Below are 425,635 nucleotides of genomic sequence, written 5' to 3' on the forward strand. Positions count from 1 at the left end.
TAAAGAAAGTGTTTTCGTAGCTGGAAGGCAGAGTTTGCACTGTACAACCATGTTGTTTGCATTTTCTTCTTTGAAAACAAAATAGCAGCGAAATTTCCATGAATTGAAAGCGTTTATCCCAGCGGGAAGCATCGTTTACACTAGCAGCAGCAATTATCTGCGTCTGAGGAGATTGTAGACGGGTGTTATTTGCGCATGCACCAGCGGGTGGCTCACGTGAGTCATCACTGGCAACAGAACCTGGAACTGTATAATCAAGCAGCGCTTAATATAGTGTTATTATGGCAAAATAATGATTTATTTAGTTTTAAATGAAAACATTGTAATCCTGATAGTATTCCCCTTTTTTTCAAAATGTAACTGTAGTCTGATTACTACGTTTTTTTGACGTAACTGTAACGAATTACAGTTACTGGATTTTTGTATCCTGATTACGTGTATTCCGTTACTCCCCAACCCTGCTAATATAATATAAGCTAAACTAGGAGGCTAATCGGGTAGATGTATGCTATGCTTATAGCCCATAAGCTAACTAAAAAACAGTAAGAATGAGAGATGCTTGATTTCACAACCTATAGCTTCAGTTATATACTATATGAACCATGTAATTTAAAAGACATTAATGGTCATTATAACATAGTATATTATAAAGCCTATAAGTGATATTAAAAGATCAAATTGTGCACACACCAATTTTTCTGTATAGTATGCTTTATTAGTGTTTACTAAGTTTTGTCTAAGTACATTAAGCGTTTTCTTTATGTGAGGAAAATGTTTAACGTGTAATTAAACATATTGCGTTCATTTATATGGGCTCATCTGATTTTCTGTACATAGTATGCTTTATTAGTATGGTGTTTAATGAGTTTGGTCTGTTAATAACACGGTCTTAGTAAATTAAGCCACGTTAAGCGTTTTAGAATGTCCTCAATTTTGTGCTTTCCAGCTTAGAAACAACACAATGGTGAAAGTGAAACTCAATGAAAATAAACTTTACCAAAATGTGGCTTTGTCATTTGTATTTATTTATTACAGATTCATAATTTCTGATCCGCTTGAATATGTAAGTGCTCACGCCATGAATAATGTACGAAAACACGTTTAGAAACGTTATTTGCGATAAAGCTCGTTGCGATCACTCTCCGTGTTCATAAAGCAGCACACATTTGATTCATTTTTCAGCTTCTCTCAGTAAGAAATCATGTATTTGTTCCATTTAAGTCCAGTAAAACTTTGGTGTAACGACTCCACAATATAATTCATTTCAGAGGGTCATGCTGTTACGTTATCCCTTAATGCTAACATTAAGACATTAGGGCGATATGATGATATGCTAGCTGAGATCAATCTATATTGTGTTTATTATTTTATCTGGCAGATATATCGGTGCCACTTGGTTATTAAAAACTGCAATAGGGAAATCACTCGTGTGTGTGGTACGATAGTAGGTGGCAGTATAATTTCTATGCGTGTGTATGTGTCGTGTCCTGGCCACGACTGAGCGATCGAATGAACACAAGAAGAGATTCAAATATTAGTCCATTTATTCTAAGCAAGTGCAAGCAGCTCTTTAAAAAAATTAACCCAAATACAGTCGTTTTTTCATCTGGTGATTTGTGATTTCATTGCAAACTCCTTGGGGTGTCCTAAAACATGGCGGCGACTACCCAGAATGCAATGCGCAGTGACGTACTTTCCCGAGCAGCGCTGCGCTCGTTGTCCTTTGACTTTCGGTTGTATTTCCACAGCGATCTTACGTATTTATGAATGAACTGCTCGTTTTAAAATCTTTCCGGTCTACTGACATTTGTTAAGACATCTGCTTTAAACATACAATGCCCATGATAACTTGTTAACTCTACAACAAGTAAATCCACTTCACAAGCTAGTAATTCTTTGACAGAAACGCCATAGAAATATACAGAGATACCGCAAAAACGGAAGTTCAAAGACAATATTATAAAGATGGCGGCGCACTTGTTTCTCTGGCGAATAAGGTCTATAATAATAGCCTATTAAGTGAATAAATGAACATCAATACATTCTTTTTTATAACTGAATTATTTTGACATTTAAAACAATTGCATTAAAGATGATTGTGAATACATGTATGGCAAATGCGTGTATAAACTATCAGGCTAATCGGGTATCTGTATGCTATGCTAGTACTTATGGTAACTAATACAGACATTAATGGTCATTACAACGTAGTTCAGCATTTATCATAACATGATTTTGTAGGAATGGTAATCAGGCACTAATGAGAGTACCTATTAAAAGTTATTTGAGCCAATGTCCCGCTCTTCTTGCTATATTTTGAATGAACCTGGCGGATTCTATTGGCCCCTAGTGGTGAGGTGGTGTCGGCAGGGCTGGAGGTCATAAAAGCTCCCGAACGACCGTGAAATAAAGTGATAAATGAATAGCCTAGGTAAAACAACATCAATAAACAACAACAAAATGAGGTTATGATATATTTTTTAATAAGATAATGTCTCAAATTATAATGTAAGAGCCACTCTGTATTCCATGCACTAATGAGAGAATACAATGACACCGTAAGCAGGGCTATGAGTTACTAGAACACCTCTTACTGCACTTCAGGAACACTCAACCCTAATCTAACCTCCTGACACCAACAGCAGCGCTTCTCATTACACAGCACTACCAATGAATGAATGTCCTGCATTAATGAAATGGAATTAATCAGAACGAACCGTTGGCATTTGTATTTCCAAGAGCTGACCCTGTATTAAGGAATGTTGCTTATGTCTTTCCCTCAATGCATTTGTGCTTATGTTCCATATACTTAAAAACTGCAAAAATGGTTAAATGTGACTTACATTGTCTAGATAAGATAAAGAAATATATTGTCAATATCAAAATAATTGAAATTATATTATTTACACTGATTACAAAACAAGGTCCCCATCTCACGTATGAACAAGTGCTGTGCGTCCAGTACTGTGACCACAAAGGGAAGGAAATCCAGATACAAGTTTATCTCTTAAGAGGTATCGGCAATGCAAACCATTTTCAGTCTGCTTAGAGAGGTTTTTGGGAACACGGAATACTAATTACCAAGAATGACATTAGCTAATCAGTTATAGTGTCCTTACAGATTCCTTCTGGAGCATATGAACAATACCGGACCAATAAAAACATCAAATTTCTAAGGTGCTTCAACAGAAAAAGAGGATATTTTTGAAGTTGAATAAAAAAAGAAAATGTATTCTTTATGTATAAATAGATGAAAAAGTTATTATAATGACCATAAATAAACAAGAAACCCCCTTCTTGACGGTCATCGTTTACCCTGCACCTTTATGTGATCAGATTACAAAATGGTTCGGTTCAGTTCATCAGTCCACTCGGCCGCGTTCCGAATCCTCATAAACCCTTCTCCTCTTTTAGTGCCCTTTCCACTCGCTCTCTTTCCTTTCAATGCTAGAAAGGGGAGAAGAGGGAGCGAACAGTCTCCGTGGAGCAGGCGGAAAAGTCTTCAGACTCGGGCGTGGTGGTGGTGGTGGCGGTGGTGGTAGAGGGACATGGACTGGATAATAGGGCTGGAGCAGGAAGTCCAGTGGGCGGCTGGGACGTGGGGTCGAGGTGCAGACCGGGGCACAGACGGGGCGTAAAGGCTGGAATGTGGAGGCTACAGGTCGGCTGGGTGGTCCAGGGAGCTGCGCTCACATTCTGGTGGCGTCCTCGTCGGAAAATCTGCCTCTCCTTATCAAGAGCGGTGGTCTGATGGAGGAAATAAGGAATTTTAGTCTAAGTTACAATAGATTTTGCCATGTCATTCCAATTCTGTATTATGTCTGAGACAGAATGTCCAAACTCAAAGAAAGTGGATAGTTGTCAAAGCTTGGACATTCTGCTTGGACGTTGGACATTGTCTTTAGAAGACATATATACACTGGAATAATATGAGGGTGAAAACAATAATAATAATAATAATAAAAAAACATTTTTGGGTGATCCCTTTAATTAAAATAATTTTAAAAAATGACATTTGAAAAATCACAATAATAATAATAATAATAATAATAACAAATTAAAAGTAAATACACTATCGTTCAAAAGTCTGGTGTCAGTAAGATTTTTTTTGCTCTTTTATGCTCACCAAGGCTGCATTTATTTAATTAAAAATACAGTAAAAATGGTAATATTGTGAAATATTTTTACAATTTAAAAGAACCGTTTTAATATATATTATAAAATGTAATTTATTCTGAAAAAAAAGCTGAATTTTCAGCATCATTACTCCAGTCTTCAGTGTCACATGATCCTTCAGAAATCATTCTAATATGCTGATTTACTGCTCAATTTTTTTATTATTATTATCAATGAGCTGGTTAATATTTTTGTGGAAACAGTGATACATTTGTTCAGGATTCTTTAAAGAATAGAAAGTTCAGCATTTATTTGAAATAAAGATCTTTTGTAACATTATAATTGTCTTTACTGTCACTTTTGATTCATTTAATGCATCCTTGCTGAATAAAAGTACTCATTTAAAATAAAAATCTTATTATTTACCCCAAACTAATGAACAGTAGAGTACATTTAATACTAATAAATACATGTAATAAATATATTTATTAAAAGTGAATTTCTACTAAAAAAATAAACATGGGTCAACAGTGGGACTGGGTTGCTGAGCATATTTTTTTATGCACAAGGTTGAAGGTCATGAGAAGCTGGTTAGAAGCAGGACAGTGACACAAGCAGCATGTTCAGGTGAAGAGCACATAAAAACATTGCCATTATGTTGAAGCAGATCATGCACATTCTCTCCACCTGGACTGAGAACGTTCACACACATGGGCTGAATGACTGTAGATGGCTAGAGCGCAGCAGCCATCTTTGATCATGACATGAGCAGGATTCAGTGCTCACACTGGGGTTCAACAAGACAGGGGCTGGCGTGCTACAGTGGACACATGTCGTTACCTTATCCAAAACATGCCCGGGTTCTGATAGAAATCCAACGACCCTGATCTCTGGATGGAAAAGTCATGGTCGAGCTAAGCGAAGAAAAATCAGTGGAGCTCAATGAACAATGTTCAGATAACATTATAGAAACACTCAAATCATCAGAGGTAGTACTCGCAGTCTATTTTAACTGTTTCAAAGTGAAGTATATCATTTCAAAGTATTTGTAAGCTAATAGTGTTTCAACTCTTTTGCCTGTCCATCACACATGGTGTCTGGTCTTTAATGTTTATTCTTAACTTCAGGAATGAGAACAGAAGCTGTGTCTGGTTTCAATGTGGGCTTACCGTCATGACAGACACTCCTGGGGTGTTGTTGCTGGGTTTGGGCCCGGTGTTAAAGTGCTTCTTGATCTTTCCTGCCACTGACAGCTGGTGCTCGTTTTCTGACAGACCGTCATTCTGAAACAGCCATTGATCTGATCAGTTACTGTAGTTATTAAACAAGAGGACTAAAATGTGTTAAGACTGTGTCATTGTTATAATTTATCAATAAAGATTCATATACAGCTGAGTTTAATCTGAATTACTCACAGTGACCCAGGGATGTTCCAGCACCTGCAGCGCTGTGTATCTCTGATCCACTTCCACCTGCAGCATAGACACGATCAGCTCCTGAGGAGACGGACGGGACACAGAGTTAGCGCCAAACACAAATGCCAATAAATACATATTAATGTGAACACAATGACCACATTAAACATTATTATTATTATTATAAATAATTATAATTAATTATAAATAATAAATAATTAATAAAATAATTAATTACTAATTAAATTATTCATTAAAATAAATAATTATTATAAATAATAATGATAATAATAATATGTGGGCTTTTAAAAAGCAAATATGATAATAAAGTAGGATTTTAAAGCAAAATAATATAATAATAAATAATATATAAGCTTTTTAAAGGAATTCCATTTGATTTTGAACATTCTAAATTTCTAAATTAATTCGTCTATAGTGATAAACTATTTCCTAGTCAAGAAAATAATATATCACTATAGAGAAATCAAAAAATGATCACATTATTAAAATAATCATTTTATTTTGCTTTAAAAAAAGCCCATACATTATTTATCATATTATTTTGTTGTTGTTCTTTTCAAAAATACCCACATATTATTTATCATATTATTTTGCTTTTCAAAAAACCCAAATAATATTTATTATCATATTATTTTCCTTTTTAAAAATCCACTATTACATATTCCACTTACTTTGGCTGAGTCGGATACATTGTCCCAGTACGGGGGAGGGAATTCTAACTGTCCCAGCAGTATCTGGTCAAACAGAGCTTCTTGATCATCAGTGCTCCTGAAATACAGAGTGCAACTTCAAATATACATCAACAGGGGGAGCTCGTTGCATTGCGTTTACGGATAGTACCATAGATAGCCACAGGGAGGCGCAATAACATCTTACATAACCTTACAGCTTTGATTACATTACTCGAAGTGCACTACATACCAGCAAGAATGTATTTAAGAATGAATCTTTGACATGCGACCCACTTTTTTTTTTACTGATAAATTCATTGTTTTGATGGTAATTACAGGATTTTTTTTTAAACAACTTCGAAAAGCATATAAACGTTAAAAAATAAAAAAATATATAATCTTTAGCCACATTTTCTCATACACACTGAACTTACCCACGAAATGGAGGAAAGCCACAGAGGAGAATATATGTGATGACTCCAGCGGCCCAGATATCTACCTTAAGGCCATACCTACAATACAGCAAGCGAAAGGGTGTTGTTTTAGTTTTATTGCTCTAAATAAAAGAATCATAACAATCACTACTCTATGCTTAACAACAACATCACATGAGTCCATGAAAATATCACACATTCAATGATCCAGATTTGTGCAAACATGATAAAATATTCACCCGGTCTCTGCGATAATCTCTGGTGCTACATATGTGGGTGTTCCACAGACAGTGTACAGGGGTCCGTCTACCACGGTGGCCAAGCCAAAGTCGCCCAGCTTCAGCGATTTGCTTCCGTCTTGGTGCTCGTAGACCTGTGAATAAAAGCAAAGAGCGATATTAGATCTGGGAGCAAAATCAACCTAGATCCTTCAAAGCAATCTTTGAAAATGACATATCCGGCTCTCAAAAATCCCAAGGTGAGCATATGTGCAGATCAGTGTCAAAAATATGCACTCGCTTCAAATAAACAGATATTTGTGCATTTAATGTCTTTAACCTAAATCCCACTGATGCTAAAAAGGAACCGAATCCATTGAGCATCCTAAGCTTGGCTGGCTTTGTGTTTGCTGTTATATAATATGTAAAGTGGTGCATTATGAAAAAACCTCATTCTGCATTTGACATGCATGCTTCCAGCCACAAGCGATTATCTTCGACACACCGAGAGTGAGCGAGTGCATATGTGAGCCAGTGCACGGCTCTTTCTAGCTCACTGGAGTGCAGTTGAGAAACAGAGTCTTACTTACTGCTACCAGAACACATTTTCAATTGTAAGTTCCACAGCTTTAACAGACAAATTCCCCAGCTCATAAACAGGGCTTAAAGGGATAGTTCACCAAAAAATGAAACTGTCTGACCAACATTCTTTAAAACATTTCCTTTTGTATTCAACAGAAGAATTAAACTCATACAGGTTTGGAACATCATGAGGGTGAGTAAATGACAGAATTTTCATTTTTGGGTGAACTATCCCTTTAAAGTTTAAATGCACTGGTCCATTTTGAGATTTTGGCCTATTTTGCCTCCATAACTTGCCTTCTTTCAGACTAGTGGGAAAAAACATCCAAAATACACATTTAAGGTTTTAATTTTATTACACTATCTATTTGTCCACTTCAAAAGCACTTATCATTTTCCAATCTATATTCTGAAGTTTTTACAAAGGGCTTTGTTTATACAGTATAGCCTACACCATCTTTGTGTAGAGCAACAATTCTTTTTTTCAGATCCTCAGAGAGTTCTTTGCCATGAGGTGCCATGTTGAACTTCCAGTGACCAGTATGAGAGAGTGAGAGCGATAACACCAAATTTAACACACCTGCTCCCCATTCACACCTGAGACCTTGTAACACTAACGAGTCACATGACACCGGGGAGAAAAAAATGGCTAATTGGGCCCAATTTGGACATTTTCACTTAGGGGTGTACTCACTTTTGTGGCCAACGGATTAGACATTAATGGCTGTGTGATGAGTTATTTTGAGGGGACAGCAAATTTACACTGTTATACAAGCTGTACACTCACTACTTTACATTGTAGTCATTTCTTCAGTGTTGTTACATGAAAAGATATAATAAAATATTTACAAAAATGTGAGGGGTGTACACACTTCTGTTAGATACTGTATATAATTTGCCTGATTTATATAATATAGATTATAGATTTTTTCTGGCTGTTGACAGTATTTTCTGATTTATGGAGTGATAAAAAGTAATTTACACTGTAAAGCTACCTTTAACTCTAATATGCCGACAAAAAGAAAGAGGAATTTTGAACCTGGCTTTATCCAAAGTTCAGATTTATGTTCTGGACATTTATGCAAATGAGTGCATATTTATTTAGATAATGCCACATTTGAATATTTATTCATAACATTTCAGAAAACTTGTAATACAAAACAATTGTCTTAAATGTACTGATTAATCAACTGGGGAACTTGAAGTATGGTGATATCTAATTGTTAACAGTTTTACCCTATTCACCTGTGGTGTCTTGCCATAATAAACAACACTTCCATCTTGAATCAGTAGAGGAAGTGGCTGCGTATCAGCCATTGATTCATGAATGATGTCTGGTAAAAGGTTCATACGCGAACAGCCTTGGAGAACAGTACAGTCTGTGAACTGTCAATGTGTGAGTCACATCTCAGTTCTTCCGCTGCAGAAGTGATATCACACGTATACAGTCAGTCAGTAGGTGGCTGGTCTAGACTCAGTCAAAGAGCTCGCAGCAATCATCTCTCTTTCTCCAAACACACTTATATAGTTCCAGCCCACAAGACCTATGAGTTTCATCCGTTCCTTTCCTCTACACAACACGTACACACAGGAACGCACGTTTGTGGAGGCTGGTGATCTTTACGATGTGATAACAACAGCGCTTGAGTGTTAGACATGAGATATTTGCTCAGGATGTCATTCTCAGAAGTATGTTTTGGAAAAGAAGGAAAGAAGGAACGATAGCGTGTTGATATCTTACCAAAAGGTTCTCTGGCTTGATGTCTCGGTGAACGATGTTAAGGCTGTGTAAGTACTTAATAGCATTGGCCAAGTTGTACAGCATGCCACTGGCGTCCCGCTCAGTGTATCTGTTGGCGGAGGTGATGGCATCAAAAAGATCTCCTCCCTAAAAATAAGAACAAAGTAAGAAATTGAGTAGTCATCTTCACTGTATTAAATACTGTATGCATTGATTCTTATTAATGCTACTAAAGCTATTCAGCCAAGAGAAGTGAGTATTTTATTTTATTTTTGTAATTTGATTAACATTTACAGCTTAGACGGCAGCGGGTATAGTAGGCTGCTGTCACTTTAAGACCTAATGCACAGATACAACGCACACCAGATTTCTTTCCAAACTGTTTAGGTTAACCGACTGTGTCTACATGAATAATCGGCAAGACTGCCGTTTTGACATATTTTTGTGTGAATTTGATTTGAGCGCGCTTGTGTCAGTCATCGCGAGTACAGCACTGAGTTCTTATTGCGTTTAATAAGAGCTGGTTCGCGTTTTTTGCCTTAAAAAACACAAGACGCAGGGCAGTGGAATGGGGGAAAAAGCATGGTCTCTGACTTTTTAGCTTGTCAGAATGTACGAGAATGCATGTGCGAGACGCAAAGGGTCAAAGAAGTCTGTCTTGCGCGTTTTAAATAGAAAAACAATGGAAAAACAGCGCAAAAATGCGTTCTGTGTGAACGGCCCATAAATCATTTTAACATCAAGCACTTCTTGTGCTTTATTTTCTCATTCAAGCATTTTCAAGCACATTTGCTTATCTACGGTATTTGAAGAAAAAAAATCAGACGGAGAATCTCACCTGCGCATAAGCAACTTCTTTCCACACGACTGGTTAGACTCTCAACTTACTCCACCCACACACGTACAGTGGAGAAAATGTCAGAGACAGAGACTGTTATCTCTAATATCTATCTTTAAAGAAGTTAAAATTTGCAGTATGGGAATGAAAATGGAATTACAGTATAACGCAGATGTCACGTAAAACGCGCAAATTGATGGATGGATGAATAAATCAAAAGTAGAGCTGTACAATAAGTCAAATCGCGACAAGGTCTGTGAATATTAAAGCGCAAAATGACTGCTATATAAATCTGCTTGTTCTGCGTGTCTTTGTGTGAATAAGCTGCGCCATTTCGTCTACTACATACTCAAGTTCGCGTGACGCTCGTGGTGTTTTCAGTGTCTGCCATCTCACAATATGAGGACGTGAACACATGAACATCTCCAGAACTTCTCTGAGAGAAGGCTTAATAAACATTTTGATCATTTTACTAGAGAAAAACTATTGACAAATACACTCCGAAACCGAAAGGTCTTCACTACAACCCATCAAAATAAAAGTTTGGTTTAACTTGAAGAAATTATGACAGAAATATATTACTATTGTACAATAGTATGCACTTCTCTAAATAATAAAAATAATAATACAATTTATTTAAGGAATATAATTTTTGTCCATGTTTTAACTTAAATCTCTAAAAAATAATAATAATAAAAGGAAAAAAGTTGTTACATTTTTATTTGATTACATTTCAAAACATTAATTAAATTGTTAGTTTTCTGCATTAATTTGATTACCACACTTTTTAATAATATATTTATATTAAATCAAAAAAAAAAAAAATTCTGAATAAAATACATTTCATGGGAGTCTATTATTCTTTTAAAAAAATTTAATTATTAATGATAAAAATAAGTTGTTAATCTAACCCACAATCAATTATTACATTTAAATGATTAGACATGTTTTTGATGATTGAAATTTGAAAAAACAAAACAAATGGCTTCAAGTTTGTTATAATAAAGCATTTGCTCAACCAAAAAACAAAGCAATGTGGTATTTCCACATTCACAAAATGATCTACATCACAAGAGTTTTCTTGAGGTCGAGCAGTTTATACACAGCAGGCAGAAAGTTCATGGTGGCCTGGTTTGCCGTTTGCATGACAGAAATCCCCTCAAAGAGTCGAGTAAGTAGAACAGCAGCTTAAAATAACGCTCGGTTCAACACAGCCAGCACAACTGCACAAGGCGGCCATTACATGGACCCACCAAGAGCTAAAATTCATCTGGAACTCCTCAAGATGTTTAAAACTCTGTAACTGGAGTTTTGATTTACATTTGTTTTCACCTCAGGTTTGTACAGGTGCATTAAAATGCTATAGTACACACCTTTACAAGCTCCATGACCAGGTAGAGTTCACTGTAAGTGTCCATTTCCTCAATCAGCAGCACAATGTTTGGATGTTTCACTCTTCTTAGGATAGCCACCTCATTCTGGATCATATGCTCCTGTGCAGAAGAAAAAAATCAGAATAAAAAAAAGGTATTGTATAAATCTTCATAAAAATAGTAATATAAGCATTTTATTGACAATATCATAATGCTTCCATATCTCACCTTCCCTCTGCATTTGCCTTTGTTGATGATCTTCAGAGCGTACGCCCTGCCAGTTGAGTGCTCCACACATTCATGGACCACTGCAAAATTCCCGTCTCCGATCATTCGGCCGACTTTGTACCGATCTGAAATGGAGCTAGGGACTGTGGGTATCGGCGTCTCCTCCAAGGGCTCGGCTGCAGACGATAAGGAAGAAAATTAGAGCAAGACTGAGTGGGCCTCATTCAGAATCATTTTTATGACTAAAATCTCTGTAGGCAGTTGAGGAATTTGATTCCAGACCAACATTCCTAGTCTGAGAATCTCTTTGAATGCAGCTCAAAGAACAAGACGATAAACATGCATTCGGTTCACACCTCATGCGTCTTTCATTAGTGCGTTACAGTCAGCTACACCATGTACACTGAAGCGGAAATGATTGTATAATGAACACCTATGTAAAGCCTTCAAATGTTGACCTTCACTGCAGACATATTCTTGAGATACTCTATAAAGCTTTCATTAGTAAAGGGCCTTCTCATTAATAAATTCATCAACCTGCCAAATCTGCATAAGATCACAGTTCTTGAACAGCACAAATGTAGGCCTTGATCTCTTTGTAAGGAAGTCTGAATACATTTATATTGCATGGTCATGCATAATGGTCGATTGACTGCCATGTTTAAAGGGATAGTTCACACAAAATTGAAAATTATCCCATCTTCTTTCTGACGAACACAATCAGAGTTACATTAAAAAGTTTCCTGGCTCTTCCTAGCCTTATAATGGTAGTGAATGGGGCTCGACATTTTGAAGCCCAAAAAAGTGCATCCATCCATTATAAAAGTAATCCACATGGCTCCATGGGGTTAATAAATGCCTTCTGAAGCGAAGTGATGGGTTTTTGTAAGAAAAATATCCATATCATATTTATAAGGAAAATACTGTACTTAAAAATATAAACTGTAATAACTGGCTTCCAGCAACAGCCATATGCAAGTCGAGTTCCGGCGGAAGAGTGACCTCTGACCCGATGTATGACGTAGGAGTTGTGTAAGCTTGGACGCCTCGTGGTTCAAACAAATAGGGCTGGGCAACAAACTCAAGCTCTTCATCTTTTTTATCAAAATCCTCCGACATTTCTCTTTAAAAATTCTCGTTTTAGACTTCTAATTCGTGATCTGTGTTTTGTTTTGCTCTATCCTCTGCGCTTCCGCGTTCGCCAATACATCATTTGTTTGGTCAGAGGTCACTCTTCCAGAACTAGACTCGCGTACGAAAACTAACGGAAGCCAGTTATTATAGTTTATAAAGTTTTAAATATGGATATTTTTCTTACAAAAATGCATCGCTTCGCTTCATAAGGCATTTATTAACCCCCTGGATCCATATGGATTACTTTTATGATGGATGGATGCACTTTTTTTGGGCTTCAAAATCTCAAGCTCCATTCACTACCATTATAAAGCTAGAAAGAGCCAAGATATTTTATAATATAACTTCGACTGTGTTCGTCTGAAAGAAGATGAGGGTGAGTAAATCATGAGATAATTGTCATTTTTGGGTGAACTAACCCTTTAACAGTCTAAACCTAGTGATGCTATTGTTAACTAAAACTGTAACTATAAAAAATCGTTTTTGTGCTAAAGCTTAAGTAAAATTAAAAAAAAAATGCAAACATTAGAACAAACATTAAAAAAAACCCTTAAACCTAAAAATGTTTTGATTCCATTTAGTAGCCAAGGCAAAATTTCAATTTTTGTTTACGTTTTTTAAGTTTAAGTACTAACATTACTAAAACTGAAATAAAAATAATTTTAAGCTAAATAGAAACATAAAAAAAAATGTTTCTATTATAAAAAAATAACTAAATAATAAAATGACAAACGCACGTGTCAAAATTACTCAAATTTAAACGACAAAATATAAAAATATCAAAAATAAATAAATAAATAAATAAAAATACTATAATAGTATATAAATAATACTAAAATAATACTGTCTGAACCAGCTCGATCTCTTACCATCGCTCACAGACCCTTCCTCCTCATCCATACTGCAGACTTTGGTAGAGGCCAGAGACACAGAGGAACCGCTGTGCTGGGATCCCTGTGAGGAAGAGAAGATGCCATTAAACCAGAAACCAACTACATTGCAGTACATGTTCAGTGTGTGTGAGAAATAAGTCTAAAAACCACCGACAACCACCTAACTTCAAATATACTGAAACTGAGAAACCGCTCCCTGGGTATTTCGCTCACTTTCTACCTGTGCTGGATATCCCCAAACTGCCGCGTGTGCTATTCCCGTCAAGAGACGGTCGGCACCCTTGGGACACAATCCTCATTCTCACTTTTAAACACAGCAGCACCGTGTTAGGACAAAGCCAGTTAGCGCATCAGTGTTTCTTTGCTGGTTTCCATGGCAGCACCAAGTGTGAGCGGAGTTACTGGCTGTGTTGTAAATTGGTTTTCGCTCCCGGTTGCCGCCAGTCAGGGTGCAGGGACCCTTTCAAGTCCGCGCGGAGTGTAATTGGAATGATGTCTCCGGGAGCACCGCGCTTTCCTGACTGCTGGGAGAACTCAAATGGATTTGATTGGACGGTAGCGGAGTGCGAGTGCTGCCCCGGTCGCACCTCAGAGGGACGGCGGCGGTGTAAGGAGCTGCTAATGGCGAGAACGAAGCGCAAATATGCCGAGACGAAACAGTGGATGGGTCAGGGAGGGTCAGCACTCCTACACGCACTGTTTGATAATGTCAGTTTGAGTGGCTGCATATGAGACGGGCAAGGCAGGGCTGTTGTTTAAGTGTCATCAGAAACAGTTTTGACTCGAGAGAGTGTGAGTGCGCGCGCGTTTCCGCATCCTTTTTCTATTTCATTCAGATCACAGTTTGTCCTGGCGCTATCAAAACTCTTGTTACCATGGAAACTGTTGGAGTGTACTAATAATATTTTCCCTCTGCGAGACAGGAAGCAGCCAGAGACGAGCCCATATAAGGCATCTTCCTGTTTCCTGGCTGAATGCTAGGTCAGATCACTCCAAACAGACTTTCACAGATTTTCTGTGCTCTTTCTCAGGAGCGAAAACAAACAAAATGTATTCAGTCCTTTTGATTTGCCTCTCATTTAATTTTAGAATCCACTTATCAATATTACGTTATGTTATATCCATGTGCACATGCAAATGTAAGTAGGCCTACTCAGTTGCATAATAGTCTGTTATTCAGCATCTGCGCAATTATGATGCTCATAACACAAATTTACCTCAATGATCCCCAATTTAGAGTCGCAGTAACACTATCAAACCATTCTTTATAAGTGAAACAATTAGCAGGCTCAGTATCAATAACAATGACGCATTATTACATTTTAAGGTCACTCTTGTCATTTTTGTTGCAGACTAATTACATAATGGCTTGAATGACTGATTTAATGCCTGAGATGATTTTGTTTTGTGGAGATTGTGATGCAATGGGGAAATTTAATGCAATGGCCGGGCAGGATCCTGCTGTTTTCATCAGAATCGCTGCTACTCGTTCCCTCGCTCTGGAATCTCGGAGGTTTTGGGGAAGAGATGTAGACATGCTTCTTAGCTGCAACTCCATTAAGACTCCATAAGAGTCACTTCAGGACATTTGGTAATTACACCTGTAATCTAACTAACTCTACGACCGAACACATTCATTTGTTTTTGAAATGCAGGACCATCATTAACACTAATGATTGTGCAGTGCAAAATACAAAATTTGGGATAAATAAAATGTGATTAAAGCAACTCCAAGCCAAACAGTCCCAAATAAATCGAAGAGGACTGAAAAGATTTTGTAAAAAACACCCAGTGGAACTCATATTAGATAAAGAGACTTACTGTTTAATGTATTTAGCATCTTCAATCATACGTGCGTGATGGAATGGTTTCATGACATGCTTTATGGAAAATAAACATAATTCTAGACAACACATTAAAAACAATGACCAGAAAATGACATGATCTTCTCTTCCTACACATGAAAACCTCTAAGAATTATGATACAAAACTAATAGAAAAACAGAGATAACTGCATGATTGACAATAAAGCAAAGATATACAGGACAATATAACTGAGCAGAAACAATAAGGTACAACAAACAGCAAAACAATGAGAACCAATAGAACACAAGAGGACTGAAAACTACTGCACAGACAGAGAAAAAGAAGTGGTAATATTTACATGGTATCTGACAGAATGCAAGGAGTCTATATTCTGAAATGAATATGAAGTGACCAGTTAAAGGAATAGCTCACTCAAAAATGAAAACACTTGACTTGAGACTATTAATTTTTAAATCAATGTTTATGGAATGAATGAAAACACATGCACACATACACACAATGTCATTTAAACATCCAAAATGAAAAAATACAGGTGAAAAAACACCAAAGGAAAATGTGAGGAGCATGCAACCCAACAGACAGTCTGAGGAACATCATTACATAGAGAATGTGTTTTTATGAAAATCTGAATTTGAATTGGCCATGCCCACAGGATGTGGAATTAAGAACAGGAATCTTTGTCCATCACAACAACAAAATAAGAAAAAGAAGGAATTCTGCATCCTGTTTGCTACCTAAAATCTGAAAACAGGTGCATTCTCAATTCAACCCTGAACAGCACTCAACTTTGATAGAGAGAGACAGGTGTGATTTTGAGAATGATGCTGAGCTTAATGGCCTCACTTTTCATGTTACGCAACACACAAAACAGCCTCCCTAGTTAACCAACCATACAAAACTGACAAACAAAATCTCCATTTAATCTCACAGCTTTGATACAAATGAAATTGTAACCTCATTTATCTCGATCCCACCTTGTTTACCCTGACTGAGATGGATTAGCACACTATGAATCAAGTTTCATTCCTGTTTTAGATGTGTTTTGACATGGATTAAAAATGTATTTGTCGCCATAGCATCAATTATTCCAAATTCTTCTCCAGAGAAATGGAGGGTTCGTGGAAAAAAGAGAGATGAAGAAGGAGATATGCCTAAGGATACAGAGGCCACACACACACACACACACACGCATATATATTCCCAGTATAGAGCCTCCACTCTTGTGTGCCTCATTTCTGAAAGTGGGTCATGCGTTGAATCCAATTCACAGCCCAGGCTTGAGCGGTAAAGCTAATTAATAATAAATCAGTAGTAATGATCAGTGTTTAAATCATTCAAGTGGAAGCAGTAAGGTCATTTAAAACTGTAGCATAAGCAATCAGAGATGGATTATAATGGGTAATCTTTGGATTTTCAGGAGAATGTAATGCTAGCGGAGAACTGCTGTAATCACACACATTAGCAATGTATTTGCGTACACTGCAAGCTAATTGACTAACCAAACCACAAAGCAGCAATAACAACATTCGGAGACTCATATAAATTCATAAGCCAGATAAAGAAATGCCTGCTTCTTCCGAGCCATTTGGAGAGAACATTCAGTTCTTTTGCATTTGTATCATATTTATGTAAATGTTTTTTCTCCCTCCTTCATTCACAGAACTCTACTGGAGGGAGGAGGGGTGGGGTTCAAAGCCTGACCCACTTATGCAGGAGATGGTTGTAAAGACGCTGAGATGCGTCTCTGCTTTGGGCAGATCCGACTGTCCCAAATTCTCATTCTGCAACAGCAATGAGCTGAGAGCAAAGCCATCTGACAGAATCAAACCGCAGAGAGATCATCCAACTTCAAGAGCTCAGACTGCGGTGCGAGATAAGTGAAAAGTATGAAGAGAATCTGAGAGTCTTTCCTAGTGGGTGGAGGGCGAACACAAAGTGCCGAGCATGTCTCTGTCTCTCTGCCGGCACGTCGACTCAGTCACTTTTAGAGTCATTAAAAGTCAAGACTCTTCCACAAGAGGAAGTTTAGCCAATTCTATTCCAATCTGGAACAATTTCTAATATAAAAAGTTGAACATATCTGTACTTTCTCTTAAAGATGCAGTCAACATTTTTTTGTTTATTTATATTGGTGAGAATTCAATGTCATTTTCAGTTTTCAGCTGTAGTGCTACTGTAGACATACCCTATTTGTAGTAAACAATTAATTAATTCTCTGAGCGAAATGATTCGATAATAGTAGGGTCACCAAGAAAAAATGAGTAGCATTCTGCTGGTCATGTGATCTCAACATGGTGGCACTAATATGGCAAACCATGTAAAATAAGGTTTATTATACTACTAGCTTTTATTATGGTACTGAATATGACTGGAATCTTCCTGTATGAGTGTATATGATTTAAAAAAATATATATAATAATGTTGTTTCTTTATGGGTTAACCTTAAAGGGATAGTTTGTAAGCAAGCAGATCACACCCCTGATTGACTACCATAGTATTTTTTTTTTCCTACTATGGTAGTCAATGGGGGGCTAGATTTGCTTGGTTACAAACATTATTCCAAATATCTTTCTTTGTGTACAGCAGAACAAATAAAAATGTATACAGGTTTGGAACAACTTGAGGGGGAGTAAATGATGACAAAAGTTTCAAATTTGGGTGAATTATCCTTTTAACAAAAGTGCACTTTTAAGAGAAAGGCACTATCTAAAGGAAAGAAATGAGAACATGTTGCACATTTAATTTAAACCAGTCGCTTCTCTATGAGCCTACACCATCTGAACCTATTTAAGGTCAGAGGAAAGCTCCAGTTTGATAGTGGCTAAGAGTTTCTGATTAATCTATACTGGTTCAATATCAGCACGTGATTTCACTGGCTGTAAAACAGAACTTTAACTGCCTGCAGCTGGATCTGAAGAGTCTCAAAAGCTCAACAGTTTGAACATTTGGATGCTGTAGTGCATTTTAGTCATGGAGAGCTAAGAAGAAAATGGAAGACTCTAGACAGCGAGACAGTCAAAGTAATCACTAGGATTTGAGGCTCATATTATAACCTAAGAGAGAAACTCTGGACTGGGTAGGAGAAGTTTCTACTGCATTAAACCTCTTTGCATTAGTCTATCAATTGCAGGATTAGAGACACTTTGATCTGGTCACGTGCACAAACTCCTCCCACTCACACACAAACTGGCCTCTGAAACCAAATGGTAATGCGTTTCTTGGTGGGAAAAAAAATTAATAAATAAACACTTACTGGTGAGTTGCATGTTCCTTTAACAGCATGTATCATGCAATTTCTCTTTCTCAATCAGTCTCAATCAGGATCCAAAATTAGCACTCGCCAAGCACCAAATGTGAGTAAAAAGTGGTTTTGGTGAGTAAATAAAACATTATTCGCCAGTGGGCAGGTAATATTATTAGAAACCGTAGTATATTACATGATTTGAAACAAATTGTAAGAACTATAGTCATATTCTCAATGATGCGAGCGATTCAATCAATTAAAAATGTGCATGTCTTTAACTGACTTGTACTTCAGTGAAAAAATTTAGGAAAAATCTAATGCACGAGTCTTTTTTCTTCAGAACTCCATGTGGTGACACTTATCAGGATATTTCTCACATTAGGTAAAAAAAAAAAAAAGAAATTATTACAAATAAAATCACGAATATGAAGCTGCAAGTGACACAACTTGTCTACCTGTAAATCTGTGAGGGGAAAAAATGCTAAAAACCAAAATAAAATATATTTTTTAAATACAAATCATGAAAAATACAGCCTCATGGGTAAGAAATATTTATGATACATATGGTCAGTTTTCTCAAATACTCGCCATTGGCAGATAATGGCAAAAGTTAATTTTGGATCCTGGTCTCAATGTTACTTGATGATTGCTGCTCTACTACAAGCAGAAGTCAAGCTCAAAGTCCACTAGAGACAGAAAGAGCACATAAAATCTCCAAAAGTGTTGGCCCAGACTAAGGATTGACTGTGGATCATAGCGCCACTTTGAAGAAGTGGGGAAGTTAAGCTGTGCTGTCAATGATGGCCTTGTCCATTTCCTGAGAACATAGAAGGAGCGCGTTATATAGAGCCCGAGATGGTGGCGGAGGGCAATAGGATGTTCTATCTAAGTGGAGATGGGTCTGAACACTCAAATCACACCATATTCTGGATAAACACTGTACAAAGGACACAATTTAACACAATAGAATTGAGTTTAGATGATAGATGATATCAAATGCACCAGATGGACAGCAGAGGTTTATGTTTATATGAGCTAATGTAACAACTTGGCCTGTGAGTGTGTATTAGGGTGATTGAAGAGAGAATGTTGTCTTACCCTGCGTTTCTTCAAGCTCCCCGGGCTGGTGGGGGACGGACTGGGCGACTTTGCAGAATGGGGTGTGGACAGCTGACTAGCTGGGGTCCCATTCACTACAAAGGGGAAAGAGGAAAAATCCTTGAGTTCATTAAAAAAAAAAGTGCACAAAGTTTGTGAATGAAGCTCAGCAAATATTCCAAGAGCCCCCAGGAGGCTGCCAGTGCTCTTATATTCAAAGAGTGAGATTTTCAAAAGCCTGTCTGTGAGTAAGAAGAGAAGAAATCGCCCACACAGCTGCTCCTGCTTCCCACATTCGCATCCCTAAACAAATCCTCTTTGGATAGAGTGCCACACACCCAGTGGCACAAATCCCTCCGTTTCTACACACTCACATCTTCCAAGGCCCATCAGTCATGGTATGACTGAGAAGATCCGAACTCTCAGTCAACACCAAGCTGATTCATATTCACAGGCTACTGCCTGTATTTGCTGATACAGATTAGGAAGCATCTCTTGCCAGTTAAACACTCTCTCTTATGTTACAATGTCACCAGGACATAAAAAACAGCAATTTGTCAAAACAGCAATTTATACAGACCATCAGAATTTAAATAGTACAGCAAAAATAAATATTAGATTTGTAACAGCACCATATTCTTTCTTATTCACTAAAAGCAGCAGCTATGAAGCTTGTAGTGAAGTTATAAAAAAAAAAAAATAAACCAATGAGTTTTAAAAATACATAAAAAATTATAAAATATATATTAATTATGAACTAGGCCAAACTAATTATGTCAGATGCTACTGTCAAAAATTATTCATTTAATATTAATAAACACCATTTATATAAAACATTGGAAACATATAGCCTATATATGGTTCCAATTACTTGCTGTTAAAATGCTTAAAATGACATGAGGGATGACATAAACATTTTACATTCTCATTAATTTACAGAGTAGTGATAAATTGTACATTTCTAAACTAATTTATTTTGTAGCAGACAAATATGAGAATATCATATCAAGTCTGAGAGACATAGCGCAAAAAAAAAAAAACTCAGTTAAAGACATTTAAACAAAATGTTTCAACACTACTTAGTCTCCCCTATAAAGACTAACTACATTAGAAATCAATCCCATACTGATTCACATATAAATGAATACACATCAAATAAAAATCCTTCTGGCATCAAACCCAGTTTGAATAAACATCACTATCAAACTCTGTCATTAAAAGCCAGCTTCCGATGTATCCGCAAAGGAGCACTGAATCCGCCTCTCCTACCTTCGTATTGCAGCATCTTGAGACACAGTGCTATTCCAGGTGGCAGAAAGCAGCAGCACTCGCCGAGCGCGGATTCCAATGAATGGAGCGGCGGAGAGCAGAGCGGAGTACAGAGCGTGAGCCGCTGCTCGCTCATTGGCTCGCAGTCTGCTTGCGTAGCTGTGACGCGCGCCTGAGCCAGTGCAGTACGGTAAGTGGGAGGCGCGCGGGCTGAGGTAATGGTGGAAACGCGCCGAATATTCTCACCGACAGACCTTTAATGGCACTCGAACCACGGCCAGATACAAACATAAACAGTACCGTATTTTAACATGAAATAGTGATTTCTAAGGTCTCGCACCTTATGTGTATTAAAACATAATGTCAAATGACCAATTCTCTTCAATTAACCTACTTGAAATGAGGCGTTATTTAGTTGGTTATTATTTGATCTCAGGTATTATTTGTTTTCAGGCATTTATATAATTATTTAGTTACTGATTCATTTATTCAGTTTCTGAATAACACCTAGTAGCTAGCAAGTGAATAAGATGTTTTAAAAAGCCTTTAAAAAGTGCTTCTTTATGAAAGCAATTTGTCAACATGACCCTGTGTGATCTATGTGGTGTTTACAGGAAACAGATCAAGATCAATTATAGCTTGTTAGATATCAATACTTTCAGCGTTCAGTCTACTATTATTAAAAGTGATTAATTCTAAATGGCTTCCTGCCAAAAACAAACACATTGAACTGAAGAGTTTCTGAGTTCACCAAATTCTCTTTGAAATGCATGCAGTGAGTGTGTTTACAGATTTTGCTATACTTGTGAGGTTAAAATCTTGGAATTTTTCCTCATAAATATAATGAAATATGTCCCTATTTAAAAGGCTCAAAATCATCCAAATCATATTTTGCTTTGAATATCAAGAGGTTTGTATAAAGGCAAAATTTTCATCTCAATATAAAAACCACTTCATTTATGTCTTCACTAATATGTAAAATTTGTGTGTGTGTGTGTGTGTGTGTGTCAGACTGGGGGAAAGAAGTACAGTCATTAGCACAATCTGTGGTGCTTCATTAATTTGATGCAAGTGATGCTTCACAGACAGACTCATCACTGTTTTATTTTGGGGTTAGTTCTCCAACACGTTCTCAAAGTTCCCAGTCAGAAATGGCAACAAGCTGTCCTACCCCTTGAGACAAGGGTATCCAAATATCCTTAAACCCTTTTTTGGGAGATCAAAGTACGTCTAAAGCAAGTTCTATTCAAAACTGGATTGGGTTGGGCACCAAGTATCAGTTTAAGAATAACTAATTTCTGAAAAATATTCCTCATATTTTCACAACCTGAATAATCATGTTTTCGTTATGAGCGTAAAGTTTGACAGCTCAAATTTACACCAATTTTCATGACTGAAAGTAATCAAATATCCCGTTCATAACCCAACCTGCTGAGGTCGAATCTATTCCCCCCTTCCAGCACTCCCCCATAAATACACAAACATAAATGACTGCATCTATAGAGGATGTTACAGCATTGCAGGAGACTGCTGTGAGAATGGCCATATATTTTATGTACTGTATGGAATATGAGTTCAGCATGGTTTATAATACAAATATAAATTTAGATAGTGAAAAGAGAAAAATGACTCTGAGTTTGCTCTTGTGTAACATGCTCAGCTGTGGGAGGATGGATCCAGTGATGTGACCTCTCTCATCTCTCCTCCTTTCTCTCTCTCTCTCTCTCTCTCTGCTGTTTACTTCTCTCTTTTTCACACCAGGTGCAGTTTGGTCCGCTGTTTGCATCTGACCCTTTGTCCATAATTCAAAATGAGGATATGAATCAAAAGGGACTGTAAAAGAGGCACAGCGTCCTCCCCTGACATACCCCTGTCCTGATCTAACACTCCCACTACAGCTGAACAGAAATAACCTCTGAATATGAATGACTTATGATCAGTCACAGAACAGATGATTATGTTTGCAGGGATTTTAATTGATTACATTTTTTATTAAATTCATCACACAAATATGAGCATAGAAAAGCCTGAAGGACAGTTCAAAAGACATTACAGTACTGGCACAAAAAAGTGGCTTTATAAATCAATAGCAAATATGAGATGTTCAAAAAAAAAAAAGAGAGAAATGATAGTGGAAATATAAAAAATAAAGTACATGGCATAAGAGTGAACATATTATATGTTTATACACAAATTATGTAATACACTATATATAAACACAGTACTGCATTATTAAAGTATATGAAGCATCCAGATAGTGGTTCTGTCTGTCTTCTGGGGCGCTCTGCTCTGAGTACATTCACGAAAGCGCATCTGTCTCACAGTGGATATCATTTTTAATGAAATTTCTATTTATGGTGCATCTATGTGATATGCACAACAGGCTTTCAGAGAGGAGATAGACAGAGTTGACCAGGATACAGTAATATCAGTCCCTGTGCAATAAGGGCTACGAAAAAAAATAATTCCACTAACATGCAAACAAACATGCCTTTTCATATGTTTTTATTGCAGAATAAGAGTGATGCAGTTAGAGAGCTGATAATTCTTTTTTATGTTACAGTCAATATTATGCATCTGTTTAGACTTTTTCCTATTAAATAGCATTCCCATTGTAGACTCCAGTAATTGACATGATTAGTGAAATAACAACATTAGAATGCACAAAAAGATAACTACCTAACCTAACAGTACTTTTGAAATTTGTTGGAATTGGGCTTCTTATCAGGTTTCTTATGGATAATTTAAAAACAATAATGCTAATATTTGCCAATCCCTTATATATTGTGCATCTCTACAGACAATTAATTCTGACCTTGCATATAAAGTCAAAACATTCACAACTCATTTTACTTTCGTAAGGAAATTCTGAGTAAAACGGGGGGGGGACTTTTATTCATTGGGAACTGAGTCGATTGGAAAAGTGGGTGTTATCCCATAAACTGTATGACATTGATATTAACCAGCATTAGATTAGATTGCTAACTACTGAAATTAGAAACTCTGTCTCATTACTTACAACAGCAGTCTGAAAAATGTTCCTGTAGGTGGGAACTCAAGTCTGTGGTTTGGACTTGAGTCACACTTCAGTCACAGAAAAATGACTTGCGACTTGACTCGTGAACAGTTGACTCGAGACTTGACTTGAAGACAGAGACTTGTGAAAAACAAGTCATTTTGGTACGGCATTCCCGATCACGTTGTCTCTTTACTACCTCACGTGTCAGCATGAAACACAACATTTTACTCTTCATTCTTCATTCATTCCCAATCAATATGTGCTGCAGCAAACACACCAAGCTAGCGTTATTATATGCGCGTGATGGATCTGAAGGCAGATCCATCACGCCATTTTGTCCGACAAAGCAAAACTAGTAGGAAGAGATGATCGGTTCACGAGCCACTTGAACTGAGGTGCTACAGCGATCTGTCACGACACACTAAAGAGCCACAAATTGGTATTTATTTTTAAAATTACAAAATTTGAGACTTTGTTTCATATCAAAAGTAACCTGCCTTGTATTGTCTGTCGACGTGTTGTCAGTGTCCTCTTTGCTCTGCAATGTATTTTTCACTGCGTGAGAACGAGAGAGCAGCATGGCTTGTCGGACGTAGCAACAGTAACTAAAGGGGGCGGGTCTTTGCGAACGCTCAATTCATCGACTGGCCGCTAGAGACAGGCTCCAAAAGGGAGTCAATCCCATAGACCCCCTATGTTAAAATGCCCAACTTTACAGCAGAAAAAAAAAGTTTACAGCCTGGTACAAGTGGTTTTGGTCTATATAGCTAATTTTGCCCTTCATAACAACTGCGAGGGGGGTGAATTTTTTTATAACTTATCCGTTTAAATTATATTAAGCCTTAAATTTCTGCATAATTAATTAAGGCCGTGGCCACTTGAGTGACAGGTGTATTGCCGCTGCTGTCACTACTAGCCGTTTGTCTGCTGTCTCAGCTCCACCCACGTCCCGCCTCTTTGCCCATTTTCGGTTATCCGGGAGTGACACGTCAAAATGGCGACGGCTGGCTCCGCCCACTTTGGGCTTCAAAAATGCTCTTCATAAACCTACGGGTGACGTCACAGACACTACATCCATGGTTTTATACAGTCTATAGTTTATACACGCGTTTTGTTACTGGAAGACTACATTACCCATCATTGCTTGGGAAGTACAGCAAACTATGGCAACTCAAATAGCTCAAAATGCACAGCACATTTTAATTGTATAGTTTGAAACTGAACTAGCAGTTTTTGACAGTGAATAAAAATAAATTAATGATTTAAGTCAGTGTTTCCCAACCCTGTTCCTGGAGGCACATTAACACTACACATTTTTTAACTCTTCCTAATCAAACACACCTGATTCAACTTATCAAGCTCATTAGAAGAGACTCCAAGACCTGAAATGAATGGGTCAGATAAGGGAGACGTCCAAAATGTTTACTGTTGGTGTGCCTCCAGGAACAGGGTTGGGAAACACTGATTTAAGTAATACTTTGTGTGCTTTATTATACATTTTTGAAGAAGAAATCAGTTTTTTAACACTGTTAATAACAATAACTAGCTGAAATAACTACAGCTAAAATAGAACAAAGACTTGAGACTTGACTTGGGCTTGGCCTTTAGGGACTTGTGAACGTATCTGGCTCAAACAGTAGAACATGGCGTTGGCAACACCAACGTCATGGGTTTGATTCCCAGAGAATGCATGAACTGATAAAATGTATGCACTTTGGATTAAAAAAAATGCCAGATGCATAAATGTAAATGTTAACCAGTAGCTTTTGCAGCCTACACTATAAGAAAAAAATCTATAGGAAAAGATACTAGTAATTTTCTGCCAGGACATTATCTGTTAAGATTATGTATATTTCCTTCAAGCATAAAACACCTGAGAAAAATCAATACAGAAAGTATTGTCTTCATATTAACTTAGAGTAAACATTGGGTCCTATTTTTACAGACTTTTAAGAGAGTGTAGCTAACATCTGCTGAAATAAAGTCATTTCCAATGTGGAACATCATACACAATAAGGAATGTGCGTTAACAAAAGTTTCAGTTTTCCTGCAGTAGGGCACATGATAATGGATTAATGAGCTGTTTGTGGGTTTGCCAGTAACAAGCTGAGCGACTGGCCAGAATTACACAGTAAGAATAATAACAAGGTCTCTGAAATGGAGTGACAGGAGCAGCTCTGCATTTCCTGAGGACAGTCAGCCAGCGGTGTTTCGAGCTGATTAAAGATTACCCTCTGGTGCTCTAATTAAAGTTTACTCTCTGGATAAACTGCTCAGATAAAAATTCAGTCGACTACGAGGCCAAGCTCCTCCGTGCAAGTTCAAAGGAAAGCTTAACAGAAATTCGTGAGGAGAACGACCAAAGATTATAGATCAGAAATCCATTGGAATGATGCCTTTAGTAAATAGGACAGGCACAGAAAGAGATGCAGTCAGTAATGAACCATCTTCGCCATCCCACACAGCTGTTGATAAATATGACAGAGAGAGGCTGTTTATGTCTGTCTTGCTGTGTCTCCTTTGTTAAAGCACCTCTAAATGTGTTGTCATGCTCAACACTTGATCGTGCCGCTCAAACTGTGAATAATCCGTAGGATGACATGGGCTTCGGTTTTTAGTTGTGTTAAAAAACAAAAGGCTTCTCATAACTGTACACAAACAGTACATCAGGGCCATTTGTATAGAAATTCATCAGGTAAAGTGTGTTCATGTGTGTTTAAAGGTGTGCAGGCCACTCTCAAACAGAAATCAATGTGCTATACTTAGCTTGACAGGATGTATTATATAAACAGCACTCATACAGTGAGCAGCTACTCTCAGAGACAGCACTTAAAGTAAGCACAGCTAACCCTTTCTTGAAATCGCTAATCTGATTCATCCCAAGAAATATCTCACATTTGACCTACGCTGTCTGACAGATTGAAAGGCAGATGTCTGTCTATCAGCCAGTCTGTTTGATCCTTTCAGTGAAGGGAATTTTTGGTCTATAAATTGACCATCAGTTTTTTCCGGCAGCTGTGAATGCAATGACATTGACTACAACCTAGAAGTAGCAATAAACAACAAGCAACACAACAGCTACAAAATTGCAATTGCAATTGCAATCATGTCTGTCCACAGTTTTGTCTTGCTGAGAAAGTACAGGACGCCTCCACTAAGTATACACCTGCCCACACCAGTGTGGGACTCCTAGTAGGTGAGCTAGAAATAAAGACGATGTAAAGCATGTGTTTGTATGCTTTAGCTGAGGGTGGACACTAAATTAAATAACTAAAAAATAACTTTAAACTTAACAGACCTAGAGACCACCAACACAGAGTTAATAATAATAACACTTAATAATAATTTTCATTGAGAACATTAACATTACATGAAAATATATAATGAATAATTATTAAAATAAATAAATAATTACATAAAAATAAACCTGTGTGACTTTTTTCTTCTGTGGAACATAAAAGATGATATTCTGAATAGTTTCAACTGTTTTTGTTCATTCAATAACTTCCATTACAAAAAAAAAAAAAAAAAAAACATTCTTCAAAATATCTTTCAGTGTCCCACAGAAAATAAAAAGAAATTTATACAGGTTTGGAATGACAACAAGGTGAGTAAATGGTGACAGAATTTTAATTTTGGAGTAATATACCCCTTTAACCCTGTAGAGCCTGACATACGAAATAATAGTCAGAAAAAAATCTTCTTTTTTTAAATGAAACAGTTTATTGGACCTTTAGACAAATCTTTAAAAAAAAGTCTAAAAAACATTTGCCCCCGGTTTCACAGACAAGGCTTAAGCTAGTCTTAGACTAAAATGCATGTTTGAGCTGTTTTAACTGAAAGCAATTTGTACTGACAGATCTTAAAATATGTCAGTGTCATTGTTTTGTCTCATACGGAGCCCTGCACATGACATGCAAGAAAAAAAAAATTTGTGCGCACAATTTATTAATTCGTTCCCTCGATTTACTAAATCATGCACACGACTTACTAATTCGTTCCCTCCCTATAAATCATGCGCATGATTTATAAATCGAGGGAACGAAATAGTAAATCATGCGCACGTTTTAGTAAATCGAGGGAACGAATTAATAAATCGTGCGCACGTTTTAGTAAATCGAGGGAACGAATTAATAAATCGTGCGCACGATTTAGCCTACTATTTCCTGCATGTCCGGGGCTCCGTAGTCTCAAGATGCTCACCAGTAATGTTTTTTTTTCTAGTGTATGTTTATTGAAGTTACTTAAATATCCTAATTGAACTAAGGCCCAATCCTGGCTTAGGCTAAGCCCTGTCTGTGAAACCGGGCCTTGGAGTATTTGTAATATGGAGTTCATACTGAGACAATGAGCACAAAATGAGCACAAATACATGTACAAAAGCCTATGGATAATCAAGTAAACCTGGTAAGTTGCTTTTGTCCAGTAAATGTCCATCTTGAAATGATTACTAACAGTATAAAAGTTATTCTTGCGTTTACATTATAAAAAATTCACAGCAAACAGACACGTGTACCATGACCTGCCACTTATAGAATTATACTAAAAGGCCTTTTTTTTGCTAAAAAGTTTAAACTATCAATCAGATGACAGAAGGTGTGTAGAAGCTTGTGTACAACAGGTTTTACAGCAAAGTTTTGATCATGGTGATCATTTAAAGTCTTTAGAAATTTGAAATCAAATATGATATACAGGGGTAAGAACATTAAATTGTTAGTTCACCCAAAAATGAAAGTTCTGTCATTAATTACTCACCCTCATGTCGTTCCAAACCCGTAAGAGACTTTCGTTCATCTTCGGAAAAATTAAAATATTTTTAATAAAAACATTTCTGTCCCTCCATAGGCAGCTGCACGACTATCACTTTGATGCTTCAAAATGTTCATAAAAAGAACATAAAACTAATCCAAATGAAATGATCAGTTTAGTCCAAATTTTCTGAAGAGACTCGATCACTTTATATGCTGAACGAATTTAATTTAGGCTTTTTTTTTTTACATATAAACATTCATCAACACATGCTTGCTTGATGTGCGAGAACCAATGAGGTTCATTCTTTTGTGTTACGCAGCACGTTTGAGCTTCTGCAAAAACAAATGAGGTTTGTTCTCGCAGGTTCGGTTTCAGGGACGTGCACGGGGGGTGGCTACGGGACCCGAGCCACTGCCCCTTTACCCTCTTGGGCAGAGGTGCCCCTCAGTATATGAGCGGACTCGGAGTGGATTTCAAACCATGCTAAATGCATTCTATAATGACTCTGCTGCTCCTGATCCACTCCGGAGTTTCCATTTTTCGCTCGCAGTTTTCTGCCTTCCACGGTTATGCAAGAAAGCAAAAATATTGATAAATATATTGGCGTTTATTCTCATTATAGGTTGCTAATGATAGATCGACAAAAAGTTTCGTTAATACTTGACTTGTCCTCACTCTGGCGAGAGTGATTTTTGCTGCGCGGCTCACAAGGAACTCCGCAGACAAAACGTTGCGACACAAAAAATGCACTATAAACCTATTTATCAACATGATCTTTTGCAATACATTTAAAGCAGCACAAAATACTGAAGTGAACTAATCACAGTGCTTGAAAAAGGTCTGTTGGGATTGATGTAGAATGAACGGGGCTTAAACACGCAGTAAACAGTAGGCTACAGTAAAGCTGACACAGTCTGGAAATTTAAGCAGTTTATTCTGCAATTTGAGGTTTTTTTACACTCAAAAATATTTGTTTTTAAGATTTACACATTTCAATTATATGACAAATTTTCATCAAAATGAATGGAGTAATCTGATATAGGCTATGCAAGGTTTCAAGATATGGGAGCAAAAAAAATCCCCTCTAAACAAGATATCACACGAGCAAGAGAGCTGTGATTACCAGCATGGTTGCAAATGTGATATTGATTTTATACAACAACAGTTCAATAGAAAAGGTTTTTTTTTAGATTTTAGACATAATATTGTCAACACAGTATATTTTCATTTTCGTCAACAAAAATAGTTCCAAACAAACACAGCAGAACAGATGTGCGTCCCACAGTGGGGTTGTTTTAAAACAAATCAATTCAAATGATTCAATGGCTCACTAATTTAAGCAGTGTCTTGCTGCCACCTACTGGCAAATATTTCCCCTTAATGGAAAAGCTAATTTCTGACACCGTTTAGGACTTAAAATAATATTGATGTCAATACATCAAAATAGCCCATGTAATTGTGATTAATCATTTTGCAATATGAATTTTTTTTTTTCACACGCAACCTTTATTTTGAGGGTATTATTGCAGTAATGTCCGTTTTACTTAATTTTAAAGTTATAATTAATTATTTGAATTTGGTACACAAAAAAAAGTTTTTTTGTTGTTGTTTTTGCCCTTTTTCTTGGTTTGGGCCATTGCCCCTCAAAAAGCTTTCATAAAATTTGGACTAAGCAGCACAATTCATTTGGATTTGTTTTTATGATCTCTTTTCGTCAAAGTGGTAGTTGTGTAGCTGTCTATGGAGAGAAAGAAATCTCTCAAATTTCATCAAATATATCTTAATTTGTGTTCCGAAGATGAACGAAAGTCTTACAGGTTTGGAACGACATGAGGGTGATAATTAATGACATAATTTTCATTTTTGGGTGAACTAACCCTCAGTTAGACCATAGTTAGAAATTACATCACAATTAAAGAAAATTCTATGTTTTATACAGCCTATGCTCTCAACAGACCTTCTGATTGAAAATCCTGGCAGCTAAAGAATCAACATAACCAGCATAATGTCTATAACTTTTTAATTTTTTAGAACTTTATTTCAAAACTATCGTCAAACTTTGCATACTGCAGTAAATTTATCCTTAAACCAGACCGGTAATGAAACCTTTGCAAACATGTGTCAACCTGGCATATTTTCCCCCACCCCAGGGTTTCTTAAAGGATTAACGGGCTGAATGGTGAAAATTGACGACTGGCACACCAAGCACTCGAAGCGAAACCGATTCCATGCTTTTATGGATCACGTCTGCGAGTGTCTGCTGAGAAACAGCCGCCTGACTAGAAGTGATGAGCCGCACTCTCTGAGCCTGCTTCCGCTAAGCCTGCCAAACAGGAAGGGACGCCCATATATGGGCACCTCTATTGTCTCCAAGGCACAGCTCCCTTAGCCGGCATCTCCATGACGACCGGATAGAACTCTGAGCCAAACCTCTACTCATAGAGATTCAACTCGTACGATTTAAACCAATCATATAACAGACGACTTGGCTACAGGAAAAAAATATCAACCAGCAGCTTCTAGAAGTCTCTGCCTCTATCTTATAGAGGTGAAGATGCAAAGGCGGTGTTTGTTGGAAAACTAGGGCACAGATACACAGAAAAGCATCAATAGGCAGTGCATGTGTTTTTTGTTTTATCCATAAACAGCTGACAAAAATGTTCTAGAAACACTCGTTCATACCTGCATACCTAATATCAAATAAATAAGCAAGTTGATGCACAGTCTGGTTTGCAGTACAATTTGGACTCTGCATTCAATCCAAAGTACCATGTTTTTTTCAACACTAACATGATGCTAAATCTATTAGCTTTTTGGAATATGGAGTAGCATGTATTGTAACATGGCATTTAAATATGGTAATCACCAGTGCAAACTGAAGCAAAAGCAAACCGCATAGTGCCTATAATTCAGATCACACACAACGGTATTCATTGCACAACAGTTGATGTGGATCTGCAAAACTGAGTCACACTACCCCCCTCCATCTCTCTCTCTTTCTCTTTCTCTCTCTCTCTCTCATCACCCCATCTACCTCCCTCCCCCATGCCTCAATATCTCATATCTCTCGTCTTTGACTCCTCTCCATCGGGATGTGCCCTTCTGAATCAGACAACTATATCTGAACGCAATTGCACCTCGAAGCCAGCAAACACACTCCACTCCAGGGGTGCACACACAGAGGGGTGCTTTATTGCACACGAATGCTGTCACACACGCACGACTTCCTATTAGTTTGTTTATTATCTGATGTGAGAAGTTAATTATCTTCTTTTACCAAATGTTCAATCAACAGAGAGAGGATGTTTGAGAAGAGAGTTCACATATACATGGGAAACTATTCAGAGAAGCATTTGCTGTTGCATAAACATGCATATACACGCACATATGATCATTACCTGATCCAGAAGGAGACTTGCTGCGTCTGGAGAGGGCAACACTCCTGGGAGAGCTTCTGTTTAAAGACCCCATCTTCCCATAGGACGATGATTTCACCACTCGGCACTCTGTCACAGAACAATATCATATTAGATAGCGAAGTCCAAAAGTCTGAGAAACTAATGAAAATACTTCTACTTTGCTGATACTTTGGCAGCTAAAGAGTTAACATGCAAGAAAGAAAGGTCTGGAATAACATGAGGTTTAAGTAAATGGTGCTGTCAACTTTTAGGGTGATTAAAGGCGCAGTATGTAAGTTTCGCCTCTAGAGGTCACATATTCCTTGACGCTGTAAAGGAGCGTGGAGTGATGGAGTGACATTTTCACCTCCACTGCCGATGGAAATCAATCTGACAGGACTAACAAATCATGTTCATGGTGGATGAGGTAATGAAATAAAGTTTTATAATTTATGTTTGATCACATTATTTTGTTTCATTCTAATGAATTAGCCGCAAGTAATGTAATGTTTAATGATAAATTACTACTCATACACGTCACTTTATTTGTCTAATTAAATGGTGGGGTAATGCAGCGCAGTTTTACGTGTTCAAAACAACCATACTAAAAAAGGCTGACTTAGTAACTTAGTATAACACATACTGTATTTAATTGACCGTTCGCAAAGACCCGCCCCCCTTAGTTACTGTTAAGGACAAAGAGGACACTGACAACACGTCGACAGACAAGACAGGTCACTTATAGTCCCAGCTTTCAAATTGTTTAATTTTTTAAGAAATTCGAACAATAAAAACCGTTTTGTGGCTCTTTAATGTGTCGTGACAGATCGCTGTAGCGCCTCAGCTCAAGCGGCTCGTGAACCGATCATCTCTTCCTACTAGTTAATTTATGGCATCAAATAAACATGAATGAACATGAGAAGAAATGTTGTTTCTAAAGCGTAAAGACGTCAGTGCACACCATTTTTCAAGTTCAAGTCCACCGAGGTTAATCTTCTAACTCCTGACTGCTTTGTCAGGCAAAATGGCGGATTCGTTGTTATGACTGGTTAGATCGCTTGTCGTTCAAACTCCCGGCGAAGGGTCAATTACACTGCCGCACCCAATGAATTCCTGCGTCTCGTCAGAAGATGGCGCCCGCAGCTAAATCATCAATCCTTTTTCCAAACCACTGGTCCAATGTGGGTACAACGTAATATCATACAGGTATAAATTCCCTTTTAATTGATTAGTAAATTATTTAATTCGGGTTTATACATGCTAGTTTCCATGACAGAGTTCAAGATAAATCTTTTAATTTCTACTGGAGCTGCCAGTTTGCTAAGTTTCAAATGATTATTAAACAGCAAGCACAAAATATGCAAAAGCGACAGCCCTACCAGCACTCCGAATCAGTGTCCGAATTATATCACTCATTTTCATTCTCTCCTTCAAGTGGACTATATTAGTGGAGTAAAGTAGGGATGGGGGGGAGGGGAGGCGATTTCGAACACAGCCTCGCTGTGTTGCCATGGGCTGCATCCGAAAACTTAGGCAGCGGACTTGTTGCCTGAGGGAATGACTTTGCAGGCAGCGTTTGCGCACAAAGGCACCTCACGAAACTGATTTCGGACAGACTTCTGAGGCAGCATTGCGGTTTAATGAACTACAGCAAAATAGTGCAAGCTTTGGTGATAATGAAGCGATATTTCATTACTACAATAGTAATTTATCGCTAGAAATGACATCAAAAGTGGAAAACAATGGTCAAATATGTACATTTAAACACAAACAGACCACCAACCGCAACTTTCAGATGCCAGCTTTATTTTTTAGCTCAACTGTCAAAGACTGGAAAGCACAGGATTGTGGGATATCAAAGGCAGCGAAGGATACATCTCATCTATGCTGCCTTCAAAAATCGATCTCATGAGACAGGAAGTGAAGCTAACTTTGGATTTGGACATGCCTTGATGCTTTCCTACCTTGAAATGCATCCTCAGAAGGCAGCATTTTTCTGATTTCGGATGCAGCCCTGGTTTCCTCAGCAGTAAAAGCGGAAACCGAGAAACGCAATGAGGACGTAACACGGTTTTTAATTGTGAATTTCTTTGAATTTAAATTCTGGAAACATTTGGGATAGTGTACACAAGTTAACAAAATATATAACACCATACTAGTGGTTTTTGGATATTTTAATGCAAAAATCTTACATATTGTGCCTTTAAACTAATAGCTGATTCATTATTTCAATAGTTTTTACTGTCACACCAACAAATGACTGTCTAGTCTGATTGCAATCTCAAATCCTCTTTAAAAGTTCTCTAAAACTCAAACTCTACCCGAAGATAATCCTTAAACTGAAGCACTAAATTAATCCTCCTTCAAAAACAGTCTGCTTGTTGAAGCACATTTATGCAAGTGTGATCAAAAAGATGGCAGTGCTACAAGAGAAGAAAAGGCCTTAACCCTAAATACAGATCAGAGGCTGGGGATTAAATTAGATTCTCTGCAGATGAAGTGTTGCCTATAGGCCCTCGCATGCTCCATGTTTATCTATCCCACTTTTGCTTTTTCTGCAATAACCCTGTGTACATAATACATTCAGAGAGCAATAAAACTGTGACACCAGGTGTGACAGTAAATGCCACAGTCTATTAAGGCAGGATTTCTTGAAGGGCAGGATGCCACTTCACTCTTTGTCTCCATGGAGTTACATATAGAGAGCAGGTTTCACCCCCTGACTCTCCAGTACTAACAAATCACCTCCTTATATAATACACAGTTTTAAAAATATGCTTTCTCATAATTGTTAATCACAGCCTTACATAATCGTCTTCATCAACAATAATGATTTCATAACTTTGAGTATTATGAATCAAATAAAAATGAACATGGGATATCACTGACATAGTGCTGTTATGGGCTACCATTCTGCTCATATTGTATTAAATATGCATTCTTCAGGGAAATCATTGTCATCAAAGGCTGCCATTTTGGCTCCATCCATCTCGCCATCGGCATGCTTCATATGTTCCTCTCGGCCCTGATCAAAACTCATTAGAATGGCACGTGTCCCTCTACTAGTGCCTTCATAATTAAATCTCTACGAATTATGAATCAATCGGTCAAACAGATATAGACAGATGGATTGACGGACAGACGGAAAGAGGACAGACAGAGACAGAAAGATAGATTGACAGATAGACAGACAGATAGATAGATAGATAGTTGGATGGAGAGACAAACAGACAGAAGGATAGATAGATAGACAGATAGACAGATAGATAGATAGATAGATAGACTGGAGATGGACGGAGAGATAGATGGCGAGACAGACAGTCAGATAGATAGACAGAAGAATAGATAGATAGATAGATAGATAGACTGGAGATGGACGGAGAGATAGATGGCGAGACAGTCGGATAGATAGATAGATAGATAGATAGATAGATAGATAGATAGATAGATAGATGGACGGAGAGATAGATGGATGGAAAGATAGATGGCGAGACAGACAGTTGGATGGATGGATGGATGGAGAGAAAGATGGAGAGACAGACAGACAGACAGATAGATAGATAGATAGATAGACAGATAGATAGATAGATGGAGAGAAAGATGGAGAGACAGACAGACGGACAGATAGATAGATAGATAGATAGATAGACTGGAGATAGATGGATGGAGAGATAGATGGCGAGACAGTCAGATAGATAGATAGATAGATAGATAGATGGAGAGACAGATGGCGAGACAGACAGTCAGATAGATAGATAGATAGATAGATAGATAGATAGATGGAGAGAAAGATGGAGAGACAGACAGATAGATAGATAGATAGATAGATAGATAGATAGATAGATGGAGAGAAAGATGGAGAGACAGACAGACGGACAGATAGATAGATAGATAGATAGATAGATAGACTGGAGATAGATGGATGGAGAGATAGATGGCGAGACAGACAGTCAGATAGATAGATAGATAGATAGATGGAGAGATAGATGGAGAGACAGACAGACGGACAGATAGATAGATAGATAGATAGATAGAGAGACTGGATACATAGATTGTTTTTTGCAGCCAATGAGGAAATTATGGGGCGAAACATCCAACAATAATAGAGAGAGCTCTTCCGAATACACTTCAGAAAACTGGGGCGCCTGTTCTTTACTGAGCTCACATCAGCACAGAGGAGTCAAACCGGCAACAGCCTTTGTCTCTCCACACCATTAACGAAAGGAAACCAGACAGAGCCACATATAGATTCTCATTTCCTGACAACAACAACACAACAGGAAAACATGGAGAGGAGAGGAGAGGAGAGGAGAGGAGAGGAGAGGAGAGGAGGTCTATCCATCTAGGACAAGTGGAGACAGCACAAACCCAGAAGTGGTTGGTGTAGGCGTTAAGGGGGAATATGCCTTTCTTTTATATTCCACATTTGTGGGACGAATTTTTAATGGACTCATTCATAAGTTGCTTATGAACTCATTGTTAACAGGATGTTCTTCATTCAAGATGGGACAAAGAGAAAGTTTCTGTGTAGGCGGAAGACACCATCCACACAGACCTTATGCTGATGAGATCATGATAAGTAGTGTTCTTTCGCTGAAATGAACACAAAGGCAACAACTGAAGAGCTCTTTACCGCTCTCGTCCAACAGGAAGTCATCCTGGTAACGGAACTTCTCCGGGCCGCATGCGATGAAGATGTCCTCCTCCCCGAAAAAATCTTGAAGGCACATGACCTGCGATTGGAAAGAGAGAAAGTCATTAGATCCATTACAGCATCTGAATGTCTATTAAATAATGGCTTTAGGATAGAAAACCTAATGATCAAAGAGCCCAAATAACAGATGCAGCCTTCCTCCATCAAAAACGAATGAGGTGGTTTGATCGTGATCACCACCCAGAAGGCTTTGAAGGCTTTGCTGAGCACATCTCTAATGTCTTTTTAAGATGAGTAACCACCAGCCCTGTTACTGTTGATTGCCCCTAATCAAGAAGAAGTTAGATTTACCAGCCAAGCCTCATTTCCCATCAGCCCTTTAGCTGTCTATGGGGACGGCTGCAATGAGAACCTTTTTAAAGATTGTTCATTTCAGACAATGAATCAAGGGAACAACAAGTAAACAAATGCATATATAATCAGTCTCGAGCACAGCACAAAACACACATGGGGAATACAAAGCCCCTTTTCAGGGAAGAACCATGAAATTACTCCTGTTTTGTGACAAAGTATGATTTTTAGCCCCCTACAGCATGAATAGAGAGAACAGATGATTTTTCATTAGCCAGATGGACATTGTTTATATAAACACTTAGAGAAACTTGATTTTAGTTTATTGATTTGATTCTGAGGGGACTGGAAACTGATATTGAGATTGCACTTTTTTTGCTATGTCATTCCAGTTATTATAAAATTATTTAAATGGAAATAAATGATAACTTGTGAAATGTGAATATGAGAAAACAATTTTTGCATTTTTTGATGTGGGTAGTTGCCACTTGTGTTCTCAATGATTTAAGCATGTTTCTATGCAGTTGCCAAGTATACTCTAAAAATGCTGGATCGTTTAAACCCACATTTGGGTCAAATATGGACAAACCCAATTAATTTCAAAATTTAACCCAATGGCTGGGTTTGTCCATATTTGACCCAAATTTGGGTTGAAACAACCCACGCATTTTTATATTGTTTTGTTGCTAGGCAGTTCTAAGGTGTTCTGTGTGTTTTAACACATCACTAGACAATTGTTAAAGCGTTATGAGCATTTAACACATAACTAGGCAGTTGCTAAGGTGTTCTGAATGGTATAAACTTATTTCTAGGCAGTTGCTAAGGTGTTCTGAATGGTTTAAGCACATCACTAGGCAGTTGCTAAGGTGTTCTGAATGGTTTAAGCACATCACTAGGCAGTTGCTAAGGTGTTCTAAATGGTTTAAGCACATCACTAGGCAGTTGCTAAGATGTTCTGAATGGTTTAAGCACATCACTAGGCAGTTGCTAAGGTGTTCTGAATGGTATAAACTTGTTTCTAGGCAGTTTTTTTTTTCCCCATTTCCCATTCATTCCCATGGGGGCCAAATTGACCCATGACGGAGTGCAACAAAATTCCTAAAGTCTTGGACCACTCCAATGAACACTCAATTTAAAAAAAAAAAAAAAAAAAAAAAGAATTTCGGGTCAAAATGACCTGAGGAGGAACTGCTGGCTGACAATAAATCACACTTAACTAATCTTAATCGTCTTAACTTTAAAATGCTGTAATTTACTAGGCCTATATCACGAAGGTCCACTTACTTTAAAATGTCTGGCCTCGCCACTGGTTTAAATACATTGCTGGGCAGTTGCAAAGGTGTTCTAAGTGCTTTAGCTCAGGCAGTTCCTAAAGTGTTGTAGCACAATTCTCCTCAAGCGTTTTTAGTGATTCGCTTAATCCATTCAGAACACCTTAGCAATTACCTAGCAGCATGCTAAAGCACTCAGACAACAAATTGTAAGTCTGATTGCTTCCAGATGTAATAGCACACTTCTCCTCAACAAGATGCACAATTTGAGGTATCATTCAGCACAAGCAGATGAATTATGCAGCGAAGTTCAATAGCTAGAGTTAAATGTCACAGAAGTCAAAGATTTATGCAGATCAATTTATGGCATTTTCAGGCACATTAGTTAAATGGCATGGCACAGTTTACAATATGTGATGTACTAAGATGTGAGAAAGAGAAGAAGAGGAGGATAAAAGGGACTGTTCTGAGAACTAGTTATGTCCAAAACAGCAGGAGCTCCGGCCTTAAGGATGAGAATTTTTTCTGATGTTTCTCACCAAGCGGTGTTTTAAAAACATCATAAAAACAGTTCTACACCAGGGCACGGCTCGGAAAGACCAATGGGATGAAGGTGATGCGCGAAAAGAGGTGAGAGAGAGTGAGAAAGTAAAGAGAGATGGAAGCAGCAAAGTGTCAAACCAAGACTGACGGAGATAGCTGTCTCCCAGAGCGAAAAAGTAGCTTTGATGTCGCAAAGAAATGTAAAAACAAGTTTGGTTACGCAACGACTGTGATCAGAAGTTCTCTGTCTCTCTAAGTGGAACAGACAAAGTGATAAAGCTGGCACAATAAACGGCAGAGCTATCCAAAGATTAAATGCTTACAACATGGATTCTTTCTGAACAGCAGCTTTGATGGAGTTCAGACTAATAGCTTACGCGGCGAAGTTCTGATTGTGCCACTTATACCGAAGTTAAAATTTTGGCAATGACAAAAATTTCATTTAGTGTGCTCATTCAGAGATTTAAAGTTCAAAATGTTAAATTCTTCATTGTTTTCCCTGAAAGAAAGTGTATATTTTACAGGTTAGATGGGCACAGTCTCCCCCCAAAGGTGAGTGTTTAGTCCGTTCCCGATTTACAATGCTTCAATTGCGCCATCTAGAGGAAAATGTGGGGCAGCGCATGATGGATTTGTCTCCTCTGTTGTGCTGATACTGTTCATTTGTAGAGCAATTAAAAAAACATTAAATGTTCTTCATTATTCACTGTGACCATGTGCGGGTTAGATTCATATCCATATCAATTTCCTTCCACTGAGAGGACCATATTTCCCTATTACTATAACTGAGTATTTACTTAAATGATACAGTGCAATGATTTATGAGACTACTAGGTGTCGCTGTTTACATACACTAAAAAAAGAACAGCAATGAAACTGGCCATATTTTTGCATGCAAATCTAATCGAAATGCTCTGGATTATCTTTTTTATTGACTTTTATTTTCCATCACTCTTTCACAAACAAAACCAGGTCGAAAAATTTAAAATATGTCTTATACAGCAGCCTTATCATAAGCTGTACATTTGTTTCATATTCAGTGGGGTCCAAAAGCCTGACACCACACTGAAAATCTTGGATTCAAATGATTAATCATACAAATTATATTTTAAATTCAATTATAATATTAATTACATTATAATTTAACATAGAAATTTAACACAAAGTTTAAAACAAAGATACTCTATACCCTAAAAATGTGAAAAAAAAAAATGAAGTTAAGGTGTTTTTGGAAAAAAAAAAAATGCTGATCTAATATAATTTGAAACAACAACAACAACAAAATTAAATGAGAAAAATGCAATCTTTGACTTTTAGACCCCACTGAATAAACGAAACTAAATTTTGTGTTTTGCAATATTTCTTTTCAAATATGAGAACACAGATGAATGTATTTTTTACAGAGAAATAATTTGAAGCCTGCAGGACTAGGTCTCTTGATACAAATGAAATGTCTCTTTGTATTATGTTAAAACAAATGAAATCTCTCTTTAAGGCAGTGTTTTGCTGCAGTACAGATGCTCCATCTTGTTCTCACCCACGGCTCTGCTAATTCAGCAAGAAAAGAAAAAAAAACTGTGATATGCTATTTTTATCACTCTCATGGAAGTTTCACAGAGGAGCAGAACTCTGTACAAAATGTTTGAAACTACTTGAGGAACTGAACAGAAAGTGGGGCCAGCATGGGTTATATATAGCTGCACAGGTACACTATGCCGTCATCAAAAAGGAGGACAATACGAAGGACACAAAAAGATCTTCTTTAATCCAAAATGAAGGTGATGTAAAAACCAGCATTTATATTTTATATTACATTATGCGAAATTGGGAATTGGGAAAATTGATCCCAGACCAGACATTTTTTCTTTAACATGCATTATATATGGCAGAACCATATTTCACCAAATGCACCATGTTCCTGGATCAACATCTTTGTTGATGCTGGAACAACATTCCAATCAACCAATCAGATTTGAGGGACAAGTTTACAGTTTATTTCAAGTTTAGACTTACAACCAGGGTTAGGTGCTTCTACATCAGTGTTATTCACATATCATTTCCCTCTGGTTTTAGGTTAGGTGCAGAGGTAGGGATATGGTTAGGTTTAAATTTTCGGACAGGAATGTTATTCCAGGATCAACAAAATATGTTGACCCAGGAACGCATCAAACTGGGCAAAATCAGGACGTGCCATGATATGAGCCCAGGGCGGTGTGCTACATAGAGGCTGTGTTAACATCTCTGTGACAAAAACACACTCTTACATGTATAATGACCCAGAACAAATGCAAACAACCTCTTAACAGGGTTAAATAAATTGTGCCCCTCTGTTCTCAGGGAGAATGAGAGCAGTGTTTGTTCAGGAGGAGAGTGTTGTGTAAACAACAAGCTGGGATTCTGACAGCTGGCGTGAACCAGAGGAACTGATACCTGACAACTCTCTCTCTCTTTCTCTTTAATCTCACCCAACTGAAAGGTGACTAAAATACAGACATTTTGCACTACTACTACCAAAAAAAAAAGTCATGACAGTTTAACTTTTTGTATCTATTGATTTTATTTAAATAATCAAAATGCATTTATTCAAATTGTTCATAATCACCATGAGTCTGGTTATTGTGTATTTAAAACAAATTCAGTTTACTACTACTATTACAGAAATCTTTTGTTTCTTACCATTTCATTTATGTATCATGACTGACAAATATACATCACATGAAGTTTATTAGTTTGTTTGTTAAATAAACAATGTGTAATCCAAATGGATGGAAATTTTATATACAATTCAAATACATAAATCTTAAAATTAAGCCTATATATGTCAGATTCATGTTCCATTCTATGTCCTCGTTTGTTTCTATAGTTACGTATTAGTTTCACCTGCATCTAGTTTGGTTTCCTCTGTTCTAACCCTGTGTTTTAGTTGTTCTTAGTCAGTTTTCATTTAAATTTAGTGTGGTTTGGGTTATTCTCTGAGTGATCTCCTGCGTGTTCTTTATGAGTGCCTTTGGATTATTAATAAAGACTGTTTGTTTTGTTACTCCGACATCTCATTTGTGCATGCTGCAAACCACTCATGACAATATATAATATATATTATTTATATAATTTTGAGTGTACTGTCACCCAGCAATACGTGTACTTATGACTCTTACTTACAATACCTCTCACAAAACTTGATCTCTACATTTGAAGCTAACTTTAACATGAAATTACTCAATTAACTACTGCTAAAAAATTTTAAAGGCTCTATTACTTAAAACAATGCCTAAATGGGCATTTCCAAGTTTTTCTTTACAATAACTTTGCACCAATTAGTAAACAACAGTGCTGTTATTGTTAACTAAAACTAAAGCTATTTAAAAAAATTGAATTAAAATTGTAATAGCAAAATATAAATAATAGACGAAAACTTATAAACTTAAAAAAAGAAAAATAACAACAACAAATTAGATATGTTGCCTTGGCAGATAACTGAAATAAAATAAGTTGAAGCACTAAAAATACCAAAAACTAAACAAACTTAAGTGCTGTATAACGATTAATCGCATCCAAAATAAAAGTTTGTGTTTACATAATATACGTGTGTGTACTGTGTATATTTATTATGTATATATAAATACACACTTATACATGTACAGTATATATTTAAGAAATATTTACATTAATTTATATTATATATAAATATAATATATTTTTGTTAAATATATACATGCATGTGTGTGTATTTATGTATACATAATAAATATACACAGTACACACACATATATTACGTAAACGCAAACTTTTATTTTGGATGCGATTAATCACGATTAATCGTTTGATAGCACAAAAAAACTAAAATTAAAATGAAAACTGAAAATATTAAAAGCTAATTCAAAATATTAATAAATACTATAACAGTATATAAATAATACTAAAATATCACTGGTCCACAATAAGAACAATAATGTGTTTTAAGAAAATAATATTGACCTTTAAAACTATTTATTTAAACTGTCTTCCCATACATAAATGTTGGTGGTTAGACAAACGGAAAGCCCCGCCCCAAACTCATGCCATTGGTTGAGCCAGGGTTGCTATGTCAGGCTGATCAGAGCCAGTGTTTTTACTTTTCACTGAACCAACAAACAGATTACTGATAGTAGTATCTGCATATTAAACCGAGAAAGTAGAAAGTATTCAACATAAAAAAAGCCCCACTTCAACTTTAAACACTGCAGCATTTCACAGACAGTCCTCTGGTAACCTCATTATCCTGAGCGGCGCTGTCCTTGGTGCTGAGCGTCTAGCACTGCAACAGAGACCTTCTTTCCATCACCAAACGAACAGACCCACAAGATGTTTATACCATGTGTTTGCTGGCAAGAGACAGAAACAAGCTATGTCTAATGTGGAGAAAAATAACAAGTGCCTCAAAAGTACAGCCATAGACACAACAAACAAAAACAAAGGCAAAAGTGCCTCCTCCCTTTCTCAAAGAACTCATTCAGGGTTAAAGTGCAAGTCTTGAGTAACCAGACTGGTGGTTAATCCCGTTAGTATCAGGTGATGGGACCCAGATTAGTTGTCCCGGTCAAGAGGGCAGAGAGGAATCTTTTGCCATGGGTGAAGACAAAGGTGAAGTAATGTGAAGGATCAAACAAGATGCCAGCTCATGCTTTCACACTCATCCTCAGCCCATGTGGACGCCCACCGACCTGCACATGCGTGCGTGTGTAAAGCAGCAGGGAGTCTGTAGGGGCAGAAATGTAGAACATCACGCCGCAAGCTCATATACAGCCATCCTACACACATATGTGCGTGTTTGTGTGGGTGTTTGTGTGTGTAAATGTGCGTAGAGGGAGTGAGGGCCTAACAAAATGAGGCGGTATGACAGCATTATGATCGTGGGAGGCCCATGTCTCATCAAAACAGGCTGGTCCTTAAGCAGAAGAAGCCCATCAGACAACAGATTGAATTATTGCCCACCTCCATCTGAGTGTTCCTCAAGCCCCCGCACAGTGTTCAAAATAACTGCTGTCTTTTAGCTTGTTTTGCTTTCGGATGAGATGAAACGCAAGATGAATTTGACGCCCTGACATTTGATAATGTCAAATCTGAACCTGCTGACATCTTTTAGGTCCAGGAATTTCTTTCTTCTGTGGAACACAAAAGGAGATGTTAGGCAGGATGTTCGCACATTCTTGTTTTTCCATATAATGAAACAATTTAGGTGATCTCTCATGCTCCAAAAAGAGCACAATATCATCATAAAAGCACCATTACACTTTTCCATGTGCCTTGTGAAGACTTCTGAAATCACACGACAGCTTTCTCAACACTGAAAATATGGCACTTTAAGATGCATGTCACTATGTTTGATGCAAAATAAGTGTCAGAAGGTTTTTCACAACAAAAAAAATGGGGGTCAGTAAGATATTTTAAAAAAAAAGTATGCTTTTATTCAGCAAGATGCATTAAATTGATCAAAAGTGACAGTAAAGACATTTATAAATGTTAGCAAAAGTTTCTATTTTTTTTTTTTTTTAATGCTGTTCTTTTGAACTGAAAAATGAAAAAAAAATAAAATAAATAAATAAATACATCCACAAAAATATTAAGATGCACAAATCAGCATATTAGAATGATTTGTGAAGGATCATGTGACACCGAAGACTGGAGTAGTGAAGCTGATCAAATAAATGAAGACTTGGTGAGCATAAGAGACTTCTTTAAAAAACATTAAAAAAATCACCAAAGTTTTGAAAAGTAGTGTAAATTTTAGTCTGTTCATCACACAAAACTATTGTATGACTTTGGAAGTTGTATGGACATCTTTTAAGGTGCTTTTTTGGTCATTTTTAAAGCATAAGCAGCCTAAAAGATTTACCTAATATATCTATTATGTTTCATGGAAGAAAGAATATCACGCATGTTTGACACAGTTCTCATATTGGTGCGCACTGTTCCTTTAAGAGCACCAGGAGTCAAGGGAACAGAGCCCTAATAATGTCACTGTCTGCTATAATCTGGAGCTTCTTCAGATGAATTAGCTGCCATCTTGATCTCCTAAATCAGGCCTGCTAAATGCCGACCAGACTACAAGAGCAGTTACATAAGATCTCAATTACATAAGACAGATTCTATGTCAGAAGTGGGAGGAGATTATTATTACAGAACTGCGGCGAACGATAAAAATCTTGTCCCTCGAGAAAAGGCTGCAGGAAAAGATGTAGCTTCAGATGATCAGACTGTTCTTTCTGTTGCGCTCGCTCTCTTTTTGATGATAGTCTCACCAGACAGTCTCTCATTAGAAAGTTCAGTGTGGACGTTATTATTACAGAACACATTAAAAGATAAGGGTATGATAATGATGATTATGATGAATTAATTATGAGCGTTTCTCAAAGAGATCATTTTCAAAAGTCATCTAAGAACTTTTAAAGCAGCAACACTTACAAATACACAACACTTAAAGAAAAACAAAATAGAAAACAAAATGAAAAACAGAACAAAACAAAAATATTGAAACGAAACAAAACAAACAAAACAAAACAGACATTTAGAGCCAGTAGGGGTGCTTGAGTTAACAAGACAGATATAAATGTCCCTAATTCTTTTTTCGGCTTTCCTTGTGTGCGGTTTTGGCAGCCGACATGCATTAAAATGATTTGCATCAAGAGCTCATTTGCTGAGCAGACACACACACAGAGCTTTCATGCCCAAACACAAGCTGTCGACACAAAAGTTCTCATACTTGTATCCACACACTCACACCTGGTTGGAGTGACTCAGCAAAAGCAGCAGACTGACTAGAATCAGATCTCCAGATACCTGCTGTCTGACACACTACAGCATACTCAGAATAAATGAGGATGGACGAGCTAAACCAGCAACTGCAATTTATTTTGTGCGGGGCTGTTTATTTTCAAATGCTGTCTGTGTTGTTGTAGCACCAAGTTTTTGAAATGAATTATGCAAATCAGATAACAACGCAAACATGCTCACAAAATCTGTGTCGAAAGCAATCTGCATGGCAAAATTCTCCATCTTAAAGGGTTAGTTCACCCAAAAATGAAATTTCTGTCATTAACTACTCACCATCATGTCGTTCCACACCCGTAAGACCTTCGTTCATCTTCGGAACACAAATTAAGATATTTTTGATGAAATCCGAGAGTTTTTTTATCCCCCATAGAAAGCAACATAATTACCACATTCAAGGTCCGGAAAAGTACCTTTACTACCTTTCTGGGCCTTGAATTACGGTAATTATGTTGCTTTCTATGGAGGATTAAAAAAAAAAAAAAACTCTCGGATTTCATCAAAAATATCTTAATTTGTGTTCCGAAGATGAACAAAGGTATTACGGATGTGGAACAACATGAGGGTGAGTACTTAATGACAGAAATTTCATTTTTGCGTGAACTAACCCTATAAGAGTCAATTGTGAGTTCAAAGTTACCAGAGAATGCAACAGACTGGCGTACTTGGCGGTCGTTCACACAGAACACGATTTTGCAATTTCTTTCTATGTAAACGTTCTAGACGGATGTGTTTGACCATTGCGCTCATGTCTTTTACAGCACTCTGTGCGCGACACAGAACGTGTTTAAGAACGTGTGATGCAGGGCAGTGGAATGCCCTGCATCTCACGTTGTGTGTTTCTTAAAAGTTAAACTTTTAAACTTTAACGTGAGTGCCGCATTTTTAGAACGCTATGTCATGGGCGAGACGCTGCAAAAAGAAACGAGCGCAGCAGTCAAACATGTCCGCCTAGAGCAGTTTTACATAGAAAACCAATGGAAAAACAGTGCATTGGAACGCGAAAACACATTCTGTAAGAACGGCCCCTCAGAACACTGTCAAGGCACCTGAATCGGCTCATGGCAGACCAACAGCGTTGAGTGTTGTGAATAAGCCTCTATCTATAATAAGTCTAATTTACATAGAAAGGAAGGAGGCTGTTTGCTGAAAAGAATGACAATGACTTTATACAATTTGTTTAATACAGCACAGCGCTATTGCAGCACATTTAGCACCACGTACAAAAGTGGCACAATTTGCCTCTTTATTTTTTACTAAATACAGTACATGAGAACATTACTGAAACCCAGATTAATCTTCAGTCTTAGATTGGGTTGTTAATCCAGATTTGGATTTTAATATGGATTTAACTCACCAGGAAACAAAGAAATTCTGCTGACTACAATAACTGGGGACAGCGAGACCATATGCCAAAGGCAGAATATCTGGCCATTTCATTGGACAGGAGGGGAACGAGAGGTGAGGATAGCTTGAGAGGGGGTAAATGGCCCTCCAGACAATGGAGACTGAAAGACATGGCTAATTAAGCAGGGTGTGTGTATGCAATGGTGCGGAAAATCAGTTATGTCCATACGACAAACTCCAGGAAGAGTGAACACATGAGTGATTGCCGATTACACGCCTGCTATGTCTCTGTCTCGGCCTGAAGCATATGCCAGAGGTCATTAAGAATTGGTTGCAGTATGCAGGACACGTCTGCCTGGTTATTTATGTGTGTGTGTGTGTGTGTTTGTGTGTGTGTGTGTATATGTGTGTGTCTGTGTTAGAAGTCTGTGTGTTTGTGTAGCTTTATATCTTGTGTGTAAGTGTGTGTGTGTGTGTAAATATAGGCTTAACGAATAAGAAGAAGAGAGCAATGTCCGCGGCCTTAAACCACTTATCGTACATCTACCTCTCCCTCAGACTGAACTCCCCACACACTCCGACACACACTACTGCCCACAGTGACGTCACAAAGGCTCAGGCCGTTACTAAGCAACTGGATCACATCGTCATAGAAACTGTTGAAAGGGGGGGTTGATCAGTTTCTTTAGAAGGAGAGATCATAAGGGAGCAAAAAGCATGGATAAAATTAGCTCATGTCCAAAGTCCTGTCCTTTGTGAGGAAAGACAAACCACAACTGCGATAGTTTCTAGTACACTGCATAGTGAAGATGTGTGAGAAAGTCAGAGACGGACCAAGCCAGGGACATTTGGAGAGGCATGGTTGCAGACAATGTTAAACGGGTTAGTTCTGACACATGTTAATTATGAATTTCAGCTGCATGCCCTCTTTGCTCCCATCTGTCAGCAGTGTCCTCCAGCAGCATTGCACCACAAGCTAAAATCTGAGCCTGCACTCAGCAGAACCAGAAATGGATCCAGGTCCAGGATCCAGGTCAGTGGCCATCTGAGGGGACAAATCAGATGTGGCACAGAAATCTTATGTATTTTGGAACTATCTATATATGCGAAGCACCTGAATCAATCAATAAACTAGTGACGCTTGTCAATGCAAAACTTCCTACCAAGATACTAAGATGTTCTGGAGATTTGGCAAGATGTTTCTTTGGTTGCTAGGGTGTTCTGGGTGCTCACTAAGTGGTTGGTTACTAGCTCAAGTCAAAAGAGCTGAAACCCAAGTCTCTATGGCCCTGTTTCCACCTGGTATTAAGATGCGTTTTGGTCGATCGGATCACAAGTAGACAAGAGACACATACCCGTTTACACCTGGTATTTTAATCCGTCTCTTTTGTCCACTTTCAACCACTTCTGTCCTGATTTCTTGGAGGGGAGGGTCTATGGGTGGGTAAACGTATGTATTTTTTTTGGATCTTTTGATCAAATGGACAAAATAAGCTCACGCAATTTACATATGATGTGCACGCAGATGATGGAAAAACAGAGCATCAGCTTTTGTTTCTGCTCTGACAGCCATGAGACCGGCCGAACGCAGTGAGTGCATGTTAGAAATCAGGAATGGTGAGATAACATTGTGCTTGGTACATTTTTCGTCTTCAAACTTGGGTCTTCAGCTGACAAAGTTTAAATCCCATCTGGCTAGTGCGCTTCTCATAATGTTTTCGCATTAGGTCAGTAGGCGAAGAGTAGGTGGTCTTTTGTGGCTGTTCGAACACATTCAACCACATGAGCGTTTCCACTACGAAAGCAATCCGGTCGAATGTGTTTTCGACCACCTCTGGAAGTGGTCAAAAGTGGACAAGATCAAAACATTGCAGTGCTGCAAATGCAAATCTGGCTAAAAATAGCCATTTAAAAGCCAAACTATCCCAAAAAGTTTTAAATAGTTACAATAGTAAGGTGGTTTAACTGTAACACAATGTTTTTTTTATATATTTCAGGAGTGATTATAACATGGACATCACTAATAAACTGTCCTAAAAACGTAAACGTTTTTCCTTTGCGTTTTTCGCGTAAAGATCCAACGTCGCTGTATTATGCATGCCAGGCCAGTAGATGGCGATGTCACTTTGTAAAGAAAAACTACGCTCCTATAGACTAAACATGTAATATGCATACGCGTGACGTCACCATTTTCACAAATTGGCATTTTTTTAGTTTACATGGAGATGATAACAGTATCGTTTTCAAAAATGTACACTTTGAATCCCATTTTCAGACCCTCAAAATGTTGTTGTTGTAAATGAACGGTCAAAACTCATAAAAAGTTTTCTGTTTTTAGTTGAAAACGGTGCCATGTAAACGGCCCCTAAGACTGCACATAATCTGTGCCCAAAAATATTAATTTAATTTCTGCAGAAACTAAATTGATACTTTTAGCAGCCAAGAAGAATGTACACTTCCATTCAAAAGTTTGGGGTTGGTAAGATAATTTTAATGTTTTTGAAGTTTTTGTATATTTTTACTCACCAAGGCACAATAAAAAATAGTAACATTGTGAAATATTACAATTTAAAATAACTGTTTTCTGTTTTAAAATACTTTAAAATGCAATTTATTCCTGAGATTGCAAAACTGAATTTTCAGCAACATCAGTGTCACATGACCCTTCAGAAATCATTCTAATATGCTGATTTGGTGCTCAAGACACCAATTTTTATCAGTGTTAAAAACAGCTTTGCCGATTAATATTTTTGTGGAAAACATGATGCATTTTTTCAGGATTGTTAGATGAACAATTTAAGGCATCCTTGCTGAATAAAAGCATTGATTTCTCTCAAAAAAAAACTGTACAAACCCCATTCTTTTTTTTAGTGGTAGTGTATTACCAGGTCTACTTTACACATTTTATCATCTTTAAATCAACATAACCCACAGAACTCCACAGATTTTTTTCACGAAATCTTTTCAGAAATAGTTCATAAATGACCTGCCAGCCTGCCACTGATAATTTATTCTAAAAATTCCACTTGCAGTGCTTTTAGTGAGGTCTCCCTTAGATGATAACTCACACAGCATTTAAGCACACACATCTATAAGCACACATCTATACAGAACCGTAGTATTCCCTATTCTAGCACAGCAGTGTTTTTCACCATAAAACCTGACACAATCCATACTTCACTTCCTATAGTAAAACTCCAGAGAAAAGTCTCACAATATGTAGGAAGATGGAATAAGACCTTGATCTACTGTCTCTGGCCTCATTATACAGGTTATCAGAAAGGTGCCATGAGACTCACGCAAAGACCCAAAAACCCAGATCTCTCGTGATCATGAGCTTTTTCGATTCATTCACATTTCATTTCCACATTGAGACATATAGGCTACATGCATCTCACATGCATTCAAGCATCTGATGTCTATTTTTACAATCACGACAGGTGCTACTGACATCAGAGCTAGAGGCAGATGTTGATTCTGTTACAATGAATAAATTACTGAAGACATCAAGGTCTGTTGTCGGCTATATGAATTCAGACTTGAATTTGCCAAACGACACCAAGTATCCAACAGGATCTGTAGCTTGAAGAAACACATTTACACTTTGGAAAATCATGTTCATCTCTAACCTTCCTCCCATGTGAGTAATCACTGCAATCTCCAATGCTTTGCATTTATAATTAGCTTTCCAATCAACTCAAGGCAGGTTGAATTTCTCTCCGCTTTTCCTGAAATATGCCGAATAATGTGCAATGCACCATAAACAGTCTCTGTTTGGAGTACATTTCAAATTATACTGAATCACGGCAGGAGATAAACATAATTTAATTCACAAACTGAAAGCAGAAATCCATATTTTTCTTTCATAGGGCACAGGCAGGTTCATACATATATTAACACAGCAGAAAAATACTAAAACTTACGGTTTATTGAATAATATCTTGGCTCAGCGCTCTTACCAAACTCTCACTCAGCACATAAAATTGAATTAAATAGATTTTCTGAAGTTTTTAAAAACAACATGAGCCTAGTGCAAAAAGGCTGCAATCATATAATACCAAAAAATCCAGCACAGTCCTGTTACGTAGAAGATAATGAATAACTTCATGACTCAACGACACTGAACTTATCTAACAATTGCTTTAGAAATCCCATTAATCACTTACACACTCAGATTTACTTTTGTAATTCATCAAACAAGCACAGCAACAATAATATTGACATAACCTGCTTCCACACCTGGATCCTCCATTCAAACTGAACAAAAAACAGGAAATTGTACTTTTATTGCAGTTAATTGTACACCTGAACTTCTCCACCTCCCGTTTCACTTCAGTTTTGTGTTCATATTTTTTTTTCTCTAACCCACATAGATCCCTCTATTATCTCTTTTTACTTTCTCTCTTTGTGTCTCCTTCCTGGTTTCTGTTGCTTTTGTTCATAACTGTATCAGGACAAATCGTGTGCTGTAACTGTGTCTGGCCAGGCTTGCTCATTAGACGGCTCCCTCAGGCCCAATCGATCCTTGTTCTAAAAATAGTGCTACCCATAATGCTACTTTAACTGGATGGTGACCAGAGCTTTGATGCCTTACTGTGTAACCCTGATATCAGATTATACCGGAGGGAGAGAGTCTTATGAATCATGTTTAAAACAACTGAAAGGGATTTCATTTCATTTAAAATACATATTTGTTACTCAATACAGCTACTCTAAAAAGCCAATAAAATATCTTATGCATGACTGAACATTTAATGAAGTATCTGCAATTCCAATCTGTCTATGCTCCAGTTTTCCCAAATTCAAGGTGATTTAAAGGGTTTTCAAATAGAAAAGATTAAGTCTGAAGATCTGAGACAGTGGCAGAGCCGCCAGCACAGAGATCAGTGGAGAGAGGTAACAGATCCGTGTGCAGATTAATTAGTGTTTAATGAATTTCAGCCAAATGGCATCTCCTTATTTGCCCATTTTACCTGGCTGAGCAAAGACATGCTAAGAGATGTTCATGTACAGTAGAGTACACACTGAAAAATCTGTGATTTAAAATTCAATTTAAACCTGGAACTTTTCAGGATTTAGATTTTGAACAAAAAACATTACGATGTAAAATGTATAAGGAACATTTAGGATTCTAGGCTACTAATCAAATAAGCAAATTTCCGACATTAGTCATGTGACTCCTTTGAAACAAAAGGTCAGATTTCCTTCCAATGAAGCACATGATGCTTTTTGGATCATTGTCAAATCATGCAACAAACTTGTGAAGCTCATGCAGCTTGACTGATAAAGGGAACAAACCAAATAAAAATATAAAATACATTTAAATAGATATAAACACATTTTTTAAATTCTACTTTTCACTCAAAATGTTATCCTGATAATATAATTTGCTATAAAATCAGTGAATTAAAGGGTTAGTTCACCCAAAAATGAAATTTCTGTCATTAATTACTCACCCTCATGTCGTTCCACATCCATAAGACACAAATTAAGATATTTTTGATTAAATCTAAGAGGGTTTTTTTTATCCCCCATAGAAAGCAACATAATTACCACATTCAAGGTCCAAAAAAGTAGTGAAGACATCATTAAAATAGTCAACGTGACTACAGTGGTTCAAACTTAATGTTATGAAGAGACGAGAATACTTTTTGTGCGCGAAAACAAAACGAAAATAACGACTTCATTCAACAATTTTGTCTCTCCCCTGTCATTCTCTTATGTTTATCACATTGTATAGACAGTGCAGGCTTCCGTGTTCTACATCAGAATACCGACTCAGTATTGGCCGACTCCTGTGTTAGCATCACACACATGCGTCGTTCTGCTCACGTGAACAGCGTTTGATTTGTTTTTGCGTACAAAAAGTATTCTCGTCACTTCATAACATTAAGGTTAAACCACTGTAGTCATGTTGAAATTTTAACGATGTCTTTACTACTTTTCTGGACCTTGAATGTGGTAATTATGTTGCTTTCTATGGGGGATAAAAAAAACCTCTGGGATTTCATCAAAAATATCTTAATTTGTGTTACGAAGATGAACGAAGGTCTTACGGGTTTGGAACAACATAAGGGGGAGTAATTAATGACAGATGTTTCATTTTTGGGTGAACTAACCCTTTAAATTAGAAAAAATGTAGCACTTTCACAAGTGAACATTTGAACTGCACTGTATGTCTGTGGAGGTTATTTACAATGTGTATATGATCAAATACTCTTTTATGACAGAAATTTGTGTTTATATATTTATGTATTTATCAGAGTATGTCATGCACACATGTATGTGCCCTTCTGTCATTCTCCATGCGTGGGGAGGGCACAGCTGTTTCAGAGCGGCACGAAAAGGTGGGAGGAATTTAAACGAGAGCATGAGTTATTTCTGTATGCTCTGAGACACCGGTTCTCTCCTTTTGAGTGTGCGTGGGCAAAGACACAGATTCCCATTCATAAACTAGACTCGATCTGCCATAAATCTTGCTGCAGGTTAGGAGGAGATTTCTGCTGTAGCATTTGAAATAATGAGACTTCATTATTCATAATTCAAGGCTTATGAGATGAATTCATTTCAGAGATGAAATAACAAGAGACAAGAGTGTGTTTGGATGTTGAGCCCCCAAATTTATAGGATATTTCTTGAGGTTTTACCAGAGAAGAACGATTCATAACACTTTTATGTTTATATATATTTCAGTCAACTGATTACAATCACATAGAAAGAGTAACTCAGCTGTTGATAAATGAATCATTTCTAACATTTCTATTTCACTAGCATGTCAATTATTTGGGATTCCCAATGTGAAATCCCAGTATGCTTTCAAGTTTTCCGTGCCAGTTCAAGAGGTCAGCTTACATAACAATAACTATTAGTTGTTTGAGGTAAAATCACATGAATGAATCAACTCAAACCAGATTCTCCTTTCAGACTCTGAAATGGCACCAGAAAATTAACCATAAATAATTGTAGCAGTATCAAGATTTCCATTAATAAATGAGCAATCCTACCTGTTTTCCCTCAAGGGTGTAGATCCTCTTGACAACACCAGAATCGAGCTTTATAGCATCTGTAATGTCAGTGAGAACTTGCTCAAAGGAGTGGGCCGTCTTCTTGTTGAGCAGGATGCGAACTGCCTTCCGAGGCTTCACCCCACTGCGGATGACAGTGACCAGTTTAGGTCTGATGAAGTCTTTGCCCTCTTTGGACTGCGGTCCTGATTTCGAGCTTGCTAGAGATGTTGGGCACTTGCTGGAACCCAAGGCCCTCACGTTCACAGACCAGTTAGGGTTGACGTTGTTGGAGTAGTCAAGTTTTTTAAAGGCTTCGGTGGAGCCACACACATAACTCTCACCTATAATCATCAAAAGAACACGGTGGTACAATCATGTGTTATATTTTACAAATCTTCAATAAAATGATGTGTGCGTGACATTAATTTTTAGGGTAAAGACCTGAGGCACTGCCTGGCATTTTGCACTGTTGAACTGTCATCCCTGTTAAAATGCATTGATTTAAGCTAAAGTCATGCAGACTTAAATGCTCATCATTGAGTGGCCTGATTTTTCATCCTTGTCATCACATCTACTGCTCTAATTTTGAAAAGAGAATCCAAATGCATCCAATGCATCCAAGGCATCAAGACTCTCATAAAGCAATATGCAATAACAGACTATTAAAATGAAATCGCCATTCATGCAGAACGCGTTCTTACATTAAAAACTGGGTAGCGAAATAGAAAAACAATCTCAAGTGGTGTCAACTCACTCTCATGGCACTTCGTAACTATTTTACATTTTCCCAAGCAATCGGGTTGAGACACGTTTTTAAAGCAGGCATGAAACGTTGCGATCGTCATTTCTTCTCTATTGTGAATGAAACGGCTTTGTAGGGCAGGTCCTGATTGGTTCATTGTGGTTTGCTAGTGCTGTGATCTCATGTGAGTGACAGGTTGTCCCTCCCTCGTGCCAGTACACGCGTCATCAGAGAAGAGAAGAGATGTCTGCAAGTGGGAGGGGAAGTTGTTTTGATTAAAGGTTTTGAGAGCACATTAGCTAGAGATCACCTACAAAAGCCCAACATCTGAGGCAAATCGGTGCTTGTTCACGTGAGTGACGACGACAAACTATTTGAATTATCAGTAACTCAATCTAAATCTGAGAAAAGCGACAATGCGTCGCTGACAGTGTTGCCAAGTCCGCAGTTTTCCCCCGGAATTGGGCTACATTGAAGGGTTAGTTGACCCAAAAATAAAAATTTTGTCATTAATTACTCACCCTCATGTCGTTCCATACCCGTAAGACCTTTGTTCATCTGATGAAATCCGAGAGGTATATGTCTCGTTCATAGACAGCAATATAATCAACACTTTCAAGGTCCAGAAAGGTACTAAAGACATCTTTAAAACTGTTGACATGACTGCAGTGGTTCAACCTTAATGTTATGAAGTGACAAAAATACTTCTTGTGCGCAAAAACAAAACAAAACTAATGACTTTATTCAACAATATCTTCTCTTCTGTCATATTCTCATACGTTGTTTACATCCAGCGTCTCCAGGTTCTACGTCAGAACGCCGATTCATTATTGGCCGGCTCCTGCGTCAGCATCACACGCATGCGCCGTGCTGTTCGTGTGTGCAGCTTTGGCCAATACTGAGCCGGCATTCGGACGTAAACACGGAAGCCTTCACTGTGCTTACTGCGGCAACTACATAAGGATAATGACAGGGAAGAGAAGAGATTTTCGAATAAAGTTGTTATTTTTGGTTTTGTTTTTGCGCACAAAAAGTTTTCTCGTTGCTTCATAACATTAAGGTTGAACCACTGCAGTCACTGTTTTAACAATGTCTACCTTTCCAGACCTTGAAATTGTTGATTATATTGCTGTCTATGAACGAGTCACATACCTCTCGGATTTCATCAAAAATATCTTAATTTGTGTTCCGAAGATGAACGAAGGTCTTACGGGTGTGGAACAACATGAGGGTGAGTAATTAATGACAGAATTTTCATTTTTGGGTCAACTAACCCTTTAACACTGTTGCTGCGGGTTGTTTTTCATGTATGCGACCCAAATAACATGATATTTAGCCCCTGGAATGCTAATTTTACCTGTGGAACCCCGCCAAAAACGCGGATTTTACCCCCAGAGCGCGAATTTTACCGGGGGACCCGGTAGAGATAAGAGATAAGCTAGTTAGTTAATATCAACATCTGCCTGCGATCCAAGTCCTGTAGCGTGAAATGTTTGACCAAATGACATCCTCGACGAGAATTACAGCAGTCCGACTATTTTGAAAGTCGTGTATGTATGAACTGCATTAAACAACTTCTTACCTTCCACCAGCTGATCTATACTGGTGATTTTTTTGGAACCATCGATTGCGTAGATGATTCGGACCCCTTGGGGCAGGTTGACGTTGTCAGAGAGGGTTCGGGTCAGGTCGGCCAGCAAAGCGTCAAAGGTTCTAATTCGGTCCGACGAGATGGCATACACTATGCCGTTGAAGTACCTGTCACCATTGCGGTAAAAGCGCACTTTCTTCGCCTTCTTCTCCGAGCTCAGAGTTTTGAGGGTGCGCGTCCGGTACAGGCTGCAGTGGGCGCTGTGAGTGGGGCTGAGCAGCCCGTTCGCCCGTCCTGCGCTTCGGCTATGGCGTTGCACTTTGTCCCTCTCGTCAAAATGTTCCTCCATGTCGTCCAGTCAAATTAGGGCTAAATTGTGAAAATTAAATGTGGAAAAAGGAAGTTATCAAACTAACCCTATGACATGGATGTCAGTTGATGTCTCGTCTGAAAATAGACAGCTTCTTAGAGTTCATTAAATCCTGCGCCTGTCATCCTGTTGTTGTTGACAGTCTTACTTTGACATGGCAAATAGGCCTACTAACGTGTGATATTTGAAAACCTGTACCAAAAGTCTATTATTGCGTAGGCTATACATTGACTATAACTGTTTCTTGATTTCAGGATCAATGACCAATAAGGATGTTAAAAACCCTTGACCCTTGATCGAGTTCAAAACACGCCAAGTTCTTAGAATGAGATCTTTGTATTTATATTGCTTTCATACTTTTTTTATTTTTTATTATTATATCTTTTTTTTTTTTTTACTATTTTGGATTAATGACTCTTAAAGAGCTACTGTCAAGTGAAAAACATGTAGGCTAAATGTACACACACACAAAATAAAACGTGAATAAAAATGTTAAAAACATACAGGCATAAAAAACTTTTTGACATTGACACAACTATTAATAATATTTTTAAAGAAGTATAAAAAAGAGAAAAGATTATGCTATACTACATTTTTTTTTCAAGAGACATCACAGAGACGCTTTGACTACGGCGCACAAACATATGAAAATTACTTAAGTTCTGAAATCGAAAACGTTCAAGTCATTTTTGTTTGAGTTGAATTTCTTAATAGGCTATAGCCTATTTTCGAATAACTTGGATCCAGACAAAAATGAACATCACGTCACTGACCATTTAACAATGACATAACTGATAATCCGAACTATTAAAATGAATTAGAATGACCAAAACAACATTCTAACAGGCAGGTCAACATATTTGCGAGCTTTCGGTCTGTTTTATTTTTACTTACAAACAATAAATAAACCTTTCTACTTGCCTAAAGGTGAATATGTAGGTAATATTCAAGATTTCTTCTCAGTGGTCACGATTCAGATGCTGAGTTGTGCTGACAGGAGTCGTGATGTGAGCCCGGCACCTCCTTTGTTGTCCCGCAGAGGAGGCTGGCTGGTCGGTCGGCAGCTGCTGCTCTTCTCTCTCTCTCTCTCTCTCTCTCTCTCTCTTTCTCTCTCTCCTCCGTGTCTTGCTGTGATTTACATTGGCCGCTTTCTCATTGAGATTCAGCCCCGCACCGCAGACCTGCCACAGCCATCCCTCCCCACACAGGCGCGCGCGCACACACACCCCGCCCCGTTCCTCTCCGGTGAGGCTGCTTTATAAAGTCTCTTTCTCGAAGCTCCGTCACGATTCAGAGTGAACATGTGCTTGTGAACATCTCCTTGATCATTCAAATAATATTAACGACAGCAATTAGTGTCTTAAATGTAATTATGTAGGTGTATACTGAAATGGCCAAATTATATAAGATAGCTACACTGTCTTAACCTTGACTCTTCAGAATGCAATGAAAAGTATTTCATAACAGAATTAACATCCGATATGACAATACATTTAATTAAAGAAACTACCTTGAAATGAAATTAGCTCACAAAACCCATAGAAAAATAGGTCAAGAAACTATTCAAAAATGTATTTAAAAGTGTTTATAGTGAGCATAAATTCAGAGTGGCCCAATCAAAATAATGCTTAATTGTACTGTTCTTAAAGAATAAAAAGTGAAAAAAAGGACACTTTTGCAAAAATAATCAAACAATAATTGATGTACTCATGCACTGCATTAATGTTTTAATCGAGGGAGTCTGCTTCTTGAAGATGTTTTTTTGACAGAACCCTTCATCATATTTGATTGTTGCTTCATACCCTCCTGGCCTCTGTTGGAAACAGAAATAAAAAAACAAGGTATAACATCCAACATTTTAACAATGTATCCAAAAGTACCCACTGCATCCGTCAGACATCCATCTGTTTCACTTTATATGCAAATTTATTTTTAAATGGGCAGTGCTGGGCGGTAACTGATTACATGTAATCTGGATTACGTAATCAGATCCAAAAATTACTTGTAATTAGATTATATTACATTTTACATACTAGTAATTAGACTTTTTTATTGATTACATGATTACATGTTATTCCTACAATGGCAGTAAATTATTCATAATTCATTGATTCTCTCCACTATTTCTTTTTTTATCTTTTACATTTTTCTTTCTAAAAATGTCTACTGCTTATATTTGTTCAGAAGGTCTTACAGGTTTGTGGAATTGCACACACAGACCAGCCACTGAAAACTGAGACCCACACAGCAGTTGATCACTGGATTTACAGAAATCATTTCACTTTTAAAAAGTGTTTTCTCAACGTTGCAACACTGCATATCTAATCAATTCCTGACAAACACATTAATTATTATTTGAATTATCTCTATCATGAGTCATTTAACCATGTATTAGTGTCCTTGGAAGGCTTTTGTCTTTTAAACACATTAAAATGTACAAATTCACGTAATTTTATATTTACATGCAATGCAGGGATTCCCTAACTTTTTTGCCAGCTGAAACTCCTGAGATTTTAATAAGTTAGGCCAATAATAAAATAAAAAAATAAATAATAATCATAATAATAATAAAATTAAGTTCATGGTTCTCTGATGTCAGTTAATGACATGTTTTGTTTTTATTGCTTTTTATTTTAAAATTATTTAATTTAAATGTTAAATTTTTATGATTTAATTACATAATTAAACTCACAAACCCTTTGCAGTTCCTTCACAAACCCCAGTCTAGGAAACCCTGACTTAATGTAAAATTTTACACACTTCATGTTGTTGATAAAGAATGGAATATATTTTCTTTTTCTTTGTATTTTTAAATCAATATGGCACAAGATTATCCTATTCAAATCAATGTGATAAATGAGTTTAGTCAAAAGTAATCTAAAAGTAATCAAAAAGTAGTCAGATTACATTACCTTAAATATGTAATTAGTTACTAACTACGATTTTTGTCATGTAATTTGGTATCAGTAACTGATTACAATTTGTAAGTAATCTACCCAGCTCTGTAAATGGGACAGTTAAACCAGGCTCTGAATGTTTAAGGATTGTTTCACCAAGAAATGAAAAGTTTAATCATTTTCTCGCCCTTATATATTCAAACCTGTATGATTTTCTTTCTTCTGTAGAACAGAAAAGAAAATATTTTGGAAGAAATCCAGTATTGGTAAGAAGAAAGAAAAAAGAAATCCATACAGGTGAGGGTGAGTAAATGATCACAATTTTTGTGTGTCTCTTTAAGTTATTGCTCAAGTCCAACTCAGGATTTTAAGTACCAGTGAAATGAGTAAGTATACATGATGAGATAATCACATTCTGGTTCACTTATAATAACTGAATGGCTCAACCCTGCATGTTTTTCCATGTTACTTAAAAATATAAGATAATTTAAGAACTGCCATTGTTTTCTTTGAACCAAAGTGGTGCCATTTGATGATGTGCAGTGCATTTTAACAGTTACGTTTTGTCTGGACCCAGTGCTGTCCTCCGGGCTAGAACCATCTGCTGCTTTCTGCTCATATCCACTGTTGAGGACAGCTAAGGACACATTATCATAGTTCATATCTTAGGAAAAGTAGCTCAACTGGTAGAGCATCCAGGCGCTATCGACATCAACACCAACATGGCACTATACATAAAATGTATATCTACACTGTAAAGCGCTTTGGATAAAAACATCTGAATAATTGAAAGAACAGAAATTTATTTCAAATATCTTGTTCACCTTTGCAATCTCTGTAAGATATGCCCGCCTCTCTTCGTAGACTTTCTGGTAAGCCTATTAGAAACAAAATGTATAATAAAGGCACTTGTGTGAATAAATAATAATATGTTTTCACATATGAAGAAATAATTAGGACTCTCATGTCAGCATAATCATTAGATAATTCAGCAGCCCAAACCTAAACTCATTCATTCCCTCATGATAATGTCAATTACATTACAGTTAATAGGTGGAGTTTGTGTACAACAATGTGATATGATATCTTGACTAGAGGGCATTTTTCTGAACGTGAGAAAGAGAAGATGGGGTAGTGCTTCACCTTTCCTTCCTGCACAATTCTCATTTGAAAATCCATCAGCTGGGATTGAAGGCCGCGCTTCTCAGCAGAAAGCAATTTCAGTCTCTGTCTGAGAGCATCCTGAACAAAAATAAATATCTCAACAAATGGACTTAAGACAAGACATAAATAATATGTTCTTATGATTATATAATTAGGACAAAATTAAAGGTTCTTTGCTAGGGGTCATGAGTAACCCCAAACATTTTCATTCTTTATATATTCTATAATTATCATCCTATCCCTGTGGCATGGCTCAAATCTTTCTCGCTTCTCTTCCCTCATTTACAGATTACTTCTCACTGATTAAATATTTTTTTCGCAGGCGGTCTCAGAAGATTTTTTTAATCTCGTCTTTGGCAGAGGACCATGTTAATTTTGCCAGGCTGTAATGAGAAACAATTGCACCACGCAACAGTAGCCACTGAAAATTAAACGTGTATGAACTGGCACATAAACTGAAGCGTCTCTTCCATGTTGCACAGACAGGGGGCGTGAGGGAGCGATATGTGTATTTTTGGGCTCTTTTGAGATTAGACTGCTACATGCTGTGCAGTGTGCAGACTTCTTTGACATTTATCATTTTATAATTAATAAAATAATAATGTTATTTTAATTATATTTTATATAATTCATGTTAATGGGTTAGTTCACCCAAAAATAAAAATTCTGTCATTAGTCCATGCAACTTCAAAAGCTTCAAAAAGTTTATAAAGAGATCATAAAACTAATCCATATGAATTGAGCGGTTTAGTCCAAATTTTATGAGCAGATTGAATTTAGGCTTTTATTCACATATAAACATTCATCAGCACACACATCACTTGTGGTAAAAACACTGTAAAATGTTGGTTTAAATTAAAAAAAAGTAAGTTACCTGGTTGCCTTAAAATTTTGTTACAATGAAGGCAATTGGTTTAATCAACAGAAACTCAAAATGTTATGTTATCTGAGCCACATTAATTATTTAAGTTGATCTGACAAAAGAAAAAAAATGTTGTGGTAACAAATCATGAAAATAATTTTTCACAGTGAGAAGCTCAAGCATGTTTGCTTGACGCGTGTGCGAGAACCAATGAGGTTCATTCTTGTGTTACGCAGCACGTTTGAGCTTCTGAAAGAACCAATGAGGTTTGTTCTCGCACGTCAAGAAGGTTCGGTTGAGCTTCTGTTTATGTTCGCTGATCAATGTTTATATCTGAATAAAAGCCTAAATTTAATTTGTTTATCATACAAAGCGATCGAGTCTCTTCAGAAAATTTGGACTAAACCGCTGAATTCATATGGATTAGTTTTACGATCTCTTTATGAACTTTTTGAAGTGTCAAAGTGGTGGTTATGTCTATGGAGGGACAGAAATCTCCCAGATTTCATCAAAAAATCTTCATTTGTGTTCTGAAGATGAACAAAAGTCTTATGGTTTTGGAACGACATGAGGGTGAGTAATTAATGACATAATTTTCATTTTTTTCAAAGATTTTGTAATTAGTAATTTCAATTTTATTTATAATTTTCAGAAATTAGTAGCACTTTTTGTAGCTGGAATGTACATTGGACGTTTAATCAAATTAGCGAATAGAAGTCATTTGAAATCTATTTTAATTCATTTAAAATACATGTAAAATAATTTAATTATATAATTAATATAATTTTTGAATAAAATGTTTTATAATAATCATTACAAGTTTATTTATGATTTTTTGGAGGTATAGCAAAAAAAAAGTTGCTGCTGGAATACTTACCTCGGACATTTCGTCATAAGAGCGAATAGAAGCCAGTCGATCTGAAGAGTATAAGACAAAAGTTAGGCCTACAACATGCAGTGTGTATGCAGTACATCAATACAACAGCATGCCTAATTATTTCACAGCTCTAAGTTATGAATATGGCTTGTCTGGGCCTGCCTCATATTTCATTATGTATCAGCACAATAATAAGACCCTTGATCAATTATTTAGACTGATGTGATGAAGAAGATAAAGAGAACTTAGAGCCAGCAGAGGAAACCATGAATGAAATATGGGAAAATGCGGACATGGACTGTCTATGACACAGCCCATAATGTTGGGTGGATGATACTTTTTCCAGACCACAAACAGCTTATAAATTGCACTGTCTTGTGTTATTTTTTTCAGCAGTTGCCCCCAAGTGTTTCTTTGTATTATTGCAGATTGATTGCGACACACTATGAGGTCTGAAAACACCATCAATTATATGGGCTATATTATACTATGAGATATGATGCTATAACCTACTATAGCAACAAAAAAAAAAGTAAGATAAAAGGGAAAAGGAAAGAAAAAGAAAGCGTGTATCAGCTACCTGCGGGATCACCGCGGAGGGTCTCGAGTCTCTCTCGAACGACACTGATTTGTTTCTCCAGCTGCTCGTTCAACTCCAGCTGTGTCTCATATCTGGTCCTCCACTCGTTCTCTGAGCAGAATGCAAAATCAGAGATTGAGATACGGTTCAACTTTAATTAATTAACCAATTTGTTCTTTGTTGCTCATTAGATTACTCATCAAATGTATTTTTGTACGCTTCTTGTATCACGTTCAGACCTTCTCCATCTACACTGTGGAGCCTCTTCTCCAAATCAACCAGTGTGCTCCTCAGGTCAGACACCGAATCCTGTAACATGTCCCTTTAAACGATTTACAAAGTTACTAAATTAAAAATAAAATAAGGATGTCTTATCAATGTGCAACTGAGATGTCTGTTATTTGTGTTATTTGGACTTACTTGACCTCTCTCTCTTGCTCGACTTCTGCTTGCAGTTGGGATAACTCATAATTTCTGATATCAGTTTCTCCCATCTTCCGAGTAATGGACGGGTTTCACTTTCATCGGTGTCCTGTGATGCTCGCCGATTGTTGCGCTGTATCCATGGCAACGAACAGCCACAACACTGATCACGCGATCACGCCGACTCCTAGCACCTAGCCTACAGTAGGCTAGTGGACAAAAGTGATATCTGACCAAGGAAAATGAACTTCTTCCCACTTAATTCAAACTTTTTATTAACTATTTATTTAATATTGTGTATACATGTTGTGAAGTTGTGCCTGAGGTGTAAAACTAATGTACAGGTTCCACGTTGTGCGGTCGTTATTTTTGGCCAAAGGGTCATAGCCTACAAAGCTTTCAATTCATTATTCCCAGCATATAATTAAAAAAAAAACACTGTGGGTCAGGTATTAGCTATATTATTAGATGTTGTTTTGTGTGCTTTTAGTAAAATGGCCAGATGGAAGGAGCTTTGCAACCAAGGAGGATATTGGGCATTTTAACCGAAGGATGAAAATCACCTGTCCTGAATGTGGGACCACCTCAAAACAGCTTCTAAAGACCTGGATGAGACCTCCAACCTCCGATTTCATCTTGAACTGTATGCCAATGGCTAGATGAGGCTGGATTGAGAACTTGAGAAGCACCAGTAAAGCCATTTATTACACTGTATTATTTTCCTGATTTGTTATCTCCTTCATTGTATTAACTCAAATTTTTAATTTCACTGAACTCAAATTTTTAAGGCAACCAGATTACTTACTTTTTTAAGTTAATCCAACAATATTTTTTTACAGTGTAGTTTTATCTGCTGCAAAAAAAAAAAAAAAACAAAAAAAAAAAACACTTGCATTTGCCAAAGAAAATAAGGACTGAAGTGTGAAAGATTGGAGCTGTGTTTTGCAGTGCAACAAGTCAAAATTTAACATTGGATGATGTCAGTTATGATCATAGGAGATGGCTGGAGTGTTTTACTACCAAATGCATGCATGGCGCCATTAAATATGGTAGGGGAAACATAATAATAGTATTGGGGACACATGTCTGCAGCAGGTGTTGGAAGAGTAGCTGGCACTTAAAAAATGGACCAATACTTGGGAATCCTGCTGAACACAATGTAGCCAAGTATGGAGGATCTGTTTGGAGAGAAAATGTGTATTTTCCAACATGATAATAATGATCCCACACATACCACGCATGCAACAAAGTTGTACACAATGAAAGTGATCATGCTCAGCATTTTGAAGTCTTCAAATGGCCTTCTCAGTCCCCTGACCTTAAAGCCATTGAAACCTTAGGGGAAATTCTAAACCTGGATTGTGATAAGTCATGCAGGTCTTCAAATGAAGCTCAACTTTGGGAAGAACTAGGAGGATTGGAAAGAAGCACGACACATGTGCAAAGTTGCCCAGTCAGTGCCCAGGAGAATTGCTGCTGTGATCGAAAACAGAGAACCATATATAAATATACAACTTATATTTAATTATATGCTGAAATTTGCCTTTCTTGCCAAATCATTTTTTTGTTCAGTGTATTCTTCTCAATATAACAAACTCCTCATATTTTTATTGTTTAATTGAACCTGAAGAGTCATTAAAAGCAAGTATTGTGCAAATATCCACTCCGGACATCATTACTTTTGGCCATTACTGTAAATGCTGTTACCTTTAAATATCCCTTACCTTGTTTTTACTATTACAACAACACTAACTGTAATGTTGCTGTTTAACAAATGTACATTCATATCAAATAGGAGAAAGTATGCATGAAGAACTTACTCAATTTTATTACAACTATGGCAGTTGTACACAAAGGTTACAAGTACCATGGATGGTGTTACTATGGTTTTTCAGTTACAGATACGGCTACAGTTAAAATATGGTTACGATTAATTTTTTGTAGTAATCTTTAATGAGGTACTTGCTTGAAGATTAACATGAGCCACAAGAATGGCCAAAAACAGTAATAGAGCACAGTGATATGAAGGGTACAGAATGCTAAATGTACTTGCTAAATTACCTGCAATCGTTTTCTTCTATAAATATAACCCTCTGAATATTTTAAGAAAATAAAAAATATTATCTTTAAGTATAAGGGTAGAACATTTCACTAATACAGTGTCTACGTGCATCTTTCTGTAAACATTGCACAGTATAATATCAATCTCATTATCAATACAAAATTATAATTTTTGTGCTACAAGAACATTCATGATAAAGAGTAATTCGTGACAACACGTTTCATTATTTTTTCTCATCCTGCCCTTTCCTTGGTGGCTTTTCTTTCTCCTCAGTTCCTTCGCTTCCTGACCCATCCTTCACCATTGCTTTTGCAGTTTGCTTGCCTGTGGCCTTCAGTACACCCTTGATGCCCAGATTGTCCACATTAAATGCTGTGACACCTACATTGACAGCAGACTGGACTGCAGTGTCTGCAGCTTGTCCTGCCTCATCTCCATACCTGATCAAAACATGGACGTATTCTGAGCTATAAGACCTGACAGGAGTTTTTCTATGAGGTTTAAACATTGTCTGACTATTGATTCTAAAGAAAATTCAAAAAAAAATGTAAGCAGACAAAATGTTGCATTCACCTCAGTTTTAATTCACAAAGCACACTGACAGACGGTTAATAAGATCAAGCACCTTCTCAGCAACCTCTGAATGGTCAATAACTCAAGAAAATAAGGCACTCTGGGTAGGTTAGAACTTGGCAGAGACAGTCAAAGAAAATTCAGTGTGTTTTTACCCGCCACCATTTATATTCAGCTAGGGGGGTCCAAGAGGTTTCCTAGACCCCTAAATCTGAAAAAGCAACATGAAATAGTAAATTAAACCATTTCCCAAAGCAGTGAAGTTTAAATAGGTATATAGCAAAAAAAAAAAAAAAAAACCCAGCAGTATCAGGCTATTGATTGGGGAAAAGAATAATAGGAAAGCAGAAGAGAAACCGTGAATCCTGAAGAACAATAAATCAAAAACACCTACTTGTGCCTCACAGTAGTCACCGTCTCTGAAGTTACACTTTTGCCAATAGTTTTTGCTGCTGTCTCCAGACTTGACCAGAGAGTTGATAAACCTGCAGTTTACAACACAATTCAAATGAAAATCTACAAATTTGATATACTAAATCAAACTACTATTCAGCAGGACGAAAGTAAAATGGCAAAAACCCTTTCAGGAGGACATTTAAATGTTTTATTCGGTTACCTTGTATGCTGCTTCCTGCCACTAGCTTGGCTCCATCCATTTTGGAGCAGCCATCTTTGCTATTCTTGAGGGATTCTGGGATGAGTTTAGTACCGTGTTTTTTCACGTGTGGAGCAAGTTCTTTCCCAACTCGACCTGCTACAGCAGCAACACCATCCACTAGTGAATAAAATAAAACGTGTTATACATCTTACCGAACAGAATACATAAATATTTCAGCATATGATAAATCTAATTACACCATTGTTTTACCTAGAAACTGGCTGACTTTTACAGCACCCCCAGTGGCCTGCTTGGCTGCATTTAGGCCCTTGGTGACCTTGGGGCTGACCTCTGCTGGCGTCTCCTCTGGAGTGATGTTTTCTCGTAATTTAGTTGCTCCTCTCTGGATGGCTTTACCGGTAGCTTCAGCTCCTCGCACAAGTCCCCGACCCAGCCAGGAGGACCCTGTGGAGAAAAAAAAATCACAATACCTTCATTACTTGTTTTCTTTTCAGAGTGTATTAGAGTGGCCTCTAGTGGCTCGTTTTGAAATGCACCAATAAGGTGTTCAATGTGTGCATACTATCCCATCTTGGTAAAAGTGTGAAAATATCATATGATAAACAACTTTCAATCAAAACAATTTCTACTTCAATAAAAGAAAAACACACTAGCTATCCAATGAGATATCTATCAACATTTCAAGTTTTGGTTACTTTACTCTGATTTTAAAGTTCAGACCTGCTAGAATGCTCTGTGACATTTTTTCACTCCACACAGGAACAGTTTTCTCCTCCCCTCCTGGTGTTTCTGAAGGAGGAAACTTCTCACTCAGGTTTGAGTCTGTTCCTGTAGCACCACATTGTTCTTCATCTACCTTAAATAAAAAAGGCTTCAATTATAACCAGTATGAAGTAGCAAACTTAAAGGATCACTTTTTCAACCAGCTTTGTATTGTTACAAATTTCACATAAACTGTGAAATTTGGAGGACAAAAAAGGTCCATTGTCCATTATCAATAGTGTAGCAATGCATGAAGCCTGGCTCACAGACAAGTCACTTTCAAACCAAATGCTTGTTTTTCATCAACGCAGCAAATTTGTGTGACCGGCTCAAACCCAATGAGAAAACTCTGTGGGGAAATTTTTCACCATCACGCAATACTCCAGATCACATGGATTCCTATTCAAATGACTAGATTTTGAATTTGAAATTTTGCCAAACAATGTTAAAGGTAGGGTAGGCAATTTCGGAGAAGCTAGCAATAGCAAGCTAGCTTTGAAAGCATGAGATCCCACCCTCCCTTTAGAGCGTCTCCAATGCCACGCCTCCTTCAAAACACATGAACTCAACACATTCAGCAGAGTCTTCAAAGCGCAAGTTGTTCAGTGACAACGTTGTTCAGTATGAGGAGATCTATCAAATGATATGAATATTGTGTGGATGTGTGAAACATCACGTGATTACAGAAGTGTACAACACGTTAGCGCCACCTAGTGGCCGAGTCGAACACGGCCACCGAGTTTCATTCCGATCAGCCTCCGTTAACCGAACATTTTGGCGCCCCCTAGCAACCGTGAATAGAAATATTTTTTGATAATTATTGATATTCAGACTCAACAGAATCTTTCTGCACTGGTTTGGTTCCGATCGGGCAAAAAACCTAGTACCAGTTTGCAAAAGTAGGTTTCCAAGAAAATCCAAGATGGTGGAAAAAATTTCATGGTGGATATGAAATCGGAGATATACATTTTGTTCATCTTGAACTCCTAAATATAGCTGTAAGCAGCAATTAGTTGTACATAAATAGTTGACAGGCAGGTAGGACATCATATCATTGCATTTGGACCGAATGCAATGATTGCACAAACACTTCCAAAAACTATATATGTACATGTTTTAATATTTAGACCACTTCTATTATTGATTGCTATCAGGATGTGAAGAGAGTTTCAACCAGAATAACAAAAAGTGTTTTTGAAAAAATTGCCTACCCTACCTTTAAATGTGACTGCACCATTATAATTTATACAAAACTAAATGCATTTAGAAATAGAGTTCAATAAAACAATTAATTTCAGGTTTTTTTCATCATAACTTTTCTTCTTAAAATCAAAAGTGAGATTGATTACCTGGACCCTGAGCTGAGCCAACACTGACAGCTGTTCCTGGAACAGATCCCTGTCTGCTGCAGGCAGCTCTGAGGACAGCACAACCCCAACGTAGGACCCTGGCACTGCTGCTGTGGTGTCAGGAAATGTGAACACACCTTTGTTGCTAAGAAAGACTGGTGAGTCTGGGTACAGTGGGTAGATCCAATCACAAACCTGCAAGCACAAAATTTAGAAACTCTTTTACTGAACATGATCTTTACTTATCTTTTAAACCAGACCATTTGAAACTGGGGTTCAGGGACCCCCAGGAGCCTACAAGAGCAAAAAAATATATATAAAAAAATCATTTAAAACATGGTATTACTCATTGTCGATGTGATAATCATTCTGCCTTCTGAAATCATGGGATTTATCATGGTTTTATTGTATTGAGAGCCATAGTTAAGCAGTAAGAACTAAATACAAGCCCTGGGCGACAAAATGTTTGAAAACCCTGCTTTAAACTACAATAAAGATTAATTTTGTGCATTTGGATGTCACTGCATTTGAGGGACAAGTGGGGTCAAATGAGCCTGGAATTTTATTGCATATTTTTGGGCGCTGTGTGACCGTTCAGAAGGCAACCCATTGTTCTGGACGCCTAAAGTGGGACAAAAGACCACTGTGGGACACATGCAGCAGTTATGTTAGAGCGTGGACTGCACGTGTCCTACATCAAGCCCCAGAGCAATGGGAGCACTGGACAGCTATCAGCCCTCAAACTGGAAATCTGCCAATCCTGCACAGAGCCGACAGTCAGCTATTCAATGAGATTTCTATTTGCTGAAACAGCGTGCAGACCGACCCTGTACAAAGAGTCCTGGCGTCATCTGTAACAAGACTGTTTCTAGCACTGCATAACCTAAACAGACATAAAGCCTTTGACATAACCACCACAGAGTCTGGTTGGACTGGCTTTGTGAATTTGAAAGAGGTGGAGCGGTAAAACCTACCTTTTGACATCTGAAAGTGACACATTTCTAAACTGTGTCAGATTTGAGTGACTATAAATAACCAACTGAAAGTAAAACTACCCTGAGTTTAAAAGTTGTCACAAATACTGCATATCAAATGAGCCATACCAAATGAATCTCAGTCCTTCTCTTAATAAAAACAGAAGGTTTCTACTTCTCTCTCTGCTTTCCCACACAAGAATGTGCTGTGCCTGTAATAATATGATGAGCATGACAGTAATCTCAGTTATTTTGCTGTCAGCCATGAACTGATGTTCAACAATAACCAAACTCACATAGATGTAATTTAAAAAACAAAAACAAAAAAACAAACAAAAAAACAAACAAACAAAAAACACCCAGTTTCATGTGATCATCACAAGACCTCTCTTCTGTGCAGGGTAAACCTATCTTGTCAAGGTGGTGAATAGTTTGTTAACAGCACAAATACAGGGTGTATAATGTGATGCTATTTGACCAGTTTCAAAAGATGAGACAATCATAAAGACTTAAATATATGAATGAAAATAATTCATACATACAAAAGATTCTTAATCAATATTTTTGTCTTGTTTGGCAGTAAAATATCTAAACATCCTTAAAAAAGTTAAATATTTTTTGCATAAGATTACTTAAGACTTAAGTTTATAAATGCATACGTTTTTCATACTGCATTTTTCTTATTTTAAGAATAAATCAAACAGAATTCAAAGCATTTTTTTGCTTAAAACAAGAAAAATACACAAGTCACAATTTAGTATTATTTATATAATATTACAGTATTTAGTAATATTTTGAGTATTTTTTATTTTTATATTTTCAGTTTTCATTTAAATTTTAGATGTATTAATCTTGTTATGTGATTTTTTATTTTATTTTTAATATTCCCATATTTATTTTTATTTCAGTTTTATTCATTTAATTCTTCAACATTTATTTAATTTTATCAGTTTCGTTTAAGTTAGGTTTTTCATTTAATATTTAAATATTTTTTTAAATTTATTTCAACTATTTTTACTAATAGTTTTAGTTAACAATAACAACACAGCTGGAGAATAAGACAAAAAAGAATAATAATTATACACACAAATATATATATAGAAATATTATCCAAACACAATATTTACCTGCAGGTATGCTGGGGCATAGCCAGTACTGCTGTCAGAGCTGTATATGATTATTCGCAGATACCCTGGATAAGAAGGGGCGCTGACATGACCCTCAGCAGACACAAAGAACATCTGCACCCCACTGGGCAAGAACATAATCTCCATGCCAACCTCTCTGAGATTGACTGGGGCAAATGCCTGACGCTGGTTTGGAGCAGCTTGAAATGGCCTGTTGCCTCCATGAGAGAGTGACAGATGCCCATCTGTTGGTTGTGGAGTATAGGCTGGTGGACGCTCACTGGGTACAGTGAAGCCCACCATAGGGGAGGTAGGACGAGCAGGGGCCCCTCCTGAAGCTGAGAGATGTGTTCTGGTGGTGTTAGATGCTGGCTGAGGGTCCAGGAGGACTGGAAGGGTCGGATAAAGGCGCTGACCCGGGGTCGCTGTGGACTCTAGCACCCCTAGACGAGATGTGATAGTTCTCAGAGTCTCGTTCATCCTCAGCTGCGTCTGTCGCGCGAAGTCCCAGCAGCGTCCAACGCAGCGCTCTCCCTGTGTGTTCACCTCCAGCCCTCTGAGAAGATGCCGCCTGCCCAGTCTATACAGAAGAAGAGCTTGGTCCTTATTCCCCGCCTCATCATACTGAAGCCCTGTGTTCAGACACTCCAGAGCTTTCTGATAGTTCTCACGAATGGTACGAATTTCAGGCGGATCTGATGACTCCATTCCAATGCCAGGACACTTTGGAATGACTGTGCTATGACTTTGCAGTTGAAAACTAAAAAGAGTAACTATTAAAGTTACTACGAGAGACTTAGGAAAAGCGTGACAGCTGGACTGCTCGACCGTACGCTTATTACTAACCAGTTTATTATTTTTCCCAATGACTACATCTTGTACTTTGTCACCAAGCAGGTTCGACCAGATTACAGAAAAACCATAAAACAAAGTTCATAGCACTTCTGGTCACTAGCGCTCCGAGTCGCGTAAAAACTAATGTTTTTGTGTAATACGTAAAAAACACCTGAAAAGAGCGCGAAATACAGTGACCTTCAGAGGGTGGACTTAAGAACCCCAGGACGCAACATGTTCGTCTCGAGCCATACACAGAGATATTTTATTTAAGCACGCCATAAGATAAATGTGACATTTAAATCTACGAAAGTGATAGACAGTGGTGGTTGTGAAGCTGAAATGCAATGAGCCTAAAATGTGCTCGACCGTTGTTATTGTGGCCACCTGTAAATACGATATCGCGCGCGTAAAAAAAAAAAAACCCCTGACCAACACGGATAAAACTGAGTTACCTGCTTTCGCCAAATGAGACGTGATTCATACAGTAAGCGCTAGGGGTCGTCGTTCACCACAAAACCAAATTTGTTTCTGCATGGAAATAAAATCACAGCTAATGACTTTGTATTTAATTTTATATATCATTTTCCAAAATTAGGTTTCTACATCTGACCTTTGACCTTCTTTTTTTTTTCTTTTTAGGGTGCCGTCATTTATAACTGACTTTCCTATTAGGGTAAATTATTTTTGGCAAATTGTCTGAAACTTCACACACATTCAAATGCATTTTCCCTATCTGAAAAGTAGTGAAAATGTCTTAAGGTGATTATACACAAAGCAACTTTTTGAGCAATGTTGCTTGGGCACTTTCCTATTTAGAATGGGAAGCAAATTTCTATCTGGATACTTTAGATCGAAATTTGTTGGCCATTCTCAATGGGAAAGCATCCTAAGCAGCATCGCTCAGCAAAGCAACATTGCTCAAAAAGTTGCCCTGTGTACCTTCACCTTTAGTGTTTCAAAAAACATCAAAAAGCTTTATTAACATTTCATCTTGTGCAAGTTGGTGAAAATGTCAATAACTTGACACAAATTCAGATGCAGCATCACTGCCTAGAAAGTAGTGAAACCATGCCTTAATGTTTCAAAAAGCAAAAATGGATTTCCAAATCAATGATTGGAACACAAGTGTAAATTAACAAGACTCTTCTTTTTCAGTGTAGCCTACACTTTCCACATGTAACTCGATTTTGACCTGTTCAGTCATGTTTGGAGCATCCCTGCTTGTCAGTGAAGTGAGGCCAATAGGCAGTGGCATCTTTCCTGACCTTTGGTTGTAGTGTGGATCACATCTTCCAAACTGGCATAGGATAATGTACCAAAATGCCTGACTTCCACAACAATCTATGATGACATATTTCATCTCTGCAATAACCCTCACTGCTTCAATCCTTCTTGATCCTTAATTCCTTTCTGACTGTGGCCTGATTTTCTGATGCACTGCAGTCACTATCAATACTTTCTGGAAAAGGTACAGCTTTTCCTTTCAGTCTCCCATAAAACTTACATCAGCCTAAAACATGCAAAAAGACTATTATAATGCCTACCAGTACTGAATAATAGTGACAGCTACACAGAAAATGTATCCCCTATACACTGTAAACCCTAATGCTCAAAATAATGATCTGGTAAGACAAACTTAAATTAGTTCTGTCAAATCAAGTATTTAGTGCTTTCTTTTTCAAGTTCACAGAACTGATATATTTTAAGTAAACTCATTGTTTTGAGTTTTATGAGTTTCTTTTAATTTAGACAAACTTAAGTCTAACTGAAACTGGGCTGGGATTACTATTTCCCAGCATGCTTTGCCCATGGCACTCAAAAGGGAGAGTAAGTGTTAATATTTTGTGCAAGAAATATTAAGTGGAAAATTTAGTGATTGTTAATTTAGAAGAGTCTGTTAATGTGGGTTTTTGGAGAGTTATGTTGACAAGTGAGGTATGTGGCTTGGTTTGAGAGCAAGTATGTAAAATGCTTTACATTGCTGTACTCATTCAGCAAGTGCTATACCATGTGTTATACCTAGTGTTAGCAAATTAGCTTGCTATAACTAGCCAAGTTCACACTAATGAGTCTCTACATTGGTTACATAATTTTAAGTTAAATGAATGAGTACAAACATTTCAGGTTAAGAGCAATTAAAACATACAAGTACGAAATTAAAGGGCATTTAAGTGAAGCCTTAACATGTGACCCAACAGGCCATCTTCACCTCCTTGTTACCAAAAAAAAAAAAAAAAAAAAAAAAAAAGCAGAGTGGTCTTCTTGGCTGAAGAGGATGTCATTTTACTAAAATTAAATTTGGGTTGAACACTTTAAATGCAACTTCTTTGTGTCAATTATAAAATGGCCCATAGAGGGTTAAGCGTACACTGAACAGACTCTACATGGAAGCAGCACTGCAACTTGTTTCATTTATTGAAATTCAGTATTGGAGTACATGATATTGAACAGTATACAAGTAAACATGGTATACCAGTAAAGCGACCCTAAGGGAGGAAAACTAGACAAAGTGGTACAAAACCATTTGTTCATCTCAAATCTTTACAGAGATAGGAGCGTACGGTCTTCAGACCAACATCACGTTGGATTTACAGAGAAACAAGTCACACAATTTTATTGATTACATTATAGTATAAAGCAACCTATGATAAAAATCACATTTTAAAAAGTTTAAAAGCCACATTTAAAAAGCAAATTTCATTCAATATTTACAAGAGACTTAAGCGCTGCAGTTCATTTGTTGGCCAAGGAATTCATGCGGTCACCAAATCATCAAGGGAGAGGCAGAGACTCCACAGGTTCAATCAAGGACACGCCACAATATCTGAAAGACAGGATTCATCATTAGGATGAGGACAAAAACCAAGACAACCTTGTTACAAGTGCCCACTCACTTTGAGCTCTTGTACTTCTCTTGGATAGCCTGTTGGGGGCGACTTTCTGCCCCTAGATGGAGCTTATGAAGCTCTTTCAGACATGGGCTGATCACTGCCAGTGAGTAACCAGTGAAGGCATACAGGTTCTCAGGCTGTCAGAAACAAGACACCCATTTTATTTGATTGCACACTGAGTCAAAGTATTTGGGTATTTACACAATTACAAACCCTGTCTATAGTGGTTTAAGCATGAAGAATCCTAATTAGCTTGTCAGAACAAAAGGCAAGTTAAAAAGACTCACCCACAGAGCCCCATTTAGAGTGTAGTTGGCCAGACAATATGCAGCTGCGGCAGTCTTGGAAGGTAGATACTGCACAAAGGGATCCACTTCAAGCAGGCTCAACTCTGAAAGATACTATGGAGCAGGGAGAAAAGAAATCAATACCCAATTTAACAAGAAAGAGTTACAAAAACACCCCTCCTTACCAAAGCAAGGTTCACGGTCCTGGCACAGATATGCTCCTCCAAAGTGTACTGCATCAAAAACTGGTGAACTGTGGGTGCGGTCATGTCAAAAGCAAGCACTCGGAGCAGGTGCTGCTCCATCCGAAGCAGCTGTTTCTTCGTGTAGGTGTCATCCGTAATGTACACAAACTCGTCCACTTCCGGAGGATACACCTCCTCGTATTTCCTAATCAAAAACAGGCCATGCGGTTACGTCACTAGGTAATACGCAAAGATAATAGCTCATCATCACTTACGCAGCCAGGAGTACAGCAGCTGTTCCTACAAGCTGCAATTTCCCTCTCAGGACAGACATGCACGAAAGGAAGCGGTCCAGGTAATTAACAGCCAGATAGAGAGTCTCCGAGCACAGCTTGTATTCCTCGCCAACTTCAACCAGCCAGTCGACAAGGATGATTCTCATACAGTTGGTTATATCAGGCTGCTTTCTCATATAGCCAGGCTTCGGCCTGTATTTAACCTGAGAAACGTAGTGCATTACAGACAGATACAGGGCTACGCAGACAACTGGATAAGAGTAAACTATACCAACTTCACATTCACGCAGGTATCTGTGGATGTCCTCAGCATATTCTGGAACACACAAGACATCCTCAGAGGAAGCAGCCTCCTCCTCTGACAGTGAACACATAGAAGCATCCATGCAAGACCCTAAATATTTGGGAAATATAGTTTGAGGCCATATAGCCATAAGGACATACATTGGAAGTGACAATAAGAAATGCCTCCTCGGTTCTGTGACCTTATAAATATTACACAACATACAAAAAGGTAATAGTTGTGACTGCAACGCTTAATACACACTTTAAGTAACAAGTCAGCTTTAAAGTTTGATTCTATGTTAAGACTAAAATAAGCAAGTGTTACATTAATATACCGTTTCATAATCATAACTTTATTTACGCACTCTTTCAATCATCTTGCAGCATACCTGAGCCAAGATCTTGGACAGCATCATCTACAAGGAGAAGCTCTGAAGGCAGCAAGAATGAGGTTGATTGTTTAACTGACTGCACCACGACTGACTCAGTCACATGATCACCAAGTGTAGCACTGTTTGTGCTAACGTCACGGATAGATGCATCATGAAAAGCTGGCTCATATTTGGATGAAACCTTAAAATACATAAACAACGTCACTTTCTGCGCTTTCGCAGCAAGAATACAAACCCTTGACACTAACCTGGCCAAATACTCGATTATGCTGATCATTCTCGGTCAAAACACCGAGCACAACCCTTTGGCCGGGTTTATGAGCGCGCAGGCCATCCGCTCTTCCCAGGCCCATGATGTTTTCCCGACGACTGGAAAGAGGAGCGAAGCTACGGGAAGCCATCTTTATCTCTTCTGAAAAGAAGAGTCACTTCAAATTATAAGCAACTATTTGAATCAAAGACATTAAAAACTAAATCGTTCAAAACAAACCTTTTGCCGCGTCAAACTCTTAAAGAAACAATAAACTCTCAGTGAGTGGCTCAAAGTGCTTTGACAGCGACTGTCTCTCTAACCCCTTTATATGTGCATGTCGATATTCATGACCAATCGACATGTGGCTAGTTAAATCATTTGGTTTAATTGCTGCTTTCCCCAGGTGTTGCAAATAAAAGATAATTAAACTCGCATCTTTTTAAGGATTCGTCACATGACAGCGTAACCATGGAGACTGAGTACGTGTTTCTTGGCCTTTCAGCGACAGTATTGATAATGAGTAGCTGACAAATAACATGTAATCAAAAAGGACATAAACATAGACCTGCACCGTCCGAGGTGCAGGTCAAGAGAGATAAATCTAAATATATATGAGAGATTTGACTGCACACTCACTTGCACTCAACTTTCTGCAAGTGAGTGTGCAGTCAAATCTCTCATATATTTTGACAAATAACATGAACATTTTCGACGTAAAGAATTAATATACAGGTGTTTTTGAACTATTGGATATTAATGAACTCTCTTAAATCACATTTCCATAAAGAAAAATAATGTTTGATAACTTTATGTTGTGGTCATTTTGTCTTGCTAAGGCTCTAGTATTTTATGCTATCTAAAGGGGGCATACACACAATAAAAAATGTCACACACTTTTGCATAATTTGATGAAATTATGCAATGTAAAATATCGTATTAAATTCTGATATTTAGGGTCTAACTTGATTTGTTTTTCTTCACACATCATATTTCATCTAAATGGTTTTTATCCCAATTATTATTGAAATGGTTAGTGTTTATTTTATTCTTTGTTTAGTTTGAGTTTTCAGTTTAAAGGCACAATATGTAAGATTTTTGGATTCAAATTCCCAAAAACCACTACAACAATGTTGTATATTTTGTTGACTTGTGTACATTATCCCAAATGTTTCCAAGAATGTTTAAATCCAGAGTAATAAGCAATTTTAATCAATATCAATGACATCATACCACGGGTTACCCTCGATTTCCGATTTTATTTTGTAGAAACTATGGAAACACCAAAGACGCTTTAATATATTATGTGTTTTATTAGACAGGTGAGCAACTGTTTGGATACATTCATCAACAGAAAACTAATCATGTTATATAGCGCAATACAAGTCTTACTGTTTAAATCTCATTCTCAAGCCCCGTGACTCCCGTCGGATTCTTTTCCACCAGCTGTAGACGTGAACACAACACCTCCCATGATTCCGTGAAATCAAGGTATCATCAAGCTATGCCTTTGTTTTAAATAAGCGACCTCTAGTGGCGAAAAATTACATATTGTGCCTTTAAGAATGAAAGTTTGGCTCTAAGGTAACAATTAAACAAAATCTATATGGTCTACATAAAGTAGCAAAAAAGAGGATGAAATTTACCAGGAAAGTAGAAACCTAATTTTTAATACAAATTAACACCTGTGACATAAAAGTGGCAAAACTTGAAGAAACATTCATTTATATATAACATTAGGTGTATATTGTAGGTGCTGTAGCTTTTTCACTATATTTAATATCCCTTTAGCTTTTTTTGCAGTCCCCTTAATGGTTGCAACAAATGGGTTTTTATTAGTGCTGTCAAATCGATTAATTGTGACTAATCGCATCTAACATAAAAGTTTGCAAATGTATAATATATATGTGTTTGGTTTTTGTGTTTGTTTGCGCGCACACACACACACACACACACATATATATATATATATATATATACATACAAATTATTTTGTTAGATGCAGTTAATCATGATTAATCAGTTTGACAGCACTAGTTTTCATAAGTACTAATATTGCATGTAGTCTCTAGAATCATATTATCACACGAACCACCTGTATAACTATTATAAAAATTATAATAGTTGTCACTGCATGACAAATGCTGAAATGCTGTAGATGTGCTTTACATTTCTAGATATTGGTGATGTTGTGATGTTTATACCAGCGTGGGCTCTCATTTAAGTCTGACTCCTGCGAAGATCACTCTGAATATGTGATGTAGGACTGAACAATTCACTGCATGTGCCTTGACCAGGGACTTTTTGAGAAATGAGAGTCTCTGCAAGTGTCACACTACAAAGCCTCTAGAAATCCAATTAAAGATCTCATTACAATAAAATACAGCAGGGTTGAATTCAATATCTCAAGCACAAACATCTCGCTACAAGATCACATGGAAAGAAGCACCGGACATGTTTTGAGAACAAATACAAGCAGGGAATTTATTGCAAATGTAAACCTTTACCTCTCAGGAAAACTGCTTACTCTGCATTTCAAGTGACAATATACAAAGAGGTTACAGGCTGATAGACAGTCATTTGTAACCTACAGAGAATAAGAAGAACTATTCCTGTCTCGACATGGCCGTCAATTGTTGAGTTTATTCTTGGAAACAGGCTCTGTCTGGAACTGATGAATTCTTCTTTACCATCCCTGGCGCTGTTGTTTTCTCTTTGTCTGGCAGAGAGAGAGAGAAATTTCAACAATAAAGTGCTGACAGCCAGGGTAAACTGTGCCACAGAACAAGAGATGCAGAGATTTAAATCAGGTGATGTGCGTATAAACAAACAGCAGGACAAGTTACAGCAAACCCAGAGCTGGAAATTACGTTTGTGCTTGCTGCAGTTCAGGAGGATATAAACTTCAGAAGGATTCTTTTCCCACTCAAGTAAACACATGAAATCAACACAAAAATATTCAGAGAATGCAGTAGCCCATGAACACTCACGGACGGTACTGACGTATGTTACTTGGGGTTCTGACGTGTGTCAAAGACTTTGCGTGTGTTGGCCAAAAATCAGCGTTTGTGAAAGGAATCACCCTGAAGCATAGTTAAGAAGTGAGTCATATGATAACTTCTACATGGACGTTTTCTGAAGTTTGTGGTGACTGTACATTTCAGAAGTGTTCTGTATGCTGTGTAAGGCAGATTGAATTGGGTCCCTGCCATTCTATTATCTTGATGTATTGCATCTGACAGTCCACCGGCAGCTGAGTTATAGCGATAAATTTCCAGTTCTTGTATAATGCTGTGAAATGTTGATGCCAGTTCACAGCTAAGGCCAAATTGTCCTGTATGGAGCCAAAAGTCTGCAGGCAGATATTATGGAGTTTAACATATTCCTACAGCTCAACTGGCACGGTGCTAGTTGCTTTCGTTAAAGTTGTCTGCATAAATGTAGTGAAAAGAAACAAAAGAAACAAATGAGTGATTAAATAAGCATTTTTTTTTTTTAAAGATCTACAACCTCTAGGAGAAATCTGTTTCCAGGTCTTTTAGTGTTGTGGCTCCCAGGTTGTGGAATGCTTTTCCTCAAGACATCCATCAAGCATCCTCCCTTCTTTCTTTCAAAAACCTCATAAAAACACATTTTTTTTCTCTGAATATTACTCTTCAGCTCTTGGTAAACTGTACTTTGTTATTTGTCTTGTTTTCCTCTAACCTAACTTTGTAAAGTGACCTCTGTATATTTCTTTTCAGCTCTTGGTATGTATATTATACTTTGTTATGGATGTTTATTAGTCTGTATTCCTCTAACCTAACTTTGTAAAATGACCCTGGGTTTTGACCCCTGGGTAAAATTTTATTATTATTATTATTAAAAGAAGACCTTTCAATTTCGGATTAAATTAAATTAAAACATATAAATATTGCTATTTTTAGTTGTTTTTATCTATATATTTGTCCATAAATGTAAATTTCCTGAGTCTGTATATGACACTTAAATTAAGTTAAATTAAAATACATAAAATTAAATATGATTATATTATAGCCATTTTTAATTTTTTTTTGTATCCATATCTTTGTCCATAAATGTTGAAAATTTGAGAAAAAATATGAAATATATATTTATCTATTGAATGTTTTGTAACTACAAATTTTCAAAGAAAAATGCCCTTTTAATTAATGTAAATTAAGTTTTTTAATTAAATTAAATCTTATAATTATTGCTATTTTTATTTATTTTATTTTTTTTTAATCCACAGTAATAGCCAAAAGTAATGTCCAGCCTAGGAAAACTGACATCTTCATCCTTTATTCAAATTATTAAAAATGTGTTAAAGATTTTGTAATATTTAACACAGTTGGAGTCAATTTTATTTGTGATAAGGCAATGAAACATGCCATTTATGTTGTAGTGATTATGTTGTAACCAATGTAAGCTTTTTCATGTGAGCTTTTTGTTTTTCTATGCATTTTTTGCCTAGTTAAATAAAACCTGTAGCTGTAGTTTGCCCTTTTTTAAAAAATAATTTTGTCAGATAAATACTTTAAACAAGTTTAGTGTTTTGTTTTTACCTCATATTTAAAATATTTAAAAATATAAAATATTTTCCTCATATTTTGATGTTTAAATCAATTAGGGTCATTAAAAACAAATTTCAGACATGACTCTTTGGCCACTACTATATATATTTATTATCCATAAATGTATATTGCTGAACATATATGTGACTGTATGAGACTTAAATTCACTTAAATTAGTTGAATTAAAATAAATAAAATTAAACAGGAACATATAATTACTGCTATTTTTAGTCTTTTGTATCCAAATATTATAAATGATAAAAAATGATTAAATATACATTTATCTATTGTATATTTGTTTAATGTATATAAAATAACTCTACAACTTCTCTGAGAAAAAAGCCACTTTTAAGTCACTTAAATTAAGTTTTTAATTAAATTCAGTTAAACTGGAACTTATAATTATAATTATCTTCTTTTGTTGGTTTTCATCCATATCTTTGTTCATGAATGTTAATTTCCTGAGCACGTATGTGCCTGTGTGACAGGGTGGGAGTTGCTGGTCCACTCGATTCTGTCTGAGCTGTCAGAGCAGTACAGAGACCTCTGAGACTTGGATTACTATGCAAAGAGCATCATCTCAGCTGGGAGAAAACGGGAAATGGAAAGAGAGAGCGCCATCTCCACAGAGTGTTCCTCTGACATGCTCCACTGTGTAAAACTTCCCATAGTGCCTAGAGTATTCCACAGGATAATCCTGACTGACACATTGCCGTTGTCTGCCACAAAGGTTCTTCAAACATGTCATTCTTGTCAAAACCAGTAGAGCAGACTCAGGGTGATTCAATATCAAAGCGACCATTTCCTCCTGAAGTTAGCACACAGTCTATAATCAAAAAAAGCTTCAGGCGGCCTTGCCGTCGAATGCCGTGCGTTAACATTCAACCTATACTTGCGTGCAATGGGAACAGATGCACCAAAGCTGGGCTGAATCACTTGCATCAGGGGAATAACAAACCTTCTCCGATTTTTACAGTTTTATGGATTAGAGGAAAAATCAGCCAAGGCACTGTTCTTATCAAAATCCAACAGCATTCACTCATGTGCCTCAGTGCCGGCATTAGCTGGAGCAATTATAAAGACCCAAAGGACAGGATAGACACAGCAGGACTCAGGAAGGGTACCCATGATCCCCAGTGGGCATCTGAGCTGTAGTGGAACGCCGCCAATATATGTCTAGAGGAAGATATTGCCCTCTAACTCCCGTCCTTGCACATTTTATGAGGCAAGCGAATACTCAGATGAATGTTAAAAAGCCAAAAATTAACATTCTGTCATCATTTACTCACCCTCATGTCGTTCAAAACCTTCTTTCTTCTGTTGAATGTAAAAGATGTTTTTAAAAAATGGAAAAGACTGTAAAAATGCTACAGTAAAAACTTGTAAATTCCCTTACTATATACTATATGAAAAACTTTAACATAAATCAAATGGGACATTTAAAACAGGTCTTCTTATACATATATATATTATTCTTAAACATTATATATTCTTAAATATCTACAGTGAAAAATTGTAAACTGACATTCCCAGAATTCTCTGTGATGCTTGATTTTTCATTGAAATAACTGTTTTTCTTAGTTTTTTTCTTGTCAGTTGTGTACATTAGGGTTTTATGTTAAGCTACTTGTGATGAGCTTTGATTACATGTGGCTTTCTCATTACCACCTGTGTTTATGGTGGTTGTCAGTGTATTATAAAGGTACAAAAGAGATTGTTAACATTATATCAGTTAATTTAAATTCAAATCCATGTAAATTTAAGTTCAATCCGTTAAACTTAAAATGCAGCCATTTTTTTAAAATAAATTTCATTTCAATTTTTTTTTTTTTTTTTTTTTTTTAGAGTACACTGTGAAAGTCAAAGAGGTTCAAAGGATTCAACCCCACTGACCTTTTTTGCATGGACAAAAATGATTGGATGAGAAAAAACTTGAACTGAAGTGAGCTGGATGATGACACCACTGTTTTCTGCAGAGCTGCTTTATAGCCGATTCGACTTTGTTTCTTAATTGATGAATTTCGCAACATCAACACTGTTATTGAATTAAACTGAGTCAACATTGACTCAAAACGAATAACTATTGTCACTGTTGTCTTCTGTAAAGCTGCTAATAGCTGAATTGAACTCATTTCTAATTGATTAATTTTACAGTTATTGAACTGAACTGAATCAACACTGAACTGACTTGAGCTGAATAATGACACTATTGTCTATTTTGAGCTTCTTTAAAGGTCCAGTGTGAAATATTTAGGAGGATCTATTGACAGAAATGCAATATCATATACATAACTATGTTTTCAGTGATGTATAAAGACCTTACATAATTAACCGTTATGTTTTTATTACCTTAGAATGAGCCATTTCTATCTACATACACCACGGGTTCCCTTACATGGAAGTCGCCATTTTGTCCCGCCATGTTTCTACAGTAGCCCTAAACGGACAAACTGCTCTACATAGTGTGCTTGCTTGACTGACTACTCTCTGCTGTCTCAGATGACAACATCTTTGTCCTGTGTCGGCCACCGTAGCTTCTCTTCGAAAGAAAGGGGTGAGCGGTGGACTGAGCTGTTGCTTGCAATTCGCAACCTCACCACTAGATGCTGCTAAAATTTACACACTAAACCTTTAAAGCAGAATTGAAATAGTCTTATATTTGGTGAACAATCACTGATCGTTATTTTCCTGTTTACCGGCTTTGAAACAATCTGTTTTGTATATAGCGCTATACAAATAAATATTGACTTGACAAAAACAGTTGAACGACAGGTTTGGAATAACATGAGGGTGAGTAAATGATGACAGAATTTTAATTTTTTTTTTGGGTGAACTGTCCCTTTAAGAGCAATAGAGCGTTTTCTACTGGTTCAAGATGAATCAGTGATGATCACTGAGTATTGAGAAGACAAGCATTCGTCACTACCGAAACAGAATTCCCATTCATGCTTCACAAAACAATAGCAAAAGCGAGCTGCGCCAGACAGTCATGCTTTGCTTTGCGCCGATCCATAATCTGTGTTCCGTGTCTTTAGTGCACAGAGCAGAAGAGATAAGACCTTCCCAGGAGGCATGACGCCTCTGTCCTATTGACATGCATAGCTTTGCCCCACTGCTTGCATCCAAAGCTCCATCCATATGCCAGCCTGCGCCAGACTCTCTGTAGACAGACAGACGTGTCACAAATTCAGTTACTGAGATTACAAAGAGATTACAGATATCATTGTGCAATTTTTTAATCTTTTGTTGATAAAATCAGAAGCAGCCAGTACTTCTTTTCATTTTTGCCGCTTATTTTTCATATCAAAGAAAAAACAGACTCTACCACCTGTATGTTAAAATTGTGAAATCTGACAGACATACACTCTTAAAAAGAAAGGTTCTCTAGGTTTATATAAAGAATTTTTAATATCCATAAAACATTTAAACTCCACAAAAGATTCTTTATAGTAGAAACAAGTTCTTTAGATTTTAAAATGTGTAACACTTCACAATAAGGTGTAACACTTTATTTTGCTGTGTCCTTGTTACATGTAGTTACTATAATATCTTACCCTGTACTATAGTTATATGCTACCAACCCTAAACAACATCCTAATTCTAACCCTATAGTATGTGCATGTAATTCATTATTACTTACACTGTATACTTACACTGTAACACGGCTACCTTACAATAAACACTTTATTTTAAGGTGTCTTTGTTACACTATAATTATACATTTAAGTACCGAGTAATATTAAGTAACTACATGTACTTACTATAGGGTTAAAGGGTTAGTTCACCCAAAAATGAAAATTCTGTCATTAATTACTCACCCTCATGTCGTTCCACACCCGTAAGACCTTCGTTCATCTTCAGAACACAAATTAAAATATTTTTGATAAAATCCGATGGCTCAGTGAGACTGCATTGAAAGCAAGTTAATTTACACTTTCAAATGCCCAGAAAGCTACTAAAGTTATATTTAAAACAGTTCATGTGACTACAGTGGTTCAACCTTAATGTTATGAAGCGACGAGAATACTTTTTGTGCACCAAAAAAACTAAATAAAGACTTTATTCAACAATATCTAGTGATGGGCGATTTCAAAATACTGCTTCATGAAGCTTCGAAGCTTCACAAATCTTTTGTTTCGAATCATTGGTTCGGAGCGCGAATCAAACTGCCAAAGTCACATGAACCATTGAAATTTCGAAACACTTATGACGTAACGAAGCCTCGTTTACTGAAATCGCGTGACTTTGGCACTCCGAACCACTGATTCGAAACAAAAGATTCGTAAAGCTTCGAAGCTTCATGAAGCAGTGTTTTGAAATCGCCCATCACTAGATATTGTTGAAAAGTCGTTATTTAGTTTTTTTGGCGGACAAAAAGTATTCTCGTCGCTTCATAATATTAAGGTTGAACCACTGTAGTCACATGAACTGTTTTAAATATAACTTTAGTACCTTTCTGGGCATTTGAAAGTGTAAATTAACTTGCTCTCAATAGAGGCCTCACTGAGCCATCGGATTTTATAAAAAAAATCTTAATTTGTGTTCTGAAGATGAACGAAGGTCTTACGGGTTTGGGACGACATGAAGGTGAGTAATTAATAACAGAATTTTTATTTTTGGGTGAACTAACCCTTTAAGATTAGGGTTTGGTTTAGGGTTAGCTGCATGTAATTATGCATAATTTATAGTTATTACTATAGTAACTGCATGTAACATGTAACAATAAAGTGTTACCCAATACATTTGTTAAAGTATTTATTAATCTTTGCTAAAGTTGGTCAATAAAAATACAACTATTCAATATTAGTTCATGGTAGCTCAGATCCTTTAAACAATGTTAAGAAATATAGCATTTGATTTTAATAATGTATTAGTAAATGTAGAAACTAAATGAAGATGATTAGATGCTTTAGAATTATTTTTCATTGTTAACTACTGTAGTTAGTTAAAGTTGAGACCTTATTGTAAAGTGTTACCTTAAAGTGTTCTTCGCACTAAGAAAAAATGGTTCTTTTAAGAATTGTTTAATGAAACATTCTTTTTAGAAAGCTAAATATGGTTCATCTATGGCCCCTTTTTAGAACCTTTAATTTTAAGACTAGGCTTGAATAAATCATTTATAAATTCAACAAAACCCCTCATGCTTAATTCACAAAGCAGAACAGCCCTTTTATACAATATATGAGCCGTGATGTCTCCTGGCAAAAGGTCTCATTGAGTGTTCATTACATCTGAGAGTAACGCCACAAAGACGGCTACAAGAGGCCTCTCAGCTCATGATGCTGATGAGAGCGGTGATTAGCTCTGTCAGATATGAATGACTGAGCACGGCACCATGGGACAAGACAAGACAGAAGCCTGTCATCTAGTCTAAGCTGCTGAGCTGAGTAACATCTCTGAGATAATCAAATCCCAATTACAACAATTAAGGCGAGAACGATCGTACCATCTTTTATGAGTTAAGCGAGACATCTTTTTCGTCTTTAATTGAAACATAAATCAGCTGCTAAAGAAACCGAGAAGACGTCAATGAGAACAAGAAAGGGAGAGAGATGATAGGAATGAAACAGAGAGGGAGGGGGATTCAGAGTACAACAGCTGGACAGACGATATCCAGCCCACTTTTGAGAATCAGTCCGCCAGACCAAGCGCATTCAGATACGCTGCTTCCTTTTTCACTCAGTACAAACACAAGTGGCATCTATTTCAGCGTGTGCTATAGCTTAAGGGATCCCATAAGGAATTCACTCCAGGACCATGAGATGAGCGTGACGGATAGCGGTGTGATTTAGTGCCGACGACTCTTTTTTGCATCAGAAAGGTCAGAATTTCTCCTTGTCAATGCAGTTCATTACTTAGAAAGTTGATTGTTGTTAGTTTGAATGTTAAAAACCTCAATATTAAATATTCAAACTGACTTAAATGTGTCATTAAAATGTGCTTAATTGAACTGATATTATGTAATCATATAGTAAGTGATTTAAAAAGATAAATCTGCCTGTAGTAAGACACAATGGACAGTCATCAGTCATTCCAGTCAGTGCAAATGTCTTTTTCTCCATCCCTCTGTATTTCGCCATCCCCCGTTCCCCTCGTTCATTGACATCCTTTATGTTTGAGTCATTTTCTTAATGGCCACATTCTCCTTCCACAAGCTTCCCTAAATGAAATCCATAAACAGAGATTAGAGCCGCACACCGTAATGACCCGCTGAACTTCTCCTGGAATTGCAGGCAAACCACAAGAGGGATTGAATGATTTATATTGCCGCAGGGATTCGCTTCTCACTCATAAATTGAAAAGCTGGTGGGGGGAATGGTAAAGTTGACAGGAAACGTCCAGGAAAATAAGTGTGATTCCCCTTTGTTGCTGTCTTCTAGCGTTTGTACTGCAGACGAATTCATCTTACAAATCAGAAAAAAGGAAGTGGTCATAAATCATGACTCTTTATGAGACTCTAACCACAGGCTCTCAGGGCTTGCTGTGGCTCAGACTATTGTCGTCCAACACAATAAAGCTTCAGGGACTAAAATATGCCAGCGAACAAACAAAGAGCAAATTTTGTGTAGTGAGGTGAACCGCAGCCTAAAAATACTTAACTTGTTTTGTCCAGCATATGTGTACAATTTTTAGGGTTCTCAAAAACAAATTCTGAACACCGTGAGAATGTTAGACTGATTTACAAAACTGCAGCTCTTAAAATTAACATGGTAACACTTTACAATATGGTCTCATTTGGTAAAATTCATTAAAGTGCCCTTGTTATGCTATTTTAAAGGTTCCTAATTTTGTTTTGGAGGTCTCTTACAATAGGTTTACCTGCATCCAAGGTCAAAAACACTTTAATTTTCTCATAATATACATTGCACATCACCTAAGTTCTCGAAAAGTCTGAAAAGGGCCCATTCGAATGTTCTGTCTCTCTAAAAGCCTCCTTGGTCAGATGGCCCAGTCTGTTGTGATTGGTCTACCGCTTACAGTGCGTGTCGGAAACAAAAAAACGGAATTTCAGCTCGGGAGGCTTCTTCAGCGCTCGATACACTGTGATACAAACAATGGCGTCTGTATTTCTATATCAATTCCAGAGCAAGAAGTGCATTGCAGTGCAGAAAACAGCATCTTCTCAACATGTCGACAACACGAACCCAAATCTTCCAGTCTCAGCTACAACTACAGTGTTTGAGGGTACAAATAAGCATTGTTCGATGGCAGCCAATGAAGACCACAGGCGGGCATTATGCAAATGTATTACATTGTTACATAGGTATATAACAGGAACTGACACTGGAATAGAGTGGTGGAACTACAACGCATTTTTGTTGGCCAAAACCCGGAAGCGAGTTAGCATTTTAGCACTTCCGGTTCCATCGTCCCAAAGTCAATGTGTTTTTTGAATGGGTTTTTGGTTAAATGGCTGAAATAAGGTCAGTGGTTAACACAAGCTCAAGATGCTTTCACGTTTTATTCTACGACATAAAATATTGGCCTACCAAGTGATGTCATAATTCCACCACTCTACTGCCGACGTCTCATTTCAGCAGCTCAGAATCGATTCTTTCGTTTAAGAGACAATAACTTTATTTGTTGAGCACTTCGATCTTTAAAACTTTGCAGAAATTTTACATTCACAAACAGCTATATTGCACACTGCATAAAAGGTAATATTTGAAAAAGCATAATAGGGGCACTTTAACTTCGTTAGTTAACTTGAGCAAACTGACCAATATGTCTATAGCATTTATGTTAATTTCAGCATTATTAATACATTTTTTAAAATCAAAAGTTGTATCTGTTGTGAATTAACATGAACAAACAATGAACATTTGTATTGCTCATTGTCCACTGTATGTTAGCTAATGCATTAAATTGTTAAAATCACCACAAAATGAAAGTTATCGCTATTGTGATGCATAATCAAATAAAACGACTTGAACTCGAACAAGAAAAAATGTAGGGCGGGACTTGATTATGTCCTTGAGGAATTGATTGGATCATTGTGGTTGGTTATTGCTGTGATGTAATTTGAGTGACAGGTTGTCCGACCCTCGCACTGGTAAACACGTCATCAGAGAAGAGAAGAGAAGGGAAGAGATGTCGCTGCAAGTGGAAGAATTATTTTGATTAAAGATTACGAGAGCACATGAATTTAAAAAATAAAAGATGAGCACTGATAAATCATTTATTTAAAAATACTGCAATACTCCATAAAAATAAGAATTGTCAATTTGGATGTTATGGCAGCTTTAACAAATAAGACTTAGGGCCAGATTTACTAACAGCTTGTGCCAGCGCAAACCCTCTTTTAGTGTTGAAAACTACTGTCAGGAATTACTAAAGACACGCAGTGAAAAATTAGCACTAAAAAGGCGTGGATAGGGTTATTTTTGCGGCAGACCTTAATGCATATGCATTTGCAGGAGTTTCCCTTTCAGACGCAAAATTTATGGGAGGAGAGTATTTAAATGAATCATGCAAGGTGATTTACTAAGGTTTGCGCTAGTCCATTTACTTTGCGTCATTATTTAACGCTCAAAAAAGCACAGCTTAAACCAGACGCTAATTTGCGCTGCTCTTGATAGATTGCATTGGTCATTATGGAAATGATTTGGCTGCGTCTGTGTTCCTTAATTCAGTAGATTCCACTCCCATCGCTGCTTTTTTGGAATTGTGCTCTCACGCTATTTTGCCCCTAAAGTTTTACCATTAATTTTAACTCTTTCCCTGCCATTGACAGAATTTTCCGTTATTTATGAGACAATGCTTCCCCGCCCTTAATGGAATTTTCCGGCTTTCCGTGTTTTCACTGTTATACAGTAGGGGGCACTATTACGCAACTTCTGAAAGAGTACAGAATCTCTGAATCAAAACACAGACACATTAAAAAACATGAGCGGAAACAAGCGATAAAAGCATTGCTTATGCTATTACACTTTGTAGTCTTTAACAAAAACTTGATTTTCTCAGATTTTTGTTGAAAATATTTCTTTTTTATATATTTATACATAATATTTCGATGCAGCTCATTTACACACTAATGCACACATGCTCTCTTATGAATTGAAATGAAAAGGATTTTCACATAGCTGAGGTGACCTCTACTAAACTGTGCTCGTCTCAGGGGAAGAACTAAATGTGAATCATGTAACGCTGTCTGTCATATGAGCTTATAAATATAAAAGTCTTTTCTGCTCAGTGCTGAATGCTTGTTGGTCTTGTATAAGCTTTCAATTATAGATCAGATTTAGAATGTACTGTAGACCACAAATAAACCAGCATTGTTGATACCGACAGCCTGTCAAACAAATTATTTGGCATGTTGTTCTCTTTAAATTCGGAAACTCTGTGACATTTTCCTGCCCAGGCACCTCTCAATCTATTATTCATGAGGTGTGAGTATGAAGGCTGTGTAAACAACTGACTGACCTTCTGTGTGCACCACTGAGCCGGTGTGACCACCCCAAAGTCCTAATGGACCGGCGGTGGCCTAACAACAAGCTGCACCAGCTTATGAGCCCACTGATATGCAGGTTGCCTGGATACAAAAAGCATAATTAAATGTGATTATCATCCTCTTCACATTCAATCTGAAGTATTTAAGTGTTCTGGTTGTTGTTGTTTTTTCTGAACAGTAAAAATTTAACATTCATCAAACACAGAGGTCAGAAAAGGAAATAGTCAGCCGTTTGTCCGTGAACTCTGGTGGCTCAACATAAAATATGATTGGTCTGTTAGACGAATAAAAGGAAGTGTAAGGCAACAGATTGTGCACTGTTTCACTTTGGAAAATGTCTTTAAAAAATTGTTTAGCGGCTGTAAGATATTCTTGAAAACAATATTATAATATATGTTCAGAACTTGTTAAAATTATATTATTATTTAGTGCTGTCAAATTAATTGTGATTAATCGCATCTAAAAAAAGTTTGTAAACATATATATATATATATATTTATACACACACATATTACAAACGTTTATGTTAGATGAGATTAATCGCGAATAATCGATTTGTGAGAAGTAATTATTATATTATAATAATTTAGATATTATATATATATATATATATATATATACATATACATTCATATATACATAAATACATATACAAACACGAATACTATATATAGTGCTGTCGAAACGATTAATCGCGATTAATTGATTTGACAGAACTAATTATTATATTATATATTATAATAATTTAGATATATATATATATATATACATATATACATAAATATATATACAAACATGAATACTATATATAGTGCTGTCGAAACGATTAATCACGATTAATCGATTTGATAGAACTAATTATTATATTATAATAATTTATATATATATATATATATATATATATATATATATACACAAAAATACATATACAAACACAAATACTATATATAAAGTGCTGTCGAAACAATTAATCGCGATTAATCGATTTGACAGAACTAATTATTATATTATTTATTATAATGATTTAGATATTAGATTAATATATTGTTTAATTATAATATAATGTAATCACAATAAATATAAATAAACATTAATATTTAATAAATTGTTATTTGCTGCCATTTATAATTTATGCAGTATTTCATAAATTAAATAAACATATTAAAGTTTGACCTATCAATACCGCAGTATGCTATTAGTGGGAATGGAACAACATTAATATGTCCAATAATACTTTCAAATATCTTCTGTATGAGCGCAATCATATGTTTGAACAAGAATGCTATTTGTAATATATTAAAGTCATTTTTATATAAAATATTATATTTTAATATTGTAAAACGATATAATATAATATAATAATTAAGATTTAATAAATTACACTTTGTTGTTAAATTACACTTTGTTGAACTATTATGATTATAATTAGTGGGAATGGAACAACATTAATGTGTCCAGTAATACTTTCAAATATCTTCTGTATGAACATATGTTCACACAATCCTAATCTCTGAGGCTCAAGTGAACAGAAATAATAAAAGTTATAATTTCAATTACAAAATGGCAAATTAAGACAGCAATATAATGAAACTAATAATAATTTATCTATCCTATCTTCCCAACAGATTCCCAAATCCATCAGATATGTCTGGAATGGATGGGTCGGTGGAGGAGATAAATGGTACGGAAGTGAACAGCGAGAGTTTCCTGAGGTTCAGCCCTACATCTGTTTCTACCGGGGCGGCCGCTGCCTCATATGGACAAACTGCCAATGTTTACATCTATGTCTCCATCTTCCTCAGCTTGCTGCTTTTCCTGCTTACCCTGTTGATCATTGCTCTCCACAGGCTGAAGAACATCATATCCTCTAGTTCTTCATACCCAGAATGCAGCAGTGAGGCCGGAAGCTCATTCACTAACATGGAGATCTGCAGCGTTTCCTCACAGAGATCAACGGTGTCATCCCTGTCCTGACAGCAGAGAGAGACTGAATGATCACACACATCTCTCAATGTACTGATATTCTAGAAATACAGAGATATTTTAGAGGTAATTATGTTGTATAATTAAATATTTATCATTATTATCAGTGTCATTATCAATATCATTATTAAGTTTCGGGTTTTACATTAAATAATTCTGTCAACAGTGTAAAACAACTGTGTAAAATAACTCCATTTGAGACCCACAGAAGATCCTCCAGATGGACTGTATTGAAGCATTATCATAAAGGCCTTGTATTTCGATTTTGGAAAAATGTTACTGACTTGTATATGTTAATTACATTATGTACATAATGAACTGTAAATAGAAAAGCTGTCATACTGTCTCTCATATTTAAAAATTATATTTGACAATATGATTACACTTACATACATAAATATTATATCCTTTAATACATAGATAAGACATAGAATGCAACATGTCATCTCTTGAAAGCCTTGAATAAAATCTGATTTGCTCATAAAATATGCTTAAGAAACATGTCTTTAATTCACCATGCATCAGTAAAAAAAATGCATAGCACTATAATAAATATGGCCCCCAAAACTAGTGGGATAAATCTCAGGTGAAAATTGTCATTTTTAACCCCCTTCAACAAAATAGTGGATTACTTAGTAAATATTAATCTGTGAAACTTATTATTTGGCTTTCATCCTATTTATGTTTGTCTTTCTACAGAAAAAATATTAATAAAAGCAAAAATTTGAGCCGGGGACCTCTGGTTGAGTTGACACGGAATTACCCCTGTGAAATGCAGACATTACGGATCTGTGGCGATCTTGTCAGAAAACGTATTTTCCACTTTTTATGAAGTGCAAATGAGCCAAAAGCGAAGCAGGGTTTATTTGAAAACTACTACTACTTCATATCACTCAGTTTTCTCACATTTCTGAGTTTGTGACTTTGAGCTCCAGGCATGTATTGCGGTGCCGTTTCGTATCAGTATTTGTGCTATTGTATATCTTGTCGTCAAGACTTTCTCTTAATGAATCAGCCCGCCACCCATCTTCACAAAGCGCAGTAAAAGTGAAAGAAAATCCCCCACCTCAAGGCAACCAAGTTTCTGGCAGTGGAGACACAGTCAGTGACGCAGGTGTGATGATGTGTGATGATACGAGCTGGTGTTTCATTGGATTAGAAATAAAATTATTCTCAGAACTAACTTCACTTTTGCATGTACTTTTAACCAACTTAAGGTCTTATAGTGATTTTTGTGAAGCCAGTTTCACTCAAGTTCACTCAGGTCACATTTTAACTATGGACAGGATCCACTGATGTTTGATAACCAGGAAATGTCCAAATACTTTTTGTCCTAATTTTTTAAAAGCAAAATATTTTTTATACAATTTAACCTATACTTACTATATATTTATTTTTTTGCTTTTAAGAACAAAACAGAACAGAATAAAACTATGGAAGCCCATGTCTGTGACATAAGTAAACAAATAATGCTTTGGTAAATTCATAATTATGACATAAAAAGTAAAAATTATGATATAGGGTCATAATTATGAGATAAAAAAATGAAATTATGACATACTGTCATAATTCTGAAATAAAAAGATGAAAATGTTACAGGAAGTCAAAAAAGTCAAAATTATGACATACTAAGTCATATTTATGAGATAAAAAAAGTGGAATTAATGACAAACTAAGTCATAATTATGAGATAATGTCGAAATTGACCATCAAAATTATGAGACAAAGTCATAATTAATACATAAAAAGCCAGTTATGACAAAAAAATCATGTCATGACTTTTAATCTCACAATTTTTATTTTTTACCAAAGCATTACGTTTTTCTTGTGTGGCAGAAATGGGCTTCCATGTAAAACACAATTTGATATATTTGATAGAACTAACAGATACTATTTGCAATGGTCGATGCACGCAATAAACAATACAATCTGCAATACAATACAGCAGCCAAACTGAGATACAACACAGATATATAAGGAGCAATCAGGGGGCCATAAAGTGACCCTGAGGAGTGATATGGTTACTCTAGGAATGTTTACTGAGCTGTCTGACAGCTGTTCGAAAGAAACTAGAGCTCAGATCCCATTAGTGATCTCAGCTGTTATGTGCTGGGTTAGATGGATCCTTGGTGGTTTCTTTAACATGGATGTTGGATGAACAGTAACTTACTTGAACTTGAGATCTTCGAGGCTTTAGCGACGACGCATTCTGGTCTTTGTTAGGGGCAGCAAAGTTTGCCACAATGTCAGAATGCTTTTCATAATTGCGGCAAAAGCGGAGTAGAACGTGTTGGCTTTTTTGCGCTATTATCTGCCATTTAGTTTGATTTTTTTGTTATCTAATGCAATGACATACATTTAAGTGTCGTATTAAAATGTAAGCTAGTTTAGGGCCAGTGCATTGTGTTTCTGGGAATCTGCATCGCGGTTTGGTGCCGGTAGAGGGCGAAACGTCCATTTGATCACACACAGGCGAGTCTCTTTCTGCAGCGGCCATCGCTGTTTTGTTTTTGTTGCGACCTCCTCCAGAGCTCATATTCCTCCGTTTTTATACAAGTAGGTTATATTTATTGGGTTTCTGCCATTTAAAATGTGGTATTTTAATGACTGACAGATAAAATCTGTTTTAAACTAAAGTATTCTGCACCAGGTCTGGCCTGTACGTACATATGGTTGAATGACAGGTGAGACTCTGAAAAGTAAAAATGAGCGACAGCGTTCATCTTAGTTTAGTAAACACGGGTAAAGACGGCCAAACCCCCGCGCCCGGGGAGAGCAGCACCACCCCGTCCGACCAGGAGAACTTCCCGTACGACGCGGAAGACCCGGGCGAGGAGAGCGACGTGCCGGAGGCGAGAGACGGTGCGGCCAGCCCGGAGGAGCTCAACGACGACGACACGTCCGGAGAGAGCGAGAACGTGCCCAAGACCTGCATCTATGACGGCTGCACGGAGACCACGACTCAGGTGGCCAAAGCCAGGAAACCCTGGATGTGCAAGAAACACCGGAATAAAATGTACAAGGACAAGTATAAGAAGAAGAAAAGCGACCAGGCCATGTCATCGGGAAAACTAGACGTAAGAAACGTTTGGACAAACAACAATCTCAGTTTAAACTTTAACTTTATAGGCTTAATTTCATACGATTTTGTCTTTCGTGATGTGTAGGAGGGTTCGGAGGAGAGGCCTGTATCTGTTACTAAGCAACGGCTGGGTAACATGGGAGACAGACCAGCCAGACCCTCCCTCATTGAGCAGGTGCTGAACCAGAAGAGACTGGTAAGTGCATTAAAACACTTTTTTTGGGCTAGAGTGTTTTTACTCGTACACCCCCTGGTAACCTAATGCAGTTGGTGCAGAGGTGTGTGGGTATTAGTGTAGATAATGCATAATTCATGTAGTCATGTAAAAAAAGAAAAATGAAATGAATTAAGTTTCTTTTTCTTATTATTAATACACATTATCTATAGCACAATGATCTATATTATTATCTGCATAATACACACTATCTATATCAAATCAAACACATTATACAGGACAGGGGGTGAAAAAAAAACTATATAAATAAATAATTATATGTGTGTATGTGTGTGTGTATACACACATACATACATATTAGGGGTGTAACGATACCCTCATGTCACGAATCGAGACATATCACGATACAAAACGATTCGATACATATCACGATACTGATCACGATATTATTGTGATACTCCAAGACATGGTAAAATGATAACAAAAAATATACTGTTGAATAAAATGCTAAATTTGGTATTACATTGGGGTTGGAAATGCATAGGCTTGGACTTGGTGCTGGTAACCTAATGCACAGGACAATAGTGACACCAGAATAAAAATATTCATGATTCTAATGCTGAAACACAGATTTATTTTAGATGAACATGTTTGCACTCTGTCACTGACTAGATATATTTCAATAACGTAGGCCACTTTTTACTGGTAACACAAGGCATTTAGCATTATCAGGACCCACTAATATTCCCCCATTGCATTATTATACATTATACTCAATATATATAGTAGTTTAATATGGTAATGACACTAAAACTCTGTAAACTTGAATTTTTTTCTCAAACAGTAATTTTAATTTATGCACAGCACGTATTGTCACTATCCACAATACGATATTGTTGCATTTTGTATTGCAAAATATTGTGACACGATACATTGTTACACCCCCATATATATATATATGTATTTCATTAGATGTTTTCCTCCTAGCTGCCATATTTTTTTTCTAGTTTTGATTGACAGATTATCAATTTTTTTTATATGTGACATAAATGTCATTAATATTTATATTAACTGAATATCCTTTCTTAGCAATGTGACTTATCATTAGCTGATGTTCTGTTGTTTTTGTGTTTCAGTCTCTGCTGAGGAGTCCAGAAGTCATCAGCTTCCTTCAGCAGCAGCAGCGTTTACTGACCACACAGAATCGGTCTCAAACACAGCACAACTACTGAAGGCTGAAGATGCTTTACTCATCCTGTTGAGGATTTAATGCAGTCACAACTTCACAGAAATTTTAAATGCGGAATATTCTATATTCATGTGGGAACTGTGAGCATCTGTGACCTGCAGCTGTCCTTGATGCTGTGGAGACTATCAACACTGCATTCTGAAAACTGGCATACTTTAAGTACTGCTGTCATCATGAAGCTCGTTGATATCATGAAATGAATTGGCAGCTAAATCTACTGTATATCAGTAATGCATTTGACTAGCCATCCTGTTCGGCCTCATGTAGTATCATTTAGTGTTTTTAAATTAATGATAGAAAATATGAAACGGCAGCTGTAGAAATTAATTTTTTTTAGTGATCTCAATCTAATCTGTAATGTTTATTAATGTCACCAATGAAAGCTATGATTTAGTTTTACCTTTTTAGCCATCATGACAGTGTAGCTGAAAGACACAGCATACACCCACAATTCTTCAATCATCTTTATTATTATTTTAAAGATGGGGTAAGCTCAATAAGCAAATGAAGTTTTTATTGATCTTGTGAAAATTGATAACCTGCAGTTTTAAAAGCATAAATACCAAGAAGGCTGTGGATTTTTCAACTTTTTTTGTTTTGTTTTTAAATTTCATATTTGTGTTTGGGCCAAAAAATAAACAGGCACAAATAGAACAGATAGAGTTTTTTGTATTACAAAAACAAGAAAGCTAATGCAGGTGAAAACAACAACAACAGCAACATGAAATGTTATAGAAGGCACAATGTTATATGACACAAATAAAACATTGCCAGAACAAGTACCTGCCTACTAACATATTTCTTTGGCTTCCTATTAGAGAGATTCTATCTGAATTGATCTCAGCTAGTACATGCTGTGAAATAGCAGAGTTTTTTTAATTTTTTCATTAAAAACAATGCAACACTTATCTAACCACACAGCTGCTTATTTAACCGCATGATACTTCCTTGCTGATCCTATACCGGTACCATAAACATCCACTGAAAAGACAGAGATAGAGTGTTATGTGTCTTGGGTTGCTATAAAAGTCTATTGGGAAACTATATTCCCCTTGTTCTGCAATGCATTAGGATACAGAGGAAATGGGATTGTGTGGGGAGCCCATTTGGGTCAGAACTTTGTCCAGCCACTGCAGAGGCCCATGCAGGTGGATTTCTATCCAGCAGGGGGTGCTGGTGACATCCTGACGGTGGTACTCGGCTCCCCAGCCCTGAGAAGAGGAGACATTTGATCCTCAATACTTGGGCATCTTTATACAACACCTAAAGCGCTAAACAGGTTTTTAAAAACTATAATAATACAAGTATTTGACGATCCAAAAAGAAACTGCAAACTAGTTTTCCAAAAACTAATTTGCAATTCCATGTCATTCATAAAGTACTTTAACATAGAAATAATCACAAACAATTTGTTGTTATGTGTCTGCATACATACAAATCAAGTAGGGAATATTGTGCATGTCATATCAGTCAGTAACAGGAGAACTACAGAGCTATGGGATCTGCGGTGTGTTTTGGCAGATCAACATCCATAAAACAGCAAGCCAAAGATTAGAATAACTACATATTAAGTTTGCATAGCAACACTTAGAAGATTTTCTATTTGAAACTGCTAACTACCTAGAGAGCTGTTAGCTTGTGAATGACGTTGATGACCTTTCTGTATTTGCGATAGTGCTAAACAGCAACTTTCAACCATATTGTTGGAGGTAATAAACTTGACAACAGTCGTATATAAAATACTGTATATTGTTATATTTATATTTATAATAAACTAAAAAAATCAAGTAGATTTTTGCATTTTCTGAAGAAAAAGAGAGTTTAGGGTTGTACTGAGAACCAGTTCCTAATCGGTTCTATTTAAAATTCTCGCACGTACAGCCATTTGGTACTAAAATTCTTACTAAAAACAATATTAAAAAAACCTTACTAAAATTCTCTGACAGAGTTTCATAGTTATACACTAGCCTACTTAATCAACACGGCACCACTACTGAATCTACGACATGAAACAAAAAGCGCAACCAGTGTAGTCTTCAGAATGAATGAATCTAATAAGACTATTCTTGTTCTTGTTGTCCGATTCCTGAAGGAAAGACTCTAATGACCCGAACGAATGACTCTTATGAGCAAGTTGTGTTAAGCGAATCAGATTCATACAGTGCACCCAGAGTAGTCTGATTCCTAAACGAATGACTCTTATGAACCAGTTCTTTTAACTGAATCAAAAGCATACAATACAGCTCAACCAGTGTAGACTGATTCCCAATCGAAGGACATTTATGAGCCAGTTCTTTAAAGTGAATCAAATGCATTCAGCACAATCAGTGTAGACTGATTCCCAGTCGAAGGACTTTTATGAACCGGTTCTTTAAAGTGAAGTGAATCAAATGCATCCAGCACAACCAATGTAGACTGGTTCGCAAAGGAAAGACTCTAATGATTCGGTTCTTTTTAGTGAATCAATAGCATTCAGCGATTCAGCGAAACTAGTGTTTACATAACATTTATTAGCCACCCAACAGGGTTTAGATTACTTTATAGGCTACTCTATATGCCATTATGCACCACATATTCTAAACCTCTTTACCTTGACAAAACTCATCCTGATGGTGCACATCTTGGTGAGTTCATAGACCACCTCGAAGCCGTGATTTACCGACTGTGACAGCAGCTGGGCAAACAGCTGGTTGTTGAAGATCTTGAGGCTGCATCCACTCGGGATCTTGCAGACGGTGGTGGGGTGGAAACCGTGCTGGTAGTTACAGTTACGACTCTGTACGAAAATACTGCTGTCACTCAGACACTCTGCGTATACCTCCCCTCCGACATAATACAAGTGCACACCTACAACAAAAGAGAGAAGAGGTTTAAAAGTGAGTTACTAGTTGCACATTTATCTATCTGAGGCTAAATACACTTTTAAAATCATGAACATGAAATCAGAATGTAGTTTTAACTCACTTATTGCATGTCCCTGGTCTTATTGTAAACAATATTGCAAAAAAGTCAATTTTTTGATAGACAAAATCAAGTCCCGTCCTACATTTTTTCTTGTTTGAGAAGCAATAGGGAAGAAAGGGCTATTGCAACTTCCTTTCATTCTGACTTCAAGACACGTTTAGATTTTATAGGTCAACAAAAAGAACAAAAAATAACTTATAACAACAGTTCTAAAGTGGCTTTTATGCACGTGTGTTTTCCCACCACTGTGAACTACTGCAAAGTCCACACATAAAACAGTACATCACCACCTTTGAACTTGGTAAATCCCAGAAATCATTATCCACAAACCATGCATTCATCACGTTTTATCACATGCCAAGCGGAAACCTTAATAATCTCCTGAAGCATCCTGATCTGGATTATGTCGTTGTCCTTGGCACTTTTCCCACCAGGATCTCTCACACAAGTAGATAGAACTCAAACTTGGCCTCCGTCCATCTATGCCCGGTGTGTGTGTGTGTGTGTATGCATACTTCTCCCTGTCACTGCTGTAACCTATGGCAACACTTAATGTCTTTCCAACACTGGCACAGTGACGCTCATCCAGCACCCTGAGAAAAGCCAACATTTGGATAGTGTGGACTCTATCTGTCTCGCTGAGTTTCTGAAGTGCAATGTTGACTGGCCAGCACTATCTGGCGCCATAAAAACAGTGATTTTTATTTTTTATTACTTTCTCTTGGAATTGCATTAACTGATGAAAGACCATAATCAGTTTGATCTTCTCAAAGCAACTGTTTCCTGACCATTTCTGATCCAAAAACCCTCAACAAAGACAAAAATGCAAAAAAGAAATGTAAAACTGTAAACAAACCTTTGCCTATGTGTCTGCGAGTGTGTTCAATGGTAGAGTTTCGGTTGACGTTGGATAGTAATCCGAGACAGAACCGGTTCTTGTTGTTGGAGGGATCTGTGAAGCCGTCCACGAGGATGCTTCGGGAAGAGGCGTGGAATGTCTCACCCACCCTGTTGTTCAGTTCGTAATACGCCACTGAACACCAGTATTCTGGTTCCTCATAACACACTGGCCTCAAGTCTGGAGAAAAAAAAAAAGCATTCATAAAATATCATGTATCATAACTCTCATTCCATATTCATGATGAATTTAAATAAAAAAAAATAATAATTCCATTATGATTAAACACTTTCATTGTTTGGAAACACCCGGCTAGATTTATGTTTCTCCTGATTTTAAAAACATTATCAAATGGATTATGCCTAAAAGATCGAAATTAAAATCAAACAATCAATCAATCAAGTTCTGAAAATAATTCCAATGATATTGTTCCTCTGTTTCGGTGTCATTATCGCTGTGATGTGGACTTCCCTATTCTCATTGAATTAGAACGATTATTCAAACTTTACAGAGTTAGAGTTATCGTTCTTGTCGAGAATGGGCATTTAGACCAGTTATTGAAGGAAAAGCAGCTCAAAAATGTTCAGAATAAAAGGGCAGCTGCTTTAAAGGGTTAGTTCACCCAAAAATGAAAATTCTGTCATTAATTACTCACCCTCATGTCTTTCCACACCCGTAAGACCTTCGTTCATCTTCAGAACACAAATTAAGATATTTTTCATAAAATTCGATGTCTCAGTGAGGCCTGCATTGCCAGCAAGATAATTAACAATTTCAATGCCCAGAAAGATACTATAGACGTATTTAAAACAGTTCATGTGACTACAGTGGTTCAACCTTAATGTTATAAAGCGACAAGAATACTTTTAGTGCACCAAAAAAAAAACAAAAAAAAAAACGACTTTATTCAACAATATCTAGTGATGGGTGATTTCAAAACACTGCTTCATGAAGCTTTGAAGCTTTACAAATCTTTTGTTTCAAATCAGTGGTTCGGAGCGCGTATCAAAGTGCAAAAGTCACATGATTTCAGTAAACGAGGCTTCGTTATGTCATAAGTGTTTCGAAATTTCAGTGGTTCACCACTGGGGGTTGTGACTTTGGCAGTTTGATACACGCTCCGAACCACGGATTCGAAACAAAATATTATTAATAGACAAAATATAATATTACAGTATTTGTTATTTTGAATTAGTTTTTATTTCTATATTTTCAAATTTCATTTTAATTTTACTTTAAGTTTTAGTAATTTTGTTATTTTTTCATTTTTTTATATTCTGTTATTTCTATTTAGCTTTATTTTATTTATTTTTTCAATTTTAGCAATGTATAATTTATAATAACTTATTTAATTTCAGTTATTAGCCCAATCAATATTTCTTATTTTTGTTTACATTTTTAAAGTTTACAAGTTTTCAACTATTATTTATATTACATTTTATTTCAGCATTATTTCAGTTAACAAAAAACTCCTTTTAATAGTTTAAGTTAACAACAACAAATGAGTAGGTGTGTTCACAACTTTTGACTGGTACTGCATTTCAAAGTACATACATAACACACAGTAAGTCTAGAGTCTCACCTCTGTGGGGGGCTGACAGAATGAGTTTATTGGGGTTGGAGGACTCTCCTGGTTTCACATCCTCAGACGGAGTGGTCTCCATCACACTGTAGGGTGGAGGAGGCGTCTCTGCTGTGCAACGAGAACAACAGTTTTGAATGACCAAAAAGATTGTATGAATGTATGCAATTCAGTGGCACTACATTTCATGCAAGAAGGTCATAAGAGAGCTAATATACATAATCATCAATGCTTGAGAAATCATTGCTAATAATGAGTGTCAATTAGTTGTACCTGTGATTTGGTAGGGGCTCCCAGGGTCAGTTCCACTGCTGGGGGAGTTTGGGTAGCTGTGTGCAGCGGGGGACTGGTTTAAAGAGCTGGAGGGAGATGAAGAAAACGAGCTACAGGGCATAGCAGGGAAGGAGTCTGGGTAAGTGGCATTTTGGGGCATGAGAGGCTCGTTGTGTAGGGAAGCATTCCGGAATTTTGCCAACAAACTGTGCTGGGGGTTGAACTCACTGTGACGAGGCACAAGGACTGGGGGTAGAACTGTTTGGAAAAAAAGAGAAAGAAGATTACTAACAGATTTATACTAATGCATATAATCAGTATGGAAGAAAACAAGAAAAAGTGGTTTGTGTATTGATTTCCACCTGGCGTCTCCACACGGCGGTAATGATATGGATTGATGCAGATCTCCTTCTGCTTGGAGCCGAAAGGAAACTCGCAGCAATCCAGCGCTTTGAGCTCATGGTGGGACTGAAGATCCGGCCAGCGCCACACTCTGCAGTAGATAACGTGTGGCAGACCTTTACGATGGGACACCTGGAGCCTTCCGTCCAGGGATCGAGGGATGGTCACACATTTACTGGGCTGGCCAGGACAGCTCAGAGCCTTTTCCAGCTCTTCCATGGCCCCTTTTTTCTTCTTGAGCTTCTTTACAAGGGAATCAACAGCCTTTTCCGCCCACTTTTCCTCCTCATCTCCTTGTTTCCAGCCCAGCAGCCTTTTCACAGCTGGACTGGTGAAGGAAAAGAGGGAAGTGATGGATGTTGTGGAGTGCATCGTGGGATGGGGCGACACTGGGGACTGGATTTTTTCTCAAAGTTTGGGGCACGCAAGGCAGATCTGTCTTAAATCACTTCAACCCAGGAGCCTCAGTTTATTTCTTTACAGCCAGGATACAGACGGGTGTAAAATAAACCCCCTGACAGGGATGTTTTCGTCAGGCTGTCAACAGTTTGGATCTGTGAAAGAAACAAAGAAGCATATCATTTAATAATAATAAAGATAATAAGTACATTTTTAATTGTTTGTGTCAGTATTTTTAACTGCCTTTAATTTGTACTTTAAATTAAAATAGTATTAAAAATTATTTATTTAATTATTTTTTTTAAATAATATATATATTATTTTAATAATACAAATAAATAAATATTTAATAATAAAGATAATAAGTAAATTGTAAATTGTTGGTGGCAGTATTATTATTTATTTAATTATTGTTTTAAATTATATATATATATTATATATAAAAAAATTTAATAATACAATTAAATACATATTTAATATTAATAAAGTAAATTGTAAATTGTCAGTGTTTTTAACTGCCTTTAATTAAAAATATTTATTAAAAATGTATTTATTTATTTAATTGTTATTTTTAATATATATATATATATATTTTTATAATACAATTTTATGTGTGTGTGTGTGATTAAATTATTAAATTAAATTATAAAATTAATAAAATATATTTAATACAATTATTTGAAAAATACTGAAAATACTTACATAAATCAATTACAATTTACTTATTATATTTATTATTACTATTATTAATTATTATTATTATGTATTTAGTGAAACATACTTTAGTGAAACATACTTTTTGCATTACAGTAATAACAATTGGGGGGAAAAAACATGCTTAATTGTCATGAAAAATAATGTCAAACAATACAAACATATATTAAGAAAAATGGCACCACTTTCTTTAAGCAAAATATAATTTCCTATACTTCTTTCTTATGATTTTTGGGGTGAAATATGATATGGACATATTCTTGGCACATTTTGTGAGATTCTACCTATTAGGGCATAATCACAACACATTAATCTGGAGATCTCAAGATCTTTTACATCATGCTTCTGTGCATGCTGAGATTTCTGAGGTATTGCTGAGTTATTGTTGATGTCAACAGGTCCTACTGTTTCTCGCTGGACCTCACCTATTCGTCCTCTCCCTTTCCTGTCCGAGACTTTCTGATGCAGAAAATGATCTGCCAAAAATCAATGCAGTTTCAGCATTTGAAACCAGAGAGGTTTGCTTCCATATTTGGCCAGTCTAGTCAAATAATAGCTTCTGAAAATATTATTGCATGTGATACCAGAGGTGTTAACACGCCCCTAACTAAATCAAATAATCGTATGAGATGAATGAGATCATATAGGACTAATAGCAGCGTATGAAATCATGCCTCAGTTTCAAATAGGCACAGGCAGGCAGATCAATTGAGGGTGAATACATCTGCTCTGTTCTCAAAGGCAGTGTGTCCTTATGAAACTGGCGTCTGGCAGTCTGAGTGCTGAGATAGGCTTAATCACCTAACTCCCCCGCAAACGCGCATACACATCCTTTCCATCAACTTCACTTTGTTTGTTTGCTTTAAGGAATGTTAAAATGTTACATTTGGCACTTATTTTAAAAAAGTATTTCAGGTATACACAACTGTCACGAACGTATCACTCTCTATGGAGCAGCATCAATAAGCAGCAAGTGGCATAATGTCTATGTTTACGCAGCCTCCCGTGATATGGACTTACAAGAAGCAACAAGTTAACGTGAAGAAGACAAAATACAGCGTCAAGACAAAGTAAAGTTTAAAAAAGACACTTGTCATACCTTATTTTTTATCATTTATAAAACTTTTACTTTATAAGTCCTGAAATAAATTCTAAATATATCAGAAGTGGTGTATATATAACACGTTTTATTGCTTACCTTATTCTTGTGACAATAACAATCCGCGTAGTCGGGAAATTCCGCAAAATAGCCGAATGCTGAATCTCGCGCCGACTGGAGGTGTACAGCGCGTGTGTTTGGATGGAGCGAGAGCCGCGGCGTCAGTCTGACTGGAGCCTCAGCGCCTTCGTGCGGAATTCATCCGCAGCTCCTGGAACTCTCCCAGGACGTCAGACACACAGAGGGATCATCCCATTCAAAAGAGCAGCCAGAGACTCACTCTCAGGCCTATTATTGAGGGAAAGCAGGTCATTGTGGGCAGCAGTGTTTCACTTTTAATTTGTTTTCAGGGACAGATGACAAGCGCGGACAGCTGTTTTTTCCTTTCACAGGAAGTGATGCACCTTTTTGGCCAAAGTTGTAAAGTGAAAGTGATTATCTCAAAGTAGTTTTCATGACTTTCATTTCAGTTATTCTTCGTGTGCGATTATTTTGTGACTTTCAAGCGGTCGACGTTTCAAAGGAATTTGGGAGGAAGGAATTCGAGCGGTTTATCTTCAAAAAAAGCTTCAAACAAATATTACTATAATGTTTTTATATCAACATTGGTGATAAATAGTGACAGTAGTACGTTTTGTCGATGCACCGTCGGATATCGATCCCAATGGAAACGCTCGAGAAGCTAATGTTGCTATGGTTACAGGCAACGCAACTTCTGATCACGAGCGCCTTCTCAATAACTTCTAGCACGACCGTTTAATGGCGACTGAAACGTTGTTTGTGTACGTTAAAAATACGTAAATTTAATTGTTTTGGGTTAACCCCCCATAACTCGAAACCTGTTCTTTTCAACGCTAACATGGGACATTGTGATTAAAACGAGACATTTTCTATTTATTTAATAATTTAATGTGGGGAAAAAAACAGGTGTTCATTTAAAAATGCCCTATTCTCTCTAAACATTTACCTGCTATATGTTTAGAACTTGGAAGCAGATGATTAATAAAGTTAAAGTAGAAAGTAGCAGAAGCTCGCATAGTGAAAATCAAAACAAATTTAGTGGCAGATTGGCGGAGCGCCAGCACGTTATCGATAGCCCTACTTCTCCTGCGCTCCTCGGCGCGGATGGATACACTTCGATTGTGTGCGTAGAGTGACTTGTCCAGTTAATGACGCAAGCCAGGATGGCGACAGAGAGTCTAGAAGTTTGACATTTTCACAGTTTACAACAACTGCAGGGGAACGTAACAATACTCCCAATAATGACAGCTCGCATATTTAGTGCTCTCTTTGATCAAATGAGTTTGGCAGGGGGAATTCGCTTCCAATAAAGGGACACCGCAAAATGATCCTCTTCAATCAAGGTGCACAGGATCATATAAATTACTGACGAGGCTCTATATTTAGGGCTTAGCAGACAGGAGAAATACAATACATCTATAGCTGCTTAAATAACGGATCTTAAAAATAATTTGTCAATGTAAAATATTGAAATACCCCATCTTTTAGAGTGGTTGACAAGATAAAGGGTCTGACTACAAACAGATGCCTTCCTGGTGGAGGGAAAGGGAGGACAAACAGGATATTCTCTCCAGGGTGCAGAGCAACCCATTGTGTAAACCACATTAAAAAGGCCAGAGTACACACCAGACCAGGTCTGTCCCTAGAGGGTCGAAGGGTGGTGATGATTCTAGATTCTAGGCCCCCAGCTTTCAAGAGGGGGGAGGGGGAGGGGCGATTTCAACCAAGGGGGACCCCACAGCAACAACCTGCACCGGGACCCGGATACCCTATCTACTGCCCTGCCATGGACCATTTCTGTTAGTCAACTGTATTATTAAACCATATATGCACAGATAAGTGTGTTAAAAATGACACTGATTTTAAACATCACCTTTTAAGTACACACACCATATAATTTCTTTTAAAACTACAAATCAGGCCCAGAAATTATTCTTAAATGCTCTGCATAAAACAATGTTTTTCAAATAAGCTTGTTTAATTAAAAAAGAAAGAGTGCCATAAAAACTCGGCATCATTTGTCTTTATCTGGTTCTGTGCAACATTTTAAATTAGTTGTAAATGCAGAAACGCTAACTGATTATAATTTTTCTTTATTTGCCCAAGAACCATCTGCCACTTTTCAAAACCAAAACCTAATATAGTATGTAAAAGAAAACCATGAAAAACAGAGATATTACATTAAAAAATAAAAAGACAAGGACAATCCCCTTGTGTGGACACGGCACGGTCAGTGATAATGAAATGCTAGTGCTGCTCATGATTGCGTACAGAGTGCGCTCATTTGTGGCAAAGGGCTGTACGTTTAACCGTTGGCCCATGTTAGCTCATGAACAGCGCACTAGCAGTAACAGCAGCTACTGAGTTTTTCTCTCCGACTCCAGCCTCCAGGCACCAGTGAGGTAACGCAGTCTGATAAAGACTAGATCCCGGCCCATCTGCAGCCAACTCCAGAATGGCACCAACTTTGACCCTAAATGTGCAATAAAACAAGTCTTCATTACCTCATAGTGGAAATAACCTTCATTTTTGTGACATATACTGCTAGAAATAAGATATAAAGTATGAAGTATTTTAATTGCCTATGCTTTAAGTGCATTATATTTCAAAACTGACATCACAAACCTTCAATCTCTGTCCAGTTAACAGCCACTTCTGCTACAGGGATTTCAAAACACTGAGCAATGTAGAGAAGTTCCACATCAAATGCCCTGCATGGACAAAAAATGTATTAAGAAGTTAAAATAAAAAATTAAAAAAAACCAAAGATTCTTATATATATATATATATATATAAAGGTTCTTATAAAAGTAACCAAAGTGCTTTTTGTAATTTGATGCTATATGTAAAGTTAGAGCCCCTTTAAGCTATTTTAGAGGTTCCTAATTTTGCTTTTGTAATTTTGCTTTTTTTGGTAAAAAACAAAAAAACAAACACTTTATTGTTCTCATAATAAACACTGCAGGATCACCCCTTTTATCACAGTGTCTGAAACAGTTTGATAATAGATTCTGTCTCTCTAAACCCCTCCTTTACCAAAGCCTGCTCTGCTCTGACTGGTCAGATGACCCAGTCTGTTGCGATTGGTCTACCGCTTACAGCAACGAAACGAAACGCCCGTTACCATATCTGAATTTCAGCTCCGGAGGCTTCCTCAGGGCTTCATACACAGTGATATGAACAGTAATGATGGCGTCGGTTTTACCGTATCAATTCCAGCCCTAGGCCTTTTGAAGTGCATGCAAATTAGATTTGCAGTGCAGAAAACAGCGTCTTCTTGACATGTTGACAACACAAAACAATCTCTTCCAGGCCTCAGCTACAACTACAGTGATTGAGGGTGGGTCAAAGTAGACATTGTTCACAGACAGCCAATGAAAACAATAGGCTGGCATTAAGCAAATTTGTTACAAACCTAAATAGATTTGACCAGGAAGTAAAATTGGAATTACTGATGACTCCTTTCGGCAGTTCAGAATCTATTCTTTCTTTTGAGAGACAATAACTAAATAATAACAATACATTTTCGTACACTTTGATCTTTGAAACTTTGCAGACCTTTTACATTCACAAATAGCTAAAATTATACATTATAAAACAGTTAGTTCCAGTCCTTGATTGTGGTTGGTCAATAGCTGTGTTTTATTCACAATAAACGACGGCTATGACTGCTTCACCCAACGATTCTGTGTATCACTACATTGTTGATATTTGAAATCAACCCAAACAAACCCACCCCTCTCTTCATTGCTCCACCTCTAAAACTCACACTCCAATCCTAACCACCCTGCTCCAAATCGGTCTCGAACCCCAGCCCGTCCGCTGCTGGCATGCTGAGGCGAATGCACTAACAATGACGCTAGACACCGCATTCTCTAGCGATCGTCAGTGCGCAGTGGTTTAACTGCAAAACTTTCCCTATCCAGCCACCGTTACACACACAATGGGAGAGTGGATGCCTGTTTATCACAGCTGATGCGCAACAAAATGCTTCACGAAAAATAAAGCGCAGTTGATGAACGAACAACAAGGAAGCACAAAAAATGAACATGCAGTACACACGAGTAAATACAAAGTGTTCATTGTTAGTCGCAAACAGCACAGCAGCTCCAGACAATCAAAACCCAGTGTTACTCACATGAGAAGCGGGATCAAAGCAGTCTCTGCATCTGTTTTTAGGCTTTCCTGCTTAGCTCTCTCCAGCGCTGGAAAGCTTTTCTAATATAAACGTGGGTCCTACAGCGCTTGCCCAGTCATAAACCTTCATTCCAGTGATATTCTTCTGAGCTGTTTTGTATTATGTCCCATTTCTCGTTCTGCAGTTTTTTTTTTCTCTTATTTTCAAATCTCCCTCTTGCTCGTTCTCTCTCCTCGACCATCATACGCCCCCTAATGCTGATTGGTTGGACATTTGTTGTTGGTACCGGGCCGACTAACTTCCAAACAGTGTATTTGAAATATTACTGAGTCCCCCTTTAATGAAAGTTGCAATGATACATATTTTTTGGCTTTAATATTTGTATTGTGTGGTAACTTTTATAAAAGCAATAAGGTACTTTGAGGCTAGTACTGTATCGTGAATAAGTCACGGCTGAAGGGGTTGCAGGCACTCCGCTTTGCATCGGTAATAGAAGGTAATATTCAAAAAATCCTAATTGGGGCATTTTAATATAAAGCTCTTCAACTTTTAAGCCTCCTTACCAGCGTTCCACATGCAGGCTGGAGAAGGTTTTCAAGGCAGCCTCACGAGTGAAGAGCTTAAATCCACATTGTGTGTCTTTAATCCCCCTCACGCAAAAGAACCACACCAAGAAGTGGAATCCATACATCAGAAACGTTCGGAACACAGACCGCTGTCACAAGAAGAAACAGAAAATGCAAAAGTATTGGCAATTTTCTCACGAACATGAACTATTATGCTTCAATATTTTGAGAAACACTGTTTACCTGAGCCACTGATTCTTCTTCCAGGTGCGCTCTGGATCCACAGGAGATCGCCATGTTATCCTGCATGGACATAAGAGGAAAACATTTTCAGATGCTCTGAGATCTTTTGACAAGGAAAGGTCTAAGTAATTTGACAACTCCATCTCCTGGTTAAGCTTCAAACAGATATGTAATCCACACATACCAACTACTCTGAGATTTGCGACATGTTGTGTGTCTATTTTTATTTACAAAAAGTGGTGTCTCACAGGCTTCTCACTGATGCTCTGAAGACCATCTTCCACCTTTTCAATGTCAGCAAATTTAGTGGCTCCATCTGCATCAGCCATAAGAACAAGCCGTCCACGACAGCTTAGTGCTCCCTGAGCAGAGACAAACACAATAACAAACAACATTATAACAACTATGTTGATGTGGATGCTATGTGGATAACTCTATGACAATGCACAAGGAGAACTGGGTGTTTTTTGTATTGTTACCATTCTAACTGCACCACCTTTTCCACGGTTCTTCACCAATGTCAGAACTCTCACTTTTTTTGCTCCATACTTCTTTGTGTATTTCATGGCAACCTGAAGATACATATAATCAAGCATTCAGTTTGACCACAAGCACAGTAATTATTTTATTCATGATTAAACAATACATATTATAAGGAATAACAACAATAAGAGATAAAACTACCTCTGTAGTTTTGTCTTTGCTGCCATCATCTACTACAATAACTTCATATGTGAATGATGGATTCTCCTTCTGTAAAATCAATAAGAGGACAAATTAGGTTAAACAGCCACTTTAGATACAGCAATGCCATCTAGTGGTGAAAAATTCACACATACTGTTAAAACAACCATTCTGCAGAAAGACCCAAAGGGATTTAAAGAACACATGTGGCATCATTCCTGGATTCACAGGTGAACTCACATACGTTTACACTTTTATTTATAAAAGAATATATTTTATTAAAAGAATATGAGGATGAACAGAGGTAACTGTGAGTGTGGGTTATAATACTGATTGCATTGAGATGTGTGATTTATAGGGTGATGTGTTGTTTGGTGTAAAATGTAAAAATTTGGTTGGTGTTTAAAATGAATGTATATTTGTTATCTTACTATGACTATAAAATATGTATAAAAAATATACAATATATACTGGAACTATTTAGAGTGATATAAGGGATGGGAAAAATAACAAGCTTTTGCTTCATCCCGCTCCTTTTCTGACATATGCAATTATTGATTATTACACTAAGATATTGTTTTCTCATTCTGTATGTTGTAACACACTTATTGTATTTTTTATTGTAAGAAAGAAAGAAATGTATAATTTTTAAAATGTATATTAAGCTTTACATTTTTAAGTACATATGTAATAATAAAATTTTTATCACAAACATTTTAGTCAGAAAAACAGAACTTAACCATTAATAAGACATTTATGACACTAGCTAGCCTGCTGTTTCATAATAGAAATGTAAGAAAATCATATTTGAATAATGCACCTGTCTTTTCTCCAGGTATTCCATGGCTTCATCCATCATAACAGGCACTGTGATAGGACAGAGATATACATTACAATATAAATCTTCTTACTGCCAAGAGGAGATTAATGCTTTTGAGCCATAAGGAATCCAATGGGGGTTGTAACCCAAAATGTATATATATATATACTGATTGCATTGATTGCATATACTGATTGACATATATATATATATATATATATATATATATACAGTCAAACTAAAAATCATTCAGACATTTTTGATATTTTGATATATTTTTACTAGTGGGTGCAGGACACTATAGTTCATTTATGTAAGTGAGGATAGCAAAATAAAGTAAACTGTGACATATTTTAACCAAAAATTCTTCATACAGTGGACTATCAGTAAAATTGATAAAAATTTGGAACCAAAAATTATTCAGACACTTTGACCTGACCATGTTTTGCTTAAATGTTATCTGACATAATTACGATTAATTTTTTTTTCTGACACAGTTTAACTCTGAGATCTTGTCATATTTTATTACCATTTTTTAAACTTTAGTGAATAAACTGTATTAATGAACGAAATGTTCAAGGTGTCTGAATAAATTTTGGTTTGACTGTATATATACCATCAAAATAACTCACATCTGAGTTCTTCATTGTATGAAGGGACAATCACAGACAGATCCAATGAGGGAGGGTCCATCAGACTGGGAAAAGACTCTTTCTTGCCATCTGCAGTCAAAAAGTGTTTCTCCTTCTCATGGCGAGTCTGATCTACCATCTTAGCACTGACATGAGCAATCACAACAACCTAAAGAAAAGAACAAACAGGTGTGACACTTAGGAGTAACTAACTTGTTCAACTGGATTAATCAGTGAAGCTCAACAGAAGTGTTACTATATATTCACAAGTATTTCAAAAGAACAATTTCATTACAAATTCATATTTCATTAACAAATAATAATAGTAACAGGTCACTAAGAGCAAGCATAAATCAGAAACATAAAAATTCCACAATAATATAAAAATTATAAAAACTTCCACAATAATATATAAATTATAAGATGTACCAAAAGTAAGACGATCAGCGCCAGGATCATCGAACACTGCAATAATTCACATAAACAGAAATCCATCATCCATTTGTCAGTCAACATAGCACTGCAGAGAAGTTGTCACCAGTTTACAGCTAAACTACCCTACTATATCATACAGAGCAGTTTTAAAATGAGCCTCCGTGAGGCGGGACATATATGAATGGGTGTCGTACTTATTTACGGAATAAATAGTTAAATCTCCATTGTCGAATTTACTTCCAGTCACACAGAAACACCTACGCGGAAGTCGTCCTCACTAACCACATCATCATCAGCGGGCGAAGAAAGCGCAGCGCTGCAGAGCGGCCGATGAGAAACCGCACTAGCGCCCCACACTGGAGCGGAGGACGGAAAATTCACCTCTTTACGTCACTGCAGTTTTCACGTGGTGCTTCTAAACATCATGGCGGCTGGTTTCAAGTAAGTGAATTACAATACAGCATGAATTACATATTCAGATTGTATCTGAATAACTAATAATTTAATATACTAGAGGTTTTCAGGATAGTGAGATGGTGATTTCGCGGTATTATTTAACGTAAATAATGTGGTGGTGTTGTTTTGTTTTTTTGTTTTTAGAACTGCAGAGCCTTTAGAATATCACAGGAGCTTTTTGGTGAGTTGGTCAGTTTTAATTTCTGACAGCTATGAAGTTGAATCAGTGTTATAACACAGGTAATTTGTTTACCTATATTCAGTTATTCATTATCTTAATCTAATATTCAACAGAAAGAAAACTGTCGTCCAGATGGAAGGGAATTGGGAGAGTTTAGACCCACAACCTTAAATATTAGTAAGTATTACATGCATATTATAAAATAACACATTAAAATGATCAGAATAATTTTCAATACTTTAGAAATACAGAGGAGTCATTAGATATAATTGGATAAATGTGTCCTTCTAGGCTCCATATCTACAGCCGATGGATCAGCAATGGTGAAAATTGGAAACACCACAGTGATTTGTGGGATAAAAGCTGTAAGAATGATTTTTATTTTCCTAAAAACTATGATATGGTGATGGATTATGAAATTAAAGCATTTCTTTCTTGCAGGAATTAACTACACCACCCTCTGATGCTCCAAATAAAGGATATATAGGTAATGTAAATTATAATTGGGTAATTGACAAATGTTATACATTGGGGTGTTGAATGAAATTTCACTAAATTTCCTGTTTGGTCTCCAAGTTCCAAATGTAGATCTGCCTCCACTGTGCTCATCTAAATTCAGACCCGGACCACCAGGAGAACAGGCTCAGGCGGCCAGCCAATTTATCGCAGATGTCATTGAGAGGTACAGCTCAAGAAAAAAAAAACATTTCTTTGTGGGTTAAAACAATGTGATTGGTTGTCAAAAAAAAAGGAGGTAAAATTTATTCCTCAAATTTTAGCAAACCAGCAAATAATGTTGGTCAAGCCAAAACATTATCAGGGTGATTATTGCTTAATTAATTCTTTATTTTTTTCTGCTGTGCAGTTCAGATTTAATAAATATGGAGGAATTGTGCATTGAAAAAGCTAAGGTAAGATATACATATAATGTTGTATAATTAATAGACTCTTTAATACATATACTCTAAAAATGCCATCATATTGCTCATTTCAAATCCTTTACATTTCATTTATCACTTATTTTCTAGCTTTGTTGGGTGCTGTACTGTGATATTATGTGTTTGGATTACGATGGGAACTTACTTGATGCTTGCATCATAGTTTTGCTGGCAGCTTTAAAGAACGGTGAGCACTTCATCTGAATATAACATTTCCTCTTGCTGTTATGATGACTACTAAAAATGTTTCCAATTTCGCAGCCCAACTTCCTGAAGTCACTATAAACAAAGAGACAGATTTAGCAGAAGTTGACATCCAGAAGAAGAGACACTTGAAGATCAACCGGCACCCAGTCGGCTCATCGTTTGCAGTATTTGATGAGTAATTAACTTATTTCTCTATTACACAACTGCAATGTTGGTTGATGTTAAAAACACACTATTTAGTCTAGCCAGATGAACTTAATAATCATTAAGAACAAGAACACTGGTCTTATCAATATAAAATTTTTTTAGAAATGACACAAGAATGAGTTCAGACACTTTTTCCATTTCCTCTTTTCACAGTTCTATCATCATCGTCGACCCCACGGCGGAAGAGGAAAGCTTGTCCACAGCATTAATGACTGTGGTAACAGATGAGAAGGATCGACTCTGTGCTGTCCACAAACCAGGTAAACAAAGACATCTGACACAAAACTGCAGGTTATTTACAGCATCAGGGATACAAACTCATCAGGGTGAAAAAGGCGACAGTATGGAAGCTTGTTTCCACCACGGAATAAAAAAGTTATAAAAGGTAATTGACTTTTCATTTCAGACTATTTTTCCTGCAATTGCGAGTTCATCTCTCACAATTTGGACTTTATAACTTGCAATTTTAGTTTACATCTCACAATTCTGACTTTATTTCTCGGAATTCCGAGTTTATATCTCACAATTTATATTTATATCTAAACTCAAAATTGCGAATTGCAAAAAAAAAAGTTAGAATTTTGAGAAAAAAGTTAGAATTTTGAGATAATCATGGGCTGCTAGAAATAAAGTCAGAATTGTGGGATATAAACTCGGAATTGCGGGAAAAAAAGTTAGAATTGTGAGAATCTTGGGTTGTTAGAAATAAAATCAGTAATGTGAGAAAAGTCGGAATTGTGAGAATCTCAGAATTGCTAGAAATTAAAGCAAAACTGCAAGATACAAACTCGGAATTTCGAGAAAAAATTTAAAATTGATTCTATCAATTCTGAGTCCGAGATTCGAACAAAGTCAGAATTGCGAGAAAAAAAAAGTTGGAATTGTGAGAAATAAAGTCAGAAATGCAAGATACAAACTCAGAATTTTGACTAAAAAAAGTCAGAATGATGAGAAAAAGTCAATTTTTTATTCCATTGTGGAAACAAGCTTCCATATGACAAAAAGAGCAGAGCAGCAATTTTAACATGAGGATATGAGGAAAAATTCATCCTTGACTACATATAGTTGAATTATAAAAAGTCACTTTGGATAAAAGTGTCTGCCAAATGCATTAATATAAATGTAATACTATTGTACTGTAAAATAAAATGAGTATTTAATTTTACATAATTTTTTTATTCTCGTCTTAATTTCTTTGCTTTCAAATGCTAGCTTTACCATAGAACTTTTATTTTGGCGGAAAAGTTACAGGGAGACCTCAAAGCTTCTCTTTTGTTTTAACAGATTTATAAATGATTCTCATTAAAAAAAAAAAAAAAAAAAAATTTTTTTAAAAAATCAAATCTACATAAATTAACCTATTTTGGATCCAAAGTGTCAGCTTGTCAAAGGTGACAAGACTGTAGATGAGCATCTTCAGATTGAATTTTTTTGGGTCTAGATTTGATTGAATATTTTTTGTAGATTTAAAAACAAATATTAATTTTTTTGCTTTAGGTGGGACGTCGTTATCCGGTGAGAAACTACAACACTGCATCAATAGAGCCATAACGAGAAACAAAGAGATCAGCAAACTAGTGGACAAAGTCATTGGGAGCATGAAGACGACAAAATAAACACACACAGTCGTGACGTTTTTATCTAAAAGTTGTATTTTTCACTGTCAATATATACTTTCTTTTTTATCACAATAAAACTGCCGACAAAGATCATTTACAAAAATTCTGCCTCAGTGTTCAGAAATGTCATCCACTCGCATGGTTTAGATTTTTTTTTTCTCCATAAGAATATACATCAACTCCCCTCTCAGTATAACAAAATGCCATTTTAAAATGTGCTGTATAAAAACCGCACATGTAATTGCATGCTGGGACAAGGCGGCCCATCACTCTGACATCCAGCAGTAGAGAGAATGTTTTCTCGTAACGGTAAAGGTGAGCAACAGGTGATTTAGGCACATCTGTACGGCCCTTATTAGTGTGCGTAGGGTCCACCCTTTCGAGCCAAACAGGATCTCATTGAAAGGGCCATTTGGAAGGAAAATAAAGACAGCATGCCATAGAGAACCCTACAAGAAGAATTGTCTGATTTCAGATCTTGTATTTCTTTAAAAAATACGGTAATACTCTAAGGTCCTCTGCTCTAAATGTCCTCGCTGTAATACATCTATTCGTCTGGCCTGAGGTCAGGTGGGCAATTCCTGCACCCCTATGAACATTAAAAAAGAAAATCAACTTTAGTCCGGTTGAGCCACAGTCTGTCCGTAAAATGCTGCTGATCAAGCACAGTGCCGTTTGTTGACATCCTCATGATGGGTTAGTGGGCGGGGCCGGAGGTCATGATTTGGGGAGGGGCTGTGGTGTGCTGCGTTTCCTCTTACTTCTTTGCTGGTTGGCGGAATGTTGCCGTGGCAGTGCCGCCTGTGCCGCCGCCCCCACTGCCATACCCATTTGCTGCTGTTGCATTTGGTGCTGCAAGAATTGCAACTGTGTGAAAGGGAAAGTAACGGATAATGAATTTGTGCAGTTAAAAATGTACCCAGAGTCCCCTCTCACAGCAGCTGTGCCTCAGAAGCATTTCTTACATGTAGCCAGGGAGTTAAATGTTATGACGATCGTTGAACTGACATCTGCTAAATAGTAACATTTTAAATTATAACTTAATGTGGCAAAAATTTAATATTTACATGATACTTAAAATAATTGTTTTAAAGAGACATGCAATACTGTTCGAAGTTTGTTTTTTGTTTTTTTAAAGAAATTAATACTTGTATTCAGCAAGGACACATTAAATTGATCAAAAGTGACAGTAAAGATTTTTTTAAATGTTACAAAAGATTTCTACTTTCTTTTTTCAAAAAATGCTTCAGTTTCCACAAATATATTAAAGCAATACAACTGTTTTTAACATTGAAAACAATAAGAAATGCTTCTTGAGCACCAAATCTGGATCATGTGACACTGAAGACTGGAGTAGCGAAAATTCAGCTTTGCCATCTCAGGAATAAATTACATTTTTAAATATATTAAAATAGAACAGTTATTTTAAATTTCACATAATATTACTGTTTTTACTCTATTTTTTGATAAAATAAATGCAGCCTTGGTGAACATAAGACTTTTTTTAAAAAAAATCTCACTAGCTTTTGAACAGTAGTTTAAAATGTGACTGCATATGAATATTCTTTAAAAAAAGATGAGTTGATGACTTGCGTAGATAAATATTTTCATGTTCTGGCATGATAACAGATAAATGGCAAGTGACAGATAAATTCTATACTATTTTGTCTGAAATTAAAAATAAAACACCATAAACTTAAATCGTATTAAATGCTAAGTGAATTTAGGGATCACAGCATTATAATGTACAATATGAAAAATGGATATTCAGTTTGAGATTTGCTAAAGATTACATTTAAAGGGTTAGTTCACCCAAAATTTAAATTTCTGTCATTAATTACTCACCCTCACCTGTAAGACCTTTGTTTATCTTCAGAACACAAATTAAGATCGTTAATATAGTCCATGTGACTACTCAGTATTGGCCAGCTCCTTCATCAGCATCGTTTTTGCGCTCAAAAAGTATTCTCATCGCTTAATAAAATTAAGGTTGAACCACCGTAGTCACATGGACTATTTTAACAATGTCTTTACTTCCTTTCTGGGCCTAATTAAATTGCTGTCTATGGGGGGGTCAGAGAGCTATCTAATTTCATCAAAAATATCTTACTTTGTGTTCTGAAGATGAACGAAGCTCTTACGGGTGTGGAACAACATGAGGGTGAGTAATTAATGACAGAAATTTCATTATGGGTGAACTAACCCTTACTAAATTATTGATTTAAAGATAAACTTTAAATGAGTGTTAGATGACGGCAAAGGCTTGGAAAATACCTCTAACTGGTCATGTACATTAGATACAACAATTTAACATGCAGTACATGTTTGTGTCGCCCCTCCCGTTGGCTCAAATGGAAGAGGTTCAACTAAAGCAGAGCTGCTGAAGGGAAATCACCATTCATTAACACTGCAGTGAAAATAAAAATGCAACACGCTGGACAGACATCAAAGGTTTTTGCAGAAGCTGGGTGAGGCTGAAAGAGGGAGGGATGGTATATTCTGGGATAATGAATGGGGAAAAAAATAGGAATGACAAATTGTGAGGAACAGGAAAGGATTGAGCAGTAGCAATGGAAAAGGAAGGCGGTAAAAATGCAATGCAGCTGTTTTGTCAGTTATCCTGTATTACACACACACACACACACACAGCCATGCTCTCGTTTGGTGTCAGTAAGACAGCAACTTCAACTCGCATCTCAGCGAGGGTTCGGCTGTTACTGGGCTCAAATGTGCGTGATGGATAAAACAACACAAATGTGTCATGCTTATCAATGAAACAAATGAAATCTGATGAATCCTTCTAAATAAGACATTTCTGAAGTTATATATAAATATTATATATATATATATATTGCTATAAAAACATGCTTCTCAAGCAGCTGTTAAGAGATACGCCACAAGCTCGACATTATATGCAAAGATGTTGGTAAGGGCTTAGACAGAAGAATGGTCACTCAAACACAGCAAGCTTTATACATGGGTCAGAAGTAGCCAGGAAACAAACTACTGATGTGATTCTAATGAACAACAGTGTTTAGCTATGTTGTCTGGAACATTTAATCTGAAGAGTGAATGCATAGACATCATATAACAGACTGATCCACAGTCTTGCACCAGACCTTTGAACTCAAAATGTGTAGTAAAAAAAGAAAAGGGAAAAATTTTTTGGGGATAAATTATGAATCTGTCCTTAGATGTCACAATATTCTACTGTTCAAAAGTTTGGGGTCAGTAAGAATTTTTTTTTTTTTGAAAGAAATTAATACTTTTGTTCAGCAAGGACAAATTTAATTGATCAAAAGTGACCGTAAAGACGCAATGTTAGATGTTATAATGTAAAAATTTCTATTTCAAATAAAAGCTGATTTTACGGTTTAAACTTTCTATTCATCAAAGAATCCTGAAAAAAAATCATCATGGTTTCCACAAAAATATTAAGCATCACAACTGTTTTCAACATTGACAATAATAAATGTTTCTTGAGCACTAAATTCTTCAGTGTCACATGATCTGTCAGAAATCATTCTAATATGCTATATTAGAATGATTTCTGACAGATCATGTGACACTGAAGACTTTTCAGCTTTGCCATCACAGGAATAAATTACATTTGAAAATATATTAGAATAGAAAACAGTTAAATTAAACTGTAAAAATATATTTTACAATATTACTGTTTTTACTGTATTTCTGATCAGATACATGCAGCCTTGGTGAGAATAAGAGACTTAAATATTACCGACCCAAACTTTTCTAAAAAGAATTTTTTTTTTTTTTTTTTTTAATAATTTTACTTTACTACTAGATATTTGAGGTGATAATTATACATTTTTAATTTTGTAATGTTTGTAACAATATTCAACGAGGGGAAAAAAGTACAGCGACAATTAATTTAATCCATTGAGAACTGATTGGTTTATAAAAAGTAGGCACTTCTATGTGCGTAAGTGATGTCAGCCAAAAAGAGATGATGTTTCAGAGCTGGAACAAGTTATTATAATTTGATGCTGATTACAAATCACGTTGGAATAATTTGAACTGATGAATCATGCACAATAAGACCAGAAAGGTGTTTTAAGGAAGTAAATAGGGTCAGTTTTGAATTCATGTGGTCTTCAAAGGTCAGGTAAGGGGAATCAGTGTCTGAGAGGTCAAAGGTCAGTCTGATATACACATGTCTATGGGTGGATGAGGTCAAAGTTGCTGCATTACTTGGATCTGTGGCTGGTGCTGTTGCTGGAGCCTCGGGGACGGTAGGCTGGGCCCGGACCCCTCCAGACCACAACCCAGCTGGGACAGCACTACCACGGACAGAGGGGGTGGGGTGGAGGAGGAGGGGAGGGGAGAGAGAAAGAACAGGGTGGGGAGGGAGGTAACAGGAAATAAAAGTAGAATGTAGCAGAAAGAGGAAAAGTGGCATCCACCATCATGTTAATTAAATGACAAACCCAAATAGTCAAAAAACAGGTCTAATTAACTTCGATTGATCTATGTTGAGATTAGTATGACACACTACAAAATCTAAATCCATTAGTATGTCTACTCGTTGTGTTAGTGTCTGTTAGAGATATCTGGACTAGAGATGTACTTGAATAACAGTGAGAGGAGTAGCAGAGAAATGAAATGCATGTATCCGGTGAATGAGTCTATACCTGCTGCCTGAGGGGACATGAATCCCCCCACTCCGGTGAGATTGATGACTGCCGTCTGTTGTGCGGTCAGACCCTGTTCTGCCGTCAGACCCGAGTCAGCCTGATTCAAAGAGGACAAGTAAATTACTATTCAGATTTTCACACATTAACACTATTGGAGGTGATCCTCAGCATTACAAGATTACTAGAATAATAGGGCTGCTCCCTAATAGTCGACTAGAAGAGGCTTATTTGACCAAAATTTTATTAATCAGTTAGTCGCAGGGAAAAAAACTCATGGTGAAGTCACACAGTCCGTGAGGGACAGATCGTTAACAGCAGGTCCTTGTGGTAATCACAGTATGTTGGGCAGGAAATCCAAACATTCGCCTATCATCCATCGACCTCAAATATGGCTTATCATTTGAAAGACGTAAGTAGTAGCAACTTTACTTGGCCGCTCGCTCTAAGTTTAACCTAGATAAATGTGCGCTATTATTAGGCGCATATCCAAGTGTTTATGTGGAGTGTGGAAGCTAAAGTATTAGCGCGCTTACCGCATGACATGGAGAAGTGATCACTTGCATTTTTTCCTGACAACAGCGGAAACGACTTAAAATACGACATGTAGATAAGAGTAATACATCATTCAAAACTGTAAACCACTTTTATTTGTGTAAACTCACAACAAAACGTTGTGCCTTTGTAAAATAAAGAAAACAAACAGGATGTGCTTTTTGCTGTGTCACAAAAATGAACCAAAACTCAGCATATAGGCTACTTGCCTCACAGACATGAGAAATACTGTATCTATAGAAAGCTTGAAATGTGTACTTTTAAACAAACCAATTCGAAAAACAAATACTTTCTACTTATATAATCCGTCATGCATTTCTCTCTATAGGCATGTTTACTACTGCTGAGATGGCGAGGCAGCATCGTCAACTTCATCTTTGCAGCCGACACTGACTCAGAAAACACTAGTTAATTAATCAATAATTAAAATGTGTCCTTGCTATTTTTTCCCCGACACATTTATAATCCTTACATTTGCTGGTGCTTTGCGGCAAGCTTTATGTGTGTGCTTGAGCGTGGAATTGGCTACATTACGCGGATATGTATTAAATGCTCCTTATGGTTTAGTATTCTCCTCAGTATATACTTATTATAAACTATAAACTAATTAAATAAAACTAATTAAATTAATATAAACGTGCGATCAGTCGACTAATCGTCAACTAGAAAAATCTTTAGTCAGGGGCAGCCTGCCAACTCACCGACTCCCCCTGCTGCTGGGGGCTGGATGTGGCGGACTGGCTGCTTTGCTGTTGAGGGGAGAACTGAGACAACTGCTGCTGCTGTAGAGAGTTAAAAATCAGTGGTCCTGTAGGGAGCTGAAAGAAAAGGAAATACAAAAATAAATGGGAGGAAAATGAGAGAATCATATCCACAAAATCCATTACTGTAACCAGTGCTGGTCCTCCCTATACGCAAAGCACGCAAGTTGCGTAAGGCCCCCGAACCACTAGGGGGCCCCCTTGCTCTCAAAGATGATTTAAAGGGCTGTGAATTTAATGGAATTTTAGTTTCGTTTTTGATTTAGGTTTCCAACAATTATGAAAAAACAATACCGCATTCAAAAGGGTGCGCTGTCGCCTTTCCTACGTAACATCCAAATCAGTCAAATGCTCGATACTAAAAAGGAGTTAAAAGCGCATTGCACTGCGAAAGCAGCTTTCTATGCGTGCGATCTGAGACAGAGTGAAACATGGACAAGTATAGGCTACTTTGGGCTTCGGATGTACGCTTAAAGAACAAATACACACAAAAATATGTCCGTCTTGGGGAGTTTTTACTTGAAAGCATTGAGTTATGTCTTAAGTGAACATAAACAGTTAGGAAAGTAATCGAATGCTTGCCAGTGTATTAGATATGTGCATTCGTTCTTAAAGTGACAGCAGCCTAATAAACCTGCTGCTGTCTTTCATTTAATGTTAATCAAACAACAAAAGAAAACTAGAGAATCATTCGCTGCTCTTCACTGAATAACTTTAGTAATTTTAATAAGAATCAATATATATTTAATTCATACGTTGAAGACTATGCAGTGTTTTATTTTTACATTTCATTACTTTATTCAGTTTTTGTATAGTAGGCTATTTTTTTTAGTAGGCTAAATTGTTTATTTCACTGGTATCTTTTTTCTATTGTATTTGTCCTATTGTTTGTGATTCTTTTTTATTGTATTACTGTTTCAACTCGCTGTTGTTTGTTGACAGTGAAATGTTTCTGAAAGAATAGATTAAGGGGTTGGGGGTCATTTTGGGGTTTTTATGAATGCATTGACAGGGCCCCCTTAAAAGTTTTGCTTAGGCCCCCAGAAGTCTAGGACCAGCACTGACTGTAACCAACTGGAAAAGCTCCCTCACCTGAAGAAGGTTAAGCGGTCGCAGTCCCGGGCTGTTGTTCAGGCCAAACGGCCCACCTGCTGGAACAACATTAACATTTTACTCTTCACAACTGACAACTTGTAAAAGTCACTGATGAACATCTGACCACGCAGGGAGCAACTGACAGAGTAGTTTACCTGCTGGAGCTGCAGGCTGCATGGCAGGCAGAGCTCCAGACATAAGACCACCAGAGGGCAGAAGTCCACTCAGGGGTATACCAGGACTACAACCCAGCATCGGGTTAGAACCGCTCATCAGGGTCTGTGGACTGCTGTGTGTAAGAAACCAAAGGTCAAACAGAGCACAAAACCATTTTTTCCCTTTCGTATCCTTAAAAAAAAAAAGTCACTTACCAAACTTGGCCCATCACATTGATGAAGTTCAGCCCTGCAGGGTTGGTCATGACCTGTGAAGATGTGGTACTGGACGTGGGCAGGGGAATAGTCATGACGGGCAGGGCCATCTGTTGCTGGGCGAAGGGAGTCATTAGGGTAGGTTGCTGTGGAAGGGTGGGGTCCTGAGGGGTGGGCGTTACTGAGGGCGTGGCACTCTGAACATCGGCAGGGTGTGGCGTAGAACACGGCGTATTGGTGGGTGTGGGCGTAGAGGGCTTGGGAGTACCTGATCCTATGGATGACAATCAGGAAAAAGAGGGAAACATTAATAAACAAATATCTGACTAGCAAACAATGCATCAGCAAGATATTGGAAAAAACTGACATTGCGATATTTAGTTTTTCTGCTTTATATATTGCGATATAAAAAAATATAGAATACAAATTTTCGCCAGAGACAGCTCTGTATTTGGAAAGAATGAATCATTATAGAGTTGAATGGGGTCATCTTCATAGAAAAAAAAAATTAAAAAATAAGATGAAAAATTAATTTTAAATTAAGACTTTTTAATGGCAGAATGATTTAGGAAAAGCTTTACTGTAATAAAAATGTTTTTGGAAGTAAATAAAACAGATTATTGGAGCAAATTTGACAAGAAAATACTATTTCAGTCTTTTTCACGTTTAATTCGAAGTGCTACTTGCCATTTCTTTGTAATTATTTGTGAAATTTACTAGCAGTTTCTGAGTGAAAATTGTAAGTAAATCCTACACCAATTTTTATTATAGAGTTGATTTTTTGTTCTTCTTTTAATTATCTTTCCACTTGAGTTTTTAAATGGGCCACATTCCCATTGTTTCTGACCAAGCGACTATAAAAATAATATTAATTATTATGGTTTTATTGTGATTATTATTAAAAAGAAATTATAATTTTTATTATGAAATATAATAAAAATATTATAAAATATATTATAAAAGAACATATATTTTTTATTATAAATTTTTTAAACAAACTAAGAAATATATTGTAATAACACTATTATACTATAAAAATGTAAAAAATAAAAATTATTTTATTTTACTTCAAAATTACAATACCAATATTTACATCTTAGAATCTTCTTTTTAAAACAATAAACCATTGAGGTTTTATTTTGATGAGTTGACGGGGCATATATTTGACAATCGCACTACATCATACTGCCATATTGATTTTATTTCAATATATCATGCAGCCCTAGTCAGTGACAGCTTTGTGGTTGTGGATGGAGAGATACTCACTCTGCATGGGCGAGAGAGCAGCAGGGGACAGCAGGCCAAGCTCCATGGAGTGTTTCCGGGAGAGCGACTGATTCTTCGTGGGCGGAGGAGTCGGGCACTTGAGATGGCCGCTGGAGGCCTGTGTACTGTACAGGTTTCCTAGACAACAGAACGGAGTGTTTGTACATTTTTAAAGTGGAGAGACAAAAACATATTGTGACAGAAGCAAGGGAATGAGATCGAGACCTGACTTGACCTTCATCAATCTATAGATCTCAGTCAGGGTAACGCCATATTTAATTTTTGACAGGAATGAAAACGAGGCACTGAGGGACAGAATAAATTGCGTTCAATGGATTGTAATGTTATTTAAAGGGTTGGTTCACCCAAAAATGAAAATTATGTTATTAATTACTCACCCTCATGTTGTTCCACACCCGTAAGACCTTAAGGTTGAACCACTGTAGTCACATGGACTATTTTAACCATGTTTTCAACTACCTTTCTGGACGTCAAAAGGTGCAATGATGTTGCTGCCTATGTGTGGATCAGATACCCTCGGATTTTATCAAAAATATCTTAATTTGTGTTCCGAAGATGAAGAAAGGTCTTATGGATGTGGAACGACATGAGGGTGAGTACTTAATGACAGAAATTTAATTTTTGGGTGAACTAATCCTTTAAAAATCATCAGCTAGACGAGTTTACCTGTTTACACACTAATCCGCTTTCATAGCCTTGTTGTGTTTATAATCACGCTCTTGCAAACTATTTGAACTTCCAGGGAAAATGTTTTTAAACAAAGACTGAAAGAGTTGTCGGAAGCTTAGTGATGGTGAGACAATATTGTCTCTAATAGTGAGACAATATATTGGCCAGGCCATGTCATTGGGCGCTATTTGGTCATTTTGAGATCAACTAATCATTTCTCTCTCTCTCTTCTCTCTCTCTGTATGATATATATATATAGTGTGTGTGTGTGTGTGTTATAATATATATTTATTATATGCTCATGTATGTATACATACATACATACATACATGCATGAACATACAGTATAATATAATGCACGTACATTACATACACTACAACATACATTAAGTTTGTCTCACCTGAGGAGGCGCAGGCTGAGCCGGCTGGCAGTTTAATAGGAGGAGGTCTGTGTTTGACACCCTTTCCTAAAACCGAAGACTGGACCAGCGCTGAGAAACCATCAGCCTGCATCAACAACAAACAGCCATCAAAATGGACTGATCTTGGATCATGCATGGATGTCATAAAATTCACATGGCAATTGTTTTGGTACCCATTTTCTATATCTGGCACATAAATGTACAATCAATCACTTTTGGGATTTGTTTAGACAAGCAGAAAAAGAGAATATCTGCCTCATATCTATTTTACTGTAGCATGAACTGCAAAATAAATACATCAGACCTGATCCAAATCAAATAATAGTCGGAAAGGTTAGATATAACATACTTCAAAGTGCCTCACCTCGTTCTCCCTGGAGGGGGAGAGCTGTGACCCTGCGCTGCCTGAGTTGTGCAACATCTTCACCTGACACTTCACGTCCCGTTCATACACCTCTTTATACTGCGTTACAAACCTGCAGCACAGAAATTTTCACATGGTGACTAAAAACAACCAAGACCAGAAACCCGACAACACCAAACGACAAAAAGCGGCTCCCATACTTACCGATCAGCGTCTGTCTTTGAACCTATGAGGAATCTACAAACCACAGAAAAAATAGAAGATCAGGTAAGTGAGTAACAAATAAGCAAGCAAAACTACTCTCATTACATACAAAAAAAAATTAACATAATTTTCCTGGACATTTCCCCATCTCCCTTTGGTAGCATATAAATGTATAATAATGTAATACAAATGTGAAATAAGTACTTGTAAGTGAAATACTAATATGTCATGATTTGTTTCTTACGGTGGGTGAATGAGGTGCAGGTCTGTGACGTCCTCCTCTGATTTGGAGTCTTTGGCGCTGTAGATTTTCCCGTACACCAGCGGGTCGCCCATAGTCTGGAAGATAGTGACTTTTGTTCTTTGAGGCTGGCCTCCCATCTCACACTCGAAAATGTAGTCGTCCCTCACGTCCTATTCGGAGACAAAGACAACACGTCACACAGATAAAACAACAAAAACCTGTTTTGTTTTTTTTACAGGGTATTACAGGGTTATTACTGTATAATATTCACACAATATGTAACATTCACACATCTGTGTTACCTGTGAAGGCCAAACAGTGGGCTGAGTGTCATCTATTTTGACTGAGTTTTCTGCCACTGCATATTTCTCCACCTGGAAGCAGAGAGAAAAACTCATTTTCACAGACTTGGCTGCAGGAAAAAAAATCTCCAAACATCTCACAACAGAACAAAGAAGGCCACAAGACTGTGAAAATCATCTTATTGATACATTTCAAGTCATTTTTCTGAAGTTATTTCTGTTATGAAATATTGTTGCACCTACAGAAAAGAGAATAATGATACTGTATGTTCATATAACTGCATTACAGCAACTCACATCAATTTCTGCTGGGACGGTCAGCTGACAACTGTTCTGTTTCCACATGTCCACACACTACAAGACAAACAAGAGTGATTTAAACACATAAAAGACCCACAATACGATCTAACCAAAACTTGGGATGAATATTTAGCATTAGTTTCAACAGAACATTTAACCGTTATATTTACCGTTCAAAAGTTTGAGGTCAGGAAGATTTTAAACACTTTCGAAACAATTCTAAACAAGGCTGCATTTATTTGATCAAAAATACAGTAAAAACAGTAATATTGTGAAATATTATTACAATATAAAATAGCTGTTTTCAATTTAAAAGTATTTTAAAATGTTATTTATTCCTGTGATGGCAAAGCCATTTTCAGCATCATTACTCCAGTCTTCAGTGTCACATGATCCTCCAGAAATCATTCTAATATGCTGATTTGGTGCTCGAGAAACATTTCTCATTATTAAGCTCAATATTTTTGTGGGAAAAAAAAAAAAAATCAGGATTTTTTGATGAACAAGTAGTTCAAAATAACAGCAATAACAGCATTTATTTGAATTAAATAACATTATAAATGTGTTTACTGTCACTTTTGATCAATTTAATGCATCCTTGCTGAATAAAAGTAATTTCTTTAAAAAAAAAAAAAGTAACCGACCCCAAACTTTTGAACAGTAGTGTACATATTTTACCAGGTTTAAATGAACTTTCCCAAAATCAGCACAGAAATTTAAATAGGTCTTTGACTCACATTCCCAGCTTTGGAGATCTTAAGGTCTATGGAGGGAGCAGGTTTCCTCTCTTTCCTCCTCTGCAGGTAGTCCAGGAGTCGGAGCTGTGGCAGTGCGGGGCAGTGGCTCATCATCTCCTGCTGTCTGTTCAGAGCTGCTCGTGAATGCCTCCTAAAACACCTGCAGAGGGAATAAACGTGAAAACCATTAGCATGGAATGGTGCATAACTGACATGATGAATCTGATATTTTGCTTTTGGATTTCAGGATCTCTTTGTATCAAATATAACATTCTGAAGCCTTTAACTTTGGTAAACTACAGGAAATGACCCTCTTATTCAGCTCTTGTCAGTACAGAGGACAGATTCTTTTCAGGTTCTTGCACTCAACTGAAGCAGCCAAAAGAGCTTCAACTTTACAGTTTTTGCTAGCTTCACAGAGCGAGGATAAAAGCACATGTTGGTGAAAACCACTCACATTCCTTTAAGTCTCAACAATACAATGAGATTAGAACAACAGCGGCTTTTCAGTTCACAGATGGTGACAAACCACAAACACACAATAAAAGATCTATGCTGTGCATGTCTACATAAGCTCTGTGGGTATGTGCAGTTCCTTGAATAAAAAAAATAAAAAAAGTTTTGCAAAGAAACTGACACATTTATTCAGCAAGGATGCATTAAATTAAACCAAAATGACAGTAAAATCATTTATAATGTTACAAAAGATTTCTATTTTAAATAAACGCTGTTCTTGTGAACTTTACATTCAAATAATTCAAAAAAAAAAAAAAAAAAAAAAAAAAGTTTATTGTGTGTTTAAAGTTTAAATATTGTGGTTTCTACTAGGGCTGTTTAACGATTAATCGTGATTAATCGCATCCAGAATAAAAGTTTTTGTTTACATAATATATGTGTGTGTACTGTGTATATTTATTTTGTATTTATAAACACACACACACACATATATATATATATATATATATATATATATATATATATACATAATTTCAGAAAAAAATATAAAAATCAATAAATATTTATAATTTAAATTATATATAAATATATACATGTATATATTTCTTAAATATATACGTGTATGTGTTTATAAATACAAAATAAATATGCATAGTACACACACATATATTATGTAAACACAAACTCTTATTTTGGATGCGATTAATTGTGATTAATCGTTAAACAACCCTAGTTTCTACAAAAATTGTAAGCAGTTTTCAACATTGATAATAATAAGAAATATTTCTTGAGCAGCAAATCAGCATAATAGAATGATTTCTGAAGGATCATGTGACTGAAGACTGGAGTAAAAATCATTATCCTCAAACTTTTTTGAACGGTACTGTATACAAAAAGCAGAACACATTTGAATGAACAGCTGAAGAGCTAAGTGCATTACCGTTTCATGGATCGGGTGTTCATCTTCTGTTTGTTGTAGAGCAGACGGTTGGTGGTGCAGCTGACAGAGATAGAAGGGTCCAGACACAGAGGCTCTGCTGTAGCCAGAATCAACTGACTCTCCAGCTGAAGTTTATCATCCTATAAACACATTCAAACCACATGAGAAACGATGCCTCCTCCATACCGAGCTGTGAATCTGTCACTTTTAATGCTCTATGCAGTCGCTTCACCTGCGTCCACTTGTGGTGATCACTTGTCATAGCATGAACGTCACAGATCAGGGTCTTGTATGGAGAAGAGACACAACTTAATAACAATACTAACCTCAAGTTTCTCAGAGACTGCTGGTGATGGATCAAGACTCTTACTGACCTGCATAGTGGGTCTCAGCAGGATGTGCCGGCTCTGGTAGGTGGGCATCTTTGTGTTTCCAGACTGTCTGTAGTCCCTGACCTCGGCTATGACACAGCCACAGTGGAATATGTTTACCTGACAGAACAGAAGCAGAAAAATTAAACTAAGCCATTGGTTTATGCATCAGTTTACGGACCGTCATAGTGCTATAAAACAATACTGGATGTAATAAAAAAAAAACTTATGTAGGTTAATTAAGTTAAAATTACATATTGAATCAATTCTGCACTAGTGTTATTTTAGTATTATTTATATACTATAAGAGTATTTATTAATGTTTTGAATTAGCTTTCATTTTTATATTTACAGATTTCTTTTTAGTTTTAGTTTAAGATTTGTTATAGTTTTGGGTATTAATAATATTTCTATATAGCTTCAACTTTTTTATTTTTATGTAATTTTAGTTCTTCAACTAAACATTTTAATTTAGTTTTTTAAGTTTCATATAATATTTACATATTATTTTATTTCAGCTTTATTCTAATTAACAAAAACTATTTAATAATAGTTTTAGTTAATAATAACCACACTGTTCTGAACTTGTTACAGGGCAGGTAATGTTAATGGAAAATAAAATAAAAAATAAATATTTAAAAAAAAAAAAAAAAAAGTGAAAATGTCAAGGCAAGTTTTAAGTGCATAAAAATTAAATGGAAAAATACATACATTAAGAAATTACACATTTTAAAAAAATGTTCAGTGATGCCACTAACTTGCGATTTTTCTAGAAGGTCTACAAGGATGGGCGGCAGCTCCTCAGCATCCAGGTACTCCAGTAACTCTCCTTCTTCATAGCGAAGTCGGATTGTTTCTGAATCTTATAGATCGGGATAAAAACATCAGCTCAAGCAAGAGTTTATTAACAAGCAACATGATAAGCTAAGCATAATACACACACACAAAAAGCAGACAGTACCAGATCCATTTTTTCCTCTAAGCATAAGCGAATATCCTTCATTGCCAGGGTACAGGTTGACCACCAGACATGAAACTGACTCCTGTGAGACCAGCTTCTCTAGTAGATTCACATTTCTCCTCAGTTTCTACAGAAAGAGAGCAGTAGGGAGTTTGTATATATCTTGTTTCACTAAGAAACATGTCAGATTATGGAAGCAAAAAAAGGGCTGTGAATGCCACTTCATTAAAATGCTAGTCTTGTAGTAACTGTAAAACATATAAATGTGTTTGTGTGTTATAGCGGGTGAAGATTACCTTCAACTCTGGTTCTTTTTCACACTCTTCAATGTACAATTCATAAAGTTTCTGATATAAGGATTTCCTTCCACTCGAGGACACTCGTCTCTTTCCTGGTCGCTGACGAGCACTTTCAACAATGTACTAAACAAGACATAACAATGTCATAGCACAGTAGTAGAATACATTATTGCCATTTGAAAAGGTATTATGGATACAAAATAAACACCAAATTGTACAGTGAAAAACAGTTTTAAAAAATACCTCAGCCCGATCCAATGCATATTCTAGGGCTTGTTGCTGTGGAAGAAAGATAAATGAAAATGCATAACACAATAAATAAGCAGGGCAAATCTCTCATATTGTCCAAACAAGTCAGTGAAAATGTAGAATATTATCAAATCAATCCCATAATGTTAAATAAAATACAATCCTGTTAAAAAATACATTATTAAACCAAATCTGAAGTTCTTACCATCGTGGTTGCTGTGTGACAGGAGGCGATGTTGTGTTACACCAGCACTGTCACCTCCACAAACACACCATTCAAGCCCTGAGATCAGAGAGAGACAGTTCAGAAACACACTCCCCGCGCGCATTTATCTGTCAGCTGACAGTTTCCATTAAGAACTCAACCCCAGACATCCAGTGACAAGTGTATGAATGCGAATAAACAAAGTATGAGACATGAACTCAGCTCATGAAGACAGTTATGCATCTGTGTATATATGCAATCCCAACATCTGGTAAACAAATGAGGTGAACTTCAACAGAATGATGACAGAGTATGTGTTTAAGGATGCAATAGCAATAAATAGCATGCATTCATGAAATGCAGAGGAATATGATCCCAGCAGAAGAAGGCAAACTTCAGCACTGGAGCACCAGCAAACGACAGGCTGGCTAACCACAGCTAACAGCTCACTTAAAATGCACAAAACCACACAACACGACCACCTGATAGAGCGGGGCATAAAGTGACAATGGCGACAAACATTGAAACCGACTTGCCAATCGAGTTGCATCACCACAGGTAGAAAATCCGAAGCAAGAAGCGGAATAAATGTTCCAGTGCCTTCAATGAAAAAAACTCACAGCAGCCATTTTGTTCCAGTGTAACAACAAAATCCAAACTTCCGGTGTGTGCGCGTGCTGGAGGCGGAACCAAAGATCTGCAGCGCGGAACCGCTCAAAAACGGCATTTCTCAAAAATTCACCATGGTAAACAAAGTTACCACCAAAGTACAAAAGTTACAGATTTTCTTACTACATTAAAACGTCGGTAACTTAATTTAGCCACCTATGTCTTTAGAAAATAGAGAAATGCCAAACAAAACGACACAAACCTTCTGAGGGGATCAGTAATAAATGATTGTTTAAAATAAATCAAACATTTGTATGATTTAAAGAATAAATAATACATTATTATAAATAACAATACTTTATTTCTTATTATTATTGATATAGTTATTATTAATAGTGGCGGAATATGCACATCACAAAGTCTTGGGTGAAAAAAGGGTGCATTTTTTTTTTTTTTTTCCTGGAAGTTACCAAATAGGAAGCATAAACTCCCACAAAAAAAAAAAAAAAAAAAAAAAAAAATTCATGATCATCATTAGAGACTGAAAAGCAACATATTTTAGTAGAGAATGAATGAAACTGGGCCAGAAAGTGCATTAAAACACAATGGAAGCAGTGTCTGATGTTCAAACTATGTAAATATGTTAGTTTAAACTGAATAATGTTTTGTAATGTATTCATGTATATATTTTGTAATTCATGTAATGACCATCTGGTTGCATTCAGCACAATATTTCTAATTAGGAAGACATATCTTTCCAGTGTTTTAACACCCTTTTAAAATCCAAGAATAATGAATTTACTTTATTATTCACTTTACTGATCAGGTATCAGATGAATGGCTATTACACATTTTAGAAACAATCCTATCAGCTGCTGCTGAGCCCAGTGAATGAAATGAAAAGAATCACACAGAGGTTTAGGAAAAATATTTTTATTAATTCATTCCCTTAAAGAAAATGTACACATCACTCCAAACAAAAGCATCCAGAAATCTTCCACACTGATGGGAAGATCCACTAACACAACAGTATTGCATAAACCACTTAAAATGTCACACGACACAGACAGACCACTGGAAAAACAACAAAACAAAAAGCAAAATAATAGTACAATAATGAATAAACATAAGAGAAAATGAGTAAGACATCATGAACACCAACATAAGTTAACATATGGTCTACATATGCACACTCGAGACAAAAATGAATCTCATCCAGCTCATGTAGTTCATTCAGTATCTCCACAGCACACAGACATTTGGGCAGTGTGCTTCATTTCATTAACTCCTTTATGTCAAATCACAGAGTGAACCATAAAAGAAAGATTTTAAACTGCACAAAGAAAGCAAACCACACTTTAGACACGTATTGCTTCTTGTCCACAACTCATCCATAATTACAGCTATAGTTTGCTGACTTTACCTTTCAGAGCATAACCAGAATTACACAGATAACTCGCGCATAGAAAATAAAATATTCTTAGAAACCCCAGAGGGGTCAGTCGAATGTGTATCTCTTATAAAGAGAACCGATAATTCAAAATACCTAGCTGATTCCTTGAAACAATGTTGATATTTGCATTTTTTAAAAAAAGATTCTAGAGATAATAGGCTTAATACAACAATAATAATAGACACGGAGCCATGCACACACATCAGGGCAGCAAGTGAACAGGATTCTCTGAACGGCCACCAGATGGCGACACAGTCTGTTCTGAAATCAAGGCAGCTGGATAAACGTTGCTTTTGCCCTGACGATACTTTCACTTTATGCACGGACTCTAAATATAAGAAACTATACAATAATACCACAAGAAAACAACACGACAAAAAATGAAAACCACACATTAAAAAAAAAAAAAAGTAATAGAGAACCAATGAGCAAATTTGGTTTTAAATATTTGTAGCAAGCAAATAATTGTCCTAACAAAATAAATACTGAAATAGTTACCTTGAGGTAACAAAGGCTTTGGTTAAGCATTCCTATCGTTCCATTATTAATCCCAGCACCAAGTTAAGCCTAAATCAAAGTTAGGCTTGTGCTTAACATGTGTGAACTAACCATACCAGCTGAAACATTCATGTCCAGACTGCTATTTTCTTAATCATAACTTGTGAAATGTTGTGACGCACCTATGAAATGTCAATTTGAAGAACGCTTCTTTAAGAGTGCAATAAAAGAAATGTAAACTTCCACTAAAGAGTTCGTGCTGTATCTCAGCACAACAGGAGAAATATGCCTTAGAGTAACGGAACAACCATAGTCATTAACAAGTTCCACTGCAATGAGCAGAGGGAGGGGAAAAACTGTTAACTAAGGAACAGTTACCACAGCAACACCACAACCAATCAGCAAGCCCGAATGTGCAGGAGGAACACTGTCAGACTGATCCAAGTCTATTAACCACCCATGATCAAGTGTAGAGAGTAAACAGTGATATGAGGAGTAAAAAGCAACATATGAATGGAATAATGAAAAAAAAAAAAAAAAAAAAAAAAAAAAAAAAAAGAGTCTTTGTAAGGTTTTAAAACACCTCATTCTGCATAGAAACACTTTGGACAGGCCTGCAAAACACTTTTGCTTTTAAAAGTCCAGCTGAAAATTCAGATGCCACCTTGAAGAACGAGGTGACATTAAATTTATTAGCACAGTGTGTGCGTTTCTGGTCCGTTTGAGCTTTGAGCTTCCGCAAGAGTCTGCTTGGAGCTGCGGTTTCTTTTCGGTCATTGAGGGGACACAGTTGTCCCTAAAAAAGGTCTCATTCCACTGGGTTGTTGCCAGCTTTGACCCCGGCTCGCCCGATCTGGAGCCACGGCAGCTTGGCACAGTTTTTGAAGAGCTGCTCGATGGCTATGTGCCGTACATGAAGCTCTGATGAAAGAGAGTCCTTCTCCTGCACGGCTACAGAGAGCTCCTCAAACACACCTGAGGGACAAACACAGAGTTTGTGTATTAGTTCAAGAGGCTCAAACACAAGAATAATGGTAACCTACATAATAAACTTGAAATATGCATTATAAGAAGGGCTCAATAATAAGAATAGCCAGCTGGCCAGAGTGCAGAACTCTCGCTTACAATTTTTTTATAGCTTGCATGCATTTTCATTAAGACCCCCTGTGGTGAAAATCAGGTTTTTTATGTTGTTTATGTGTCTATGTGGTGTTTTTAATATGCTTTAAGACAAACCATGTGCAAATTCATCAGTCATCATCGCTGAGTATTTTCTCCTTAAAACTGCAGTGTACCAAAGACAGTCTCCAAAACGTGGTTTGAAACCACCTGTTTCCTGCCGTCACAAACGTAACCAATCCCGTCAACATGTGGAGTGGGGCTTTTCTCCACTGACTTTCTATGATGCTTAAAGCATTTCTAAGATATGCTGATTTTGGATGGCATCTGTCTGACTCTGAGATGGTGAATGGGAACATGGTTTGTGTAACATTAGCAACACATTATTAGCTGTTTGATAACGTAGTCAAACCGAAGGCTAATCATATCAATTACCATTATGTGTCCAATGTTGTAGAGAGTGATACACAAAATGCATTACCATTCTGATACATCGACTTTGTAGACAACCCTATATAAGTTGCTCTTCTACTTCTGAATCAGTTTCTGATACATGGCTGATTCAACCAATATTTCCACTTGCCATTGTGTAGCATTTACTACAGTTGACCAAGTGGATCTGGTATTCTGAGCTTGTGTGAGTGGAGGCGGGGACTAATTTGCATATTCATGGTTCCGCGTATACTAAATGAAGCAAGGGTGTAGTTAAATTCAAACTATTTTAAAGGATTAGTTCACTTCTGAATGAAAATTTCTTCATAATTTACTCACCCCCATGTCATCTAAGATGTTTATGTCTTTTTCTTCAGTTGAAAAGAAATTAAGGTTTTTGAGGAAAACATTCCAGGATTTTTTTCTAGATAGTGGACTTCAGTGGGGTTCACTGGGTTGAAGGTCCAAATTGCAGTTTCAGTGCAGCTTCAAAGGGCTCTACATGATCCCAGACAAGGAATAAAGGTCTTATCTAGTGAAACGATCGGTCATTTTCTAAAGAAAAATAAAAATTGATATACTTTTTAACTGCACTTGCACTGCTCCGCGATGTGCCACGCATTACGTAATCACGTTACAAAGGTCACGTGTGACTTAGGTGAAAGTACAGATCCAGTGTCTACAAAGCGAACATGCAAAGATTAAGCCAAATGCCCTTTACAAAAAAAAGGTAAAACAACAATATCGGATGATTTTAAAGTTGGAGGAGAAAATTAGATGAAGTTTTTTGCCCTACCGCAGTACTTCTGCCTACGTTACACAGGACCTTTCTAACGTTTTGCGTGGCCAAAAAGTATACTTTTTTTTAAATGACCAATTGTTTCACTAGATAAGACCCTTATTCCTCGGCTGGGATCATGTAGAGCCCTTTGAAGCTGCACTAAAACTGCAATTTGGACCTTCAACCCATTGAACCCCAGTGAAGTCCACTATGTGGAGAAAAATCCTGGAATGTTTTCCTCAAAAACCTTAATTTCTTTTCAACTGAAAAGAAAGACAAACATTTTGAATGCCATGGGGGTGAGTAAATTATCAGGAAATTTTAATTCTGAAGTGAACTAATTCTTTAAGGCATGAAGAAATTATTTTCACAGGAGAAAAATGCTTAAATATGTCATTTTGATAATCAAAGATGAGTTTTAAGGGAAAGGGATACAATTATTGACTGCAGGGGACTTTAAACATTTGGCTTTCTGTGAAATTTGGTTGTGAAATGTTTGTTTAGCAAAGCTAGGTTTAGCAAGCTAGGTTTGTTTGTTTGTTTTTAATGCCATGCCAGCTTCTGTGGCTATTTTCATGGCAAGGAAAAATTATGGTAAAACTATATCAGGTGTAACTGATTAAACTATATCTAGTTTAACTTTGCTAAAAACTTCTTCAAAAGAGTTAACTGAATAAAAAGGGGTTAAAACCAGCACAATCTAATAAAACATGCTTCAATGATAAAGAGTTTTGACAGAAAGAACATTTTGGTGGATCTTCTCCTGCTATTAAAAACTTGTGTGTCATTCTGGAATGGCCTATTCTGCAACTGGTATAAACAATCTGGTCCCATCGGTTTGAGATTTGATAGAAACTTCTTCCAACATTGGGGCTGATTTCATGAAGTTTGTTTATAGCATATAAATCCCATTCTGTTTGCCATTTGTTATTAATATAAAAATGAATTATTGGTTTTTTAAAAGCTAGGTAAAATTATCTTACTGGCTGATACAGAGGGAGCTTTTATCAAAGTTACAAGACTTTTAGTTTAATAGTCTTGTTGGCATCAGTAAGACTGGGTTGAAAATTACACACCAATCAATAATGTCTGCCATCATTTTCCAGAAAAAGTGTTTATGAATTTATGGAGCATCTTGTATAACTATAAAAATAACATGATTTACAGCTATTATTGCAAAATCTCTGTAAAGAAAAAAAAAAAAAAAAAAAAAAAAAAAAAACCCTAAATGTAACATTTAATCTTTTCAATAATTTATATTAAATAAAAATAAATGCAAATAAAATAAATAATGAAAAGTAAAAATAATAAAATAATGAAAATGTAAAATTAAATAAAAAAACAATTAATGTAAAAGAAATTTAAAGGGATAGTTCACCCAAAAATGAAAATAACCCCATGATTTACTCACCCTCAAGCCATCCTAGGTGTATATGACATTCTTCTTTCAGACAAACACAATCAGAGTTATATTAAATAATGTCCAGGCTAATCCATGCTTTATAATAGGAGTGGATGGTGCCCCAAATTCTAAAGACAGAAAAAATGCACTCATCCATTATAAAAGAAGTCCACACGGCTCCGGGGGTTAATAAAGGCCTTCTGAAGCGAAGCGATGCGTTTGTGTAAGAAAAATATCCATATTTCAAACTTTATAAACTTTTATCTCTAGCTTCCGCTAACTGTCGTACGCGTGTTCACGAGAGAGTGGCGTCCCAGCTTATGACGCAGGACGCATGCGCAGTGTGAGCTCCGGTGATGAACAGAGGAGAGAGCAAAACAAAATACCAGTCACAAATTAAAAGTACAAAACTAGGATTTCTTAAGAAAAATGTTGGAGGATTTCGATATAAGCCAAGAGAAGACTTTTTTTTTTGCCCAGCCATATTTTTTTGAACCAGAATATACCGACCAGGAACTCCGGGAGATGGAGGAGACTGCAGCAGCAAAACAAACTGAAAAACAGTTGGCCGAGGCATGTTTATATTGTCGGAGTAAATGCCAATCACTAGTGAAAACCACGTTAGCCAAACCCCGTAAGTCACATCACCAAAAACAGCAGGCTAAGAGGGAGACAACACACCCAGATAGCAAGCAGTAAACAAACTGCGCAACTGACAGAGAAAGCGGTAACTCACCCATCTGATGAGCCCAAAGTGGTGGAAGACACAACAGTGTAGAGAGCTCGCAGCAGCCCGATGGGAAAACTTGCAGGCAGTAAAAATTGCAGTCAACAATCAAGTCCAAAGCACCAACAGTTAGAATTGGAGTAATCCGAAAAGCACAGTAATCCGATGGTGGTGTAGAAATACAAATAAAGCAGTAATCCGATCAGTGCAGCAAAACATACAAACAAACAATCCAGGTTTGAAGCGGCAGCCAGTCACGCACAGCGCTCTGCATCTCCCTTTGATGTCGGTGCACGTATTCTCAAGACTTTAGCTTTGTTGAAGCAACCCAGACATTCACAAGAAATCAGCATTTTAACACTAATAAAATGTAGAGTATAGCTCAAATAATTCGCTTCTTCACGTGGACATCCTTTGCTGTACACAACTTGGTTCTCGCGAGACTAGCATATTCTCACCGGAGCTCACACTGCGCGTGCGTCTTACATCACAAACTGGAACGCCACTCTCTCGTGAACACGCGTACGACAGCTAGCAGAAGTTAGAGATTACAGTTTATAAAGTTTTACATATGGATATTTTTCTTACACAAACGCATCGCTTCAGAAGGCCTTTATTAACCCCCCGGAGCCGTGTGGACTTCTTTTATAATGGGTGAGTGCATTTTTTTCCTGTCTTTAGAATTTGGGGCACCATCCACTCCCAGTATAAAGCATGGATTAGCCTGGACATTATTTAATATAACTCTGATTGTGTTTGTCTGAAAGAAGAATGTCATATACACCTAGGATGGCTTGAGGGTGAGTAAATCATGGGGTAATTTTCATTTTTGGGTGAACTAACCCTTTAATAATGAAATGTAAAAGTAAATAAATAATGACATGTAAAAACAAACACACAAAGAAATAACTAAATAAATATGTAAGCAAGTGGCGGGGCCAGATAAAATGTTGGCAGGGCAAGTACAAACTGGGCCAGAGGGAAACTATACTGTTGAGCCTTGAAATAATGAATAAATTATCTACCACATAATTATTTAATAATGATTATTTAATCATAATTTAATAATTTGCAGGAAATATGGTATATCACATCAAAAAACAATTTATTACCAATATCAAGTCACTCTTCCTCAAAGCATGTGTTTAGGTTAAATGGAGTAGTTCACCCAAAAATGAAAACTGTCATATATTTCTTATTTTGGCTGAACTATCCCTTTAAATTTTGAAGATCAAACTCACTTTGTATCTGTAGCAGCAGCTGCTCGTTCAGCTGGCGAAGATCCTCCACACTCATCGTCACCACTGAAAGGGAAAGATAAACAATAAAGTGGCTATAAAAATCATTCCCTCGCTATCCTTTTCAATAAAATGAAAACTGACAAACATCTCCTTTCACAGCTGAAGGCAGATGACTTCATAACAGTCCTTGAGACGCATTCTAATCAAATGTGCGGCTCTGAAAAGCATGTGGTGTGACCCTGATGACATATCTGTTTTTAACAGAAGCCTTTTCTTTGGGTGAGATAAAAAGGAGACAGACATTGAAGAACAGAGAGAGAAATCAAGGTCTAGTTTGTGACCTCAGCCCTTTATTGGTGTTTTGTGGACTGTATTGATGGGAAAGATGCAGAGATACAAGGCGTCAGATAAAAACCTAATGGTGAGGATATCGATTTCTTTCCTACACTTTGTCAAAGATGTTACCGTAAGAATTAAACTGAAGCCAAAACCATTCACTGTTGCTTGATTTTATAATAGCAACAAAACCATAGCAAATTAACTACTATTTAAGGTTTGAGGAAAACATTCCAGGATTTTTCTCCATATAGTGGACTTCAGTGGGGTACAACGGGTTGAAGGTCCAAATTGCAGTTTAAATGCAGCTTCAAAGGGCTCTACATGATTCCAGCCAAGGAATAAGGGTCTTATCTAGCGAAACGATCAGTCATTTTCTAAAAAAAAGAAAATGATATAGTTTTTAACTACAAATGCTCATCTTGCACTGCTCTGCGATGTGCCACACATTATGTAATCACGTTGGAAAGGTCAAGCGTGACGTAGGCAGAAGTACCGATCCAGTGTTTACAAAGCGAATGTACAAAGACTAAGTCAAACGGCCTTTACAAAAAAAAAGGTAAAACAATGATGTTGGATGATTTTGAAGTTGGAGGAGAAAATGAGGTGGAGTTTTTCGCCCTACTGCGGTACTTCACCTTTCCAATGTGCTTACGTAATGTGTGGCGGATCGCAGAGCTAGTGCAAGACGAGCATTTGTGGTTAAAAAGTATACGTATTTTTATTTTTTCAGAAAATGACCGATCATTTCGCTAGATAAGACCCTTATTCCTAGGCTGGGATTGTGTAGATCCCTTTGAAACTGCAATTTGGACCTTCACCCCATTGGTCCCTATTGAAGTCCACTATATGGAGAAAAATCCTGGCATGTTTTTCTCAAAAACCTTAATTTCTTTTCGACTGAAGAAAGAAAGTCATAAATTGAGTGAGTAAATTATCAGGAAATTTTGATTCTGAAATGAACTAATCCTTTAAAGCAGGGGTGCCCAATAGGTCGATCGCAAAGACAATGCTGATAGATCGCACACAAATTTAATGAATGCTTTTGTTAAATTTTAATAAACAGAAATATAACAATGCCCTTCCTTATCCTTTTAGAATCTGTCTGACTTGCATTTGACTAATACATTTTTACCAGGCAAGAGTTTTGTTTATTCAGTTGCCATGACAACTAGCCAGAGAACAGAGCGCGAAGACGGCTTCCTCCAAATACGCACGAAACAGCCGTCTCTGAAGTGAGCGTGCACGTATTGAGCAGACGGTTTTCATGGACACATCCACATTCATGTTCAGCATTTTCGCACATAGAGCTTGTTGGTGTATAATACAATGATAATTAAGGAAAAGCATCCTCCTCCTTGTACTTAGCAATGAATCCGTTCGAACTGCCGACCATCGCATGTACTCCGTCAGTTGTGATTGACACCAGTTTAGACTTTGGCAGCTGTGTTTTGTCGACAAAGATTATGTAAAGCTGTCTGATTCTATTCAGTGCAAGTCATCAGAATAAGGTAAATGCCCTGGCTATTGTAATCTGTTTTGAGTTTAGTGTTAAAATTGAAAATTGTTCAAATTGAATATCAACATGAACATGTATTATTATTTTCCTTAATTCCATGTAGAGATACATGCAGTAGTAGCAACAAGCATTTGAAATGTATTTTTTGAAATTAAGCTGTTTTTTATTTTTTTTTGGTTGGTAAATCTCATTTAGTTGATCATTTTAAAAGTAGATCATCAGGCAAAAAAGTGTGGGCACCCCTGCTTTAAAGTAACTGCTTTGTAATTGAATATATTTAAAAAGTAATTTATTGATGGGAAGCTTAATTTTCAGCATCATTACTCCAGTCTTCAGTGTCACATGATCCTTCAGAAATCATTCTAATATGCTGATTTGGTGAATAAGACATTTCTCATCATCAATGTTGAAAACAGTTGTGCTACTTAACATTTTTATGGAAACCGTGATACATTTTTTCAGAATTATTTGAATATGAAGTTTAAATGAACAGCATTTATTTGCAATAGAAATCTTTTGCAACAATTTCTTTACCCTTTTTTTGAAGAGACATTTTTAAAAACAATGTTTGTCACAACCGTGATACTTTTTGGTCAGGATTCTTTGATGAATAGAAAGTTCAAATGAACAGCATTTATTTGAAATAGAAATGTTCTGTAACATCTTTACTATTACTTTTCATCAATTTAACATGTCCTTGCTAAATAAAAGCATTACTTTCTTTCAAAAAAAAAAAAAAAAAATGCCAGATCCCAAATGTTTGAAGAATAAGTACTCACGTTCTTCTCGACTGTGTCCTGTTTGTCTCCTCTGTCTAGCTGTGTCTCTCTGCTCTCGGTTCTGCGGTTCTCGTGGGTGGTGTCTCTCTCCAGCCCATAATCCCTGGCATGAACCCTGCAGGAGGTCGAGACCAAGCTCCTCAGAGGAGTGGCAGTCCAGCATGGATTTCCCGTACTCCGACACTGCCATTGATGCCTCGTCCGCCCATCGCGGTGCGTAGCGGGGAACTTGGGCATCCGACTGGGGTACGAGCTTCCTACCGCCCTGCTGGGAGTGACACAGAATCTGTTTGGCCCCCCAGCGCCCAGGTGTTTCTGCGGTTACAGAGTCTCTGTTCTGGGTGTACTGTATAATGCGGCTGATTCGCTGGCTCAGAGCCCGTTTCACGCCCTCGTATGCGCTGTGAGAGGCCTTGGCGCGGGAGAGCTTCTGGTTGGCGATGAGATGGTACTTTTCGAAGCAGTCCCTATGCCCACGTAGAGATTTGGAGTGCAGCAGGGTGGTGCTGGATACACCTAGTATAAAAAATAAATAAATAAATAAATAAAAAAAAAAAAAAAAAAAAAAAAAAAGGACACACTTAGATATTTGCAATTCACCGCTTGTCATGGGCTAAAAATAGCACAAATGCTACTTTAGCATATAAAAATGCTTATCACGTGTTTATGATGGGCCTTTCTAAATATAAAGTCACATGACAACAACTGTGCCATTTTGCTAGATTAAAGGAAGTACACATCTTAATCCCCTTCAACCTTTAAACACTGTATAACTGACAAGCTTTAAACAGATGTATCTATAAATCGGTCTATCTCTCAGCACCTGAAAACATTACTTCCTGTTTTGGGTCTTTGAAGAGCAGAGTAAAAACACATCTCTGCCTGAAATGTAAAGCAGGCCAAGAACAAATAAAACACAGAGGCACAGAACGAGTGCTTTGTGTGTTGGTTTTGTGTTAGTATGTGACATTTTTGTGTCAGAGCTTAGTTTTGTTCAAACATGTTTTGCCACACAGCAGTCAGCATCAGAGACGGTTGTGGGATGAGACAGAGACAGACACACACTCATTTGCTTTTAAAAGGAAAAGCTGAAAATTCTGCCATTATTTACTCTCTCTTATGTTTTTCCATATGTGGGACACAAAACAGGGCTCGATGTAAAGAACTGATTAATGGCCAGGGCCCAAAAACAAAGCACTATCATTTAATTTGTATATTTGTTCTGGTAGTGTGTGTGTGTGTGTGTGTGTGTGTACTTCATGAGAGCAGCAGTGACGTCTTATTCATGAACAAATTATTCTGATGAGTCAGATCTTTTTAGTGAATCATTTGATCCAGTTTACATGGATCTGGTTCTATAATTCACCTCACTGACTTGATTCAGCCAAGTGCAATTTTGAACAATCCCTTTGAAATTTACTCACCCTCATGTTGTTCCAAACCTGCATGAGTTTCTTTTTTCCTGTTTCTTCTATTTTGAGGAATGTTGGTAACCAGACAGTTGATGGTCCCCATTGACTTCCATAGTAATTTTTATCTTACTATGGAAGTCAGTGGGGTCCATCAACTGTTTGATTACCTACATTCTTCAAATGTCTTCTTTTGTGTTCAGCAGAAGAAAGAAACTCCAGGAAACTTCCAGGTTTGGAACAACTTGAGGCTGTGTAAGTGATGACAAAATTTTAATTTTCGGGCAAACTATTCTTTTAAGAACAAACCGATAGGAAGCAGCACTAAACAGTGGATTAGTCATAACCGGTGGTTTCATTTGTTTCAAGGTAACTGTGAGCTGAAGAGCCCTCACCACATACACGGTTTATTTCCAGTAATGTCTGCGCACAATGTACCACTAAACTCAAGACTTAAGGTATCTGGTTTAGCTTGACTCACTGTGCTTTTCTTAAGCAGAGCAGCTCACAGCTGAGAGAAGGCAAAAGCCAAATTCATTCGCTGTCTTACGATAAACCAATTTCCTGCACTTCACAGTGAAGTCTGAATAACAGGAAAGAACACTGTAGAGTGCGATTATAAATAGAGGTACTGAAGGTTAGAACAGCACACACACACACACACACACACACACACACACACACACACACACACACACACACACACACACACACACGCAAGACTGGCTCTGACAGAGAACATGAGCACAGGGAGTTTGGAGCATTTTAACCACACTTTTTTTGAACGCAGTGTCTCCCAGGATCACCGTAAGCCAGTACAACCCAAAAAAAAATCAAATCATTACTGCAGGATTCATGAGCCAAGCAAACAAGACCCTGAAGAAGTGTGTGACTTTCATATAAAGAGATTTTAAATGCAACTTTCTTGCATTTAACTTTCTCTATGGTCATCACTGACTGATCTCTTATGCTCACAAAGGCTGCATTTATTTGATCAAAAATACTGAGAAAAAACAAACAAAAAAAACAAAAAAAACAGTAATATTGTGAAATATTATTACAATTTAAATAATGGTTTTCTATTTTAATATACTTTAAAATATAATTTATTTTTCTATGATGCAAAGATGAATTTTCATCAGCCATAACAGTCTTCAGTGTCACATGATCATTCAGAAATCATATATTTTAAAGTATATTAAAATAGAAAACCATTATTTTAAATTGTAATAATATTCAACAATTTTACTGTTTTTATATACACACATATACAAATAATATAAATAATAAAATAATAAAAAATAATAAAATTCTAATATATTATATATTTGTATATACATTATTATACATTTGATTATTACTATTATTTACTAAACAACAATAACAACAACATGCATATTTGAATATAAAAAATAACTTAAAATGTAACTCCATGACTGCTATAAATTCTTAAACACACTTGCTGGGAAAAAAAAGTGACGCTCGTCTCAGCAAGCACCTCTAAAAAAAGGCATGTAGTCAAAACACGAAATTTGTGTCAACTTGCAAATAACTGATTTCAATATCTAGCTGATGTCTGAAAGCAGACAGAAGAAGAAGTGTTCTGAATCAAAACCTTTAGTGATGAAATACTCAATGGTGCTTGTGTAACACTCTGGCCTCAACAACAACGACAACAAGCAAGTGGTAAGAATGACAAGAATGGAGATTGAGACAAGAGAAAAGAAAGGAGGCCTTGTAATCCGTGTTACTAGTTAGAAAACAGCACCAAAGAGATTAGCCGATTAGCCAAGGGTGTAGGTGGGGGGGGAGGGGGAGGGGGTCGCTGTCATGGAAACTGTAATCTTATCAAGTGCAATCTATGTCATTGCCTTTTCATCGTTCCATTAAATCACCATTCCACTCGCAGTTATTGCTCACTTTAGATAAACAGAGCATTCAATTACATCATAAACAACCTTCAAACAAATTGCAAACATCTCAGTGTGATGTACACCATGTACACCGCAAAATAACCGTTCTTGTTCAGTGTTTCCAAGGATAATGATTGTGCACTGCAAAAAAATGATAAATGTGTTCTCAATCTGAGATTCATATATTGAGAAACGTTTCAATTCTTCATATGAAATGGTTTAGCCACTGAATCAGCCTGTTCTTCCTGTCTCATGCGGGTTAATTCACAACCACGTGGGCTGCTTCTGCTTTATGAAGAAAGGACACTGGATCCTTGACACACTTCAGTGTGTGTGTTTGTGTATGCAGAGGGAATGGGGACGTGGGGTAATAGTGGAACCGCCATGCCCAAAACAGCACCTCATGATTAAAACTGGAGCGCAGTCAACAGCTGCAGTGATTGACATGGAGGCGTCACATCACCCACAGCAAAATAAATATAGCTGGTCATATATCATATATACTGCTCCTACAGAAGCAATCAACCACTACAGACCAGAGTAAAATCAATCCTTTGGATTAGGATTAAAATGCTCTTCAAGGCTCAAATAGAACCATAAAGGTAGGGATGCTAAAAATGCAGAAATAAATTGAAGAGATGCGGTAATTTTTTTTTTTTTATCAAAAGGAATTAAATAATTAAAAGGGATTAAAGGGAATAACGAAAAAGAAACCAAAATGGTGAAAGTTCCAGGTCTATTGTAGTTAAGTAATCAATTTAAACTTTATTAAAATAAATTTAAAATAAAATTCACTCTTATTTTCATGTCTAATATGTAAAAAATGCAAAACGCTTCTTGTCTTGTCACATTCATTTATGAATTACATTAATCATATCATCATTAATCAAATAATAGCATGTTTTCAATTCAAAATGCTGAAATTTCATAAAAATGTTGAGTAGTTTGCATCATATTACTGTCGGTCGCTGAATATTTCAATAATAAAACAGTCAAATATTAAATGTTTAACTACTTACTCGCCACGTACTCTTTCACTGCTAAAACGAAAGCATCGCACTGGAGTTCGCACTCATCTTCTGTGACCAGTGATTAAGCCCTGCCTTCTTTGATTTGATTGGTCAGCTCACTCATTCTGACAGTGATGAGCGCTGTTAGACCTCTGAGGCAGACCAGTCTAAAAATGTAACTTTTAAAACTTTTTTTTGTCATCCTAGCAACAAACAGAGCTGTGAATAATGGAGTACAGCAGAGCAGCATCAATAATATCAAATATTGAGGGGGCAATTTGGTCATTTCTAATTATTGGAGGGACTCGTCCCCCTCAATGTCTATGGTGGTTACGGTCCTGCTTCACCAGCATTTCACCATTACATTTGGTAAAACTATTGTCATATCATATAGACAGAAACTCCAAGGTCTTTATGACATCTCATCAAAATAAAGGTTTGGTTTAACTTGAAGAAATCGTGACAGAAATATATTACTATTGTGCAGTAGAATGATGTCATAACAACAATAATAAAACTATATTAAGGAATTGTTCTTCCATGTTTTAATAAACAGTAAACCTTTTTTGTGCAACACATTGATAAGTGTGTATAAAATGTGTATGTTTTAAGAATTCAATTAATTAGACATGCTTTTTGATCATTAAAATTTAGTTAAGCCATTAAAACAGATTTAATAGGGCCCTAAAAAATATTTTGTTAAACTTTTAATAAACTGTTGTTAATTGTATAAGACATGCTTTTTGATTACAAAAATTTAATTTAACCATTAACTGAATCCATAAAAATTAAAACTGAAAAAGGAACACAGTAGCACCATCTTTGATTTTTAACGGGAATGAATGCGAGGCTGTGAGAGATAGACATACATCTCTTCAATGGGTTGTTCTATTATTTCATGCTTTTTTGGATTGTTCTGCTGACGAAACACTGCAAAAATATCTTTCCAAGAAATTTTAGTAGGCAAAAAAAAAAAAAAAAAACTCCAGACAACATGAGTTGTGGAAAATTATAAGTGATCTAGGAGATTTACAGCAAATGCCATTGAAAACACGGTAAATCTAACCCTTACAGCCTCGCTTTCATACCCGTCATGGCGCTGCTCTGAATAAGGTCTAAAGAGCCCTTCATAAAGGCCTGTTCATGCACCTACACATGAGATAACTAAAGGCATTACAATGTACAGCGTTTGCTTACATAAAAGAGAAAGAACACAAAGGTTGAGTTTAATAGTGAACTGTACATTGATAAATTATTTTAGGAAAGTAGACCAACCAGCATACAAACACTGAAAACAAGAACAGAGTAACATTTCCCATGTGCATATCCTGGAATAAACCTGCTGTGAGGCAATTTATGAAGGTAATACTGCATAATACTGCCATCCTACATTACCTATGGGGATGTGTTTTCCCTAATGCCTCCATTTCAAAGGGCAAAAATATTGCTGAAAGCCTCCGATTACACTGGAGCATGGAGAAGCATTACTGAAATGGAAAGCTCGCTGAGCAAAAAAAGCGCAGTCAGCAAATCTGCTCTCATTCGCCATGCAGACTGTATTCACCGATTATCAGAGAGCTTTGGACCTTCGGTGTCAAGAGGTCACGCTAGTGTACTCTTACATCCATCAGTTAGGATAGTCAATATACAAATGTGAGAACAGGAAAAGGTAGAAACATCTCAAGCACACAAGTAGATGCAAACAAACGACACACATTGAGGTTCAGCATTGTATTCGTGCTGTGCTCCAAGTGTCTGGAATATTCGGTTATCCAGCCATTCACTCGGCTGATGTACGCAAGCTCACATTCCACTGCTCTTACGTAAGAGGATAAGAGACGGCCTGTGTCTGCTGCGGGGAAACTGTTAGTGCTGAGTGAGTCTGCTTGGCGGAGCAAGAAACCAGCCAGCCATCAAGGTCTTTCAGGGCCAGTGGAAAAGAAGAGTGGGCAGAGTCTAACACATCAGTGTGATGAGAATAATACCATTAAATAGAATGGCCTTGAAAAAACAAACACGAACATGATACCTTAAATCTTGCAGTTTGATGAGGAGAGGTGTGTTACTACTTGTCTACACAATCCGCAACAGACTTGGTGAGGGAAAAAAAAATCCCATAGACTCTAATTAACGGTGGGACCTGATCTACGGACAAGAATATCAGAGAGTTGGGACTAGAGTTGTCAAAAGTACCGACTTCAGTAGATTTTAAAAATGTGACAAAATGTGACAATACCAGCATTTCCCCCTAGCATTTTGAGCGCTGTTGAGCGGATTCTTAAATACCTCTGATTGGCTATTGTGTTCACGTGCTCAACAGATGTGTCTGTGATTGGCTACAATGATCAACGCTTCAAAAACATGTTGTAAATAGACATTTTTGATGCTCTTCACTGAGCGCTTATACAGATACACACGGGAGCATTTGAAAGCAGGCATCTATAAGCAGATATATTAGGGATCCGCTGATAGACACCTGCTTTTAAACACTCCTGTGCCAATCACATACATATCTGTTGAGCACGTGAACACAATGACCAATCAGAGGTGTTTAAGAATCCGCTCAACAGTGCTCAAAACACTGGTATCGTCACATTTTTAAAATTTCAGTACCAATTTGGTACCTAAGTCTGTACTTTTGACAGCCCTAGTTGGGACAAAGACGGTGCACTCATAATACTATGAATGGGAAAAAATATGTCCTGCCTTCTAAATAAAAAGAGCCAATCACCAATTGGTAAAGTCCTTGCGTCACTGCAGCTGCTGTTAGAAGCTCCGGTTGCTTTAGAAACAGTCAGTGTTCTGAGACGTGCACTTAGGACTGCGCATGCGCATTGGCGGCTTCAGCCTGAAAAATGCCATTTTTTGTCATGATTTGAGCGTTTAGAAACAAAATATAATACAAATTTAAAAAGATAGTTGTTGTCAGTTTTCATTGGTGATTTCAAATATGGAATTCATTTGTAAGTTTGATGAACAGCTTTGGAGAATTTGATGTTTCCCCATTCAAAGACATAGGAGCTGCACTTGCATGACTGAAATAGCTGCCCGAGAGGCGTTTCAAGGATGGCCGCTGAGTGAAATGACTTGCCTGAAAGGGACTTTGGTTGGGATCTTGGGCTCCTTTGACCCTAGCAACCACCCAGAACACACTAGCATCATGGCAACGAGTTTTGCATAAGGAAGCAGCATTAGAAATTGTATTCTATAATATTTCTATTGCCAGGCTTGCATCTGTCAGAGCCAATTCTCCGTCTCTGAAACATACAAGCTAAAATTACAGAATACAGAAATTAATACTTTAATTCAGCAAGAAAGCATTATATTTATCAAAAATGACAATCATACAATTTATATTATATATATATATATATATATATATTATATATATATATACATACAGCAAAATACACAAGGAACACTTCATATCATGCAAAAAAATCTACATAAACTGTCACTGTAATTCAAGGCAAGTAACTGATCTTAAGAAGTCAATCCCCCATGAAACATTTCCCAAGCTATTCCATCAGCTCTAGACAGCATGAATTAAAGTGCTGTTAAAATAAGTAATCTGGCTGCTGCAGTTATTTCTTACATAAGGAAAAAATGCAGCACTACAGGCATCCATTTTCGAACAACACAAGACCCTCGTACATCCATCCAAGAAGTAAAACCAAAATGTACATCGTTTTCTGCAGTCTCCACCATTCTTTCCTTATGTGGTGTGCATTTCTTTCAACAAGCATTTCAGCCAAAAACTAACCATTTTCATATTTCTCAGCTTCTTTGAGTGCTGGAGGGCGTTTAACAGCAAAGGACTTTCATGTGTGTCCAACCATATCGGTATTGGCCACACCAGGAGTTACACATTCTGACTAGCATGTAACTTAGTTCAAATTCACTTGTGCATTTGCATCATTTTGTGCAGATATAAGTTGTAATATTATGTTTATGTTGTATAAATAGCTGAATAATCTCATATAGGATGAGTTTTGTTTAAGTTAATTAACCCGCTAACAAAGTGCTTCAGTTTACAGGTGTTCATTCAACTCTTTAGCTTTAGCGCAGCTCAGACAGTGATGCTGTTATTTGAAACAGTAATATTAAATGTAATGCTATATTATATTGTAATCAGGCTCTCAAAAATCTAAATGTAAATTTTCACAATTTATCAGCCAATATATCAGTTATCGGCTTTCAAATATAAAGAATTAATCGGTTATTGGTCAAAATTTCAATATTGTTGAATCCCTAGCACAGATACAGCAGTTTTTTGTCATCTCTTCTTTTTCTCTGTGCTTGGAGAACCTGCTCTGAGGAAACAGAAAAGCAGAACAGCATGTGCGACTTATGTTAAAAATAGCCACTGAAAGTACCTGCTACAAACAAAATATTTGAACCAAAAAATTACCTCAAATTTATAGTTAGGCTCTGTCCAAAGAAAAATAGAGGTGGACAAATAAATACAGAGAAAAAAAAAATGCAGGGGTTAAGAACGAACATGTTTGGTTACTTCAGAAGCCAGAATGTTTGAGGGTACGCAGGTGTGCGAGCAGGTGTGGGCAAATGAGCTTTCAGGTCTGAACATGCACAGTCAGCTTGTGCTTGTTTACCCACGCCGAGAATGTTGGAGTGTATTGTTAGTGGGAAGAGACTGTAACTCAGTGGCAAACAGCCAATCAGAAGAGGAAGAACCTGTGAGAGAGTACTGAAAGATCACGGGCCTGTCAGAGCCCTCTCATGGGACCACGAGTGCTGTTGTGCAACACTCTGCCATTCTGTGGTGAATCACTCATGACATACAGCTGCCTGCAGCTCACCATCATGGCTGGGTGATTGTGGGCTGCCTGGCCAGATCTCTCTTCTGTTAAATATTCAAGAGCGGTAACCTTCTATCACAGACATGAATATTCAGTGCGTCTAATTCGTGAGCTTGGTGCCGTGTGAGTGGACCCAGCACTTCGACGGAGACACGGATGCTTTCCTCAAATCCAGACGCTTCATAAACTGGGATTATGCGTGTCACAGATAAGCAGATAAAATTTCAGAAAAGCATTTGCAAAAATGACAGCCTGTCTGAATGATCCCTAATTTTTGAGACCGTCTGGACTGAAAATGCATTGCAGTTGAAATCTCAGCTTTGTTTAAATTTCAAGGTAGAAGAATGCAAAAATAAACAGAGTCAACAACAGAGGAAGGGAGGTACAAAAAGACTGATGGAGATTGTTTAATTTTCAAGTGGCATGTGACATTCTCAGGAGACATTGCTAGTACACCACACTGTGTTACACAATACAACAAGGCTTCCAGCAGACAAACACCTGACATTACAAAAGCAGAGGTCATTATGCATAGTTTCCCAGTATGTAACAGAATCCACTAGTCATGCTTTGACAACCTGACCTAGATTGGCCATTGATCCAGCATGACCACAGAATGAAAGTACAGGCCTTTACCAGCAGGACGTGACACAATCAATGTTAGAAAATAAAGCCATGATACTGTAAAAGCAAAACTAGAGATACACTAGAGATGCAATATTAAAATTCTGGCCGATACCTATGAAATGATCATTATTTTCATGTAATGTTGATAACCAAAAAATCTCATATTTCCTAAATAAAAAAAATAAAAAAAACTGGGACAAAAATCATTTACGAATCATAACATTGTAATGTACAGTATGAAAAATTAATATAAATTTTGATATGCTAATAATTATATTTAAACAGTGTAACTATTATTATTGTTTTTAAAGATGAACTTTGAAGTGTGTGTGTTAGATTAAAGTAATCTAAATGTAAAACAATTAAAACGCACAACTAGGGTTATCACTGTACCAACATTTCAGTAGTGGGTACAAATACCAGCAAAATCTTGCAGTTCTTAGTACAAGAGCAAAAACTGTTGATTTTTTTTTGTCTCGTCCTTTGGTCATCACTGTCAATCATTGCAGTTTCCCATTCAATCGCACATTTAAATACAGTTGTAAATATACTTAGCAGCATGAAAAACGAAATTTGTATTCAGATTGTGAATGTGTACAGAAAGCAAGAGAAGATCCTTTATAATCATTAATGGCGCTTTTCCACTGCATGGTACGGTTCGGTACGAGTCACTTTTTGACGCTTTTCCACTGCATGGGACGGCTCAGTATGGAACGGTACGATTCGCTTGAATAGTACCACCTCGGTTGAGGTTCCAAGCATGCCGTACCAATACTAAATGTGACGTGTAAACACTGCAGATCACTGATTGGTCAGAGAGAATCGTCACTACCAGCGTCATTGGATTTGAAACACGAGACACCAAACCCGTAAAATTTAAATAGACAGTAACAGCCACTGCAGTATCATTTGTTCGCGCAACTTTTTTTTTTAAACAACTTGCTTTAAATGACCGCCGCACGCAACTTGAAAAAAGAAATGGCTGTATTGTGGTCAGTAGACGAGGTGCAGACTCATTAATACCCAAGGAGCAGATCCACAGCAGTAGAGGCGGCGCAACTATATCAGTCTATAATCCCTTCCACTTTGAAGCGGTACTAAACCGCAGTGGAAAAGCAAACCGAAAGTAAAGCGAGCCGAGCCGTTCCACGCAGTGGAAAAGTGCCATAAGGCAGTCAATCTCTAAAGTACAAGCTCACTGAATTCTACACTCTTGCAAAAAACTCACTATAATAAAAAAGCAGTCCTAATTTTACAATGCATCTCTTATTTACATCATGTTTACACTGTTAGTTATAATGATAGGACTCGTGAGTGTGTGGCTCGTGCTGAACAAAACAAAAGCTTGTGCATTTTAGTAGATTCTGACTAACTTACTGACTAGCAAATCTGATAGGTCACTGCGTTCACGCGCTCAACAGATTGTGATGGGCTACAAAAGCTTGTAAAAAACATGCTTTAAATAGAAACCTTTGACGATCAGAGAGCACTCAAACAAACACGAACGAGAGTGTTTGAAAGCGTTTCGCCTATACAAACGAAAAATTTCCTGTTTAGAGATTCATTACCAACTAAGAAACCTGAAACAGAAAGTTTCTTTATTTCTGTGTTACAAATATTCATATTATCACAGAAGTATTGGGATAAAAGCTTACAGTTCGGATATAAACACTAGGGTAGCGATCAAAATCATCTTTTGAATCATCTTTATGCCACCAGGTGGCCACAAGTGACTGTTAAAAATGTATTTGTCAATGAATCATTCATTTAAGAGATTTGTTCAAAATTCGCTCGCTGATATATCCAGTAATAAACACGTGAAAAATTTATATGAACTGTTAAGAATAAATATGAGCGAGTCATTGAATAATTCATTAAAACCATTTATTAAAATAATTCATTTAGATTAATTAAACATTTTAAACAGACTGCAGCAATTAACATTTTGCCAGAACCTCTAGTAAATTACATGTTACTTTGTCTAGTTGTCTGTTCAGAATCGTGGGAGAATCATGTCTTTTTTTTTTTTTTTTTTTTTTTTTAAACGTGATTCTCAATTAATCGAAAAATTGTGCAGAAATGTTTGCTAAAGATTACATTTAACATTTTTTTTCCCTAATTTTTAAAAATTTACTTCAAGTGAGTTTTATATGCCGGTAAGTGTAACATAAACGTAAAAAAAATTAAATTGCACAATTAAACATCCAATACTGACCTTTATGAAAAAAAAAAAACAGACAACACCCAATACAGTATCGATATATTGTGCATCTCTAAACAAAATGACACTTTATCTTCTAGTTAATGTCTAATCAGGTTCCCAAACCTCAGAATAATTAAACTTCCTGTTTAGCAATTCCTTCATAACTTCATAACTGAAACCTGAGAATCACATTACAGAAACTAACGGCAGAAAATTCCAGACAAAGGCATGCAATTCCAGAGAAAATTCTTTATGCCCAAGATACCTACTTCCTGCCATGACGATGTAAATCTGTTTGAAACACTAAGTGCTCTTTTGGGGAAGGTTCAGAGCAAAAAAATTGACAGCTGCAGAGAACAAAAGTGCTGCTCCAATGAGGCCCCTCAGGAAACACTAGTCTACCCTTAATAAGCTGAACGTTAATTAGATGCCAAAGTGGCACTTCAAACGCTCCAGTTCACTTTTTTGTGCTGCACATGAATCGGCGGAACAGAAGGCTCACTAATACATGAATGAGGGGGATATGCATGGGCGCATAGAGAAAGAAGTTTTACTCATTTATTAGTATAATCTGACCCAGAACTGGCAAGTTGACATTAAAATGCTTTTACCTGATTTAAAAAAAAAAAAAAAAAAAAGTATTCTTACCTTCTATGCTCAATTCAAAGCACACATGGCAGAAGGAAAGCGTTCCTGTGTCCGTTTCTAGTTTACAGATGCTGCAGATGTTGTCATCGTTCAGGTCTATGTTCACAAAGTGCTCTTCTTCCTCCATGGTGCCTCTGTAAAGCAAACAGAACAAAAAGAGTTATTCAGTTTAATCTCACTTTAGTGCCTTTTGAGATGGAAGCATTTGCTATTGACAATTGCTACTACCCAGGTCCCTTAAGCCCAAAGTATACTTCAATTCTTACGCGTACGCGATGGTCAGTGTGCAGTGACATGAATTTCGTCATCAGAAGAGTATGCGCGTACTGTACGCGCACCACCAATATCATGAGAAATCAAGTCCCCCCCAGGAATCGGGTCTCAGGACCCAGGCAGTAATGCCTGATCAAAAGTTGTTATCGCGATGTCTTGACCAATTATAACCTATTATAAACTATTATATAATGTTTATTAGATTAAGTGCACAAACAACATGCTTGAAATACAAAATGAATGCCTATGTATTGCATAAAACAAACGGGAAACACAACCATGCCTAACAATGTTTTTTTTTTTTTATAAGGATAAGGATTGTTGCAACATACTAATGTTCTGTAAAAGTAATTTAATATTAATTTTACACAATAATAATATGGTATAGTATATAATAATACTATAATACATTTTTAATCAATTAATTGTCATGCTAAGTACACACAAACATCATTAATTTGAAACGTAATCGGGAACTACATTGAAAGCAAAAAACATACCTAATATAATATAAGCTAAGCTAGCAGGCTAATCGGGTAGATGTATGCTATGCTAGTACATAAGATAACTAATAAATAGTAAGAACAAGAAATGCTTGATTTTACAACCTACAGCTTCGGTTACATACTAGTATATGAACCATGCAATTTAAAAAACATTTATGTTGGTCATTATAATGCATTTTAAACTATATAAATTATAACATGATTTTGCAGTAATTGTAATCAGGCACAAAAAAATTCTACCCATTAAAAGCCCATTGAACCAATGGGATCATTCAGGGTACTAAAGGAGACCGGATTCCTGGGGGGACTCAATTTATCACCACAACCGGATATTTGTAAACGCGTGTACTTTGGTTGCACATGCACATTTTTTTTTTTTTTGTAGTAATTAGTTTATCCAGAAGGTGGCAACTGTGCCCTAGGGGCGTCGATTCACAAGTCAGTCGTAGAAAAACTGCATAAACAGAACGGAACGCATGCAAGCTACAGCGACAACAGAGGCCTACACAGACAAGAGGTTGTGCGAAGAGGTTAAAAAGTACACTCATTTGTACAACTCTTCCATGAAAAAATACGAAGATATTTACATGGGTTGTAACTCGTGACGAGAGATTGCTCAAAACTGCGCATGTGTCGAACGCCTGTGTACGCTATACGCATACAAGTCAAATGAAGTATACTTTGCAATGCTGTGCATTCGACTGTGCGTGTTCGCGTAAAAAAAAAAAATTAAGTATACTTTGGGCTTTAATCATAAAATTTTCTCCTCGCATTTAAGTCTCAGGAACAGACCAACAGATTGTAGAGAATATTTTTGTCCCATAAACATAAACGCAATATCAAGATAAGGTAAAAGAAACACATACAGAGACACAATCATATTAACAAGACAGATAAGCAAACATTCAGAACACAACAGGCGTTGGAAGCTGCTGTGCTTCTGTAATTTATTATGGACAGTTTTACAACAGTCTCTTTCATGGGAGCCACTTGGATTCCTGTGAAGCCAAAGGACTCTAGTGTTCAGTGTTTACACACAACTAAATTACCTTTGCTCAAGCCTTACATAAAGCCCCCCTACAGAATGTCACAGCCTGTTGAGTGGACAAATTTGGTTACAATCTGGAGATTATCATGACTCTGTCCATCACAGCCAAACCACTGTCTGCTATTGCAAAACCTATTTCATATTTCATAATCATACTGTAAACAATTCATACTTTCCCTATGACCTTTCCAGTCCTTTGCGATTATTGGATAAAGATTATTAAAAATCATTTTTGATTCAGATCAACTCACCAATGAATCAATCAGACCATTTGTGAACCATTTGAGCGATTAGTTGAAAATTCAGACTCAAAAGAATAATTGGCTCACAATGACTTCCAAGCAAGTTTTACTCTTCATTACAGTAATATTTTTCCAATTGAATATTTTAAAGAATGACATAACTAGAAACTGTTCAATGATTATAGACATTTATATGACGTTTATGATTTAATTACTTCCCATGGCTTTTCCCAAGCTTTTATAGTTCTCTGGTATTTTTTACTTTACTTTAGGAAGCCTGTATAAACAAATTTATCATTTTTTCAACAGGTCCAAACAAGCTTGAAGATCCCTTTTTAAACATTGTTTCCTTTAGATCAAATATTTCTTTCTAGTTCTTTGTTTATACCACAGAGAGATGAAACACAGAACAGTTCAAAGCTGTGTCAAGCGTGGGATCATGTTGAACTTCATCTGATTATGAAAGTCTTTAAACAGCATAACCTAAGGACAAGACACTGTGGTTGTGTATCAAAACCTAGTGTGCTGCCTAGTCAGCTCAAAAGTGCTGCACGTGTCAATGATGGCCACAAATGTTGTCTAGGTAGGTAGCATACTAGGTTATATGACACAGCCTGTGTTATTATTTACTTTAAGTAATTTGTTCAAGTTACTCTAAATTGTCTAAAACATTTTGTGAATATTTTATTTTATTATCTGTTGATAGCTGCACGTGAACGTTATAGATTTAGCTAAAAACCAGAAGATATTGCCCAAATCAAACCAAAACTTGATGTAGATTTGACATTTAGATAATCAACAAAAAGCTATCAACCTATTTCAGGTGGATTTAATACCAGTTTAATGTATAAAAGTTAACTTTATTTGGTGAGAAAGAGTATCATTAGCATTTTAGTTTAAAGTGGGCAGAAGTTAACCCAACACTAACAAAGCTTGAGGATTTTCACTACTTAAACACACACATTTTGATATACCTATAAACAAAAAGCCTAATTAACACAACATTACATGACAAAAGACTTTAAATACAGTTTTAAAGACATTCTGTTTTGGAATATACCGACACCGATACCTCAAGCGAAACACCAGTATAGACCCGTTATCTAGCGGCGTAACGTATATATTTCTCATTAAAAAATCCCCTGAAAACGTCACCTTCTAGAAAAACAGACGATACCTACAGACCTTATCGACGTTAATTACCTTAATAGTTACGTTGTCAGAAGAAATTTCAAGACAATCCAGATGGAAACAGAGGGAAATTGGCTGACCTTAGAGGTAAACCACGCTGCTAGAGCGGCGGGTGTTGTTATTGAAGCGAACTGCAAGCAGCTACAAGTACAGCAACGACAAAGAAAGAATCCTCTAACAGACGCGACTCAAGCCACTCTAGTATACCTCCATGTTCGATCACGTGCTGTGAATTCGCGCCTCTGATTGGTTCTGTGATTTTGTTGCTCTTGGCACGCTGTACCTGTTCTGGTACTATTTGTATTACGTCCACCAAAGCAGAGTGGAAAGGCTAGACTAGTCATTACGTTCACCCGTGTAGAGGGTGGGTGAGGGTAACATTTCAGCATGATTCATTACTTTCATGAGGGGTTTCAATATTTTTACTGTACATATATCGACTTTTGCTATTTGTTAATTACTTACAATACAGACGCAGGTGAATTATGTAGTTGAGAGTGAGCTGCTGCCCAATTAAAAAGAAAAAATGCATATAATTGAAATTATATAGGCTTAAATATTATACACATAGTGCAGCTATTTATTATATACATAAAAAAAAAATATTAGACTTGAGTATGCGAGCAAATTGTGTTTTTTGCCATGTTTGCTGTTCTAGCTACTTTTGAAACTATTTTCCGTCGGACAAAAATATACAAACCGGCCACTTTTTGTCTGAAACATAAATTTCTCAGTGTTAATTAATTGTTTTAGAACTTTTGTATAAAGCGATATAACATTATGATATTATATTTATTTTATATTTTAAATAAAATATAAAATAAATATAAAATGCCCTCTGTAGCCCGCTTGTCTTATGGGGTCGAGGCACCGGGTTTTATTTTATTTTATTTTATTTTATTTTATTTTATCACATTGTGTACCCATTAATTTAGCCTACCACAGAAAAACAATCGTATCGCCTCGAGTATTTGCGCACTCGGGGAATTCCAGAAGGGAATTTCTCTCTCCTTTCACATCACGTCAAAGCAAGGCATCTTTTGCATTTATTGCTTTCGATTCTGCGTTCACCATCCTTCCACTGTAGTCTGTGAAGTTAAATCCTTATATAACTGAAATGGCACTAGAAACCAGTGCTACACGTGCCTTTATGAATGCCTAATCAAGACAGTTATTCTGCTGAGGATCCCATTATCGTCACTCTATTCTGCATTGATATAAAAAGAAATGGCTTCTGCTTTCATCATGTGCCAGTTTCCATGGGCCCTCATTTGGCACTCAGTATCTCTGTCATCTTCATAGACAGACTGTCTGTGAGTGCTCATGCCAAAATCCCCTCTTGTGTTCAGATTCTCTGTCTATGTGCATAACTGTCTTTAATAGAGTCATTCTGGCAAATAATCGGAATAATACAGCAATTAGGAGCACATTTAAAAGACAGAGACTCTTTTCATTGATAAACATGCAGGGAAATGCTACACAACCATGTAGCCTCCTCCTAATCTCTCACATTTTTGATTGAATTACTTGCTTCTTAAAGGGATAGTTCACCCAAAAATGAAAATTCTGTCATCATTTACTCACTCTTAGATTGTTCCAAACCTGTATGCATTTCTTTTTTCTGCTGAACACAAAAGAAGATATTTTGAAGAATGGTAACCAAACATGGACCCCACTGACTTCCATGTATGAAAAAAATTAAATAAACACTATGGAAGTCAATGGGGCCCATCGACTGTTTGGTTACCCATATTCTTCAAAATTTCTTCTTTTGTGTTCAGCAAGAAATTCATACAGGTTTGGAATAACTTGAGGGCGAGTAAATGATGACAGAATTTTCATTTTTGGGTGAACTATCCCTTTAAATCTCCTTGTTTAACTAGTAAGAAAACATTTATGAAGCAATATGAGATTTTTTTTTTTTCTGTTGATAAGGTTTAGTCTGCTTTCCTCTGCTTGTCAATGCTGTCAATTTTTTAAATGTATTTATTTATTAAGTCTACTTTTATTTAATAATTTTTTATTCATTAATTTATTTTGCTTATGTGTGTGTGTGTTGTTTTCTTTTCTTGTGTGTTCTTTTGTAGATGCACTTTAATGTTCTTTTGAAGGTGTTTGTACAGCATCCTTAATAAAAATATATATACAGTTTCCTTAATAAAATATATATATACTTGTATAGTCACTTCCTGCAGCCATAAACGAACCATAAGCACCACCATCTGGACACATCAGATACTGCAACACTTACTTATAAACATGATTCACACATACTGTAATCTGGCAGCCAGATCTATAACCATTATAGACATGTATTCATATTAAGTGGTCAAATATTGTGCTTTATCAGTTCCTTTTATTTGTTTACACAGTACTGCATATTTGGTAACATCCCTGCATGCAACAGTATGTCCAGAATTACTTGCTGTATACCTCATTTTAACATTTGTTAAGAGCATTTTCTTCTCCTCTTATCTTTATGGAATATATTTATTTTATTTTATTTATTTTACACACAACAGCACCATTTAAGTGAATTGCAATAAAGCAAAAAGGGGATTAATGGTGAAAAGCTTCTGACCAGTTCTAGCACCTCAAAAATACACTTTCCATATATATTAATATACATTTTAAGCTAATGTACATTTAAGCCTTTTCAGACTTTATAGGCTGTTCTCTTTTAAAGAAACTCAGACAGCAGATTATTACATGTGAAAACAGCTTCAAAAAATGAAATTTATAGATGTTTAAGTTTACAGTAAAGCAAAGCCTATACTGAACATTTTATATATTTAAAAAGATCATTTGGACTCTTAAAAAAAGCCATATGTCTAACCAAGTTGTGCTCCAAATTTAACGTTGAGCACAAAAATTGAGCTTGCTAAAAGGTTTAAAGTACCATTTCCATTAAAAAAAAGCAATGTCTAATTTTTGAAACAGTTTTCACAGGATGAGTGTTTAAGCTTTTGAAAACCTTATGATGATTACTAAAATATGTGATGGGAGGCGATAAAAAGCATGCCAAGTGTCCCGGGGCACTGACAGTTAATTAATATATTATGTGTTTTATTAGACAGTTGAGCAACTGTTTGGATACATTCATCAACAGAAAACGAATCATTGTTATATAGCTCGAGTACCATGTTTTACCCTGCCTAATATCGATCTAGCTTACTGCAGTGTGTAACAGTAGCCACCGAACGAACGCACAGAGTAGCACTATAACAACTTTCAACACACAAATGTATCTAATATGATAAAACAGTGCTGCGTTACCCCACATACGCATGACCGGAAGAAGTGGAAGTGGTCATCTGCGGCATAATAAAAGCTCCACTGCTCTCGAGCCGTGTGTCGCGCTTCTCTCATTAGAAATCACTCCAGCGGCCTCATTTCGCTTCAGCAGCTTTTGGCCACACCCTGCTTCATACTACAGTAATGTTAATAAATATTTAATACATTAGCTTATCCATGAATACGATTTCTGTCCCATTGGATTCTTTTCCACCGGCTGTAGACGTGAAGACAACACCTCCCATGATTCCGCCTAATCAAGGCGCCATCAAGCTACTCCTTTGTTTTGAATAAGTGACCTCTAGTGGTGAAAATTGCATATTGTGCCTTTAACAAAGGCACATAAAAAAGCTTTTGGAGGAGAAACGCCTTGCAATCAAATTAGCTTGTTTTGACGAACAGAAATGTAATGTTCAAAATGCATAAACTGCAAAACCTAAAGGAAGACAGCATGCATTTATGGAGTTGCATATTTACTTCTATTTTTCCACAAGGTGGGGCATTGGAGTGGAAGAGCATCTGGCTGATTCATTTGTGTATTCAAGGAAGAAAAATGCAATTCATGTCAGATCTTGCTCATCTCACAGCAAAATGTCCTGAAGGAAACACCTGTATGTTCAAGGCGTCACAGTGCATTACTCACCCTGACATCACCCATTTCAGAAGCTTGTTTTAACGATTTGCTTTTTAGTTCTGTTGTATATTTGATGGACAACCAAACTCCTGCATTGCTATTGTATTAAATTGATTCTCATAACCCTCTGATGAATGTCAAAGAGCAATGAAGTCTTGTTTTATACCATTGTAAACTTTTCCAATGCTTAATATGACACCTTACGCTAAATCTGGTGAAATTTGTTGACCTTGAACTGAAAAGGCACATTTTATGCAACAAGTGAGAACTGGGCCATAGACAGTAGCAGATATAGATTAGAGGAACAATAACTGTATTCAGCTCTTTCCTGTTTGCAGATCTAGTCAATGAGTAACTTTCCATTAGATCAACTGAGTACAACTGTGAGTGTGTGCTGCACATGTCTGACACCAGCTAATAAATCAGTGAATTCATCCGCTTTCCGCAAGCACTTGTTCTCCTATCGACTGAATGATGTTTGTACGTGTCCACGTGTGTGTTCGTGCACGTTCGAGCCTGTCGCGGACTCGCTGGCTTTAAAACACCATCATCCCGCAACCTGCCAGACGAGTCCCACCAGTTTTGTTGAAAAAGTGGAAGAGGCTCCATATCGTGGCACGCCGTTGTCTTTTTAAGATAATGAGGGGATGGAGGTGTGTGTCACACACTTATCAACAAGGTAAGGTATTGTTTTAAGTTTGGAAAACATTTTCCATTCCCCTCGCTATAAAATCACTCCCCACACTATGCTTTTTGTCAATAAAATGTCTAAGAATTTGTTACAATAAAACATAAAAACATTTAGCCTATGGTTTGATTTAAAAACAAAACGATGCTACTCGTAAATCTCAATTGCTATGCAGTTGCAATTTTTTCATTAATTTTTCCCATAGGGATTTTAAATTAGTCTTCGTTAAAGAGTTAAGCCATGAGCCAAGCCAATCAGCTACAAGGTGAATCACAACACTACAAACTTTGATTTTAAGCAAGAAAGTTTTTGAAAAGCGGAAAAAAAGACAAAGGTACACTCACAAGAATGTGTACTGAGCGGTTTTAGTGAGGGAAAGAACTACAATCCCATAAAGCACTGCGAACAGCATAATCAAATTAAAAACGATGAAACGAGAAATATAAAATTACTCATTTACAAATGTTGATTATATGTATAAAAACAACATATTTTAAGTTTATTGCAAAATACGCATATATACAAACATTTCAGCATTTTGAGAGCATCGGGAGATTGACTTCGTTCGCACTTCGCAGTGCTTAATGAGAGTGGGCGGAGCTAAAGAGATATTTTGGAGTAAGTTTTGACTCTCTAGCTGCGTCCCAATTCAGAGGTTGCATCCTTCGAAGGACTTGAACTTAAAAGGACACTCTTTTCTAAGGCCTTGAAGGCCGGAACGAGTGTTGTTAAATGGGATGGTCTAGCTAGCCTATGGAGGAGTGTTCTTGTCACCTAGCAACTGTGACAGCTGCCGTTGATGAGTGACAGTAATCTTTGTACTAGACTTTTTTGAAAGTTATATTCAACCAAAGTCCCTTTAAGACAAGTCATTTCACTCGGCGGCCATCTTTGAAACACCTCTTGGGCATGCAAGTGCAGCTCCTATCTCTTTGAATGGGGAAACATCAAATTCTCCAAAGCTTTTTGCCAAGCTTTCGATTAAATTTCATATTTGAAATCACCAATGAAATCTGACAATAACTGTCTCATACATTTGGTTTATAAACGCTCGAATCATGACAAAAAAAGGTATTTTCCAGGCTGGATCAAGTCAATGCGCATGCGCAGTCCTAAATGCGCGTCTCTTGTGTCTCATTTCGGAGGCACGTGTCTGATTGTTTCTATAGGAACCGGAGCTTCTAACAGCCGCTGCAGTGACGCGATGACTTTACCAATCGGCGATTGCCTCTTATTTAGAAGACGGGACTTATTCCGCCATATTGCTCATTGCACATTCTCCCATTCAAAACAATACAAGTGACACGTCTTGTGTTATTCTATAGTCTTTGATTCAACTGAAAACAAAACAAAGTTCACAAACTGTTGAAAAATGTTTACCATGGTCCATTTTGATATATAATAAAGAGTATAAACTATATATAATCGCATCTTAGTAAGATATAGGTCAACATTTGCATCACTTTTTTTTTTTTTTTTTTTACATTTGTATCATTAACTGTTAGAGTAAGCTGAAACCCAATATTTACATTTTAAAGTGTAATTCGGCAATTTCTCTCAAAAAAATCCTGCCGTCACCGGCGCGCAATTAATTTTGGGGTAGGCAAGGCCGCAAAGTATCCATCTGTGGTATCCTGCATTTCACGGGAAATGAAGGACACATTTGGAGGCCGTATCTGAGTCTTCAAATTGGGATAACCTTCGTTGCCTTCACGTAACCTTCATAGGCCACTATGAATAGGCCTTCGATGGATGCAGCCTCTGAATTGGGAAGCAGCATCTGATTGGTGTAATTTTCTGTACAGCATCATGGGTAATGTAGTTTTTCCATGAAGAATTCCACTGTTAATACAATTATTTTAAAAAATAAGGTGAAATATTCTTATCTTCAGCAGAAGCAAATACCATGTATTAACAACCTCGTAGCTTAGGTCTTTCTTTAAAAGTTTATAAGTTATCATTCAAAATAAATTTACTTAGGGAGAAAATGAATGGAGTGGTTACCAGGGTGTTGCTATGTTGTAGCTAAGGTGTTCTTGGTGGTTTTCTGGGCATTGCTTTGCAGCTGCTATGGGTTGTTGCCAAAGTATTGCTATGCAGATGCTAGGATGTTTTGTGTCGTTGCCAGGGTTGCTGGGGTGTTGCTATGCTGTTGCTAACTTGCTAGGATGTTCTGGGTAATTGCTAAGATTTTTTGTTATTTTTTACCCAATGTTTGTCCTAGAGATGAAAATCTTAAATGTTTTTAAAATAATAGCTCAATAAGCCACAATATATAAAGAGTAATTCATGTCCGCAGGATGAGATATGCATCAAAATGATTTACTTTTGGGAAAAAGAGACAATAGTAATGGTTAAGTCTGACTAAGGTTGAAATATGCAACAACAGACAACAGATACTTTACATACATGTGATGCACTTTAATTTTTCATCAAATATAAAAGTGTGCAAATATAAAACTGTGCAAACACTATGAATAACTGAGAAATACCTTTCTTGTGTACAAAGGGGAAACGACAAGGCAGCTTTATCAACTAATTACAGAAGTCAAGGTGAAACCTGCAGGAGGTGTTGACAGTGAAATACAGAGTTTGCTACGGAAGATTTAGTTTATACAGATGCAAATGCAGATGCATGGATACTAACAACATCAACACAGAAGCACAGAGTTCAACAGCAGTTTAAAGACCTAGCAATTAACAGGCTGTCTGTTCCAGACAGTGAAAGATAATGATGGCTGCGCCCCCCTTCGCATAATGCAGGGCTCGGCGCAGTGGTTTTACAGAATGATGAAAAGATAAAGTGGTCTCAGGAATGAGCCAATAGTCTGAGCATGAGGGTACATGGGATAGAGTCCTCCCCCATACGGTCTACCCACACCTGTGATCCCCCTGAGGGCCCGTTCCCATGATACAAGCGAAATGGCTCTATAAATGCACAGCTCTATTTGAGTGAACCATTTTAATGACATAATTGGTCTCACAACATTGCCATTCCTCTTTAAATTATAGCCAAGATTTGAAGTGCAATATTAAGTTGATATCTGGTGAGCTTATTCTAATATGCTACAAAAGAAATTTCTATAATATTTCAAAACAATTTTGGGGTTGGAGAATGCATTGCATCAACCACCACAGTCCACTGGTAACAACAAGAAGAAGAAAAACGGTGAAATCAAAGACATACAACAAAAACAGGAATGGGTAAACAATGGCATGGAAATGACAGTAAGTCGACTCCGTGGAAATCCAGGCTCTATCTACAGTACTGATATATACATATATAAATGCATTTCCAATCACAAAATAACTCTATTATTAAGGAGGAAAGCCAACAAGAGACCAAACCCTGGAGAAAATACCTGTCAATATTCCAATAACTGAGTAATTACAATATGTACATTAAATCCCAATGGATAACAAGAGTCCCTATTTTAAAGCATCTGTCAGTCTTTATAAAGTAGGAGGGATAAACAAGAGGGAGAAAGTGTCTGTGAGCATATTGGCAAAAGTTCCTGGAGTCCATGAGGCCAAAGCCCCAGTAGGACCCTCAACAAGGTGCTGATTCACACAGCGAGTCTACAGGGATCAGTGTGCCGTCACTATTTTTGTGGCTGGTGAGTTTCAGAATGACCACTTTCCTCTCGAGTTTTGTCGGGGTGAGAGGATTTGGACTCTCTGGCTCCGATTCCGAAGTGTAGTCAAACGAGTGCTCTCTAGCAGGCTGCGGGGACAGTGGTGCTGCGTCGGCACCACGTTCGAGCAGGACACAGATGGCATCTTTGTAGCCACCACGTACAGCCAGGTGAAGTGGAGTGAGTCCATTTCTGTCTTGAGTATTAGCGATGTCGGGGAAGCTCTGCAGAAGCTCTTTGAGGACCTCGCAGTGGCCGTTCTCGGCAGCCAGGTGACATGCCGTGCGAAGGCCATGGTTGGAGCTCTCAGGGTCAGCACCCTCCACCAGAAGCATTTTAACTGTTGGCAGGTGGCCTTTCTGGGCGGCTAGGTGCAAAGCGGTGCAGCCGTTGGCCGTCCGGGCGTGAATATCAGCACCGTGTTTTACGAGCAGCCTTGAAGTGCTGGTGTGGCCCGTTTCCGCAGCCACGTGAAGTGGACTGTGGAGGCCGTCGGAGGTCAGATGCACATTAGCACCGAGCTCCACCAAGATCCGTGCCACCCGGTACTGGCCTCTTTGAGACGCCAGATGGAGCGGAGTGCGCCCATCCGATGTCTGACCATCAACATCGGCACCTGCCTGCTTCACCAGGAGCTTCACAATTCCCAAATGGCCTTGCCAGGCAGCCAGGTGTAGTGCCGTCCAGTCATCTTTACCTTTGACATGGACATCAGCTCCTCGACTTAGCAAGACCCTCACCACGTTCTCCTGTCCGTGGTGGCAGGCGATATGCGTCGGTGTGCGTCCCTGAGCGTCTGTTTCGTTAATGGAAGCAGAACGGTCTAGGAGTAAACGGGTCAGGGCCTCATCACCGTTCTGGGATGCGAAGTGCAGAGGTGTGTACTGGTCCTCGTCCTTGGCGTTGACATTTGTCGTCTTGCGGCTCAGGAGAATCTCGGACACTCCCTTCAGCCGCTTTTCGGCAGCCAGGTGGAGGGGCGTGGCTCCATGAGTATTGGGCAAATTAGGGTTGCAGTTGCTAAGCAGCAGAAACTTAACTGCTTCCTCATTGGCCAGACTCACGGCAAAGTGAAGCAGGTTGCTGCCACCGTCCAAGAGCAAGTCAACATCTTGCGGCTGGAGGATCTTCATCAGCTTGGCGATGTCCTCAGTGCGAATGGCTTCACAAAGCTTCTTCTTTTGAAACTCACTGGATTCTAAAGTAGTATATAAAACATAGTGAACAATAATGAGTGACAAAGAGTTTTATGGCACATGGATTAGACATTTAAGATTGTCAAATTCATCAATTTTTGTATAAATTTCTTCACAAAGTTTCTGCTCAACATCAGATGATCAATAATCTTTGCAAAGCCAACCCCCCCCCCCAAAAAATAACAAAAATGAAACAAACAAACAAAAAAACTAAAACAACTCATAACAAAACACAAACAAAATAAAAAACAAATCAAAAGCAAAACAAAACACAAACAAAATAAAAAACAGATCAAAGCAAAACAAAAACCAAAACAAAACACAAACAAAATAAAAAGCAAATCAAAGCAAAACAAAAGCAAAACAATACGATTAACAAAATAAAACAAAGCAAAAAATAAATAAAAATAATAATAAAATAAAATACCCTTATACTGTACAAAAACATGAGTTGTAAGATGCTTTTCTCTTACCATTCACAGCATTTTCCTTCTCAAAGGACAATGTAATAGAGCCTTGGGACGAGAAAGCTGAGTCCACAGAGGAGATGCCTGACAGTCTCTTGCTGGTGTTGTCTTTGCTCTCAAGGGACTCCTCTTTGACATTGCTAAAACTGCGTGAGAAGCCGGGGTCGATCTGACACAGCAACTCAGAGAGGCTGCAGTCTTTCTCAGGTAACATGGCTGACTTTGGCCTCACTGGTTTTTGGTTGTTAGTCTGTATGTGAAGAAAAGTTGCATAGATTGTTTGTAAGAGAAAATTAAATTTCATCAACAATGAAGATTAGCAGCAATGTTTTCAGATTTTAGAAATAATGGAGGGAGCCACTTGGATTATACATGAATAAATCACTGACTGCAGATGTAAACATTCATTCAAAGACATAGCATTTTGACAAACGAAGGACAGCATGTTGTTCCTAAAATAAACAGTTTTAAATGCCCATCCAGAAAATGACAAAAGGGTTCTGTTGAAGCAATGCAGTTTGGTAGCATTCTCTGTCATTGATAAAAGACTGTCATCTTGGTGAAACATTTGCACAATGTACTTAGACTAAAACACACAAATACCAAAGAGTTGCCTAATAACTGAGGGACAGGAAGTCTAAACTACATTGCAGAGGTCAGTCTTAATGACTCATATGAACATAACACTGCTTTTGCGTCACACAAGGTATGCCAGCGGAAGAAGATTTGTGAACATTCATGCATAGAGATCCATCTGATATTACCTGTTCACTGGAGGCTGGAGCAGGGCAGGGGGAACATTCTGGTTCTGAAGAAATGGAAGCTCTGGATTCATCATGAGGTTTGGTGCACAGCTCCTCAGCTTCTGAAGTGATCTCTGGAGGAGAAAGTGAACCATGTTAGACACATGTATATGCATATTTATATAACTGTTTCTTCATTTTTCCCTGAAATGTTTTAAACAAATCATGTTTTCTTGACAATATTGTTGCTGCATTCTCAATATCGTTTCTGAAATCCCTTTAATTAACAAAAGCCAGGATCTCAATGACATCCTCATCCAGGAAGTGACATCATATGTGATGAGAGAACAACAGCACAAAAATCAGAAAGCATTAGCGATGGATTTCATGAGTTCTGTGATGAGTTTGTGTAAAACAGAAATCGTACAGAAAAGTGTATGAGCTTGAACAAAGCCTATTTAAGAAAATCTGGTATACCCCTTTATAGAAATGCTTCCTGATATTACAAAACATATTCATGTTTTAAAAGTTATAAATGTACTGAAGAACAGGAATGAGACATTGTGTCATTGTTCTGATTGCCTGGCATATTCTGTCATGTCACGGTTGCAATGCAACTCTGGTTCCTGTGACTCAGCAGGTTTACTATTGGTATGATTGAAGCAAGAGACAGACACTCACCTTGAAAACTGGGTCTGGCTTCAGGGGAATGTGCCCAGCACTTCTGCATAAGGGACAGGAACCCTGAGCAGGCCTGGGGACGACTGCGGGGAATGACGCTGAGGTCTGGACGAACACCCTTCACCACCTTTACCATTATGTGCAGGATGTTATTCTCTCCTATGAAACAGACAGAGGAAATAAATAACATCAGTATATTTGCCACACAACAGAATGCAGTGATAGTTAATGTAGTTTAATTAATGAGTTTGATGAACTTAATTTAATCGAGTAAATCACACAAAGTCATATTTCACCACAAAAATCAACAAGAAATGAAAATTGATTTTGCATTACTAAAAAATAAAACACATTTCCCTTCAATACTCATTTTTGTAATGAGATCTGAAATGGTTTACTTTTGTTTTACTCACAATCCTCAATGATGATCCCCTTCCATTAATATTGTATATTATTTTATTGATTGGACAAATGATCATAAATTAAAAGGCAAAACAAAAAATTCTACAGTGATGTTTAAGTACTACAATTTAAATACTTTTTAAATATAATTTTAAATAATATACGTGACCCTGGACCACAAAACCAGTCTTAAGTCACACAGGTATATTTATAGCAATAGCCAACAATGCATTGTATGGGTCAAAATTATCGATTTTTCTTTTATGCCAAAAATCATTAGGATATTAAGTAAAGATCATGTTCCATGAAGATATTTTGTAAATTTCCTACCATAAATATATCAAAAATGTATTTTTGTGAGTGTATATGCATTGCTAAGGACTTCATTTGGACAACTTTAAAAGAGATTTTCTCAGTATCTAGATTTTTTTGCACCCTCAGATTCCAGATTTTCAAATAGTTGTATCTCTGCCAAATATTGTCCTATCCTAACAAACCATACATCAATGGATGGAAAGCTTATTTATTCAGCTTTCAGATGATGTATAAATCTCAATTTAAAAAAAAATTACCCATATGACTGGTTTTGTGGTCCAGGGTCACATCTTATAGTTATTTTTTAGTTATTTCACATAGTTATTTTTATGCACTATTCTAATGAATACTGGGGGCATAATTGTGATGGAAATAATATTTTAATTTCAAAATAGGCTTAATTTTCTGTATATATATATATATATATATATATATATATATATATATACACATATATATATATATATATAGTCAAACCAAAATTTATTCAGACACCTTGAACATTTCATTTCATTTTTCAAGGGCAGTCAAATGATTAATCGCATACAAAATAAAAGTTTGAGTTTGCCTAATATATGTGGGTGTACTGTGTGTAATTATTATGTATATATAAATACAAACACATTCATGTATATATTTGAGAAATATTTACAAGTATATGTATTTATTTATATTTTTATATAATTTATAATATATATAAATAAAAATATTTTGTACATAAATAAAATATTTCTCTTAAATATATATATTAATTTGTGTGTATTTATATATACATATTAATTACACACAGTACTACAGTATGCAAACTCAAATTTCTTTTTAATTGTTTGACAGCCCTAATATATATATATTATATATATAATATATATATATATATATATATATATATATATATATATATATATTATATATATATATATATATATATTGTTTTTTAATAGATATTTTATTTTTTGGCTTTTTGGTTTTGGGGTGTAATACAACTTGGGGGAGGGGGGGAAATCAATAACATCCTGCAGATTATATTCATTAGACCAGAAAAAAATCAACACTTCTCAAAAAGCAAACAGAGGCCGCTAATTTCATATCCTGTTATTTCAACCTTCATTGTACAGTACATCAGGATATTGTATAGCTTCCTTTTGGAAGGACTGTTTGGCAGCCAACTAATTCCATTTACTGGTGCCAAACACAACTGTTTTGTCTCTTATGACAAAACTCTTTTTGTTTCATTCTTTCACACTAAATTCTTATAACTGCTAGCTACTAAAAAACAGCAGTCACATTTTTTTTCTTCCCCTGTACCTGGAAATCACAACCAGATAAACACACAGACACTCCCTCATTGAGTGCCAGTTTGATTGAAATGAATGCCAAAAATTCATGTTTACGGGATCTGATGGCATACATAATAAAGAAGAGTAATAATACTGGTTTCCAAACACTCTCAAATCAAGAGAATTCAAATCAAGGGAAACTTTGAGAGACAGATTTGACTTCTCGTCTTACCTTGATATGGCTTCTTCTGTGTGAGAATTCCCCAGATAACAATCGAAAAACTGTAAAAACAACATATATGTGTTAGACAACATTGACTTAAGCATGGAAAGGTGGTTTTGACAAACAGAAGCTGATCTCGTATTGAATTTGATCTAAGTTACAGTTTACAGTGACAACAATCCAAAATGGCTGACCTGTACACATCGTGTTTAATGTCAGAGATTCGGTCTTTTTCTATGATCCTCTCTGGAGGGAGGTAGGCGATGGTGCCACAAAACCCATCACGGCTAATATCGTCATTCCTGACAAAGCCGTTCCATCTTGCTAGGCCGAAGTCAGAAATCTAAAATGAAGACCACAAAGAAAAGGGCAATGGTTAAGTCTTTAGACTTGTTATCGCTTTTTAATTAGATTAGGTTTTATTGAAGTGTTATTTACTGTGCTTTTTTCCAAAAAAACATGTTCAGAGTCGCCTACAGGTGCCTTATTAGGTGGGGAAGCCCTGATTTTTCTGTAAATGTGTGCACGCATATGTAGGCGTGTGTGTGCCAACCCTTCATTAACACTGCCTAGCTTTAGCTTGTTCAGACTGGTCCAGGATACGTGTTTACATCCAGCCTTTTCAATCCGACACGACGATTCCCACCCATCCCTCGTGACACCTGCTTACTCATCCATGGGAAGGTTGGATATAAATGGGATAAAGCATGGGAAAGCTTTTCAACCCTCAGGGAATTTTCTGGAAAGGTATGTAGGGACTGTGAAAAGAAAATGATAGATGTACCCTTCCCTCCCCCCACCGGTTTGAAATCCTTCCGAATTTTCCCGCATAGATGATCTGACACGACTGAGATTAAAACTGTTGTTCGGTCGTCAACGCTGGATTAGGATTACAATTCATCACGTTGACAGGGTGTTTTCACGAACATGAAGCACATAATCTAGATATATAAATCACAATGTAGCTGTTTATTTTTTTAACAAGTGAAATTTCACTTTAAATTTGATCTGAACATCATGATTTTTCCTTTAAAATAACTTATAAAGCCCTTAAACAGGGTTTTCCAAAATGGGAAAATTGATGAAAAGTTCATCGTTAATTAAATAAATTTAAAATAAATTATTTTGAAATAAAAACAAACAATTGAAAAAATAAAACACTAAAAAAAGAGAGAGATTTTATTTAGTGCTGTCAAATGATTAATCGCGATTAATCGCATCCAAAATAAAAGTTTGAGTTTACATAATATACGTGTTTGTACTGTGTATATTTATTATGTATATATAAATACACACACATACACGTATATATTTAAGAAATATTTGCATGTATATGTATATATAATTTATATTATATAAAAATAAATATTTTATATATAAATAAACTATATTTTTGTTAAATATATACATGCATGTGTGTGTATTTATACATAACAAAAATACACAGTACACACACGTATACTACACAAACGTTTATTTTGGATGCGATTAATCGCGATTAATCATTTGACAGCACTAATTTTATTTGATTACCTGCATGTCATGTGACTATTAATCAACACCAGAGAACCGTGAACAATGGGTTGTTAAATTATTGAAATATGAACTTAAAATATCTGGGGGTACTTCAAGTAGCCTAACTATTTTAGGTCAATGTGGTTCAGCTGACAAAAATGTTTAGGAATCCCTGACTTAAAGGACACAAAAAGAACTGTTTTTGTCCATTTAATAGAAGTCAATGGGATCCAAAATAACATTGGAGATTAGACCTAAATTACTTTCAACATATTACTTTCAAAAGAAAGATACATTTTTCAAAATATCTTCTTTTGCGTTTCACAGAAGATTGTGTTTGTTTGTTTATTAAGGTTTTACGCCATGTTAGCATCACGGCTCGTTCCACAGAAGAAAGTCGTACAGGTTTTGAACAACATGAGGGTGAGTCAATTTTGCATGAACTATCCCTTGTGAGTGATAGGCAGGTAAAGCTCCAAATAACTTGTGTTTTTTGTAATCGCCTCATCAAAGCAGTTTACTCAGGTAATGATGAATCACTGAAGATCTGATGCAATGAATCAGCTGTGATTGATTCCTTGGAAAGTCTACACCATGAGCAGTTAAAATCTCCACTTCATTAGCAAAGGAGTCAAGACCTCGTCATGAGTCGTGGCTCACCTTGATGTGGTAGTGCGCGTCCAGCAGGATGTTAGCAGGTTTAAGGTCAAGATGAAGTAGGGGTGGGTTCATGCAATGCAGGAAGTTCATCCCAACCGCTGTCTCATGTATGATACGGAAACGTAGCTCCCAGGGCAGTGGCTCTGAGGCCAGTAGAGTTTCCAGAGAGCCTGTCTCCATGTATTCCATCACCAATCCCTGCGGGTCACTGCAAATGCCATATACAGGGAGGATGTAGCGGAACTTAGCCGCCTCCATCTTCTTGGCCTCCTCCAAGAGTTCAGCACGCTCCCTAAACAACAAAAAACGAATGCGTTAAAAAAGTCGTGGAATGTAAATGGCATTTTTTTTAGTAAGGAATGTCTTCACATGGGAGGGATCCAGCTGGATATTAACTGGAAAACTGGCAACACACCCAATTAATTAAAAAGATGATAAAGAAATCACAGCAAGGCACTTTTATAAAAACAACAAGGGAAGGTACTAAAACCCGTTGGACCTGAGCACACTGACAAACCTGACTCACTCATATTGTCTGGAAGCGTATTATGAACAATGACACAATGTTTTTTAGCTATTGGCTAAATTTCCATTATGAAATTAAGCCAGCATATCTGAAACCGCTTTCATGCGTACACAAATAGCTTTACCAGTTTCCCACAATGCTGTTTACAGTATATTTATCGGACATAATCTTTTTAATTACATTCCGGTCTTTAACATTGATGGATATAGGGTTGTTTGAATGGCTCTCTTGTACTTTGTTCTTACACAACTTTTTTTATTAGTAACAAGTCAGACAGAAGTCAGACATGTAGGTCATATATTTTATAACTGGACTCACGAAGGACATCTCAAAGTTTACAATCTGTTTGCTTAGTAAACAGCACCAAAACATCTCTGTACCGTGTAACTCAAGAAATCAAGCACAGATTTTAAACAAAAAGCTTGCAATGTGTGTAAGTCATCATTTTGCTTAATCGCTTTATTAGTATAGTGAGTCTTTTATTACTCATATGACACCAATGATTAAGCCAAAGTGGTCACGTAGTTCTCTCTGACAATTTTAGCATGAAATAAATAAACAAATAAATAATAAAATTCAATAAAAGAGTAATTGATTTCATTTTAATACACTTAGTGTTAATGTTTAAGAAGTTTAAGAAGGGGAAGGAAAGCATAACTCCTAAGGAATAAATAAATAAATTCAAACGTGTTAAAAAAAAAAAAAAAAAATCAACAAATTTATTTTTAATACACTTGGTGTTGACATTTTCTAGTGAAAAAAAAACTAGCTTTAAGAAGGCTGAGGAAAAGTAATAACAAATAAATACAAATTATTAAAAAAAAAAAAAAAAAAAAAAAAAAAAAAAAATCAATAAATTAGTAAATAATTTCTTTAATACACTTATTGTTGATATTTTCTACTGAAAGTAAACTTTAAAGGGTTAGTTCACCCAAAAATGAAAATTCTGACATTAATTACTCACCTTCATGTTGTTCCACACCCATAAGACCTTCATTCATCTTCAGAACACAAATTAAGATATTTTTGATAAAATCCGATGGCAGTAAATGAGGCTTCATTACGTCATAAGTGTTTCGAAATTTCAATAGTTCACATGATTTTGGCAGTTTGATACGCACTCCGAATCACTGATTCGAAACAAATGATTCGTAAAGCTTCGAAGCTTCATGAAGCAGTGTTTTGAAATCGCCCATCACTAGATATTGTTGAATAAAGTCGCTATTTTTTTTTTTTTCTCGTCGCTTTATAATATTAAGGTTTGAACCACTGTAGTCACGTGAACTGTTTTAAATATGTCTTTAGTACCTTACTGGGTATTGAAAAAAGAAATGATCTTGCTGGCAATAGAGGCCTCACTGAGCCATCAGATTTTATCAAAAATATCTTGATTGATGAAATGAAATTGAAATTTGTGTTCTGAAGATGAATGAAGGTCTTACAGGTGTGGAACGACATGAGGGTGAGTAATTAATTACATAATTTTTGGGTGAACTAACCCTTTAAGAAGGCTGAGGGAAAGCATAACACCAAATAAATAAATTTTTTATACACTTAGTGTTGATATAAAACTAGCTTTAAGAATGCTGAGGGAAAGCATAACTCTTAATAAAGTCTGGTATTAAACAGTGGTGCAATTCCCACTGGGATGGACAAATGGGAGGTAAGGAGTGAGAAGATTACTGGGAGTGTGGAGGTAAACGTTTAAAACTACCCATTCTACTGCCCCACACTGTTCTGCCACCCTTTTGAGCTCAACAAAAGCTGTTCTTTTCTTAAAAAAAAATAAAAAAAGATCCAGTTCGACCAGTTCTGCAAGTCTGCAGAGGCCTGATGGAGCACAGGAGGACAAAGCCTGCTTTTAACTCTGTGCAATGTTTAGATGGGGGAGGCAAATTAGAATTCTTGTACCTTCAGATCTCAGCTACTGATAACCTGAGGGTCACATGGAGCTGCATTCGTTGGATTTCAATCAGATTTTTTTGTTTTTTTCCTCCTCAAGCTTGGTGACGCAAAGTGACATCCGCATGAAGAGTTCCAAAGCAAGTTTTGCAAGAAGATGTGCAAGATTACATCTGTATGGTGCACTTGAGGCGACCCTCGTAACCAGACCTGAACAAACCTTTTAACATTAAGGACCTGTTGGTGTTTCCTGTTGTCTCAATAATTTCCATAGTGATACATATTAATAGTGCCCCTGATCTGATACACAAAGTACAATCAGGGCCTATTCTACATGGAGTTATAGGGCCAGAGGAGTTGCATAACAATACAAATAGCCTGAACCCTGGGGGAAAAGACTTTATACATGCTCCTGTATTCATGCTCATCCAAGGCTATTGAAACATTTATGCCCAAAGAAAATCACACCATATCATCACCTGAGATTGTGTATCAAAGGTCACGCTGACTTACAATCAAAAAGTCTAAACAAGAATAATTATAACATTTTTTAATGTAAACATTGGTGATTTCATGCAGACGGTTTCAAAAAGCCAGTTTAATCTTAATATCACATATGTGCCTGCTTGTTTAATGGGTTGACTAGCGACTCAAGATCTCAGCATTCCCAGGAGACTTACATAAACAGTATATGTCATTTAAAATTAATTTAACAAAATTTAAATATGAAGTGCAACGAAGAAGAATGGAAAGGGGAATACAGGGTTATGATGATGTTAGGGCGAATATTAGGGCAAACTCATGTGATTTTTTTCACAATGTCAATAAGTGCAGTCCCAAAGTTCGTGAATATTTAAATGTTTTTAAATACACACACATGTATACACACATATACTAAGAATCCTAAAAAAATATATCACAGTTTACACAAAAATATTAAGCATAAGAAATGTGTTTCAAGCAGCAAATCATATTAGCATGATTTCTGAAAGATCATGTGACACTGAAGACTGGAGTAATAATGAGGCTGAAAATTCAGCTTTTCCATCACAGGAATAAATTACATTTTAAAATATATTCAAATAGAAAACAGTTATTTTAAATTGCAATAATATTTCACACTGTTACTGTTTTTACTGTATTTTTTTATCAAATAAATGCAGCCTTGGTGAGCATAAGAGATTTTCAAAACCATTAAAAAAATCTTACCAACCCCAAACTTTTTAACGGTAGTATAAATAAATAAATAACTCACAATAACAAAAATGTATGGGATATTGTATACCATAATTTACTGTATAACCTAGGGATGCACCGATATGAAAATTTTGGCCGATAACCGATAATTCTTTATATTTGAAAGCCGATAACAGATATATTGGCCGATAACTTTATGTAGCCTATATGACAGACTTGCACTGTATATGTTGCACTTAACTGTATTTTCCTTTTTGAAGTGACTCCAATCATATTTCAAGCTATTCAAAACCATAATGGTGAACAGTGTGCATCTGAAGTGTCACAGCTGAAGGAAATAATCCATTATTTATTGGCTTTAAAGGGATAGTTCACCCAAAAATGAAAATTCTGTCATCATTTCCTCACCCTCAGGTTGCTCCAAAACCTGTATAAATTTCTTTGTTCTGTTGAACACAAAGGAAGATATTTTGAAGAATGTGGGAAACTGAACAGTTCTGGGGCACCATTGACTTTCATAGTATTTTTTTTTTTCTTATATGGAAGTCAATTGTGCCCCAAAGCAGCCTGGTTACAAATTTCTTCAAAATATCTTCCTTTGTGTTCAAAAGAACGAAGAAATTTATACAGGTTTGGAACAACTTGAGGGGAGTAAATGATGACAGAATTTTCATTTTTGGGTGAACTATCTCTTTAAATTTTTTATTGGACTGATAATGATAACCTATATCGGCTGATACCGATATGGTGGCCAATATATCGTGCATCTCTAGTATAACCATAAGTAAAATGTTCTGCGTGTGACTGCAACATCTGTGTGCATTCCAAAGCTCTGGCTAAGGTCTATGTATGGAAGGTTACCGGGAAACAACGCTCACATACAGCCACTCCTTGTCATGTCAGGACAGAGTTAAAGTGGAAAGTGGATGTAATGTAAATGTAAGTCTTTAGACAGAGTCTGAGAGATATCCATGGTGTCTTAATATGTCTGTGTGCACATTTAGGGAGACTGGGGGCATAATCATAGCTCAAGGCAGTATATTATAAGCAGTTTCCTGACACAACATGTTGAGGGGCAGCGTCTTTTTGCATGCAAGCATGACAAACGTTAATGTGAACAGAATGAAGACTTACTAATAGCCTAGAAGTAATGAATATTAATGCTCACTAAGACACACTGGAGAAAAAAAAAGTTTCAGTAATTCTGTATTACAGTTGTGAGTCAAAATAAATAATAAACATACCAGCAAATAGCAATTAATATCAATACTGACATGAAAGCATATCTCCAGTACAGCATTTATAAATTATGGATTTCTCATACAAAAAACAAACTTCACTTGCCTTTCAGATGACTGTGGTTAACCAATGCACACACGCACACACACACACACACACACACACACACACACACACACCCACACACTTTAAACACACTTCTAGAGAAGTCTCTTTGAGCTGAAATTGACACTCAAAAAATGAACTCACTTGTCATCTGAATGAAGACTAGGAGGGCACTTGATCGCCAGCCATGTTTTCCACTGCATATGTCGTACTTTGTACACCTGTCCGAAGCCGCCGGAGCCAATCTTTTCCCAACTCCCAAACTCTGAAGCGTCAAAAGTTTTCAGAAGCCCCATAATCCCTGGGGAATTCTCTGGGACGTCCATTTTTCAAGCTGTTTAATAAGATCCTGTGCAATATGGATCCTCTTTTTCACATAAAAAAAGTTTTCTCTCAAAGACAAACAGGTTGTGAACTGTTCCTTGTTTTTTTCCTGTCTGTACAGACGGCTTCTGTCTGGCCCTACCCCTCTGTTCAGGTAAGAGGAGGGAGGAGCCTAATGACATCATTTCCTAAGACAGGAATACACAGAGTGGCAAAGAGTCAATTGCTCAATCTAGTCCTATGACACATATGCCCATTTATAAGCTAAAGGCCATTGGTGACGCCCATAAAGCACTGTTTATCCACTATTTTAACTTCACAACATCTAATACGGCGCCAGAAGTTACAAACATCTCAACTTTCTGCTCAGAAAGGCTGGGAATTGTATTCGACACGGTTATCCAAGCTTAAGGAATGCTGGTTGTCACCCAACACCTTTTTAACCTGAGATCACAAGAATGTAAAGATTGTCTCTTAACCCCCTAAAGAAGTATACAAGTTTTCTAGGATTACTCAACAATGTCCTGGTTATGAGATACGGCTAAAATAAGTTGTGTGGAATGTTAAAAATTACTGAACCTATTCATAGACGAGTTTATGTTAGCCAGAGGTTCAAGTATGCGTGAACTCAATTTACGTTAATCTACATATAACAGTTTAGCTGTAGCCGCAAGGTAACATAAAGTCATTTTACATTGACCTGATTAAGTTTACATCCAACAGACCTCAATGTCCACATAACAGTAAGTCATGTTGCATATTTTTAAGATCCATTATGACTCAATGGATTATAAATAAGGTCATTTTTCTTAAAGAAATTACCAATCTTTTCCTTTAGGTTTTTAAAAAGCCAAGTAGGTGGTATTTTGTTGATTTTTAACCCATGGGAAAGTTTGACTATTAACCATATAAAGCCTACTGTGTCATATTTGATACAAGAATTTCTAAATTATCAACATGAACTTTGGAGTACAAGTTCCATATTCTTACTAAATGGGCCATAAAGGCCTGATGTATCAAATATGATACTACTATTTTATAAGGCAGGCTTTACAATGTTAAATCACATATGCATTCAAGTGAAACTCACTGTAGATGTCCATTGTCGTTTTATTGTCTCCAAGAGGAATTAAAGTGGATCCAAAGACAGGATTATTCACACGTGAGGACAACAAGATGCTCAATGGGTTTCATGCATAAGTGTTGAGATTGTCAGTAGGCTAGTCAGTTTAGTAATTAGCAATTCAGATGTGTGAGAGAGAACACTTGAGTGATGTTATCTAAATAGTTTAATTAGGAAAAGATTCACATTTAAGACCGTTTCTAGAATATCGTGTCTACTTCTAAGCGCATTTATTAATCACATAAACACATTACATCAATTTTTGAAATTTGGCAATCACTACGATTAGTTGTACAATTGTCTTTGGCGCACCCTAGTGGGCACTCATCAGCACTACAATTATCGTAAGACGTTCCGTACTGTCGAAAAACGTTGCGAAAACTAACCAGGCAAATATGAAAACGTGGGTACTGGGTAGTGCATTTACTCCATTATAGTAAGCGAAATTGATTTGATAAGTACACTAGATTTAGTTCTATGTTTATGTATTAAGTTACGTGTGTTCAGGTTACTGTATAAAACGCCAGTGTTATTTTAATCATGGCACTTTATATGAAAGCGGCAGAGATTCTTGAGAAAGTGGAGCAGAAAAAGGGTGCTGTGAAAACTCTGGTTTATGACAGTAAATTTCAAGTAAGTGCTGATATATTTACCTCTAAGGCATCTATAATAAAGTCACTATAAGGCATAATTGGGTGTTTTAACTATGGGCACGTGACAAATATGACTTAATTTAACCATATTTCAGCTTGGGAATGGCGTACAGTAAAATAATCTGTTTTTACAAGTGATATTTACCTTGTTTTCAGCACATTTATCTCGTATTTCATCTCAAGCGTGCTTTTTCAGACACTGTTGTTTTCTTGGTAATCAAGTAACTTTAATGAGACAAAATAGTCGGGTAGAAATGACGTCACGACGGATGGACAGTCGTGTTTTTTGGAAAAAAAATAAATAAAAAATTCACACAATAAATATGACATGGTTATGATTGTTTCTGTGTGTAGACTATGGTTTACAACAACAACAAAAAATTATTATGATGAATTCCGTTTGGGAAAAAAAAACCTTTTTTTTGTCTTTTCATCAGAATATCAAGCAACTCTTTGCACTTGTGTGTGAAACACAGAAATACTCATCAGTTCTGCAGGAGATCATCGACAGCACCAAGCTTCTGAAAGAAACAAAACTCCGGATCCATTTAGCCAAAGTGAGCAACTCTGCTTTAATCCTCACTTTTACCCACATGTCTGTGTTGATCAGTGCACCACAGGTGTGTCATTGTCTGTACAACAGGTTCTGGTGTATGACCTGCTCATTGGTCATGGGGTGAAATGTGGAGGTGCCTGGAAGACGATAATGTTGAAGCATCGCTCCAGATTACAATCTGCCCTGGCAAGAATCAAAGTCAAGAGGAAAGTGAGTCGAAATCAGGATCTGCTGCCCTCCAGTTTTAAGCAGACTCAGGGTAATGTAGGCATCAATTATTATGAATGGCATAATTTGGTTGAATTAGCAAAATAATGTAGTGGTCTAGATATCAGTTTTCTGTGTTAATATAATATATGTGATGAATATATATATACTGGATGGTTTGTTAGGATTGGACAATATTTGGCAACTATTTGAAAATCTGGAATCTGAGGGTGCAAAAAAAAAAAAAATAATTTTTTGTCGAGAAAATAGCCTTTAAAGTTGTCCAAATGAAGTCCTTAGCAACGCATTTTACTTACAAAAATAAAATAAAAGCTGCAGTATTTAGGAATGGTAACATGTTTTGTTTTGACAGATTTGAACAATTGTAAATTAAATACAGTTTAGGATTATTTGTAATTGATTACTGTTATAAAAATGAGGAGAATTTAAATGATTTAAAGATGTATTCTGGATGTATATACAATCTACATTGATCTATATTTCATGCACATTTGTTCTCAACAACAGCTGGTCACTTATCTGTTCCTTTCATCAGTTTAAATTACGTATTCTCTCCGTGATGAAGTCTGCAGCCAGTCATAACATGCATTTGATATATTTATAATAGGAAACTTTCAAAATATCTTCATGGAACATGATCTTTATGACTGGTTTTGTGGTCCAAGATCACATATTATATTATTTTTAATTGTATTTTTGTGTATATAATAATTGGCCACAGAAAAATGTTACAGATTTTGGAGATCCCATTAAGGTTCACTTGCATGTTCTGTCTCTTTAGATAATGTAATTCCACGCTATGTGCGAGTGAACACGCTGAAAACAACTCTTGATGATGTCATTGACTATTTAAAAAGAGAGGGATTTTCATATCAAGGAACAGCAATGCGGTAAGTTGTCCTCTACACGTCACAAAACAGTAAATTCTCCACCGTATGGCTTTAGAATGACATGAAGCCTGAACTATTCCTTTAAAGGGATAGTTCACCCAAAAATTAAAGTTCTGTCGTTAATTACTCACCCTCATGTTGCTCCAAACCTCTAAGACGTTCATGTTCGGAACACAAATGAAGATCCTTTTGATCTTTAGATCTTTTTTGATCAGAAGAAATCTGAGAGCTTTCTGTTCCTCCATTGACAGCCTACGCAATTACTGCTTTCAAGGCTCACAAATGTAGTAAAGACATCATAAAAGTAATCCATGTGACTCCAGTGGTTTAACCTCAGTTTTATGAAGCAACGCGAGCGCTTTGTTTGTGAGCTTTATTTACAAAATATTAATCTCCAACGCGCATTCAAGATAGCATCACGATGCATGCGTATTGTGTTGACGTGAGAGCAGACGTTGTGTGAACGCGCGTTGGAGAATAATGTTTCGTAAATAAATGGTGAATTGTTTTTTTGCTCAAGCAAAGCACTCGTGTCACTTCATAAAATTGAGGTTAAACCACTGGAGTCACATGGATAACTTTTATGATGTCTTTACTACCTTTCTGGGGCTTGAAAGTGGCAGTTGCGTAGGCTGTTAACGGAGGGGCAGAAAGCTCAAATTTCATCAAAAAAATCTTCATTTGTGTTCTGAAGATGAACGAAAGACTTACGGGTGTGGAACGACATGAGGGTGAGTAATTAATGACAGAATTTTCATTTTTGGGTGAACTATCACCTTAATGCCGCATTTCAAACGACAGATTTTTTGATCCGTTTTTTTCATGTTTTATCATCTCAGCCTCGAGGATCTCAATCATCTGACTGGGAAGACATTTCTGTGTGATCTTCATCTCAAAGATCTTCTGGTTTTCAGTGCAAAGACAGACTTCCACAATCACTACCTTTATAAAGCAGGACACGTTATATTGCAGGACAAGGTAGAACGTTATACTACACTTACATTTGTTTGCAAGACATGAAACGAATTTAACCTCATGCTATTTTGCTCTCTGTTCATGTTAAACATTTTGCAGGCCAGCTGTCTTCCTGCTTTCCTCCTAAACCCTCCAGTTGGCAGTCACGTCATCGATGCCTGTGCAGCTCCAGGGAACAAAACCAGCCATCTAGCTGCCATAATGAAAAATAAAGGGTACAGTATCTGATCTAATACTGATGAATAGGGGTCTGGACGTAATTCATAATCTTAATCTCTCTCTTTCTCTCTCTCTATGTGTGTGTATATATATATATATATATAATATTGTAAATTCTAAAGGAACACATGGAAGATTTTATATATGCATATACAGTCATGGTTAGAATTATTTGCAGCCATGGTAAATATGAAGAAAGAAGCCTGTGAAAATGAAAAACCTTTCTACCTTTCTATTTCTATAAACCTTTTTGTGAACCTTTCATTAAAGTAAAAGAATTGAAAATGGGGGAAAAATCTCTGAAATAAATATGTGTAGTAATTTTAACGAATTTTATTTATAAATGAATAAAAAATTTGTATATATAGTAAAATAAAATTAAATATTTACTTTTTATTAATTTATATTTTAATTGATTATTTTATTTATTTTACTATATGGACAACAGGAAGTTGTTTGCCTTTGATCTTGATGCAAAACGCCTGTCCACCATGAGCACTCTTCTCCTTCGTGCTGGGGTCACATGTCATCAGCTGGCCAATCAGGATTTTCTAAAAGTAGATCCACAGAGCTCAGAGTACAAGGAAGTCGAGTACATCCTTCTGGACCCTTCCTGCAGTGGATCAGGTAATTATTATGTAAAAATGAATCATTGCATTAGCAATATATCTTATCTTGACGCCTATGTGCTTTATGTGCGTGAATGCTTTTAGATGTTGTTTAGACTTGTGCTTGTCTGTCTCAGGGATGGTTTGTCTACGAGATGAGGTCTCAGAGCCGCAGGAGGACGGGCGTCTGCAGGCGCTGGCTGCGTTTCAGCTGCACTGTCTCAACCATGCGCTGCAGTTCCCTCAGGTACAGCGCGTCGTCTATTCCACCTGCTCCATTCACCCACAGGAGAACGAGGAGGTTGTGTCAGCCTGCTTACAGCAGAACCCTGGATTCAGGTCAGAAACTCAGACTGGGATAGAAAATCATTTAATATTTGTTTTACAGTATGAGGAGAGTTTTTTTTGTTTGTCTTTGCTTGTAGACTAGTACATCTTCTTCCAAACTGGCATGAGAGGGGTCACGACCCTTTCACCCAGTGCCTTCGTGCAAGCACAGCAAAAACACGGACTCATGGGTTCTTTGTGGCCATGCTGGAGAGATGTCCCCCACAGACAGATGAAGAGAACCTCTCAATGATGTAAGTTTAATGATGACTACACTATGTGTGAGGTGATTGGATATATATCTGGAAGATTAAACCTTTGATATGCTGTTAAAATTTTAAATAGTATAAATGTGCATTTATGAGCAAATGAAACAGGTCTTTCTCATATTTCACCCCATAATAATAATTTGAAAAAAGTTTTCATGAAGAAAAAGCATATTTTTGGACCATTAAAATCTTATTAATTGTGATTCTAACTGATTACTAATTACTGTAATACAGGGATGAGAATCATGATATTCAGCAAATTGTTTTTAATCATATCAGCCTAAATGAAAGGCATTACAGCAAATACTGTCATGACATATAATGAATAAATATACAGTACTGTTAATAAGTTTAAGGTCAGTTAGATTTTTAAATGTTTTTAAAAGTCTCTTATGCTTCATAAGGCTGCATTTATTTGATCAAAAAAATAGTCAAAACAGTAATATTATTACAATTTTAATGTTTTCTATTTTAATATATTTTAAAATGTAATTTATTCCTGTGATGGCAAAGCTGAATTTTCAGCATCATTACTCCAGTCTTCAGTGTCACATGATCCTTCAGAAATTATTCTAATGTGCTGATTTGCTGCTCAAGAAACACTTGTTTTTTTGCATTTTTTTCAGTATTCTTTGAATATTTGTGAAAGCTGTGATAATTTTTTTTGATAAATAGAAAGTTCAAAAAGAGTAAATGTCTTTACTGTCACTTTTGGTCAATTTAATGTAACTTTGCTGAATAAAAGTATGGATTTCTTTCAAAAAACAAAAACGTACTGACTTCCAAACTTTTGAATAGAATGTTTGTATGTATATTACAATTTAAATAATGTTATTTTTCACATTACAGGTTACAAATTCTTAATTTTCATGAAAATGTCAATTAAGAAAGGTCCTAAATACTAAGTTATTTCATATCAGAATCTTTTTTGTGTGTGGGTTTTGATTATATGGTAAAATAACACCTGGATATGTTCTTGTCAGCCTTGTTTTAGTTATATTAATGTAATTTTATTATTGTCACAGCACAACAATCCCATCTAGTGGTGAGGAAAAGCAGGACACACCACAATCCAGTCCATCTGACAAGGAACAAGAAAACACACAGACTGCAAACGAACAACCTGCAAATCCAAGCTCAAAGAAGAAGAGGAGAAACCGAAAGAAACACAGAAAGCAAGAACCCTAAAGTTATAGAGGACTTTTAGTATGGTGACAACGAAAGCATTCTCTGCTCAGCTAAACTACCACTGGACACTGACCTCTGCTTTTATTAAAATGTGATAAACAATATAAAGATTGTTTCAAGTCTGATCTCATTTTTAGATTAAATGCAAATACACTCATTTATACAGCCATTTAGAAATGTGGGAATTATGTCATGCATTGAACACAACTGAAATCCACAGCAAATCAACTTTCCATTTTTATTCAAAACCAGCATGTCATTATCAGAGCATTTAAGCAGACACAACACAATCCGTGTGCCGCTTCATTCAGAACTCCACTCACGCTTTGAGGGTTAGTGGGAATGGTCATTTACACAAACTGAGCATTCGCTTATAGCAACGTCTCAAAAACATACAACTACGTACAGCTGCCCTCAAACATTCACAGCTTGAGATATCCAGCTCTCATCTCAACGCACATCTCATTTTCTCAACAGTCTATACATCTTGCTTGTATTTGGTTCGACTTTCTAATAAACAAAGCCTGGTCCCATGCCTCCTTGCATCAGTCTGGACATGAGAATACTTCAAAAATGTGATTTATTACAAATTATGTTAAGACCTATATGAGGAATGGCATGCTAGGGGGACTGGGATGGCTACATCATTGTAAAAACATTTGCCATCCCTAATTAAGTGGATTTTTCAGGTCAAAAAAATATATGGGGTGAACAAAAATACAATAAACCTCTAGAAATCAATGGCGTTTTTGTGCTTCCGTATTTGTGCATTGAAATACTAATTAAATCCAGTGTTTTGTGAATATACAACATTGTATATTGACTGAAAACATAAAATCATACTACACAGCTCTTTCACTTAACAGACCTGAGAATATGTTAAGACTTAAACTCTAAGGGTATCGACGGTCTACGTAATGTCTTGACTGCATTTCCCAACGGATGCTGATTCGGGAACATTCTTAAGACATGCCGTTCAAACGCAGGTTGAATATTTGCTGTATCTTGGTATTTTAAAACATCACAAGCATGCACAAACCATAGGATTCATACAAAGCCAGGAATGATTCATACAAAATTCAGTAATGGTATACATGCACATTTATATATAAAAAAAAAAAAAAAAAAAAAAGACGAGAAAAAGTTAAATATAAATAGCATTTAAGCCTCTCTAGGTTAAATCTGAATGTGAATGAGCAAAATTGTTTTTAAACCAACATTCAGCAATGCAAACGTCACATTCTCTACATTCCTGAAATTCACACGTTTTTAGGGGCACTTTCAATTTTATTTTTTGCACTTATTTGAATCGATCACCCAGTCACATGTTTATTTCCAAAGCATATGTGAACGCAAATATGTTTAACACTTTCACTCAAAGCTGCGCTTCTACAGAGTTTGAAGTTGGACCAAATCTCTTTAGTCAGTAATCAAAAATAATTGAAATTGAGATCATATTCTTTGAAATAATCTAAAACACTCTTACACATCATTACGAAAACAGGCACCCGTGTCTCAGAGTACAAATCCAACATCATCCATAATATGTAACCAGAAGCAAAACACACTAAGGCACACGAGCAATGAAAGGGTTAAAAAAAAAAAATATATATAACGGAAATAAAATGAGACCAACATCCAGTGCCTGGCAGCCAAACACACTTATGGCAGATGCAACAAATATCATGTGGTTTTGCCTATACGTTTGTGGTAAGTGCCAACTTTAAGAGTATAATTAACAGTAATTCGAATGAGGCAGTAACCAATTCAACTGGGACACAGATGCACGTTTAAAATGGAGAGGTAGTAAAACGGCCAATGGTGTGACAGCGAGAGGAGCATGTCACACTGAAAAACACTAGCTTTGGTTTTAAATGGACAGAAGTTCAACATATGCAGGAAAACAGACTAGACCTTTGTGAAAATGGTGCTTTTCTTAGAAGGAACGTGCAGAAAAATCTGTAAAATTAAATTGTTTATTATGCAGCTCACTCAGGCAAAACAAAAGCATTTTTTTAAATGGAACAGGTAAAATATTCACGTTTTGAAGGCTTAACAAAAAATTGTGACAATTCTGCTAAGCATGATGGAAAAACTTGACAAATGTCTGCTAATTGCAAAAAAAAAAAAAAAAAGTATATTCACTGGATCTAAAATAAAGAGCATCTGATCACTCTACCAAAAACAAAAGTCAAAAATAAGATTCTGTTTCTTTCAACAGGCCTGGACTGAAATTCATGTGAGTCCAGTTTTGAAAGTCTCTTTTTCTTTCAAGTATAATTCGCTCCCGTTCACCATCCTTCCCCAACACCAGACGTCCTCATCAGACATTTACAGACTCCATTAGCGAGGTTGTGATGAGTCTCGGTGGGCGCACCCAACAGCAGAGATGGGGCCGCCCGGTACTCTAAAATCTACGCCCCCTGAGCCTTGATCCTACACGCCTGACCAGCCCTGGCAGTCTGGAGGGTTGTAGAGATGAGGTCTGACTGACAGCCTTGTTGTGTTTGGACCAGCAGCAGTAGCAGCAGCAGTGTCTGGGGCAGGTGGGACAGCCAGAGAGGAGTAGTAACAGAGTCCAGATGACAGTAATGAAAGGGACAGGACTCACATCAGCCACATTACTTCTTCCTCGGGTGCTGCCTACGGGCTTGTAATCCCCGACGAGCCCCAGTGGTCTTGGATCCCGTTCCGATAGAAAAGGTAGCTGGTGAAGCACCTAAAAGATTAAAAAAAATAATAATAATAATGATAATAATAATAATAATAATAATAATAATTAAAAGAGAAAAGATGGGATAGACAGGTTATTATATAATATTTTTGTTTTTAAAAGTGTGAATGTCATTTGTTGCTTACCAAACGGGGAGCCGCCCATTGCTCCAAATCCTGGGGTTCCAGGACTGCCGAAAGGCATCTGCATTCCTGCAGGTGCCTGACCAAAAGCAGGAGTTGATGTTCCTATGATAACACAAGACAAACAAGGAGAATGTAAGATGACCGTTTTCCTGCGATTTAGCCAAATTATATACCTCAAACTTTTACCAATTCTAAATCAACACCAACAATTACATTTTTAATTTTTGCAATTTTACACATACACACTTTATTTACAGCAATTTGATGTAAATAAAACTATGTATGTGTATAGGCAATTTCTCTTCTACAAATTTTGGAATTCAGTTTTAATAAATTTAGGTAGCAATGTTCTAAAACTATACCAATGTCTATGGTAACATCACAACCTGTAATGTATGTATTTTATGTATTTATAGAGCAGAGACGAGTGTTTTAGTCCAGCTTTTGTCTGAGTCATAGCCAAATATCTAGTTTCAAGCACTTCATCTTTTATAACATGAGATTTTGGCCAAAATATTTAAACATTTATTTAAATATATTTAAACAGGTCTGGTTGGGTGGCGCAAAGCAGGAACACTATTGGACACACGAAGATACTCCATTTTAGAAATTTACTACATACAAGTTTTTGCATGCTCAACAGAATCTGTTTATACAGGTAACTGCTGGGTGGAGCATCTGTGGGAGGAAAAAAAGGTGTAAACGCCACCCAACATTCAGGATCAAAGAGAAATGGCACAGGAAGTGCAGGCGTTTCACACTGAATACGTCAAGACCAAACACCGCTAAATTACCAAAATATGTGGTTCCATCTCAGTTTTCACTTGTTGTGTGTGCTTGTTGCTGCACAAAATTGTAAAGCATGAATACTTGATTCTGATTGGTCAATCACATTCTGTCTAAATAAATGTGCATAATGACCACTAAACTATGTAATGGTGAACAAAATAATTACCTAGATCTATAAAACAATACACTAGTGGTCAACTGATATAGGTTTTTGATGGCCAGTGCTGACACTTTAGAGAGCAGGGTGCCCAATATGCCTGATAGCCCCTCCCCCTCCTCTACATAATTAAAGCTGTAACAGTTGAGTGCACGAAGTGTCCAACTAGGGCTGGAGGATATGACCTAAAATCAAAATCTCGATTAACTGGACATTTTACCTCAATTATGATTAATGAACTTTTTTTTTTGCCCTGATAGTTCACTGACAAGGTTTGTACTGTAAATATGCTTGACTATTAAAAGGTGGGATATTTTTTCCTAATGAAAGAGTGCTCCGACATGACATAGCTCACTTTCAGCAGTTATTTTATCTATGGTTTGTAACATGTCTCACAGATTTCTGCTCATTGTAAATCAGATACAGATAAATTAGCACAGTATCAGTACATTTATTTGAAAGTGTTAATGAGAGCGACTGCGTGTGTGAATACTTTTGGGTTTCTAAGCTACTTTAGTTATAAATCACAGGACAGCATTGACAAGTTTCTGCACTCCTCTCTCTGCGCACAATCTTCAATTGATGTGCAAGCTACTGTCTTTATGAGTGTCTTTATGAGTGTCCGTGCCACAACGCAATATAACACGCATATAGCTCAATATAATACACATCCGATGGTCTAAAAATCACTTGAATCACAATAATTGACTAAATTTAGTGAAGATGCAAGTGAAAGTGATCTGGCTTCAGGGCTTGTGTATGGTCAGAGACACGATGGGGCTCAGCTTCTCTGTGTCACAGAAAACAGCTTGCAAGCACTTAAGTGAGGTGTTTTCCATATTGTTGTTCTTGAATGGTGTAAAATCACTTGAATGTTCAAACTAACAAGCATTTAAACACATACAAATGACAAACTTTCATGAAGACACAACCAAAAGTAATTGTGCGCTGTCTGTGTGTGTTGACTCGGCATTTGAGTTCGCCTATGTGCTGCTTCCATGCCACTGACTAGATGGGATGGAGTCATGTGACTACACATGCGGTAGATGGTTTTTAAGGGGAAAGTATTAAAAAGTTTAAAAAAACAAAACCAACATGGGAAAATTACGTCGGTTAGCGGTTCTGAATTTCGGTTTCGATTAATTGTCCAGCCCTATGTCCAACATTCCAAACTTCTTTTTTTCGGTTAATTAAGTGCATAATCCCAGTATTTAAAGTGCACTTTTACTTTTTGGAATTGTCAGTGTGAATGCTCCTTGCACTATTTACACTACAAAATGGCATAGAATAGTGCATAAGTGCACAAATTGGGACACACCTAATATCTTAGGCTAATAGAAATGCCAATAAATATCAGCTGATGAATTGGTCAACCACTACAAATCTACAAATGTCAAATACAATGACAAAGGTTATGAGGTCGTATTTGACAATTTATCAAAAAAAAAAAAAAAAACACTTACCAAAAGCAGGCTTGTTATCAGTGTTGTTGGCTCCAAAGGAAAACCCTGGTGTCTGAGCTGCAGGCGCAGGGGTTCCAAATGGTGTTGCTGAGATTGAGGCCCCAAAGTTAAATCCTCCAGAGGCAGGAGGCGCCGGAGTACTCGGTGCAGTGCTCTGAGTGGCTGTTGATGCGCCTCCAAAGCTGAACGTAGGAGCTGGGGCAGGAAGAGAGGCCACAGTCTGTGTGGAGGCCCCAAAGACGGGAGCCGCAGAAGGGGTGGTGGTGTTTCCAAAAGAGAAGCCAGATGATGCTGCTCCGAATGTAGGCTGACTGTTAGTCCCAAATGCAGGCGCTGCTGTGCTGGCAGCGGCTCCAAACGCAAATGGTGCTGCGCCGCTACTTCCACCACTGGACCCAAACGTGAAAGGCTTTGGAACAGCAGAGGCCTGCTGTGTGGATCCTGGGAAGGTTGATGATGCGGTGAAGGTTGAGCTCCCAAAAGTGGATTGCGTTGTGGACGCCACAGAGGACGTGGTGGCATTGCTGGTCATGCCGAACCCACCAAACGGAGCGGATGTGGAGTTCTGGTTCGCGGACAGCTGGCCAAATGTGAACGTGCTTTGAGCCTGCTGGGCGGGCGCAGGTTTTGGCCCGCCAAACTGAAAAGCAGAGGTCGTGCCACCGGCAGTAGCTGTGTTGGTGTTTAACACAGGGGCAGCTGTTGTGGTCGATGCAGCTCCAAACTGGAACGTGGAGTTTGTGGCAGGAGCGGATGTGGTTGTTGCGGTCCAGCTTCCAAACAGAGACTGGGATGGAGTCTGTGTGGCCGGGGCTGCAGAAGCAGCAGACACCATTGTTGGTTGGGTACTGGTTAGTCCACCAAATATCATCCCACTGTTCTGTGAAGCCGGTGCAGCAGGGGTTGATGTCGTCGGCGTGGCTGTCTGCCCAAAGGCACTAATGCCACTTCCTGTGGTACTGCCAAATATAGGCTTGAAGGTGTGCTGGGTGGGTTTGATCTCTGCTGTGGAAGCAGGGGTGGTGCTTGCTGCACCGAAAATGGGCTTAAAGCAAGATGACAGGGGGTTGCTAATGCTGTTGACTGATGTGACCATGGCTGTAGGTGCAGCAGCTGTAGATTTAGGAGGCTCAGATGCAGATGTGGCCACAGGTTTGATCAAACTGAACAGGCTGCCTCCTCCGCCCAGGGATGGCGTGCTTGATGGGAGTTGAAGAGGTTGGGCCAAGATCTGAGCGAAGGCAGAGGACATGGAGGTGGCTGGCTTGGAAGCAGAATTTGATGTGGTGGATGGGGCAGAGAATGAGGTCTGCAGAGTGGCAAAGCCTGACTCAGATTTGACAACTCCACTGCTTGGGTTTGTGGATACAGCAGGTGTAGAAAAACTAGACACAGACACTGCTGGAGCTGCATATGGAGTGAAAGACATATCAGGTCATGTTAAAGTACATGCATCAGTACATTAAACAGAAGTGACAGATATAATGTTACAAAATATTTTAAGGAAATGCTGTTCTTTAATCATCATGGTTACAACAAAAATATTAAGCAGCACAACTGTTTAACATGGATAATAAGAATTGTTTACTTAGCAGCAAATCAGCATATTAGAATGATTTCTGAAGAATGACACTAGAATAGACTAAAAAAGACTAGAATAATGGCTGCTGAAAAATCTGTAAAAAACAAAGTGTAAAGTCATTTATACAAACCTGCAGTGGTAGTGCCCATCATAGTGGGAGCGCCCATCATAGTGGGAGCATTGAGAAGAGGATTTTTCTTCATGTTTTTCAGGGACTCCAGCAGAGGGTTTGAAATGCTTGAAGCTGGGGCAGCTGAGGTGGTGGTAGTGATGGAGGGGGCTAAGGTGAGAGTCAGGGGTGCCGTACTGGCTGTGCTGGGAGCATTGATGGTGAGGTCAATTGTTGGAGCAGGAGTTGTAGTAGTGGCTGGTGTGGTCTCAGGCACAGATGTGGAGAGAGAAACCAGAGCGGGCGCAGCACTCACAGCAGGTGCAGTCCCAAATGAGGAGGTTGGAACAGGCTGGGAAAACAGGGTTAAAGAGGGAGCTGGAGCTGGGGTGGGTTCAGATGCTGGAGGAGTGATCTCTGGCTCTGGAAAAAATAAAGATGTAGTTTCAAGTATCTCATTTTGTTGCATCTATTATAGCCACTTCAAACAAGAATGAAAAGAACTTACCAGGTTCCTCCAGGACTTTCTGTATCTGGCTGAGTGCTGCTTTCTTTTCCATATCTAGATCTTTCACTGTGATTGTATATCCAAGTTCAGGAGGTGGTGGCTGCAGACACAATGTTACAGTGATGAATATACATTATGCATATATGTGGTGGAAATGTGTACCTATAGCAGCTTTGCTACTTACCAAAGAAATCTGATCTCCTCTGTTTGAGGTGACTAGTTGGATTTTGCGTTTACGTTTCCCACTGCTGCCTCCAGAGTCTGATGTTGATGTTGCAACAGGTGCCTCAGATTTTGGAGTAAGTTTGGCTGGTACAAACACAAATTAAAAATTTTGAAGTGTTCTTGATACAAAATGTTAAATCTTTAAATTTTACTTATTTTAAATTAAACCACTAAACAATGATGTACTATATTCTGTTATAATTAGTTAATATACAAAAAGCAACATTTATTTTACACAAAAAGCAACATTCAGCTAACACGTTTCCTTACTTATCGCAGGTGCAGGGTCAGTTGTCACCTTATCCATTTTCACAAAGGATGTGGAACTTGGTGAAGTAGCATCTTCCTCCCTACAGCACACAAAATAGTTTATAACAGAGTAAAAATGCTTTAAGCCCTGTATAATCAGACTAGTTGTGTGTTTATCTGACATTGCTTAGGCACATTTGTCAGGGGTGTTTACACAACAGAATGGAAGTTTTTAAAAGTTTAAATGTTGGGGTCTAGAAGTTTTTTTTTTTAATTCAGCAAGAATGAATTAAATCAATCAAATGATAGCAAAGACAATTAAGTTAATAAACATTTCTATTTCAAATAAATGCTGTTCTTTCAAACTTTGTATTAATCAAAGAATCCTAAAAAAAATTTTTGAATTTTTTTTTTTTAATTTAAAAGTTTTCACAAAAATATTAAGCAGCACAGCTGTTTCCAACATTGATAAGCATATTAGACTGATTTCTAGAGGATCATGTGAGACTGAAAACTGAAGTAATAGCTGCTGAAAATTCAGCTTTGCAAACATAAAATCCATTTTTTTAATATTTATATATATATATATATATATATATATATATATATATATATATATATATATATATATACACACACACACACATATACATATATAAATAAAAAAAAAAACCATTAATTTGCTTTTGCCTTTTTTTAACCAAATAAATGCAGCCTTTGAGCATAAGGGATTTTTTTTTTTATTATTATTATTTTTATTTATTTATTTTATTTTTTTTAAGTACCTTGCTTTCTTGGCAGCTCTCTCTGGAGTCTGACAACGAGATCCTCCTGGGCTTGTAAAAGGAGAAAGACTGAGACTGGATGCCGCTCTTCTCTGGAAATAGAAAATTGAAGAAATTGAGTCAATAAATACGAAAAAGGAAAGCAATAGCCATCGATATGCTCACTCAATATGATGATTATGATAATTTCTCATTACATTTCCTCAATTTACAACACTATAAATCTTCACAGCCTTCCTATGAGAAATAGTCAAATGAGATACCTGTGGATAACCCTGTGAGGAGCTGTAGGAACTGCGAATGGGATTTCGGACAGATCCAGGCACCCCGCTGGGAACAGGAGCACCACTTACGGAGCTGATGGAGGAGGTGCGAGAGCGCTTCATAATGGACTCTTCATTGAGAGAGGAGTTTATCCCTCTCTTCAGACTGCCAGGTCTGAGAAGACACAATCAGAAAATGTAATGATGATCCTCAAAGTTTATCGGATGTAGAGGTAGACTATTACAGAGGAAAGTGAACATTCACTTACTTTGGCACAAGCTGAGACAGAGCTCCATTTGCAAGAAGCGGCTCAAACGCTGACTGAGAACTTCCACTGCTGTCATGTCGCCTGATAAGAGTAAGCAATTATTCAGTGAGATTGCAAAAAACCAACAGTAAACCCCCTGTTCTAAATAGCATGGAAAGCTATAAACCAACTCAAGAAGGATAAGATCATGTGATGGAGAAAGTAAGGTGACTCTCGTTTGGTTGCTTTCTTTCCATCACATACCTCCTTTTGCTCTTCTGCCCAGAGGAAGCACTCTTCTCCTCCTCATCAACCTCTCTCTTTCTGCTCTCTCTGAGCACACTCAGAACAGCTTCTCTGGAGCAGGGGTCTGTCTGGGCTCCAATCCCTGGGGATGTGGCAGCTCCAGGGGAGTTCAGGTGATTGAAGCTAGAAACAGAACGTAGCGTTCACATATTAGCAAAGCAAATTTCTCTTGATAATCTTTCCGTAATCCCAAATATGATTTCTTAATTACGACTACAAGCAGAAACAAAATCATTACTAATGCTAGTGCATTTAATCCACTCAACATAATTTGAAGTGACTCACAACGATGATCGTGTGGGGTCTGGTCTGGCGATCTTCACTGTGACTGGACTGTGAACAGTAGGTGAATTGCGTTGGGTGAGGATATTCTTCTTATGGAATCCATCCCATTTTGCAGGTGGCATCACTCCAATGGGAGACGTCCCCGTCTGCTGAAGGGGGTAATGTCTTTGGGGGGTGATGGTGAATCGACTCGCAGCGCCCACAGGATCCCTGATGGCAGTGAAACATCAACAATCAGTTTTTAGTAAAAAGATCTTAAACAAAAGCATAAATTTCTATGTATATTAGGGCTGGCTGGTATATCAAGTTGCACAATACATTTTTATAAACGATAGAGAATGAGGCATTTATATCGATATACAGTAGTTTGATACGAGCGCATCTGAAAAATAGTGGAGGACATCATGAGACATGCTTTATATTAAGGGCTTTAAAATAACTCTAGGATACAGTTAACACACAGATTTAAGTGGCCTGCCCTGTCAGATAGCTGATCTGTTTTAATGTGTTTGAGACGTGGTGTGGATAACTTACATTTCACAGATATATTCTCCATCTGTAAAATGTAAGAAAGTCAGGCAAATATTTCCATTTTGCTGTAACTAATGTTAGGAAAAATGTTATGGACTGACAGCCTCAGTAATTATTTCTTCTATATACGCACATAAATATTCCCATACACATATTTGTGTGGATATACACACACACAACCGGTCAAAAGTTTTTGAACGGTACTTTAAGGTTTTAAGTCTCTTCTGCTCACCAAGGCTTCATTTATTTGATCCAAAATGCAGCAAAAACAGTAATACTGTGAAATACTTTTACAATTTAAAATAACTGTTTTCTATTTGAAAATATTTTAAAATGCAATTTATTTCTGTGATGGCAAAGCTGAATTTTCAGCATCATTACTCCAGTCTTCAGTGTCACATGATCCTTCAGAAATACATATATACAGTAGTCAACATTTGAAGTGGATCAAAAAAAGTTCAAAGTTGTCATAAGAACTAAGTTGTCCTAAGAAGGTTTTAGGACAACTTTGATGAAAGGTTGATCCACTTCAAATGTTGAGTACTGTATATATACACAGTATACACATAAGTTTACACACACATATACATATTGTGTGTTTATACAATACATAGGCATACTTCAGAGGATCACAAAATTTGATGTTTACGAAATTGTAATTCTAATATATTCAAATTCAAAACATATTACATTTACAAACTATGAAAACGCCGATGGCTTGACTAAAAAACGAATCCATTATGTTTCTAATTCATAGCATTAGCAGTCATAAGGAATTTCGCGATGCAAGTGCTTTTACAAATCTGTCAAAAAGCAATTTTACGTTATGTTGGAAGCTTTATGCAACCCTACACGTGTAGTGTCAGGCGTCCAAACTGGTGTAGGAGGAGCAGTGCGCCTGACCAGCTCCAGGAACTCCCACCATTTCAAATCATGGAGGGAAAACTGGTACAACGTACATGTTGGAACAACTGAGACAGCTAAACGTGTACAAACACGAGGCTGATAGACGCTATATGTGTACTATTATAGTGTAAACAGTAGAGTCTATGATCAATCATGTGAGCTTAGACTGAAAAAGCAGGTATAAACTAAAGTGACTTCTGGTTGACAAAACAAAGCATTTACCCGAATGACAGTCTTCTGTTAGGGGTGTGCACAGCATGATTAGGTCGGGCGAGTCTCTCCCGGAGCTGATCTCTGGGGTGGATGAAAGCCCCTGAGCCTCCAGCAGGCCTCAAGGCTGCGGAGGGGCTTTCTTCAGTTTTGGCGAGGTAACTTCCCATGAGTATATCCCGGGGGCTGAACACCGTGTCACTAAGCGTGTGGTCTCTTCTATAATACGAGCCTGCAAAATGTCTATCGCTGGGTGACGCAAAGGAATTTCTAGCATCACTTTTACGTATCTTGTTTCTGCTGGCGGCCGGGACTCCGCTCAAAGTCCTACCCGGTAACCAGCGCAACAGAGCCGGCGGGACGCTCAGTCCACGGCGAGGATTGAGGCCTAGTCTCTCGAAGAGCTGCAACTCCTCCGCTTTGTGAAAATAAACGACACAAGACACGACACAGATAAAAAGTATATACAAATAAGCTGGTATGTAGCTCAAAACGAGTAAAAGAAGGAACAAAGAAAACACCACAGCGGAGAAAACGACTAGCCGCCGTTTATCTTCAGGAGACATGGCGGCACCGCGCCGCCGAGGGAAGATATCCCATAATTCCCCGCGACCGCGCGCGTTGTTTACGTCTCGTGGATGTTCGTGACTGCACGCGTGCACATTAGATTGATTACAGTGTTTTGCCGCCCACTAGTGTTGTATTGTAAAGCAACACCAGTCTTTCTGTTTATATTACATTTTGCACAAATACTACACAGTAGCCACAGTTGTATTTACTCACTATTATAGCTTGTTTTACCAACCATTTTACCATTGAGAATAATGAGCATTACAAAGGAGCTTAAAAGGAAAAGATACAGTATAAAGTAGGCTATGCTCTAACAAATTTATATTAACTTAATTCTAATACATTTAACAAGATTTGTCATGTTAGCAAATTATGCTCATGCTGCATAACATAAGCCCTGTTGCTTTATTTTGAGTCATTATATAATTCTATGGTTTTAATACAATTTTCACTAAGTTATACATTTTGTTATAGGCCTATTCATTTTGAACTTTATTGGCGTCACTGTTACTTACAATGTTATCAAATTATTAATATACACAATACAATCAGGGAGAAGATAAGATGCCATTGATGTTGATGTTGGAAAACAATTGTAGCCTATATTAATATAAAATACGATAAACAATCAACAAGACAATGAATATTGCGAATACTTTTACAGATATACACGGACAACTTTTGAATACGGTAATCAAAGTAGTAATTGTTTCCTGAAGGTGTTTATCTTAAATTATGACATGTGAATTGAAATTTTAGGCTACTGTTTTATTATTCCGAATGACATTAAAAGAGAAAGTGTGCCTGACAACTAGATGGCGCAAACCGATCAAAATATGTTTAGGCCTACAACCTCACTGATACACACGTTGTTCTTGGAAGTGTACACACACACACACACACACACACACACACACACACACACACACACACACACACACACACACACACACAGTTTTCATATTTTATGAAGACTTTTTATTGACACAATGATTTTTATACTGTAGAAACTGTGTATTTTATTCCTAAACCTCTAAACACAACCCTCACAGAAAACATTTAGCAATACATTATAGTGAGTAGATATATAATAATGTAACTTAATAGAAACTAATTGATTTATAATATATATTTTTCAGTGTATAATAAAACACACGAGGATGATCATATTTGGGGGTCCGTGGCATCTAAAAGATTGAAAACCCCTGCTTTAAACAGCAATGTCAATGTCTAAATAATGTTTATCTTTAACAAGAACACTATATGAGATTCCTAAACAACTTAAATATGTGTACATAGTAATTATCCCAATATGCTTTACAATCTATAAGCTGCAAATGTGTTCAAAAATCCTGATCAGGCAGCTTGGAAAGGTGATGCACCTGGCAATGCCTTTCTCAATGCATGGGTAACGTCTGCACCGCAGGTGGCCTGTAGTTGATATCAGCTTAGCATTTGGTTAAGCAGCACAGCGGTAACCCAGCTGCTCCATCATTTTAAAAGGGCAGGTGTGTTACCAAAAGCCTAAAATGCTCATTTCCATTCAGCATGCTTCAGCCGTTTCTTTCGGACAGTGCATGTGTGTGGCTGTTTGCCAGGGGGAGGGTCTGAATCTATTGCTTTGAGTGCTTTCATCATGAATGTATACACACGCAGATTGGCCAGGCTACATTCAGGCACCCCCTCAGTTCTCTTCATTGGCCTTATTCTCTTATGAGCTCAGTGCAGATGGCGCAGACCTTCTGCTGGTCTAATGGTTTTAACCTGGCCAGGCTCAGATTAATGGCCCAGCTTGAACCAGGAAGTGCAGAGGCCAATGACATCCTGTAAACATTCCTCTTCTGCAAATCTGCATCAGACATGTGAGGCGCCCCACTTTAATCTCATTGCGAGGTGCTATTTAATCAAATACGCTCATCCTCTTACTCCTCCATTGTTCTTACCTGAATCAGTTTGATGGTCAAAGAGCTTTTCACTATTTTGGGGGAATCTAGTCAGTGATAAGGAGCAAAGGAAACGGTCTTTTGGTTTTTTTTGTGGCCAATTTCCTGCATCAGTCCAGTTTTGGCTTTGTTACTAACATCAACCTTCCTCCCGGTCCCCCTCCCAAACCATCTGCCGCTGTGAGGGCAGCGTAATTACCTCAAATAAGCCCCTTCCCCCAGACCACAGCCTCTGGGTTTCCTGATTAGACGTACCCCACCTCATTTGACTCCCCAATGTTACCCTCTTTGCCTCATACAAGGAAATACAAATACTGTATTTGAGTTAAACAGCACATTTAGTGCTAAATTACAGTTTTAAGGGGCCAGGAACACAAATATGTTGCCTGACTTTCTTAGACTTCCTCAAAACTAGTTTCCCCTCAAGTTCACGCAAGTGTCTTAGTAGTGTAGTGCAAGTGTATTTCATCACATTGAACATGTTACCTTAACAGTTAAAGGGTTAGTTCACCAAAAAATGAAATTTCTGTCATTAAGTACTTACCCTCATGTCATTCCAAACCTGTAAGACCTTTGTTCATCTTCAGAACACAAATGAAGATATTTTTGATAAAATCCGAGAGGTTTTTTATCCCCCATATAGAAAGCAATGTAATTACCGTCATTCAAGGTCCAGAAAGGTATTAAAGACATAGTTAAAATAGTCCATGTGACTATAGTGGTTCAACCTTAATGTTATAAAGCAACAAGAATACTTTTTGGTACCCTAATGGTATCCTAATCCTAAACAAAACAAAAATAACGACTTTATTCAACAATTTCTTCTCTTCCCTGTCAGTCTCCTACGTGAATATAGTTCAGCACTTCCATGTTTACATCCGAACGCCAGCTCTGAACTGCATTCACTGCGTCAACTGCGTACAAGACTGACAGGGAAGAGAAGAAATTGTTGAATAAAGTCGTTATTTTTTTGTTTTGTTTTTGCGCACAAAAAGTATTCTTGGTGCTTCATAACATTAAGGTTGAACCACTGTAGTCATGTTGACTATTTTAACAATGTCTTTACTACTTTTCTGGACTCTGAATGATGGTAATTACATTGCTTTCTATGGGGGATAAAAAAAAAACATTGGATTTGATCAAAAATATCTTAATTTGTGTTCTGAAGATGAACGAAGGTCTTACGGGTTTGGAACGACATGAGGGTGAGTAATTAATGACAGAATTTACATTTTTGGGTGAACTAACCTTTTAATGACCCTTTTTGTTTGATATAACGTCGATATAATGTTTGACATTGTCCTCTTTTTATATGTATTGCTTGAAAAATGCTATATTTCATTAAAATAAATGACCAAACAAGTGCCCAAAAATTGTATTTGGGGCCACTGTATGTATCCAGACTAATAAAACACAGACAAGTTTGGATCCTATATGGTGACAAACAAATGATAAACTTGTCAAATTAGTAGTAAGAAATGGTTTAAACTGTTTAAAAGAGAGTGTCATGCTAATCATTGTTTTGATCATTGTGTTGAGATAAATGGAACTATAAAGCTTTTTATTTATTGTCTAACAGTTCTTTTTGTTAGCTTCCACAGATAGTCAAGCAAATTCACTCGTGATCTCTTCATCTAGGCTTAAAGGGCTTGATAATATTGCAGCAGGCAGCACTGAGCTGTGTTTGTACACAGGTCAGAAACAATCAAGTCCATGAAATCACACACATGCACACATGTTGGTTGTGCAGAGGCACTCTGCCACAGACCGAGATGAGGGCAGTGGGTAAATAAACCTGTATAATCTGAAACCAGTGCAGAGATTACAGCATCTCTAATCCAAAGACTCTTATTGAGAACATTTTCTCATATGTATCAGAGTTAGAAGAGTGTTGAAGATATGTTTTGGCTTTTAAAATGCATGACTGTATGATTTGGATGTATACAATTTTTTAGTAGTGCGACTTCATGTGACATAATGTCATTTAATGTCAGGGCATTGCTCTATATTGGCTTTGGTGCATCTGTTAATGTGGTTTGCTTTGGGTTATATGTATATTTGCTCTACAGAAGAGCTGTATCTCTCCCCATCTCTATCTCTCTCCCTCTTTCACACAGACACTCATTTACTCTATCCGCGATGGATATCAGATTTATTTTTAGACACAGTGGGTTTGGCCAGCAAGAAGCTTAGTATACATCATGTGGCTGAGGCAGGCAGCTTTGGGGGAGAGAGAGAGAGAGACAGAAAGAGAGACCTCCACCCTATCCCAAAATTAGCTACTTTAAATGTACCACACACATCATTTTACCATAATGTAAAAATTCCATATTCTCATTAATTTAATGCAAAAAAAAAAAAAAAAAGTATTTATTCTTCATGGCTGTATTTGTTTTACTGCCTTTAACTACTCACTGCATTACAGTTTGTTCTTAAATAAACAAAAATATATAAAAATACAAAAAAACAACTGTAAAATGTCTGAATGCAATACAGTATTTAGAATCAGTATATACAGTAAATGCAACATAAATTATGTATTATAATTTATATAAATTATATATTACAATTCAGATCTTTTATGTTATATGTGGTTAATCATGATTAATTTATATATATATATATATATTTGTGCTGTCAAATCAATTAATCACATCTAACATAAAAGTTTGTAAATATATGCATGTGTGTGTGTGTGTGTGTGTATATATATATATATATATATATATATAGATTTAATTGATTTTGGTGCAAAATGTGACCTGGATATATTCTTAACAGATTTATTGAGATTCAAAATGTAATGAATGGACTGTTTAATGAATTATCTAACTAACATTGTCATGTAATGTTTGAGAAAATTACTTAAAGTCTGAATAAAAACCTTTGTATGAACATGCTTTTTAGATATGTGTCTTCTTTAATAGAAAGCAGTCTCTATCAGTAATGCGAATCTGTTAAGTGCTATAATAGATGTTACAGGAGCCTGAATAAAACAATGGATTCATGGTTTTAGTGTTGCCTGGAGGGAAAACACAATATTTGTCACTCACATGGCTGCTCTTAGTATCATGGTTATGAGAGCCTGCCCACCATCTGCTGCTGTAAACAATGTTTCCTGGCTCTGCCACCCCCAACAGTCCCTGCTCTCTCTCTCACACACTCACTGCATGCAGAGAAAGTGTACAAGGTTCAGCATATACAGGCCTTAGGGAACACTTGAACTCTGCTCTCAAAATTCATATCCTAAATGTTTGCAGAAACCCATGATTTACCTAAGGCAGAAGTTTAAAAATAAGAATGAAAGATACGTAGCAGTGTTCCTTATTTGATTGCACACCACCATTCAAAAGTTTGGGGTCAGAGATTTATTAGTTCTTTTATTCAGCAAGGATGCATTAAATTGATCAAAAGTGACAGTAAAGACTTGTATCTTGATACAAAAGATTTCTATTTCAAATAAATCCTGTTCTTTTGTATCTTCTGTTCATTGAAGATCCTTGAAACAAAATGTATCATGGTTTTCACAAAAATATTAAGCAGCACAATGATAATAATAAGAAATGAATCAACATATTAGAATGATTTCTGAAGGATCATGTGACTGAAGACTGAATTAATGATGCTGAAAATTCAGCTTTGTCATCACAGGATTTAATTACATATTAAAATATAAAGTTTATTTTAAATTGTAATAATATTTCCCAATATTACTGTATTTTTGATCAAATAAATGCAGCCTTTGTGGACTTCTTTCTAACTTCTGAATGCAATCTTTAATGAAGACCAATGGCAAAAGAACATTCATAAAATGAGAGCTTTATTGATATCAGATTAAAATATACTGAATCCAAATTTATCTCACACATACTTTTTTTTTCCTTAAAAAAAGAATCTGATATTATATATATATATATATATATATATATATATAAAAAGTTGGAATAGGTGGAGCGGTCCCACAGAACGATAAATACACAGATGTAAGATTGAGTGCTAAAACAATACATGATGACTGATCATAAATACACACTCAATAAAATAAGACATTATACGTTAACTTCCACAACACCTAAATCATTGAAAATCGGCTTGTTCTGCACAAGACAATACAACTGAACCAAATGACACACAACGATGCGACTAAAACAAGGAAATCAAACTCAGTTTGGTCAGCGTATAGTTGATGAAAGAGTCTTTGGTTGCGCCAAGGCATTTTATTGACGAGCCCCTGCTGGATTACCTCATACAATTGCCACATTTACTAGCCATCAGTCACTTTCTTCCCCATAACACGTGGTGAGAAAGTCTGGTTTACCACCTGATTTGTGGTTGGCTGGGGGGAACTAATGAGCCTGAATGGGACATCATGCCTCAGATCCCTTTCAGAGCTGCTTTTCTCAGCTGCGACTGGGGCTAAAGACTTGGCTCTAGCTAATGTACGCGACCTGTGCCCTATAAATGGCATACGAATGCCTCATTTACTCCATAATCACATTCGAAAGGAGACACAATCTGGAGAGGAAGTGTACGTACAAACCTCTATCAAACATTGCTACTTCTGCTATACGAAGTCAAAGACCACTGTGGTTGCTACGGTTTACCATACGCGTAACGTCCCTAAAAACCACGTCAAAATCAATAAATATACGTATAAATAAACAACATGCAAATGATAAAGACAAAACTGGAAGAAATAAAGACACAAAATGGATGACGCTTCCGTTTTAGTATGTTTTTGCCTCGTTTAAAACACAAAAGGTGCTAAATGGGTTCGTCTTTCACCCTTCTTTACCATGGATCCAGCCATTAGTTAAACCTGAGCGTGGGACAAAACTGTGACCTTGGCCAACCCAGAGGAGAGCAAACATCGATTTGTGCCTCACTTTGCACTCCCTTGAATCGAATAGGAAAATACTCACATAATATAAACACTTGGTGTCTAGCTGGCACACATTCGTTCAGTCAAACTCGTATATATTCACACGGGAAGGGGTTAGCGCTGCTGCTATGAACCTTGCACCCTCAAGGTTTAGAGGTGCGTGTCAGGTAGACAGATTTCCAGGGAGGAAGTTACAGCCAGATAATGAAACTAATTATTCATATACTGCATGTCTCTTTCCAGCATTATGGCCCGTGGGGAGGGGGAGCTCAGGGTCTTCAGTCCCACCCGTTGTCCTTGATCATGTGGGCCAACTCGATGATGAATTTGCCCTCCTTGTACTTCTGACTGCTTTCGAAGGCATGCTCCTAATGGAAAGAAGAAGAGGGAGGGAGAGAGGAAAAACAGAAACGGTCAAAAGAACGAGCGCGTGGTCACCTCAAAGTCAAGATCCGGTGATCCAAAAATAATGGACAGCTGTTGGGGAGATTTTTTGGATATGTCAATCAAACTTAACACCTTTAAATAGCAGTATTAGAAGAGATCTTTCACTATATATGTGCTGTAAAACAAGTGCCAACTTCTAAATCTATTCTGATACGCTTACTCTTTAAATATAAGGGTCAATCGTGGTAATGAATTCATTTAAAAATAACAATCTCTTGAACACCTCTTTTATAATGAATTCATTTCAATATATGTGAATTCATATATGTGAATTTAATATATGTAAATTCATTTTAATGTGTTCAAATACTCATTAAAAGCCTAAAAAGCCAGAATCTGCATTATTATCATCATTATAAAAAAAAGCTATGCAGTTTTGTTTTAAAGTATTATTAATATCTGAAAAAACAAAACAAAACAAAAAATTACAGATCAAATGTCAGGGTGGTTTAACCAATATCAAGGTCAGTAAATTTCTTAAAAATATTTTTTATGACATGCCAAGGTTAATTAAAGTTGTCATATAAACTTAATGATCCATTTATGATTCATGAAACATTTATGAAACATTTTTTAAAAATAAATAATATGTACTGTATACATTAAAGTATACTTAAAAGTGTAAGGAAAATATTATATAAATATTATATAATACACACTACCGTTCAGAAGTTTGGAGTCGGTAAGATTTTTTAATGTTTTAGAAAGAAGTCTCTTATGCTCACCGAGGCTGCATTTATTTGATCAAAAATATAGTAAAAACGGTACAATTGAGAAATTTATTACAATCTAAAATAACTATTTTATATTTTAATATATATTAATAAAATTAAAATGTAATTTATTCCTGGAATGGCAAAGCTGAATTTTCAGCAGCCATTACTCCAGTCTTCCGGTCTACATTTCTTCTTATTATAAAAGTTGAAAACAGTTGTGCTGCTAATATTTTTGTGGAAAATGTAATACACTTTTTCCCAAGAATGAATGAATAGAATCTTCAAAATGCATTTATTTGAAATAGACATCTTTATTTACTTCTTTACTGTAACTTTTGATCAATTTAATGTGTCCTTGCTAAATAAAAGTATTAATTTCTATATTATTTAATTTCTTACTGACCTCAAACTTAAAGTTACACCACCTGACATTAAATAGAGAAATTTTGTGAAAACGTTTTGGTTGCACTTTTTTTTTTACAGTACGTACGCTTACGTGTACTTACAGTGTACTTACCTAAGTATATCCTGGGTAATATAAGGTAACTACATGGGTTAGGGTTAGGTTTAGAGGTAGGTTCAGGGTTAGTACCTAGTTATTACCCAGTTATTGCAATTACTATAATAAGTACATGGGAAACAGGACTGTAAAATAAAGTGCTACCAACGTTTTTTTTTAAATTAATTTAAAATAATTAAAAACAAGATATTACTGTTACAAGATAATACTGACTTGCCTTGGAAAGCACAAGGGACTCAAAGTTTGTCAGGAGTAGATTAGTGACGTGGGAAGCAGGTCATGAGGGTGTGTAAAAGCCACTTAAAGTATCTCTCTCTTGATGAGTTGTGTCTGAGCCTCTAGCATGAGTCCTCACGTGAGACAAGATGAGTTATCTCAATATGTAAGTGTGCATGTCCGGTGTGAACGATCGTGAGTGTTTGTCTGAGGTAAGTGGTCTCATAGCGAGTGTGTGATCCAGAACTCACGTATTTCCAGCCCAGAGTGGTTTTACAGTTCTCACAGTAGATGTCGGCCACCGCGTGGAGACCGGTCAGCAGTACCCTCTCCTCTGCTGGGCCACAGCCCACATTCACCCTGATTGATGAAAAGAGAATGTCAAGATTACATAAAAAATCATGAATCATTCTGAAATGATTTTTTGCTTCTTGCTTTACCACTTTATGTTGCATGATTAGGACAAACTCGAGACTTACACTGAGTTGAAGAGGTAGGCCCTGCCTTGACTCCCTTGAAAAGACTGCAAAGGAAATAAAACAGACAGAAAGATTACAATTCAACACTCCATATAATCACGGCATTGGCTGACATGTGTTTTACAAATTTACATCAGAGTAATTCAACATCTTTTACTTGTACTGTGACTGCACAATCAGGTAATCTTTTGGAAAAATCTAATTCCCTTCGCTGCTCCATTCATGTCCTCAGCGGATAGGATTTCCCAGACATGATGTAAAGCAGGGGCAGGGTCATAATTACGGGTGTTTGAAAGCGGTTTGGCCATACGGGCATGGATCAAAAGATCATTAGGGTGGTTTCATTTTGGCTGTGCTATACTGAACAGAATAGCAGTGAAGGCTTTCTTTATCTATCTTAAGCCTATAACCTACAAGACCTGATTGAAACCATGGCAACAATGAAAACAATATATTAAACACATGAACATAATCATAAACTCTTGTTTATGTCTGATTTATTTTCTGTGAATCAGTTTAAACTGTCTGATGCAATACATCAAAATGAATTAAATGATTCATTCAGATTCAACAATTCAGATTCAATGATTCATTTCATTTACATGATGGTTCCTTGTTAAAAAACATTTTCAGTGTTTTCAGTTTTAGAGTAAATTATTTAAAAACCTAAAGTACATTTTAAAAATAAATGAAATGTATACATGAAAACACTCAAGTATATTTAAAGTGTAAGGAAAATATTATATAAATATTATATATATAATACAAACTAACATTCAAAAGTCTGTAAGTCTTTTATTGCTCACCAAGAGTGCATTTATTTTTATTAAAAATACAGTAAAACAGTAATATTGTGAGATATTATTACAATCTAAAATGGTATATATTTTAGAATGTAATTTATTCCTATGATTATGGGATAAATTAAAATATGATTTTAGCTCCAGTCTTCGGTGTCACATGATCCTTCAGAAATCATTCTAATATGCTGATTTGGTGCTCAAGAAACATTTCTTCTTATTATTTTTATGTTTAAAACAGTTGTGCTGCTTAATATTTTTGTGGAAACTGTCTGTTTTAATGAATCAATTTAAAATGATTAATTTAGATTGACTTCTTGCATGAAACATTGAATGTATTTGGCTATGACTGTTGGATTGAAATGATGGTTTCTTAAAAATATTTTCAGTGTTAGTTTTTAGTAAAGTATTTAAGAGCTGTCAAATTAAAACATTAATTAATAAAAAAAAATTAAAGCTATCCAAACACTGGATCATGTTTTCTTTAACACTACCTTATGGTTAAAGAAAAAACATTAGCCTCCTAATGTACAAAACTCTATTAACCTACTTTAAGCTACTACAATTATTATATGGTTCCATTCTAACCTTTATTTAGTTCAGAGGGATTCGAACTAATTGAAATCTAATTATCATTTCACCCTCAGAACCGCCTGCAGCGCTCTCGCTCCCCTTGAAACACAAGTAAGCCTTGTCAGGCCGGATACCACTGGGTTTATTTTGCAAACACAGTATGTGAACAACTAATGAATGAAGCAAAAACAATCTTTTCTAATCTGTACAATCTCTAAACACACACACGGTCCATCAAAAACCCTGTCTGAGACAATCAGGATATCAGACAGCCAAAACCCTGGGCACAGACTGTGGTGCTGCATTATGGATATATGTGGGTATTCATCTGCGTATAGAGACATGATTACACTTACTCTCATAACACACAAAAGCCCAAACGATGACCTGCTTCTCTTTATCCTTGATCGTGTGACATGTACGTCAGGCAGCCGAGTGCCTTATTGACCCACATTCTGCCTGCACACACACTCCATGCGCAGACAACAGACAAATTCATATGCACAATGTTCACATTATGAATTACAGGTGCTATTAATAATCCTTGACACATATTTCTCCACCCACACACACCTCACAAATAGGCCCCATATGGTGTTTTAAAAGTGTGCCATCAGTATCTGTGCACATGTGGTACAATGAAAGTGGGATTATAGGTTACACTAATAAAAACGGACAAACAGTATTTCACAATTGCTAATGAAAAAATAAGGTAACACTTTACAATAAGGTCTCATTTGTTAACATTAGTTAACTAATATGAACTAACAATGAGCAATATGTTCTTACATCATTTATTAACCTTAGTTCATGTTAGTTAATACAAATGTTCATGTTCATGTTAGTTCAAAGTGCATTAACTAACGTTAACAGATGTCCTACGCCTTCCTTATTCAACTTACGGAACGAACGCGGCGCCAGTTCCGTTTTTTCCGTAAGTTGAATAGGGAAGGCGTAGGACATTTAGCGTAAGCTTTTTGAAGAATACGGAATCGCGTTCTGGTGGAAGCCCTTGTGATTCGATCATTTGTGCCTATAAAGCATATACATTTTGATTTTTTTTAGAAAATGACCGATCGTTTCGCTAGATAAGACCCCTATTTCTCGTCTGGTATGGTTTAAAGCCCTTTGAAGCTGCACTAAAACTGTAATTTTGACCTTCAACCGTTTGGAGTCCATTGAAGTCCACTATAAGGAGAATAATCCTGGAATGTTTTCATTAAAAACCTTCATTTCTTTTTGACTGAAGAAAGAAGGACATGGACATTGTGGATGACATGGGGGTGAGTAAATTATCAGGAAATTTTTATTTGAAAGTGAACTATTCCTTTAAGCACTGAATTAATTGTAACTGGTGTCCTGATCTGAGTGTATGTACAGGTATAAATATAGATACAGACTAAAAGAGACATTGCTGATTACCTTTGAGATGAGCTCATCGTGGTTGGCCAGGTGCGCTCGGCAGTGAATGCAGCTGTAGGTGCGATGGCAGTTGGGCAGGTAGGCCTGAAAGGTTTTGGAGCGCGTCATGGCGACCGTGGTGGGGGAGACGGCGCGGGGGCGAAGCAGAAAGGGCCGGTCAGCCCAGGACGACTCACAGGAGAAACAGTGGAGCACGCAGGTGAGGGCCGTGGTGAAGCTTCAGGAGAGAGGAGAGTACACCTGTGAGGAACACACACACTTGTGAATATTATCACAATCTTAACTTTTATATATTTTTATTTAAAATGTAATTTATTCCTGTGATGGCAAAGCTGAATTTTCAGTGTCACATGATCCCTCAGAAATCATTCTAATATGCTGATTTGGTGCTCAAGAATCTTTTTTTTTAATCAATTTTGAAAACAGTTGTGCTGCTTAATATTTTAATTAAGATTTAAATAATAATAAAGAAACTAATATTTTTATTCAGCAAAGATGCATTAAATGGATCAAATATGACAGTGAAAAAATTCATAATGTTGCAAAAGATATCTATTTCATATAAATGCTCTTCTTTTAAATTTTCTATTCATCAAAAAATCCTGAAAAACGTATCATGATTTCCACAAAAAAATTAAGCAGCAAAAATTTTCAACATTGTTAATAATAAGAACCATGATTAATAATTAATGATAATAATTGAGCACTAAATTATTATATTAGAATGATTTCTGAAGGATCATGTGACACTGAAGACTGGAGTAATGATGCTGAAAATTCATCTTAGCATCACAGGAATAATTTACATTTTAAAATATATTAAAACAGAAAATAATTCCTTTGAATTGTAATAATATTTCACAAAAACATTTATGTTTTTACTGTATTTTTCAATTATATTATTTTTTAAATAAATTCTGCCTTGGTAAGCATAAGAGAACTCTTTTAAAAATGTTAAAAAAAAAAAAAAATCTTACTTATTCCAAACTTTTGACCAGTAGTGTAGGTATTCAGAAATCACCATATTTATGACATAAGCATATTAACATGAGCATGCACATTTACATATCAAAGCACAACATATAACATACATATTACAAACACAAGCACATACATATTAACATATTTAAGATGCAATCGCAAAAACAGCTATTTGTAAGTATCAAATAGAGGGAGGAAAATAGTTATGAAAAAACATTAGGACTGATTTTGTGCAAGAAGCCTTGACTAAGTTTAACTTCAAGGCATGAAAAAAAATGTTACAAAACTATAGTGGCCCCTTTAAGAAAATGCTCTAACTATGTAAATAAATGTATGAAGATGAAAATAATTAATAAATATTAAATATTAAAGAACATTCTACAGTGTATTCATACATTTAAGGTGTCATAAATGACGCAGATTGATGCGAATTGATGTCCAAAATGAGCGTACGTCAGCAAGACACACAGACAGTGAACACAGCAGACGTCATTCACAGGAACACAGGTCAAATATGCATGAATCAGAGTGTCTGTGAGCTGCTGTCTGACAGCTAACTGTGAATGTGTGGTCCCACATTCATCCTGCCCTCGGGTTAGAAGAGGCTGAGCTGAATCAGAGGCGGCTTTTTAATGCAGAGAGCTGGAGACCTGCCAATGACGTGAACTCAAACACAGAGACAGCCAGACACTCCAATGCTCATCTCTGTTCAACCGATTCATACCTAATAAAATGTGGTTAACTTAAATAAAACATATAGTTATAGTTTACAAGTCATATGAACAGCTTTTATGGTGCTTTGTTGTTCTTTTTGGAGCTTGACACTCTCTGATCAATATTTGCCTTCACTGTATGGAAAAGAGCAGCGTGAACCAAGGCTGTAACCCTGTCTTGAACATTAGGGGGGACCTTTTTTTTGGGGTAATTTTTAAAAATATATATTCACTTTTATGTCTAATATGTCAAAAACGTAAAATGTTTCTTGTCTCATCACATTCTGTTATGAATTACATTAATCATATCATATTAATCAAATAATAGCATGTCAAAACGTCAATATTTCATAAAAATGATGAGTAGTTTGCATCACTGGATATTATACTGTCGGTCCCTGAATATTTTAATCGTAAAACAGTTGTCAAAATATTAAATGTTTAGCTAATTACTCTTTCACTGCTAAAACAAAAGTATTGCATTGGATTTCGCACTTGTCTTCTGTGACCAGTAAGCCCCGCCTTCTCTGATTTGATTGGCCAGCTCACTCGTTCTGACAGTGACGAGTGCTGTTAGACCGCTGAGGCAGACCAGCCTAAAAATGTAACATTTAAAACTTTTTTTGCCTTCCTAAAAACAAACAAATCTGTGCATAATGGAGCACAGCAGAGCAGCATCAATAATATCAAATATTCAGGGGGGGGGGACAATTTGGTCATTGCTTATTATTGGCGGGGGGACTCAATGTCCCGGCCCTGGCGTAAACATTGTTCAAAACATCTCCTTTTCAGTCATACAGGTTTGGAATGACATGAGGGTGAGTTAGTGATGACATAATTTTCATTTTTGGTTGAAATAACCCTTCAGGGCACACAAATGTGATGTGATTAAAATCTTGACTTATTTTGTGCCCTTTTTTACGTCATTGTGGCATGCTGGCAGCTTTTCGCCTGTTGAGGCAGCAGCTTTGGACGAGATTTAAGGCAGAACTAATTACTAAAAGAATCCACAGGCATCTCATTTAATTACCCAGAAGTGCGGACAGCTATTTGTGAGATCGAAAAAGGGCCTTGTGAGTGACATCATTGGATATTTGAATTCCAATCACATCTCTGCAAACCGACGTAATTATCACATAAACAAAAGCATTTGTTGGCTGTCGTGACTCAGCATAGTCAGCAAAAACCCTGCTGAGTTCATAAAGCATATATTTAGAAACGGACAAATGTTTTTATAATGCCAATACAACACTTTACAATAAGGTTTCATTTGTTAATATTAACTACATAAGTTGACATGAACTAATGACAAACTACTACAACATTTATTAATCTTTGTTAGTTGATGTTAACTAAGGTTAACAAATGAGACCTTATTGTAAAGTGTTACCATATAAATAAAGCCAAGTGGCTAAGCATGGTTGTGAGAAAAACTCAAGGAATAAGTTCTTTTTAGACACCACATGAACTCAGTGACTCTGTGGCAAATTAAATTAGACAGCTCAAAAAAGGCTGCAAGTAAGGTTTCCTGGGAAGCTATTTGCAATTCTGTGATTATATTTGCTTTGGCACAGATGCGATCAAACAGGCCTGTACAGCCAGAGTATTCTAGACAGCAGCATGAGACTTGAAATCTGACTCTCCTTGGCATAATTAAGCATCATTGTGTTTGCTCTGCCATTAGGAACTCTGCATAATTTGACCAAATAATACAGCAGCATCATTTTCGACATCATTTCCTCATGCGATTTCTAACACGATTACATAGGATCGACAAAGGATAGATGCGGTGCGGGTATAAGGCTAATTGGAGGTAAAACGATTAAGAGGCAAATTTATCTAAGATGCAGAGGCTGGAGTTCATTCGGATCTCGACAGATGAGATGAAGATAAACGGCTGTCGCCAATATAATTACTGAGGTCATAATCACAGAAATGGTCCCCACTCTGTCTCTGTCTACTTTGTCTGTTTACCATTCCAAATTAGTCTGGAGCAGACCAAACACATATAATGAAGAGATCTCATTCATCAAGTGTCCAAACAAGGCTGATCTTTCTTCTTCTGACTACACACTCAACAAACAATTCTAATACAGACTGCTGTAACAAATCCAAGACTGCAGTAATAGCAGAATATAAGGGAAATGTATCTGTCATGGTGCTACACTCTTAAAAATAAAGGTTACAAAGGAAGGGTTTGGTATAGCAATGCAATAAAAGAACCATTTTGGGTTCCCCACTAAACCTTTCAGTAAACAGTTCTTAAAAGAACCATTTTTTCTTAATGAATGAAGAATATTTTAATAATATACACTCTAAAAAATGCTAGGTTGAAAATGGACAAACCCAGCGGTTGGGTTAAATGTTTTATTTAACCCAACTATTGTTTAAAAATTACTATATGGCTGGCTTAAAATGAACCCAAAATTGGAATTGAAGGTTGGAAATTAAAAATCAGACACATAATTACTAGAAGCAACAATAATAATCAAAAGGTGAACATTTATTAATAAGCAACTGAATAAATGTTTATTGTTTAATTATTATTCATTAAACTTATTAATAAATGTACATTTATTAAACATAACAAATGTTAATTTCCAACATACTTTGAGTTCATTTTAAGCAAGCAATACAGTAAATTTTAAACAATAGTTGAGTTAAATAAAACTACCCAGCAGGTTGGGCAAACATTTAACCCAACTGCTGAGTTAAAACATTTTCAACCCAGCATTTTTTAGAGTGTTGAGAGATAATGGTGCTTTTTTTTGTTGTTGTTTCCTTTCTTGTTTATGTGTGCATAAGAAAAATAGCTGAGTTCCCCCCGCCCACCCTCTTCCCCCAATAACTTGGGCTGTTTTCAACTGCATAATATTATAAATCAATATCATCTCCATCCCGTAATATTACACTTACACAAATCAGATAAATCCCTGTTTTTAATAAAAATGCCTGTTATGTAACAATAACACATGGTGCAGCAGGTACATCAGCACAAAATCTGCTGTTAATAAATGGCTTTTTTTTGTTTGCTTGATTAAACTAGAACATAAGAAGTCTTGTGCATTTCAGGCAGTAAGAAGACATCCAAACAGATGACAAGGACCCCCGGACAGGTGGCGAATCCCCCTTCTCTCCCCCCAATCTTTCACATAATACACAGCAGGCAGCTCCCATAATAGCACCTTTTTTTGCTGCCCTTTGAAATCTGTCAGCACAAATTAAAAAGCCTCTGCTGCGTACACACATATGCTGTGAGATTCAGCTCTAACTAAATTGTCGTTTACACATCTGATGAATTAACACTTTATTTTACAGTTTCCCTGTAAAAGTAATTACAATAATACACAAACACACAAGCAGCTCATCCGTACTGCTTAGCAAATGCACACTTCATTATGTAAACACAATAAAGAGAGACCTAACTTAAAATAAAAGTTTCAAATTATAATTGTACATTTTTAATATGCAAGCTGCATTTGAGAGCCAAATACAGAGAAAATACAATCCTGGGTGAAGAAAACAAAACGCCCACTAACGAAAAATAAATACTAAATGACCTCTAAATTAGTACATTTTATATTTAATAATATCCCGGCTTGAAAAGCACTCTTTGCAAATTCATCCTTGAGAATAACAGCACCTGTGCAAGCCTCTCAAGCTCATGATCATATTCTAACAGCACGAACCTACAGAGATACCCATGAATGTGCAACGCTAGCATCAATATCCAAGGCAACAGTGTTGGAAACAGAGTGGGTCAGTTGGAGAGACGGAGGGATGGATCCAGGTCAGACGAGTGTATATGTGGGTGTCAGTGAACCAGCTTCTATGTAGGCCAGAGTAGATGCCACCTGACTGACGGTGCAGATGGCAGCACCAGCTCAGCACCTCTGGCAATCACTTCCTTGAAAACACCCACAGCTAAACCAATTCAGAAAAGCCAGCTTTAAAATGACAACAAGCCTGAGTGTCACTCACTTATGTTGTAATAACAAAACAGTACACAATATCAATATGCAAAATATTAAATAGCCACAATTTAATTTAAGTGATCTAGCCATCTAAGAACAATTGTTTATGCATAAAAATTGTAGGTAACATCATGAGTGAATAACATTATTAAACGTGAACTTAATATGCAATGATCTTGTGGAGCTGCCTGCAATGTTATTGTAATTAAGCAGTTTAATATTCAATATGTGTAGCATGAACACTTTCTCACTATTTTCTAAGAGCACATTCAAGCTTTTTAAATGCATAATTGCATGTTTAATTTAATATAAAATATAAATGCACTTATTTCAAAAATTCATATTAAAATATCCTTATAAAATACAAACTGTGTTCATGGTGAACGACACATGCATAAACAGTTATTATTTTTTCTTCTTTTGATGCATTTGCTGGTAATGTGGCATTAGTGCCATACTAATTTTGTAAGAGTCTAAGATTCAACGCACACTTTTGGAACACATTTGAAAGCTATAGAGTATAATTATTGACATTTTAACCATGCATTGATGTATTCTGTATATTTTATGTTTTAAATCCAGAATAGAATTGTCACTCAGATTCACTCTGTTATTATTCACAAGTTATAAGTTATATATCCAGAATTTAAAAGGTTAAATTGTAGTGACCTGCCATACTGCACGATACCAAATAACACACATTCCATTTTTATAAAACTAACTTCCTATAAAAGCCACTAAAAGCATTATTATTGTACAGATATTACCTTTGAATGGAAAAGACGCGCAGGTCGAACTCTCTCCTTCTTTAAAACTGCAACTTCATATCAAACAGGCGATCATTATTCACAACAAAGTTTGCAGGTATCTTCATCAGCCACGCACCTCGGTAGAAGCCCTCTGTAAATATAACACCGTTGCACATCGGGCCTTGCCATACAAGCTCACATTTTGATTGACAGCCAGGCCAGCCAATAAATGAGACAAAACGGCCTAGCAACAATACTCTGATTGGCCAACCTAAAAAGTGGACGGACCAATGAAAGAGCGCAGAGAATATGCAGGCGAAAAACCAAAACATTCGTTATCTTTGTGATGTGTCAGTTGTAAGTAATAAAACTAAAAGCGAAAGTAAGTCTTAGTTAACTTTAAACTCAGAATATAAAGTATTTCTAAGATCTTACAATTGTCAGTCTGTATTTTCTCAAGTGAGAACGTCAAAGATGTACAAAGTCAGTTAGAATAGGCAGATCATATAACTAAATAGCGCCTCTGAGTCGTGTTTTTACGCTCTGTTTGAAATAAAATTGATGCTTTTACATCATAATAGATTAATATTTCAATATCCTTTCTAAAGAACAAGTGTTAAAGCATTTTATTTTATTTTACTCGGGTAAAAAAAATAATTTATAATGTCAAACAGAAAATCCGGAGTGGACACTTTTTTGTGTACACATTTAAAACTTAAGTAATTCCAGTTTAAAATCGTATTAGTTTTGAAATGACACTGTTCACCTTCTGTTTTTTTTTCTCATTGTGTTTTTTATTTACTGTAAACACACCATTCCTTAATTTGATTGCTTGTATTCACAGCCACGATTGTTTGTACAATTGTGTTAAAAAAAAAGAACTGCCACAAGAAAATGCAAAGAAGCATGGTGAAAACAAAACGCTTATTATCAAGAGAAAATCTTTCATGTCCTCATCCTACGGATGTCTCAACGGTGGTTTTAAATGCAGAATTTGTTTTTGTTACTGTGGAGTTGAACTAGCAGTGTTGGCACGCAGAACGCCTCTCAGCACCCTGAAGTTTGCCAGCGGCTGGTTCTCCTTAGGAGGGTAGCATGGTCCACGATCTGTCACGTAGGCATAAGGGAAGCGTAGCACCCAGAGTCCATCAGGGGGCAGCACCACCTCAGGTTGCTCCGGATGGAAGATAGGACAAGGAGGGGGACCTGGCTGGACCTAGGAGAGAAGAGAAGCACAGAATAGCATACTTCAATGGAGAAAATATGGGTGGTAATCGTTGTGAATAACTTGAGATTTAAAATTCATTGGCTATGCACTTATTAACATATTGTACCTGTGGGTTTAGGACAATCTCAAGAGGAGCATCAGGAACGACGACAAAAAGACGAGCCAGCTGAGCGTAGTGTGGCTTGATCCCACGTCCTTGAGCTGGAGAGTGAATGTATAAAGGCATGTCAGAATTCAAGCATCTGGTTGCAGGTTCCTTTGGTCCACCTTGCCCAAGCACTTTGACAACTTTATCTGGGCCAGAACTAAAGAAACGGCGCCCTCTGCTGTCCTCATACTCGAAACCAACGAAAGCACGAGCTACATCATCCCGTCTGCGCCCTCGTCCAATTCCTCCAGCGCTGCCTCGCTTTCCAGCGGATGCTTTATTTGGTGCTGGCCAGGAGGCTGGGCCTCCATCTAGAGGCTCAAGCGATCCCACATCTTCCTCTGATCGGCTTCGAATGACAACATCCCAGGGCAAGAGGAAAGCTGAGCCTGGGAGGAATCCAGGTTGCTCTAAACCGGTGAGACTGTTGTAGGCCTTAGCTGAACCGAGTTTAACAAGAGACCAACTTGAGAACTTGGGCAACAGTCCTTTTGGGCATCCAGAATGAAGCATGCCAGGAAGATACTCCACAGTGGAGGGCTGTCTGTCCACCAAGCTTGGCCTCTTCTCTTGTCCTTCTGCTCCATCACCATATGTTCCAAGGCTGTCCGTTGACTGGCCCAAGCTAAGGGCGAGACTTAGACTTGTGCTTTCACCAGGTGTGTGAGTGCTAGTCTCTTTCTCCTTTAGACGATCAGCTTCGCCCGATGGAGGTGCCTCTACAGGTCTAGGTACCTCTACAGGTCTGGGCACCTCTACAGGTCTGGGCACCTCATCACTGGCAGGAGCAGGGTCGGGTGTGCTGGCTTGGAACACAGGGAAATTGATCCGCTCCAACTTTCCACAACATTTCTCCTCAAGCATCTGAGAATGAATGACAGAATGATTAAAAACAGTTATAAAGGGTTAGTTCACCAAAAATGAAATTTCTGTCATTAATTACTCACCCTCATGTCGTCCCAAACCCATAAGACCTTCGTTCATCTTCAGAACACAAATTAAGATATTTTTGATGAAATCCGAGGGTTTCTGAACCACATATAGGCAGCAATGTCATTGCACCTTCCAAGGCCCAGAAAGGTAGTAAAGACATTAAAATAGTGACTATTGTGACTACAGTGACGAGAATACTTTTTTTTTTATTCAACAACAAGAAATTGTTAAATAAAGTCGTTATTTTTGTTTTGGTTTTGCGCACAAAAAGTATTCTCATCGCTTCATAACATTAAGGTTGAACCACTGTAGTCACATGGACTATTTTAACGATGTCTTTACTACCTTTATGGGCCTTAAAAAGTACATATGACGTTGCTGCCTATGTGTAGTTCAGAAACCCTCAGATTTTATCAAAATTATCTTAATTTGTGTTTTGAAGATGAACGAAGTTCTTACAGGTTTGAGGGTGGGGTGAGTACTTAGTGACAGAAATATCATTTTTGGGTGATCTAACCTTTTAAAGTGCATGTAGTGAATATTTAGGGTAGAAACTTGTAATTACTGACTTGATAGAAGTCGTAGTTGGCAGCCTGGATGTCGAATGGATCTTCTCTTGGAGACTGCTTCTTACCACAGTTACAGGCACTTGTAGAGCGACCCCTGCTATTATGGTATAGAATAGGTGGGTTGTGGTCCATTTCTGGCTTCTCTCCTGCAATGTGAACAAAATAGAGGTTTAGGGTAGTATATTATATGATATGCTGTTGATTCACACAGTAAAGTTTAGTAACCTCACACAGTTTAGTAACATAACATTGACAGTTATTGCACAATGAAAATCTATGAAGTGTCGCATCCCTTATTGCTCCACTGACTTCCATTAGAAATGGGATTTCTGTCTGTCGAAGCATTTTCTGTTAATTTTTACAAACTGTGCTAAGAGTCTAAATTATTTTCTGTGGTAACTGACAGCATCCCACAGATATTTACATTTATGCATTTAGCAGACACTTTTATCCAAAGCGACTTACATTGGATTGAAGATATACATTTCTATTGGTTCTTGCATTCCCTGGGAATCAAACCCACAACCTTGGCATCACTAACACCATGCTCTAACCACAGAAACAGTTTAATTCAGAACACTCTCTTACCTTACCTTGAATGCAATTTAAAGGGTTAGTTCACCCAAAAATGACATTTCTGTCATTAATTACTCACCCTAATGCCGTTCCACACCCTTAAGTCCTTTGTTTATCTTCAGAACACAAATTGAGATATTTTTGATAAAATCCAAAAGGTTTTTTTTTATCCCCGATAGAAAGCAATGTAATTACCACATTCAAGGTCCCGAAAGGTGGTAAAGACATTGTTAAAATAGTCCATGTGACTACAGTGGTTCAACCTTAATGTTATGAAGTGATGAGAATACTTTTTGTGCGCAAAAAACAAACAAAAATTATGACTTTATTTAACAATTTCTTCTCTACCCTGTCATTCTCCTTTTGTTTTTGCGAACAAAAAGTATTCTCGTCGCTTCATAACATTAGGGTTGAACCACTGTAGTCACGTGGACTATTTTAACAATGTTACTATTTTTCTGAACCTTGAATGTGGTAATTACATTGCTTTCTATGGGGAATTAAAAAACCTCTTGGATTTGATCAAAAATATCTTAATTTGTGTTCCGAAGATGAACAGTCTTATGGGTGTGGAATGACATGAGGGTGAGTAATTAATGACAGAAATGTCATTTTTGGGTGAACTAACCCTTTAAATCACTTTGGATAAGTTGCTTCATCTACCAAATGCACAGGTGCAAATGTAATCTATGTGCATCTTTACCTGGCTTTGGCAGCAGATGAAACTTGTGCACGCAGTGCTGATCCGTAAGGCTGCGCTCCTCACAGAGCTGATGCCCGTTACTCCAGAACTTGTAGCAATCCTCATGGAGCTGCAAGGCGTATCTTTGAAAGGCAACTCCCCTTGCATGCTGGCTGTACACTCGCAGTGCCTGTGCCAGTTGATTCTTGTGCACTGTGGTGGTGTAATTATGAGGAAGATTTGACTGGTATGCACTGTGAGCCAGGGGCAATGCTTTCTGACACCTGTTTTCCGAGAACTTCGCATCTGCGTCAAGAAACCCCTCCAGCACTTTCAGCTGACCCTGCACCTTGAGGGAGATCTCGGCTGCATCATCCTCACTGTTCTCAATCATTACCTGATAAAGTCTGTACGCAACATGCACCCACTTGGAATAAGTTGGCAGCTCAAAGTGGGATGGCTGTGGATTGCGACCTACACTGTCATCAAAACCTTTCTTGGTCAGTACAAGTTCGACATGCTGCCAAAGGAACTCTTTTAAAGTGCAGTCCACTAACTGCCCTCCAGAGGAAAGACTGCTTTCCACATTGAAAGAAGGCTGTCTGTTAGAGTGCCTCATCTGTTGGTACCGCCTTTGCCCGGGCACAGGTGGACCGCCTTCGTTCTCTCTCAGGACACAGTTGGACCGCAGGTGCCCCAGCAGAGAGCTGATAGGGTCCTCGTCTGGTCCTGGCACTACATATACAAAAGCCTGGTTGGCAGGAACTGTAAAGAGACAATTACTACTCTGGTTGGTCAGTACACGACTTTTCCTGAATATCCTGTATATCTGATCTTCCAGAGCATGCTGCAGCCGCCTTCTAGGGGAGTGTTTTTTGGGTTTATCCCCTCCAGAGCCATCAGTCCCATTCCCACCCATGCCAGAGGAGCCCACTCTGAGAGCTCCGTTCATCTGGAACACGAATAGCAGACGTGGAGGGCACGGCCGGCAGTTTAACTTCCATTCCTTTGATATGGGTGAATCTTTAATCGCAGCGCGCAGCAGTGGAAGCGCTTTCTGACGTAGCGCGTCCAAAGCGCGAAACATTCTATCGTAAGTTACGTCGAACGAACATGTGGGATGAACCAGCAGAAGAACATGGCATAGCGAGAAGAGATACAGAAGCTGCAAACAGTGGTCCTTCTCTGCTGTTTTCCAAAACTCATGCGCTTCTGCATGACCCAAACCGACCGTCAGCGACTCGCACGCGCGAATAAGCTGGCGGTTGTCTAAAACAGATGTTAATACGAGATACAGCACGCGGTTCTCCTGATTATAATATGCCTGCATCGATGTTCCTCCGCCTGGACTGTCAGTGTCGTCATTCCCAAAGAGAGAGAAGATGTGTTTATCTGCTAAGGTGTTTATGAGAGAATCTTTGGCTGATCCGGGTTGCATTGCGCTTTTCCCAAATATGCCCAATACGCAAACGCCCTCATCTTTGTCGTTGGTGTCTTCTATTATTTCTGACTGCAACAGTGCTCCAATATTCATGGGCACCGCCATTTTGAAACAAGTGGGCGTGGCTTGTGTTGAGAACTGAGCGCAAAATAAGAGTCCGGGTGGAACATGAATCTGCACGTTAATGTCTGTACAAAAAACACGACATTTTTACTGCGTAAATAGTGTTAGTAGTCTTATAAATTTAAAAAAAAAAAAAAAAAAAAAAAATGAATAAATAAAATTGTTAACCAAACCTGAAAGTATTAAAAAAATCGAACTTACTAAGTGAAATAAGTTTAAGTACTAAAATGACAAACTAAAAGCTACATAGAGGAAAAAACAAAAAAAAAAAACCCACCACACACACGACTACTAAAACCTAAACTAAAATGAAAAAAAAAAAAAAAAAAAAAAAGCCAATTCAACATATTAGCAAATAACATAATAGTCTATAAATAACACTGTATATTTCATAAGCCTTTATCTAAATGCACTTGCTTGTAAATCAAAAACATAACACAATTTGTGTAGGTCCAGTATTTATTAAACGTTTTGCATTCATTGCAATATTTTTTACATACAAATAAAAGTGGCTTGAGAAAAATATTGCAAAAGACCCTTAAAATAAAACATTAAGACATGGAAAAATCACTTTGGTGTAACACTCAAAGACTACCTGTAAACAAACAGTAAAACAGAAATAAAACATTGAGTTGTGCTTCAAGTTTTACCGCACACATAAGACATCAATGGCGTATTGAATTTATGGATCAATAACTGACTTGTCTCACCTCTGTACAAACTTCACCACAGTATGAAGTGCTATATTTTACAGTCGAGTCAGTTCACACATTCCACAATCATATTCAGCAACAGTGACACTGAACTGCATATTTAATTACACAGTTCTACTAATTATACAAAGAATACTCATGCATATTACATTTTCATACAGTGTGCATTTGTTGTTCTTTATGCTTGTAAACAGAAAAAAGGGTGTTCTGATATAAAAGGAGCAAGAAGCACATTTCACAGGCAACAAGTATAACATAGCAGCAAGTAACATAAAATACTATCCCGTCACTAAAATAGTTATAGTAACATGACAGTATGAGAACCAGTAGAAGCTATTAGCAGTCACAGTAAACATGTAAAAACAAGCAAAAGCACAAGACTATTAACAAAAGGCCATGCAAAACACAATGTACAATAACAATAAAATGGTCTGTTTCTTTCTTTAGAAAGACTTGATTGGTGATAGTCCTTTTGTTATAGCACTCTGTAAAGTTGTACACAAAATAAGAGATTTTTCAGGTCATAAATTAATGATTTATATTGTTAAATAAAATTATCTTTTATTAAATGAAACCAGGAGACTCAGAGGGTAATCTTAAAACAATAATTAAATACCGATACTGTGATTCATTTCATGATATAGCTGTTACATACCAGATGCTTGTTTCCTAACCCTTTGGTCGGGCTTGGATCCAGGCTTAAATCAATCACCTCATTCTCTTTGTTACACAGCGGTGTGCCACCAGGACTCCTGAGAATACACCATGTGACAAGTATTAAGCTAGATATGATATCTTCAGCTTTAGCTTATCTTTGCTTTAATTCAAACAATGTAAAGTAAAGATGATCTTGCCTCATCAAGTTGACTTTTCGGAGCTGTACCCGAAGATTCATGGAATTTTTGGTTGGTGTCCTACAGAGAACAGCACAAATGATGAAGCAAAAAAAAAAAAAAAAAAAAAAAAAAATCAATGCATTGCTTTAAATCAAAATAAATACATTTAATTTATGCAGAATTTCACCTGCCAAGGCTTGACCTAAACTTTAAGGGGAGGTTAGAATTGGAGCGTCGTAAACGGACTTTCTGCAAGTCTGCAAGTGTGACCAGTGGTGATCTTCTCTCTGGAGTCATCTGTAAAAGAATATGCCGTCAGAAATATAGACAATGCAGGATTCAATGGACAATTAAGGACACAATCTTTCACTCACCTGAGTTTTTTGACCTACAGTCACTTTTCTTAATCGCACTGCTTGAATATCTCGAAGAGTCACAGCAACAGGGCCATTTTGCTTCTCCTATTAGGGGACAGGAGGGGAAACTGAAAATAGTGCCAACCTCCATAGCTTGTTTCCTCAACAAGCAAAGTGAACTGAACAATTATATATGACATAGCAGTAATAAACCATTACCTTCAGAGAGCTAGTTTGTGCAGTTTTTTTGGGAATTAAGGACACTTTAGGAGCTGCAAGTGTCAACAGAATTTGAGGAGGAGGTGGCGGTGGTGGTGGAGGAGGAGGAGGAGGAGGAGGAAGGGAGAGAGTCGGAGGTGTAGAGTGCTGAACACCATCAGGCATTTCACAATGACCGCCTGCACTCTTGGCTTCTTGAGACAGCTAAAAAGAAATATTTTATACACATTACAGGCACTGGTTTCTTCAAAAATAAAGAAAATCCTTTTGATCAGCAGCTGAAATGTTTCTTCAAACCTTCAACGTGGATTGCAAGTGTGATATTTCCCTTTGCAGCTCCTCTACTTTTTGGTGAAGGGATTCCACTCTTTCTGCATAGCCCCTCCAGAAGAGGAAGACATTCAGGAATCCACAAGAGACCTAAAAAAAAAAAAAAAAAAAAAATTTCAGAAAACCCTCACTCTTGTGAACTTTAATAAATGAAAAATCGATATATATAAATAAAATTAAATCTTACTTGATTAATTGTCTTTCTGCATTTTTGCATAACACTTCCAACTGCAGAAAACATAGCTCTAATACTTAGTGTTGAAGACAGTTGTTTAGTGGCTTGAACACTTGTCTCCTCCATAATGTCCACCTTTGTTTTGTTGTCTGGACTGGGTGGAAGTATTAACAAAGTAAGGTATATATATAGATATACAGTTGGCCCATAAGATTACTTTATTTTCATAGGTTTACAGCAGTGAATCTCAAACTTTGAGTAATGGACCCCCGTCATGTCTAGAACTGTCCTCAAGGACCCCAGAATAATATTGGCTCATTGGTAACATTAATGTCTTTGTGACGACCAAATGCAATCTAGTATGATTTACTACCATGTTAGTTGACTTGTACAATATTCAGTCAAATCGTCAGTTATATTATACATATCTTATCTTCTTTTATGGGAGCATGTCAAATGTTAAAAATATACAAATATTCATATTCAGATATTTTATAAGGACCCCCTGGCATTAAGTCAAGGACCACTAGAGGTCCATGGACCCCTGGTTGAGAAACACTGGTTTACAGCATATACCCCTTTGGAGAATCTGTAAGAAGTTTTGGGGGTTTTTTGTGTATTAAAAAGCATGAGAGTCTTAAGTCTTTAAGGGATAGTTCACCCCAAAATAAAAAAAGATATTTTGAGAAATGCCTAAGGTTTTTTTTTTTTTCTCTCAATACAATGGATGTCAATGGTCACCATACAGATTTTGAACAACATGAGAGTGAGTAAATGATGACTGAACAGTCATTTTTGGGTGAAATATCCCATTAAGCCTTAAAAATAAGGCCATAAAATGTGTTAGTGTTTGATCAATACTGCATAACAAATATTATACGTATAATATATTATTAATATATTTATTTCAGCAAATAAATGTATAATTTTGTCTTGTGGAATATATGTAAATATCAGTTATATAGAATCAGTTAATTATAAAATTAAAGAAATATATATATATATAAGCATCGACATCCTGCAAGGAATATAATCCTACCATATACTGTAAGTGTAAATGAAACCACTGTATATACAGCGTTTTTGCAGATATATAAATTATGCAGTTACTCACACAGGGGCCGTTGGTACTGCAGAAGCCCCAAGTGGCTTCTTGCTCTTTATCGCCCAGCGTCGGCTGCTACCATTTCTCTTCCTCCGCCGCAGAAAGTCACAGCCGAGGCCCTGGACACGAATTACACATCGTTTAATGATTCATGGTAATAAACACCGAATTAACTAATTAACAGCAACAACATACCCTGAATCCACCCATATCCACAGCTGCTAACAGCTGAACGCCTGATTTTGAAAATAGTTCCTTATTGTTTACACTCCAATAGGAGCGCAGCTGAAGTGCAAGGGGGCGGGTCTTACCATTCGATTGGTTAAGAAAGACGGAAAGGGTTTGCATCTGGAGCGGAACGATTTCAGCCAATCACCGCGGGGGTTTGTCTGCTACCATAGCAGCAGCGTAAACAATCATCTATGAGAAATATAACACACTGTTTGATTGTAAGCATCAAATTAGTCTGGTAGGGTTTAAGAAACGTTTCGAGCAGTAACATTTCAAAACCGCAAGTAAAAAAGTATTTTTGTAAGTCAGAGTGTGACAATTTGTAATTTTTTAGCCAATTTATTTTGAGAGACATACAGACAGCCACACTTTCTGTGCTCAAGCTGTAACTAATGGCTGGAAAAGTTCTCTGTGAGGCAACAAAACTGTACAACATCCTAAATCAATACACTCGTTTACCAAGGCTTGCAGAGAGCAACTACCTTTGTCTGATTGGTAAGAATTATTGAAATACTGACAGTATTGTGTGTTCAATGCTAATTCAAACACCAACAAATAAAAGTGAAAGTTTAATTATTATAATAATAGTCTTATCTCTTCAGATGCACGTGCAGCAGAATCATATAACTTAAGCCACATCATTACTGCTAGAAATGCAAAATGGGTATGGCTCAATTTTGTTTTAACCCCTCGGCCCGCCCCCAAAAGTTTGTCCTGTACCTTTAGAATGTCAGAACATCATTGGTCTATTTTGTTTGCTAATTTTAAAGGATTCTGACCGAAAGTTTATTATGCCCATGGATGTTGAGATTGATAGTATGAGGCACATCATTGTTTATGACAGCAGTACACTTTCTCTGTTAGATTCAGGTAAGACACTACCTTTTCTAACATGTTATGAACTCTACTAAACCTCTGAAAACCTCCTAACTGTATTTTTGTTATAGGACCAGCCATAGACTGTGCAGACTGCTTGGAAAAAGCGAGCCGCTTTCCTGTTCAGATTCTTACTGGGGGTTATGAGAAGTTTTCTGCACTCTATCCTTTCCTAAGAACGCAAAAGATTCTTTACAATATTAGGGTATTATTTTTAATAGATTATAAATGAAGTGTTTTGCTGTTTATAAACATGTTTAATGATCAAAATACTTTCCTTAATAGGAATTGGAGAGCTTGAATCCCTATCCCGTGGAAATCTTACCAGGCCAGCTTTACATGGGTGATTATAGACAGGCCACAAACCCTCAAATCCTTAAAGATCTGAAGCTGAATGCACTTGTCAATGTCTCTGATGAATGCAGTCTAATGTGAGCCAACCCATCATCTCATATTTATTTATATATGTAGGCATAAGCATTTAAAAAAAAAAAAAAAAGAAAAGAAAAAGAAATTCAATCTTATTACTGCCTGAATACACTTCCTGTGGAATTTTATAATTAATCTATGAACTTAACTTTGCAAACTAGGTTTAAAAAGGCAAACTGCACTGTCCTACACGTCCGAATTGCAGATTCTCCAGAGGCAAATTTGGCCACTTCATTTGAGAGAATGTGTGTTTTTATTGGTATGTACTGGGATATTTTTTTGCTTAGTGGTTGAACAATAACTTAAAGGATTAGTTCACTTCAGAATTAAAATTTCCTGATAATTTACACACCCCCATGTCATCCAAGATGTTTATGTCTTTCTTTCTTCATTCAAAAAGAAATGAAGGTTTTTGAGGAAAACATTCCAGCATTTTTCTCCATATAGTGGACTTCACTGGGGTACAACGGGTTGAAGGTCCAAATTGCAGCTCCAAGGCTCTACATGATCGCAGCCAAGGAATAAGGGTCTTATCTAGCAAAACAATTGGTCATTTTCTAAAAAAAATAAAAATGTATTTAATTTTTAAACTCAAATGCTCATCTTGCACTGCTCTGTGATGCGCCACGCATTATATAATCACGTTGGAAAGGTCACGCGTGACATAGGCGGAAGTACAGCAGTAGGGCGAAAAATCGCATTTTCTCCTCCAACTTCAAAATCATCCGACATTGTTGTTTTCCCTTTTTACGTAAGGGCGTTTGACTTAGTCTTTAAACGTTCTCTTTGAAGACACTGGATCGGTACTTCCACCTACGTCACGCTTGACCTTTCCAATGTGATTACGTCATGCATGGATGCATCACAGAGCAGTGCAAGATGAGCATTTATGGTTATATCAATTTTTATTTTTTTTAAGAAAATGACAGATTGTTTCGCTAGATAAGACTGTGTAGAGCCCTTTGAAGCTGCATTGACACTGCAATTTGGACCTTCAGCCCGTTGTACCCCATTGATGTCCACTATATGGAGAAAAATCCTGGAATGTTTTCCTCAAAAACCTTAATTTCTTTTTTGACTGAAGAAAGAAAGACATAAACATCTTGGATGACATGGGGGTGAGTAAATTATAAGGAAATTTTAATTCTGAAGTGAACTAATCCTTTAAATATCTAAAACAACTATGACAGTTTGAACTGATTGTGGGTCTTTTAAACATTTCAGGTTCACATATCAATACTGCTTCTTCTGTTTTGATATTCTCTACTCTTGGGAGAAGCCGATGCTGTGCTGTAGCAATGGCATATCTTATGCATCACCTGAAATACACACTTAAGGTAATGATTTTACTTTTGCATTTAGAGTTTGCATTGATGTTATTGGCAGATGCTTTCTTAAAGGGACAGTTCACCCAAAAAATGAAAATGCTGTCATCATTTACTCACCCTCAAGTTGTTACAAACCTGTATGAATTTCTTTCTTCTGTTAAAGACTGTCGGTAACCAAACAGTTGTGGGGCACCACTGACTTCCATAGTATGGAAAAAAATACTATGGAAGTCATTGGGGCCCATCAACTGTTTGGTTACCGACATTCTTCAAAATATCTTCTTCAACTTCAGGGTGAGTAAATGATGACAGAATTTTCCTTTTTGGGTGAACTATCCCTTTAAGAAAGCATCTGCCAATAACATCAATGCAAACTCAATGTCATCTGTGATTTCTGAATATTTTAGGAGGCGTGGAATCATATTCAGCAGTGCAAAGCCAACATGAGGCCAAATCGAGGATTTGTGGAGCAACTTTCTGACTGGGAACTTCAGACTGTTAGGACGAGAGTGACAGATATTTCAGAACCCAACTACTGACAATAACCAAATTTACCAGAAACAGTGCATCACTGTGCACATTCATATTTAATGGCTTGCTACAGCCACTGATGAATCATAGGTTTTTATTTACATATTAATAAATCAAATAAAGTAATATTAAAATGCAACAAATAAACTACTTCCCATAAACATGTTGTATAGACAATAGCAGAATGTACAAAATAGTGTTAAGATATCAAATAGTGCACAGTGCATAAATAGTAGTCTTGAGTGAATATGTGCAACTAAAAATATCAGTTTATGACATAAACAATGGATTTTCTTTTCCGTTTTACTATATGTTGCTTTAATAACTGGAATTTTCTTGTCAAACTGTTAAAATCATTTTACTAAGTGTAACCCATTGGATTAAATTTTAAACCTTAAAAACTAATAAGGTCAAGATTCAACCAATTTTATCCAACCATTTTTACATTTTCAAGTATGATTTAGTATGATTTATTAGTTGTCTTTTTCTCATGGGGATCAAAAATGTCCCCACAAGGTTAAAAATGTCTGGTATTATTATCTTTATGGGGACATTTGGTCCAGCCACACACAGGAGGATTGTAATAAGAGGTTATCTATTAACATTGGTCATTCACAGCTGGCATGCTTTCCCTTCTGTAGGAAGTCAGTCAGTGGGCTAACAGCACAGCGTCTATGACGTTTGGAAAGCGCTCATTGGTCAGTTTACAGGGAGGGGCGTTTCAGTATGTGGCAGAGTCCGTCTCTGATTGGCTACGCTAGTTGTGAAGACTCGTTCACATGACAGACGTCCGTCAAGATAGCAAGTTGCTCAGACAACGGTAGAACTGACAGTTATTCTGTTCACTCTTATCTGGGAGCACTACCTTTTATCAAATACTCTCTCTGGAAATGTTATTTAACCCGACTGGTTTGACCGAATGTTTACAAGAATGGGAGGATCTGGAAAAAGACTATCAACAGGTTCAGGTGAGGAGTGTTTCTTTCTCCAGTGCTAATCACATAACAAGACCGCTCTGAACTATGAGATCTCACACTACTAAAACACTATTTTTAACTGTTTTATTTACATCATAATTATTTCTATTCACACATCTATCTAAATTCAATGCTGATTGTATAGCTACGCTTCAGCTTTGAGCACTAGCTGCCTAGCAATTTAATCCTTACCAATGAACAGTGTAACAGTGGTACAATAAATTAGAAAGCAGATATTTTTATTTAGTTACTAATAAATAGCACCCTCGCTAACCACAAAATATAATATAATTATAGTATTATGTATTATTTTAAGTATTTTGCTTTATTTTAAGATGTATGGGTAAGTGACAAAACATAATGTTGGATATCATAAAAAAAAAAAAATCTTTTAAAAAAATATCTAACGTTAATATCACATGTGCCTAGTCATAGAAATATTAGCTTTAAAATAATGATTTCATACATTTTTGAAGAACTTACCATTTTCTAAATAGTCTAAAGTTGTCTAATATTGGTTAGTCTTCACTGATGGTGTTTTTTTTTTTTGTTTTGTTTTTTGTTTTTTAAATTTCATTAAATAATGCTTTAATTCTTATTAAACAGAATAAGATTAGAAAAGTCTTTTAATAAGCTTTATATATCAAGCATTTAAACCACATTTCTTGACTGTTAGCTCCACAAAAAATATTAAAACTACTCTTCGTCAGTGAACCTTATACAAAATTCGGATAACTTTATTTTAAGATGTCCTTTTTACAATGTAATACATTTAAGTACTGGGTAATATTAATTAACTACATGTACTTAATGTAGGGTTCGGATTAGCATTTGGTTTAGGATTAGTTGTATGTAATTATGCACATTTTACTGTTAATACTACAGAACGTACATGTAACATATGTAACAACGACACTGTAAAATAAAGTGTTGCCTAAAATTCTAATGTCTATATGTGTTGTGCAGGAGACACATCGACTTTACAAACAGAAGCTGGAGGAGGTTTCAAAATTACAGGACAGCTGTTCCTCTTCTATTGCACGGCAGAGGAAAAAGTTAAAGGACCTCTCCGAATCCCTGGAGGAGTTAGTTATAAGTTTTATATGCTTCAGTTAAAAATAAATGTTATTGACCTGTACCATATATTCAAACATTTTTTCTTTCATAGATGCAGAGCCACAGTAAATCCAGAAGATGTAAATAAAATAGATGAGATCCTAGATTCTATAAAAGAAAGACCAAATGTCTTTTTTGAGATGGAGGCCTTCCTGCCAAAGAAAAATGAGTAAGGCAAATGAGAGATATCTGATGTCACCTGTGCCACACCCTCTTTTAAAATACACATTATCAGCATTTAGTATTCAAAGCAGGTCATGCACTTTGTATTTGCCTGTTTCATTTCTAATACAATGTTGACACTATTACAACTGTAGACTAAAGGTGTGGTAAAGAATTCAATGATAATTGAATGTGTTTTTTCAGTAAATTATGAAGAGAGGAAGGATAATGATGTGTGGACTTGTAATCTACCTTGTTCAAGGACATACAATGATTCTGCCAATACCAGATGCTAACATTAAATACTTTACCCTGGTCTTGTTCCAGGTTATACCTCAGTCTTGTTCTCGGAAATGTAAATGTTACACTCCTTAACAAGCAGGCCAAGTAAGTTCTCAGAGCTTTGAGCAGAATATTATTTATTTAAACATTTTGAAAAATGGTGTGTTTTAACACCACATTGGTCTTAACTTGTGATCATCATGTTTTAACATTGTGGTGTAATGAAGTGCAGTGATGTTAATGAGTCATGTGATTTGTCTCTGCCTGCTTCATAAGACTTGTTTTGTTTATCTCCATTGTACAGGTTTGCCTATAAAGACGAGTATGAGAAGTTCAAACTATACTTGACTAGTCTTCTCTTGATGTTCTCATTCACCTGTCGGTTTCTGGTCAGTTACAGGTACATGTTTGTTGCTACCAAATATAAAAAAAAAAATGGTCGTTAGGTTAATAAGTGTGAACTGTTATTCATAATAGTGGTGTTAAGAGTAAGTTTTAAAGGGTTAGTTCACCCAAAAATGAAATTTCTGTCATTAATTACTCCCCCCTCATTTTGTTCCAAACCTGTAAGACCTTACTTTGTTCATCTTCAGAACACAAATTAATATATTTTTAAGTTTTTTTTTAATCTCCAATAGAAAGCAACGCAATTACCACATTCAGGGTCCAGAAAAGTAGTAAAGACATCATTAAAATAGTCAATGTGACTAAAGTGGTTCAACCTTAATGTTATGAAGTGATGATGGATGCTTTCTATGGGAGATAAAAAACCTTGGATTTCATCAAAAATATCTTAATTTGTGTTACGAAGATGAACAAAGAAAGGTCTTGCGGGTTTGGAATGATATGAGGGTGAGTAATTAATGACAGAAATTTCATTTTTGGGTGAGCTAACCCTTTAATATCATGTTTTAGCAACAGTATTTTTTTTTTTTTTTATCATGGATTATATGTAATGCTTCATGTCTCAATAATACAGGTTGATACATGTTAATACATTTTGTCTTTGCCCTCTTGTGTTTTGATAGGGTTGTAGATGCACTCTTCAACTTCCTGCTGGTGTGGTATTACTGTACATTGACAATAAGAGAGAGCATCCTCATTAATAACGGCTCAAAGTGAGAATAATCATATGATTATGTAATACTTAATTCCTGCCATATATTAACCAAATCCTACAGGATATACTGTAAAGTTTCTAACTTGTTTTTTGTTTCAGGATCAAGGGCTGGTGGGTGTTTCAACACTATGTCTCAACCTTTCTCTCTGGAGTAATGCTGACCTGGTATGAATAACTTGTTCACACTTGGCAGGCTTGGTTCGATATAAACAAACTCTTGTGCGATTGCTCTGTTAGTTCTGTTCATTTGAGTAAGTGTGAACGCTGCCATCCGTACCCTGGTGCGCACCAAACAACCACTGTTTCAACGGTATTGGTCCACTTCCAAACAAACTCTGGTGCGGTTTGACTGAAATGTAAATGCAACACGGACCAAAGACATCTAAACGAACCAAAAACAGGACATAATGCCACAAGATGCGACCCTAAAAATGAAGGAATTCTCAAGCATACTTGGTTTTTCTCGTCATAGGAGCTTCATTACCCATTGCAGTTCAGTACAGGCATCGGAAACACTGTCTTTTTGCAACAGATCTTTGTTTGTGTGTAACGGAGGAATTCCTGGTGCTTTTTTAAATCCTTTACACATTTTCTAAGCTCTTCATGAGTTCTCAGCTGGTAAAAATACAGTCATACAACGAGCGTGTTTAGCCCAGTACACAGCATTGTTTCGGATGTTTAAGATCTGTTGCAAAATATACGTCATAAAAGTGTTTTTTGTTTTGTTTTGTATTTTTAAAATCAGTCTTATAAATGACAGTCTGAACCAGGACTAATTGTATCGTTTTCTGTTTTGATCCGGAGTCTCCGGACCAAAAGATCCAAACTACAAGTGTGAACACAACACACCCTTAAACACAATATAACACTGTGAAATGTTATTGAATTAGGTTAATCAGATAGAGTAAATACTTCAAATTAAATGTTTTAATAATTAATATCTTTCCATGTGTGTCTCACAGGCCTGATGGTGAACTATACCAGATATTCAGAAATCAGTTCCTGTCATACTCCATGTATATAAGTAAGATCAGTCTTAAAGTTTTAGTAACCCTTTTATGTAATAACAATTTATGCATTGTTTTATTTAATCTTATTTTGTTTTCCATTCAGATTTTGTTCAGTTTCTCCAGTACTACTACCAGAGTGGCTGCTTATATAGACTTAGAGCTCTTGGAGAAAGACATAACATGGACCTTACAGTTGGTGGGTAGTTTTCTGGTCTGTTTTTTCTTATTATATTACGGATCTACCTATTAACATGTGTTTTGACATGTGCTTTATGATCAGAGGGGTTTCAGTCTTGGATGTGGAGGGGTCTGACTTTTCTCCTGCCGTTCCTTTTCTTGGGCCATGTAAGTTTTATACCGTGTTTGTTAATCTTGGATTATTTGCATTAGATGCAATCATCTTGCATGTGCAAACAGCTCACTTCCTGTTCTCTAGCCATCGTTGTTGTAAAGACTTTTTATGGTGGCACAGAGGGCAATATGTTTTTTAAAGCTTTAGAGATGGTGTAAAAGTTTGCTTATTGCTGACAGAAAATGTTGACATGGGTATTCAGAAAAGTTCTGATCTAACCGTCTTATAATCTATATCCAGTTCTTCCAGCTTTATAATGGAATTATACTCTTCCAAATGGCCCAGCTTCCAGAATGGAAAGAGTGGCAGGTCAGTGTTTGAAAATAATTCAGAATGTTTGCATCATGTGCATATCATTCATGTATATATACGTGTAATGTTATGTTTAATTTGTTTCCTTTTTCTTTTCAGGTTCTTATGTGTGGCTCTACTTTCCTTGTTTTGTTCATGGGAAACTTCTTCACTACTCTTGGTGTTGTTTACCACAAATACATGGATCAGGACAAAGCTAAAGCTTTATAAATGACTGGCACAAAGACACTGAACTCTTTATCAAAGCAATTTATGTTTTATATTAATGTTTTTTTAAATGTCTGTGTATGGGATTATTGATTTAATAATGTACAACATTTTTATGACACTATTGCTTAAATGTTGTCAGAGAAGTGTTTCTTCTGTTCATGGTTTAATCTTGCTAAGTGAGGATTTTTGTAAATGTGTCACAGGATAATGGATGAAATGTCTTTCCCTTAAACCTAAAATATAAATATTTATTATTTTGTTTTTATTTTATTAACTAAAATGCTATGACGTTTTTCACACCATATGTCAATGAAAGTCATGACATCAGAATATCATAACAGTGTGTGCGTGTTTTCTTTTTCTACATTTTTGAAAAATGTCTAGCCCATATTTACAGTTAATTAGGATGCAATTTAATGTTTGTTAAAGAGAACTGGAAGACAGACACTAGAAGTCAGTTGTGGAAATCATTTGCTTTCACTGGCATTGTTCCACACTGTCATCACATGACTTTACCATCATAGGACTATGTCAACACCTTTTTGTGAGTAAGAATCATGTGCAATCAGCCTAATGTTAGGAAATTTGTTCATTTGAACATTTCAAGAACTGATTGAGGAAGCCCTGTCAAACAGAAATGGGAATTGGAAATATCCCTTAAGTGCTTTGAGCAGAACGTTAGATTCAAGGATTTTATCATTGTAAAATATATTTTTAAGCACTTTTTCCAGTAAAGAATTCACCACATTCTCTGCATAACTTTTATTTTTTTATTTTTTTTCAACGAAGTTCTTGTATGCTTGCCAAAGACCCCAGAATAATTAGGCTCACAGACAGAATCCCTCAGTTCTGACGAGTAGGAAAACAGTGCTGCTGTAATGGATAAATGAGTCAGAATAAAACGAATTATTTGAAGAACATGTTAACGCGTACTAAAATTACAACAAAGCAAAAAAGTGGCATCTGTTCAAAGTTAAACTACTAGTTTTAATCAGCTAAGATTCGCGAGGGATATTTGAACGTGCGACTGGCAACCCGGCGTTTCACTCTGACGTAGGCTTGTGCTGTGCGCCGCGCTCCAGCTAACCGGAGGTATGTCTTTTAGTGTGTGTGTCGTGTAACTGTTGAATTATAATGATATAATTGCCTGTTGGTGTATTGTCAATCCGTTTTTGAAGTTATAAACAAAAAATGAACATTTTGTGTATATAATACATGTATGTCTGCCCTTACAGAAAGTACTATGGCGGTAATAGCATGGTAGTGATAGTATCAGATGCTATACAATGCAACTTTCCTACGCGATACTGAATGATTACCATATTAATATACGTCAAAGTAAGAGATACATGTATACAAACAACGCCATGTTAAATATAAAAAACACGTTAGTACTGTGGTACTTCTGCTTTTATGAGACGTGTTACAAAATGCTTGTTTTGTAAAACGCTTGTTTTGTAACACGCTATAGCTGTTATTGAGCGATAAAAGTTTCTTTGTAGGGAACCGAGGTGACGAATATTAAAAATAATTAGAAATTGACGACAGTCCTTTCAAGAAAAACGTGTTTTGTAACTACTCATCATTATGTAATTACATTGAGTTTTCAAAAGAGGGCACAACATGACATGAAAAAGTCACAAATGGTATTTTTGTCAACGTACTTGTTAAAGATATTATGGCACCTACATGGCCACAAACTATGCAAATAAGAATTTAAAAATAATGATTTTATGTATTAATATTTAATTATATTATATTTATTAATTATTTTGCTGAACTATATATATATATATATATATATATATATATATATATATATATATTATATAACCCTGGACCACAAAACCAATCATAAGGGTCAATTTTTTGATATTGAGATTTATACATCATCTGAAAGCTGAATAAATAAGCAAATAAATAGGACAATATCTGGCCGAGATACAACTATTTGAAAATCTGGAATCTGAGAGTGCAAAAAAAATCAAAACATTGAGAAAATCGACTTTAAAGTTGTCCAAATGAAGTCCTTAGTGATGCATATCCACTCACAAAAATCATTTTTTGATGTATTTATGGTAGGAAATTTACAAAATATTTTCATGGAACATGATCTACTTAATATCCTGATGATTTTTGGCATAAAAGAAAAATCGATAATTTTGACCCATACAATGTATTGTTGGCTATTGCTACAAATATACCCTGTGCTCTTAAGACTGGTTTTGTGGTCCAGGGTCACACATATAAAATGGCAAAATGTTTAGTCACTGGTCAGGAAATTAGCAAGAATTGCACAAATATGGTAGAAAAAGTAACTTAACACAGAATAGCCTTCCCCAACTTACAGAAAGCTTTTTACAGGAAGATGAGTCAGTGTTGTTCCACTCAATATAATGACTTGAAACAGTTCATGAGTTGAAAAATGTCTCCCAGTTCATTTGAGTTTACTGTGAGACCAAATATTCACTATAGGGGTCAAATCTAAACTCTGGCTAGGTCAAAACATGGACTTGTTCTCAAGCCACTTCTTAATTGTCTTTGCAGTTTGGACAGGAGTCCAGGAGTCTTGTTGAAAAATAACATCTGATCCGATCCGAATCTGTTCCTCTGTAGATTATAACTTTTCATTTGTTGGAAGCAAGCCATTCTGCAGTATTCTCATGTAGCATTAAATTACTTCACAGTAAAGTATCTCACCAATACCAGCAGCTAAAAAGGTTCTCCACAAAATGACATGTGGTAGAGATGCATTTATTATTATATTTCTTATCAGATTTTCAAAGACGCCACTCTGGATCTTCACCATGCAACATGTGTTTCATTTGTGATACATTACTCCACACACAACTTCCCACATTCTGCCAAAACTTCATTCTGTCTTTGATGTTTTTCTGAGACAACCATGGCTTTTTAAATGGTGCATTTGCTTAAATTTAGCTAATTTCCTGACCAATAATTTGTGGTTAAGACAATTAAAAGCTTAGTGTTTAGCCAGTTTGGGTTTGGCTTTTTTTTTTTTTTTTTTTTTTTTTTTTTTTAACCCAAGAGTGTAGATAGATAGATAGATAGATAGATAGAATGCACAGTGTATGTGCCTGTTTTATGTATTTATCTGTGTATGTGAAGTGAAGACTGTTTTTGTTTAAAGTGATATGCCATGATGTTTTATAGAGTTAGTAAATACTTTCAGAGTTACTTCAATTGATTATTAACTAATACTAAGTGATGAAATCAATCTGTTTTTGCAGACATATCTGCTTTCTGATTTCTGTGAAAATGGAGGACGCTGAATCCCAGCTGCTCTCCGATCAGGATCAGACTCCGGAGCCTCTCCTCAGCTCTCTGGACATCTTCCTCTTCTCTCTAATCGCAGGATTGCTTATCTACTGGTTCTTCTTCCGAAGACAACCAGAGCCTGTTCCGGAGATGAGGACATTCACTGCAGTGTAAGTGTCTGATTTTAACCCCCTCCCCCCTTCATTTGTCCTCGAGGGGGGAATATTACTCCCACACAAATTTTTCTGCATGGCTGAAATGTTGATCACAGCTATGTTTTGTGAAACACAAGCACAATATCTGTGTTCCACCCCATAAAAGTGTAAATGCAAACGATAAAGGAACAAAATTAGCTTTTGCTTTACAGTCCATGGCTGGAACTGTGTTATGTGACTCAAATTTATGCTAATATTTTTGTTGGACAGTCAGTTTATAGTTCTTCTCCCTGTAAACCTTTGGCCTTGTTTGAACAAAGCATGGTTTCTGCTCCATGGCTCGTTCCTAAAGCACTTTGTGGTTTGGTCGGTCATGGGTTCCAGCATTGCAAAGTGTTGACATCATGGGACCCAGAGTATGTGCGTGCGTTACAATCTGTCTCGGCGTTATGGTCTGTAGCAAGTGAGAGGCAGTTCATATACACAGTGGTTATGTGTCATTGTGAATACCAACAGCTACTTCTTTGTTTATGAATTTTCATAGATGCGTCAAGTTGGTAAATGTGAATTTCCTGTTCGGTTTTCACAATACTGAAGAGAAGCATCAGCGCCTTAGTTGATAGATGGTTTATATGAGGTTGAAAATTAGCACTGTTTGTTCAGATGGAGTCACAGGATGTTATTGTTCCTGAATACTTCCCATAATCTTTGCTTGTCAATTGTAGTGTTGTGTGTTAAACTTGTGACCCATTCACGCTTGTAAACAATGAAAGCCCTGATGACAGTCCTGATGACAGTCAAACCAAAAAAAGCCCTGATGACAGTCAAACCAAAATGTATTCAGACACCATGAACATTTCATTCATTAATACAGTTTATTCACTATAGTTTAAAAAAAATGGTAATAAAATATGACAAGATCTCAGAGTTAAACTGTGTCAGAAAAAATTAAACTTAATTATGTCAGATAACACTTAAGCAAAACATGGTCAGGTCAAAGTGTTTGAATAATTTTTGTTTCCAGATTTTTATCAGTTTTACTGGTAGTCCACTGTATGAAGAATTTTTGGGTATAATATGTCACAGTTTACTTTATTTTGCTATCCTCACTTACATAAATGAACTAAAGTGTCCTGCACCCTGCATATATAAATATTTTGTATATAAATAAAATATATATAGTATTTTTTAAATATATACATGCATGTGTATGTAGATGTACATAATAAAAATACACAGTACACACGTATAATATGTAAACTCAAACTTTTATTTTGGATGCAGTTAATGGCAATTAATCGTTTGACAGCACTTGTTGTAAAAATTGCAATAATATTTCACAGTATGACTTGATGAGTACAAGAGACTTTTTTTTTTTTTTTTTTTTAACGGTCTGTAAGGTTTTTTAATGTTTTGGACAAATCTTTGAATGGTACATGGTCTTTCCTTATATACATAAATCACTTATCACCATTTATTCATTGTCTAAAACAGGAACAGCAGCAGTACATAAAGAGTAGAACAAGAATGCAGTTGGAAATGATGTATAACTAAAGAACTATAGTGTCAGGAAGAGATCTTTAGAGAGCAGGAAAGGATAACTACTTCCAATTCTCTCCGCTTCCTGGTTCACATTACTTGTGTTGAAGGATTGCAGCCAGTTTGAGCCATCTACTCCACTAGTCTTTCTTCTTTAGTTGTTTTAATCGAATGCATTGCTTATGTGGCGTCTGCAGAGAACACATAACAAAAAATGTTTTAAATTAAATCCAGAAATTTATATTGGCTTTTGTTTTAGTGCTCTTTTGTATTTTATTAGGCTGGGAAAGGGAGGGAATGAACTCCTTGTGTTTGCATTGGCAGGAACATTCAAGTTTTTACGCATGTCTATGTGCGTTTAAGATGGGGTGGGGGTTCACTAACAGCGTTGTGCAGTAGAGATCCATGGGAAATGTTATATATTCATGTTGCTTTGCAACGCTGTGCTCTGGCCAGATGGCGGGAGAGAGAGAGACAGAGAGAATGAGCGTGCACGGGAGCCCGTGCACTCAGACCCCTGCCTGCCTCACGCCCCCTTTCCTTGCGCTGAAGAGCTATGTGTTTCCTACAGAGCCTCCTAATGAACTTTTACGGACTTTCTTAGGCTGGCTGAGCGCTTGATCCGAACCTTTTAGAGACGAAAGTGCTCTGTATGTGGAACTCTAAAGGACAGGGTCTTTTCCCCAGTCATGGGATGCATGTTCTCTTTGCCTCAGGACAGACTGGTTGCCGCAGAGAGGTTAGTCTGGGACAAATAGATGTTTCATTTTCTGTGTTTCTTCTGTTGTGATGGATATTTCAGGTGCTTTTTATGATTTTGTGGAATTGCTTTTGCCCATAGGGATTGCTTATAGTTTTGTTGTATCCACATGTCACCTAAATGAATTGTTTAGGCTTTCTACAACGCAACACAGTGTTGTATCAGTGGTGTGCAATAGCAAAATGAGGTTCTAATCTGGTGGAATGCTGTATGGATTCTGAATGAGAATGAGAATTTGTTTCTTTAATGTGGAACTATAGAGAAGTATAGGGGAGGACCCCGTTGATTTGCACTGTGATGTCTTGCCAGTGCAGTGATTGTTGTTTGGTAATTTGATAGTTTGATTATATACATTATATACCCTACACTGAACCCTACAAGCTGACTTGTTCAACTTGAATGAATGTACAATACCATTCAAAAGTTTGGGGTCAGTACGATTTTTTTATGTTTTTGAAAAAAAAAAAGGGAAAAAAAGCAAGACTGCATTTATTTAATCAAAAGTACAGTTGAAACAGTAATATTGTGAAACATTTACAGTTTAAAATACATTTTAAAATGTAATTTATTCCTGTGATGGCAAAGCTGAATTTTCCAGTCTTCAGAGTCACATGATCCTTCAGAAATCATTGTAATATGCTGATTTGGTGCTCAAGAAACATTTTTTATTGTTTATAAATGTTGAAAACAGTTGAGCTGCTTTATACTTTTGTGGAAACCATGATACATTTTTTCAGGATTCTTTGATGAATGGAAAGGTCAAAAGAACAGCATGTATTTGAAATAGAAATCTTTTGTAACATTATAAGTGCATTTAGTCATCAATTTAAAATGAATGATCAATTTAATGTGTTCTTTCTAAAAAAAAAAGTATTCATTTCTTTCAAAAAATGTTTATAAAAAAATTTCTTAAAGTAAAAATTGTAAAAAAATATATATATATATAATAAATTATGCTTATGTATGAATTTTATTTAGAAATGTTCATTTTATTTTTTATTTATTTAAAAATTTAAAATTCATTTAAAAAACCTTTTACCATAAGATAATTGTATCGAACTTACACCATTCCAGTAAGATTTTATTTTTTTCCACTCTGTGCACTACCTTCTGTTCTTCGTTGTTGAATTAGCATGAAAGTTTGTGGTTTTCATTAGTTGAACAATGACTGAAAGCAGACGTGTTCTAATGCTGTGGTGCTCTCAGAGGGGTGTGAACTTCAGGAAGTTCTCCTTGTGGGAAAAGGCCAAGAAATGAAAGGCTCAATCCCCTATTCATTACCAAAAGAATTGGTCTGGCATGCTTTACAGCCTTTTCACATGTGTGTTCTTTCTCTCTCTCTTCCCATTTCTTTTCATAGAACGCCACAAATACGTGAGACAAGCTTTATTGAGAAAATGAAGAAAACGGTGAGATTTCCAGAAACATTTTACCACCATAGAAATCTAGTCCAGTTCTAAAAAGTTTAAATAATTGGTGAAAAATTCACTTTCTTGAACAATGAAAGAAAGTTCCATTATGTTTGATTATGTTTGAACTTCTCTTTCTAGAACCGAAACATTGTGGTGTTTTACGGATCCCAAACAGGGACTGCTGAGGAATTTTCTAACAGACTGGCAAAAGATGCCCATCGCTATGGCATGAAAGCGATGGTCGCTGACCCAGAGGAGTATGACATGGTACACTGGCCATTATCGCTGCCTGTTTGATGCACACTAATAAAATCAATCAGTCAAGATCAAAGTATTCTATACTTTTCAACTCTCTTGACTTTTGTCTTTATACTCTCCCATTCACAGTCCGAGCTGTCTAGACTGAAAGAGATTCCTAATTCCATGGCTGTGTTCTGCATGGCAACCTATGGAGAGGGAGACCCCACAGACAACGCTCAGGAGTTCTATGATTGGATGCAAGCGACGGATGATGATCTAGAGGGGGTCAATTTTGCTGTGAGTAATAAACCAACATCAGATTAGTGCGTAGGAAACCAATGTGTCTCTTTTTTAGATTTCTTTCTTGGGTTAAAGAGATAGTTCACCCAAAAATGAAAATTCTGTCATTATTTACTCATCCTCAAGTAGTTCCAAACCTGTATGAATTTCTTTGTTCTGCTGAACACGAAGGGAGATATTTGGAAGAATGTCAGAAACCAAACAGATCTCACCCCCTATTGACTACCACCATAGTATTTATTTTTCCTACTATGGTAGTAAATGGGGGGCGAGATCTTGGCATTCTTCAAAATTCCTCCCCTTTTTATGGAGTAGTACCTGTTTCCTGAGCAGTCAGTGAAGTTCTTAACTAGCCTGCGCCTGAGGCTGTCCCATAGTTAGGGGGCCCATGGAATCCTCATCAGTTCTCCCTCACCAAATGGAAACATCTGGCCTAGCCAAACAAAGCTAGAGCTCCATCCCAGCGGAACCGCTCTCTTAGCGGGACTATTTCAGATGGAACCGGATCATTGAATCTTCTGTTCCTTTGATTCTGGAGACATGGATGTCCAGGCTCCGCTTGAGTTGGACCTGTTTTCTGGATGAAAGCCTTGTGGTTTCAGCCTGGAGTTCTCAGATTCTTTTATGTGGTTGTAGTGGGACAGCGTGACAAAACATGTGGTTGGAAACATCACTGCAGTGCATCAGCATCTACAGTATTACAAGACTGCGGATTTTGGTCTATATTGACATGATAGCATCATTAAGTTGCTGCAGATTTGTTGGCTGCACATCCATGATGTGAATCTCCCGTTCCACCACATCCCAAAGGTGCTATATTGAGATCTGGTGACTGTGGAGGCCATTTGACTATAGTGAACTCATTTTCATGTTCAAGAAATCAGTTTGAGATGATTTGAGCTTTGTGACATGGTGCATTATCCTGCTGGAAGTGCCCATCAGAAGATGGGTACACTGTGGTCATAAGGGGATGGACATGGTCAACAACAATACTCAGGTTGGCTGTGGCATTTAAACAATTCTCAATAGGTACTAAGAGTCCCAAAATGTGCCTAGAAAATATCACCCACAACATTACCCCACCAGCAGCCTGAGCCGTTGATACAAGGCAGAATGGATTCATGCTTTTGTGCTGTTTACGCCAAATTCTAACCCTACCATCTGAATGTCTCAGCAAAAATTGACTGCAGAACTGCCACTCACTGGATATTTTGTCTTTTTCGGCCCATTCTCTGTAAACCCTAGAGAAGGTTGTGCGTAAAAATCCCAGTAGATCAGCAGTTTCTGAAATATTCAGACCAGCCCGTCTGGCACCAACAACCATGCCATGTTCAAAGTCAATAAAATAACCTTTCTTTCATATTCTGATGCTTAGTTTGAACTTCAGCAGATCTTCTTGACCATGTCTGCATGCCTAAATGCATTGAGTTGCTGCCATGTGATTTGTTGAACAAGTTTTTTTTTTTTTCAAAACAGTCATAATTTAGGTAAATAGTTTCCAGTTTCCATCCTATCTCCATCTCTGAACTAAATGGACCATTTTTGGAAACTGAAGTAATAGTGTCTGTTTCTAGATTTTTATATTTATTATTATTTTTTTTATAGAATGTGTAACTTTTTTGTATCTCAGTTTCAGTGAATGATCTTTTTAAACTGAAGAGGAAGTTTTGAATGTTTAAGTACAACTTGATAGCGGATTTTATTTCAAAAGATCAAGAACAAAATGAGTGTTTTAATTGATGCTAAGCCTTTAAAGTATTGCATGTTTTGATGATTTCTCTGTGCTCGCTGTTTCTTATTTACTCCTTGCAGAGACTGAATTACTTTTTTTTTAGGTGTTTGGGTTAGGAAATAAAACATATGAGCACTACAACGCCACAGGCAAGTACACGGACAAGAGGCTTGCTGAACTTGGTGGGAAAAGGGTCTTTGACCTGGGCCTCGGGGATGATGACAGCAAGTGAGTGAACAAAAACTCATAAAAGATAAAAAGGATAAACATGTCAATTTTGTCTGGTTTTAAGTCATTTTTATTGTCTGTCCTGATTATTTAATCCTAAATCATTTGAAGCTTGGAGGAGGATTTTATCTCTTGGAAGGAACAGTTTTGGCCTGCTGTATGTGAGTTCTTTGGTGTGGAGCCCACTGGAGAAGACAGCAGGTATTATTTCTATATTCTTTTTTATATGCTAACCCCGCTTTTTCTGCAATGCATTCTTGTATTGGTAGGCAACGTATGGTATAATTTGAAAGAGCAGACCAGCTGTATCAGATTATCTGGTTCAAACATGTTTATTTGATGGGTATTTTGTGGCCAGACAACACATTCAGGGTCTCATCTCCATATTAGAGGGACCAAATCCATTTATCATGTGCTTCCATAACAAAATCCTCCTGTGTCCTGCTTTGAATAGGTTTTTGCATCTTATTAAACATCATAGGTGTTTTGAATGCTTTAAAAGCAGGCTGGGATGAGATCTCCAATTCTTTTTATGTTCTTTCAGCATTCGGCAGTTTGAACTGGTGGTTCATAATGACATCAATATGAATCAAGTGTACACTGGAGAGATGGGGCGACTCAACAGTTTTCAGACACAGAAACCGTGAGTTCATCCCTTTCAACTAAGCGATCGGTTGACACATCAGAAGAGCTTCTATTGTGGAGTATTCTGTAAAATGACCTCCTGTTTGTGTAATGTTTTCTTCACAGTTTTGTAAATAACTTCTAGGATTTTTAATTGATATACTGAAATTTGAAAAGCTTTTTAACTGATTGCATTATTCATTTTTGAACTGTGTAGACCGTTTGATTCAAAGAATCCTTTCCTTGCACCTGTGACTGTTAATCGTAAGTTGAACAAAGGAGGAACCCGCCACCTGATGCACATCGAGTTAGATATCACTGACTCTAAAATCAGGTACATGTAATAATTGACTTATTTAATTTTATATTACATTGCATATATAATATACATACAATTTGATTGATTGTATTATATAAAAACTATTTTATTATACTTTATATTAGGTATAATTTCTTCTTCTTTCTTTTGATTAAGGGGTGAAATATATAAACCATATTCTTGATAGTGTTCATGAGATTCATGCTCATAATTGTGTACATGACGTGATGATATTGTTTTCAAAAATCTTAATATCTGTACAATATTACAGCATTGTAAAATTAAAGAAACTGTTTGAAATCACTACTACAAATAGCAATACTGTCATGTTATTTGTATAACATTTAAAAGAAAGTCTGCATGCAGACTGTACAGTATGTTTTTCCCACATATTAATCAGTTGCTTCCCAAACCTGGCAGATATGATTCTGGAGACCATGTTGCTGTTTACCCCACAAATGATGCTTCGATTGTCAACAGACTAGGAGAAAGGCTTGGAGTAGATCTCGATACTGTATTCTCTCTCAAAAATCTGGATGGTATATACTAATATCTGAAATTTATATCACACAATTAAATAATCAGCATATGAGATGGCATGTAAGATAAATAGATATTATTTAATTTATTTAATCTCTGTTAAATAGTCTATATATGACATGCAATTGTTGCTAGTAATGTTTCACTTCTGCAGAGGAGTCCAATAAAAAGCACCCGTTCCCCTGTCCAACTACGTACCGCACGGCGCTGACCCATTACCTTGACATCAATAACACGCCACGTACAAATGTGCTGTATGAGCTGGCGCAGTACGCCTCCGATCCTCAAGAACAAGAGAACATGCGCAAGATGGCGTCTGCCTCCGCTGAAGGAAAGGTTAGGATCATGTCATAATCACTGTTGTATTGTCTATAGTAAAACTGTTTTTTTTCACACTTGAAATAGTTAACCCTGGGTCATTCCAAACCCTGGGTAAACGGAATCATGGGTTATCTTGTTTCACATTTCACACTACTCATAATTTACCCGGGGTTAGCAATTTAATCCTAGGTATTCGTAAGCTGCTGTTTCACACTGTACATTCCTAAACAATGGGTTATCGCTCTTATTTACATATTATCGGTGTCATTGTTATTGGTTGAACAAATGCAGAACATAACCTGTTTATATAAAAGCTCTAGTGTTGCGCATCCTCATATTATACATTGCTGACTGTACTATTATGTTTTTTTATGAATGGAATTTTCAGACTACACTATATTGCCAAGAGTATTGGGACATCCCGTCCAAATCATTGAATTCAGGTGTTCCGATCACTTCCATGGCCACAGGTGTATAAAATCAAGCACCTAGGAATGCAGACTGCTTCTACAAACATTTGTGAAAGAATGGGTTGCTCTCAGGAGCTCAGTGAATTTAAGCATGGTACCGTGATAGATCGCCACCTGTGCAATAAGTCCATTCGTGAAATTTCCTCACTACTAAATATTCCACGGTCAACTGTTAGTGGTATCATAACAAAGTGGAAGCAATTGGGAACAACAGCAACTCAGCCATGAAGTGGTAGGCCATGTAAAATCACAGAGCGGGGTGAGCGCTCAGTGCGCAGAAGTCGCCAACTTTCTGCAGAGTCAATAGCTACAGACTTCCAAACTTCGTTTGGCCTTCAGATTAGCTCAAGAACAGTGCGTAGTGAGCTTCATGGAATGGGTTTCCATGGCCAAACAGGTGCATCCAAGCCTTACATCCAAGCGACTGCTTTGTTTGCGCAAAAAACGTAATTTACCACTTTGTGAAAATATTTATTTGCATTATTGCATTATTCATGAGAGCATCACGACGCATGCATTTTGTGTTCACGCGAGAGCTGACATTGTTGCTTGAACACGCTTTGGATTTGCAGTCACGTGGAGTACTTTAATGTCTTTACTACCTTTCTGAACCTTGAAAGTGGTAGTTGCATTGGATCTCTATGGAGGGACAGAAAGCTCTCAGATTTCCTTAAAAATATCTTCATTTGTGTTCAGAAGATGAACGAAGGTCTTACGGATGTGTAACGACACAAGGGTGAGTAAATGATGACAGAATTTTCATTTTCGGGTGAACGAACCCTTCAGCTCCAATTGACAATCGAGTAGTATCAGTTTTCTGTCACCATTTGACCTTTTTCCCCAACAAACGCTAAAACAACTGTTTATACAACATGCAGTGATTCTGTGACCATCCAAAGCATGTGAATATGAGGCATGCGATTGGATGGCTGTTGCTAATCATCTTGTCCTAACATTCTAACACCACATCATTTCACACTGTAAATGTTTGGCCCCGCAATGTGGGGTTAACACCCGCAAAAGCTCCAGAGGGTTCCCTGGGTAAAAAGCAATGCTAACCCCGATTTTAAATTTCAAGTGTGAAATATTCCTTTCCGTTGAAAGTGGGGTTTAGAATGATGATAACCCAGGGTTAAGCGCAGCCCTCATGAGTATTTTTTTTCACCATCTGATTGGTCCTTTTAGGCTCTGTACCAGAGTTGGGTTGTGGATTCAGAGAGAAACATATTGTCTATTCTAGAGGATCTACCTTCCCTGAACCCTCCTATAGATCACCTGTGTGAGCTGATGCCTCGACTTCAGGCTCGATACTACTCCATCGCCTCCTCCGGCAAGGTAAAATCCTCAGTTTTCAATATTAAACCTTGAATCATAAACTTTGAGGTTGACTCTTAACTTTGTTCATTCTCATTTCAGGTCCATCCACACTCTATCCACATCTGTGCTGTGGTGATAGAGTACACCACCAAGACAGGAAGAGTCTTCAAAGGTGTGGCCACCAACTGGCTCAAGAATAAAGATGTGAACGATAACGGGCACAAGCCCACCGTTCCCATGTATGTTAGGAGATCCCAGTTCCGCCTGCCGTTCAAAGCCAGTAATCCTGTAATCATGATCGGGCCTGGAACTGGCATCGCCCCTTTCATGGGCTTCATCCAGGAGAGAGCATGGCAGAAGGATCAAGGTGTGGCTTGAAACTTGCTTTGACACAACATGTGTACCATAAGAAAGCAAAGGTTTCTCACTCAGTTTTTGCTGTCTCTTGCAGGGAAGGATGTTGGTGAGACGATACTTTACTTTGGCTGTCGCCATAGGAACGAAGACTTCCTGTATCAGCAGGAACTGGAGGATTTTGAGAGAGCGGGTGTGCTGACACAACTTAACGTTGCCTTTTCCAGAGACCAGGAGAAAAAGGTGAGTGACATGAAAATCATGCAATTAACAATAAGTTATTGTCATGCTATGGCCGCCGTAAATGGCTGAAATTAAAATTCTCTACTATATTGTCTAAAAGAAATTGAAAAATAAAACACTAGGGCCTGGTTTCACAGATAAGGCTTAGATTAAGCCAAGATTAGGCCTTAGTTCAGTTAGGGCATTTAAGTGGCATTCATAAACGTGCCTTAGAAAAAACATTACTGGTGCTCATCTTGAGACAAAACAAAAGTGTGAGAGAGCCGCTCTGCACTGCACAAACACATATTGACCGTGTGTTGCGAGTTTTCAATTTTTTTTTTTTTTTCCACTTACTCATCTTCCTAAACATGACAGGTCTTTGTTGTGGTTGCAGCATCTTACAATAGTTTTCACAATATTAAAGATTTCCATCTTTAGTTTGCAACTGAAGTAAACCAAAAAGTAATTCTATGGACTGTTGTGTTTGCAGATCTATGTGCAACATCTTCTGAAGAAAAACAAGGAGCAGTTGTGGAAGCTCATTCATTCAAATAATGCCCATATCTATGTTTGTGGGTAAGAACCAGAAGTTTCTTCTGCCACATGCTGAATAGATGTATAACACAGACCATGCTAGTAACTGCCAGGATTGTAGTGGAACAATAAACAGCTTGAAATAATTATAGTGCTTCCATATAATAGTATGATTTTGCTAGCATAAAGTGGTAATGGTGCCATTCGTCAATATCATACTGCATCTCTTTCCAGCAGCACATTTGCTTGTGTATTTAATGAGAACATGTGTTCTTGCAGAGACGCACGTAACATGGCTCGGGACGTGCACACGGCCTTCTATGAGATTGCAGAGGAGATGGGCGGCCTGACGCACACTCAAGCTGTGGACTATTTTAAGAAGCTGATGACCAAGGGCCGTTACTCACAGGACGTTTGGAGCTAAGCTTACTGATAAACCAATGCCACTTTACCTCAGATGATCATTTCTCCAAAAGCTAGAGCTAAAACATCGAATTTGCCTGGACTGATTTATTGCTGTCAGGTTGTTTGTCTCAGATATATAATATACTGCACAGGACCCAGATCAGGAAAAAAAGCACTCCAACATCACACATTCTTCCTTTAGATGAGTTTATGATATTCAACCTACTGTTAAAGGAAACTGATTTGACTGAATTTGAACCCTAACCGGACTGCGGTATTGGATGTTGATGTATACGCAAATGTAGGTCAAGGATGCAAAATATTCCTTTGCTTCTTTTTTGAGTGAGGCCTTATAAAGAATGTTCATGTATTCTGTCATACTGTCTATTGTGTCATCTCTATGTGAAAAGACTGCAAATATCACTTTGTGACGTACTGTAAAACTTTAGATTGTTTTTGTGACATTATTCAAAACATAGTACAATGTGTTCACCATTTTAGGTCAGTCATGCATTTTTGATATTGTGACGTTCATTCATTCTTATTTCTTGTGCTTTCAAGATGTTCTGCCACTCATCTTAACTCTTTTATGCATTATTTCATAATAATGTTGAGTAGCAGTGAACAAGCAATTATGCAATCAATATGATCTCCATCATTGGGTGAAGCGTTACATTCTGTTGGTCATTTTTTAATGTTGTCTAGCAGTTTTAAGCAAACTGGTCAAGTTTTATTGGTTGCATCTGGAGGAATATATTAAATATATCTATTTTCCTAACAGATGCATTTATGAAATTAAATGTAGGTTCTTCTCTCATTTTCAGTATTTTTTCCTTTATCGGTACACATTTACCACTGATTTCTACTAATAATTATAGAATTGACTCCTCAATTCATCCCCCTGGTGAGCCAAAGCTGCAACTGCAATAAAATGCACAGCATTATGGTTTTATGGCATATTTTTTAATGACAACAAGCTTGCATTTGTTTAATTTAAAACTTAATTAAACTTGCTTGGGAAATGAAGTGTCTTTGTGATATCACATATGTTTTTGTGCAACATTGTGATCTCAGTAATGCAATGTTTGAAAATTAAATAATATGCACAAACATTGTCTTGGCCTAAAAATTTGTTTGTCTGGACATGCATAAAAAAAATTACTGCAATATAAAAAATACACAAAGAATTTATGCAAAACATTTATATATATATAATAAAAAAAGGTTTTACTCATTTCATTCTTTAAGATACAAAAAGATATAAATGTTCTGTATCAAAACGGCAACTGTATAAAACAAGTTAAACTTCACTTATGTATTAAAAATGTACATCTGGAGTTGTTTGAATTCTGGGAACAAGACATGAGGTATCTAAGAAAGAAAACGGATAAGGCATCAAAACCCTAGGATGGGAATGACACAGAAGCTCCAGGAGGTGTTGTTGGAAAGCCAGGCACTCCAGACTGCGAGATCTGAGGTGTGAACGGCACTCCTGGCTGAGGTTCACTGAACGGCTGCCCTGTCATGTTAAACGGAGGCCTGAACTGATGCTGAGCGTATGGGGACATTGGCATCCATGGGCTGGCGGGGCGATGGCTGTGCCCATGGTGATGTCCATGACTATGACCGTGACCGTGACTATGTCCGTGATTGTGACCAGTGCCGACTCCAGTGTGAGGTGAAGGGAATGTGTATTGTTGTTGAGGGTACAGCGAGACAGGCCAACCGTCGTATGTAGCTGTAGCTTGACCACTGGCGGCATTTACTGGGGCGTAAGCCTGGACTGGGTATGACCCTGGAGGAGCGTCTCTGGAATTACAAATATTATAAATAAGCAGACTTTTTAAAGGGATAGTTCACCCAAAAATGAATATTCTGTCATCATTTACTCAAGTAGTTCCAAACCTGTATAAATTTCTTTCTTTTGCTGAACACAAGATATTTGGAAGAATGTCAGTAACCAAACTGATCTCACCCCCCATTGACTACTGTTTTGGAAATTAATATTGATAGTACTATTTATCTGTTTCAATGTTGTTATTTGCTTGCTTTTAAGTTAAGGCCATATTTGCTTGAACACTTGAATGATTATGAAATTAAGTAAATGCAATACTTCCTTTGTTTGTTATAAGATAAGATGACTAAGAAACAGTTGTGAAAGTTAGGTTTTTGAGTTTGATGATTGTAACCAACAACAAAGGGTAACAATAAGGATGAAGAAAGCATGTTGCAACCTCAAGCAGAGGTGAGCCAGATGAAGACTTCGGTGAAGAAGAGTGCTAAAAGACGACGACAGAGTAGGTGATAAAGGAAGGACATCCATCTTAGTAAGCAAGAGATACACAGACTGATACGCCTACAGCAGGAAGATTGGATCATTCCTGAAGGACTTCAACCAGCCGGTGGGTGAGTACTTTATGGTTTAGGCTAGAATTGACTGCCCTTACCCTACCTGAATAATCCTAGGGTTAAAAGGTGTCCTATAAAAGGTCACACCGACTAACACTTCCATAGTATTTATTTTTCCTACTATGGTAGAAAATGGGGGGCGAGATCTGTTTTGTTACTGACATTCTTCCAAATATTTTCATTTGTGTTCAGCAGAACAAAGAAATTCAAACATTTTGGAACAACTTGAGGGTGAGTAAATGATGACACTGATTTTTTATTTTTTTTTGCATGAACTATCCCTTTAAGACCTTTTCTTAAAACCTGCACAAATAAAATTAATATTCTGTAAATACAATCTCAAAATAATGTATCTCAGATTATTTTACTTAATTAAACAAGCTGTGGCACATTTAACAAGGATATAATACTAAAAAAATACCAATAAATAAATAAATACATTTTATGCATAATATGGGATTTTTAATTTTAATGCCTGAAATATACCGCTTCACTACTTTCAGTTGGTTGTTCCAAAAAAAGAGGAAGATAAAATATCTCTTACATTTTCACTTACAACCATCTACAACATATTGAAATATGAAGTAAACAATGTCATAATTCATCAACAACATGCAATTGTTTAGAATAAATTAGTTGACTGTGAACTGCTCTGAGACCATAAGCCTGTAGAATGTGCAACAATGCCACATTTATTAAATCTCACATTTATGTGTTAGTGTTTAATTTAAGTTTAATTATCACATTAGGCTGTATTGCGACTGGCAAATTTAAGACCTTTTAAAATTATCATTAAGACGTTTGTTATGATTTTTAAGATATTTAAGACTTTTTAATGACATCAAATTTGCTAAAACTGAATTTAAGAAAAATTCGAGAGCTTTCTGACCTCCGATAGACTGAAACATTATTCCCACTTTCAAGGCCCAGAAAGGTAGTAAAGAAATTGTTAAAATAGTCCATGTGACTACAGTGGTTCAACCTTAATGTTGTGAAGCGACAAGAATACTTTTTTGTGTGCAAACCCCCCCCCCCAAAATAACGACTTTATTCAACAACTTCTTCTTTTCCGTGACAGTCTCCGACACTGTTCACGTGAGCACTATGACGCATGTGTGTGATGCTGACGCAGGAGCTGGCCAATACTGAGCCGGCGTTCTGACGTAGAACCCGGAAGCACTGCACTGTGTTTACAATGTGAACAGCGTAGGAGACTGACACGGAATAGAAGAAATTGTTGAATAAAGTTGTTATATTCTCATCGCTTCATAACATTAAGGTTGAACCACTGTAGTCACATGGACTGTTTTAACGACGTCTTTACTACCTTTCAGGTCTTATGGGTTTGGAACGACATGAGGGTGAGTAATTAATGACAGAATTTTCATTTTTGGGTGAACTAACCCTTTAAGATTTATTGATCACTCACGTGAAGTCAAGTGACTTTTTGCGTTCTTCGGCCGATGCAGGGATGAACTGGACACCAGGTATCAGCTTTAGCAAGCGAAAAGGGAACTTCTTCTCCAAGACGGACGCTCTAGATTCTGACATCTCTAACACTGAAAACCATTCCTTTCCATCTGAAAGTACTAAGTTAAGGAATAGACTAGAAATCCACAACTCTACACTGATTTAACTACATCATAGGATTGTCAGCTTTAAAATCCAAGTCTGTAGAAAGGAAAAAAAACAAAAACAAAAAGTCTTAAGTATTATATGCATTTAGGATTAAGGATACATAAAATTCCAGTGATGATAGCCAGGACGTTACAAAGGAAGGCAGTGTTTGGAAAGAACAGGGTTATTATTATTAGAATAATCCAAGGTAGAGATGGCGTAGGCACACTGACGCCCATAATATACGCCCTCTGCATGGCAGAACTGATGGTTATCATTCCCAGGACAGAGAGAGATAATGGGATGAACCCATTTACTGAGCTCCTACTGGATGGGGAGAACAGCAGTGACTCCAGCAGCACATACAGGAGTCCACTGATGGACGACAGCAGCAGGGACCGGTACAGGAATCTGATGGTACCAATTCCTTTCTCCAGCCCACTGCAGGGAAACACCATCAGGATGGCACTCAGGAAAAAATTAATCATATTCTTGTGGTAGAGGAAATAGGTGAAGACTTTGTAGACTGTGAAGAGAGGGGAGAAAAATGAACAAATATGATATTTATGGTATATTTATTTTTATATATGGTGCTAATGTGGTAAATGGATTTACATAGTTACATAGAAACATAGTTTGTGAACCTTTATACCAGGGGTTCTCAACTTTGGCCCTCGAGGACCTCTTTCCTGCAGAGATTTGCTCCAACCCTAATCAAACACACCTAAACAAGCTAATCAAAGTTTTCGGGATTACTGGAAAGTTATAGGCAGGTGAGTTTGATCAAGGTTGGATGTAAACTCTGCAGGAAGTGAACATCGAACACCAGAGAACCCCTGCTTTATAGAACAGTGGCCGTCCACTTTTTCAGGAAGTATATATCGGAAAGATTTAAAAAAAGTCTTTTTTAAAGAGTTATGAGCCATGAACCAAACCAGCCAGCTACAAAGTGAATCACAACATTAAAAACTCTGATTTGAAGCAAAAAAACTGACAAAATGGCAGTTACAAGACTTTGTAACGTTACTTAACAGATTTAGTGAGGGAAAGAAGCATTGCGAATGACGTTATTGAAGTATAAACAACGGACAAATATAAAAAATATAAATTTAAAAATGTTGATTATGTATATAGAAACGGTATATTTTACGTTTATTTCAAAATATTCTTGTATATATATATATACACAATTATTTATGTAGTCTGAGAGCGTAGGGAGACTGACTGGATTAAGTTATGTCATTTGCGGTGCTTCATGGGAAAGACATCTTTTGGCGGGATTTGTTTGTTGTTGAAAGATTTCTTTGCAGAATCATTGGCCATGTAATTTTTGACCAAGAATTCTACTGTTAAACGTGATTATTTTAAATAATGCAGGCTGACAGATTCAACAAAAGCATATACCATCAATTAACAACCTTGTGGCTCACAGTAAGTTTCCAAACAGGTTTCTCAAATACTCCCTCATCGTTCAGCTAGTTCCACCCCCTAGCTCACGCCATTGATCGAGGCTGCCGGAGACCCAATACAGCTTTCTGATTGGATAACATTCGTGACAGGGGGCGGGACATATCGAAGGACCGGTCTTCCTTTGTTTAAATAGCCAATAATAAGTTTAAGTCATAGAACATGCTACTTGATACTAGTCGGTTATGAGTGGTATTAGTGGGCAGGACATTCTCATTCTGTCACTTTTTATTGGACAAAAATCTGTCAGCAATATTTTTGGTCAGTTTCTGAAGACAGACTACATTTTAAATGTACTAAAAGTGAATTTTGTCAACATTTAGAAGTACACTAGCATATACTTGTCCCCAAACATGGACGAAAAACCACATAACTCTAATTTTGAGGTGTTTAAGGTACGTCCTGCCAAACATAATGTGATTAACATATTTATTATAGACATGGGTTTTCAGTAAAATTCTCACAACAGAGACTACATCAGTCTACAAAATGTAATAAGTTAAACTAATACGGCATACATATAACACAACAATAATGTTATTGAGGGGGTCATTTGGAAATTATAAATTATAAACAACTCTTACCATGGCCGCTGATGACAGCACTGGACTCCAGACTGAAAAATTGCTCCGAGATATCTAAGTAATATGGTATGACACTAAAAACACATGACAGCACGGTCACAAACACTATCCCACACGTTAACTCTAAATCCGGTGCAAAACCTGCAAACGTCTGCTTCCAGTTTTTCAAAGTGTTACGCATTTTCAATGATGGAGAATGTGCATAATTTACAATACACTCTTAAAGAATAATTATTTACACACAGTGTTTTCGGATTTCAGTTCCCAACAACACTCGAACCGCAACTTCCGCGCTAGAGGAAAGGTTAATCAAGGTGATCAAAATGCGCAGCCTTTGCGCAGTCTTGTGCCAACTATTATTTTTTCAGCCTCGTATGGTTGTCATGCACATATTACTTCGATTAGAACAGAAACAGTATAATAACTGTGAGTGAAATTTCGAAAAGGTATTAAAAAAAGATATATACAAAATGCAGATACAATTATGCAAGGGTATAATACAGAATGCAAACTTTCATTGGGCTGTATGAACACTATCACATTTGTGCTTCTGTGTGTGTTGTGTATGAGCTCAAATTAGCTCAAATTATGAATCAACAATAATTAAAATTCCATTGTTTATTTTTTACAAAGATTAGAAATGTTATTTGTATATTGAATAAAATTTATGTAAATGAATCACTCAATCTGCTGAGTTGGGAACAAATTAATGTGTTGACTAATGCTTCCTGAAATCAATTAGACCTTTAATATCCTATTGCTTCTCTAATATGGGCTTCCTGCTACTTAAATTTAATATTGTGTGGCATTGCCTAATGTTCCATTTCGTCACAAATTTTATCAGTGTAATAAGCGAGAAGGGAATGTACCCTCCCCAGTGGGTCAAATGAGGAGTTGAAGATGACAGGAAGAGGAGAATAACAGTAGAGAGAGATTACTGAAAGATGGTTACAAAAGAAATAGATATAAAATGGGTTTAAACCCTCACAGATTAAATCTTGCTCTCATGGAGACAAATTAACAGGTAAACAGACGAAAACAAAGCGTGGGAAAGGTGAGGGCAGGTGCAAACCCACAGCTGTGATGCAAGAATGGGTGGAACAACTTATACTGACGTAAAACCCAAAGAGGTTATTATACATTCCATTGAAATAAAAGCTGTGCCTGTTAAAGCAGCCTTACCTGTTAGTCCATGGAACTGATATACCAGAGGTAAATGAAACCACAGTAACCACAAAAAGATAAAAAAACAAAAAACAATTGTATTTTAATATGTTGCCTGTTTCTCAAAAAACATTCTGAAAAAGCATTATGTCTTTTAAAATAATCAACCCCAGGGTTCATGAACAAGCCAGTTGATTCCAAATTTAAGTCATTATGCTTTAAATATACATTAAATGAATGGATATATACTAAAAGAATTTTGATTATTATGACAATTAATTGATTTAAAAAAAAAAAACACACAGTTAATATGTAGCTTTGCTAGAGGGGAAGTGCTCTACTTGTGCTTTGAAGGCTGGGTGTGTGTTGAAGTTTTGGGTTAAAGTGGGTGGTGCACATAACTCAGTGATCATTGATACACTTCACAAGACAGAGAAACCTGGCCATTTTTTAAGTTACTGAGAAACTTTTGTCTGTTTTAGATTTTTCTGAAGTTTGGAAGGACACTTTTTAGCAGGCTGGTTCCAGATATTCTGTGGGAAAGCAGGCTGCGGTTGTTAACAGAGAAACATTTCTGCGTGAGAGAAGAATATCCATGGTTTGGTGCGTCTGTGCGGATCATGATGTGAAGCACAGGAGGATGTCTACACAACTATCCTCAAGGTATGTGGTTTAAAATTAATTTATTTTAATTGTGAATGAATAAATCAAATATTTTGTGTTCATTTTATGAATAAAATGCTGCCATGTGCTGAAAAAAGAGCTTCGGACTGTACCAAATCTGTTGGTTTGGTAGTTTTATAAACTGTTGCATGTTATTTACACGAGTTTATTTAATATTTTTTATTGTTAATTACAGGTGTCAGTAGTAAATTTGTGATTTTGTTATAAATTATAATTAAATAGTTTGTTATAAATAAATTGTTTATTATTGTTGTAAATTGTATATCTTTGTTAGTATTAGTTTCATAAGTAGTTTCATAATCAAAAGATTCCATATTAAAAGACAACAGCATAACATTAATTTCCATGGTAAGTTATGTAATGATAGACTAGTAGAACTGCTGGTACTTTATCTAGTAATCAAAATATTGTCAAATATAGAATAGCTTATATATTATATTCAATATACACTACTTTCTACTAAAGAAATTAATACTTTTATTCAGCAAGAACAAATAAAATTGATCAAAAGTGACAGCAAAAACGTTTATAATGTTACAAAATATTTCTGTTTCAAATAAAAGCTGTTCTTTTATATTCCTAGAAAAATGTATCACGGTTTTCATAAAACTATTAAGCAGCATAACTGCTTTCAATATTGATAATAATAAGAATTGTTTCTTGAGCAGCAAATCAGCATAGAATGATTTCTGAAGGATCATGTGACACTGAAGACTGGAGTAATGATGCTGAAAATTCAGCTTTAACATCACAGGAATAAATTATATTTTAAAATGATATTAAAAATGATGATATTAAAATACAAACCAGTTATTTTAAATAGTAATAATATTTCACAATATTACTGTTTTACTGGATTTCTGGTCAAATAAATGCAGTGTTGGTGAGCATACTGTAATACAAATTTAAAAATATAAAGACATGTAATATTTTTTCTTCCCTTTAAGAATGATATACATTCAAATTATGAATTTAAAAAATATATTTAGCATTATTTTGCACTTTTCAGAGTGAGATTTTAAACACTGCGCCAAAAAAGAAGAAAAAAGCTTTGTTACTAATTTAGCTATTCATCAATATTCATTAAATATTTCCTCATCACTGATAACAGTCACTTTCCTTTTACTGTACATTAGATCTGGTCAGTTGTATTTAATTGCACACCCACTATTGATTTAACATTGAAAGCTCCTGACAAACTAAGAAAAGGTTAAGCAAATGTTTGTTAAAATTCTGTTGGTTTAGCCTTAAGGATTTATGAAATAAAATGGATGTGTTGTGTAACGTCAGTCGGGTGTGACAATCTCTACAGCTTCATTTTGGAAATGTTATTACTCATTACTTTTATGTAATTTCTTTGCATCTGATGCCAAGTGAGGTTTCTTTCTGTATGTTTCAGAGGGATGGCAATCACACGATTAAGTAGCTGGACTTTGGACTTTTGGAGTCGTCTGGATTATGTTTTCTTCCTGGTTCTGCTCCTGGTGTGCCATCCAGGTAAAGTCTCATGACTGTATAAGACACAGCTGTAATTATTATACAGCTCCACTTAATGTCAGGGATTGTCCTCCTGTTTGCTTACCTATTGTGCCACAATACTGCCCCACATGCAAGTTTATAGAACAAAGGTAGATGATGAAAGTAAAACGTCTGTTTGCACAATGTGGTAACATTAAACAATGGCTTGTGTAACTTCTAATGGAGATCCAGAGGTCTTCATATCCTGCTTTCTGCACCTGGACATATGGAGTCCAAAAGACTGGTAGTGAAACTTGTTGCATTTATGTAATTGTATAGACATTTATTATCAGTATGATTAATATCAGTTATGATCAGATATGATCATGTGATCCTGCATGATATTGTGTCTCAGTGGAAGAAATCTGACAAAGTTTATTCACATGATCACTGTCACAAATCTGGTTATCCGATTAGTGATCTAGAAATAGTACAGAATCGTAAATATTTCTTATTCATTTTACATCATAATTAGTGCTACATACATACATGCACACACACAAATATATTTACAAACTTTTAAATTTAGATTTGATTAATCGCGTTACGCTGCCAACACTGCCAATACATAAGCCGATATGCTTCTGCGAGTAAGACATAGTGCTGCTGCACAAATAGCATATATCAATAACCCACAGCAGATCTATACAGGTGGAGCTGGGGAAGGTGAAGGGTTTTAGACGAACTTTGAAGCGCGCTACAAATTGCTATAGTGAATGTAACCAGCCATTTAAATGTGTGAGCAACAAGCTCATTGGCTACAGAAGTGACATGGACCAATCAGCTTGTGCCAGTAGTTAACGCTGTAATTACCATCAGTTTGCGTTAAGAACCATCAGCCTGCGCCATCTAGAGTTTCATGACAGAACTATGTATGTATACCCACACATATTCCATATTTAAAAACTTTTATGTTAGATGCGATTAATCGCGATTAATCGATTTGACAGCTCTAAATTTTTTTGGTTGCAGATTTGTTTTTAAATTCTAACATTTTTGTGATGAGCAGGGCGGGCGAGAGCCGTGAGGGAACGGCGCAAGGCCGGTGACGGGAGTGATAACGAGCATCAGCTGCGAGTCGCACCGGCCTCGAATCTCTTACGGAGGAGCTCCGGTGCGACTCGCAGCTGATGCTCGTTATCACTCGCGTCACCGGCCTCGCGCCGTTTTATTTCCAGGTTTTTTTTTTTTTACCCCACTGTATATTAACATATTTCCCATAGTCAATGTATTTAGGCTGTAAAAACTGTATAAGCAGCAGTTTGAATTTGCAGTCTGCATGTCTTTCCTAGTATGAAGAGGAACATCTCAGAAATATTGCTCTCTGTTCCTGTAATGGGAGTGTATCTGAATCACTTAAAATATGGGCTGTGATCACTATTAAACACAATAGTTTAACTGAACCAACCATACAAATACAGCTCATTCAACCTGCTGGACATGTTTTAGTCTGGCACAAAACAAAAGCCAATTTCAACGTATACTTATGAATCAGCTAAATGGGCAGACGAAAAGGAAGAGATAGAGACAGACTTTTTCTTTCTTTCTTTCTTTCTTTCTTTCTTTCTTTTCTATCTGTGTGTCTATCTATCTGTCTGTCTGTCTATCCATCCGTCCGTCTATCTTTTTTATGTAAAGAAATAAATGGCATAAATTCAAAGTTAAATTATATGCTGTGTGTTGTAACGATACACATTTGATGTAATTTAATCTTTTCTGTATTTTTTTTCCTACAGTAACATCGATCACACCTAACACAACAACTGACTATCCTGCCATCTCAGCATATGCATTATCTTCAGCCACAAATTTGACAACAGTTACTGGAGGAGCCACAGATAACATTACCAGTGCACATTCACCTATAACTGAAAGTCCCAGTAACTCATCGACAGTGCCATTAACAACAAGCCCTTTTACCGTGCTAAATACAACAAAAACAATGACGGATACCACAGCCACATCTTCTAACATGAGCACAACAATCCCAGCAATGACACTTACGACAGAATTACACAGCACTGATAATCAAACCACGGAAACTACACCATACACATCCATTGGAAACACAACTTTTTCTGAAACGACTACAATCTCCGCATCCACTGAAAACACAACATTTTCTGAAACAACCACAAACTCCACATCCACTGAAAACACAACTTTTTTTGAAACGACTACAATCTCCGCTTCCACTGTAAACACAACTTTTTCTGAAACAACCACAAACTCCACATCCACTGAAAACACAACTTTTTTTGAAACGACTACAATCTCCGCTTCCACTGTAAACACAACTTTTTCTGAAACAACCACAAACTCCACATCCACTGAAAACACAACAACCACAAACTCCACATTTACAGCAACAGTAAGTACTAGAAATAGACCATTATTAGCACAAAAGCTCCATTTACATCCTACTGTCAGGCACCACCTTAATAGACTCATTACCAATATCATCTTCAGCCCGAACCATCATCCTCTGCCAATACAACTGATACAACACCACTGCTGACAACCATTAACCAAACATTTACCACGAACGGTAAGACATACAATGTAAAGATCTATCTCTGTGTGTATCAAACCACAGTTTGCACTTTCTATCTTATTTGACCCCCCTTTATCTAATATTACGTTATTCTTGTCTAGATACAGCACCCACACATTGTCAAAGCTGTACAAATGGTAAATATTACAATTTCAACAAACATAATGGCTAATTTTTCTGTCAAATGGAAGGAATACAATGCATAACTGACTCTTTTGGTCTTTATTAGTATTTTACTGGATGACTACATCTGTAGAGGTAATGGGAACACCCCAAAGTGAACAAAATGTCACAACACAGGTGAGTTCAGGAATGATACTGACTCAGCTATTTTATTTTATTTTAAAAAACAGACAGTTGAATGACATATAAAACAATTACAGTGTCTATAGTAAATTATGTAAATGCTTTACAGTTTTCTGTCATTCTTTGAAAAATGGTATTTAACATCTGCAATGTGTTTTTCAGCTTGAGGAGCTATTCAGACGCGAACTAGATGCATGTGCAACTCCCGTTACAAGGTCTATTCGTGGTAGTATTTCTGAAAGGTACAGTACACTGTAGTGACTTCAAGAATAAATACACTTAAATGTTCTCACTTAAGGATATATTAGTACTTTAAAACCGAATGCTTATGTAATTTCTTTACTTTCTTTAACTATGTTTTTTATCATCATGCATTACTGGCAGTCACAAAGTTAATTCCTTCATTTAACGGGTGATGTTTAAAGAGCTTTCTGTTGCCATTATTTCCCTGACCTTGATTCACACAAGGACAGAGAGGGTGAATCCACTGTCAGCAGGGTTTACTGTGCTTTGACAGGTTGTATAACAAATTCTCCTTCTGTCTGTTCTGCAGTTCAGTAACAGAAAAACTCAGCCTGTTTGAAGTAAGTGCAGAATAAGTTACCTTGGTATTTTATCAGATTTCATATAATAAGCACACACAACATTTCCTTTATTTTCCTCTGTTAGGCCATGGAGCTCACGTGCGATCAAAAAAATATTACAAAGTCAGTATCACATGATTCTCTCCTGCATATCAAACATATTCAAGCAATAGATTAAATGATTGTTATATAAGCTATAAGCTTAACATCATCCTTGTGTTTTCTGACAGGAATGCACAATGCTATATTCTTCTGAAGCTGACAGCTCATCTTAATATTTGCTGCATTATAAATACTGTGATGGAGATGAACTCGAGCATCAGGGTCAGTGTGGTGGGACAAATAGAAAGAGTGGGTTAGTAAAATCCTCCTAATTCATGTTTTATTATATTATTTATTTATTATATTATATTATAATATTATTACATCTCTCTCTCTCTCTATATATAAGTCACGACTGAAGGGCATTGTTAACCCCTTCAGTCGTGACTTATTCACGATACAGCACTAGCCTCGAGTACCTTATTGCTTACATAGATATATATATTTTATAAAACGGTTACCACACAATACAAATATTAAAGCCAAAAATATGTATCAATGCAAATTTCATGAAGTAAACTTTCATTAAAAGCCTTCCTTCCACTGGAAAAAACAGTCCCTGACCGTGAACAGCAACAGAAGTTACATTATTACGCCATTAGACGGCGGCAAAGACTGTCTTATTGAGTGCGTCAGTCAGTAGCGAAGAGACTTTTACATTGAGAAAAGCTGAATTGTTGTGAACACGGAACAAGACGCAATTGACAAATGCTTTGACTAGCGCTGTCAGTCACGGGAAAACCCCTTAACTGTTAAAAGGACAAGATAATACATCAGACATCATTATGAACATAGGACTGACCTAAAGGAAAATGCTAAATCTGAATGCAGGTAATAAACTCGCTCACTCGATCTCTTTCTCACAATACTCTTCTACATAATACAGTAAGCTTCAGTTTACGTTGCTAAGAGTGGTTGCTAAGGGTGTTGTGTAGTGATACACAGAACCGTTGGGTGAAACGGTCATAGCCTGTTTTATCGTGAATAAAACACAGCTGTTAACCAATCAGAATCAAGGACAGGAACTAACCGTTTCATAAATATATATATATATATATTATTTTTTTAGTCAAACCAAAGTTTATTCAGACACCTTAACAATTTCATTCATTATTACAGTTTATTCACTATAGTTTAAAAAAAAAAAGGTAATAAAATATGACAAGATCTCAGAGTTAAATCTCGATTAAAATGTTGAGACAAACTGCAATTTCCACCAGATGTAGTATGATTGTTTCAGTATACAAATGAAAAAGTGCTTAGTAATAAGGTTTTTTGCTGTCATTCTATTTTGTATTAAAATACAAATAAATTGTACTAATTTAATATTACATAATCTAAAAGATATGAATGTTTGAGTGAGACGGATGTGTTTTTGGGCAGGTGTGTGTGCAGATGACATTACACAGATCTCAGCTGGACAATATGACAAATGCAATCAATCATTCGATCATGGTGTTATATGTAGTGCAGAACAACCACAGAACATCACATGGTAAGTTTAGAATCAAACTGGAAAAGGATGGTATCATGCTCAAATTATTCCTATTTGAGTAGGATACAACCTATAATTTTTTACATACTTAGTGTTCTTTATATCCTGTCTCATTTTATTGTATTTATTTTCATAGTGGAAACAGTACAAATGTGATTTTTCCACTTAATATTGATGCTCCGGAGGTCTGTCCTACTAGCCCACGTAAGGCTTTCTTTATCCTCTTTTATACACCTTCTGTGTACTTTAGCATCCTTACATTTTATTGCATGGTGTGTTGATTTATTATGTTTTCTTTTGTTTTTCCCTAAAGCAACACCAACATGTTATTGTTCTTCACACTGCAATAGCTCAGGTAAGACAAGAGTCTGTAGTAACAAAATAATTGCTTCAAATATAAATGCATTTGAAGGGTAAATCATAAGGTCAAATGTTACTTATACTTATACTTCTTCCTCTATTTTAGATTATTACTATTACACTAACATTTCTTTGATTGGTGTAACGTCCAACATTACAAGCCAAGTAAGTAACACTTCTAGTGTTGAATTCAGATGTCTGAATTTGAATTAATATTCAGTCCATGATGAGTTACATAATGATTTGTCATAGTACCATTGATCCATATTTTTTTTATTTGTCAACAGATTCTTGATTTTTTGAAATACCCAGCATGCCAAAACATGTCGTAAGTTAGACAAATCTTACTGTATCTTTTTCCTATCAAATAAAAATGTAAATTTATTTACCATATAATGTAATCAAAGGAATTTATGGTATGCATTCATTTTACCATTGTGTGTGCGTTCCCTGAAAATCAAACCCATGACCTTAGTACAATACTCTACCATTTGCATTACAGGATCTATGAAAATATCTACTGAATATAGTACTTCAACACTCCTCTTTCTCTTCTCCATTATAGATCTGTTTGTAACATTTCACAAACTTTCATAAGTCACATTCAGGTAAGATATCTTTATATCAGTAATGAAAGTAAGATGTTTTTCAGTATTAGAATGGTTCAGATTTCCTAACTCTTCACAATTTTGATTTCTGTAGGACTCACGAATGATTTGTGAATACGACGTGATAGAGTATGTTGAGTCTCATTGCAGCATAATGTTTTGATAAAGTTTGTTTTAAAGTTGCTGGGTGGTTAATGTACTACTCCTTCTTCTCCAGGAGGCGCATTTGTAAAGTTATAGTTAAACTAGACACAGCCATGGACGTGTGTGATATTCGCACAGCTCTAGAGGCCATCTTAAAACCACAAAATGACTCTGTGATCTTTGACGGAGTTGTGAGCAGAGTGGGTAAGTGTCTTCTGTTAATATCTGTAGATATCTAATGTATATCTGAATATATCTGATGATATGGTTATATTGATTTTCAGCAATCTGCTATAATACTTCTTCGGATCCTTTACGACAAACTCTCATATGGCAGCCATCTTTGAGTACAAATTTCAGTTCTGAAGTCTTCTGTATGGAGTCAAACCGAGAAAACTTTAATGAATACTGGTTAGTAGAGCGACCTCAATGCTTGTCTTTGCATTAAATGTGTCATATACGTCGGTGTATGTATATTTGCTATTTGTTTTATACATATAATATAGTAATATACAAGTAATACACATCCTTCACACACACACACACACACACACACACATATATATCTGTGCATGTGTACAATGTGAATAATATAAAATTAATAAAACACACAATTAATGTTTTTAACAATGCTTTTTATTTATTATTCATTGTACAGCTCAGTGGGCAATACAGTCATTCCCCTAAATGACAGTTGTAATTTATCTACAACCCCAGTCCAAAACATCACCACAACTCTTCCATCTTTTACAAGTACCTCACTCTCAAACATAACCATCAACTCTACAGCCATACTGGTGTCGACTTCTGTGAATGTAACAACTTTACCTGCTAATGTAACAACCTCAGGTAATTAAACACAGTAGGATATGAATTCATTCATTCATTCATTCATTCATGCAAAAGTCTGTTTTTAGAACACTAAGTTTAAAAAAAAATTGTGACATTGTAATGGCATGAGCCAAATTTGATGCATATTTTTTTTATATATATATATATATATATACACACTACCAGTCAAAAGTTTGTAATCAGTAAGATTTTTTTAATGTTTTTAAAAGAAGTTTCGTCTGCTCACCAAGGCTGCATTTATTTAATTAAAAATACAGTAAAAACAGTAATATTGTGAAATATTATTACAATTTAAAATAACTGTTTTCTGTTTGAATATATTTTATAAAGTAATTTATTCCTGTGATCAAAGCTGAATTTTCAGCATCATTACTCCAGTCTTCAGTGTCACATGATCCTTCAGAAATCATTCTGATATGCTGATCTGCTGCTCAAGAAACATTTATTGTGTACAATTGTACAAAATATTTGTGTACAATATTTTTTTTTGATGAATAGAAAGTTCAAAAGAACAGCATTTATTTGAAATATAATCTTTTGTAACATTATAAATGTCTTTACTGTCACTTTTGATCGATTTATTGCATCCTTGCTGAATAAAAGTATTAATTTCTTTAATTTCTTTTCAAAAAAATAAAAATAAAAATTCTTACTGACCCCAAACTTTTACCAAATTACTTTATAAAATATATTCAAACAGAAAACAATTATTTTAAATTGTAATAATATTTCACAATATTACTGTTTTTACTGTATTTTATTAAACTGTATTGAATAAATGCAGTCTTGGTGAGCAGACGAAACTTCTTTTAAAAACATTAAAAATCTTACAGATTCCAAACTTTTGACTGGTAGTGTATGTGTATATATATATATATATATATATATAATTATAACATATTGTTTTATATGACAAATAAGCAAATAAAATGTTTTTCTCGCATTACAGTAATGGCAAAACAGAGGTTTCAAGATATTTACCTTGTTGCTGTCATAAATCGGCTGAATTTTTATTTCTTTCTCTCCCTTTCCTCATGGTATAGTGTCCTCGACCACATCAGGGACATTAGATGCTGATGAACTGTTGAAGTTGAGTGCAAATGCTTCATCTTTAAATGCTACTCAGGTGGACAAGCTTTTATCACAGCTAGAGTCACTTTTATCTGGGCCCAATGTCAGCCTGGCTGTGGCAAACACTTCCGTCAATATTGTCAACAACCTCCTTGATGTTCCTGTAGCTGTAATCACTCCTTTCTCAAACAGGTGAGATGCCTTATATAAAGTCTTATAATGTCAACCTAGAAAGTACATTTACCTAAACTATTCACTTTTTCTTTAGCTGTACATAGAATACAGTAATAAACATAGTCTGACTGACACTAAAGCTATTTGCCTCTGGTTACTAGGGCCATTAAGGTTGTGGACACAGTGGGTCTTAAACTGGTTGTATCAGAGACGAGTCAGTCAGTACTTTCACAATCACTGGCTCTGGCAGTGAAGAAAGTTGATGGGGCCAACTTTCAGGAGACGTCCTTCTCCTTAGTGGAATCATCTAACCTGCAGGTAACATCTCCATCATTCATTTCAATTCATCTTACAGACTGTGATAAAAATAAAAAAATACAGATACAGATAACAAATACCAATACAGATACAGACAATATACCAATTCTGGTTTGATTTGCTTGAAAAAAAAAATATTATTATTATTATTAATAAAGTATATATATATATATATATATATATATATATATATATATATATATATATATATTTCTATTTTAACTTCTTATGGGTTTCTTTTATTTGTATAACTCTTGTAGTTTTTGAAAATTGCTTTACTATTTATATTTTAAATTAAATTTAAAAAACTTTTAATTAAATAAAAAAAATGTAATTGAATTTAATTTAATTGAATTTAATTATTTTTGAGGAACTCGGAGTAGCCTTTACTAGGTTATCTGCTAATATTATAAGCAGGCACTTTTGCCATTGATCACTTTTGTATCACTTTCTATAATATTTACTACACTACACAAATGAAGTGATGATAAATGTTAACGAGTAAAATGTTTTGGATTTTTATGAGTCCAAAGTACCTGATTTGGTTATGCTGTGTTTGGCATTACAGATTCGAAGTAACCCCGGTAAGACTGAAGCCCTGTCCAGAGACATTGCGGTTAGGGTTGGGTCCACTCCTCTGGGTTCAGTCACCCTCCCAGCGTCCCTCACGCAGAACCTCACGGATGAACAGCAGCAGCTCGCATCCAGAGTCCAGTTCAACTTCTTCCAGAAGAGCACCTTCTTCCAGGTCTGGGCGCTCCTTCTGCTACAGAGCAATGCTTTTGTTTCAAATTAGTTTGCTTTCTGTTAAAATAACTGTCTCATATTTGAAATAGCTGAATGGTGTAGTGTGAACTGATATGATACTGTCTAGACATTATCTCGCTAGCACATCGCAGAACAAGATACGCTTGTATTGCTGTAGTTATTATGCTACATAGGAAGCTTTAGTTTAATTCAACTGAATCAATATCTGATCAGTATCTGAACTCTTTTTTTGTATTTCTCCCAAATACAGGACAAATCACTAGGAAGCCGTAAACTAAACAGCGGGATTTTGGGTAGCAGTGTGGCTAACCTGAGCATCTCAGGTCTACAGAAGGAAGTGCTGATAACCCTGCGAAACACAGAACCCATTCCGGTAAAAATAAATAACATTAATATCACTCAGAATTAATGAAATGATAATTTAACAAACACAATAGCTGCATCCCAATCCTTCGAAGGCTGCTTTAGAAAATGCATCCTTCTTTTCCTGGGCTGTGAAGGATAGAACGAGTGGATCCTTCCTTCGCAGCCTAGCCTATCCCAAGATTCATTGCACCAGATTATATATATATAAATGCTGGATTACACTTTTAAATATAAGTATTGTTGGTTTTCAACTTTCTCGAAAATGTAACAATACAAATGTTTAAAAAAAAACACTTTAAATCTGTTCAAATATTGATATGCGATTTGATAAAAAGTTTATGCTCTTTATCTTGTACGTAAATGGAACATGCTGAACATATTTAGACAGGTAGTGAACCCTTTTTTGTTTTCGGACAAGCTGAATATAACTAAAGAAAAAGAAGTCCAGTACAAATGTTACTGTCGCTCATCAAAGGCAGCTGTCACAGTTGCTAGGCGGCAAGAACAGTCCTCTGTAGGCTAGACCGTCCCATTTGACAACGCTCAGTCCGACCTTCTCAGACTTTGAAGGTGTGGTTTTTGAATTCGGTGTCCTTCGAAGGATGCAGCCTCTGAATTGGGACACAGCTAATAACAGATTTGTACTTCAATACAATGTTGTTTTCTTGTCTTATTCTCTTTTTCTTCCTCCACAGGCTAACTATGTAGCTTCCTGTGTATTCTGGGACTTTAGCTTTAATGGTAAAAGTTGTGTTTTAATGTTCTCTTCTTTACAGAATATACTCCAAGTCTCATTTTTTTAATTTGTTGGTTTGAATTTGTGTGTTTTAAACGTTGGTTACCTGTTTGCAGGTGGCTCGGGCGGCTGGAATGCTGCTGGGTGCCGTGTGCTTAACTCTTCTGCTGAAGAAACGCAGTGCGCTTGCAATCACCTTACCAGCTTTGGTATTCTGCTAGTGAGTTATAGCACTGACATCACTTGACATATCCTTGTTTAACATGATGTTTAGATTCTTTGGGATGCCATAATTGTGTTTGGTTAAATCTTCCCTGACAGGACATTTCTAGGACTCCCATCCCTGAAGAGCATCTCAACATCCTGACATACATTACATACATCGGCTGTGGCATTTCGGCTATTTTCCTGTCTATCACCCTTCTCACTTATCTGGCCTTTGGGTAAGGATACTTTTGACCAATGAAGATTTACCATTTAACTTCTCCTTTACCTTTATGTATTTACTTTAATGTCTTTCATACAGGGCTTGACATTAACACCCGCCAACCTGCCAAATGCGGGTGGATTTCAGCAGTGGCGTGTAATGCCGTCACTCGTGCTAGCCACTTTGTCAGGGTGAATTTTATACAGTATATAATATATTTACATTTTAGAATTGTAGTGTTTTAAAAAGTCATCTGAAATAATAAACTAAGTGCAATGTAATGTCAAAAATATAGATTTTTCGATACATATCTATACTGAAATATCTGAAACACTTCCAATACTCATTTTCCACAGAAAAGATGCACGATCTCGCTCTCTCATCTCTCCGACAGCGAGTTGACTCACAAACTAGCCTCCCCTCGCTCACTCGTTTCATTTGCTCCGGATGAATATTGTTGGTGTTACAGGGCTTGAATTTTGGAGTGGGATTGCACGTACTGCGCATAATTTTACTCATTCACGCAGATTTTGTGCTCACACCCAAAGTGCGGCACATAAAGCAGCCTCTCAGTACTAAATTGAGTTCTTTTTTGCTGCTTATTGCACTTAAACAGTCAAATACACACAAAATGTTGTTAAAAAGGCTGGTGACACATTTAGTTATGTTTTAAGGGAACGTAAACAGTTGAGAAAGAAAACGCTAACAGTATAATGGGTCCGTGCGTCAGTCTTAAAGTGACAGCAGCCTAATATACCCACTGCCAAATTATGAGATAATATTAAAAATATCTATATGGCAGTTTTTCCCCATGGTATTGATGTCAAAATTGTGGCCAATGAAAATGCTAAGTGGCTAGTAACTTTGGAAAACCACAAGCCATAGTGGCTGGTGAGCAAAACGTTAATGTCAAGCCCTGATTTTATATTTTTACATAAGACCAAATGCCGATTTGCTGCTCAAGATACATTTATATCAAAATACATGTCTTTACTGTCAATTTTGATCAATTTAATGCATCCTTACTGAATTATTCATTTTGACTCCAAACTTTTGAATGGTAGTGTATGTATAAACATTAACTTTTTTTAAAAATCTCTCTGCAGTAAACTGCGCAAAGACATCCCGTCTAAGATCCTTATTCAGCTGTGTTTGGCCTTGCTGCTGCTCAACCTGGTGTTCCTATTGGACGCTTGGTTAGCTCTGTACCCAGATGCCGTGGGTCTTTGCATCTCCACTGCTTTTTTCCTGCACTACTTCCTTCTGGCGTCTTTTACCTGGATGGCACTGGAGGCCGTCCACATGTACCTGGCCATCGTGAAGGTGTTCAACACCTACATCTCCCGCTTTATGGTGAAGATCGGATTTGCTGGTTGGGGTACGTGACTGATCTGTTACTTTCATGTTATCTGCACAAGTTTTGAAGACTGCTTTGTTCAAATTGTTTTGTCTGTCTGAGGGCATATGACCTCATAATTATTTTTTCTTTAAAGGCATTCCTCTCATCGTAGTCATAATCGTCATAGCCATTAACAAAGACAACTATGGCCTTGTGACATATGGGAGGTATGCAGATGGAGGAACAAATGATTTGTGAGTAACAATTCCTATATTTTTCAGCACTAACTTGATATAATATATATATATATATATATATATATATATATATATATTCTGTATAAATTACATTTATTATTTTAGTGTTAAATTGAACCACCCTCTTCCAGACTAAGGAAACCTTACAGTTTTCTCTCACAGATATTGTACAATTTGTTTTTTCCTACAGTTGCTGGATAAAAAACGACATTGCTTTCTATGTTGCCGTGGTGGCGTACTTTTGTCTCGTCTTCCTGCTGAACTTCGCCATGTTTATTGTGGTGATGATCCAGCTGTGCCGCATTAAGAAACAGAACCCTCACAACGCGCAGAATCGCAGCGGCTGGCACGAGGTGCGCAGTGTAGCTGGACTCACCATGCTTCTGGGCCTCACCTGGGGCTTCGCTTTCTTCGCCTGGGGTCCTGTTAACCTGGCCTTCATGTACCTGTTTGCCATTTTTAACACTTTACAAGGTTAGTCCCAATTTGCACAGATGCTCTACTGTTTTGGAAGACTCAATTTAATGTCTTAATAAATACCTCTGGTGTTATTGTGCACTATTCATCAAGTTATTACAAAGAAAATTAAGAAGTGCATTTTCAAAATTGTATCTTGTATCAAAATATATTAACTTTCTCCACTTCTGAAATGACTTTTCAGCCAGTGGCTTTTAAACTGGGGTCTGGGGACCCTCAGGGGACCGCAAGAGTTTTTTGAGGGACAAATTTGAAAATTTGAGAAAAAAAAAAAAAAAGAATTTACAAATTACGTTCTTTAGGAATCTCAAAGATAACTGTAAACCCACTGTGGAACTAAATTTTTTGTGAAATCACAATACAAATACATTTTCATTTAATTGAAAATATTTCTCTTTATATCAAACATTTATATTGGACATAAAAAATATACATGTAATATAAATTCTATATTTTACAGATTATATTTTTCATGTGATCCTTCAGAAATTATTCTAATATGCTGATTTGGTGCTTAAAGGGTTAGTTTACCCAAAAATGAAAACTCACCCTCATGTCGTTCCAAACCCATAAGACTTACGTTTATCTTCAAAACACAAATGAAGATCTTTTTAATGAAATCTGAGAGATTTCTGACCCTCCATTGACAGTCCACGTAACTACCACTTTTACGCTTCAAAAAGTTCTTAAACCGCTTGATTCATATGGATTCGTTTTACGATATCTTAATGGACTTTTTGAAGCGACAAAGTGGTATTTGCATGGACTGTCAATGGAGAAACATAAATCTCTCAGATTTCATTAAAATATCTTCATTTGTGTTTCGAAGATGGGTGAGTAATTGATGACAGTTTTTGTCAATCAATCAATCAATCAATCAATCAATCAATCCAAATTATTGAACAGTACTCATTTTAACACTGTCCATTTGTCAGGGTTGTTGTCTTCAGGTGCTACTTTAATTAGTTTCAGATAACACCACCCACAGTTCCTTTGTGGAATCCAACATATGATCAGGTGACACATGTCAGGGTTTATTTTTAGCATTCTGATGGCATGTTGACACTAGAATGTACCCGTCCCTTCGCAGGATTCTTCATCTTTGTGTTCCATTGTGCAATGAAAGAGAACGTCAGACGACAATGGAGGACATACCTGTGTTGTGGCAGACTGAGACTGTCAGAAAACTCAGGTACGAGGCCTTTGTAAGTTCATGCACGTGTCTGACTTGCTTTTATGTGGCGTATTGCTCTAATTGCCGCCCTTCTCTCTTTTACGCAACAGAATGGAGTCGCACAGCAACTCAGAAGATAAACAAAGCCTCCAAGGAAAAGACGTCTTCATTCCATTCATCAAATTCGAACAATTCTAGCTTATCTTTCCTGAACCATGACAGATTGGCTGAAACGCAAAGGGGCATCGGTGAGTATTACCTGCTGGACAGGCCATGTTAATAATGCTTCTGCATACATTTATTACCTAAAATTCCTATTTGAAACAGCAGGTGATGCTACAGTATCTGATCTTTAAATGGAAGCACAGCCCTCTTCCACTTCCTGTTTTAGTTTTCAGCTTGATTTGAATTATTTAAAAGAACCTACTATTAACTGTGTCAACTATCTTTAATATGTTTAAACGTTAATAGTTTAATAGTAAATCTTAATTTGGAGCTATATGAATAATTAATATTTATACATTAGCCAGATTAGATTGAATAGGTTTTTTGTGAAAGAAGTGCAACATTTGAGCTTTTTGTCTGTAATCGCAGGCAACCCGATGGATGACAGGATAATAACTGCAGCAGAAGAGCCCGTCTCAGGTTCTGACGTGGTAATGAATGAGATCAATGACCAGTACTGGGGTCAAAGGTCATACTGAATGAACTAACCACAGCCGGTGTGAGTGTGTGTGCATGTATGTGTGTCATAAGGTCCAATGAGACACTGTATTTCACTTATCTTTTAAGTTTACGTAAAGTATTGTGTGTTGAATGTACAACAGAAAAGATATATATTACTTCAGATTAAGCACTTTAATCAATGCTATTAATTAATGAAGCTACCACCACAAACCTTTTAAACCAACAAAAATGGTTTAGGGTGAGGAGTTCAGTAGAATTGTGTATGAAATTAAATGATGTGCTTATATTGTTAGGGTTCAATGACTTATTTTATGTATCCGTGAGTCTGGAATATTCAATTCATGTATGTTGTCATATGTATTTTAATTTTTGTATTTTTAAAGCTTTTCAAAAATAATGAATTGTACACTTATGAGTATAACAAAAGTTGTGGAGTGCCTGTCTGAAATAAGATTTTGAAGACATTTATAGTGTTACAAAAAATTCTATTTAAAATAAATGCTGTTCATTTGAACTCTCTATTCATCAGAGAATCCTGAAAAAAATGTATCATGGTTTCCACAAAAATATTAAGAAGCAACAAATCAGCATATTAGAATAATTTCTGAAGAATCATGTGACGCTAAAGACTGGACTAATGATGCTGAAAATTCAGCTTTGCATCACAGGAATAAATGACATTTTAAAATATATTAAAATAGAAAAGAGTTATTTTAAATTGTAATAATATTTCATAAAATTACTGTTTTTACTGTATTTTTGACCAAATAAATGCAGCCATGGTGAACATCTTCTTTCAAAAACATTAAAAAATATTACCATCCCCAAACTTTTGAACGGTAGTGTAGATGTTATGGATAACTGTGATTGGTCCCTTTACATGTCACTTCCTGTTCAAGTGGGTGGTCCTACCAGAAAAACATGGCCCAGACTTTATACCAAGTCAAAATTTTCAGTATTGAAATTTTAAAAATGTGACCGCTGTAGAGCGGATTTGTAAACATCTCTGATTGGCCTTTGTGTTCACGTGCTCAACAGATATGTGTGTGATTGGCTACAATGATCAACGCTTCAAAAACATGTTGTAAATAGACATCAATAATGCTTTTCACTGAGCGCTTACACAGATGCACACGGTGAGCATTTGAAAGCAGGCGTCTGTCAGCAGTCTGGCTGCTTTCAAATGCTCCCGCTTTCATATTCAAACGCTCCCGTGCGTTGATCACTGTAGCCAATCACAGACATATCTGTTGAGTGCGTGAACACAAAGGCCAATCAGAGGTGTTAACGAATCAGCTCAACAGTGCTCAAAGTTTCACATTTTTAAAATTTCAGTACCGACTTGGTATCACGGTAGGTACTTTTGACAACACTATACTATATAACACTAGGACTAGCAGGAGGTTTATTTTATTTATTTTATTCACAAGTTCACATGTTCATATAATTATTAAGCATATAAAGGAGGTTGTCTTGGTTTCCACATGGGGTGGCTTGAGAAAGAGACCCGAGTTGAGTAGATAAAGCTGGGATGGTGGATGGATCTCATTGGAAAAGTCCTAAGCAGCTGTTTGTACAGTATATCCTTGAATGAGATGAACATGCTCCTTGTGTTTGAGAGTTCATTTATGACAAAAGACATTCCTTCAAATGCTATAAGAAATACAAAATGTTTAAAATGTCTCTAAAGAGATTTTTTTTTTTTTTTTTTTTTTACACGTGAACCATATCAAACGTCCATATGGATCTTTCTCCAGTAGCATTTTATCCACACTGTCCATTTTGTCAGGTCACTTGTGCTTATTGCAATCGTTTGTCCATTTGTCTTGTGCAGTAACAGTACTGTAGCTTATCCTGGACTTATTACAGCAACTGATCAGAAAAACCCAAGCTACATAATCAGGAGTAGATACACCAGTAGATGATGTTGAAGAGAAGATATGCCACTGGAAAGAGGATTCTGGAGTACGAGTCAATCATGTAGCTGTTGCTCATTATGAATCTGATGTTTTTGCCCACTGAACGTTTCCTCCAAAGTCTCGTGCCTTCGGTGGGCGGCGGCTCAGTGGAGGAGGCTCTGGGCGGGATGGTCCGCGTGGTGCTGGGTGTGGTGGGGAGCTCGGGGAAAGGCGATACATCTATGTCATCGTGAAAACAGCCATCGTAGGCCATAGCCTGGGTTGCGTTGTAGGAAACTGGAAGCTTTGGTGGGAAGCAAAAGAAAGAAATGTAAGAGAGTGAATATCTGTTATGGAGTACAAAATAATAGTGATAAAAAATATTCATTTATATTAACATTATACATTAAAGCCAACTAATGCCATTTGCAACCCATTTGATTTGATTTGTTACTACTGTAAATTACTGCAAAATAAATTAATATGGGTTTTCCTTCAACCATTTCAAACTTTAAAAATCTCTCTCTTTTGTTAGGCCAATTAAATTGTTTTAATTTTGTTAATAAAATTATAAATAAATATTATATAATTTCTGAATTTATAATTGTATTATTATTATTATACAATATTTATAGTATAATTTATTATTTATATATAATAGATTATTATTATTATATAGTATTTATCCTTTAATTTTGATTTTAAGATCTCTCTGATGTTTTATTTTTTTAATAAAATGAAATGCAAATTAAGTTGTTTTAATTTTGATAGTAAAATTAAAAATAAAAATTAATTATTAATTAATATAAATATTCATTATTTATATAACATTATTAATTAATAATTGTATTATTATTATTATTATTATTATTATTATTATATTTTGCCAGAAACTTATGGTTACCAAGGTAAAGTTTTGTTAGGCCAATTAAATTGTTTTAATTTTGATAATAAAATTATAAATAAATTAAATGTATTTATATTATATTATTTCAGAATTTATAATTGTATTATTATTATTATTATTATACAGTATATTATAATTTATTATTTATATATAATAGATTATTATTTTATAGTGTGTATCCTTAAATTTTGTTAATAAAATGTATTATATTATTTTTATTTAAGAATTAATATTTTTATTGATTTTAAAATCTCTCTGTTGTTTTAAAATACAATTAAAATAAACATTAATTATTATTAATATAAATATTAATTATTTATATTAAATTATGAATTATTATTATTATTATTATTATTGTAGTATTTTGCCAGAAACTTATGTTTACCAAGGTAACGTTTTGTTGGGCCAATGAAATTGTTTTCATTTGTTAATAAAATTATAAATAAAAATGCATGTATTCATATTATATTACTTACAAATTATTATTATTATTAATATAGTATTTTGGCAGAAACTACGGTTACCATGGTAAACTTTTGTTAGCCCAATGAATCTGTGTTGCCTTAAAATTACCATAGGGGGGCGACGTTTAACTTAAGAGTGAATATTCAGTCTTGGTCACAGTTACCAGAGCAAATATTACCATATATGATCTCTGATCAGCGTGTGACCCTGACCTTTCCTTTCTGAAGTTTTTTCATCTCTTCCACTGTGGTGAAGTAGTTCACGGCAGCATATTCAATGACCGACAGGAAAACGAAGAGGAAACTGGCCCAAAGGTAGATGTCCACCGCCTTCACATAAGACACCTGAGGCATTGATGCTGAGACGCCCGTTATTATAGTAGACATGGTCAACACGGTTGTGATTCCTGTAGGAGTTCAAAAGAAAGGGAAGCAGTTACATGTTAAGAGGAAGTTCAAAAGTTCCAGCAAAGAATATTTCCATTTATGACATTTCACACAAGAGCCCCCAGATTATAGATGTTCAAACTGTGTGTAAAAGGAAATGAAAGTGTGAGAAATGCATCCAGGACACATTTCTTTATATTAGTCACTGTTCCAAATTCTCACACACCATTTCTCTGTAGCTCTTCTTAAGAAGACACAGTGTGGGGAACTCTTCCATTCTGTGACTCTCTCATTGACGAGTGTGAAAAGAGCAACTTCCTGGCTGGGTGTCTAACTCCTGCTGGCCTGAATATCAAGGTATTTTTAAGGTAATTTAACTCTGTTCTCTCTAAACCGGTTTGTGCTTGTTATAACCAGAGAACACACAGTAAAACGCACACAGCTCATTACAAACCCACCCGATACTGCCTGTCAAGATCTAACCAGTTAAATAGAACAAATAAACAGTTTTTTAAATGTAATCACCATGGTTGCTAATGGATAGGATTATAAAATGACAATGTTTCTGTAAGAGGTTTACCTAGAGAGACACGAGCCGGTACAGCTCTCCTGTCGATCCAGAACGAGACCCAGGAGAGCATGACCATAAGCATTGTGGGAAAGTATGTCTGCAGCATGAAGAAAAATATGTGTCTCCTGAGGATGAAGTTTATGTACAGCCTGTTATACCAGCCTGATAGAAACAGAGAGTACAGGACATTTACAACAGATACTGAAAACAAGGAAGAAATATATTAAACCTACACTCTTAAAAATAAAGTTTCCAAAAGGGGTTTTTCACAGTGTTACCATAGAACAGGGTTGGTCCTGGAGGGCCACTGTCCTGAAGAGTTTAGCTCCAACTTGCCTCAACACATCTGACTGGAAGTTTCTAGTAAGCCTAGTAGGATCTTGATTAGCTGGTTCAGGTGTGTTTAACTGGGGTTGGAGTTGAACTTAGCAGGACAGTGGTCCTCCAGGAGCAGGATTGGACACACCTGCCATAGAAGAACCATTTTTGGTTCCCCAAAGAACCTTTCAGTGAACACTTCTTAAAAGAACATTTTTTTTCTTAGTATGAAGAACATTTTAATAATCTAAAGAACCTTTTGTGCAATGGAAAGATTCCATGGATATTTAAAGGGTTAGTTCACCCAAAAATAAACTTTCTGTCATTAATGACTCACCCTCATGTTGTTCCACACCCATAAGACCTTCATTCATCTTTGGAACACAAATTAAGATATTTTTGATTAAATCCATGAGCTTTTTGGCCTCCGATAGACTGAAACGTTATTCTCACTTTTAAGGCCCAGAAAGGTAGTAAAGACATTGTTAAAATAGTCCATGTGACTACACATGGACTGATTGCACGTGGTTTGTTCAACCTTAATGTTATGAAGTGACAAAAATACTTTTTGTGCGCAAAAAACAAACAAAAATAAAGACTATATTCAGCAATTTCTTCTCTTCCATGTCAGTCTCCTACGCTGTTCATGTAATAAACACAGTCCAGAGCTTCTGGGTTCTACGTCAGAACGCCGACTCATTATTGGCTGGCTCCTGCTTCAGCATCACACGCATGCGTCGTGGTGCTCACGTCAACAACGTCAGCCAATAATGAGCCAGCGTTCTGACGTTGACCCCGGAAGTGCTGCACTGTGTTTAAATATCTTCATTTGTGTTCCGAAGATGAATGAAGGTCTTACAGGTTCGGAACGACATAAATAATTAATGACAGAAATTTAATTTTTTGAGTGAACTAACCCTTTAAGGTTCTTTATGGAACCATCAATGGCAATAAATAAATAGTGAGTGTATATTACAATATTATTACAACCTTATTACAAATGAAAAAAATTATTTATTATATTATATATTATAATTATTTATTATATTACAATTTATTATAATTAACAGAATAATAAACTTAGTGACATCATTTCATACATGTTACATGATTTAGTTAAAATAAAATTATTTTAAATTTTAAAATTTATAAATGTATTGTTAATTTAATTTTAATGGTAATTTAATAAATAAATGTATGAATAAATAAACAATTAAATGTATAAAATGAATAAATAAATGTATAAAATAAATAAATGTCTTTATTGAAACTCTTGAAATGTTCAGTTTTTTCTTTATGCATTTTCTAAGAAATCTGTGACCATGACATTTGTTAGCTGAGGCAGTTATTGGCACTGATCTTCAACCATAACATTCAAATCAAAACATTTTTTATGGAAACAGGGTTGGCACAAAACATGTTTTGAATAAGAAATATCATGAATTATTATTATATATATATATATATATATACATAGCCTACACTACCATACAAAAGTTTGGGGTCAATCTTTAAATGTTTCTGAAACAATTATTTTATGCTCACGGCTGCATTTATTTAATCAGAAGTATAGTAAAACACTAATACTGTAAAATAGTATTACAATTTTCTATTTTAAAATTTATTTATAATGTAATTTATTCCTGTGATGGCAAAGCTGAATTTTCAGCATCATTACTCCACTCTTCAGTGTCACATGATCCTTCAGAAATCATTCTGATATGCTGATTTGATACTCAAGAAACATTTATTATCATTATTATTATCAATGTTGAAAATACATCCAACTGTTTCAGCCAAGAATGCTGGGATATCTCATTTTCTGGACTCTATGTTGGTTCGCTGTGATAAACCACATGGTACTACGGTAATAAAAGCATGCAAGAGGAAGTGAAGCACACATACCAGTGCTGCTGTAGAAGGCTAGCCCGTAGGAAGGGTGGAATTCTTCAATAAAAAACTGCGAGAGTGCAATCTCGTCAGTCCTTAATGAATCGTTCCCATTCTTCCAATAGAGCATGAGGTCGTTCTCATTGTACGCGTCTTCAAGAGAGCAAAAAAACACGAGGGAAGGGGAGTATGGATGTATGAGACAGCAAACTCTCTTTGAAGATACATGGGCAGCACCCCTCAGGGGAGAGAACACAGAGCATCCAAATCTAGCTCCGTTGTCTCTCCTCTGAATCGGAGGCCCATGTAATTCTGTGTGTTATGTGTGAAAGAGACAGAGATACTGTATGCAACTTTAAACCAGTTCATCTATGCAATTATTTTATATCTGCAACAATGAAGCCTGTATGAATCAGATTAAATATGACTGTTGGCAGTTGTTAGTGAGTAACTAAAGAAGGGTACTATGATAAACCACTTGCAATCCAGAAACTTCTATAGAGTTCAACAGTGCCCGCCCACTTTTTCAGAGGCGTTGGTTCCGAAAGTAAAATTTCCATTCATTTCTCCCATAGGGATTTCAACAAATTCTTCGTTAAAAAGTTACAAGCAATGAACCAAGTCAATCAGGAGGAGAATCATAACATTACAAACTTTGATTTGAAGCAGAAAAGTTTTTGAAAATCGGACAAGGTACAAGACTGGTACTTAACGGCTTTACTGAGGGAAAGAACTACAATCCCATGAAGCACTGCAAACAGCATAATTGAATTAAAAATGACGGAGAAAAACTATAAAACTAATATATATATATATATATATATATATTTTAAGTTTATTGAAAAATATACATATATATTGAAATATTTTAATATTTTGGGAGTCTCAATTACGTCATTCGCAGTGCTTCATGGGAGTGGGCGGGGCTAAAGAGAATTTTTTTGCGTGTTTTGCTTGTTTCGACACTGATTGGTGAAATTTTCTGTACAGCATCATGGGTAATGTAGTTTTCCACCACAAATTCTGCTGTTAAACACATTTATATTAAAACTAAGTTGAAATAATGGGACTGATGGATTCAACAGAAGCAAACACCATCGATTAACTACCTCATAGCTCACAGTAGGTCTGTCTTTAAAGGTTTATAAGTTATCGTTAAAAGTCAATTTCCATATGGAGAAAATGAATGGAGTTTTAACTTCTGGAACCCGACTGTTGCGCTCTATTGAAGTAGTTCACCCAAAAATTTAAGATTATGTCATTATAATCATGTCGTTCCAAACACGCAGGATGTTCTTTTGTCCATTTCAAACATAAGGAAAAATTTTCATGAATATTTATGCTGCTCTTTTGACATATAATGAAAGAATATAGTGACCAACCAGTGACTGTCAAGCTACAAAAAAGCACAATAAAAGAGTTTTTTTCCATGTTTTCGAAAGAAGTCTGAAGAAAGGCTGCATTTGTAATGGTCAAAAACACAGTAAAACTGTAATATTGTCAAAAAAAAAAAAAAAAAATCTAAAAATAATTACAATTTAAAATAATAAAATGTAATTTATTCCTGTGATGCAAAGCTGAATTGTCAGCATCATTACTCTAGTCTTCAATGTCACATGATACTTCAGAAATCATTCTGATATGCTGATTTGCTGCTCAAGAAACACCTATTATTATCAATGTTGAAAACAGCTGGTTAATATTTTGTGGAAACTCATTTTTCCTTGAAAAATGGAAAAAAAAAGAAGAAAAATTATTTGTTTCTTATTTCCAAAAAAAAAAAAAAATAAATCGTACTGACCCCAAACTTTGGAACAAAGTGTACTTTCATTGTACAAGCAGTGTGAACATTCTTTCTCCTTTTGTTTTCCATGGAAGAAAGAAAGTCATACAGGTTTGGAACGAAAATATGACAGAATTTTTCTTTTTTGAAAAATCTATTTTTCTCTTTGACAGTACATTTATGATTTATTTACAGGTATACTGAGAGCATAGGGCTTTGACTAATTATTTCCTTGTACTCTGTTGACAGTACTTACTGTTCAGTGTACATGCACACATGCGTTCAAACGCAGACGGTCATACTCACAACTCTCCAGCTCCAGAGAGCAGTTCTGTGTGTCTAGAGGAAACCTGCTGAAGTCCATAGAGCAGAGAGCCGTCACTGTGATTCTGCAATTCACAATTCAGTACAGCCTAAACAAATCACTTACAAAGAGACTGAAAATGTCCCTTTAAAATTGAGACATGTGATATTGTGCTTAGCAAAACATCATATTATAGAAACAATTGAGATGAATTGAAGTGAAAACTGATCCTGCGCATGAATAGGCTCAGGCACACCTGACCATGTACACAAGCCTACACTTGCAGGGCACACTGGTACTTCTTGGAAAAAAAAAAAATAAATCTTGTCCAACTATTCAGAAGTATTTAAAAGAAAACCACACCTTATTTGTCAGGTAAAGTAAACAAAGGGAATTTGGTCAAACACAAATTAACCTGTATGACTTTCTCCTGTGGAACAAAATAGCATATTGTGATCAGTGTTGATATGCTAACTAAACTAAAACTTTTAATATATTTTTAATTTAAATAAAGCTGAAATAAAATAAAATAGAAATATTAGATTAACAACATATTAAACAAGATGCTTGAAATGTTGACTAACTGAAATAAAAATAATTAAAGCTACTAAATTAAAACATTTTAAAAACTAACAAAAATGTCAAAAGCACATAACAAAATTACTATAAAAATTAAACTAAAATTGAAATGATAACTGAAAATATAAAATAATTCTTAATAAGAATTCTAATAGCATATATATCACAAAGATTTTTCCATACAATAACAGTTCATAGAAAAAAAAAAAAAAAAAAAAATAAATCCATACAAAAAGTCCACACAAATTGTAGGCCATATTCCAAATCTTCTAAAATCATAATACAGCTTTGGTTGATGAATAGACTAATATTTAAAATGCTATTCACTATAACAACTGCAACATTATTCTAAATGATTCTGTTGTCACAAAACCAAAAGTGCAGCCCAATAAATGAACCAATTCAGTTTTACTGGAATGAACCGGTTCAAAAGAACAGTAATGAATCAGAATGACCTGGTTCTTGAGTTCAACTCACTGAACAAATCATTCAGTCCACTGTGTGAGGTGATTCAACTGGTACACTAAAAAGAATCAGCTCAAAAAAAAAAAAAAAAAAAGTGTTTTAATGGTTCAAAAGAACAGTAATGAATCAGAATGATCTGGTTCTTGAGTTCAACTCACTGAACGAATCATTCAGTCCACTGTGTGAGCTGATTCAACTGGTACACTAAAAAGAATCAGCTCAAAAAAAAAAAAAAAAATGTTTTAATGGTTCAAAAGAACAGTAATGAATCAGAATGATCTGGTTCTTGAGTTCAACTCACTGAACGAATCATTCAGTCCACTGTGTGAGCTGATTCAACTGGTACACTAAAAAGAATCAGCTCAAAAAAAAAAAAAAAAAAAATGTTTTAATGGTTCAAACGAACAGTAATGAATCAGAATGATCTGGTTCTTGAGTTCAACTCACTGAATGAATCATTCAGTCCACTGTGTGAGCTGATTCAACTGGTACACCAAAAAAGAATCAGCTCAAAAAATGTTTTTTAAATGAATCAGATCCCGAGTTCTCAGTGGCCCTTATTTATCAAATGACCGTATGCCAGAAAACTGTGCGTACGCTCGTTTCCACGCAAAATTTGACATTTATCAATATGAGCGTGAGCGGTGGCTATGATCAAATCTCACGTCAGGTCTCAGCTCGTGTATGAAAGTTTTTGAGTCAGCGGGAACTTGCATGTGCAGCATAGTAAATCTGGTGAGAACTGTTATGAGAACATTTGGATTATTTTCCTGACCGACAATCACTCACTAACCGATCAATAACCATTAAACGACATGATTAAAATGTCAAATTAAAATTAAATTAGAATAGGTGTATCTTCTTTCCAGGGATTTCGCTTTGAATGCGCAAATGGCAACATCAACAGAACATTAGGATTCACATCATGCACCTGCAATGCAGAGAAAAACAATAATATAGCCTACAAAGAATAAAAAATAGGACTAAATGAAATATATTTCACTGAAATAATTCACAGATTAACAAAACAAAAGAGAAAAACTGTGCATCAAGTATGGCTAGTATAGTCTACGCTCCTGTTGTATTCGTATTCTTTATTTTATCAAAATATTTATCTTTATTTTATTAAATCCAATTGATCGCGCGGGCGCCTCACTCACACACGCAACGTATCAGTTCTAGCGTTGCTAACTTTACATTTTAGCCATCATTCAGCAAACTAAATGCAGAGAAAGTTAACACTTCTCAGTTTAAATGGTCTGCTACCCAACTGTACCAATCGGCGTGCACAACGCCCAACCAAACACATTTTTGTGCATGTGAAGGATGATGTTTTACGTGGATATTGAAATAAGAGTGAAATAGAAAGCAACAGTAGTTCAGCAAGCAATAAACGTTACATCGCGAATATGGAAACGTTTGGATTCTTCCCGAATGAGAGAAGTAGGCTATGTGAGCCCAATTCAGTTTTGCTTTAAATAAATTAGTTTCTGCTTTATAATGAATGCCACTATAGCCTAATTTGTGTTTCAGTTTATAATATATAGCTACTTATTTTTCATTCTTGTTCTGAACAAAATAAATGTAGAGGATGTGAGGTAGGCTACTAAAATAACCAAGTTTATATATATTAATAATGTTTGTAAGTAATTGTTTGTGAAGTAATGTTTGTAAGTAACACGCTGTTAAAAGCATCTTATTCTAAAATGCATGTGTCTAAAACTTAGGCAAATACACAGCAAAATCCCCAGAGTTAAATCAGCTCTGCTCAGAGAACATATGGTCCCTCTCTACATAGAGTTAAAATAACACAGAATTAAAGTTAATGAGATAATATGCTGTTTGTGGAGTTGTTTAATCAGATCTTGAGAGATTTAATGTCTTTTATCTTCAGTTGATTTCATCTAAGACTGTGGCTGGAAGTCATTTGTAGTTCTTGTGTTTCTCTTTAGTGATTCTGCATGTTAACAGCAGGTGTTCATCACTAATGCTCAATCATAACTTAATCACTTAATTATCTCATTAACTATAACTCTGCTTCAGTGTTACTTTAACACTATATAGAGAGGGACCATATGTAAGCTGAGCAGTGTTGATTTAACTCTGGGGATTTTGCTGTGTAGGAAGGCCATCACTTGATAACGTATTAACATATCTCTCTGCTCTTCACTATTAAATAACAAATAATAAACAGATCTTTAATACTATACAGGTCACTTCAGCAAATATTATATAAGTTTGTAAAGTAATGTTTGTAAGGGTGTTTTTAGAGTAAGTTAAATTTCTTTTTCATTCGATTACTTCCTCTTCATGGCCGGGTTATGTTTCTCTGTGTCGTAAACTATAGGGCGAGGCTTCTAAAATTTGGGGCGTGATATTTAAATGACGATTGCTTTCAGCCGCCACATTTATCAACACCTGTTCATTCTTGTGACGGAATTGGCCGCATACGAAAGTTTAATGAATCACACGTGAGCGTTGTCGTAAGCTGATTTTTTCGTTCGGATGTACGCTGGTTTCTACGCTTGTTTAATAAATGAGGGCCACTGACTTAAAGGTTCACCCAAAAATGAAAATTCTGTCATCATTTACTCACCCTCAAGTTGTTCCAAAACTGTATGAGTTTCTTTCTTCTGCTGAACAGAAAAGAAGATATTTTGAAGAATATGAGTAACCAAACAGATTTTGACTTCAATAATATAGAAAGAAAATACTATGGGGCCCATCAAACTGTCTAGTTACCAACATTCTTCAATATATCTTTTGTGTTCAGCAGAAGAAAGAAATTAATACAGGTTTTGAACAACTTGAGGGTGAGTAAATGATGACAGAATTTTCATTTTTGGGTGAACTATCCCTTTAAGGATTCAGTCATAGCGGTTCTCAAGTTAAATGCTCACCGAAGGGGAAGATTATCACTGAATAATTACTGAGATTTCAGTGTGTTCCTAACACAAAGCTGTTGTATGACCTCAGAAGACTTTGTTTTTTCTCCTTTTAATTTACTATGAACTGTTGTGGTACGGAAAAGACCTGAGGGAAATTCTTCAAAATATGAGTTTCACAGAAAAAGGAAGTCTTACAGTTTTGGAATGGCATGAGGGCAAGTAAATGATGACAGATTTTTCATATTTGGATAAAATGTCTTGAGCACCAAAATTTACTTCAAAGTAAAGAGCTGAAAACGTCTTATTGACTTTTTTTGTGAAGTCTTTAAACACAAGAGGGAAATGCCTCAGGGCAATTGCTAGTTTCACAGCTCGTAAAAACATCTGGTTTCAGAAAAAGTGGCTTCATGTGGTACCTGACGCTGTAAAGAATGTTTCCATCTGGATAGACCCGGAGCATGATGTTTTCCATGGTGGTGTCATGAATGAAAGAACGCTTGGAGTGAACAAAGAAGACGTCTGGCACCCAGATCTTTTTCACCAGCCGAGCATCAAATGTTCGGCTTTTGTTATTGCTGGAGGGGAAAGCCAGTCTGTCGTCCTGCCAGTAATGTCTAAGGTACAAGGTCATGGTAAAGTCCTATGCCCACAAAAAGACATGAAAAACATTTTGTCAGTTTGTATAAACCACTCCTTGAATGACACTGTGTATATATGATTATGCCTGTTGCCACACATTTGGTTTCACCACATAATTTTCATACTTCCTTTGTGCTATTTGCCACTTAGGAAAAATAAAAAATAAATCAATAAAATAAAATAAACACTTGAGTTACATCAGGATATGTACCCCATCTATGGATTTAGCATGCTATTCTGAACACGTTCTTAGTCTTTGTTGCGTGATGGTTTTGACCTTTGCCCTCTGCCTCAGTTGTGAATCCAATCTGTTGAAACGGTCGAGGATTTAAGCTTGATGTATGACTAGCAATGGGAGTTGAGGGTGTGCAGAGCTCGCCAACAGGTTAAAGGTTAAAAGTATTTTATAAAAGAGCAGACACTTACCATATTGACCTCTGAAATGCTGTCAATGCTCTCCACCTGCACGTCGATGCCCACTGGAATAGCTGAACCTGGGCATAGTGTCACAAATGGAAAAGAAACAGTCAGAATTTGTCAAAAACAAAAACACAAATTGATCTTTTTAATATCTCAATTGTGTCTCCTAGACAGTAATGATGCTAAATGGTGACTTCAAGTCTTCTGCTTCTCATTTTTCTGCTGAGAAAAAAGAGTCTCAGAAGAGATTCAACAATGTCTCATTATATATGTGCACATATTAAAGTCAGTTCGAACCGAACAATTTCTCATCAAATTCGTCCAAAATCAAATGATCTGTGCTATTCACATTAACTTTTTACCTCTACAGGTTTAGGAACAATAACTGATTCTTACTCAGAATTGGTTCCATAAAAGTGCAATTGAGTTTCATGCGTTGCCTGCTATTCAGTGCAAAACATACAGCGTGACCAGTGAAGTCTGATTCACGTCATGAGCTAATGACTCTTATGAGCTGGTTCATTTAAGTGAATCAAAACATTCAGCATGACCAATCTGACTGCCGATCAAAAGATTCTCATAACTCCTGATCTCTTAAAGGGACAGTTCACCCAAAAATGAAAATTCTGTCACCCTCAAGTTGTTCCAAACCTCTAAAAATGTCTTTCTTCTGCTGAACACAAAAGAAGATATTTTGAAAAATATGGGTATCCAAACAGTTGATTGGCCCCATTGACATCCATAGTATGGAAAAAAAATAATAATATGGATGTCAATGGGGCCAATCAACTGTTTAGTTACCAACATTCTTCAAAATATCTTCTTTTTCGTTCAGCAGAAGAAAGAAATTCATACAGGATTGGAACAACTTGAGTAAATGATGCCAGAATTATAATTTTTGGGTGAACTATCCCTTTAACCCTTGCGTTGTGTTAAAAATCCTTTACCTAATTTGGTGTTCCCGGTCAAAAACGTCTTTTAATTGCTTGGAAATCTCTTTTCATGCTATATTATCATAAACTCAAATCAGTGAGGCCAAGATTAATCATTTCTAAAATGAAATACACATGCTAATTGAAAGAAAACAAGGTAACAAAAAGATTGAATCCAATATTTGGTAATAAAAAGAGATTTACAAGCAATTAAAAGGGGGTGATCATTTTTGACCAGGAACACCACAATGTGGTGTAACAGTTTTCAGGAAAAAAGAAAATCCTCTCAGGGTCAAAATGGCTGGAACACAACATGAAGGTTTTTAAGTGAATCATTTATGAATCATTTGGAAAAGTTTCTCAGTTAATCTGACTCATTTGCTGAACTGCAAGTCATGTGTCATGTTCGAATCTAGGAACCTAGAACTGATGTTGTGCTGAGGTGATCTTATGGCTGGTGAGACCTAAATCATGTACTATAGACTTGTTCAAATGACAGTGTATAGTTAAACATACACATCATGAGTTTTGTTTTACCACATTTGTGTTCCTTTACATTTATCATTTAAATGGTCCCATATTGCATTTGTTTTCCAAATATTTCTTCTTTAAATTCAAAAGAATCATTAATGTAACCTTGAAGAATCAATAAATTCAATGTAGTCCATCTCTGCAATGTTAACTGTGTCTTGAGACTATCAGATCACCACCTATTTACTTCTGAAACCCATCAGTGGAGGCAGTAAGCAAATTAAATGAGTAAATATTTGTGAGAGAAGGAATATGCAATTTGCATTGCCATTGCAGAGTGACTTGAAAAACGTGTTTAACTATCATAGTTGCATCTACAGTATCTAAATTAAGCACTCTGCCGTTAATCTTGTGTCAGCTGCTTTTCTTCAGAAAGTTTGAACATCAAAACATCAATCTCTCAACTCTACATAGAGATCCAACACATCTGCACCACGTTAAACAAACACATGGAGACCGGTTTGCATTCTTTCTGAGTAATAGAACAGAGGTATGCATCACTGAATCATCTCTACAAAAACATCAGATTTTACCACAGACCTTATTTTATTAAATAATCGAAAAAATTCTATGAGAAATTTAAGAGGGTTTATAGCTCGAAAATGCTAATTCTCTTTCAGACTACAAACGAAACAGGTCAAATAGTATATAAAATGGGCATTTCATTGACTAACTTTTAGAAATGATATGTAAAGTGTCAATTGTGTCGAATGTTAAAATGGTCACCTCACGACTGTGTCATCAACCAAATAAAATCTGAAAAGAGATGTTAAGCTTCCTCCAAACAGAGACTTAATTCAGCGCACATGACTGTTTTCAGAGAACCACCAGCACGACTGATGTTCCCTAATCTGGACTAAAATAAAGCTCTATCTCAGTGTTCATATGTAGGGATTAGCAGACAAAATAACAAAAAAGTACCATGGTACTACCCCTTTTTTGGACATATACCACGGTATTCTTTGAAGTACCTTGGAGTGCCATGTACATTGTAAATCATTCAGTACCATGCTAAACAGTATATTACATGGATTTTTTTTCACCATCAAGATTTTAGATTGAAATTAATGTATTTGTACACTCTTAAAAACAATATCCATGTAACCTTTCCACTGAACCAAATGTTCTTTGAAACCTTTCTTTTTCTAGCATGATTTAACATGTCACTAGCATGATTTAACATGTTATCATGAATTAGCATGTGTTAACACTTTGCTAGCATGAATTAGCATGTTGCTAGCATGTTTTAGCACATTGCTAGCATGAATTTGCATGTTACTAGCATGATTTAACATGCTGTTAGCATGTTTTAACAGGTTAGCATGCTGCTAGTATGAATTAGCATTTTGCTAGAATGATGTAGCATGTTGACATGTTTTAACATGTTACTAGCATGATTTAGTAAGTTGATAGCACGATTTAACATGTCATCATGAATTTGTATGTTTTAACACTTTACTAGCATGAATTAGCATGTTACTAGCATGATTTAACTGAAGTTAACATGATTTAACATGTTGCTAGCATGAATTACCATGTTGCTAGCATGATTTAACATGTTGATAGCATGATTTAACGTGTTATCATGAATTAGCATGTTTTAACACTTTACTAGCATGAATTAGCATGTTACTAGCATGATTTAACTGTTGTTAGCATGTTTTAACAAGTTAACATGTTTTAACATGTTGCTAACATGATTTAGTATGTTGATAGCATGATTTAACATGTTGTTAATGCATGTTTTAGCATGTTGTTAGCATGAATTAATATTAGTACATGTAAAGCTTTTGCATGAAATAAGATCACATGGTCATTATAATGTTTCAATTACATTTCCAGAACATCGCAAATCCCAAAATCCCAAAAAAACACCCAAAATCACATATAGAACAAGAGGTCTTAGATTATTTGATTGGAAAAACAGCACGCCACTCTATGTTCTTATTCTATGTTCTTATTCTACAGCAACCTTTGGCTAGCCTGTAAGATTTAGCTATATTCTAAGGCATTCTCAGAGACCGACTAGAATTATAATCCAGATTACTGTGCATAAAACACATCTGTCCTCAGTGTATTGTCTGCTTGGCACTACTATCTGGGTCAGAGTGTTTTTTATTCTGATGTGGATGTACCGCATATGACATTCTAACCTACATTTTTGACAATCTCAGCGCCAGTCACATTCTGGTCATTTGCCCTGCTCTGACTTTTAAAGCTCTTGATCTTGAGTTCAGCCAGTGTAACAGAGGCAGAACACAGTACTTAACCCTGTTCTGTGAGGTATCTCTCAATGGACATATACAGCAGCAGCAAGTATGGATGATATCTCTATCGGCACAGCATGTTTCATATAATGTAAGCAGATTAAAATGCATGAGAGAATGAGACATTTTCAGAGAATATAGTGTTATATATAATATTATTTTACAAAAATTATCCATATAACCAAAAAAAACCCATGATTTTCAACAGACATTTATGGTAATTTCCTGTTGCTTACATAAATGGCTAGTGTAAAGTATGTGATTTCCATCAGAAAAACACATCACGATTCCCATCAGCAGATTTTTGGTTAATCACATCATTGTATCTTTTTCCCCCTCTCACTGTCTCCTGAAATTGTCCCATCTGTAGTGCCTCTCTGTGCTGTATCAGTGCTGTCACATCATGAATTTGTGCCAACTGTGCTGGATGAGATTTCATTCCCAATATCATTCAAACAAACCACAAAAACCAAGATAACACATGACGCTCAGTGTATATGAAAGCAACAAGTATGTATTTTAAGGAATACATCCATCATTACTGACTTTGAAGGCCAAAAGTAATTCATAAGTGGCTTTTTGAAAGGACAGGATTTCCTCACCTCCAAAACCAGGCCTCATGGCGAAATCGTGATCCTCGATTCGCAAGAGCTGCTCTGATTTAATCAGCAAAGATTTGGTGCTGTCAGACTTCTTCATTTTAAAGTCTATTCGTCTGTTTGAAAGAAGACAAAATGGGGAGGGTTTACTTTTATGATGTACTGTAACAGAAATAAGCAGAAACATACCTGCACACAAAAGTTCTTGGTTACATTTTGAGTAAATAACCAGAATAGTCACATTATTTTATAGATTTAGTGTGTTCAGCCTTTTGATTTCAAGGAGTGACATGATAAAAAAATTGCCACAAGCAGACGGAAGTTTCCCTTCATCAGTATTTATTATGTTTTTGTAATAAATAAATAAATATATTTATTTATGTTATATTATATTCACTTATATTGGCCTTGTCTAGCTCAATCAATCAATCAATCAGTCAATCAGTCAATCAATCTAAAAAAAAACAAAAAAACTTTCTGCTACAAATGGCTCTGTTATCCATCCATCACTGTTACCTGAGAATGACCTGCCTCTGGATCAGTACTAAAAGACTAAATTACTACCCAGTGCTGTTTTTGTTTTTTTTGCCTCACATAGCCAGCTCAACCATGAGCTCTAATTACAGAGTTCCTTTATCCACAATTAATTATACCCTCAAACACACACACAATCCAACAATCCCAAAGTGCTGGTCATAACACAGAGCTTCAAATAAACCCTTACACATCAATCCACAGGGAGGTGGCCACAATAAATAAGACCAAGAGTGTAAACAGACTGACAAGGGTATTTAAATTAAACAGAATGGAGCTGATTGATAATACACAAAGTGAAGTACAAACTACAACGCCATTCTGCAAAATCATTTAAGAGCTGAAGAAAGCTCCTAAATGCAATTTGAGTATAAGGAGCTAGCAAAAGTATCCTCACCCTCCATGTTTGTGCCGTGTGTTTTCACCCAGGTAGACGTCCTTGTGCCTGCGCTGGTTTTGCGTGTTGCTTCCTTTGAGCAGGGCGACGGGCCACAGCCAGGCCAGGCACATCAGCCTCAGTGTCGTGAGAGCAAAGTTCATGGCCGAGGCCTGAGCTCCAGGATCTGATGCGAGGAGAAATAAAAAGTTGGTGTGGGATCAGTCTAACTCTCTGGAGTTCCTTACCCAGCATCCTTTCCATCTGGAAGTGTCGCCCATTCCGACACGGTAACGACCCTTAGATCCACACTGGGCATCAAAAGTTACATGGTGCCATGTGAGCTCCACTTTTGTGCATCTGTGTTTGTGTATATGCCTGGCGGTCTGCGTTTCCCACCCTGCCTAAAAGCCTGTCTGCTTTTCTGACATGGTGCTCTCCCTCCATCCCCCTCCCTCTGATTAAAACCAAATATCAATTTATTTCTATAATGACAAAGGAATGACGTTAATTCCTCCCTAATCTTCTTACACGCAGCTGCTGAAATCTTTCAGTAACCTATAAACTCCATGGGGAAGGGGAGGTGCATCACAAGCAAAACTAACTCTGCCATCAGGTCGGTTAAAAAAAGCAACAAGCCCTCTTTTTTGAGAATAGTACACAAGGATTTGTCCTTCAGAATCAAAAACCAACTGTCTTTGCATCTCTGACAGAAAAAATCTACAAATTATTGATCTTCTCATATCTGTCAGCATAAACTTAATATTGTTAGTAGTCTTATATGTGTTGACAGAGTCTTCTACAAGTTACTCACATTCTGAATAACCTCTAGCTGTAAATGAAGCATAAAGAGTCAGTCTCTGTGACTGTGTAGACCCACCATCAGGCTAATCTGTGAGACGGATCTTAACTCGCTTCATAGAGGATTACAGTCACGGAGAAGATCAAGAGATGATGGAGAGATGAAAGGGGGGGGATAGAGGGAGACCAAACAGGGATGGGAGAGAACAAGAGAGGCTTACTTTAAAAGACAAAAGAAAGATGGTAGTACTATATATTACATAAGAGCATAACATCTATCTATCTTTCTATCTATCTATCTATCTATCTATCTATCTATCTATCTATCTATCAAACTGACTAGAAATGGTGCATAATAAAATGTTTACAAGTGATATTTACCTTGATTCTCTTACTTTTTCCACACATCATGTCTCATGCATGACACTGTTGTCTCCTTGGAAATCAAGTACACTAACTTTAAAAAAAAAATGGTTATGAAAAAATGGTTAGTCAACATGGAAATGATGAAACAACTTGTATTTTGTGTAAAAAGTAAATAAATAATTGTCACACAATAAAAAATGACAGTAAATATATTAACTATATATGCTTATTATATCACATATAATACATATAAATTACTTAAAAAATATTTTCACACAATAAATCGGAATTTATAATTGTCCTACATCATTATTTAGAAGATGTGCCAATTAATTTTTCTGATGGATTTTGAAATTTTTAGATTGAAAGTCTTGGTCTGGGACAAGTAATTAAAGGCATGATAAAAAGTATCCAAGAGATGCAATGATTGTCAGCAAAAAAGAAAAAATAAGTTTAAATCTATTAAAAATCATTCCCTGGGACATAGAGATGAGAGAGGGGAATTGAGGAGAGACAGTCAGAGTCTATATATATAGAAAAGAATAATAAACAGTAGTCCAACCGAATATCAGATAAAACATGGTGGCACACTATCAATAATAAAATTGCAGCTAGCAGAACAGTAATCCCAGACCAGTAACATGCTCCTCTAATCCAGGATTACAGTCTGATTGAGGGCACAGAAGAGCGGTGGCATCTAAGGGAGTCGTGCACGTGCCTCACTCCATCTAGAGGAAGCTGCTCTTTTACACTGAACGAGGATCATCCTTCTCTATTCAGATCATTAATCATTATAAGAAGGATATAAAAAGCTGCTCCACCATCACAGCCAAAGGGTAATTTCCACAATCACCCCTTATTTTCATGCAAATTCCATAAACATCCTCTTGTGGCCAAATACTGTATGACAAGAGAGCTAATACTATTTTGATCACAAAATTGTGAAGTATAGTATATGATATAACCATCGATAAATTCTTGAAAAAGTGGAAATATATTTTAAAACTATTTGCTAACAACTTAATCTACAAGCTGTGAACATAAATGTTCACTGAATTAATGGTTGCACTAGTTTCAAAGAATCATATTTATTTTTCTGTCTTTACAACATATAAAAATTACAGAAAACGTATGATTTGACTTCCTAGAATATATCTAAAATACATCTACTTATTGTTCCAATTCCAAGTGGTGCTCACTGCAGAGCCAAATGACATCCAGCTCCCTCTCTCTGGACATAAACGAATATTCTCAGTGGTTGATGGAGTATAGAGTGGTGCAGGGATGATGTATTTTTGTAGGCCAACCCGGAAGTTAGCATTACCCTGGTTCCCTTGACAAAAAACCAATAGGACTTTTCCATTGGCTTTTGGATTATTGGAGAAAATAAGATCTATGACTAACAAAAGCTTACTCTTACGAAAAACTAGTATACTTCAAGTTCATTTGATCAAGTATACTAAAGTAATTTCAAGTATATTTTTAAGTATACTTTATGTAGTAAGTATACTAGTATCAATGTACCAGTAGTAAACTAGTAAGTGTACTATTTTAATACCGCTTGGGACTAAATTGGCCCAATTGAAGTATACGTTTAAGTGTACTATAAGTGTAACAGTAGTAAACTTTAAGTACACAACTAGTTCACAGCTACGTTTCTTATTTGTACTGCATCTGTACCACAAGTGAACTTATAAGTATACTAGTAGTTTCCTATTTTAATACTAGTAGTAGCTACATTTTTAGTATATGAAAGTACACTTTCAAATATACTCTCAGTAAACTACTAGTTTAGTGCAAGTATACTTGTAAGTTTTCTTTAAGTGAACATGACATCACACTTATAGTTTACTTTTTATATATTATTTTTGCACTTTAAGTATACTACTATGTTCCTATTTAGGTATTATTTTTTATACTTGAAATACCTTTAACTGTACTTTAACTCTTTCCATTTTAAAAACATTTTATTCTAGCTTCATGAATCCTTTTTATCAACACTTAAATGTGAATAAGTTTCTTTCTTTTTTTTTTTTTTTAAAAAAGGAAACATTTTAAACAAAAAGCTGAGAAAGTTGCATGTCCGGATGGGATTCAGAACGATGATCAAACACAGGTGGAGTAGACTGAGTCCATAAACAGCCCCAAATCTTCATAGTCCTCATTCAGTAACATTAGGCAGTTTTGATTTATATGCTGTTTAATGATTGATGATTTTTACATTTGTTTATTTTACATTTGCGTGAGTAATCTTCTATCGCTTGTTTCAGCTTCTTCTTCTCCTGCATTTTGACCCGGAGATTCTGTACTCTTTCAGAAGATGCGTAACAGTGCCCCGTACCGTATAGCCTGAAAATTCAGTCAATGACGAGGAAAGAGTTGAGTATATTTGAAGTAAATTCCTATGTACACTACCAGTGGACTAGCCTACACAAAAATTTAGATACTTAGAATTAGGAATATATCTGTTTTCTTTATAAATCAATATTTTCAAACAATGTACTTTTATACTATACTTTTATAAATATACTTTTAAGTATATCTCGATCAAAAGACTGAGTCCAAGTATAGGCCAAATAGACTTTTCTGTCAGTATAAGTCAAGTATACTTAAGTGCAATTTTAAGTATATTTCTCAAAAGCATATAAAAAGTAGACTGAAAGTATACTTTCTTATTTTTAGTTTAAAAGAAGTATACTAAAAGCACACTTGAATAAACTTCTTTTTTGTAAGGGTATGATTTCTTACATGTTTTGTTTATCGTGATCTTCAGAAATGAACAACTTTTACAAAATTTGAAGCGTAAATACAATAGGCAAAAGTCAAAAGCTAAACGTAGGCTATAAACGAACTGCAGATGGTTCCATGACTTCAACGTCACCATCACTTTTAAAGATGTCTTTCCTACTTTTTTCGGACCTTAAAAGGTGCAATGTCCTTGCTGCCTCTGTGTGGATCAGATATCCTCGGATTTCATCAAAAATATCTTAATTTGTGTTCTGAAGATAAACAAAGGTCTTACGGGTTTGGGACGACATGAGGGTGAGTACTTAATGACAGAAATTTCATTTTTTGGTGAACTAACTCTTTAATGTCGCCAAAAATCTCAGTAGCCCCATAAAAAAATATGGATGACACACCTTCACTCTCTTCTATTGTAGAGAAGTGAAGCCGCCAATGTCCAAATATGGTCACAGACATTTTGGAACCCGAGTCTGCGCAGTAGTGAGCATTAAGTAGAACCGCAGTATCAAGGCCCTGCCCACACTCCTGCAGAATCGGTTAATACAATTTACTGCAGAACAACACATCCTGAAAATTGGTGCCTCTGTGACCACTTCACTCAGAGAATCTCAGCTGTCAATCATTACGTCAAATCCGCATTTTTATAGCATCAAATAACTAACTAAAACCAAACTTATATAAAAAAACGAACACTTGAACTTACATCAGCGTGATAAAAACTACCTAAAATGACAGAAACCATCTTTGTAAAAAAAATTAACTGAAGTGTAATTTGATTGACTAGTCTGTCTCAAGTTACATTAGATTACATGGAGAGGATGGGATTTAGGAGCTATACTGCGTCCAGCCACCTGGGGGCGATCGAAACATTTTGGCTTCACTTTTCAGGACTTGTGCAGCACACTTGATTTAGCCACTTATTAGCAACCGCGTTTTACAAGACAAGTAAAAGCTTTTAAAACATCACAAGAGGATAATACTGATGTATTTTATATTGTAGAATAAAATGTGAAAATATATTGAGCTTGTGTTCACCACAGACCTTTTTTCAAGCATTCAACCAAAAGCCCATTAATTTTTCCAAAAAAAAAAAATTAATTGCTAAAATGCTGACTTGTTTCCGTGTTTTGGCTATGCATTTGCTAGCATGTTTTGGGTGATTTCTAGGTTGCTAGTGAATTCTAGTGGTTCACCCAAAACTGAAAATTCTGTTATCATTTACTCACCCTCATGTTGTTCCAAGTTTCTTTCTTCCATTGAACTAAACAGATGGTATTCTGAAGAAAGTTGGTAATCAGAAAGTTGTCTGGTTAGCAACATTCTTCAAAATATCTTTTTTTTTTTTTTTTTTTTTTTTTTAGCTCAACAGAAGAAAGAAACTCATACAGATTTGGAACAACATAAGGATGAGTAAATGCTGACAGAATTTTAAGTTTTGGGTGAACTGTCCCTTTAAAGCCAAGAGGAATGTATTTACTGGACTGTCTCTGCTGACAGAACTGAACCATCACTTCCATGTCATCAAACACATTGACCACACTTCTGCTACAGCCTGAGGGCACTAGATCAGCTCAGACAAGTAAAGAACTTCCTCAAGTCTGTGCATTTGTAAACCTGTAAGGTTGGTATGACAACTTGCACCTGTCAAAGTCTGCACTACAAGTTTGGACATCTTCTAAGCATAATACATTAGTCAAATGGAGCGGAGTGTGGAATGTCAAGCAAAAAAAATAAAAAAAATAAACCTTTGAAGTGTTATTAGGCCATCTAAAGGGGTTCCTTCTTTCCAAGAAACAACTGTTTCTTAAGAATCTTTACTAATCATCATGGTTATTGCAATCCACTACAAGGTACATATGCATGGTTACCACACTCTTAGAGTTTGGTAAATTGGGCAAGAAGGTGGCCAGGACAGTTGCAGCATGTCTACATAAAAGACAAAGAAGTTCAGAAAGGTTGGCCTGGGGGGATGTGGGAAGGTTATCTTAAAGTTATTCGCAGGAGTACGGGGTAGGCGGTAAAGGGTTTCAGCTGCCATTTAGTGACTCAGCTCATGATCTATGAAAGAGGCGTGGAAACCTGTCTACCCACTCTCTCTCTCTCTCTTTTACTCCTTCTCTGTCATTCATACCCACAGCAAGCTCACACAGCAGTCAATATAGAGAAATTACCTGAGGAGCTTTCTCTATTTGCCTCTTGTTTTTTATTCACAAAGACTTTCATTCAGGTGGACCCAAGGGATACTTCTCTTTTTTTTTTTTTTTTTTGCCTCTCTGTTTTGTTGAAGCAGTAAAGAGGAACAGGGTCTGATTACGTTCCTGAAAGAGACTCTTTGAAGAGTCTCATCATCTCAGCATTTTTTTTCTGTCTACTCTTCTCTTTTAGTCCCACACCTCTTTTTTGCTTCACTACATTGTTGTGAGGGAGAATGTCAAGGACTCACTATGGCGCATGTGTTGTGTTATGGATTTTTTCCTTAGTGGAGTGCAAGGTTCCAGGTAAGACTAACTTTTATTGTGATTTTTGACATTTTTTCTAAAAGTAAAGTTCATGTAATTCATTTTTACATCCAAAGTTTGATCAGTTTTTTTGTAAAGAGTGAACTTTCCTTTATGAAATGAAGCAATTCAAAGTTTTATTCATGAATCATCTAAAGTGAGTGACTTTCTTTTATTTTACTTTTCACTCTTGATCAGCTTTGATTTCAGTACCTGATAATTTCATTTGGGCCACATTATGATCAATTCATGTTTGTACGTCACAGTAGCCAGGGTGAAAAGATGCCAGGAAAGACTTACGTTATGAATATACCTTATTATGTAATTCAAGCGGATGGAATAGGACATGAACGTTGGCAAGTTCATCCACAGACATCTGTTTTCTAGTTTTTAGTTCCTCCTCAGGAATTCTTTTCAGTACTCAAATTAAATGAAACAAATATTAGATGTTACCAATTGATTACTTTTGCTGTCAGAAATTATTATATAGGTTCAATATATATATGTTATTTTAGTACTATTTATGTACTACAGTAGTATTTATCAATATTTATTATTTCAATAATATTCATACTTTTTTTAGTTTGAACATTTTTTTGTTTAATATTTAAAATATATATCTATTTAGTTTTATTTATGTATACTTCAGTTTTAGTTTTAGTCATTTTAGTACTTCAACTTATATATGATTAAACTTTAATTAATATAAATGTTCTCTCAAAAAGCTTTTAAATAGAGGCACAAAAAAGTATTTTTGAGCTAATGAATCATTCATCTTAAGTGGGTGATTTATCTTTGCTTTTTCCAGTTTCATTGGGCCACTTATTATGAATGTGCATTATTTCTGCAATAGATCAACAGCCAGACTAAAAAAAAGATGCCAGGAAAAATGAATGATCGTTATAAATATACCTTATTATGTAATTAAAGTGGATGCTACTCTTAGATCTCAAGTAGAGGCAGAATTTCAGCTAATGCGTTTTTGAGCCCCTCCTTGTTATAGTCTGCAAGCGAAGGAGATGAGTGAGTCTGCTAGAATTCACCCTGGCTTGTCATCTGTTTGGACTAACACAGTCTCTGTGAATATTATTACAAGCCAAGACCTCTCCAGGGACTCTCTATAATAGATCTAGTGAAGACACTTAGCACAAAGAAAAGCACTGGATGTATGATATCAAGATAAGAAACAGAAGTGCAACTGATCCATTACATCATACCTTGTCGATTTGGCGATAGATCAGTATTATATAATCAATGATCAATATAATACAATATAATCAATGGCAATTAATCTGTAGAAGAGATAGTTTGGTGCAATCTCGGTCTGGCAGTGCATGCAAAGCTACGCCAGTGTCACAACATAAAGGTCATGCTGTCATACACTCTGTCGCTGCTCTGTTTATTTTGTATTTATAGCCAAACAATGTTCTTGTCGATTCTGATAAGCTGAGTGTGTTGAACGCTAAACAATCACAGTCATAAGTGGTCATTACTGATAAATGTTCTCTTAGCATGATGTTCTGGGTGAACACACAATTGTAATCACCCACAGAAAAAGGGCAGACAGCAAATATGGGCAGCGGAACTCACTTTTTCTGAGAAAAAAGGTGGCATATATAGGGGTGCACATATTGTGCACATGCACACCCACTCAGCATGTGGTTAGGAAACTGGGGGTGGAGACATCAATCCAGTGTTCTTATCAATGTCTTTAAAAGGATATGTTTGTGGCAGATGGTTTTGAAATGGCAAGTTTGCAGCCATCTCAACATACTGTGTATGATCATTGTATTCGGTCACAAAACTTGAGCGGAAATTACATAATAAATAAAATAATGTTAAATTTGGTATTTTGTTATATATTGTTATCTAAATATGTGAAATCAGTATATAACACTGCTGAAGAAACCCAGCAAAAGCCAGCATTAATTACATAGTCATCTGAAATTCTTAAGTAAATTGTGAATCACATTTCATTCCAGAAACAAAATAATAAACATCAGTAGTATGTAATTACAATTTTGTACTTATTTTCTGTTGCATCAAGACAAGTTCAAAATTGAAATTAGCTATTTTTAAGGACTTTCATGCACATTTGGTAACTTTCAAGTGTCAAAATCCAGCTGGCAGTCACTGACCCCGAAAAAGTTGTAAACTTAGTAAAAGTAATTCATGTTAAAGGGTTAGTTCACCCAAAAATGAAAATTCTGTCATTTATTACTCACCCTCATGCCGTTTTACACCCGTAAGACCTTCGTTAATCTTCGGAACACAAATTGAGATATTTTTGTTTAAATCCGATGGCTCCGTGAGGCCTACATAGGGAGCAATGACATTTCCTCTCTCAAGATCCATAAAGGTACTAAAAACATATTTAAATCAGTTCATATGAGTACAGTGGTTCAATATTAATATTATAAAGCGACGAGAATATTTTGGTGCGCCAAAATTGGCCGTTTGACACGCGATCCGAATCATGATTCAACACGCTGATTCATAACGCTCCGAATCTTCCTGAAGCAGTGTTTTGAAATCGGCCATCACTAAATAAGTCGTTATTTTGTTTTTTTTGGCGCACCAAAAATATTCTCGTCGCTTTATAATATTAATATTGAACCACTGTACTCACATGAACTGATTTAAATATGTTTTTAGTACCTTTATGGATCTTGAGAGAGGAAATGTCATTGCTCCCTATGTAGGCCTCACGGAGCCATCGGATTTAAACAAAAATATCTTAATTTGTGTTCCGAAGATCAACGAAGGTCTTACGGGTGTAAAACGGCACGAGGGTGAGTAATTAATGACAGAATTTTCATTTTTGGGTGAACTAACCCTTTAAATGCATAGTAAAAAGAATGTAATTGCGGTCAGGAGCATGACATACTATTGTAGACCACAGTGACAGCATGCACTTTCAACAATTGCTGAAAGTGAAATAATTTAACCAAAGTCAAGGGCCCATCTAAATGGAACACTGATCACCATAATAGTGATAACATCATTCTTGTAAATGCAGAAATATATTAAAGCCTTTTTGTTGATTTGCAGAGGTTCGTGTGACCTGCATCTTCTCTGAGGACTGTATTCTTCCCTGCTCTTTCACACCCAATGGTGATGTGAACATTAAGTGGTACCAGCAGGATGCGCTCATACTCAGTTTACAGCCGGCTGAACAGAGACTCAGCAATGACAGCGTGCGGCTGTTCAGCGACAACATCTCTGAAGGAAATGCATCACTTCTTGTGAAACAAGTAGATACAAGGAGTAAAGGACGTTACAAATGTGTGGTCAACAATGTGACTCAGACATATGTTCTTGCAACAGTGGAAGGTTTGATTTATTTTTTAAATGTATTATGTTATTAGTAGTTGTCAACCAATATGGGTTTATTAGTGGCTGAGGACTATATTTGTCAGTAAGGTTACCATAATTCAGTGTTTCCCAACCCTGTTCCTGCATGGAGCCACACAAACAGTGCAAAATTTAGATGTCTCCCTCGTCTGATCCCTCTATTTCTGGTCTTGGAGTCTCCAATAACGAGCTGATAAGTTGAATCAGGTGTGTTTGATTAGGAACAGGAAGAGTTAGAAAATGTGTAGTTTTGTTGGTGTACTTCCAGGAAAAGGGTTGGGAAACACTGCCATAATTACTTATCCATTTGTAGTGATGAAGATTTTGAAGATTGAATGAAGATTCATTCCAGCGACTTTATTATGTAAATAAGTTCACTTAAGATTGGTTCAGATTTATTTTATGATTTGTTTGTGTAGGTGGTGAGTTGTGAACCATTCATTCAACAGATTTTTTAAAAAAAATAAGTCTTCAGAAACAAGTTATTTATTAAAATTCGCTCAGTTTTTATTCACAAACAAGATGTCCCAGTTCATTCGGTTGTTGTATGCGATTGTATGCGATTTTGGATGCAGCCACTGACACTGAAAGAGGGCGTAGCCATTCAGTAGCTAAAACCAATGATATTCCCTACAATCTGCTGTTTTAATTTTTTTTTTTTGTATTTTGTTTATATTGCGAATACTTGCTTCTTTTATTCAGTTAGCTGGTCGATACATTTTTTTTTTTTTTTTTTTTTGCTTTATCTGAAACAATTTCATGTTAAATTTGGTTAGTGTCCTCATTCGAAGCAATAGGTAAGTTAGTCAGGCACTCTTAATTTAGCTGATAAAAACAGGAATTGTTGTTGGTCAGTTCTGTTTATATCAACATTTTTTTTATTGATACTGATACTTTTTTTAATAATTTTTTTTTTTTTAATTAAATTGAATTTTTTTTTTTTAAATTTAATGTCCTACAGCTCCCATCAGGATGATCTCCATTGACACCGATCCCTCTGGGCTGATTCGGTGCTCTACTAAAGACGTCTACCCAGCTCCGGTGTTGCAGTGGAGCACAGCGCCCAGTTCACCTCCTGCTGCACTGCAGCCCACCACCCGTATGGCTTCTGTCGGAAAGGGACTCTTCACAGTGGAGAGCCTCCTAAAACAGCAGAACAACAGCCTTGATCATATATATGTGTGTAACATCACCTCCAAATATGGCAAGCAGACATGGACAGCTTCATTAAAGCTGCAAGGTAAAACTTGATCACGTTATAATGTGCAAAAATATGTGATATATGCTGTAGTATTAATGTTATGCTTATAAATATAAGGTGATAATGTTGTCTCATGTACAAAACAGAAATTACCAGCTCTGAAGGGCAAGACCTGATTATTCCATGTAGAGCTCCCAAGAACCTTCAGTCCTTCTCTCTCGTCTGGACTTTTACAACAGTAAACAAAACCACAGATGTCCTCGAGTATGACAGCAAGACCCATAAATTCAGCCGCTCCTGGGATCATGCAGAACTAGAAAAGGACAACATATTGAAAGGGGATCTTTCACTAAACCTGCAGAAACCTGTTGGCTCAGAACATTCTGGAATCTACACATGTGCCTTCTCAGCAGCAAAGGCGCGGCATCTGATCCAGACCCGTGTTGTTATTACATCCTCCAGGCAGGAGAAAGGTATCCACTGATCCATGAACTCATCCATCCAATAATTAATCTGCTGGACAAAACCTAGAACTCATTTCCTGCTAAAACATTGTGGCAGTTTACTTTTTAAACATCTATCTCTCTTTCTCTTTTTCTAGGTTTTCTTAAATATAATCTGTGGATGTTGGGTATCGTCGCAGGATTGATCACTCTTCTCGCAATCACTTTGGTTATAAAAAGATACAGAGGTAATACAGTGAACAGAACTCGATCCATAATATCTGCATAAGTGTTTATTGTTGTGTGTATATATATATATATATATATATATATATATATATAGGTCAAGGTCTATATATATATATATATATATATTCAATCTATATAAATGGTCCATGATGTTTATGTTTGCAGCAAAATTAAAAAGAAATCAAGAAAACGCTGAAGAGGATGCAGAAATGCAAAGCATGAATTTAGGTACTGCCCTGTTACAGTCTCTTGTTTTTTATAATTAATTCATAAGAGAACATTTCATGTACTGTAAGTTCCCTGCCATGTAAAGGCCATGTAAAATTTCTAAACATAGATTTTCAATTTTGCAACTGAATGTTTTTCTTTTGTCTTCCATAGCCAAAACATCAGAAGAGCCACAAGCAGGAAGTAAACTTTTGACAGAGCCTTCGGGTTCTCACAGTTAACCGTGGAGAGAAGAAAGAAGAATATTATAAGTGAGAAACCAGTATGAAATATAAGTTGGAAGACCAATTGATGGGACTTTATTTCTATGCAGTCTGAGTATTTGTGTGAACAAAATGTTATTTAGAAGAAACCGAATACATTTCTTGTATTTGTATGTTTTTTAATGGTGCTTTGATTAAATATTTTTCCATAATTTATTGTAAAAAAGGAGAAAATATTATTAAAAATAAATACATTATTTATCAATTAATATTTTTGCAATATAATTTGTAATTACACTACTGTTCAAAAGTTTTTTTTTTTTTAAGAAATTCATATTAAATTGATCAAAAGTGTCAGTAAAGACATTTATAATGTCACAAAAGATTTCTATGTCAAATAAATGTTGCTCTTTTGAACTTTCTATTCATCAAAGAATTCTGATAAAAATGTATCACGGTTTCTACAAAAATATTAAGCAGCGCAACTGTTTTCAACATTGATAATAATACGTTTCTTGAGCATATCAGCATATTAGAATGATTTCTGAAGGATCATGTGACACTGAAGACTGGAGTAATGATGGTGAAAATTCAGCTTTGCCATCACATGAATAAATGACATTTTAAAATATATTAAATAAAACAGTTATGTTAAATTGTAGTAATATCTCACTATATTTCTGTTTTTATTGTATTTTCGATCAAATAAATATAAATGCAGATCAAATAAATGTTTCTTTCAAAAATGTTTAAATATCTTACCATCCCCAAAGTTTTGAACGGTAATGTATTTAATCATATAATCATCATCTTATTTAGGACTAAAGTAACCACAACGACACATACATGGACAGAACACACCAGTCCGCTCTGAGGTTTAAATTAACCGGTTTGTTCTTTTCCCTGGTTGTTTTTTCTTTATCCTCTGCTGTACCCGTTACATGGCCAAACCAGTTCTGGTCACTATATGTCCACTCATGCACTCTCTGGTTAATCATTTAACGGTTTAATTGATGTGTCCACAAGGGTCTTTCTCTCCCCCTTTCTCACGCGCACACACTCTCAGGGCACATGTACAGAGAGAAAGGTTGTGGCATCACAGTAAATTGAACTGAACGTGTGGCATAGTCTGACAGTCATGGATCTGCTGTGTCTGTGTGTTGCATTTGTGCTTTTACTTAGGACTTGCGTTTCTGGTATCATCATCACTAAGGGTAAGACCACATACACACACATGCTCACTTTTGATACTTCTCAGTGTGAGATATAAAGCTACTCTCTTAAGGGGAAAATTACCATCTATGTCTTTAGGGAACATACTTTAGTCTAACATGCTCTTTAATGTTTTAGTTGTGTGTTTGTTTTGTTTTGTATCAGAAAAGTATTCTATAATGTATAATAACCTGTTCAATTTATAATATAAAAAATATAAAATACAAGATCAAATTATTTGTACATGATAAGTGAATAAATTGTTACTGGAATATTTATTTTATTTGATTTGAATTGTGCTAGTTTTGTCACTTTTTTCCTCGTGTTTTCCATCTCTGTAATTTAAGTTGTTTAGTTGTAGTTGTTGCTCAGTGAATGGATCAAAGCAGCACTTGTAGGAAACTTCATTAGTCTCAGACTAATGACCCTGGTGAACCAGAATGAATCTGTGATTCATTTATTCTCATTAGCAGCCTACAAGGAAATATTTTAGCACCTACATAACAGGCTATTTGAACAAAAGATCAGGTTCATGAATAAATCTTTATGTGCAAAATGTGCAGTTTTGTTATTTGATAATTTGGCATTGTTTGGCATAAAGCAATGCAACCAGAAGAACACAATGTAGTTACAGTTAATGTTCTCCTCTCAAAGTTATGAACAAATGTTCTTCCAGTAACGTTTAGAGAACGTTCGTTCAATGTTATCTGGTCTTTAATAATGTTCTCAAAACGTTAGCAAGAACTTTTTTTTCATTTAACTTTTTTTCGTAAACGTTTTAGCTCGTCTAACATTTTTTAAAAGTACACTATGCCCTCTAGTGGTTAAAAAACTGCACACTTTGCGTTTTTGCTTTTGTTTTGTTTTGTTTTTGCTGTTTTTGTTTTGTTTTTACTGTGCAAGTGAATAGCCTATGATCATTCGCAATAGATAATGCCTTACATTGAACTCTGAGAGCTGTGGCAATTTATCTGTTCAAAACTTTACTCACCTAATAAAAAAGCCACTTCCGCGTCGCTTTTACATAATTTCAAATCCCTCAGTTCTGTGGCCTGTTGCATGAAGCTAGTTGAACAAACTCCGAATTTCAGAGTAGGTTTAGAGTTAAATCCAACCTGGTTTAGATCAGGATCAGCTGTTGCACAACGCTCGGTATAAACTTTCTCCGTCAACTCAGGTTTAACCCACAGTCTGCGATTAACTCTGACACCTAAAAGCGGGGCACGTGCGGCAAACAGCCAATCACACGATACATGCAGTGCGTCCGTTTGCATTTACAAATGCATTTACAAGGCAGGAATAAACACTGCTGCAGTGAAAGTTTCAGAAGGCAGCTTAAAGAAAATATCTCACTATATCAATGCATGTGAATCAAAGAAATTAAATAAAATCAAAAAGCTTAAATGAATACACATAAGCTTAATTTGTTTAAAAGCTTTATCATGTATCGATGCATGTATTATATTTATATCAATTTAAAAGCAAAGTTTAATATTAATTGTCAATTAATATAATATGAATATACTATTATATGAATTATACATAATTAATTCATATAATAAAAATATAATAATTAGCAAAAGATGAGCAATTTTATAAACTGTTTTAGGTTGGAACGAGAGATACAGGGGGAGTGGCTTTATTGCATCAGATACATGTCACTTTACTCAAAGCTGATTGGTCCAATTTTAAGGTTTGCGATCTCTAACCCAGAATAAAACCTGCTCCGGAGCAGGTTAGCCATGTAGCATAAGCAATGAAACTCGCTAAAAACCAATACACCTTCATGAGCCCGAAAAACCAGAGTTTACTCAAACTAATCTTGAACTTACCTGGGTAGAAACTGAAACCGGCTTTGTGCAACAGGACATTTTTGTAAGCTAGAGAGACTCAGGGCACTAACATAGGCTTGTATTTTTGTATAAAAGCAAATTGAATTTAACATTGCAAATATATTCAAATGAGAAAAATGACTCATTTGAACAGAATTGTTTATCTTTAAACTAATTTTTAGTTCATTCCTGATGTGAATTTAGAGGTTTTACATGTGCTGGTCTCACTCTAGATGCACACGTAACGTGTCTGTTCTTCGAAGACTGCGTGCTACCCTGCAGTTTCAAGCCCACAGGAGCTGTGGTCATCCACTGGTACAAGCAGCAAATCCCCGTCCACAGCTACTACTACTATAAAGACCAGTACGGGCTCCAGAACAAGCATTTCAGTGGCCGGACGAACCTATTTAATTCCCAAATCGCACAGGGAAATGCCTCTCTGGTGCTGAGGAAAGTTAAAGTCCAGGATCAAGGGAGGTATAAGTGCTACACCAGCACCAGGAAGGGAAACCAGGAAACCTTTGTTAACCTGGGGGTGAAAGGTCAGTAACGGGGTCATGGTCTAGTCATATTATTTGAGTTTGCTTGGGTTATTGGGGTTGTCTGATGTAAAAAGCTACTTGGGGGAGGGCGCTAGGGGGTCTGTGGAAAACTGTTAATTTAGTAATTCACTAGTAGATATTTACACCAGTCATTTTCTAGAGAACATGCAATTTAATTAAGCATTTAAGAGATGCTGACAAAAGTGTGCATTTTTTAATTACAGTGCATGTAGACAAGATAATGTGGATAAAATGAAATAAAATGATTGTATAAGTTTGTATAGATACACAGTTCAAATAATAACTAATCAATTCATTTTAATTGCAATGCTCAGGCAAAAGAAACAATCAAATGTAAATGTTTAGAGAATTTCATGTGGTACTTTTTCTGTTACGTTTAGCTCTGATCCAGTTTGTGAAGCTTGAGATGGTTGAGGAAAGGGTCACATGTCTGTCCCAGAACATCTATCCAGCTCCTGAGGTCACCTGGGCCACTGATCCCCCTAGTGACACCAGAAACCTCCAGAACTTCACTCGTAAAACCCCGGACTCCAAGGGCCTGTTCACAGTCGAGAGCACCATCAGCGTGAAGGGCAACATCTCTGACCACACTTACTTCTGCTCTGTTGTCTCAACGGATGGAACGCAGGTGTGGACTGCATCACTGCATCACCAAGGTAACAGTTTCCTGATACTTGCTGAAACAGACAGTGTCAAGAAAGGTGTTTGTTACAAACTTTAAACAGCTATTTGAATCATTTGAATCTTTTAGATGAGTTATTTGGTGAGGAGGGCTCTGGACTTATGATTCCCTGCATGATACCACAACCTCGCCACAATTTTACCCTCACTTGGACCTTCATCAGAACCACAGAAACCATCGTCATCTTCACTTATGACAGCCGGACCCGTCGGATCATGAACCTGTGGGAAAGTAAAGCTGAACTCGACATAGATCAGGCTCACTTAGGCAACGGTTCCCTTCATCTGCTGAACCCAGACAGCTTGGGACACAGCGGAACCTACATCTGCACATTCTACGGCTTCCAAATGAGACATCAAGTCCAAACCCACGTCAATGTTACAGTTCGCGTGACTGGTAAGATTTACTTCATGTTTGAAAGATTGGAACAGGATCATTTAGCTTAATGACTGAAGTGTCAATACATAATACTATAATTTTTTCCCCAGATGATGATGAGTACGACTGCAGGAGGTCATGGTGGGGAACCGCTGTGTCTGTCTTCATATTTCTCATCACTGTATCTGTAGCTCTGTCACGATGTTTTAGACTGAGAGGTAAATAAAATATTTAATATATTACAGTATAATATATTTCGACATATAGTAATATGTTATTGAAAATAATATATATTTTTATTACGCATGGTTTACACTATATATAATGTGTGTAATATTTAACATACATAATATAATAATATATCATAAAAATATTCTAATATATTTTGTGTAATACTGTATTACACAATATAAAGTATTAATAAAAGAAATTTCGCTTTAGCTTTCACTTTATTATAATAATAATAATAATTTAGCTTTTACTTTATTATAAACTTAAAAAGTTATAATATAAATTATTAATATATAGTATATATAGTTAATACAATTTTTACGCAATATATATTGTGTTATATTAATCATATATATTATAATGTATAAAATATTATATATTTTGTTACACAATTATTTATATAATATATATGTATATGTAATATTTATCATATTATAATAGTATACTAAATATTTTAATATATTTAGTGCAATATTACACTATATAAAATATATTAAAAACAATTTTCATTTAGCTTTTACTTTATTAAAATAACATTTTAAATATATATATTGACAGCAATATATTATTGATAATAATATATATTTTGTTACATAATATTTTACACTATATATATATATATATATATATTCTAATAGTTTGTAATATTACACAATATATTATTAAAATACATATTATTAAAAGCAATTTCCCCATTACTTTTACTTTATTATAATATTTAATTTTTTTATATATATTTTTATTACACTATATATATATGTTATATTAATCATATATAATATTATAATAATATATTATATAAAATATTATAATATATTGTGAAATTTCCCTTTAATTTTTATTATATTATAATAACATTTGTAAAAAAAAAAAAATATTTTTTATTACATTTTTACATTTTATATATATATATATATATAAATTTTATAATATATTGTGAAAATATACAATATAATATATTATTAACAACAATTTCCCTTTAGCTTTTGCTTCATGCACATTGTCTCTTGCAGGTGAACGTCCAGTACACGGCCATTCAGACATCAATAAACGAATCAGAAGTGGCAACAAAACTGGTAAATAATAATAATCATTCATGCGTTCATACTGCTGTGAATGCAACACTCTCTAATATCTTTTATTATTTTTGGCAGAAATCCCTCTATTTGAAAGACAAAGACAAGATGAAGCCGGCCGCAATGGTTTGGAATCAGTGGAGACAGAAATTCACAGAGTGCCGTGCAGCACAACACCTTTTATAGCAACCAAGTCATTTAAACAAGATCCTGACGGCCTTAATAATGACGTCCTGCCACATATACAAACAGAGAGCAGTATGATAAATACATGCATGATTATTAGTGATTCCTCTACATCTGACACACCAGAGGAAAGACGTGAATCCAGGCCACAAACTCCAACAGGTGCTTTAATAACTCTGTTCACATCTGAGATGAATACAGATGCATCTGATGATAAAGAAAATGAGAGAAATGGACTTGAATCACACTCAGCAGATGGAGTAGAGATGGAAAGTACAATGACTCAGAGATTTACCACACCTGAGCTCTCACAGATTAATGGCTTCAGGTGATTGATAGTAATTTGATTTATTGAAATGGTGCTGACTATTTATAATAACTAGATTTCTGAGCTCACTTCTGGAATGCATGACCTATAGTAAATAATAATGTGTAATTACTTTGAGCAAAATCCAACCATACAAACCACCCAGCTGAACCTTCAATATTTTAAACTGAATTAATAAAATAAATTTTAATATAAAAGTGTTTTATTATTATAAGTCTTGCGCATTATATAAAGTTACGTCTTTAAACCTGTATACAATCCTCACAGACCTTTTAATCATAGTTTAGATAAACCTTATGAAATTAACCATTTTCATTTTTTTTAATTTGTTTTATTTGTTGTTTATTTATTTCATACTTTGATATAGAAAGTGGCAATGTGAACAGACTGTGTGACTTGTGTGAAATAGTATATAAATAAACTGTATGAATGTGAAATGTACCAGTCTATCACCAGCAGGTGGCGATATTTCTTTTTTCGTAAATATTTTACGGCTGTAAATCTGTTTGACATATCTGTGCTTTTATTTGGACTAAAAGCGTGTGATTTTTTTTTTTTTCCCTGTCAGGAAAAAAATAGGTCAAGTGTTTTCGTAATATTTACAAAAAAAGAACATACTTTTAATGCAGACCTACTAAATAACATACGGCCGTGAACTACAGGCGACTGTCATGTAGCCAACAAATATATTTTAGTAATGACTTCAGGCTGCTTTTAGAGTAAATCTGTCAGGATTTTAGGGAAGGGGATGATCCTTTTTTCCTGTTTACAAGGCGACATGTCCGTCCCTCGTGGACATTTAAAAATTAAAGAACAGAAATTTCTCTTTCCAACTTATTCAGTTGTGTGTCAGTGGTACTGTAAGCTCTGTAACTGCATCATAGTTAATTAAATAAGGAACCGGAGATGATTAAAGTTTGAGTGGACTTTAAATATACAGGACTTTATACTGTATGTGATCTGACCTACCCCTCCAGTCTGGCATGAGCATCTCCAGTGAGGTAAGATTATTATCAGTCCTATTATTATAAACAGATTCTTTTTAAATAGCTCATGGCATAGGATAATCATCTTATTTGTTTGCATTGTCTGTAAATCTGGTCCAATGAATGTGAATCACTAAAAAAACTAAGTGAGTTAGTGAGCCATGACAACATGGTCAAGTAAACTTCAAAGATGGTTGCACTTAGAATAATTGCTGTAGCAACTATTTTCTAGAGATTTCCCAGCTAACGGAACATTCTCAGAACTCTGGCAAAGTTCTATCGAAGTTATAAACAAAACGCTCTTCCAGTAATGTTAATAGGAAGTTTGTTTAATGTTATCTGGTCTTGGTTATCTTAATGTTCTCGAAACATTGGCACAAAAATGTTATTTCTGTCATGACAACTCTCTCAGTGTTTAATATGGTAATGGTAATTACAATGCTGATATGTTTGGTCTTGGCGGAATAGATCTGCTATGCTGCTGTTGGTTATTGTACAGGACTTACTACTTCCAATTCACACATGACATGTTGCTGCTGTACAATATAGCATACATTAATTACCTGTAGCAGATCTATACAGGTGGAGCTGGGGAAGGTGGAGGGTTTCTGAAAGCGCGCTGCAAATTCTACAGCAAATGCTGACCAAGTATTTGAAGGTTGAGCAGCGAGCTCATTGGCAATTGATAGAGCAGGAACCAATCAGCTGTGCCTTATAGAGTACCTCAGAGATGACGTGTTTTTGTAGGCCAACCCGGAAGTTAGTGGTGCACGGGTTCCCTCGATCGAAAGCCTATGCATTTTTCCCATAGACTTTTGGAAAATCGCAAAAAATATGCTCCGTGTTTAACAAAGGGTTATGACACTTACACGTTTTGTCTATCAAGATAATCTTTACAAGTTAACACAACATTTATACATTTTGAAGTCTAAATAAAGTCGTCAGATATAAAAGACTAACAGTAAGCTATAAACGGACTACAGCACACCATGGTCGCGGATCAACGTCACAACCACCAAGCTTCCTCAAACTTTATTTAAAAAACAACTTTATTTAAAAACATGCTCGCTGATTATGATCTGTGCTGTGTATGAATACTTATCCACTTTTTCATGAGAAATGCTGTCCAAATGTCTTGTTTGTCATGATGACGTCTAAAGTCCCCGCCAAAGGAAGTAGTCCCTTTTAGCAATTTGTTAGCAACCGCCATTTTTAAGACACAATAAAGGTTTAAAAAATCACAAGCGGGTTATAACTGGTGTGTTTTACGTCATAGATCAAAACGTGAAAATATTTAGAGGATTTGTTAACCACAGACCTTATTTCAGGCGATTTAGCAAAAACCCATTCAAAAAACCCATAGACTTTAAGGCGATGGAACCAGAAGTCCTAAAATGCTAACTCGCTTCCGGGTTTTGCCTACAAAAACACGTCATCCCTGAGGTACTCTATAGAGAATGATGTGATAGCAAGAAGACTGAGTTAAAGACCTAGCAACCTGCGCCATCTAGAGTTTCATGACAGAACTTTGTATTTATACATCATCCATGAAACATTTTAGTTGGACGTTCATTAAAAAAAAAAAAAAAAAACTGAACATTCAGAGAACATTCAGAAATGTTTTCATAACTAATGGGAACATTAGCAAAACGTTCAACATATTTTTGTTAGCTGGGTCGAAACCTACTTGATATTTGCTGTGATTAAGGAGTGAAGTTAATGTTCTTGACTGAATCCCTTGATACCAACTGACCTGTTATTAAATGATACAGATGACTAACTCTTTTGAGTCAGTTGAGAAAAGCAGCCAAAAAGAAGTTTTGTTTGATTAATTGGCCTTTTTTTTAAGCAAAAGGTATTGAAACATTATGTCTTGCACGACTTAAAGCAACTTACATCTAGATGTGAAGATTATCACCCCTATTGAAGATTGTCACCCCTATTTTAGCTTATTAAGGTGATGCAAAGTCTTCTAGATCAACAGGTTTTCAAGATCAACTTTAAGTTTATTCTATGTTGTTGGGGAGAAATGGACAAGCCCAATGACCTCACTTACAGAAACTGAGAGACAAGAGGGAGTCAAGAGCTCTCAGCTGTTTCTGATCCTCGCTTCCTCCCGAAGGAGCAAAAGGAAACACCCAGAACTCCAGCCAGCTGGAGAATAAGGGGAATGGCCTTGTTTCATGAAATATCCCAGAGCAGAACTGCTGCTTTTTGTAAAATCAAATTATAAGAAGATCTAGATCAACATAACACTTTTGGGGGATTCTAGATCATTTAAGATCAGCTATGTTAGTCTGGGTTAGCCTATGGCTCATAAACCATATTCGTGCGCCAAAAGCATCATTTGCGTAAATGATTTATTTCTATTATTTCATATAAAATTAAGAAAAGGAATATGTTTTACAGCCAGCTCTTGGTTTTCATGGAAATATTCTCTACTTATAATTTTAAAGTACTGTTGTTATTGTTGACTAAAACTATGTAAAAAGTTCTATTTATTAATTTTATTTTATTTTTAAAAAGTTACTTAATTGGTGATTTTGCTGGACAGCACCAGCCCTTACTCACTTCCATTGAAAAGAGTGGCCAGGATACCTTTTGTGTTCCACAGAAGAAAAAAGTCATACAGGTTTGGAACGAAGTGAGGGTCAGTAAATGATAAGTTTCATTTTTGGGTGAACTGTCCCTTTAAATAATCAGACTGGTGGAATGGTTGGCTTGATTTTAGGGGTTTCTTTGTTTGTTAATTTTGGCTACCAGTCCTGTGCCTCCTCAAAGTTTTAACCATAGTACTTTTTCTGTTATTTATTTGTTTTTCCATCATGGCAATTTATAGTAAGCCCTCTTAGCCTGGCCTCTTTTCTTCCTTCTCCCTCTGTCTGTCCCTTTCTCTGACTTGGTCCCAGAAGATCATACAAAAACATTCCCCCACACTCTTTTCATGTCCTCCTCCTCTCATAAACTAAAACAACCTACTTTCTTTAAAACTGCTATTTTGTCTCCAATTGTGTATATATGTGCATCTGTGAATTAATCTCATTCTGAGCCAATGGGAGATCAGCTAAACCCATTTTCCAACACAGTATGTGTGTAAAGGGTCTTTTTCTCAGGCTACATGAATGGCCTATAAAAACCTGCTCCAGCAACTATGAAACTTAATCACTTTACCATGACTCAGAGGGGTTACGATATATTTTACTGCGGCAGTACCTGAGTAAGAGGAGTAAATCCTTAATTTTAATTGCAAATTTATTTTTATCTTTGTTTGAAAGCTTAGAGTGTTGTCTAAGGAGGTCTGTAATACCTGGAGAAAGCTATCTGTTGGCACTCCCTTTCATTTCAATAGTAGAATATAATGATCACTATATGATTAAAAACATTCAACAAAACATGTTTTTAATGTGTGTTTCTTAGAAGAGAGAAAATCAGATTTAGAATTATATGATAGTAAGTAAATGACAGTATTTTCATTTTAAAGTGAACTGTTCCTTTAATAAGCTTTGTTGAAACCCCTGCTCTTATCCTTAGGAAACCCTGTTGAATTTAATTGACAGTGGGAGTGGCCTGAAGGTGTGGTCAGTCACACCCTGCCTGATCAGTCTGGGTAGTGGCTTTATTACTTTGATACCTCTGACTAAAGGTGAGTGTGTCTTAAATATATACTTTAATTAAAATATCTGAATATTAATAAGACGAATGTCCAAATATTTATTGGCTCTTTTAACTTATTTATGCAAAAAGCATGAAAATGTTTTACTTTGCTGTATAGGGTGTGTTATATTTTAGGTTTCATGGCAACCTTGCTGCTCTGAGACCATTAAAGGTTCCAGACTGTGCGCAGGAAATATTCCTTCAGCTAGATTGGAATAATGTAGCCCATAAAACTGAAGCAGTGATGGCTGAACTAAACTTGAGTTTGAATATGGACCCTCTTACCACCTGCTGAGTTTAATACCAGTTATTTAATGTGGGGGTTTCCAGTGCAGTGTGGTATATTCAGTATTTTAAAAGCGTACAGTAATGTGATGACATCATGAAGGCATTTTGTATCAGTTCTTCTGTGCGAAGTCCAATCAAAGTGCAATTTTAGGAGCAGTTGTTTCTGTGTTAAAATTGACTAACATTTGTCATCAGTGTTGGGGTAACGCATTACAAGTAACTTGAGTTACATAATCAGATTACTTTTTTCAAGTAACTAGTAAAGTAACACATTACTTTTTCAATTTACAACAAAATATCTAAGTTACTTTTTCAAATAAGTAATGCAAGTTACTTTGTCACATTTATTGACTGACAGCTCTTCTGTCCCCATGTTGAGAGAAATAAAGTACAGAGGTGTTTTGTGCGCTGTGTGAACATGATGGTTATTGTAGTTCTAGACTAAATGTGAGCATGCATTTACTCATCTCACTTGAAGGGTTTGGGTTTACTCAAACCAAATAAAAACAGTGAAATGCAATCTCAGAATTTACGCAAACCTGTAATAATTAGATATATTAAATTACACAAATATACTTTATGTATTTAATCTCACTTTATTAACCAATGTCTTTGCTGCTGACCTTCAGTGATCTAATTCAACCATACTAATGAGCAAAAATTACTTTAGATTAGATTTAGAAATAAGAGTGTCCTGTATGCTATTCTTTAATCCAGAATGGCAGCACAGCTGAATGGTTTGTTTGAGCTGCGCCCTCTACAGTACAGGCGTAAATATGCATTTCCTTCAGCCTGAGGCTTATTCATTTCACTTTTGGTGTGAAAGGGCCTTTACATTTGCCAAAAATAGAACTTTTTTTGTTGTTATTAAAAAACAAACAAACAGTCCAAGTGTGAAAAAGTAACGCAAAAGTAATGTAACGCATTATTTTTCATAAAAAGTAACTAAGTAACGCAATTAGTTACTTTTTTAGGGAGTAATGCAATATTGTAATGCATTACTTTTAAAAGTAACTTTCCCCAACACTGTCTGTCATCATGATGTCACCACAACATAATGTGAATAGAGAGTATTTTTGCAAGACAAAACCCGGTAAAGAGTTAGCATTTTAGCACTTCTGGTTCCAAAAACCAATGGTTTTTTTGAATGGGTTTTTGGTTAAATGCTTAAAAATAAAGTTTGTGGTGAACACAAGCTCAGTATATTTTCACATTTTATTCTACAATATATATATATATTTTTTTTTTATTTTTTATTTACTTGTTTACTTATTCAAATATTCATTTATTAATTTTTTCATTTATTTATTTATTTTTACCACAGATAATTATGTTCAGTTGAAGATATTCCACTGATGTCTTTAAAGTCTTTTGCTTTACATCACAGAATTATCACAAATTGGCTCTGAGGATGCAGAGTTGCCACAGGATGTCACCGCTGATGGTCCAGGAATCGAATCGCACCACTGTGTCATCATCACCAACAGTGCTGGGGTTATTACTTTACACCCCAATGGAAATATGTGCTGTCTTGATGGAGTTCCAGTCACCGAGCCTACAAAGCTCACTCATGGTAATACACAGTATTTTTAGCCTACCTTCCTAACTGCAGTTAGAAATCCCTTACTGTACTATTACAGTAACTAAGCACTACTGACCACTTACTTTTAATGCTTTCATATCTAAGCCTTCCCAGAGGTCACTGTTATAAAGTGTGGTCAACTATTTGATGTGGTCATGTCTTATTCGGGCACTCAGCAGGTTCTGTGGATCTAACCTTGCTTTCTGACGGCCTCAGAGAGAAATCAAAACAAACGATGGCAATGAATGACTTCCTGTCCAGTGATACCACTCAGGCCTGACACACCACAGCAATAACATCTCTCGCCCACTTTCTTTCTCCCTTTTGCATTCCTTGTTCTTTGATTTTCTGTCATATGTTTAGCAGAGTCTATAAACAAACTCTCTTTTTCATTCTCTTTTGCTGTCTCTCTTATTCTTCCTGCGTTGCTGATCAGAGTGATATGAGATCACACTTTTCTGTGTGACTCCAGACTTCCAAAGAATGTTTCAGTGTTTAATAGTTGATTTGTCACACGCCCCTCCTCCTCCTCCCTCTCAATCTCTCGTCCTCCTCGTGTCACTCTATTCGGCAAGATTCTTCCCTCTCTTTATTTTTCTTAAGGGTCAGTATAACTAACTGTGGGACTATGTGTCCTGAAGTACTCAGGTAAATATTTAGAACACTCAGAGATGTTGTAAGATGTAGACAGGCATAAACAGATGGTGAGACTCACAAGTTTTGCTATTCCCATGCATATTATACACATTAGAGATAGATAGATAAAGACATTCCCAAGATTACTTGCTGTTTCATGCTTCTCCAACAGGCCTGTGTGTTTTGTTTTATCACTGTCTCCCTGGCTAACAAGTGAGAAAAAGATACAAAACTGCATCTGGTATTTATATAGTTTAACTATAAGAGTATTCGGAATGAATGTTTATAATTGCGTATATCCACATGCGTTCATGTGCTGTAGTATAAGTGCGTGAATATGAGGATGTCTGTGTTTAAGTGTGTTGAAATGTGTAGCTGAGGTCTGGAAGTAATCAGAGTTGCCGGGCAGCACTCCAGCGCCCCCTCCCCATGATGCAACTGGAGTTCTGAGAGTGATGGAGAACAGAGTGCCCGCTGGGCGGCAGGGGGAGGGGACCGTCTTTCCTTCTCTTCCCCCCACCCTCCTCCCAGCTGAACACTGTTACACTGAAGGAAATTTACAATGGAAAATATGCCAATGCACTCTCTAGGTCATGGATTTAATGCAAGGTCAAGCAGAAGATTTGCAACCAGTGAAAAACACACACAAAAGCTTGTTTTGGATTGGCCAAAACTTCTCTTTTACGGAAAACTTATAGGGTCTTCAAATCAGGGAAATTCTAATTTGCACTTTTTTTTTTTTTTTTTTTTTTTACTACTTTTTGCTAAGAACTTGAACATGTTTTAATTATTGTCTGAAAGTATGTAATAATGCAAAGTTAATTATATATAATTATTACACACACACACACACACACACACACTGGTATTCCTATCATTTTGAGGACATTTCCATAGGCATAATGGTTTTTATACTGAGCTAATGACATTTTCTAGCACCTAGTCCTACCCCTAAAACTTACCTTAACGGAAAACTTTTTGCATTTTTACATTTTCAAAAAAAAAATCATTTAGTATGATTTATAAGCCTTTTTCCTCATGGGGGCCATGCAAGGTCAAAAAGTAAAAAAATACTGATAATACTATCGTTGTGGGGACATTTGGTATGTGTGTGTGTATATATATATATATATATATATATATATATATATATATATATGCATATGTGTGTTTTGAAGCCATCTGCAGGACCTAAATTACAGGCCAAGTTCAGATGAAAAAAAAGATGGTTAAAGAATCAAGTGATTTTTGTTTTTGTTGGCTAGCAAATATGTATAGCTCGCTGTGAACGGGTTGGTATGGTAATTGTTACCAGACCTTAAAGATATGTCAGACATTACAGTATGGAAATAGAAAATTGAGTTACAACAGAGGATGTGTGTTAAAAATTCTGCATGATCAGACTTGTAGGAGGTAGAGCAAGCCTTTGTGAGTCAGAAGAAACGTTAAATGCAAGTGAAGTATCCCATGAACTACCTCAATTTGTATCTTCTGTGAAGTGTGTGAGTCACTCTCCGATCAGCCAAAAGTCAGAGTTCCATTAGAGCGCGTTCTCGATCAACCAAAAAGCCAAGCGCGTCCCCGCTGAGAGGAGGCGTGTCCGCAGACACGGCCAAGGTCTTGCCGTACTCAGCATCGCGTCTGTCCTCTTTTGTCATGCTAAACTGGCCGGGCACAGAGAGAGGACCGACCGCGCATCATTCTCCTCCTGAGGCTTCGTCAATGGGACACTAAATAAAGGTTAGTTTTATTCCTTCAACTGCAAACAGAGCTCAAGAAATATCACTTGGAGTTTAGTGAAGAGCGTAACTGCGTTGTTACGATTACTTTGGTGTGTTGCAGTGTTTCATTTTAGAGTTTTTTTTGTTGGGAAATTAATTTTGTGGTCCAGTAAGTCGGGCAGAGATTGGCAGATAAGTTCTGAGCCGTTGTTTGCTGGGTTTGTTTTGTTGTAAAGTAGTTTAAAGGCATGTTTATAGAACTTTAGACTGACAAACACGACATGACGCCAGTGAATGCTGTTTAAACAGTTGCGTGTGCGGTTGTTTGCATTGCGGCGCACGCGAGCAGATTGTTGATATTTAACCCGCTTAATCCCAGTATATTAAAGCGATTAGCGGTGAGTGCTGTGTTACCATAGTAAGCTACTCTCCTAACTTGTTCAGAAGTGATTTTCTCTTTCATGTAAATTCGCATCCTATTAATATATTAATAAATTATATACGTACGCCCACACACATTTTCTTTCTTTTTTATTTACCTGTTTTAATATAAATGTATTCGTATTTTTTCGGTTAATTTTATGTTTTTTTTTTAACTTATTAATATTTAAAAATTACTGAAAATATATGGGGTTTATTTTTTACAAAGAAAATGTATGTTTTTTTTTTTTACAACATTGATTTGATATAATAGGCATATATATATATATATATATATATATATATATATATATATATATATATATATATATAATGTGTGTGTGTATGTATCTTGAAACCAGTGAAAAATGGTAAATTGGTTTATATAAACTTATAGGTTTCTTACAATATTTGAAGGATATCTCATATTACTTTGTGTAATCAAATATATGAAAAACCCATTTTGACCAATTTTATGAATATTTGGGCAGGACGTCTCCCCCTTGATGTCTGTGGTGGTAGAACTGTAGTGTAGGAACTATAGTAACTAATGCATTTGATGGAAAATATGGTAACCATTGCAATTTTAGGGTCAGCTGGAGGAAGGAATACATATGCTTTGCTGGAATATTGGACTTGTGTGGTTTATAGACCTCTGCAGATCGCTCTAAAATTAATAAAATCTTTAAGTGTCTTTAAGTCTTCGTGTGAAAGGCTGACAAGTGCTGCAAATCATCACACAGAATGAATGTGGTTTGCACAGGCCCAACTCTGGAAATCCCAGAATTTAGTAAAACTCACTTGCAGTCTATTCCCAAGACCGTAAACCAAAGCAAGCTGTTAAACTTCAGAGGGCAGTGATTACACTACACATGATACCGTTATGGAGACATATAGTATGTAATTGTACACTCCTCCAGTCCAAGACTATGCTGATCAAATGATGTGCTTTAGGCTGGGAGGGAAGGGAGGGTTTCCATATGTTTGAGAGTTAGTGTCAGCCGGTGATGGAGAGAGTGTGAGAGAGACATTGCAATAGACCTGAGAATTTGGCACATTTGAGAGAGCCTGAGCTATAACCACATATCATAACATTACAGCTATGTCACCTCGTTCCAAGTAACTGCATTGTTTCAATAACAATGGAACAACTGCAGTGCAAAGTCACAGTTCACACAATTATTAACAAATGGGGTAAGATGCAGAAAATTCCCAGTGCTCTGCCTCTGTCTGAATAAGACAATCAACTCAGCCCTTTGTTGGTTTAGAGGAAAGCCAAAGCTTCTCAGGTGGCTGGCGATGGTGAACTCAGGGTGAAGGATTGTGTCGCTGACAGCGTAAAACGATCCCCCACTTCCTGCGCAGACTCCTCACAGGCAGCCACAGACTGCAGGAGTGGGCTTCTCAGGAGAGTCTGATGGGAGTTTGAGTGTTCACGTGGTGTGTTTCAGGAAAAGCCTGTGTGCTTACAGCATGTCTTTTGCACATTGATTATTATACATGTGGCAGTTGCGTGCAGTGGTTCTGAAATGAGGCAAAGTCCTCCTCACTGTGTTTTGTGTTTTGACGTGATATTAAGTGGGTCATTTGTTAACTTACTTTTTAATTAGTCTTTACATTAAAGGGTTGCTTCACCCAAAAATTTAAATTATCCCATGATTTACTCACCCTCAAGCCATCCTAGGAGTATATGGCTATTTTCTTTCAGACAAACACAATCAGAGTTATATTAAATAATATCCTGGTTCTTCCAAGCTTTATAATGGTAGTGAATGGTGCTCAAGATTTTGAAGCCCAAAAAAAGTGCATCCATCCATCATAAAGTAATCCATACGGCTCCAAGTGGTTAATAAAGGCCATCTAAGGCGAAGCGATGGGTTTTTGTAAGAAAAATATCCAATATTTAAAACTTTATAAACTATAATAACTGGCTTCTGGCAACAGCCATACGCAAGTTGAGTTCCGGTGGAAGTGTGACCTTTGACCCGACGTATGACGTATTGACGAATGTGGAAGCGCAGAGGTTAGAGCAAAACAAAACACCGGTCACAAATTAGAAGTCTAAAATGAGAATTTTTAAACAGAAATGTCGGAGGATTTCGATATATGAGAAGAGGAGCTTGAGTTTGTTGCCCAGCCCTATTTGTTTGAACCGCAAGAGGCTTCTCCTACTCCTACATTCTATGTCATACGTCAGGTCAGAGTCTTCTGCCGGATCTCAACTTTCGTACAGCCGTTGCAAGAAGCGAGTTGTTATAGTATATTGCGTTTTAAATATGGATATTTTTCTCACAAAAACCCATCGCTTCACTTCAGAAGGCCTTTATTAACCTTTATTAAATTTATGATGGATGGATGCACTTTTTTGGGCTTTTTCAAAATCTTGAGTACCATTCACTATCATTATAAAGCTTGGAAGAGCCAAGATATTTTTAATATAACTCCGATTGTGTTCGTCTGGAAGAAGATAGTCGTGTACACCTATGATGGCTTGAGGTTGAGTAAATCATGGGATAATTTTCATTTTTGGGTGAACTATCCCTTAACCACATTTATTGATTCAGACTGATTTGCAAATGCAGAATGAGCACAAAAACAAGATGCGGGAATTACTGCGTGAACAGCTTAATAAGCCAATCGTACATAGTGCAATGGAGGCATTGCTTCCCTTGCCTCTTCAGAGGAAACACCCCTGATATGTGGCGTATTGGAGAGAGACAGTAGCTATGTTTCCATCCAACTATTTTTATGCGCATTTTGGGATATCGCATTAAAAAGCGCTGAATGGAAATTCCAAGATGCACATCAGTTCTAAAAATGCGCATTAAAAACTTATGCGTTCAGTTGTGGCATTTACTTTTTTTTCCTTGTCCGATAAGAAGATGTGCGCACAAACTATGATGGAAACACATTTACCGAACAAATCCTTCGATGCTCAACAATAAAATCATGCAACTTTGAGTCAACAATGCATGTGATTGGATAACTGGACTAACCAGCGGACCAATTTCATTGCACAATATCTCAAATGTTGATTTGATCTTTCTGAAATGACTGGGCCAAAGTATGTCATCAGAATGATTTGGTATAATGACCTTCCAGAAGTGTCACATGATTGCATTCCCAAACACCAGGCATCCAAACACAAGATATCATGACACAGTTTATTGCATTTCGCCTGCGCACTCTGAGGTGCGAGGCATTTATGAAGTACGAAAACTTCCGTTTTTATTACAGATATTTTGCACCAATTTCCCAGGAAGTGACGATTTTGTACTCTTGAACACATGGAATAAATACACTTTGTTTGCAAATGTTTTATGCAATATTTCTATTTTGTTCGTAAGTTTAATTCACAACTTTGGATGGATGTTTGTTTGAATGAGTTTTGTTATTGAGTGCCTCAGACATTTCCCAAAACACTCCCATTATGCAGATTTAAAAAAAAAAAAAAATGTTATATATCTTTCTTGGTTTTCACATACCATAGACTTCTTTTGTTTTATATAGGGGCTAATTATAATTACTAGATACAAACCCCTAATTTGCGTTATTTATTTAACTATTTAAAAACTTTTTTGCTTTATTTATGAATAATTTTTCCAATTGAGGACATCGCCACCAGGAGGTTTTGTCAGTTTAAGCCAACTTCTGGAGATAAAATTAGTAGTAAAAAGTGAAGAGAGAGGGGGAAAGAAAAGAAAAAGAAGGGGAGAGAGAGGATGTGCCCCAGACTTAAGGGGAAAATCAGTCTTGTGGATTTAAGTCTTCTGAAAGACTTGGTGGACTTTGCTTTAGAAGAAACTTCAAACTGGATCTGAAATCTGAGCTCTTTCTGGATCTGTTTTTTCACTTAATCAAGAGGCTGTTTCTCTCTTTCTCTTTCTGTCTTATTGAGCTGAATTCATTTCAAGACCCGAAGAGGGAAAAGAGTTTTGTCTTCAAAATACCATAGCTCTTTGTCATTTTATGTAACTTTATTTGGTCATAACTTTCATACTACTGTGAATGTGTATCATTCTTGTGTGCTTGTATGTCTGAGGTAATGATTTATTACAGCTTAATTTCCTTACCACTGCCTTGGACTCCAGCATAATGTTTTTATGTTAAAATGACTGTGTGTGTGTTGTGGTTCTCCTCAGGGTGTACTCTTTGTCTGGGTAAATCTTTTTTCCATTTCAACCACCCAGAAGAGGCGAATCACATGAAGAACATGCTGCCAGAAAAGACAGCAGGACCCGCACTGTCCCTCAGTACGGGTGAGTGACGTCTTCCTCCACCTTACTGATCCATTCTGCTGTCTTTTCATAAACAGTCACTTGCTTGCAGCCTAATTGGTCCCCTCCATTATCATGCCGCAGACTGTTTTATACACAGGAAGAGTGCAATTCAGTGCCATCTGTTCTGCTCTTCTGCGCTATTTTTGTGTTTGTTTGCTTGTTTGTTAAACATGTAAATATGCTCATCAATCTCAATCAATGTTGTTTTCTTCTTTCCAGTCACTTTTAAACATTACCTGTAATTTTCCATGAATAGGGTACAAAATAGGGCCTTAAGCTTTTAATAGTTCACTTTTTCTAAACAAAATGTCAGTGAAAGGAGTTGCTTAAACTTCTAAGAATGCTGATTGCCAACGGTCAATCTGTTCATTTTAAAGGGTTAATTCACCCAAAAATGAAATTTCTGTCATTAATTACTCACCCTCATGTCGTTCCACACCTGTAAGACCTTTGTTCATTTTATGAACACAAATTAAGATATTTTTTGTTGAAATCCAAGAGCTCTCTGACTCCTCCATAGACAGCAATTTAACCACCACTAATTAATTTGTGTTCCAACGATGAACGAAGGTCTTACGGGTGTGGGATGACATGAGGGTGAGTAATTAATTCATTTTTGGGTGAACTAATCCTTTAAATGAGGCCTGGGAATGCTGTAATGAAAAACGTAATTGCAAATTTTGCCTAAATTCATCCAGAAGCAGCTAAGCTAATTAAGGGCCAAATAGTTGTTGATGTATATTTCCCATACATTAAAGAAAGTTTGTTGTATTTGTTTGTTTACAGGGTTAAATGGTGGAGCTTAATAAATAAATTTTAAAGAATGCTTTTGGTAATAATATTAAAATCTTTTATATATAAAAACAGTACATTTATAAACGGAATGTCAATTCGGCAAATGATTTTGACATTGTATGATTTTAAAGGGGGGGTATCACACACAGCCAATCTCATGTTAATCTCGAGTACTTATAGAGTAGTAGTGCATCCTTCATGTCTCCGCAAAGTCTTTAGTTTTACCATATTTATAAAAGATACATACGCTGTACCGAGTCTTTCCGAAAACAGCCGGGCGCCTAGAAGTGTGCCGTGTGAGCGGAGCTAAAGAGTGACAAGCACGCGCAGCTTTTGCGTAGCGATCGTCTGCAAGCTATCAATGGTCAGCTAAACAAATGTATTTAAACACACACAATACACCATCGCATTATCCCTGGATAACTTTTGAATCACTATAATGAATATAGCGTATAGTGAATGATGAATAACGAATTTATGAATGCACTACGTTCGTGTTGTTTACATTATATGCACTTAGGCGCCTAATGCCAACAAAACAGACATTTGAAGCAGTTTTACTCACCACCTGCGGTTCCGACTCATGACCGGGATCATTACCACTGTGACCACTCCATCTTTCAGTTTCAAACTATCTGTAAATCCAGCGTGGAACTGGGCCTTGTTTATGAAACCATAAGCGCCGATCCTGAGGGCTCGAGCAGCCACGGAAAAACACAAGATATTCTCCATTCATTTTAACCAATAAAAAAAGTGATTGCAACTATCAGTTTCTATGGTTATTTTAATAACAAATATAGAGAGCGCATCAATGTAATGCATGAGCACAAAACTCTCAGCTCCTCTTAAAGCTGGGTTCTTTGGGAAGCAAGGTTATCTTTCCCTCGCAACTAAAAACACAATTCTTTGGTGACATTGTTGATTTCGTGAAGTCCTGTGACCTGTGCAGCGCTGCCAACGACTTCCATAAAGCCGAACGCGCGTTGATGGGCGTGCTCTAGTCGACATGTGCGTACGCGCTCTTCCGGGAGAAGTGCCCGTGCAAGGAATTCCGACCTTGACCTCGAAAAAAAGATTGCGAAGTTTGAGGATTTGGAAGAGTATTTTTGGAACAGAAATACTCTGTCATACGTCCAACTCGTGTTTTGAAACTTTGGCCATGTTTAGCATGAGAATCCAACTCTTTAACAGTGTAAATAAGTCAGAATACATGAAATAGCATTATACCCCCCCTTTAATTGTTGTATACATTCAAGAAGATCAAGACTTTGGTAGTCTTGAAAAAAAAAAAAAACAATTTATGGGGGAATGCAGACATTTTATGCATTTAAAACTAGCTACATTTTTAAAAGCTAGTTTTAATGCTACATTTCATGCTACCTTAATTTTATGTTACATAATGATTTATCTAATAGATCTCACAACAAAAGCATGGAATTTGTGCCTGTAATGCTTTAAAAAAGTCATGGGACCCAATGTGTAATGTATTCCTGGAAAGTGCCACCTCTGCTTTTCTCCTCTACTTTTCTCTTTCTCTTTCTTTCTTTCTTTCTTTCTTTCTTTCTCTGTGGGCTTTGTGTTGGCTGAGAGACCTTGAGTTAATACAAACAGTCATCTTACCACCATGTAGCCGCAGCTGTACAAATGACCATGTTACCTTGTAAATAAATGACAACGTAAAATCCCATCCATATGGCTCCAGGTCAACCACTTAGCTAAAATGATTTACTACCCAAAATGCAGATAAACATTCTGGAGTACAGGTGGTCCTCACGTATGTGTGTGTGTGTTTCCTGACGGAGACCACCACTGTTCCCACAAATCGCACTCCGGTTGCGGAGGAGTTCTGACCCTGTCCCTTTCCTCTGCTCCAGTGCCAGAAATTACAAGCCCATTCTGGCTTTGGTTCTTCCATTTTTAGACAACACTTTCCCCCCTAAAACCCAAGGCATTCATATTTGTATGGGCTGAGATTTGTATGTGAAAGCTGTAGTCAGCTGAGCACATGTGACCCTTGAACTTAAGCAAAACCTAAAAATTAGCCAGAACACACGTCTGATTTCTCTGTTTATTTTGTCAGGTTTTGCAGACTTGTTTGTGAACGTGTCTATGACAATCTGTCCAAACATTGAGCTTTTGTATTAGAGCAAGAAGATTGCATCAAGGGTTTGTCATGTTACAACTCTTGATTATTTCCAGTTAAGTGCATAACTGCTCTGTCATTTCCCTGATGCAGTTTCGGTTTCCATTAAAATTTGCATGCCTCCAGATGTTTCATTTGGCTTTGGCTTTCCACCATTAGATCTCAGATGAATTTATGGGTAAAGACCTTGTGTATATTATACCTTAAAGGGGTCATATCATGAGGAATCAAAAATGAAGGCATACGATAGCTTTTTGTGAGGAACAGACAGAAATTTAACTCTTTCCCTGCGATTGACGATATTTTACGGCTTTCCATGTTTATTTCCTGTAATATGCTGGGGGGCGCTATGATGGACTTTATCTATTCCATCTAAGTTTTGATCATCGTAATGAATCTGATCCAGACGTAGTCTTTGACAAAAATGTGATTTTCTCAGCTTTTTGTTCAAAATGTTGCTTTTTTATGAAACTTACCCACATTCAAGTGTTAATAAAAAAGAAAGCATGAAGCTAGAATAAAAAGTTTCGTCAAATGCTGGCACTCAAATCTCATTAGTCACAGAATCACTGCCATGACCAATAAGATTTGAGAGGTTTGAGAAGTCAAAAACAAATGAATGATTGATTGAAACCTGGTTCGATCCTTTATTAGGAACCATGTTTGAATGTGCACTGGCATAAATTACCTTCTCTTCCCCCCCCCCCAGACACAACAAAGTTTCATTCCAATGGCGGCACATTGGTTGGATCCAGTGTTCGTGGCACACGCTCCAAAGCAGAGCTTCAGGAGTTGATGGAGAGCTTGCAGCGCAGGAAGTCCGCTCTAGAGGCCAGCTTAAAGGCTACTGCAGACCGCGGTTACCTCACTTTGTCCCCACCTCCCAGTCCCCAATCGGCTTCTTCCTATTTACAGGACCGTCCACCACTTTCTATACGAGTCCCCTCCCCTTACACACCCTCCAGCAGCCTGAGCATGCCACCATCACCCCACCAATCAGAGCGCCCTATAAGTCCTGTCCCGAGCCAAACCCGTGCCCGACACCAATCACAGGACAACCTGTTGTTTTGCCACCCTTCGGAAGGGCGACATCCCAACACTGCCAGCTCACTCCTTTCTATGTGGAATGGCTCTTCTTCCTCCTACGTGACCGATGCTCTTCCTTCATCTCGCCGAGGTCCAAGTGGGGCAGCCAGCATGCCCTCCAGCCCTCGCTTGGGGCGCAGACTTCTAACACGAGATGGGGAGTCCAGTGTTGAGCCAACGCTCCGCCAAAGGAAATACTCCACCGGCTCCCTGAATGGCCTGGGGGGACATAGTCGCTCTCTGCCCAGGTTGTATCGAGGAGACGCCCCAATGCTTTCTTTGCCACCCCGACGTACCACCAAACCACGCCGCAGCCTTCCGTCCTTGGAAAAACCTCCAGATGTGACCGTGATAGCCAACATGACCAGCAGTTCTCGCAGGGCCAGCCTTTGCTCTGTGGGATCTGCTCCATGTTTGGATCTAGGAGTAGGAGAAAGGCGGCTGTCATTTGGTAAAGGAGGCCTGGGGCCTGGCATGGGGCCGAGAAGGGGCAGTATCAGTTCTCTCAGTGGAAAAGAAGAGCTCAGAGATTATCATCAGAGACAAAGAGATGAGAGACTTCGAGAACAGGAAGTGGAAAGACTGGTAAGAAAAACTGCACTCATCCAAAAGAAACACTTGAATCTAGGGAGTCTCAATGAGGTTTCAGAATTTTCTTTTAAATGACATATCACATGATGATGTTGTTGTTATTATTATTTATTATTAATAATTTTATTAATCTTTTTATATTATATTTATATTATATTATTTTAATTTAAAATTAAATTATAAAATTATTTTATAATGTATATATAATATAATGTATAATGTCTTTTAATTCCCCTTCACATGATATTAATTTTAAGTAGAAATAATGTTTTTTTAATTATATTATTATTAATATACCATTTTAGCTAAAATATAATATATTTGATTAACAACCTAACAGCCTAGCATAAATAACATTGGAGAGGTGCAGTTTACTTTTGCATGTGGCACACTTTGTAGCTTACTTTATAGCTACGGCTCTAAAAATGATGCTAATCATTTTAAAGTATATCAGCATAAATTCATAAGTTCATAGAAATCAAAAATTGAGGGAGTTTATTGTGTTAATATTGTCAAATATTGTTTAAACTTCAATTCCCTATAAATCTCAGCCTTGAATCCAACTCTTTGGGTTTCATTTTGCGTCCTTTGAGACAGCGGCGAGACATGAAAGTGTCAAGAGGACTTTGATCTGTGCCGTGTTCTTGGCCTGGAGCATTATAAGTGCGGTTCACTGGATTATTCACACTCTTTCATGCACTACAGACTTAATGAACTTACATTCACAGCTAAACCAAAACCTTAAGTGTGTATGAACCAGCTGGTAAACACACTTTAAATGAGTTTTTGCTTTCGACCTTTATGAGAACTTGAAATGTTGCCTCTAGAAGGTCACATGATAACTGAGCAAAAGCACTGCAACTGTAGTCAAACCATCTGATCTGACCGCAGGGGCATGTGTGTTTGTTTGTCTGTGCAACTAAATTAGTTCCGTTCCACGGCCAAACCCCACAACCCACTGCTAAGAAGACATCTATGATACAAATCTAAACAGCAATCTATTAATTCAAAGATTAAAGTGCCCCTATTTTGTTTTTCCGAATATTACCTTTCATTCAGTATGTAATATAGCTGTTTGTGAATGTTAAAGGTCTGCAAAGTTTCAAAGTTCGAAGTCGTCAGCAATTCTAGTCTCACTTCCGTAACATACCTACATGGGTTTATAACAAATTTGCATAATTCCAGCCTATGGTATTCATTGGCTGCCGTTGAACAACATCTACTTTGACCTGCCCTCAAACACACTGTAGTTGTAGCTGAGGCCTGAAAGAGTTTGGTTCTTGTTGTTGAACTTCAGACTATTGAGCTCAACCAGTTTTGTTAATAATATAATGTATCAGGTACAGTATGATTCAAAGGTCTGAGAAAATGCTTCTATTAGATTAGATTACAAATGACATAAACAGAATCTTAAATATTAGTTTTGCATTGCAATGTTTTGGTTTAAGATTTTTTTAAAACCTGAAAACACTGTTCATTACCAGTTTCACATAAAACAAATCCATATCATCAATGAAACCTAAGACTGTTTAATTTTTCGTTCCACTCTAGGAGCGCCAGCGTCTTGAGACCATCCTGTCCCTGTGCTCTGAGCTGGGCCGGTCTGATCTGTGCCGGATGGAGACTGATTCGGGCGTCTCAGCTGTGTCGGACCTGCAGAAGATCAACCGAGAACTGGAGAAGCTGCAGGTGTCTGATGATGAATCTGTGTTCTCAGACTCTGCAGCAGTGTCTCTGGATAGCGGGTATCTGGGTAAGGGTCGGACAGAGATCCTCACCCAGAGACAGCGCAGACTGAGCGGACACAGGGAGACCAGGCCCCAGTCACCCACCACTAGCCTACGGAGCTCAGCCCCCTCACCCTCTCCACACCTCCGCAGCAAGGTGAGACACTGCGCAATATGTACTTATCTTCCTAAATACAAAAAATGTTTTTTACTTTTTTAACATCTGCATCTTGCATCTACATGTACCATTACTGATGTCAAACAGTACTTTCTGGGTCTCACAGAACCTATCCAAGAGCATGTCTGGGTCAATACATATTATTAGGGGAAAAAAAGGTAATTTTACAGTATCAAAGTCACGTGTCAGAGGTGAATACATGCTGTTTAAGTGTTTTAGGTTTCTTCTCATCGTGTATGCGCATATATCACTTTGAGAAAACCATTGAAAGACACAGATATTCAAAAATATTACATATGACTGTACTATTTACCAAAAATAATACTGAAAATAATGCTGTATGAACCATTTATGTTAAATATTGTCTTAAAAAAAATTGTAAATTTGAGTCTGGAAAAGTATAGAAATTTTAAAATGGAAAATGTGTAGGAGCCCTGTATATTTATATAATTAAAGAAAATGATGATATAATTACATACACATTTTATATAATTAAATTGTGGTATTATTTACCAAATTTAATCTATGCTAATTAAAAAATATAAATTAAATAATAAAAAAATTTAAAAATGTTATTTAAAAAAAGCATGATTTTTACTACCCTATACAGTAATGAATATTGATGTAAATTTTTATTCTTTTATTTAATTCTGGGATATTTAAGTAGAGTAATTAAGTATATTATGATGAGTATATTATCCCCATTACTAAATTCTCATTATATAACACTAAAATTTAATTCTCATTAGTGTAATGTGAAAGAAATTGATATATTATTTAAATTGTAGTTATATATCATTGTATTTGTTGTAACTTTAGTAAATGCAGATTTAAAAATCAATTAAAAACTTTCTATATAGCAATGTTTTTTTTTTTTTTTTACAGTATTTTTTTGAAGTTCAAAATGACCAGTCATTTCTTCATGAAATCCACTCTTCTATTAATTTCAGCTCCAAACTGCATAGTTATTTCTTGCCAGAGTGATGTTTGTTCTTACTGTATATACCATCATCTCTAGTGTGTTCAAATCTAAAGCAGCTGTGTATTCAATATCCCTGATTGAAATAATGATGCAGTGGAAAGTATGCATCCCTTTGGGATCTAAAGTATGCAAAACAGTTTGGGAATGCTGTGGAGTCTTTATACCTGACACACTCGCTGTTGATGTCTGTTTCTGAACAGCACGACAGAGTGAACTTTGACCTTTCCAAACGCTGACCTCACACTCTTTGCAGTCAGACACTGAAATGAGTTTTAAAACAGATTTCCTTCTGCGTTTTAAGCACATAAGGTGCCAGTTCCAGCTCAAGATGGGGACTCTGTGGAAGAAATGTTTTTTCTATAATGACATAATGGTGTGTTTGAGTTTAATAGACTTTCTCAGGAGAGAGGGGCAGTTATTGCCTCTCCTGCAAGAGGAGAGGAACAGGAAATGACTCTATTCCCCAGTGGATTTGCTGTGCATTTGTGTGCGTCTATGTGCTCAAGACACATGTGACAGTAATTGTTGGAAAGAAACATAGAAATGCAAGGAAAGAATGCATATCATCTGCATATCATTTCTCCCACATTTATCCTCTCCTCTCAAGCAATATTTCTTAATAAACTCTCATGTGACAGTTGCTATTGTTGATCACAGTTTGCATTTAAACATATGCACAGACCCATCCGCTGCTGGATATTTCTGGTAAATGTCAAATGCATGGAGATCAGACGCCATTATCAGACAGAGGCGGCTCTGTAGTCTCGCATCTGTTGCTGAGCTACATTCCTCTGCGATGTCACTGAAAAACCTTGTGGCCTCAGAAACGGCCAAGTTAACTATCCATGAGGAGCTGGATATTCAATTCAGAGTTCAGTCTCATGTCAGGTCTGAATGTCTGTATTTGTGAGTGTTTAATCCATCTTTTCAGATCCTCCTGTAATTGTGATTATGTGTTTGTTATATCAGTCAAGAAAAATCTGCAAAATTTCCTAAAAACATCCTGATGGTCTGAACAAACACTGAATTGTCCAATCATCATCCAGGACTGAAACTATTCATTTTATAAAGTGCATTGTCAGTTGAAGTATGTCTGATCTCTAATGTTTTTGTGTGTTTTTTTTTTTTAAGCAGGTGTCTGAAGACAGGCAGCTGAGGCAGGAAGTGACACGTATAGAAGAGGAGAGGATTCAGGTGCTTAACAACATCGAGGAACTTGAACAGAAGATCAGAGATCTAGACACACAGATGGACGAGTCTATCAGAGAGGTGTGTGTGCTTAAATGAGAAGCTTTATGTGTTTTAAAGTGAGGTAACATGTTTAATATGCTTTACTGTAGCTCAAACAGTAGAGCATGGAGCTAGCAACGGCAAGCTCATGGGCTCGATTCCCAGAAATCGCAAGCCGTTTCAAATAAAAGCATTTGCCAAATGCATTAATGTAAATGTCTTTTACAGACAGAGCTCTAGATCAAATGAATTTGTTTACTCAGCAACAGTGTTATTTTAGTATTAATTTTATATATTATAGTTTTTATTAATATTTTGAGTTAACTTTTATTTTCATTTTTTCAGTTTTAATTTAAATTTTAGTAATTTTATGTACTGTCATTTCTGTCATTTCATACGGATTACATAATCAGAGAGTTGTTGAAAAGTAGACATTGCTATAGATATGTTTATGTCTGTGACATGCTCCAAATTAACGGGGATCGAGAGGGCAGAAAGCACATCCTTTTTGTATTCTTTATTTTTCAAAAGCACAATGTTTTGTTGTTATTGTGGGTTTACAAAAATAAAAGTAGATCCTTAAAAGTAGTTTGGAATGATGCATTACTCTTATCTGTATGACCAAAAATGACGGCGTATTTTACGTTGTTTTCTGGAACGTGAAAATGGAAGTGATTGCACCTGCCGCCTACATGTCATGCAGTAAGCGCGCTATACTTTAGCTTCCACACTCCGCACAAACACTTGGATATGTGCCTAATAATAGCGCACATTTATCTTGGTTAACGTTGGAGCAAGCAGCCATATAAAGTTGCTACTACTTATAAGTTTCAAATGATAAGCCATATTTGGGATCGATGGATGATAGGCGAACGAGGAGCTAAAGTCAATAAACACTTTCTTGATCTCTCCTTAGATGGAGGTGGAGAGAGCTCTTTTAGACGGTGAGCAGGAGGCAGAGGTCACTCAGCTACAGAGCGATAAACAAATGCTGGAGCAGCTCAACGCAAAAATGGGGAACATGGAGAAAAATGTTCAAAGAAATCAAACTCAGGTAACCATCAGATCACAATGTATTCGTACAGCTTGAAAAGATTGAATATAGTATATCACAACTTCAGGACGAAGTCTCCAAAAAAGCAAATATGTCATTCCATGTTGAACCAAATTTTGGAAACTTCCCAGCTCAAATTTTTGATTTTGTTAATATTTGTTCTGTACAAAGACAAACATAAATAGTGATGAAAGCCAAAATATTAAATGTCACAGATGTATATTTACTGAGTAATCCACTATTTTGTCAAGGGGGGTCAAAATGGCAATTTTCACCTGAGATTTGGAGCCAAATTATAGGGGGGTAAAAATGATTTTAGAAAGATGGCAGCATCATTATTTTATGTTTGCACTGAGATTGGTAGGTCTGTTAGTTAAATCTGTTGACTTCAGCAATCTTTGTTGCATTATATGCCAACAGTGAAAGTTTAAAATGGGGGAAAAAAGCACTTGGTGTGTTTTGCCCCAAGTTTGCATGCCTGTAATTCAAGAAGTATTAAAGATATCTTAATATCCTTTTCTTTTGTTTTCTTTATTTTTAAGGCCCTATATGGTTCAATCCCAGAGGTATGGAGATCTTAATGCGGCTCCATGAGTAAATTGGTCAGAAAACCAAATGGGGGCCAATTTGCATACATCTGATACTTTTTTCTTTTAAAAAGGAATATCTGAACAACAAATAATGTTGAAATTAGAAATGTATCTTGTTTTTTTTCTATCAACACATTTTCATAGACTATACTGGTCTGAGTGCCATAAATATTCTTTTTCCAAAGTTTGCATGCCTGTAATTTTAAAGTTATTAGAGATATCTTAATATCCTTCTAGATTCTAATTTTTAATAAATTTTTCTTTTGAAATCTTTTAAGTTCCTATATGATTCAATCGTATAGATATGGGGATCCCAATGCGACTCCTTGTTGAAATTGTTGAATTTTACCCATTTTCAGTGGTCAAAAACCAAATGTGGTTAACTTTTCAAACAGCTGATACTTATTATGTTTAAAGAGGAATTTCTGAAGAACAAATAATTCTGAAACTAGAAATGTATCTTGTTGTCCTCTATCAAAATAATTGCAGAAAATATACAAAATAGTGGATTATTCAGTAGATATACATCCATGACATTTAATATTTTGCCTTTCTTGTTCATTTATGTATTTCTTTCACCAGAAAAAAAATGATCATAATCAAAATTTTTAGCCAGGGACCTCTGGTCGAGTTGACAATGAATGACCCAAATAAGAGTGTCTCATTCACCTACCGTACGTAAAACCTGTGTGTGAGTGTTTTTACACAGAAATCATGATTCATGAATATGTTTGCACTTAAAGTTTAAACTTAAGAAAGCTTGTACTCCATTATTAGTGAATTACACCCACCAACATCACATCTACCTACCTTTTTTTTTCCCAGTTTAACTCTTCCTTGCTCTAACCCAACCTTGCACTTTCTCTATTTCTTTGTCCATCATATTTGTGCCCATCTCAACACTGTGTGCTCTGTATGTGTACGTCATCCATTCGCGTCGCCACTGTGCTGTAGGGCAAAGCCCTGTTGGAGGCTGAGAGAGTTAAAGTAGAGAGGCTAGCTGAGCTGATCTCAGAGCAGAAGACCCAGCTGGACACCTGTCCTGAAGCACTGAAGGAGCAGCTCCAGAATCAGCTATCCAGGGTCAGTCAGTTACCGTGGTCTCCCTCGTACCTGCGCCCTCCTGTGCGGCCAACTATTCTGCTGTCTGTCTCTCACAAACACTTCCTGTTGTGTTTTTTCCTCTCTGCAACAGCTCTGGAAATACCATTTGTTCTTATTGGTAGGCCTTCCTTCTCTGTGTGTTTTAACATACCCAAATTTCCTGAGAATGTGACCTTTAGTCATTTTTCTGTTTAGCACAATCCTGTGAATTATTGCTGATTGCTCAGTTAGTTTAGTTTGGAGTTACACCATGTAAAAAATTGCAATCTATTGCCTCATGCTAAGTGTTGTTGGCTTTCTTTTTGGTAGGACACTGAAGCTTTGGAAGCGGAAACAAAGCGTTTTGAAGATTTGGAGTTTCAGCAGCTGGAAAAAGAGAGCCGTCAAGATGAAGAGAAAGAGACGCAGACGCAGCAACTCCTTAGAGAGATCGCTGAATATCAGAGATCTGTTGTCACTCGTAAGGTGTGTAGATAGTTTTTAACTTGAAGTGTTTGCGTGTGCACAAAGAGCTTTTTATAATCATATTTTTCCTTCTGTACGTAAAAACTGTTTGCATTATAGGAGAGGCTACTTACCCTAAAGAAGCAGTCGACCCAGATTACCCAGCAGGCACAGCGGGAAAAGGAGAACTTCTTGAAAGAGAAGAGCAACCTCATTTATATGCTGCAAAGGGTGATTATATGTACACAGAAATGTGTTATATATTAGGGCTGTCAAAATTAACACATTAACGCATGCAATTCATTTTTTCAGTTTAATTCCTTAAAAATATTTAACGCAATTAACACAGTAATTAGTAATTAAACACAGTAATTAAATAGCTGCGCTACAGTATATGATCACGTTATCATTCATTCAAGTGCTATTAAACCATTCAAGCGAAATAAGACACAAAAAAAGAACTCAAAACACTCGAAACGCACACACAGAAAGCCTTATTCAGACACTCCTCTTTCACACTTTAATGGAAAAAACAAAATTATGTCAAAATTCCCATTTTGTTGAGTATCCTCATAAGCACAGTCTTAAATGAGTTAAAAAGTGTTAAAGAGTTGAGAAAATAGGATGTGTGTCAGATCAGATCTGCGTCAGGTCTTAAAGTGACAGCAGCCTAATAAACCTGCTGCTGTCTGTCATTAATGTTAATCAAAGAACAAAAGACAAAGAGAAAATCACTCACTGCTCTTGACTGAATAACTTTTGTAGCTTTAATAAGGATTCATTTATATTCAATGTATTATTTATGCAGTGAAGACTGTGCAGTGTTTGATAATTAAATTTCTGTATATTTACCTGTTAGACCTACCTGAAAATATTAAAGCACTGTTTACAAGGCTACATGGGTCAAAAACAATGAAAACAATAACATTTTTTGTGCATTTTAGCAGGGCAGGTAAAAATCTTGGTGGTTTAAAATGGGTTTATGTAAAGATTGTTTTAAGTTCACTTAAATTAAAAGTTGTTATATATTATAAGTAGATGTATAGTCACTTCCCATTAAGATGTCATTATAGACATGTTCCACTAACTACAAAATGTCCAGATTCCCTTTTGACCTATACATGTATAGTTTTATCATTTGAAATTGAGCAAACTTAAAACTGTGCTTGCGCTATCCTTCTTTACAATATGTGACACTTGGTTTAATATTTTGTTATCTGTATTGCAAGGATATTCATACATGTGTATGTATGGATGGATTTGTTCATTTCTGAATGGTCTAATTATTCTTCAGGAACGGGAGAACCTTTCATCTCTGGAGAGGAAGTACTGTGAGCTGACAGGTGGTCAGGCTTTTCCTCTTAACCCTGTGTCCATGAAGGAGGTATTGCAGAGTAATTCTATGAGTAATAAAGAAACTAAACTAACTAAAAGTTTATTCAATATTGAAAGACTATTTTCTCTTTCTGTTTGAATATTTCAGCACTTTCGCTCTCTGGAGGAGAGGAGGCGGAGCAATGGCAGTAAAGAGAGCGGAGTTCTCCTGAGTGACAACGGAATGTCTCGTAAAAGAGAGAGGCAGAGCTCTGGAAACTTAAACTCTGCCCTTAATCGCAGTCTGTCTCCCAAGGTCAGACAACAGATACGGCACATTGGAAAAGTATTTGATACAATCTTCAAAGAGCAATTTACATTTCAAATTTTGGTGCTCATGGTTTTATGTGGAAGGGAGGTTTAAACGATCTCTTTTGCTCTGTATTCTTAATCCTGCAGCCCCATATGCCACTGTCTCAAAGCTCTAGCTGCGGTAGTGTACTCCCCCGCACCCTGTCTGTCACCTCCCGTGACCTGGACACTCGCCGTCTGCTCAAGGGTAACACACTGATTCATCTTATGACACATTTCTACAGATCTACAATTCTATAAGTATATTTAAGTATATTTATTTGTATTAGTTAAACATATGCACATACATAATGTTAAAAATATCCACCTTATTTTGCAACATGGATGTAAGCCACACCACTCATGTGAAAAATAAGGTGGAAGTAGTAAATATAAATGTATTGTTTAAATATACACAAATGTAAACTTGTATAGGACTGTGAAGAAACAAACTTAAAACTAATGATAATAATATAATAAAATAATAAATAATATAATAAAATATTTCAAATATATTGATATAACTTGCCCCATAATGTTATGAAAATCAATAATGCCTCAAATTGGAGTTTATTGACAGAGCCATTTCTTTTTGACAGTTCTAAGCAATTTGACATTTAATTGGAAATAAGTGGGGGGGAATCCCATAGAATATAGGAATCCAGGGATCAGAAAATCATAGAAACTTTAGGATAGTCTATTTTGTCTTTGCCTAGTAAAAAAAAAAACCCTAGCATCCACATAGAAACTATATATAATATTGGCTGATAGATACACATATAATATGAATATGTGTAGATTTTGAAAGAAATACATAAAAATATTTTTCTTTTTATTTAATTATTTTCTCCTTTATTCTTGCAGCAGGTCAACTGTATCTGAATGACGAGAGGCAGAGAATGAGTGAGATGTCCAATAGGACGGTTTCTGAGACAAACGTCTTCCTGGAGCCATTCCACTACCTGGATAACGGACACAACTTTGACACAATGAGTGTGGACAGTACAGAAAGCCTGGAGACCAGCATTTCCGCCTGTTCACCGGACAACATCTCAAGGTGAGACCAAGACTTTGATAAAGATCAGGATGTGTCTTTTCTGACAATTCAAAGCATATTATTTTTCATTTAGTAATTAGTATTTTTTTTTTTTTTTTTTTAAGGCTAAGAAAATAGTTTAAAGGTGCAACTAGCGATTTCTGAGAAACACTGTTGATATTTCAAATTTCAAACAAAAACACCCCTGCCTCCATTGCTCCTCCCTGAAGTAACGATCACGCTATGCAACAGGCAACCACTAACAGCTGTGCTGGCTCAATATGGATGAATCAGCTATGATTCAAAAACAGCAACAGCATATCTTGGTTCTGTGGAACATAGCAAAAACCAACGTTACACTCGCATCGAGCAGAAACAAAGCAACCTCTGCATCCGTTTCAGGACTTCCCACCCTCTATGGTCTCTTCAGCGCTGGAAAGGTGATCCAATATTAACGCCGGTCCAAGCTCTTACCTGCTCGTAACTCTTCTTTTTCCAATTATATTCCTCTGACCTTTTCCTCTTTGGTAATATCTCGGCCATCTCTCTATTTACAGTCTTCTACAAATGTCCCGGTTGCTTACTCTATCACCTTCCCCATCATGAGCATATATGCCCCGCCCCCTATTGCTGATTGGCTACCTGTTGTGGCGATCGCTCCAATCCACTTAGTATTTTCTCCTATTTACACAGCCAGGACTATGTGCAAACACAATATTTCTTTCAAGACACACAGAACAGACAACTAGCAAATATTCACTAAATTGTTTGTTTGGATGTTGATTTAAATTTTCAACAGCGTTTTGCAAAATCGCTTACTGCATCTTTAAAGCCTGGTACATGGTAACATCCACTTTAAAGGCAGCTTTATAAAGTAGCTCTATCATTATATTGTTGGCATTAAGTTTGTGTCAAGTGAGTAAGAAGTGTGTGTCGTCTGTATTCTGTGCTTTGCAAAAGTTTAAATGTATTTATTACTGTTTATAAGAATGCTGTATAGACAGAAGTCTGCCTTTAAGTAGCCCAGATATACACACATCCTGTCTGAGGAATTTTTATTGCATTCCAAGGTCGTTCCAAGTAGCTGAATATTAAGATGCTCTGGAACGCATTGCCATATGAGGTTGAGGGTTTTAAACCTCTGGTTTTATTGGCCAATACATTATTTATTTTACTAGGAAAATCTTACAATGAACTGAAAATCATCAGTTTAAAACACAATGTCTAATAAAAAGTGTGTCTGTGTGTGTGTGTGTGTGGTCTGTACAGCGCCAGCACGGCTAACATGGCGAAGATAGAGGAGATGGAGCGCATGCTAAGAGAAGCTCATGCTGAGAAGAACAGACTGCTGGAGCACAGGGTACATCCGATTCTTCCTAAACTTTCTTTTCTCTGAATCTGCATGCTTATTAAACAAATTCCAATATGCAGATGCATGAAAACAGAACGTGTGTTTTCTTTCTGCTCTGCAGGAGCGGGAGATGGAGTTGCGCAGACAGGCTCTTGAAGACGAGAGGAGAAGGAGGGAGGACTTGGAGAGGAGGCTGCAGGAAGAGACAAACCGCCGACAAAAACTAGTGGAGAGAGAGGTGAATCTCCAGGAAAGAGACATAGAGACAAGTCGAACAGAGGAAGATTCATCTTACAGCATTTAATGCAATTCAAAACTCCGATTATGGATGCACTGATTTAGAAAAAAAAAAAAATTATAAGCAGACACAATGTATAAACAAGAATAAATACAAATAAATATTATAATATAACATATAATACAATATATAAATATTATAATATAACATATAATATACAAATATTATAATATAATACGTTTCATTAGTGATATCTGTCTTCTAAACTTTAAAACCCACTTTTTAACAATTTTTGATAGATTATAATCATAAATGATGCATCATAAAAGCTCAAAAATATGTTTGTCTTTTATAACATAAGCTTAATTTGTTTTTTAGAAAAATTGGCAAGTTTTTCTTTACAAAAAAAATCTTTGCTTTTTTTTTCTTGTTTGCTTTTTTAGCTACTCTGTTTTTTTTTTTTGTTTTTTTTTTTTAATCTATGACATAACACGCTGTCAGGATCCAAAATTAACTTTTTGCCATGTCATCACTTTTTTTAGAATTTATCATCCAAAAATATTTTCTCTGACAAAGCCTGTATTTTGCATCATAATTGTTAAGGGGCTATTTTTGTCCTAATATGTATGTTGTCCATATTTATTGATTATATTATGAGTAGAAAATGCTGTAGATCCTATACAATGCTATAAATGTACCTTTATAATAATAATAATAATTATTATTATTCTTATACATTTTATTTATTGAGTGTTTTTCAGGGTACTCAAAAATGCTTTACAAGAGATAAAAATAACAAAAGCAATATAATAAAACCAGTAGCACAACATTAATCACACATTAAAAGCTTATTGCGATGGTTTTGATTTGATAATCAACCTATAAATATGGGTGGCTCATAAATGAGTGCATCTAAACAAATCTGAGAGAGTGTGCTGTAACATTCTAACACAAAATGTGTCTAGTTAATAAGTAGAATCCCACTCTCACTCTTTACAAATGTGCATGCATCTGTTTACACACACTCACAAAATTTTAAGAACTTGTTTCATTTTTTGCCATTTGTATGTCTAGTCTCGTCCGTTGACACGTTATCTCCCGGTGAGGAAGGATGACTTTGACCTGAGAGGTCACATCGAGGCAGCAGGTCATCATCCTGAAACTTGTTTTCACCTAGCCATCACCGAGAAGACCTGCAGGGGGTTCTTGGTCAAAATGGGTGGAAAAATCAAAACATGGAAGAAGCGCTGGTTCGTCTTTGACCGCAATCGAAGGACGCTGGCATATTATGCTGGTAATTACACTGACTTTTTAGTTGGGCTTATTGAACTTTAGTGTCTGTGGCCTGCTGTAAATGACCACAGAATATTAAATGTTTATTTGTCACTCATTTTATATTAACATTTTTAAAATGTGCTTACAGTAATGCATTTCTAATGGAGACCTTGCAGGCAAAAGTTCTGGAGGGTAAAATTTAGAAATTTGAAACCTATATTATGGGTAGTGCACTTTATTTTTCAGACAAAAAGAGTGTTTGTTGAGCTGTAAACACATAAATCATCCATTTTTTTTATTTTATTTATTTATTTATTTATTTTTTAACCATTTTTCAGTGATAATAATGAGCAAGCCACAGTCAGATATATTAAATCCAGAATATTTATGGAATTCCATGTTTTAATTTGCATGTTTTTCATCCATGCATGATAGTGAAATGTAAACTAAAAATATTAACTAAAGATGACCTTATTAATAAGCAATGCAAAATGAATTTGCCTTGAAACTACTTTACACCACAAGAGGGCAACACTGAGCTGTGCCCTTTACAGACATCACAGGAGACAATGGCTACGTCGTTCAGCACTAACCTGCAAATTATTCCAGATTCATCATACAAAGATCTGTTACCCACCACTTTTATTTTACAGTTTTACTTGTATACTTATAAATAGGCATAAAATATTTGGCTTAACCATTGTTAAATTGTATTATTATACTGTAAAATAAAACAATTTAACGAAGGTTAAACCACATGCTCTCTTCAAAAAACATAAATGGTTTTATTTTTCTCCAGATAAACATGAGACCAAAATGAAGGGTGTTATCTACTTCCAAGCCATTGAGGAAGTGTATTACGACCACCTAAAGAACGCACACAAGGTGAGCTGCAAAGAATGATGCTCTTTGTTACAATTATAATTTTTTTCCTCCCATTAATCTTGTTTCGTCCACACTCTTATATTCCATCAGAGCCCAAACCCCTCCCTGACATTTAGTGTAAAGACACATGACCGGGTTTATTACATGGTGGCTCCTACCCCTGAAGCCATGAGAATCTGGATGGATGTTATCGTCACTGGAGCGGAGGGATATACACACTTCCTGGTGTGAGCAGGGCTCATCTTTATTTAACCACATTTAACAAGCCTAAAGTGACCTACACAGTTCAGCTCGGCCTGCTGAAAGGGTCCGGGTAAAGGGCACATTTTCCATGTTCACCTTTCAGAAGAGGTTACACTTTTATGATTCTCTTTTATCAGTACTGATCATGAAGAGAGCGTCGACTGTGCATTTTGCAGTCATCCATGACCTAGTTTGGAAAAACTGGTGCTTTACCCACTGCGTCCTGTTTTGAGTTTACAGAGGCAGCTTTTGGACTTCAAAGGTACCAACTCTTGAATTTTTCACCCCATTTTGTTCTGGGGTGAGACTGTACAGCACTGTAAAATAAGAAATCACTCACTGGTTTTCACATTTCACAAACGTGCCAACTCGTAATGAAGCTTTGACGTGGATATACCTCAAAGAAATAACTGGTCGTGCTTGTTAAAAACGAGACACCAAAGTCAAAGTGTTCCTGGTGTGCCATACAGACTCTAACAAACGTCAGGGTATTGTTCAGTACTGTTTTTATATCTAACAGTACTGAATATGAATTTAGAAATGTTATTTCAAATGACATTTGAAAGTTGTTTCATTAATTGACCTTTGTAACTCTATACAATTTATATTATTTCCTCTTCTACCAAGTGCCTTGCATTTGTCAATATCTGATGAGAATAGCTATATATTTAGCTACAAGACTTGTAGAATGACATAAACAGACTGTGTTAATTATAAGTGTTTTTTTTTTTTTGTACTGACCTATAGAGTCCTGCAGTAATGACGTATTTTGTAGGCCAACCCGGAAGTTAGCATCAACCCAGTTCCTTTGACAAAAACCCAATAGGATTTTTTTCATTGGCTTCTGGATTATTGCAGAAAATAAGGTTTGTGACTAACAAAATGTTTATGATTCTTACACGTTACGTGAACTCTTTCAGTCTTTGTTTGAAAACATTTTCCCTAAAAGTTTGAGTTATAATAGTTTGCAAGAGCATGATTATAAACACAATGAGGCTGTGAAAGCGGATTAGTGTGTAGATGAGTTCTCCTGTTCGGCTGATGACGTTTAATGTCCCAGAAAACCTCTGTAGTCCCATTTAGCTGCTTGTTTGCAACCGCCTTTTATGAGACATGTAAAAGCTTTAAAAACATCACCAGTATAACTGATGTATTTTATGTCATATAAAACGTGAATATATTTTGTGCATTTGTTCACCACAGACCTTATTTCAGCCATTTAAAGGAATATTACACCCAAAAATGAAAATTATCCCATGATTAATTTATAAATGGTATTGAATAGAGCCCGGTATAATTTTCATTTTTGGGTGAACTGTTCCTTTAAACAAAAACCCAACTCAAAAACCACACTGACTTCGTAACAATGGAACCGGAATTGCTAAAATGCTAACCCATTTCTGGGTTTTGGCCTACAAAAAAATACGTCATCCCTGCAGGACTCCTATTGTGCCTCCCTGATGCTCAGGAACATTCCAGAAGGAAGAATTTAGCACCAAAGACAAGCTGAATTTGTATTTCAGCATGATATGAATGTAATAACGTATACCCATCAGATAAGATTGAAAGGGGTTTATTTAATAGATAAGGCTTTTAAATAATTTAGCACAAAAGTTTATTTTCATAATCTTTTTGATTGAATTAATTGATTTCTTGATGTCATTGTGTTTTACCGTAACTGACCCGCAGATGGTTTTGCTTACAGTGATATTGAAATGATTGCAAAATTTATTCACTGCAAGAATCTCATTTGACCCCTAAGTTGAAAATTGAGACTTTCGTTTTGTTACCGCTGAACAAATCTATATGCATGTCTGAATTTATGATTGTGTATCTGATATTATTTTTTTATGTAGGAATCAGTATAATTTCATTTAGAGTAATAGCAATACAGAAATTATAGGAATATTGGTGTCAAGAAGAAATGCCAAGGTTGATGTATTAGGAAAAAATGAAGACACAGGTGCTGTCTGAAAGAAAAACATCTAGTTCAGTGGTTCTCAGGTGGTTTTGTTTCATAAACCAGATTTTCATACATGTAGCCTTAGACATTAATGACAAAAGATATGGGAAGTGTTTTTCTTCCTTTTTAAAAGTTGATTTGTTTAACCATCCAAATGATGTGCAATTATAAAAGTAGCATTTTATTTGCGTTGTTTTTTTTCCCCATGCCATCATCCCAGTTAAGAACCACTGATCTTTGAACACCAAACTGTCTTATCATTTTTGCAATCATGTCTGTCATTCAGCCTCATTTAAACCACAGGGCATCTTTTCTGGCACATTTTCACCAACAGTTCAGGCCATTAAAAATGAATTGTAGTTTGCCAGCCAAAAGATCAATGTTGATGTGCACTTTGAGACTGAACAGCATTTCAGAAGGGCTTTTTCCGCTTTCACTCAGTAGACAATACAGTACATTACTGCATAAGCACAACAAAGCGTTATATAGATCACAATAACAAAAGTACTTATTTAAAATGTATCATGATACTTTTATATTAAGCTTTTATCAGTATTTTTTAAACCATTCAGTGTTTTTTAGATAAAAGCAATATTTTTACTGTAAGCATGTTTTCTTTAGCTCATTTAAAATGTGAACCATAATAAAATCATGTACGAGTAAATGTTTTTTTTTTTTTTCATTTGTCTTTATTTTGAAAATTATGACTGATAACATTGGCTTTGAGCTGAATGTTTGTTTATATTTATGCGTCATTGTTATTTGTGATGAATAACTGCAGAACATGGCTGCATGGCATGAAACATGAACACATTTCCATCCCGCCTCTCACACCCTCTCACCTACCGTTCACCCAGAAACATGTGATCAAGTGTGATTCAATTAATTCATTACAGCTAGAATGTTCAATACAGCCCATCTGTCACGTACACTACCAAGTTTTATATACATGCTACATACTAGTTCACTTTTAACATTTTGGACAGATAAATTGTGTTGCGTGTGTAACGTGAGAGTCCATTTTAGAACTCCTTGCCTCCTCACCACACCCCTCCTCTTCCCGGTCCCCCATTGGCTGACCTAGTGAAGTTGCCATAGCAACGTTTTTTTCAGTGGAGCATGGATAATTAGCCAAACATCTCCTAACAGAGAACATCTTTTCACTGGGGGTGTTTATATACGCCGACAGGGAATAAGACATTCTGTTGTCACGACCCGTTTTAAAGTATCAGGAGAGTTTATGACAATCCATCAGCTCATAATGGCGCATTTGTTCTTTATTGTAACAGGAATATGAGCAGAAGGGTATGTAATATCAGGCAACATCTTCTGATGGTATCATATTTCTATGCGTTTCCATTGTGCCTTTGCTTTGAGACGTAGGAAATGACGTTTTCACCAAGTTTCATGTTTCAAAACAAATCTCTTAGAGAGATTATAATGTTAATCTCATGTTTGGATGCACATAAACAAACTAAAAGCATATGCAGATAATCTTAAATCGCATTTTAATCCCATTCTTTGTGATTTATGTCTGCGTGTAATTATGAATATGGCTAGTAAGTCCATCAGCGCATTGTGCCATCTGCTTTAGGGGAGGATCACCTCTGGTACGGTCTAGCATGGCTGCATTAGCCTATATTCCATTAGATTTAGACAATTCCATGAGCCCTAGTTTAAAATAGGACCTCCATGCAGGATTTATCTTTTGCACATCTCCCTGCACTGTTATTTTTTGCCGCCTTAGATCAGACTGCAGGCTGCGTTTGACATTTTTGCTTTACAATGATTCACTTCAGGTTTTGTAATTGAGGCTACGTGATCATCATCATTATTTATATTCACAATCAGACCTCAGGTTTTGCCGTTTTTAGTGCAGCACATGCTGTGACGAAAAAACAGACGAGTTAGTACGTATGCCTTTCATCTTCTTCAGACCCCAGGGGGGTGTCAGATCCATAAGCAAGGGACGGTTTCCATTAACAGTGAGCTGCTCTTTGGCTAATCACCCTGTGAAGTGGTGAAATCCTCGTGTTGTTCCAGTTAAACAGTTTTACTGCCCTGGGCTCTGGTTTGGACAACAGAGCTTTGTTTGTGCTGTGTCTCTCCATCCTTTGTTTTTCTTTTTCCTTATGGGAAAATCGCCTCTACCTCCGTTCACCTCGTGATGGAGATCAACACCCGAATCTATCCTTACAAATATCAATTGCTGTTATTTGATTTCAATAGTGTGAGGTTCAAAGAGCTGTAGTGTTAGTATAGTGTATGCAAAACATGCTAAAAAAAGAATGTGAGTGAAAGCACGCCGCGTTTAGCATTTCTTATGTCACGACTGTCAAAAAACACAGCTGTGATGGAACCAAAAGGCTTGCTATTTTCTGCCCTCCCCTTCCTTGTTCTCTCTCTACATCTGTACCACAATCTCTCTCTGTCTCGTTCGCGTTCTCTCTCTGTGCACCACTGTTCCCCCATTTTAGTGTTCATTCATTCCCTCAATTAAGTTTTATAAAGGTTGAGGATCCAGAGGATCCAGAGCCTCCCTCATTTAAATAACTGTATCCTCGTTCCCATTAGAGACAACATAACCCATATCGTTCGCATACAGCAGCTGCATGGTTGCGTGGCGGGAATTCTATAGCATATTAGCATCTTAGCATACAGCTCACTGACCAGGGAATGCTGACATTCATGAGGTTTGCTATTCAGGTCAGTGGGTTTTTCAGCCCAAAAGCATGGCACTGCAGAGGAAGCTGGGGGTGGGGGTGGATGGCAGAGGTGGGGGCCTGGGTCTTTATAGTGGAAATCTCTGTGGGGATCCACTTCTACTGTCTGTCCTCGAAGCAAAGAGTAACATGGTTACATAATGTGACTACAGAGGACAATGTACTGCACCGTCAGTCTCTCACAACCTAATTCTGTCCTATGCAATCGATTCCCATACCATAAAGCACCCTGCATAACACTGAAATCGTTCTAAGTATAATCACATTTTATTGATTAAATAGGAAACAATGTGACATTAAGATAATCACACCCACTCATTCACATATACACACTCATACACACAAAAATAGTCCTCTATTAAACATGTGCATGTGATGGCAACTTCAAAAGAAAAGAAGGATCTATTCATCCAAAACTTGACACCACTGTCATCCATGAATGTCTTAGCTTACCTATAACACCATCTGCCTGTGAAACATCACCTCTACTGTCCTTAGACTTCTTTAATGCAGTCTCACACAATGTTCAGTGCAGGCAGAAAGAAGAGTTAGATCCATATGCCTCATGGTTCTTCGATGACATGTTACATACACATTTGTTACAGCTGACAGGCACTGTGTGACTTTACACAGTGTTTAAAAAACAGCGAGAAAAGGACATCTGTGGGGAGAGGAAGTGGAGTGCGATGGCTCTTCTTGTTGAAAAAGTAGGGCATGCGTTCTGCTACATACATTCAAAAGATGCTGTGGAATATCCTGTCTTGGCATGAACTGTACAGGTAAGATATTCTGTTTGTTTGCATACAACACGTGGGAGCTCCAAGAAGACTAACATTGATCCACAAAATTCACTTGAAAAAGTAAAATTTGGAAAAAGACACAAGACAAGAAAATCTAAAAAAAGAAGGCCAAGTAACAAAGGCTACAAAGATCCCTCCATTGCTCTGTAACAAAACTTTTTTTTTCTGTGTGGCAGGCAAGAAAGATTAGAAAAAAGCACCTTTGTGCTGATACTGAGCCCCTCTGGTGTTGTAGACCTGGATGAAAATCACAAGACTCAATGTTGGATTGCTTGTTTCTTCTCTGAGGCTTTTAATTACCACAAAAGACCATTATGGATGATGCCGGAAATAATGGATGGATGCATTGATTTGTTTCTTCAGAGATGGTCTACATGGCTTTGGATTCCAGGTGAGGGCTCTTGTGCTTCAGTGCCTGCCGTTTAATTTGCATGTTTGGTTGCCATGGGGATCATTTAGACAGGGCCTGTGCATGTGCATCTGTTCCTGGTGGCACACAGAGTTGAATCCACAGCTTTAGTCTGTTCGAGAGTGATATGAATAGAAACACCCAGCTGATAAAAGAACTTTGTGATTAACACCGGTGTGTAAAATAGTTCAAATAATGATAACAATCCAGTTGTTCCTGTGAGGATATTTGCTGTAAAAAGGCGTAAACCAGGCACAGTGATGCCTGACCAAATATATTAAAAAAGTATATCTTGAGAAATCTGTTGCAAGTGGAATGTTTCAGTGTTTTGTCATAGACAGGATTAGAAAATCAGTTATTTTCGGGTGATGGCAGCTGTAGCTGTTGGTGCAGGCTTATTGCTGGTCCGACGAACGGGCATTTTGGACACTGGTATCTTGGAACGTGCAGCTTCTGCCCTCCCCTGCACAGAATGGTAGGTTGCAGTAGATCCGTGTTTGATGGGGATCTTGGACTCCCGGATTAAGCTTGTGGCACTAGCTGCCTGATGTGTCTGGAGACTAAGTTTGCCATCAAGAATATCCTCTTGGCTGTGGGAGAGGGTTGGGGTGACAGCCCCCGATTCTGTGGAGACATCGCTGAGGGCCTCTTTGCTGCTGCTTTCCCGTGAGAGAGTGAATGGACTTCCCTCTTCATGTACCGGTGTTGGTAGATTTGAGTGGTCCTCATCTCCATTGGGCTGGGAATCTCGATGTTGCAGCTTAGCAGGTCTGCCTCCACCACTAATAGGGATCTTGCTCAGAGTTGTGGGCTTCACTGCAGGGCCCCTTTTCACAGCCTTGCTGACGCTTTGAGAAGCCACTGAGTCTCTATTGTCAGTTCCTTCTTGTCTTAACAGGTCCTCCCTCAAATCCGTGATGACATCATCATCTGCTCTTTTTGAAGAAATGAAGGATGGAGTAATACCTGGAGGAGACTTCAGGGCAGGAATGTGTGGTGTGGAGGTAACTGTGGGGGATTTCAGGGTGGCAGGCGTGGATGTAGAGTGTGACAGGGCAACAGCAGATGGAAGTTTAGCAACAGGAGCAGTCGTTTCAGAGATGGAGGCTTTTCTTACAGATGCTGTTCCAGGGTGGGTACTAGATTTTGAAGTTTGTCCTGTGGGTTGTTTTGTCTCAAGCTTGGAAATAGGAGCAGTGTTTCGGCTTGTCGATAATCCAAATGTTGTTACAAGTTTTGGTCTTGGTGTTGGTGCAGGGGCTGGGGTAGGTTTACCAAATGGTGGTGGATAGGGGGTATATTTGGTTGCAGAGGTAGACGCAGTATGTTTGGATTCGTGGGTAATGCTCGTGGGTTTTGTTGCAGGGGTTGATGCTTGGGTAGGTTTAGTCACAGGGGTTGGGGCAGGTTCAGTTTTGGTAACAGCAGCAGTTTCAGGGGTAGAACTAATTGTGGGTGAGGGGGAGGTTTCAGAAGTAGTGGTCGAGATAGACAGAGGAATGAGTGTAGAGGTTGAGATAGGTTTGGTCATGGGGGTAGTTGTGGAGCTAGATATTGTGGCAGGTTTGATTTCAGGGCTAGATTCGGGGGACAGGGCAGGTTTAGCTGGGGAAGTGGTAGGTTTGGTTGTGGGGCTTGATAAAGGGACAGGGGCAGGCTGTGTAATGGCGACAGATGAAGGGGTTGGTGTAGGTTGGATAATTGGAGTAGTTGAAGTTGCAGTGGCTTGAGGTATTGGGATAGGAGTTGGTGTAGGCTGGGTTATGGGCATAGCTGATGATGTAGGGGTGGGTTTAGCGAGAGGGCTGGATGTTGGGGTTGGGATAATGGGGCCAGTAGGGATAGACGGTGACATTTTGGTCACCGGAGAGGACGTTGAGGTTATTGGAGGTTTTGTCAAAGGGCTGGGAATAGGTTTGGTGGTGGTAGGTGAAGGGGTGGGTTTGGTTGCTGAAGTAGGGGAAGGTTTGGAGGAGGTGGTGGGGCTTAGAGTAGAAGTAGGAGAAGGGCTAGGCTTTGATGTGGTAGAAGTTGCAGAAGATGAAGTCTTCTCAGAATTATCCACTTTCTGTGTGCTAGGTGCTCCCACCATTCTACTGCTAGCTTTGACCCATTCCGCCTCAACATCTGCTACAATATCTCCACATGCCGTCAGTGAATCAAAGCTCAAAATTGATGAAATATCTCCGAGCAGTGTGCTTAAGCGTTCATTTGTTTGAGGTTTGTTCACCCCGCTCACCTTTGCAGAGTCCTCTGATGACGTAGGGCCCTCTTGCAGTGTAAGAAGCTGATGCTTTTCCTCTGTCTCCTCCACAGAGCGAGGCGGAGGCCCAGGTGTTAATGTGAGACTCTCCTTTATAATCTCAACACTGTTGGAGCGGGAAGCAAGAAGGGGAGGGCCAGGTTGATCCTCCTCCTCATCCTCCTTCTCTTTACCACGCCAGCGTACGGTACCAAATAATCCCTTTAGTCCCTTCCGTTGGCGTCCAGGCCTCTGAGACTCGGTCTGAGCCTGCCGTTCTCCCGTCAGTCCCCGCCGGCCTTTGCGAAGCATGTTGAGGAAGCTCAAAGACTTAGCAGAGGTGAGCGAAGAGATGGACTGCCGAGTAGGGGTGGTTTCTGAATTCATGTTTCCGCTTGTGAACTCCTCCATTGGGGTATCCTCCTGTTGACTCTCATCCTCCTGGTCAAGATCCACCTGCTCTGCCTCTGCTTCTGGGGCAGTAGGCTCATTTAATCCATCCAGGGTTTTGCTTATTGACGGCGGTGATTTAGGGCCTCCATCTCCTTTCCCACGCATGGAGAAGATGCTAGCGACGCTGCTCCCAGGCTTCCGCTTGCCGAACAGTTTGAAGGCTTTTCTGATTTTACCTGGAGGCTGAGGATCACATGGCGGTGGTTCACAGCTCTCAGACTGTGCATCCATATTCCAGCTCCACTGCAGTGTGTCTTTTCTTTCGTCTCGACGTCTTGGTCTACCCTCACACTTTCTCTTTGTAACCTCACACTCAGATGAATGAAATACAACTCTGATGAGAATAAATAAATAAATTACCTTTTCCCTTTATATTTCTATAGACTGATTTTGCTAGCAATGTGTATCTCCGTCTCCACTCTCGTTCCCTCCCTCTGTCTATTGCTCTTTTTTTCAAGCGCTCCCTCTTTCTCTCTCTCTCTCATTCTGTTCCTCCCTCTCTAGCCTCCGCCCTCCCTCTCTTTCTCTCTGCTCCTCTCCTCTGGCTGCTCCAGCTGGTCGCCATGGCAACTGAGGGTCTAAGCAGCTTTCGTCAGCAATGGAGCGGAGCCAGGGGCTGTCATCATCCTACCCTCTTTCCTTCTTTCTCTCTCTCTCTCTCTCTTCCCGTCCACTCCCTCTTTCCATCCAACTAAGTGTTCCCATCTCTCCCATCCCAGTTACTCATCTAGATTTATCCTTCCTATTTGTGACTGCGTTCTCTTGCTATCAGCATCACTGCTGCATATGGGACAAAGGACAACACAGGCAGCAACTGGCTCAGTTTACAGCATCCCTGCTGTGATAGATTTACAAACAAGCCGCTCAAAATATCAATCTGATCGAAATATGTTACCACTCCAAGCCTGTGTATTGTATATCAGAGGGAGGACATATTGGAAGGGTGTTGAAATTTTGTAATTAACATGGCTGTGATTGGTGTGAACTGTCAAGGCTTAAACATTTTTCCCATAATTTCCCTCACTTTCCCCATCTCTTGTCGTCTCACATGCACTGTCTTTCTCTAACGACCTTCCTTCTCTTCTGATGCCCCTCCCACTCAACCACCCACAATCTCTCTCCCACACACACACACACTTAATTCCCGTAGGACATCAGTACATGCACTTGTAGCCCCTCCTTTTGCTCAGCTGTCACACCTATTTCTCTGGGGTCTTATTGACATGAGGACAGTCATTATAACTCATTTTTATTTATCAGCGATCCTCTCATCATGAGTTTGGCCGATCTCTCTTACCCAGTATCTACATCTCTTCATCAGTGACTCTTTGCCTCTTGCTGTCTTTCATAATCTCCCTATTTTTCAAAGTAATTTTTCTCTTCGCTTGTCTCTCCTTTTTTTTTTCCATTTACATATGAGATTACATACCACACCCATCTCTCTTCTTCTTCACATCCATTTTTTTGTTTATGAGCAAAGTGGATTTTGAATGCCCCCCCCCATCCCCCCTGAAAAGTATGATTAGGTTGCTTGATTCTAGGCAAAAAAACGTGTAAAATTATGCAGCAGAATATTAGATTTTGCAATTTGAACCATGACTATGTTTACTACAGTTTGTAACACTGGACCTAAGATTTATAACTTAAATTATTTAAAATATTTCAAACATAAACTTCTAAAGATTTTCAAATTCATGCATTTGCACTTTTATTTATTTTTGTTTTTAAATTGCAATTCAATTATGTATTTTGATTCTTTTTACAATTAGTTTTAATATATACAGATTCCCCCCCCCCCCTTACTCTCACTAGACTGCTGTGTAATGTGCTTACTTTGTTCCTTTCTTTTTACTACACTTTGTTATTGATAAAAAGTTTGGGAAAAATTAAGATTTTGTTTTGTGTACGTCACCAAGTGAGCCAGGACTGCCTATCGTCCCCTCAGAAGTAGGTGCATGACACCCCGTTCATCCGTTCATGTATACATCTACTTTTCTGTCCTTATCTGCCCAGTATTCTCTCTTTTAAAACAGTCCTCTTTTCTCCTTCCTTCACCCCATCGCAACAAAACAATGAATTCATTCATCCCTTAAGTGGTGCTTTCATTGGGGCTCACAAAACAGGGGCGACTCGCCAGACAGAACAACACATTACTCTGTGCTGAGACACAAACATAGTTATGAAAAAAGATTGATAGGAACAAATGCTGGAAGAGATAAACAACCCACGAATGTCATCTAATTGAAAACTCTTCTTAAAACAGTTCTCCTATCTATTAGAGGAGGTTCAAAAATAAATTAAAGATCTTTTCTTCTGTATTGTGACACGGATTATCAAAAAAAAGTATGGTGGGGATTTGATTCAATCCATGGGATGTTGATTGGTTGGAGGCAGATCTGAATGCCAATGTTTAAGCAGACTTAAGTGATTTGTCTGGCATATATCACAAGAGATCGGTCTGTCAATTTACCAGAAAACCGAGTTATGATATTATTTATTAAAAAATATGAAAAAATTATAAAAAAAAATGTTTTTACAATGAAACATGCATGGATGAATAATTCACAATAAGATAAATAACATCCATTTAGAAAATAGGGTGAATTTTCATTTAATGCCGACTTTAAAGTAAAAGCAAGTTTCTGCTGTGCTTTAAATCGTCTTTACAAAAACAGATCAGTAGCTTGTATCAAAAATCACAGCTAGGCCACCCAGAGCAAGAACACTAATTTAGCTATATATTGCCAAATTTACACTGCATATGTGGCACAGAAGCGCTTCTGAAGTGGCATTTAGGTGTCTTTACACAGACTTTTTAATGCTGCTCAGAGGTGGCATAAATGCTTTACACAGAAATTTCAACTGTATACTTTGACACTATGAACTGATCTGAGGTGGGTCAGAGCAGGCATAGTTTGGTCTGGCTTTTATGCAGCATTATGTCTTTACACAGAATTTTGAGCAGGCACAGAGCAGCCTTAAGTTTGCTGTGTAAAGAAGCTCATAAGGCATATGATGGTAAGAAATTGTGGATTTTTCAGTTTATATTGTATGTTTTAATAGTGCAAGCTAATTTAGTATGATTCATCACTAAAACTACTAATAAACATATATCATCCAGGTGTATAGTTATACAAAACAATCACATTACAGTCATTAGAGTCTCAAGGCTGCTTTTAATTTTATCATCTGAAATTAATCTGTACTGCATATAAGTCACTATAAGTTAAAAGGCGTACAAAGGGGACTCATTATATCCACACTTACAGCGCAGAGAGAGTGTGTGTTTGAGTGTGAGAGTATTTGATCAAGAGCAAGAGTTCTAAATCAGGCTCAGCACAAGATCTCTTTATCACACGTAAGTGCAGGAACAGACAATTTGTTCTTTGTGCTGTTGGTCCTCTGACGTACTTACTTCTGAAACCTCCTGAAGACAAGAGGAGAGATGGAAAGAGAGGACCAGAGGAGTCTGTTCTCTACAGTGCAGGGAAATGAAACACATCTGGCAACAATATTGCAGTTCCCCTGCAGGACAGGCACAGGGTGGAAAACGAATCTAATAAAACTCACAAATAAACATCTAGCCCACCTAGCCAGCAAACTGACAATGAATCAAATTATACACAAATGAAAAGTACCACATTGATGAAGGTGACACTTGGGACATCCAGTCTAACTCAGTAACTAGATTAAATTTAGCTGGATGATTCAAATCCATCCAGACTGTAATATTGATTTTTGCGTCCCACGTTCAAGTCCTCTCACCTCTTCCCTGTCTCAATGGGAGACCAACAACAGCGATGCTTAAACTACTGCTTCCCTCTGCTGACGTGATGGCGAGTTGCAGGTAAATTCTGAAATTAAAGTCCCCATGATATCAAAAATGGATAATTCCTGTTTTTATGGAATATTTCAGTATTTATTATAAATGATTTATACGTGCACATCATTATTTTGTTAATTCATGTGCCATTCGTCGTGACATATTTTCATAGAATATTAATTTAAATAGCTTAGTAATACATCATAGATGAATAAAATAACACCAAAGACATGTAAATTAAAGTGAAGCGGGAAAAATAAAGGCAAATTAATAAATTTTAAATATGGCGTGCACATTTAAACAACCATAAGCACGGTGACTTCGGAAGTTATTTTCAATTATTAAAAATACATATTTAAACATTTATTAAAATATTTAATAAAATAAAAATACATTTATTAAATAAAATGAATATTTCTGATCAAAAAATACATGACTAAAAAGAGTATTAGTTTTCTGAAAACACCATTGTACATGCATTTTATTGGTATATAATAAGTTATACACACAGTAAAACACAGTAAATAGTCCTTTAAAACCCTCACGTCATTGAAACAACAAAATAATTGAAATTAAATGTGATTAGATGCAAGGCAGAACTGCACAAAGGTGAAGTGAATGCTGATTTCGGTTAGGTTCCTTCAATGCTCATTTGTCACATAATAAAACAAAACAAAACTACATATGGGATAAAAATTGAATGTTTATTGTGTTATTCATTTTAAAATTAATTACTTATCGCTTAATTGGACGATAATGGGGAATTAATGTGGTGCTGGTGTGAGCAGCTCTTTGTTTTTCTCCGAGCTCATCGATCGGACGAGCCTCGTGCCGTGACGTCACCGACACCCTTTCCGAGGGTCGGATTAAAGATGGCGCCCTCTCAGGCGGTAAGATGCTGTCAACGGGGCTTATCCTGGATACCTGTGATTTTTATCAACCTGGTCGTGTGCTGGTCCTACTACGCTTACGTGGTGGAGCTCTGTATATGTAAGTGTCGACCTAAGTAGACTTGGTTGAACGTAGCACAGTAGATAAAAGTTGCTGGTTAGTTGTTGCAGTGGTGGTCAGGGCAGGAAGTGACAGTAACTGACTGGTACCAGATATGTATCGAAATTCAGCTCGGTTGCTCTGTATAGTATTCACAAATCTGTATAATTCATGTCGAAAGCCATGAATGTGTTTGTAAAGTTTCTGGTTTGGTTTCAGTTATCGTATGCAGTGTTAATTCAAGCTCTAGACGCGTTAAGCCCAGCTGTTAAACTGATTCTTGAAGAATAGATTGGACAAGCAGACGTACTGAAAAGAACGCGAATATATTATTCATTTCCAGTAACTTCAGTCTGACCGCAGATTAGACATCGATGTATGTCTGTCAGGAAGATTTATGACTTGTACCGTTTAGTTTGTCAAACAGTGACCGCAGTATCATTTGCTATACTTAATAATTCATGTCTCGTTTTGAAAATGTTTTGTATAATTATCTTACGTTTCTTAAAATCCATTTCTCACACTGCAGGACTATTTAAATGGATAATTAACCCAAAAATAAAAATGTTTTCATCATTTACTCACCCACAAGTTGTTCCAAACCTGTATGAGTTTCTTTCTTTGACTGAACACAAAAGAAGATATTTTGAAATATGGGTAACCAAACAGTTGATAAGCACCAATGACTTCCATAGTATGGAAGTCAATGGGGTCGGTTTGGTTACCGACATTCTTCAAAATATCATCTTTTGTATTCAGCAGAAGAAAGAAACTCATACAGGTTTGGAACAACTTGAGGATGAGTAAATTATGACAGAATTTTCATTTTTGGGTGAGTTAAGTGAATAAAAATGAGTTTATTTTTTCGATAAAGTAAAGCGTGAAACATGAATGACTGTAAACATATGTCTGTAAACAGTCTTTAACTACTACAGCTGTTGTTAACCACTTCACAGTGATCTCTGCACTCACTGTAGTTCCACCCAGTTATTACTTGCCCATCAGCTTCTAAAAATACTCACTTCATTGTGTGTTCCAGTCCATTTATTACCATAATAAAGTGCAGTGATATATTGTAAGCCCTTCCGTATTGATTCCCCTCTCTTTATTTTTGCTGTAAAAGAAATCTGACGGAATGACTCTATGTTGAAAGTAATATCTCCAATATATTTTGCTCTTTTGGTTGCGTTTCTTATTTTATTTCACAAATGAAGGAAGGTTTGTGACATCAGTGACAAATTCACATTAAAGATTAATTTAATCATAGATTAATAAAATAACACCTTAATGCAACACCAGTGAGACATAAATTAACCAAGTGGAAAAAAATGGAAATATATAAACATGTAAATGTCCTACATACATTCACCTTAGAAAACTTATTTTAGTTATAATTATTTAAACATTTATTGAAATACTTCAATGTACTTTAAATGAATAAATTAAATGTATTTAATGAAAATATTTAATTAATAAAAAATTGACTCAGAGGTTTCATCACGACATGCATCTGTCAGTCACTCGCTGAGTCGTCATGACAACCGGGGTATTCCATCCGTGATGGACACAAGGCTCCTCTGACAGCACTCTGCCAGATGGCAGTACCAGTCGCCCGGCGCTCTGGCCTTACTGGGCTGATCTGGAGGGAACTGGGCGATCGGGAGCTGAGAGAGCATTAGCACTATCCCAGCACTCAGCAGATGGCTTTGTGAATCAGGCTGGTTGTTCTTGATGGGATTGCTGATTGAGCTTTGCTTCTTTCTCTCTGCAGACACAATCACTAACACTGAGGAGCAAGGTAAGAGGAACGCCAGTGAAACCAAGTGCACGATATTGCAAAAGCAGTTAACAAATCCTTCAGTTGGCTAATCTGGCCTCCTGCTGTTCATAGTCACATGTTTTGTCACACCAGAATGAACAAAACATCCCATTTTTTGTTATGAAGTAACAGCTTTTTTGTGGGTTATAAAGTAAGTATGAATTATTATGCTTTTCTAAAATTCCCCTCATTCTGTTTCTCTCGCAGTTTTTTATCTGATAGTGTTTCACCTCTGTTTCTTCATGTTCGTATGGTCCTACTGGAAGACCATCATATCCAAGCCTACCACCCCCTCAAAAGAGGTACTGTCTCTCTCTCTTTGTCTCTCTGTTCTTGTTCCTTTATTTACTCTCTAAGTTTAGCCTCAGGGCCCAGATCTTGCTTTAGAGATCAAGTGGTAGTCCAACAGGATATCATATTTAATGTTTAGTGTAGTCTGGCCTGTATTTTATTTCACTTTATTTAGTTCTGTTGCTGGATTTTGAGAATGTCGTACAACCCGTCCATGTTGCCACCTGTCTATTCGTTCATTCTACCAAGCGACAGATTAATTTGTATCAAAGTACTGTAGAAATTGGTACTTGAATATAATTGTTTAATACTATTTATTTTTCCTTTTTAATATGGTTAGTTTTATTACTTAGGCATTTTATTATCTCCCCCCCCCCAATGTTTCCAACAATGTTTAAATCTAGAGAAATCAGACATTTTAACCAATGTAACTGCCCGCGTCATTGCATCACCTGTTAATGACGTCATATTACCCTCAATTTCCGGTTTTACTTCTGTAGAATCCATGGAAACACCACAGAAGCTTTAATATATTATGTGTTTTATTAGACAGGTGAGCAACTGTTTGGATACTTTCATCGACATAAAACTAATCATTGTTATATATGATATATTGTGTAATGTTATAACAACTCTAATGTATTTTTAGTATCATTGTTTTGACCAATTAAAACAGCACTGTGTTACCCCACAATTATATTTTGTCAAATAAAGTTACCTATATGAGTGGTAATTCAGCACTTAGCATGTTAGAATGAAATAAAGTAATATGAATTTAAGTGATCAAACGCAACTGTAACAAAGTTCAAGTTAAGGGAATAAGGAGGCGGGAACCGGCAAATGTTAAAGGCACAATATGTAATTTTTGTCAGTAGAGGTCACTTATTCAAAACAAAGGCGTAGCTTGATGACACCGTGAATGAGTGTGGAATCATGGGCGGTGTTGTCATAACCTCCACAGCTGATGGAAAGCAATCTGACAACTTGGGCAGAAATCGTTTTCATGGATGAGTTAATATAAAGTTTTATTAACATTACTGTGGTATGCAGGGCGGGCCGAGAGCTTCAGGAGTCCAGTGGAGCTTTTATTATGCTTATGCTGCAGTCGGCCGATATTTTTGTTGTGTATGTGGGGTAAAACGGCACTGTTTTACATGGTTAAAACAGTGTATAATACATTTAAGTGTGTTGAACGTTATGTTATAACGTTACTGCGTTCGCTCTGTGGCTGGTATAAGAGACTTGTTGCACTTTGCAGTAATCTAGAGTGATATTAGAATATCATATTAATAAAAACTTGTGTTGCTAAATGAATTTAAAAATACATTGTATGATGGAAAAAGCTCTCTCTGATTATGCTATGTTAGCCACTTGACAAAATAGTGTTGTCTCTTAGGCATGGTAAAAAAATGGTACTCGTGATAAATCAAGAAAACAAGCGATTCAAACAATAAGACTGTGCTGAGCTATATAACAATAGTTTTGTGTTGATGAATGTATCCAAACAGTTGCTCACCTGTCTAATAAGACACAATATATTAAAGCGTCTTTGGTGTTTCCATGGTTTCTACGAAAGTAAAACTGGAACTCAAGGGTAACGAGGATATGGCATTCATTGACAGGTGACGAAATGACACTGCCCATGTCCTGGTTAAAATAGCTGACTTCTCTGGATTTAAACATGTTTGGAAATGTTTGGGGTAATGTAAGTACACAACAAAATGTATAACATTGTTCTAGTGGTTTTTGGATATTTTAATCTAAAAATCTTACATATTGTGCCTTTAAACGTAACTTTAATCATAAAATAACAAAACGAAAGGAGTGGCAGCGGCCGACTGCGGCATATAAGCATATTAAAAGAGCAATGTAAAATGTCCTCTCTTGCCCTTGAATGTTGTATATCCTTCTTGTATCCTTCCGGAGCTCCTCATTCTGATCCCATGGCTCTCTGCCCCGCCTTGCGCCTTTGTTATTGTTTTGAAAAAGTGACCTCTAGTGGTGAAACTTACACACTGTGTCTTTAAAAGAGATGTATGTGTTCCCAAATTTACTCACGGGATACATGAAAAGTGTTATTTTCTGAGCTTGGCCATTGCTTTGGATTCCCAAGTAATCCTATTTTTATTAGTTGTGTGTCCTCTAACATCTATAATGCAAGATCAGGTGAAGTACTTTACTGAGAAGGGAATATCAGCGGCACATGCTGGTAAACAAGTATAGATAGTCTGGTATAACACGATGGTCTGTTACTGTAGCGACATGTATACGTGCCCCTAAACGACATTGAACGAAACAAAACTTTGATTGGTCACTTTACATGTCAGTCAGGCGGCCTCTTCCTGGCTAAGTGGGTGGTCCTTGGCCAATTGCATTAGCTATGCATGAGTCTGGAAAAGTCAGCAAAAGTCAGCAAAAGTCTGGCTATGTGAGACTGAGATCATGTTAATGCTTTCTTCCTTATTGCCAGGCTCTCAGGTTCTCATTTCACCTGGGTCATGGGGCAGCAAAATATTTATCATACTGTACTCTGTATGTGGTTATGTTCCTCACATCTGGAGGAGGTGCAACAGCAACAGCAACGGGAGCCTTTAAACTCTGGCTGCTCAGTAGTTTTATTACCACAGAATATAATGACAGAGAAGAGAAGAGGAAGAAAGGCAAAAAATGGATGGTTTTGCATTTTTAACTGCCTGTGGGTTGTGAGGGGTGGTTTACCAGTTAGCACACATGCTCTAACGCACTGAGCTCATTTGAACAGTGCAAGTCAAATAATTTTTTTTGTCATGTGTCTATCTTGTCATTAAAGGTGGCAAAAAGAATATTAAAAATGTAGTAATATTAAAAAGTTATTTTAAAGTGTCTGGTTGATTTTGGTTGCATATGCACACACATCTCCATCTTACATCCTGTTGTCTCTTTTAGTTCTGTCTTCCTAAGGCTGAAAAAGAGCTGTATGAGAAAGAGGAGAGACCAGAGGCCCAGCAGGAAATCCTGAAAAGAGTGGCCAGAGATTTACCCGTATATACACGCACAGGATCTGGGGGTGAGCTTGAAAAATGCAATGCCATTGAAATCCCTCATACTTCTTCTTTAAAATGTTGTGCAGTTAATTCAACTCCAAAAATAATACTTTTTGTTTTTATAAATGTATAACTTATATCATTTTAAAGTTTGCTTCAACTTTTTACTCAAACGGTTATTCTGATAATATGTGTTAATTAATAAATTCTGGCGAACTCTTTTGTACTCCACTGCATCTATTTGCACACTGAATTGTGATTGGTTGTCTTTGTCTTATACACTTGTTCAAAAGTTTGGGGTCGTAAAAATGTTCTTTTGAATGAAGTCTCTTATGCTCACATGCTGCATTTATTTAATTAAAAATATATTAAAACTGTAATATTGTGAAATATTATTACAATTTAAAACACCTGCTTTCTGTTTTAATATATTTTAAAATGTTATTATCAGCTGAATTATCAGCATTTTGGTGCTCAAGAATCATTTCTTATTATCAATGTTGGATACAGTTGATGCATTTCCTGGGATTCTTTCATAAGTTTACTTAAAATATATATATTTTTTGTAACAATGTAAATGTTTTTACTGTCACTTTTGATCAGTTTAATGCGTCATTGCTAAATAAAAGCATTTAATTAAAAAAAAAAAAAAAAAAAAAAATCTTACTGACCCCAAACTTTTGAATGGTTGGGTATCTATCCCTCTATATATTAGTGACATACCTTTCGGAATTATGAATTGATTCAGAATTATGAATCCTCTGCCCTCTTCAGCTATCCGTTATTGTGATCACTGTCAGCTGATCAAACCAGACAGATGTCATCACTGCTCTACCTGCGACAAGTGAGTCCATTCAGAAAACAGTTATCTTGCATGTCTTGGATTTGCACATTTTATTTTAATCCTTTTTGTTTTTCCCAGATGTGTGCTGAAAATGGATCACCACTGTCCATGGTACGTACATCTGGGGCTGCATCAGTTTCTTACGTGAAGTTATGTTTCACATAAGCAGTCACTTTTGTGCTTGAGCTACTGTGTACTACTTTTTGCCATCTCTTTCAGGGTTAATAACTGTGTTGGATTCTCCAACTACAAGTTCTTTGTGCTGTTCCTGGCGTACTCGATGCTGTACTGCGTCTACATCGCCGCCACAGTTTTGCAGTACTTTATCAAGTTCTGGACAGTAAGTCCACACATTCACACAAAGACATCTGATTCCTCTCATTTCTCACACTTCTCGCTTCTCACCTTGTGCTATTTCGAAGCACCAACTGCAGCGTGTCTCTCCATCTGTCTGTTTTTCTGTGTGCACAGTTAGGTGGTAATATCACAGAATAAACCCAACAGGGCGATTTGTTTCTTTATTATCTTTATTATGTCTTTATTGATTTATTTAGTTCATTATATCCTGCTTAATTACTAGTGGTGTGACAAGATTTCATGCCATGAGATCTTGCAAGATTAAAATGTGACAAGTTTTCCCGTCGAGTTGAAAAGCTGTCTCGCGAAATTGCCATGACGGAGTGTGAGGGTGAAATTAGGATAGAATATGCCCCCACTTCATTTACATTATGCCTCCACTGCCATTTTGCAGTGAAATAAAAACCATTTAAGTCAGTTGGAAAATGGTCGTTTAAATCACATCCAGCTCATCCAACACGAGATGCAGCACTGTACATAGTGCAGCAGGAATCTGATTTAATTGATCATGTGACAAGAGTAAGTGATGAGATGACTGACGAGACCATGGTGGAGGATTCGTTGCACAACAGAGCCTAAGCATCTGACAGATGCCTTATCTTGAGGATTTGCACTCAGCACAGTATTAAAAATACTGTAAAAACATTAATATTGTAATTATATTTCACAATATTGTTGTTTTTACAGTATTTTTAATCCAATAAATGCAGCCTTTCTGAGCATGAGACTTCTTATAAAAACAAAAAATCTTACACACTCCAAGCTTCTGAACAGTAGTGTATACTGTTCATTTATATGCACTATATATTTATATCTTTACTTAAACATTTTTAATATTCATAATGCCACGCAAGGGCTTTTGTGTGTGCACGTCAGTTTTTGAAACAGAAAGATGGAAGAAAATGTGTCTGCTTCTAACGTTCTGTCTGTGTTTTTAACACTTTGCCTGAAGCTTTGCAGACGGAGGGCTATAGAGCATTGCCCGGAGGTAAACCACTCACGCTTGCTTTGCACTGTTGTGATCGTTGGCGTTCGTTTGGTGTTGCACTGTTGAATCATTTTGCTTTGCCATTTATTTTCATCAGTGAAAGAATGCAGTCTTGCAATATAGAGAAAATTATACAGACGCTTTAGTTAGTGTTGACGCAGTTAGATGAACAGGTTTTCTTGAGCTCTGCAACTACATGTAATGCCAGTAAACAAATTTTGACCTATCAAGATATTAAAGGTGATGTGTGTAATTTTTTTTTTTTTTTTTTTTTTTTTTGAATGGTAAAATATTTTTTTCCTATCCTAGCTTAATATTCAGAGACCGCTATACATTTGACAGCAACATTGGCTCAGCCAATGGTGTGAGTTTGGGGTGGGACTATATTTTTCTGACCAAACCGGGGTGTCTGTTATTTTGTTTACTTCGGTTACTGATTATAGTGGTGCAAAAAATGTCACACTTCGCCTTTAAAAAAAATAAATAAATCAGCTGCCAATTCACTTTATTTGTAAAGCACTTTTTAGAGCAGCTTTACAAAGAATAGCACCTTACAAATGACCCGTGAGGGAGGGTCTTGCTTGAATATGCCTTTTGTAGTCTAATGAAAATGATGATCTACAAACTACATTGGGATACTTGATGAATGTATTTTTTGTCATTGTCTCACGTTCTGCTTTCTTACTCTACAGAATCATCTGCCAGACACTCATGCAAAGTTCCACGTGTTGTTCCTGTTCTTTGTGGCGGCCATGTTCTTCATCAGTATCCTGTCACTCTTCACCTACCATCTCTGGCTGGTGGGAAAAAACAGAACCACTATAGGTAAGATGTTAGTATTGCCTGCTCCTTTCTCCTCCTCCTCCTTTTTTCCCTTTTTCTTCTTCTCCTCCTCTTCCTTCTTCTTATTCCACCACTTCTCTTTTTCCTCCTCCTTCTTCCTTTTCTCCTTCTCCTCTTGCTTATCCTCATCCTTCTCCTCCTCCTTGTTGTTCTTCTCTTCCACCTTGTTGTTCTCCTCCTCCTCCTTTTTCTTCTTCCTCTTCTTCTCCTTCTCTTGTTTCTCCTTCTCCTCTGCCACGCCTCCTTTTTCTCCCTCTCCTTTTCCTCCTGCTCCTTCTTTTTCTCCTTCTTCTTCTTCTTCTTCTTCTTCTTCTTCTTCTTTCTCCTCCTCCTTCTTCCCTTTCTCCTTCTCCTCCTCCTGCTTCTCCTCATCCTTCTCCTCCTTGTTGTTCTTCTCTACCACCTTGTTGTTCTCTTCCTCCTCCTTTTCTTCTTCCTCTTCTTCTCCTTCTCTTCTTTCTCCTCCTCCTCTGCCACCGCCTCCTTTTTCTCCCTCTCCTTCTCCTCCTGCTCCTCCTTTTTCTCATTCTCCTTCTCCTCCTGCTTCTCCTTCTCCCGCTTTTCCTCCTGCTGCTGCTGCTGCTTCTTCTCCTTCTCCTTCTTCTTCCTTCTTCTCCTCCTGCTTCTCCTCCTTTTGCTGCTTCTTCTTTCTTCATCTTTCTTCTCATCCTCCTCCTCCTCCTTTTTCTTCCTCTCCTCCTCCGCCACTGCCTCCTTTTTCTCCCTCTCCTTCTCCTCCTGCTGCTACTTCCTTTTTTTTCTCCTCCTGCTCCTCCTCCTTTTGCTGCTTCTTCTCTTTCTTCATCTCTTTCTTCTCATCCTTCTCCTCCTCCTCCTCCTTTTTCTTCCTCTCCTTCTCCGCCACTGCCTTCTTTTTCTCCCTCTCCTTCTCCTCCTGTTTCTCCTCCTCCTCCTGCTGCTGCTTCTTCTTTTTTTCTCCTCCTGCTTCTCCTCCTCCTTTTGCTGCTTCTTCTCTTTCTTCATCTTTCTTCTCATCCTCCTCCTCCTTTTTCTTCCTCTCCTCCTCCTCCTCTGCCACTGCCTCCTTTTTCTCCCTCTCCTTCTCCTTCTGTTTCTCCTCCTCCTGCTGCTGATGCTTCTTTTTTTCTCCTCCTGCTTCTCCTCCTCCTCCTTTTGCTGTTTCTTCTTTCTTCATCTTCTTCTCATCCTCCTCCTCCTTTTTCTTTCTCTCCTCCTCCTCCACCACTGCCTCCTTTTCTCCCTCTCCTTCTCCTCTTTTCTTCTCCTCCTGCTTCTCCTCCTCCTCCTCCTCCTCCTCCTTATGCTGCTGCTTCTTCATCTCTTTCAACTCCTCCTCCTCCTCTTTCTTTTTCTTTCTCTCCTCCTCCTCCTTTTTCTTCTTCCTCTCCTTCTCTTCTTTCTCCTCCTCCTCCTCCTGCTCCTTTTTCTCCCTTTCCTCCCCTTCTGCTACCACCTCCTTTTTATCATCTTTAAGTTTAATTCATCTCTAGACATTGAAATTATCATTATTATTACTTGCTGCTTCTTTTCATAAGCTGTTTAATATTAGTATATTACATTGTGATTGTTTTTCTTTCTTTCGCTTCACTGCAAACACTAAATACAGTAAATACAGTTATTGCTTCTTTATATTCTGATTACTTCCTCCAAAGAATTCCAGTCCAGGTTCATATTTCCCTTTCCCTGTCACTGTTTGATCTGCTAGACCTCCTTATCTCTTAGTTACGTATTGTGACCTGTTTTCAGCATTGTGACTAGATGTTTCATCAACATCTTTTACTGTGGGAAAGTGCAGTCACATGTTCAGACAACAAATAAAACTTTCAACGTAATGAAAAAAAAAAAAGTCAAACGTAAATGAATGCGGACGATTGGATTGTGGGCATGCTTATGAAGATTTTTTTAGGTCAAACTTCAAGACGGAAGAAACAAACAAACTTTTGTGTGCCCTACAATGAAGTTTGATACTCCTCCTGAAGTTTGTTGAAAAGCAGAGGATGCCTTTTGTGTTGAGAGCAGGAACAGAGACCTCATTCTAATCTCTCGTCCTTTGGTTCAGAGGCGTTCAGGGCACCGGTGTTCAGAAATGGCCCAGATAAAAATGGCTTCACTCTGGGCTTCCGCAAGAATATCACCCAGGTGTTCGGGGACCAGAAGCTGTCTTGGTGCATACCCATTTACAGCAGGTAAAAACACACAATAATATGCACCAATGTATCATTCATAATTACATACACATGTGTATTAAGAAAGTGAATAAAATTAATTTTCATTTCATGTTAATTTCATGTTAACAACAAGTTATGGTATCAGAGTAGCTGTTTTCTTCCTCTTTAGTTTGGGCGATGGCTACACATTCCCTACCCGCCTAGTCAGCGTTGACTCAGAACAAGGCAATGTTGAACACCAGGCCATTAAATGGTAATTACAATCTCATTTGTTTACAATACCACTAGTCACTTGAATGGCAGTATAATTCTGCAGTTCGTCATGAGAACAAATTAAACCATGAATATTTTCCCTTCAGCTGTTTTAGATCATTTAGTTATGTGCATTCTCTTTTAATCTCAGACATTCTAGAAGTCTGTTTTCCCAGAAATGTCCTCAGAGCGTCACTGTTAATAGTAAAATATAATCCAGGGTGAGGTTTATTTTGGGGCAGTGAAAATCTCCATAAGTGTTTGTGACTGACACATAATGGTTGTTATGGTAACAGCACTGTTGATGGACAGACAAACCCCAGACCTCTGAGTGAGTCACAGAATCATCTCCTAGGCAACGATATGCACTCTGAGGAGCAGAAAGACGGCGGTCCTGCAAACATAGGTACGTCACGGCTGAGCTTTTAAACCCATTGTAAATGATGGTGTTTTTTTGTGGGGGAGGCATCACTAGCTATTGTTAAAAGTCTAATTATTTTCCTGAAGCTTTATGGAGACACACTGCTCCTTAATATACTCCAGCCTGCTCCCTATTATAGTCGACTGATTACATCAAAATGTGAGGAAAATGTATGCATTTATGAAACTGATCGTCTGGATTTGTCTTCCAGAGGTATGTCAGCCTGTTTCTGTTACCATGGAGAATGAGTCCTAATCAGGTGAGACTTCGACTTTAATTTTAATGGGGATTTTCTTTGGGGTGGTGTGGTGTATTGGTTAAGGGTGTGTTTACATGACAACAATGTACCTAAAACGCAAACGTTTTTCCTTTTGATCCCTGTCCACATGGATCCATATGATGTATTATTCATGCCAGGCCAGTAGATGGCGATGTCACTTTTTTTTTTAAAGAAACACTATGCACTTATAGACTGAACCCATAATGCGCATGACTTCACTATTTTCACAAATTCGCTTTTTTGTAGTTTACATAGAGACAATAATGGTATTGTTTTCAAAAACTTGCACTTTGAAACCCGTTTTCAAAACACCATTGTCGTGTGAATGAGTAGCCAAAACAAAAAGTTTTCTGTTTTTAGTTGAAAGCAGTGTTGTGTAAATAGCCCCTAAGATCTGGGCAAAAGTTTATAACTTTGAATCAGTGTTTTCTACAGAGGTGTGTTTTGTTTCAACTGGGATGTTTTCTGAAAACTTTGTTAATTTTGTTTGTTTCATAAATTATACATTTACAAGCTTGTTTTTTTTTTTTTTTTTAGTAATTATAGTTTGTCTTTAACCAAACATTGTAAATTAGCTGTAGTGATACTATGTAATGTAGTAATTTGAGTCTCACAAAATTCTGGTACGTGAACTTGCATATTTAGACACATCACTGAAAGTCCAGTTCAGTGAGTCAAATGCTGATTCAGTAACCGCTCTGACTGATTCAGTGAGTTCACTCAGTGGAGGATTCATCAGACTGATTCAAAGCAGTAAAGGTCCATTCACATACCAAAAATGATAAATACAAAGTTCTGTCATAAAACTCTAGATGGCACAGGCTCAGAAGTCCAGTCTGCTTGCAATTACATACTTCTCTATAGGACACAGCCGTATTAGTAGCCAATGAGCTTGCTGCTCAACATTTTAATTCTTGCCTATTGTTTGCTGTAGCGGTTGCAGCACGCTTTCAGAAACCCTCCACCTTCCCCAGCTCCACCTGTCTAGATCTGCTACAGGGTGATTCATGTATGCTTGTACAGCAGCAGCATGTCTTACTTGCTCTTAGCAGCATGTTGTGTGTATTGGCAGTGGCAAGTTTATGGATCTTTCCAGTGTTTGTTTATTCTTACACAAGTTTGGTTTCTCTCTCCTTGCAGGACTTTGGAGTGGCACCAGGATTATTTTTCCTCTCTTAAGGATACTCTTGTTCTAAGACCTCATGTGAAAGACCGCATAGCCCTCAGATATAAAGCCTTAAGGTTAGCAGCATTATCTCCTTTCTCTGAAAAAGACCTGCAGTGCGTCGCTACGGAGGATTTATTTAACCTGCATTCATATCCGCACAGACAGCTCTTCGCACCAAACATCGACTGAACTCAACGACTCTTTCACCAGGTTTTACGGCATGGTGACTAACACATTTTCTTTCACACTTATTTCCCAAATTTGAACAAAATACCCTAAGATGACCTTCAGGTTTTTGTCTGTCCAATATATAATTTATTTATACTTTTTAATCTCTGGGACTACTTCATTTTTGTAGACCAAAAAAGTTCGGCAGGTGTTTCTACCCAAGATGCACTTTTGTCAACAAGGATTTGTGTGGAATTTTGCAGATGTTAACGGATCTCAATTAACATGCAAGTGCAATGCAGTATTTGATTAAAATGCGTTCCTCCGTTGAGTATAATTCACTACACGGAAGCAGCAACCTCAACTAATGTATCTGGATGACTTTAGGAGTTTTAGTATTTTTTGAGATAATTCAGAAGTGCAATACTTTCCTTCTAGAGCTTCACATTAATGTACTCTATTTGTGGAAAACTTTGTAGTATTCAGTGGTATCCAACAACTTTTAAGTCCTCTATCCATTCATTAACACTATTTTTTCCTTTTTTCCCCAATGCATTAAATTTGAAAGGATAGTTCACCCAAAAATGAAAATTCTGTCATCATTTACTCATCCTCAAGTTGTTCCAAATCTGTTTCTTTCTTCTGTTGAACACAAAAGAAGAAATTTTGAAGAAATAGACAGTTGACGGCACCCATTGACTTTCATAGTAGGAAAAAAAAAAATACAATGGAAGTCAATGGGTGCCGTCAACTGTCTTTTGTGTTCAACAGAAGAAAGAAACTCATACAGGTTTGGAACAACTTGAGGGTGAGTAAATGATGACAGAATTTTCATTTTTGGGTGAACTATCTCTTTAATTTTTCACTCTTTTTGTTCCTTTAAATTCCTCAAGCCCATCAGCATTATACTATCAGCTTTGTGCCTTTGTTTGAGGGTTAGATTTTGCAGCAGATGGTGTGAATCGTGTCATTAAAGCACACTTAACATTTCTAGGTTGTGTAAACAACAGCTCAGTTGTTTATTACAGAAAGAGCTCAGGCCAAGACATTAAACTTTTGCCAGCTGCAGCAAATGTGGCAAAATGGATTCTAGAAAATTTCATTAATTTAAGTTTGATGACAGCTGAAGTTTTTACTCCACGTGAATGTGTAATCTTGGTGTACAGTTTTTTGTTTGTATAGTTTTGTTTCTGCTGTTCTGTAAGTGGGAGGAGGAGTTCAGCGAGATCTGTTTACAGATGCACTGTCTCCATTTATTCCTGGAGAAACGTGACCTCATAAGGAAGCTCTTATGTGACTGAAATACATGCATATCTCTGCTTGAGTGTTAATACTTTGTCCATGAAACTCATTTCAGAGCTGATGTTCATGGAAGTCATTGAATTGGTTGTGCTGAACAGGTTGCATATTGTTTTTTTATTATAGTTTTTCAGAATTTTCTATTTATGTTATTGCATGTTAATATGAAAATGACCTGGATAAAGGGGCAATGATTTACCACTATAATTATGACCTCTAGATAGCATTTCTGCAGAACTTGAGCTGACATAACCATAGCAACATCAAAAATAATTAGGCTGCTACATCTGCTGGAGGTCATGTGGTATTTGTAAAAGAACATGGTCGTCTTTATAAACATTTTTATAGGACAGTGATTATGCCAAAAATAATCATTTTAATATCAAAGAACTCACTAATCAATCACTTACTCGCTCATGAATATGTAATATAATACTGGAATTTGAAAACCAAACTAGGACCATTTTCATTTTCTGATTTGTATTCTTTCCAAAAAAAAAAAAAAAGACTTGTACAATTTTTTTTAGCTTTTTTTGTACTTACCCTGCAGGCCAGTTTGGTTCATGTTATATTTGAAGATGTTTCTGAAGTCTGAACAGTTTGCACAGATTTTCCATGTCTAATTCAATTTAATGTTTGTACTTTACGATTTACCAAGTATTCAATGTATGCATTATAAATTAAGAATTAATAAAAAACATTTTGGCACTTCGTTGGCATGTGATTAATTTTGACAGTGAAAAAGGAATGACATCATTTTGGGCAACAAAACAGGAAAGAGATTCTGCTCTAAATCCATAATTGACAACTACATTACATGAATGCCTAATTCCTCTGCTGAAAAAGAAAATATTCCTTAGTGAATCACTCTGTGGAAAAATCCTCTTAGAAGTCATTAAGACATTATACCTGTAATGAGTTTGAAATAGTGACAACACAAATGATTAACTCAGAAATTATTTTTTAATTTTAATTAAATCCACATTAAAACCAAATTAGGAAGACTTGTAATCAGAGGTGAATAATTCAGATGCTGCTTAAAGCCAAACACGGCTTTTTGTTACCACAGAACAGAAAGGTGAGGATGATATTTGACCGTTAAAACAAACAGGCTCTAACAAGATGACATACCAGGTCCCATTAGAACTATAATACTTGAGCTTTGGAAATGAAAAAAAATAACCACACTAAAACACAAGCACAGACAAACCATTCGACTTAATACAGGCTTGAAAATAATTTGCACAGAACATTTTCAAAAGGAAAAAAATAAAACATTTCTAAGACTCTGAAGAGTGAACAAGATACTTGGTGTTTTTCTTGATGGTTGTGACTGCAATATCTAAATAACCCACTTTACAGCTCATCCAAGTTGTCCATGTATTTTCAATTTCTTTATAAAAAAGCAAACTAAATTTCTATTTTGCTCTACCTTAAAATTGCAGATTTTAATTTCCATTCATTCAGAGACAGATAAACCTTGTGTTTAATTTTCAGCAATGGCAATGTGGTGAAAGCCTAATTTTCCTCAAAAAAGTAGAGTGGGTTAGTCTGTATTAAAACTACTGTGATGACAGATTCATTACATCAGTATTTACTTGACACAGGAATACAATTTCTGACTTGAATTCACACACTTGATGCACAAAGATGCTTCCATACACCTACTACAGAAGATCAGACAGTTACAAGTGTATTACAACAAAACCATGTGACCTAAATGAAAACAAGAACCTGACACTGTCAAAACTGAAGTCAAAATGCAATGCAAACTTAAATGCGCAAGTAAAAATAATAAGAGCTTTAAAACAATCATGCACCAAGGCAATGAAAATGCAATCAGGGCCTCTCGGGCCACAGGAACGTGAGACCTCCTCACGCCGCCCCCTACTGGAGTGCTCACCTCATCACAGGCCCTTTGATAGCGGCGGAAGCGCTGGAATGAGCTTATCCGCCTGCGTGTGACTCCACACAAACACTACAAGCTGACACTCTAAACAGCAGAACAGCTGACGCTGGTTTCTCTCGCTCACACACGTACACCCCGCCTGCTTCCTCTTCATACGGCATTTCTGCGCATTAATCAACCCCCCTGAATCAGCTAAGCTGGTTTCAACCCCCTTCAATCGTGTCTATCTCCCCCTCCGAAGTAAGCGGTTGTCTATGCACGCTGCGTTTTAAGGGGAAAATCCTCATTTCTTTCTTGTTAAAGTGGCTTTCTGTGTCACTGCTCTTTTTTGTCGGTTTGACAAAAACGTGTAGTATCTTTCCCCTTTATATTCATCCTCTCTCTGTGACATCATTTCCTCATCTCCAACTGTTGTAGTGGAGGATGATTGGTTTGTACAGCAGTAGGTCAGGTCTGCGGTTCAGCCTACTTTAGCCCAGATCAGGAACGCGGGGATGTCTCGGACCGGAACGTTGCGTGTGAGAGCTTTGACTCGCAGGTTGCGGTCGTCCGTGAGCAAGACCACCTCCCTGCGCAAACGCACCGGCCCATCTGGTGGAGGACACAAAACTGGTCAGTCAGGAAAGAGAAGTGCAAAGGAAGAAACAGAAGACGACTCAAATTCAAAGAGGAAGTATTCTTTTTTTTAAAAAACAGGATGCTTTTCAGTGTTTAAAGGATTAGTTCACTCCAGAATTAAAATTTCCTGATAATTTACTCACCTCCCATGTCATCCAAGATGTTTATGTCTTTGTTTCTTCAGTTGAAAAGAAATTAAGGTTTTTGAGGTAAAAATTCCAGGATTTTTCTCCATATAGTGGACTTCAACAGGGACCAACGGGTTGCAGCTTCAAAGGGCTCTAAATGATCCCAGCCGAGGAATAAGTGTCTTATCTAGTGAAACGATCTGTCATTTACTAAAAAAAAAAATAAAAAAATAAAATAAAAAATGTATATACTTTTTAGCCACAAATGCTTGTCTTGCACTGGCTCTGCGATGTGCATTCACGACTTCACACATTATGTAGTCACATTGGAAAGGTCACGCATGACGTGGGCGGAAGTACCGACCCACTGTTTAAAAGTAGGGCGCAAAACTCCATGTCATTTTCTCTCTTCAAACATCGTTGTTTTACCTTTTTTTTTTTTCCTTTTTTTCACCCTTTCTTTTTGTAAAGGGTGTTTGACTTGCACGTTCTTTGCACGTTCGCTTTGTTAACACTGGGTTACTTCCACCCACGTGACCTTTCCAACCTGATTACGTAATGTGTGAAGTTGTGGATGCGCATCACAGAGCTAGTGCAAGATGAGCATTTGTGGTAAAAAAAAAAAAAAAAAAAGTATATATATTTTTTTACATTTTTTAGAAAATGACAGATCGTTTCGCTAGATAAGACCCTTATTCCTTGGCTGGGATCGTGTAGAGCCCTTTGAAGCTGCATTGAAACTGCAATTTGGACCTTCAACCCATTGGTCCTGTTGGTCCCTGTTGAAGTCCACTACATGGAGAAGAATCCTGGAATGTTTTCCTTAAAAAAACAATTTTTTTTTTTCAACTGAAGAAAGAAAGAAAGATGGATGACATGGGGGTGAGTAAATTATTAGGAGATTTTAATTCTGGAGTGAACTAATCTTGTTTATTACACGCTCTCGAAAAAGCTTGATTCTGATTGGTTAGTCGTGACATTCAGTTATTACCAAATTCCTCAAATCTGTGGGTGCTTCTCAAATGAAAGGCTGCATCCTAGTGTCCTGCTCAGCATTAAATGCTAGAATGAGATGGTCTAGTAAGTGTGAAACAATCTGTGGTCTCCCAGTGGTTTACATTACGCATTATTAGATCTCCCGCTGTCTATGATGTAACAATCAAACGACAGTAAATGTGAGAAAGAAAACATTCAGATTACCTTAAATACTGAATGCAGTCTTTGTTTATTGCTTGTAATATGTTTTGTTGCTCCTCTTTATTATTTGCTACTTGTTTGTATGTTTTGAAGTTATAATAGTTTAAAATTCTTAACATACAATTGTTTTAATTCAATTTTTTGAATTTGTAATTATTTTAAAAAGTAGGCCTACTTACAATTACTTATGTAAGGATATGTAAATGTAAGGATTTTAAGTTTTTTAAGTCAGTAAAGTAATTAATTAATAATAATAAAAAAAAAGTAGATCAAGAATCGTTTTGGAATCGGATCGTGACTCCCAGAATCGAATCGGATCGGATCGTGAAGTGACTAAAGATTCCCACCCCTATTATTTATGTGGTGAAAAGCTGTGTAATAAGTGATACATTATCCCTTAAATGTCCATCTTGTTTGAACTTGTTCTACGCTCAAAACTGATAGGAACTTACTAGGAACTGTTTTTCTTTGCGAAAGCTTTGTGTTTCGCAAATGAGCTAACAAAATATTTCAAACCAAATCAATATTTTGTGTCAAATTATTTACTTTTGTGGCAAGTAGTCATGTAATAAGTAGGATAATGTACATTCAGCTAATCGCAAAATGAAGTACGACGCTGTAAATGTCTAAATGGACAATCAATTTAAAGTAAACGCAGATGGAATGCAAAAGCGCATCCTGTGTGAATGGCCTCTAACAAGTGAAAGTAAGTGAACTCACTTTTCTCAGCAGGCATAAAGTCCTTGGCTTTGTCCTGACAGTAGTGTAGACAGCAGGACAGGATGACATCGTCGTTGTTGCCCTAGGGAAAGAGACCCACAATGAGCGGGTGGATTTAAAATAGACTTTATAGTCCCATGTGCATTTATGAACTTTAAAATGAACCTCTAAAGGGTTCACACTAGAGTTGCAGGTTGACGTGAAAACATTTTCCGAACTTGGCCACGCACCACAGAACCGTGTCTGAGTGTTATGTTCCCTGAAGACCACCGTTAGACTAATTCTGCAGTCTCTCCTTGTCTTGTGACTTATAAGAGAGTGTTAAAAATATTTTTAAGACCATCTCTTAATCAAAAAGAAACTTTCTCTAACTGGAAAAATAAAATAAAATAAAATAAAATAAAATAAAAAAGAGCACTGATGATTTGAACTTCAGCACCAAAAGTAGCTATAGAGTTCAGTTCTGTGTTTGAATCAGTTTAAAATGTTTGCTTAAATCGATTCAAAACTCTAATTCAATGATTCATTTATGTCATTGCAGGACTAAACAAAAATGATTCTGTTAAAAAAAATCAAAATAAATAAAGCATTACTATGTATTGTTATAGTGGTGCATATACACTAGAGTTCAAAAGTTTGGGATCGGTAGGATTTTTAAAATGCTTTTGAAATAAGTCTCTTTTGCTCAACCAGGCTACAATTATTTGATCAAAATACAGTAATATTAACATAAAAAGGTTATTTTACGTTGTAACGCCCAGACCTATTTGGAATTGTATGAAGGCGGTCCGGCCTAAATTTGCATAAGTGAACCACTACTGATGACACCTCACCTTCAGCACTCAACTTGATGGCAAACTTACAGTGATTCAGATGAAAATAAAACAATATGAAAAGAGAGGAACTGAATAGAACTGAGGTTTGAACCAAGTGTGAAACAGCATAATCCTCTGTAGATTAGCGCCACCATCCTTTCACAAAGGGGAAGAAACACACAGACCTTTTGTCCAGAAGTGTCCTCACTGCGGAAGGCGATGGACTCCAGTGTGTTTCCTCTGCTGGTGAGCGCTCTGATGCAGGGATCTCTAGACTCGAAGGCTTTCTCCAGAAACATGACCGCTGCTTTGGCTCTCTCCTGCACCTGTCGGGCATGGGCACCATTACTGATCCCCTCACGACTGTCCTGCCCTTTAGCCAGACCATCCAACTCTGTGATCACTGTCAGAAAGACACAGAGAAACATTAGCTAGAAAGGAAGAGTGAAACATTTGTGTGCATTTTAATTATCAAAGAGGATCTCACCGATGAGAGGCACAACCAGAATGTATGTCCCACAGGCCAGAAGCTTCCTCAGGCCCTCCAGATGATCTATAAAGCCGTTTGTGTCAGGGACCAGATAGAATGGCCTGATCTCAATCTCCAGCTGCCCACCCGTCTGCAGGACAGCCTGGAGGACAAAAACAGACACTTTGTCAGCACTAATTCATTAGTGGTGCAAGAAACACTGACTGACATTAGAAGAAGACAATGTGTATAGATAAAGATGGCGGCATCTTGAGATACCTGTATCTTGTCCCTGCGTTTCTGCTGCTGTGCCAGCTTGTGTGTAAGAGCGTGGCGCCGTGCCCTTAGCTCTCTGATATCATCCTCACTTCCGTCTCCTACCATCTCTCCATCGATCTCCCCTTCCGATGCAGAGAGAGAGGATTCCTCTACAATGACATCATCCTCCTGAGAAAACAGTGGAATTAGCAGTGCCAGATAGTTAACCGCACACTCTGTTGGGTGGGTTACTGGAAAAAGACTGTCAACGTTTCGGGGAAAAGCAAAACAAAACAGATGAAAATCTCTTTCATACGTCCAGGAAATGAGAGGTTTGCTGTACCTGTTCTTGTGTTTTCATCTTGTTCTCTGCGCTTGCGCTGGGTGAAAGAGGTGTTGCCATGGAAATGTACTTTCCTCCCTTAAAAGCCAGAAGCGGCTCTTCTTGCCCGCACAGAGCTTCCAGGAAGTACTTCAGAACCGTCACTCTCTTACAGTCAGCTGCTATAGCCTACAATACAGAAACAATCATTCAGATGGGAGATAACTACAGCTGCTAAAGTTAATTTATTTAATTAATTACGTTAATTTCATAAAACTAACAATGAATTTGACTAAAGTGATTAATTGAGTTCTGTGTGATTTCTTTGACCGATTAGAATAAGAACGGCAGCACTGGTGTGTCCGCTCACGTTTATTAGTAAATGATGAAAAAGACCGTCTTAACAGCTTATTGATTTAATAAATCAAATCTTTTTATAAAAATCTTTGCATAGAATTCAATTATCATTGACCTTTTTTTTTCTCAAAACAAGAATTAATGCATTAACATGGAAAGGACTAAATAAAAAATATATTAAATAAAAAAGGCCAATTTTAGCAACTTGAAATTAAAAAAGTAAAATAATAATAAAAGGCAAATTATGAAATAATAAAAATAAATTGCAATTATTTGAATCTACTAAGAGCACTAATTTTGATATGTTATCAACCCAGGAGGCAGTCAATTTTAGTAAATTGGATTTTAAAATAAATAAGTAGCTAGTTTATTTATTAAAATAATCTAGATTAGATTTTTAACTAAAATATAATAAATAAATGTAATAAAAGTGTGATTTAAAAAAAAAAAGTGTGATAAAAAATAAACTAAAAATTAAAAAATTATAAATAACAAAATTAAATGGCAAATTATTGTAATCTTTTGACAGCCCTAAATTTGATATATTGTCCACCCAGCAGGAGATAATGGACTGAATACATATTACATAAAGCTATAAAATAAAAATATAAATAATATAAAAATAAAAAAACTAATTGGGTTTCAAATAGATAGTTAATTAATTTAATAAAATAAATCTAGATAGATTTTTTTAAAATAAAAATAAATAAAATAAAAAATAGAGATTAAATCACAAATTATTGTAATCTACTGAGTCCTAATTTTGATAAATTATCCACCCAAGCATGCAATATGGCAGTGTGATGTAACATGTTAGTATGCATACATGTGTACATTACTGACCGCATCTGTTGCTTGGTCTATGTAGCATGCTTCCTGTGGGGCAGCGAGTAGCGGGACAAAGCCAGAGAGCATTTTGTCCTCCTCCAGCTGCAGGACTCTGAGCTCCTCGTCTCCTTCTCCATCTGCATCAGCTTTATACAGCAGAACCTCACCGTGATACACGCGTGAGAAAGAGTTGCACAGATCTGCAAGACACTGCCACACATCTGGACTCCCCCTATAAACACACGCAGAACCATATTACTCTAGCTCAGCTTCAAATCAACACAGTCCTGTGAACATAATGAGAGCAGGACTCACTGCATACTGCAGGGAGGAGGGTTCCACTTGTCTGGGTGTCCGAGCATCCAGTCGGACCAGACCTTCATGCTGGGCAGCAGCTCTCTGAGGTCGGGAGGGAAGGCAGACACCCGTACCATCCCCTCCTCATCATCCATCTCATCAAACTCCCCCAGTTCTTCTGCTGGGATAGGCTCTGGGGGAGGCAAATAACCTTTTTGGACCCCACCAATAATGCCTTATGATGCTGTCTACGTAGACAGCACACTAGGTTTTGAAACACATCATCTACTCACCAGCAGGCGTCTCCTTCAGGAGTTCAGTGCAACGTTGGACAAGGAGACCAAACATGGCTAAACCAAGGGATATGGTCTGCTCCTCCAATACCGACCGAGTTTCACCCTGCCGTTCAGCTATGAGAAAGAAAGAGAACAATTGAGTGGCATAGCAAAGTGAGAAGCAAGAAAGATTATTTTCAATGGACTGGAGAGGCTCTTTGGCCACTGCTAGTGTTGTATGTTTACCTCTAATCTGTGCGTTATGGATGGTGAACATGTTAATTGTGATGATCTGCAGCATGCGTGTGCTGCCGAGGGGGGAGGGGCTGTGCTGGAGGAGTGCCCGGAACTCCTGTAACACTCGACTGGCTACAGCAGGAAAACTCTCCATCCTGAGGACCAATCACGACACATTATGCAAATGAATACACCAGTATATTCAAATTTTAAAGAAATAAAAATCAAACATTCAATCAAATCAAATGTCAAACATTTTGTAGATATTTTATATATTTATTATTTAACACCATATCAGCAGCAAAGGCTATTTTTATGGCAAAAATTAAATTAATAATTATAATATTTGAAAATTTTCTGAATAAAACAGTCATGTAATATAATTTAAGGCAGGAAATTCCAATCAAATATGCTTTATATTCAAGTCTGTGAATACAGATGAATTTGTTCTGATCCCAAAAAGTTCCTCTCAGGAACCGTTGCTTATGATACATAATCTAGGTTCTCTTTTAAAATCATCCCTCTGTACTCTTAATATGACTGGACTGAAATGACCTTCAATGTCAACGGTCAATTTAATAGCAACACAGTGTAAAACCTGCTGTTTACAATGAATCTGTCGACTTTAAGACTTACCCTACTTTAGTGAAAAGCTTTCCATGAGTGTGTAGGAAACTCAAAATAAACCTCTTATTGAGCTGTAAAGAAAAGGACAGAAAAATATGAGTTAATATGTAATTTACCTTCAGCTAAAATGGTTGTAATTATAGTGACTGTTCAATGTAATAAAAAACAGCTCATGTTTCCCCCCTGAAACCAATAGCTCCATAGGTGTGCGCAGTCACCAAGACTTAATGCATAAACAAAATGATCAGAAAATTGACCAACTTGCCACAGGATGAGCACCTTGTTTAGCTGATAAACCTAAAATGCTCTCATTTAATTAAATCAGTGTACTGCCAGAAGTAAAGGGCTCAAAACAACCTGCTAACCCTTACAAAAGACCAATATTGGGGTGGAAAAAGATCAACTTTCTTTAAAAGTAAGTGTGCATTTAATAATGACGTGGGCAAATATCCAAGGTTACCGAAATGATGGCTGCCTCACGGCACAATGACGCCCTTTTCTGCCACTGATGGGTGAGTCAGCTTCTTCCTGTGCAACTCATAAACAACATGACGTGACCTCTTTGGCTCTCCTAATGCGCGAGGGTGTTTGTACGCGTGTTGTTGCGTGTGTCTGCCTCTGTTTGTGCCCATTTTCTGAAACATTTGTGTGCCTAAGAGGAGTATTTCTTGCCTAAAGTGCAACAGGCTGCTAGTCTGAATCTTTTTTAATAGACCTTGTTTTAAAATAATATAACAATTGTATCTATTTGTCAGCACATGTATTAGCAACGGTGGCATTTTATTTGGTCATTTCTCTGAAACAGAGAGAGTGAAAGAACTGGGCAAGAACAGCAATCTAAACATTGCGACCCTATTTTAGAGTAAAATAACCTCAGATAGATTTTATTGTGATCAGAGCAACCCAGCACAAATAACACTTCTTTTCATAAGCACTCACATCACTGGCACTCAAAGTTCCCAGCTCTCCATCCTGCTCAGAGTCTTTTCCGGATTCACTGCCTGTTGGACGAGAAGTGCCCGGATTCCCACTCGGACGTATCCAGATCTCCACACGGGAGGCGTCCTCGCCACGACGCCCACCTGCATGACCTCTGGAACCATGGGTACCTCCATCTGAATCCTGCTTTCGTCTATGTTCAATCTGGTCAGCCTAGTTTGGGAGAGATAAATATGACACTCAGAAACAAAAAGTTTGATTCTATTGGAGCAGCGGTGTTAACATGCATACCTTGCGCTTGGCTTCCTCAAACAGACTCATCAGGCTCTCCTTGGCTGTGAGGATCGGGTTACTGGCGGCTAGACTACGCATGTAATAGTATACAGCATCCAGCTTTCGCTTCTAAAAGAGAGAAGGGAGGAGAAAGCACTAGTTTAACTTTCATGTTAACAATACTCATCATTTAAGCCAATAACATACAAGCAACTATTTAAAAAAATGGTTTAAAACTGACAAGCTTACAACATTGTTGTTTTGTCAGACTGGGACTGATTAAACATGCAAATAAAACTATTTTTTTAAATAAAAGTGCAAATACTTTTATATTAATTTATAAATTTTTATATTAAAATTATATTATACTAAGTTTTATATTAAAATGTTAGCATTTTTGTCTAAAAAAAAAAAAAAAAAAAAAAGTACGTTATGCTGGTGGTCTCACCGTGTACACTGCTAGAAGAGCCAGCTGGTTGTAGGGTCGTCCATTTTTCGGAGCAATCTGCTGAGCTTTTAGATACCAACTGCACATGAGAAAAGACAAAATGTCAACATTGAAATGTGAAAACGCAACAACACAACTTAACACAACGATGACTTCCCATGGGTAAATGAAGGGGGAAAAAAAGAAAGAAATGATTTATGTTGCACTAATTCAATTTATCATCAGTCACTACATCATTATATAAACAGAGGTTTATGTATGTATATTAAAATACTGTACTATGCTATAAATATGGCTTTTGTTGTGAGTAACTTCATGTTTAATGTGGCCATGACAGACTTACCTGCGGGCCTTCCCGTAGTTAGCAGAGTCACTAGCCTGTTCACGATATCGTGCGATATCGCCCTGACAGATCATGCAGCGCTGGGCACTGATCAGAGCATACTTGACCTGCAACAAGGTAAAGTGGATTCACACCTGTTGAATGTGTCTATTCAACAATAGTAGAAGAAACTATTAAGGGCATATAAGCCTGTTACAGAAAACCCCTTAAGACAAGGAAACAGCTGGGCCTATATTCCTAAGTAACTCATAGTATTAGAGAAACACAAGGAGTGTACCGTCTTGCGTAGAGGTCTTGCTCGTATAGCCATGCAGTCCATATAGTCTTCCAGCTTGAACTGAAACACTGTCTGCAACTTCAGTAGAAGTGAATCAAAGAATACTGCCCCCTAGAGCAAAAAAAAAAAAAAAAAAAAAACATTGCATCTTCACTTTCTGTCACAAATGGATTATATTACTGAATGATGCGATATAAAACAAAATACAAAGCTTTTTTTCAAAGTAATTTACAATTTTATTTCAAAAAGACTAGTGAAGATTTAATCACCCTCATATGTGAAGTTAAAGCACTTTTGTAAGTCGTTCTGCATAAGAACATCAGCTAAATTCTTTATACACTACCATTCAAAAGTTTGGGGTTGATAAGATACATATACTTTTTTTTTTTTTTTCTTATGCTCACCAAGGCTGCATTTATTGTATTTAATCAAAACATCACACAAACAGCAATATTGTGAAATATTATTACAATTTAAAATGTAATTTATTCCTGTGATGGCAAAGCTGATTTTTCAGCATCATTACTCCAGTCTTCAGTGTCACATGATCCTTCAGAAATCATTCTATGCTGATTTGCTGCTCAAGAAACATTTATTATTTAAAAAAAAAAAAAAAAAAGTGGAAAACATTTATGCTGCTTAATATTTTTGTGGAAACAGTGATTCTTTTTTCAGAATTATTTGATTAATAGAAAAGTTCAACATTTAGTAGAATTAGAATTTTTTAAACATTATAAATGTCTTTACTGTCACTTTCGATCAATTGAATGCATCCTTGCTAAATAAAAAAAAAAAAAAAAATACAAACTATTCAATGGTTGTGTTAATGTGATATCAGGGGAAAAAAATAACAAATTAGACAATGACAAGGACTTTGACTTAGTGCATATCTACCTCTTCCAGAATGTTCATCAGCATGGTTTTGATCTGTGGGGCTGTGTCTGAGGTCTGATCTTTCAGTAGCTGCCTAAACCTCTCTATCACCTGGTAAAACACATTTTTCCACAGGGCCTGATCTAGGTTTTGAGAGTCGGAGAACTCGATGTCTGTCAAAATCACCCGCTCGTACAACGTCAGGAGTTCAGCCCTGGATAAACATCAGAAAAAATGTAAACAAGTTAAAGGAAAAATTCAACCGGTAGTAATAATGTCCATTATGAGACAATGACATAAAACGTGTAATTGTAGAACAATAAATCCCATGTTTTCCTATTTACAATTTCAATACACACCTGAGCTGGGCCATTCGCTCCAGTCCCTCTGGGCTCAGTCGTTCCCGGGACAGCAGATTACTGAGTTGGAGTTCCTGACTGTCAGCCAGCCGAAGCAATTTTCCTAGCTCTCCTCTGGTCTGCACCTCTGCCTCTTCTGGAGTGAGACTAGATCCCGTTGGAGAGGGATAACCTGGACCACCTTGCCCATAGGGTCCATAATAAGGTGGCATAGCAGAGGTGGGATAGATCCCATTAGAGCCAGGAATTTGGTAGGGAATGTGATACGGGAAAGGATAGCGTGGCGGGGTGTTCGGTGAATTGGCCGGTAACGGATAGCAGTAGGGGTTGTCAGAATTCTGGAATTTGTAGTAAGCCATCGCAGCAGCTTGCTGGTTTGGAGAATACTCCCCCTGGCGGACAGGAGGACTTCCTGCAGTCTCGTCATCAGTATCCAGGAAGTGCAGCGGCCCGCATCCACCCTGCTGCAAGTACAAAGCCTGCTGGAGAGATGCATGCTGGGATTGTTGGCTTGACACCAGCGCTGGTTTCTTATCTGGGTTATTCGGGTCCCAAAGTCGTCTTGTCCCTCCTCCACGGCCGCCTCTTCCTCGGCCCAGACCCATTCCTCCTCTCATTCCTCCAAGCTGAGGCCCAGGCTCAGGGGTTAAAGTTAGATCCGTGTGGGCAGGAAGCACTAGGATGCCCCTCCCACGACCTCTAGGGTTTTTTCGACTCGCTTGCTCTTCACTTGAATGCTTGTCCAAAGAAACTCTCAAAATTCCTCCTCGACCACAAGGCGCAGGCGCTCTTTGGCCTCTTCCGCCCACTTCGGGACCCCTGTGGGTGCTCTTGGCTTCATCAGCAACACGGCCTCTTCTATCTTCTCGCTCCCACGCCTCATTTTCCTCCAGAGAATCTGTGGAGGACAAGGTCCGGGCTGTCCGTCTCCTCGGACGGGCCTGGCTCCCTCGGACAAACTCCCTCTGACCAATCTTCCTCTCTGCAGTGCGTGCCGACAACTGTTGACCCTCTCCTCTAAGTCTCTCAGCTTCAGCCAGACCATCCATACTGGTCCCGCTACTGGCTGAACTCGTGCTGTATGTGCGGTTTCGAGGTCGTCGGATGTCTGACTGAGAGTATCGCTTTGAGGCAGAGTTGACTCGGTTTGAATCGGTTCTCTCAGATGGTTTCCCTCTCTCTTTCGGCCTGTTCCCTGTTTGTTTTTCGTAGTTTATGTTCTGGTTATGGCTTACCTCCTTTGCGCCAACATTCCTCTGCCTTTTTCCTTCAGGTTGGGCTGCCTCTGAAACTTTCACTCCTCCCTCCACTTCCTCTTTTTTAGAGAAGACCTGGTTGTTACCTTTCTCCCTTCCTGCTTTGGATTTCCCGTTACCCCTCTCCTTTTTTTTGTCTTCTCCGATCCCTCCACTCCCTTCACCTGCTTGGCTTCTTCGACCTTCCCCACTAGGTTTTCTCCGGTTTGTACCATCCTGCCCACCTCCATCTCTACCTTCCTCAGACTCTAGTTGGAGTTTACTGATGTTACCAGTGATATTCTCGACATTATTCTCATTTTTGTTTGCAGAGGGCGAGTCTGCACTTCCTTTGGACTCTTGCTTTTTCCTGCCATCTTTCCCTCGCCTGTTTCTACGCTTTTCCTCTTTCTCACTCTTAAGTAATTCAACAGATTTCCCACACACTTCTTCCTCTCTTCTTCGATCCCCATCTAATTCTTTGCTCGCCCCGGTCTCTTTGTTTCCTTGAGTCCTTCGCCCCCCTGGCTGATATATCTCACGGTCTGGCTTTCTCATCTTTCGTGACTGCTTCGGGGACCTTGGCGTACCAGCACCTTCAATGCTTTTAACAGCATTTACATCCACAAGTTGGTGGTTCTTGCCGCCTACGGGTCCTTTAGTGTTGTGATTCTTTTCAGGCTGACTGTCATTTGGAAAGTCTTCACTGTCTATACCAGTGACGTGAGAGCATCCGGGACTGGTAGGTGAGCTGTCAGGCATTTTGGCATCACTAACAATACCGCAGTCTTCCGGTGGGTGCACAGGGTCTGAGCCGACTCCTTCTGCGCTGTCCTTATGTCTGCGTGGATGGCCAGAACCAGGTTTGTACAACTGCAGGTCTGGACGTTTACTGTCTCGTTGCCGTTGCTTTTTACCCTCCTCTCGCAATTCTGAGAAAAAGAAAAAAATATTTTATTGGCTGAAGAGTACATTATAGTGACAGTTCACCCAAAAATAAAAATTCTGTCATTAATTACTCACCCTCATTTAAGACTTTAATTCATCTTCAGAACACTAATGAAGTTCTTTTTGATGAAATCTGAGAGATTTCTGTCCCTCCATAGACAGCAACGCAACTCACACTTTGACGCTTCAACTAGTTCATAAAGAGATTGTTAAACTAATCCATATGAATTGAGCAGTTTAGTCCAAAATTTATGAAAAGACTTGATCGCTATATATGATGAACAGATTGAATTTAAGCTTTTATTCACAAATCAACTTTGATCAGCGAACATAGACAGAAGCTAAACCGAAACTGCTTGGTGCGTGAGAACAAACCTGTTGCGGAAGCTCAAACGTGTTGCGTAACACGAGAATGAACCTCATTGGTTCTCGTCAAGCAAACATGCTTGAGCTTCTATTTACCACAACTGATGTGCGAGTTGATGAATGTTTATATGTAAATAAAAGCCTAAATTAAAAGCGTTCATCATATAAAGTGATCGAATTTCTTCAAAAATTCGGACTGAAGCGCTCAATTCATATGGATTTGTTTTACGATCTCTTTATGAACTTTTTGAAGCATCAAAGTTTCAGTTGCGTAGCTGTCTATGGAGGGACAGAAAGCTCTCAGATTTCATCAAAAATATCTTCATTTGTGTTCCGAAGATGAACGAAAGTCTTACGGGTTTGGAATGAGATGAGGGTGAGTAATTAATGACAGAATTTTCATTTTTGGGCAAACTACCCTTTGAAGCAGTGGTTCTCAGCCCTTTTGATTCCAAAGCCTCCCATTGTCCATAACAATTTCCGAAGGCACCATGACTTCCCAGTTTTTCATGATTTACTGGATAAGAATTAAGGTTACCATTTTTTAAATTAAAAATATATTTTTTACTCAATTTCTACCCGATAAAATATTTTAGAGCTTGGATTAACTAAAAAAAATAAATTCATTAAAAAATACTGAAGGTGAAATGAGATTTTATTGATTTGCATTAGTTTTCCAGGTCTAGATATTCTCTGAATTAGAACTCATACTATAGAAATCCTGGTTCTTCAAATAAAAAACAAAACATTTGCAGAGGTGATGGATTAAAATTAGAATTATCTTGATTTTTAGCTGTTTTGGCTCATTTTAAATCATTTTAAGTCATCTCAAGGCCCCCTAGTGGGCCCGGTCGACTGGTTGAGAACCACTGCATTAGGGATATGTCGTCACAAATTTTAATTATTTAGCCACTATTTAGGAAATGTGTGATTGTTTATACTAATTCATAAGAGATAGAAATAGATAACAACATATAATGCTTTTGTCGATCAACAAAATCAAGTCCAAATTGCTGTTGTTATGGCATCTGAGGAAAATAACCTGTTGCACATGCACTGTAACATGCTTAACATTACGTTCACTATACGTTTACTACACATAGCTAGACAGCAATAATCAAATTATAAAGTTAAAGAGTTGGGGTTGGATAGCAGTTTATTTATGTACTCTCCATATTAAATGATATCTCATTTAAGAAGTTTCCGCCTTCAATAGCCAGTATAATAGTTAGCATTACATGTGCTTCTTTATACAACTTATTACTTATTTGGGTGGTTTATGCTAAGCGATACAGCAGGGTCTGATCTTTATTATTTTGCAGGAAAAACCGGCAAAATATGTTGATTTTTTTCCTTTTCAAAACAAGCGCCGTTCAACCCACATGAGCGGCGAATGTTGTTGACTGTTATGCTAGCTAGCTATTAGCAAACTGAGCCCTAAGTTTGACGTGCAATGTCAAAATAGGGCTTGTCTTCCACTACTCCCTTTCTTACTGTGTTATAAACATTTAGAGAGCCCCTGACCTTTTATACTGTCGCCGTGTGTTGTGAAATTCGATGCTTCTGCTCGTAGCTCCGCGGCTGAAATGCGTACTCTATCCAGCTCGTCCGCCATTTTCGTCAGAACCAAACACAAACACACGGCAACTCGGTAAGGCCAAAAAGCCATGAAACCAAAACGCGTTTAAAAAAAGACCATCCAGTCATAATGCGGAGTGGTTTGCCTTGACTACACAAAAAAATAATAAAAAGACGAATATGAACATAAAATAACGAATGAAAAAAGCAGCTTATATATCAGGGTCTTCTGATTAATTAAAATTCTCAAATAGACTAAACAATCTTCTTCCACTTTTAATTCTTGTAAAATTCAAAGATTTACAGTAATCGTAGAATTACTTTTTGAAAAACTGAAAACAATAGCTTTGTTTTAAGAAACTTACATTTATGAATATAAAAATTCCCTAAAATAAAATAAAAACATAATGTGTTCATCTGCTATTATTAGGCCTATATAATTATATTATAATATAATAACGAATAATACTTATGAAATGTTTAATCCTTTTAATAATAATTAATATTAATAATCTGTGTTGGGGAAAGTTACTTTTAAAAGTAATGCATTAGGCCTACAATGTTGTGTTACTCCCTAAAAAAGTAACTAATTGCACTACTTGGTTACTTTTAATGGAAAGTGCATTAACGTTACTTTCACTTTACTTTTTCTCATCTGGGCTGGGCTTGGCTTGCTTGTTTGTTTTTTTAATAACAAAAAAGTTATTCTATTTTTGACAAATGTAAAGGCCCTTTCACACCATAAATGAAATGAATAAGCTTCAGGCTGAAGGAAAAGCAAATTCACACCTGTACAGTAGAAACTTACCCCCAACACTGTTAATAATCAATAACAAACATAACTTGACAAATCGTATAGGCTTACTTAATTATGTACGCTATTAATTTATATAGGCCTACATTAGATGAAAATTATAGTAATATTTTCATATCAGAAAAAATAGTGTGTATATGTGTCTGTGTATATGCATTAACATTTGGGTCCCAATGTCTGTTTTTTTTGCATTTAATAATTTTTTTCTTACAAATTCTAAGATGCGTTAACAGCTAAAAATTGCTCTCCACTTGACTTTAATTAGCCTGCTCTCTCTCTCTCTCTCTCTCTCTCACTGAGAGATCTTACAGTGTAAGCATTACTTCTGCTCATGTTAATTACATGAATTGCCAGGATATGGCACATTATGTTGAGTATCTGAGGAAAAATCCAAGTCCAAACTAACGTCACACTCCTCTGTGGATTTTAATTTTTAAGATTTAGTTTTCACTTGAAAGAGACTGAAAACAATTATAGCTCCATCATAAATCATTTTACAAAAACTGAGCTGGACACACATCACAACCAGCAATAATTTGGTTATTACAGCTATCAAGTCCTGATGGCAAATTATTGAAATTAATAAAATCTCTCCCTGTCAGCCATCACCCACTACATCTCTCTCTCTTTCTCTCTCAAGGGATGACAGGGTTCAGTGAGAACAGAGAGGTGGGTACTATGAGTCATCCTTGTGAGTCATGTGCTTTGTGCTTGTGTTCATGTGTGTGTATGTGTGTGTAAATTGGGAAAAGTAAGGAGATTTCATGGCAATTAAGGAGCCGAAAAAAAAATAAATCACTGAACATGCAAAATTCTAAATTAATAGGACATACAGCTCTGTTGCATACGAAATAGCTGTTTTGTGTGCATCACATATGGTATTTTTTGACAAATGTGAAGTGCAGTTCCTCCGAATGGCCACAGGTGTCAGTATTGTTGCATTTTCAAGAGGAACCTCAAGGACGTTCATTAGAAATTTCTCTGCATAGTTTTTTTTTTATTTCTCTTCGGCTTGACTAGAATCTGCAGATGTTTTATTGCAGATATGAAACCTCTAAATGTATCACACACCTTTAAAAAAAAAAAAAGTAAAAAAGCTTGCATGGGAGAGGTTTGAAAGTAAAAAAAAAACTTGTTGAGACAGAGAGCGAAAGTGGCTGAACAACTTGTGGTTCATGAGGTCAGTTTTTCATCACTTTGGTCATCCTACTCATTTGTGACAATCACATGACAATTCTACATTGCATGCATGCATCACTAATACGAGCATTAATTAGTTTATTGAAAATTAAATTGGACTTTTCTGTGAGGCAAGTTGGAGGGAAAAACAGCATCATGAGAATGAAAAATGCACAAAGAGAATGGAAGAGAGAGACAGAGAGAGAGAGAAAGTGAGAAAACGTGGAAGGACACAGGAGAGTCAGCCAGCTCACACTGATGTTGGAGTAAACATCTCCATTTCCCTAGCAACATGGATTCAGCCAGGCATTTAAAGGGACAGGAGCCTATTCACCGTTTGTCTGAATTCCTTATTTATGGAAGTGCTTCCTGTCAACTCCACAGGGTGTAACACCTCCCTGATATCACACGTACATCATCCAGATGTCAATTTAAGGTGTGCATTTTCATCTGGAAGAAAGGTTTACTCATGTGCAATATGCCTCCAAAACATTCCAAGTTGTGCATGTGGATTTTTTTTTTTTTTAATTTACTAATTAAAGTCAGTATGAATCAGACATTAAAGCTATTGCATATAATGCTATATTGCACTCAGAATCACATTGTTTTGTATGTGTGTGTATTTCTTCTTATAAAAAGTACTGTGATGGTACTTTATTATATACTTTGGTGCATAATGATTGCCATATTCATATACCATGAATAGCATTTGCAGGTTATTGGAATGAATACCAATTCATTAACATGTGTCATGGTTAAAAACATATTATTACCATGCTGAGGAAATATTGTATTACAATGGTGTCCACTTTTAATATTTTTATTCAATATATTTTATATTAAAAATATGAATATACCTCAATATATTTTAATTTTATACCAGCTTGTGCACTAATATAGTGCATTTGAACTGAGGTGAATTGAAAAGGAACATTGGCAACTGCCACTGATGTTTCATTGCTGCACTATGCTGCAGGTAAAGTAATACTGAGGGACAGAGGCGAGGGAGGAGGGGGGAGACGAGGAGATATCGAGGCAGGAGGAGGGAGAGAGAGCAGAGAAAAGACTCGGAATACAGATGAGCAGAGCGGAGGTGGGAGAGGTGGGAAAGGCAGGGAGTTTTCTGCAGGTGAATTCACAACACCAGGGGGTTTTTCCTGCCCCCACATTTATCCATCCCTCTCCCTCCCTCTCTCTCTCTCTCTCTCTCTCTCACACACTCCTGTTCTCTCCCCCGCTCTCCCTTGGGATGTAAACGGGAGGTGGGTGATCGGCTGAAGCCAACTTTTTAAAAGTAATGAGAGAAGAGGTGGATGATGGTCCAGGTGACACATGGGGAAAGAGACAGTGATTAATATGAGAGAATTAAATGAAGAGGTGGAGAAGGTGCAGAAAGAACAATGAGCAATGCAGAGATAATGCAGTGAGAAGAACCAGGAGGGAAGAGGAAAATGAGGCATAGGGGTTGGAAAAACACATCGTTTGAGATCGAGAGGGTATAGAACCTGTGACGTGTGTATCCCAATAACCTCAGGCCTCTGAAAGCTTTTTAATGTTTAATTCACATTAACAGCTCTAGGGAGGAAGAAGAACATAAGAGGAGAGAGATAGAGAGAGAAAGAGAGAGAGAGAAATGCTGGACTTCCCATGAAGCAAAGGACTGAGGAAGTGTGTTTAATTTACAAAGTACTCAAATATGTACCAAATGAGGAGGAAACAACTTTACATGACGTAAATATGACATAAATGAATTCAGCTCTAGGTTAAGACATCAATTATTCAAATTATATATACAGTGGGGTACAAAAGCCTAGGATCTAATTTTCACTAATTTAAAATATAAATATTTTACACACACACACACACACACACACACACACAGGTTTGTTTTGCTATCAAAGTGAGGACATTCCATAGGCATAATGGTTTTTATACTGTACAAACTGTACATTCTCTCCCCCTACACTACCCCTACCCCTAAACCTACCTGTCACAGAAAACATTTTTCATTATTACATTTTTAATAAAACATTGTTTAGTATGTTTTTAAAGCTATTTTAAATATGAGGACTCATGAAATGTCCTCATATTTCATGTTTACGTCGTAATACCAGTGTAATACCCATGTCATTATACAAATTTGTGTCCTCATAAATCACAAAAAAGCGCACACATGGGGTTAATTTCCAGGTTTAGATTTTAAAGTTAAACACTGAGTTTTTAAACCCACAGTACTGTTAATATAGCATACTCCCTTATGAAAAATAACCATGGTTTTACTATTAGAAAACTATGGTTAATTTTCGTAAGGGCTGCCACAATGTTCTCTTAAAAATAAAGGTTCTTTATGCAAAAAAAAAATGTTCTTTATGCAAAGAAAAAAATGGTTCTTTTAAGGATTGTTCACTGCAGTGATGCAAACAGGTAAGGGGGAAAAAAGGTGAGAACATTGCGTGGGGCAGGGGACATGCTCCGCACGGAATTTTTTTGATATTTGCTTTACATGTTCATTTGTAGTTACTTTAAGGGGTTTTTACATTTATTTTTTTATTACCTTATGTGTCCAAAACTGTAATTTTTCACAGAAAAAAATTAACATATTGTTGCAACATTTTACCAAAATCAACATTGGGTCATGTCATAAAAGATGAAGTGCTATGCACGCTATTTAAGATGGTGTTGGCTGATTAGACGACAATACTGCGCTAAACTGCAAACTGTTTGCCCTCCCTCTCTTCACCGTTCCCACATCTCAGACTTGTAAGTTCACAAGTACCCTTTGTAAGACCTATTTTGATCTCAAAAAGGTGAGTTGTCACTGAAAGGTGAGGAGTTTGCATCTATGTCACTGAAAGGTTCTTTGTGGAACCAAAAATGATTCTTCTATGGCACTGCTGCGAAAAGCCCCTTTTTGGAACTTGCATTTTTAAGAGTGTTGTACTTGTTCAATGTTTAATGTATATTATGTCTATAAAGATATTGTGAAAATTATGTACATAGTGACTATATTATGTGCACTAAAAATCAGGCATACAGAAAACTTTAAAATAGTAGCCCAATATCAAAGCTAACTAGTTGTTTTCAAGTCAATAGTATTATTTCACATGAATAAAACAACCTAACTACATTATATTACACCCTTAAAGGATTAGTTCACTTTCAAATGAAAATTACACCAAGCTTTACTCACCCTCAAGCTATCTTAGGTGTATATAACTTTATTCTTTCTGATGAACACAATCGGGAGAAATATTAATAAATATCCTGACGCATCCAAGCTTTATAAAGGCAATGAGTGAGGATCAACAATTATGAGTTGAAGAAAGCGTCTCCATCAACATCCATCCATCACAAACATACACTATATTTCCAAAAGTTTTTGGACACCTGCCTTTACGTGCATATGAACTTTAATGACATCCCATTCTTAATCCGTAGAGTTTAATATGGAGTTGGCCCACCCTTTGCAGCTATAACAGCCTCAACTCTTCTGGGAAGGCTTTCCACAAGGTTTAGGAGTGTGTTCATGGGAATTTTTGACCATTCTTCTAGATGCGCATTTGTGAGGTCAGGCAGTGATGTTGGCGAGAAGGCCTGGCTCACAGTCTCCGCTCTAATTCATCCCAAAGGTGTTCTATCGGGTTGAGGTCAGGACTCTGTGCAGGCCAGTCAAGTTCCTCCACATCAAACTCGCTCATCCATGTCTTTATGGACCTTGCTTTGTGCACTGGTGTGCAGTCATGTTGGAACAGGAAGGGGCCATCCCCAAACTGTTCCCACAAAGTTGGGAGCATGAAATTTTCCAAAATGTCTTGGTATGCTGAAGCATTAAAAGTTCCTTTCACTGGAACTAAGTTGCCACGCCCAACCCCTGAAAAACAACCCCACACCATAATCCCCCCTCCACCAAACTTTACACTTGGCACAATGCAGTCAGGCAAGTACCGTTCTCCTGGCAACCGCCAAACCCAGACTTGTCCATCGGATTGCCAGACAGAGAGGCGTGATTCGTCACTCCAGAGAACACGTCTCCTCTGCTCTAGAGTCCAGTGGCGGCGTGCTTTACACCACTGCATCCGACGCTTTGCATTGCACTTGGTGATGTAAGGCTTGGATGCAGCTGCTCGGCCATGGAAACCCATTCCATGAAGCACTCGACGCACTGCTCTTGAGCTAATCTGAAGGTTACACGAAGTTTGGAGGTCTGTAGCTATTGACTCTGCAGAACGTTTGTGACTTCTGCACACTGTGCGCCTCAGCATGTGCTGACCCCGCTCTGTGATTTTACGTGGCCTACTACTTCGTGGCTGAGTTGCTGTTGTTCCCAATTGCTTCCACTTTGTTATGATACCACTAACAGTTGACTGTGGAACATTTAGTAGTGAGGAAATTTCACAAATGGACTTATTGCACAGGTGGCAACCTATCACGGTACCACGCTTGAATTCACTGAGCTCCTGAGAGTGACCCATTCTTTCACAAATGTTTGTAGAAGCAGTCTGCATGCCTAGGTGCTTGATTTTATACACCTGTGGCCATGGAAGTGATTGGAACACCTGAATTCAATGATTTGGAGGGGTGTCCCAATACTTTTGGCAATATAGTGTATTCCACACGTCTCCGATGGGTTAATAAAGTCCTTCTGAAGTGAAGCGATGCATTTGTGTAAAAAAAAAAAAAAAAAAATCCATATTTAACCAGTTATGAAGTAAAATATCTAGCTTCTGCCAGACTGCCTTCCGTATTCAAATTACAAAATAAACTGAACTGGTGTCGCATCAGTTAAGCTTTTTTCCGTAAGTTGAATAGGGAGGGCGTAGGATGTAGCATAAGCGTTTTGAACTCTGAGAGTTTTACACTTTCTCCGTAATTATAATATGGAAAGCGGTCTGGTGGAAGCTAGATATTTTACTACATAATTTGTTAAATATGGATTTTTTTTTTTTTTACACAAACGCATCACTTCGCTTCAGAAAGCCTTTATTAACGCCCCGGAGACGTGTGAAATATGTTTATGATGGATGGATGTGGATGGACTTTCTTCAGCTCATACTTGTTGATCCCGCTCACTGCCATTATAAAGCTTGGATGCATCAGGATGTTTATTAATATTTCTCCAATTTTGTTCATCAAAAAGAAGAAAGTCATATAGGCCTACACCAAGGATGGCTTGAGGGTGAGTAAAGCTTGGGGTAATTTTCATTTCAAAGTAGACTAATCCTTTAAAGTCATTTTTAAAGGGGTCCTTGATTATGATTTCACTTTTTTAACTTTAGTTAGTATATAATGTTGCTGTTTGAGCATAAACAACATCTGCAAAGTGACGATGCTCAAAGTTTAATGCAAAGGGAGATATTTTCTTTTACTGAAATCGCTTTTTAAGGACTACAACAAACGGCTGGTAGGGACTTCTTTCCGGGTTGGTGACAAAACAAACCCCAACATTTACATAAAACCTGCTCCCGGGAACACGCAACAAAGGGGGTGAGGCCATGTTGGGCTGCTTTAGAGAAGAGGAAGAGTTGACGTAGAGTGTTGTTACCACGCCGTCATTTTACGCCGGACTGCTTCACAAACGAGAGTCAATTCAACGTTGGATTTGCACAAAAGATTAACATGACGGCACATGATAGTTGATGAGTTGAATCAACTCCACAGCAACTACATAAATTTATCCACTAACCATTCAGAAACGTCCAGTTGCACTCTAAAAGTTGTAACTTCTTCCTGAGTCTCTCCATCAGTGTCCGACTCCGGTTTGAACAATGTAAGGCTGAACACCGTTACGCCCGTTTCACACTGCAAGCTTTAGCAGCACGTGAGCGTAACTACATCGTCACTGCAGCTGCAGAGACGCGCGAGTATTCACACTGGAAGCGTCTGTACAGCGTCACAGCAGTGGCTCGAAGCTACATAAAGTGAGCATTTCTTTACAAAGACAGCTATAAATTTGTTTTTATAAGTTGGTCATTTATAAACGTGATAGTCTTGAAAGTTTGTTAACATGGGGAGGTGTACAACATTCGCATATAAACTTAAATAAATAAAAATAAATAAATAGTCTCGTGTCATCCATTGCTGCACATGAATGAGGTAAGCTTTGTGTTTTACATCATCTGCCGCGTGCACGTTTACAAGACCGCAAACTCGGCGAAAAAAGCCAGCAAACTCGGGTTTGATTTGGGAATGCTGCAACCTATATATCTCTCTGTGTAATAACTAAAATAATGTTTATATATCATATTTTCTGGCTAGTTTACTATAGTTTTTTATAATACACCATACTTTAACCCAAAACTGAATAATTAAAAACAAGTTTAAATGGGTAAATCTTCTATAAATATTTTTGATTCTTAATTTTCTTTTCTGTCATACTCAAATTCTTGTTAAAACACATTAGACATGCTTATTCTGTGCATTTTGAGCACTTTTTGTGTGAAATTATATTTATTTTGTCCATCAAAAGTGTACTTTCACTTTAATTGAGCGTCAGCAGCGCAGCAAAAATAGACTCGGCGCCGAAACCCCCGCTTCACTGCTGCTTACGCGACGCTCCTGCTTGACGCTTACACGCTGCTCCTGCTGCCGGTGTGAATGCACTCACTGATTAACATGCACGCCGAAAAAAATATGCGCTGCTTACACTTGCAGTGTGAAACTGGCGTTACTGACAATCGTCATTTTGGCTGTGTGAGATTCTCCAGCTTTGTTGTTGTTGAGCAACCGAAGCGCGAGATGTTAAAGCACCGCCCTCTTCTGGAAAGGGGGCCGGGAGCAGCAGCTCATTTACATTTAAAGGGACACACACAAAAACAGCATGTTTTTGCTCACACCCAAATAGGGGCAAATTTGCTATAAGCTATAATAAATGATCTGTGGGGTATTTTGAGCTGAAACTTCACAGACACATTCTGGGGACACCAGAGACTTATATCTTGTAAAAGGGACATTATAGGTCCGCTTTAAGGTTCAGATCAGAAAGCTAAAGCTAAAGCTAATCAACTGCACATTTTCACTTGAAAAGTGAACAGTGAACAGTTTTCCTTTACATTTTCTACTGTATTGTATTCTTCTGTCACCGACTGCAATGTGGATGACGCACCCAAGATTTCACTCTTGCATATAGTGCAGTGATTTAATGTGTATCTTGTTAAAGAAATATGACTCCGTCGACAGTTATTGGTCACACTGTGGTTTCACAGCGGTCCAGATTGTTCTTTTGATGTATAATGAATGAACTTGTATCAGAGAGAGTGTGTGGATGGGTGTGGTAGGAGGAATAGAAATGTGTGCATTTGGGGGTCTGAAGGTGTGCATGTGTAAATGAACGTGGGGGTGGAAGGGGTTTTACCAATCAGAACCCTCTTGCGTCTTGCTTGTCCTTCTTTTTTCACTCGTTCTCTCCTGCAAACCTCATTATATGCAAGTCAGCCTTGCAATCAGAGAGAGAAAACACAAACTGGGCTCAGGCATGCAGGGATTTCTGCATGAGTCAGAGAGAGAGAGAGACGTGGTGGGTGGGAGGGGGTGAAAAGAGAAGGGAGGCAGAGGATAAGGGAGGGGGTGGGCTTTTTTGTATTGATCCGAGTGCATTCTGTGTGGCGAATACAGAGCGAGACACAAAAAAGAAAAGTGAGAAGAGAGACAGAGATAGAGGGAGCAGTTACAGTCTCCAGACATCAAGTCTCGCCTTTTGAATCAATCTTCAGAAAATTCTGATATCATTATCGGCGTCACTAGCAAATTGAGGAACATCTGCAAATGCGGGGAGAGAAACAATACAGTGACAACGTGGAGAGATACGAGAAGCAGGGAGAGAGAAAAGGGAGAGAGGGAGGGAGGTGACAGTTTCTGTGGGGGCGACTACATTGGAGAGGGAGGAAGAGAGCAGGATGAGAAGGGTGGGCGGAAGTGACAACGAAATAGAGAGAAAGAGAGAGAGAGAGGAGATAACAAAATTCAGCATCTCTTCTTGTTATTTTTAACGAAAGCTTTAACAAACAGTGCATTGCAAAATATGCCCACACATGTGACCAAAAATCTGTTACATTTCTCTTTGAAACTGTGCATGCATACATTTTCATCCACGTTAATGATCTTCGATAATCCTACATCTGTATGTTTTAAAAACAAGGACATTTGAAGGTCAGGATGTTCTAGAAATAAATCACATGCTATCGGAGAGAGTCTACGGTGTACAGTCCAAAAAAACTTCTCACAGCTGGAAGAAAGTCATAAACAAATACGAATAAACTAAGCAAAAGACGGAGGGATGCAAAGAGTAGGCAGGGATGACAAAAAAAAAAGGAGCTCTGATGAGGAGATGGGCCTCTGAAAATAGAAGCGGAAGTAAACGCAGCCTCCCAAAGACTCTTCCCACTCAGCGTCTAAGAGAGTTATTTTCTGTCCTATGCTCTGAAATAAGAGAAATTGAATCCGGCAGTGAGCTTCCTGCAATCGGTGAATTGTGTGTTTCGCTCTGAATTCGAAAAGGAAGGCACGTGTTCACCCGAAATGCCCTGTTGAATTTCAGAAAAGGGTTCTGTAAAATAACTAGATTCATATTTTATTAAACAAACAAGATCTCCAAAACCACAGAGCTAACAAATGTTTGAGTATCGCACTGCATAAGTCAAAAGTCCAATTGAATAAATTTGTCTTTTTGTTTTAGTTGTGGTTTTGTATATTTGTTTTCAAAAAAATAGTTAATAATAGTCCTCCAAACTATCATTCCAATATCATCATTTTGGATAAACAAGTGTACACAATAAAATGGTATTATACATTCAGGCAAGAGTCAACAATATAATGGCGTTATACACTCTAAAAAATGCAGGGTTAAAAACAACCCAAGTTGGGTTGAAAATGGACAAACCCAGCAATTAGGTTGTTTTAACCCAGCAGTAGGGTTAAATGTTTGCCGAATGTTCGCCAGTTTTATTTAACCCAACTATTCTTCAAAAATTACTATATGGCTGGCTTAAAATGAACCCAAAATAGGTTGGAAATTAAAAATCAGACACACAATTACTACAGGCAACAATAATAATAAAGGTGAACATTTATTAATAATCAATTTAATAAATGTTAATTTCCAATATATTTTTGGGTTAATTTTAAGCAAGTAATTTTTAAACAATAGTTGAGTTAAATAAAACTACCCAGCAGGTTGTGCAAACATTTAATGCAACCGCTGGGTTAAAACGACCCAATTGCTGGGTTTGTCCATTTTCAACCCCACTTGGGTTGTTTTTAACCCAGCATTTTTAGAGATTCGAACCGAAAGGTTGAACTGTGTTCTCAAGACAAAGGAATTTTAAGTAAATGTCATATTGGGGCAAGTTGTCACATTTATATCAGTGGAGTTTTATACAATTGATTAATTAAAATATGTGTTTGGGTTTGTTTGTATAGGCAGGTTTTCATTGTGACAACTTACCCCATTTACTGTAGTGTGCAAATATTATAAGAGATATATTGTTAGGTTCTTGCTAGTAAAAAAGTTTATAAATGGGCCAAATAATGTCTTTATTAAAATCTATCAATGCAAAAAAAAGGTCGTTTTAGGGTCGGTGTCACTGTGGCAAGCATAGCAAACGTTTTTTATGTGTGAGTAGGCAGTAAGTTGTTAAAACAAGTCATTCTTGTTTAAATCATATGTTCACCGCTATAATATTCTTAACAAGTTCATATGAGCACAGCGAAAGTTAGAAAGGCTGCAAACTTCCTCAGGGACGTACCCTTTGCGGGGGCACGCGGTGTATTCCGCTGTCTTGATCATCCCACGTTCAGGAGGGAGAATACGAGCTACCCGTCTGACACGTGCGTTACGTCTCAGGGTTCCCCAAATCACTATCCACAATTGGTCATGAGGATGTAGACTACCGGTTGTACGCATTTGCGTGCTCTCGGCGCACTTAGAGACTTCGAATCGAGTTACACTTGTATTGATTTTAAAAGGCTGATAAATCCACTGCAGCTATGAGTGCTTTCCATTGACGTCTGTCTGAATATCTAAACGCGAAACGCACTCGAGAATGAATCAGCGACGCGATCCGTAGAGAGCTTGTCGACATTCTGCGCGCTATGTGATTGAAATCGGTTTATTACAACAGCCGAATGGCTGTCGACATCTATGCCGCATCAAACATAAGAAATTAGACAGCAATATTCCGTTCTTGCAGGAAAAAAGGGCGTCTGCACTGAAACGCTATGCTGTGGTAATCAAAGGGTGAATGGCGCGCGAGGAATCACGACTCGCCTTTACGCAGGATAATAAATATAAATATAGAAATTTACATTTTATTTTCATTAAACTACATTAATTATACAGTATATATAAATGTAATGAAAATAAAAAGACAGCTAAACTGACATTACATATATGCCTTTGTTCAATCTGCTCTTAGAGTGGAGGAGACTGAGGGTGGCACTTATATCTGTAACTTATGTATTGTTGTGTCTCAAATTTTAATATTAGGCTATATTTCCATATATATCAAATAAAGTAGTTTACAAATCCACAACTTGTCCTTAAACTGTATAAATTAATATCAAATACAAAGAGGGCTGTTTTTACTGCCTGTTCCACTATTGGGTGTAACAACTAAACATTTTAAAATGTGTGATCAAATGTAAGTGTTCAATATAATTACCATTACATCCCTCCATTCGTTTTAAACAATTCAATCCAAAAGAGCAAATAAACTTGGACACGTACAAATACATAAAGACTAACAAATCTAAAACAACATACTTGCAATAGTTTTGGTAAATGTGGCCTATACAATGTCACATTTTGTGCAATCTTGGGTCAAGTAGAAGTACATTGGAAAGTGTTACAATATGATATTTCAAGCCAATTTACACATATAGGTGAAAACATTGCATGGATGTTTTATATTGGTTTAAACGAGAACCTGATGATTCAGGTGATAGTTGTCATTTAACATCAATTAATATCTCAAATTATAGTAAAATGTTGTTTGGATGTTATATATTGGTTTAAACTAGAACCTGATGATTCAGATGATAGTTCTGTCATTTAACATACATTAACACCTAATTTTTTAAAACAGATGTGAAATTATACTTTCTTTACATAATGCACACATCTGTACACAAGTCTTCTGATCGAGATAAATATTACTTTATTTTTTAATTTATTATTATTATTTTCTTAATCTTACTTAAATGTTCTTTCTATACTCTTGTGTTATACATGTATGGATGGATGGATGGATGGATGAATGTAGCTCCTGGACACCACAACAAATTCCTTGTCTGTTTGCACACACTTGGCAAATAAAGCTCACTCTGACTCTTTTCTTATATTACTTATATACTTTTTAAACTAATGGTGCAACCTTTCCTGGCCTCCCTTACATCAAAACCATCATTTAATCATCATTTGTTGGCCTTGAACGTATTGGCCATATTTTGAGTCTTGAGAGTTTAACTGGCAGGTTAAGAAAAAAGGAACAAGCTATATATAATCGTTCTGTGCTCGTTTGACTGAGCATTGTGAGAATCCCAACTCTCCTTGGTCTTTATAAATAGCAGCCCCGTTGACAAAATTCCGTCAATGACGTAGTGCACGCGCGTAGTTGAGTAGGTGATGCTTTTTAGTGAATGAGTCCCCCTCCCTCTGCAGCTTACTAGTACTATCAGATCTCTATAAAAAGAGCACGGTAGATGGAAAAGCGCTTGAGAGCTGCTTGTTTCTACCAGGAAAAAGAAGACGAGACAGACAGTGGTCCATATGGAGACACTCAGGCGAGAAAGAACTTCTCATTACGCAGTACACCGTGCCATCCTACTGGAGCGCCAACATCTAATAGACGAGGTACTAGAAAACGGACAGCCGTCATAAATTCGACTGCATTTTTGACGAGGGCTCCTATATTTCAAGGTAAGTGTGATTTGACACTGTTTGGTTGAAAATGGCACGGTGACAGCCTGGAAGTTCGTTTAGAAATGACTTGAAGGCTGCCAAATACAAGTCTTAGAAGTTTTTTCCCCCCCCCACAGATAATATTTTTATGCGTGTTTATTAAATGATGTACGGCATATTGCAGACGACCTGAAACTTACTGCAGTGTGACTCACTTTTCTCGCACGTGGGCAGCATGAAGACCCTTTAAAAAGAACGGTCTAATGGACAATGCAGTTGGTGCTGAAAAAGCTTGCTTTCGCAAGTTAAACTAAAGAACATGTTTGTTTTTGTTAAAGAAACTTCTTATCGTGAAATGAATTTGTGAAGCTACTATTTATTATTCAAAAGCCAAATGCTTCATTGTGTATTGACTATTCGCGAATTACAAACATAGGTTAAATAGGCTATATATATTTGGAATTAATATCTATATGTATTTAGTGAAGCAAGTCAATAGCTGAATGTCGCTGTACCATCCGAATCTTCTCTGTAAACTCTCTCGTGAATGTATGACACCAGGAGATTTCCGGTAGAGATGAATGTCGTCGTCTCGCGCAGTGTTGCCAGATCTTGGTAGAAAACATTTAAATATCAAGGCAATTATTGCGTATAATAAGCTTCGAAATAAAAAAAACGCACTTTTGTAGGATATTTTACTATTTCCCCTGCCGTTTATCCGCTCCCTCAGCCTCCCTCAATGTCCTCGTTTAAAGAGACTCACTGCACATTGAATAACGACAAAACAGTCAATCTAAAAACGCATATTTGTAAGTGAAAAAACAAGCACAAAGTCGCTTGTAATAACTGGACGTGGCAACACTCCCCCTTCCCTATCTTTCCGGTAGATGCCCTCGTACCTCCACTAACCGTCGTTTTATTTTTGCCGTTCTATTCAACAAAGTCGGGTGGTTTTTTTTTGTGTTTACCCCCACCCCTCCTTCCTCCCCTCTTGACTGTATGCTATGAATTTCCTTCCTACCTAACGTTTCCGTTCACCTTTTTTTTCCACACTGATTCTGTGACGTGTATTCAGGCGTTGAAGTCAGGTCTGCGTCACTCTTGCGCACTTTGCAGATGATTCGTAGTCACCTACTGTAACCCTTTAAAGAGACAGCGCGCGCTCAGCTACAAACACACACACACACACACACACACACACACACAAATGACTGCAGCACAAACCTTTTATTTTTCGCGGGGGTGTTAAAGAAGGGAGTGGGCGTCCGTTTTTATTCATTGACGACGACACCTTTATTCATTCTTTGAAAATGAATGACTGTAGCCTACAATTGAATTAGCACAGCCAACGACACTAACGACCAATATTTTGAGTAGCTGAAACAAGTACACAGAATGTTTTTTTAACTCTTAAAGGAACAGTGCACACAAAAATGATTAGAATAATTATTTAGTCAAACTTATTTTGATTTATTTTTCATGTGGAATTCAAAATGAGATGTTTGGCACAATAACAGTCAGCATTCACTGTAATTGTATGTACAAATATGCTATGAAAGTGAATGGTGACTGAGGTTGCCAGTTCATTATATTCATTTTAGGTTGAACTAGGTTATATTGTCTGAAGCGTAGAACTCTTAAAAGTCCAATAGAAAAGATTCCTAGGATTAATAACTTAATGAGTCATATATTTAACCATAATGCTGTGAAAAATACCTAGGACTGCTATATTAAATGGGTCGTTCATTCAAATTTCAGCACCATGGACAGCGGTTAGTGTTATGTCAAGGCTACTTCTTCCTTTCTCAAAACTGAATACAGTTAAGCAGACAAATATTGGGCTCCCAGTAAGAGCCACTAAAAGAAATAAGTATTAGGTGTAATAAAATATAATTGAAAAAACTTCTAGTAATGGAACGACTTTCAAAAGGGTTCAACCCAGCATCTACGTCACTGACCCAGCAGCGGTGCTCATGGGAATCAATGTTCCTGAGAACATTCTGCTTGGGCAAACCGTGGCCCTTCTAATGAAATATACCATGTTATGCATCTTTTTAAATCTATACAGTACACCTTATACCTATTCTAGGTGTTTAATAAATCCTGTTTTTGTAACACTTCTCTTTAATTGCAGTAGCTGTTCTATCTCTCCATCAGTGAGCTGAATTCTTCCAGGTCTTGCCCAGCATGGCTGAGTCTTTGCCAGTATGCCAGCACTTCATGACCTTGGCTCTAGACTGCTTACTGCTTATGGAGTCCAACAGTACAGTAACAGTCTACAGTCATGGCTACTGAAGTCTGGCTCCAGCATCGCAAATACACATTTAAACACCAGATTTAGCCTGTAATCTGTACGACTTGGGTTGGATTTCATAGGAGACGCTGTGAAAATGTGCACGCACACATACATCAGAAATTCTCGGCTGTGACGGCAAACAGTTGTGTATATCTGAGCCTGTATTGGGGGAGTCCTGTGCTATGGAGGCTTGGCGTTTCATCTAACAAGCCAATAGGATCGCACTATTTCCAGTTACCATGCCAACACCCCCTCATCCCTACCTCTGCTGTCTCCATGGTGACCGTGGCTTTAGATTGTTACTGTAGCGATGGCACGTGGTAACAGTCTACAGCCATGGTCGCCAAGGGGCAGGTGTTATAGCGACAACTGGAAGTGTAATTGTGACTAGCAGGCTTAATTATGTTTCATGTGCGTGACCAAAACTGTAACATGCTGAGGATTTGCTAGGAAGAACTTGCAGAATGATTTGATTTCGGAAAGTAGGTCAAAGTCTCACTTTATTTATTTATATCTTTCCCTCCTTTTGAAACTCTATTGAAAGAGCAGATGTGAATGTAAACATGTTTTTCTCCATCTTTGCTTGTACATGTTTTTTTGATTTGTGACTGAAAACTTTATTATTAACACAATATACATTAAACACTTCAGTACAGATTATTTTTTCTGATGTAATTGATTCATGTACTGTACCAGAATATACAATTATTTCACTCTAATGTTTTCCTGATGATTCACCCTGATGGCCAAGTGATTCATTCTAATGCGGAGTGCCAATGATTGCTCCTTTTTTCCAGACAATTTCCTGTGGAATAGGGAGAAGCAGTTTCAATTAGGATAGAGTGACAGAATATGTTTAATGTATGTATAATTGATGAAAGCCATGCATTTTTTTTACCGGTTCCAGTGCCATCTGGGACAGCAGGACAGGTGTTTTTGGCGAATTCAGTGAGTAATTAACATATATTAAATTAACAGGGATTTCTTGTCTAAATGAGTTTTGATCTGCAGAAATTTTTTGTGGTTTGCAATGGAATATGGCCCAAATGCTAAAGAAATAGCAGTCACATGTCGCCCTCTGGAGGAGAGAGATTGTAGTTGCACAAAACAATCTGTAGGCCATTGTAATAGAAAGAAATTATATTCAGAAATGTTTATATGAAAATTAAATTACATAAAATCACAGCATTCAAAGACAATATCCCATGTTTTGCTTATAATATTTTAAATGATGCCAGTTTTATTAATTAAATTGGGCTGGATGCTGATCTTGGCCAATGTTATCTAACTTTTTAAGCCTTATTGAATAATGTTTTGCCCAGGTAAAAATGTTTATATATATATATATATATATATATACACATATGTATTACTCATCTAGTCTAAAGCTTGTTGATCATTACATTTCATCATTTACCATGCAACAATAAATAAAATTACTTCCTACACAAATTTAATCTTAAAAAGTATTTTCTCTATTCTTCTGCATTTTTAAAAAATCATTTTCTAGCTTCTGTATTACTCAAGCTTACTCAAGAAACTTTCTGAACATTGTTGCCTCTTGTATGCTGATCTTGTGACATTCCTCATTTGTTTCTCAATGATTAAATGTAAATGATCTTCCAAAACAACGTGAATACTTTGAAACAATGTGATGAGAAGTCGAAAGAGACTCTTTTCCCTACAAGTAAGAGACCATGTGCTGATATTGGAACCTCAGCACATAAACTCTTACTGTTCAGGGCCAAGGGCGTCGTACAGGGACGGAGACACACACACACACACACTGATTTACAGCCTCTCTAAGAATGATTAATTACACATTTGGCCTCTAAAAGAAGACAAACCTGGCACTGTCAGACATTTAAGCAGAAAAACAGAGAAAATAATGTAAGAGATCATCAGCAAATTGCACATGCATCCTAATAAAGTGTTATTTATTTTTATCTTATTTTTTTTTAGATCAATAAATTCTATCCATTTTAAAAAGACAAACACCAATTGACCAGATGCATTAAAGGGTTAGTTCACCCAAAAATGAAAATTCTGTCATTAATTACTCACCCTCATGTTGTTCCACACTTGTAAGATCTTCGTTCATCTTCAGAACACAAATGAAGATATTTTTGATAAAATCCGAGAGGTATCTGACTCATCCATAGACAGCAATATAATCAACACTTTCAAGGTCCAGAAAGATACTAAAGACATCGTTAAAACAGTCGACGTGACTGCAGTTGTTCAACCTTAATTTTATGAAGCGACGAGAATGTCATTCTCTTAAATTTCTAGGACGAGTCATATACCTCTCAGATTTCATAAAAAATATCTTAATTTGTGTTCCGAAGATGAACGAAGGTCTTACGGGTGTGGAACGACATGAGGGTGAGCAATTAATTACAGAAATTTAATTTTTGGGTGAACTAACCCTTTAAAAGCAATGATTAGAAATGGAAAGTATAGTCGTTAATTATTCTCCACCTCCTCTTGACCCAAATGTGCCCCTGTAACAACTAGATTCACAAGAAGGAACAGCCAAACCACAAGAATTTGAAGGTTTGTCTCCAGATCAAAGTATTTCCTCTTTACCAAAACCTTGTAGTTCTTACCAACGATAGCCTAGAGAATTCCTGCAGCTCAGAAAGAAAGAAAGAAAGAAGAAAAGAAAGAAAGAAAGAAAGAAAAAGTCCATAAGAGAACTTTGGCTTATGGTGTGCACTGTCCACAAAAACAGGAAAACCAAGCAGCAGCAGGACTGTGTTTGGATCAGACTGGAAATAAATAATAAGTAACTCAAGCCACACTCTGCTGGATGAATTCCTGGTTATAAAACACTGCCTGACCCTCTCAAAGGAAAAACTCCAACAAAGTCACAACACAAACCCACAACAACCCATAAGCTCAGAATATTAAGCATTTTCAGCAAAAAAGTCCTCCATTTTACATACTGTCTCACTCTTTGTTTGTAAATACGCACCATGTGCTTCATCGCAGTGACATCATAGTTGTTCTTTAGGTTAAATAATCTACTCCTCGGGAAACTCCCTCCACCCTCCTGTCACTGCTGAGATCTGATTGGTCAGTCCGGCCACACCAGCAAAGCAACGTCTTCGCACTGACCTCTTCACCAAAACAAATTTCCTGGAATTAACCTTCATCTGCTCTTCTGGGAAACCTCAGAAGTATTTTTCAGTCTTCTTCAAATATTATATAAGGTTACATATTAGGCTTTTGATTCACTCCAAAGTAACATTTCACCTACAGTATGAATAAATACATATACATAGGCATATATACAAATACATATTTATATATATAAAGACATCATATAGCCTATGTATGTATTCATACTCTAGGCTAATATGATTACATTCTTCAGCTTCATTTTACCACAAAACATCTTTAAAATGAGACCTCGCGTGACTGTACAGCACAATACATACATGACTCCAACATCTGTGACTACTAGACACCCAAAACCATCACTTGTCCAAACGCACCACTCCTCAAAATCTCCCATAAAGATGTAGATTTCCAGAAATATAAAGGTAAAAGTCCAGAAACAGTGTGATATAGTCCATAAAGTCAGCTTTCAAAATGAGAGAACGCAAAAGGTAGTTTAACGGCGCAGGATGAAACTACTGAGTCCTTCTACTCATATAAAAACACTCTGTAGCTCCGCCCACATTCTCAAAGCCACACCTTCCTCATTCCTCAGAGAAAAAAATACCTCCTGTTACTTTTAACACATGTTGCTGGCATCATCCTGCCTTCTACTATAGTATAGCCCACCAGAGGCAAAATATAGCCTGGTGCACCTCTCACACCCTTCTTTTCCAGACATTTCTTACACAACTCTCCCTCTCACCCCTGGCCACTACCGTTGCGTAAGTCCACGGATTCCTGAGGCCGGGAGTCACGGAGCTGTTGTAAAACTTACTGGCAAGAGGGAGTTTCTGTGTTTCTCCTCTTCTCTTGTCTTCCATTTATCAAAACCATGTGTTTGTGAGGAGAAAGAGACACGTGGCACCGAGAAGGAGAGAACGGGGGGGAAAAAAGGACGAATGATGTGGGAGGGACTGACAGAAAGAGGGGAAAAACAAATGAAGGGGAAAAGTAAACAAGGCTGTAAAATATGATCACTGACTTGGTATTGGTAGCAAAATGTGTTAGTAATAAAATAAAATTTTAAAAATGCATATAAATATTTATATAGGTTATAATATAACAATTTTAAAATAATTATATAAAAATAAAATGGAAGAAATTGTAATCTCATTTCCACCATCATCATATCCCTTTAGGGGCTATGTAAAAACCTCTTAGTTTACTCTAGTAAACAAACTCTAGAAAACAAATGGGACCAAGTGGAACAGACACAGTTTTAGCACGACATGATCTAAATAGATGAGCTACGTACTGTAAATTTCCTTCATAGAAAATAGTTGTCTTGGAGCATTTGAAGATTCACAATGAAACCACAAATGTGTAGTAAGAAAGTAAACAGTTTCATGTTGACTTTCATAAAATTTACATAGGCAATAGTAGATGCAGTGTGAACTTCTTAAAACAATAAATCACAACACAATTGCTGTTTTATTGCCGTTTACAAGAATAAGAGAGGGATGGAGCCAGGGAGAGTGAGAAAAAAGTAAAGGAACAGAGAGAGATCAGGTCATTAAAAGGAAGGGAGGGTGTGGGGGCGATCTGGATACATTGGAAAGAGTGAGTGAGAAGAGAGGAGTGCTTTCCACAAACATCTGGAAATCATCATGAATGCAATCCTGGGCCGCCAAATTTTCTTTAAGCTACATGAGAACACAGAGTTCCCAATCTGACTGTGAACGCGCACAAACACACACATACACTGACAGGGAAATCAAAATGATAAACAGCTGCAGGGAGAAAACACACTCACTAACGCCCCCACTGGAAACTGGAGGTACTGCATCTGTCAGCACTAAACTGGACATACAGAAAATCCCACCCACTCACATGAATTACTTGCCCAGAACAGTTATTCCCACCACCAACAGGACTTTACAGCTCCAATAACACATTTCTTTTTTCTATAGAAAAATTAATGTAAGTTTAACAAATAATAAAATAAAATAATGATATCTGCTTTAGCCATAAAGTCAATAGTGTATCATATTTGGCACGCAAATGTCTAAAGCCTCTAAATTATCAATATGATAAAAACTTTGCTGAAAAACCTGTTGTAAACAATCTACTATTCTTTTTTAGCAAGTAAAAGTAATTGTAAGAATATCTTTTATATTGTTAGTAATATTTTATGATGAACCCAAACTGGACTGAAGCAACTTATGATTAGTTAATTGTCCATACATCACTTTTTTTCTTTAAAAAAAAAAGAGAATCAAATATGATACATCAGGCCTTTGAGGAATGTTTATTTGTTCATCTCTCAATCATCATTGTATTGTATTGCATTATATGTTTTGCCCCCCACAATATAATCCACAGAGCATTGATCATAAAATTAAGCATTTAAATATCATCAAGCGATATTATTGGGACATATAGAGTGACAACTAATATCAATATGCATTTTATGTAAGTAGTCTGCTATACTATAAAGATCTCATTGATTTACATTACATTGATTATGAGAATTTTACGTTTAGGCCATATAAATATCAGCAACTGCACAGAATTGCACATTTTTGCTCAGTTTGGGCCTCTAGATAAAATTAAGGTGTTTTTTCCTCCTTAAGTATGAGCTGCAAATTTTCCTATATCATAGTATATGAGCCATAAAAGCCTGATGTATCAAATATGATACTCAACAAAAACATACATGCACACTTTATATATATATACACTGCTCAAAAAAATTAAAGGAACACTTTGAAAACACATCAGATCTCAATGGGGAAAAATATCATGCTGGATATCTATACTGATATGGACTGGGTAATGTTTTAGGGACGAAAGGATGCCACATCGTTTGATGGAAATGACAATTATCAACCTACAGAGGACTGAATTCAAAGACACCCCGAAAATCAAAGTGAAAAAATGATGCAGCAGGCTAGTCCATTTTGCTGAAATTTCATTGCAGCAACTCAAAATGGTACTCAGTAGTTTGTATGGCCCCCACATGCCTGTATGCATGCCTGACAAAGTTGGGACATGCTCCTAATGAGACGACGGATAGTGTCCTGGGGTATTTCCTCCCAGATCTGGACCAGGGCATCACTGAGCTCCTGGACAGTCTGAGGTGCAACCTGGCGGCGTCGGATGGACCGAAACATAATGTCCCAGAGGTGTTCTATTGGATTTAGGTCAGGCGAGTGTGGGGGCCATTCAATGGTATCAATCCCTTCATCCTACAGGAACTGCCTGCATACTCTCGCCACATGAGGCCGGGCATTGTCGTGCACCAGGAGGAACCCAGGACCCACTGCACCAGCGAAGGGTCTGACAATGGGTCCAAGGATTTCATCTGACACCTAATGGCAGTCAGGGTGTCATTGTCTAGCTTGTAGAGGTCTGTGCATCGCTAAATGGATATGCCTCCCCAGACCATCACTAACCCACCACCAAACCGGTCATGCTGAACGATGTTACAGGCAGCATAACGTTCTCCACGCTTCTCCAGACCCTTTCACGTCTGTCACGTGCTCAGGGTGAATCTGCTCTCATCTGAAAAGCACAGGGCGCCAGTGGAGGACCTGCCAATCCTGGTGTTCAATGGCAAATGCCAAACGAGCTCCACGGTGCCAGGCAGTGAGCACAGGGCCCACTATAGGATGTCGGGCCCTCAGGCCACCCTCATGAAGTCTGTTTCTGATTGTTTGGTCAGAGACATTCACACCAGTGGCCCGCTGGGGATCATTTTGTAGGGCTCTGGCAGTGCTTGTCCTTTTCCTCCTTGCACAAGGGAGCAGATACCGGTCCTGTTGATGGGTTAAGGACCTTCTACGGCCCTGTCCAGCTCTCCTAGAGTAACTGCCTGTCTCCTGGAATCTCCTCCATGCTCTTGAGACTGTGCTGGGAGACACAGCAAACCTTCTGGTAATGGCACGTATTGATGTGCTATCCTGGAGGAGTTGGACTGCCTGTGCAACCTCTGTAGGGTCCAGGTATCGCCTCGTGCTACCAGTAGTGACACTGACCCTAGCCAAATGCAAAACGCAAAACTAGCGAAAAACAGTCAGAAAAGATGAGTAGGGAAAAAAAAAAATGTCAGTGGCCTCCACCTTACCAGAACAATATCCCAGGAGTTTAACTGACTTGATGCTATTCTCTGATTAAAAAGTGTTAAGTGTTCCTTAAATTTTATATATATATATATATATATATATACAGGTGCTGGTCATATAATTAGAATATCATCAAAAAGTTCATTTTTTTATTATAAATTATTTTTAAAAATGAAACTTTCATATATTCTAGATTCCCTACATGTAAAGTAAAACATTTCAAAAGTTTTTTTTTTAAAATTTTGATGATTAGAGCGTACAGCTCATGAAAGTCCAAAATCCAGTATTTCAAAATATTAGAATATTTCCTAAGATCAATCAAAAAATGGATTTGCAAAACAGAAAAGTTCAAGTTCTTTAAAGTATGTTCTTTTGTGCACTCAATACTTGATCGGCAGGACATATTACAGCAAATGACTTGCTCCTAGCACAAATTACTGCATCAGTGAAGTGTGGCATGGAAGTGATCAGCCTGTGGCACTGCTGAGGCACTATTGAGCCTTCAGATCATCTGTATATTGTTGGATCGACTGTTTCTCATCTTTATCTTGAAAATATCCCATAGATTCAGGTCAGGCATGTTGGCTGGCCAATAAAGCACAGTAATATCATGGTCAGCAAACCACTTGGAAGTGGTTTTTGCACTGTGGGCAGGTGCTAAAGTCCTGCTGGAAAAGGAAATCAGCATCTCCATAAAGCTTGTCAGCAGATGGAAGCATAAAGTGCTCCAAAATCTCCTGGAAGATGGCTGCATTGACTTTGCACTTGATAAAACACAATGGACCAACACCAGCAGACGTCACGGCCCCCCCAAATCATTATTGACTTCAGAAACTTCACACTAGACTTCAAGCAGCTTGGATTCTGTGCCTCTCCAGTCTTCCTTCAGACTCTGGGACCATGATTTCAACATGAAATGCAAAATTTACTTTTATCTGAAAAGAGGACTTTCGACCACTGTTCACTGTCCATTTCTTTTTCTCCTTAGCCCAGGTAAGATGCTTCTGACGTTGTCTCTGGTTCAGAAGTGGCTTGGTAGTCCTTTTCCTGAAGATGTCTGAGTGTGGTGACTCTTGATGCGCTGACTCCGGCTTCATTCTACTCATTGTGAAGCTCTCCCAAGTGTTTGAATCGGCTTTACTTGACAGTATTCTCAAGCTTGCGGTCATCCCTGTTGCTTGTGCACCTTTGCCTACCCAATTTTTTCCTTCCAGTCAACTTTGCATTTAATATGCTTTGATACATCACTCTGTAAACAGCCACCCCATTCAGTAATGACCTTCTGTGACTTACTCTCTTTGTGGAGGGTGTCAATGATTGTCTCCTGGACCATTGCCAAGTCAGCAGTCTTCACCATTAGTGTGGTTTCAAAGAACAAGAGATACCCGGAATTTATACTGTAGGGATGGTCATTTAATGAAACTCAAATGTAAATATTCTAATATTTTGAGATACTGGATTTTGGACTTTCATTAGCTGTACGCTCTAATCAACAAATTTAAAAAAAAAAACTTTTGAAATGTTTTACTTTACATGTAGGGAATCTAGAATATATGAAAGTTTCATTTTTTAAAATAATTTACAATAAAAAAATGAACTTTTTCACGATATTCTAATTATATGACCAGCACCTGTATTGTCTAAACATAATTAGATTTTCTGATTATTACTTCATATGTCAGGCTTTACAGAGTTGCAGCATAGACATCCATTACGTGGAAGTGCATTTCTGTAAATATTTTATTTTTTCAAAATCAAAAATAAAAATATTATATTTTATTTGTTTAATTTAGCCTAACTTGTTTTGAACCCCCAAATATCCTTTAAACAGACACTGTCATACAAACAATCTGGACAACAAATGAAACAGCACTGCATTCTTGTGAAAGTCTTTATTCAAGTAACCATTTCCCTGAGAACAGTGTAAAACATCCTTTTATTGACCTTTCAATTTCCAAGACTTTTATAATGTAGCTATAATTCACTTAGTACATTTTATGTACACCTGATTTATTCCAGAAACCCTCATATATTCTTTTATCCTCTTACTGAAACTTCTTGAGGAAGTCTTGGTATGTCTGCCTGTGCGAGGATGCCGCCGGAACAAAGTGTCCACCAGGATGAAAGAGGATTTGAGCTCCATCAAACGCTGGCAGCAGATCTCGGCTCATCTCCTCTGGAATTACACGGTCATCCTGTCCAAACACATGCAGAGAGGGGATTGTTATCACCGGTCCTTTGTAGAACCGCTGATGCTGGGAACAGGCACTGCGAAATCCGGCGACCAGGATGGCAAAGCGGAAATTGAAATCAGGCTGTAGTTTTTGTTCTTGCAGGGCACACAGCATGGCCACAAGCGCAGCACCTTGACTAAAGCCCAGGATGCCATCGAAAGGGCCAAGATCCTTCACTGCAGTTTTCACAGCCTCTATACTCTCTTCCAGACCCAGGCTGCTCTCACACTCCTGTTTAGCATTAAAACTTCGTGCCTGGACATCAGAGAACCACCAGCCACTCTGGTCTTCTTCACCACTTCTGGCTGACTTCTCTGGTTCCTGATTGGCTGATTGCAGTTGTAAGATAAGATAAGAAGATTCAACAATGACACATACGTTAGGACATAGATCTAAATATTTATTAGTTTGAATGTATACTACCAGTCAAAAGTTTGGAATAATTAAGACTTTTTAATGTTTTTGAAAGAAGACTCTTATGTTCATAAATATTAAGCAGCACAACAGTTTTCAACATTGATAATAATAAGAAATGTTTCTTGAGCACCAAACCAGCTTATTAGAATGATTTCTGAAGATCATGTGACACTGAAGACTGGAGTAATGATGCTGAAAATTCAGCTTTGCCATCACAGGAATAAATTGCATTTTAAAATATATTAAAATAGAAAACAGCTCTTTTAACTTGCAATGATATTTCACAATATTATTATTATTATTATTTTTAATCAAATGAATGCAGACTTGGTGAACAAATGACTTCTTTCAAAAGCATAAAACACTTAATTATTCCAAACTTTTGACCGGTAGTGTACATATGATGCTATGCAACCCATTAGGTTTTGAGGTACAGCAAATATAATCAGTTTTATACTCACTTTCGTTTTGAATTGCAGGAACTTGGTGTGGTGCACTAATATACACCAGCTCCACTTGTTTCTTTAGTAGTTTGCGTAAAGCCCCTGTCTTCTCTCTAAAAGAGTTTCCATTCTGTCGATAACCATGAATACAAAGAATTCGGAGAGGAACAGCAGCTTTAGACATTATAAATAATCAATCAAAGCTTTTCTGTAAATTTCTAGCTATTCTCCAAACTCGAACAAGGCACTACCGAGGCACCCAAACAAACAGGGACAAGCTGACTTAACACTACAGAGTTTATTGAGTTATATTGTTTTAATAAATAAAATAACACCCATCTAATAAGAAACAATACTTGACATGTTTCCCTATTCTGCGACTGATTCAAGGCCGTGTGGAAACATAACCAATCAAGAGTTCCGCTTAGGGAAATATTATCCGCAACTTGTTTACAAAAGTCCCAGAGTACAAGCTAGCGCTAAAGCTATTTTATAAAATGTGTTTTTATGTTCTTCTTCAAGTGCGATTTCCATAAATTGTACATTATTGTTTTCCACAAACAGAAACAGAAATGTAATTCCGAATTTAAACGCCAGGGGGCAAGCGTTCCCTAAAGAAATGTGAGAGTGTTCTCTCTAAATAGCCTCTCATATGCAAATATATTATTTTGATTGATTAAATGACTGCAACGAATCGAAATGTTTAACTCATTTAATTTAATTCTCAATAAATACAATATTTTAAGGCTTAAAGTCTGTAAATATTTTAAGGCTTAAAGTCAGTTCTCTTTGCACATAAAGAGAATACTGAAATGTCTAATAGAAGCCCACTGATAGCAGGCATATTGACAAAAGCAGACATTCTCAATATATAATGACAACAACATAGTGACAAAATAAGTTCATGTTTTTAAATCTAAATGTATGTCCAAAGAGGAAAGTATTACTGCAGTTAAATAGAGAGAATGCAAAGAAAATATCCCAATGCTGTATGAATACAAATGCTAGATAATTTCAGAAAAATTAAAACCACGAAAGAGACAATACATAATTTCTATGCATTTTTGCAATTATGCATAATGATTTAGAGATTCTGTGTCTCACATATTGCCAAATGTTTGTATAAGAAGAAAGACGAAAACATGCCTCCAAGCTTTCAAAGAATGTAAATAACTGCACAAAAAAGTTTAACATAAATCTGTATGCATTCAATATTTCATGCAATCCTGGAGGGGAAAGTTCTTAATTTGGGTAGATGATTATTTCTCTCTGTTGATCTTGGTGAGTTTTCTGGATGATTGTGCCTCCTGAGCACTTGACAATTAATCTAAAATGAGCAGGAGCCCTGGAGGTCTGATGCCTCTAATACTTATACTCTTACACAACTTAGAGTTTATCTGTATAATAACGCTGATCCAAGACCAGTTCTACTGAGACAGACACACAGTCACATACAGACAGACTGATAGACAGACAGACGATAGATAGATAAATAGATAGATAGATAAATAGATAGATAGATAGATAGAATGACAGACAGACAGACAGAACAACAGACACACAGAAAGACAGAGAGAGAACGACAGACAGACAGACATACAGACAGACAGAGAGAACGATAGACAGACAGACAGATAGACAGAGAACGACAGACACAGACAGACAGACAAACAGACAGAGAACAACAGAGACAGACATAATGACAGACAGAGAGAACGATAGACAGACAGACAGAACAACAGACACAGAGTTTATCTGAATAATAATGCTGATCCGAGACCAGTTCTATTGAGACAGACATACAGACAGACATACAGAGAGACAGACAGACAGACAGACACAGACAGACAGACAGACAGACAGAGAGAACGACAGAACGTACTCTTACACAACAGTTTATCTGTAAAATAATGCTGATCCAAGATCAGTTTTACTGAGACAGACAGACACACAGTCACATACAGACAGACAGACTGATAGATAGACAGACGATAGATAGAATGACAGACAGATAGACAGACAGACAGAGAGAACAACAGACATACAGATAGATAGATAGATAGATAGAATGACAGACAGACAGACAGAGACGGATAGAACGACAGATAAAGAGAATGACAGAGAGACAGACAGACAGACAGAGAGAACAACAGACACACAGAAAGTCACATGCAGAAAGATAGATAGATAGATAGATAGATAGAAAGACAGAAAGAACGTCAGAGACGGATTGAACGACAGACAAAGAGAATGACAGACACAGACAGACAGACAGAGATGGATAGAACGACAGACAAAGAGAATGACAGACAGAGAGAGAGACAGACACAGACAGACAGAGTTTATCTCTATAATAATGTTGATCCGAGACCAGTTATACTGAGACAGACACACAGACAGATAAAACGACATACTCTTACACAACAGAGTATCTGTATAATAATGCTGACCCGAGACCAGTTCTACACACAGATACACAGTCACAGACAGACAGACAGACAGACAGACAGATAGATAGATAGATAGATAGATAGATAGATATTAGATCGTTGTATTCACTGTTGCATATATAACATAATTTTGCCCATAAATGTTTATTACTTGTTTGTGTGCTTGCGTGTGCATCTCATCCTTGAAATGAATGAAAATTTCTGCTATGTGATGTGCAGAGCGCAGCAGTAGAAACCGGCACTAAGCATATGCTTAAAGCTATAATTAAGGGAGGTTTTGTGGCAATCCACCATGTTAACTTAAATGAATATCTTTAAAAGAAAAAGGTTTAATTAATGAGAGTCTCTCTCTCTAATTCAATGTCTTGTCTGTGCATATTGAGTATATGCTAGCCAAATTCCCAGCATTCCCAAAGGACACCCTATACCGCGCTTCCTGCATTTACAGATTTACTTAAACACATCCAAAGCTATTTTGCCAGTGCGAAGCATTTTATCACACATTAAATGCTTCAGTGTGCCCCTTCAAGGGTCTTTCTACATCAACCAACGTCTCGTTTGCACCCGTTCATTACCTCTTCGTTTTCCCTGTCCTCTGTCTGAACTGCTGCTCTCTTTAATATTCACCGTGATCAACCAGAGAGATGAGTCACAAATGAGACCAAATAAATAAAACAGGCCCTAAGGCCAACCTTCCTTTCAGCGCTGTTTAAGTGATTTATTCTCAAATGCGGCTTGTTAGCGGCAGGTGAGGGTGCTCCATTCTCACCCTTTGCAGCAGGAAGTAACCCCTGCAGGAACGTCAGCGCAGAATACAGATGAGATGAAGGATATATCCACAGAAACACACATGAAACAGGAGTACATTCGCGCCCACAATCACCCACAAACAAGCACACACATGGTCATTTAACAAGTGGACCGCTGGTTCAGAATGACACGGATTGCATCAGTTTTGGGATGAGTAACCATGTCAGCGGCACATATAAAATCTGGTAAACAAACAACAGGCGCTTCACAGAAATAGTGTGCAAAATTGGGGGTGAAATGAGTGTCAAGGAAAAGAGGTGCCTAATTTTTACAATATGTTGTTTGTGCAAATCAGGACAAAACTATATGTGCTGTCTTTTATAAGAAGTTTGCCATTTTTGTTAAAAGGTTGGTAAATGTTTGTGATTTAATTATTTTCTAAATAAACATATTAATGAAGTCATAGGTTCTATTTAAAAATATAACAACCAGCTGACAGGAAACGTTCTCAGAATGTTCTTTCAAAGTTATGAACAAACATTAGATTAATAGAATGAATAGTCTTTAAAGAATATCAGTTATCAACATATTGAATTAAAATATGACATTGTATGATTTTAATTGCTGGATAAAATGGAGAAGGACCAGTGAGGTGGGCCAAATTTACCAAACAAGTTTAAAACAACAGATACAAACTAGTGCACGTACTACTCTTTTTAGCACGTTAACGTTTGCGATTATTTTTTTCAGTTTAACTTAACACTGCACCCGTTTTTCACGTCATAATTTGGATAGCGTTACATTACATGATTATATATATTCACGCAAATGCTTTTAAACCACTCAAGAGCCACAAGACAAACGAGAACGCGCTCTGTGCTCGTGTCTGTGACACATACAACTCGCGTACATGCGCGCCAGTATTGAGTTCTCTTTCATGCTTGGACAAACAATAACACACAGAATTATGCCAAACTGGCCGTTTTGTCGAGTATCCTCATAAGTGCAGTCTTAAATGAGTTAAATAACGTCTTAAATGAACTTAAAGAGTTGAGAGAAAATGAGATGCGCGTCAGGTCCGCGTCATGTTCGGCAGCGGCAGGTCTTAAAGTGACAGTAGCCTAATAAATCAGTTGCTGTGATGTCTGTCATTAATGTTAATCAAAGAACAAAAGATAACAGAAAATTGTAATTTTAATAAGGATACAGCTATATTTAATTTATAATTTATGCAGTGAAGATAACAGGTAGGAAGGCCACAGGTAAATATGACATTTATTATAATGGGTTTATGTGAAGATTGTTTTAAGTTCACTTAAATTTAAGGTTGTTGTTTTTTTTTTTTTTTTTTTTAATGTATTAAGACTTGTATGGCTTTATATAAGGTGAATGATATCTCTTACTGAAATATGTAGTAGAAAACCCATGAAAGATTTGCATTATTTAAAAAATCCATGACATATTTGGACAATGGGGGGCGGCATTTTGTTTAGCTGCACACTGCGTTCTATGTCAATGACGTCAAATGGTTGCACTCGGTGAGCTACTGAAACTACCCTGTTGCTATTTTTACCGCAACACAACTCGGAATATAATATACGACGCCACATTGTGCAGCTTTTGGTTGTAATTTTCAGTCGATGAACCACAAGAGAAGAAATATAAGTCATTACTGCTTTGATAGCCATAAGAGGAGAAAAGAATGGACAATTGTGAAGAATGTGGACGAATAAGACTTCCTAACTGTGTCTTTGTTCTCTCCACATACTTTTCATACAGATGAAAAGTATCAAAGGCATCAGGGCTAAAGTGGAGAGAACAAAGACGCAGTTAGGAAATCTTATTATTCATTGACAGAAAAAACAAAACAAAAAAATTCTTGGGCAAAAAAATCCAACAGCACATGGCTAACTGACACGCATGCTTTGAATATCAGCTATCATGACACTCCACTCATATCAAGTTAGAAACTCTCCATTCCCTTACAATATTGACACATTAATGCAGTTAAAGTGCATTATAAGAAATGTAGGAGTATCATATATCAGGTAATCTGTCAATAGAGATAAAGGCACTATAGAGAAGGACATTATGGAACTGAATGCAATAAAAGAAAGTATAAAAATAGATTGTATAATGATAATAATATCCCAGTTCCAGTTGAATATAGGCTGTGGAATTATTTTATCATAGCGATATATCATAACCAGCGAATCTGTCATTTGTATGTTGATGTAACTTAATGAGCGCACTGCAATCACAAAGCTTCTTTATCATAAACCAAAGTCATATCATCTCTGAGCTTTAAACCATGGATGCAATCTCTTTCACACACACACAGCAGCTACAGTGAGGTTTAACAGTGTAAGAGAGATATCGCAGCATGCTACCTGTAATACTCTGCTCACAAAAAGCTGGGATTCGCTTCTGCTTCTTGCTTGTTTTCATTGTACCATGTAGCCATCATTGTGGGTGGGATGTGCCTATTCCCATTCCCTGCAGCTATTCTGACGAAATATTTATGCCTCTGCTGAGTGACCTCTGTGTTTGCTTCATACTGGCTCAGTTCAGAAAGCTTTAGTACAGTTTATCAGCAGTTTCACACAATAAAATTCAGACATTTTGTGCCACAGTCCATCAATAAACATAATAAAAGCAGTCCGACCACATCAGTGTGGTTTTCTGTCGTACAAGTGCATTACCGTAAATGTGTTTCCAGTTTTATTGTCTGTAATAATCAACAGCATGCCACAAATGCCCATAGACCTTAAAGGAATAATTCACCCCAAAATGAACTAGTTATATTTCTTAATTAGCTAAAAGATTATTATGAATTATTTTAAACTTAAAGGAACAGTTCACACAACAATAAAAATTGCGTCATCATTTACTCACCCTTGTGTCCATACAAACCTGACTTTCTTTCTTCTGTGAAACACAAAAGGAAAAATACATTATGTAATTGTACTTGTAATGAACAAATCATTTTGACCAAGTAATTTCTGAATTGACAGAACTTTCGGTGCGTCCAAAATTGCATACTGTCGTAGGTACAACACTTGAATTTACTTTGTGACCGTTAAAAAGGTATATTCTATATAGTATAAAAATGGGTAGTATGAATGAACTTCAGATGTACTATAGACCTCTTTTCAGTTATTAAACATTGTGACTTTTTTTGTGGGCGAGGCTTAGGTGAAGGCAGAATGATTCCCCTGACCACTTCACTAAAGCTAGCTAGCAAGTTTTGTTAGCTTGTTTTTTTAACGATTTTAGTTGAATATGTAAGGTCACTCACTGTCTGGGACCATGATTGTTATTTGAAAAAGTTAACTTTCACGCAGTGTTGCCAAGTACGCGGTATTCCCGCAGAATTGGGATACTTTAACACTGTTGTCGCGGGTTGAAGCAACCCCAAATAACATGATGTTTAGCCCTTGGAATGCGAATTTTACCAGGGCAACCCCAGAAAAAACACTTATTTTACTCCCTGGAACGTGATTTTAATCGGGGGACGCCCCCCTGAAACGCGATTGGGCTAGTTTTGTGTATCAATTGGGCAGGTTTTATTGTGAAAACCTGGCAACCCTGCTTTAACGGACTGAACCAGATTGGCCGACCTGTACACGCTCATTCAATGGATGGACGATCCGACAGGATTACCCAGGTTTCCTTTATTTTTAGTCTCTGGTTGTTAGCTAGCAGTTACCCAACTGCTAGTTGTACAACAAACAAAGTTAGCTAACTTATGCGCTAAAAAAGTTAGCGTTATCACTTAACTTGTTCCCCAATTCCTGATTAGGTGGCCATGCATGGGAAATCTTCAGACACGTAACCAAACCATAATCCATTACCAACAAAAGACAATAGTTTAACCTTACCTAATATGAAGGGTGTGCTTCAAACAAGAGCATTTTTGATGATGTTTCTGTCCAGTCTGCTCATTTTATTGCGTTTAACCACAGCTGTCGTCATTTTTTTTGTCTGGCAAAATGCGTTAAAATTTCAAATTGAAGCCTGTACTCCATCTATTCTGGCACCCGACAACACAACAAGCTCCTTATGTAGCTGACTATAAATATTAATAGCTCACAAACTAGCTAGTTTGAATTGGCCACCTCCAGTTTTCCCTTTGTTTTGCCTCCAGCTAATGCTGTGACGTAATTGTGACATCGGCACTAAAAGGGTCTATATACGCCATGTTGTTACTGTCATGTGACCTGCCAGTGTTAGTTGCTTTGCTTTACTGCCATTCATAAATCCCCTCCCTACATGGGATAGTAAAGTGTCCATTGAATGCACACTTCAGAATCTCGGCGGAAGTGGTAGGTCATCCGAGTACTTTTCTCCTACAGTTTTTCAAATACTACTTTTTTGGCGTACTGTTCTTTGCATGCTATATAGTAGGTAAGTATTTGATTTCAGACGCAGCGACTGTTTTTTTAAAATGGATCAACTGATTCATTGAAAAGGTTTGATTTAAAAGAACATAAAATAACCGATAAGATTACTGCAGAACTGATGAAGAAATATAATTCATTGCTTGAGCATCTGAATGGTGTGACTGTGCTGTAAAGAATCTTGTCTGAATACATGGTAAGTGTGTTAGAGTGATAATTAGGACCATTTTTAACGTCTTCCCGGAGGACATGGCAATTAGCGCTAACTATTACATGGCTATTTATAGTGTAATATTGTGTCTGTGTTCAAAGAAGAATGGCAGCAAAACTGGAGGTAAAGAAGAAAGGTGAAAAGGTTAAATGAATGCAATATTTTTTGCTTTTATGATGGTGCAATCCAGAGAGGGCAACGAAGGGTCAGAATGGATAAATGATCAATTTCACAAGTAATTTTATCTGAGGTTTCTCTTTGTGAGCTTCGGTTATGTTCCAGAATGTTATGCGGCTGTGAAATTGTGATGTGAGAGACAGTAAAGAACAGAATCATTGAGCTGATTGAATGTTCAGACATGTGTGAACAGAAGAGCAGAAATGAGTTTGGCTTCATCCAAGATCAATTTGGTCAATTAGGTCGACTAACTAGAAATTGATTCCGTGGCTTAAATTTAGTCTTTCATCTCGGCTCGGGTCCCTACCTGAATTTAGTACATGAAAGAACTTGCCAATATGATATTCAGCCAAGACCAATCTTGGAGCATCCTAGAGACTTTGAGGTCAAGCTGATAATTATTTTCATATTATGGCCAGTGACCAATAAATTCAATTTTGTCTAAATTAATAATAATAAAAAAAAAAAAAAACACTAAAAATAAAACCAGCTATTTCAAATGCTACAAGTGAATTTAGGCATCATAGAGTGTACAGTATGAAATATGGACATTCAATTAAGATTTAATAAAGATTACATTTAAGATTATATTGTTTTTAAAGAGCCTCATATGACAGATGGTTAAAAAAATAGGGGGTGACATCAGTCGAAAAGCCAAAACTATATTATAGATAAATTTGCCTATTTTACTCCAATTAGATGCAACAAAGCGAACAGTATACACAGAAATGTATTTGCACAGGAATCACAATCACAGAAAACAAAGTATCACATGCTTTAATATTGATTATTGATTCACATACAGAGGACTGAAAACAAGACATGCTGAGATTAGAGCCAATAAGACAAAAATTACAAATGAGTCAAATCTGACTCGTATCTTCTGAGACATGTGAAGTGCCGCCCATGTCGTTTAGTTGTTTTATGGAGGAAGTGAGATCAGCTGCCCACTGCTGAGATGTTTAGTCTGCAGAGAGTGAGCAGGTGTCAGATATCAGAAGGTCAATAGATGTGAAATATTCTGCGATGAGGAGACGTTGAACTCGCATTCCAATTCTGGTTCTTTCCTAGTGCTGCTGCGTGAGCATGTGCCCACGTACGCACAGATTTCGCACGCATTTTCTCCCTCTCATCAACTTCATCTGCATACATGTATACAGACAGTCTGAACTGACTGTCACTTCCCATTAGGATCAGTCTCTCTCCCTCTCTGGCCTCTATTTTCATTCACACCTGGCCATAATAAGAACTCGCTGCACCTCTGGCTAAAACCTCGTAACCTTAAGTTTCTTAGTTTTTTTTTTTGAAACATCCTCTTTGGCTGAAATTATTCTTTTTTTTTTTTTATCATTTATGGACACACAGGACATATAAGCAATTTCAGTCATTTTTGCTAACTTCTGCTAGGCTTGTTATTGGTTATCGGACAATATTAAAGAATTGTTTATTTATCTATAATTCAAATAATTAAACATAACTAATAATAATAATTTATTATATATGAATGAATATAAATGATCATACTTTTACATAGTAATACTAAATAATCTCTTAATACTAAATAATTAAATGTAATTTTGGATATACACTACTGTTTAAAAGTTGTGGTGCAACTGCAGTGATGCAATGACTTTATCAATCAGCGATTGGCTCTTTTACTTAGAAGGCAGGACGTATTCCGCCATATTGCGTGTTGCAGTTTCTCCCATTCATAACTAATAGAAGTAAACTGTCATTCTATATCTACAGTCTTTGAGCTCACTCAGGGCGGTATATATGCTAATAGGGCAGATCGTCACCAGTCATGGGCGAGGCTGGAGAGACTGTTTATGATTTATAAGGGGTTATATAAAAAGCAGAAGGTGGATTTTTACCATTATAGGCTGGTTGTTTAAACACACTGTGGACAAATATCTGTGTTCAAATATCTTATAAAAGTGAATTTTGTATAATAGGTCCCCTTTAAATTTATTTAAACAAAATAATACAGAACTTTAAATATTAATTAAAATGATATGACAGATCGAAAGAATACATGGATTTATATTTCCAAAGGGCAGCTAAGATCACAAATAAGCTTCAATGCATGAGCCTTAAATGAACAGAAATATGCCTCACATATGTCAGAGAGTTTCTAAGATCCCAGACTTCTGAAATATGGACGTTTAAGTGGATGACTAGGGGTGCATAACTAATTCACACGCACTTAGCTGGGCAAAAAAAAAGTTTGAATCAAGAGAAGGATTACAGCTGGTACTCACTGATCCAAATACTTGAATTATTTAAGGAAGTGGAATCTTCATTAATATATTATTGTATATCCCTTAGTGCGGCAAGCTAAGAGAAGTAAAAGGGAAAGGAAGGAGCGAGAGAGGTTTGATTATTGACAGTGCAGTTGTTAATATACAGAAAAAGAGAGAGTGTGAGAAAGCGATTAAAAGAGCAATGAATACTTTTATCTCGGTTTATTTTCTCTCACAAGACAGAGTCAAATATAAACCTATCCTTACTTGACTCTCCTCCCCTGCAGTGACTGCATTCATCTCATGCCGGACAACACAAAGCTTTTCCGGCAAAAACAGAGAGACGGATTGGAAAAGAGAGAATAATCAGAGGCATGTGAGAATGGCAGAAAGAAAATAAGAGTGAGGGAGAAACAAGCAACTGGGTTGTGAGATGTAATAAATGAGAAATTGGCCTGCATGTAGATAGACAGGGTAACAGACAGACTAATGAATAGGCAAAAAATGTGCTGTTCATGTATACCTTGTCCTGACCAGCTGTGACCATGACAAGAGTCAAACAAATGGCGATCGAT

General features: G+C 36.8%; 29 protein-coding genes and 3 long non-coding RNA genes across 70 annotated transcripts; 12 read left to right on the forward strand and 20 right to left on the reverse strand.

Moving 5' to 3' along the window:
* Window positions 1-2,461: 2,461 nt before the first annotated feature.
* dclk1a (doublecortin-like kinase 1a) lies at window positions 2,462-58,102 on the reverse strand. Of its 4 annotated transcripts, XM_051910259.1 has the most exons (17): window positions 57,876-58,036; window positions 56,576-56,953; window positions 54,249-54,592; window positions 36,905-37,004; window positions 32,272-32,379; window positions 19,834-19,928; window positions 13,641-13,725; window positions 11,638-11,813; window positions 11,410-11,529; window positions 9,199-9,345; window positions 6,897-7,030; window positions 6,658-6,735; window positions 6,224-6,320; window positions 5,532-5,612; window positions 5,286-5,399; window positions 4,957-5,030; window positions 2,462-3,747 (listed from the first exon to the last, which is right to left on the reverse strand). In XM_051910259.1, exons 2-17 carry the CDS (start codon window positions 56,931-56,933, stop codon window positions 3,690-3,692), a joined length of 2,169 nt encoding a protein of 722 aa, XP_051766219.1. In that variant the 5' UTR covers window positions 56,934-56,953; window positions 57,876-58,036; the 3' UTR covers window positions 2,462-3,689. The 4 variants fall into 4 exon arrangements, with proteins under 4 accessions (XP_051766219.1, XP_051766221.1, XP_051766223.1 ...); XM_051910261.1 differs by lacking the exons at window positions 32,272-32,379; window positions 36,905-37,004; window positions 54,249-54,592; window positions 56,576-56,953; window positions 57,876-58,036 and adding an exon at window positions 21,103-21,249; XM_051910263.1 differs by lacking the exons at window positions 4,957-5,030; window positions 32,272-32,379; window positions 36,905-37,004; ... (1 more) ...; window positions 56,576-56,953; window positions 57,876-58,036 and adding an exon at window positions 21,103-21,249.
* A 194-nt stretch (window positions 58,103-58,296) lies between these two features.
* On the reverse strand, window positions 58,297-65,427 carry ccdc169 (coiled-coil domain containing 169). 2 transcript variants are annotated; one of them, XM_051910266.1, is made up of 8 exons: window positions 63,755-65,427; window positions 63,574-63,656; window positions 63,335-63,445; window positions 62,755-62,795; window positions 60,995-61,093; window positions 60,676-60,729; window positions 60,412-60,488; window positions 58,297-58,767 (listed from the first exon to the last, which is right to left on the reverse strand). In XM_051910266.1, exons 1-8 carry the CDS (start codon window positions 63,826-63,828, stop codon window positions 58,674-58,676), a joined length of 633 nt encoding a protein of 210 aa, XP_051766226.1. In that variant the 5' UTR covers window positions 63,829-65,427; the 3' UTR covers window positions 58,297-58,673. The 2 variants fall into 2 exon arrangements, with proteins under 2 accessions (XP_051766226.1, XP_051766227.1); XM_051910267.1 differs by having other exon boundaries at window positions 63,574-63,678.
* A 134-nt stretch (window positions 65,428-65,561) lies between these two features.
* On the reverse strand, window positions 65,562-72,488 carry sparta (spartin a). Of its 2 annotated transcripts, none has more exons than XM_051910264.1 (7): window positions 71,224-72,488; window positions 69,123-69,317; window positions 67,732-67,867; window positions 67,261-67,455; window positions 67,009-67,167; window positions 66,787-66,877; window positions 65,562-66,259 (listed from the first exon to the last, which is right to left on the reverse strand). In XM_051910264.1, exons 1-7 carry the CDS (start codon window positions 71,929-71,931, stop codon window positions 66,043-66,045), a joined length of 1,701 nt encoding a protein of 566 aa, XP_051766224.1. In that variant the 5' UTR covers window positions 71,932-72,488; the 3' UTR covers window positions 65,562-66,042. The 2 variants fall into 2 exon arrangements, with proteins under 2 accessions (XP_051766224.1, XP_051766225.1); XM_051910265.1 differs by lacking the exon at window positions 65,562-66,259 and adding an exon at window positions 66,383-66,603 and having other exon boundaries at window positions 71,224-72,487.
* Window positions 72,489-74,457: 1,969 nt separating this feature from the next.
* Window positions 74,458-77,052, reverse strand: ccna1 (cyclin A1). The gene is made up of 9 exons (XM_051911069.1): window positions 76,887-77,052; window positions 76,645-76,808; window positions 76,394-76,577; window positions 75,995-76,113; window positions 75,699-75,922; window positions 75,424-75,628; window positions 75,239-75,352; window positions 74,955-75,088; window positions 74,458-74,884 (listed from the first exon to the last, which is right to left on the reverse strand). Exons 2-9 carry the CDS (start codon window positions 76,795-76,797, stop codon window positions 74,833-74,835), a joined length of 1,185 nt encoding a protein of 394 aa, XP_051767029.1. The 5' UTR covers window positions 76,798-76,808; window positions 76,887-77,052; the 3' UTR covers window positions 74,458-74,832.
* Window positions 77,053-79,103: 2,051 nt separating this feature from the next.
* On the reverse strand, window positions 79,104-92,631 carry LOC127521535 (uncharacterized). 2 transcript variants are annotated; one of them, XR_007932389.1, is made up of 3 exons: window positions 92,492-92,631; window positions 90,641-90,749; window positions 79,104-79,365 (listed from the first exon to the last, which is right to left on the reverse strand). It is a non-coding gene; the product is annotated as an uncharacterized LOC127521535 (long non-coding RNA). The 2 variants fall into 2 exon arrangements; XR_007932388.1 differs by lacking the exon at window positions 79,104-79,365 and adding an exon at window positions 82,008-84,377.
* On the forward strand, window positions 86,831-94,003 carry LOC127521533 (serine-rich and transmembrane domain-containing protein 1). The gene is made up of 2 exons (XM_051910876.1): window positions 86,831-87,038; window positions 92,294-94,003. The coding sequence occupies exon 2, from the start codon at window positions 92,313-92,315 to the stop codon at window positions 92,640-92,642; it is 330 nt and encodes a 109-aa protein (XP_051766836.1). The 5' UTR covers window positions 86,831-87,038; window positions 92,294-92,312; the 3' UTR covers window positions 92,643-94,003.
* A 921-nt stretch (window positions 94,004-94,924) lies between these two features.
* Window positions 94,925-97,937, forward strand: rfxap (regulatory factor X-associated protein). The gene is made up of 3 exons (XM_051910875.1): window positions 94,925-95,728; window positions 95,819-95,929; window positions 97,045-97,937. Exons 1-3 carry the CDS (start codon window positions 95,357-95,359, stop codon window positions 97,138-97,140), a joined length of 579 nt encoding a protein of 192 aa, XP_051766835.1. The 5' UTR covers window positions 94,925-95,356; the 3' UTR covers window positions 97,141-97,937.
* smad9 (SMAD family member 9) lies at window positions 97,807-107,499 on the reverse strand. 4 transcript variants are annotated; one of them, XM_051910867.1, is made up of 8 exons: window positions 105,588-107,499; window positions 103,237-103,830; window positions 102,875-103,132; window positions 102,602-102,709; window positions 101,675-101,764; window positions 100,978-101,199; window positions 99,748-100,004; window positions 97,807-98,368 (listed from the first exon to the last, which is right to left on the reverse strand). In XM_051910867.1, exons 2-8 carry the CDS (start codon window positions 103,646-103,648, stop codon window positions 98,225-98,227), a joined length of 1,491 nt encoding a protein of 496 aa, XP_051766827.1. In that variant the 5' UTR covers window positions 103,649-103,830; window positions 105,588-107,499; the 3' UTR covers window positions 97,807-98,224. The 4 variants fall into 4 exon arrangements, with proteins under 4 accessions (XP_051766827.1, XP_051766826.1, XP_051766829.1 ...); XM_051910866.1 differs by having other exon boundaries at window positions 102,602-102,712; XM_051910869.1 differs by lacking the exon at window positions 101,675-101,764.
* Window positions 107,500-107,646: 147 nt separating this feature from the next.
* Window positions 107,647-113,331, reverse strand: alg5 (ALG5 dolichyl-phosphate beta-glucosyltransferase). The gene is made up of 10 exons (XM_051910871.1): window positions 113,082-113,331; window positions 112,653-112,821; window positions 112,021-112,067; window positions 111,201-111,269; window positions 110,996-111,088; window positions 110,765-110,878; window positions 110,517-110,576; window positions 110,271-110,422; window positions 108,195-108,280; window positions 107,647-108,042 (listed from the first exon to the last, which is right to left on the reverse strand). Exons 1-10 carry the CDS (start codon window positions 113,166-113,168, stop codon window positions 107,927-107,929), a joined length of 993 nt encoding a protein of 330 aa, XP_051766831.1. The 5' UTR covers window positions 113,169-113,331; the 3' UTR covers window positions 107,647-107,926.
* A 141-nt stretch (window positions 113,332-113,472) lies between these two features.
* Window positions 113,473-116,798, forward strand: exosc8 (exosome component 8). Its single transcript, XM_051910874.1, has 11 exons — window positions 113,473-113,528; window positions 113,688-113,724; window positions 113,838-113,901; window positions 114,016-114,089; window positions 114,166-114,211; window positions 114,301-114,406; window positions 114,590-114,635; window positions 114,753-114,849; window positions 114,924-115,044; window positions 115,230-115,336; window positions 116,574-116,798. Exons 1-11 carry the CDS (start codon window positions 113,512-113,514, stop codon window positions 116,690-116,692), a joined length of 834 nt encoding a protein of 277 aa, XP_051766834.1. The 5' UTR covers window positions 113,473-113,511; the 3' UTR covers window positions 116,693-116,798.
* supt20 (SPT20 homolog, SAGA complex component) lies at window positions 116,706-132,793 on the reverse strand. Of its 7 annotated transcripts, none has more exons than XM_051910862.1 (24): window positions 132,676-132,793; window positions 132,140-132,217; window positions 131,929-131,964; window positions 131,683-131,808; window positions 131,387-131,513; window positions 131,184-131,287; window positions 130,429-130,545; window positions 130,287-130,340; window positions 130,055-130,194; window positions 128,659-128,818; window positions 127,919-127,975; window positions 127,622-127,693; window positions 127,320-127,489; window positions 127,076-127,108; window positions 126,872-126,983; window positions 126,487-126,592; window positions 125,396-125,533; window positions 124,130-124,403; window positions 123,914-124,044; window positions 123,756-123,811; window positions 122,604-122,720; window positions 121,348-121,447; window positions 120,908-120,996; window positions 116,706-117,562 (listed from the first exon to the last, which is right to left on the reverse strand). In XM_051910862.1, exons 2-24 carry the CDS (start codon window positions 132,140-132,142, stop codon window positions 117,413-117,415), a joined length of 2,472 nt encoding a protein of 823 aa, XP_051766822.1. In that variant the 5' UTR covers window positions 132,143-132,217; window positions 132,676-132,793; the 3' UTR covers window positions 116,706-117,412. The 7 variants fall into 7 exon arrangements, with proteins under 7 accessions (XP_051766822.1, XP_051766821.1, XP_051766820.1 ...); XM_051910861.1 differs by having other exon boundaries at window positions 123,756-123,814; XM_051910860.1 differs by having other exon boundaries at window positions 123,914-124,047.
* Window positions 132,794-133,665: 872 nt separating this feature from the next.
* Window positions 133,666-159,151, reverse strand: c10h21orf91 (chromosome 10 C21orf91 homolog). Of its 2 annotated transcripts, none has more exons than XM_051910873.1 (5): window positions 159,006-159,151; window positions 155,666-155,799; window positions 143,036-143,551; window positions 140,402-140,464; window positions 133,666-135,674 (listed from the first exon to the last, which is right to left on the reverse strand). In XM_051910873.1, exons 2-5 carry the CDS (start codon window positions 155,790-155,792, stop codon window positions 135,508-135,510), a joined length of 873 nt encoding a protein of 290 aa, XP_051766833.1. In that variant the 5' UTR covers window positions 155,793-155,799; window positions 159,006-159,151; the 3' UTR covers window positions 133,666-135,507. The 2 variants fall into 2 exon arrangements, with proteins under 2 accessions (XP_051766833.1, XP_051766832.1); XM_051910872.1 differs by having other exon boundaries at window positions 158,938-159,127.
* A 4,081-nt stretch (window positions 159,152-163,232) lies between these two features.
* Window positions 163,233-169,693, forward strand: LOC127521534 (uncharacterized). Its single transcript, XR_007932387.1, has 3 exons — window positions 163,233-163,532; window positions 168,855-169,046; window positions 169,546-169,693. It is a non-coding gene; the product is annotated as an uncharacterized LOC127521534 (long non-coding RNA).
* Window positions 165,939-181,181, reverse strand: ripk4 (receptor-interacting serine-threonine kinase 4). Its single transcript, XM_051910865.1, has 9 exons — window positions 181,039-181,181; window positions 179,769-180,136; window positions 174,656-174,947; window positions 172,675-172,823; window positions 172,490-172,539; window positions 170,264-170,422; window positions 169,604-169,716; window positions 168,846-169,089; window positions 165,939-168,374 (listed from the first exon to the last, which is right to left on the reverse strand). The coding sequence occupies exons 2-9, from the start codon at window positions 179,948-179,950 to the stop codon at window positions 167,092-167,094; spliced, it is 2,472 nt and encodes an 823-aa protein (XP_051766825.1). The 5' UTR covers window positions 179,951-180,136; window positions 181,039-181,181; the 3' UTR covers window positions 165,939-167,091.
* A 250-nt stretch (window positions 181,182-181,431) lies between these two features.
* Window positions 181,432-187,097, forward strand: nsun5 (NOP2/Sun RNA methyltransferase 5). Its single transcript, XM_051910870.1, has 10 exons — window positions 181,432-181,704; window positions 182,162-182,281; window positions 182,368-182,539; window positions 183,290-183,398; window positions 184,238-184,376; window positions 184,473-184,588; window positions 185,041-185,219; window positions 185,338-185,539; window positions 185,626-185,781; window positions 186,822-187,097. The coding sequence occupies exons 1-10, from the start codon at window positions 181,612-181,614 to the stop codon at window positions 186,982-186,984; spliced, it is 1,449 nt and encodes a 482-aa protein (XP_051766830.1). The 5' UTR covers window positions 181,432-181,611; the 3' UTR covers window positions 186,985-187,097.
* Window positions 187,098-187,208: 111 nt separating this feature from the next.
* Window positions 187,209-199,095, reverse strand: pom121 (POM121 transmembrane nucleoporin). Its single transcript, XM_051910857.1, has 13 exons — window positions 198,472-199,095; window positions 196,813-197,022; window positions 196,486-196,650; window positions 196,243-196,323; window positions 195,974-196,148; window positions 195,711-195,802; window positions 194,947-195,026; window positions 194,636-194,760; window positions 194,452-194,551; window positions 193,965-194,366; window positions 192,253-193,659; window positions 189,844-189,945; window positions 187,209-189,703 (listed from the first exon to the last, which is right to left on the reverse strand). Exons 1-13 carry the CDS (start codon window positions 199,023-199,025, stop codon window positions 189,606-189,608), a joined length of 3,591 nt encoding a protein of 1,196 aa, XP_051766817.1. The 5' UTR covers window positions 199,026-199,095; the 3' UTR covers window positions 187,209-189,605.
* A 5,678-nt stretch (window positions 199,096-204,773) lies between these two features.
* On the reverse strand, window positions 204,774-217,608 carry ypel2a (yippee-like 2a). 2 transcript variants are annotated; one of them, XM_051911404.1, is made up of 5 exons: window positions 217,463-217,608; window positions 211,028-211,244; window positions 208,233-208,276; window positions 208,005-208,113; window positions 204,774-206,222 (listed from the first exon to the last, which is right to left on the reverse strand). In XM_051911404.1, exons 2-5 carry the CDS (start codon window positions 211,133-211,135, stop codon window positions 206,133-206,135), a joined length of 351 nt encoding a protein of 116 aa, XP_051767364.1. In that variant the 5' UTR covers window positions 211,136-211,244; window positions 217,463-217,608; the 3' UTR covers window positions 204,774-206,132. The 2 variants fall into 2 exon arrangements, with proteins under 2 accessions (XP_051767364.1, XP_051767363.1); XM_051911403.1 differs by having other exon boundaries at window positions 211,028-211,267.
* Window positions 217,609-218,211: 603 nt separating this feature from the next.
* Window positions 218,212-223,199, reverse strand: smg8 (SMG8 nonsense mediated mRNA decay factor). Its single transcript, XM_051911391.1, has 4 exons — window positions 221,602-223,199; window positions 220,323-220,468; window positions 218,779-219,684; window positions 218,212-218,660 (listed from the first exon to the last, which is right to left on the reverse strand). Exons 1-4 carry the CDS (start codon window positions 223,124-223,126, stop codon window positions 218,448-218,450), a joined length of 2,790 nt encoding a protein of 929 aa, XP_051767351.1. The 5' UTR covers window positions 223,127-223,199; the 3' UTR covers window positions 218,212-218,447.
* A 386-nt stretch (window positions 223,200-223,585) lies between these two features.
* On the reverse strand, window positions 223,586-227,172 carry prr11 (proline rich 11). Its single transcript, XM_051911398.1, has 10 exons — window positions 227,074-227,172; window positions 226,888-226,997; window positions 225,786-225,927; window positions 225,566-225,688; window positions 225,269-225,472; window positions 225,068-225,154; window positions 224,881-224,990; window positions 224,712-224,771; window positions 224,513-224,609; window positions 223,586-224,342 (listed from the first exon to the last, which is right to left on the reverse strand). Exons 1-10 carry the CDS (start codon window positions 227,086-227,088, stop codon window positions 224,301-224,303), a joined length of 990 nt encoding a protein of 329 aa, XP_051767358.1. The 5' UTR covers window positions 227,089-227,172; the 3' UTR covers window positions 223,586-224,300.
* Window positions 227,173-227,251: 79 nt separating this feature from the next.
* On the forward strand, window positions 227,252-230,893 carry styxl1 (serine/threonine/tyrosine interacting-like 1). 2 transcript variants are annotated; one of them, XM_051911401.1, is made up of 8 exons: window positions 227,255-227,604; window positions 227,712-227,773; window positions 227,880-227,979; window positions 228,057-228,190; window positions 228,271-228,416; window positions 228,576-228,673; window positions 229,639-229,751; window positions 230,150-230,893. In XM_051911401.1, exons 1-8 carry the CDS (start codon window positions 227,502-227,504, stop codon window positions 230,279-230,281), a joined length of 888 nt encoding a protein of 295 aa, XP_051767361.1. In that variant the 5' UTR covers window positions 227,255-227,501; the 3' UTR covers window positions 230,282-230,893. The 2 variants fall into 2 exon arrangements, with proteins under 2 accessions (XP_051767362.1, XP_051767361.1); XM_051911402.1 differs by lacking the exons at window positions 227,712-227,773; window positions 227,880-227,979 and having other exon boundaries at window positions 227,252-227,604.
* A 153-nt stretch (window positions 230,894-231,046) lies between these two features.
* On the forward strand, window positions 231,047-236,152 carry tmem120aa (transmembrane protein 120Aa). 2 transcript variants are annotated; one of them, XM_051911399.1, is made up of 12 exons: window positions 231,047-231,241; window positions 232,217-232,335; window positions 232,419-232,535; window positions 232,856-232,915; window positions 233,115-233,210; window positions 233,839-233,928; window positions 234,030-234,095; window positions 234,893-234,954; window positions 235,044-235,136; window positions 235,221-235,285; window positions 235,533-235,601; window positions 235,704-236,152. In XM_051911399.1, the coding sequence occupies exons 1-12, from the start codon at window positions 231,164-231,166 to the stop codon at window positions 235,812-235,814; spliced, it is 1,026 nt and encodes a 341-aa protein (XP_051767359.1). In that variant the 5' UTR covers window positions 231,047-231,163; the 3' UTR covers window positions 235,815-236,152. The 2 variants fall into 2 exon arrangements, with proteins under 2 accessions (XP_051767359.1, XP_051767360.1); XM_051911400.1 differs by lacking the exon at window positions 232,856-232,915.
* Window positions 236,153-236,614: 462 nt separating this feature from the next.
* Window positions 236,615-251,678, forward strand: pora (P450 (cytochrome) oxidoreductase a). 2 transcript variants are annotated; one of them, XM_051911392.1, is made up of 16 exons: window positions 236,615-236,906; window positions 239,066-239,263; window positions 242,908-242,956; window positions 243,098-243,226; window positions 243,347-243,496; window positions 245,335-245,459; window positions 245,571-245,660; window positions 246,004-246,102; window positions 246,301-246,417; window positions 246,823-246,941; window positions 247,097-247,278; window positions 248,919-249,068; window positions 249,150-249,417; window positions 249,502-249,647; window positions 250,120-250,205; window positions 250,443-251,678. In XM_051911392.1, the coding sequence occupies exons 2-16, from the start codon at window positions 239,094-239,096 to the stop codon at window positions 250,585-250,587; spliced, it is 2,025 nt and encodes a 674-aa protein (XP_051767352.1). In that variant the 5' UTR covers window positions 236,615-236,906; window positions 239,066-239,093; the 3' UTR covers window positions 250,588-251,678. The 2 variants fall into 2 exon arrangements, with proteins under 2 accessions (XP_051767352.1, XP_051767353.1); XM_051911393.1 differs by lacking the exons at window positions 236,615-236,906; window positions 239,066-239,263 and adding an exon at window positions 241,241-241,526.
* Window positions 251,679-251,735: 57 nt separating this feature from the next.
* On the reverse strand, window positions 251,736-256,978 carry rhbdd2 (rhomboid domain containing 2). Its single transcript, XM_051911396.1, has 4 exons — window positions 256,646-256,978; window positions 254,716-255,120; window positions 254,407-254,557; window positions 251,736-252,377 (listed from the first exon to the last, which is right to left on the reverse strand). Exons 1-4 carry the CDS (start codon window positions 256,824-256,826, stop codon window positions 251,972-251,974), a joined length of 1,143 nt encoding a protein of 380 aa, XP_051767356.1. The 5' UTR covers window positions 256,827-256,978; the 3' UTR covers window positions 251,736-251,971.
* Window positions 252,384-275,324, forward strand: LOC127521913 (adhesion G-protein coupled receptor G2). Of its 4 annotated transcripts, none has more exons than XM_051911387.1 (35): window positions 252,384-252,974; window positions 253,170-253,208; window positions 258,292-258,472; window positions 259,893-259,990; window positions 261,748-262,382; window positions 262,481-262,559; window positions 262,667-262,702; window positions 262,795-262,865; window positions 263,034-263,113; window positions 263,425-263,455; window positions 263,541-263,578; window positions 263,686-263,810; window positions 264,941-265,052; window positions 265,189-265,256; window positions 265,366-265,407; window positions 265,519-265,577; window positions 265,700-265,740; window positions 265,978-266,020; window positions 266,115-266,149; window positions 266,238-266,368; window positions 266,449-266,575; window positions 266,823-267,013; window positions 268,060-268,279; window positions 268,423-268,579; window positions 269,148-269,327; window positions 269,598-269,720; window positions 270,409-270,454; window positions 270,566-270,669; window positions 270,771-270,892; window positions 271,983-272,254; window positions 272,370-272,469; window positions 272,663-272,946; window positions 274,040-274,141; window positions 274,234-274,371; window positions 274,718-275,324. In XM_051911387.1, the coding sequence occupies exons 3-35, from the start codon at window positions 258,405-258,407 to the stop codon at window positions 274,825-274,827; spliced, it is 4,068 nt and encodes a 1,355-aa protein (XP_051767347.1). In that variant the 5' UTR covers window positions 252,384-252,974; window positions 253,170-253,208; window positions 258,292-258,404; the 3' UTR covers window positions 274,828-275,324. The 4 variants fall into 4 exon arrangements, with proteins under 4 accessions (XP_051767347.1, XP_051767348.1, XP_051767349.1 ...); XM_051911388.1 differs by having other exon boundaries at window positions 253,173-253,208; XM_051911389.1 differs by having other exon boundaries at window positions 252,384-252,970.
* Window positions 275,325-275,501: 177 nt separating this feature from the next.
* gabrr3a (gamma-aminobutyric acid type A receptor subunit rho3a) lies at window positions 275,502-294,009 on the reverse strand. Of its 2 annotated transcripts, XM_051911395.1 has the most exons (9): window positions 293,584-294,009; window positions 292,656-292,768; window positions 288,330-288,397; window positions 287,681-287,904; window positions 283,335-283,417; window positions 281,261-281,398; window positions 279,047-279,199; window positions 278,293-278,486; window positions 275,502-277,012 (listed from the first exon to the last, which is right to left on the reverse strand). In XM_051911395.1, the coding sequence occupies exons 1-9, from the start codon at window positions 293,724-293,726 to the stop codon at window positions 276,710-276,712; spliced, it is 1,419 nt and encodes a 472-aa protein (XP_051767355.1). In that variant the 5' UTR covers window positions 293,727-294,009; the 3' UTR covers window positions 275,502-276,709. The 2 variants fall into 2 exon arrangements, with proteins under 2 accessions (XP_051767355.1, XP_051767354.1); XM_051911394.1 differs by lacking the exons at window positions 292,656-292,768; window positions 293,584-294,009 and adding an exon at window positions 288,720-288,904.
* Window positions 294,010-299,495: 5,486 nt separating this feature from the next.
* Window positions 299,496-306,381, forward strand: hhla2a.1 (HERV-H LTR-associating 2a, tandem duplicate 1). Its single transcript, XM_051911092.1, has 7 exons — window positions 299,496-299,972; window positions 303,024-303,305; window positions 304,288-304,566; window positions 304,674-305,000; window positions 305,129-305,218; window positions 305,385-305,447; window positions 305,601-306,381. The coding sequence occupies exons 1-7, from the start codon at window positions 299,903-299,905 to the stop codon at window positions 305,666-305,668; spliced, it is 1,179 nt and encodes a 392-aa protein (XP_051767052.1). The 5' UTR covers window positions 299,496-299,902; the 3' UTR covers window positions 305,669-306,381.
* A 6,534-nt stretch (window positions 306,382-312,915) lies between these two features.
* phldb2a (pleckstrin homology-like domain, family B, member 2a) lies at window positions 312,916-346,954 on the forward strand. 13 transcript variants are annotated; one of them, XM_051909448.1, is made up of 21 exons: window positions 312,916-313,139; window positions 316,656-316,767; window positions 318,454-318,639; window positions 325,568-325,684; window positions 329,353-330,314; window positions 331,872-332,204; window positions 334,339-334,476; window positions 335,354-335,491; window positions 337,036-337,164; window positions 337,277-337,303; window positions 337,495-337,650; window positions 337,750-337,860; window positions 338,924-339,013; window positions 339,113-339,289; window positions 339,403-339,502; window positions 340,159-340,351; window positions 341,600-341,690; window positions 341,803-341,919; window positions 342,994-343,213; window positions 343,994-344,079; window positions 344,170-346,954. In XM_051909448.1, the coding sequence occupies exons 1-21, from the start codon at window positions 313,122-313,124 to the stop codon at window positions 344,308-344,310; spliced, it is 3,642 nt and encodes a 1,213-aa protein (XP_051765408.1). In that variant the 5' UTR covers window positions 312,916-313,121; the 3' UTR covers window positions 344,311-346,954. The 13 variants fall into 13 exon arrangements, with proteins under 13 accessions (XP_051765408.1, XP_051765410.1, XP_051765413.1 ...); XM_051909450.1 differs by having other exon boundaries at window positions 340,162-340,351; XM_051909453.1 differs by having other exon boundaries at window positions 339,113-339,259; window positions 340,162-340,351.
* A 2,299-nt stretch (window positions 346,955-349,253) lies between these two features.
* Window positions 349,254-353,533, reverse strand: si:ch211-244c8.4 (APC membrane recruitment protein 2). The gene has a single exon (XM_051909461.1). It carries the CDS (start codon window positions 353,141-353,143, stop codon window positions 350,573-350,575), a length of 2,571 nt encoding a protein of 856 aa, XP_051765421.1. The 5' UTR covers window positions 353,144-353,533; the 3' UTR covers window positions 349,254-350,572.
* A 4,027-nt stretch (window positions 353,534-357,560) lies between these two features.
* On the forward strand, window positions 357,561-372,336 carry zdhhc20a (zinc finger DHHC-type palmitoyltransferase 20a). Of its 2 annotated transcripts, XM_051907897.1 has the most exons (14): window positions 357,561-357,725; window positions 359,497-359,523; window positions 359,752-359,846; window positions 362,761-362,881; window positions 363,633-363,702; window positions 363,781-363,813; window positions 363,922-364,042; window positions 365,012-365,047; window positions 365,740-365,872; window positions 367,932-368,058; window positions 368,210-368,293; window positions 368,589-368,698; window positions 368,925-368,972; window positions 370,134-372,336. In XM_051907897.1, the coding sequence occupies exons 1-13, from the start codon at window positions 357,608-357,610 to the stop codon at window positions 368,966-368,968; spliced, it is 1,119 nt and encodes a 372-aa protein (XP_051763857.1). In that variant the 5' UTR covers window positions 357,561-357,607; the 3' UTR covers window positions 368,969-368,972; window positions 370,134-372,336. The 2 variants fall into 2 exon arrangements, with proteins under 2 accessions (XP_051763857.1, XP_051763858.1); XM_051907898.1 differs by lacking the exon at window positions 365,012-365,047 and having other exon boundaries at window positions 357,562-357,725.
* Window positions 372,337-372,572: 236 nt separating this feature from the next.
* On the reverse strand, window positions 372,573-388,432 carry smg6 (SMG6 nonsense mediated mRNA decay factor). Its single transcript, XM_051907895.1, has 19 exons — window positions 388,271-388,432; window positions 384,198-386,364; window positions 383,860-384,052; window positions 382,966-383,076; window positions 382,689-382,795; window positions 382,346-382,424; window positions 381,916-382,026; window positions 381,625-381,837; window positions 380,695-380,756; window positions 380,068-380,213; window positions 379,840-379,956; window positions 379,565-379,739; window positions 379,265-379,481; window positions 378,086-378,253; window positions 377,764-377,931; window positions 377,503-377,647; window positions 377,201-377,418; window positions 376,201-376,282; window positions 372,573-374,128 (listed from the first exon to the last, which is right to left on the reverse strand). The coding sequence occupies exons 1-19, from the start codon at window positions 388,413-388,415 to the stop codon at window positions 373,998-374,000; spliced, it is 4,755 nt and encodes a 1,584-aa protein (XP_051763855.1). The 5' UTR covers window positions 388,416-388,432; the 3' UTR covers window positions 372,573-373,997.
* A 16,556-nt stretch (window positions 388,433-404,988) lies between these two features.
* Window positions 404,989-408,433, reverse strand: LOC127521541 (uncharacterized). Of its 2 annotated transcripts, none has more exons than XR_007932393.1 (2): window positions 407,484-408,433; window positions 404,989-405,311 (listed from the first exon to the last, which is right to left on the reverse strand). It is a non-coding gene; the product is annotated as an uncharacterized LOC127521541 (long non-coding RNA). The 2 variants fall into 2 exon arrangements; XR_007932392.1 differs by lacking the exon at window positions 407,484-408,433 and adding an exon at window positions 405,405-407,476.
* A 5,179-nt stretch (window positions 408,434-413,612) lies between these two features.
* Window positions 413,613-415,233, reverse strand: ovca2 (OVCA2 serine hydrolase domain containing). The gene is made up of 2 exons (XM_051909350.1): window positions 414,848-415,233; window positions 413,613-414,298 (listed from the first exon to the last, which is right to left on the reverse strand). The coding sequence occupies exons 1-2, from the start codon at window positions 415,011-415,013 to the stop codon at window positions 413,781-413,783; spliced, it is 684 nt and encodes a 227-aa protein (XP_051765310.1). The 5' UTR covers window positions 415,014-415,233; the 3' UTR covers window positions 413,613-413,780.
* Window positions 415,234-425,635: the final 10,402 nt, after the last annotated feature.

The sequence above is a fragment of the Ctenopharyngodon idella genome, chromosome 10, assembly GCF_019924925.1.
Source record: "Ctenopharyngodon idella isolate HZGC_01 chromosome 10, HZGC01, whole genome shotgun sequence".
NCBI lineage: Eukaryota > Metazoa > Chordata > Actinopteri > Cypriniformes > Xenocyprididae > Ctenopharyngodon > Ctenopharyngodon idella.

What these genes read in the sequence shown, in the direction of transcription:
- dclk1a (XM_051910259.1), bottom strand. Translation starts at nt 56,933, where the DNA reads ATGGAGGAACATTTTGACGAGAGGGACAAAGTGCAACGCCATAGCCGA. An exon ending in CAAGTCTCCTTCTGGATCAG is followed by an intron (nt 19,929 to 32,271) that starts GTAATGATCATA and finishes TCCCCTTTGTAG; the next exon opens with TGAATGGGACCCCAGCTAGT. An exon ending in GGAGCTTGAAGAAACGCAGG is followed by an intron (nt 13,726 to 19,833) that starts GTAAGACAACAT and finishes TCTTCCTCACAG; the next exon opens with GGATCCCAGCACAGCGGTTC.
- ccdc169 (XM_051910266.1), bottom strand. Translation starts at nt 63,828, where the DNA reads ATGGGAGAAACTGATATCAGAAATTATGAGTTATCCCAACTGCAAGCA. An exon ending in CCACAGTGTAGATGGAGAAG is followed by an intron (nt 63,446 to 63,573) that starts GTCTGAACGTGA and finishes CATTCTGCTCAG; the next exon opens with AGAACGAGTGGAGGACCAGA. An exon ending in GAATTGTGCAGGAAGGAAAG is followed by an intron (nt 60,730 to 60,994) that starts GTGAAGCACTAC and finishes TGTTTCTAATAG; the next exon opens with GCTTACCAGAAAGTCTACGA.
- sparta (XM_051910264.1), bottom strand. Translation starts at nt 71,931, where the DNA reads ATGGAGTCATCAGATCCGCCTGAAATTCGTACCATTCGTGAGAACTAT. An exon ending in GTCACAGAGCATTCTAGCAG is followed by an intron (nt 67,456 to 67,731) that starts GTCTGAACTTTA and finishes TTTTCTCCACAG; the next exon opens with GGTCCTCCTGGCTGGGTCGG. An exon ending in AAAAGTCAGCCAGTTTCTAG is followed by an intron (nt 67,168 to 67,260) that starts GTAAAACAATGG and finishes TTTATTCACTAG; the next exon opens with TGGATGGTGTTGCTGCTGTA.
- ccna1 (XM_051911069.1), bottom strand. Translation starts at nt 76,797, where the DNA reads ATGGCTTCCCGTAGCTTCGCTCCTCTTTCCAGTCGTCGGGAAAACATC. An exon ending in GCTGCTGTACTCCTGGCTGC is followed by an intron (nt 75,629 to 75,698) that starts GTAAGTGATGAT and finishes GTTTTTGATTAG; the next exon opens with GAAATACGAGGAGGTGTATC. An exon ending in GAGAAGTACAAGAGCTCAAA is followed by an intron (nt 74,885 to 74,954) that starts GTGAGTGGGCAC and finishes CCTGTCTTTCAG; the next exon opens with ATATTGTGGCGTGTCCTTGA.
- LOC127521533 (XM_051910876.1), top strand. Translation starts at nt 92,313, where the DNA reads ATGTCTGGAATGGATGGGTCGGTGGAGGAGATAAATGGTACGGAAGTG.
- rfxap (XM_051910875.1), top strand. Translation starts at nt 95,357, where the DNA reads ATGAGCGACAGCGTTCATCTTAGTTTAGTAAACACGGGTAAAGACGGC. An exon ending in TGTCATCGGGAAAACTAGAC is followed by an intron (nt 95,729 to 95,818) that starts GTAAGAAACGTT and finishes CGTGATGTGTAG; the next exon opens with GAGGGTTCGGAGGAGAGGCC. An exon ending in TGCTGAACCAGAAGAGACTG is followed by an intron (nt 95,930 to 97,044) that starts GTAAGTGCATTA and finishes TTTGTGTTTCAG; the next exon opens with TCTCTGCTGAGGAGTCCAGA.
- smad9 (XM_051910866.1), bottom strand. Translation starts at nt 103,648, where the DNA reads ATGCACTCCACAACATCCATCACTTCCCTCTTTTCCTTCACCAGTCCA. An exon ending in CCGCCGTGTGGAGACGCCAG is followed by an intron (nt 103,133 to 103,236) that starts GTGGAAATCAAT and finishes TTTTCCAAACAG; the next exon opens with TTCTACCCCCAGTCCTTGTG. An exon ending in TCTGTCAGCCCCCCACAGAG is followed by an intron (nt 101,765 to 102,601) that starts GTGAGACTCTAG and finishes CTGGCAATGCAG; the next exon opens with GCCTCACTGAGACATCGAAT.
- alg5 (XM_051910871.1), bottom strand. Translation starts at nt 113,168, where the DNA reads ATGTTGACTGACAAATGGATGATGGATTTCTGTTTATGTGAATTATTG. An exon ending in AAGGTGGTGCAGTTAGAATG is followed by an intron (nt 110,879 to 110,995) that starts GTAACAATACAA and finishes GTCTCTGCTCAG; the next exon opens with GGAGCACTAAGCTGTCGTGG. An exon ending in AAGAAGAATCAGTGGCTCAG is followed by an intron (nt 110,423 to 110,516) that starts GTAAACAGTGTT and finishes TTCTTGTGACAG; the next exon opens with CGGTCTGTGTTCCGAACGTT.
- exosc8 (XM_051910874.1), top strand. An exon ending in AATATCACAGGAGCTTTTTG is followed by an intron (nt 113,725 to 113,837) that starts GTGAGTTGGTCA and finishes AATATTCAACAG; the next exon opens with AAAGAAAACTGTCGTCCAGA. An exon ending in TGTGCATTGAAAAAGCTAAG is followed by an intron (nt 114,636 to 114,752) that starts GTAAGATATACA and finishes CTTATTTTCTAG; the next exon opens with CTTTGTTGGGTGCTGTACTG.
- supt20 (XM_051910858.1), bottom strand. An exon ending in ATCACCACAAGTGGACGCAG is followed by an intron (nt 130,195 to 130,286) that starts GTGAAGCGACTG and finishes ATGTGTTTATAG; the next exon opens with GATGATAAACTTCAGCTGGA. An exon ending in CTGCACCTCATTCACCCACC is followed by an intron (nt 127,109 to 127,319) that starts GTAAGAAACAAA and finishes TGTGGTTTGTAG; the next exon opens with ATTCCTCATAGGTTCAAAGA.
- c10h21orf91 (XM_051910873.1), bottom strand. Translation starts at nt 155,792, where the DNA reads ATGGAGGAAGAAGAGCACTTTGTGAACATAGACCTGAACGATGACAAC. An exon ending in CTTTGAATTGAGCATAGAAG is followed by an intron (nt 143,552 to 155,665) that starts GTAAGAATACTT and finishes TTTTTATACTAG; the next exon opens with GTGTATCCAGCACCACCCTG. An exon ending in GCTGCTGCTACAGATACAAA is followed by an intron (nt 135,675 to 140,401) that starts GTGAGTTTGATC and finishes TTTGTCCCTCAG; the next exon opens with GTGTGTTTGAGGAGCTCTCT.
- ripk4 (XM_051910865.1), bottom strand. Translation starts at nt 179,950, where the DNA reads ATGGACGTCCCAGAGAATTCCCCAGGGATTATGGGGCTTCTGAAAACT. An exon ending in ATTAAACACGATGTGTACAG is followed by an intron (nt 172,540 to 172,674) that starts GTCAGCCATTTT and finishes TTGTTTTTACAG; the next exon opens with TTTTTCGATTGTTATCTGGG. An exon ending in CTCCAGCCTCCAGTGAACAG is followed by an intron (nt 169,090 to 169,603) that starts GTAATATCAGAT and finishes CTTCACATACAG; the next exon opens with ACTAACAACCAAAAACCAGT.
- nsun5 (XM_051910870.1), top strand. Translation starts at nt 181,612, where the DNA reads ATGGCACTTTATATGAAAGCGGCAGAGATTCTTGAGAAAGTGGAGCAG. An exon ending in CCCTTCCTGCAGTGGATCAG is followed by an intron (nt 185,220 to 185,337) that starts GTAATTATTATG and finishes TGTCTGTCTCAG; the next exon opens with GGATGGTTTGTCTACGAGAT. An exon ending in GAAGAGAACCTCTCAATGAT is followed by an intron (nt 185,782 to 186,821) that starts GTAAGTTTAATG and finishes TTATTGTCACAG; the next exon opens with CACAACAATCCCATCTAGTG.
- pom121 (XM_051910857.1), bottom strand. Translation starts at nt 199,025, where the DNA reads ATGTCTCCTGAAGATAAACGGCGGCTAGTCGTTTTCTCCGCTGTGGTG. An exon ending in TGATAACAAGCCTGCTTTTG is followed by an intron (nt 189,946 to 192,252) that starts GTAAGTGTTTTT and finishes GTGTTATCATAG; the next exon opens with GAACATCAACTCCTGCTTTT. An exon ending in AATGGGCGGCTCCCCGTTTG is followed by an intron (nt 189,704 to 189,843) that starts GTAAGCAACAAA and finishes TTAATCTTTTAG; the next exon opens with GTGCTTCACCAGCTACCTTT.
- ypel2a (XM_051911404.1), bottom strand. Translation starts at nt 211,135, where the DNA reads ATGACGCGCTCCAAAACCTTTCAGGCCTACCTGCCCAACTGCCATCGC. An exon ending in ACGATGAGCTCATCTCAAAG is followed by an intron (nt 208,277 to 211,027) that starts GTAATCAGCAAT and finishes TTTCCTTTGCAG; the next exon opens with TCTTTTCAAGGGAGTCAAGG. An exon ending in GCCTACCTCTTCAACTCAGT is followed by an intron (nt 208,114 to 208,232) that starts GTAAGTCTCGAG and finishes TTCATCAATCAG; the next exon opens with GGTGAATGTGGGCTGTGGCC.
- smg8 (XM_051911391.1), bottom strand. Translation starts at nt 223,126, where the DNA reads ATGGCGGTGCCCATGAATATTGGAGCACTGTTGCAGTCAGAAATAATA. An exon ending in TCATCTGCTGCCAAAGCCAG is followed by an intron (nt 220,469 to 221,601) that starts GTAAAGATGCAC and finishes TTCACATTGCAG; the next exon opens with GAGAGAAGCCAGAAATGGAC. An exon ending in CCAACTACGACTTCTATCAA is followed by an intron (nt 219,685 to 220,322) that starts GTCAGTAATTAC and finishes ATTCATTCTCAG; the next exon opens with ATGCTTGAGGAGAAATGTTG.
- prr11 (XM_051911398.1), bottom strand. An exon ending in CGAAAAGTCAACTTGATGAG is followed by an intron (nt 224,610 to 224,711) that starts GCAAGATCATCT and finishes GTGTATTCTCAG; the next exon opens with GAGTCCTGGTGGCACACCGC. An exon ending in GGTTAGGAAACAAGCATCTG is followed by an intron (nt 224,343 to 224,512) that starts GTATGTAACAGC and finishes ACAACTTTACAG; the next exon opens with AGTGCTATAACAAAAGGACT.
- styxl1 (XM_051911401.1), top strand. Translation starts at nt 227,502, where the DNA reads ATGGCTGGAAAAGTTCTCTGTGAGGCAACAAAACTGTACAACATCCTA. An exon ending in CAACTACCTTTGTCTGATTG is followed by an intron (nt 227,605 to 227,711) that starts GTAAGAATTATT and finishes TTATCTCTTCAG; the next exon opens with ATGCACGTGCAGCAGAATCA. An exon ending in AGATTCTTTACAATATTAGG is followed by an intron (nt 228,191 to 228,270) that starts GTATTATTTTTA and finishes TTTCCTTAATAG; the next exon opens with GAATTGGAGAGCTTGAATCC.
- tmem120aa (XM_051911399.1), top strand. Translation starts at nt 231,164, where the DNA reads ATGTTATTTAACCCGACTGGTTTGACCGAATGTTTACAAGAATGGGAG. An exon ending in AAGACTATCAACAGGTTCAG is followed by an intron (nt 231,242 to 232,216) that starts GTGAGGAGTGTT and finishes TGTGTTGTGCAG; the next exon opens with GAGACACATCGACTTTACAA. An exon ending in CGTTCCTTTTCTTGGGCCAT is followed by an intron (nt 235,286 to 235,532) that starts GTAAGTTTTATA and finishes ATCTATATCCAG; the next exon opens with TTCTTCCAGCTTTATAATGG.
- pora (XM_051911392.1), top strand. Translation starts at nt 239,094, where the DNA reads ATGGAGGACGCTGAATCCCAGCTGCTCTCCGATCAGGATCAGACTCCG. An exon ending in ATCACTGACTCTAAAATCAG is followed by an intron (nt 246,418 to 246,822) that starts GTACATGTAATA and finishes CAAACCTGGCAG; the next exon opens with ATATGATTCTGGAGACCATG. An exon ending in CTCTCTCAAAAATCTGGATG is followed by an intron (nt 246,942 to 247,096) that starts GTATATACTAAT and finishes TCACTTCTGCAG; the next exon opens with AGGAGTCCAATAAAAAGCAC.
- rhbdd2 (XM_051911396.1), bottom strand. Translation starts at nt 256,826, where the DNA reads ATGCGTAACACTTTGAAAAACTGGAAGCAGACGTTTGCAGGTTTTGCA. An exon ending in TGCTGTCATCAGCGGCCATG is followed by an intron (nt 255,121 to 256,645) that starts GTAAGAGTTGTT and finishes CTCTCTTCACAG; the next exon opens with TCTACAAAGTCTTCACCTAT. An exon ending in TATCATCACTGGAATTTTAT is followed by an intron (nt 254,558 to 254,715) that starts GTATCCTTAATC and finishes TAGTACTTTCAG; the next exon opens with ATGGAAAGGAATGGTTTTCA.
- LOC127521913 (XM_051911387.1), top strand. Translation starts at nt 258,405, where the DNA reads ATGGTTTGGTGCGTCTGTGCGGATCATGATGTGAAGCACAGGAGGATG. An exon ending in TGCTAATGTAACAACCTCAG is followed by an intron (nt 267,014 to 268,059) that starts GTAATTAAACAC and finishes CTCATGGTATAG; the next exon opens with TGTCCTCGACCACATCAGGG. An exon ending in ATCACTCCTTTCTCAAACAG is followed by an intron (nt 268,280 to 268,422) that starts GTGAGATGCCTT and finishes TCTGGTTACTAG; the next exon opens with GGCCATTAAGGTTGTGGACA.
- gabrr3a (XM_051911395.1), bottom strand. Translation starts at nt 293,726, where the DNA reads ATGAACTTTGCTCTCACGACACTGAGGCTGATGTGCCTGGCCTGGCTG. An exon ending in GCATTTCAGAGGTCAATATG is followed by an intron (nt 287,905 to 288,329) that starts GTAAGTGTCTGC and finishes TTGTGGGCATAG; the next exon opens with GACTTTACCATGACCTTGTA. An exon ending in CTCTCTGGAGCTGGAGAGTT is followed by an intron (nt 281,399 to 283,334) that starts GTGAGTATGACC and finishes GCTCTCTTGAAG; the next exon opens with ACGCGTACAATGAGAACGAC.
- hhla2a.1 (XM_051911092.1), top strand. Translation starts at nt 299,903, where the DNA reads ATGTCAAGGACTCACTATGGCGCATGTGTTGTGTTATGGATTTTTTCC. An exon ending in AGTGGAGTGCAAGGTTCCAG is followed by an intron (nt 299,973 to 303,023) that starts GTAAGACTAACT and finishes GTTGATTTGCAG; the next exon opens with AGGTTCGTGTGACCTGCATC. An exon ending in AATGCAAAGCATGAATTTAG is followed by an intron (nt 305,448 to 305,600) that starts GTACTGCCCTGT and finishes TGTCTTCCATAG; the next exon opens with CCAAAACATCAGAAGAGCCA.
- phldb2a (XM_051909448.1), top strand. An exon ending in TCATTTATATGCTGCAAAGG is followed by an intron (nt 337,861 to 338,923) that starts GTGATTATATGT and finishes ATTATTCTTCAG; the next exon opens with GAACGGGAGAACCTTTCATC. An exon ending in TCACCGGACAACATCTCAAG is followed by an intron (nt 340,352 to 341,599) that starts GTGAGACCAAGA and finishes TGGTCTGTACAG; the next exon opens with CGCCAGCACGGCTAACATGG.
- si:ch211-244c8.4 (XM_051909461.1), bottom strand. Translation starts at nt 353,143, where the DNA reads ATGGATGCACAGTCTGAGAGCTGTGAACCACCGCCATGTGATCCTCAG.
- zdhhc20a (XM_051907897.1), top strand. Translation starts at nt 357,608, where the DNA reads ATGGCGCCCTCTCAGGCGGTAAGATGCTGTCAACGGGGCTTATCCTGG. An exon ending in CGTGGTGGAGCTCTGTATAT is followed by an intron (nt 357,726 to 359,496) that starts GTAAGTGTCGAC and finishes TTCTCTCTGCAG; the next exon opens with ACACAATCACTAACACTGAG. An exon ending in TGCATACCCATTTACAGCAG is followed by an intron (nt 368,059 to 368,209) that starts GTAAAAACACAC and finishes CTTCCTCTTTAG; the next exon opens with TTTGGGCGATGGCTACACAT.
- smg6 (XM_051907895.1), bottom strand. Translation starts at nt 388,415, where the DNA reads ATGGCTTTTTGGCCTTACCGAGTTGCCGTGTGTTTGTGTTTGGTTCTG. An exon ending in CAAGACCTCTACGCAAGACG is followed by an intron (nt 382,796 to 382,965) that starts GTACACTCCTTG and finishes ACCTTGTTGCAG; the next exon opens with GTCAAGTATGCTCTGATCAG. An exon ending in AACTACGGGAAGGCCCGCAG is followed by an intron (nt 382,425 to 382,688) that starts GTAAGTCTGTCA and finishes TCTCATGTGCAG; the next exon opens with TTGGTATCTAAAAGCTCAGC.
- ovca2 (XM_051909350.1), bottom strand. Translation starts at nt 415,013, where the DNA reads ATGTCTAAAGCTGCTGTTCCTCTCCGAATTCTTTGTATTCATGGTTAT. An exon ending in TCCTGCAATTCAAAACGAAA is followed by an intron (nt 414,299 to 414,847) that starts GTGAGTATAAAA and finishes AACTGCAATCAG; the next exon opens with CCAATCAGGAACCAGAGAAG.